Raw genomic sequence first — 551,402 nt, forward strand, 5'->3', positions numbered from 1 at the left:
AGGGAGGGGATGTGTGCTTTTTCGGAATGTGAAGAGAGGGGATGAAAATTCTTCCTCGATATATTTTCTCTTCCATGGGGGAGAGGGGGGTAAAGAATTATAAGGGGGGGGGAGAAATCCTCAGCTTAACGTACACAAAATTCAAAGCAACAAAGAATATGGTTAATTCAATCAAAATTATTTCACTGAATGTCAATGGTCTTACATCCAACCGTAAACGATATAGGTTATCCAGGCTAGCCAGAGAACAAGGAGCTGATATAATATGTCTTCAAGAAACCCATACACAGGCAGGGGTCTTTCCAAGTCTTACCTGGAGATGCCATTGAGCATTGAATCTGGGACCTTTTCCATGCAAAGCAGATGATCAATACCAAGCTATGGGCCTTTCCCTATATACTCTGCAGTCCCACTACTTTAAGCAGAGGCTTGACAACCATATGTCAGGAGTGCTCTGATGGTGTTTCCTGCTTGGCAGGGGGTTGGACTCGATGGCCCTTGTGGTCTCTTCCAACTCTATGATTCTATGATTCTATGATTCTATTCTATGATTCTACTTTCCATAAGTAGATGCAACTAAAATTCAGTCTGCGCACCTGCAAGTAGGCATTTGGGGTCAATATAGTAAAAAAGTATCTCTGTAGAGATAAGGCTACGAACCAGATGCTTTGTATACTGAAAGTGCAGAAAATACTCCTGCCTGAAACATGGGGGGGGGGGGGGGCAGCTGCCAGTTTTTGTCAGCCAATCTTCCTACCCTGGTGCTGTTGGACTCCAATTCCCATCAGCCCTGGCCAGTATCACTAATGCTCAGAGATGATGGGAGTTGTAGTCAAACAACATCTGGAGGGCTGCAGGTTCCCTATGACAATAGCAAAACATACAGAGCAATAATGTGTTTCTCTTTTCCAATTTTTTAAATTAATTTTCCACATTTATAACAGACATAACATAAAACACACAAAAGAAAACACATTACAATACTAAAGAAAAAAAAGAAACAAAAATATAAACACTTATTACTTCTAAAACCCCATTTAACTTTCATTGTTAACTGACTTCCTCAAATCCCCCCTAACTGAATTTCATTATATCACCATGTAACAGTTCTCCAAAATCATATTTCTAATAAAATTAACTCCTTCAATTTACTATCTTCTTCTCTTTTCTTAATGATCTAAATCCATAATGCTTTACAATTCATTCTTATTCTAATCCTAAACCTGTTTGATACTTTTAAGTGACTTCTAATTATTTTATGTTACAATATTTGGCTAAGTAATCTTTAAATTTCTTCCAATCCTCTTGTGTCTCCTCTTCTTTCTGGTCGCGGATTCTTCCAGTCAGGTCGGCCAGCTCCAAAAAGTCCAACATCTTCATTTGCCATTCTTCTACTGTTGGTATTTCTTGCGATTTCCAGTTTTTGTCTAATAGCAGTCTTGCTGTTGTAGTGCCATACAAAAACAACCTAACATCTTCTTTGGGCAATTCCAATCCTATTATTCCAAGTAGAAAGGCTTCTGGTTTCTTAACAAATGTATTTTTCAACATTTTTTTCAACTCATTATAAATCTTTTCCCAGAAGTCCTTCACCTTGGGACATGTCCACCACATATGATAAAAGGTGCCTTCTTTTTCTTTGCACTTCCAACATAAATTATCATTTGTGTGGTAAATCTTTGCTAATTTTACCAGGGTTAGGTATCATCTATACATCATTTTCATAATGTTTTCTTTTAATGCAGTACATGCAGTAAACTTAACCCCTTTCTTCCACAACCTTTCCCAATCTTCTAACCCCCGGAGGGCTGCAGGTTCCCTATGACAATAGCAAAACATACAGACCAATAATGTGATTCAGCATTAGGCAGCTTCGTGTGTTTTTGTTCCCTTCTGTGCCCAGGAGTCGCAGAAACTGGTATGTTTTTTATCACTGCAGCCAAAATGGACCTGATCATATTTATTTATTAAATTTATTATATCCTGCTTTTCCTCCTTAAGGAGCCCAGGGTGGCAGATACATGAGTGATTAACAGTTTAATCATCTAAAAACATCCCCAATACAGAAACAGACTGGGAAATACCTCTATTTAAAATGGTTGTTGAAAGAGGATGGTTTTCATTAGGTGCCAAAGACAAGAGAGATGGTAAATATCAGATTATATATTTCCCCAACAAAGGCAGCGCTGCCAAACAGACCTGCCCTAAAATTGGCAACTCTTCATGCCTAGTCATGGCCCTCCTTTCTGATCAAGATTTAAATCCATGTTGGCCATGAACAAGAGATATCTGCATATATTCTTGCTGAGACTTAAGGCACGTGTTTGAAAGGATAGCTGTGAAACTGGTTTTAGAAATGTTTCTGTATGATTTCACATTCCTGAAGCATGTGGCTCTTGGATAGATATCGTTTGGATGCAAGAGGCAGACTCCAGCATCTCATAATGAAAAGGTCACTTTTTATGAGCTGAATTTGATTTTGGTCTAGCTGCAAGGAAGTCCTGGCTGTCCATGGTGACCCTTCAGTTACAAATACCTGCTTGTCACTACAGGAATTTCTGTTTATGTTGTTGCTTATTGAGAGAGGACAGGCATTCCAATAAAATAGACTATCAGCTATACTGTGACCTTGTGGGTTTTTGGTATACTTCCTTCTAAAGTCTGCCTCTCTCTGGACTCAAGCCAAGATACATTTCCCATCCTCTGCATCATTGGTCTTGACATAAGTGATGACCTTGGGAGTGTCCATATTAAGTTTCCTCCCTTCTTTCTTTTTCTTTCCGACTTTTAAAGACCTGGTTAAGAAGCTACATGAAGCTGTTCCAGGCTCCATGCCAGCACTGTGGAAGGTATCTGCAAGATGGTCTACCACCCACATGGCGGGACTTTTGGACACTGGAGGAGTTCCATGACACCTGTAGGCAGTAGTACAACCTGGAGGCTGACGGAAGTCTGTGGAGGAAACAGACTCAGAAGTTGGGTCCCAAGAAACACCTCTTTACTGTTTCTCCAAATATCTGTATGGACAACTCACAACTTAATTTGTACAAAATCAGCTTTATGCACTTGGCTGGGGGGGGTGTAAAAATAAACACGGGGTGGGTGTTGGGGGCTGGAGGAGTTGGCAGTCCCTCCCATCATTGCACTCATCTTAGAGGGAGCATTTGGAGGTGCAGGGAGACAGTGTAGTGGCCTTTGTAGTGGCCTAAATTATTGGCAAATAATTTAAATTTTGATTCCTTTTCCCATATTTATTTTTGTTTCAGATACAGCAGGCTTTTTGTTATTTGTTGAATTTCTATAGTTTCCGATTTCTGACATGTAACTTTGATTTGCTTCCTAATTTTTATAGAACCAATTGGTTTATGGTGCTGTTCTAATTGTTTCAATTCAATATGTAAGGATGTTGCTGTTTGTTCATGTTGTTTACATATCTTATTCTTTCCTGCCATACTGCTGCTTTCATAGTACCACACATCATTTTTTCTGGTAAATCTGTATCTGCAATAGGTTCAAAATGTTCCGAGATGGTTGTGGAGATGGCTTCCACAGCTAATTGGCTGGTTAGTAATTTAGCTGGTTAGTAATTTAGCGTCAAAATGCCATGATTGTGTGGTTCCATGCATGTTTAAAATAGGATTAGTAGACCAGACTGGAGAAGGATCAGGTACCAGGCAGTGGTGGAGAAAGGGGGGTGGGGGCAAGCCGCCCTGGGTGCCATTGTCATCACGCCACTCCTTGGTGTGTGGAGTGCCTCAGGGTGCAATTCTCTCCCCGATGCTTTTTAACATCTTTATGCGCCCCCTCGCCCAGCTTGTCCGGTGTTTTGGGCTGGGTTGCCATCAGTATGCTGATGACACCCAACTCTATCTGTTGATGGATGGCCATCCTGACTCGGCCCCAGACACGCTGACCAGATGTCTGGAAGCGGTGGGTGGATGGTTACGTGGGAGCCGGTTGAAGTTAAATCCTTCGAAGACAGAGGTCCTCTGGCTGGGGCGGGACGATATGGGATCGAGGGGGCAACTCCCATCTCTTGCGGGGGTGCAATTAGTGCCAGCACCGTCCGCTAAGAGTTTGGGTGTAATCTTCGATACCTCCCTCTCTATGGAGTCGCAGATTACAGCTATAACAAAGGCGGCATTTTTTCATCTCCGCCAAGCTAAGCAGTTGGCCCCTTATCTCTCTCGTCCTGACCTAGCCACTGTGATCCATGCGACGGTCACCTCCAGACTGGATTATTGTAACTCGCTCTACGTGGGGCTGCCCTTGAGACTGACCCAGAAACTCCAGCGGGTGCAGAATGCCGCGGCGAGACTCCTTATGGGGTCTTCGCTGCGAGAGCACATTCATCCGGTATTATACCAGCTGCACTGGCTCCCGGTGGAGTACAGGATCAGGCTTAAGGTGCTGGTTTTAACCTTTAAAGCCCTATACGGCCTAGGACCCTCGTACCTACGGGACCGCCTCTCCTGGTATGCCCCACAGAGAAACCTACGGTCTGCAAATAATAACATCCTCAAGGTCCCAGGCCTCAGAGAGGTTAGGCTGGCCTCAACTAGAGCCAGGGCCTTCTCGGCTGCGGCTCCAAACTGGTGGAATGCTCTGTCACAAGAGACTAGGGCCCTGCGGGACCTGACATCTTTCCGCAGGGCCTGCAAGACAGAGTTGTTCCGCCAGGCTTTTGGTCAGGGCGCAGCCTGACTCCCTCCTCTGGCAACCTGCACAGAATTTTGTTTAATCGGTTGCCATCTGTCAGGGGTTTAGGAGCAGAGGCACGGGCAAGGGAGGAAACAGAGAGCGAAGGGGAGGAGGCAGAAGAAAAGATGAGTGATGACGACGACCCGAGATCTCCTAGTCTTTCCAGTGAATCAGAGGATTCACAGAAAGGAGCACCAGTGGCCAGGGCAAGGGGGGAGTCTAGGGGGGCACCCCAGGAAGATAGAGCCAGAGGGGACTCAGGGGGGAGCAGCTGGAAATCGGGACCAGCGTCACCGCCAGGAAGCAGGGAAGAGGAAGGGAGCCAGGGGGGAAGCGCTGGCAGCTCACCACAGGAGGGAGGGCATGAGTCAGGAGTGGCCACACCTCCATCGGGGAGCGAAGAAACGGTTAAGAGGAAAGTGGAAGGTTGGGCGCGCGCGCCAAGTTCAAATGCAGAGGAAGGCGGCGCAGTAAGCAGCCCCGAAAGGGAACCAGGTCCTAAAGCCCGGCGCAAGGAGGCAGGAGGGTCCGGGTCAGCGTCAGAAGAATCCCGGAAGGAAGAAGCCCCGGGGGGTAGAGGGACCCAGAGGAGGACAGTCAGGCGGAAAAGGTGGAGCAAGGCTAGGATATTAAGTTGGTGCACACGGGGCGGAGACTCAGACGGAGCTTCGCCGACCTAGCTACTAGGCGTAGAGTTGCGAGCAGCAGCGTGAGAATGGAAACTGTAATTCAATAAAGACTTTTACTTAATGATCGCTGGCTAGCGTGATCCTCCGTGAGCTAGGATCTTCAAGCAGCTCTGACAGTAAGCTCCGTCTCCCTCTTGTGGGCATCTACAGCCTCGAGGAGGGGAGAGAAACAGGTGCCTACTAGCGAGCTCACGAACGGCAGACGACATGACGGCTGAGCAGCAGATAGAGGAACTCAGAAACGCAGTGGCACAACTGAACGCCGAGGCTCTCGCATCCAGGAAGAGAGAGGAGGAAGCAGCTGCCGCCTGCAGGGATCTCCAGGTCAGGTTAGACGTGCTGACAAAGCAGACACCCCGGCAGGAGGGAATTGGGTTGGCGAGACGGACAGGCGGGCTGGTCTCTCACTTCGATGGGAACCTGCAACAGTATCCCAACTTTAGAGCCGACGTACTGTGCGCACTGCAACTGCTGCATAAAGACTTTAGAGATGAACAAGAGAGAGTGGGGTTCATCATGTCCCATTTGCATGGGGATGCGAAAGCATGGCTACGCAATTTATGGAGAGATAAGGATCCGGCGCTCCAGAATGCAGATGCCTTTATTAAAGCGATGGATGGGTGTTTTTTATCAAGTATTGACGTGGATCTTGCACGGAAGGAGGTGCATGGGCTGAGACAAGGGAGGGCCAGCGTCAGGCAGTATCATGCCCGCTTTTTCGCCTTGGTCAGTGCCCTGGAATGGGACAGAGATTCGGCTCCTGTAAGAGACCTCTTTTGGGAGGGGCTGCACAACTCGATTAAAGATGAGATTGCGAGGGGGGAGAGACCCCGAACCACCCAGGAGGTCGTTCAGAGGGCACTGGCAGTGGGGGTGAGGCTGGAAGGACGTCCGTGGAGCAGGGACGAAGGGCGTGGAGGGCGCGAACCAGCCGGGGGCCCCTCCTTCCTTCCCAGAGAAGCAGCGCGGGCGCAATCCACGCCTCCGCCAGGAGGAGGAGCCGAACCTATGGAGGTTGGAGGTGCAAGGGCTCAGTCAGCAACCAGAGCCCTAGCACCGGCAGCAGTGAAAGCGAAGCCTCCTAGAGGGAACAGGAAGTGTTACGTCTGTGAGGAGCCAGGGCATATGGCAAAAGAGTGTCCCCAGAGGCCCCACAAGCTCACTGCAGCCTCAGCAATGGTGACTGCAGCAACGCAGCAAGGAGGACCACAGCAGGGAAACGACGCTGTCTGGCTGGAGGAAGAGGCACTGGGGCCCAGCCAGACGTGTTAGTGACGCAGTCCCCAGAGATTTTACAGCCCGTGAACCCCCTCCCGCCCAAACCAGTAGTGAGGCTCACAGCATCTCTCCAGCTGCCCAATGGAATCACCATGGACGTGCCAATCACCATTGACTCAGGCAGCAATGCGGACTTTATAGGGCAGGACTTTGTCGACAGGCACGCTGTGCAGTTGCTGCCGGCCACACTGCCCCTGCAGGTTGTCACGGTGGATGGCAGGGAGCTGCTCGGGGGGCAAGTGGTGAAGCAGACGCCACCAATGGTGATGCGACTTGGGAATCACAGAGAAATCATCAGCTTCAACGTCACTCAACTATCTGACACGCCCATTGTATTGGGCATGAGTTGGCTGGACAAGCACAGCCCAACGATGGCTTGGTACCAGAGGCAGCTGACCTTCGGCTCTTCCTTTTGTGCTGAACACTGCATCGTGCCCAGGCAGGAAGGAGAGGAAGAGGAGTCACAGCTGCTGCTAGGCACGCTGCAAGCGATTCCCCACAAGTACGCTGAATTTTTGGAAGTTTTCTGCGAGAAGGAGGCAGACAGGCTACCCCCTCACAGACCATATGACTGCAAAATTGACCTGCTGCCGGGGGCGGCGCTGCCTAAAGGGAAACTGTATTCCATGTCAGAGGACGAACTGCAAGAACTCAAGGAGTTCATTGATCATAATTTGCAGCGCGGCTTCATCCGGGAGTCCAGGGCAGTGGGGGGCAGTCCCGTATTCTTTGTTAAGAAGCGGGACACGCCCCAAAAGAGACTCGTAGTGGATTACAGGATTTTGAACAGTGTGACTAGGCCATCGGACTTCCCCATGCCCCGAATTGACGACCTCCTCGCAAAGGTACGGAAGGGCAGAGTGTTCACCAAGTTGGACCTGCGGGGGGCGTACAACCTCATTCGCATGCGGGAGGGTGATGAGTGGAAGACAGCCATGTTCACGCCACTGGGGACCTACGAATATAGAGTTATGCCTTTTGGATTGCAAAATGGCTCCCACGTTTTTCAAGCATTTATGCATCACGTGTTGGCGGGACTTCTCTACAAGACGTGCGTCTGTTTCTTAGATGACATCCTGATCTTTTCGGAGTCGCAGCAGGAGCATGACAAACACGTCAAGGAAGTGCTGAGCAGGCTAAAGCAACATAGGCTCTACGCCAAGCTGGAGAAGTGCCAATTTGACGTGCCGGAGGTGGATTTTCTGGGCTACAAGCTGTCTGACAAGGGGCTCGCCATGGACAGCGCCAAGGTTCGAGCGGTGTTGGATTGGAAGAGCCCGCGCAACCGGAAGGAGGTCCAACGGTTTGTCGGCTTTGCGAACTTCTATCGCAAGTTTATCAAGGGCTTCGCGATGCAGACGGCGGCCATCACTGACACGCTTAGCTCCAAGAAAAAGAAGTTCATTTGGACAGAGCAGGCGGAGCAGTCCTTTCAGGCACTCAAGCGTCTCTTCGCGTCGGAAGAGCAGCTGCTTCATGTCAACCCCAGCAAGCCGATGAGGGTGGAGACAGACGCCTCGGACAGAGCCGTGGGGGCGGTCCTGCTGCAGAAAGACCCGCAGGGGGTGTGGCGACCGGGAGCGTTTTACTCCAGGAAGCTCAGCAAGTCCGAGCAGAACTACACCATATGGGACAGGGAGCTGCTGGCCATTCACGCAGCGTTCAAGGCGTGGAGGCACTTTCTGATCGGCGCCAAGCACACGGTGCAGGTTTGCACGGACCACAAGAATCTAGAGCACTGGCGCACGGCACAGTTCCTGAACCAGAGGCAGATACGTTGGGCTGAGTTCTTTGCGAACTTCGACTTCCGAATAGAGTATGTCCCGGGGGACACCAACATCATGGCAGACGCTCTCTCCCGTAAGCCACAGTATCTGGAGGACGCAACACCAGCGGCCGCCATGCACATCTTCGCACCAACAGTGTGGGCGTGCGCCGCGGCGACCGTGGACCTAGAGGCGGTGCGACGAGCGTTGCAGGTGGACTCCTTCGCACAAGCAAAGATGGCAGAGGTGCAAAGGGGCAAGGCAGCGGCCGACGGTTTCCAGCTAAGAGATGGATTGCTCATCCGTAAAGGGGCCATCTACGTGCCGGGAGACGAACTTCGAGCCAAGGTGCTGCAGCAGCTGCACGACGCGCCCACGGCCGGGCACTTTGGCAAGGAGAAGACGGTGGAATTAGTAGCCAGGGATTTCTGGTGGCCTGGAATGAGAGGGGAGGTCGCAGACTACGTGGCGAGGTGTGACACCTGCCAGAGGGCCAAACCAGTGCACAAACCGCCGGCCGGACTGTTGGAACCGCTGCAAACTCCGGTCGAACCTTGGGAAAGGGTGGCCCTGGACTTTGTCACGGATCTGCCCAGCTCAAGGGGCAAGACGGCAGTGCTGGTGGTGGTGGACCTGTTTTCCAAGATGGCGCATTTCATTCCGTGTGCTAAGGTGGCCACGGCGGAGCAAACCGCCAAACTGTTCATAGACCACGTGTTCAAGGTTCACGGTCTGCCACGGTCTATTCTGTCCGACCGGGGGCGGCAGTTCATCTCGAATTTCTGGCAGAAGCTGATGGGCTTCCTGAACGTCAAGATCAACCTGGCGTCGGCGAGACACCCGCAGACCAACGGGCAAGCGGAACGGGTCAATGCCATCATGCAGCAGTACCTGAGATGTTATGCAAATCAACAGCCTGCGACGTGGGTGGATTACCTGCCGCTTGCCGAGTTCGCCTACAACAACACGAAGCACGTGTCCACGGGGGTCACGCCGTTCTTCGCCAACAACGGGAGGCACCCCAGAACCTTCCCGGGACTGGAAAGAAGGGGGGAGGGGGAGCCGCAGACAGCAGATGCGTTCGCGTCGGAGCTGCAGGAAGTCCACGATCAGCTGAGGCGCCACCTGGAGCTGGCCAAGCACGCATACAAGGTACAAGCAGACAAGCACAGAAGGGTTGGAGAAGAGCTCCACGTGGGAGACTGGGTTTGGTTAGCAGCCCACGCAGTGCCGGCCAGGTCGTTGGCCAAGAAGAAACTAGGGCATAAACAACTGGGGCCCTACCAAGTCGAAGAGCAGGTCAACCCGGTAGCTTTCAGACTGGCACTTCCGGAGGGTTCCAGAATGCATCCGGTATTCCACAGATCGGTGCTCACTCCCTACAAGGCACCGCACAGGTTCCAGGAACCCGGAACGGCGCCGAGTCCGGCCAGAGACAGAACAGGGCACGCGGGAGTGGCACAGAAGGAGCGCATCAACGAAGTCACGGAGATTTTGGACTCCAGATGGGGGGAAGAGGGGGTAGAATACTTTCTCGCCAAGGAGGGCACCCCGGCCAGTGCGAACAGCTGGGTGCCGGGCTACGCCTTAGACGAACCTCTGCTCAAAGACGAGTTTCATGCCCTCTTCCCACATAGACCTATGCCAGCAGACTTTTTCGACGACTGGCTTTTCACGCCCACGCTTTCGGCCAGCACGTTCCGGGGGTTCGACTCGGACGAGGAACCGACACGAGACGTCCGTTCCCCGGAGGGGTCACCCTCGGGATCTGCCTCAGAACCCTCGTATTGGTGGGACGATAGGCCAGAGGAGCAGTTCCGCAGAAAGTGGCTGGAATGCTCAGGACGAGCAACGCCGCCAGGAGGAAGTGAGGGAGAGACGGACATGGACATTTTCGGGGACGACCCTGGTTTCGAGCACGGCGGCACAGAGATGGAAGCGGAGGTGACCGTCGTCGACGAGAGCAGGGAGGAAGACCCGGGAGAGTTCAGATGGAGGCCCGCCACGGGAAGCGACCGATATCCGACGTTCGTCACTTTGCAACAGCAGCCCCCAGCTCCAGCACCGGAAGGAGGGGAGGGGGGAATGGGGGGCTTCGAGGGGGGGATGGATGTCAGGGGTTTAGGAGCAGAGGCACGGGCAAGGGAGGAAACAGAGAGCGAAGGGGAGGAGGCAGAAGAAAAGATGAGTGATGACGACGACCCGAGATCTCCTAGTCTTTCCAGTGAATCAGAGGATTCACAGAAAGGAGCACCAGTGGCCAGGGCAAGGGGGGAGTCTAGGGGGGCACCCCAGGAAGATAGAGCCAGAGGGGACTCAGGGGGGAGCAGCTGGAAATCGGGACCAGCGTCACCGCCAGGAAGCAGGGAAGAGGAAGGGAGCCAGGGGGGAAGCGCTGGCAGCTCACCACAGGAGGGAGGGCATGAGTCAGGAGTGGCCACACCTCCATCGGGGAGCGAAGAAACGGTTAAGAGGAAAGTGGAAGGTTGGGCGCGCGCGCCAAGTTCAAATGCAGAGGAAGGCGGCGCAGTAAGCAGCCCCGAAAGGGAACCAGGTCCTAAAGCCCGGCGCAAGGAGGCAGGAGGGTCCGGGTCAGCGTCAGAAGAATCCCGGAAGGAAGAAGCCCCGGGGGGTAGAGGGACCCAGAGGAGGACAGTCAGGCGGAAAAGGTGGAGCAAGGCTAGGATATTAAGTTGGTGCACACGGGGCGGAGACTCAGACGGAGCTTCGCCGACCTAGCTACTAGGCGTAGAGTTGCGAGCAGCAGCGTGAGAATGGAAACTGTAATTCAATAAAGACTTTTACTTAATGATCGCTGGCTAGCGTGATCCTCCGTGAGCTAGGATCTTCAAGCAGCTCTGACACCATCAATTTGATTTTAACTAATTTTTATAATGAAATATTTTTAGAATGTGTTATTATTTGATTGTTTATTTGATTGTTGTTAGCCGCCCTGAGCCCGGCTTTGGCTGGGGAGGGCGGGATATAAATAAAAATTATTATTATTATTATTATTATCATGAGGGGGGAGACAAAATGTTCAACGTTCCCGGCCCTGAAAGAAAGCAGTGGCTTCGGGTGAACAATGCTGCCACGTTCTTTCGGCTGCCACCGGTTGCCCTGGTGGGAAAGGAGAAGTGGGGCGGGGTGGGGGTGGAGGGTGAGGAGAGGTCAGCACAAGCCCAAAACTCCAGGACACTGGCCCTCGAGCCCGGCCGTGGCTCTGCCTCCTCCTCTTCTCAGGGAGGACACCTCACCGGCCAGCTACGCACGTGTTGCCTTGGACCGTGAACGTGCCTCCGGTTTGGGCTCAGGCAGAGGCTGGAGAGAGGAGGGACCTCACAGCCGGCTTCAAGGGGTGGGCACACATGCATTTGGAGCGCCCGTGTGTAGCTGTTTGCTCTCGCCACGTCCCGCCTGCCTCCAAGGCTGCTTGTGATGGCCTGGGATTCGGACTCGGAGGCTGAACCTCTGGAATCCCAGCCTGCACAGGACTCCCTGGCTCCAGAACCAGCTGAACCGGGGCTGGGGCTTGAGCCTGAAGGGTCCTCACCTGTGCCGAATCCTCAGGTGCAAGCACCAGCTGAGTCTGCTCTGGCTCCTGAGGTGATGGAGGACCCATTGCCTGCAGGTGCTCCACTCTCAGCCCTGTCAGGGGAAGCTGAGGTTGCCTCTGGGTCTGGTAACCCCCCAGCCTCTCCTGGGCTGCAGAGGCTCAGGGCAGAGAGGCGGAGGGAACTAAGTTCTTGCAGGAAGAGTGCTCGCCTCCAGGCTAGGAGAGGCAAGTCACCTGTGGACCGGGGCCACCCTATGCCTCGGGGCAGATAAAAGCCAGCCAGCCCCAGTCCCAAGTTGCGGGAGCAACGTTGTTGGTAGCCTGTTCCTGCCTGCACCCTGTCCTGCTCTTCTGCCAGAGTTCCTGACCTCACCCGACTCCCTGCCTTGGACCCAGCTTCAGCTTTGACGGACTGCCTCCATATTGCACCCTCGACCTTGCACTGGACTTGGACCTAGCTGCACGGATAACCCTCGGGACCAGCACACTGCTGCTTGCTTCTTTCCCCGCTGGTTGACAGGGAAGGAGGCACTTCCCTGCCAGCGGCTGCAGACGGCGGGGGGCGGACGCCTGTGTGGCTCCTTTCCTTCCTTCCTTCCTTCCTTCCTTCCTTCCTTCCTTCATTTATTTATTTCTTTCCTCCAAGGGAATGATAAAATGGAGGGAGCAGGACTCTGAGCCAAAAAGAAAAGGGGTAGGGGTAGGGAGAGAGAAGGCAGCTTTGGCATGAAGCTAAGCCGGGTCTAAAGATGTTTGTTAAGAAGCAGTGGGTCTCTGTCAGTGGCTTCCCAGATCACTTTTATTAGCCAGGATCAAGGAGACAGGTGGTTGGTTTCACTCGTCCAAGCAGCCTGTCCACATCCTAGGAGGTAACAGATTTGAATTGATTCGATGCAGCTTGACTAGACAGGACTCTAGCACTCTCTCACCCTGGCCCTGATCCCATAGTGGAGTCCACCTCTCTCTGAATCTGAGCGATTTCATCTGCAAAAAACTGCAGGAGATCTTGGAGTCTTTGCCAGGCTCCGATGTCAAAGGTGGTTCTGTTAAATTGCGAACCACCTGTGTAGCAATAGCAGGGACTATTCCCCCCCCCCCCCGACCAGTCCTCTAGACACCGGCAGGACCTGGCAGGAAGAGGGAGAGTTCGCTAGGTGTTGCAAGTCACAAGCCCAAACAGTAAAGCTACCACCACCTCCTTTCCTGGGCCACCCTCAAATGGGGTTCAAGGAGGAGAACCCCCCTTCGATATTTACCAGGTTGCACAGGCCTGAGTCACTTTACCGTGACGCAGACAGAAATTCAACAGGTAGGTGTCCAAACGGTAAGGCTTCTCCTAGCAAAGGCACAAAATACAAAAGGCAAAAGTCCTTTTCCAGGTTTATTGAAAAAGCCACTCAAAAAGTTTGCACAGTTCTTGAAAGGGTTACAAACAGAAAATAAAAACGTTGAAAAATATAGCTAACTAAAATCATATTCACACAGTAACAGTTCAAAGCACAGCGAGTAGTCAAAGTCCTTTCACTGGTCAAACGCCCTCAGGTGAAACAGCAGGGCAAGATGTTCTGCAATTTGCATCTGAATTCCCCAAACCTTTATCCTTGAAAACCCCACGTGGAGGACAGGTTTAGGGACCAATCATTTCTTTAGGTTAATTACCAATTTACCAATGGTTGTATGATGAGACAATATCTCTTGATTGTCAGGAGACCAGCACAGCTGAACTTTGTTTAGACTCAGAGGCCTTGAGATCAAAAGGCTCCCGCTCTGTTCCCAGCTCTCTCTGACAGGTACCAGGCTCTTGACTTGTAAATTACTTGATAGCCTTTTGTACCTTTTCACACCCAATCCACATTCAAGCCCCCAGCTGCCAGGATCTGCAAATCAGATAACATCCCATCCTGCCTAAAGTCAGGATGTAATTGATTCACACTTCTAAAGACAGGGAGTTTTACAGTTAAAGAGACCAGACACCCCTTCCCCAGAAGGCCACAGTTTTAACTCTCCCACAATGCCTCACACCTGCGTGAACCAACGTTTTGACATACCAAAATTTCCCAACTTCACTACAACCTGAAAGAGTCTCTTGCTCCTATTTTCTGCAGATGCAATAGTGGCAGTGAAGAAAGCTTAGTGTGATGAAGAGGAAAGCGGCACCAACGTCTTCTTTAACACCACAGCTGCAGCCGCACAACCGAACGAAGTCCCAAGTAGCCTTATTGTACAATGACAATCGAACTAGGACATATCTGAGGAGCTGAAGGACCCTTTAACGGTCCTCCTCCAGCCTCAACAGTTTTTTGTTTGTTTGTTTGTTTGTTTGTTTAAGTAATCGCCCAGGACGATATCTACCTTTACCTCCCCACCCCTATTTTATGTTGTTATCTCAATGTATATTATGCTATGGCCACACGGCTAATGCAATAAATAAAGATAAAGATCCAACTGTGTTTACCAGCCATTGAAAGCCCTCTTCGCCGTCGCTATCGCCACTTGGTAGGCTCGTCGTTGAGCTCTAACCCGTGTCCAGTCGGATTCAAAATGAGTTTTCCGCCACCAGTGCTCTAGCCTTCTCAGCTATAGATAGATAGATAGATAGATAGATAGATAGATAGATAGATAGATAGATAGATTGCGGCCATTGGCCCATATCGAAAACAATACATCAGAATTTATCCATAAACAATACAGTTTAAACAGTTCCAAGTTAAAACACCCATATAGAACCAATTTTACTTCAGTTAAGTAAACACTATACACAATAAGCTCCCTCTATGTAAACCGCAGTTCAGATCCATCAGATTTTGCGGGGTATACGTCTTAGTTCTGGCACTTATTGATGGTTCTTAAATTTAGCTAAGCTGTCAGAGACATACAGCGATCCCTTTCTCCTCTTTTGAAATAAAACATTAATCAGGTATCTAGCGACTGCAAGGGATCTACTTGTATCTTCGTCATTTAATAAGTATATTATTTGGGCTTCCGAGGACCGTCAGCAATTCTCGATAAATATGGGGCCAGAAACATGGAACGTGCTGCCGAATGTAATGGACAACAGAAGATTATATGATATAACGATTCTATAGATCCACTTTTACAGTCACAGAGGAGTGAGATCTGTCCGTTGGAGAGTCTGTTACCCAACACGTTTGATGGGAAAACATTGAATCTAGCCTTTATAAAGGCATACCTGTGCGTCACCACCGATAAGGTAGTTAAGTTAGATGGAAGTTTCGTTGGTGGTGTTAAGCCAAGGTTTATCGGTGAACAGGTGCCACCACCTGTCGCAATATTAAATTGAAAATCCATCTCCTCTAATTTGTGAGATATAATTCTTTTAGCAGAAATTAAATCCAATTTTAATAGTTCAGATGGAGATAGTCCTAGGGACACAAGTTTCCCATGTATTATTTTTTTCCCAGGGGCTAGGGAAGTCATCTCTCGAGAGACACTGTATCAAGTGGAGATTTGGAAGTTTATGCCATAATGCCAACCAGTAACAGAGGATGCATTTCCATAATGTGGTTTCTAGAGCTGTAACATTTAGTTCCAGTCGTATAGCAGTGTTGCTTACACACCTGGGTAATTTTAGCAACCTTCTTAAAAGCTGGTTTTGGATTACCTCCAAATGGGTTAGGTTAACAAAGGACCCCCATAATGGGATTGCATATGCTGTTGTTGCAATCACCTTTGCCTTGAAAACTTTTAACACTGATGGAATATGGAAAGCCCCATCTGAAAAGAAAAAACGCAGTAGCGCAAAGGAAAGGGCTTTAGCTCTATTTAATACATGTGCAAGATGGACCTTCCAGCCCATGTTGTGTTGGAGAAGGACTCCCAAGTATTGAAATTTAAAAACTTGGTCTATGGCTTTCCCGTCTATTCTCCAATTTTAGGTTTTTCGACTCTTGGTGAAAATTAGGACTTTGGACTTAACATGGTTAATTGTAAGAAAATTTGATTTGCAGTAAACATCGAAGATTTTTAATGCCCTCCTGAGGCCGACTCTTGAGAAGGATAGGATCACTGCGTCGTCTGCGTAGAGTAGAAGGGGGCAACGATATTGGGCAAGACGGGGGGCGTGGATCGTTTCTTGAGACTCTATCAGAGACGCCCTCATATCACTTATAAATAGATTAAAAAGGGTCGGAGCAAGGATACATCCTTGACGAACACCTCTATTGATAGTTACTGGATTTGAGAGGTCTCCGGCCGGAGTGATTCTCACGCTAGCGGCCGATCCGGCATGCAATTTAGTTATTAGCCACAAAAGTCTTTTGTCTATTCCCCATCGGGCTAATTTTCCCCAAAGTAATCCTCTGGGGATGCTGTCAAAAGCAGCCTTTAAATCAATAAAGGCCGCACAAAGTTGGCCTCTATTTGGGGAGGAATATTTCCGGGCAAGGTGGTATAAAACTAAGACCTGATCAACCGCTGACTGATTCAGTCTAAAACCAGCCTGTTCAGGCCCAATCAGGTTCTCTTCGATCCACTTAGTAAGCTTAGTTAACAAGAACCGTGCATATATTTTCCCAATTAATGACAATAAACTGATATTCCTGTAATTTCCCAGATCATCTGTCGAGCCTTTTTTATGAATTGGAACAATAATCGCATCCTTCCATATTCTTGGTACCTTCCCACTGTTATTTACGGCATCAAAAGTAGCGGTCAGGATTTTCGCCCACCAGTCTGCATGAAGTTTTATAGCTTCCGCCGGGACTAGGTCAGGACCGGGGGCTTTTCCGATTTTAAGATTAGAAATGAATCCATGGATTTCTTCCGGGTCAGTGGGTGGCCAAAGAGGGAGCTGCTCATAGACTCCATTGATTGTATTAATATTAAGGTCAGGTAAGGCAAAATAGTTCCTTAGAAAGGATTCCCAAATTGGGGCAGGAATAACTGTTAAGGGGTATCTTTTAGATTTTCTGTTAACCAACAGCCAGAATTTTCGGGAATTACGGGTGTTTGAGGCAGCTATAAGTGCTTGCCAGCGGTTCAGTTGCCATTCCTGTTTGGCCTTTTTTTGCACATATTTATAAGCTGATTTTGCCTGATAGTACTCCTTGGCCTTCTCAGCTATTGTTTCATTGCCCTCAGCTCCGGGGAAAACCACGGAGCTGTCCAGGCTTCATGCAATTGGAGAGGGTGCTTTGGAGCCAAACAGTCAATAGCCCTGGTTAACTTCGCATTCCAGCGGGCCACCAGGGAATCAGCTGAAAGGCCATCAACATGGGATAAAACATCCCCTACCACTCTCTGGAAACCATTTGGCGGCGGACCATCCAAATCGCTCCCACCTCCCTGCAGAGGGGAAGGGTCGCAGAGAAGTCCAGTTGCACCAGGAAGTGATCTGACCATGGCACTTCTTTTTTGTTTCTTCCTCTTCCGGTATGATGGCGGACAGCACTCTACTAATGTGAGCCCGTTGATTTTATCTTTTTATTTTCTCTTACTCCTTTTAAAGACTATTTTAATGAATATTGAGCTCAGATAAATTTAAGCACCTCACCCCATTCTATCCCATGTTCCGCTTTCCTGACTCTTCTTGGAGCTTTAAAGCCGCATTGACTATCTTATCACACTGCGAAGAGCTTACAGGAAGATTCATGGGCTGTTCCCACCACAAGTCTGGAGGCACAGACGGAGCATAATTTAGTGTTATGCCAATAACCTTTGGCACACTACTCCTCCTTGAATAGGATACTTTCAAGGAAAATACTCCCTCGACTCTTTGAAAAATTTAGGGAAGATAAAAGAGCGAGGCAAAGGGAGAGATGACTCAGCAATTAGACAGCCCTGCTGGTGCGAGGAGGGGGGTTGGAAAACGCTGCAGAGAATGTGAGGACTTAGAGGAAATGGCATGTTTGCCCCTTACCAAGCAAACCAAAATCAGCGAATTCTTCTATGGAAAAACAAAGGACACTTTTAATATTCCGACCTCGAACAGCTTCTCGCCATTAGCAGAGATAATAGATACGGAAATTACACCGAAGGAACCACCCACTAAACAACCCATTAACCCCTTAAACAACACCATCACGAGACCAAAAGGTCCCGAAATTGTTCCATCTATGCCCATTCAGGCGGAAGATTGCATCGGAGAACAAGCAAACCATCTCTCTGAATTACTACTTGAACACTCTACCACGTTAGACCTAGTGGCTAAAACCGTGGACTGTATCTTTAAATACACAAGAGACATCAAAGGCTCCTTAGAGAAGATTATATCCTTTGTATCCCCAAAAGTTAATGTCAGCCCTGTAGACGTTTCACCGGAGGATAGGGCCGAACCAACACCCAGAGTACCTGCCCTATTGCGCTCAACCCCGCAGGCTGCAAATCTGAAAACGAACAATCTATGGAAGATTTACACACCATATCTTCTTATAATCTTTCGTTACAAGCCACTAGACTTTGTTTAATTATCCTCCCCTTCAAAGGTCAGGTTGTTAACTGGTCGTCTATACATGTCGCAAGAAGGCATCTAGCTGAGCTTTTGGGCGTAGATCCTCTTTCCATCGATCTGAAATCCACTGTCCACATTTACAGCAAGCCACACATGCAGAGGATACTGCTCACCTTTGATTCTAAAAAGCTTCCAACTTATATGATGTCCCTACGAAGCTACCTGACTAATTATGGAATTTTTATTACAAGAGTTTTTATCAACACTAAGATTTGCCCTCTTATTCCCTACTCTCCAGTTAAAAGGAAAGCAATTAAAAATGAGGGCATTCCATCTACTACGAGCTCTACCTCTCCACCCTCAGACTTAATTAGTTGGACAGAGACCCCCATGCCCCTCCTATCAAAGGCTACTCATCTTGAGAATTCGATGGAGCAGGAATTACTTGTCTCCTTCTCCCATCTGCCAAAAGCCGAACAAACAGAGATAACGGACAGACTAGATGAGTTATTACTCTATCTCCGCAACTTTGAAGATCTAGCGCCCACAAAAGAGGCAAATATTCCACCTAACTTGGAGCGAAAAATGGGTCATGAATCTCCTCAGGTCACAGCAGAACACACACTCCTACTCTGCCCAACTGAAATCCACGCCGAAATCTCTGTGGCGCCCCTAATCACATTACCGGAGACTCAACCATCCAATGGTTGCATCTTCCACGACCCCGGGAAAGCCCTAGATGCTATTGAAGAGACAAAATGACTCTCACCCCTACTACTATCCTGGAACGTTGCTGGATGGCAATCGAAAACAAGGGACAAAGACGTTTTAACCTACGTATCACAGTTCAAGATCATCCTGCTCCAAGAAACCTGGATGCAAAATCCTTTTGAACTACACAATTACTTTGCTTTCCATTCCCCTGCATCAATCGGTCCAAAAGGCGGAAGACCGGCGGGAGGTCTGAGTACCTTCGCATCGACAGATCTAGGAGCCTCCCCTATCCAATTGAAAATCGATAAAAAATGGATTTTGGCCGTTAAAATATTCTCCACCCATTTTAAGATCATATGCATCAATGTTTATATTCACCCACTTATGAAACAAACTGATCTTAAAAACATCTGGAACGAACTGGAAGACTGCATTCTCCTTGTCTCAAATAAGTTTCCCTCTGCCTCCTTAATTATTGGTGGGGATTTTAATGCAAGGCTAGGCCACTCAGACGAGCAGTTAATCAAGGAAAGTGGAATGGGTCCCCTAAATGCTAATGATGAACATCGGCCCCTATTCAGGCGTCACTCACTTGACCCAGTTACCAATTTTGCTGGTACATGTCTTTTTTTAATGGCACTTAGATTAAACCTTGTTATCTTAAACGGCCTCTCCTCGGGAGACTGCCCTGGCCAATTTACTTACTGGTCAGGCTTAAGGCATTCTGTTATTGACTACATCCTTGTCTCCCAAGAACTCTTCGATGAATATATCAAATTTACTGTAGATATAAGAACCAAAAGTGACCATTTACCCCTAAATCTTAAAAGGACTGAATTCTGGGAACCCTCTAGATGTGGGCTTGCCCCACAGACACCTGATCCTAATGCTTTACAACAAATAGGCAGATCCAGAATTAAATGGTCCCCTTATGTTAATAACAATTTTAGCATTTGGACACAATCAATGGAAGGTCAACTCCTCTGGGCTGACCTGACTTCCAACGACACTGAAGAGACCTCCCCAATTGACCATTGTAACACATTAATCCGAAAACTCCAACCGCTATTGTCAAGACCCAGGAGATCTAACCAAAATGAGTCCCCTAACAACAAAAAATGGTTTGACCACGAATGCACTCAGGCAAAACTTATACTCAGGGAACGCTTTAAGGTCTTCCAGCAAAATCCTAACCCTATCACTAAATTAGAGTTACAACTTAAAAAAAAGAACTACAAAGAGTTATTAAAAACCAAAAAAAGAACCGCAGACTCTCTCATCTGGCAGGCCCTCATAAAAGCATCAATAGAAAAAGACAATTCCAACTTCTGGAAAATTATCTCCAGTCAAACCAAAGCTCCTAATGAGGGCACAATAATCCCTGCAAATTCATGGGAAGAGCACTATAAAGTGCTGTTTAGGGAACATCGTCCTTCTGCGCCGCTTAAGATCCCCTTAGATAATGATACACCATGGCCCCCAACATCTGAAACTGAAATCACTTCCCTAATTCTACAAATGAATTCTGGCAAAGCCCCAGGAAGTGATTTCATTGTCGCTGAACTTCTGAAAGCGCAAATAAACTGGTGGGCCCCGGTCGTTGCAAATCTATTCTCATATATAGATAAGACAACTGAAATCCCTAAAGATTGGGGACTAGCTATAATTGTTCCCATATTTAAAAAGGGCAACCCCTCTGATTCATCTAATTATAGACCAATTAGTCTCCTGAATGTGATCTGTAAACTTTATACAAAACACCTATGCCTAAAATTATGTGAATGGTTAGATCATAATAACTTGCTAGAAATTGAACAAGCAGGGTTTACACCCGGACGTTCCACCATTGATCACTGCTTAGTGTTAGATTACTTTGTCTATAAGTATGCGAAACATTGGAAAAAGTCATTATATGCGGCCTTTGTGGACCTAAAGGCAGCATTTGATTCTGTATCCAGGAGTAGGCTCTGGGCCAAATTGGCCAATATGGGTATTAACAGAAGGTTACTACTTCTGATGATTAAGCTTCATGAGAACAATACCCTCCAGATAAGACTCGCACAGGACGGCAGACTTTCCAGAGAAATCCCAGTCCAAAGAGGAGTTAGACAAGGATGCCTATTAGCCCCATTCCTATTTAACATCTATGTTAACTCCCTGGTCACATGCTGCCGTGAAATTGAATCCTACCCCCCTGTGTTCTCTAACGGCAGAAAAGTACCAGTTTTAATGTATGCGGATGACGCTGTTCTTCTCTCTCAAACCAAAGTGGGTCTGAAACGTGCCTTAGGAATGTTTAGTGACCAATGTAACACTGAACTGTTAACAATTAACTTTGCCAAAACCAAAATTGTACATTTTAACCGCTCCTTCAGGAAAGATAATTGGAGCGTAAAGGGAAACGCCATTGAACAGACTAAGACCTTCCAATACTTAGGCATTACCTTCTCTTATAATGCCAAATTGTCAACACACTTGACCACATCAGCTATATCAGCAGGAAGAAGTGCAAATGCTATCCTTAGATTATTCAGAAGAAAAGGAGCTGGCTTCCTCCCGATGGCCCTAACAGTCTTTCAGGCAAAATCTTTAGCCCAACTCTTATATGGCTCTCAAATTAGCCCCACTGCCAACCTTAAGACCCTTGAAACAGTACAATCTAAATTCTTAAGATCATTATTTGCTACCCCTAAGTGTACACCTAATGCAGTCTTTTTTTATATATAAATATTTTTATTGCTTTTTTCCAGGTATAGATATTAACAAGAATAACAGAAAAAGAAAAGAAATAGAAAAAGAAAAAGAAATCCATCTTTCCAGAACATTTTTTCAAAACCAACCGGACTTCCCCACATCTCCCTCACCCTGCATTCTTTACAATAAAAGTATCAGCAAATTATTACCTTGTTTCGTGCATTCTTTTTGTACTTTCAGATAATTGTATTTTAAGTTTAAAGCACTTATTGTCAATTTACTTTACCTTAAAATAAATATAATATTACTTTAAACATTTGTCCTTTCATGATTATAACTTAATTTTCCATATCACCGAATCTTATTGCAGAAGCTAAATTTTCTAAGTCATGCAAACTCTTAACATTCAAATAACTTATAAAATTTTTGTAAATAGTCCTTAAATTTTTTCCAATCCTCCTCCATTGTTTCTTCTCCCAAATCTCGGATTCTGCCAATCATTTCAGCCAGTTCCATATAGTCCATCAATTGCGTCTGCCACTCTTCCAGTGTGGGTAAATCTTGTGTCTTCCAGTATTTTGCGATGAGAATTCTTGCTGCTGTCGTTGCATACATGAAAAAAGTTCTATCCTTCTTTGCCACCCTCTGGCCGACAATGCCCAGGAGGAAGGCCTCTGGTTTCTTAGGAAAGGTGTACTTAAACACCTTTTTTAACTCATTGTAAATCATTTCCCAGAAGGCCTTCACTTTTGGACAGGTCCACCAGAGGTGAAAGAATGTCCCTTCAGCCTCCTTACATTTCCAACATTTATTATCAGACAAATGATATATCTTGGCAAGCTTGACTGGGGTCATGTACCACCTGTATATCATTTTCACAATATTCTCTTTCAAGACATTACATGCCGTAAATTTCATACCAGTGGTCCATAACCTTTCCCAGTCTTCAAACATAATGTTGTACCCAATGTCCTGAGCCCATTTTATCATGGCTGATTTAACTGTCTCATCCTGAGTGTTCCATTTAAGCAGCAAGTTATACATTCTCGAAAGTACTCTAGTCTTTGGTTCTAACAGTTCTGTCTCTAGTTTCGATTTTTCCACTTGGAAGCCTGTCTTTTTGTCCAACTTAAAAACCTCTTGTATTTGAGCATAGTGAAACCAATTTTGCACCTTATTCTTTAATTTTTCATAACTCTGCAGCCTCCAATTTTCTCCAACTTTTTCTATGATTTCCCCATATTTCAGCCAACCGACCTCCATATTGGGTTTTTTCCAGGCCTTAGCCTCTGCTGGTGATAGCCACCTCGGGGTCTTACCTTCTAATAAGTCTTTGTATTTTGTCCAGACCATAAATATTGCTTTTCTGACAATATGGTTTTTGAACATTTTATGAACCTTTGCCTTGTTGTACCACAAATATGCATGCCAACCAAAAGCATTGTCAAACCCTTCCAGATCTAGGACATCAGTGTTCTCAAGGAGTAACCAATCCTTCATCCAGCAGAAGGCCGCAGCTTCATAATATAATCTCAAGTCCGGCAGGGCAAACCCCCCTCTTTCTTTCGAGTCAGTTAGTATTTTAAACTTTATCCGGGGCTTTTTGCCCTGCCAGACAAACTTAGATACATCCTTCTGCCACTTTCCAAAACATTCCACTCTGTCCACAATCTGTAGGGTTTGAAACAGAAATAACATTTTCGGCAATACATTCATTTTTATAGCTGCGATTCGACCCAACAAGGAAAGTTTCAGTCTTGACCAAATTTCCAAATCTTTTTTGATTTCCGACCAACATTTTTCATAATTATCTTTAAATAAATTCAAATTTTTAGCAGACAAATGAACCCCTAGGTATTTCACTTTTTTTACCACACTTAGTTCTGTCTCCTTCTGAAACCCATCTGTTTCTGAAGATGTCAAGTTTTTCCCCAAAACCTTGGTTTTTTGCTTATTCAACTTAAATCCCGCCACCCGACCAAACTCATGAATCAATTCTAAAACTCTTTTTGTACTAGATTCTGGCTCCTGTAATGTTAAAACCAAGTCATCTGCGAAAGCTTTCAATTTATATTGTTTCACTCCGACCTGTATTCCTTGTACCAACCGGTCCTCCCTAATCATGTTCAAAAGCACCTCCAGGACTGAAATAAATAAAAGAGGGGATAGAGGGCACCCCTGTCGTGTCCCTTTTTCAATTTTGAACTCCTCTGTCACCACATTGTTCACTATCAGTTTAGCTTTTTGCTCAGAATAAATTGCTTCTATTCCATTTTCAAACCCCCGTCCCACTCCCATCCCTTCCAAGTTTCTCTTCATAAACATCCAAGAAATGTTGTCAAAGGCCTTCTCCGCGTCAATAAAAATTAGCACAGCTTTCGTATTGATATTAGTTTGTAAAAGTTCCAAAATATCAATAATGTTCCTAGTATTGTCAAACAGATGTCTCCCTGGGAGAAAGCCTGCCTGGTCCTTGTGAATTACCTCATTTAGCACTTTTTTAAGTCTACTTGCCAAAATATCTGCAAAGATTTTGTAATCCACATTTAGGAGTGAGATGGGACGGTAGTTCTTAAGTTGAGTCTTTTCAGTTTCCAATTTAGGTATCAATGTGATGAAAGCTTCTTTCCACGTTTCCGGTGCCCTCAACCCCTCCATAATCTGATTACAAACCTCCATTAGCGGTTGTATCAAGTAGTCTTTTAAAATCTTATAATACTTGGAGATAAGTCCATCTGGGCCTGGAGATTTGCCTAGTTGCATATTCTGGATGGCACCTTCAATTTCCTGTTGTGTTATTCTGTAATTCAAGATTGTTCTCTTCTCTTGAGATAATTTTGGTAATCCGTTAACTTTTAAAAATTGGTCTATCTCAGTCACTTCCTGGGGCCCTTGCGTATAAAGTGTGATGGGATGATTAGCTGCTTGTGCGTAAAATCGTGCTCCCTCAGAGTTTGTGCGGCTCCACAAACCTCTGTGTGTGACAGAGCTCCTCAAACATGTCTGCTCTAGTCACTCGTAGAGTCTGACAGTGGCTGTCTGCGGAAGCGCTTCCAGCATAGAAGCTCCTTAACGGAAACGCGTCTCCTGGACTCACGACGTGGCAGCTTCCGGCGAAGCATGGGTCTCCCTATGGGAGCTTCTGACACCTCCCCGCTGTTCTCGCTGGACGTGTCCCTCATCCCTCCCTCTTCCCTGCTAGTTCCTGCTTTGGCTGCTGCGTCTCTCTCAGCATTCCTGAGATCCTCCTCCAGAGTACCCTCTCTCCCCCTGCTGGTCCCTGCTTTCGCTGCTGACTCCCTCCCAGCCTCTGTGAGCCCTTCCACCTCCCTTTCCTCCGATGTCAGTTCCCTGACATCCACCTCCCCTCCAGGGCCCCCTTCCCCCCCGCCCATACTCTCTCCTCTGGGCGGTGAGGAGATAAAACCCCGAAAAGAATCCTCTTCATCTTCAGACGTCTCGAACATTTCCCTCCATCGGTCTTCGTTCCGGCTCGCTGAATCCTCCTCCTCCTCGGAATCAGAGAACCCCTCCAACTCTTCTTCTTCGTCGGTGGTGGCAAAGTATTCCCTCCTGAACCTCGCCACTGGCTGAGGTTTACGTGGGAATCTCTGATGAAAAGTTTCTATTAAAACCTCGTCATCTACATCCTCTGCCATGACCCAGGTGTTTTCCGACTCCGGCTCCCCTTCCCACATTACCAAATACTCTACTTGATCTCCCTTCCACCTGGAATCGAGAATCTCCGCTACATGGTAGCTGTGTTCCTTCTCCTCCATTGCTGGTCCCCTATTGACCCTCCCTTCTCTGTCCCCTTTATACGGTGACAGCAACGACCTGTGGAAAACTGGGTGCAACTTCATGTGGTTCGGTAACCGGAGTCTGAAAGCCACTGGGTTGACCTGCTGCGTGACTTCAAATGGGCCCAGCCTTTTGGGTCTTAACTTCTTACTACCCCCTTTGAATGGTAACCCTTGGGTTGACAGCCACACCTGGTCCCCCACCCTAATGCTTTCACCTTCCCTTCTGTTTTTGTCTGCCTGCCTCTTATATTCCTCCTTAGCCCTGTTTAAGTTAAGTTGGAGCTGGCGATGAATCGCTTCCATTTCTTCAACGAACTGTTCTGCAGCTGGAACGCTCCAGTTCTCCCCTTCCCCCCCTGGGAAGGCTCGGGGATGGCACCCGTGATTAGCCAAAAAGGGGCTCATCCCCGTGGACACGTTCTCTGCATTGTTGTAGGCAAATTCTGCCAACGCCAGCTTCTCCACCCAATCATTCTCTCTGTCATTCACATAACACCTCAAATATTGCTGGAGGACACCATTAGCTCTTTCCGCCTGCCCGTTGGTTTCTGGATGCCGGGCAGTTGAGAAATTAACCTCTACATGCAGTAAGCTCATGAGCTTCCTCCAGAACCTGGAAGTAAATTGTTTCCCTCGATCTGAAACCACCCTCAAGGGGGCGCCATGCAACCTAAACACATTTTCTACAAACAATTTAGCGGTTTCTTCTGCTGTGACCGCATGTGAGCAGGCTATAAAGTGGGCCATTTTGGTTAACAGGTCTACCACAACCATGATGGCTGTTTTCCCTCTGGACCTTGGCAGATCAGTCATGAAATCTATTGCCACTGTTTCCCATGGTCTTTCAGGTGTGGGTAGTGGTTCTAATAAACCTGCCGGTGCCCGCCTCTCCCCCTTGGCTCGTTGGCATTGGTCACACCCTCTCACATACTCCCGCACATCTTCCCTGACCTTGGGCCACCAAAATTCCCTGGTAACCAGCCACATGGTTTTGTGTTGCCCAAAATGCCCTGCTGTGGGGCTATCGTGCAGTTGCTTGAGTACCTTCTCCCTCAATTCACCTTCAGGTATATATAACGCTCCCTTGTAGTACAACGCCCCGTTTCTCTCCTCAAAACCCCCGGGTTTGTCTCCCTCCCTCCTGAGACCCCTGAGTTTGTCCTGGGCGTATTCATCATGCACCGTACCCTCTACCAATTCCCTTTGCCCCACCAATGCCGCCCCACACACCCAACGGTCCTCTGGAATGACATGGGTCTCTTCGGGTGCTCCCTCCCCCTCCAAATATTCAGGTTTGCGTGAGAGAGCGTCCGCCCTAACGTTCTCTGGGCCTGGCACATAACAAATCTCAAAGTTAAATTTGGAGAACTCCTGGGCCCATCTCAACTGCCGTTGGTTGAGCACTCGCGCAGTTCTCCAATACTCTAGATTCTTATGGTCCGTGCACACTTGCACCTTATGTTGTGCACCAATTAGCAGGTGCCTCCATCTCCGGAAAGCCTCATGAATAGCAAGAAGTTCCCGGTCGTACACCGTGTAGTTCCTCTCGGATTTGTTCAGCTTTCGCGAAAAGAAGGCACACGATCGCCACTCTGACTCCTCCTTCCCTGGCTGCAGAAGAAGAAGCACCGCCCCTATGGCTCTGTCAGATGCGTCTGTTTCGACCCTCAGCTTTTTTTGTAAATCCACATGCAGAAGTTGTCCTTCAGAGGCGAAGGCCCTTTTCAGTTCCTCAAACGCTCGCTCCGCCTCCGCAGTCCAAACAAACTTCTTTTTACTGCTGAGGCAGTCCGTAATGGGCGCCGTCAGGTGGGCGAAGTTTCGGATGAACTTACGATAAAAGTTTCCAAACCCTAGGAACCTCTGCACATCCTTCTTGGTTTTGGGTGTTTTCCATTCCAGCACTGCCTGAACCTTGCCGGGATCCATGGCCAATCCCTTGTCTGACAGGAGGTACCCCAGGAATTCCACCTCCTTGGTATGAAACTGACACTTCTCCAGTTTCACCCACAGCCTGTTGGCTTGCAGCCTGCTCAACACTTCTCTGACGTCTCTCACATGTTGCTCCTCATTCTCCGAATACACCAACACATCATCTAGGAAGGCCACGCAATTCTTGTAGAGCAAAGGACCCAGTACGTGGTTCATAAACGATTGAAAGCACGCTGAGCCTGCTTGTAATCCAAAAGGCATAACGAGATATTCAAATGCCCCCAAAGGGGTGAACATGGTGGTTTTCCATTCATCCCCTTTCCTTATACGTATCAGGTTGTACGCCCCCCTTAGATCCAGCTTTGTAAAAATTTTTCCCTTCCGCACCCTGGTCAAAATATCATCAATCCTGGGCATAGGGAAAGCCACTGGTTCTGTCACTGCATTTAACCGCCTGAAATCACATACAAGTCTCGGCTTGTCCGTGTGCTTTTTATCCACAAAAAACACTGGGCTACCCCCCGCTGCTTTGGACTCTCTGATGAAGCCTCTCTTCAGGTTCTTGTCAATGAACTCTCGCAACTCCTGCATTTCTCTGTCTGACATGGCATACAACTTGCCTACAGGAAGCTGTGCTCCAGGGAGTAAATTGATCTGGCAATCAAAGGGCCTATGCGGGGGTAGTTGGTCAGCTTCCTTCTCGCTGAACACGTCGCTGAGATCTGCATACTGTGGTGGTACCTTCACCTTCTCCATTACTTCAGTCCCTGCTAGGGTGGCTTGGGCCCCTGCTGAACCCTTTTCCCCTTTGCAGTGTTCTAAGCAATGTGCTGAACCAAAGGAAACCACTCTTTGATGCCAGCCCACCAGCGGATTCTGTAGCGCTAGCCAGCTCATTCCCAAAATAATGGGAGCGCCTCCCAAGGTGGCCACATTAAACGCTATCAGTTCTGTGTGCCTTGCCACCCTCATTATCATTGGGACGGTCTGCAAGCTGACTCCTCCTCCCAACAACTCCCTGCCATCGATCGTGGTCACCTGCAGGGGGTTGCTTAAAGGGATCGTCTGTATCTGGTGTTCAGCAGCAAACTCCTTGCTCATAAAATTGCAGGAGCTGCCTGAGTCCAACAGCGCCTTTATTTTTAGGGGGTGTCCATTTTGCAGCTCTAGCGACACTTCAATCACTAGAGCAGGTTGAGGAGCTTCTGGCACGGGCACTTTCACTGCTCTTTGGCCTGGCTGCAGTGCCCCGACTGTGGCAACCAGGCGTTGGCTTTTACCTGCTCCGTTTCTCCCTGCTCTCCTCCCTCAACAGCTCCCACCATCCCTTGCCATTCCTTCCTCTGGGGGCAGACTCTGGCAAAGTGGCCTGGCTGTTGGCAGAGATAGCATTTCCGGGCGCCCTTTCCCTCCTTCTTAGCCCCCTCACTGGGCTTTGAAACTGCGCGCGCGCGCGCTGTTCCGATTTCCATCGGCTCTGCCGGTGGGAAAGCTGGCTCAGGAATGTCTGGAATGCGGAACTGCTTCCAACGTTCCCCTCTCCCTTCCCGCCTCTCCAAGGCTCTTGCCTCCTGGCGCGCTCCTATGGTCAGCGCAGATTTGGTCAGCTGATCCATAGACACCGCCCTGGGGCTCCAGGACAGTTCGTCTTTCACAGCCGAAGAAAGACCTTCTTCAAATAGCATCTGAATGGGTGCCGCCGATAAATCCCACCCCAATCTGTGAACCAGCATGGTAAACTCAGTCCAGTACTCACGGACAGATCGGCTTCCCTGCTTGCAAGCCATTAGCTGTCTGCGCACCACCCCTTCCTCAATATCGCTGGAAAACATGATATCCATTGCACGAAAGAACTTCATAGTGTCCTTTAAGACGTCATTGTGCGTTGCCATCAGGGGCCTAACCCAGTCCCTGGCCCCCCTCTCAAGATGCCCAATCACGAACGCAACTCACGATTCCTCATCAGGGAACTCATCAAACTGCACATTAAGGGCATATTGCATCTCTGTCCTAAAGGCATGGTAGTCCTTGGGGTCCCCCCCAAACTTCTGCACCAATCCTGGTACTGGGGAACTGGGTGGCTCTCCCCTTCTTGTCTGCATCCTGAGCCCTTCTCTCCTCAAGCCTCGCCGTCTGCAGCGCAAGTTGGACTTCCAACGCTCGGTATCTTTCTTCCAAGCTTGGACCAGCTCCAACGCCTGCTCCTTCGGTTCCGGCTGGGTCGCTCATGATGCTTTCTCCTGCACAGGCAGCGTACAGAGACTGTCAGACTGCTGTGATGGGATGATTAGCTGCTTGTGCGTAAAATCGTGCTCCCTCAGAGTTTGTGCGGCTCCACAAACCTCTGTGTGTGACAGAGCTCCTCAAACATGTCTGCTCTAGTCACTCGTAGAGTCTGACAGTGGCTGTCTGCGGAAGCGCTTCCAGCATAGAAGCTCCTTAACGGAAACGCGTCTCCTGGACTCACGACGTGGCAGCTTCCGGCGAAGCATGGGTCTCCCTATGGGAGCTTCTGACACCTCCCCGCTGTTCTCGCTGGACGTGTCCCTCATCCCTCCCTCTTCCCTGCTAGTTCCTGCTTTGGCTGCTGCGTCTCTCTCAGCATTCCTGAGATCCTCCTCCAGAGTACCCTCTCTCCCCCTGCTGGTCCCTGCTTTCGCTGCTGACTCCCTCCCAGCCTCTGTGAGCCCTTCCACCTCCCTTTCCTCCGATGTCAGTTCCCTGACATAAAGTTTTTTGAAATATCTCTGGAAGCACTTTCTAATTTCTTCTGGTTTCTGTATATTTCTCCCTTCAACCTCCAAATTGGTAACAAAGTTCAATTTTTGTCTCTTTTTCAACTGCCATGCTAGCAGTTTTCCACATTTATTCGCCGATTCAAATGATCTTTGTTTCATTTGCTTGATTTTCCATTCCACTTCTTGATTTATCAATTTCGCATATTGTGCTTGATGGAACTTAATTTCTCTTAGAATCTCTTTTGATTTTGGTTTTAGTCTCAATTTCTTCTCTCCATCTCTTATCTTCTCTAATATCTTATCCTTTTTTCCATTCCAGAGTTTTTTCTTGATCGTATTCTGTTGTATCAGAAACCCTCTCATTACTGCTTTACTTGCGTCCCAGATTGTTCTCTTTTCCACCGAAGTGTTCAAATTGATTTCAAAATAATCTTTTAAAGTTTTTTGGGCCTTCTTTACGATCTCCTGATCTCTTAATAAGGCGTCATTCATTTTCCATCTGAAGGAACCGATTGGAGTAAGTCTGAACTCCACTTTCAAAGCGTTATGGTCGGAGCAAGTCTTTGGGCAGATTTCCACTTTTCTAGTCTTAGGAGCCAGCCCTCTAGTTGTCCATATTTGGTCGATTCGTGTCCATGACAGATGAGCCTCAGAAAAGAATGTTCCTTCTTTGCCTAAGGGGTTTTTTGTCCTCCAAATGTCAATCAAATCCATACTGTCAGTTAATTCAAAAAAAGTCTTAGGTAGTCTGCCATCCTTGGTTAAATTTTGGTTCTGTGACTTATCCATATAGGTAGAGACCACTCCATTCATGTCTCCCATCATAATGATGTTGGTATAGTCCAGATAGTCCAGCATTGTCTCATGCAGCTTCCTGTAGAATTCCGATTTCCCCTCATTTGGAGCATAGATTCCAACTATTAAAAAATTTTCTCCTTGTGTTTGTATCTCAATTGCCAAAATTCTTCCTTGTTCGTCTTTAAATAAAAATTTTGGTGACAGGTTCTCCTTTGCATAAATCACTACGCCTCTTTTCTTAACTTTGTCTGATGAGATAAATTCTTGGCCTAATCTTTTGTTAATTAACACTTTTCTGTGGAGCCTAGTCACATGTGTTTCCTGCAAACAAATAATGTCCAATTGTTCTTTTTTCAATATATGAAAGATCCTTCTTCTTTTTTCCGGGGAATTCCCGCCATTTATATTCCAACTAAGGAGCTGCAGAGACATCCTGGATCAATCTATGAATCCTATAGAGATGTGTCTTCCTTTTCGTCCAGAGATGGCGCCGGTGTTGGTTCAGGCTGAGGTGGTGGCCAAGCTCCTGCTATTCCTTTCTGAAGGTCCTCCCCGTGGTCGTTTAGAAACTTCTGTTGGTCCTCTGCTGTTCTAATTTTAACCTTCTTTCCTTTAAGGTTAAAAGATAATCCTTGAGGGAACTCCCACCTATAGGAAATTGAGTTGTTTCTCAGTAGTCTTGCTAGATCTGTATATGTAGCTCTTAGATCCAAAAGTTGTTTCGGGATGTCTCTGTAGATTTCTGCCTTCTTGTCCTGAATCACCAGTGGTTTTTTAAAGTGTAGGCCTAGGATTTTGTCTCTTTCTTGCCTTGATCTCAAAATGATCAGGCAATCTCTAGATCTGTCCTTCCTCACCACTCTTCCCAATCTAAAAGCGGTGACAATTTTAAAGTCCTTATCTTCTTCTATACCCCAGAACTTTGATAGTTCTGATGTCAAATAACCAATCAAGTCTTCTTGTTCAAGTTCTGGAATTGCTCTTAATCTAAGATTATTTTCCCGATTTTTCAATTCCACCATAGACAAATAGGCCTGCTGTTCATTAATTTGCCTGCATAGTGGCCTCACTTCCTTTTGTACTTCCTCGGCCTTCTTGTTAGCTTGTTCTGCTTTTTGGATCGCTTGCTCAGCCAATTTGCGATTTTCTAAAGTTGTTGTTTGAAGATTCCCAATTACTTGTGTATTTTGAGAAACCTGCTCAGTCAGTTTATTAATAGTAGTTGTAACTTGATCAAATTTTGTATTTAAAGCTGCCAACTGTTCCAAAATTTGTTTAGAAATTGGGTCAGACCCTCCTGAAGCCATATCCTCTGAAGCTGGCTCTTGGGCTGGCTGAGCAGTTTCTCTTTCTTGCAATGTCAAAACAGTAGGGACAGATGATCTACGTGGCTGAACAGTTAACGTTGTCTGTAACAATTGTTGTATGGTTTGTTTTGCTTTCGACTTGGCAGCCCTTGTTTTCCCTGTGCCACTCATTCCACAGCTGTCTATGTGTCAAGGTCAAATTGTAGATCCCATGGGAAAGACAGTCCAAAATGTAAACAACCACCAAATAGATAGTCCAAATAAAATACAGTTCCCAAAGACTTATTAGTCCCAAATCCACTAGAGGGAGCTTCCCTGTAGTTCAAGAAAAAGAAGGAGCTTTTTCCGCCATTAATCCAGCAATCCAAAAAAAAAAAGAGTTACAGAGGAACCTTCCTTGTCCCTTTAAAGTTGCAAAGTTTCCCCCAAATAAAACAAAGTTTCAATAAAGAGGCAGGTAACAGTTTCTTACTTGTATCCACCAGCGCTCAAAGTAACAGCTCCACCTGATACAGTTTCCGCAGTTTGACAGTTCTTTAGTAACCCGGCAGCCCAGCGATTTGGGTTTTAAACTTTTATAATCCACTCAGTAGAGGGGGGATTTCAGTTCAAATCCAGTCAATTTACACCATGCTAGTTCTTTACCCTTCTAGATATCCAGTTCGAGCTTTGCACGAAGAAAAGAACCTCTTTTTAAGCTCCCTTTCAAAGCGCTTCACGCTTGGCAGAGTCTTTGCTTTGATCTTTAAGCAGAATCAGGAGACGGACTTCCTGTTTCTCGTCTCCCGTTTTCAGCCGAATTTAAATACTTTAGTCCCAACCAAATTCTTATAGTCGTTACTCACGAGTATGAAGTTTGGAGCCTGATGTTTCAGAAAGAAAGGACAGCGCTCATCAGCAGCAGCCGCGCGGCTTCACTTCCGCAGAAAGAGCGATGAACTCACAGCACCCCTCCCCTTCCACGTTCCGGGGCTCCTTACGGAGTCCCTTCAACGTTTCTGGGGTCGCTCCTGGTGCCCGCCGAGTCCCACGGCCACGGGCTCACTCTACCCGTGGTTTTTCTGGATGGGTCGTCGCTGTGCCGCAGCGCACGACCCTTTTCCGCGGAGCCCCTCTTCAGAGACTGAGGAGGACCGCCATTGCTGTTTCGCGCCGCCTCCGGAAGTCCCTACACCTAATGCAGTCTTAAGGCAAGAGGCAGGACTGCCCAGAGTGGAATTAAAAGTCTGGGAACAAGCAATATCCCTCTGGCTGAAAATCCATTACAATCCTAAGGGACTATTACCCTGCTTCCTGGCCGCAGTTCCCTATCCTCCTTGGCTTATGCAAGTAACTAACAAGATCAAACAAATTGGTCTAAACCCTGAAAATCTTTTTATTGGAACTCTGAACAAGGCAAAAGCAATTATCACTCGGAGACTTTATGATATCGAATTACAACAAGAAGGCGCCCTACTCCCGGAGACGTATAGATGTTTAAAAGCTTGGCCTAATTTTGCAGCTGCCCCTTACTTAACTAACATCACTAACGAAGCCTATAGATGGGCTTTCTCTAGAGCCCGCTTTGAGACAATGCCCTCAGCAGTGCTGTACGGCAAATTCACGCGGGTTCCAATGCATGCGCGTCTCTGCCCTTGTATGTCTAATAAGGTAGAATCTGTCACACACATTCTTCTATTTTGCGAATTTTATAGTGAAGAACGAGTTCAACTTATTTTACCGCTTCTATCAAAATTTATACCCCTTCAATATTATTTGGAATCCTCCCCTGAAATTCTTCGAAAATACCTCCTGGAAGATTCCTCAAGCTCAATATCATATGAGGTGGCTAAATTTTGCACTTTAGCAATTAGGAAGCGTAAATCTCTTCTGTTGAATGGCACACTGCGAAGTTCCCTTGTGTAACCTTTTTTCTTTTCTGAGGTTGTTGCTGATTTCTTGTTGTCTGATCTTGTGGTGTTTAGTGTCACTGGCTTTGGCCGCAATAAAACTTGACTTGTTTCACTTTTACTTGGTGTCAGTTCACCCATGTCACTAGAGGTGAACACCAGGTCTAAGGCATGTCTGCGGCTATGAGTTGGGCCAAACTTTTTCAGGGACAGCCCCATGGAGCCCATGCTTTCCACAATGCCCCGAGCAGCCTCTTGTAAGGTTGTGTTGACATGGATGCTAAAATCCCCCAGGACAACCAAGCTAGGTGTCTCCAGGAGCATATCCGCCACGACCTGAAGCAGCTTGGGCAGGGAATCCTTGGTGCAGCGGGGAGGTCGGTACACCATAAGGAATCCTGTACTGCCCCTACTGCCCAGCTTCCAGAACGTGCACTCAGAAAACTGGGTCTTCCCAATAGGACGCCTTTTGCAGACTAATGACTTCCTAAAAATCACTTTACCCCCCCTCCCTGCCCACATGACCTGGGTTGCTGTGCGTACAAGAAACCTAGTGGATGAGCAGCGGCAAGGACAGGCGCATCTGCTTCATTCAACCAAGTCTCTGTCACACATGCCAGGTCAAGTCCTCCATCCACAATCAAGCCGTGGATGGCAGTGGTCTTATGAATCATTGATCTGGCATTGCACAGCAGCACCTTCAGGTCATGTGGGTCTCCCTTGTTGATTCCAATATCCATCCGGTCAAGACCAGACCTGAAGGCAGAGATAGTCTTCGGAGAACAACTAAACCTGCCTCCTTGGTAATGGTGTGGTCTGGTCTTAGCATAGCTCCTCCTCCTACCTGTGATCACAGAGATCTGGTGTCTCAGGACATCTTCACCTGTGGAAATTGCCCCAGCCATTCTATTGGCTAGGGCCCACTCCCCAGCAGCCCTGACCCTCTCCCCTTAAGAACCAGATACAAACTATATAAAACAATAGAAAAAAACCCCCAGCAAACCAAAGAACCAAAAAGAAAAACAATTCACAATTATATTAAAAATGAACGAACCCCCAGCCCCATCTAGACATTAATCCCACCCCAACACAGTAAAAACTAAATCGTAAACCAAAATTTAAAACACCCCCACCACTTAAAATGACACAGATAAAATATAACTTAAAACCAATTAAAAAAAGGAGTCCTCCCTGCTGAGTAGCTGCTGCAGCCTTTGTGAAGCCTGTCAGACCCCTCCCCAAGCCAGGTGGAAAGAGGCAAGGCGGGGCCCTTCCAGCCCTTCTCAGGCAAATCATAATATATCCAGCTGCCTCAGCAGAAAAGAACAGGACCTTCTGGAAGGAATTTTCTGGTTTCTGCCCTCAAGACTTTAGCCATGACATTCGTCCCACTGCCAGAAAAGCATCTTTAGCTCCCTAGTTTCTATGTGTAGGAAAAATGTGATATGACCATAAAAGCAGGGCTAACAGAAAGCCAATAGCCAAAGCTGACAAATAATAAATCAGATAGCCATTAAGCCTATGAATAATCTAACAACGTGGATCAATGAAAAATAAGAAACTAGCAAGGAATCTGTTTATCTGTTCATCTGCTTCTGTAACTGCAAGCTTCACTTAGTACAAAGTAGGCCGTTGGCTAAAAGCGGGTGGGGTGCTTAAAGTCAACAGAAGTTTAAACTGTACCCATAATAATAATAATAATAAATTTTATTTATATCCCGCCCTCCCCAGCCGAAGCCGGGCTCAGGGCGGCTAACAACAATAAAACAGTACAAAAGTACAACATAAACAACATTCTAAAATCATTCATTATAAAAATTAATTAATTCAAGCCACTAGCAACCATTGGGCCAGAGCTCTGCGAAGATTGCCGAGGGAGGGAGTCAGGCTGTGCCCTGGCCAAAGGCCTGGTGGAACAGCTCTGTCTTGCAGGCCCTGCGGAAGGATGTCAAGTCCCGCAGGGCCCTGGTCTCTTGTGACAGAGTGTTCCACCAGATCGGGGCCACAGCCGAAAAAGCCCTGGCTCTAGTTGAGGCCAGCCTAACTTCTCTGTGGCCTGGGACCTTCAAATGTTTTTATTTGAAGACCGTAGGTTTCTCTGTGGGGCATACCAGGAGAGGCGGTCCCGTAGGTACGAGGGTCCTAGGCCATATAGGGCTTTAAAGGTTAAAACCAGCACCTTAAACCTGATCCTGTACTCCACCGGGAGCCAGTGCAGCTGGTATAGCACCGGGTGAATGTGATCTCGCAGCGAAGACCTCGTAAGGAGTCTCGCTGCAGCATTCTGCACCCGCTGGAGTTTCTGGGTCAGTCTCAAGGGCAGCCCCACGTAGAGCGAGTTACAATAATCCAGTCTGGAGGTGACCGTCGCATGGATCACAGTGGCTAGGTCAGGGCGAGAGAGGTAAGGAGCCAACTGCTTAGCTTGGCGGAGATGGAAAAATGCCGCCTTTGTTATAGCTGCAATCTGCACCTCCATGGAAAGGGAGGTGTCGAAGATTACACCCAAACTCTTAACGGACGGTGCTGGCACTAATTGCGCCCCCGCAAGAGATGGGAGTTGCCCCCCCAATCCCATATCGCCCCGTCCCAGCCACAGGACCTCTGTCTTCGAAGGATTTAGCTTCAACCGGCTCCCACGTAACCATCCAGCCACAGCTTCCAAACATCTGGTCAGTGTGTCTGGGGCCGAGTCAGGATGGCCATCCATCAACAGATAGAGTTGGGTGTCATCGGCATACTGATGACAACCCAGCCCAAAACTCCGAACAAGCTGGGCGAGGGGGCGCATAAAGATGTTGAAAAGCATCGGGGAGAGTATCGCACCCTGAGGTACTCCACACACCAAGGAGTGGCGCGATGACAATTCCCCCCCAAGCGCCACCCTCTGTCCCCGACCAGAGAGAAACGAGCGCAGCCATTGAAGGACTGTGCCCTGGATCCCCACGTCAGCAAGGCGGTGGTCCAGAAGTTCGTGATCGACCATGTCGAAAGCTGCTGATAGATCTAGAAGAATCAGCAGCCCCGACCCACCTCGATCCAGCTGTCTACGAAGGTCATCTGTTAGGGCGACCAGAGCCGTCTCGGTCCCATGACCAGCGCGGAAGCCGGACTGGAATGGATCCAGAGCCGATGTTTCATCCAGAAACCCACCAAGCTGTTCGGCAACCGCTCTCTCAATCACCTTACCCAGGAACGGAAGATTCGAAACCGGGCGGTAATTGGATAGATCTAAAGGATCTAATGATGTTTTCTTTAAGAGCGGGCGCACCACTGCCTCCTTCAGTTCCCCTGGGAATGTCCCCGTGCCAAGGGACAAATTGATGATATCCCCCAGGAGGGCCCGCACCTCGTCTGGACACGCTCTAATCAGCCAAGACGGGCACGGGTCGAGAGGACAGGTGGTGGGCTTTCCAGCTCGGAGGAGTCTGTCCACATCGGCTGGGGATATCTGGTTGAAGTGGTCCAATACTGGACCCGAGGACAGTCGAGGGGCCTCCAGTTCCTGTATTGTATCCAAATTGGCAGGGAGGTCATGGCGGAGCGACAAGACCTTCTCCGCACAAAAGCTCGCAAATGCCTCACAGCTGTGTGTCAATTTGTTATTTAAATTTGGCTGTCCCTCAAGGGACGTTAAAGACCTGATTATACTAAATAATTGCGCTGGGCGAGAGCTAGCGGATGCAATGGAGGCCGAGAACTATGACTTCTTAGCAGCCTTCACCGCCATCTCGTAGGTTTTCATAAAAGCCCTATAAGATGTTCTTGAGGCTCCGTCACGGGCACCCCGCCATACTCGCTCTAGCCGTCTGAGGTCCCGCTTCATTTTCCGGAGCTCCTCGGTAAACCAGGGAGCCCGGTTTCTGCGGGGTCGCAGAGGGCGCTTAGGTGCGATCTCATCGATGGCTGCCAGGAGCTGGGCATTCCAGCCCTCAACAAGCTCAGTCAATGAGTCGCCAGGGGGAGCAAGGTCCCGCAAGGCTTGGCGAAATCTCTCAGGGTCCATCAGCCTCTGCGGGCGAGCCCAAATTGGCTTGCCACCTAAGCAGGGTGGGGGTGGAAAGTCAATCCTGGCTTTCAGAGCGTAGTGATCAGACCATGGCACCTTCGTCGAAGGAGACATGATCACATCTATACCGACGCCAAAGATCAAATCCAGCGTGTGGCCTGCTTGATGTGTGGGGCCCGAAACAAACTGGGAGAGCCCTAGTGTCGCCATGGAAGACACCAGGTCCAGAGCCTGTGAGGAGGGAGTGGCATCAGCATGGATGTTGAAGTCCCCCAATACCAATAGGTTAGGGAACTCCAAGGCCCAGCCGGCCACCGCCTCCAATAGGCCTGACAGGGTGGCTGCTGGTGCGCTAGGTGGCCGGTACACCAGCCAGACAGCCAAGCTCTCCTCGGAGCCCCACACTAGGCCAACACATTCGATGCCGGGGATCGATGGCGATGGTAGAGCCCTGAAAGGACAATCTTCCCGGATTAATAATGCCACCCCTCCCCCCCGGCCCACAGTCCGCGACTGGTGGAGGACGGAGAAACCCGGGGGCGCCATCTCTCGTAAGGTAACTGTTGCCCCTTCGCGCACCCAGGTCTCCGTCACACAAGCCAGGTCGACCCCCTGCGAGATAAAGAAATCTCGCAGAGTGGCGGTTTTATTGCCTATAGACCTGGCATTGCACAGCACCAGTGACGGAGGTGAGTAATCCTTGCTCACCCTACCCTCGTCCCTCGGGATGGGGCGCAGGTTGGAAAGGGTACGAGCGTATCCATATCTCGATCCCCTTCGCCTGTAACATCTGCCCCCACCGCCATACCTCCCTCGCCCCTCCACGGTAGCAATCCCAGGCCTCATAGTGGCCTCCATTGATGGCAATTAATATTATTCTTTCGCAGCCTAAAACAATAAAACCTTAAAACAATAAAAACAAAAAACAAAAACAACCCAGAAAACAATAAAACAATACAAACAAAAACTGCAAAAATTACAAATTCATCAAAATCTAACAAATTCCCCAGCCCACCCAAACATCCATCCCACCCCCATATATAAAATCGAAAGGGAAAGGGAAATATTAAAAAACAAAAACAAAACAAAAAATGTTAAAAAGAGCTCTGCACTCCTCCGGGTCCTCCTGGGCAGTAGCAGCATCAATGGCAACAACCATCCTTGTGAGGCCCCACCCTGGGCCAGATAGTAAGTGGCAGGAGCAGTCCTTGTGAGGCCTGTCAGGCCCTCCCTAGGCCAGGTGGTAAGTGGCAAGAAGGAGCAGGGCCCTCAGGCACTCACGCAGGAGAGTCTTCCTGGGCAGCAGAGCAGTCCTTGTGAGGCCCCAGGCCCCGCCCCAAGCCAGATGGTAAGTGGCAAGAGCAGGGCCCTCAGGCACTCACCACAGGGGAGTCTTCCTGGGCAGCAGAGCAGTCCTTGTGAGGCCCCAGGCCCCGCCCCAGGCCAGATGGTAAGTGGCAAGAGCAGGGCCCTCAGGCACTCACCACAGGGGAGTCTTCCTGGGCAGCAGAGCAGTCCTTGTGAGGCCCCAGGCCCCGCCCCAAGCCAGATGGTAAGTGGCAAGAGCAGGGCCCTCAGGCACTCACCACAGGGGAGTCTTCCTGGGCAGCAGAGCAGTCCTTGTGAGGCCCCAGGCCCCGCCCCAGGCCAGATGGTAAGTGGCAAGAGCAGGGCCCTCAGGCACTCACCACAGGGGAGTCTTCCTGGGCAGCAGAGCAGTCCTTGTGAGGCCCCAGGCCCTGCCCCAGGCCAGATGGTAAGTGGCAAGAGCAGGGCCCTCAGGCACTCACCACAAGTGTGCTTAGAATGCTTGATAGTGTAATAGATAGTACAGGCAAGTGTGATAAAGTAAGCGGTATCTCAAAAACACCCATGGGTGAAAAACAGAAATTAGATCATCTAGTGGTCTTTGTGGGTTTCCATACACACACAACTAGATTCCTAGACTCATCTGGAAAGATGCCATATGAAGTTCCTTTCCCCATTTGCCAGGAGCCTGAGCTCCATTTGGGGTTCCTCATTCCGCACCCCAAGGTTCCTTCAAGGCATTGCAGCCCCCAGGAAGCCTTTTCAGAAAGGCAGGAGACCCTCAGCAGAGAACAGCCAAGTCCAGTTCTTCTCTGCAATGGCTTCTTCTTCTGACAGCTCCCTCTCTTTCTCGTCTGGGCTGTACTGGGAGGACCCCAGTTAAGCCAGTTCCCCAGAGTCCCCCCACTGGGCTCCAGTGGCCCCCTGAGACCTGCAGGGATTTGGAGGGGGAGCGACTGCTCCTGTGGAAATACCGCCTGAGGGAGAGGAACAGACGTCTTGGCCCATTTTGGAGGCAAGTGAGGGCCGTCCAGAAAGGACTCCTGGGACCCCGAGGGGCCAGAAGGGGAGCCTCCAGCCTTGTCTGGGGAAGAGCCCCCCTTTCCCCTAGGCCTGCAGGTGGAGCCCTTCTCCTAGCGCTGACTCTTGAGGTGACGAAGGAAGTTGGTCCGGGGGGGTCAAACTCCCCTGAGGGAACCATCCAACTCTGAGGAGATAAAGCCCTTATTATTATATTATTATTCTCCTTCTTAGGCCTCAGAGACAGAGAGGGGCTTTCCCTCCTCGCCCCCTTCACCTGTCCTAGTGGAGAACCTGGCGTATCCCCCAAGGCCGCTTGCCTGGCATATCCCAATGGAGAGGCCTCCTCCACTGGGCCAACATGGCGAGGAGAGAGGCTGCCCTGTGGAGGCCAAGCCATCATGGCAGGAAGGACGCCCCATGAGCACTGGCACCTGAAGGTACCGCCCTACTTCAGCTGGGCGGAGAGACCCCCAAGAGTGTGGCATCACAAGCTCCTCTGCTTCCACATACAGCAACACCTCCAATAAGCCCTCAGTACAAAGCAGACCATCTTGCTTTAGTTGACATAGACTCTGCAGGTGACAATCCTGACTAGCCAGCTGACCTGGACCCCAAGAACCCCCATAACTCAGACACCCCTGGGTCTTTGCACTTGTGGAATCTGGGGAATGACCTTCTTGACAGAACTGAAAAGAATTTATTACACGCCTTCTGTGCTCTGCCACAAGACGCCCAGAATGAAATACTCTCCAGATTTGACCTCTTACGTTCCTGCCTGACAAGTTGGAAGAAGGAACAGAAGGGCTCATGCAAGCAAAACTTGACCCTTTGTGCTCCAGATCCAGCCCCCCAAATATTCCACCGTGAGTTGAATTTATGGGCTGAGAAGCCCCCCTCCCCTCACCACCAGCAGGTTACTGAACCCTTTCCTACCAATTGGAGATGAAAAGCTTCCCCAAGATTTAGTCCCCAAGCACCTAGCATGGGGGCACCTATATGTAATAGCGACTCTGCTATTTTCTGCCCATGCTCTGGGGTTGCAGTTTTCAGGCTTGGGGACAGGACAGTGACTGGTTTTGGCACCAAGTTCTGTCCATAAGCCCCACTGAGTTCAATGGGATCTACTCTCAGGTCACTACTGTGCAGACCATGCCAGCCTTATGAAGTGGGGTCAGGAGCAAACAGATGAACTTTGCTGTGTGGTAAGTTCTTCCTTCTGGCATTAGGAAGGGTTGGTCTTCAGTATGTGTCTCTTGAGTGAAGGCTTTTAGCTGGACCAGGATTGAGAAGTGATCAGTGTCAAATTTAGGCATAACTTCTAGGGTCTTAACATGAGGAAGGAGGTCCCTAGAAACCGTTATATAGTCTATAGCCGGGATGTCCAACCGGTCGATCCCCGGGTGATAGCGGTAGATTGTGGTCGATTGTGGGCTTATTTTCCTCCACTTTTCCCCCGCTTTGCCGCTGATTGCTTCCAGACGCTCATCTCGGGAGTTCCGAGGGGTGAGCACTCACCGAAGGGGTGAAAGAGGGGGTTGCTAGGCTTCACAACTCCCAAAAGATCCAGGACGGCTTCCTGCATCTAAAAGGACACGCTGAGGCGTTGGAGGGGTCTCCGGAGTTGAAGGAGACCACAGACGCCCAAAACAGCGTTCCCTCACCACGGAGAGAAAGCCTGACTTCGGGAGTGATCCTGCGGCAGATGCTCCAAAGAAAAGAGGCGTCTGGTATCTGCAAGCACGGTTGGTCCCCCGGAAAAAGCTATCAAAACATAGGTAATTAAGCATAAATCTTACGGCAGCTAGAGGCTTCTTTGAGCTGGAAGCTGTACAAAGGACTGGGAGTTCAACCGAAGTGAATGGAAAGATAGCTGAGATTAACCAGACGCTTAATTAATGCAAGAGAAAGAGGAGGTCAAACCCATTGCATTTTGAAATACAATCCAGGAAAAAACAAGGTGGAGAAGAGAATTACAATTATATTGTTTTACAACAGCTTGCATGGACTGCTGTAATATCAAATCAAGAAAGAAATAAGGGGGGGAAAGACTAAAAGGTGACCTATCCCTTTAATATATTGGAGAACGTCTGAGGCAATTATGGACGATATGGAGGAAAGGAATGAATGGGCCTGAAGACTTAAAGACCTACCCAAACCCCAGTGCTACATTAATGGAGTGATTGAAAATGTTTTGCTGAGAGAGCTTATGTGTGAGAGACATTCGATATACAGGCTTTTATGCAGCAGAAAGCCTTTCTCCCTTTCGTTAAAAAATTCCTGACAGTTATTTGAATTGATGGTCGAAATGATGGAAAGAGATGAATGCATCTGAGGTTCTGTAGATCATCCCAAATCCTAGTGCTGCACTCCACAGAGCAAGTAAGGATTCTTGGTGGAGGAAAGAGCAAAAGGTGCTTTGGACTTCTGGACTTGAGATTCTTATTGAGCCAGCTCTTTCTTAGACGAATGAGAGAGACAATAGACATTCAAGCTCTTGTTTTTGTGTAGTATGGAGGCCTGACTTCCTTGTGTTAAAATTTGCAGAAGTCGCACCAGTTTTGCTGATTTACTTCACACTATTCTTGACTGTTGAAGGGGGTGTGGGGGAAAAAGTTTTTGTGGTGAGAAGAGCCTGGGGAAGCCAAGAGAAGATTTTAAAGAACTGTTAAGTAAATAAGCCCCTCCCGACAGGGTGGGGGGGTTACTGGGCTCCCCTCTATTGGTGGCAAGAGGAAATTACTCTGCAAGTAACAGGAAAGTTATATAAAGGCTGGTTACATGTGTAGGGAAATGGACAAGGGGATTTCGGACAACTAGTGGACAAAACTGGTAACTGATTAAAAATTTATTTATTTATTTTTTCTCCTTTTCCCTGTTAAATGTTATTATTATTATGTTATTATCATCATCGATGGGCCAGTGTGCATTAGAGGTGTAATATAGAAGTATTATAAAACACAATTTGTCAGGAAAAGAAGAAGCTACGGGTACTAACGGATTATATAACAATTGGTTATGTCAAATGTGAATAAGAAATTTATGAATCTAGCGGGAGTGGTGTTATCTGCAAATCCTAACAGGAGAAACGCAAATCAAGACACAGAAATGAATTCGGAAATGAGAGATCTTCTCCTGGGACTGAGAAAAGACATTTCAGAGATGAAGAAAGAGATGAACGACAGTATAAGATCAACAGATCAAAAGTTGGATAAGATGGGGCAAAAAATAGAGGAAAATGCAAAAATGGTGTTAGAAATGATGGTTAAAATCAATGATCTGGTGGTTAAAAATTTGGAAATAACAAAGACTGTACAAGAATTAAAAGGGAAAACGATAAGTTTGGAGGAAGGGCTAAGAAAAGTACAGAAGGAGAACAGAGAAAAAAAAGGGGAAACAGAAAAAATTAAGAAAGAGCTGGCAGATATGAAAGAAACCCATGAGGCAGTCCTAGATTCAATCTCTATGACTGAAATGCACAGAAGAGAAAAAACATTGAGATTTAGATCTATTCCAGAAGAACCAGATGAAGTGATAGAGCAAAAAATATCATCAGAATTAGCCAAATGGATTGGAATAGAAGAACAGGAAATGAGAAATAAAATTGAGAGAGCCTTTAGAATCAGATCAAGAATTGCAGGAGCTAATAATTGGCCAGGGGACTGTCTGGTAACTTTTGTGAATATGGATATTAGAGATAAAATACTACAAATTAGACTTCCGGGGTGGCGCCATCGGCAATGGCGGACTCCCTCTGAACCAGAGGGACCAGCTCCGCGTGAAACGGGTCCTTTCCGCTGCGGCGAATCGGGGACCCTTTTAGAAATCACAGGCGGATGAAGCCTGTGACCATGGGACTCGGCGGGCACCCTTAGCGCCCCCCCAACCCGCAAAGGAACCCACTAACGGGCTCTGAAGCGAAGAGGGGGAAGTGGCGCGGTGCTGTGAGTCAACTGCTTTTTCCGTGGAGCGAAGCCGCATAGCCGTTGCCGGAGAGCGCTGCCTTTTTCCTGGGAAAATTTGGCTTCTAAAATAAGCACCTGTGAGTACTTAAACATTGAACAATTGGACTTCAAATAAGAACTGGCGATTAGAAAGGAATTGGACTTAAAAATTCATCTTAATTTGGTACTGAAACGGGAAGGTCTAAACAGGAAGTCAGCCTTCTGTTTCCTTGTAGTCAGAAGAAAGCAAAGATAACGTACACTAGAGCTTAGAAAATCACTTTTAAAGGATTGGTTTTCACCATTTAAAATTGTTGAACCCCCCCTTCGGTAGCAGGAGAAGAAGGGGGATCCTTTTTTTTTTTTTTTGACTGTTTAAACCTGCAGAAGTGCGTTTAAAGTAAAGTAACTTTCCACCGTCCTGACCCTGGAGCGGGGTGTCAGAATTGACGTTTTGAAGCTCATTGACCAGAGACAAATGTTTTTGACAGATAGTTAAAAGAAGAGTAACATTGTGATTCCACTGTTTCCTTTCGCATTTTAAAGGAACAAATATTGACAAAATATCTAAAAAGAAACTGTGTTGCTATTGTCCTTAAAAGAAAGAACAACCAGAAGTTTTCCCCCTAGAGGGAGACTGTGAAACTGTAACAAGTTCTAGGGAGCTTGCAGCTGCCACAAATTACCCGTGGGAAAGGACTTGTGACCTTGCAGGACAATGTTTTCAGAAGCACTGTTGGGTGCTTTCTGTAAAATAAATGCCCTATTGGATCAGTTAAGTCAGAAGACGGATTTGAAAGCTTTCGAAAGGGTCTCCTGGAAATTTATGAAAGGTCTATTACACCATATGGATTTTGGTATACAGTATATAAAAGGGATTGAAGCAATATATTCAAAACAAAAAGCTAAAATCATAATAAATGGAAATTTATCACAGGAGTGTGAAATCAGTAAAGGGGTCAGACGAGGTTGCCCACTATCCCCCCTAATTTTCATACTAACATTGGAAGTCTTATGTAAACGAATTAGGGAGGAAAAAGAAATAAAAGGGATTATGCTGGGAAATAGAAGTTACAAAATGAGGGCATTTGCTGACGATCTAATTATAACTACGGAGCAACCAAAACAGTTTAACAAAGGCGTTGGAAATAATATATGCCTACGGTAAAGTTGAGGGGTTCAAACTGAATTTAAACAAGACAAAACTATTAGTTACAAATTTGTCGCCAGATGAAAAAGCAGAATTAGAAAAAATAATACAAATTAAAATCTACCCCAAAATCAAGTATTTAGGATTATGGATAACACCAAAGAATATTAACTAGTATGAAGATAATTATATTAATTGTTGGAAAGATATCAAAAGACAGTTGGAGACATGGACAAGCCTAAACTTATCATTCCTGGGCCGTATTTCAGTAATTAAAATGATAGTCTTACCGAAGCTATTCTTTTTATTCCAAACGATTCCAATTATAGGAAAGACCAGCAGTATTGACAAGTGGCAAAAAGAAATTTCTAACTTTTTGTGGAAGGGTAAAAGACCAAGAATAAAGCATAAGATATTAATAGATACTGTAGAAAGAGGTGGCTTCGGGTTACCAGATTTGAAGCTATATTAAGAAGCCTCATGTCTTTTCTGGTTGAAAGATTGGTGTTTATTAAAAAAATTGGGATACTTTAGAGTTATCAGAGTTTGCAGGGCAGCAGTTGAAGAAGGAGCAAAAAAGGTTTTCTTGTGTGTGTGGGTTTCTTTGTGGCTGATTAGCTGTTTTCCCTGTGTAAAGGTCAGAGGGGGCAGGGTTTCTGTTGAGGCAGGGGATTAGCTGTGGGAGGAGCTTATCAGAGTTTGCAGGGCAGCAGTTGAAGAAGGAGCAAAAAAGGTTTTCTTGTGTGTGTGGGTTTCTTTGTGGCTGATTAGCTGTTTTCCCTGTGTAAAGGTCAGAGGGGGCAGGGTTTCTGTTGAGGCAGGGGATTAGCTGTGGGAGGAGCTTATCAGAGTTTGCAGGGCAGCAGTTGAAGAAGGAGCAAAAAAGGTTTTCTTGTGTGTGTGGGTTTCTTTGTGGCTGATTAGCTGTTTTCCCTGTGTAAAGGTCAGAGGGGGCAGGGTTTCTGTTGAGGCAGGGGATTAGCTGTGGGAGGAGCTTATCAGAGTTTGCAGGGCAGCAGTTGAAGAAGGAGCAAAAAAGGTTTTCTTGTGTGTGTGGGTTTCTTTGTGGCTGATTAGCTGTTTTCCCTGTGTAAAGGTCAGAGGGGGCAGGGTTTCTGTTGAGGCAGGGGATTAGCTGTGGGAGGAGCTTATCAGAGTTTGCAGGGCAGCAGTTGAAGAAGGAGCAAAAAAGGTTTTCTTGTGTGTGTGGGTTTCTTTGTGGCTGATTAGCTGTTTTCCCTGTGTAAAGGTCAGAGGGGGCAGGGTTTCTGTTGAGGCAGGGGATTAGCTGTGGGAGGAGCTTATCAGAGTTTGCAGGGCAGCAGTTGAAGAAGGAGCAAAAAAGGTTTTCTTGTGTGTGGGGGTTTCTTTGTGGCTGATTAGCTGTTTTCCCTGTGTAAAGGTCAGAGGGGGCAGGGTTTCTGTTGAGGCAGGGGATTAGCTGTGGGAGGAGCTTATCAGAGTTTGCAGGGCAGCAGTTGAAGAAGGAGCAAAAAGGGTTTTCTTGTGTGTGTGTGTGTGTGTGTGTGTGTTTCTTTGTGGCTGATTAGCTGTTTTCCCTGTGTAAAGGTCAGAGGGGGCAGGGTTTCTGTTGAGGCAGGGGATTAGCTGTGGGAGGAGCTTATCAGAGTTTGCAGGGCAGCAGTTGAAGAAGGAGCAAAAAGGGTTTTCTTGTGTGTGTGTGTTTCTTTGTGGCTGATCAGCTGTTTTCCCTGTGTAAAGGTCAGAGGGGGCAGGGTTTCTGTTGAGGCAGGGGATTAGCTGTGGGAGGAGCTTATCAGAGGCTGCAGGGCAGAGTTGAAGAAGGAGCAAAAAGGGTTTTCTTGTGTGTGTGTGTTTCTTTGTGGCTGATCAGCTGTTTTCCCTGTGTAAAGGTCAGAGGGGGCAGGGTTTCTGTTGAGGCAGGGGATTAGCTGTGGGAGGAGCTTATCAGAGTTTGCAGGGCAGCAGTTGAAGAAGGAGCAAAAAAGGTTTTCTTGTGTGTGTGGGTTTCTTTGTGGCTGATTAGCTGTTTTCCCTGTGTAAAGGTCAGAGGGGGCAGGGTTTCTGTTGAGGCAGGGGATTAGCTGTGGGAGGAGCTTATCAGAGTTTGCAGGGCAGCAGTTGAAGAAGGAGCAAAAAGGGTTTTCTTGTGTGTGTGTGTTTCTTTGTGGCTGATCAGCTGTTTTCCCTGTGTAAAGGTCAGAGGGGGCAGGGTTTCTGTTGAGGCAGGGGATTAGCTGTGGGAGGAGCTTATCAGAGGCTGCAGGGCAGAGTTGAAGAAGGAGCAAAAAGGGTTTTCTTGTGTGTGTGTGTTTCTTTGTGGCTGATCAGCTGTTTTCCCTGTGTAAAGGTCAGAGGGGGCAGGGTTTCTGTTGAGGCAGGGGATTAGCTGTGGGAGGAGCTTATCAGAGTTTGCAGGGCAGCAGTTGAAGAACGAGCAAAAAAGGTTTTCTTGTGTGTGTGGGTTTCTTTGTGGCTGATTAGCTGTTTTCCCTGTGTAAAGGTCAGAGGGGGCAGGGTTTCTGTTGAGGCAGGGGATTAGCTGTGGGAGGAGCTTATCAGAGTTTGCAGGGCAGCAGTTGAAGAAGGAGCAAAAAGGGTTTTCTTGTGTGTGTGTGTTTCTTTGTGGCTGATCAGCTGTTTTCCCTGTGTAAAGGTCAGAGGGGGCAGGGTTTCTGTTGAGGCAGGGGATTAGCTGTGGGAGGAGCTTATCAGAGGCTGCAGGGCAGAGTTGAAGAAGGAGCAAAAAGGGTTTTCTTGTGTGTGTGTGTTTCTTTGTGGCTGATCAGCTGTTTTCCCTGTGTAAAGGTCAGAGGGGGCAGGGTTTCTGTTGAGGCAGGGGATTAGCTGTGGGAGGAGCTTATCAGAGTTTGCAGGGCAGCAGTTGAAGAAGGAGCAAAAAAGGTTTTCTTGTGTGTGTGGGTTTCTTTGTGGCTGATTAGCTGTTTTCCCTGTGTAAAGGTCAGAGGGGGCAGGGTTTCTGTTGAGGCAGGGGATTAGCTGTGGGAGGAGCTTATCAGAGTTTGCAGGGCAGCGGCGCGCGCCTAGCGGCGCGCGCAGTTATACCCATCTTTTAAATTTAGGGGAGCTAGTCTCAAACGTTTGTTGGGGGAGACCTAGGTTTTTTTTTTTGTGGGGGAAGGTATTTGTCCTGTCTTCAAGCTTTTTATGATGGAGGACCTCTGTAGCCACCCCCAACGACACGATCTCAAGATGGAAGGGGAGGGAACAGCTGCAGTCGCCTGTGATTCCTGCGCAATGTTTGCCATCTTGCCAAAGGTTGCAGGCAGCTTTACCTGCAGCAATTGCATGTTGATTGCCCTCTTAAAAGACAAAGTCCAGCAACTGGAGGAACGTGTAGCTACGCTCCAAAGAATTAGAGAGCTGGAGCTCTTCTTGGAAGCAACAGAGCACACCGTCCCCACCAAGGAGGAGACAGGGGACTCCCCTGAGAAGGAGGATAGTTCACCAACACAGGAGCCAGATATATGGAGAAACGTGACTCAAAGAAGTAGGAGGCCCAGGGTTCACTCTGATTGTTTAGAAATACACAATCGCTTTGAGGTCCTCTCCTCTAGCATGGAAGACGAAGAGCAGACTCCATTTGAGGATCTCTCCCTCATTACAGTCGATCAGGTATATGAAGACGAGCAGCAAAGTCAGTCCTCAGGGAATGTGCAGGCGACCTTAGAACGGACAGCTCACGGAAGAACCCCGACCAAACCCAAGAGGAGGCGTGTAGTGGTGATAGGGGATTCCCTACTGAGGGGAACAGAAGCAGTGATCTATGGGCCTGACAAGATGTCTCGGGAAGTGTGCTGTCTCCCCGGGGCTAAGATCCAAGATGTAACTGAACGACTGCAAGGAATCATAAAACCCACTGACAAATACCCCTTCCTCTTGGTTCATGTGGGAACCAATGACACTGCAAGCAATAGCCTCCAGAAGATCAAAAGAGACTACGAGGCTCTTGGCAGGAAATTGAAGCAACTAAATGCACAAATTGTCATCTCGTCTGTCCTCCCAGTTGAACGACGTGGCCCAGGGAGAGAGGGGAAAATAGTGGAAGTGAACAGCTGGCTTCGCAAATGGTGTAAACAGGAACGGTTTGGATTCTTAGATCACGGACTGCAGTTTCTTGAAAATGGACTTCTGGCAAGTGATGGGCTGCACCTCACAACGGTTGGGAGAAATGTTTTTGCCAAAAATCTCAGAAACCTCATCAGGAGGGCTTTAAACTGACTAATGTGGGGGAGGGAGACAGTGCTCCTGAAGGTAGGAGTCTATCAATTGATGAAGATGATCATCCAAATGTCATAGACCAAATGGAGCAAACAGCACACGGACCTAGTGGTGGGAGGAAAAAATTCTTAAATAAGAGACACGGGGGAATGATTAATGGACTTCAATGTCTGTACACTAATGCGCAAAGCATGGGAAATAAACAAGATGAGCTTGAGCTCTTGGTACAGCAAACTAAATATGACATAATAGGCATCACTGAAACCTGGTGGCATAAGTCCCACGATTGGAATGTAATAATGGGGGGATACAATCTATTTCAGAGAAACAGACCAGACAAGAAAGGAGGAGGAGTGGCGTTATATGTCAGGGATGTGTATACCTGTGAAGAGATCCAAGATTTAGAACCTCAAAGCCAATGTGAGAGCATTTGGGTCAAAATTAAGGGAGAGAAGAATAACAGAGACCTCATTGTGGGAGTTTACTATAGATCCCCAAGCCAAACGGAGGACATAGATGATGCCTTCCTGGAACAGATGGCCAAGCATGCAAAAGGAAGGGAGATAGTAGTAATGGGGGACTTCAATTACCCGGATATTTGTTGGACGTCAAACTCAGCCAAGAGCATAAGGTCAAACAGATTCCTCACTGGCCTTGCAGACAACTTCATTGTCCAGAAAGTGGGAGAAGCAACAAGAGGAACAGCCATTTTAGATCTGGTCCTAACCAATGTTGATGACCTGGTTAGTGGGGTAGATGTGGAAGGATCATTAGGCGTGAGTGATCATGCTCTTCTGAAGTTTACTATACAGCGGAAAGGAGCAGCCAAGCATACTAGGACTCAATTTCTTGACTTTAAGAAAGCCGACTTCATAAAACTTAGGGAAGTGCTGGGCGAGATCCCATGGACAGCAATACTAAAAGGAAAGGGAGTTCATGATGGCTGGGAGTTTGTTAAGAGGGAGATAGTAAAAGCACAACGTCAGGCAATACCAATGAGACGGAAACATGGAAGGTGCCTAAAGAAGCCAGGGTGGCTATCTAAAGAACTTTTAACTGAATTAAGATTAAAAAAGGATGTGTACAAAAAATGGAAAAGGGGGGAAACAACCAAAGAGGAATTCAAACAAATAGCCAGTACGTGTAGACACAAAGTCAGAAAAGCTAAAGCACAGAATGAACTCAGGCTTGCTAGAGAGGTTAAAAGCAACAAAAAAGGCTTTTATGGGTATGTTCGTAGCAAAAGGAAGAACAAAGAAACAGTGGGGTCACTCAGAGGAGAAGATGGTGAAATGCAAACAGGGGACACAGAAAGGGCTGAACTCCTCAATGCCTTCTTTGCCTCAGTCTTCTCCGATAAAGAAAACAATGCCCGACCTGAAGAATTTGGAGCAAATGATTCAGCAAAGGAAACACAGCCCAGAATAACTAAGGAGATAGTACAAGAATATTTGACTAGTTTAGATGTATTCAAGTCTCCAGGGCCAGATGAACTGCATCCAAGAGTATTAAAAGAACTGGCAGATGTGATCTCAGAACCACTGGCAGTCATCTTTGAGAATTCCTGGAGAACAGGCAAAGTCCCGGCAGACTGGAGGAGGGCAAATGTTGTCCCTATTTTCAAAAAGGGGAAAAGAGAGGACCCAAATAATTACCGCCCAGTCAGTCTGACATCAATAGCAGGGAAGATTCTGGAGCAGATCATTAAGCAAACAGTCTGTGAGCACCTAGAAAGGAATGCTGTGATCACCAATAGTCAGCATGGATTTCTGAAAAATAAGTCATCTCGTTTTTTGACAGAATTACAAGCCTGGTAGATGAAGGGAACGCAGTGGATGTAGCCTACCTTGATTTCAGCAAGGCATTTGACAAGGTGCCCCATGATATTCTTGTAAAGAAGCTGGTAAAATGCGGTCTTGACTATGCTACCACTCAGTGGATTTGTAACTGGCTGACTGAACGAACCCAAAGGGTTCTCATCAATGGTTCCTCTTCATCCTGGAGAAGAGTGACTAGTGGGGTGCCACAGGGTTCTGTCTTGGGCCCGGTCTTATTCAACATCTTTATCAACGACTTGGATGATGGACTCAAGGGCATCCTGATCAAATTTGCAGATGACACCAAACTGGGAGGGGTGGCTAACACCCCAGAGGACAGGATCACACTTCAAAACGACCTTGACAGATTAGAGAACTGGGCAAAAACAAACAAGATGAATTTTAACAGGGAGAAATGTAAAGTATTGCACTTGGGCAAAAAAAATGAGAGGCACAAATACAAGATGGGTGACACCTGGCTTGAGAGCAGTACATGTGAAAAGGATCTAGGAGTCTTGGTTGACCATAAACTTGACATGAGCCAACAGTGTGACGCGGCAGCTAAAAAAGCCAATGCAATTCTGGGCTGCATCAATAGGAGTATAGCATCTAGATCAAGGGAAGTAATAGTGCCACTGTATTCTGCTCTGGTCAGACCTCACCTGGAGTACTGTGTCCAGTTCTGGGCACCACAATTCAAGAAGGACACTGACAAACTGGAACGTGTCCAGAGGAGGGCAACCAAAATGGTCAAAGGCCTGGAAACGATGCCTTATGAGGAATGGCTAAGGGAGCTGGGCATGTTTAGCCTGGAGAAGAGGAGGTTAAGGGGTGATATGATAGCCATGTTCAAATATATAAAAGGATGTCACATAGAGGAGGGAGAAAGGTTGTTTTCTGCTGCTCCAGAGAAGCGGACACGGAGCAATGGAGCCAAACTACAAGAAAGAAGATTCCACCTAAACATTAGGAAGAACTTCCTGACAGTAAGAGCTGTTCGACAGTGGAATTTGCTGCCAAGGAGTGTGGTGGAGTCTCCTACTTTGGAGGTCTTTAAGCAGAGGCTTGACAACCATATGTCAGGAGTGCTCTGATGGTGTTTCCTGCTTGGCAGGGGGTTGGACTCGATGGCCCTTGTGGTCTCTTCCAACTCTAGGATTCTATGATTCTATGAGATGCCAGAAGACGAGTGTGCTCCTCTCTCAGGAGGGAGGGGTCGCTTATTACCGGTCTCTCTGGACTGAGGAAGATTTACAGCCAGAGGGTGACCACTGGAGAGACACCTTGGGAAGGTGGCGACCTTCCCGGGTGTTTTTCCAACATCCCCTGCTAAAGTGATGACACCCCTGCTTGCCTGGGACCCCCATTTTTCTGACTGATTCTCCCAGTCTCCTCGCTAGAACAGATGGCAGAGAAGGGAGAGCAGGAACATGATGGTACAGCACCTCCCCCCTCGTCACAGAAGGAGACACAGTTACAACCATCTCAACCATCACCCAATGCGCAGCTGTTGCTTTTAACCTCTCTAGCCAGCCTGAGTTCATTCTGTGCTTTAGCTTTTCTGACTTTCCTGTTCCAGGAAGGCATCGTCTATGTCCTCCGTTTGGCTTGGGGATCTATAGTAAACTCCCACAATGAGATCTCTGTTATTCTTCTCTCCCTTAATTTTGACCCAAATGCTCTCACATTGGCTTTGAGGTTCTAAATCTTGGATCTCTTCACAGGTATCCCTGACATATAACGCCACTCCTCCTCCTTTCTTGTCTGGTCTGTTTCTCTGAAATAGATTGTATCCCCCGATTATTACATTCCAATCGTGCGACTTATCCCACCAGGTTTCAGTGATGCCTATTATGCCATATTTAGTTTGCTGTACCAAGAGCTCAAGCTCATCTTGTTTATTTCCCATGCTTTGCGCATTAGTGTACAGACATTGAAGTCCATTAATCATTCCCCCGTGTCTCTTATTTAAGGATTTTTTCCTCCCACCACTAGGTCTGCGTGCTGTTTGCTCCATTTGGTCTATGACATTTGGATGATCATCTTCATCAATTGATAGACTCCTACCTTCAGGAGCACTGTCTCCCTCCCCCACATTAGTCAGTTTAAAGCCCTCCTGATGAGGTTTCTGAGATTTTTGGCAAAAACATTTCTCCCAACCGTTGTGAGGTGCAGCCCATCGCTTGCCAGAAGTCCATCTTCAAGAAACTGCAGTCCGTGATCTAAGAATCCAAACTGTTCCTGTTTACACCATTTGCGAAGCCAGCTGTTCACTTCCACGATTTTTCCCTCTCTCCCTGGGCCATGTCGTTCAACTGAGAGGACAGATGAGATGACAATTTGTGCATTTAGTTGCTTCAATTTCCTGCCGAGAGCCTCGTAGTCTCTTTTGATCTTCTGGAGGCTATTGCTTGCAGTGTCATTGGTTCCCACATGAACCAAGAGGAAGGGGTATTCGTCAGTGGGTTTTATGATTCCTTGCAGTCGTTCAGTTACATCTTGGATCTTAGCCCCAGGGAGACAGCACACTTCCCGAGACATCTTGTCAGGCCCACAGATCACTGCTTCTGTTCCCCTCAGTAGGGAATCCCCTATCACCACTACACGCCTCCTCTTAGGTTTGGTCGGGGTTCTTCCGTGAGCTGTCCGTTCCAAGGTCGCCTGCACATTCCCTGATGACTGACTTTGCTGCTCGTCTTCATATACCTGATCAACTGTAATGAGGGAGAGATCCTCAAATGGAGTCTGCTCTTCGTCTTCCATGCTAGGGGAGAGGACCTCAAAGCGATTGTGTATTTCTAAACAATCAGAGCGAACCCTGGGCCTCCTACTTCTTTGAGTCACGTTTCTCCATATATCTGGCTCCTGTGTTGGTGAATTAGCCTCCTTCTCAGGGGAGTCCCCTGTCTCCTCCTTGGTGGAGACGGTGTGCTCTGTTGCTTCCAAGAAGAGCTCTAGCTCTCTAATTCTTTGGAGCGTAGCTACATGTTCCTCCAGTTGCTGGACTTTGTCTTTTAAGAGGGCAATCAACATGCAGTTGCTGCAGGTAAAGCTGCCTGCAGAAGAAAGACACAATCAGTAGCTCTAACCTACTTTATTCATTGTCTATACACAGAGACTCCATGAGCGCGTCTGCTCTCTCTGAGCAGCAGTACAGAAGAACACACTTCACTCATAAGCGAAAGTAACTTTCTTACAGTACTGAGACTGAGCAGAGACTTCCTGTCTCACGCTCTCAGACACTCACATGATGTAAATAACCATTGTGCTGCTCGCTGCGCAGCTGGTGAGATAAAAATCCTAACAGGGGAGACATCCTTTAACTTGTCCAAGGAGAGGAGGGGAACTGTTTCTTCTGTGAATCAGGTTCCCTCAGGGCCAGGAGGGGCTTCTGAGATGGGGAAACACATGAGGATATATCTCCAGGTTGGGCTTCTTCTGTGCTTGTCAGAGGTTTCTTTTGCTTGCAGGGCAGATTCTTTTGGGAATCAGCTACTTGGGGTTGTAAAGATTCCTTGTATACTACTGGTATGGAGCTTAAGGAGAGAGTCACTCTCTGCATCACTTCCACTATTATTAGTAAAGTACTAATTAGTAAAGTACAGTGGTACCTCAGGCTACATACGCTTCAGGTTACAGACGCTTCAGGTTACAGACTCCGATAACCCAGAAATAGAGCTTCAGGTTAAGAACTTTGCTTCAGGATGAGAACAGAAATTGTGCTCTGGCGGCGCGGCAGCAGCAGGAGGCCCCATTAGCTAAAGTGGTGCTTCAGGTTAATAACAGTTTCAGGTTAAGTACGGACATCCGGAATGAATTAAGTACTTAGGTGACCCTGCTGGGTGTACGAGAGTCCCGATGGCTTCACTCCCAAGGGTCATAGGAACGTGCAAGCCCACTCACCACGACAAGGTGAGTGAGAAGTACATTTTTGCTAATTTAACCGGGCTTAATACCACCTATACCATCATTTTCATGTAGTTCTCTTTCAGTAAATTACATGCAGAAAATGTCAAATCTAAGCCTTTCCCAATCCATCATTAATATATTATGTCCCACATCCTTTGCCCATTTTATCATAATACATTTGACCTGTTCCTCTTCAGTGTCCCATTCCAAAGGCAGATTGTTCATTTTTGACAGCAGTTTTGTACTACCTTCTACTATTGTTAAGGTCCATGAATAATCATAGTTTAGAGGTCCCGGGCCCTAAGGAAGTCAGACTATCCTCCACCAGGGCCAGGGCCGCCTCAGTGATGGCTCCAACCTGGTGGAATGCTCTGTCCCATGAGGCCAGGGCCCCGCAGGATTTAACTTCCTTCCGCAGGACCTGTAAGACAGAGCTATTCCGCCTGGCTTTCCATTTGAACTCAGCCTGATCTTTTGTTCCCCTTCCTTCCCTCCGCCTCCCCTTTTTGTGAAGATTGCCCGCTCTGGGATCCCACAGCTGGTTCTCCCCTGCTCTCCTCGCTGGCCCAAGTGGGACTAATTTAGCCAGCTAGCCCTGGTGATCATCTAATGTTTATTGGATGGATTTTCCCTCTAAATTGTTTTTTGATTTTATTGTTATTTACGCTTTATACTGTATTTTATGCTGTTGTTGTTGTTTTTCGTAGCATCAATTGTTTTAAATTTGTTGTTAGCCGCCCTGAGCCCGGTTTCCTGAACCGGGAAGGGCGGGGTATAAATAAAAAATTGTTATTATTGTTGTTATTATTACTTCTCTCTGAAATCTTACACTTCATATCTAAATTCTTTTTGTCATTTTTAAAAGTTTTAGTTGGAAATATTGTAACCCATCTATTACCTTTTCTCTTACTTCTTCAAAGTCTGTTAATTTTAATTGGTTGTCAATTTCTGTTAACAGCTCTCGATATGTCGGCCAATTTATTCTCATATTTACTTTATCCAAAGATATTGCTTCTAATGGGGAAAGTCACAATGGTGTTTTCTGTTCTAATAAAGCTTTATAGTTCTCCAAAACTTTAAGAATCAATTATAATTATGATTAAAAAACTTTTATGAACTTTTGCCTTATGATACCTTAGATAAGCATGCCTGGTGTTGCAGTTTTCAGGCTTGGGGACAGGACGGCGACTGGTTTTGGCACCAAGTTCTGTCCATAAGAACCACTGAGTTCAACGGGATCTACTTTCAGGTCACTACTGTGCAGACCATGCCAGCCTTATGAAGTGGGGTCAGGAGCAAACAGATGAAATTGGAACCACTGGAGATGTTTAGAAATGGGGCTTCTGTTGGGAAGGGGCTGCCCCATTTGTGCTTCTCCAGGGGCAGGGGAATATCAAGAGTAGGAGAATCCCTGCAGGGCCTCTGAGGCTCCCTTTGCTTCTTCCTCTCTCCCAGGACCCTGCAGCTTGTATTGGCTCCTTGACTCCTCAGGAAGGATGAAAGAGACGGATCCTGCAAAGCTAGTGAGGATGGAATAATAATAATAATAATAATAATAATAATAATAATAATAATAATAATAATAATTTATTTACATCCCACCCTCCCCAGCCAAAGCCAGGCTCAGAGCGGCTAACAACAGTAAAATGATACAACATTCTAAAATCATTTCATTATAAAATCAATTCAAATCAGATTAATGGCAACCATTGGGCTAGAGTTCTGTGAGGATTGCCAAAGGAGGGAGTCAGGCTGCACCCTGACCAAAGGCCTGGTGGAACAGCTCTGCCTTGCAGGCCCTGCGGAAAGATGTCAAGTCCCGCAGGGCCCTAGTCTCTTGTGACAAAGCGTTCCACCAGATCAGAGCCACAGCCGAAAAAGCCCTGGCTTTGGTTGAGGCCAGCCTAACCTCTCTGTGGCCTGGGACCTCCAAGATGTTTTCGTTTGAAGACCGTAAGGGTCCTCCGTGGGACATACCAGGAGAGGCAGTCCCATAGGTACGAAGGTCCTAGGCCGTATAGGGCTTTAAAGGTTAAAACCAGCACCTTAAACCTGATCCTGTACTCCACCGGGAGCCAGTGCAGCTGGTATAGTACTGGGTGAATGTGATCTCGCAGCGAGGACCCCGTAAGGAGTCTCACCGCGGCATTCTGCACCCGCTGGAGTTTCTGGGTCAGTCTCAAGGGCAGCCCCACGTAGAGCAAGTTACAATAATCCAGTCTGGAGGTGACCGTCGTGTGGATCACAGTGGCTAGGTCAGGGCAAGAGAGGTAAGGAGCCAACTGCTTAGCTTGGCGGAGATGAAAAAATGCCGCCTTTGTTATAGCTGTAATCTGCGCCTCCATGGAAAGAGAGGTGTCGGAGATTACACCCAATGTTCCAACACATGATGGCTGTCAGCATTTATGGCATCGACATATGGCACATGTGAATTGGGGTTACGGTAAGAACGTCCCGGGGTGCACAATGAAGACATGTGATAAGTTTTTAGATAGCAGAGCTTGTAAGCAATCCAAGGTAAAAACGTGCTCTTACCCCACGTCTAACAGAGTGACAACCAGGCCTTTTGAGCTGATGCATGCAGACTTGTGTGGCCCTATGCCAGTAGCCAGTCTGGGTGGGGCAAAACACATTGTTTTGCTTTTGGATTATTTTTCAAGGAATTCTTGGGTCTTCCCGCTTAAAAAAAAGGGGGAAGGTGCAACATTGGTGAAAGACTGGATCTCTGCTGTAGAATTGCAATTCTCTTCAAAGGTCCAGAGCTTTCAGTCTGATCGTGGTGCAGAGTTCACCGGGTCTGCGCTGCAGAATTTCTTCCGCCAAAAGGGAATACGCCACAGGTTGACAGTCCCACACAGTCCTCAAGAGAATAGTGTTGCTGAATGCAAGAACAGAACGCTACAAGAGGCTGTTGCAGCTATGCTCTTTGATTCTGGGCTCCCACAACGATTTTGGGCCGAAGCCTGGCAGTGTGCTTCATTTTCTCAGAATCGCTCCTATTGTTCTGTTGTAGGGGACACACCCTATTTTCTGCTGCACGGCAAGAAGCCCAAGGTGCATTTCTTCCATGTTTTTGGTTGTGAGGCTTGGGTTCTTGTGCCAAAGGCCAAACGCAGAAAGGGTGGACCAAGGTCCAGGAAGATGATCTTCTGTGGGTATGAACCAGGGACCAAGGGGTGGAGATTTGCCTATCCAAAAGGCTATCAGTCCAGACTTATAGTCAGCAAAAGTGCTGAGTTCTGTGAGCAAAGTGCATGGACACGCATACATGGTAACCCAGATGTACTTTCAGAGAGTTTGCTTGACTCAGCTGATGAGGAAGAGGTGGAGACTGATCCTGCTGCTGAGGAACAGAGTCCAGAGCAGGAGCAGCCTAAAACCTCTCCTAAAGCTGTCAAGTCAGAGCCAAAAAGTGAACCATCCTCACCCACAGGTCCAGCTGAGAGGTTCAAAAGGTGCAGCAAGTCAAAGGGGATGCTCTCTGACATCAAGGATGGTCTAGCTGGCCCTTGTGGGTCAGAGGGGGTACCGGAGCTCACACTAAGACGGTCAACTCAGGCCACTAAAGGTAAACCTCCTGACAGGTTTGAGGCCACAAGTGTATGGGTTGGGGTGGCTCAGTGTGAACCTGAAAGTTTTGAGGATGTTCAGAAACTGCCTCAGGAAGAAGCCAGCAAATGGCAAGAGGCTATGCAGAAGGAGATGAGCTCAATGGGGTCTCTAGGTCTGTTCTCCCTCACAACGTTGCCGGCTGGCAAACAGGCTGTGAGCAGCAGGTGGGTTTATCGCCTTAAACCCACAGCAACTGGAGAACCACAGTACAAGGCTAGGCTAGTAGCCAGAGGGTTCACGCAGCGGAAGGGGCTGCATTATACTGAAGTATATGCTTCTACTTCCAGAAGTGAAACTCTGCACATGCTCTTAGCCATTGCTGCACAAAGAGGTTTGCAGGTGCATCACTTTGATGTGGATGTAGCCTATTTGAACTCAGACCTCCAGGAGCAGTTGTACATGCTCCCTCCTACAGGGTTTGAGGGCGAGGGGCAAGGCATTGTGTGGAGATTGCACAAATCGATTTATGGGCTAAGACAATCAGCCAGGAATTGGAACTTGTGTCTGAATGAAGCCTTAGAGAAGCTAGGTTTCAGGAAGAGTCTTGCTGACAGCTGCCTGTACCTTAAAGGGTCAGGAGAGTCACAGGAAATGGTTTTGGTCTTTGTTGATGACATCATTCACTTCTCAGGGGCAAAGCAAACAAACGGGTGCAGAAATTTGCCAAAGAGCTTGGTAAACGTTTTATACTCAAGAACGTAGGTGCAGTAAAGATCTACCTAGGCGTGCAGATAATTAGGACTGAAGATGGAAGTTTCCTGCTCAGTCAGAGGCAAGATTGAGCAGTTGCTTGAGAAGTTCAGGATGTCTGAATGTGCAGGGGTCAGGACACCCATGGAGACAAGCTACGTGAAAGACAGTCAGCAAGTAGAACGAGCTGAGTTCGAAAATGCTGAGTTCTTTCAGTCACCCCTGGGTAGTCTGTTGTATCTGTCCCTGTGGAGCAGACCTGACATAGCTTTTGCTACCAATCTGCTCAGCCAGGAAGCTACAAACCCAAGTGTACAAGCCTGGAATGGTGTCAAGCAGGTGCTGTGTTACCTGCAAGATACCAGACTTCTGTCTCAAGCTGTCAGCCAAGGGCGATGTCAAGTTGACATGCTGGGCAGACAGCGATTGGGTGAATTTGTAAGACAGGAAGTGTGTTTCTGGTATGGTAGTGAAGCTCGGGGACTCTTTGGTTGGGTGGAAGTCCCGAAAGCAAAGTCTCATAGCGCTCTCCTCTACTGAGGCTGAGTTCAGTGCGCTGTCTGAGATTTGTAGGGAACTGGAGTTCTATGCGTGCTTGGTTCAAGAGATCTGCGTAGAGTGTTGCTTGCCCATTACGGTTTGGGAGGACAATCAACCCTGTCTGAAGTTAGCAGAGTCTGGGCAGTTTCAGGCCAGAACCAAACACCTAGACATCCATTTCCAGAATGTGTGTCAGAGTGTTCGGTTGGGATTAGTGGAACTGAAATACTGTCCCAGTTCGAAGAACCTGGCAGATGGGTTCACGAAACCGCTGACCTTCCAGCATCATGGGGAGTTCTGTGAAGGTCTGTGTTTGGGGTAAGTGGTTACACTTACACTCCCCAGTGCAGGGCAAGAGGGGGTGTGAGGCTTGGCGTTTACAGGGTTAACATCTCTGTGTGTCCTGCATCTGGGGAGGAGCTATCCCTACATCCGGGAAGCTGAATTCTTTGTCTGTGAGTTACTTTCACTTTTCTGCCGAGAGACGGAGGAGCCATGTCGGCTGTCTCTGATGGTCTGTTTATTTTATCTGTCTGATGTAAATAAAGCTGTTAGTTTAGAAGAACAACAGTGTGGACTCTTTCTTCACTCACACAAGAAGCACTCGCTGTGCCGCTCTGCTACAAGTCCGGGAATTCTGGAGCTGTGGAAACGTACCAGACCCGAACAGAGCATTTGCTTTGAGACGCTGCTACAAATGTGGCTCCCCCTCCCATCTCGTGAGAGACTGCCCGGTAGAGGCCCAAGGTCGTCTCCCGTGGCAACCAGATTAGAGGCTCTTCCACAGCTGTGAGACGTGGGAAACCAAAGCCAAAAGCAACTGGCAGGGATGGCCCTGAACATAAACACTTGGCAGCTTCCATGGCAACAGTCAAGAGCTGTAAACAGGACACTGTGCTGACCTTCGTGATTGACTCAGGAGTTTCACACCACCTTGTGCCCTCTGGTGGTTTTTTGCAGAACTGCACCTCTGTAGTCTCTGGAAAATCCGTCTGTCTTGCAGATGGGACTAAACGTGCTCTGACAGAGTCTGGCTCACTGTTTTGCTTTTTCTTACAGGATTCGATACAGGCGTTTGTCGTTCCTGGACTGTCCTGCGGGCTGCTATCCGTCGCCGCTCTTATTGCTGATAATTATAGAGTCTGTTTTGAGAATAACGTGCTCTATTTCCAGGGATGAGCAACAACTAGTCAGTGTGGAATGTAAAGACAGGCTGTTTGTGCTAGAAGCTTCTCTTGCAGGTCCAGGTACCACGGAAACAGCTCAAGCACAATGTGCCAACGTTCCAGTACATGATGCATGTGCACATCTTTGGCACAGATGAATGGCTCACGTGTCGTGGGGTTACATGGAGAAGATCCCAGAGTGCACTGAGGGGTGCAAAATGAAGTCATATGCTAATTTTCTTGAGTGCAGAGCGTGTAAGCCCGCAAAGGTGAAAATGTGCACCTACCCAAGGTCTGAAAGGGTGACCACTAGACTTTTTCAGCTGGTGCATGCAAATTTGTGTGGCCCTATGTCAGTAGCCAGTCTGGGCGGGGCCAAGTATGTGCTCATGCTGATAGATGATTTCTCAAGAAATTCCTGGGTTTTCATGCTTAAACATAAGAGTGAGGCTGCGCCACTGATCAGAAACTGGATTGCGGCAGTGGAACTGCAGTTCTCCATGTGTGTGTAGAACTTTCAGAGTGACCGTGGTGGGGAATTCACCGGGTCTGCTCTGCAAAGTTTCTTCCACCAGAAGGGAATACAACACAGGTTGACAGTACCATACAGTCCCCAACAGAATGGCGTTGCAGAATGCCGGAACAGAACACTGCAGGAAATGTTTGCAGCGTTGCTGTTTGATGCCGGGCTTCCCCAGCGCTTTTGAGGGGAATTTTGGAAGATGGCCAACTTCACTTTGAACAGGTTGTTTTAACTCTGTTGTAGGGGACACACCCTATTTTCTGCTGCACGGCAAGAAGCCGAAGGTGCATTTCTTCCGTGTTTTTGGCTGCGAGGCTTGGGTCCTTATACCAAAGGCCAAATGCAGAAAGGGTGGCCCTAGGTCTCAAAAGATGATTTTCTGTGGGTATGAGCCAGGGACCAAGGGGTGGAGATTTGCCTATCCAACAGGCGACCAGTGCAGGATTCTGCTCAGCAACAGTGCTGAATTCTGTGAGCAGAGTGGGTGGACACGCATACGTGGGAACCCTGATGTTCTTTCAAAGAGTCTGCTTGACTCTGCTGATAAAGAAGAGGAAGAGGTTGAACCTGCTGCTGAGGCACAGAGTCCTGACCCAGAACAGGTTTTCTTGTGTGTGTGTGTTTCTTTGTGGCTGATTAGCTGCTCTCCCTGTGCAAAGGTCAGAGGGGGCAGGGTTTCTGTTGAGTCAGGTGATTAGCTGTGGGAGGAGGTTATCAGAGCTTGCAGGGCAGCTTGATCCATCTTTTAGATTTAGGGGAGCTAGTCTCAAATGTTTGTTGGGGGAGACCAAGTTTTTTTGGGGGGGTATTTGTCCTCTCTTCACGCTTTTTAAGATGGAGGACCACTGTAGCCACCCCCAACGACACGTTTTCAAGATGGAGGGTGAGGGAACAGCTGCAGTCGCCTGCGGTTCCTGCGCAATGTTTGCCATCTTGCCAAAGGTTGCAGGCAGCTTTACCTGCAGCAACTGTATGTTGATTGCCCTCTTAGAAGACAAAGTCCAGCAACTGGAGGAACGTGTAGCTACGCTCCAAAGAATTGGAGAGCTGGAGCTCTTCTTGGAAGCAACAGAGCACACCGTCTCCACCAAGGAGGAGACAGGGGACACCCCTGAAAAGGAGGCTAGTTCACCAACACAGGTGCCAGATAGATGGAGAAATGTGACTCAAAGAAGTATGAGGCCCAGGGTTTGCTCTGATTGTTTAGAAATACACAATCACTTTGAAGTCCTCTCCCCTAGCATGGAAGACGAAGAACAGACTCCATTTGAAGATCTCTCCCTCAAGACGAGCAGCAAAGTCAGTCCTCAGGGAATGTGCAGGCGACCTTGGAACGGACAGCTCACGGAAGAACCCCGACCAAACCTAAGAGGAGGCGTGTAGTGGCGATAGGGGATTCCCTACTGAGGGCAACAGAAGCAGTGATCTGTGGGCCTGACAAGAGGTCTCGGGAGGTGTGCTGTCTCCCCGGGGCTAAGATCCAAGATGTAACTGAACGACTGCAAGGAATCATAAAACCCACTGACAAATACCCCTTCCTCTTGGTTCATGTGGGAACCAATGACACTGCAAGCAATAGCCTCCAGAAGATCAAAAGAGACTACGAGGCTCTGGGCAGGAAATTGAAGCAATTAAATGCACAAATTGTCATCTCATCTGTCCTCCCAGTTGAACGACGTGACCCAGGGAGAGAGGGAAAAATAGTGGAATTGAACAGCTGGCTTCGCAAATGGTGTAAACAGGAACGGTTTGGATTCTTAGATCACGGACTGCAGTTTCTTGAAGATGGACTTCTGGCAAGCGATGGGCTGCACCTCACAACGGTTGGGAGAAATGTTTTTGCCAAAAATCTCAGAAACCTCATCAGGAGGGCTTTAAACTGACTAATGTGGGGGAGGGAGACAGTGCTCCTGAAGGTAGGAGTCTATCAATTGATGAAGATGATCATCCAAATGTCATAGACCAAATGGAGCAAACAGCACGCAGACCTAGTGGTGGGAGGAAAAAATCCTTAAATAAGAGTCACGGGGGGAATGATTAATGGACTTCAATGTCTGTACACTAATGCGCAAAGCATGGGAAATAAACAAGATGAGCTTGAGCTCTTGGTACAGCAAACTAAATATGACATAATAGGCATCACTGAAACCTGGTGGGATAAGTCCCATGACTGGAATGTAATAATGGGGGGATACAATCTATTTCAGAGAAACAGACCAGACAAGAAAGGAGGAGGAGTGGCGTTATATGTCAGGGATGTGTATACCTGTGAAGAGATCCAAGATTTAGATCCTCAAAGCCAAAGTGAGAGCATTTGGGTCAAAATTAAGGGAGAGAAGAATAACAGAGACCTCATTGTGGGAGTTTACTATAGATCCCCAAGCCAAACGGAGGACATAGATGATGCCTTCCTGGAACAGATGGCCAAGCATGCAAAAGGAAGGGAGATAGTAGTAATGGGGGACTTCAATTACCCGGATATTTGTTGGATGTCAAACTCAGCCAAGAGCATAAGGTCAAACAGATTCCTCACTGGCCTTGCAGACAACTTCATTGTCCAGAAAGTGGGAGAAGCAACAAGAGGAACAGCCATTTTAGATCTGGTCCTAACCAATGTTGATGACCTGGTTAGTGGGGTAGAAGTGGAAGGATCATTAGGCGCGAGTGATCATGCTCTTCTGAAGTTTACTATACAGCGGAAAGGAGCAGCCAAGCATACTAGGGCTCAATTTCTTGACTTTAAGAAAGCCGACTTCATAAAACTTAGGGAAGTGCTGGGTGAGATCCCATGGACAGTAATACTAAAAGGAAAGGGAGTTCATGATGGCTGGGAGTTTGTTAAGAGGGAGATAGTAAAAGCACAACGTCAGGCAATACCAATGAGACGGAAACATGGAAGGTGCCTAAAGAAGCCAGGGTGGCTATCTAAAGAACTTTTAACTGAGTTAAGATTAAAAAAGGATGTGTACAAAAAATGGAAAAGGAGGGAAACCACCAAAGAGGAATTCAAACAAATAGCCAGCACGTGTAGACACAAAGTCAGAAAAGCTAAAGCACAGAATGAACTCAGGCTTGCTAGAGAGGTTAAAAGCAACAAAAAAGGCTTTTATGGGTATGTTCGTAGCAAAAGGAAGAACAAAGAAACAGTGGGGTCACTCAGAGGAGAAGATGGTGAAATGCAAACAGGGGACACAGAAAGGGCTGAACTCCTCAATGCCTTCTTTGCCTCAGTCTTCTCCGATAAAGAAAACAATGCCCGACCTGAAGAATTTGGAGCAAATGATTCAGCAGAGGAAACACAGCCCAGAATAACTAAGGAGATAGTACAAGAATACTTGGCTAGTTTAGATGTATTCAAGTCTCCAGGGCCAGACGAACTGCATCCAAGAGTATTAAAAGAACTGGCAGTGGTGATCTCAGAACAACTGGCAGTCATCTTTGAGAATTCCTGGAGAACAGGCGAAGTCCCGGCAGACTGGAGGAGGGCAAATGTTGTCCCTATTTTCAAAAAGGGGAAAAGAGAGGACCCAAATAATTACCGCCCAGTCAGTCTGACATCAATACCAGGGAAGTTTCTGGAGCAGATCATTAAGCAAACAGTCTGTGAGCACCTAGAAAGGAATGCTGTGATCACCAATAGTCAGCATGGATTTCTGAAAAATAAGTCATGTCAGACTAACCTGATCTCGTTTTTTGACAGAATTACAAGCCTGGTAGATGAAGGGAACGCAGTGGATGTAGCCTACCTTGATTTCAGCAAGTCATTTGACAAGGTGCCCCATGATATTCTTGTAAAGAAGCTGGTAAAATGCGGTCTTGACTATGCTACCACTCAGTGGATTTGTAACTGGCTGACTGACCGAACCCAAAGGGTGCTCATCAATGGTTCCTCTTCATCCTGGAGAAGAGTGACTAGTGGGGTGCCACAGGGTTCTGTCTTGGGCCCGGTCTTATTCAACATCTTTATCAACCACTTGGATGATGGACTCAAGGGCATCCTGATCAAATTTGCAGATGACACCAAACTGGGAGGGGTGGCTAACACCCCAGAGGACAGGATCACACTTCAAAACGACCTTGACAGATTAGAGAACTGGGCAAAAACAAACAAGATGAACTTTAACAGGGAGAAATGTAAAGTATTGCACTTGGGCAAAAAAAATGAGAGGCACAAATACAAGATGGGTGACACCTGGCTTGAGAGCAGTACATGTGAAAAGGATCTAGGAGTCTTGGTTGACCACAAACTTGACATGAGCCAACAGTGTGACGCGGCAGCTAAAAAAGCCAATGCAATTCTGGGCTGCATCAATAGGAGTATAGCATCTAGATCAAGGGAAGTAATAGTGCCACTGTATTCTGCTCTGGTCAGACCTCACCTGGAGTACTGTGTCCAGTTCTGGGCACCACAGTTCAAGGAGGACACTGACAAACTGGAACGTGTCCAGAGGAGGGCAACCAAAATGGTCAAAGGTCTGGAAACGATGCCTTATGAGGAACGGCTAAGGGAGCTGGGCATGTTTAGCCTGGAGAAGAGGAGGTTAAGGGGTGATATGATAGCCATGTTCAAATATATAAAAGGATTTCACATAGAGGAGGGAGAAAGGTTGCTTTCTGCTGCTCCAGAGAAGCGGACACGGAGCAATGGATCCAAACTACAAGAAAGAAGATTCCACCTAAACATTAGGAAGAACTTCCTGACAGTAAGAGCTGTTCGACAGTGGAATTTGCTGCCAAGGAGTGTGGTGGAGTCTCCTACTTTGGAGGTCTTTAAGCAGAGGCTTGACAACCATACGTCAGGAGTGCTCTGATGGTGTTTCCTGCTTGGCAGGGGGTTGGACTCGATGGCCCTTGTGGTCTCTTCCAACTCTATGATTCTAGGTAGAGGGGAGAACTTCTCCTAAAGCGGTGAAGCTTGAACAGAGGAGTGCTCCTTCCTCTCCCACAGGTTCAGCTGAGAAGTCTAGACGGTGCCGTAAGTCAGAGGGGGAGCTCTCTGATGCCAAGGACGTTCTAGCTGGCCCTAGTGAGTCAGAGGGGGTACCTGAAGTTGAGTTGAGACTTTCAACTCAGACAACAAAAGGTAAACCTCCTGACAGGTTTACACTCACAAGTGTGTGGGTTGGTATGGCACAGTGTGAACCTGAGTGTTTTGAGGATGTTCAGAAACTGCCTCAGGAAGAAGCCAGGAAATGGCATGAGACAATGCAGAAGGAGATGAGCTCAATGGAGTCTCTAGGTCTGTTCTCCCTCACAACGTTGCCGGCTGGCAAACAGGCTGTGAGTAGCCGCTGGGACCATCGGCTGGGTGAGGACTGCAGGGCCTGCTCCCTTCCAAGGCCTTTTCGAACTGGCCCAGGGGGCGTGGCCCAGGCCCTCTCTCCCAGCTATAAAGGGACTCCTGCTGCAGGGAAGCCTCGGACCATCGGCTGGGTGAGGACTGCAGGGCCTGCTCCCTTCCAGGGCCTTTTCCAACTGGCCCAGGGGGCGTGGCCCAGGCCCTCTTTCTCAGCTATAAAGGGACTCCTGCTGTGGGGACGCCTCGGACCATTGGCTGGGTGAGGACTGCAGGGCCTGCTCCCTTCCAGGGCCTTCTCCAACTGGCCCAGGGGGCGTGGCCCAGGCCCTCTTTCTCAGCTATAAAGGGACTCCTGCTGTGGGGACGCCTCGGACCATTGGCTGGGTGAGGACTGCAGGGCCTGCTCCCTTCCAGGGCCTTCTCCAACTGGCCCAGGGGGCGTGGCCCAGGCCCTTTCTCCCGGCTATAAAGGGACTCCTGCTGCGGTGAGGCCTCGGACCATTGGCTGGGTGAGGACTGCAGGGCCTGCTCCCTTCCAGGGTCTTCTCCAACTGGCCCAGGGGGCGTGGCCCAGGCCCTTTCTCCCAGCTATAAAGGGACTCCTGCTGCAGGGAAGCCTCGGACCATCGGCTGGGTGAGGACTGCAGGGCCTGCTCCCTTCCAGGGCCTTTTCCAACTGGCCCAGGGGGCGTGGCCCAGGCCCTTTCTCCCAGCTATAAAGGGACTCCTGCTGCAGGGAAGCCTCGGACCATCGGGTGGGTGAGGACTGCAGGGCCTGCTCCCTTCCAAGGCCTTTTCCAACTGGCCCCGGGGGCATGGCCCAGGCCCTCTCTCCCAGCTATAAAGGGACTCCTGCTGCAGGGAAGCCTCGGACCATCGGCTGGGTGAGGACTGCAGGGCCTGCTCCCTTCCAGGGCCTTCTCCAACTGGCCCAGGGGGCGTGGCCCAGGCCCTCTTTCTCAGCTATAAAGGGACTCCTGCTGTGGGGACGCCTCGGACCATCGGCTGGGTGAGGACTGCAGGGCCTGCTCCCTTCCAGGGCCTTCTCCAACTGGCCCAGGGGGCGTGGCCCAGGCCCTTTCTCCCAGCTATAAAGGGACTCCTGCTGCAGGGAAGCGTCGGACCATCGGCTGGGTGAGGACTGCAGGGCCTGCTCCCTTCCAGGGCCTTCTCCAACTGGCCGAGGGGGCGTGGCCCAGGCCCTCTCTCCCAGCTATAAAGGGACTCCTGCTGCGGGGAAGCCTCGGACCATCGGCTGGGTGAGGACTGCAGGGCCTGCTCCCTTCCAGGGCCTTCTCCAACTGGCCCAGGGGGCGTGGCCCAGGCCCTTATTTGGAACAAACTTTTGGGGAAGCTGGGAAGTGTTCTGCAATTGCTTCCCTGTTCCAATGTGTTTTAAAATGTCCCCAAGCAGTCAGTGGCAATTTAAATTTGTATTTCTTTTTTTCCTTTTTTCTCTTGTTGGGGGTGGGTGGGTGTAATCGATATTTGGTTGGGGATTAATTTTAGTATAATTGTTCTGTTTTTGTTTTCTGTTGTTTTATTGGTTCTGTATAGTTTGTGTTTTGTTTTTAAGGGGCGGGATCAGGGCTGCCTGGGAGTGAGGCCCCAGCCAACACGATGGCTGGGACAAGTTCCACAGGGGGGGAAGCACTGGGACATCCGATCTCGGTGATCATGGGCAGGAGGCGGAGTTACGCTAAGACCAGACCATGTCATTACCGAAGAGGCAGGTTTAGTCGTTGTTTGAAGACTATCCCTGCCTCCGGGTCTGGCCTTGACCAGATAGATACTGGAATCAACAGGGGAAACCCACATAACCTGAAGGTGTTGCTGTGTAATGCCAGGTCAATGATGAATAAAACCACTGCCATCCACGACCTGATTGTGGATGGAGGATTTGACCTGGCTTGTGTGACAGAGACCTGGTTGAATGAGGCAGATGGGCCTGTCCTTGCTGCCGCTTGCCCACCAGGTTTCTCTTACGCACAGCAACCCAGGTCATGTGGGCGGGGAGGGGGGGTTGCAGTGATTTTTAGGAAGTCAGTAGTTTGCATCAGGCGTCCTACTGGGAAGACCCAGTTTTCTGAGTGCATGTTATGGAAGTTGGGCAATAGGGGCAGTACAGGATTCCTTTTGGTGTACCGACCTCCCCGCTGCACCAAGGATTCCCTGTCCGAGCTGCTTCAGGTCGTGGCGGATGTTCTCCTGGAGACACCTAGTTTGGTTGTCCTAGGGGATTTTAACATCCATGCCAACACGACCTTACAAGGGGCCGCTCGGGACTTTGTGAAAAGCATGGCCTCCATGGGGCTGTCCCTGAATAAGTTGGGCCCAACTCATAGTCATGGACATGCCTTAGACCTGGTATTCACCTCTAGTGACGTGGGTGATCTGACACTAAGTAAAAATGAAACCAAAGAAGTGCCATGGTCAGATCACTTCCTGGTGCAACTGGACTTCTCTGCGACCCTTCCCCTCTGCAGGGAGGTGGGACCAATTCGGATGGTCCGCCCCCGCCACTTAATGGATCCAAATGGTTTCCAGAGAGTGGTAGGGGATGCTTTATCCCATGTTGATGGCCTTTCAGCTGATTCCCTGGTGGCCCGCTGGAATGCGGAGTTAACCAGGGCTATCGACTGTCTGGCTCCGAAGCGCCCTCTCCGATTGCATGGAGCCCGGACAGCCCCGTGGTTTTCTTCGGAGCTGAGGGCGATGAAACAATCGCTGAGACGGCTAGAGCGTCGGTGGCAGAAAACTCACTCCGAATCTGACCGGACACAGGTTAGAGCTCAACGTCGAGCCTACCAACTGGCGATAGCGACGGCGAAGAAGACTTTCTTCACCGCCTCTATTGCATCTGCAGAAAATAGTAGCAGGAGACTCTTTCAGGTGGTCCGCAATTTAACGGAACCACCTTTACCACCGGGGCCTTGTAAAGACCCCAAGATCTCCTGCAACGAATATTCGGAAGGAGCTAGACACCACCGTGGGAGCAGGGCTGGGGCGGGAGAGTGCTGGAGCTCTGTCTGGTCAAGTTGCATGGAATCAATTTCAATCTGTTACCCCCGAGGATGTGGACAGGCTGCTTGGACACGTGAAACCAACCACCTGTCTCCTTGATCCTTGCCCATCCTGGCTTATAAAAGCTAGCCGGGAAGGGCTGGGCGATGGGCTCTGCGGGGTGGTGAATGCTTCCCTCTGTGAGGGAACATTCCCAGATCCGCTGAAAGAGGCGGTCATTAAACCGCTTCTTTAAAAACCATCTTTAGACCCGGCCAGTATGGCCAACTATCGCCCAGTCTCAAATCTTCCATTCTTGGGCAAGGTGATTGAGCGTGTGGTTGCTGAACAACTCCAGGCACGCCTGGAGGATGCGGACCATTTGGATCCCTTCCAATCGGGGTTCAGGCCTCATCACGGGACTGAAACTGCTTTGGTCGCACTGGTTGATGATCTCCGGCGAGCTAGGGACAAAGGTGAGAGTTGTTTCCTAGTTCTGCTGGATCTCTCAGCGGCCTTTGATACAACTGACCATAACATCCTTCTGGACCGTCTAGAGGGGTTGGGAGCTGGGGGCACTGTTATACAGTGGTTTCGCTCCTTCCTCCTGGGCCGTGTTCAGAAAGTGGTGGTGGGGGATGAGTGTTCAGACCCTTGGGCCCTCACTTGTGGGGTGCCTCAGGGTTCCGTCCTCTCCCCCATGCTTTTTAATATCTATATGAAGCCGCTGGGAGAGATCATCAGGGGGGTTGGACTGGGTGTCCATCAATATGCAGATGATACCCAGCTCTACCTCTCTTTCAAATCAGAACCAGTGAAGGCGGTGAAGGTCCTGTGTGAGTGCCTGGAGGCGGTTGGAGGATGGATGGCGGCTAATGGATTGAAGTTGAATCCTGACAAGACAGAAGTACTGTTTTTGGGGGACAGGGGGCGGGCTGGTGTGGAGGACTCCCTGGTCCTGAATGGGGTAACTGTGCCCCTGAAGGACCAGGTGCGTAGCCTGGGAGTCATTTTGGACTCACAGCTGTCCATGGAGGCGCAGGTCAATTCTGTATCCAGGGCAGCTGTCTACCAACTCCACCTGGTACGCAGGCTGAGACCCTACCTGTCCACGGACTGTCTCACCAGAGTGGTGCATGCTCTGGTTATCTCCCGCTTGGACTACTGCAATGCGCTCTACGTGGGGCTACCTTTGAAGGTGACTCAGAAACTACAGCTAATCCAGAATGCGGCAGCTAGACTGGTGACTGGGGGCGGCCGCCGAGACCACATAACACCGTTCTTGAAAGACCTACATTGGCTCCCAGTACGTTTCCGAGCACAATTCAAAGTGCTGGTGTTGACCTTTAAAGCCCTAAACGGCCTCGGCCCAGTATACCTGAAGGAGCGTCTCCACCCCCATCGTTCTGCCCGGGCGCTGAGGTCCAGCGCTGAGGGTCTTCTAACGGTTCCCTCATTGCGAGAAGCAAAGCTACAGGGAACCAGGCAGAGGGCCTTTTTGGTAGTGGCGCCCGCCCTGTGGAACGCCCTCCCATCAGATGTCAAAACGATAAACAACTACCTGACATTCAGAAGACATCTTAAGGCAGCCCTGTTAAGGGAAGTTTTTAATGTATGATATTTTAGTGTTTTTTTGGTTTTTGTGGAAGCCGCCCAGAGTGGCTGGGGAAGCCCAGCCAGATGGGCGGGGTACAAATAATAAATTATTATTATTATTATTTATTTATTATTATTACTGTCTTAAACCCACAGCAACTGGAGAACCGCAGTACAAGGCTAGGCTAGTAGCCAGAGGGTTCACGCAGCGGGACTGCATTATACTGAAGTATATGTTCCTACTTCCAGAAGAGAAACTCTGCACATTGTGCTGGTCCAGGGGGGAGGTTACCGTGGGGCGAGGTCCAGGACCTGAGTTGAGGGTTGCCAGACAGTCCTCCTCGGGCAAAGCAGGGTCCACAGCGAGAAGCCGGGCAAGGACAGGAACTCTGGGGGAACAGGACTGGATGCTGGCCGAAACAGCTCATCAACGACATTGCTCCCGCAACCTGGGACCGGGCTGACTGGCCTTTATCTTCTCTGAGGCCAGGGGCAGTCCCGGCCCCCAGGAGACCCGCCTCTCCTGGCCTTAAGGCGAGCACTCCTCCTGGGAGAAACCAGTTCCCTTCGCCTCTCTGCCCTGAGCCTCTGCAGTTCAGGAGAGGCCGAAGGGTTACTGGGCTCCGGGGGAGGCTCACCTGTAGCCACTGAATCCTCAACCACCTCCGGAGCCAGAGTGGATTCACCTGGTGCCTGCTCCTGAGGATCCGGCACAGGTGCAGGCGCTTCAGAATCAAGGCCCTGCCCCAGTTCAGCTGGCCCTGGAGGCGGGGACTCCTGTGCAGGCTGGGATTCCTCCGGTTCAGCCTCTGAATCGGATTCCCAGGCCATCACAGCACATGCTTTTAGCCATTGCTGCACAAAGAAGTTTGCAGGTGCATCACTTTGATGTGGATGTAGCCTATTTGAACTCAGACCTCCAGGAGCAGTTGTACATGCTCCCTCCTACAGGGTTTGAGGGCGAGGGGCAAGGCATTGTGTGGAGATTGCACAAATCGATTTATGGGCTAAGACAATCAGCCAGGAATTGGAACTTGTGTCTGAATGAAGCCTTAGAGAAGCTAGGTTTCAGGAAGAGTCTTGCTGACAGCTGCCTGTACCTTAAAGGGTCAGGAGAGTCACAGGAAATGGTTTTGGTCTTTGTTGATGACATCATTCACTTCTCAGGGGCAAAGAAACGGGTGCAGAAATTTGCCAAAGAGCTTGGTAAACGTTTTCAGCTCAAGAACCTAGGTGCAGTAAAGATCTACCTAGGTGTGCAAATAGTTAGAACTGAAAATGGTAGCTTCTTGCTCAGTCAGAAAGGCAAGATTGAGCAGTTGCTTGAGAAGTTCAGAATGTCTCATTGTGCAGGGGTCAGGACACCCATGGAGACAAGCTACGTGAAAGACAGTCAGCAAGTAGAACGCGCTGAGTTCGAGAACGCCGAGCTCTTTCAGTCAGCTCTGGGTAGTCTGTTGTATCTGTCCCAATGGAGCAGACCAGACATTGCGTTTTCTACCAATCTGCTCAGTAGGGAAGCTACGAAGCCCAGTGTAAGTACCTGGAATGGTATCAAGCGGGTACTGTGGTACCTGCAGGATACCAAGGACTTCAGTCTCAAACTGTCAGCTGCTGGTGAGACGAAGCTCACGTGCTGGACAGACAGCAACTGGGCGAATCTGGATGACGGGAAGTCCGTATCTGGGATGGTAATAAAGGTTGGGGAATCTCTTATTGGGTGGAAGTTCTGGAAGCAAAGTCTCATTGCGCTGTCCTCTACTGAGGACAGCGCACTATTGGATTTGTGCCGGGAACTGGAGTTCTATAGATGCCTGGTACAAGAGATCTGTGGGGATTGTAACTCTTCAAATGCTGAAATCTGTTTCTTCAACTGCAGCAAAGAGGTAAGCGTTATGATGGGACTGACCAAACGTACATTATCCTTTCAAGTTTGCCTGAAAGCTGGTTGCCCGTGATTAACAGCATGGAGAGTATGCGTCCCTGAGATCTGACCCTTGAGTATGTGGTTGGAAGATTGACCAAAGAAGCAGAAAGGAGGCCAGATAGACAGGCTGACCTTCAAGAGCGAAGGAGTTACAGCCAAGGGGGCCAGCAGCAGAATCTGCCAATGGAGCAACGCCAAGGTTTGGACTTGGCCATGGCATTGAGGAGGTGCTATAGATGCAACCAACCTGGGCATCTCCAGCGTCAATGCAGGGCAAGACTTCCAGGAGACGACATGGAGCAGAGACAGCAATCGACACAGAACTGTAAGCAGAAGGGGTTCTCTTCAGGGAAGAAGAACACGCGTTCTGCTCAGCTTGGGTCTGCATTTTCTCGAGAGCAGAGGATACCTCAAGGAATGTGGTTGCTGCACTCTGGCAGCAGCAGGGTTATCTGCAACAATAAGGAGGACTTTAGGACCCTCGAGAAGCCAGTCAACAGAAAAGACTCGATCTATCTTGCTGATGGTCGTAGGAGCAAGATTGATGGCCAGGGAATATGTTTCCTGCTGTGCTTGAACACTACCAGAGATTCTGTTTGTCAGCAGTTTGGACGATTGTTTACTCTCTGTAAGCTGTTTGGTTAATGCAGGGTATATATGCAGGACAGATCCTGAAGCTGAGACTCCAATACTTTGGCCACCTCATGAGAAGAGAAGACTCCCTGGAAAAGACCCTGATGTTGGGAAAGATGGAGGGCACAAGGAGAAGGGGACGACAGAGGACGAGATGGTTGGACAGTGTTCTCGAAGCTACCAGCATGCGTTTGACCAAACTGCGGGAGGCAGTGGAAGACAGGAGTGCCTGGCGTACTCTGGTCCATGGGGTCACAAAGAGTCGGACACGACTAGACTAAACAACAACAAATAGTGTTAAGTTCACGCAGGATGGTTGTCTGATAAAGAATGGAACACAGGTATGTGGCCATGCAAAGATGGAAAATGGGTTCAGGATAATTTGCCAGTTCATAAGGGGTGTGTACGTGAATTACATAGGAAAGTGGGTCATGCAAATTTCCGTGTGCTTTCAAAGATGCAAAAGGTGCAAGAACCTAAAAGTAAATAGCTGTAATTGTTTCCTAGATTGCAATGTATGTAAAATGGCCAAATCTAAGAGGAAGCCTGTGGCTTCTAAAAGTGACAGAGTATCTAAAGAAATTTTAGAACTTGTCCATTGTGACATGATAGGTCCTTTCCCACAGAAGACTGAAGGGGGCACCAGATATGCTTTTCTGGTAATAGATGATAAATCACGTTTTAGTTGGTTGCTGTTGTTAAAGCAGAAATCAGAGAGTTTCCTCACATTCAGAGAATGGGTTGCCCGAGCTGAAAAGCTCTTCGCTCACCCTGTTGTGCAGTTGCAAACAGATAGGGGCAGAGAATTTCTGAACAAACAATTTGGGGCATGGTTGCGACGTAAGGGTATCACTCATCATTTGACTAAGCCTTATAGCCCTGCTGAAAATGGTCTGTGTGAAAGACGTGGGGCTGTAATAAAGTCAGTAAAGGATTGCCTGCTAGTGGATGCAGGATCAGGTCACAACCATAGGCTGTGGGGTGAGGCTTTCCTTACAGCAAACTTTCTGATTACTAGAACCTGGTCAAGCTCTATAAAGGATTTTCCTTATCGTGTGTTGTTTGGGAAAGAACCAGAGTGGTTGATGATCATAACTGGGGTTCTTGGGAACATGTAAATATCATAGAATCATAGAGTTGGAAGAGACCACAAGGGCCATCGAGTCCAACCCCCTGCCAAGCAGGAAACACCATCAGAGCACTCCTGACATATGGTTGTCAAGCCTCTGCTTAAAGACCTCCAAAGAAGGAGACTCCACCACACTCTTTGGCAGCAAATTCCACTGTCAAACAGCTCTTACTGTCAGGAAGTTCTTCCCCAAAGCTCAGCACCAAAAAGGGGGTGCTAGATTGCAGAGACTGCGGTTTGTGGGGTATCAGTCCCATGGCAAAGGGTGGTGTTTCAATTTACTCCCAGGATGCTTGGTTTTGTCACGAAGTGCAGACTTTGCTGACCAGGACAGATGGACTACGATCCATGCCAACCCAGATTACCTACTGCTCCTGCAAGTAAGAGAAGAGGTTTCTTCTCAGCCATTGGCAACACAGGAGCAGGAGAAGGCAGATTTTCCCAAAAGATGTGGCAATAGATAATATTTCTCTAGAGGTAGAGGAAGAAGAGCCAGAGATAAGGGAGCAGGAAGTAGTTGTGGCTAGACGCTCTCAGTGTTCAAACAAGGGTGTACCTCCTCAACGTTTGACCCTAGGAGGAGTGAAAGTATGCAATGTGAGTTGTGTGGAACCACAAAGTTATAATGAAGTCTTAGACTTACCCCCTGGGGAACGTTCTTTGTGGGAACAAGCTATGAAAGAAGAAATGGACTCTTTTAAATGTAAGTGTTTGAGGTCATAATGCCGCCACCTGGTGGCAGAGTGGTGTCATGCAAGTGGGTTTATAAAAGGAAAACCCTTGCATCTGGGGAACCATGTTTTCAAGCCAGATTAGTAGCCAAAGGGTTCACTCAGTTTAAAGGGGAGAGTTATGATGAAGTGTTTTATCCCACTGTAAAGAGTGAAACCTTTCATTTAATGCTTTCCATTGCTGCTGTAAGACAATTAGCAGTGCACCATTTTGATGTTGATGCTGCATATCTGCATGCAGATTTAGACCATGAAGTGTTAATGAGACAACCCCCTGGGTTTGAAGAGGGGAATGGTGCAGTTTGGCATTTGAAAAAGGCTGTCTATGGTCTCAAACAAAGTGGAAGGTGTTGGAACCAGCGTTTAAATGAAGCCCTTGTAAAACTTGGTTTTAAAAGGAGTGTGGCTGATCCATGCCTCTACACCAAGGGGACAGGCAACAAATATCTAATGCTCTTAGTCTTCGTTGATTATTTGCTTGTGGCAGGGAGTTCCACAGATGAGATGAGATCCAGAAGCTAACAAGTCAGCTGGAAAAGAGGTTTAAGCTTAAAGCCTTAGGGCCTGTAAGCAATTACTTGGGAGTAGAAGTAAGGCAGGAAGCTGATGGAAGCTTCCTATTGAGCCAGAAGGAGAAAATTCTTCATTTGATAGGGCAGTTTGGCATGGAAAACTGCAAGCCAGTTCAGACTGCCATGACACCAGATTTCCCAAAGACAGTGTGTGATGATGAATTTGATCAGCCTGAGTTGTATCACTCAAAAATAGGATCACTGTTATATTTGAGCCAGTGGTCAAGGCCAGACATTGCGTGTGCTGCAAATGTTCTGAGCCAATGTGTATCTAAACCCAGTACTGCCGATTGGTGTGCTTTGAAAAGGCTTATCAGATATCTAAAGGGGACATTAAATGTATGTTTGAAGATATCTAGTACACAAGATGAAAAACTAGAAGTATTTGTTGATGCGAACTGGGAAAGCTATGTAGCTACCAGAAAACCTACAAGTGGAATGGTTATGATGTTTGCCAATTCCATAATTGGATGGAGGTCAAAGAAACAAGGATTTGTTGCAACCTCATCCTGTGAGGCAGAATATGGGAGCCTGTCGCTAGCATGCAATGAAATCATGTGGTTTATACAGATACTAAAAGAGCTAGATTGTAAAGTAGATTTGCCTATCCAAGTGTATGAAGATAGTCAATTGTGCATTGAATTAGTGGGCTCAGAAATAACGAAGTCTGCATCAAAGCATATTGCTATCCGTCATGCAAATGTTAGAGATTGCGTACAGAATGGGGTAATCAAACTGGAGTATTGTCAATCACAAGATAATATTGCTGATTTGTTTACCAAGCCTTTGCCAGCAACATGTCATAATGAACTGATGACAAAACTGGGTTTATGTATATAGTGTATGTATGTTTTGTTTTCTGTTGGGGTTTTTTGCATGAAACAGAAGGGGTGTCACGGCTAAAAATTGGCTGCTGTTTCTTTAATGCTAAAAGAACTAAGTCAGCATGAGTCAACGGCCTACAATGACTCATGCAACCTTTCACCTAATTCTACCTGTATATATAGAATGGTCAATGTTAGTGTTGTGTTGTGGGTTGGTTAGAGAAAGCTGGTAGTGTTGATGTGTGTAGAAGCTCATCTCTAACTTGGTTTTGCGGAATTTGTGAGAGGAGCTCAGCAGCTACGGGGGAGTTGGTGTTAAGGAGATGTTGGTAATGTTCTTTCCAGCGCAGTGCAATAGCTTCTTTTATCTTTTAGAAGTGTGGTACCGTCTGTTGAGCATAGGGGGCATATGCCATGATTTATTGGTTCATAGATGGTCTTTGTGGCTTAAAGAAAGTCTGTGCATCATGAGTGTCGGCTAAGTGTTGGATCTCTTGAGCTTTTTTTTATCCAAGAGGTGTTCTTTAGTTCTCTGGTTCTTCTTTGAACCTCGGCCTTAGTGTTGGCATGTTTTTACTTAGTGGCATAGTTTCTATCTCTTTGCCAGATCTGAAAGGCCTTCCTTTTCTTGTTCATAAGGCGTTCAATCTCACTGTTATTCTCATCAAACCAGTCCTGGTGTTTCTTGGTTTGGTATCTGTCAGGGAACTGCCATCAGTACTGGAGGGGGAGCGCAAAAGCCAGAGGGATTCCAGAGAGCGTCCAGGGATCGGGAGGAGCAGCCCATCTTCTGGGGAAGAGAATCAGCGTAGCACCAGCGGAGAAGGGGGGCAGGTGGGGGAAGCGGTGAGGCGGTCCCATGACTCCTTGCCTGGGACCAGCGGGGAGAGTAGGGGTCCTCCGTTGCCCACGCCCTCCCTGCGCAGAAGGCTTTCGCGCAGAGAGGGTAGGCGGAGACTAGGCGTCAAAGAACTTCTTTGCTGGAAGAAGTTTAAGAAACGCCCACTCACGGATTCTGCCAGCGATTGAGTCAGCCACGGGTGAGTGGCTGACCGGACAGAAGAGGTTCACTTTGGCAGCCCAGCCAGGTGTTTGCACCCAGCCAGGGGAGATAGGCACCTGCTTACGCACAAGCAACCCCTTAGAACCATTACAGCATCCAATAATTTGTTCACAGGCTGCACTAATGGATGTTTTTAGCTTGGCCCAGTGTTCCTTGATGTTATCAGGGAATTCTGAAAACAGATGGTCCTTAAGAGTTGTTTGGAAGCAATCCTGCTTAATAGGATCTTGAAGGGCTTGAGTGTTCATTTTACGCCTTGGTTTCCTTCCTTGAAGCCTGCATTGAGGTATAATCTTGATAGCCATCATGGAGTGTATTAACACTGGGAAACATTTTTTTTTTTGCATTGACAGCTGCAGTTGTTCTAACCTAATTTTGACGTGCTGTTTTCATATCTGAAGTTGGTTTGGTTCTGTAAGCTCTAGTTTAATTCATGTTTTTCCACTTTTCACCATAAGCTTTGTTTTTCACAATGCAAGAATTCAATATTTTATTAAACACATAGCCAAAGTAGTACAATATGAGTATAAATGTAAGTGACTTATATAGCATTGAATATGTATATCTATGTACAGTTGGAGGTATGCAAAAAAATGTATTCCCTTGGGATACACAGTATACTGGGGAACATTTTTTTTCCATTTTCTGTTGCATGAGATTTTTCAACTGTTCTTTTATGTTCTTTCAATGCTGATTTCAAATTTGAAATCGATTTTTGTGCACGTGCTATAGTTATCTTTCAATTTCCAACTTTTGCCAATATGTCATATTTACACTGGGGATAAGTGGACACTGACACGTTGATCTACCCTAAGCACATGGTAATTATTGATTTGCAAACTTAATTTTTCTTTATTTTTTATAGTTTTGTAACCTAAATATTTGTATTTTTCAGATCGGACCATGGCTTCTTCAAGTAGACAAAAATGTATAAGCGCTAATGGAATGTGGAAAACATCACATTGTTTTGGCAAAAACTGTGTGTGCCGGGAACAGTACAGCAAGGAGGCTTGGAGGTGGGCTGCAAAACTTTACACAACATTCAGATAAGAGTTGTGAGATGATGCCAAGGACAAGGATATGAGATGCTAAAAACAAGGAGCAAGGAGTTGTGTAATGCCACACATCAAATGAACAAGGTGTATAAATGACAAAGCTCTCCAGCCTCAGTTGTGTGCCAGACATTTGACAGCGCTGGCGTCTGGTCACCCGTGACTCTTACTGAATCTGGCCCATTCAGTGAAGAGTGGTGAGTTTGGGAGATGTATGGATGCGTATATGACTGAGTGCATGTTCCCTGTCTTGTCATGTTTGTTGATCAATAAAGCAATGTTATAGAGAAAATCCAGTATTGGTTGTCTGGGGTTTACTTGTGCCTTCCTAGAGTGTACTGGGTCTCATCTATGCTAAACATGTAAACAGATTAAAAGGACCTAATTGGTCATAACAGGTTTGGGACTGGCTTTTGAAAGATGCCTGTTTGTGAATTTGTTTTGTGTGTGTGTAGATCAGTGCACGCTGACCAATGTGCAGTCTTCGCAGTAAGCCTCTATTCTGATGGCCTGAGTAATCACGACAACCAGTAGATTCTTATCTGCTGCAGCCTTCATCCGCCCTCACAGCCATTGTAGCATACCATTATCATCCGCCTGTTCTGCTGTTGAGGACTTATTGGATCATTCTTTGTCTAGCTCCTTTCCTTTGACCTTACCGCCTTGGGTACAGCACACTAAACAGTTGTAAGGCCACTGAGGTTACTTCACAAGTTGGACACAAGAGAGAGCAAGAGGGAAATAGCTGAAGGGAACTCCTCTCTATTAAAAATCATCTCTGAGGCCAACACACATACAATTCAGAAAAAGCAGAACATATTGTGAAAACAATTTGTATTTCATTACTTTCGGTTTTATTTTTCTCAAAAAATGTAAATGTACTTTTAAATTTACATTTCAGCTATTACACTGAAGAAGCAGACAGTTGTACCAAAATGTTAATGCTGCTCGAACACTTTGCTGAATAGCATTTTTTGATCTCCTGTTCTATGTGAAGGAAACCAAGAATTAACTGTCAGAGTAGTAGTAATAATAATGATTTGATCGATATACTGCCCTTTATCAAAAGATCTCAGGGCGATGTACATTAGAAACACATTCCAAAACATCAGTGATAATCATAACAGTCCTCTCCAGCCTGCAAACTTCTCCAACCAGATGCTGTCCAGATGTTTTGGACTACAACTCCCATCAGCCCCAGTCAGTGAAGGTTTTGCGCTCTCACATCAGTTTCAGCGTCATACAGCTGGCCAGGGCTGATGGGAATTGTAGCCCAAAACATCTGGAAGGCACCAGGTTAGATTACAGTCTCTCCTGCCAAAGCTCATCTTGCCAGACTGCTGGATGTCAATTTGTCGGGGAGGCTGCAATGTGAGGATGCACTTGGCCCATGGCTCCTTGGCTCATAAGTGGCAGCAGATCCAATGCAAAAGGAAATCTTCATCTTTTACACTTGCAGAAATCCGCACAAATCACTTCTATGAAATGCCTGCTATGTTCCCTGTTGCAACATTATGTACACAGTGCCTTCTTTTCAAATTATTATCTATAAATATTTTTATCATGTATACAAAAGAATAAAAATGTGAACTAAGAAATAAGTGGTGTCGCTCTCGCCAAATTAAATTTTAGGGCCAGAAAGAAATATGGCAGCAGGAACAACTTCAGCACTCACCCAGGCGTGCTGGCCCAATGAGGGGTGGACATGCTAACCTGAGACACCAGCAAGCCAAACTCTCATGGTGAGCTGTTTGCATGTGACAAGGCACATGTCAGGACACTCGCCCCGGTGGCATGTGATTTAACTGTGGCCACAGCCAGGCCTGTTTCACCTCTAAAAGATAAGTTTCTCTACATGCCGTACAAATATACACTACACCCAACATTTACAGTGTGTGATTTCTTGAAGTTTACAGCACAGGACGCAGGCTGCCTAACTCTCCATGATATAGAAAACAATCACTATGCATTATCTTTCAGGCAGATGACCTTGCAATCCAGGAAAAGGCTGTGGAGCAAAGTACACCAGCAGCCACAATAAAAGGTTCTGAGTATACGGGAGGGACTGTGGGGCTACTGCATTGTCCTCTGTCGCTTGGCATCAAGGGGGGCCTAGATTTCCAGCAATTCATCTGAGGCCTTCACTTTCATTGCTGGATCTTTTGGCCAGCTCTTGGACAGGTTTAGCCTGTGTAGGAAAGAATGGCTTTAGGGAAGAGGAATCCTGAGATACTGGCAAGGGCCATGCCTCACTGTTTCCTGGAGCAGGAGCACCAGCTGAGTATTGCCAGGTATGTTGTCCAGGAGCTCCATGCAACTCAGATGCTGCACTCACCTGTCCTTGTTTGGCTCTGCTGGACTGCCATGGGCTTCAAGATCTTCTTAGCATCACTTGCATAGCAAGGAACATTGTATTTGGCACTGGAGGTCTTGATGATGGCACCTCTTTTCTGAGCATCTTGAATCAAAGCATTCCAATCTTCATTTTCCTACAATGGTTTTTATTTTATTTTAAGAAACAATAAATTATTAGGACAGGAGACTGGGCAGGTGCGGTAGTGACGGTTTATAAGCAAGAGTTGGGAAAATTCATGGATTCGAAGTTAATCCTGCTGCCTCAAAGTAGAGGCTGTTGTAGCTTGCTCCCAGTTCTCTTTTCTTCGAAGGCAGGGACAGGAACCTGGTGACCAAATCAGTCCCCCCCAGCATTCCCAGTCAGCCCACCACCCTTCAACTTGTCAATCCCACCTGCTCCCTCTAAGGAGATTCTTCTAACTTCTGTTGCACTGCAGGAGAGGGCGAGTGTGATTGTGTGGGTCTCTGGCTCCATCTGCTTTTGGAGTATGCCTCTCAACAGCATTCCACAAGGAAAAATGGAGGAGACCTTAGCTTGAAAAAGACTGGCTAAATTAATCTGAAATACTAAAGACCACTAATAATGGGTGTCAGTAGAAATTAGGACACAGAACTTCCTTTGGATTGCACTCACTGGTAAACAGTGGCTTCTGAACACACAACAGAGAATCCCTCCAATTCATTTGTACATAGGCTACAATTATCCTTCCCTCCTCACTGCAGCTATAGAACCACCAGTGACAGAGAAACAAATATTGTTTAATGCAAGTCCACTAACAACTCTGCCACTTTACAGGAGCATCAGCAAACCATCATCACCAGGACTTCCAAATGGATAAATCTGGATTGGAGGCCCTCTAGTGGCAAAGTCATTGCAGTACAAGACTGACAAAAGTGACCATAATAAGACTGAGTGCATACGTATGTGAGTGATTGTGATTTCACACAGAAAAGTGGCAGGATGGGAAAGAGGGTGCTGAGGTCTCCCCCACTCCACTTACTTTTCTCCCGACAGGGCTCACTCCCAGTCCAAGAGCCTGACTGGGAGAAAAGTGTCAGGATAGAGAAGAGTCTGATGGCGCAGAAGCAACTGGCATGGTAGAGAACCCGATCCCTTTCTCTGCTTGAAATAAACCCTCCCCACCACACAGTTTGGCATTTTAAAACACTGAGACGAGTGGAGAACTTCTGTGGCCCTCTATATGCTGCTTAACTACATCTCCCACCATCCCTTGACCATTGGCTATGCTGGCTGTGGCTGATGGGAGTTGTACAACATCTGTAGGGCTGTAGGATTCCCAGTCCCTGCCCTTACAGCCTCTCACGAACAACCTTGGTGGATCAGATCAAATGGTCCACCCCCTGAAGTGCCATGCTTGGTCTTGCATGAAAAATAGGAGTGGTGGGGAAGCTGTGTTGTTGGGTTCCAATTCCCACCAGCCCCAGCCAGCATAGCTAAAGGTCAGAAGACAGGAGTTGTAGTCCAGCAACACTGGGAGGCAGCAGAGCTTCCTTAGCTCTGGAATATAGTATTGCCAGTTTAAGCTCAATTGTGGAAAGACCTAAAGTAACCTAATTGTTTTATAATTTATGAAACCTGAGTTTCAGGTTCCTCTGGGCACCCACAAGCGACAGGGCCTTCTCAGTGGTGGCTCCCTCTTTGTGGAATGCCCTCCCTGGGGAGCTATGCCTTTCTCCCTCATCATTGCCTTTCAGGAGGCATTTGAAAACATGTTTGTTTAGCCAGGCACTTTTGGTGGTTGAAGAACACTGTTCCTAGCAATGCTGAGATCACTGGATGAGAGAAAGCCCTCCCCCCCCCCCCCGATTTTTAATCGTAGCTGTTTTTAGAATGCTTTAACATTTATTCTGTGTGTGGCATGTTTACTACACTGGGCTCATTTGGGCAGAACATAAATTCAATAAATAAGCAAATGCTGCCCAATATTTTCCCTAACACTGCTGGTTCAAAATACATAATTACTTACGACACCTTTTGGCCAGCCTGATGCTTTCCAGATGTTTTGAACTACAACTCCCACTTGCCACAGCCAGCAGAGCCAACGTGTGCCCTCTTTTGCAAGTGTGGGCAGAGGGCCCAATCTATACAGGGTACTGTGCTCAGAAAATCCTGTGGGCACCCCTGAATCCTGTTATGCTCTCCTTCCAAACAACCCTATGAAGTAGGCTTGATTTATAGCTTTTGGAGGTGATATGGGGAGTTTGTGTGTGTGTATAAATCCAGGTGTCTTTGGGCCAAGCCCAGGACACCACCATTAACCCTCCACAAAGGTCTTTATTTCTTCTTCCACGTACCATGAGCGTTTGCAGGTGTCCAAGGATGAAGAGACTGTACTTGGCTCGGGTGATGGTGATATTCAATTGCTGCAGACTCTTCAGAAACCTAGTGTCAGGGAGAGGAAGACGGGAGAAGATTTAAGAACAGAAACCAGCACTTATAGAGAGCCTAAAGAGATCATTAGCAGCCTGTCATCTGACAGCGAGTCAGAGGCGGGGGGGGGGAGGAGGAGCCTGGAACAAGTCATTCTGTACACAGAGGAAGTCAGGGGCGGGGTTTCCGCAGACTTGCATGCTGGGTAAAAATAAAGGGGGGGGAGCAGACGCGGCAACTGTGCCAAAGGGGTCGGACGTTAATTGAAACACTGGAGATGTACTTTTGAACTTTGTCAATAAATCAAATAGATTGGAACTGGCCGTGAGCCCGGAGTTTTATCTATGCCGTCTTGACAGCATAAAGCCTCTGACACCTAGGGATGGGGAAAAAACCCTGTATGTAAGGCTGGCTCAGGATGAGCAGCTATGTCCACAGTGCCCTACTAGCTACCACTGTGGGGTTCAACTAAATCCCTGTTTAAATTTCAAAGGCATTAAAACAGTTTCAGGCATTCCCACCAAGGAGGAATAAATCTTAAAATCAGTCCATGCTCTGCTTTTGCAATTTCAGCTGCTCCCTACCCGCTACCATGTGGCTTCCAAGCGCAGACACCCCCACCACCATAAAAAAACACATGTGGAAAGGAAGTGGGCTGGTGGTGGAAACCAGCTTCATTCCATGTCAGGACCTTCAGCTGCCTATCCAGCACAACCTGTTGGTGGAGTACAGTGGTGCCTCGCAAGACGAAAAGAATCCGTTCTGTGATTCTCTTCGTCTAGCGGTCTTTTCGTCTTGCGAAGCAAGCCCATTGAAGGATTAGCGGATTAGCGCTATTAGCGGCTTATCTGCTGATCGGATCAGCTGATAAGTGGCTTAGAAAAAGGGGGGAAGGGAAAAAAACCAGCAGGAACTCGCAAGACATTGTCCTTTTGCGAAGCACCTCCAAAACTCTTTCGTCTAGCGAGTTTTCCATCTTGCGAGGCATTCGTCTTGCGGGGCACCACTGTAATACTATTTGTTGTGATTCAGGTGACTTGAAAAACAGAAATGCATCGTTAGCACAACAGTGAAATTTTTTCTCCTTCTAACCCCCCCCCCCCAACTTTTAAATAAAATAATAAAAAGAAGTCCAACCCTGCTTGCCTGAGTTCAGCCCCTTGTGAGTTATTCCTGACCTGCTCTCGACTCCCACCTTGACACTTGAACAGCAGTTCTTCTGGGGCGCGTCTAAAAGCACTGGACCCATCGAAGCCAGGAGCCCTCTGATAGGGGCTCCCCATTTTGTGACCCATCTGAAGCTACAGAAGAGGAGAGGCAAGAGAGGCACTCTGCCCTCCATTCTGCCCCAAAGCCCAATGCTTCCTTCTGGCCTTGCACCTCCCAGATATATAGTTCAGTTGTAAGCTGACAAAGTGCCCCTCACCTTCAACACACACTGCACCTCCACTTACAATATAAACTTCTGGCTTCAAGATCTGGCTTTTATTGTGTGCTACCCTAGACTGCCATTAGGTTCCTTCCAGGCAGTTTGACAGAAGGGCACATACACACAGTTTTTGGGTTGTGGGACAGGCAGGCACTTTCACATCCTGCTACTTTTTTCTGGAAGAGCCAGAAGAGTTGCTACCACTGGTTAGAGGCCCCCTCTTCTCCCCCCCCCCCAGCTAGACACAGTGGAAGCCCCCTCCCAGATTCACCAACATAAGGAATTGTAAATTCATTGGGATAAGGGAGGTGAAATGAGGAAGCTAACACAGCCTTGGCCCTGCCAGAGTGCCACACTTTGGGAACTCCTCTCATAAGATCCCTTATGGGCATCACAGGTGGTCAAGAGTGGAGTACAAGACCACCATAGGGGCTCCAACACCCCTTGTTCCAACCTTGAATTGTGGACAGTGGCCCACATACTTGACCACCCCAAGGATCACATCTTAAGTGTCAGAATTGCCAAGTTGAGGCACCTCAGTTGTCACCTCGCACTGTGACAGCAAAGTCTTACCCAACTGATCCTTGCATGCTGTTCACTCGAACACAGGACACAATGATACAGTCCTTCTCACGGCCCTGGAACCCATCCACAAGGTCAACTTCCCCGACTCTGTAGAGAAAAGGAATGTCGTATGGTGCCATCCTAAATACACTTCTCTCTTTACCACCACCACTCATCCCCAAAAGAGAGGTGAAACTGATTGAGAAGGAAACAAACCACACTTTTATGAAGTTAAAGAAAACTCCACACTTCTTGTCTGAAATAGAAAACTATGTAAACAGTGAGAGAGCAAGCGAGGGAGCACATGGTAGATTGGAGAGATTACTTGAGTCAGTAGGTGGGCTGTTGCACCTCACTTTTCTCATATGTAAAATGGGAATATAACCTGTATTTTACACACTGCTGTTGCAAGAACAAATGAGATGGGGGGGGGGTTGTGGGAATGTTAAGGATAGTAGGCAAGGATATATTGAATAAGTATTATCCTTCCTTCACTCATGCTAGTAAGTGATGTAGCAGAGCAGATTCCCCTCAATATACCTGGAAGCTAGCTTGCGGATTCGTTTGAAATACAAATTTTATTTATATCCCGCCCTCCCCAGCCAAAGCCGGGCTCAGGGCGGCTAACAACAATAAAATAATGCAACATTAGAAACCATTTCATTCTAAAATTAATTCAAATCAAATTGATGGCAACCATTGGGCTAGAGTTCTGTGAAGATTGCCAAAGGAGGGAGTCAGGCTGTGCCCTGGGCCAAAGGCCTCGTGGAACAGCTCTGTCTTGCAGGCCCTGCGGAAAGATGTCAAGTCCCGCAGAGCCCTAGTCTCTTGTGACAGAGCGTTCCACCAGATCGGAGCCACAGCTGAAAAAGCCCTGGCTCTAGTTGAGGCCAGCCTAACCTCTCTGTGGCCCGGGACCTCCAAGATGTTTTTGTTTGAAGACCGTAAGTTCCTCTGTGGGACATACCAGGAGAGGCAGTCCCGTAGGTATGAGGGTCCTAGGCCGTATAGGGCTTTATTTTATTTTTTTAAAATAATATTTTTATTGCATTTTTTCCAAATACAGATACCGAGTCAGACATACAAAAGAATAACAGAAAAGAAAAAAAGAAAGAAAAAGAGAATCATCTTTCCAAAACGTTTTTCCATAACCAACCGGACTTCCCCACGTCTCCCTCACCATGCGTTCTTCACAATAAAAATATCAGCAAATTATAACCTTGTTTCATGCGTTCTTTTGTTCTCTCAAATAATTATATTTTAGGTTTAAAATACTTATTATCAGTTTACTCTAAAAACAAATGTAGTATTATTTTAAACATTAGTCCTTTCATTAGTATAACTTAAATTCCCATAGCATCAAATCTTATTGCTGAAGCTAGATTTTCCAAATCGTGCAAATTCTTAACATTCATATAACTTATAATATTTTTGTAGATAGTCCTTAAATTTTTTCCAGTCCTCCTCCATTGTTTCTTCTCCCAAATCTCGGATTCTGCCAGTCATTTCAGCCAATTCCATATAGTCCATCAATTGCGTCTGCCACTCTTCCAGTGTGGGTAAATCTTGTGTCTTCCAGTATTTTGCGATGAGAATTCTTGCTGCTGTCGTTGCATACATAAAGGAAGTTCTGTCCTTCTTTAACACCTTCTGGCCGACAATGCCCAGGAGGAAGGCCTCTGGTTTCTTGGGAAAGGTGTACTTAAACACCTTTTTTAGCTCATTATAAATCATTTCCCAGAAGGCTAGGCCGTATAGGGCTTTAAAGGTTAAAGCCAGCACCTTAAACCTGATCCTGTACTCCACCGGGAGCCAGTGCAGATGGTATAGCACCGGGTGAGTGTGATCTTGCAGCGAGGACCCTGTAAGGAATCTCGCCGCGGCATTCTGCACCCACTGGAGTTTCTGGGTCAGTCTCAAGGGCAGCCCCACGTAGAGTAAGTTACAATAATCCAGTCTGGAGGTGACCGTCGCGTGGATCACAGTGGCTAGGTCAGGGCGAGAGAGGTAAGGAGCCAACTGCTTAGCTTGGTGGAGATGAAAAAATGCCGTCTTTGTTATAGCTGCAATCTGCGCCTTCATGGAAAGGGAGGTGTCGGACTTCTGGGGACAGCGCCAGCGGCTAATGGCGGAGCTCCTCTAAGCGGAGAAACTAGCTCCGTGAAAACTGGGTCGCTCACCACGGCGAAGGCGGGGACCCGTTAGAAATCTCAGGTGGAGGAAGCCTGGGAACGTGGGGGTTCGGCAGGGCACCTGGAGCGCCCCCCTACTCACGGGGAATCCTTTTTAAGGGCTCCGGAGCGAAGTGGGGTGAGAGGCGCGGTGCTGTGAACAGAATGCTACTTTCGCGGAGTGAAGCCGCACAGCCATTGCCGGGGAGCGCTGACCTTTTTCCTGTGGACATTTGGATCTAAAGTAACTACCTGTGGGTAAAGTGAAGAAATTGGACTTTAAACAAGCTGAATTTGGCCACGAACGGGGGAGGCGTAAAACAGGAAGTCCGCCTTCCTTTTTTTGTAAATAGTGGGAAGCAAGGAGTTTTAAACTAAAGCCTGAGAGACTGCTTTTGACATCTAAATCTTCAGTATAAAAATAGCGACCCCCCCCCCTTGGTTGCAGGGGAAAAGGGGGGGGGATTTTTGGACATTATTTGCCTGCAGAAAAAGAGGGTAAAAGTTAACTTTTTACCGCTCGGAACCTGGGAACGGCAGCCATTAAAATAGCTGCATTGTGGAGCTCCGCATTGTCTGCGAATAGACCATTTGACTGTCAGTGAGTGAAACTCTGTTGCAATTATTTTCTCTTGGCTTAAAAGTTTCAACTATGTTTCTGAACTAAAGTTTGATATTAAATATACTGGCATAACTTGTTAGAGTAACTTTAAAGAGAAAGACAAAAAGAAAAGGATACTTTGGACTAATATAAGATAAACAACAATTGCTTCCCTCTAGAGGAGGTTTTTGAAACTGTCATAAGGAGTGGAATTTTCCAGTTTTAAAGATAAAACTCTGGGACTGTATCTGACCTTGAGAAGCTTTGAGTGTTATGGCAGATGGGAAGGAAAAAATAGACTCATTACAGGAAAAGACAACTAGATCCGGCAGTGTTGGAATGAATCACGTCGGGGTCACCAGATGTTGGAATGAAACCACAACAGACGAGTAGCAGGTGTCATGAGAGAGGTGTCTGCCGGGGCGAACCCCGGGAACTCTCTTTTATTGAATATTACAAACATTGCCACAGGTGTGCTTGTGGCTGATTGGTCGATACAAACACAAAGCAACTTGTTGCTGATTGGTTAACATAAGTACAAGGCGGGAATTACATGTGAACATTAATCACCGATAGATTAAAGGCTGGGAAATGAAGCTGGAACTAGACAGGCATGAAACCTCCTAATTAAATTATAACTAAAGATTGATATAGCATGACTAAAACAATTACTAATGATTGATCATAACATGAAAGAATATAATAAGTGAATTCCGTAGATGTGGTCAGCTGTGCATTAAGTACAGGTCATAGTGTTTTTCATGAACTTAAGATGAACTGAGCAGTCTAGGGAAATGAGGGAATGTCTTGGTATTTAGAACAGGTTGTACAGTGTGTGCAGAAGCAGAGAAAAGCTTATAAGCGAGACTTCCCAGAATGCAAGAGAAAAGAAGCAAGAACTTCCCATAATGCCACAGTTATGTGGAGAAGCAGAATTTCCCTTCACGGCAGGACCTTTCGGAGAGCTTCTACATCTGGCCCACCTGCTCCCTCTGCAGCTGTGTCAATGTATACCAAATCAAAAGGAGGAATGCCATCGGAAGAGGATTGGGCTCTTGTTTTAAGCAAAATTAACAATTCTTTGGAACAAATGAATAAAAAATTGGACCAAAATTCACAGAAATTGGACCAAAATACACAAAGTATAAAAAGATTGGAAGAAAAAGTTAATTCTAACACAGAAGCTATAGAGACACTAGTTAAGGAATCTAACTCAACTAGACAGACTGCAGAGGAAGCTAAGGAAAATCATAGAAAACCTTGTCGAATGCCTTGCTGAAATCAAGGTAGGCTACATCCACTGCGTTCCCTTCATCTACCAGGCTTGTAATTCTGTCAAAAAACGAGATGGATGAAGAGGAACCATTGATGAGCACCCTTTGGGTTCGGTCAGTCAGCCAGTTACAAATCCACTGAGTGGTAGCATAGTCAAGACCGCATTTTACCAGCTTCTTTACAAGAATATCATGGGGCACCTTGTCAAATGCCTTGCTGAAATCAAGGTAGGCTACATCCACTGCGTTCCCTTCATCTACCAGACTTGTAATTCTGTCAAAAAACGAGATCAGGTTAGTCTGGCATGACTTATTTTTCAGAAATCCATGCTGACTATTGGTGATCACAGCATTCCTTTCTAGGTGCTCACAGACTGTTTGCTTAATGATCTGCTGTTTGCTTAATGATCTGCTCCAGAATCTTCCCTGGTATTGATGTCAGACTGACTGGGCGGTAATTATTTGGGTCCTCTCTTTTCCCCTTTTTGAAAATAGGGACAACATTTGCCCTCCTCCCGTCTACCGGGACTTCGCCTGTTCTCCAGGAATTCTCAAAGATGACTGCCAGTGGTTCTGAGATCACATCTGCCAGTTCCTTTCATAGAATCATAGAATCATAGAGTTGGAAGAGACCACAAGGGCCATCGAGTCCAACCCCCTGCTAAGCAGGAAACCCCATCAGAGCACTCCTGACATATGGTTGTCAAGCCTCTGCTTAAAGACCTCCAAAGAAAGAGACTCCACCACAATAGAAATACTCTTGGATGCAGTTCATCTGGCCCTGGAGACTTGAATACATCTAAACTAGCCAAGTATTCTTGTACTATCTCCTTAGTTATTCTGGGCTGTGTTTCCTTTGCTGAATCATTTGCTCCAAATTCTTCAGGTCGGGCATTGTTTTCTTTATCGGAGAAGACTGAGGCAAAGAAGGCATTGAGGAGTTCAGCCCTTTCTGTGTCCCCTGTTTGCATTTCACCATCTTCTCCTCTGAGTGACCCCACTGTTTCTTTGTTCTTCCTTTTGCTACGGACATACTCATAAAAGCCTTTTTTGTTGCTTTTAACCTCTCTAGCAAGCCTGAGTTCATTCTGTGCTTTAGCTTTTCTGACTTTGTGTCTAACACATGCTGGCTATTTGGTTGAATTCCTCTTTGGTGGTTTCCCCCCTTTTCCATTTTTTGTACACATCCTTTTTTAATCTTAACTCAGTTAAAAGTTCTTTAGCCACCCTGGCTTCTTTAGGCACCTTCCATGTTTCCGTCTCATTGGTATTGCCTGAAGTTGTGCTTTTACTATCTCCCTCTTAACAAACTCCCAGCCATCATGAACTCCCTGACATATAACGCCACTCCTCCTCCTTTCTTGTCTGGTCTGTTTCTCTGAAATAGATTGTATCCCTCCATTATTACATTCCAATCGTGGGGCTTATCCCACCAGGTTTCAGTGATGCCTATTATGCCATATTTAGTTTGCTGTACCAAGAGCTCAAGCTCAAGCTCATCTTGTTTATTTCCCATGCTTTGTGCATTAGTGTACAGACATTGAAGTCCATTAATCATTCCCCCGTGTCTCTTATTTAAGGATTTTTTCCTCCCACCACTAGGTCTGCGTGCTGTTTGCTCCATTTGGTCTATGACATTTGGATGATCATCTTCATCAATTGATAGACTCCTATCTTCAGGAGCACTGTCTCCCTCCCCCACATTAGTTAGTTTAAAGCCCTCCTGATGAGGTTTCTGAGATTTTTGGCAAAAACATTCCTCCCAATCGTTGTGAGGTGCAGCCCATCGCTTGCCAGAAGTCCATCTTCAAGAAACTGCAGTCCGTGATCTAAGAATCCAAACCCTTCCTGTTTACACCATTTGCGAAGCCAGCTGTTCACTTCCACTATTTTTCCCTCTCTCCCTGGGCCACGTCGTTCAACTGGGAGGACAGATGAGATGACAATTTGTGCATTTAATTGCTTCAATTTCCTGCCCAGAGCCTCGTAGTCTCTTTTGATCTTCTGGAGGCTATTGCTTGCAGTGTCATTGGTTCCCACATGAACCAAGAGGAAGGGGTATTTGTCAGTGGGTTTTATGATTCCTTGCAGTCGTTCAGTTACATCTTGGATCTTAGCCCCGGGGAGACAGCACACTTCCCGAGACATCTTGTCAGGCCCACAGATCACTGCTTCTGTTCCCCTCAGTAGGGAATCCCCTATCACCACTACACTACACTCTTAGGTTTGGTCGGGGTTCTTCCGTGAGCTGTCCGTTCCAAGGTCGCCTGCACATTCCCTGAGGACTGACTTTGCTGCTCGTCTTGAGGGAGAGATCCTCAAATGGAGTCTGTTCTCCGTCTTCCATGCTAGGGGAGAGGACTTCAAAGCGATTGTGTATTTCTAAACAATCAGAGCGAACCCTGGGCGTCCTACTTCTTTGAGTCACGTTTCTCCATATATCTGGCACCTGTGTTGGTGAACTAGCCTCCTTCTCAGGGGAGTCCCCTGTCTCCTCCTTGGTGGAGACGGTGTGCTCTGTTGCTTCCAAGAAGAGCTCCAGCTCTCTAATTCTTTGGAGCGTAGCTACACGTTCCTCCAGTTGCTGGACTTTGTCTTCTAAGAGGGCAATCAACATACAATTGCTGCAGGTAAAGCTGCCTGCAACCTTGCGCAGGAACCGCAGGCGACTGCAGCTGTTCCCTCACCCTCCATCTTGAAAACGTGTCGTTGGGGGTGGCTACAGTGGCCCTCCATCTTAAAAAGCGTGAAGACAGGACAATTAACCCCCCCCCAAAAAACCTAGGTCTCCCCCAACAAACGTTTGAGACTAGCTCCCCTAAATCTAAAAGATGGATCAAACTTGCACAGGGAAAACAGCTAATCAGCCACAAAGAAACACACACACACAAGAAAACCCTTTTTTGCTCCTCCTTCAGCTGCTGCCCTGCAAGCTCATCAACCAGCACGACCAAGGCAGTTTCAGTCCCATGATGAAGCCTGAATCGCAAATGGAAGGGATCCAAATGGTCCGCATCCTCCAGGCGTGCCTGGAGTTGTTCCGCAACCTGTTGGAAAACGCCCTGGGGAGGCTCCTTCAGATGGCAACTGAATGATGATCTGTTGAGAAGTTCATTAATTGTTAATAAGGCCCCCAAAACCCTAAAGGATTATTTTGAACTTAATATGAATCAAGGAACGGAAATAAGGGTTATTTGGGAGGCCAGCAAAGCGGTAATGAGAGGGTTTCTGATACAACAAAACACAATTAGGAGAAAGTCACAGAATGAGACAAAAGATAAAATTATGGAACAACTAAACGATAAAGAGAAGAAGCTTAGAGGAAACCCAAAGAATCTGCAGATCCAAAAAGAAATTAAAGCCCTACAGGTTCAATATTCACAGTTAGTAAATCAAGAAATTGAATGGAAGATAAGAAGGATGGTAGATGAAGGGAACGCAGTGGATATAGCCTACCTTGATTTCAGCAAGGCATTTGACAAGGTGCCCCATGATATTCTTGTAAAGAAGCTGGTAAAATGTGGTCTTGACTATGCTATCACTCAGTGGATTTGTAACTGGCTGACTGACCGAACCCAAAGGGTGCTCATCAATGGTTCCTCTTCATCCTGGAGAAGAGTGACTAGTGGGGTGCCACAGGGTTCTGTCTTGGGCCAGGTCTTATTCAACATCTTTATCAACGACTTGGATGATGGACTCAAGGGCATCCTGATCAAATTTACAGATGACACCAAACTGGGAGGGGTGGCTAACACCCCAGAGGACAGGATCACACTTCAAAATGACCTTGACAGATTAGAGAACTGGGCCAAAACAAACAAGATGAATTTTAACAGGGAGAAATGTAAAGTGTTGCACTTGGGCAAAAAAAAATGAGAGGCACAAATACAAGATGGGTGACACCTGGCTTGAGAGCAGTACATGTGAAAAGGATCTAGGAGTCTTGGTTGACCACAAACTTGACATGAGCCAACAGTGTGACGCGGCAGCTAAAAAAGCCAATGCAATTCTGGGCTGCATCAATAGGAGTATAGCATCTAGATCAAGGGAAGTAATAGTGCCACTGTATTCTGCTCTGGTCAGACCTCACCTGGAGTACTGTGTCCAGTTCTGGGCACCACAATTCAAGGACACTGACAAACTGGAACGTGTCCAGAGGAGGGCAACCAAAATGGTCAAAGGCCTGGAAACGATGCCTTATGAGGAACGGTTAAGGGAGCTGGGCATGTTTAGCCTGGAGAAGAGGAGGTTAAGGGGTGATATGATAGCCATGTTCAAATATATAAAATGATGTCATATAGAGGAGGGAGAAAGGTTGTTTTCTGCTGCTCCAGAGAAGCGGACACGGAGCAATGGATCCAAACTACAAGAAAGAAGATTCCACCTAAACATTAGGAAGAAACTCCTGACAGTAAGAGCTGTTCGACAGTGGAATTTGCTGCCAAGGAGTGTGGTGGAGTCTCCTACTTTGGAGGTCTTTAAGCAGAGGCTTGACAACCATATGTCAGGAGTGCTCTGATGGTGTTTCCTGCTTGGCAGGGGGTTGGACAGAAGACGTGTTTCCGTTAAGGAGCTTTTATGTTGGAAGCGATTCTGAAAGCAACCACTGTCGGAATCTGCCAGTGACTAGAGGAGCCATGTCTGAGGGGCTCCGTCACAGACAGAGGTTTGTGGACTTGAACAAACTCTGAGGGACTACGATTTTACGCACAAGCAGCTCATTATCCCTTCAAAGCATTCCGACTTTCTTTGTAAGCAGCTTGTGCAGGAGAAGGCATCATGAGCAACCCATCCGGAACCGGAGAAGCAGGAGCGGGAGCGAGTCCAAGCCTGGAAGAAAGGTACCGGGTGTTGGAGGTCCAGCTAGCGCTGCAGACGGCGAGGCTTGAGGAGAGGAGGGCTCAGGATGCAGACAAAAAGGGGAAAGCCACCCAGCTCGCCAGAAAGGTACCAGGATTGGTGCAGAAGTTTGGGGGGGAGCCCAAGGACTATCATGCCTTTCGGACAGAGATGCAATATGCCCTCAATCTGCAGTTTGATGAATTCCCTGACGAGGAATCGCGAGTGGCTTTCGTGATTGGGCATCTTGAAAAGGGGGCGAGAGACTGGGTTAGACCCCTGATGGCAGCGAATAGTGACGTCCTAAAGGACACGATGAAGTTCTTTCGTGCCATGGATCTGATGTTTTCCAGCGATATTGAGCAGGGAGTGGTGCGCAGACAGTTAATGGCTTGCAAACAGGGGAGCCGATCTGTCCGTGAGTACTGGACTGAGTTCACCATGCTGGTTCACAGATTGGGGTGGGACTTATTGGTGGAACCCATTCAAATGCTATTTGAAGAAGGGCTTGCTTCGGCTGTGAAAGACGAACTTTCCCGGAGTCCCAGGGCGTATTCTATGGACCAGCTGACCAAATCTGCGCTGACCATAGGAGAGCGCCAGGAGGCGAGAGCCTTGGAGAGGCGGGAAGGGAAGGGGGAACGTTGGAAGGAGTTCCGCATTCCAGAGCCAACTTTCCCACCGGCAGAGCCGATGGAAATCGGAACAGCGCGCGCGCGCGCAGTTTCAAAGCCCAGTGAGGGGGGAAAGAAGGAGGGAAAAGGCGCCCGGAAATGCTATCTCTGTCAACAGCCAGGTCACTTTGCCAGAGTCTGCCCCCAGAGGAAGGAATGGCAAGGGATGGTGGGAGCTGTTGAGGGAAGAGAGGAAGAAATACCGGAGCAAGTAAAAGCCAACGCCTGGCTGCCACCGTCGGGGCACAGCAGCCAGGCCAAAGAGCAGTGAAAGTGCCCAAGCCAGAACCTCCTAAACCAGCCCTAGTGATAGAAGTGTCGCTAGAGCTGCCAAACGGACACCCTCTAAAGATAAAGGCGCTGTTGGACTCAGGCAGCTCCTGCAATTTCATGAGCAAAGAGTTTGCAGCTGAACACCAGATACAGACGATCCCTTTAAGCAACCCCCTGCAGGTGACCATGATCGATGGCAGGGAGCTGTTGGGAGGAGAAGTCAGCTTGCAGACCGTCCCAATGATAATGAAGGTGGCAAGGCACACCGAACTGATAGCATTTAATGTGGCCACCTTGGGAGGAGCTCCCATTATTTTGGGGATGAGCTGGCTAGCGTTACATGATCCGCTGGTGGGCTGGCATCAGAGAGTGGTTTCCTTTGGTTCAGCACATTGCTTAGAACACTGCAAAGAGGGAAAGGGTTCGGCAGGGGCCCAAGCCACCCTAGCAGGGACTGAAGTAACGGAGAAAGTGAAGGTACCATGACAATACGCAGATCTCAGCGACGTTTTCAGCGAAAGGAAAGCTGACCAACTACCCCCGCATAGACCCTTTGACTGTCAAATCAATTGACTCCCTGGGGCACAGCTCCCAGTAGGCAAGTTGTATGCCATGTCAGACAGGGAGATGTTAGAACTAAGGGAGTTTATTGACAATAATCTGAAGAGGGGTTTCATCCGAGAGTCCAGAGTGGTGGGAGGCAGCCCAGTGTTTTTTGTGGATAAAAAAAACACGGACAAGCCGAGGCTGGTGTGTGACTTCAGGGCCTTAAACGCAGTGTCAGAACCAGTGGCCTTCCCTATGCCCAGGATTGACGACATTTTGACAAGGGTGCGGAAGGGAAAGATTTTTACAAAGCTGGACCTAAGGGGGGCGTACAACCTGATACGTATAAGGAAGGGGGATGAATGGAAAACCACCATGTTCACCCCTTTAGGGGCATTTGAATATTTAGTTATGCCCTTCGGCCTACAAGCAGGCTCTGCGTGCTTTCAATCGTTTATGAACCACGTACTGGGGCCTTTGCTTTACAAGAATTGTGTGGCCTTCCTAGATGACGTGTTGGTGTATTCTGAGAATGAGGAGCAGCATGTGAGAGACGTCAGAGAAGTGTTGAGCAGGCTGCAAGTCAACCAGCTGTGGGTGAAACTGGAGAAGTGTCAGTTTCATACCAAGGAGGTGGAATTCCTGGGGTATCGCATGTCAGACAAGGGATTGGCCATGGATCCCGGCAAGGTCCAGGCAGTGCTGGAATGGAAAACACCCAAAACAAAGAAGGATGTGCAGAGGTTCCTAGGGTTTGGGAACTTTTATCGTAAGTTCATCCGAAACTTTGCACACCTGACGGCGCCCATTACGGACTGTCTCAGCAGTAAGAAGAAATTCGTTTGGACTGAGGAGGCGGAGCGAGCATTTGAGGAACTAAAAAGGGCCTTCGCCTCTGAAGAACAGCTCCTGCATGTGGATTTACAAAAACCGATGCGAGTAGAAACTGACGCATCAGACAGAGCGATCGGGGCGGTGCTTCTGCAGCCAGGGAAGGAGGAGTCAGAGTGGAGACCGTGCGCCTTTTTTTCGCGAAAGCTGAACAAATCCGAGAGGAACTACACGGTGTACGACCGAGAACTACTCGCCATTCATGAGGCTTTCCGGAGATGGAGGCACCTGCTAATTGGCGCACAACATAAGGTGCAAGTGTGCACTGACCACAAGAACCTAGAGTATTGGAGAACGGCACGAGTGCTCAACCAACGGCAAGTGAGATGGGCCCAGGAGTTCTCCAAATTTAACTTTGAGATTTGTTACGTGCCAGGGCCAGAGAACATTAGGGCGGACGCTCTCTCACGCAAACCTGAATATTTGGAGGGGGAGGGAGCACCCGAAGAGAGACATGTCATTCCAGAGGACCGCTGGGTGTGTGGGGCGGCATTGGTGGGGCAAAGAGAACTGGTAGAGGGAACGGAGAATGATGAATACGCCCAGGACAAACTCAGGGGTCTCAGGAGGGAGGGAGACAAACCCGGAGGTTTTGAGGAGAGAAACAGGGCGTTGTATTACAAGGGAGCGCTGTATATACCTGAAGGAGAGTTGAGGGGGAAGGTACTCAAGCAGCTGCACGATAGCCCCACAGCGGGGCATTTTGGGCAACACAAAACCATGTGGCTGGTTACCAGGGAATTTTGGTGGCCCAAGGTCAGGGAAGATGTGCGGGAGTATGAGAGAGGTTGTGACCAATGCCAGCGAGCCAAAGGGGAGAGGCGGGCGCCGGCGGGGTTATTAGAACCGCTACCCACACCTGAAAGACCATGGGAAGCAGTGTCAATAGATTTTATGACTGATCTGCCAAAGTCCAGAGGGAAAACAGCCATCATGGTTGTGGTAGACCTGTTAACCAAAATGGGCCACTTTATAGCCTGCTCACATGCTGTCATGGCAGAAGAAACAGCAAAATTGTTTGTAGAAAATGTGTTTAGGTTGCATGGCGCCCCCTTGAGGGTGGTTTCAGACCGAGGGAAACAATTTACTTCCAGGTTCTGGAGGAAGCTCATGAACTTACTGCATGTAGAGGTCAATTTTTCGACTGCCCGGCATCCTGAAACCAACGGGCAGGCGGAAAGAGCCAATGGCATCCTCCAGCAATATCTGAGGTGTTATGTCAATGACAGAGAGAATGATTGGGTGGAGAAGCTGGCGTTGGCAGAATTTGCCTACAACAATGCGGAGAACGTGTCCACAGGGATGAGCCCCTTTTTGGCTAATTACGGGTGCCATCCCAGGGCTTTCCCAGGGGGGGAAGGGGAGAGATGGAGCGTCCCGGCTGCCGAACAGTTCATAGAAGAAATGGAAGCAATCCATCGTCAGCTCCAACTCAACTTAGACAGGGCCAAGGAGGAGTATAAGAGGCAGGCAGACAAAAACAGAAGGGAAGGTGAAACCATTAGGGTGGGGGACCAGGTGTGGCTGTCAACCCAAGGGTTACCATTCAAAGGGGGTTGTAAGAAGTTAAGACCCAAAAGATTGGGCCCATTTGAAGTCACGCAACAGGTCAACCCAGTGGCTTTCAGACTCCGGTTACCGAACCACATGAAGCTGCACCCAGTTTTCCACAGGTCGTTGCTGTCACCATATAAAGGGGACAGAGAAGGGAGGTTCACACGGGGACCAGCAATGGAGGAAAGGGAACACAGCAGCCATGTGGCGGAGATCCTCGATTCCAGGTGGAGGGGAGATCAAGTGGAGTATTTGGTAATGTGGGAAGGGGAACCGGAGTCGGAAAACACCTGGGTCATGGCAGAGGATGTCAATGACGAGGTCTTAATAGAAACTTTTCATCAGAGGTTCCCACGTAAACCTCAGCCTGTAGCGAGGTTCCGGAGGGAATACTTTGCAACCACAGATGAGGAAGAGGAGTTGGAGGGGTTCACAGATTCCGAGGAGGAGGAGGATTCAGCGACCCGGAACGGCAACCGATGGAGGGAAATGTTTGAAACGTCTGAAGATGAAGAGGATTCTTTTCGGGGTTTTACCTCCTCACCGCCCAGAGGAGAGGGAATGGGAGGGGGTGACGGGGGCCCTGGAGGGGAGGTGGATGTCAGGGAACTGCCATCGGAAGGAAGGGAGGTGGAAGGGCTCACACAGGTTGGGAGAGACTCAGCAGCTGAAGAGGGAACCAGCAGGGGGAGAGGAGGTGAGCTGAGGGGAAGTGAGCAGGAGGGATGGCTCAGAGACACTTCCAGCAAAAACAGTGGGGAGGTTTCAGGACCTCCTGTAGGGACACCCACTCCTCGCCGGAAACTGTCACGCAGAGAGTCCAGAAGACGTGTTTCCGTTAAGGAGCTTTTATGTTGGAAGCGATTCCGAAAGCAACCACTGTTGGAATCTGCCAGTGACTAGAGGAGCCATGTCTGAGGGGCTCCGTCACAGACAGAGGTTTGTGGACTTGAACAAACTCTGAGGGACTACGATTTTATGCACAAGCAGCTCATTATCCCTTCACAGTTACATTACCACCAGATCAATGAATTGTATAAATTGGATAAGAAAAATGGTTTTGCTTATGAAAAATCTAAGTTGGAGACCGAGTTGTTGGATACTAAAGATAAAAATTTATCTAAAATGTACAAGCTATTGTTGGAGTGGCACACAAAAGATGAACAAGTCAAATCTGTGGTGATAGATTGGGCAAGAGATGAAGAAAATAATATAATGTTTGAGGACTGGGAAAGATTGTGGAAGAAAGGGGTCAAGTTCACCGCATGTAAAGGAAAATATTATGAAAATGATGTATAGATGGATACTTGGGGATTAACATGACAGCTAAAAACGGGAATTTGTTTAAAGATAACTATGAAAAATGTTGGACGGAGGTTAAAAAAGATTTAGAGATATGGTCAAATTTGAAGCTTTCCTTGCTGGGTCGAATTGCTGCTATAAAGATGAATGTATTGCCAAGAATGTTGTTTTTGTTTCAATCATTACAAATTGTAGACAAGATGGATTGTTTCAAGAAGTGGCAGAAAGATATTTCTAGATTTGTTTGGCAGGGCAAAAAGCCCAGAATAAAATTTAAAATATTAACTGATGTTAAAGAAAGAGGGGGGTTTGCCCTGCCAGACTTTAAACTTTATTACGAATCAGCAGCTTTCTGCTGGTTGAAAGATTGGCTACTTCTTGAAAATACTGACATTTTGGATTCAGAAGGTTTCAACAACGTCTTTGGGTGGCACGCATATTTGTGGTACGGCAAGGTTAAAGCCCATAAAGCATTTAAAAACCATATTGTCAGGAAAGCATTGTTTAATGTCTGGACAAGATACAAAGACTTACTTGAAAATAGAACCCCAAGGTGGTTGTCACCAATGGAGGCGAAGGCTCAGAAAAAGCTCAATATGGAGGCCAAGTGGCTGAAATATTGGGAAATTTTGGAGCAGGAAGGAGACAAATTGAAGTTGCAGAGTTTTGAGAAACTAAAAGATAAAGTGCGAGACTGGCTTCATTATTATCAAATAAGAGAGGCCTTTAATCTAGATAAAAAAATTGGCTTCCAGGTGGAAAAATCAAAACTGGAAACAGAACTCTTAGAACCTAAAACTAAGATTTTGTCAAAGATGTATAACTTGCTGCTAAAATGGAATACTCAGGATGAAATAGTCAAATCTGCTATGATTAAATGGGCACAGGATGTTGGACATAACATTATGTTTGCTGACTGGGAACAGTTGTGGACCACTGGTATAAAATTTACGGCATGTAATGCCCTGAGAGAGAATATTATGAAAATGATCTATAGGTGGTACATGACCCCAGTCAAGCTTGCAAAAATTTATCACTTGCCTGATAATAAATGTTGGAAATGTAAAGAGACAGAAGGTACTTTCTTTCACCTTTGGTGGACGTGCCCAAAGATTAAGGCTTTCTGGGAAATAATATATAATGAATTGAAAAAGGTATTTCAATATACCTTCCCGAAGAAACCAGAGGCCTTTCTCTTGGGTATTGCCGGCCATTTGGTGCCAAGGAAGGATAGAACTTTTTTTCTGTATGCAACAACAGCAGCAAGAATACTCATCGCAAAGTACTGGAAGACGCAAGATTTACCCACTCTGGAAGAATGGCAGACGAAGGTGATTGACTACATGGAACTGGCAGAAATGACTGGCAGAATCCGAGACCAGGGAGAAGAGTCGGTGGAAGAAGATTGGAAAAAATTTAAAGACTATCTACAGAAATACTGTAAAATTAATGAATGTTAAAAGGACGTTGGATTGGAAATAAGTGGTGTTAGTAAGAAGATTAATAAAAATATGTAAACTTGGATTGATAATGAAGGGAATTATATTTTTATCATAGTTTATGATGCTGAATAAGGTTAAATGACAGAGGGCAAGAACTTGCTGAACTAAATATCTGAATTGGAATACAGAAAGGGAGGTGTGAGGAGGTCAAAAAACTAGTGAATAAGATACAATATTTGGAGGTATAATTTTTCTTTTTTCTTTTTTCTTGGGGTGGGTTGGTGCTTGTTATGACTTCCTTTTCTTTTTGGTAACTATCTTTTTGTTGAATCTCCGTTTTGCTTTGTATTTCTTATTACTCTTGAATTCTTTTTTTTCTGTGCTATGTATTTTATGTTTAAAACCGGTTTAAAATTTGTTTATGAAATCTAATAAATATATCTTAAAAAAAGAAAATGATGTATAGATGGTATTTGACTCCTGTAAAATTAGCAAAGATATATGTTGGAAATGTAAAGAAAAGAAAGGAACTTTTTATCATATGTGGTGGACCTGTCCCAAGGTGAAAGACTTCTGGGAAAAGATTTATAATGAATTGAAAAAAATGTTGAAATATACATTTATAAAGAAACCAGAGGCCTTTCTTCTTGGAATAACAGGTTTGGAATTGCCCAAGAAAGATGTTAAATTATTTTTGTATGCCACAACTGCTGCTCATATTTTGTTAGCTAAAAAGTGGAAAACCCAAGAATTACCAATGATAGAAGAATGGCAGATGAAGATGATGGATTTTTCGGAGGTAGCCGACCTAACTAGAAGAGTCTGCGACCAGAAGGAGGAGGAGTATCAGGAAGAGTGATTGAGGAAGAGTAATGATTACTTAGTTAAATATGTTAAGTTAAATTAAGTGAAAACAGCTTGCAGATACTTGATTGGCTTAGGATTTTATTTATGTTAAGTGATGAATTAATATGTTTAATTCCATAAGGTTAGGATCTAAGGATGTTAATGTTGAAGTTAAATTTCATAAGAATTGGGATTTGGAAAACCGTTAAAAGGACATGCAATGAAATTCAACCAATGGGAAGCGAGGAAGTCACTTAACAAAGTTAATAAGTGTAATTTTCAATAAGGCTATGATTTATGTTTGTTGTGTTTGTTTATAATATTGAGAAAACCAATTAAAAAAATTTTTTTTTGGGGGGGGGGAAGGAAAACGCCCTGGGGATGCCTGCAAGCCCCCGTATCTCCGAGTATCCTCCGATGTGTGCAGCACTGGAAAAGGCATCTCCCTTCATCTCCAGGGAACTCAGCGACATATACCAGCTGGCATATGCACACTAATCTTCTGGCATAACACAGCAAGAAGCGTGAAACAACAGAGATCTAATCTACTATTTATTTACACACTATATACAGACTACAGCATAATGATGTCCATTCTCTTCCGAGAGAACAGAAGAAGTGAAAGTACAGTCCAAAGTACATACAACGAAAGAGAGATAAGGATGTCTTCTGTTCCCATAGTCTTCTCAGACAGGCATGTGATTTACAACAATCTCAAATGCAGTGACGGTGGAGTGAAATGCTAACACAGCCACCCGCTCAATCACCTTGGCCAAGAATGGAAGTTTTGAGACTGGGCAATAGTTGGCCATATGGGCTGGGTCCAAAGATGCTTTTTTAAGAAGCGGTTTAATAATTGCCTCTTTCAGTGGGTCTGGGAAGGCTCCCTCACAGAGGAAAGCATTCACCACCCATCTCCCAGCCCAGCACTTCCCGGCTTGCTTTTATGAGCCAGGATGGGCTGTCAAGGAGACAGGTGGTTGGTTTCACTCGTCCAAGCAGCCTGTCCACATCCTCGGAGGTAACAGATTGGACTTGATCCCACGCAACTTGACTAGACAGGACTCTAGCACTCTCCCGCCCCGGCCCTGCTGCCACGGTGGAGTCTACCTCTTCCCGAATCTGAGTGACTTTATCCTTCCTGGTGTCCCCTTTAATCCCTCTTCAAAGAATAAAGACACAAGAGTCTTTCTGAGTAAAGTAACAAAATGTTTACTCACATTTCAGTTCATTTGATCCCTGAAAGGCAGGCTTTACTTGGTAGTTACACAATAAAGAGTCTGAGTTCATCTCATATGGAGACTGAACTCATGTGCTGCTGGCTGAGAGCCAGCAGACAGCAAAATTACATTAAGACAACAAAATGGATGGAGGAGAGCAGCATGGCAGCAAAAGATAAACAAGAGAATAGAAAGCAAGTGAAGCAAGACAAACAAGACTGAGAAAATGGCTGCATGACTCGGCACTTTTATGGAGTCAGCCAGAGCGATGCCCATCTCCTAGGTCACATGCAGGGGAGGGATGCTCCACACCAGTGGAAGAGGACGTTACCCTGACTGGATGTCCCTCTGCCTGTGCCCACGCTAGGGAAATAAGGAATGTTGCATTTGACTGCACCAATGGATTACATCCCACAGGGATATTGTGCTGAGCTATCAGTATACAGACGCTTTACTGACTACCATCAACAAATAGGGAAGATCCCTGCCCCAGGGAACCAACAATGTACCGTACATTTTAGCAACAGGGAAACAACAGAGGGAAGTTTTTATTTCATTAAATAATAAGTTCAGGGAAGTGAGAGATAAGGCTAACAAGGGATGACTACGCACAAGCGTAGTCTCATTTGCTTGGGATGTACTGCAGCAGCATGCAAGGCCTCACAAGCGACATCACTTTTGGAGGAAGACAGGGGGGATACTTACAGTGCTTTTGTACACCAGGAATGAGAAACCCATGGTCCTCCAGATGATGCTGGACGGTATCCCGCATCATCGCTGCCAACAGGCCATACTGCCTGGGACTGATGGGAGCTGAAGTCCAGCAGCATCTGGAGGGCCTATTGCACACTGAATGCAGTATTTCAACAACTTAATCATGACTCAATTGAGAGTAAACTTCACCTCCAGTAACTTGACTGACACTCTGCTGAATCAAGAGGCCCAGTTAAAGGGATTTTAATGCCGTTCAAGGCTTGTGAAATTCTTACCTATTTTCTCCAAATTCTTTCTCCAGCTGGCTCAGGATCCTTCTTTTCTGAGCACTGCATGGGGTGATGATCCCAATGTTGCGAAAGCTGATGTCTCTCTTTTTGCTCTTAATTAACTTCATTAATTCTATTACCAGCTTAACTTCCTGGAGATTAATGAAGGAACTGAACAAGAAAGAAATAGAAGGGGAGGGAGAAAGGGATGAGCTGAAGGCCTTGTATTTGGATGTGTGCCTCATTTTAAAAGTTATCACAGATTCTCTCTCTTAGGGTTCTTTTGGGACATACACTCAAAGAACTGTAGAGTTGGAAGGGACCCCAAGGGTAATCTAGTCCAACCCCCCTGCAATGCAGGAATTCCAACTAAAGCACTCATGACAGATGGCCATCCAACCTCTGCTTAAAATCCTCCAAGGAAGGAGAGTCCACAGTCACCTGAGGGAGTCCATTTCACTGTCAAGCAGCTCTTACTGTCATAAAGTTCTTCCAGGTATATAGTTGGAGTCTCCTTTATTGTAACCTGAAGCCATTGGTTTGAGTCCTACCGTCCAGAGAAGGAGAAAACAAGCTTGCTCCATCCTCCATGGGACAGCCCTTGAAATATTTGAAGATGAGGGTCATATCTCCTCTCAGTCTCCTCTTTACCAGGCTAAACATACCAAATTCCCTCAATGGTTCCTCATAAAACTTGGTTTCCAGACCCTTGATCTTCTTGGTCACCCTGCTCTGCACGTTCCAGCTTGTCATCACCCTTCTTAAATTGTGGTGCCCAGTACGAGACATCGTATTCCAGGTGTGGTCTGACCAAGGCAGAATAGAGTGGTACTATTACTTTCCTTGACCTGGACACTAGACTTCTGTTGATGCAGTTTAGAAGATCATTATATTTTTTTGCTGCTGCATCACACTGGTGACTCATGTTAAGCTTGTGATCTACTAAGACACATACTACTAACAATGCCTTGTTAGTAATATAAGATGGTGTCCCCCATCTTATATTTGTGCCCTGAACAGTGCTAGATAACCTCAAAGATTGCTTCAATCTTAGCATTTTTAAAAACTCTTAAGTGTGCCCACCCACCAACAGCTAAGGAGAACATGGCCACAAAAGCTGCCACATGCTCTTATTGTGGTGGAAAGTGGGAAAACACCACATCATGATTGCTGCAGCCTTCCCATTGGGACATCTGGTTGCTCACTGTGAGGACAGGATGTGGGATTTGATGGGATTCTGGCCTGATCCAGCAATCAAGCTCTTCTTATGTTCTTGATCAAATCAATCTGTGACAGGTAAGTTACCCAAAGATCAGATCGTGAAGCTGAGACTCCAATACTTTGGCCACCTCACGAGAAGAGAAGACTCCCTGGAAAAGACCCTGATGTTGGGAAAGATGGAGGGCACAAGGAGAAGGGGACGACAGAGGACGAGATGGCTGGACTCTGGCTTTATGATGGCGTCTGGCACATTCTGCTGCGCCACTGCGCTCCTGTGCCTAGCTCTCTCTTAGCTTCGTCTCAGCACAGTCTCCGCAGCGGTGGAAACTATTGCAGTGTGTGGGTAATAAACCAGACTGTACGCAGGCCTCTTGCTTATCTCCAACAGTCTTTAATCGTGTAGCAAAACAACATAAATCAGCCCGGCAAAAGAGCACACATCTTTCAGTTCTCGGTCAAAACCGAAAGAAAACTCACACACAGAGAACACTTCCGCATGTGAACATAACCACGCCTCAGAATGTGAGACGTCACTCAGAACTGTTTAACCCTGTAAGTTCTGATTCTCTTCACACCCCCTCTCGTCTCGCATCCTGTGGGAAACTGTGAACACACATCTACAGACCTCTTTGAGTTCAACTCCCTTCCTATTGCCTTTTGCCCCTTTCTGGCTTCTGTCTCAGGCAACTGTTGAACCTCCTCAAAACTCCCAGGTTCACACTGTGCGAATCCATCCCACGCACTGGTGACCTGAAACCTCTCAGGTGGCACCCCCTTTGTTGTGCGTGCGGAACATCTGAGCACAGTCTCAGGTGCTCCTTCCGACCCATTGGGGCCAGCAAGTGTGTCTCCTACATCAGAAGACCCCCTCTGACTTACTGCGTCTTCGGGCCTTCTGCACTTTGCTAACGGGAGACGAAGGCTCACTCTTGGGCTCTCTTTTAACAACCTGTGGAGATGCCCAACCCTGTTCCTGACCCTGTTCAGAGACCTGGTCCTCATCAACAGGTTCAGCTTCTGGCTCTCCCTCCTCAGAATCAGACAGACATTCTGAGAGAACGTCAGGACCCTCATTGAGTCTTGACCAACCATTCTGCTCACAGAACTCAACATGCTTGCTGATCAGAAGCTTGGTCTGATCACCTTCTGGATATGCAAACCTCCACCCCTTTGTCGCAGGCTCATATCCACAGAAGATCATTTTCTGGAACCTCGGATCACCTTCCTTCCGTTGAGCCTTTGGCACAAGCACCCAGGCTTCACAACCAAACACACAGAAGAAATGCACTTGCGTTTTTTTCCGGTGCAACAAGAAAAACGGTGTGTCACCTATAACCGAGTTATAGGACCTATTCATCGTAAAGTTGGCCGCCCTACAAGCTTCGCTCCAAAAACTCTGAGGCAAACCGGAGTCACACAGTAGAACATCAGCAACTGCAGCCAGTATTCTACTCTTGTGCTCCGCCACGCCCCTCTCCTGAGGAGAAGTAGCACCCGTCACCCTGTGACGTATTCCCTTTTGGCGGAAAAAACCCTGCAGAGCAGACCCAGTAAACTCTGCACCTCGGTTGCTCTCGAAGCCCTGAACCTTGGTGGAGAACTGTAGTTCCACCGCCGCAACCCAGTCTTTGATCAGTTGCGCTGCCTCGCTTTGCTGCTTCAGCGAGAAAAACCAGCCATTCTGGCTAAAATCATCTATCAGCGTCAGCACATACCTGGCCCCGCCCAGACTCGGCCTTGGCATGGGACCACAAAGGTCTGTGTGCATAAGCTCAAAAGGTTTTGTGGTTACCCTCTCCCTTCTGGGATAACTGCACCTTTTTACCTTTGCCCTTTTGCATGCCCTACAATCTAGGGATTTACCACATGCTTTCAGTTTGCAACCTTTAGTGCATTGGGGCAACTTCTGGACATCTTCCAAACTGCTGTGCGACATTCTCCTGTGCCACAAGTGAACACAAGAATCGTGAACGGGAACATTAGCACACTTCGCCTGTGCTGTCTCGGTGTCCCCCTTACCCTCCAGAGGTGTCTCCAGAACAAAGAGGTTGTTCTGACATGCAACACTGACCAGTTGTCTCCCACCCCTGGAAATGGAACAAACATCATTTGCAAAGCAAACCTTATAACCCTCCTTTACAAGAGCAGGTACAGATAAAAGACAACAATGCATCTCTGGCACAACGTAGACTTCCAGCTCCGCCTGTAAAAAAGAAACAAACACATTTTCCACAGAAGACAAAAGTCTCTGTGACCCATCAGCAAAAACAACTGTTTTCCCAGTTGAAACAGCTCTGCAGTTCCGCATTTCGCCACTAGGTGGCGCTGGCATCAGGTGATGGCTGGCTCCTGAGTCGATGACCCAACGCAGCATTCTGCCCTCACTGGAGTTGTCCCGTAGCGTTGCCATGGAGGCAGTTAGGTGATAAGAACCGTCTTCACTCCCTGAGTCATGTCCTCCCTTCGCATTCCCACACTGGCCTCCTCTCCTGGACTGGCTGCCATGGAAACCTGACTGACTGCCATGGGAAGCGACCTTGGAGACATCCTGCCCGGCCTCTCTGGCTCTCCGCGGACAGGAACGACGCAGATGGTTGACTGACCCACAGACAAAACATCGACGAATGGAAAAAGCCTGAACTGTGTCTTCTGCTGGTCTGGCCCCCCCTTTCCTGCAACCGGCAGGGCTCTCTGTGCCAGCTCAGCCCTCTCTGACACGGCGTTCCTGTTCGTCACACAAGCGTCCAGTGGTATGGATCTTTGCCCCAGCTGTGGTCCTGTGGTGCACTCTCTCTAGTGCCTGGTAGGCCTCATGAGCAGTCTCAAGCCCTTCCACCAAAGGTAGCTGTGAGCCCTCCAAACTGAGCACTATAGCTCCCAGGGCTTTCTGGTTTCGCCTCTGTGAGGCCTGAGCAGCTGCTACGTCTGCTGCCGCTGCACCGGCTGCAGCTTGCTGTGGGAGCTCTTGGACTGCACCCCACAGACCCTTGGCTACCAGCCAGGCCTTCAGCTTCCTGCTCCACTCCTCCCAATTTTTCCCATTTAATTTTTCGAAAGGGACGGTGTATGATTCCTGGCTGTCCACCATCTTCTCCCCCGAGGCTAAGCCTACTCACGTAACAGCAGCTCCTCCTGGCACCCGGTCCTGAAGATGAGATCCTCCCCAGCGAGCTCCGCTGCCTCAAACGTTAGGCAGGGCTCCAGCTGGCTTCCACACACACCGGCATGACGTGGCAACAGCTTCCAAAGCTTGGCTGACTTCCATAACCTGTGGCTTTATGATGGCGTCTGGCACATTCTGCTGCGCCACTGCGCTCCTGTGCCTAGCTCTCTCTTAGCTTCGTCTCAGCAGAGTCTCCGCAGCGGTGGAAACTATTGCAGTGTGTGGGTAATAAACCAGACTGTACGCAGGCCTCTTGCTTATCTCCAACAGTCTTTAATCGTGTAGCAAAACAACATAAATCAGCCCGGCGAAAGAGCACACATCTTTTGCCTCTCGGTCAAAACCGAAAGAAAACTCACACACAGAGAACACTCCCGTATGTGAACATAACCACGCCTCAGAATGTGAGACGTCACTCAGAACTGTTTAACCCTGTAAGTTCTGATTCTCTTCACATGGACAGTGTTCTTGAAGCTACGAACATGAGTTTGACCAAACTGCGGGAGGCAGTGGAAGACAGGCGTGCCTGGCGTGCTCTGGTCCATGGGGTCATGAAGAGTCGGACACGACTAAACAACAACAACAACAAGTTACCCAAATTGTCCACCAAGCCAGAGTTCCACACCACACAGCAGACCTTTCAAATGTAGCAGGGATGACACCATATACCTGTAGTCCAGCAACAATCTGGATTTATAACAGCACCTCTGGGAGGGAAACAGGTTTCCCCATTCCTGTCCTACAATAGAGTTCAGGACTAAATCAGGGGTGGTGCACCTTTTGTTGGGACTCCCAACTCTCATAGATCAGGGTGGGGATGGTAAGAGATTGCAGACCAGCCATGAGCTCCTTACTCTAGGATGAGAGAGGGACCCTTGGGGTGGGGGGCTAAGCAGGGCTCTTTAGCTTTTTCTGAGGGCTGGATTAGATGGCCAGTGTGTGGCTAGGGAACATTAGGAAAGGAATGAAAAATAAAACTGCCAACATCACAATGCAGTTACACAAATCTACAGTGAGACTGCATTTGGAATACTATGTAGAGTTTTGGTCGCCTCCTCAAAAAGGAAAAGGTTCAGGAAAAGGGCAGCCCAAATGATGAGGGGGATGGAGTGACTCCCCTATGAGGAAAGGTGGCAGCATTTGGGACTTTTTACTTTAGAAAAGAGGCGACGTGATAGAAGTGTATGAAATTACACATTGTGTTTTAAGTTTTCATTGTTTTTATCTGTTAACTTGCTTTGAGATTTGTTTGTGTATATATAAAGGCAATATATACTGAACAGAAGGCTAAATTGATTGTTAACAATGTGATTACGGAAGAAACAGGGATAACCAAGGGTACAAGACAAGGGTGTCCACTTTCACCACTGTTATTCATCATGGTCCTGGAAGTCTTTCTAAAAACTATAAGGGAAAATGAGGTAATAAAAGGGGTGGCAGTAGGCCGGAATGAATATAAGGTTAAAGCCTTTGCCAATGATCTGGTCTTAACGGTGGAAGAACCTTTGGAAAGTGTTAAAAAGATACTTATAGAGGTGGAAAGATTTGGTCAAGTGGCAGGATTTATATTGAATAAGAAAAAGACTAAAATAATTGCTAAGAATATGGATCAAGATACAATAGGAACAATGCAACAACAAATGGGTATAGAAGTGGTGAAGAAGGTGAAATATTTGGGTATTTGGATAACCCAAAAGAATATTGATTTGTACCAGAATAACTATTTACCAGTGTGGAACGGAATAAAGAAAGATCTGGAGGTGTGGGGACGAATGAAGTTATCGTTGTGGGGAAGGATTTCATCTATAAAGATGAGCGTGCTGCCAAAATTGTTATTTTTGTTTCAGACAATTCCAATAATCAAGGGGACTGTGACCTTCAAAGAGTGGCAAAGAGTAATTTCAAGGTATATCTGGCAGGGTAAGAAGCCAAGAATTCAGTTTAAGTTATTAACAGATGCTAAAGAAAGAGGAGGCTTCGCCCTGCCAGACTTGAAACTATATTATGAAGCCTCATGTCTCTGTTGGTTAAAGGAATGGGTAAAATTAGAAAATACAGAGTTGTTAGACATAGAAGGATTTGATAACAGATTTGGGTGGCACGCCTACTTATGGCTTGAAAAAAAGAAAATCCATAAAGGTTTTGAGAACCACATTTTCCGAAGATCGTTGATAGAAATATGGGATAGGTATAAAAACCTACTCGAACCAAAAATCCCGCACTGGTTATCTCCATTAGAGGTTATGAGTGTTAAAAAAATCAATATGAGAAGGAATTGGATTACATATGGAAATTTGATTGTTAAGGAAGGGGGGAAATGGAAAATGAAATCCTATGAAGAAGTAAAAGAGTATGTATATGATTGGTTGCATTATTTTCAAATAACTGAATTGTTTAAAAAGGATCTTAAAGAATATGGATATACAGAGAAAGATTCAAAATTTCAAATAGAAATAATAAATAATGAATATAAGATCTTATCTAAAATGTATAAGATATTGTTGGAATGGCATACAAAAGATGAAGAAGTTAAATCTGTTATGATACAATGGGCCAGAGATTTTGGGTACAATATACAGTGGTGCCCCGCAAGACGAACGCCTCGCAAGATGGAAAACCCGCTAGACGAAAGGGTTTTCCGTTTTGGAGGCGCTTCGCAAAACGAATTGCCCTATGGGCTTCCTTCGCAAGACGAAAGCCCATAGGGAAATCTCTGGGACAGCGGGGAAGCGCAGCGCGTCTTCCCCACTATCCTCGGACCTCCTCCGAAGGCTGGCGGTGGGTCGGAAAGCCCTTCTCCCCGCGCCAGCCTTCGGAAGGCTCCTCCGAAGGCTGGCGGTGGGTCGGAAAGCCCTTCTCCCCGAGCCAGCCTTCGGAAGGCTCCTCCGAAGGCTGGCGGTGGGGAGAAAAGCCCTTCTCCCCGAGCCAACCTTCGGAAGGCTCCTCCGAAGGCTGGCGGTGGGGAGAAAAGCCCTTCTCCCCGCGCCAGCCTTCGGAAGGCTGCTCCGAAGGCTGGCGGTGGGGTGGAAAGCCCTTCTCCCCGCGCCAGCCTTCGGATGGCTGTCCTGAAGACTTGCGGTGGGAGGAGGGTTTTCCTTCCCACCGCCAACATTCAGAATGCTGTTCTGAATGTTGGCGGTGGGGAGGAAAAACCCTCCTCCCACCGCAAGCCCCGGGAACAGAGGAGAAGCGCTGCGCCCCTTCCCCTCTGTTCCCGTACCTGTCCTGAAGGCTTGCGGTGGGGAGAAAAGCCCTTCTCCGCACCGCCAGCCTGGCAAGCGGTTTCCATAGGAACGCATTAATTGATTTTCAATGCATTCCTATGGGAAACCGTGCTTCGCAAGACGAAAAACTCGCAAGAGGAAAAAACTTGCGGAACGAATTAATTTTGTCTTGCGAGGCACCACTGTACAATTTAAAGATTGGATTAAACTATGGAATGAAAACATTAAATTTACCGCATGTACTGCATTAAAGGAAAATGTTATGAAAATGATTTATAGATGGTATATTACACCGGTAAAACTTGCAAAAATGTATAAAACATGTAAGAAATGTTGGAAATGTAAAGAAAAGGATGGCACTTTTTACCATATGTGGTGGGAATGTAAGAAAGTGAAGAGCTTCTGGGAATTGATATATAAAGAATTGAAAAAAATGTTGAAATATACATTTGCTAAGAAACCAGAGGCTTTTCTTTTAGGAATCATAGGAAATGAAATAAACAGAAAGGACTGTAAACTTTTCCAATATGCAGTAACAGCGGCAAGAATATTATTGGCCCAGAGATGGAAACAGGAACAAGTACCTACTTTGGAGGAGTGGAGAATGAAGCTGATGGACTATGCAGAACTTGATAAAATGACAGGGAAGATCAGATACCAACGAGATCAAAGGTTTATCGAGGACTGGGGAAAATTAGTCGAGTATTGGGGAGGTATAAGTGATAACGAAATAACGTTAGTGGCATTTAAAGAAGCTCTGTAAAAACTTAAGAAATATTGTAAGAAAGAAAAACAGGTGTGGATGGGTATGTTAAAAGGCAACAGGAAATTCAGGAAATGTGTAACTAAAAAGTTTAATTCGGATGATTGTCAGAATGGCTGATGGAAGTCCAAAAATGAGAAAATTTGTTAAGTTGAAATGTTTATCTATTTTTCTTTTGGTGAAAATTAATAAAAATATTATTAAAAAAGAGATTTGTTTGTGTAAAAAGCAGCTAACAAATGTACTTAATAAAAAACAGTGTTGGCTTTATGTGGGATTTTAAATTTTGTTTCTTTATTTTACTCCTGCTAGCCACTTTGAAAAGTGCGACTACAAATTCACAAAGCAAATAAATGAAAAACTTACTTGCTCTCCTGTTCTTCCTGGCCATCCAAAACATCAAAGAGGAGGTACGGTAGGAAGGGCCATTCCAAAGAGAATCGGCTCTCTTCTGTCCACCTATAATGCAATGAGAAATCATAATAGCTTTTAAAAAGCAGTGTGCTGAGGTCTATTTGCTCAATTCTTCACTGCAGGAGGAAACACTATCCGTCACATAATCATTCACATGATGTTCCCCACATAGAGAAAACTAGCATGTCAGGGAGGTGGTGTGGGGGATGACAGAAACTGTTCTCCCTGATGTCATCGTTTTCTACATGAAGGGGAATATTCAAACAGCATGACAAACATATTCAGTGAATAGCAGTGGAAGGGCAAAAAATCCAGAGGCTTATACAGAAAAATCCAGAGGCTTATACAACCTCTTACAATAGCAGAAATGCAAGTACGTTTAGAAAATAATCAAATTTCATGGCCGTTAGGATATCAGCCGAGATAATTTCTTACAAATACACAGATTAAAAATGAAGCTACAAGTAAACTAACAGAATATGAAAATATGGTAATAAGAGATAGCATTTCCCTTTTATACAAAACACTTATTGAGAACCAATTTTGCCCCCAACAAAATCTAAAAAGCTGGTGGGAATTAAATTGGGATATAAACACTGAAGAGGTTAAACAGAACAATTTATGGACAAAAGCACCATATAAATTTCTGTCAGCAACTATTAGGGAACTGTCAGGGGACTGCCATCGGAGCATCAGGTGGTGGAGGGACTCAGGGAGGAAGAAAGAGACTCAACAGCTGAAGCAGGGACCAGCAGGGGGAGGAGTGGGTCTCTGAGGGAATGCGAGCAGGAGGGAGGGCTCAGGGAAGCTTCCAGCGAGAACAGTGGGGAGGTATCTGAGTCTCCCATAGGGAGACCCACACCTCGCCGGAAACTGTCACGCCGTGAGTCCAGGAGACGCGTTTCCGTTAAGGAGCTCCTTTGCTGGAAACGCTTCCGCAGACAGCCACTGTCGGACTCTACTAGTGACTAGAGCAGACATGTCTGAGGAGCTCCGTCACACACGGAGGTTTGTGGGGTCGCACAAACTCTGAGGGAGCACGTTTTTACGCACAAGCAGCTAATCAATCCCTAACAGCAGTCCGACAGTCTCTGTACGCTGCCTGTGCAAGAGAAAGCATCATGAGCGAACCAACTGGAACCGGAGGAGCGGGGGCTGGAGCTGGTCCAAGCTTGGAAGATAGATACCGAGCGTTGGAGGTCCAACTGGCGCTGCAGACGGCGAGGCTGGAGGAGAGAAGGGCTCAGGATGCAGACAAGAAGGGGAGAGCCACTCAATTCCCCAGAAAGGTACCAGGATTGGTGCAAAAATTTGGGGGGGACCCCAAGGATTACCATGCCTTTAGGACAGAGATGCAATATGCCATTAATGTGCAGTTCGATGAGTTCCCTGATGAGGAATCGCGAGTTGCTTTCGTAATTGGGCATCTTGAGAAAGGGGCGAGAGACTGGGTTCGACCCCTAATGGCAACGCACAATGACATACTAAAGGACACGAGGAAGTTCTTTCGTGCAATGGATATCATGTTTTCCAGCGATATTGAGGAAGGGGCGGTGCGCAGACAGCTAATGGCTTGTAAGCAGGGAAGTCGATCTGTCCGTGAGTACTGGACTGAGTTTACCATGCTGATTCACAGACTGAGTTGGGATTTATCGGCGGCACCCATTCAAATGCTATTTGAAGAAGGTCTTTCTTCGGCGGTGAAAGACGAGCTGTCACGGAGCAGGTAAAAGCCAACGCCTGGTTGCCACAATCGGGGCACTGCAGCCAGGCCAAAGAGCAGTGAAAGTGCCCGTGCCAGAAGCTCCTCGACCTGCTCTAGTGATTGAAGTGTCGCTAGAGCTGCAAAATGGGCACCCCCTAAAAATAAAGGCGCTATTGGACTCAGGCAGCTCCTGCAATTTTATGAGCAAGGAGTTTGCTGCTGAACACCAGATACAGACTATCCCTTTAAGCAACCCCCTGCAGGTGACCACGATTGATGGCAGGGAGTTGTTGGGAGGAGGAGTCAGCTTGCAGACTGTCCCAATGATAATGAGGGTGGCAAGGCACACAGAACTGATAGCGTTTAATGTGGCCACCCTGGGAGGCGCTCCCATTATTTTGGGAATGAGCTGGCTAGCTCTACATGATCCGCTGGTTGGCTGGCATCAAAGAGTGGTGTCCTTTGGTTCAGCACATTGCTTAGAACACTGCAAAGGGGAAAAGGGTTCAGCAGGGGCCCAAGCCACCCTAGCAGGGACTGAAGTAATGGAGAAGGTGAAGGTACCACCACAGTATGCAGATCTCAGCGACGTGTTCAGCGAGAAGGAAGCTGACCAACTACCACCTCATAGACCCTTTGATTGCCAGATCAATTTACTCCCTGGAGCACAGCTTCCCGTGGGCAAGTTGTATGCCATGTCAGACAGAGAAATGCAGGAGTTGCGAGGGTTTATTGACAAGAACCTGAAGAGAGGCTTCATCAGAGAGTCCAAAGCAGCAGGGGGTAGCCCAGTGTTCTTTGTGGACAAAAAAAAACGCGGACAAGCCGAGACTTGTATGCGATTTTAGGAGGTTAAATGCAGTGACTGAACCGGTGGCTTTCCCTATGCCCAGAATTGATGATATTTTGACCAGGGTGAGGAAGGGAAAGATTTTTACAAAGCTGGATCTAAGGGGGGCGTACAACCTGATACGCATAAGGAAAGGGGATGAATGGAAAACCACCATGTTTACCCCTTTGGGGGCATTTGAATACCTCGTTATGCCATTTGGATTACAAGCAGGCTCAGCGTGTTTTCAATCTTTTATGAACCACGTACTGGGCCCTTTGCTCTACAAGAATTGCGTTGCTTTCCTAGATGATGTGTTGGTGTATTCGGAGAATGAGGAGCAACATGTGAGAGACGTCAGAGAAGTGTTGAGCAGACTGCAAGCCAACAGGCTGTGGGTCAAACTGGAGAAGTGTCGGTTCCATACCAAGGAGGTGGAATTCCTGGGGTACCGCCTGTCAGACAAGGGATTGGCCATGGATCCCGGCAAGGTACAGGCAGTGCTGGAATGGAAAACACCCAAAACCAAGAAGGATGTGCAGAGGTTCCTAGGGTTTGGAAACTTTTATCGTAAGTTCATCCGCAACTTCGCCCATCTGACGGCGCCCATCACTGACTGTCTCAGCAGTAAAAAGAAGTTTGTATGGACGGCGGAGGCGGAGCGAGCGTTTGAGGAGCTGAAAAGGGCCTTCGCCTCTGAAGAACAACTTCTGCATGTGGATTTACGAAAGAAGCTAAGGGTTGAAACAGACGCATCTGACAGAGCCATAGGGGCGGTGCTTCTTCTGCAGCCGGGGAAGGAGGAGTCAGAGTGGCGACCGTGTGCCTTCTTTTCGCGAAAGCTGAACAAATCCGAGAGGAACTACACGGTGTACGACCGAGAACTTCTTGCTATTCATGAGGCGTTCCGGAGATGGAGGCATCTGCTAGTTGGTGCACAACATAAGGTGCAAGTGTGCACGGACCATAAAAATCTAGAGTATTGGAGAACTGCGCGAGTGCTCAACCAAAGGCAGTTGAGATGGGCCCAGGAGTTCTCCAAATTTAACTTTGAGATTTGTTACGTGCCAGGCCCAGAGAATGTTAGGGCGGACGCTCTCTCACGCAAACCTGAATATTTGGAGGGGGAGGGAGCACCCGAAGAAACCCATATCATTCCAGAGGACCGCTGGGTGTGTGGGGCGACTTTGGTGGGGCAAAGGGAATTGGTAGAGGGTACGGTGCAGGATGCATACGCCCAGGACAAACTCAGGGATCTCAGGAGGGAGGAAGACAAATCCGGTGGTTTTGAGGAGAGAAACGGGGCATTGTATTATAAGGGAGCGTTATATATACCTGAAGGGGAATTGAGGGAGAAGGTACTCAAGCAGCTGCACGATAGCCCCACAGCAGGGCATTTTGGGCAACACAAGACCATGTGGCTGGTTACCAGGGAATTTTGGTGGCCCAAGGTCAGGGAAGATGTGCGGGAGTATGTGAGAGGGTGTGAACAATGCCAAAGAGCCAAGGGGGAGAGGCGGGCGCCGGCTGGTTTATTAGAACCACTGCCCACACCTGAAAGACCGTGGGAAGCAGTGGCAATAGATTTCATGACTGATCTGCCAAGGTCTAGAGGGAAAACAGCCATCATGGTTGTAGTAGACCTGTTAACTAAAATGGCCCACTTTATAGCCTGCTCACATGCGGTCACAGCAGAAGAAACAGCCAAATTGTTTGTAGAGAATGTGTTTCGGTTGCATGGCGCCCCCTTGAGGGTGGTTTCAGACCGAGGGAAACAATTTACTTCCAGGTTCTGGAGGAAGCTCATGAGCTTACTGCATGTAGAGGTTAATTTTTCAACGGCCCGTCATCCAGAAACCAACGGGCAGGCGGAAAGAGCAAATGGGGTTCTCCAACAATATTTGAGGTGTTATGTTAATGACAGAGAGAATGATTGGGTGGAGAAGCTGGCGTTGGCAGAATTTGCCTACAACAATGCAGAGAACGTGTCCACGGGGATGAGCCCCTTTTTGGCTAATCACGGGTGCCATCCCAGAGCCTTCCCAGGGGGGGAGGGGGAGAACTGGAGCGTTCCAGCTGCAGAACAGTTCGTTGAAGAAATGGAAGCGATCCATCGCCAGCTCCAACTCAACTTAAACAGGGCTAAGCAGGAATATAAGAGGCAGGCAGACAAAAACCGAAGGGAAGGTGAAAGCATCAGGGTGGGGGACCAGGTGTGGCTGTCAACCCAAGGGTTGCCGTTCAAAGGAGGTTGTAAGAAATTAAGACCCAAAAGGCTGGGTCCGTTTGAAGTCATGCAGCAGGTCAATCCAGTGGCTTTCAGGCTCCGGTTACCGAACCACATGAAGCTGCACCCAGTTTTTCACAGGTCGTTGCTGTCACCGTATAGAGGAGACAGTGAAGGGAGGGTCACTAGGGGACCAGCAATGGAGGAGAAGGAACACAGCTACCATGTAGCGGAGATCCTCGATTCCAGGTGGAAGGGAGATCAAGTAGAGTATTTGGTAATGTGGGAAGGGGAACCGGAGTCGGAAAACACCTGGGTTAGGGCAGAGGATGTCAATGACGAAGTTTTAATAGAGACTTTTCATCAGAGGTTCCCACGTAAACCTCAGCCTGTAGCGAGGTTCCGAAGGGAATACTTTGCCACCACCGACGAGGAAGAGGAGTTGGAGGGGTTCCCAGATTCTGAAGAGGAAGAGGATTCAGCGAGCCAGGACGACGATCGATGGAGGGAATTGTTCGAGACGTCGGAAGATGAGGAAGATTCGTTTCGGGGTTTTAGCCCTTCACCTCCCAGGGGAGAGGAAATGGGAGGGGGTGAGGGGGGCCCTGGAGGGGAGGTGGATGTCAGGGGACTGCCATCGGAGCATCAGGTGGTGGAGGGACTCAGGGAGGAAGAAAGAGACTCAACAGCTGAAGCAGGGACCAGCAGGGGGAGGAGTGGGTCTCTGAGGGAATGCGAGCAGGAGGGAGGGCTCAGGGAAGCTTCCAGCGAGAACAGTGGGGAGGTATCTGAGTCTCCCATAGGGAGACCCACACCTCGCCGGAAACTGTCACGCCGTGAGTCCAGGAGACGCGTTTCCGTTAAGGAGCTCCTTTGCTGGAAACGCTTCCGCAGACAGCCACTGTCGGACTCTACTAGTGACTAGAGCAGACATGTCTGAGGAGCTCCGTCACACACGGAGGTTTGTGGGGTCGCACAAACTCTGAGGGAGCACGTTTTTACGCACAAGCAGCTAATCAATCCCTAACAGGAACGTTCACTAAAAATTGTACATGGGTGGAATTTAACACCATCATTTTTAATATACAGTATATTAAAAAAGAAAGAACAAGAAAGTGCTTAGAATGGAAGAAAAAAATTAAAGTATCAAATTAGGTTGCTGGAAAGAGTCAGGTTTGAGGCCTATGATCATGCACAGAATTTTCATTCAACTAAGTACTCACCAGTAGTGTCAGAGCAAGTACATTCATTCACACAAACACACCAGATATGATGAGCTAAAGCAGGACCCTCCAGGTGTTGCTGGAATACAACCCCCACCATCCCTGACCACCAGCCAAAATTCCAGGGTAATATGGAACCGATGTCCACACTTAGGTCACCTTTTCATGAAATGCCTGTTGCCTTGAGGCAAGGTAAAACAATTAGTAAGATGTCTACACACCGGTCAGTTTTCAGGGCATGGTCGTAGATGTAATTGGAAGGGAAGAGGCAGATCTCTGGGTGCATCCTGTACTGAGTCCTCAAGCACAGGACTGGAAGCCTGTCACTGTGTTTTTCTTGGATTTGCCCATTCAGGTGTCTGCAGAGTCGGCCCATCAGAGACTGCCTGTAGCCGTAATCCTCAGCTTTCTGCCAAAGCAAGGGAGGGGAGGAGGAGTGAAACTTTCAGGGAATGGGTTAAGCACAGGCAGCAACAATTAAAGAACAAGAGATGAGAAGTAGAAGCATGCATATGTACTCAGTACTTGGTCTGGGCCCCTTTTGCATCAATTACTGCCTCAATGCGACGTGGAATGGATGCTCTCAGCCTGTGGCACTGCTGAGGTGTTATGGAAGACCAGGATGCTTCAACAGCAGCCTTCAGCTCTTCTGCATTGCTCGGTCTCATGTCTCAGAGGTCCAATATTGCTCTATTTGCAATCCTTGTTTTGCTGATTTCATTTAATATTCTAATTTTCTGAGATTGTTAATTTGGGGTTTTCATCAGCTGTACGCCATGATCATCACAATTATAACAAATCAAGGCTTGACATATCTCGCTTTGCATGTCATGAGTCTATCTCATATATTAGTTTCACCTTTTAAGTTGAATTACTGAAATAAATGAACTTTTCCACGATATTCTAATTTTCCGAGTTTCACCTGTATTTGAACTAGAGATTAGGAATGAGTGAACTATTCTGGGCTACCCAAGAGGCTTGGGAAACAGTCCCACAAAATAACCCAATCTTTTATTTATTTGAAAGTGGGAAAGATGGCAGCGTAAGAGGGTCAGGAACTTCTCCCCTCTCCTTATGCACTTTGCTGCATATCAGAACTAAGAGAAATGGTGGTGCTTGAGAAAAATAAAAGTCTCTCAAAGACTACTGCTATGGGAATATCCCTTGATATACATATACAAAAATACATTCTTAAAGCATTGGCCCTATCTACTCTTGCCTCTGCCCTACCAGCCATTGGAGTGTCTCCCAGAAAAACACTACTTGGTATATACATTTCTTTTTAACCAAAAGGGATGTTGTCTACTAACATGGTAATCACACAGGCTGATTTCACAGAAACTCACAGAATTGTGTAAATAATTTGATCCGATAAACTACCGTATTTTTTGCACCATAACACTCACTTTTTTCCTCCTAGAAAGTAAGGGGAAATGTCTGTGCGTGTTATGGAGGGAATGCCTACGGGTGGCATGCCTACGGATTTTCCTCTAAAAATTTTCCTCTACGGAAAATTTTCCTCTACGGATTTTCCTCTAAAAACTACGTGCGTGTTATGGTCGGGTGCGTGTTATAGAGCGAAAAATACGGTAATTGAATCATTTTCACCGTAGGCAGCTCATACACCATTAAAGACCTGATAGATGTTTTACTTTATTTATGCCAAAAGCAGGGTCATTAACAGCCTGTCAGTTTTCAGCTCTACAACTTCTTTCTGGGATAGTCAAAACACCTTGTTGACATACTCACCATAGATTTAACTGCAGGAGGGAGCTGCTTTGGGTCTCCAACCAGGACCAGCTTTTTGCAGCCATGAATGAGTGGGATGATAGTTTCAACCTCACAAGCCTGCATGGCCTTTTAAAAAGACAAAGGGACCAGTTTAAATGAGAGCGATCGAGAGAGATCTTAAGATCTCGCCGCACAAGTCGCCTTGTATCAAATCCTGCTATACCACATCTGCAACTCATCCATTCTGACATAATAGCCTCCCCTGACCCTCTGGATCCAGTTTTCAGGAGTCTGGGGTGGAAGGGAAGAGGCCAGGATCTTTCGATCCAATCCATAGCAGGGAGCTACTCAAGGATCTTGCTTAAAAAAAATAAATTCCTAGCTCTCCAACATTTATTTGGTTGCCTCCAACTTCAATACAATTTGCTTTCCCTGTATGATTACTTTGATATAGTTCAGTTTTCCCACCCCAGATGGTGCCTTCAAAAAATGTTGGAACGACAAGTTCCATCAACTGAAGCTGTATCACATAATGCTAAACCACACATCTTAATGTTAGCGTGCAAACAAGACTAGTAGAACACTGGCTGAACCCCCCAAAATGGGGTAGATCACTGCCAGTTTTTAACTCTGTGAGTAGATCGCAGTCTCTTGGGAGTTGGCCACCCCTGGAGTACAGCAACTGAATTCTGAAGTGTGTGTGTGTGGGGGGGTGTTTCTGTTTCTGTTTTTGTTTTTAAAGGGTGGCAGCAGCTTCTTCAACTTGAGTTTTAAGATACCTAGGCATGGAAGTCACAATTTCCACCCTCAAAATGTGCAAAGCACTCATGACCAGGGCTAGGGATGGTGTCAACTTTCACTAAATGGTACAACTGGGAACCTGCATGGTTGAAGACCGAGTGCTTTCAACTGATGGCCTACATTTATAATGCGGACACTTAATTTAGGCATCAGGCTGTCAGGTGAGAAGCGTGTCTTGGCAGCCTACACCTGTTCATATAATTCTATAAAGCTGTTAATATAGTTCTATAAAATTCCATGCTCACCCCTTCCTGCCCCAGGTATCTTTGGGTATGACTCCTCTGGAAGAATTTTCAATGAGGGGCATGCTGCTCAGCACCAACATGCTTGGGCTGGATGAACAGCAAAAGGAAGGCTTTCAATGTAGTGATTAGGCCCAGGGTCAGAGAAAGAGGAGGCAAGCTGCTGTGCTTACTGATTAAAGTTTTAAAACAACAAAACCAAAACAACCCCAACAACAAACTGTAAACCTGATTCATTGTAGAGGTGCAGAAAGAAAAAAGGTTGCTTTGCAGATTATTCAGAGCTGTTTTCTGAGCTCAGGTTTACAGAAGAGAGTGTTTCTGGGTCTAAGGAATTTGTAAGCATTTAAAGCTCCTGAAGGGAGTTATGTACTCCGAAACGTATAGAGCAGCAACAGTAAAAATACATTTAATCAGTAAGCACAGCAGCTCGCCTCCTCTTTCTCTCTTTTTGTCTTCATGCACACACCAGGCCCACGGTACCCACCACTACAGAACAAGTGCCAATCAGGGATTTAGGTGAGATGCTTTCCCCACTGTGACATGCTATTAGGGTTAGGCTGGTCAGGTGAATTAGCAGGTGATCATCTGGTTGGATCAAGTGGTTCATGGCCTCCCAAGCTTAGAGCTTGACTGGAGCTGCTTCGCTGACATAAATGTTATTTAGTACTTATGTAGCGATTTTCCATAAGCATTCAAAGAGCTTTCTGTAATTATGTAAAAGGTTCTTGCAGAGAGGGGCTTGCCTAAGGCTACTCATGGGTAGCTGACATGATGTCCTCCAGAAGGCAGCTGTCTGGTGTGCAGAAGGTCCCAGGTTCAGTCCTTGGCATCTCCAGGTAGGGCTGGGAGAGATTCCTGCCTAAAACCTTGGAGAGCTGCTGTAAGTCAGTGTGGACAATACTGAGCAAGATGGACCAATGGTCTGATTTAGTATAAGGCACATTCCTATGTTCCTAAGGAGTCCCCAACCTTTTTGGGCTGAAGGGGAAATGTGTGTGCGTCCTATGGAGCGAATGCAGGCTTCAGGCAGCCTGAAACCCAGGGAGCGCAGTGCCAACTCCCGCTGCGCTCCCCCGGCTTCAGGCAACTATCCGCAAGCCTTCGGAGCCCGGCGGGAACTCCCGCTGCGCTCGGAAAGCTTGCGGATAGCTGTCTGTTCTGGGGGCTGGGGTCGGGGGAAGCTCGAGCTTCCCCTGCCCCCAGCCCCGCAAGCTCCAGGAGTGGCAGCGAGGTTGCGCGCAATCTTGCCGCCGCTCCTGGACCTGTTTTGGGGGCTTCCCCCGCCCCAGCCCCACGGCTAAAAACAAAGCCGCACACAGCCTCTCCCGGCTGGAGAGGTTGCACGTGGCTAAAGAGGAAGCCAAGACAGCCAGCGGGTTGGATCCCACTCGCTGTCTTGACTTCTTTGCTCTTTGGAGCTGGGGGGGGGGATAATTTTTTTTCTTTATTCCCCCCCCCCCCAAAAAAAAACTAGGTGCACCCTATGGTCCGGTGCACCCTATGGAGCGAAAAATACGGTAAGTAACAGTTAAGGACACAAGAAAATACTCATTTCACAAAAGAAAAACTGGCAATGATCTGACTCCCCCGTCTTCCCACCCACCCCCCTTTGGCAAACCACCTATGCACGCCTTGAAATAAAAAAGCAGGCAACACCACTAAAAACAGTCAAAACACATCAAACAAAAAAGCTGCCTTGAGGGCTTTTAATGTCAGAAGAGGGTGCTGGTGGTGGGGAAACATTTGTATAAATACAAAACAAGGCAGCCAAAGTGAACAGGGCTGTTTCTGCAATCTGTAAAAGGTACTAAAGACACCCTCCATCCTCCTGCCCCAAATATGCCCTTGCTACTGTAGTGCCTATATCCCCCACTAACCATGTCCACGATGACGCAGCTCAGAGGATCACAGTCCAGCCGCTGGAATACTGCACCCAGCAGGCTGCTCCCACTGGTGCTCAGTGTGCAGCAGATGATGTGAGACTCCAGGATGATGTTCGTTTTCATGTCGCTTTGCGATCGCCCACAAACCTGGGAAACACAAGAGCCAGGAACTTCCTTTTTAAGAGCACCTAATTTTTAGACAGAGACCAGTTTTCTTTCAGCTGCCTGTTTTGTTTTTGCAACAGCAGCCATGGTCAGGCAGGCAAAACAAGTCCATGCTTAGTGTGTGGTTGAAGATGAAGTCAGCTGCTTTTAGAAGAAGAACTGGATTGGATGCTAAAATGACAGGCCATAGTTCTGTGAAGGGGTACCCATTTTGCATGCAGGAGGTGTCAGCTTCAATCGCCAATATCTCCAGATAGGCCAAACAATACTGACCAAGTTAGATCAATGGCCTGACTCAGTATAAAGCAGCTTCCCAATGCTCCTATGACTCAGGATAAACACAGCCAAATACCTGCTTAGAGTCCGTATGAAGGTGTATGTGTTCACCCATGTGGTGCTCAGGAATGCAACAGTGCCCCTTAGAATTTCTCTCGGTGCCCACCAAGCCACAGCCTCACCTTCTATGGCATGAGGTGGTGAGGAAAGTTACCCTAACCCAGCTTGGAAAGCACATAGGGTTGTATCCAATCCAGTGAATGAACATGACAAGCCCATTAGGCTCATTAATCTAAGTGGGTAAAAATTAATTGTATGCAGTCCATAGAGCTGAAAGAGGAAGTGGGAGAAAGCCACCAGCGCCCAAGCCTCTCATGCCCAAGCCAAACACAAACAAACAAGCAAACCAGCCCCCCCCCAACCCAGACATTTCCTTTAAAATGTAAAAATCCCCCGGGTGGGCATGTTGGCCCAACAAAAGATGACATGTCCAGGATTTCCTAGACCTATGGCAACCCTAGTCTATGATTTGGCTGAGATAATGGCACGTGGCTGATGTGCAACAGAGTAGCAGCACAATCAGTGATCTGTACTAACAGGAGAGATATTCTGATTTCCTAGCTGGAGCTAATCCAAGACACAAGCACTTTTTTGCATGATGAGATGAAGCAGTTCACCAAGGTTGTTTTTAAGAGCATCTTAGTGATGAAACTCATACCTCCTTCAGTTGAACAGTGAGCCTCTTGCTCTCTTCTGCAAGCCTCTGAGTTTCCTGCTCTAACTGTTGTTTCTGAAAGAAAGATGAGGTGGGTGGGAATTTACTCGTTTTTGACATGAATACTCAACCAATCATGGGGAAGGGCATAGCTCAGTGGATGCAAAAGGTCCCAGATTCAATCCCCAATGGTATCTCTAGGTAGGGCTGCCTGAAACCCTGGAGAGTTGCTGCCTGTCAATGTTGACAATAATGAGCTAGATCAGGCTTCCTGAACCTCAGCACTCCCGATGTTTTTGGCCTACAACTCCCATGATCCCCAGCTAGCAGAACCAGTGGTCAGGGATGATGGGAATTGTAGTCTCAAAACATCTGGAGGGCCGAGCTTGAGGAAGCCTGAGCTAGATGGATCTATTTTCTGACTCAATATAGGGCTGCTTACGGAAAGAAAGAAAAAGTTCTGAACAGCCTCCCTGCTACTTGATCCCCACTTTAACTGAAGACTGAGCATTTGAGCAAGTAAAACATGTGTCTCCCCACTACCCCACATCAGGTTTCGGCCCATCCGCTGTGCCTCCAAGCCTTCACACTTTTAACTGAAGAGCATGTCTGAACTACAGTTTCAGACCACAGCCTACCAGACAGACTGAGTAGGATATAATAATCCTGGTCAAATTACACATGGCAACTAACAAGTACCTTCTCTTTGCTTTGGCTTTCGTCTATAGCACACTGGCAAGAAAGAGCATCCAGTCGTTGATCTATCTCTTTCTTCCGCTGGTGGATGTCTTGATCTTTCCCAAGGGCTGCTCGGCCTAAGGAATCCAACCAAATGCTTTTAATTTAGAAATTTATATCCCACTTTCAAAATGGAACTTTGGTTGCTTACCATTCTCACACTGAAATTCAATGCTTCTGACATTCATTAAACTATGGGTTTATACTGTTATATTGTTATATGGTGGGGGGACCCCTAGAAATTAATAAATGGTAAGGTTTTGATTATTTGGGATATGAAGGGAATATACAAGCTGCAGAGGAATTCCTGGGCTAGCCTATGCAAAACGACCTAGCCAAGCTATGGCCATTAAGAAACAATTGTTGTTGTTTAGTCATTTAGTCGTGTCCGACTCTTCGTGACCCCATGGACCAGAGCACGCCAGGCACTCCTGTCTTCCACTGCCTCCCGCAGTTTGGTCAAACTCATGTTCGTAGCTTCAAGAACACTGTCCAGCCATCTTGTCCTCTGTCGTCCCCTTCTCCTTGTGCCCTCCATCTTTCCCAACATCAGGGTCTTTTCCAGGGAGTCTTCTCTTCTCATGCGGTGGCCAAAGTATTGGAGTCTCAACTTCAGGATCTGTCCTTCCAGTGAGCACTCAGGGCTGATTTCCTTAAGAATGGATAGGTTTGATCTTCTTGCAGTCCATGGGACTCTCAAGAGTCTCCTCCAGCACCATAACTCAAAAGCATCAATTCTTCGGCGATCAGCCTTCTTTATGGTCCAGCTCTCACTTCCATACATCACTACTGGGAAAACCATAGCTTTAACTATACGGACCTTTGTTGGCAAGGTAATATCTCTGCTTTTGAAGATGCTGTCTAGGTTTGTCATTGCTTTTCTCCCAAGAAGCAAGCGTCTTTTAATTTTGTGGCTGCTGTCACCATCTGCAGTGATCATGGAGCCCAAGAAAGTAAAATCTCTCACTGCCTCCATTTCTTCCCCTTCTACCTGCCAGGAGGTGATGGGACCAGTGGCCATGATCTTCGTTTTTTTGATGTTGAGCTTCAGACCATATTTTGCGCTCTCCTCTTTCACCCTCATTAAAAGGTTTTTTAATTCCTCCTCACTTTCTGCCATCAAGGTTGTGTCATCTGCATATCTGAGGTTGTTGATATTTCTTCCAGCAATCTTAATTCCGGCTAGGGATTCATCCAGCCCCGCCTTTCGCATGATGAACAATACAGGGCCATTAAGGGCCATTGGCAATGCAAGAGAGCTGTCCTTCCCCACTGTCCTAAGGTGTGAACAGTAACCAGGGATTTAGAAGGCTTCCCTGGGTGACTGTATTTGAGGTAACATGAAAAGAGTGCCTTTAGCAAGGTGTGCTGGGAAGAAGAAAGGGAGGGGGAGAGAGAAAGTTCCATCTTGAGCAGGCAGGCTGGGAGAACAGGGAACAAGCCCTTCTTGAGATGACCATGCTGTAAGATCTGGACTCCCTTTATCTAAACTCAGGTGTAAATATGTGAATAAATCATATTTCTTAAAGCTACACAAGCCTCTGCCGCACCTTGATTCTCAAAGGAACACAGATCCTGGGTGAGCACCTGGAACACCGCCTAGAATTTTGCTACTGCTTAGCAGAGTGGGGGGTGACACCCAACCTTTATAACAATATCCAGTGCCAGTCAGCTCCATTGATTTCAATGGGTCTACTAACATTACAACCCAGAGGTTCCTGTTAAACCCCAATTACGAAACTGATTTAAAACTGCTGGGAATGATTTTTAAGACGACTTTATAGCTGAAGTGATTTCAGTTATATTTTTTGTTTTGTGTGTGATGCTTTATTGTTTAATTATGCTTAGATAAAGCCAGAGTAAAAGCCAGAGTATATATTTGATAAAATAAACATCTTTGGCGGCAGACCAAGATAGGATGGGAGGGATAGGATGGTGTTACGGGATTTCATCCCTGCTCACAATCTGGGAAAGGTCTGTCCCAGATAGAACAGAGACTGGGGGCTATGAAGAACCAACTTTTGAACCCCACTGTTAAGCAGACTAATTAGGAGACAGCAAATGGTGTGAGGGAGGAACCCTTTACAAACTACTCACTCATTCTGCGATTGGCCTGGGCATCCAGACTGAATTTCTGTACGTCCTTGCTGATCAATTTTTCTTCCCCCAGCCTCACCAGGTTGATGTCACCACAGTTTCCTGGGTGTGAAACAGACACTTAGAGCCCTGCTGAAGTACAGCTAGCTTTTTTAAACTAGAAAGACATTTGGCAAATAAATACTTTTGATCTGCTTAGCAAATCCTGAAATCTGTATCTTGCACATCCTCAATAAGAGTTAGAAAAGTTCAAAAAATGGCAACCAAAATGACCAAGGGGATACAGCAACTCCCCTACAAGGAAAGGTTGTAACATTTGGGACTTTTTGGTTTAGAGAAAAGGCAAGAGGCAACAAGCCAGATGTTTATAGAATTATGCAAGGCATGGAGAGAGTGGCTACAGAAAAGTTTCTCCCTCTGTCTCATAACACTGGAACTAAATTACTTATTCACACAGTGCACAGTTAACTATGAAACTCGTTCCTCGTCAAGGTTCTTTTGCTGCAGACACCCTTAGGGCAGCTTACAGAAAACAAGACAAAACAACAAAATAAAAATACAACACTAAAACCAGTAAAAATAAGTGCAGCAAAGCTTTTAGTAGGTAAGTGCAGCACTAAAAGGATCCCAAAGAACCTTTAAAAAGTGTAAGGATGTACAAGAAAGGCTTTGCTTGGAATCTACAGGATAAACAGAGGGCATCAGGGAGAATGCCTTCAGCATTCCAAACACATGGTCCACCACCAAGATCCAACCCTGTCCCAAAGGATTTCAGATGGATTCTCTGCAAGGACAAATGCCTTAGGAAAAGCAAAGCACCCACTACCTATACTGGCAGGTGGGGGAGGGTCTAAGTAACTTAAACACGGAATAATGTCTTATTCTTCCGTTATGACCAAGCCAATTGCTCCCTCCAGCTATGAATTCCACAGATGAGAACTGGCCAAGAACTCATCATACCCAAAGGCTTTTCCTTGTCCTGACATTTTTCCTTGAACTCAACAATCATTATTTTCATGAGGTGATCTAGAGCAGCGTTGGACGGAGCACAGACCAGCACACGGTTCCTCTTGATCTTGCTTTCTACAGGATTCTCTTTCCCAGATCTCTGGAGATTTAAAGAAAAAAAAAGTCATAGGGTTGTAAAATATACCTAGGAAATACCCATTGAAACAAATCAACCATATAGTCATGCCCAGACTAGGAGTGCATACGGTAATTGAAGTTGGGTCTTTCAGAGGTCATCTAGTCCAATCCCCTGCCGGGCAAAGGGTCTAAAATGCAGGATGCAACCACAGCATCCCTGAAAAAAGAGCTGGGTAAAAGACCCACTGTAATGGAAAGCCTGCCCACCTCCAGAGGCAGTCCTGTGCACTTTTGAAAAGCTCCTGCCCCTGTGAAGTACCCTCTAATATTTAGCCATTAGTTCTAGTTCTGCACTCTGGGCATAAAGAAGACTGAGAAAAAGTTAAGTGCAATAATGCAGGGCAGTCGTCTTCCACCTTTTCAGATCAAAGTCCCTTTTTAAAGCCCAAGGGTCATATCCAACTGAAATATACTCGGAGTCGAGTGTGGATTTCATGCTCTTTATTCAGCTCATAGTGGTGAGGAGGAATGGAAGTTCCCCCAAACTGTCTGCTTTATATACATTATTTAAACAATGGGTCGCACGTGATTGGCTAATTCTGGGATTCTCCTGTAGGCCAATCAGGTTGCGGATTCACTTCCACCTGGAGCTGGATTGGGTGGCTCCTGCGGACCAATCAGACTGCTGCATTTTGAATCCTATTCAACTCAGTACATAACACCAACTAAGTTTTATTCAAAGTGCACACATTAAAATTATGGGGCCTATGTTACTCATTCACAGTACAGTGGTGCCCCGCAAGACGAAATTAATTCGTTCCGCAATTTTTGTTGTCTAGCGAATTTTTCGTCTTGCGAAGCACGAAATCCCATAGGAATGCATTGAAAATCAATTAATGCGTTCCTATGGTCAAAAAAAGTCCAAACAAAGCCAAATTTGGTACAACAACAGTTTATTAACTGCTCTTTAAAGTCACACATACTGTAAAGAGCAGTTCAAAAATTTAAGGGAAAATAAATTAACTTTATAAACAAAACATGTCTTTGTTTTTAGTCAAAGAAAAAAAAGGCGCGAGACGTTTTTGTCTTGCGAAGCAAGCCCATAGGGGAAATTCGTCTTGCGAGGCAAATCGCGAACGGAAAAACCTTTTGTCTAGCGAGTTTTTTGTCTTGCGAGGCATTCTTCTTGCGGGGCACCACTGTAATTTCAAAGGGTCTATTCCAAGTAGGACTAAAAAGAGCCTGCTGGACTACTCCAATGACCCATCTGGTCCAGCATCCTGTTCCCATGGGGGCCACCCAGATGCCTGTGGAAAACCAGAGAGCAAAACCAGAGAGCATACGAGCACCTTCCCCTCCTATGGTTTCAAGAAACTAGCATTCAGAAGGATTACTGCCTCTGACAATGGAAACAGAGCATAGCCTAGCCATCATGGCAAGAAGCCATTGATTGCCTGTCAGGGAACTGCCATCGGAGGAACAGGTGGGGAGAGGGCTCCTGGAGGCTGGGAGGGACTCAGCAGCGAAAGCAGGGACCAGCAGGGGGAGAGATGGGTCTCTGGAGGAAGGTCTCATGAATGCGGAGAGAGACGCAGCAGCTAAAGCAGGAACTAGCAGGGAAGGGGAAGGATCTCTGAGGGAAAGCGAGCAAGAGGGAGGGGTCCGGGACACGTCCAGCGAGAACAGTGGGGAGGTGTCAGAAGCTCCCATAGGGAGACCCTTTCCTCGGCGGAAGCTGTCACGTCGTGAGTCCAGGAGACGTGTTTCCGTTAAGGAGCTCCTATGCTGGAAGCGCTTCCGAAAACAACCACTGTCGGAATCTGCAAGTGACTAGGGCAGACATGTCTGAGGAGCTCTGTCACACACAGAGGTTTGTGGAGTTGCACAAACTCTGAGGGACCACGATTTTACGCACAAGCAGCTAATCATCCCATCACAGCATTCCGACAGTCTTTGTAAGCTGCCTGTGCAGGAGAAGGCATCATGAGCGACCCAGCCGGAACCGGGGAGGCAGGAGTTGGAGCGGGTCCAAGCTTGGAAGAAAGGTACCGAGCGTTGGAAATCCAACTGGCGCTGCAGACGGCGAGGCTTGAGGAGAGAAGGGCTCAGGATGCAGACAAGAAGGGGAGAGCCACCCAGTTCAACAGAAAGGTACCAGGATTGGTGCAGAAGTTTGGGGGGGACCCCAAGGACTACCATGCCTTTAGGACAGAGATGCAATATGCTCTCAATGTGCAGTTTGATGAATTCCCTGATGAGGAATCGCGAGTGGCTTTCGTGATTGGGCACCTTGAGAGGGGGGCTAGGGACTGGGTTCGACCCCTGATGGCAACGCACAATGACGTGCTAAAGGACACCATGAAGTTCTTTCGTGCAATGGATCTCATGTTCTCCAGTGATATTGAGGAGGGAGTGGTGCGCAGACAGCTAATGGCTTGCAAGCAGGGAAGCCGATCTGTCCGTGAGTACTGGACTGAGTTCACCATGCTGGTTCACAGATTGGGGTGGGACTTATCGGCGGCACCCATTCAAATGCTATTTGAAGAAGGCTTAGCTTCGGCTGTGAAAGACGAACTCTCCCGGGGTCCCAGGGCGGATTCTATGGATCAGCTGACCAAATCAGCGCTGACCATAGGAGCGCGCCAGGAGGCGAGAGCTTTGGAGAGGCGGGAAGGGAAGGGGGAACGTTGGAAAGAGTGCCGCATTCCAGACATTCCAGAGACAACTTTCCCGCCGGCAGAGCCGATGGAAATCGGAACAGCGCGCGCGCGCGCAGTTTCAAAGCCCAGTGAGGGGGGAAAGAAGGAGGGAAAAGCCGCCCGGAAATGCTATCTCTGCCAACAGCCAGGTCACTTTGCCAGAGTCTGCCCCCAGAGGAAGGAATGGCAAGGGATGGTGGGAGCTGTTGAGGGAAGAGAGGAGGGAAAACCGGAGCAGGTAAAAGCCAACGCCTTGTTGCCACAGTCGGGGCACAGCAGCCAGGCCGAACAGCAGTGAAAGTGCCCATGCCAGAAGCTCCTCAACCTGCTCTAGTGATTGAAGTGTCGCTAGAGCTGCAAAATGGACACCCCCTAAAGATAAAGGCGCTGTTGGACTCAGGCAGCTCCTGCAATTTTATGAGCAAAGAGTTTGCTGCTGAACACCAGATACAGACGATCCCTTTAAGCAACCCCCTGCAGGTGACCACGATCGATGGCAGGGAGTTGTTGGGAGGAGAAGTCAGCTTGCAGACCGTCCCAATGATAATGAGGGTGGCAAGGCACACAGAACTGATAGCGTTTAATGTGGCCACCTTGGGAGGAGCTCCTATTATTTTGGGGATGAGCTGGCTAGCGTTACATGATCCGCTGGTGGGCTGGCATCAGAGAGTGGTTTCCTTTGGTTCAGCACATTGCTTAGAACACTGCAAAGGGGAAAAGGGTTCAGCAGGAGCCCAAGCCACCCTAGCAGGGACGGAAGTAATGGAGAAGGTGAAGGTACCACCACAATAGGCAGATCTCAGCGACGTGTTCAGCGAGAAGGAAGCTGACCAACTGCCCCCGCATAGGCCCTTTGACTGTCAAATCAATTTACTCCCTGGAGCACAGCTTCCTGTAGGCAAGCTGTATGCCATGTCAGACAGAGAAATGCAGGAGCTAAGAGAGTTCATTGACAAGAACCTGAAGAGAGGCTTCATCAGAGAGTCCAAAGCCGTGGGAGGTAGCCCAGTGTTTTTTGTGGATAAAAAACACACGGACAAGCCGAGACTGGTGTGTGACTTCAGGGGGTTAAATGCAGTGTCAGAACCCGTGGCTTTCCCTATGCCCAGGATTGACGACATTTTGACCAGGGTGCGGAAGGGAAAGATTTTTACAAAGCTGGACCTAAGGGGGGCGTACAACCTGATACGTATAAGGAAAGGGGATGAATGGAAAACCACCATGTTCACCCCTTTGGGGGCATTTGACTATCTCGTTATGCCTTTTGGCTTACAAGCAGGCTCGGCGTGCTTTCAATCGTTTATGAACCACGTACTGGGGCCTTTGCTTTACAAGAATTGTGTGGCCTTCCTAGATGACGTGTTGGTGTATTCTGAGAATGAGGAGCAGCATGTGAGAGACGTCAGAGAAGTGTTGAGCAGGCTGCAAGCCAACAGGCTGTGGGTGAAACTGGAGAAGTGTCAGTTTCATACCAAGGAGGTGGAATTCCTGGGGTACCGCCTGTCAGACAAGGGATTGGCTATGGATCCCGGCAAGGTCCAGGCAGTGCTGGAATGGAAAACACCCAAAACCAAGAAGGATGTGCAGAGGTTCCTAGGGTTTGGGAACTTTTATCGTAAGTTCATCCGAAACTTTGCACACCTGACGGCGCCCATTACGGACTGTCTCAGCAGTAAGAAGAAATTTGTTTGGACTGAGGAGGCAGAGCGAGCGTTTGAGGAACTGAAAAGGGCCTTCGCCTCTGAAGGACAACTTCTGCATGTGGATTTACAAAAGAAGCTGAGAGTCGAAACAGACGCATCAGACAGAGCCATAGGGGTGGTGCTTCTTCTGCAGCCGGGGAAGGAGGAGTCAGAGTGGAGACCGTGTGCCTTTTTTTCGCGAAAGCTGAACAAATCCGAGAGGAACTACACGGTGTACGACCGAGAACTTCTGGCTATTCATGAGGCTTTCCGGAGATGGAGGCACCTGCTGATTGGTGCACAACATAAGGTGGAAGTGTGCACTGACCATAAGAACCTAGAGTATTGGAGAACGGCGCGAGTGCTCAACCAACGGCAGTTGAGATGGGCCCAGGAGTTCTCCAAATTTAACTTTGAGATTTGTTACGTGCCAGGCCCAGAGAACGTTAGGGCGGACGCTCTCTCACGCAAACCTGAATATTTGGAGGGGGAGGGAGCGCCCGAAGAAAGACATGTCATTCCAGAGGACCGCTGGGTGTGTGGGGCGGCATTGGTGGGGCAAAGGGAACTGGTAGAGGGAACGGTGCATGATGAATACGCCCAGGACAAACTCAGGGGTCTCAGGAGGGAGGGAGACAAACCTGGGGGTTTTGAGGAGAGAAACGGGGCGTTGTATTACAAGGGAGCGTTATATATACCTGAAGGTGATTTGAGGGAGAAGGTACTCAAGCAACTGCACGATAGCCCCACAGCAGGGCATTTTGGGCAACACAAAGCCATGTGGCTGGTCACCAGGGAATTTTGGTGGCCCAAGGTCAGGGAAGATGTGCGGGAGTATGTGAGAGGGTGTGACCAATGCCAGCGAGCCAAGGGGGAGAGGCGGGCACCGGCAGGGTTATTAGAACCACTACCCACACCGGAAAGACCATGGGAAGCAGTCGCAATAGATTTCATGACTGATCTGCCAAGGTCCAGAGGGAAAACAGCCATCATGGTTGTGGTAGACCTGTTAACCAAAATGGCCCACTTTATAGCCTGCTCACATGCTGTCACGGCAGAAGAAACCGCTAAATTGTTTGTAGAAAATGTGTTTAGGTTGCATGGCGCCCCCTTGAGGGTGGTTTCAGACCGAGGGAAACAATTTACTTCCAGGTTCTGGAGGAAGCTCATGAGCTTACTGCATGTAGAGGTCAATTTTTCGACTGCCCGGCATCCTGAAACCAACGGGCAGGCGGAAAGAGCCAATGGCATCCTCCAGCAATATTTGAGGTGTTATGTGAATGACAGAGAGAATGATTGGGTGGAGAAGCTGGCGTTGGCAGAATTTGCCTACAACAATGCGGAGAACGTGTCCACGGGAATGAGCCCCTTTTTGGCTAATTACGGGTGTCATCCCCGAGCTTTCCCAGGGGGGGAAGGGGAGAACTGGAGCGTTCCAGCTGCCGAACAGTTCGTAGAAGAAATGGAAGCGATCCATCGTCAGCTCCAACTTAACTTAGACAGGGCCAAGGAAGAATATAAGAGGCAGGCAGACAAAAACAGAAGAGAAGGTGAAACCATTAGGGTGGGGGACCAGGTGTGGCTGTCTACCCAAGGGTTACCATTCAAAGGGGGTTTGAAAAGACTGGGCCCATTTGAAGTCACGCAACAGGTCAACCCAGTGGCTTTCAGACTCCGGTTACCGAACCACATGAAGCTGCATCCAGTTTTCCACAGGTCGTTGCTGTCACCGTATAAAGGGGACAGAGAAGGGAGGGTCACTCGGGGACCAGCAATGGAGGAAAGGGAACACAGCTACCATCAAGTAGAGTATTTGGTAACGTGGGAAGGGGAACCGGAGTCGGAAAACACCTGGGTCATGGCAGAGGATGTTAATGATGAGGTTTTAATAGAAACATTTCATCAGAGGTTCCCACGTAAACCTCAGCCAGTGGCGAGGTTCCGGAGGGAATACTTTGCCACCACCGACGAAGAAGAAGAGTTGGAGGGGTTCACAGATTCCGAGGAGGAGGAGGATTCAGCGAGCCGGAACGGGGACCGATGGAGGGAAATGTTCGAGACGTCTGAAGATGAAGAGGATTCTTTTCGGGGTTTTACCTCCTCACCGCCCAGAGGAGAGGGAATGGGCGGGGGTGAAGGGGGTCCTGGAGGGGAGGTGGATGTCAGGGAACTGCCATCGGAGGAACAGGTGGGGAGAGGGCTCCTGGAGGCTGGGAGGGACTCAGCAGCGAAAGCAGGGACCAGCAGGGGGAGAGATGGGTCTCTGGAGGAAGGTCTCATGAATGCGGAGAGAGACGCAGCAGCTAAAGCAGGAACTAGCAGGGAAGGGGAAGGATCTCTGAGGGAAAGCGAGCAAGAGGGAGGGGTCCGGGACACGTCCAGCGAGAACAGTGGGGAGGTGTCAGAAGCTCCCATAGGGAGACCCTTTCCTCGGCGGAAGCTGTCACGTCGTGAGTCCAGGAGACGTGTTTCCGTTAAGGAGCTCCTATGCTGGAAGCGCTTCCGAAAACAACCACTGTCGGAATCTGCAAGTGACTAGGGCAGACATGTCTGAGGAGCTCTGTCACACACAGAGGTTTGTGGAGTTGCACAAACTCTGAGGGACCACGATTTTACGCACAAGCAGCTAATCATCCCATCACATTGCCCTTCCATGAATTTATCCAATCCTCTTTTAACATCACTGCCTCCTATAGATACACCCCAGATGTGCACTCTGAAATTTATTTTTAAAGGAAAATGACACAAAAAAAGGAGTCCTTAACCATTTAGAGTTGTCACTTTCCCCCCTCCTCTTGCATCTTTTGTGTCCTTGTGTGACCCAATACATAGCAACTTAGAAGGCTTAGTATTCTCCAGCATTTTACAGTGCTACCTCTGGTTACGTACTTAATTCGTTCCGGAGGTCCTTTCTTAACCTGAAACTGTTCTTAACCTGAAGCACCACTTTAGCTAATGGGGCCTCCTGCTGCTGTTGCGCTGCCGGAGCACAATTTCTGTTCTTATCCTGAAGCAAAGTTCTTAACCTGAAGCACTATTTCTGGGTTAGCGGAGTCTGTAACCTGAAGCGTATGTAAGCTGAAGCGTATGTAACCCGAGCTACCACTGCATTTCTGTCCAAAGAAAAACAGTGCCTGCATATTTTCTGTTTTTTTATTTAACATGTATTATATACTGCTTAATTAAAAATATATACATAGAGTGTAATAAAACATTCATACAAAATAGCAAAAAAATCAGACTTTAAAAATAGTAAAATAATAAAGCAATAAAAGAGATAAAAATCAACATTTTTTAAAAAAGAACAAATGTACATAATAAAATTGTACAGCTGGGTAGGCTTGCCTAAATGGAAATGTTTTGAGTACGTCTAAAATGGTACAAGGAAGGGCGACAGATCTGCAAGACTGATGATGGAAAGAGTGCTTTTATTTATGAAAGTGATGATATATGGAAACCATCTCGACATGATGATTGGACGAACGGAAAATTCACACAGGATTATAATAATAATAATAATAATAATATAATTTATTATTTATACCCCGCCCATCTGGCTGGGTTTCCCCAGCCACTCTGGGCGGCTTCGAAAAGAATATTAAAATACTGTGCTACATCAAACATTAAAAGCTTCCCTAAAAAGGGCTGCCTTCAGATGTCTTCTAAAAGTCTGGTAGTTGTTCTCTTTGACATCTGGTGGGAGGGTGTTCCACAGGGAGGGTGCCACTACCGAGAAGGCCCTCTGCCTGGTTCCCTGTAACTTGGCTTCTCGCAGTGAGGGAACCGCCAGAAGGCCCTCGGTGCTGGACCTCAGTGTCCGGGTAGAACGATGGAGGTGAAGACGCTCCTTCAGGTATACTGGACAGAGGCCGTTTAGGGCTTTAAAGGTCAGCACCAACACTTTGAATTGTGCTCGGAAACGTACTGGGAGCCAATGTAGGTCTTTCAAGACCGGTGTTATGTGGTCTCTGCGGCCGCCCCCAGTCACCAGTCTGCCTGCTGCATTCTGGATTAGTTGTAGTTTCCAGGTCACCTTCAAAGGTAGCCCCACGTAGAGCGCATTGCAGTAGTCCAAGCGGGAGATAACCAGAGCATGCACCACTCTGGCGAGGCAGTCCGCAGGCAGATAGGGTCTCAGTCTACGTACCAGATGGAGTTGGTAGACAGCTGCCCTGGACACAGATTTAACCTGTGCCTCCATGGACAGCTGTGAGTCCAAAATGACTCCCAGGCTGCGCACCTGGTCCTTCAGGGGCACAGTTACCCCATTCAGGACCAGGGAATCCTCCACACCTGCCCACCTCCTGTCCCCCAGAAACAGTACTTCTGTCTTGTCAGGATTCAATCTCAATCTGTTAGCCGCCATCCATCCTCCAACTGCTTCCAGACACGCACACAGGACCGTCACCGCCTTCACTGGTTCTGATTTGAAAGAGAGGTAGAGCTGGGTATCATCCGCATACTGATGAACACCCAGTCCAAACCTCCTGATGATCTCTCCCAGCGGCTGCATGTAGATGTTGAAAAGCATGGGGGAGAGGACAGAACACTGAGGCACCCCACAAGTGAGAGCCCAGGGGTCTGAACACTCATCCCCCACCACCACTTTCAGAACACGGCCCAGGAGGAAGGAGCGGAACCACTGTATGACAGTGCCCCCAGTTCCCAGCCCCTCAAGACGGTCCAGAAGGATGTTATGGTCGATGGTATCAAACGCCGCTGAGAGATCCAGCAGAACTAGGAAACAGCTCTCACCTTTGTCCCTAGCCCGCCGGAGATCATCAACCAGTGCAACCAAGGCAGTTTCAGTCCCGTGATGAGGCCTGAATCCCGACTGGAAGGGATCCAAATGGATCCGCTTCTTCCAGGCGTGTCTGGAGTTGTTCAGCAACCACTCGCTCAATCACCTTGCCCAAGAATGGAAGATTTGAGACTGGGCGATAGTTGGCCATCATGGCCGCATCTAAAGATGGTTTTTTAAGAAGCGGTTTAATAACCGCCTCTTTCAGCAGGTCTGGGAAGGCTCCCTCACGGAGGGAAGCATTCACCAACCCACGAAGCCCACCGCCCAGCCCTTCCCGGCTAGCTTTTATAAGCCAGGATGGGCAAGGATCCAGGAGACAGGTGGTTGGTTTCACTCGTCCAAGCAGCCTGTCCACATCCTCGGAGGTAACAGATTGGAATTGATCCCACGCAATTTGACTAGACAGGACTCTAGCACTCCCCCGCCCCGGCCCTGCTCCCACGGTGGAGTCTACCTCTTCCCGAATCTGAGCGACTTTATCTGCAAAAAACTTAGCAAAATCATTGCAGGAGATCATGTGGCCCGTACTGGGCCCCGATGTAGCAGGTGGTTCCGCTAAATTGCGGACCACCTGAAAAAGTCTCCTGCTGCTGTTTTCTGCAGATGCAATAGAGGCGGTGAAGAAAGTCTTCTTCGCCGTCGCTACCGCCACTTGGTAGGCTCGACGTTGAGCTCTAACCTGTGTCCGGCCAGCTTCAGAATGGGTCATCCGCCACTGGCGCTCTAGCCGTCTCAGCGATTGTTTCATTGCCCTCAGATCCGTGGAAAACCATGGGGCTGTCCGGGCTCCATGCAATCGGAGAGGGCGCTTCGGAGCCAAACAGTCAATAGCCCTGGTTAACTCCACATTCCAGCGGGCCACCGGGGAATCAGCTGAAAGGCCATCAACATGGGATAAAGCATCCCCTACCACTCTCTGGAAACCATTTGGATCCATTAAGTGGCGGGGGCGGACCATCTGAATCGGTCCCACCTCCCTGCAGAGGGGAAGGGTCGCGGAGAAGTCAAGTTGCACCAGGAAGTGGTCTGACCATGGCACTTCTTTCGTTTCACTTTTACTTAGTGTCAGATCACAAACATCCATAGAGGTAAACACCAGGTCCAAGGCATGTCCATGGCTATGGGTTGGGCCAAACTTATTCAGGGACAGCCCCATGGAGGCCATGCTTTCCACGAAGTCCCGAGCGGCCCCTTGTAAGGTCGTGTCGGCATGGATATTAAAATCCCCTAGGACAACCAAACAAGGTGTCTCCAGGAGAACATCTGCCACAACCTGAAGCAGCTCGGGCCGGGAATCCTTGGTGCAGCGGGGAGGTCAGTACACCAAAAGGAATCCTGTACTGCCCCTATTGCCCAACTTCCATAACATGCACTCAGAGAACTGGGTCTTCCCAATAGGACGCCTGGTGCAAACTAATGACTTCCTAAAAATCCCTGCAACCCCCCCTCCCCGCCCACAAGGCCTGGGTTGCTGTGCGTAAGAGAAACCTGGTGGACAAGCAGCGGCAAGGACAGGCCCATCTGCTTCATCCAACCAAGTCTCTGTTACACATGCCAGGTCAAATCCTCCATCCATGATCAAGTAATGGATGGCAGTGGTCTTATGAATCATTGACCTGGCATTGCACAGCAGCACCTTCAGGGCATGTGGGTATCCCTTGCTGATTCTAGTATCTGTCCGGTCAGGACCAGACCCGGAGGCAGGGATAGTCCTCAGACGACTAAACCTGCCTCCTCTGTAATGACATGGTCTGGTCTTAGCGTAACTCCTCCTCCTACCTGTGATCACTGAGATCGGTTGTCCCAGCGCATCCCCCTCTGTGGAGCATGCCCCAGCCATTTTGTTGGCAGGTAACTGGTGTTTACCTGCTTAAGGAGATTATCAGAAGAGATCATAAAGAAAAAAAGAAAAATATACGAACAAGATGAGATGTGAGAACAGCAAGATAGGACTGGATAGAATTATGAACATTATTTGGACAGATTTGTGGATGTTAACGCAGCAGCAAGAAGATGATTGGAATCCCCTTCGGAACTTGAAATATGGGTCCCCCCAACAAAATAAAATAAAATTCGGCTTTGTAATTCGGAATTTATGTGATGTGATTTGATCTGATTGGTTGGTTAATAAAAATTATTTTTTAAAAAATAAAAATAAATAAAATGGTACAAGGAAGGCACCTGCTTAATTTCAGTGGGCAGGGGATTCCAGAGAGTAGGTGCTGTGTCCTGGAAGAATTGGTTCCTTGCAAGTACAAAATGGACAAGAACAGGCCCAATTAAAAGAGAAGAAAGTGTTGGGGTGTGAATAGATGCTAGCAGAGGATATATTTATTAGATATTGTCCTTTCCTAGCATCTATTCACATCCCAACAAATGGGGTCCAAGGGATGTGGGTTGCGCTGTGGTCTAAACCACTGAGCCTCTGCGCTCCCATTGCTTTGTCCAAGCTCCTGCCAACCCAGCAGTTTGAAAGTGCACCAGCGTGAGTAGATAAGTAGATAACACTGCAGCAGGAAGGTAAATTGTGTTTCCATGTGCTCTGGCACTTATCACGGTGTCCCGTTGCGCCAGAAGTGGTTAGTCATGCTGGCCGCATGACCCGGAAAGCTGTCTGTGAACAAACACCGGCTCCCTCAGCCTGAAGCGAGATGAGCGCCACATCCCATAGTCGCCTTTGACTGGGCTTAACTGTCCAGGGGTCCTTTACCTTTTTACCTTTAATGGGGTCCAGATTAGATTATTTCAACCCTATCTAAAATAAAAAAACAGCACCAGTCTAAAACCAGTATATAATAGAGGAGCATTCATTCATTAATTTATTGAACACTGTTTAGATGGAAACATAGGAAGCGTCCTTATACTGGCCGAACTCCTTAAATATTGTGTACACTGACTGGCATCAGCAAGGATGCCTCCAGCAGGGCAACACCAAAGGGTGTGGGCCAATGAGGGTGTGGGCCAACCCCCTTTTGAAAAAATAATGGTGTTAAAGGGGATGGGATTTTAACTTGGGTGGGTGTTGCTTATTTGAGGGGTAGGGTTGTTTTTAGTTGTTCTTAAATGTTATGTGTTACATGTTAATTTGTATTTTGTTTTTGTATTTTTTGGTTTTATAAGACTATTTTACAGCCTTTTAAATGTGTTTGTGGGAGGGGGGCGTATTGTTTTGTTTTTATTTTAACTATTTACCTTGCATTTTCATCCTGTGAACAGCCCTGAGTATTGTGAGGAAGGACGGTATATAAATCTAATAAATAATAATAATAATAATAATAATAATAATAATAATAATAATAATCAGAAGGTCTCCAGGGTTTTAAGCGGGAAGCCTTTCCTATCTGAATATGCCAGGGATTGAACACAGATCAGATGCTCTACCACTTTAGCTATGTCCCTTCCCATTAATTAACAACAATAACCCAGCACCCCACATTTTACGTAACATAATATATGTGGTTCTTGTTATTTGCCGTTGAAATAAGACAGCCTGGATCACTTCCTGGTGCAACTAGACTTCTCCATGACCCTTCCCCACTGCAGGAAGGTGGGACCTACTTGGATGGTCTGCCCCACCACGTAATGGATCCAAATGGTTTCCAAAGGGTGGCAGCGAATGTCTTATCCCATGTTGATGGCCTTTCAGCTGATTCCCTGGTGGCCCGCTGGAATGCGGAGTTAACCAGGGCTATCGACTGGCTCCAAACCACCCTCTCAGATTGCATGGAACCCAGACAGCCCCATGGGTTTCCACGGATCTGAGGGCAATGAAACAATCGTTGAGACAGCTAGAGAGCCAGTGGCAGAAATCCCACTCCGAATCAGACAGAACATGGGTTAGAGCTCAACATCGAGCCTTTCTTAGCCGCCTCTATTGCATCTGCAGAAAACAGCAGCAGAAGACTCAGGTGGTTTGCAATCTAACGGAACAACCTTCACCATTGGGGCCTGGTGAGGACCCCAAGATCTCCTGCAATGGTTTTTTGCAAAGTTTTTTTGCAGATAAAGTTGCTCAGGTTCGGAAAGAGGTAGACTCCACCGTGGGAACAGGGCCAGGGCGGGAGAGTGCTAGAGTCCTGTCTAGTCAAGTTGTGTGGGATCAATTCCAATCTGTTACCCCCGAGGATGTGGACAGGCTGCTTGGACGAGTGAAACCAACCACTTGTCTCCTTGATCCTTGCCCATCCTGGCTCCCTTCACCAGTATGCAGATGATACCCAGCTCTACCTCTCATTTAAATCACAACCAGTGAAGGCAGTGAATGTTCTGTGTGAGTGTCTGGAGGTGGTTGGAGGATGAATGGTGGCTCATGGATTGAGGTTGATGTTAGCATTTCACTCCACCGTCGCTGCATTTGAGATTGTTTTAAATCACATGCCTGTCTGAGAAGACTATGGGAACGGAAGACAGCCTTATCTCTCTTTCATTGTATGTACTTTGGACTGTACTTTCACTTCTTCTGTTCTCTCGGAAGAGAACGGACACCATTATGCTGTAGTCTGTATATAGAGTGTAAATAAATAGTAGCTTAGATCTACAATGTCCCACGCTTGTTGCTGTGTAACGCTAGAAGTATAGCGTGCATAAATCAAGCTGATTTATGTCGCTGGAGCACCCTGGAGAAGAAGGGAGATGCCTTTTCCAGTGCTGCACACATCGGAGGACGTTTGGAGTTTCGGGGGCTTGCAGGCAGCCCCAGGGCGAATTCCAACATTGGTAGCAGAGGATGGTTCCGGGTCATCGCACTCTGGAGCAGCGATGCCGGTTTTGCGTCCGGGGGGAGCCTGCCGATCGGCACAGAAGCACGGTGTGAAGCTGCAATGAGCCATGAGAAAGAGACCTGCATTCCAGGGACTTCCGGGGTGGCGCCATCGGTAATGGCGGACTCCCTCTGATCCGGAGGGACCGGCTCCACGGAAAACAGGTCTTTCCCGCTACGGCGAAGTGGGGACCCTTTGAAAAATCACAGGCGGATGAAGCCTGTGACCATGGGACTCGGCGGGCACCTTTCACGCCCCCCCCAACTCGTAAAGGAACCCAGTTACGGGCTCTGGAGCGAAGAGGGGCTAGTGGCGCGATGCTGAGAGTCAATTGCTTCTTCCGTGGAGCGAAGCCGCATAGCCGTTGCCGGAGAGCGCTGCCTTTTTCCTGGGACAATTTGGCTTTTAAAACAATTACCCGTGAGTAGCTCAATTTCGAACAATTGGAGTTTAAATAATGACCTGCGAGTAGAAAGAAAAATTGCACTAAGAAATTCTTCTCAATTTGGCACTGAAACGGGAAGGTCTAAACAGGAAGTTAGCCTTCCATTTCTTGTAGATAGATTAAAGCAAAGACATGGCAAACTAGAGATCAGGAAATTGTTTGTAAAGGATTAACTTTCATCATTTAAAATTGTTGAACCCCCTTCGGAAGCAGGAGAAGAGGGGGGATTTTTTCCGGACTGGTTAAACCTGCAGAAGAGAGTGTAAAGAAAGGTAATTTCCCACCATCTCGGACCTGGGAGTGGGGTGTCAGGACTGACGTTCTTTGGGAAGTTCATTGACCATAGACAAACGTCTTTGACAGACAGTTAAAAGAAGAGAAACATAGTGATTCCATCGTTCTCCTTCGCATTTTAAAAGAACAAATATTGACAAAATATCTGAAAAAAGAAACTTTGTTGCCAGATCTACTTTTAAAAGAAAAGATCAAATAGAAGTTCATCCCCTAGAGGGAGCCTGTGAAACTGTTACTAAATCTAAATCGGGGAGCTCTGCAGCTGTAACAGATTACGATCGTGGGAACAGACTTCTGACCTTGTATAACAATGTATTCAGAAGCTCTGGTGCGTGCTTTCTGCAAAACAAGTGCTCTATTGGAACAGTTACATGAGAAGACGGACTTGATGACTGCTCAGAAATTTTGGACAGGTAGTGGGTAACTATATAGAACCCACCCAGGAATCAAATCAGGAGCGTGCTCTGTCAGATTAGATGAGGGAAGAGGATGTTGCTGGACCTTGGGTGCCAGAGATGGAGGGAGCTGTGGCCCAGCAGGAACATGAGTGGTTGGACTTGACAAATGAACTTGGAAAAAGCCAGGCTTGGAGAGATAGAGTTTTGTTTGGTTTGGAAATGGGGGGTTGGATAGACCCCCCTATGCAGGGATGTTGTGACTTTCCAAGTCTGGCAATGGGCCGTGAGATCTTTGGGGTTGTGGGGGCTCTTAATTCTGGAGGGATTTTGAAACATGTCTTTAAATAACACATGGAGCTTAGGGTGGACTATGGAAAAGGGGCTGATTTGTTGAGAAGGGTCAAAAACACTGTCAAGTTGGAGTTTCCACGAGTGAAAGGAGCAGGAGACAAAGTAAAGTACAGGTATAAATATGAAGAAGAGCTGCGGAAGGGACATGGAAGAGACTTAAGGGCCTCGGACATAAGATTACCAGGTTAGTGAGCTAGATTGATGGGATAGAAAGGACTGACAAAACCCGGGACCAGGAGGAAGAGACGCTGGATGAAGATTGGAAGAAAGTTTTTTTAAAATTTTTTTTATTAGGATTGTTTTATAAAATTGATGAATGTTAGAAAAATGTTGGAACGAAATTATTTGGCTTTAGTAAAAATGTTAAAAGAAGTATGTAAGAATATGTTATGGTTATAAGAAACTGGTATAAATAAGATCTAAGTTTTAAGTTTTAGTGGTGTTCACCTCTATGGATGTTGGTGATCTGACACTAAGTAAAAGCGAAACCAAAGAAGTGCCATGGTCAGATCACTTCCTGGTGCAACTGGACTTCTCCGCGACCCTTCCCCTCTGCAGGGAGGCGGGACCAATTCAGATGGTCCGCCCCCGCCACTTAATGGATCCAAATGGTTTCCAGAGAGTGGTAGGGGATGTTTTATCCCATGTTGATGGCCTTTCAGCTGATTCCCCGGTGGCCCACTGGAATGTGGAGTTAACCAGGGCTATTGACTGTTTGGCTCCAAAGCACCCTCTCTGATTGCATGGAGCCCGGACAGCCCCGTGGTTTTCCACGGATCTGAGGGCAATGAAACAATCGTTGAAACGGCTAGAGCGCCGGTGGCGGATAACTCATTCCGAATCTGGCCGGACACAGGTTAGAGCTCAACGTCGAGCCTACCAAATGGCGATAGCGACGGCGAAGAAGACTTTCTTCACCGCCTCTATTGCATCTGCGGAAATCAGCAGCAGGAGACTCTTTCAGGTGGTTCGCAATTTAGCGGAACCACCTGCTGCATCAGGGCCCAGTAGGGGCCACATGATCTCCTGCAATGACTTTGCAAAGTTTTTTGCAGATAAAGTCGCTCAGATTCGAGAAGAGGTAGACTCCACCGTGGGAGCAGGGCCAGGGCGGGAGAGTGCTAGAGTCCTGTCTAGTCAAGTTGTGTGGGATCAATTCCAATCTGTTACCCCCGAGGATGTGGACAGGCTGCTTGGACGAGTGAAGCCAACCACCTGTCTCCTGGATCCTTGCCCATCCTGGCTTATAAAAGCTAGCCGGGAAGGACTGGGCGATGGGCTTCGTGGGGTGGTGAATGCTTCCCTCCGTGAGGGAGCCTTCCCAAACTCGCTGAAAGAGGCGGTTATTAAACTGCTTCTTAAAAAACCATCTTTAGATGCGGCCACAATAGCCAACTATTGCCCAGTCTCAAATCTTCCATTCTTGGGCAAGGTGATTGAGTGAGTGGTTGCTGAACAACTCCAGGCACGCCTGGAAGAAGCGGACCATTTGGATCCCTTCCAGTCGGGATTCAGGCCTCATCATGGGACTGAAACTGCCTTGGTCGCACTGGTTGATGATCTCCGGCGAGCTAGGGACAAAGGTGAGAGCTGTTTCCTAGTTCTGCTGGATCTCTCAGCGGCGTTTGATACCATCGACCATAACATCCTTCTGGACCGTCTTGAGGGGCTGGGAGCTGGGGGCACTGTTATACAGTGGTTTCGCTCCTTCCTGGGCCGTGTTCAGAAAGTGGTGGTGGGGGATGAGTGTTCAGACCCCCGGGCCCTCACTTGTGGGGTGCCTCAGGATTCTGCCCTCTACCCCATGCTTTTCAACATCTACATGAAGCCGCTGGGAGAGATCATCAGGGGATTTGGGCTGGGTGTTCATCAGTATGCGGATGATACCCAGCTCTACCTCTCTTTCAAATCAGAACCAGTGAAGGCAGTGAAGGTCCTGTGTGAGTGCCTGGAGGCGGTTGGAGGTTGGATGGCGGCTAACAGATTGAGGTTGAATCCTGACAAGACAGAAGTACTGTTTTTGGGGGACAGGAGGCGGGCAGGTGTGGAGGATTCCCTGGTCCTGAATGGGGTAACTGTGCCCCTGAAGGACCAGGTGCGCAGCCTGGGAGTCATTTTGGACTCACAGCTGTCCATGGAGGCACAGGTTAAATCCGTGTCCAGGGCAGCTGTCTACCAACTCCATCTGGTACGTAGGCTGAGACCCTATCTGCCTGCGGACTGCCTCGCCAGAGTGGTGCATGCTCTGGTTATCTCCCGCTTGGACTACTGCAATGCGCTCTACGTGGGGCTACCTTTGAAGGTGACCCGGAAACTACAACTAATCCAGAATGCAGCAGCCAGACTGGTGACTGGGGGAGGCTGCAGAGACCACATAACACCGGTCTTGAAAGACCTACATTGGCTCCCAGTACGTTTCCGAGCACAATTCAAAGTGTTGGTGCTGACCTTTAAAGCCCTAAACGGCCTTGGTCCAGTATATCTGAAGGAGCGTCTCCACCCCCATCGTTCTACCCGGACACTGAGGTCCAGCACCGAGGGCCTTCTGGTGGTTCCCTCACTGGGAGAAGCCAAGTTACAGGGAACCAGGCAGAGGACCTTCTCGGTAGTGGTGCCTTCCCTGTGGAACACCCTCCCACCAGATGTCAAAGAGAACAACTACCAGGCTTTTAGAAGACATCTGAAGGCAGCCCTGTTTTGGGAAGCTTTTAATGTTTGATGTAGTATAGTATTTGAATATTCTTTTGGAAGCCGCCCAGAGTGGCTGGGGAAGCCCAGCCAGATGGGCGGGGTATAAATAATAAATTATTATTATTATTTTATAGTAAGATAAGGTTAAAACAGATTAAGGTAATTTAATGACAGAATATTATGAAAAATGGAAAGGATTTGCTGTGATAATTAACAACTAGGATACAAAAAAGGGAGGAGTGAGGAGGTCGATGAAATAAGGCAATGACAGTTAAGGTTTTTGGAATATTGGATTTTTTTTTAAATTTTTGTCGTTTATTTTTGCTTTTTGGTTGTCTTGTGTTACGTGCTTTGTTGTTACTTTTTGATTTTGATTTTTATTAATTGGTATTGCTTGATTGTGGTGTGTTTTTCTTTTGTTTTTTCCCTTTCTTTTTGTTTTTCTTGTAATTTTAAAATTCTTAATAAATGTCAGGGCTGCCACCCAGTCCCAGCTCACATAGGACCAAGTCAGCCAGCGTTCAGTTTCAAAGAGTCTTTATTGGATTACAGGTTCCATTTCCAAACTGCAATGTGCAGCCCTACTTCTTCTAGGTCAGAACGACGAAGACCCGTCTGAGTCTCCGCCTCTAGCGCACCAGCTTAATACCCTAGCCTTGCTCCACCTCCTGCGCCTTTCCTTCCGTCTCTGGGTCCTTCTGCCCCCCTGGGTCTCTCCCTTCCTACTCTCTTCTGACGCGGACCCCCCTGACCCTTCCACCTCCTTGCGGCGGGCTTTGGGACCCGGCTCACTCTCTGGGCTGCTGACTGCGCCAGCTTCCGCTACATTTGAACTTGGCGCGCGCGCCCAACTCTCCACTTTCCTCTTGATAGTTTCCTCGCTCCCCGAGGTGGGCGTGACTACTCCTGACTCATGCCCTCCCTCCTTCTGAAAGTCTCCGGAACCCGATATCTGGTCCCCTTTCTCCCCGCTGCTCCCGGCTGGGCACGTGGGTCCCGATCTCCAACTGCTGCTCTCTGATCCCTCTCTGGACCCTTCTTCCTGGGGCGTCCCCCTGCTCTCCCTCCTTGCCCTGGCTGCTGGCGCTCCCTTCTGGGAATCCTCGGACTCGCTAGACAGGCTCGGTGATCTCGGGTCGTCATCCCCACTCATCCTTCCTTCGTATTCCTCCCCCTCGCTCTCTGTCTCCTCCCTTCTCTGCGTCTCTGCTCCTGAACCCCTGACATCCATCCCCCCCTCGAAGCCCCCCCTTCCCCCCTCCCCGCTTTCAAGGGTGGTTGGTGGGTGCTCCGTCATCACGGGAGTGAATGTCGGATACAGTTCGCTCCCCGTTGCTGGCCGCCAACTGAAGACCTCCGAGTCTTCCTCCCCGCTTTCGGCAACTGTGATCTCCTCCGCCTCCATTTCGGTGCCGCCGTGCTCGAAACCAAGATCCTCCCCGCAAATGTCCATGTCAGTCTCTGCGTCTGTCGCCGGACCTGGTATCTCCTGCCACTTCCGGCGCCACTGCTCCTCTGGCCGATCATCCCACCAATACGAGTTCTCGGACGCCGAACCCTCCGGTGACCCCTCTGGGGAACGTGTGCGCGGTGCTGGTTCCCCGTCCGAGTCGAAACCATGGAAAGTGCTGGAGGAAAGCGTGGGCGTGAACAACCAGTCGTCGAAGAAGCCCGCTGGCATAGGTCTGTGTGGGAAAAGGGCATGAAACTCATCCTTTAGCAGGGGTTCCTCCAAGGCGTAGTCCGGCACCCAGCTATTAGCACTGGCCCGGGTGCCTTCCCTTGCTAGTAGATATTCTACTCCGTCTTCCCCCCATCTGGAGTCCTGAATCTCCGTGACTTCGTTGATGGGGTCCTGCTGTGGCAACCTTCCCGCCTCCGTCCGTTCCGGAGACTGACTCGGTGCCGTTCCTGGTTCCTGGAACCTGTGCGGTGCCCTGTAGGGAGTGAGCACCGACCTGTGGAACACCGGCTGCATCCTGGAACCCTCCGGTAGCACCAGCCGGAAAGCCACCGGGTTGATCTGCGCTTCGACTCGGTATGGACCGAGTTGCTTGTGCCCCAGCTTTCTCTTGGCTAACGATCGGGTCGGCACCGCGTGGGCTGCCAACCAGACCCAGTCTCCCACTCGGATCTCTTCGCCCACTCGCCTGTGCTTGTCAGCTTGTACTTTGTATGCGTGCTTCGCTAGCTCCAGCTGCCGTCTGAGTTGATCGTGGACCTCTTGCAACTCAGATGCGAAAGCGTCCGCCGTCTGCGGTTCCCCTTCCCCCATCCTGTCCAGTCCCGGGAAGGTTCTGGGATTCCTCCCATTGTTGGCGAAGAACGGCGTCACCCCTGTGGACACGTGCTTCGTGTTGTTGTAGGCGAATTCGGCGAGCGGCAGGTAATCCACCCACGTCGCAGGCTGTTGATTGGCATAGCATCTCAGGTACTGCTGCATGATGGCATTGACCCTCTCCGCTTGCCCGTTGGTCTGCGGGTGTCTTGCTGATGTCAGATTGATCTTGACGTTCAGGAAGCCCATCAGCTTTTGCCAGAAATTCGAGATGAACTGGCGTCCGCGGTCGGACAGTATAGACCGCGGCAGCCCGTGCACTTTGAACACGTGATCTATGAACAGTTTGGCCGTTTGTTCCGCCGTGGCCACCTTCGCACACGGTATGAAGTGTGCCATCTTGGTGAACAAGTCCACCACCACTAGTACAGCTGTCTTGCCTCTCGAGCTGGGTAGATCCGTGACAAAGTCCAGGGCCACTCTCTCCCACGGTTCAAACGGCGTTTGCAGCGGTTCCAGCAGTCCCGCCGGTGGTTTGTGCACCGGCTTGGCCCTCTGGCAGGTGTCGCACCTCGCGACGTAGTCCGCGACTTCCCCCCTCAGTTTGGGCCACCAAAAGTCTCTTGCGACCAATTCCACCGTTTTTTCTGTGCCAAAGTGCCCGGCCGTGGGTGCGTCGTGCAGCTGCTGCAGTACCCTGGCGCGAAGTTCGTCTCCCGGCACGTAGATGGCCCCTTTACGTAAGAGCAAGCCGTCTCGTATCTGGAACTCGTCGCCCTTCGCCGTGCCCTTGTGCACCTCTGCCATCGTCGCCTGCGCGAAGGAGTCGTCCTGCAACGCCCGTCGCACCGCATCCAGGTCTACTGTGGCTGAAGCGCACGCCCACGCTGTTGGCGCGAAGATGTGCATGGCTGCCGCTGGCGTCGCCTCTTCGAGGTATTGCGGTTTTCGGGACAGTGCATCCGCCATGATGTTGGTGTCGCCCGGGACGTACTCAATTCGGAAATCGAAATCAGCAAAGAACTCCGCCCAACGTATCTGCCTCTGGTTCAGGAACCGAGCCGTGCGCCAGTGCTCCAGATTCTTGTGGTCCGTGCAGACCTGCACCGTGTGCTTGGCGCCGACCAGGAAGTGCCTCCACGCCTTGAAAGCTGCATGAATGGCAAGCAACTCCCTATCCCAGATGGTGTAGTTCTGCTCCGACTTGCTGAGCTTTCTGGAGTAGAACGCCCCCGGCCGCCAGACCCCCTGTGGGTCCCTCTGCAGCAGGACCGCTCCCACTGCTCTATCGGACGCGTCTGTCTCTACCCGCAGCGGTCTGCTGGGGTCGATATGCAGCAGTTGCTCTTCCGACGCGAAGAGATGCTTGAGTGTCTGAAAGGACCGCTCCGCCTGCTCCGTCCAGACGAATTTCTTTTTCTTGGAGCTTAGCGTGTCCGTAATAGCCGCCGTCTGCATCGCGAACCCCTTGATAAACTTGCGATAGAAGTTGGCGAATCCGACAAACCTCTGGACCTCCTTCCGGTTGCGCGGGCTCTTCCAATCCAACACCGCACGAACCTTGGCGCTGTCCATGGCTAGCCCCTTGTCCGACAGCTTGTAACCCAAGAAATCCACCTCCGTCGTGTCGAACTGGCACTTCTCCAGTTTGGCGTACAGTCTATGCTGCTGCAGCCTCTTCAGCACCTCCCGAACGTCCTGGTCGTGTGCCTGCTGTGAGTCAGAGAATATCAGGATGTCATCCAGAAAACAGACGCACTTCTTGTAGAGGAGTCCTGCCAACACGTGATGCATGAAAGCTTGAAAACAGTGAGAACCGTTTTGCAAACCAAACGGCATCACTCTGTATTCGTAGGTGCCTAGAGGCGTGAACATGGCTGTCTTCCACTCATCGCCCTCCCTCATGCGGATGAGATTGTACGCTCCTCGCAGATCCAACTTGGTGAACACGCGTCCCTTGCGCACCGTCGCCAGCAGGTCGTCAATCCTGGGCATGGGGAAATCGGAGGGCTTGGTCATCCTGTTTAAGAGGCGGTAATCCACCACCAATCTTTTTTGGGGCGTGTCCTTCTTCTTCACGAAGAAAACAGGACTGCCCCCTACTGCTCTGGACTCCCGGATGAAACCACGCTGCAAATTGTGATCTATGAACTGTTTGAGTTCCTGTAGTTCGTCCTCAGACATGGAATATAGCTTCCCCTTCGGCAGCGTCGCCCCTGGCAGGAGGTCAATCTTGCAGTCATATTGCCTGTGCGGTGGTAGCTTGTCTGCCTCTTTTTCGCAGAAGACCTCCAGAAAGTCCGTGTATTTGTGGGGGACTGCTTGCAACGTTCCCAACTGCAGTTGTGAGTCGTCCTCCTCCTCTCCCTCCTGCCTGGGCAGGATGCAGTGTTCTGCGCAGTAAGAGGAGCCGAAGATCAGCTGTCTCTGGTACCAAGCCAGCGTTGGACTGTGCCTGTCCAGCCAACTCATGCCCAACACAATGGGCGTGTCCGACAGTCGGGTGACATTAAAACTGATGACTTCCCTGTGGTTACCAAGTTGCATCACCATTGGTGGCGTCTGCTTCACCACCTGCCCCCCTAGCAACTCTCTGCCATCCACTGTGACGACTTGCAGGGGCAGAGTGGCAGGCAGTAGCGGTATAGCGTGCTGCTCCACAAAATCCTGTGCTATAAAGTCTGCGTTGCTTCCAGAATCCACAGAAAGCGGCACTTCGATAGTGACGCCATTTGGTAGCTGGAGAGACGCTGTGAGCTGCACCACTGGTTTGGGTGGGAGGGGGTCCGTGGGTTGCAATATCGCTGGGGACTGCTTCACTGATGCGTCTGGCTGGGCCCCAGTGCCTCTGTCTCCAGCCAGACATCGTCGTTTCCCTGCTGAGCTTCGCTGCATTGCGTGGCCGCTTTCACCGTTGCGGAGGCTGCAGTGTGCTTGGAGCTCCTCTGGGGACACTCTTTCGCCAAGTGTTGAGAGCTGTCGCATATGTAACACTTCCGGGTCCCTCTAGGAGGTTTAGTCTTGACTGCCGTCGGTGCAGAGGCTCTGGTAGCTGACTGAGCCCTGGCGCCTCCCACCTCCATAGGTTCCACCCCCCCCTCCTGGCGGAGGTGTGGATTGCGCACGCGCTGCTTCCCTTGGAACGAAAGAGAAACTTCTCGCTGCTTCGCGCCCTCCACGTCCTTCATCTCTGCACCATGGACGTTCTTCCAGCCTCACCCCCACAGTCAGTGCCCTTTGGACCACTTCTTGCGTGCTTCGGGGCCTCTCCCCCCTCGCAATTTCATCCTTCACAGCAGGGCTTAGACCCTCCCAGAACAGGTCCCTGACTGGGGGCGAATCCCGGTCCCATTCCAAGGCACTGACAAGCGCAAAAAAGCGGGCGTGGTACTGCCGTACGCTCGCCCTCCCTTGTTTCAGTCCATGAATCTCCCATCGGGCAAGATCCACATCAATGGTAGACAAAAAACACGCATCCATCGCTTTGATAAAGGCATCTGCACTCTGAAGCGCCGGATCTTTATCCCTCCACAAATTGCGTAGCCACGCTTTAGCATCCCCATGCAAATGGGATAGTATAAACCCCACTTTCTCTTCCTCATCTCTAAAGTCTTTTGCCAGCAGTTGCAGTGCGCACATTACATCTGCTCGAAAATTGGGGTATTGTTGTAAATTCCCATCGAAGTGAGCCACAAGCCCTCCTGCTCTCCGTGCCAACCCGACCCCCTCCGGTCTGGGTCCTGGCTGCCCGTGCTTAACCCATGCTTCAAACCTGGCGTGGAGATCCCGGTAGGCGGCTGCCGCATCCTCCTCCCTTTTCTTGGATGCCAGTACCTCCGCATTCAATTGGGTAACTGCCTGTTGCAGCGCTGAAACTTTCTCTGCTTCCGTCATCTTTGCCAACTGTCGTGAGCTTGCTCCCAAACACCGATCCCCTCCTCCAGCTGCTGCTGTCTCCGCTGCGAGGTATCAGGTGTCAGAAGCTTAGGAGACGGGTCTTACTGTCAGGGCTGCCACCCAGTCCCAGCTCACATAGGACCAAGTCAGCCAGCGTTCAGTTTCAAAGAGTCTTTATTGGATTACAGGTTCCATTTCCAAACTGCAATGTGCAGCCCTACTTCTTCTAGGTCAGAACGACGAAGACCCGTCTGAGTCTCCGCCTCTAGCGCACCCTAGCCTTGCTCCACCTCCTGCGCCTTTCCTTCCGTCTCTGGGTCCTTCTGCCCCCCTGGGTCTCTCCCTTCCTACTCTCTTCTGACGCGGACCCCCCTGACCCTTCCGCCTCCTTGCGGCGGGCTTTGGGACCCGGCTCACTCTCTGGGCTGCTGACTGCGCCAGCTTCCGCTACATTTGAACTTGGCGCGCGCGCCCAACTCTCCACTTTCCTCTTGATAGTTTCCTCGCTCCCCGAGGTGGGCGTGACTACTCCTGAGTCATGCCCTCCCTCCTTCTGAAAGTCTCCGGAACCCGATATCTGGTCCCCTTTCTCCCCGCTGCTCCCGGCTGGGCACGTGGGTCCCGATCTCCAACTGCTGCTCTCTGATCCCTCTCTGGACCCTTCTTCCTGGGGCGTCCCCCTGCTCTCCCTCCTTGCCCTGGCTGCTGGCGCTCCCTTCTGGGAATCCTCGGACTCGCTAGACAGGCTCGGTGATCTCGGGTCGTCATCCCCACTCATCCTTCCTTCGTATTCCTCCCCCTCGCTCTCTGTCTCCTCCCTTCTCTGCGTCTCTGCTCCTGAACCCCTGACAATAAATATAATTAGAAAAAAAAGAGAGAGAGAAAGAGACCTGCATTCCAGCCAGGAGTGGGGAGCTGCGAGTACTGTGATTTATGAGGCAATTAAAACCTCGGAAAGTGAGCGCTGCCACTGGAATTAGCGAGCTGCTTGTTGAAATTGATGACTGCTGACTGCTAGCTGCTGTTTGATGCTGCAGAGGCTTTTGGCTATAAAGTAAAAGCCGAGATGGATTCCAAGCACGGAATCGGAACGATGTCCTGTCTGCTTCTGATGGGCAATAATTATTCAGGATGGTGTGTAAAAATGGAAGCGCTTTTGCTTCGACAAAGACTGTGGTTTGTTATAGATGACCCAATGCCACAGGTACCAACCAGACGGTGGTGTGATGCCAATAAACAGGTGAGGGCTGTGATCATGTTGCATGTATCAGATAACCAACTGATCCATATCCAGGGTTTGGTGACAGCACAGGCAGTCTGGCTTGCTCTAAGAGAAGCGCATCTTCACATCGCCGCAGGATCCGCCCTATTATATTTCCAGAAGCTTTCCAATATGAAGCTGAGAACTGGGGGAGATTTGCAAAAACATCTTACACAGATGAAGTTTCGGTGTGACCAGTTGGAGCAGAGGGAAGTCCTGCTTCCAGAGTCCCTTTTCTGTTTTATGATAATCAACAGCATGGATACGTCATATGCGGTTGTTGCATCGCAGCTTGGAGCTCTGCCAGCTGCTGATTTAACAGTCCAGAGAGTCTGTTCAATGCTTCTGAATGAGTCTGACCGCCAAATGGCACTTGTAGCTGATGAGGGGGAGGCCGAAGCCTCAAAAGCACCCCTGTCGGCGGCGCAAGGTGCAGAGGGGGCCGTTGCTTTGAAAGCCCTGTCGTGTTTCAAGTGTAGGGAGAAAGGCCACCTGCAACGTGACTGCAGGAAGCGCCAGAAGCCCAAGGAAGCTACAAGGAGCGGAGGGGTCGGAGGCAAGAATTGTGCCAAGCCCAGCTCTACCCAGGCACTTGCTTTGATCATGCAATGCACCACCTCACCTACTCATAATGCTTTTGTGGTAGATACAGGGGCGACATTTCATCTCTGTAGTCAGAAAGGTTTGTTTGTTACCTTTAAGGAGCAGAATGACACCATCAAACAGGCAGATGGACGTTGTCTGCGAAGTGAAGGTATTAGGAAAATAGGCAGAAAGCCTAGTAAAATAGTTTTACTAGGCAGAAAGCCTAGTAAAATAGTCAAAAGAGCTTTTCAGCAGGTGCATGCTGATGTAATTGGTCCTCTATCACCCTCTAGAGGCAATGCCAAGTACTACCTGATTGTGGTTGATTCCTATTCTGAATATGCATGGATTTATATGTTAAAAAGAAAGAATCAGATTCTAACAAAGTTCAAAGAATTTTGTGCATGGGTAAAATCTGTTCATGATGTGAAAATTTATTGTCTTTTCACAGATCAGAGACAGGATTTTGTTTCACGGGAATTTGGGAGTTTCCTGGCTGAACAAGGGGTGAAGCACAAAGTTGCTACCCAGAAGTCTTCATGGAACGACGGTTTGTGTGTAAGGATAAACCAGGTGTTGCAACAGGACATGAAAGCGTTACTGCTTAGTGCAGGCTTGCCAAATGAGTTTTGGACTGAACTGCTGAATTGTTATATTTAAACTCATAACAGGAGATGTGGAGTTTGAAACTGACAGGGTTAAAACTCCGTGGTGTCCTGTATCTGGGAGGAGCTTGTCGCAGAGAAGTGCGTCACAGTCTGTGTCACTGTTCAGAAGTGCTTTCGCTTCTGCCTGAGACGCAGCTCAGCTCAGAGGCTGCGTGTGTGTGCTTTTAGCACGGGAAAGATGCCGGAAAGCTCCGATGGAATGTGACTGATTTATGGCTTGTAAATAAACGCTTTTTAGAGATAGCAACGAACTGTCTCTGGACTTGATTTATCCCTCATCTCACACGGACGCAGGACCGCTGCTACTCTGCTCTTCCTGCCAGGTCAGTTCCCGATCAGAGCCACACAGGGGAAGCCTGACTGGACGCAGGATTAATTTTCCCAAAGTTTTCTCCAAAGTTATGAAATGCACACCCTATGAGAAACTGTTCCAGAAGGTACCTTATGTCAAACACCTTTGGATTTTCGGGTCTCACGTGTGGGTGGAGACACCACAGAGCAAGAAGCTCGGCAAATGTGGTGCACACGGTATATTTCTGGGTTACAAAAAAGGCCAGTACAGAGTATTGATGTCTGACACCAACATAGTTCTTCTCACTAGGGATATTGAGTACACTGCAAAATGGAAGGAATCGGCAGACCACGATTTGTAATGTTCTTTTTGTTCCAGGTTTGGTGGACAACTTGCTGAGCATTTCTCAGCTCACAGTGCAAGAGTTGAACATTTCCTTCAGCAGGAAGAAATGTATCATCAGGAAGAACAGAAGAGATCTTCTATATGCTGACTGTGTGAATGGCTTATTCTTATTATCCTATGATGATGTTGATACTGATGTTGATATGCAAAGTAATGAGATGTGTTGTGCAATGTCTACTAACAAAATTTCGCATGCAAATTGTTTCCATGACCATCACAGGAGGCTCGGTCATCTAAATTTTCAGGCCATTGCCAAGATGCCTGATCTGGTAAAGGGGATGACCATTAAACTCTGCAGATTTCACATGAAATGTACCGTATTTTTCGCTCTATAGGGCACACTTTTCCCCCTTCAAAAATGAAGGGCAAATGTGTGTGCGTCCTATGGAGCAAAGACGCCATAGCCCCGCGACCCTCTCCCGGCTGGAGAGGTGACGCACGACTATGGCAGCAGCCTCTCCGCTGCGCCTTTCCGCTGCTCCCTGACCTGCTCTTTGGGGCAGGTGGTGGGCTTCCCCTCGCCAGTCCCAAAGAGCAGGTCGAAAGGAACCTGAAGCCTGGAGAGCGAGAGGGGTCGGTGCACACCGACCCCTCTCGCTCTCCAGGCTTCCAAGGTAGCCGCCTGAACGCACCTTAAACGGCACCTTGTTTTAGAGCGGGAATACAAGAGGGGGGAAATTCTCTCCCTCTCTGCGCAGCGCCTCCTGCCGCTTCGCTGAAGGGGCGCTGGGCAGAAAGGGGGAGAATTTTTTTTTCTTGTTCTCCCCCCTCTAAAACAAGGTGCGTCCTATTGTCCAGTGCGTCCTATGGTGCAAAAAATATGGTAAATCATGTGCAGAACACAAGGTCTAGGTTGCTCCAAAGGGTAAAATATCTGGCAGGGAAGCCAAAGAGCCCTACCAAATTGTGCACGCAGACCTTGTTGGTCCATTAAAGCCATCTTTAGGTAAAGCACAATATTTCATGGTATGTGTCACGGGAATTGGGGTTGCTTGTGTGTAAACCTCTGTCTGTTCCAAACTGCTTAGGGGCGGTTGTGTCTTTCCCTGACTGAGCAGCTTGGGTGGTGCTGCTCAGTCGCTCGACGAATCCGTGAGTGGGCGTCTCCTAAATTTCCTCCAGCATAAGAACTCCTTGACGGACAACCTTCGCCTCGCCTCTCTGCGCGTAACCCTTCTGCGCAGAGTGGGCGTGCCTAGTGGTGCCCCTCCACCCTCCTCACTGACTTCACTGCCAGAGTCTCGGAGCCTCTCCTCCGAGATGCTTTCTCCCTCTCCCTTCTTCCTGGTGTCACCTGGACATTCTTCCCCAGATGACGTTCTCTCTCTACCCTTACTCGTTCCCTCTTCTGCAGAGTCTGGAAGCACCGCCTCCCCCCTCTGCTCCGATGTCAGTTCCCTGACATCCACCTCCCTCCCAGGGCCCTTCCCTCCCCCCGTCCTTCCCTCTGACGGTGATGCAGGAAACCCTCGGAAAGAACTCTCCTCTCCATCTGACGATTCAAACACCCCTCTCCATTTGCTGCTGTCTCTCCCCTCTTCCCAATCTTCCCAGTCGGATTCTTCTTCGGGCCAACCCCCTCCCTCCTCTTCGGAGGCGGGAAAACCCGCAAACGCTTCCTCCTCATCGGTGGTGCCAAATTGCTCCCCACAGAATCTCTCTGGTGGTTTGGGCTTTCTCGGGTACCTGCTATGAAACTCCTCCTGCAGGTACTCATCCCTCATCTGCTGGGACCCATGCGTTTTCCTCTGCTGGCTCCCCCTCCCATGCCACCAAATACTCCACCCTTTCCACCTGGAATCGAGAATTTCAGCTGCATGGCCACTGAGTTCCCTTTCGTCCATCTGTGGATGCAAGGGTGTTTCATTTTGCTGACCCAGAAATTCCCTCCCCTCCCTGAACGGTGATAGTAAGGACCTGTGAAACACGGGGTGCAGTTTCATGTGAGATGGCAATTTGAGCCTAAAGGCCACCGGATTAACTTGCTGGGCTACTTCGAAAGGTCCCAGCCTCTTTGGCCGTAGCTTCTTGCACCCTCCTTTGAACGGTAACCCTTTGGTGGACAACCACACCTGGTCCCCCACTCTTGTGTTTTCTCCCTCCCTCCGGTGCCTGTCTGCCTGCCTCTTGTACTCTTCTTTGGCTCTCTCCAGGTTTAACTTAAGCTGTTGGTGTAAAGCCTCCATCTCTTCCACAAACTTTTCCGCTGCGGGAACACTCCAACTTCCCTCCCCTTCCCCTGGGAAATCCCTGGGGTGACATCTGTAATTTGCCATAAACGGGCTCATCCCTGTGGACACATGTTCTGCGTTATTGTATGCAAACTCAGCCAGCGCTAATTTGTCCACCCAATCCTTCTCCCTCTCGTTGACGTAGCAGCGTAGATATTGTTGCAGCACGCTGTTCGCTCTCTCTGCCTGTTCGTTGGTCTCTGGATGCCGGGCCGTTGAGAAAACCACCTCAACGTCCAGCAGACTCATAAGCTTCCTCCAGAATCTGGACGTGAATTGCTGGCCTCTGTCGGATAAAATCCTCAAGGGGGCGCCATGCAACCTGAAAACATGCTCTACAAACAACTTGGCCGTTTCTTCTGCAGTCACCGCATGCGAGCACGCAATAAAATGGCACATTTTTGTCATCAAATCAACTACCACCATTACTGCCGTTTTCCCCCTGGCTTTGGGTAAATTCGTCATAAAGTCAATTGATACCACCTCCCATGGCCTCTCTGGTGTTGGTAAGGGCTCCAGTAACCCCGCAGGTGCTGACCTCTCCCCCTTCGCTCTCTGGCAGCACTGGCACCCTCGTACATACTGCTTCACATCCTCTCTCACTCGTGGCCACCAAAACTGCCTGGTGACCAGTAGCATTGTTTTATGTTGGCCAAAATGTCCTGCCGTGGGGTTGTCATGCATCTGTTTGAGTATTCTGCTTCTCAAATCCCCCTCAGGTATGTACAATGCCCCCTTATAGTACAGTGCTCCGTCCTTTACTTCAACCCCCCCCCTGAGTTTCCCCAGTGATACCAATTTCTCGGATTTTGGTTTGTGCATATTGATCATCCCTCGTCAACCCGGCCAGCTCTTGCCTCCCTACGAACACTCCCCCACACACCCATTTGTCCTCGGGAATGACATTACGTGCTTCTGGCCCTCCCTCCCCTTCCTCGTATTCGGGCTTGCGGGAGAGGGCGTCTGCTCTGACATTTTCCTTCCCCGGCACGTACCTAATTTCAAAATTAAACTTGGAAAACTCCTGAGCCCAACGCACCTGTCGTTGGTTAAGCACTCTTGCCGTTCTCCAATATTCCAGGTTCTTGTGGTCAGTACACACCTGGACCTTGTGCTGTGCGCCTATAAGAAAATGTCTCCACCGTCGAAAAGCCTCGTGAATTGCCAGCAGTTCTCGATCGTACACTGTGTAGTTTTGCTCTGATTTGTTAAGCTTCCTGGAAAAGAAGGCACACGGTTTCCACTCCCCATTTGCCTGCTGGAGCAATATCCCCCCTACAGCTCTCTCTGATGCGTCCGTCTCTAGCCTCATCGGCTTCCGCAGATCCACGTGTAGGAGCTGCTCTTCCGACGCGAATGCCTTCTTAAGCTTTTCAAAGGAACTTTGGGCCTCCTCCGTCCATACGAACTTCTTCTTGCTACTGAGACAATCCGTTATGGGTGCTGTTAGATGGGCGAAGTTCTTGATAAACTTCCTGTAGAAATTTGCAAACCCCAAGAACCTCTGCACGTCCTTCCGGTTCTTGGGAGGCTTCCATTCTAGCACGGCCTGCACCTTGCCTGGGTCCATTGCCAGACCTTTGTCTGACAACCTGTAGCCCAGGAACTCCACCTCTTGTGCATGGAATTGGCATTTCTCCAGTTTGACCCACAGCTGATGCTCCTGCAGCCTTTTCAGCACTTCTCTGACATCTTTCACATGCTGCTCCGCATTCTCTGAGTAGATGAGTATGTCGTCCAGGAAAGCCACACAATTCTTGTACAGCAAGGACCCCAGCACGTGGTGCATGAAAGCTTGAAATGTGCTGGATCCCGATTGTAATCCGAAGGGCATAACTAAGTACTCAAAGGCTCCCAGAGGGGTGAACATGGTGGTTTTCCATTCACCCCCCTCCCTCATCCTTATCAAGTTGTACGCCCCCCGAAGGTCCAGCTTGGTAAAAATCTTCCCCTTCCTTACCCTGGCCAAAATGTCATCAATTCTGGGCATTGGGAAGGTCACTGGTTCCGACACCCTGTTCAACCCGCGAAAGTCTACCACGAGTCTGGGCTCCGGGGAGTCTCGCTTGTCCACAAAGAACACTGGACTACCCCCCACCGCCCTCAATTCCCTTATGAACCCTCGCTTCAGGTTCTTGTCAATAAACTTCCGCAATTCCTGCATCTCCCTATCTGACATGGCGTACAGCTTACCCACTGGCAGCTGAGCGTCTGGGAGCAAGTTGATCTGGCAATCAAAGGGCCTGTGGGGTGGTAACCGATCTGCCTCCTTCTCGCTGAATACTTCTTCCAAGTCCGCATACTGAGGTGGTACCTTCCCTCTTTCCCCTGCTGCCACCCCTGCCACCCTGGCTACTGCCATCCTCGGGCTTTCTCCTCCATGGCAGTGCTCTACGCAGTGGGCCGACCCAAAGGTGACTGTTCGCTGGTGCCACCCTACTACTGGGTTGTGCAGTGACAGCCAACTCATTCCCAGTATGATGGGTGGTCCTGCTAAGGTGGCTACATGAAAGGCAATTGTCTCTGTGTGTCTAGAAACTGTCATCTTCATAGGAGGGGTCTGGTGGGTCACCTCACCTCCCAAAAGTTCTCTCCCATCAATCGTGGTTACTTGCAGGGGATGTTCTAGAGGCACCACCTGTAGCTGGTGTTCTAGCGCAAAATCCTTGCTAAAGAAGTTGCAAGAGCTGCCTGAATCCAGCAGCGCCTTCACTTTGATGGGGTGTCCGTTTGGGAGTTCTAGCACCACCTCTATGGCGATGGCTGCTCGGGGAGGGTCTGGTTTGGGCACTTCTACTGGTTGCTCACCTGGCTGCTGTGCCCGCCTTCCTGCAGCCAAGCCTTGCCGTTTCCCGGCGCCTCCTTCTTTTCCTCCTCACTCCCCACTGCCCCCACCATTCCTTGCCATGCCTTCTTCTGAGGGCATGCTCTGGCAAAATGTCCCGGCTGCTGGCATAGGAAACACCTCTTACTGGTTTCCCCCTCCTTCTTACGCACCTCGCTGGAGTTTGAAAATCCGCGCGTGCTCACTCCTCCAATCTCCATTGGCTCCTTGGGCGGCACAGTAGACGCTGGCATGTCTGGAATGCGATTGTCATGCCAACGCTCTGCTCTCCCTTCCCGCCTTTCCAGAGCGCGCGTCTCTTGCCTGACTCCCACAGAGAGCGCCAACTTGGTCAGCTGGTCCATCGATTGCAGGCGGGGTGAGCGGGAAAGTTCGTCTCTCACCCAAGGGGATAAGCCCTCCTCGAATAACATTTGTACTGGTTCCGAACTCAGATCCCACCCAAGTTTATGGATCAGCATAGCAAATCTCGACCAGTACTCTCTCACTGACTGGTTTCCTTGTTTGCACCCCATCAGTTCTTTGCGCGTCACACTCAGTTCTACATCGCTCGAGAACATGTGATCCATCGCGGAAAAGAACTTTCGCAGGTACTTCAAGGCAGCGTTCTCTGCCGCCATTAGGGGTCGAACCCAATCTCTGGCCCTCCCCTGCAGGTGCCCCACCACGAAAGCGACTCTTCCCCCATCGTTGGCAAAGTCATGCTGCAGATCCAGCACATACTGCACTTCTGTCTTAAAAGTGTTATAGTCTCTGGGGTTGCCCCCAAACGACTGCACAAGTCCCGGTACCTTTCTTGCGATGGGGGTAATCTTCCCCTGGGCGTCATGTGTCCTCCTTTCATCCAGCCGCGCCGCTAGTAGAGCCAGTTGCTGCTCCAAGTCTCGGTTTCTCTCCTCCAGACTCTGTCCGCCTCTGGCTCCCTCTCCTGCGCCTGCTCCTCCGGTTTGACTCATGACTGTTCCCCAGTCCTCTTGCGCACAAGCAACGTAAGAGACTCACGGATTGCTGTCACGGGAATTGGGGTTGCTTGTGTGTAAACCTCTATCTGTTCCAAACTGCTTAGGGGCGGTTGTGTCTTTCCCTGACTGAGCAGCTTGGGTGGTGCTGCTCAGTCGCTCGACGAATCCGTGAGTGGGCGTCTCCTAAATTTCCTCCAGCATAAGAACTCCTTGACGGACAACCTTCGCCTCGCCTCTCTGCGCGTAACCCTTCTGCGCAGAGTGGGCGTGCCTAGTGGTGCCCCTCCACCCTCCTCACTGACTTCACTGCCAGAGTCTCGGAGCCTCTCCTCCGAGATGCTTTCTCCCTCTCCCTTCTTCCTGGTGTCACCTGGACATTCTTCCCCAGATGACGTTCTCTCTCTACCCTTACTCGTTCCCTCTTCTGCAGAGTCTGGAAGCACCGCCTCCCCCCTCTGCTCCGATGTCAGTTCCCTGACAGTATGGATAGATCAGTTTTCAAGATATATTTATGTTTTCTTGCTCAAGTAGAAGTCAGAAGCGTTTCCTAAGTTCAAGGAATTCTGCGCTTGGCTGCAGAATGCCCACAAGAGACAAGTGGGTTGTCTTTTCACTGACGGCAGAATACTCTTCTCAGCAGTTTGAAGCTTTTCTAGCTGAGAAAGGAATCCAACAGAGCTCCATGGCAAAATGGTCTCTGTGAAAGGGCAAATCAAACGCTCCAGCAGGGCATGAAATCTCTCGAGTGATGCTAATTTGCCTGATTCATATTGGGCCGAAGTTTTCAATTGTTTTACTTATGTGCATAACAGAAAAATTTCTTCACCAATAGGTTGCATACCTTATGAAAAGTTGTTTGGCAGGAAACCATTTGTTAAACAGTTGAGAATTTTTGGTTCTGACATGTGGGTTCACACACCTCAGAGCACCAAGCTGAGCAAACGTGGTATGCATGGAATATTCGTGGGATACGAAAAAGGTGCTTACAGAGTATTAATGTCTGACACGAAGACAGTGAGATTCACTAGGAGTGTTGAATATAATGCAAAGTGGGGAGAAAATGTAGGAATTTTCCAATGTTATCCTGATACTAATAATGATGAGAAATCTGATGATGACACAGGTTCAGACACCAGTTCAGTGAGAGGTGGTAGTGCTGCTGATGACAGCGATGACACGGCAGACTACAAGAGTGCAAAGGCCTCACTCAGACCATCCGAAGAGTCTGACACTGATTGGGGTCTGGAGCCACAGTTTACTATTGGCCGCGATTCTCCTAAGAAAGAGGAGATTAGTCCTGAAGACTTGTGCATAATTCGCAGATCTGAAAGAGCCACAAAGGGCAGACCACCTAAAAGATTTGTTGATGAGTTTGAAAAGACAGCTACAACTGTTATAAATAACTCAAGGAAGATTCAAGAGCCTTCAAGCTTCCAAGAGGTCAAAGAGTTAACCTCGAAGGATGCTGAACCATGGTTAAATGCCATGCAGGCTGAGCTAAATTCCTTAGAGAGAAACAAAACATGGGAACTAGTTCCAATGGTACCAGGAATGAAGCTAATTGATAGCAAATGGGTCTTTAAGGCCAAGACAGACCAGAGTGGCAAGGTACTGAGACATAAGGCCAGGTTGGTCGCAAGAGGATTTTCACAGGTACTAGGTCAAGATTATCACGAGACCTACTCTCCCACCATGAAGTATGAGAGCATTAGGCTTATGCTCAAAATTGCTGCAAAGGAGAAACTAAACGTTTCTCATCATGATGTCAACACTGCATTTCTGTACGGGGACCTGGGTGAACAGATTTATATGCATTCACCTGACGGAATATAGGTAAAGAAAGGATTGATTTGTGTTCTAAAAAAATCCTTGTATGGTCTCAAACAAAGTGCCCGGTGTTGGAATACTTAATTAACAGAGACATTGTTTTCTCTAGACTTTCATCAAGGCAAAGCAGATCCATGTTTGTTTATCAAAACAAACTGTATTGTGTATGCTTTGTTGATGATCTTTTCTTTTGGAAAGATCAGGCTTTGTACAAAATAACCCTAGCTCAACTGAAGGAGCATTTTGATATGAAAGATCTTGGCAATGTAACAAACTATCTTTCTCTGGAGGTAGAAAGAAACCAGGGAGGTGATATCTTGGTACACCAATCACAGAAAATTGCTAATGTATTGACCAAACTGAATTTGGTTGACGCAAACCCTGTAGATACACCAATGGTGACAGGCTGTTAGATGACACTGACAAAGCATTTTCTGATGTTGCTCTGTACAGATGTATTCTAGGCAAGCTAAATTTTATTGCCCGGTGTTCGAGGCCTGATATAGCTGTCAGCACTAATTTGCTGAGCAGACACACTAACAATCCTACGATTAAAGACTGGAAGGCACTGAAACGCATAGCATGCTATCTAAAGAGGTCTATGCACTACAGACTAAAATTTACCAACCAAAAATCTGGAGGTCTTGAGATTTTTGCAGATGCAAGTTTCAGAGGTGACATCACAGACAGCAAGAGCAATTCTGGAGTGTGCTACATGTATAACCAATGTATTTTCGAATGGTCATGTAAAAAGCAGACAACAGTAAGCCTAAATTCTTACAAGGTTGAATTGAATGCACTGTCATATGCACTTCTAGATTGTGAATGGTTATTACAGCTGTTTAAAGACCTAAGAGTGAATGTGAAATGTCCTATTTAAATGTATCAGGACAATAGAGCATGTTTGTCTTTACTCGCTACAGAGGGATGTAAGCAAAGAACACTTACAATTAAGATTACAATGTGCAATGGAGTGTATTCAGAAAGGACTTATTCAAGTGTCCTACATGCTGGGAAATGAAATTCCAGCCGATCTGTTATCAAAAGTTGTTAACAGGGAACAACTTCAGATTTATATACAGCGGTTGCAGTTAGGCTGAAACACTGCAGCTACGGGTTACTTGAAATGGGGGAGGATGTTAGGATTTCACCCCTCCCTATGCTGCAGTTATAGGATTGTTGGATCCGTGGAAAGAAGCGTATATTTCACTCATACCAAAGACAGAGACTGAAAAGACTCAACTTAAGAACTACCGCCCAATATCATTACTTAATGTGGATTACAAAATTTTTGCAGACATTTTGGCAAAAAGATTTAAAAGAGTGTTGATGGAGAAGATTCATAAGGACCAGGCAGGCTTTCTCCCAAAAAGACACCTATCAGACAATGTAAGGAATATAATAGACATTTTGGAATTGCTAGAGGTGAAAATTAACACTAAAGCAGTGCTGATTTTTGTAGATGCGGAGAAAGCCTTTGACAACATTTCTTGGAGTTTTATGAAAAAGAATCTCCACGGGATGGGGGTAGGCCAAGGATTTGAGAATGGTCTGGGTGCGATATACTCTGAACAAAAAGCTAAGTTAATTGTAAATAATGTGGTAACTGAGGAACTCAGGATAGAAAAAGGAACGCGACAGGGATGCCCTATTTCCCCACTGCTCTTTATTTCAGTTCTGGAGGTGTTGCTGAACATGATTAGAAAGGACCAGCAGGTTAAAGGTGTACAGGTCGGAGATAAACACTATAAGTTAAGGGCATTTGCAGATGACTTAGTATTGACCTTACAAGAGCCTGACACTAGCACGAAAAGGGTCTTAGAAATAATCCAACAGTTTGGCCAGGTAGCCGGATTTAAGTTGAATAAACAAAAAACTAAAGTTTTGGGAAAGAATTTAACAGATATGGAGAAGGAGAAATTCCAAGAGGAGACAGGGCTGACGGTGGTTAAGAAGGTGAAATATCTAGGGGTTTATTTGACATCAAAAAATTTGAACTTGTATAAGGACAATTATGAAAAATGTTGGTCAGAAATTAAAAAAGATCTAGAAATATGGTCAAATTTGAAATTATCAATGTTAGGCCGAATTGCAGTAATTAAGATGAATGTATTGCCTAGAATGTTATTTTTGTTTCAAACCTTGCAGATTCTTGACAAGATGGAATGTTTTAAGAGGTGGCAGAAAGATATTTCGAAATTTGTCTGGCAGGGCAAAAAGCCCAGAATTAAATTTAAAATATTGACAGATGCTAAAGAAAGAGGGGGATTTGCCCTGCCGGACTTAAAATTGTACTATGAAGCAGCAGCGTTTTGCTGGCTGAAAGAGTGGATGCTCCTCGAGAACACAGACATTTTGGATTTGGAAGGTTTCAATAATGCATTTGGTTGGCACGCATATTTATGGTATGATAAAATTAAGCTGCATAGGGCCTTTAAAAACCATATTGTTAGAAAAGCATTGTTTAATGTTTGGATAAGATATAAAGATCTGTTGGAAAACAAAACCCCTAGATGGGTGTCTCCCGTGGAGGCTAAGGCAGTGAAGAAACTCAATATGGAGGTCGGATGGCCGAAGTATTGGGAAATCTTGGAACAAGAGGGAGATAAACTGAAATTACAAAGTCATGAGAAAATGAAACATAAAGTACAAAATTGGTTTCAATATCATCAAATAATGGAGTTTTTCAAACAGGATAGGAAAATTGGCTTTCAGGTGGAAAAATCAAAATTAGAGACTGAATTGTTAGAACCCAATACTAAGAATTTATCAAGAATGTATAACTTGCTGCTGAAATGGAATACACAAGATGAAACAGTTAAATCGGCTATGATTAAGTGGGCACAGGACATTGGTCATAACATTATGTCTGCTGACTGGGAATGGTTGTGGAACACCGGTATTAAATTTACGGCATGTAATGCCCTAAAGGAAAACATTATGAAAATGGTTTATAGGTGGTACATGACCCCAGTCAAGCTAGCAAAAATTTATCATTTGCCTGATAACAAGTGTTGGAAATGTAAAGAAACTGAAGGTACTTTCTATCACCTTTGGTGGACATGCCCGAAGATTAAGGCTTTCTGGGAAATGATATATAATGAAATGAAAAAGGTACTTAAATGTACTTTTCTTAAAAAACCAGAGGCCTTTCTCCTGGGCATTGTCGGCCAAGTGGTGTCAAAGAAAGACAGAACTTTCTTTATGTATGCTACAACAGCAGCAAGAATACTCATCGCAAAATATTGGAAGACACAAGATCTACCCACCTTGGAAGAATGGCAGATGAAAGTGATGGACTATATGACACTAGCCGAGATGACTGGCAGAATCCGCGATTGGGGAAAGGAGACGGCGGAAGAAGAATGGAAGAAATTTAAGATTTACCTTAAGGACTATTATAAACTTGCTGAATGTTAGAATGTCGAGGTTTGAGTAAGAAAGGGTTACAGCAAAATAAGATTAGATGAAGAAAAGAGTAAGAAGATAGAGGACTGACAGATGTATTTAGAGTTGCTAAAAACTTTTTGGACATTGGGATGCAGAAAGGGGAGGTATGGGGAAGTCGGAGAAACACGGTTTATGAAAAAAGGTTATGAAACTATACGTGTTTGTATGTCTTTTTATATGTTTGTATTGTCTTAAAAAATCTGTAAAACCAATAAAAAATTTCATTAAAAAAAAATATAGGATTGTTGGATCACGTGTCTGTATGTAATGCATTTCAGCTGCTGATTGTTACAGCTATATAAGCAGAAAGGGAGATGCACTGTTTGCTCCCTTCCTCCCACTGTTTTCTCACAGTGATGTTTTGTTTCAGCATTCTCTCCGAGGAAGAGAAAGAGGAACCATGTTTATTTTGTAGTGTTTGTACTGTTATGTTTGATTTCGTTACAATAAATAAGGATTAGATGTTACACCTCAAGGCTAACGTGTCTATTTTGGACTCTGCTGGTCGTGTGCTCATGTCCCAGGAGGGTATGGGTTGCATCAGCGTGACGGAAGACTGGAGTGATAAATCCTGGGCGACGCTGCATTGGGGGAAGGCACAAGGCCTCGGCGTTATCTCCCAACAAATGTAACCATTTTCCAAATTTATCCCATTGATGATGGCTCAGATGGGGAATCTGATAATGACAGTGACAGTGGGAGCACAGGTAGAAGTTCCACTGATGCAGCAGATTACCAGAGTGCAATTACATCGCTCAGACCATCAGAACAGACTGATCGAGAATTGGAGGAACCACTGTTCACTATGAGTCACTATTCTCTCAAAGAAGAGAAGCCCTATAAAGAAGACCTGTGCCTGATGCGCAGATCTGAAAGAGCTATGGGGGGAAAGCCCACTAGGTATGCTCGTGAGTTTGCTAACACTGCTGTTGCAAATATAGCTGTGGCTAGCAGCTCAGGACAGGTTTCAGAGCCTGAGGTCTTGCAAGGGGTACAGGGTTTGTCCTCAAAGGATGCGAAACCACACTCAAAGGCTGCAAGGGTCAACACTGTTTCTTCAGACAGGAACAGAGCTAAGGCTCTAGTCCCATGGAAGGAAGGTAACCAGAAGTGCAAAATGGTCAGGCACAAGGCCAGTCCAGCTGCAGGGAGTTCCAAACGTGGGACGGGTACTACAGGGGTATATTATGTGTATGACAACAGTATGTTCACTTCACTTACTGCTGTGTTAGCCTATGCAGCATTGGTTACCTGAAATGGGGGAGTGTTAACATTTCACTCCACCGACGCTGCATTTGAGTTTGTTGTAAATCACATGCCTGTCTGAGAAGACTGTGGGAACGGAAGACAGCCTTATCTCTCTTTCATTGTATGTACTTTGGACTGTACTTTCACTTCTTCTGTTCTCTCGGCGCTGGAGAGAACGGACGCCATTATGCTGTAGTCTGTGTTAGGATTCTTACTCCATGTTTGAAGTCTTGGGATTGTTGTCTATCACATGACGGTGTGTTTTCATCCCACAGTGTGGGAAGTGACGGAGACAGGATGTTTATGTTACTGTGCTCCGTGAAGTGGGACTATCGTCTTTTGTTCTTTTTCTGTTTGCCGTCTGATGAGAAAGAGGAAGCAGCTAAGTCTGAATGCTCCAAGTGTATTATATGTAAATAAAAGTAGATTAGCCAAAATGCTGTGCTGCTGAGTTCTGTTATGCAAACTGCAAATACTCTGCAGGATCCCTAAGTGTGCTGATGCTTCTTGGTATCAGTCGCTGTGATGTTCCGTCTGAAGAAAGCTTTTGAAGCTCCCGAACGACCGACCAGGAGGGAGAGAAAATGCCAGTCGGGCATGTGTCTCTGCCAGGGTCCTACACGCGAGTAGGATGATCCTAACATGGTCATGGGCCCAGGGATCGGGGCCACAGACCCAGTGCCTGCAGAGGAAGGACCGGGGGCTGTTTTTGTCCCAGTTGGAGTCTCCTGGAACTGGCAGAGTGAAGGCAGAAGGAGACAGTCTGTGAGTATAGCAAATGCCTAAAAGTGAAACTAAAGACAGGCTGGACTGTTTTTGTGCCCGTGCACAGAAGAAGGCGAGAGCCCTTTGAAGTTCTTGCCAGGCACTAATTACAGCTGGCAGAAGCAGAAGTAGGCTTGACTTATAGTGGCCGTCTGATAAGGACTGTAAAAAGGTAGTTTCAGCTTGAACTAAGCTGTGGAATAGACCTTTCTAGAAGGGGCAAAAATCCCACTCCCTAAGTTACGTAGGGGAAATAGGAAAAGCTGCTTTTCGACAGAGAGAGAAAAGCTGCTTGGTGCTGCAAGCCTTTGCCAAGAATGTAGCCCTGATTTATGTGCTACAAAGGGAGGACATTTCCCGATGCTTCTGAATCATTCCCTGAGCAGAGAATGGGTAGCGGCAGAAAGTGAAAGCTGGAGGAGTGCTGCGGCAAGACTTGTGAAGCTATGGGGGAGTAAGTCCCCCGATGAAGCTGCATAATAGCAGACAAGGCAAAAAGCCTGGGAAGAATTGGGGGGGGGGGCGGGCGGGTTGTTTTGTTCCCGGAACTGAAAAGGCAGTTTGAGACAAAGGCTGTGTCTTATGCCAGACAGTGTGTATGTTCAGCAGGAATTGAAGCTGCGTCACACGATGGACACTTCAAGATGGCGGGGGCTGCTAAACGGGATGACAGAGAGGTTCGGAGGGCTAGATTTGCTGTCTCCGACGCCCACACGCAGTGGGAGGCAATTGCTGAGCGGACTGCCAGAAGTAATACCCCAGGGAAAGCTGATACAGTATCCCAGAGAGGGTTGTGTTCCTGACACTGAAAGCTTCACAGAAGAGATGCTTTTGAAGGAAGAATGCACAAGGGGGGTGTTTCCTGTTCCTGTTAAGGGTGAGAAATCTCCAAAGCAGGAGTAGCAAGGGGAGTTGACTGCCATGTCATCCCAATCTTCACTGCAACCAGCAGGTGGCACTGCTGTGTTTGAAGCAGTGGAAAGTTTTTCCTGTGAGAAGTTTGGACAGAGTTCAAAAGTCAGGAACATTTGCAGCGTTTCCGTCAGGTGACATGAAGCAAGGCCAGAGATGCAAAGATGCAGCGCAGATATGGTGACTAGCTGTTCCAGTACAGAGATGCAAGAATCTTTTGTGCTAGATTCTGAGGCGAAGAAACACCTTTGTGGAAGATGGAACTGGTTCACCGCGTGTACACCACAAAAGGGTCTGATCCAAGAGTCGGGTGGAGACTTCTTGGAGGTACATAGCACCGGGATCGTGGAACTGAAAAGCTGTAAAGTTGTGATGTCTAATGTGTTTTTCATTCCAGGTTGAGAAGCCCAGCTGATGCAGCCTGGATGTTCTGTTTATGTCAACAAACAGCATGCAACCATCCAGAAGAACGAAAGCGACATTATAAATGGCTTGTTCTTACTATGTTGTGATGTTAACATGGGGGATGGTGGGAAAGTTGGAGAGACAAGTGATGCTATGTCTGATAACCATCTTTTTCATGCAGGATGTGTGTATGGGTTTTCCAGATTGCTGGTGTCTGACACGAAGATGGTCAGGTGTAGCAAATGTGCTCAGGACAAAGCAAAGGAAGGAGGCTCTATGTGACATCCTTCTATATATTTGAACATGGCTATCATATCACCCCTTAACCTCCTCTTCTCCAGGCTAAACATGCCCAGCTCCCTTAACCGTTCCTCATAAGGCATCGTTTCCAGGCCTCTGACCAGAGCAGAATACAGTGGCACTATTACTTCTCTTGATCTAGATGCTATACTCCTATTGATGCAGCCCAGAATTGCATTGGCTTTTTTAGCTGCCGCGTCACACTGTTGGCTCATGTCAAGTTTGTGGTCAACCAAGACTCCTAGATCCTTTTCACATGTACTGCTCTCAAGCCAGGTGTCACCCATCTTGTATTTGTGCCTCTCATTTTTTTTGCCCAAGTGCAATACTTTACATTTCTCCCTGTTAAAATTCATCGTTTGTTTTGGCCCAGTTTTCTAATCTGTCAAGGTCGTTTTGAAGTGTGATCCTGTCCTCTGGGGTGTTAGCCACCCCTCCCAGTTTGGTGTCATCTGCAAATTTGATCAGGATGCCCTTGAGTCCATCATCCAAGTCGTTGATAAAGATGTTGAATAAGACCGGGCCCAAGACAGAAACCTGTGGCACCCCACTAGTCACTCTTCTCCAGGATGAAGAGGAACCATTGATGAGCACCCTTTGGGTTCGGTCAGTCAGCCAGTTACAAATCCACTGAGTGGTAGCATAGTCAAGACCACATTTTACCAGCTTCTTTACAAGAATATCATGGGGCACCTTGTCAAATGCCTTGCTGAAATCAAGGTAGGCTACATCCACTGCGTTCCCTTCATCTACCAGGCTTGTAATTCTGTCAAAAAACGAGATCAGGTTAGTCTGACATGACTTATTTTTCAGAAATCCATGCTGACTATTGGTGATCACAGCATTCCTTTCTAGGTGCTCACAGACTGTTTGCTTAATGATCTGCTCCAGAATCTTCCCTGGTATTGATGTCAGACTGACTGGGCGGTAATTATTTGGGTCCTCTCTTTTCCCCTTTTTGAAAATAGGGACAACATTTGCCCTCCTCCAGTCTGCCGGGACTTCGCCTGTTCTCCAGGAATTCTCAAAGATGACTGCCAGTGGTTCTGAGATCACATCTGCCAGTTCTTTTAATACTCTTGGATGCAATTCATCTGGCCCTGGAGACTTGAATACATCTAAACTAGCCAAGTATTCTTGTACTATCTCCTTAGTTATTCTGGGCTGTGTTTCCTTTGCTGAATCATTTGCTCCAAAATCTTCAGGTCGGGCATTGTTTTCTTTATCGGAGAAGACTGAGGCAAAGAAGGCATTGAGGAGTTCAGCCGTTTCTGCATCCCCTGTTTGCATTTCACCATTTTCTCCTCTGAGTGACCCCACTGTTTCTTTGTTCTTCCCACCCCCGTAGCAAGGAAGGTACCGGAACTGGTACACAAGTTTGGAGGGAAACCCCAGGACTACAGTGCATTCCAAACGGAAATAGAGTATGCTTTGGAACTGCAACAGAATGATTTTGCAGACGATGGGGAGAGGGTTGCCTATATTGTCTGGTCTGTTTCTCTGAAATAGATTGTATCCCCCCATTATTACATTCCAATCGTGGGACTTATCCCACCAGGTTTCAGTGATGCCTATTATGCCATATTTAGTTTGCTGTACCAAGAGCTCAAGCTCATCTTAGAATCATAGAATCATAGAATCATAGAATCATAGAGTTGGAAGAGACCACAAGGGCCATCGAGTCCAACCCCCTGCCAAGCAGGAAACACCATCAGAGCACTCCTGACATATGGTTGTCAAGCCTCTGCTTAAAGACCTCCAAAGTAGGAGACTCCACCACACTCCTTGGCAGCAAATTCCACTGTCGAACAGCTCTTACTGTCAGGAAGTTCTTCCTAATGTTTAGGTGGAATCTTCTTTCTTGTAGTTTGGATCCATTGCTCCGTGTCCGCTTCTCTGGAGCAGCAGAAAACAAGCTTTCTCCCTCCTCTATGTGACATCCTTTTATATATTTGAACATGGCTATCATATCACCCCTTAACCTCCTCTTCTCCAGGCTAAACATGCCCAGCTCCCTTAGCCGTTCCTCATAAGGCATCGTTTCCAGGCCTTTGACCATTTTGGTTGCCCTCCTCTGGACACGTTCCAGTTTGTCAGTGTCCTTCTTGAATTGTGGTGCCCAGAACTGGACACAGTACTCCAGGTGTGGTCTGACCAGAGCAGAATACAGTGGCACTATTACTTCCCTTGATCTAGATGCTATACTCCTATTGATGCAGCCCAGAATTGCATTGGCTTTTTTAGCTGCCGCGTCACACTGTTGGCTCATGTCAAGTTTGTGGTCAACCAAGACTCCTAGATCCTTTTCACATGTACTGCTCTCAAGCCAGGTGTCACCCATCTTGTATTTGTGCCTCTCATTTTTTTTGCCCAAGTGCAATACTTTACATTTCTCCCTGTTAAAATTCATCTTGTTTGCTTTTGCCCAGTTCTCTAATCTGTCAAGGTCGTTTTGAAGTGTGATCCTGTCCTCTGGGGTGTTAGCCACCCCTCCCAGTTTGGTGTCATCTGCAAATTTGATCAGGATGCCCTTGAGTCCATCATCCAAGTCGTTGATAAAGATGTTGAATAAGACCGGGCCCAAGACAGAACCCTGTGGCACCCCACTAGTCACTCTTCTCCAGGATGAAGAGGAACCATTGATGAGCACCCTTTGGGTTCGGTCAGTCAGCCAGTTACAAATCCACTGAGTGGTAGCATAGTCAAGACCGCATTTTACCAGCTTCTTTACAAGAATATCATGGGGCACCTTGTCAAATGCCTTGCTGAAATCAAGGTAGGCTACATCCACTGCGTTCCCTTCATCTACCAGGCTTGTAATTCTGTCAAAAAACGAGATCAGGTTAGTCTGACATGACTTATTTTTCAGAAATCCATGCTGACTATTGGTGATCACAGCATTCCTTTCTAGGTGCTCACAGACTGTTTGCTTAATGATCTGTTCCAGAATCTTCCCTGCTATTGATGTCAGACTGACTGGGCGGTAATTATTTGGGTCCTCTCTTTTCCCCTTTTTGAAAATAGGGACAACATTTGCCCTCCTCCAGTCTGCCGGGACTTCGCCTGTTCTCCAGGAATTCTCAAAGATGACTGCCAGTGGTTCTGAGATCACATCTGCCAGTTCTTTTAATACTCTTGGATGCAGTTCATCTGGCCCTGGAGACTTGAATACATCTAATCTAGCCAAATATTCTTGTACTATCTCCTTAGTTATTCTGGGCTGTGTTTCCTTTGCTGAATCATTTGCTCCAAATTCTTCAGGTCGGGCATTGTTTTCTTTATCGGAGAAGACTGAGGCAAAGAAGGCATTGAGGAGTTCAGCCCTTTCTGTGTCCCCTGTTTGCATTTCACCATCTTCTCCTCTGAGTGACCCCACTGTTTCTTTGTTCTTCCTTTTGCTACGAACATACCCATAAAAGCCTTTTTTGTTGCTTTTAACCTCTCTAGCAAGCCTGAGTTCATTCTGTGCTTTAGCTTTTCTGACTTTGTGTCTACACGTGCTGGCTATTTGTTTGAATTCCTCTTTGGTGGTTTCCCCCCTTTTCCATTTTTTGTACACATCCTTTTTTAATCTTAATTCAGTTAAAAGTTCTTTAGATAGCCACCCTGGTTTCTTTAGGCACCTTCCATGTTTTCGTCTCATTGGTATTGCCTGACGTTGTGCTTTTACTATCTCCCTCTTAACAAACTCCCAGCCATCATGAACTCCCTTTCCTTTTAGTATTGCTGTCCATGGGATCTCACCCAGCACTTCCCTAAGTTTTATGAAGTCGGCTTTCTTAAAGTCAAGAAATTGAGTCCTAGTATGCTTGGCTGCTACTTTCCGCTGTATAGTAAACTTCAGAAGAGCATGATCACTCGCGCCTAATGATCCTTCCACATCTACCCCACTAACCAGGTCATCAACATTGGTTAGGACCAGATCTAAAATGGCTGTTCCTCTTGTTGCTTCTCCCACTTTCTGGACAATGAAGTTGTCTGCAAGGCCAGTGAGGAATCTGTTTGACCTTATGCTCTTGGCTGAGTTTGACGTCCAACAAATATCCGGGTAATTGAAGTCCCCCATTACTACTATCTCCCTTCCTTTTGCATGCTTGGCCATCTGCTCCAGGAAGGCAGCATCTATGTCCTCCGTTTGGCTTGGGGATCTATAGTAAACTCCCACAATGAGGTCTCTGTTATTCTTCTCTCCCTTAATTTTGACCCAAATGCTCTCACTTTGGCTTTGAGGTTCTAAATCTTGGATCTCTTCACAGGTATACACATCCCTGACATATAACGCCACTCCTCCTCCTTTCTTGTCTGGTCTGTTTCTCTGAAATAGATTGTATCCCCCCATTATTACATTCCAATCGTGGGACTTATCCCACCAGGTTTCAGTGATGCCTATTATGTCATATTTAGTTTGCTGTACCAAGAGCTCAAGCTCATCTTGTTTATTTCCCATGCTTTGCGCATTAGTGTACAGACATTGAAGTCCATTAATCATTCCCCCGTGTCTCTTATTTAAGGATTTTTTCCTCCCTCCACTAGGTCCGCGTGCTGTTTGCTCCATTTGGTCTATGACATTTGGATGATCATCTTCATTAATTGATAGACTCCTACCTTCAGGAGCACTGTCTCCCTCCCCCACATTAGTCAGTTTAAAGCCCTCCTGATGAGGTTTCTGAGATTTTTGGCAAAAACATTTCTCCCAACCGTTGTGAGGTGCAGCCCATCACTTGCCAGAAGTCCATCTTCAAGAAACTGCAGTCCGTGATCTAAGAATCCAAACCGTTCCTGTTTACACCATTTGCGAAGCCAGCTGTTCACTTCCACTATTTTCCCCTCTCTCCCTGGGCCACGTCGTTCAACTGGGAGGACAGACGAGATGACAATTTGTGCATTTAGTTGCTTCAATTTCCTGCCGAGAGCCTCGTAGTCTCTTTTGATCTTCTGGAGGCTATTGTTTGCAGTGTCATTGGTTCCCACATGAACCAAGAGGAAGGGGTATTCGTCAGTGGGTTTTATGATTTTTTGCAGTCGTTCAGTTACATCTTGGATCTTAGCCCCGGGGAGACAGCACACTTCCCGAGACATCTTGTCAGGCCCACAGATCACTGCTTCTGTTCCCCTCAGTAGGGAATCTCCTATCACCACTACACGCCTCCTCTTGGGTTTGGTCGGGGTTCTTCTGTGAGCTGTCTGTTCCAAGGTCGCCTGCACATTCCCTGAGGACTGACTTTGCTGCTCGTCTTCATATACCTGATCGACTGTAATGAGGGAGAGATCCTCAAATGGAGTCTGCTCTTCGTCTTCCATGCTAGGGGAGAGGACCTCAAAGCGATTGTGTATTTCTAAACAATCAGAGTGAGCCCTGGGCCTCCTACTTCTTTGAGTCACGTTTCTCCATATATCTGGCTCCTGTGTTGCTGAACTATCCTCCTTCTCAGGGGAGTCCCCTGTCTCCTCTCTGGTGGAGACGGTGTGCTCTGTTGCTTCCAAGAAGAGCTCCAGCTCTCTAATTCTTTGGAGCGTAGCTACACGTTCCTCCAGTTGCTGAACTTTGTCTTTTAAAAGGGCAATTAACATGCAATTGCTGCAGGTAAAGCTGCCTGCAACCTTTGGCAAGATGGCAAACATTGCGCAGGAATCGCAGGCGACTGCAGCTGTTCCCTCCCCTTCCATCTTGAGATCGTGTCGTTCGGGGTGGCTACCGAGGTCCTCCATCATAAAAAGCTTGAGGACAGGACAAATAACTTCCCCTCCACACACACACACACAAAAAACACCTAGGTCTCCCCCACAAACGTTTGAGACTAGCTCCCCTAAATCTAAAAGACGGTACAGGGAAAACAGCTAATCAGCCACAAAGAAACACACACACACACAAGAAAACCCTTTTTGCTCCTTCTTCAACTCTGCCCTGCAATCTTGTTTATTTCCCATGCTTTGCGCATTAGTGTACAGACATTGAAGTCCATTAATCATTCCCCCGTGACTCTTATTTAAGGATTTTTTCCTCCCACCACTAGGTCTGTGTGCTGTTTGCTCCATTTGGTCTATGACATTTGGATGATTATCTTCATCAATTGATAGACTCCTACTTTCAGGAGCACTGTCTCCCTCCCCCACCGGATCTCCCCCTTCGAGATCCGGTATGTACCGGGAGAGGAAAACGTAACAGCAGAGGTGAAATATTTAGGTGTTTACATGACATCAAAGAATTTGAATTTATTTAAAGATAATTATGAGAAATGTTGGTCAGAGGTTAAAAAGGACTTGGACATTTGGTCAAATCTGAAGCTTTCAATGTTGGGCCCAATTGCAGCTATAAAAATGAATGTATTGCCTAGAATGTTATTTTTATTTCAAACATTGCAAATTCTTGACAAGATGGACTGTTTCAAGAGGTGGCAGAAAGACATTTCAAAATTTGTCTGGCAGGGCAAAAAGCCCAGAATAAAATTTAAGATACTAACGGATGCTAAGGAAAGAGGGGGATTTGCCCTGCCGGACTTAAAATTGTACTATGAAGCAGCAGCGTTCTGCTGGATGAAAGAGTGGATGCTCCTTGAGAATACAGATATCTTGGACCTAGAAGGTTTTAATAATGCATTTGGATGGCATGCATATTTGTGGTATGACAAAGTTAAAGTGCATAGGGCCTTCAAAAATCATATTGTTAGAAAAGCACTATATAATGTTTGGATTAGATATAAGGATTTGCTGGAAAACAAAACCCCTAGATGGTTGTCACCTTTGGAGGCTAAAGCGGTGAAAAAACTCAATATGGAGGTCAAATGGCCAAAGTATTGGGAAATTTTGGAACAAGATGGAGATAAACTGAAATTACAGAGTCACGAGAAATTAAAAACAAAAGTACGAGATTGGCTCCATTATTTTCAAATAATGGAGGTATACAAACAAGACAGGAAAATTGGCTTCCAGGTGGAGAAATCAAAACTAGAAACTGAACTGTTAGAACCCAATGTTAAGAATTTGTCAAGAATGTATAACTTGTTGCTTAAGTGGAATACACAAGATGAAACAGTTAAATCGGCCATGATTAAGTGGGCACAGGATATTGGTCATAACATTATGTTTGCTGACTGGGAATGGTTGTGGAACACCGGTATAAAATTTACGGCATGCAATGCCTTAAAGGAAAATATTATGAAAATGATTTACAGGTTGTACATAACCCCAGTCAAGCTAGCAAAAATCTACCATATGCCTGATAATAAGTGCTGGAAGTGTAAGGAATCTGAAGGTACTTTCTACCACCTTTGGTGGACGTGCCCGAAGATTAAGGCTTTCTGGGAAATGATATATAATGAAATGAAAAAGGTGCTAAAATGTACCTTCCCTAAGAAACCAGAGGCCTTTCTCTTGGGCATTAGTAACCAATTGGTGTCGAAGAAAGATAGAAATTTCTTTATGTACGCTACTACAGCAGAAAGAATACTCGTCGCAAAGCATTGGAAGACCCAAGATCTACCCACCTTGGAAGAATGGCAGATGAAGGTAATAGACTATATGACATTGGCTGAAATGACCGACAGAATCCGTGAACAGGGGAAAGAGACGGCGGATGAAGACTGGAAGAAATTCAAAACTTATCTTAAGAAATATTATAAAATTAATGAATGCTAAAATGTTGAGGTTCTTAGTAAGAAAAGGAGATTACAGCGACAAAAGATTAAGTAAAAGAAAAGAACAAACAAGGAACTAAATTTGATAAAAATTTAATTTTAGGACTTGCTGAAATATTTTTTGGAATTGGGATGTAGAAAGGGGAGGTTTGGGGGAGTCAGAGAAACGAAGTTTATGAAAAAAGGAGATGAATTTATACATGTTTGTTTTGTCTTTTTATTTGTTTGTATTGTCTATAAAAATGTTGTAAAATCAATTAAAAAAATTATTTAAAAAAAGGAAAACGTAAGAGCAGATGCTCTCTCCCGGAAGCCAGAGTACACGGAAGGAGAGGGACCGTCGGAAGTCAGACACGTGTTCCCCGAGAACCGATGGGTTTGTGGGGGGGTGTTGGTTGGGAAACAAGAACTGGCCGGGCTTACTAGAAGCGACGAATTCGCTCAAACCAAAATCCGGGAAATCCGGGAAGGAAGGGAAAACCATGGAGGGTTTGAGGAAAAGGAAGGGCTACTGTACTACAAGGGGGGGTTGTACGTACCGGGGGAGACCTTGAGGGGAAGGGTACTCAAACAACTCCACGACAGCCCAACAGCGGGGCACTTTGGTCAACACAAAACCATGTTGCTTGTCACCCGGCAGTTCTGGTGGCCAAGGGTAAGGGAAGATGTACGAGAGTATGTACGGGGTTGTGACCGCTGCCAGAGGACAAAGGGGGAGAGGGCTGCCCCCGCAGGGTTACTAGAACCCTTACCCACGCCAGGAAGATCCATCGATTTTATGACAGATTTGCCCAAGTCAAGGGGGAAGACAGCAGTCATGGTAGTGGTCGATCTACTGACAAAAATGTGCCATTTTATAGCTTGCTCACATGCGGTCACGGCAGAGGAAACAGCCAGGTTGTTTGTGGATCACATCTTCAGGCTGCATGGGGCTCCCTCGAGGGTCATCTCCGACCGCGGGAAACAATTTACTTCCCGGTTATGGAGGAAGCTCATGAGCTTGCTGCAGGTCGAAGAGGGCTTCTCGACGGCGAGACACCCAGAAACCAACGGGCAAGCAGAAAGAGCGAACAGTATACTCCAGCAATACCTACGCTGCTACGTCAGCGAGAGGCAGAACGAATGGGTAGAAAAACTAGCGCTGGCTGAATTTGCGTACAATAACGCTGAACATGTGTCCACGGGAATGAGCCCATTCATGGCCAATTATGGGTGTCACCCTAGGGCCTTCCCGGGGAGTGGGGAGGAAGGGTGGAGCGTACCCGCGGCAGAGCAGTTTGTGGAGGAAATGGAAGCCCTGCACCAGCAACTTAAGATGAACTTGGAACGGGCCAAGGAAATTTACAAGAGGCAGGCAGACGAGCACTGTAGGGAAGGGGAGACCATACGGGTCGGAGACGGGGTGTGGTTGTCAACCCAAGGGTTACCTTTTAAGGGGGGGGTGCAAGAAGTTGCAGCCAAGGCGGCTGGGACCGTTTGAGGTAACACAGCAGGTGAACCCAGTGGCATTTAAACTCAAGTTGCCTGACAGCATGAAGATACACCCGGTGTTCCATAGGTCCCTACTCTCACCGTACAGGGAGGGGTGGGAATTCCCGGGGCGAGCGGGAGAAGTCACCACACACCTGCAGATAGAACAGAGGGAACACCACAACCTGGCCACGGAAATACTCGATTCAAGGTGGCGATGGCGCCAGGTGGAGTACTTGGCAGCTTGGGAGGGAGAACCTGGGTCGGAAAACATGTGGGTTCCCGCGGAGGCAATCAATGACGGGTATCTTGTGGAGGAATTCCACCGCCTGTTCCCAGACAAACCCAAACCACTAGCGAGATTCTGGGAGGAGCAATTTGGAACCACAGACGAAGAGGATTTTGTGGGTTTTTCTGCCTCCGAAGAGGAGGGAGGAGAGGCTTCGGAGGAAGAAGAATCAGACTGGGAGGCCCACCCCGCGGGAAGGGAGCAGAGCGGGTGGGAAGCGGGTTTTGAATCCTCAGAGGATGGCGACAGCTCCTTCCGGGGGTTCCCCACATCGTCGGCCGAAGAAAGGGACGAAGTTGGATCAAAAGGTCGGACCGGGGGTGGAGGGGGTCCTGGGGTGGGAGGTGGATGTCAGGGAACTCCGCTACCCACACCCTCCATGCGCAGAAGACTTCCGCGCAGGGAGAGTAGGAGGAGACTTGGCGTCAAACAGCTTTTATGCTGGAAAAGATTTAAGAAACGCCCACTGACGGATTCTGCTAGCGACTGAGGCAGCCACAAAGTGAAGGGCTGCCCAGACTGAAAGGTTTAGCAAGGCAACAAAGCCTGGAGAGGCGGCAACTTACGCACGAGCAACCCATACACATTACAGCAATCCGTCAGTTCCTGACGTCGCTCGTGCACAGCAACAGGCAGGCAGCATCATGAGCAAAACCGGAGAAGCTGGCGCCACGAAGGGAGCAGCTGGAGGGCAAAATCTGGTGGAGAGGAACCGAGATTTGGAACAGAATGTGGCTCTGCTGACGGCGCGGCTGGACGAAAGGTGGTCTCAGGATGCTCAGGTCAGACCCACCCCCGTAGCAAGGAAGGTACCGGGACTGGTACACAAGTTTGGAGGGAAACCCAAGGACTACAGTGCGTTCCGAACGGAAATAGAGTACGCTTTGGAACTGCAACAGAATGATTTTGCAGACGATGGGGAGAGGGTTGCCTATATTGTTGGACATCTGCAGGATGGGGCCAGAGATTGGATCAGGCCCCTAATGGCAACGCAGAATGCCGCCTTGAAAGACCTGAGGAAATTCTTCCGGGCGATGGATGCGATGTATTCCAGTGATGTACAGCAAAGTGTGACTCGGCGGGAACTGATGGGTTGCAAACAGGGGAACCAGTCAGTTAGAGACTACTGGTCACGCTTTGCCATGTTAGTCCACCGGCTCGGGTGGGATTTGGACTCGGAACCTATCCAAATGCTGTTCGAGGAGGGGTTGTCCCCAACGGTGAAGGACGAGCTTTCCCGCGCACCCTGCCCGCAGTCGATGGATCAGCTGACCAAGGCTGCACTTGCAATTGGTGTAAGGCAGGAAGCGCGGGCCCAGGAGAAGCGGGAAGGGAGAGAGCAACGTTACCATGACCACCGCATTCCTGAAATACCAAGGCAGCCTTCCCCGCCGGCGGAGCCCATGGAAATAGATGGGGCGCGCGGGGGGGGGGGAGATTTCAAACTCCAGTGAAGGTCGCAAGAGAGAGGGAAAGGATGGGAAAACCACCAAGAAGTGTTTTCTCTGCCAGCGGCCAGGACATTTTGCCAGGGTCTGCCCGCAAAGAAAGGCCTGGCAAGGGATGGTGGGAGCTGCAGGGGGTGAGGAGGAGATGGTAAAGGAGCAGGGAAACGCCAAAGCTTGGCTGCCACTCAGCAGGCACAGCAGCCAGGCCAGCAACCAATAGAAGTGCCCAAACCAGACCCCCCCCCAGGGCGGCTATAGCCATAGAAGTGGTGCTAGAACTCCCAAATGGGCACCCAGTCAAGGTGAAAGGGCTGTTGGATTCAGGCAGTTCCTGCAATTTCTTCAGCAAGGACTTTGCACTAGAGCACCAGCCCTGGATTTCCCCTTGCAAGTAACCACCATTGATGGCAGGGAGCTTCTGGGAGGGGAAGTGACGCACTAGACCCCACCAATGAGAATGAGGGTTTCCAGGCACACAGAGACCATTGCCTTTCACATAGCCTCACTGGCAGGGCCCCCAATAATATTAGGGATGAGTTGGCTAGCACAACATGATCCAGTGGTGGCATGGCATCAGAGAACGGTCACCTTTGGGTCCGCTTACTGCTTGGAACACTGTCTAGGGGGAGAAACCCCAAGGATGACCGTGGCCAGGGTGGCTGGGATAGCTGTGGAGCCGAAAGGGGAGGTGCCACCATAATATGCTGACCTGCAGGAGGTCTTCAGCGAGAAGGAGGCAGATAGACTACCCCCTCATAGGCCCTTTGACTGCCAAATCAACTTGCTCCCTGGGGCGCAGCTACCAGTGGGTAAACTGTATGCCATGTCGGACAGGGAGATGAAGGAGTTGCGGCAGTTTATTGACAAGAACCCGAAGAGGCGGTTCATAAGGGAATCAAAGGCGGTGGGGGGCAGTCCGGTGTTCTTTGTGGACAAAAAAGGGACTAACCAGCCCAGATTGGTCGTAGATTTTAGGGCGTTAAATTTGGTATCAGAACCCGTGACCTTCCCAATGCCCAGGATTGACGACATTTTAACACGGGTGAGGCAGGGGAAGATTTTTACCAAGCTGGACCTCAGGGGAGCCTACAATTTGATTAGGATGAGGGAGGGGGACGAATGGAAGACCACAATGTTCACCCCCCTGGGGGCCTTTGAGTACTTAGTTATGCCATTTGGATTACAGTCAGGCTCCGCCTGTTTTCAAGCTTTCATGCGCCACGTGTTGGGGTCCCTGCTGTACAAGAACTGCGTAGCCTTCTTGGACGATGTCTTAATCTATTCGGACAATGAGAAGCAACATGTCAGAGACGTCAGGGAAGTGCTGAAGAGACTGCAGAAGCACCAGTTGTGGGTCAGGCTGGAGAAATGTCAGTTTCACGCCAGAGAAGTTGAGTTTTTGGGGTACAAGTTGTCAGACAAAGGCTTAGCGATGGACCCAAGCAAGGTGCAGGCAGTGCTGGAGTGGAAGGCTCCCAAAACCCAGAAGGACGTGCAGAGGTTCCTAGGGTTCAGCAACTTCTACAGGAAGTTCATCAAGAACTTCGCCCACTTGACAGCACCCATCACAGACTGTCTCAGTAGCAAAAGGAAGTTCGCCTGGACAGAGGAGGCCCAACAATCCTTTGAAAAACTGAAGAAGGCGTTCGCATCGGAAGAGCAGCTCCTGCACGTGGATCTGGAGAAACCCATGAGGCTAGAGACCGACGCATCCAACAGAGCCATAGGGGCGGTTCTTTTGCAGCCAGGGAGGAGCAAGCAGGAATGGAGACCGTGTGCCTTCTTCTCAAGAAAGCTGAACAAGTCGGAGCAAAACTATATGGTGTATGACCGTGAACTGCTTGCGATCTATGCGGCGTTTCGGCGATGGCGACATCTACTAATAGGGGCGCAGCACAAGATCCAGGTTTGCACAGATCACAAGAACTTGGAATACTGGAGGACCGCACGAGTGCTCAACCAGAGACAGATTTGATGGGCACAGCAGTTCTCCAAGTTTTCCTTCGAAATCCGATACGTGCCAGGAGAGGAAAACATGAGAGCAGATGCTCTCTCCCGGAAACTGGAGTACTTGGAAGGAGAGGGGCCACCGGAGATGCGACACGTGATCCCCGAGGACCGATGGGTGTGTGGGGGAACCTTGGTGGGGCAACGAGAACTGGCTGGGACTTACTAGAAACAACGTGTTTGCACAAACTAAAATCCGGGAACTCCGAGACGGAAGAGAAACCCAAGGAGGGTTTGAGGAGAAGGAAGGGGTGCTGTACTATAAGGGGGCGCTGTATGTACCGGGGGAGACCCTACGAGGGAAGGTACTCAAACAACTCCACGACAACCCCACAGCGGGGCACTTTGGACAGCACAAAACCATGATGCTTGTCACCAGGCAGTTCTGGTGGCCCAGGGTGAGGGAGGCTGTACGGGAATATGTACGGGGTTGCGACCGCTGCCAAAGGGGGAGCGGACCGCCCCAGCAGGATTACTGAAACCCTTACCCATGCCGGGGAAACCTTGGGAGGTGGTATCCATTGATTTTATGACCGATTTGCCCAAGTCCCGGGGGAAGACAGCGGTCATGGTAGTGGTCGATCTACTAACAAAAATGTGCCATTTTATAGCTTGCTCACATGCAGTCACGGCAGAGGAAACAGCCAGGTTGTTTGTAGATCACATCTTCCGGTTGCATGGGGCTCCTTCGAGGGTCATCTCCGACCGCGGGAAACAATTTACTTCCCGTTTCTGGAGGAAGCTCATGAGCTTGCTGCAGGTCGAAGTGGGCTTCTCTACGGTGAGACACCCGGAAACCAACGGGCAAGCAGAAAGAGCGAACAGTATTCTCCAGCAATACCTACGCTGCTACGTCAGCGAGAGGCAGAACGATTGGGTAGAAAAACTAGCGCTGGCTGAATTTGCGTACAATAACGCTGAACATGTGTCAACGGGAATGAGCCCGTTCATGGCCAATTATGGGTGTCACCCCAGGGCCTTCCCGGGGAGTGGGGAGGAAGGTTGGAGTGTACCGGCAGCAGAGCAGTTTGTGGAAGAAATGGAAGCCCTGCACCAGCAACTTAAGATGAACTTGGAGCGGGCCAAGGAAATTTACAAGAGGCAGGCAGACAAGCGCCGTAGGGAAGGGGAGACCATACGGGTGGGAGATCGGGTGTGGCTGTCAACCCAAGGGTTACCTTTTAAGAGGGGGTGCAAAAAGTTGCAACCCAGGCGGTTGGGACCGTTTGAGGTAACACAGCAGGTGAACCCCGTGGCATTCAAGCTCAAATTGCCAGACAGCATGAAGATACACCCGGTGTTCCATAGGTCCCTACTCTCGCCGTACAGGGAAGGAAGGGGATTCCCGGGGCGAGAGGGAGAAGTCACCACAAACCCGCAGGTAGAAGAGAGGGAGCACCACAACTTGGCCACGGAAATACTTGATTCAAGGTGGCGAGGGCGCCAAGTGGAGTACTTGGTGGCTTGGGAGGGAGAACCCGGTTCAGAAAACACGTGGGTTCCCGCGGAGGCAATCACTGACGGGTATCTGGTGGAGGAATTCCACCGCCTGTTCCCGGCCAAACCCAAACCACTAGCGAGATTCTGGGAGGAGCAATTTGGAACCACAGACGATGAAGAGGATTTTGTGGGGTTTTCTGTCTCCGAAGGGGAAGGAGAAGAGGCTTCGTAGGAAGAAGAATCAGACTGGGAGGCCCACCCCGCGGGAAGGGAGCAGAGCGGGTGGGAAGCGGGTTTTGAATCCTCAGAGGATGGCGACAGCTCCTTCCGGGGGTTCCCCGCATCGTCGGCCGAAGAAAGGGACGAAGTTGGGTCAACAGGTCGGGCCGGGGGTAGAGGGGGTCCTGGGGGGGAGGTGGATGTCAGGGAACTGACATCGGAGCTAGAGGCAGAGGGAAGGCTCTCAAATGATGCTGGAGAAGGGCCCAGCAGGGAGAGAGGCAGCTCCGCAGATGGGGAAGCAAATCAGCGCAACACCAGGGATATAGAGGGGCTGATGGGGGAATCGGCGAGAGGGCTCCAGGACTCTTCACCGGACACCAGCGGGGAGAGCACTGGTCCTCCGCTACCCACGCCCACCCTGCGCAGAAGACTTCCGCGCAGAGAGAGTAGGAGGAGACTGGGCGTCAAACAACTTTTATGTTGGAAAAGATTTAAGAAACGCCCACTGACGGATTCTGCTAGCGACTGAGGCAGCCACAAAGTGAAGGGCTGCCCAGACTGAAAGGTTTAGCAAGGCAACAAAGCCTGGAGAGGCGGCAACGTACGCACGAGCAACCCATACACATTACACTCACCAAGATCCTTCATGTCAAAGTGCTCCTTCAGCTGAGCTAGGGTGCTTTGGTACAAAGCCTGATTCTTCCAAAACAAAAGATCATCAAAAAAACATAAACAATACCGTTTGTTTTGCCCCTCCTCTTTGACAAGCACGCATGCCTTGGTGAAAACCTAGTGAAAGCAATGTCTCAGTGAGTTTTGTGTCACAACACCTGGCACTCTGCTTGAGGCCATATAGGGACTTCCGTAGTTTACAGACCATTCCCTTCTGTACCTGCACTCCATCAGGTAGAAGCATATACAGCTCCTCCCCCAAAATCCCGTACAAAAAAAGCTGTGTTCACATCGTGATGAGAAACGTGCAGTTTCTCCTCTGCAACAATCTTGAGCATTAGTCTAATGCTCTCATACTTGACGGTGGGTGAGTAGGTCTCGTGGTATTCCTGTCCTGGTATCTGTGAAAAACCTCTGGCGACCAGTCTGGCTTTGTGCCTGACAACCTTGCCATTCTGGTCTGTTTTGGCCTTGAAGACCCATTTGCTGCCAACCAGCCTCATTCCTGGGACTGTTGGCACCAGCTCCCAGGTTTGGTTCCTATTCAAGTAATCAACTTCAGCCTTCATGGCATTAAGCCATGGTTCAGCATCCTTCAAGGTTAACTCCTGGACCTCTTTGAAGCTTGAAGGTTCCCACACCTTTTCTGAGCTACCAAGAACAGCAGTTGCTGTCTTAGCAAACTCATCAGCAAATCTCTTTGGAGGTTTGCCTTTTGTGGCCCTTTCAGATCTGCGTGCTAGACGCAAGTCTTCTGCACTCATCTCCTGCTTCTTAGGAGAAAAGTGGCCAATGATGAACAGTGGTTCTTCCAGTTCAATGTCAGACGCATCAGATGGTCTGACTGAGGCCTTTGCGCTCTTGTAGTCTGCTGTGTCATCACTGTCGCTGACAGCAGCAGCAGCGTCGCCCACTGAACTAGAATCCGAACTCTGATCATCATCCTCAGCTTCCTCATAATCTCCATCCTCCTCTGAGTGACTCTGGAAAATTCCCACATTCCCCCCCCCCCACTTAGGATTGTACTCAACACTCTGTGAACCTAATGGACAGTCATGAATACCCTGTATGCACCTTTTTCGTACCCCATGAACAAACCATGTGCCCCACGCTTCCCAAGCTTGCTGCTCTGTGGGGTGCAGACCCACATGTCAGAACCAAAGATTCTCATGTGCTTGACATAAGGTTTCTTACCAAACATCTTCTCATAGGGAGCACAACCAATAGGCGATGACAGTCTCCTATTATACGTATAAACAAAAGTATTCAAAGACTCCGCCCAATATTTCTCAGGGAGATTGGCATCATGCAACAAGGTTTTTAGGCCTTGCAGCAAAGTTTGGTTTGCCCACTCGCAAAGTCCATTCTCCCATGGAGATCTGGGACTTGAGAGGTCGTGCTGGAGTCCCTTCTCAGTCAGGAAAGCTTCAAACTGCTGAGAAGTGAATTCACCCCCTCGATTAGTAAACAAACAGCCAATGCGTTTACTGTGAGCATTCTCCAACCAAGCACAGAACGCCTTGAACCTAGGAAACACTTCTGACTTCTGCTGGAGCATAAACACATGAATGTACCTGGAAAAAGAATCAATTAAAACCATGAAGTACCTTGCTCCACCCAAAGAGGGAGCAAGTGGACCAACCAGGTCTGCGTGGACTAGCTGGTAGGGTTTGGAAGCCTGTCTGCTAGACACCTTGCCTTTTGGAGCAACCTTCACCTTGTTCTCTGCACAAGATACACATTTCATGTGAAACTTACAGGGCTTGATGTTCAAACCCTGAACCAACCCAGGCATTTTGGCCAGTGCCTGCCAAGACATGTGACCAAATCTTCGGTGCGCCTCGTGAATACATCCTGCATGAAGAACTTTGTTAGTTTGTGCAACACAACAAGATTCAACATTAGATACACCAACAGCTTTGTCATCATAAGTTATCAAGAACAAGCCATCAACAAACTTTGCATGCAAAATGTCCTCTTTGCCATTCCTGATGACACAGATGCCCTTCTTGAAAGCAGCTAGACTGGTGACTGGGAGTGGCTGCCGAGACCATATAACACTGGTCCTGAAAGATGTACCTTGGCTCTCAGTATGTTTCCCAATACAATTCAAAGTGTTGGTGCTGACCTTTAAATCCCTAAACACCCTTGGCCCAGTATACCTGAAGGAGCGTCTCCACCCCCATCATCCAGCATGAACACAGAGAACCAGCACCGAGGGCCTTCTGGCGGTTCCCACTGCGAGAAGTGAAGTGACAGGGAACAGGACAGAGAGCCTTCTCAGTAGTGGCGCCCTGTGGAACGCCCTCCCATCAGATGTCAAGGAGATGAGTAACTATATTACCTTCAGTAGATATCTGAAGGCAGCCCTGTATAGGGAAGCTTTTTAAGGCTTAATGTTTTACTATGTCTTTATATACGCTGGAAGCTGCATATGGAAGGCAGGGTACAAATAAATTATATTAATAATAATAATAATAATAATTACTGGAATGCCATTTGTTGTCCAGCCTTCTCGATATTCTCACACATCTTACAAGGACCAGCACATGCAGGGTGTTACTAACCTGACCTACCTTGCTGAGGATTCGGTAAAGGAGCCCAAGGATAGTCTTAGATTTCCCAGTCCCAGGTGGCCCATGGATCAAGCAAACTTTGGGCAATGAAGGCAGCTTCATCACGAAGGTGTAAGCAGTTTCAATAGCTGTCCTTTGATCTTCATTAAGCTCCTTCATGTACGAAGACTGTGGGGCAAAGGAGAGGACAAAGGTGCATCTCTCACCAGAACAGACCGTTCCGAGATTTCTGTGACCTAGTTCACACTAATACAATGCCAAACCATGGCTTAGTGTGAGCATGTGGGTTCGCAGAACAGGAGACTGTGATGGCTTTGCTTACAGTATTCTACTGCTGTGAGCTAGGTCTTGGTTTGGGCTACAGCAAGTTTTCCAAACTTAAGCCTGTGGTTTGCCTCGCTTAAAGTTTGAACCACATGTCCAAGTCCAGAAGACACATGCAAGCCAAACCATGGTTTAGCTCACAGTAGCAGGACCTCAAGGCGAATCAAACTAGCCACCATCTCCTCTTTGAGCACCTGCAAGTTTGCACTAAGCCATGGTTTGGTTTAGCATTTTGTGCAAACTGACCCTGCGTTATCTGTCCTCACTTCAGAGGTACAAAAGCCCCAAGGATTTGGAAGTCTCTCTTCAATGGACCTCTCATTTTGCAGAAAATTGCCACAGGAATGTTATCACAATGTCATTCTCTCCTAAGGCCCAAGTTCAACTTTCAGGAGGAAGAGTGGGATATAAATTGAATAAATAAATGAAGAGGAAGGAGGAGACTGTGGAAGACTGCTGCTGATGTTCATCAGCTTTGTGCCAACCAGATGTTTTGGACTACCAGTCCCATCAGCCCTGGCCAGCACGGCCAATGGTTGGAGGTGATGGGAGTTGTAGCCCCAAACACCTGGGGAGTGTCAGGCTGGGGGAAGGTTGGCTAATGTGCGCTCAAGCTTAATTTTGGCTATGGAAAGACAGGTGGGACTCAGTGAATTTCCCAAGCAGCTAAATTTCACATCCATGTGAGATACAGCCAAACAGGAGACAAAAAAGGTGTAGATGGAATTATGCACTGGGTAGTGGCAGGGGGACCTTTTCAGTCCAAGGGCCACATTCCTTCCAGAACAACATTCTGAGGGCCACATTGCAGGGACAAAAGTGAGCAACGCAAACATGGTGGGTTTTACCTTTCTTCACATTCAAGACACCACTCTCCTCCCAAATTCAGGCAAGCAAGAGGCTTGATCAGAGCTCAAGGACACATCCCAACCAGGCAGATAACACCACCACCACTCAAGGAGGGTGCAAAGCAAGGCCAGTGAAGGGCAAGGCCTGGGTGTCTCTAATTCATTCTCGCATTGCTGGATCATGTGATCCTTATCTACATTCCACACTGCTGGAAGTGTGGGAACATAAACTCAGACAAGAGAACTTCCGTTCTGTGTGTTTGTATTTTTCTGCTCTTTGTTCTCTGCTTTTGGACAGAGAAGACGTGTGTGAGAGACACTGCTCACACCAGTCATGTTTTGTTGTTTTGATTTGTTGTAAATTAATAAATTTTGTGATGTCACACGCCTACACAGCCTCGCTTCTTGCAGAACTCTGCTAAGCAGAGTCTCCTTCTTTGGAGGTCTTTAAGCAGAGGCTTGACAACCATATGTCAGGAGTGCTCTGATGGTGTTTCCTGCTTGGCAGGGGGTTGGACTCGATGGCCCTTGTGGTCTCTTCCAACTCTATGATTCTATGATTCTATGATTCTATGATAAGCATGCATACAGCTCCACTGGATGTATGTCGCAGTTCTCCTGCGTACAGAGGAATGTACGCACACTGGGGACAGTGTGTGTGGCCTAGGCAGACTTGCAAGTGCCAGTCAGAGAGGCCTGGAGGGACTTCTGGTGGAGCGCGATCCTGCCGCAAGCAAGGATTTTTCTGTGAGGAGAATCCTGTGCTATTTCGGGCAAAAAGGGGTGCTACAGGGCGCAGTAGCCCCCAAATTTAATCTCTGGGGGGGTCACCCGGAGTGACAGGTTCCCAGCGAAGCCAGGAGCAGCCCGCCCGGCCATCAGGTAACTCCAAAAGGAGCGAAGAGAACGGCGGAGCGGGGCTGTGGGCTACGGGAAGCCATTTTCTACACCCAAATAGCGAAGCCCCGAGCTTGCAAGAGAAGCGCTCCATTCTCAAATAGAAGAAATTCGGACCTAATTGGATTATAATTTCATGGTAACAAATCAAGTAAAGATTCGAAATATAAAGAGAAAAATATGGAGTTCAGCTGTCATCTGGAATCAGGATAGATGTAACGCGGCGCGCAGAGCTGGAAAGGGAAAGTGAGTTGCCACTGGCGGTTACTGTTTTCTTTCTCTCCTAGAACTTTATTTAAAAGTAACTCTTTAAGAAGCTACAAAGTTTTAAGACTGCTAAAGTTAGAAAGGGAGAGCAGAAAGTTAAGATTGAAGAAGTTTGTGGTCTTTGATGCAACGGAGGGAAACATAGAAGGCTGAAGTGCTTTGTTACTTTCACTTTTAAAAGAACAAAGAACAGTGAAACGGAAAAGGAGCTTCCAACTCCATTATTAAAACTCTATTGGAACGACGGTTAGGTGGAAACAGCGGATAAAGGTCTTTTTAGACTTTATTATGGGAATCCTTAATGCTAAATAGGATTATAGCTGCCTCTGTCACTTAAGCATATTAATTACAATTGGGAAACCCCCTTTTTTTCTTTCCTTTTTTTATGAATTGGGAACTTTTAAGTCTAAAACTGCGTATATTAAAGGAACTGTCTGTTACCCTAGTGGAAGGAACGAGATACTACAATTTGTTTTTCTCTGATTTTTTTCCTGGCGAAGGAATATAATACTGAGAGATATAATACTGAGAAGTGACTTGTGCCTTTTTAGTCCAGTGAAGGGTTCTGCGTTTGTTTTTATTGTTTTTTTCTTCATCTTTTTGGGAATTTTGCCTCTGAGATTTTGTCACTTGGATATAATTTTGGACCTTTGTCATTTGGATATAATTTTTTTGGAACGTGATTAATTGGATATAATCTTGGAAAGGGTTTTTTATGGGAAGATTTCTGGGAAGCCTTGTGGGAAGATTTTTGGAAATTTTTGGAAATTCCTTTTCCTTTGGGCGAGGTATTGGATTTATCTGGGAAGCAATTTTTTCTGAGGAATAGCCTAATTGGTGGCAAGATGATTTAGTTTGTTTTGTTCCGGTTTCTACTCTGATCTTATACTCTTCATCATCCTCATCACCCCCAAACTACGGTTGAACTATATGATATAATTAGAAATTGGAAAATTGACAAAGTGTAAAAGTGTAAAAATTGGTTCAATCAATATTTGAAGATTGTTTGAATAATAAGGAATAATTAATAAAGATGTCACACCAGCAAAAGAAAGGGGCAGATGGGGGGACACCAGTAGAGAGGAAGGGGTCCAAACAAGAAACAGAGTTTAAAGCAGAAATTTTGAGAATGTTTGCCAAAATAAAACAAAGTGAAAAGAATTTAGAATCAAAACTAGAATCAGTAGATAACAAGATTGGGAAAATGGATAAAAAAATTGATGAGACAGTTAATGAACTTAAAGGACAATTAAAAGAGTTATCTAAGAGAACTCAATCGCTGGAGGAAGGATTTAAGAGGACGAAACAAGAAATGAAGGAAGTGAAGCGAGAGGAAGAGAGGATTAGAGTGGAGATGTTGGAATTAAATAAATCACAAGAAGAAATTAAAGATTTGATTGCTATGAATGAATTGCGACAGAGGGAAGTTAATCTGAGGTTGAGAGCTATTCCGGAAATACAGAATGAAAATATTAAAGAGAGACTGATATCGGAATTAGCCCAATGGATGGAATTACCAATAGAAGAGGTAGCTAAAACAGTACAAAATGCATTTAGAATGAGAGTAAGAACATCAAAAACAAGAAAATTCCCAGGAGACTGTCTAATCACCTTTAAGGTCCTTAAGAAAAACAACATTGAATTCAGGTGGGAATTTCTGGAGGGAATTTCATTTTTCTACAAAACCAAAAAGCGCAGATTGACGAGTCCAGAAGAAACAGGGAAGTTTCTGAGAAGGTATAAGGAACTAAAAGTAGAAGATGGAGAAATTGGAGAAGTCAAAGGAGCAGAAAAAGGAGCAGGTGCCCAGGATGAATTAGAATCGGGGGAAGAAGAAGAAGAAGAAGAAGAGAATGGGGAAAAGGTAGAAGAAGAAAAAGAAGAGGAAAAAGAAGAGTCAGATAAATTATAAAAGCGTAAAAAGCAAACTAAATTTATTTAATTGGAAATCACCATGGCACTAAAATTATGGAATTGGAATATTAATGGGATGAATGAGGGGGGGGGAACGGAATAAAACTGAACAATTTTTTAAAAAGAACAATCTGGACATTATATGTTTACAAGAGACACACGTCGCAAGGAAACAGGAAAATTTTGATTAACAAAAGATTAGGAAACGAATTTGTATCTTCAGATAAAGAGGAAAAAAGAGGGGTAGTTCTATATATCAAAAGTAAAATTGAATCACAACAAATCTTCAAAGATGAAGAAGGAAGGATGATTGCAGTACGGATCAAATGGCAGGACGAAAATTTGATAATTGTCGGGATCTATGCACCTAATGGAAACAAGACAGATTTTTATAAATCTTTAGAAGAAAAACTATTTGAATATATGGACCAGAAAATCATAGTAATGGGAGAAATGAATGGAGTGGTCTCATTGGAAATGGACAGACTAAGAGATGGATCAAGCAAAGAAGGAAAATTGCCTAAGACTTTTTTCGCAATGGTAAAGAATTATAATTTGATCGATATTTGGAGACTCAGATATCCATTGGAAAAACAATTCACTTATTTCTCTGAACCGAATCAGTCAGTGTCAAGAATAGATCAAATATGGGTGTCGAACGATTTGACTCCAAGAATTCTTCAAATTGAGATCCAACCAAGAATAATTTCAGACCATAATCCAATAAAAATGGAATTGAAAGGATTCGAGGAAAGAACCTTTAGATGGAGAATCAATGATTACCTCTTCGATGATCAAAAAATCATTGAAAAAGCACAAAAGAAACTAACTGAGTATTTTGTGGACAACAGCAATAAAGGAACAAAGATGAGTGTAGTATGGGATGCAAGCAAGGCAGTGATGAGAGGTTTCTTTATCCAACAGAATTGTTTGAAGAATAAGAATAGAGAAAAAGGGAAAAAAGAAATCCTAAAGCAGATTATGGACAATGAACAAAAATTAATTAAAAAACCAAATAATTTAAAAATAAAACAAGAGATTAAGACTTTACAAACACAATTTGCAATGATCATAAATAAATAGAACTGAATATTAAAAGGTTAAGACAAAAAAACTTTGAATTTGCGAACAAATCTGGTAAATGGCTTGCGTGGCAAACCAAAAAGAGAAAAGAGCAAAATACAATTAATAAAATTATTGTAAACGGAGAAGAGGTTGACAATCCGAAAGGAATTAGAAAAGGATTTTTGGACTTTTATAGACAACTATATAAAAACAGAGAAAGAAATAATATGAGGAAAATAGAATGATTTTTGAAAAAAAAAAGTGCAGAAGATCCCGGCAGAAAAGAAAGACCAACTGAATGCCCCAATAGGAAACGAGGAGATAAAAGAGGCCATAAAGGAACTGAAAAGGGGGAAAGCCCCTGGACCAGATGGATTTACATCAGGCTACTATAAAGAACTGAGAGATGCTTTAATGACACCATTGAAAGAAGTCATGAACAATATTTTAAAAGAAAGAGACATCCCTGAAACGTGGAAAGAAGCATTTATTACACTTATCCCTAAACAGGACTCAGATTTAACACAAGTTAAAAATTACAGGCCTATTTCACTGCTTAATACAGACTATAAGATATTTGCATGGATTTTAGCGAACAGATTGAAAAAGATATTGCAAGAAATTATTCACAAAGATCAAGCGGGTTTCCTTCCAGGCAGGCAGATGAAAGATAATATAAGAAATGTAATTAATATTTTGGAGTATCTGACTGCCAGGAATGAGAAACAAGCTATATTAATGTTTGTAGATGCAGAAAAGGCCTTTGACAATATTGCTTGGGATTTTATGTTGAAGAACTTGGAATATATGGATGTGGGGATAGAGTTTTTTAATGGGATAAAGGCAATTTATACAGAGCAGAAAGCAAAATTAATTGTTAATAATGTGATTACAGAAGATATCAAAATAACAAAAGGAACTAGACAGGGATGTCCACTCTCACCACTGCTATTTATAAAGGTCCTAGAGGTTTTTTTGAGGTCGATGAGACAAAATGAATTAATAAAAGGGGTAACAGTTGGTCAGAATGAATACAAAGTGAAAGCCTTTGCAGATGATCTAGTAATTACGATTGAAGAACCATTAGAAAGTGTAAAAGAAGTATTGGAAGAGATTGAGAAATTTGGAAATGTGGCAGGGTTCAGACTAAACAAGAAGAAAACTAAAATAATTGCTAAAAATATGGATCAAAGTATGATAGAAATAATGCAACAAAGAATAGAGATAGAGGTGGTGAAAAGGGTAAAATATTTAGGAATTTGGTTAACTCCTAAAAATATTGATTTGTTTCAGAATAATTATACACCGGTCTGGAATGGAATAAGGAAAGATTTGGAGATGTGGGGAAGATTGAAGTTATCTTTTTGGGGTAGAATCTCTATGGTTAAAATGAGTGTTCTTCCAAAGATGTTATTTTTGTTTCAGACTATCCCCATAATAAAGGGGGTAGTAATTTTTAAAGAGTGGCAAAGAGTGCTCTCAAGGTATATCTGGCAGGGTAAGAAGCCGAGAATTAAATTTAAGTTATTAACAGATGCAAAGGAAAGAGGAGGCTTCGCCCTGCCGGACTTGAAACTATACTACGAAGCAGCATGTCTTTGCTGGTTGAAAGAATGGATAAAATTAGAGAATAAGGAGTTATTAGATTTAGAAGGATTTGACAACAGATTTGGATGGCACGCGTATTTATGGTGTGAAAAGAATAAAATTCATAAAGGTTTCGGGAACCACATATTTTGGAGCTCACTAATAGAAATATGGGATAGGTACAAAAACCTATTAGAACCCAGAGTTCCACACTGGTTGTCTCCATTAGAGGTTATGAGTGTAAAGAAAATAAATATGAGAGGTAACTGGATTATATATGGTCAATTGATAATCAAAGAAGGAGGAAAATGGAAACTAAAGCCATACGAACAAGTTAGAGAACATGATAGCCATGTTCAAATATATAAAAGGATGCCACATAGAGGAGGGAGAAAGGTTGTTTTCTGCTGCTCCAGAGAAGCGGACACGGAGCAATGGATCCAAACTACAAGAAAGAAGATTCCACCTAAACATTAGGAAGAACTTCCTGACAGTAAGAGCTGTTCGACAGTGGAATTTGCTGCCAAGGAGTGTGGTGGAGTCTTCTTCTTTGGAGGTCTTTAAGCAGAGGCTTGACAACCATATGTCAGGAGTGCTCTGATGGTGTTTCCTGCTTGGCAGGGGGTTGGACTCGATGGCCCTTGTGGTCTCTTCCAACTCTATGATTCTATGAGTCTATGAGTCTATGATTCTATGTTTATGACTGGTTGCATTATTTTCAGGTTAATGAAATGTTTAAAAAAGATATCAAAGAAAAGGGTTATGTAGAAAAAGACTCAAAGTTCCAGACAGAAGTGATAAATAATGATTCTAAAATTCTGTCAAAAATGTACAAAATATTGTTGGAATGGAATATGAAAGATATTTACACCGGTAAAATTAGCAAAAATGTATAAGACGTGTAATAAGTGTTGGAAATGTAAGGAAACAGAAGGAACGTTTTATCACATGTGGTGGGAGTGTAAGAAAGTGAAGGGATTTTGGGAGATGATATACAATGAAACCCGACCAAACCCAAGAGGAGGCGTGTAGTGGTGATAGGGGATTCCCTACTGAGGGGAACAGAAGCAGTGATCTGTGGGCCTGACAAGATGTCTCGGGAAGTGTGCTGTCTCCCCGGGGCTAAGATCCAAGATGTAACTGAACGACTGCAAGGAATCATAAAACCCACTGACAAATACCCCTTCCTCTTGGTTCATGTGGGAACCAATGACACTGCAAGCAATAGCCTCCAGAAGATCAAAAGAGACTACGAGGCTCTCGGCAGGAAATTGAAGCAACTAAATGCACAAATTGTCATCTCATCTGTCCTCCCAGTTGAACGGCGTGGCCCAGGGAGAGAGGGAAAAATAGTGGAAGTGAACAGCTGGCTTCGCAAATGGTGTAAACAGGAACGGTTTGGATTCTTAGATCACGGACTGCAGTTTCTTGAAGATGGACTTCTGGCAAGTGATGGGCTGCACCTCACAACGGTTGGGAGAAATGTTTTTGCCAAAAATCTCAGAAACCTCATCAGGAGGGCTTTAAACTGACTAATGTGGGGGAGGGAGACAGTGCTCCTGAAGGTAGGAGTCTATCAACTGATGAAGATGATCATCCAAATGTCATAGACCAAATGGAGCAAACAGCACGCAGACCTAGTGGTGGGAGGAAAAAATCCTTAAATAAGAGACACGGGGGAATGATTAATGGACTTCAATGTCTGTACACTAATGCGCAAAGCATGGGAAATAAACAAGATGAGCTTGAGCTCTTGGTACAGCAAACTAAATATGACATAATAGGCATCACTGAAACCTGGTGGGATAAGTCCCACGATTGGAATGTAATAATGGGGGGATACAATCTATTTCAGAGAAACAGACCAGACAAGAAAGGAGGAGGAGTGGCGTTATATGTCAGGGATGTGTATACCTGTGAAGAGATCCAAGATTTAGAACCTCAAAGCCAAAGTGAGAGCATTTGGGTCAAAATTAAGGGAGAGAAGAATAACAGAGACCTCATTGTGGGAGTTTACTATAGATCCCCAAGCCAAACGGAGGACATAGATGCTGCCTTCCTGGAACAGATGGCCAAGCATGCAAAAGGAAGGGAGATAGTAGTAATGGGGGACTTCAATTACCCGGATATTTGTTGGACGTCAAACTCAGCCAAGAGCATAAGGTCAAACAGATTCCTCACTGGCCTTGCAGACAACTTCATTGTCCAGAAAGTGGGAGAAGCAACAAGAGGAACAGCCATTTTAGATCTGGTCCTAACCAATGTTGATGACCTGGTTAGTGGGGTAGATGTGGAAGGATCATTAGGCGCGAGTGATCATGCTCTTCTGAAGTTTACTATACAGCGGAAAGTAGCAGCCAAGCATACTAGGACTCAATTTCTTGACTTTAAGAAAGCCGACTTCATAAAACTTAGGGAAGTGCTGGGTGAGATCCCATGGACAGCAATACTAAAAGGAAAGGGAGTTCATGATGGCTGGGAGTTTGTTAAGAGGGAGATAGTAAAAGCACAACGTCAGGCAATACCAATGAGACGAAAACATGGAAGGTGCCTAAAGAAACCAGGGTGGCTATCTAAAGAACTTTTAACTGAACTAAGATTAAAAAAGGATGTGTACAAAAAATGGAAAAGGGGGGAAACCACCAAAGAGGAATTCAAACAAATAGCCAGCACGTGTAGACACAAAGTCAGAAAAGCTAAAGCACAGAATGAACTCAGGCTTGCTAGAGAGGTTAAAAGCAACAAAAAAGGCTTTTATGGGTATGTTCGTAGCAAAAGGAAGAACAAAGAAACAGTGGGGTCACTCAGAGGAGAAGATGGTGAAATGCAAACAGGGGACACAGAAAGGGCTGAACTCCTCAATGCCTTCTTTGCCTCAGTCTTCTCCGATAAAGAAAACAATGCCCGACCTGAAGAATTTGGAGCAAATGATTCAGCAAAGGAAACACAGCCCAGAATAACTAAGGAGATAGTACAAGAATATTTGGCTAGATTAGATGTATTCAAGTCTCCAGGGCCAGATGAACTGCATCCAAGAGTATTAAAAGAACTGGCAGATGTGATCTCAGAACCACTGGCAGTCATCTTTGAGAATTCCTGGAGAACAGGCGAAGTCCCGGCAGACTGGAGGAGGGCAAATGTTGTCCCTATTTTCAAAAAGGGGAAAAGAGAGGACCCAAATAATTACCGCCCAGTCAGTCTGACATCAATAGCAGGGAAGATTCTGGAACAGATCATTAAGCAAACAGTCTGTGAGCACCTAGAAAGGAATGCTGTGATCACCAATAGTCAGCATGGATTTCTGAAAAATAAGTCATGTCAGACTAACCTGATCTCGTTTTTTGACAGAATTACAAGCCTGGTAGATGAAGGGAACGCAGTGGATGTAGCCTACCTTGATTTCAGCAAGGCATTTGACAAGGTGCCCCATGATATTCTTGTAAAGAAGCTGGTAAAATGCGGTCTTGACTATGCTACCACTCAGTGGATTTGTAACTGGCTGACTGACCGAACCCAAAGGGTGCTCATCAATGGTTCCTCTTCATCCTGGAGAAGAGTGACTAGTGGGGTGCCACAGGGTTCTGTCTTGGGCCCGGTCTTATTCAACATCTTTATCAACGACTTGGATGATGGACTCAAGGGCATCCTGATCAAATTTGCAGATGACACCAAACTGGGAGGGGTGGCTAACACCCCAGAGGACAGGATCACACTTCAAAACGACCTTGACAGATTAGAGAACTGGGCAAAAACAAACAAGATGAATTTTAACAGGGAGAAATGTAAAGTATTGCACTTGGGCAAAAAAAATGAGAGGCACAAATACAAGATGGGTGACACCTGGCTTGAGAGCAGTACATGTGAAAAGGATCTAGGAGTCTTGGTTGACCACAAACTTGACATGAGCCAACAGTGTGACGCGGCAGCTAAAAAAGCCAATGCAATTCTGGGCTGCATAAATAGGAGTATAGCATCTAGATCAAGGGAAGTAATAGTGCCGCTGTATTCTGCTCTGGTCAGACCACACCTGGAGTACTGTGTCCAGTTCTGGGCACCACAGTTCAAGCAGGACACTGACAAACTGGAACGTGTCCAGAGGAGGGCAACCAAAATGGTCAAAGGCCTGGAAACGATGCCTTAGGAGGAACGGCTAAGGGAGCTGGGCATGTTTAGCCTGGAGAAGAGGAGGTTAAGGGGTGATATGATAGCCATGTTCAAATATATAAAAGGATGTCACATAGAGGAGGGAGAAAGGTTGTTTTCTGCTGCTCCAGAGAAGCGGACACGGAGCAATGGATCCAAACTACAAGAAAGAAGATTCCACCTAAACATTAGGAAGAACTTCCTGACAGTAAGAGCTGTTCGACAGTGGAATTTGCTGCCAAGGAGTGTGGTGGAGTCTCCTACTTTGGAGGTCTTTAAGCAGAGGCTTGACAACCATATGTCAGGAGTGCTCTGATGGTGTTTCCTGCTTGGCAGGGGGTTGGACTCGATGGCCCTTGTGGTCTCTTCCAACTCTATGATTCTATGATTCTATGATTCTATGAAAAAGATGTTAAAATGTACATTTGCAAAGAAACCAGAGATATTTCTTTTAGGAATTACAGGAAAGGAAATAAGAAGAAAGGACTGTAAACCTTTCCAATATGCAGTTACAGCAGCATATTCTGCTGGCCCAGAAATGGAAACAAGAGGAAATACCGACGGTAGAAGAATGGAGACTGAAGCTGACAGACTATGCAGAACTGGACAGACTAACTGGGAAAATCAGATATCTTCGAGACCAAAAGTTCATCGAGGACTGGGGGAAATTTGTTGAATATCTGAAAAGAACGTGTGATGTGCAAACAACGCTAGTGGGGTTCCAAGAAGCACTGTGAAAGTTGAGATATATTGTTTGAAAGAAATAGAAGTGGGAGGGAAGGTTAATGGCAATATAAACAGAAGAAATGCGTAACTGGGAGGCAAATATGGATGATTGTCAGAGAAGCTGAAGGAAGTCCAAATAGAGTTAAATTTGTGGAAATTCTGATATGATTGTTTATTTGTGTTGGAAAATTAATAAAAAAGATTAAAACAAAACAAAACAGAGAGGCCTGGAGGGTGGCATTTGGTCCCTGGGACTGAGGTCCCCACCCTTGTCTCACATCTAAAAGACCATGTTCCCAAGAGATGCAGATTTGTGGCCACATGTTACGGGCAACACTTGAAAAGCGGCGGTGTGTGAACCATAATTCCGAAGGCTTCCCTGGAGATGGCAGGAGAAAGCTTCCATCTGCTGCTAATCTTAACAGCTAACTGTCTCTCCTCCTATCCCCTGCCTCCACCTCCGGAAAGTTGGCTGCTGGAGTAGAAATATTCTCTTGCCTCTCTCTGGTCTTCTCTGCCCATCTCTGAGGGAGTTTCAGCTTAACACCTGGCTCATTGGCATACGATTTGTGTAATGGGTAGCAAAATATCTTATACCTCCCCAAGTCAGAACTGGGTTATATTGCCTTTTAAAACAAACACTTACAGAAGTCTCCAAGTCCACAGTTGAGCCTGTCAGACAGAAGTCAGAGTTTTGTGGGCTGATTATGGCTTTGGCTAGAGGGCTTCGGTTCAGAAGAAGGAGGGCCTTGAACATTTGCTCCGTTGTCACCAAAGAACTGACCACCACACACCTGACATTCTTATCAACACCGGACAAATTTCCTTGTGTCTTGACAGACAGGAGACAGGCATCCTGCTCTTTCATCTCTGAGAGAGAGAGATACACAGGGGTACAATTCAGAAACCACGGTGTATGCATTCATTATCATCTAGCATTCAAATCATGATTTGAGAGCTTTTCTAGCATACATATTAACAGACTGTACATTGTTTAGAGTTCTTTGCCTGCTTCCATTTCCCAAAACTGTGGCTTGTAACCCCACTTCAAACAATGGCTTCTGATCTCAATCCATGGCTTCTTGGCTTGCCAGTGGATGATAAACCATGGTTTGTCGACTCAAAACTTCATGCCAAACTATAGATAAGCTTTCTTAACCACAAAGCTTGGTGCAATACCTGGACTGAGCCAGAATTTCATGCTGAAATAGCAGAAATGGGTCCCCCATCCCAAATCAAATAACTTACTGACACCAAGGGTTGGCTAACATAATTGTCTTGTACACTTACTTATTAGTTGTTTTTTTAAAAAAACCTACCAGTATAAAACCGAGTCACATAGCCCACATGGCGTAATGGACAGCTCTCTGCCTTGCCTTCTTTGCTATAGAAGTTTTGCTTTTCAGACAATATTAAGAACACCAAGTCACATTCCTTTGGGTGCAGCTGTTTCTCTAAATTGCTTCTTGAGATGTTAACTGGAGAAGTAATTTGAACACAGAACAAAAATATGCAAGCATTTAGCCACATACAGATACAACTACGTTGTTACCAAAAGCTCTTAATAAAACAGTAGGCATGTCGAGCACAAGTTGCTACAGCTGAACTTTGAATTCCAGATGTTTTTGGTTACCCAGTCACACATTCTAATAAATATTCACTCAATTTAGTTGTATGAGCTTTTTCATTGGTGAGATGAGACCTGCTGAGGTCCATTTTGGAGAGAGAAATCATTCTGGGTATTGAGATAAAGCAGGCACACCTTGCCTCAATCCTCGTTTTTTTTCTTTTTATTTTAATCAAATAAAATTGATTTTTATTCATTATTCATTTAATCATTTGCAGCACCTGGATATCAGTTTGTTTGTCACAGATATTGGTTTATTTTATTTCATAAAATTTATACACCGCTTGTTTGGTTTTTCACAACTTCAAAGCAGTTTACCAAAAGATTAAAATAATAAAATAATTGGTAAAAAAATTATTTAAAACATTTTTTTAAAATCAAATCAACGAGAAACTGAAAACAGGCTAAAATACACATCAACATTCTGTGTTGGGCAGAAAAGCAAAAAAGATACAGGCAGAATAAAGTATAATAGCCCTTGACTGCTCACCCCAACAGTCTAGTGTTAACACAAACACTTCTGTTATCTACTACAACCACCATTAAAAACAGGACTGCATTTCTACTTCCCATTTGTTTATATGCAGTGAAATTCTCACTCACTTGTAAAATCTGCTTCATTTGTGTCTGCGTTGAAGTTCAGCAAATTCAACTCAAAAGGCCTTTGCTCTTTTGATTTCTGGTTCTCTAGCCACTCCTGTGCCATCTGCAGGGAAATGGAAGCATAGGCTTAAGAGACTGCTCTTCCACCACATGTGGGCTGCTAAAAGCATTGGGCAGGATTCCCTGCTCATAAATGGGGCCCAGAGAGTCTGTGGCTCACCACAGTTAACTTTATTGACTGATTTTCACAGAGAGCAAAAGGAGTTACAGTCTAAGGAAATAATAAAATCCCTGCTTGCAGCAGCCCAACAACTGGTGGCACAAAACTGGAGAAATTTAGCAAACTTGCAACTTTTCTTATGAGGACAAAAGGTATGGACAGTGATATTAATGAAGAAACTTACCAAATATCTGAAAGCTCTATATTGAACATAAGACTCCAACCATTTTATGGACATATTATGTTCTGTTATTACTTTCCTGTTTGGGAATCCATCGAATTAGCAGCCTCCATCTACTCATGGACAATTGTGATGCAATATATTTTGTTAAATACACATGCTTTCACTTAGTGGGATTGGGAGGGAGGACTGTATTGCTTAAAAAAAATGTCTATTGATGTATTAGCATAATTTTGATACATACATTTGTAAAACTAAATAAAAACATTCAACACCTGCCCCATCCAAAAAAACCCCAAATGGGACACTTTAAACCCCGCTCCCCCTTGCCAAAAAAACCCTAGAGTCCACTACTACACTAGTGCAACAGTTAGGCTTACAAAAATCCCTTTTGTATGAACGAGACACACCTTTCAAAGGCTGGTGTGGGGAATCTGTTTAGGGAAGTTTTTAATGTCTGATGTTTTATTGTATTTTTAATATTTTGTTGGAAGCCGCCCAGAGTGGTGGGGTAATAAATATTATTATTATTATTATTATTATTATTATTATTATTATTATTATTATTATTATTATTATTACTTTTGGCCTTCCAGATATTGCTGGACTACAATGCCCATCCATCCACCCATCCCTGGTGCCACTGGCCATATGCTAGGGCTGATGGGAGTTGTAGTTGAGTAACATCTGGAGGGTCACAGATGTTCCCCCACCTCCTGTCCTAAGACAACATCCACACCCTACATAGCACTGTTATACCACTTTAAACAGCCATGGCTCCTTCCCGCATAGGCTGTAATGATCTCAGACAGGCAAGCAAGCCTTGATAAGATTTAATGACTCCCTGTCAGTTTTATGGTACATTTATAATAAATTACATCCAGAGTGCAGCTCCCAGCCTGACACTCTTGAAACAAGTTAGTCACTCTAAGTCTCCGCCCTTGTCACAGCAAGAAGGATGCCAAAGTCCAGCCTTTCCCCTTTTGCACTTCCGTTGCATTCTAACCTTTTCAGCTCTCAAAAGAAGAACTCCCTGTCTGCTGCCTTTCTGCTGGTTGCTTAGCAACCCTCCCACGGCCGTCTATCTCTCCCCCTCCCCTTTCTCTAGCTGAGTCTTGATGAAAGGGGGTCGAGCCCACCTCCTCCTGCTCTGTCTGCGATCTTTGGTCTCCAGAGTCAGACTCTTCCCCGGCATTCGATTCAGCCATGTCCTTGACATAGGCATCCTGGGAAATGGAGTTTGTCAAGGATGCTGAGAGTTGTTAGGAGAGCCCTTTTCCTCTCACACAGAGCTACAATTTCTAGAGTGGTTTAACAATCAAGCAATAGGAGCCTCTTCTTGACACCGTTAATGAACTACAGTTCCCAAGATGCTTTGGGGGAAGCCAAGACTGTTTAAAGTGGTACAATACTGATTTAAATGTATGTGCAGGTGTGGCTTAAGTTTAATTGGGGAGGACGAAACTTTCATTTTTAGGAAGGATTCAGCCATAAAGATGAATATTTTACCTAAGATGTTATTCTTATTCCAAACAATACCAATAATAAATAACACAAGCTGCTTTAAGGAATGGCAAAGAGATATTTCAGTATTTGTCTGGCGGGGAGAAAGCCAAGAATAAAGCATAACATTTTGATGGATACTAAAGATAGAGGTGGCTTTGCAATGCCAGACTTTTGATTGTATTGATAATACACAATTGCTAGATCTAGAAGGATACGGTAATGAATTTAGCTGGGACGTATGTTTATGGTATGGTAAAGCGACGATATATAAAAAGTTCTCAAATCATGTACTCAGGAAGAACTTATATAGAGTCTGAGAGAAGTATAAAGACTTACTGGAAATGTTATTGTACACATGTAAGCTCATTAGCAGGATTAACTTAAACCAAACAGACTGGCGCGGCTCCCTAGGCTTGCGGATAGCAGGCTGTTCTGGGGGCTGGGGTGGGGGGAAGCTTGGGCTCCCCCCGCGCCAGCCCTGTGCCTGGGGGGGATTTTTTTTTCTTTATCCCCCCCAAAAAAACAACTAGGTGCGTCCTATAGGGCGGTGCGTCCTATAGGGCGAAAAATACGGTATTTGTTTGAAAATATTGGATCTGTATTTTTGTCAAAATAGTTTTGAAAAATGTAATTAAAAAAGCAATTTCACAGAAAAAAACAAAACATGGAAAAGAAATGGGTGACCTATAGGGACCTACTGGACCTCACAGAAGAGGGTGTGATGCTTAAGAACAGGCATAGGCAAACTCGGCCCTCCAGCTGTTTTGGGACTACAACTCCCATCATCCCTGACCACTGGTCCTGTTAGCTAGGGATGATGGGAATTGCAGTCCCAAAACATCTGGAGGGCCGAGTTTGCCTATGCCTGCTTAAGAAGTTAGAGGATAAAAAGGATTGGTTGATCAATTGGTTGCAATACTATCAACTGATTGAAGTATTTAAACAAGGTAAGAAGCATGGGTTTATTAATCAAAGCTCTCAGTTTGAAAAAGAGTTTTTAGAGAACAGAGGAAAACTAATTTCAAAGGTGTATAAGAGGCTTTTAGGATGAGAAACTAAAGATTGAAATAGATAAATCTGCTATGATCTACTGAACTAGCGATGTGGGCACAATATAGAGACGAAGGCATAGGAAAAACTGTAGAAATTGAATATAAAATTTTCAGTGTGTTATGTTTTGAAAGAAAACTTTATGAAAATGACTCACAGATGGTACTTGGCACCGAGTAAGCTAGCAAAAATGTACAAATCAGAGTCAGGCTTATGTTGGAAATGTAAAGAAGCAGAAGACACTTTTTACCATATGTGGTGGACATGTAAAGTGGCTAAGAGTTTTTGGGAGATGGTTTATAATGAGGTTAAAAAATTACATAAGGTGATGCTCCCAAAAAACTCCAAGGCATTTCTCTTAGGGATAATTGGGTCAGATGTTTCAAGAAGACAGATGAACCAATTGTATGCTACAACAGCAGCAAGAGTACTCTATGCACAAAAATGGCGAAATCAGGAAACACCTACTAAAGAAGAGTGGCAGTTTAAACTGACAGAATATGCCGAATTGGCAAACTTAACTATGGAAATTAGAGATCAAGAAGAGGTAGGTTTTAAGGAGGAGTGGAAACCTTTTGTTGAATATTTAAAGAATTATTGTAAACATGTTAAAACGTAGGTAGGATTTGAATGAAGAACAGCAACTGAATACTTGTTGTTGAGTACAGTGTGGAAAAGACAAGGTATAGAATATTGATAATATGCAGCAAATTTAAAAATTACGGGGGAAACCATGGAGGGGGGCGGGGAAGTTGAACACAAAATGGATGTGTATTTGGAAACATGTGTCAACTTGAGAGAGAGAGAGAGAGAGAGAGAGAGAGAGTTAGTTTAATTGCAGCTAGTGGGAGGATTTCCTTTGAGGAGGAAAGAGAAAAATGAGGTGGTCTGTTGCCAGCTTACCGTTTCAAATGCATTTAGCATCATTAAGGGGAAGAAAGTATTGAAGTAGTCATTGTAATCCTCAAACTTGGCTGTGACAGGGGCAACAATAGACTGAAGGAGATGGCTTGGTGGCCCAAACAGTTTAAAGTTTGCAAACATGTCATAGTTCCACTTCAGCACCTCTCTGGTGAAAATCCCATGGTCTCTCTGCTGGGCATTCACAATGTTTGCTTGTGCAAAGGGTTGGTGCACTTTGTTCCAAGAACCAGCTCTGGGGGTGGGCAGCGCCATGACAATATGGTTATTTTGCACATTCAGCAACTGAGGGGTGTTGTTTGAAATCCGAGGCTGGAGAATGCTGCTCAGCGTCGGGGTCTTGAACTGCAAGTCATCATTACTACCCTGCAGTGGGCTTGCAGATATATTGACTTCCATGTTTGAGAGGTAACTGCCATCTTCTATTTGTGAACACAGTTCCATGTCCACTGGATCCAACTGTGTAAGAAAGAAGCCGTCACCATCTTTGTTCTCATTCAATTGGGGCTCTCTCTTTTTCAAAGCCACATCCTCGTCACATGGGCTAGAGGAGGGTTCTGGAAAGGTCAAATGATTGGTTTTACTAGCTCCAGCAGAACTTTCCTTCTGATTTTCCACCCCCACCATACTGGCAGACTGCACAGGTCTTAGCTCTGCCGCCTTGGGTTTTTTGGCTGGCTGAGCCTCCTGAGTTTCTCCGTGAGTACACTGACAATTCTCTCTCTCTTTGGGGTTTGTCTGCCTATAGAGCTGACGTTTTTGGCAGGCAAAATTGTTCTTATTTCTAGTAGTTAGTTGCTGAGCATTTACTAATTGTGATGTCCTTTCCTGGGGAACATCCACCTCGCCAACAATTTCCCTGTAACTGCGCAACTCAGCAAGACTGTCCTGTGTGCACTGAGCAAGTTCGGCTGCTCTTTGGACTTTCTCTGATAGGCCATGTTTTTCTGTCACTAAGGTTGGGGCTGGCATATGCTGGATTTCGTTGGGTGGGACCAGAGCAGGAGTAGATCTTGCCAGTTTTGCCAGCAGTGGTTTTTTACTGTGCATGCTTGGCTTGATGCTTCCCTTGGGACTTTCTCTAGCTGTTTTAACCTGCCCATATTCTGCAGAGCTCTTCCCTGGCTGAATAGTGGATTCTTTGACAGCAGGTGCTGACCCTGAAGGACTGGCAGATGCTGATGTACTGGGCAGAACTGGATCTGTGCACCTGGAACAGCTTCCATTGCCAGCACATATCCCTGTGAAATTTGAGCATACCACTGCATTTCCCTTGCCGATGTGGCCTTCACGAGCTGCTGTATGATGTATGAGGTCTGGAGTAGTCAATGGCTCTTGCTCTGGGGCACTGAATTTCTTCTCAAGGCACACGTCCACTTGCCCTTTCCTGCTCTCTCTACCAGCTTTCATTTTGTTTTCATCCTCATCTGAAGAAGCGTCAGAAATAATGACTTGGTTTGGGGAATCATCTGCACCAGCAGACAACTTGTTGCTCTCTCGGGCAGACAAAGTTTTAACAGCGCCTTTAGCTTTCCTCTTAATGCATTTTTGGTGACGGATGATGCTTTCCTGGCTAGAGTCAATGGGTAAACTGGTTCCTTTAGCACACACAACAGAGGCCTTGCCTGAGCTTGCCTCTGATTTGCAAGGCAATGTGTCTGATGTGCTGCCTCTGGCTACAATGATTTCACTCCTCTGCCCTTCCTGGCTCTTTGTTCTGTCTCTGACCAACTGCAGCTTTTCTGTTCCTGGCTCCAGATTGGTATTTCCTCTCCTACTGCTTTCAGGTAACAGTTTTAATTGCAGGGTGCTGCCTGGTTTCAGAGATCTGATTTTGCTTGTAATGTCATTTAGACCAACCTTTCTCTCCAAAGCACTGCTGCTGTTACCATTCTTTTCTGTAAGAGATCTGGAAGAACTGGGCTTCTCCTTTGTGCTGAAGTCTTTGGTCTCCAGGTCTTGAAAACCGAGGCCAAAGCTTTTGTAGAAGGGATCTTGCTTGTTTTGGACCCCTGGCCATTGATGAGACACCACATTTTTCTGGGCATCCATGTGTCTTTTTGCTAACACAGACAAGCAGGGTAGGTGCTCATTGTCCATATTCATTGGACACCTGTCTTCCTGCCTTTTGTGGTTCATCAGGAAAGTAGGTGAAGTTACACAAACAGGAGGGCTCTTCACAAGGGAGGAAGGATTTAACGATTTGCTCATGATGCTCCATATGATTTCCTTCAGAGTGTTCTGTAATTCTAGAGCCTGCAGGGAACTCAGCTCCCAGTGCTTGTGGCTACGGCGAAGCAAGTTGAGTTCATCAAGGAACTGCTTACAAGTGGGTGACTGCACAACCTGATACCCTTCCTTCAGGATGTTACGGATCAGTTTCATGCAGGCAAACTGTATGGGCTCAGGTTCCCAAGATGGTGATGTCACTGTGCTTCTTAAGCTATTCCTGACTACTCTTCTCTCAATGCCAGGCATGAACACCGTACTTGGAAGCATGACACATTTCACCACTATCCACACCCACATTTCTGAGCTGATCCACAGAAAATGAAGGCAATTTTTCTTAAGGCTGCACTCAACAACAGTCACCAAGATCCAGATGAAGAACTCAGACACTTTGTCACAAGTCTCAACAGTGCCACTGAGGACATTTTGGATTTCCAAACACAGGTGATGAATGACCACTATGCTGTAGGCAATCCCCAGGTCCTTCAGGTCCATAAGGGAGTGGATAAAAGGGATGAACCATAAAAAAGTGCTGTTGTGCAACTGCATGTCTTGGCCGATGTCAGAATGTAACAGGTCGGTCAGGGTCTGCATATCTTTGTACAAGTAGAGGCAGTAATCAGGACAAATGGTATCCTGAAACAGGAAACAGGAAGTCAATGTTTAGCAGCATGTTCTCAACTTTCCTGCTCTGCATATCCAACAACAACCCGCCTCACTTCAAGGATTTCACTAGGATGGGAAAGGGGGATTTGTCACCCTTCAAGTGTTGCTGGACTTCAAATTCCACCAGCCCCAGCTAGCATGGCCAACAATCAGAAATTATGGGAGTTGTAGCCACAGGTCCCCTGTCCCTATACTAGTCACTATACAGTGATCTTTTTTTTTGCGGGGGGGGGGGGGGGTATTGCCAGCCAACAAGGCTAGAAACATTTTTTAAAAAAATGAAAAAAAGACAAGGTTTTCAAGGGGGTGAATTCTGTCGCCAATAAAAAACCACCCTTCAAACAAACATGGAGGAGGGAAACTGCTTCTGTTCTAGAGGACAGATGTGATTTGATACTTCTCTATAACTATAATCCAGAACCGTCCATATAGCCATGTTTCAAGCATGGAAGAAGACAGTAAGACAGATCAACAAGCAAGTTACCTTGTGGGGCTTTTCAATGTGGTAGTCATACGCCAGTTGGCTGCAAGTGACAAATTCATCTCCATAGTCCGACATGGGCTCAGATTTAGTCCTTCAAAAATATTAAGAAAGCCAAGGGTTTTGTCAGGAGCCAGTCATGTGAAGGTCAGCAATAAAAAAACACTGGTGTCAGTGAAGTTAACTCTTTATTCAAGGAAACAAAAACAGTGCAGGCCTAGTGATCCCAGCAACTCTTCCCAGTAGGTCTTGGCCCAATGCAGAAGTTGCAAGGACTGAAGGTCCCTGCCCTCCCACAGCTGCCTATGGTCTCTCCTCTCCAGGGGTTTTTCCAAGCAGTCGGAGACTACGTCTGCACGCAACCAATCTCTCCTCTGCTCTTTTCATTTCTCTGCATGTTCTGGGAGGCCGGGGGGAGCGGAGCTGGTCATAGAAGGGAGACACTCCTTAGTCCTTCAGCAGCCTGCCTCTTCTTGGTCTACTGGCCCCCTTCCTCTCCAGCCTCTGAATTATGACTTTCTGCCCCAGCTTCTTCCTGTTCACTAAACCCTGTTACCTCTTCAGCTTCCAACACCACCTACTCCCAGTCCGCTCCCTCTTCTTCCTCTGACCACTCTTCAGCATCCCACCATCAGTCCCCTGGCTCTGAGCCTTCTTCCCCTGGAGGATCCCTTGGGGGTTCTCCAGCTGGCACCTCCCACCACTCCCCCGCATCCAGACAGTCCATGACAGGTTTAAACCATTAGCTACTTAAATTTGCGGATCAGGGCGGTACCAGAATCAGAAGAAGGTAACTTGTCTGAATTTCTCACACAGGAATTCGAAGATTTCTGGGGCCTTGATCCAGAGAAAGACTTTAAGATAGTGACAGCCTTTAGACTTGGCAGAGGGAAGAAAGAGGGAAGAAAGAACAAGGTAAGAGACTGTTTAATAACACTTGGATCTAAAGAAGAGAGAGATAAAATATTAGGCCTACACTACCAGAAACCACTTGAAATAGAGGGTTCAAGGATAGAGATCTACAAAGATATCCCAAAACACCTGCTGGATCTTAGAGCGAAATATAGTGATTTGGTGACCCTATTAAGAAGAAACAGCATTGTTTTCCAGTGGGAGTTCCCACAGGGGCTGTCCTTCACTTACAAAGGGAAAAAAGTTAAAATAAAATCGGAAGAGGATAAAGAGAAGTTTTTGAAGGTGCATGAGGAAGATCTATATAAGGAAGTGGACAGGAGAGAACAAAGGCCGAGACCAGGAATTCTAGACCCAACAAAGCCAATACTGGAGGATAAATCAAAAGCGACACCACCCACAGTCCAAGAACAAACATTGGGAGCAGTTGGAGGAGAAGCAGAATAACTTCACAATGTCTCTGCAAGTATTAGGTTGGAATATTCGAGGTTTGAATTTCCCAGACAAGAGAAAAAAAATCTTTCACCTATTGAAAAAGGAAAAATTGGACTTGATATGCCTGCAAGAAACTCACGCTACTAGAATACACAGGAAAGTTTTAATCAACAAAAGATTAGGACAAGAATTCATCTCATCAGATAAAGTTAAAAAGAGAGGAGTTGTGATCTATGCAAAAGAAAGTCTATCACCTAAATTTATTTTTAAGGATGATCAAGGAAGATTTGTGGCTACTGAAATACAATATCAAGGTGGGAAATTTTTGATAGTAGGAATATATATGCACCAAATGAGGGGAAATCAGAATTTTACAAGAAATTGCATGAGACATTGTTGGACTTTATGGACTTAAACATTATTATGCTTGGAGATATGAATGGAGTGGTGTCGACAAATATGGATAAGTCAGAAAGACAAGTGGTGACAAAAGATGGAAGACTACTGAAAACTTTTTTTGAACTGACGGACAATATGGACTTAATTGACATTTGGAGAACTAAGAACCCCCTAGATAAAGAAGGGACATTCTTTTCTGAAGCCCAAAAGACATGGACAAGGATTGACCAAATCTGGATAACCAGAGGAATGGCTCCCAAGATTCGAAAAGTAGAAATCTGCCCAAAAACTTGCTCCGACCACAACCCTGTGAAGATGGAAATGAAACAAATATCGACCGGATACTTCAGATGGAGGATGAATGACGCCTTGTTTAGAGATCCAGAAATTATTAAGAAGGCCCAAAAAACAATAAAAGACTACTTTGAGATAAATTTGAAGACTACAGTGGAAAAAAGAACAATTTGGGACGCAAGCAAAGCTGTAATGAGAGGGTTTTTGATACAACAAAATTCAATAAAAAGGAAAATCCAAAATGAGAAAAAAGAGAAGATTTTGGAGAAAATAAGAGAAGGAGAGAAAAAATTGAGAGCTAAACCAAAATCTCAAGAGATCCTGAGAGAAATCAAGTTATACCAAGTTCAATATATGAAAATGATAAATCAGGATATTGAATGGAAAGTCAAACAGATGAAACAAAAGACCTTCGAATCAGCTAATAAATGTGGAAAGTTGCTAGCATGGCAGTTGAAGAAGAGACAAAAACTTAATACAGTCACTAATCTTGAAGTGGACGGAAAAAACATCCAGAAGCCACAGGAGATTACAAACTGTTTTCGGAGATTTTTTAAAGAACTTTATACACAAGGGCCGCAGATGGAGTCGAAAATTGACCAATTTTTGAATGTTGAGGTTGGAACTTAACGGGTTAAGTTCTTCCCATGATGCCACACCATTCTGACGTCAATTTTGGAAGCTTGGGAGGAGCTTGGGAAGAGTATGCCAGTCTCACTCTGTGTTGTGAGGGGAAAGGAGCAGTTTGTCATGGCTGCGGTGAGTCCAGGAGAATCCTGGGGAATATCGGAATAAAGAACTGTAAATAGACAAACCGGGCTCTGTGTGTTTGTCTGAAGCTACGTGACAGTTTCACACCGCTGTGTTATCTCTGCTAAGGCGTGACTGACAGCTCGGAGCAGAGCATGCGGCAGAGGAAGTGTGCCGGGCATAAATAGCTAATTGAGGATCGCAAATCAATTAGCGGGGGGTCACGCCAGATCAATCAAAATTTCAAGATGAATACCAATGGATTACAAAAAAATTCTCAAGAAAACAAAGACTTATTGAATCATAAAATATCCGAACAAGAAGTGGAAGGCACAATTCAAGACATGCAATTGGGTAAATCTCCAGGACCTGATGGACTAACCTCCAAGTACTATAGAACTCTGAAAGATTGTCTAATTCAACCCTTGATGGAGGTTTGTAATGAAATTATGGAAGGGAAAAAGGCACCGGAAACGTGGAAAGAAGCATACATTACACTTATACCGAAAACTGAGTCTGAAAAGACACAACTAAAGAACTACCGCCCTATATCCCTACTTAATGTGGATTACAAAATATTTGCAGACATTTTGGCCAAAAGATTGAAAAAAGTTTTGGCAGAAGTGATACATAAAGACCAGGCTGGCTTTCTTCCAGGAAGACACTTATCGGACAATACGAGGAATGTAATTGACATTCTAGAAAAACTGCAGGTGAACATTAACACAAAAGCAGTCTTGATTTTTGTAGATGCGGAGAAAGCCTTTGACAATATATCCTGGAGTTTTATGAAGAAAAATCTTCAAGGGATGGGGGTTGGTCAGAACTTTGAAAATGGTATAGGTGCGATATACTCAGAACAGAAAGCCAAACTGATAGTGAACAATATGGTTACAGAAGAGTTTAAAATAGAGAAAGGGACACGACAAGGTTGCCCAATTTCCCCATTGCTTTTTATTTCAGTCCTGGAGGTTTTACTAAATATGATTAGAAGGGACCAACTGATTCAGGGTATCCAGGTCGGAGTTAAACAATATAAACTTAAAGCTTTTGCAGATGACCTCGTTATGACATTACAGGAGCCGATATCCAGTACTAAGAGGGCCTTAGAAGTAATCCAGGATTTTGGTCAAGTGGCAGGTTTTAAATTGAACAAACTGAAAACTAAGGTTTTGGAGAAAAATTTGACACCGATAGAGAAAGAGAGGTTTCAGAAAGAGACAGACTTAACATTAGTGAAGAAGGTAAAATACCTGGGGGTGAATATGACATCTAATTAGCCCTCCCCACAAAAACCGACACCAGAACCAGAGGCACACAAAACGCCATCACCAATCAACCACACCAGACCCAAACCCAGACCCTCTCCACAGATAAATTACAGACACCATCCAGTAGCCAAACCATAGTGGCACCTCCGGATGCTGCACCCCCCTGCAATCCCTACACAGATCTGGCTGGCACAGGGCACAAAACCACAGCTCGCCCCTATACACGAAGCCAAGCCAGAGCACAACTAAGTGCAGTACAGCCATCTTCTCAGAAAAACTCTTCACAAGCTCAAGAGGTCAAGACACGAAAGCTTTAGCAACTAATCCACACTTAATGACCCTCCTAAGTGGTACTCAGAATATCACTCAAGAAATCACTCAAGATATCCCTCAAGTAATTAAGGAACAAAAGAAGAAAAGGCACACTAACCTGGGAACTTCCTCTCTGCCCAGAACGTTGGAGGCTATACACCACACCCCCTCAACAGTATTTATAGGAACTCAAACACTGAGATCCTGCTCTGTTCCAGTAACAAGAAGCCGAAAGCACCAGCCTGAAGATGACGAGTGAGACCTCGTCGAAACGTCGCCTAGACACCCCAACTCTTACACGGGAAGACACCCGAAGACACCAAAACCTGCATATATATATATATATATATATATATATATATATATATATATATATACCATTAGCTACTTATTTAAATGTGTAGTACACACTATTCTGAAAGCTCGAGATGGGGGGGGGCAGAAAAGAACAGAATAAAATGTAATTAAGCTCAGTGTTATTTCCTCACTGACTTGGAGTCCCGAGGCTATTGGAATGATTATGGTCTTACAATGTAATTTGTCACAAGGAGCACTGTTATGTACTGAGAACAATAGGATCCAAATTGCAGCAGTCTGATTAGTCCTAGAACAATAGGATTCAGAATGCAGCAGTCTGATTGGTTGGCAGGAACCACCCAATCCTGCTCCAGATAGAAGTGAATCCACAACCTGATTGGCTTACAGTAGAATTCCGGAATTAGCCAATCATGTGCAGCCCATTGTGTAAATAATGTATATAAAGCAGATACTGTGAGGGGACATTCATTCATTCCTCCTCACCACTATGAGCTGAATAAAGAGCATGAAATCACTTTGCGACTCTGAGTATATTTCACTGGCGACGAAGGTGGGATCCCGCTGAGCTGACTGCCACATACAGCACCACAGCAACGCCACCTGCCGCACCGCTGCCTCGCACCGTGTATCCAGGCTTCAGCTCCGGGACACAAGGAACTCAGAATGGCAGCCAACAGCAGCTTCTCGCCATTCAACCCAGCATCTGGAGACTGGGAAGCGTATGCCTCCCGTTTCACCTTCCTCCTAGAAGCCAAAGGGGTCACCGACGAAGAAGACGCCAAGAAGAGGGCGATATTCTTCAGCGTCTGCGGAGAGGAGACGTTTGAAATCGCCCGGGCTCTCCTTGCGCCTGAAGACGTCGCTACTGTTCCATACAAAACAATAATGGAACAGCTGAAGGGGCACTTTTCGCCGCAGCCCTCAGTGGTGGCTCGTCGAAATGCCTTCTACGCAAAGCGACAAGCCCCTGGGGAAACCATAACTGGGTTTGTGACCTCTCTCCGCCAAGCCGCCCGGTTCTGCAACTTCTCAGAGCTGGAGAACATGCTTCGTGACCGCCTCGTCGGTGGCCTGAAGGATGAGAAGCTGCAACGACGCCTCTACGCTAAGAAGGACCTAACGTTCCAGGTCGCTCTGGAGGAGGCCCTGGCAACGGAAGCTGCCGAGAGGTCGACGCAAGAGGCACGGCCGAGCCTGCCATCCCAACCGAGGGTCCACCACGAAGACCTCACCGACGACTCAGGATCCGACAGGGAGGAGGTGCACCGAGTACAGCAGCGCACTCAAGCAGCGCACAGACCACAGCTGCCTCGACGAGAAGGAGGAAACTGCGCAAGCTGCGGGGAGAGTCACGAGAGGAGGACCTGCCGTTTCCGCAACGCAGAGTGCAGGCAGTGCAGAAAATTGGGACACATCGCCCGGGTGTGTCGGGCTCGGCCCACCCGACACCAGGCATCAGATGACCAACCCAAGAGCCCCAGGTCCCGGGGCCCAACGCACCAAGGCAACTCGACGGAGCTCACGGACTGCCAGGTATACCAGTTGCCCCACCCCAACGTAGAGAAAATTTATGTAGAGGTACAGATAGAGGGGGCCCCATGCCGCATGGAGCTTGACACGGGTTCAACTCTATCCATAATCTCGGCAAGGACCTTAAGGAAACTGTGTCCTACTGGGGGTCCCAAACTCAGGCCGGCCCCATTCACCCTACGGGACTTCCAGAAACGTAAGGTCCCCACAATGGGGGTGGGGACCTTCAGGGTGCAATACCGAGGGCGGACGCGGCAACTGGACTTGCTTGTGGTCAAGGGCCCCTACATTAGCTTACTGGGATTGGCATGGTTTGGACCACTGGGGCTAGCCATCACCGGGGTGAACCACACTACCTTACAAGTGGACGTGGACGCCATCTGCAAGGAATTTCCAGGGGTTTTCGACGGGAAATTGGGACAGTATACGGGCCCCCCCATTGCGCTACAGCTTGACCCCGCAGTACGACCGGTCAGGCTCAAGGCCCGCCGGGTCCCGTTCGCCTTGAAACCCCGTATAGACGAGGAATTGGACCGACTCGTGGAGCAAGGAGTGCTGGAGCCGGTGCCTAATGCCCCCTGGGAAACCCCAATCGTCACACCCGTCAAGCCTAATGGTTCGGTCCGCATCTGCGCAGACTACAAATGTACCATAAACAAGGCCCTCACGGCCCATGCATACCCAGTGCCAGTGGTCAGCCATGTCCTTGCCACCCTGGCTGGGTCGAAAATTTTTGGCAAGCTGGACTTGGCCCAAGCATATCAACAGCTGCCAGTAGATGAGGCCACAGCAGAGGCACAGACGATTGTGACGCACAGAGGAGCGTTCAGGGTAAAGCGGCTGCAATTCGGAGTCAGCGTGGCACCAGGCATATTCCAGAATCTAATGGACTCGCTCCTTAAAGGGATTCCTGGCGTCACCCCCTTCTTCGATGATGTGTTGATTGCCGGGCCCACACCAGAGGAGTTCGAGGACCGCCTCCGCACCGTTCTACACCGTTTCCAGACGGCGGGTCTCAAGGTGAAGAGGGAAAAATGTCTACTAGGAGTGCCTCAGGTGGACTTTCTGGGATTTATGGTGGACGCAGAAGGGGTCCACCCGACTGGGGACAAGGTACGGGCCATTTGTGATGCCCCAGCGCCCAAGAGCAAGACTGAACTTCAGGCCTTCTTGGGACTACTGAACTTTTACCATTCCTTCCTTCCCCACAAGGCGGCGGTAGCGGAGCCCCTACACAGACTCCTAGACAAGCGGGCCCCTTGGGTGTGGGGCCAGCGCCAGGAGGCCGCATTCCAGGCAGTCAAGGACTTGCTTGTCTCAAACTCTGTCTTGGCACACTTCGACGAGAGGCTGCCGGTGGTGCTAGCATGCGACGCCTCACCCTATGGCATTGGCGCTGTCCTGGGGCACCAACTCCCGGATGGAAGAGAGGTACCGGTGGCGTACTTTTCCCAGACACTCAACGCAACCGAGCGGAACTACTCGCAAATCGACAAGGAGGGTCTGGCAATCGTGAAGGGAGTAAAAAAAATCCATGATTTCTTGTACGGGCGGCCCTTCACCGTGGTAACTGACCACAAGCCGTTGCTTGGCTTGTTTGCCCCCGAAAAGCAGACCCCCCAAGTGCTGTCTCCTCGTGTCCTCAGGTGGTCAATTTTCCTTGCCAGCTACCAGTATGCACTGATTCACCGACCTGGGAAGGCGATGGGCCATGCGGACGCCCTCAGCAGGCTACCACTACCGGAAACAGGCCCTGACCCAGCACCTGCACAAGAGGTTATGAGCCTGGAGCTGCTTCCCGACCGCCCCATTCAGGCACAAGAAGTTGCCCACCATTCCAAGAAAGATAGGGTCATCTCCCGAGTCCTGGACTGGGTGTGGAGGGGATGGCCCAGCAGCAGCCCCGGGCCAGAATTCGCCGGCTACACAACCCGCAAACATGAACTGTCGGCCCACAAGGGGTGCCTGTTATGGGGAAGCAGAGTCGTTGTTCCCCAGCCCCTCCGCAAAAGGGTCCTCACAGCCCTACACGAGACACACCCGGGGGTAGTAAGAATGAAGGCCCTTGCCAGGAGTTATGTGTGGTGGCCGGGGATTGATGGAGAGATAGAGACCTGGGTCAAACACTGCCAGGCCTGCCAAGAATCCCGCCCAGATCCCCCAAGGGCCCCAGTCCAGTCCTGGGAGTCCGCCCGAGCACCATGGTCACGCCTGCATGTGGATTTCGCTGGCCCCTTTCAGGGGAAAACATTCTTCATAGTGGTGGACTCCTACACCAAATGGCTGGAAGTCGCACTGGTACCGTCCACTTCCACGTCCGCAGCCATCCGGGTACTACGCAGGCTGTTTGCAACCCACGGGCTCCCTGACACTCTCGTCTCCGACAACGGGACTGCATTTACGTCAGGAGAATTCCAAACCTTCACAGCACAGAACGCCATCCGCCACATCCGTTCGGCGCCATTCCACCCTGCCACCAATGGCCAAGCAGAACGCATGGTGCGGACCACCAAGGACACCCTTCGCCGCATGACGCAAGGGGATTGGGAGTACCGCCTTGCCACATTCCTTCTAGCACAGCACAGCACCCCCAGCTCAACGACTGGCCGGAGCCCCGCTGAACTACTAATGGGTCGGCGCCTTGCAATCAGATTGGACCGCCTTCACCCCGATAGAGCTCAGGATGAGGTAGTGGTGGGGGAAGGCAGGAACCCCCGGACCTTCGAGGCCCAGGACCCAGTGTACGCAAAGAATTTTGGGGCAGGCCCAGCATGGGTACCCGCCACAGTCACCAGGGTCACTGGCCCAGTGTCATACGAGGTGCTAACGGATGGGGGGCAATGCTGGCGCCGCCACTGCGACCAGATACGGCGACGATTCCCGGGAGAAACCCAGGATGAGGACAGGTCAGAGGAGTCCCAAGGGAACAGCGGGGCAGTGAGGCCCATAGAGCAGGAGGGGCCAGCAGGAGAGGCAGAATCAGTAAATACAGAGAGGACCCATGAGGCCGAAAGGACACCGGAACCAGAACCACGACTGAGCGAGCCGGTTGCGCCAGACCAAACAGCCCCATCACAGCCAGCATCCTTGGAACACGAGCCAGAACCTGGAGCCCGGACCAGGGAACACCCCAGGCCGCAACGCACACGTAGGCCGCCGGCATACCTTGAGGACTATGAATGCGACCTCCCGGGCAGGACTGGAACTTAGAGGGGAGGGGTGTTATGTACTGAGAACAATAGGATCCAAATTGCAGCAGTCTGATTAGTCCTAGAACAATAGGATTCAGAATGCAGCAGTCTGATTGGTTGGCAGGAACCACCCAATCCTGCTCCAGATAGAAGTGAATCCACAACCTGATTGGCTTACAGTAGAATTCCGGAATTAGCCAATCATGTGCAGCCCATTGTGTAAATAATGTATATAAAGCAGATACTGTGAGGGGACATTCATTCATTCCTCCTCACCACTATGAGCTGAATAAAGAGCATGAAATCACTTTGCGACTCTGAGTATATTTCAAGCACTTAAATTATTCTCAAACTTAAACTGAGACCCAGGTTCTGCTCAAATGCCTGCTTCAAATTTAACACTAAGATATAGTTTACGTGAAGGAGAAATTTCCATTTTCCTTCATCTTGTCAGGATCCATTTTGAGCCTTTAGGACTCCACATGCTGTATTAGTTTTATCATCTGTGTATGAACTTTGACTAACCTATTCTAACAGAGAAAAAACATTATTTTTAACCAAGAAGTTATGTGTGCCCAGTGTCCTGGTACACTGAGAGAACAAACTCTGATGGAATGGAATGTCACGGGACTGGCAAGGGACGCCTTGGAGTCGGGAAGAAAAGAGTCAGAGCGGGAACAGTCAGAAGGAAAGATGAAGGGAGATGACGGAAGGGGAAGAGGGGGAGAGCCAGGAGGAGGCAAGGCTCTCCGATGCTGAAGCAGAGCCCCAGCACCGCACAGGGAGCTCAGGTACAGACGGGGAGCCTATGCCTGTGCCTTTGGCACAGGAAAGGAGAGGGTTAAAGCGCAGGGATCAGAGACGTCCCATGAACATTCCAGCCGCCTCTTCTGTTGGAGGAGAAGCAGGACAAGACCACTCCCCGAATCTGAACCAGACGATTCGGATGCATGATTGTACTGTGCTGCTTTTACACATGCAAAATAAAGAACTGTAAATACCTCTCTGAGTGAGCAGAGGGTGCTTATTGCGAATAGCATACACAAACCATCACATGTAAGCAATACGGCAGTGACCCAAGCCAAATTAGGGAAATCGCCAGAACCTGATGGACTATCCTTGGTGTATTACAAAGTATTCCAAGGAACATTGGCATTGCCATTGATGGAGGTAATGAACCGAATTCTTCAAGGGGAAGAAATTCCATCTTCATGGGAAAAAGCATATATAACACTAATCCCCAAACAGGATCAAGGAACCCCATACCCAAAGAATTTCAGACCAGTATCTTTATTAAACAATGATTATTTTAGAAGTATTAGCATAAATAATAAGATGTAATCAAGAAATTAAAGGTTTAAGAGTGGGTCAGAGACTTAAAAGAGTGGATAATATTACAAGACGGGGACTTATTAGACCTAGAAGGGTTTAATAACTGCTATGGGTGGCATGAGTATTTAGGATACAAAAAGGTGAAGGTCCACAGGGGATTTCTTAATACTATCATAAGAAAATTGATATATAGAGTATGGGTAAAATACAAAGAATTACTGGAGCCTAAGACACCCTGGTGGATTTCACCCTTAGAAGCGATAACGGTAAAAAAGAAAAACATGGAATTAAATTGGGCTACATATAAGGATTTACTAAAAGAAAAAGATAGTAATTTGATATTAAAAGAGTACAAGGAAATAAGACATCACCTAACAGGGTGGATTCAGTATCACCAACTAAATGAAGTGTTTGAGGCAGACAAGAAAAACGGTTTTAAAAATGAAATCTCATTACTAGACAGAGTTATTACAAAATAAGAACAAGGTGATCTCAAGAATGTATGGAACATTATTGGAATGGGAGGTTAAGGATGAAAAAGTAAAAGACTCCCAGGCTGCGCACCTAGTCCTTCAGGGGCACGGTTACCCTGTTCAAGACCAGAAAGTCCCCCACACCCGCCTGCTCCTTGCCTCCCCAAAACAGTACTTCTGTCTTGTCAGGATTCAACCTTAATCTGTTAGCCGCCATCCATCCTCCAGCCGCCTCCAGACACTCACACAGGACATTCACTGCCTTCACTGGTTCCAATTAAAAAGAGAGGTAGAGAGGTATAGTAGTCTTGGGAGACTTCAACTTCCCCAATATCTGTTGGAATTCAAATTGTGCCAAGAATGTAAAGTGCTGATGTGATCCAAAGTAAAGGAGAGCAATACGGAGCTGGCTTTCACTGGCCAGCTAAATGAGGTAAGAGTAGCTGATGGGTCTCAAACCCAGAGTGAGTAAGGGACTTCCCTTGCATGCAAAGACAGGCTGCAACAGATTGAGCGGACAAGACAAATAGTAGGTCCAATGGTCAAGAAGGCAATTTCTGCATGTGCTGTAGAGGGAAGTGAGGGTCAGATGGGGCTCGTCAACCTGGGAAGGTAGCCCATCTAGGACAGTGTTTCCCAACCGGTGTTCCGCGGCACACTACTGTGCCGTGAGACATTGGCTGGTGTGCCGTGGGAGGGAGGCGGGCGAGTCGGGCGGTGAGAGGCGGCGGCGGCGAGGATCCGCGTCGAGCCGGGGGCGGCTCCGCGGTGGTGGTGCCGAGCGGCGGGGCAGCGCGTGCAAAAGGGAGGAGCGCGAGACAGCGGAGGAGGAGGAGGCCGGCATGTCCGGGCAGCAGCAGCAACAACAGCAGCAGCAACTCCCGGCGACGGCTCCTCAAGCCCCGCCGCCGCCCCCTCCTCCGCCCGCTATCGCCGCCACCACCACAACAGCCGCCGCCGCCTCAGTTACCGCCGTCCCTCAGTCCCTCGCTCTGCTGCCTCCTCCCACCCCCAAAGCTTGGAGGTTCCCCGGCAAGGGGGAGGGAAAAAACTTTCACTTTCGTGCGTCCCTCCCTGCGTGACGCTGCGCGCTGACGTCACGGGGCGGGGCTTTAATGGTGGTGTGCCGCGAGATTTTTTTCAGTAAACAGGTGTGCCGTTGCCCAAAAAAGTTTGGGAAACACTGATCCAGGAGAAGGAAAACTCTGATCCTAAACCTCTACTGCCTTGCAGAACATCTTCAGGAGACGAAAAGGCCTACACAAGTCCAGAGTGGAGTTCTGTTTTAATTTTTTTTAAAAGCAACAACATTTTTTTATTAGTTTGTTAAGATCTTTTAATGCATCATTCCCCATTGCCATCAAGGGCCTGATCCATTCGCGCGCCCCATCCTGCAGATGTCCAATAATGTACGCCACCCCCTCCCCGTCATCAGCAAAGTCATTTTTCTGCAATTCCAAAGCGTATTGAATTTCCGTTCGGAAAGCACTGTAGTCTTGGGGCTTTCCTCCAAACTTATTTACCAGCCCGGGGACCTTCCTCCCTATCGGGGTGGCTCTGACCTGCGCATCCTGAGCCCGCCTCTCCTCCAGCCGCGCTGACAGGGTAGCGACATGTGCCTCCAGGTCTTGATTCCTCTCGACCAGACCTCGCACCATGGCTTCTTGCTCTGTCTCTCCGGCTGGTCCTGTCTGGCTCATCATGCTGCCTCCCCCGGGCTGCGCACAAGCAACGTCAGGGACTCACGGATTGCTGCAATGGTTCTAGGGGTTGCTCGTGTGTAAGCGGGTGCCTATCTCCCTGGCTGGGTGCAAACACCTGGCTGGGCTGCCAAAGTGAACCTCTTCTGTCCGGTCAGCCACTCACCCGTGGCTGACTCAATCGCTGGCAGAATCCGTGAGTGGGCGTTTCTTAAACTTCTTCCAGCAAAGAAGTTCTTTGACGCCTAGTCTCCGCCTACCCTCTCTGCGCAAAAGCCTTCTGCGCAGAGAGGGTGTGGGCAACGGAGGACCCCTACTCTCTCCGCTGGTCCCAGGCAAGGAGTCATGGGACCGCCTTGCCACTTCCCCCACCTGCCCCCCTTCTCCACTGGTGCTACGCTGATTTTCTTCCCCAGAAGATGGGCTGCTTCTCCCGATCCCTGGACGCCCTCTGGAATCCCTCTGGCTTTTGCGCTCCCCCTCCGGTACTGATGGCAGTTCCCTGACACGGACCTTTGTCGGCAAGCTGATGTCTCTGCTTTTTAAGATGCTGTCTAGGTTTGTCATTGCTTTTCTCCCAAGAAGCAGGCGTCTTTTAATTTTGTGGCTGCTGTCACCCTAGCTGCCTTTAAAAATGCTGTAATATTGTTCCTCCCATCTCAGCCTCTCTCTGAGGTCATGCCAAAGGTAATTCCATTGCCATCGGCACCTTCATTTGCCTGGGTCGACTGTAAATGCCATGTCACCTACTTATTTAGTGGGCAATGCGCCATAAAGGGCTCAGACTACAGTGCAAAAATTGACTATTCCAAATTATGGCAGAAGGAAGCAGTGAAGAAGCTGTTACATTGCCATTATTAGCAGTCTGTCCTGTTGCTCAGAATGCACAGGGACAGAGAGCCCATGAATCATTGCCCTTCGCAGTTTTTAACAAATTGAAGCGAAGTGTGGCAGAAAATGGCTTGGATGGCATTCTTGATGGGCTAAGAGCAGCCAGTACTTTAATTCCAAACCTTGAAGCCTCTGAAGTTTCAATGAAACAATTGGCTTATGAAAATGCTGATTGCAAGACTGCTCTTAAAGTGATATACCAGAAGTCAGAAACAGAGATTGCTCAAATGAGTAAGCCTTGCCAGAATATTGACACCGAGACTCACAAACCTGCCCTCCTAGCAGCAGCTTTGTCTCCTTCAGCTCATCCTGCTAAAGACAGGCAATGCCTGAGTCTAAATGGGAGAACAAAGACTGTTGTGCCAGCTGATTGTCAGTCTTTTACTGAAGCTAAATTAGAAGCAATAGCTGGCTCTTCTAACACACTTGCTTTTAACACAGTCTCCTGTGACAAATCTGCGCCATGCCGCTATGGGCAGTGCTGGTTTGAATCTACTGACAGCAGAACTTGCTACTTTTCAGTTCCAGTTCCCTATGGTGGTTTATAAAATTAAGACATAGCATACAGGTCTGATTCCACCTCAGACAGTGAGACTCATTCTTCATCGCTTATTTGCAGACTTTTTTCTCCTTTCCTCCCTGAACTTAAAATTCCTAATGAATTTACTTTACAGGAGTTGCAGAGTTTTGGGGTCACTTCATACGCGTGATTTTCCTTAAATACAATGTTTTCACCTACAGGACTCCTTTTTCCCCCAGACACTGCTGACAGAATAGTGATTTTAGAGTGGCTACACTCTAAATTGCCTAACACTGGATTTGATATTGCTGCTTGTTATTTGCTTTTTTCTAAACAGGAACACGAATCCTTAATGAGTTCTTCTCTTCCCTATCAGTTTGCATTTCCTGATTATATTTGGGATAGTTTATTTTAACCCTCCTAAAAGATTCATGCCTGGTTTTGATTCAAACAGGTTCCTATTCAACACCTTTAGAGCGTTTTAACGTATAAGGACTCTGAAAATAACTGGCATTTTTTTTGCAGCTAATCAGAAAACTGACAGAGACCAGCCTACACGTCCACTGCATTTTGTGATTTTGTGTGAAGTGGGATATCTTTTTATCACATTTGGCTAATTCCGATCTTTCTCCGATGCTAGATTTTAATCTACTCTCTTTGTTCTTGACACTGAAATATCTCTTGACAAACAGAACTATGCCTTTCTATGCTGCTCATGTTTACTCTCACGTTTGCTCCCATACAGGATGCAAAGATGCACTTTCAGAAGGTAATCAACATGCTGATTCTGCTCTGAAATCTCTCTGGCCATTATTTTCTAATGCAATTGACAGCCATACATTTTTTCACCAGGGAGCTAAGCAGCTGCATAAAACATTTTTTCCATTCCTCTGACACGAGCTAAGGATATTGTTGGTGGATGTCCTTCATGTGCTTTAACTCCTGTTAACTTTCATAGAATCATAGAATCATAGAATCATAGAGTTGGAAGAGACCACAAGGGCCATCGAGTCCAACCCCCTGCCAAGCAGGAAACACCATCAGAGCACTCCTGACATATGGTTGTCAAGCCTCTGCTTAAAGACCTCCAAAGTAGGAGACTCCACCACACTCCTTGGCAGCAAATTCCACTGTCGAACAGCTCTTACTGTCAGGAAGTTCTTCCTAATGTTTAGGTGGAATCTTCTTTCTTGTAGTTTGGATCCATTGCTCCGTGTCCGCTTCTCTGGAGCAGCAGAAAACAACCTTTCTCCCTCCTCTATGTGACATCCTTTTATATATTTGAACTTTACCTTAAATCAATTAACTGTTTCCTTTCTTAATAAATTTTCTCCTATGAAATGCCATTGTAGGAAAGAGGTACCTCTGGAACACCCTCTAGTGACGTACCAGCAGCTCCCCAACCCGTAGTGAGAGGGACCCATTCCTTTGATTACCTGGGGGCAGGGATACCCTACTGTTCTTACTTCCTCAGGTCCTGTGTGGATTCCAAGTCACTGTATCTATCCCTATTGGCCCAGACATGCGCTGGTACCAAGGCCTGCAGAACCCCATTCTGGACTTTGCAAGGATCATGACCCCGACTCCGCCTCTACAGGCTCAGCAACCCCATGCGAAAGTCCATCGCACCCGTCCTCATCCTTGAAAGGCTGAGGGATGCCCGAAGGTGACATGGGGAATGCTGAAGACCTTGACCTCTGATGCCAGGACACAACTTCAGCATCATGATGTTCCAGCGGAATCGGAGACTTTTTTCATAGCCTTGATTACTCAGCTAAATATGAACTCTATGCTGATTTTAACACGTATATTATTTGTTTTCTTGATACCCTATCTTCCCCCTGAAACTTCTTCTAGTCGTAGCTATAACTGGTGGATGCGTTTAGCTAAAGTGGCTAACGTCTCTCATTTTTGTCTGAGTGAAACATATGATATGCACACTACCTTAGGAAATTGTATACTCCCTGTTTGTACACAGCCTTTCCATATGGCACATGCCACAAACATGGGAAAGTGGTTTTCTGGCTGCCTTTCTAAAGGTATCATTGGTTATACTAATCTCCATGATTGGGGAACAGTGACAAAAAAGTTACCTCTGGATGCAATATTGTTATACACACCTAGAGTTGCAGCACCACCAGACACCTCTTGTGCTCAGATTGTGAATTGCAGTGAGAAAGCAACTCGCTGTCTGGACACAGGAAGGCCAACTTGGACTTGCTCACGTGTTCAACAGATTACTTTTAATTATGCTCATGTGCGCTTACCAGATAGCTGGTTTTTCACGTGTAATCAAAGAAGTTATAATTACATTCCTGCAAATTTATCTGATACTCAGTGCTGCCTCAGCAGACTGGCATGGGTCCTGCCTCGTTGCTCAATTTTAGAAAAGAATAGGCAGAGGATGTTACGCTCTCCTTTAGGAATATCTGCTAGACATCGTTATGTGATACAAGAACACATACATGAACATGAAGAGAACACAGTACCCCTGCTACCTTAACCTCTACTATCTTAAACTCTTCTTACAAAAAAAATTAAAATTAAAAAATAAATAAATTTTAAATAAATAAAAAACGGTGAGATACACACTCCTCCCAAAGTCTTGCTGGTTCAAGCCTCTGTGTGTATTTTATTATCAGAGTCTAATCCTTCCTTTGCTTTGGGAACGCCTCATCCAATAGCATATTTAACCAATCTTGAAATACCAAAACAGTGAAGAGCTTTCACTCTGACACCTTATGAGGAGAGAAAATGCCCCTGCAGTTCTGTACACATAGAAACAATTGACCATGTTTTCCTCCACTGCCAGTATTACACAAACATACGTGTTAGTTTTATTCTGCCAATCATACACAAATTCCCAGGACACACAAGGCAGTTCAATATCTCCTTACTGCTCCTTACATACGTCAGAGGATGGTATGTGCCCCACAGGTCTAAAACAAAGGGCTTGATTTACATGTTTTATGTGTTTTTATCTACTGTTTTTATCTGCTTCTATGTTGGTCTGTGATCCATGAAGGGGTGTTAAGATGCTACACTCAATATGCCAGCAAGTTTGGAAAACTCAGCAGTGGCCAGAGGATTGGAGAAGATCAGTCTACATCCCAATCCCAAAGAAGGGCAGGGCCAAAGAATGCTCCAACTACCGCACAATTGCACTCATTTCACACGCTAGCAAGGTTATGCTTAAAATTCTACAAGGAAGGCTCAAGCAGTATGTGGATCGAGAACTCCCAGAAGTGCAAGCTGGATTTCGAAGGGGCAGAGGAACCAGAGACCAAATTGCAAACATGCGCTGGATTATGGGGAAAGCTAGAGAGTTCCAGAAAGACATCTACTTCGGCTTCATTGACTATGCAAAAGCCTTTGACTGTGTTGACCACAGCAAACTATGGCAAGTTCTTAAAGAAATGGGAGTGCCTGATCACCTCATCTGTCTCCTGAGAAATCTCTATGTGGGACAAGAAGCTACAGTTAGAACTGGATATGGAACAACTGATTGGTTCCAAATTGGGAAAGGAGTACGGCAAGGCTGTATATTGTCTCCCTGCTTATTTAACTTATATGCAGAATTCATCATGCGAAAGGCTGGACTGGATGAATCCCTAGCCGGAATTAAGATTGCTGGAAGAAATATCAACAACCTCAGATATGCAGATGACACAACCTTGATGGCAGAAAGTGAGGAGGAATTAAAGAACCTTTTAATGAGGTTGAAAGAGGAGAGCGCAAAACATGGTTTGAAACTCAACATCAAAAAAACGAAGATCATGGCCACTGGTCCCATCACCTCCTGGCAAATAGAAGGGGAAGAAATGGAGGCAGTGAGAGATTTTACTTTCTTGGGCTCCATGATCACTGCAGATGGTGACAGCAGACATGAAATTAAAAGATGCCTGCTTCTGGGGAGAAAAGCAATGACAAACCTAGACAGCATCTTAAAAAGCAGAGACATCACCTTGCCAACAAAGGTCCGTATAGTTAAAGCTATGGTTTTCCCAGTAGTGATGTATGGAAGTGAGAGCTGGACCATAAAGAAGGCTGATCGCCAAAGAATTGATGCTTTTCAATTATGGTGCTGGAGGAGACTCTTGAGAGTCCCATGGACTGCAAGAAGATCAAACCTATCCATTCTTCAGGAAATCAGCCCTGAGTGCTCACTGGAAGGACAGATCCTGAAGCTGAGACTCCAATACTTTGGCCACCTCATGAGAAGAGAAGACTCCCTGGAAAAGACCCAGATGTTGGGAAAGATGGAGGGCACAAGGAGAAGGGGACGACAGAGGACGAGATGGTTGGACAGTGTTCTCGAAGCTACTAACATGAGTTTGACCAAACTGTGGGAGGCAGCGGAAGACAGGAGTGCCTGGCGTGCTCTGGTCCAGGGGGTCACGAAGAGTCGGACACGACTAAACGACAAAACAACAACAACAATGTTGGTCTACTGCAGTGATTTCAAACAATGTGCTGTGACACCCTGGGGTGCCTTGGATGATGGTCAGGGGTGCAGAGAGCAACATGGGCCTCTATCCCTCTTTCCTTCACTCCCTCGCATCTCTGCCTCCCATAGGCTTGCAGAGCTGTTTGTTGCAGCAGCCCTGGCTACAAGCTCCCCAGGCAAATGGTGCCTCTGGAGCTAGCCGGGGGGGGGGTACTTCCCAGGCCTCTGTGGGGCAGTGTGAGAAGGCATCTCTCTTTGGGGCAGGGGGGCAGCTCAAAGACCGGGGCGGCGGCAGCAGCTGCCTGGAGAACTCCCAAGGAGAGGGGAAAGGAGGCTGAGGGAACACTCCTCAAGGGAGGGTGTTTGAAAAAGGGTGAGAGGCTGCCGGCTCTGCAGACAAGGGGTGACATAGCTGGGGTCCTGAGGACTTCTGGTCTTGGGAAGGAGGCGTGAGCAGGCACGCTGAGAAGCTCCGCAGCGTGAATGCAAGGAGAAGTATAAATTAAAGGTGATTAAAACCTATTTAAGGATTTATGGACTGGAGGAAGGTTTTGGAGGGAACTTAAGAACAATTATATCTGAGCTTATCAGCATTTTAGCAGCTGGGCAATATCAAACGTCAAAAAGACGCGGAGGGCTTGCTGAGGGCTAGAAGAGCATGTCAAAAAAATAATACAGTCTCAAAACAAACAAAGCGAGACGCATCAGCTCTAACTCCCCCAAAAGCCACAGAAAGAAAGAAGAGCTTTGACAAAAGAGCAACGGAAATGCAGGAAGGCCAAATATTGTCAGAGTCACATGAGATGATTCACTTATTACGGTCTATTAAAGAAGACATTGGGGAGCTTAAGACAGAAATGTCAGTGATTAAACAGGATACATCACAAATGAGAATAGATCTACAAGTTTTAACATCTCATATGAACACACTTGAACAGCGTGTTAATGTCTTGGAGAAAATGTCATTTGCAACATAAAGCCTGATGGACAAATGCTTACTCCAGTTGGAATCTGATATCGAAGGAAAAACCTTAAAATTTTAGGTCTTAAAAACCTTCCTCCTGAAGGAATTCAGGTAACTGAATATATAGAGAGCTGTTTAATGGAAATGCTGGAGCTACAGCTGGATTTAAAGGTGGAGATAAATGGTGTTAAAAGTTTTCCACTGAAAACCAAGAAAGCAAGAGGGGAAACATATATAACAATAATTCAATTTGCGTGCACAAGGGTGCGAGATTATATCCTTAAAACTTTCCGGGAAAAGTCGAATGCTAAACCCCTTGAATGGAGGGGAAATATAATTTCTATTTTCCCAGACTATGCTCCCATGGTGGCAGAAAAGAGACGACTATTTGCTCCTGCTCACAAGCTAGCAAGGGAATTAAAAATACAACACTTTACAATATACCCAGCTACTTTCTGCTTAAAGATAAATGATGAACTGCGCCGTTTTCAAAACCATGATAATGCGATAGCCTACCTCCAAGCAATAAATTGTGGATAAAGAGCCATGGTGAAGGGTAGGGGGGCTTTTCCTTTTTCTCCTACTCTAATTGAAAATGGTGGGGGGGTAATGCCCTCCATTTTGAAGCTCTTCTTTGACCTGACCTTTCTGCTTGAAGAACCTCCAACTCATGTTGACTCACCATCTGAACAAAGTATCTTTGGCATAGAGCCATGAAACTCTAGATATATTAGTAACTTAATAATGGTGGAATTCTATATACCCTCGGGTTAATAGTCAACTGGTTTTATACCACTATTAAAGTCGAAATGCCGTGGAAATATTGATTTGTCATTCAATAAGTCTCAAACCATGTATGTTGTTTACTTATGTATATACCGTATTTTTCGCTCCATAGGGTGCACCGGATCATAGGTTGCACCTAGTTTTGGGAGGAGGAAAACAAGAAAAAATTATTCTGAATCCCAGAAGCCAGAACAGCAAGAGGGATCTGGCTTCTGGGATAACGTGTGGCTGTTCTGGCTTCTGGGATAACTGCGCCAAGCCTCTTCAGGGCAGCGGGATGAAGGCTTCCCCTGCCCGAAGAGGCTGTGCAGGGCTAAGACAGAAGCCAGGACAGGCGCGTCGCTGGAGAAGGAACAGAAGGAGTCCCTTCTCTTCCTCCTCCGGCTTCGCATGACAGGCGCGTCGCTCAAGGGGCGCTGCGCAGAGAGAGAGAAGGCGCAGCGCCCCTTCAGCGAAGCTGGAGAAGGAACAGAAGGAAACCCTTCTGTTCCTCCTCCGGCTTCCAGGTCAGGTGAGTCGCCGCGAAGCCAAGGAGCCTGCATTCGCTCCATAGGACGCACACACATTTCCCCTTCATCTTTGGAGGGGGAAATGTGCGTCCTATAGAGCGAAAAATACGGTAAGTTGATAATCAAAAGGGGGAAATGAAGCAAATCGACAATTCCTTTAAATCCTTATGTGCTAAGTCAAAAGCTCCCAATCATTATATTGGTGAAATTAGGAGCTCGAGGGGGTGAATGTTTGCGTCTTCTACAGAGCGGAAGTCATGCATTTTTTCTTTTTTTCTTTTGTTATCTATTTGTGTTTTATTGTTAAGTGTACTAAGTGTGAGGAGAACCTGAGCTTACAGGGTTAAACAGCTCAGTTCGTATGTCCTGCCTTCTAAGGGGGCGGAGAGATCCTACGTCACACATCCGGGATCTGTTTCTTTGTTCTGTTATTCTGGCTTCGTTTTTGTACGGAACAGAGATGTACTTTTTACCAGACACTGGGTGATGATTTATACTGCTGTAAATAAACGCTTCTAGATTAGAGAAGCTGACTGGACTTTTGATTTCTGCACGCTAAAGGCAAGCACAGAGGGCAGAAGGCTAAAAGGCTAAATACGCTGTGTTTACTCTGCTGTGCTCAGAGGTCCGGGGAAAGCAGATATGAACCACGGAAGCCTGCAGGACCTTTACCCTGAGCAATATTTCACACTAAGTAGTTTTCTTTTTCCTTTTTTATCGTTAGTACTGTTACTATTATTATAAATTGTTGGTCATTTGTATATATTTGTGCCTACCTTTTCAGAACTCTTCCTATTTGTAGCTAGAGCTATTTCCTAGTTTCCTCTCTTTTCTCTCTCTATCCCTCTTTGAATATTTTCAAATACTAATTATTTGATTGGAAATACTTAAAATTTAATTACAGGGTGTATTAAATTGATCGGGTAGTATCTGCTCTATATATATTTAGATATGTAAGAAGGTGAATTAACTTTGTTTCACAATCCATATGTATATCCATATACAAGCACGGTTAATAGATGTCTCTAATTAGAGTGATAATAATTTGCAATATATTTGGTTCATACTAAGCCTTCCCAAGACTTTGCCAAAGATAAAAATAGAGGACAAGAGACCCTATAGATAAAAGCTGCAATTTATAATATGAGAATTATAGGTATGGATGCCAAGGGATTAAATGAAAGGAAAAAACAGATCCTAACACTTAACTATTTTCAGTCATTAAAGGCTGATATAGGACTATTACAAGAAACACATTTGACAGAACAAGGGGCACAAACTTTGAAAAGTCAATGGGTAAAAGAAGTTTTTTCAACAAATCTAGATGAAAATGCAAAGGGACTCACGATTCTATTTAGGAAAGGCTGGTCTTATGAAACGCAAGATATAATAAGAGAGGAAGATGGTCAGTGTTTAATAACTGTAATTAAAACAGAAGGGATAGAAATAGCAATAGTCGATGTCTATGCCGCTAATACTGATGACCATTAAGTTTATTCACAACTGTTTTAAGAGATTCAGCTCTTTATCGTATCAGTATCTGATAATTGGTGGAGACTTTAATGAAATTTTAGACCTGCAGATGGACGGCACTTCTACAGCTAGGAAAAAAATGACGAAGGTTAGAGAGAGACAATTAATTATTATATGATATACTGGAATTTAGTGGATTCATGGAAACTACACCATCCTAAGGAAAAATCCTATACATATTTTGCAGGAATTCACAATACCCAGCACAGAATTGATTTTTTTTTAACATCAGCATCACTACACTCCTTTACTAGCCGATGTGACATTGATATTCCCATTATAGCTGATCACTCAGCAGTAATATTGGAATGTAATCTATCCAATACCCAGGAAGGTATGAGGAGATGGTATCTTAATATATCATTACTAAATGATAAAAACTTCATTCAATATATAACGCAAGATACGCAAATATATTTTAAAAATAACTCCAAATCATTAATGCCAAGACTGAAGGAATGGGAAGGCTACAAAGCTTATATCAGAGGGAAGAAAATATCTTTCTCTGCCAACAAGGTCAAGATGCAAAAATTAAAAGAAAATAACCTAAAAAAATCTTTTAAAACATTATGGGGCAATATGGCAAATAACCCATCTAGGGTTACATATGAAAGAATACAACAACAAACACTAGAACTGAATAATATACTAGCTCAAAAAATTGAGTTCAGCTTATTATGTCTAAGACAAACATATTGGGAACAGGGAGAAAGACCGACAAAAATTCTAGCTAATCATCTAAAGCAGAAGAAAATGAACCAAATAATACCTTTAATAAGAAAGGGGGGGGTCACAGCGACCTCATCAACAGATATAAATAACGATTTTTTAAAATTCTACAAAAAGCTATATGAAGGGCCAGAAAATATACCAGAGGATGAGGTGGAAAACTTTTTTCAGGATATCAAACTACCAACCATTGAAGAATATCACAAAGATATGCTATCAGCCCCCCTGATATTGAGAATGAAATAGAAACAATGGGTAATGGAAAATCACCTGGACCAGATGGTTTTCCTATAGAATAGTATAAAATATTCAAAAATTTATTAGTCCCCAGACTTCTAGAAGTTTATGAGGAAGCAATATGAGTTTATGAGGTATAAAGGTGTCTATGCTGCAACATTTAATGAAGCTTTCATAATAATTATACCAAAACCTAACAAAGACCCCACTGAATGTGCAAATCACAGACCAATTTCATTAATGAATGTCGATGCAAAGATTCTGAATGCAATACTGGTTGAAAAATTACAAAAAGTCATCCAAGACTTGGTACTTAATAATCAAACAGGTTTTATAAAAACAAGACAAGCCACAGATAATGTAAGATTAACAATAGATTTGATAAATTTAAAGAACAAGAGGAGTTTATGATAATGTCACTAGATGCAGAAAAGGCTTTCGATAGAATCTATAACGAATTCATAGGGATCGTGTTATGTAAATTTGGCTTCCCTACAGAATACTGTAACTGGATTAAAATGATTTACAAAAATCCAACATCTCGGACTGTTACAAATGGTAGAATATCTAATGTGATTAATCTAAAACGAGGAACAAGACAACGATGCCCTCTCTCTCCATTACTATTTAATCTATGCCTGGAACCACTAACAAGAGTAATATCAAGGAGGTGAAACACAAGAAAGAAAATTACAAAATTGTATTATTTGCAGATGACATCCTTCTATTTATTACAAAACCAGAAGATACAATTCCAATAATTATGGAGAAAATAAAAACCTTTGGCTGAATATTGGGCTATTCCATAAATTGGACAAAATCAGAGATTTTGCCAATAGGGCATTGTATACAAATAGGCTACATTGTATAAAAACCATCAATTTTGGATGTGCAAAGACTTTATTAAATATTTGGGCATAATGATTTCATCAGATGTTAACCAAATCGTAAAATTACATTTGAATCAAATTATAAAAGAAATTTATTTTGATACTGAAAGGTGGGGACCTCCAAACCTTTCCCTTTGGGGAAAGGTTAATGTCCTCAAAATGACTATTGTTCCAAAGCTTTTATACATTCTTAGAGGATTACCAATATATATTCCCAACTTATATTTTCAAAAAATAAATCAAATATTTAGATTGTGCCTGTGGGGTACAAAGCCACCAAAAATATCATTACACAAAATGCAACTTCCAACTAAGGAAGGTGGTTTTGGACTCCCAAATCTGGAATTATATCACCAGGCCTACCTGCTGAGCAAGACAAATTGTTGGAGAGCTAGCAGGAATCCCAGTTGGGCTACTCTCAAATATAGTTTCATTGAATCTCTTGTGGGGTGGACCAATCTCAGCTACAACTATAAGAAATATCCCATTAATCTGGAGACTATTAAAGCACCCATAAAAATTTGGATGAACATATATAAAAATAATAAGGATGACCCTTACCAGCATGAGAAATTAACAATATGGGCCAACCCAAAACTAAAAATTGGAAATCTAGTACAGTGGTACCTCGGGTTACATACGCTTCAGATTACAGACTCTGCTAACCCAGAAATAGTACTTCAGGTTAAAAACTTTGCTTCAGGATGAGAACAGAAATCATGTGGCGGCAGCGGGAGGCCCCATTAGCCAAAGTGGCACCACAGGTTAAGAACAGTTTCAGGTTAAGAACGGACCTCCAGAACAAATTAAGTTCCTAACCCAAGGTACCACTGTAATAATTTGGCAAAACTGGATGAAAAAGGTATTTTGACACTGAATCATTTAATTGATGAGAACTACAAATTTGTGGAATATAAGACTTTGCAGGTAAAGTATGGATTAACCAGTGAAATACACTGGCAATATATCCAATTGAAACATATGTTGGAAAAGCAGTTTGGCCCTGATGCTATAGCAGCATCGGAAACACCCATGCTGTTACAAGATTTAGTCTCTGCAACAAAAACAAAAAATCCTACACTTGCCCTATATAAAACTTTACTTAACAGGAAGAAATACGATTTAGAATATGAAAGACAAAAATGGAGTAAAGAGCTAGGAGTACAGATAGCAAATGATATAATAATAGTAATAAATTTTATTTATACCCTGCTCTCCCCAGCCAGAGCCGGGCTCAGGGCAGCTAACATCAATAAAATTTCAGTAAATAATAAGGAAAAAAAAGAAAAGGCTTCTGGTTGGCCGTGTGATTAATGGCGGATGGGAGCTCTTTCGGAAGAAAGAGCCCCAGCGTTTTGAAGATTGGGGCGACCGCAAGAGTGTCGCAGAGCCCCCAAAAAACCTCAGCTCGGGCTTTCTGAGGACCTGGTGTTCTGGCAGGTACCCTTAGTGACTCCTCTGCTCCCCGGTAAGCTCTAATAAGAGCCCCGAGAGCGAGCGGGGTTGGAGACGCGGGTGCTGTGGAATTTACTCACTTTCTTCATAACGCAAAGCTCCAAGTCCGGCAATTGTGAGCGACCAATTTCTCCGACCAAATTATCAAGGATTGGACAATTGTGAGTAAAAAAGATTTTAATTTGGACAGTTAATTGGAACGAAAGGGATTTAAATTACGGAGGTCGATCCCTTCCGCTGAAGTAAAAGTGAAAGCAGTTACCACTGACCGAAGCCGTAACTTTAAAAGACCTGTCAAAACTTCCAAGGAAATATGTCAAACCCCTCTTTCTGCAGGGGGAAGGGGGGAGAATTTGATTGATTTGAGACCCTGCTTGAGATAGACTTGACAGTGGATTAGACTCTTTCTTTTTAGAAGCGGTTCTCCCGGCAGGGGAAGGCTAGACTCCATTATTATGTCACAAAGGGAGCAGATACATTCAACTTTCGTTCTCCTCTTTGGGGATTACAAAGTGACTGCTGCTATCTGAGATTGTTAAAATAGCACACAGATTTTCTTTTACTCTCCTTGAACTGGATATAAGTGTTTGAACTAATTTTGTGGTTCCAATAAAATAAAATTAAAAAAATTAAAAAATAAAATAAGGAAAGAGAATAAGACTTTGAAAGAGGGAAGCTGTTGGGCTGCCTGCTGCTGCCTGCGCACTAAAAATCTGGTGGACTCTGACTGGGTGAGCTGACCTTGAAACTTTGGAATAGCTATGGCTAATGGGGTAGATAAGTCTGAGAAAAGTAAAAGTAAAGATAGAAGACCTTCTAAAGCACCAACTTTTGAAGAGGAGGTGATGCAAATGTTAACAGACATAAGAGCAGGTGTGAGAGGAACTCAGCAGACTGTACAGGAGTTGAAACAAGAATCTGTAGATGTGAAAAAAGGCATTCAAGAGGTCAGGGAGGAAGTTGCTGCCCACGAAACAAGACTGAGGGAATTGGAAACAGTGAGAGTGCCTGACGTGGAGAAGATTCAACAGGATGCGCTCAATGCAATTGCTTTTTTACAGATGAAGGAACGGGAGAATCAACTGAGAGTAAGAGGCGCACCCCAATTGGAACAAGATAATCTTAAGGATTGACATTGGGTCTACATTACAAAAAAAGCTTGAAGATTAAAGATAAGCCAATTGTTTTGTTTAAGGAAATTCCAAAGCATTTTTTGAACCTAAGGAATAACTACGCAGACTTGGCTGGAACTCTGAGAAGGAAGAACATCGGACTTCCGGTCCAGCGCGAGACCGACTCAGGCGGGGATTTCTTCATAGCGGAGAATCCCGAGCTTCTCGGAGGAAAATAGGGGTTCCGCAGGGCGCAGCGGACCCCTGAAAAGTATCTGGAGGGCGTGCAGATACACTGGTTCCCGTGGGGCCGAAATCGCGGACCTCCCGGCCGTCAGGTAACTCCGAATTCGGAGCGAGGAGTACGGCAGGGGGAGAAGCGGGCTGAGGGAAGCCATAACTCCCTCCGAGAAAAGCGAAGCCCCGAGCCTGAAGGAAAAGCGCTGGATTCTCAAAAAAAAAAAGAAATTTGAACGTAAATAAGGAGGATACAAATTGGACGTGTATTAAAGATAATTCGAACAAAAAGGAAGCCAAAAGGGAGCGCAACTTTCTATCTGGAATCATGGCGGACGCAGAGATCTAAGCAAAGCGGAGAAAAACGTAAGTGTCGCTAGCGGTCAAATTTCTCTTCCCTTGGAAACTTTCTGGAAAGCCTGAAACTAAGTAACAGCGAAAAAAGAAAGTAGAGGGGAGCAAAAAGACACTTTAATGCTGAAAAGGCGTCTGATTCTCCAGGCCTCATTATAACGAGGGGGCAAGAAGGATCGGCAGTTTCACTTTTAAAGTTCTCCGCAACGAAGGACTACATTGTATCAGAGACTCCATTGTCTCAGAGTCTCCACTCTTACTCCGGCGGTCGTGTGCCAGGAGGGGGAAGCAGGAGAAAGGGGCCATCTCCTGGCACGTTACCAGTACGCTACCTTTACCTAAAGTAAACCTAAGGATCTCTAAACACTTAAATACGTAAAAAACGGCCGGTATTTAGAGAGATTCCAATTCTGAAGTGGGGAAAAACTTTTCTTCTCCTCGATTTTTTTTCTTCTCTCCTTTTTCGTTTTTTTTCTTCTCTCCTCTGTTCCTCCCCCACCCCCGACTTTGCCTTTCCCGAACCTTCCGCTGTCGGACGATAGCCTCCGGTGGTTGGGAGAGAAATTACAACTTGTTTTTTTGGAAAATTACAACTTGCTTTCTTTTTCTTGGAACATTAACGAGATGCTACATATTTGATATTAACCCACGGATTACCCCACCAGTCCGAGTATTTAAGGGATTTAGCCCAACTGAGGGCAAGAAGACCAAGAAACTTAAGTGTGCAGACACGCAGACATGGATTACGTTATGGATTAGCCTAAATGGTGGCAAGAAGAACTAAGTTTAAAGATTGTGTGGACTTCACTTTTTTATTTTTTACTTTTTATTTTTTCTTTTCTGTTCCTGGGTCCACAGTCATCGGTTTTAATCATCAATATTTATATTTGGTGGATTAGCCTAAATGGTGGCATGAAGAAGGGACCTTGATTACTTTGATTACTGAGACTGCTTAAAAAACATAACTGTACCAGGTCTAAAAACAGGTTTAAAAATACTCTGACTGTTGTACTTAAGGGGCAGCTGCGACTGCATCAGGGGAAGAATATTTGATATCTCTTTTTTTCTTTTTTTTTCTGTCTGTTCTCTTTTCTTCTTGCTTGTCATTATTGAAGGTGGGATAAATATTTGGGTCGTGGGGAGTAAGGGATCTAAATTTGACTAAATTGTATGAAATGTCGCACACACAGAAAAAAAGTGGCGAGGGGGGGACTCCGGGAGAAAGAAAGAGTTCTAAACAGGACTCAGATTTCAGAGCTGAAATATTAAAAATGTTTGGTGAAATTAGGCAGAGTGAAAAGAATCTAGAAACAAAAATGGAACAAATGGATGCAAAGATCGGGAAATTGGATAAGAAAATGGATGAGACGGTAAATGAACTGAAAGGACAAATTAAGGAAGTATCTAAGAGAACCCAGGCGTTAGAAGAAGGAATGAAAAGGACCAAAACGGAAATGAGGGAATTGAAACGGGAAGAAGACAAATTCAGGGTGGGGCTCATGGAAACCAACAAATCGCAAGAAGAAATGTGGGACGCCATTTCCATGAATGAACTCCGACAACGGGAAGTTAACCTAAGGCTGAGAGGGATACCAGAAACTCCCAATGAGAATATCAGACAAAAATTAATTACGGAAATGGCTCAATGGCTAGAACTCCAAGAAGCGGAAGTGGCAAATACAATTCAGAATGCCTTCAGAATGAAGGTAAAAACGACTAAAGTGAAGAAATACCCTGGAGATTGCCTGATAACTTTTAAAGATAGAGACATGAGAAATCTGGTCCTGGAAAAAAATAGGGAAAAGAGATTGTCCATAGATGGATGCTACACAATCATATTTAAAGACATACCAATCAGATTGTTAAAGAGGAGAGACCCCTATAAACCATTGGTACAAATGCTCAAAAAGAACAGCATAGAATTTAAATGGGAATTCCCGGAAGGGATCTCCTTCACGTACAAGAATAAGAGACATCGACTGACCAGCCCAGGGGAGATAGGCAAGTTCCAGAGAAAATACAAAGAATTAATTGCAGAGGAAGAAGAAGAAGTTAAAGGAGCAACGGGAGGGGTAGAGGAAAAGACGAAAAACGGAGGGCAAAAGGAGGAAGAGGAGGAGGACGAGGAGAGTGAGGAGGAAGAGGAAGAAAGATTGTAATAGCCTAGGAAAATTCTTTGAATAATTTGACTAATCGGAAACACTATGGCTTTAAAAATTTGGAATTGGAATGTCAACGGATTGAACGATAAGAAGAAACGAAATAAGGTGGATCAACTGTTAAAAAAGAAGAACTTAGACATAATTTGCATGCAGGAGACACATGTCGCAAAGAGACACAGAAGAATTCTGATTAATAAGAGACTCGGAAATGAATTCATATCCTCAGATAAAGAGAAAAAGAGGGGAGTGATACTATACGTAAAGAGTAAGATTGAGGCCCAGCAAATTTTTAAGGATGAGGAAGGAAGAATCATGGCAATTCAAATTATTTGGCAAGGCGAGAAAATAATAGTAGTCGGGATCTACGCGCCTAATGGAAACAAGACTGATTTCTTTAAGAATTTGGAAGAAAAGCTGTTGGAGTTTGCGGACCAGAAGATAATCTTGTTGGGCGATATGAACGGTGTGGTGTCATCAGAAATGGACAGACTGAGAAATAACGGCTCGAAAGAAGGGAAATTACCAAAAACCTTCTTCGAAATGGTTAAAAATTGTAATTTAATAGACATCTGGAGGCTAAGACACCCACTAGAAAAACAGTTTACCTTCTATTCGGAACCAAATCAGTCAATGTCGAGAATTGACCAAATTTGGATTTCAAACGAACTAACGCCAAGAATCCTCCAAGTGGAAATACAACCGAGAGTTATCTCAGACCATAGTCCCATTAAATTGGAAATTAAAGGCTTTGAAGAAAGAACATTCAGATGGAGATTGAACGACTACCTTCTGGACGATCAAAGGGTGGTCCAGGAGGCACAGAAGAAATTGAAAGAATATTTTGAAGATAACTGTAACAAAGGAACGAAAATAAGCACAGTTTGGGACGCAAACAAGGCAGTAATGAGAGGTTTCTTTATACAACAGAACTCGATCAAAAAGAAAAACAGAGAGAAAGAAAAGAAAGAAATTTTAAAACAAATTATGGAAAATGAACAAAAACTGATCAAGAAACCAAACAATGAAAGAATTAAACAAAGTATCAAGGCTCTTCAAACTCAATTCGCAATGATGATAAACAAGGAGGTGGAATGGAACATCAAAAAAACTGAAACAAAGGAACTTCGAATTTGCAAATAAATCAGGAAAATGGCTCGCGTGGCAGACTAAGAAAAGGAAAGAGCAAAATACAATAAACAAAATTGTAGTGGAAGGAGAGGAGATAACTAACCCTAAAGATATTAGGAAAGGATTCTTGGATTTCTACAGACAATTGTATAAAAGAAAAGAGAAGAATAATAGGAGAAAAATAGAGAGATACTTAAAAGAGAAGGAGGTGCAAAAGATCCCGACAGAAGCACAAGAAAGGCTGAACACCCCAATTGATACAATAGAATTGTTGGCGGCGATTAAAAAACTGAAAAATGGAAAAGCCCCAGGACCGGATGGCTTCACAGCAAGATATTACAAAGAATTGGGTACAACCCTGTGATGGCCTGGGATTCCGATTCGGAGGATGAAACAGAGGAATCCCAGCCTGCACAAGAGTCCCTGCCTCCAGGGCCGGCTGAACTGGGGCAAGGCCTAGATGCTGAAGAACCTGCACCTGTGGCAGTGCATCAGGAGCTGGCCCCAGGTGAAACCCTTCTGGCCCCAGAGAGGCTTGACGACTCAGTGGCCACAGGTGAGCCTCCTCCAGGGCCCAGTAACCCTTCGGCCTCTCCTGATCTGCAGAGGCTTAGGGCAGAGAGGCGAAGGGAACTGGTTGCCCCCAGGAGGAGTGCTCGCCTTAAGGCCAGAGGAGGCGGGGCTCCTGGGGGCCGGGACCGCCCCTGGCCTTAGAAGAGGATAAAAGCCCAGTCAGCCCGGCCCCAGGTTGCGGGAGCAACGTCGTTGTTGGCTTCGGACCTTCCTGTGTTCCTGATCCCTGCTCGGCCTCCTGTTCCTGACTATCCGGTACTCCTGTTCCCTGCTCGGCCTCCTGTTCCCGACCATCCGGTGTTCCTGTTCCCTGCACAGCCTCCTGTTCCAGCGTACCTGTTCCCCGCCCGGCTCTCTGCCTCGGACCTTGCCCCTCTTCGTGTGGACTCTGCTACACCCAAGGTACCTTACCCCCGGGACCAGCACAGTTTGCTCCCGCCACACCCGCACTCCCCCTTCGTAGGGGTGCGTTCGGGAAGAGCCAGAGGCCATGGCTGAACAGGCGGCTACACTGGTGGCTTTGGCCCAGGAGAACCAGGCCTTGACTCACACCGTGCAGCAGCTCAGCGATGCGGTTGTGGCACTTCAGCAACGTTTGGAAGCCCTACCGGCTCCTGGGGCCGACGCCCCGGCTCCGGGCAAGTACCCAGTGGCTTTGCCTGAGAAATTTGATGGAGCCCCGGCCAGCTTTCCCATGTTCCTGGCCCAGGCCAAGCTGTATATTCAGGGGCGAGCCCGGAACTTTCCTGACGACCGCACCAAGGTGCACTTTTTGATTAGTTTGTTAAAGGATCAGGCGGCCAAGTGGGCGTTGCCGCTACTCAGGCAAGACTCCCCCTTGCTGGCAGACTATACGGGGTTTTGCAATCGTTTGGAGGCCGCGTTCGGCAACCCCCAGAAAGAGAGTCAAGCCAACCGGGCGATTCGGCGTTTGAAACAGGGCAAGTCCACGGTGGCCACATATACCACGGAGTTTCGGCTGTTAGCACAGGACTTGACCTGGAATGACTCGGCACTGCGGGACCAGTATCTCGAAGGGCTTTCGGACGAGGTACTGGACCAGTTGGCCACAATGGAACGCCCCACCACGCTGGACACTCTCATTCAACGGAGTCTACAAATAGACGACCGGTTGGAGGATCGTCGTCAGGCCCGGGGTCGCCGACACTCCCAGTTCACGGCACCAGCTTTTTCCGGCAGCCCCACGGTCACAACTGATTTAACGGAGGAGCCTATGCAGCTCGGGGCAGTGCGGCCACGCCTTTCCCCCGCAGAGAAGGCGCGGCGTCGGGAGGGAAATCTCTGTCTTTACTGTGGCGGAAGTGGACACTTCGCTCAGTCCTGCCCTGAGAAACGCCAGCCGCAGGGAAACCGCCAACCCCCAGTAGCTGATGGCCCTAGCTACCGGGGGTCCCAAACCGTACAGAATGGGCCCGCACCAATGGACTTGCAACATCTTATGGTTTCGGTACGTTTATACCCTCCAGGGGGGCCCTGGATCCTCACCCATGCTTTGGTAGATTCAGGGGCAACCCGCTCCTATATGGACGCTGCTTTTGCCACCCATCATCAGGTGCCACTTCGGAACAAGCCAGTACCGATCCAGGTGGAAGCGATTGACGGACGACTTCTGCGTTCAGGTGCTGTTACTCAGGAGACCCAGCCCCTGGTCCTGTGTCTCCAGCAGCACCGGGAGTTGCGAACTTTGGACATTGCTTCTATGCCCCGCTTCCCCCTGGTGCTCGGGATGGACTGGCTGGAAGCCCACAACGTTCAGATTGACTGGGTCAAACGGACCGTGCACTTCCCAGACCCATGTTCCCATGCTCAATCCGGAACGCTGGCGGCCGCGCCCTCAGAGGAGGCAGCACCCACGCTCCCAGCCGTGTACCAGGACTACCAGGACGTGTTCGAGGAACGGGGGGCAGACCAGCTGCCGCCGCATCGGCCTTTTGACTGCGGCATAGACCTCCAACCCGGAGCGCCTTTACCAGTGAGTCGCTTATATTCCCTAACAGAGCCAGAGCGCGAGGCTTTGCAGGACTTCTTGCGCAAGAACCTGGAGCGTGGGTTCATTAGGCCTTCCACCTCGCCTACCGCGGCACCAGTGCTTTTCGTTAAGAAGAAATGTGGGGAACTCCGCCCTTGCCATGATTACCGAGCCCTGAACAAAATTACCGTCCCAGACCGGTACCCCTTACCCCTTATCTCAGAGCTGCTGGAGCGGGTGCAAGGGGCACAGGTGTTCACCAAGCTGGACCTCCGAGGGGCCTACAACTTGATTCGGATCCGAGCCGGGGATGAGTGGAAGACAGCGTTTGGGACCCGGTACGGGCAGTTCGAATATTTGGTTATGCCTTTCGGTTTGTGCAACGCGCCTGCTGTGTTCCAACGCTACATCAACCACGTGTTTCAGGACTTGTTAGACAAGTACGTGGTGGTGTATTTGGATGACATACTGATTTACTCCCGTGACCCGGCTCACCATGAGGGACATGTCCGGACCGTGCTGCAGCGCTTGCGTGAGCACCGTTTGTACGCAAAGCTCAGCAAGTGCGAGTTCCATCAGCGGACTGTGGACTTCCTTGGTCACCGGCTCTCTCCAGATGGGGTGCAAATGGACCCGGGGAAGGTGATAGCGGTTCGAGAATGGGCGGCACCCCGGAACCGCAAGGACCTACAGCGTTTCCTGGGGTTCGCCAATTACTACCGGACCTTCATCGCTGATTATGCTCATCGCACCACCCCGTTGACCCGGCTACTGCGCCCAAAGACGCCGTTTTCCTGGGACAAGGAGGCAGAGGAGGCGTTTCAGGGGTTGAAGGCCTGTTTCCAGAGGGCACCAATCTTACAACATCCTGACCCCTCTCGACCTTTTGTGGTGGAGACCGACGCCTCCAGTACGGCTCTCGGTGCCGTCTTGTCTCAACAGATTGGGCCTGAAGCGCCACTCTTACCCTGTGCCTTCTATTCCCGCCAGCTCCTACCAGCGGAGCGTAACTATACTGTGTGGGAGCGGGAACTACTGGCCATCAAGGTAGCCTTTGAGGTCTGGCGCCACCATCTTGAGGGGGCACGACATCCGGTGGAGGTGAGAACCGATCACCGGAACCTGGAGTACCTCCAGACCACCCGCAAGCTGAACCAAAGACAGATCCGGTGGGCGTTGTTCTTTTCCCGGTTCCAGTTCCGGATCAGCTACATCCCTAGCTCTCAGAATCAGAAGGCGGATGCCCTGTCCCGGAAACCTGAAGACAACGCAGACACGATACAGCAAGCAGAACCCACCACGATCCTACCTCCGGCTGCATTCCTGGCCACCCAGGAGGCGCAGCCACTGCAGGTTCGGGTGCGGGAACAGCAGCGGGTCGACGCTTGGGCCCAGGAACGACTCCGGGAGCTGGCTGAAGGGTCCAGCCCACAGTATCCGGGACTGGTCCTGCATCAGGGCCTTCTGCTGCATCACGGTCGTCTGTACATCCCGCCAGGGCCACTACGGCTGGAGGTTCTCCGGATGGCCCATGATGCCCCAGCAGCGGGGCACTTTGGACGGTATCGGACCACCCATCTGGTCAGTCGAGAGTTTTGGTGGCCCCGCCTGAAGGCTGACGTGGCTCGCTACGTTGCTGGTTGTGATGTCTGCCGGCGCGCCAAGGGACCTACCGGGCGACCCCCCGGCCTACTTCAGCCATTGCCAGTTCCACCGCGTCCTTGGCACACGGTTTCATTGGACTTTGTAGTGGACTTACCCTCGTCTCGTGGCTGTACCTGCCTTCTGGTTTTCTCCGACCATTTCACCAAGATGGTGCACTGCGCTCCCTGTCCATCTGTACCCACAGCCAAGGAAACTGCTCAGCTGTACCTTCAGCATGTCTTCCGCTTGCATGGCCTACCTGAGCGTGTGGTGTCCGACCGGGGCGTTCAGTTCACATCCCGGTTCTGGCGAGCATTACACCAGACCCTCGGGACAGAGGTCTGCCTCTCGTCAGCCTACCACCCACAGACCGATGGCCAGACGGAACGGGCGAACGCGGTGCTGGAGCAGTACCTCCGGTGTTACTGCAGCTACCAGCAGGATGACTGGGTCGACCACCTGGCATTGGCAGAGTTCGCCTATAACAACGCGGTGAATGCGTCCACCCAGCAGACCCCGTTCCAGGCCAGTTATGGTTATCATCCACGGCTGTTTCCAGAGGTGCTGCCGGCGTCCGCGGTCCCGGCGGTGACGGAGTGGCTTCAAGAGCTCCAATCCCAGCAACAGCTTTTGGTGGAGCAACTGCACCAGGCCAAGGAAGCGTACAAAGCCCAGGCCGACCGCCACCGCCAGGTGGGGCCGGAACTTCGCGTTGGTGACCTGGTTTGGCTCTCCACTCGCCACCTCCACCCCTCTCGACCTTCGCGGAAGTTGGACGCCCGCTTCACCGGCCCGTTCCCTATCGTAGACCAAGTCTCTCCTGTGGCATTTCGTCTTCGGTTACCCGCAACCCTGAAGGTTCACCCGGTCTTCCACAGGTCCCTTTTGAGTCCGGTGGCCCCACCCGACGAGTTCCACCCGAACCGCCCCCGACCGCAGCCAGTGTTGGTTCGGGGAGAGCCTGAGTACAAGGTGGAACGCATCCTGGACTCCCGATACCGCAGGGGAAAGCTGCAGTATCTCATTGACTGGAAGGGGTACGGACCGGAGGACCGTTCCTGGGAACCAGCGGCCAACGTCCATGCACCTGCCTGCCTCCGAGAGTTCCATGCGACGTACCCCGGCAAGCCGGGTCCGGACCCTCGGTTGAGGGGGGGGCCTGGGAGGGGGGATGGTGTGATGGCCTGGGATTCCGATTCGGAGGATGAAACAGAGGAATCCCAGCCTGCACAAGAGTCCCCGCCTCCAGGGCCGGCTGAACTGGGGCAAGGCCTAGATGCTGAAGAACCTGCACCTGTGGCAGTGCATCAGGAGCTGGCCCCAGGTGAAACCCTTCTGGCCCCAGAGAGGCTTGACGACTCAGTGGCCACAGGTGAGCCTCCTCCAGGGCCCAGTAACCCTTCGGCCTCTCCTGATCTGCAGAGGCTTAGGGCAGAGAGGCGAAGGGAACTGGTTGCCCCCAGGAGGAGTGCTCGCCTTAAGGCCAGAGGAGGCGGGGCTCCTGGGGGCCGGGACCGCCCCTGGCCTTAGAAGAGGATAAAAGCCCAGTCAGCCCGGCCCCAGGTTGCGGGAGCAACGTCGTTGTTGGCTTCGGACCTTCCTGTGTTCCTGATCCCTGCTCGGCCTCCTGTTCCTGACTATCCGGTACTCCTGTTCCCTGCTCGGCCTCCTGTTCCCGACCATCCGGTGTTCCTGTTCCCTGCACAGCCTCCTGTTCCAGCGTACCTGTTCCCCGCCCGGCTCTCTGCCTCGGACCTTGCCCCTCTTCGTGTGGACTCTGCTACACCCAAGGTACCTTACCCCCGGGACCAGCACAAACCCTATTGCAACCATTGAGAGAGGTAATGAACATCATATTAAAGGAGAGAGAAATCCCAGAGACGTGGAAGGAAGCATTTATAATTCTTATTCCGAAAGAAGAGGCGGACTCAACCCAAGTAAAGAACTATCGACCAATTTCACTACTAAACACAGACTATAAAATGTTTGCAGGAATAATGGCAGAAAGACTAAAAAAGGTTTTACAAGAAATTATTCACGAAGACCAGGCGGGCTTCCTTCCAGGCAGGCAGATGCGAGATAATGTGAGAAATGTTATAAACATTCTAGAATATCTGGCCGCCAGGAATGAGAAGCAAGCAATGCTGATGTTCGTGGACGCCGAAAAAGCATTCGACAACGTGTCATGGGATTTTATGCTAAAAAATATTGAACAGAGGGAAATGGGGAACGACTTTCTCAATGGGATAAAGGCAATCTATACGGAGCAAAAAGCGAAGTTAATAGTAAATAATGTGATTACGGAAGAGCTAAAGATCTCCAAAGGTACTAGACAGGGATGCCCATTGTCACCACTACTATTCATCATGGTCCTAGAGGTGCTACTGGACTCAATTAGGAAGAAGGAAAGTATAAAGGGGGTGGCAGTAGGCCAAAATCAATATAAAGTTAAAGCCTTTGCCGACGATTTAGTTTTGTTGGCGGAGGAACCGTTGGAAACCACAACAGAGATACTGGAAGAAATTGAAAAATTTGGAGAGGTGGCAGGCTTTATAATAAACAGGAAGAAAACCAAAATTATAGCTAAAAATATGGAAAAAAACAGGGATGGAAGTATTGCAACAAAAAACGGGTATAGAAATCGCCAAAAAAGTGAAATACTTGGGAATATGGTTAACGCCAAAGAACATTGATCTGTTCCAAAATAACTATGTTTCGGTGTGGAAGGGAATTAAGAAAGATTTGGAAATATGGAATAGGCTAAAATTGTCTTTTTGGGGAAGAATCTCAATGATCAAGATGTTAGTACTACCGAAGATGCTGTTTCTTTTCCAGATGTTACCAATTTTAAAAGGAGTGGCGATTTTCAAAGAATGGCAAAGAATGATCTCTAGATATATCTGGCAGGGCAAAAAGCCGAGAATTAAGTATAAACTATTAACAGAAGCAAAAGAAAGGGGAGGCTTCACCCTGCCAGATTTGAAGTTATACTACGAAGCATCATGTCTTTGCTGGCTAAAAGAATGGATAAAACTAAAAAATACAAAGCTCCTAGATTTGGAAGGATTCGATGCCAGGTTTGGTTGGCACGCGCATCTTTGGAAAGAAAAGAAGAAAGGCTACGGATCATTTGAAAACCATATCTTTCGCAGATCGTTACTGGAAGTCTGGGACAGATACAAAAATATATTGGAAACAGGGGTTCCACATTGGTTATCCCCGCTAGAGGCTATGGGAGTTAAGAAAATTAACATGAGAAGCGATTGGGTCACCTATGCAGATTTGGTGGTGAAGGAAGGGGGTAGGTGGAGGTTAAAACCATATGAACAAGTAAAAGAATATGTCTATGATTGGTTGCACTACCGCCAAGTAAACGAAATGTTTAAAAAGGAAGAGAAAGAAAAAGGGTATAAAGAAAAAGACTCAAAGTTCCAAACAGAAATTGTGAATAAGGACTGCAAAATAATTTCTAAAATGTACAAAATTTTGTTGGAATGGCACACAATGGATGAGGAGGTGAAAGTAGTTATGATTCAGTGGGCCAAAGATCTAGGTTACAGCATAGATTTGGATGATTGGCAAAAAATATGGAATGAGAACTTGAAGTTTACCGCATGTGTCACACTAAAAGAAAACACAATGAAGATGGTTTACAGGTGGTATATGACACCAGTAAAATTACCAAAAATGTACAAGACTTGTAACAAGTGTTGGAGATGCAGGGAGAAAGAAGGTACATTTATGCATATGTGGTGGGACTGCAGAAAAGTAAGGGGGTTCTGGGAGCTGATATACAATGAACTAAAGAAAATGCTAAAATATAGCTTTGGTAAGAAACCAGAAACCTTCTTGCTGGGGATAACAAGAAGGGATATAAGTAGGAGAGACAGCAAATTGTTTCAATACGCGATCACCGCAGCAAGGACATTGCTAGCTCAAAGGTGGAAACAGGAAGAGGTCCCGAATTTGGAAGAATGGAGGTCAAAATTAACTGAGTATGCAGAACTGGACAAACTAACGGGAAAAATTAGATATCAAAAAGACCATAGATTTTTTGAGGACTGGGGGAAATTTACGGAGTATTTGGAAAATATATGTGAGGATGGTACAACGCTAGTGTGTCTCAAAGAAGCTTTGTGAAAAATAGGGAATATTACCAGAAGGTAAATAAGATCAGAAATATAAAACACAATGGAAATATTGTAACAAAGGAATGTGAGGATAAGATTTGAACTACGAATGATTGCTAGAGAAGTTGTGGGAGGTCCAAATAAGACAAACTATGTGATATGTAAATGGATATGTTTGGTGTTTTTTAATGGAAAACCTTAATAAAAAGTTTAAAGTGAGAAGGAAGAACATCTTTTTTAGGTGGGAATTTCCAGAAGGCCTCTCCTTTAAATTTCAAGGAAGGAAACAAAGAATTAGGACCGTCGAAGAAAAAACAGGGTTCCTGGGGGAAAATGCCAAGGATCTGGGATTGGAAAGTGAGCAGACGCCAGGGGCAGGAGCTCCTGAATAGTTTAAGATGGTATTGAGAATATACTCATGGAATGTTAATGGTTTGAACTCACGACCAAAAAGGAACCAAGTATACCATGTGTTAGCAAAACAGAATTTGGACATAATTTGTTTGCAAGAAACTCGTGTTACTAGATTACACAGAAAATTCCTTCAGAATAAGAGACTTGGTCAAGAATTCATTTCATCTGACAAAGTGAAGAAAAGAGGAGTGGTTGTTTACGTGAAAGAAAAATGGAATCCCAAAATGATGTTCAAAGATTAGGGAAGATATATTGCAGTAGAAATCAATGCACAAGGCAAAAAATATTTGCTGTTGGGAATTTATGCACCAAATGATGGCAAAGCAGATTTTTTTAAGAACTTGGAAACAAGACTTCTGGACTATTTGGATTATAAAATGATTTTGATGGGGGCCTGAATGGAGTTGCATCAACGCTTATGGATAAAACACAGACACAGAAAGTAATGAATGCTGGCAGATTACCAAAGTTTTTTTTTACCTGTCAGACATATGGAGAGTGAGAAATCCAACTGAAAAAGACTTCACATTCTATTCAGATACAAATCAAACAGAAGTGGGGTGCTTCTTGCCCCCATCTTTGGACAGTGTCCTTCTGGACCCATTAAGACTTCCTCTAAGTCATTTCTAAAAAGATTAAACAATGGGGGGGGGGCAGAATACAACCCTATCTGACCCCTCTTAACATTGTGATTTTGTTAGAGAGTTGCCCCAGCAACCTACATATTGCTATCACTATATAAGGCTTTTATAAGGTATAGGAGTCTCTTGTCCTCCATCACTGAATACAACTTTGATCATAATTTGGATCTAGGGATGGAGTCAAAGGCAGATTTTAGGTCCATAAAGGCCATATATAAATGGCCTTGGAGTGGTCCTAGTATATTTCTCTGCTAGGTGTGACAGCACAAGACAGTGGTCAGATGTTGAGTACTTCATACGGAAAGCAGCCTTGGCTTCAAAGGTTATGTTATTATCCTCAAGAAATGTTGCTAATTTAAAGCAAATGAAATGGGCATATAATTTCCCCATTATGGAAAGCAAACTAATTGGCCTATAGTTGCCAAGATCTATAGGTTGTCCTTTCTTGTAAATTGGCACCACAATTGTATACTTCCAGCTAACTGGGATTTTACCTGAATTATTTACCTCTGTGAAAAGAGAATGTGCAAAGTGCTGTATTTTAAAAATAATAATAAAAGGATAAAGGACCAACCTGATGCAACTTTGGCGAATAGTCTCTCTTGCTTTCTGATAGCTCGCATTGTTGACAATAGTTTGAAATGCCTGGATTGGATCAATGACCTGTCCCCATACTTTAGACCCAAGCTTATCCAGGATCACCATGAAACAGTGGAGCGCAGGCCAGAAAGGATTGATGCTTTCATCTAAAAAAAAACCCAAAACAAATCAAAACATGCTTAGATGGGAAATAGCACTTAGAAGACAATAAAAACATGTACATTTAAAAACAGTAAAGAAAAACTTGTTGGGTACAAGAGAAAAAATGTAAAACTCCAGTATCAGGCAACACCTTTTATCCAGACCAACCAAAACTTCCAAAAAATAAGTGAACAAGTTCTTTGGAAGGCTCCATCAGATTGAATTTCAACCGAGGATCATTCCACGCCAAATCACAAATCACCTGATTTTAATATTTGACCGTGCTCTCACAACTCAGATTTTCTTCAGTTTTTTTAATGTGTCATGGTACTGCCGGAGAATGCCAGGGAGGAGCAGGAACAGGCAGAGGGAGGTGGGCAGGAAGTGGCGATTGAGTGATCAGAGGTACTTATTGCGAAGAGCATTCACAAGCCATCACCACTATGAGATAACCTCAAATAAATTTTAAAAGATTTTTGGTCCAAAATTGAGCACAGGAGAATTTTTTGAAAATTTCAATTTTTGTGCAATTTAGGCTAATGCAATTTCTGTGTCAGTTTAGAAAAAACCTCATTTCGCTTATTTTTCAACCAATTGGGCTTATTTTGGTATCAAAATAAAGCTAATTGTGGTCTCTTTCAAAATAAGGTATAAAAATGGTATTAGGTGCCACAGAAAAAGGTCACCAACCATTCAAAGTGATTTTTTGTCATTTTATTCCCGGTATGTTCAATAAGCCATAGCGCACAAACCACAACTAACACGTGCATCATACTTTTGTTGTAGAATGGGCTAACCATGTACTTATTATGCTGTAAAAATAAGGAGGGTGTTTTTTGTGGTTATAAAATAAATTGATTTTGAAGGTGTGTTTTTTTGGACAGGTTTAAGGTCTCTTTGAGCCTGAAATACCGTATTTTTCGTCCCATAGGACGCACCGACCCATAGGATGCACCTAGTTTTTTTGGGGGGAAATAAAGGAAAATTCCCCCCCCCCTTTATTCCCCCCCAAAAAACCAGGTCGGGGAATCCAAACCAGGTCGGGGAACAGCGGGATGGCGGCGCTGCGCCTCCCCGCTGTCCCCCGAGCTTGTGGGGCTGCCCGATGTCTGCCCGAAGCGCGGGGCGCTCTGCTTCAGCGCGCCCCGCGCTCCGGGAAGCAGGCTGCTTCTGCAGCCTAGAGAGCCCTGCGGGAACTCCCACGGGCTCCCCAGGCTTGCTGATAGCTTGCTGAAGCCTGGAGAGCGAGAGGGGTCGGTGCGCACCGACCCCTCTCGCTCTCCAAGCTTCAGCGAAAGCCTGCATTCGCCCCATAGGACGCACCCAGATTTCCCCTTCATTTTTGGAGGGGAAAAAGTGCGTCCTATAGGGTGAAAAATACGGTACACTCACACATTCGTGAGAATAGTTAAAATTGTACCCTCTGATGTTACAATGTCATCTGATATATTTAAAAAAATAAGTTTTATTGATTATTTAATAAAAACAAAATACGTCTCAGAGCCCTTGTTCATTTTATTGTGTAAAACACTTTTGCAATGATATGGTCAAAGCTGTTTTGTTTCCCATACATGTAATATGGTCAATGATGCTGTTTTTTAAAAATAAATTTTATTGGATTTTACAATTTTATATTCAACCAAATAACACAATGTAACATTTGTCATATAAAACGCACACACAAAAAAACCTTCCTCATGACTTCCCTCAACTTCCCCTTCCGGTTCTTTAAATATTTATTACTTCTGCTTAATTTTTGTCTTATTTTTATGATCTTATACCTCAATATACTTAAATCCCCGCAATGACGGGGTGAGCTCCCGTTGCTCGGTCCCAGCTCCTGCCCACCTAGCAGTTTGAAAGCACGTCAAAGTGCAAGTAGATAAATAGGTACCGCTCCAGCAGGAAGGTAAACGGTGTTTCCGTGTGCTGCTCTGGTTCCCCAGAAGCGGCTTAGTCATGCTGGCCACATGACCCGGAAGCTGTACGCCGGCTCCCTCGGTCAATAAAGCGAGATGAGCGCCGCAACCCCAGAGTCGGCCACGACTGGACCTAATGGTCAGGGGTCCCTTTACCTTTAATATATATGAGGCAATGTTATAATCGGAGGGGGGGGGTTAATGTTGCTGAACTGGATGCTTTTCTCATGGAGCAGCTACAACAAATGTACTATGGATAAATGAATGAGAGTTGCAGAAATTAATTAAATCAATCTGAAGAAGGTGCAACCAAATTGATTTCTGCTCCTTGGGGCTTATCCACACTTACCAAGTGCCAGTGGTTTATTTAAAAGGTGGTCCCTCACCTGGGTTACAAACAGAGGTGGTATAGAGGTGAATTCTAAATACATTACTTCTAAATACATTACTTCTGGTAAATCAGCCACCATAGCCATTAGAGGGCCGTGAAAATTTGTGTCCCAGGCTTTTTAGACTCATCTAAAAAGCCTTCATGAATCACTGCCTTGCCGTGGCGAAGGGGCTTGAATAACTCAAAGAAGCTATGAACTATGCCGAGCAGGGCACCCAAGATGGACAGGTCATAGTGGACATGTTTGACCAAACGTGATCCACCTGGAGCAGGAACCGGCAAGCCACTCCAGTATCCCTGCCAAGAAAACTTCATGGACAAAGACAACAGGCATATAAAAGCTATGACGCTGGAAGATGAGCGCCTCAAGTCGGAAGGTGTCCAACATGCTACTGAGGAAGAGCGGAGGACAAGTACAAGTAGATTCAGAGCTGATGAAGTGACTGGGCCAAACCCGAAAGGACGCTCAGTTGCAGATATGCCTGGAAGCGAAAGGAAAGTCCAATGCTTTCTTTTCCAAAGAAAAATATTGCATAGGAACCTGGAATGTAAGAACCATGAACCTCGGTAAGTTGGATGTGGTCAAAAATGAGATGGCAAGAATAAATATTGACATCCTGGGCATCAGTGAACTAAAATGGACGGGAATGGGCGAATTCAGTTCGGATGACCATCATATCTACTACTGTGGGCAAGAATCCCGTAAAAGAAATGGAGTGGCCCTCGTAGTCAACAAAAGAGTGGCGAAAGCTGTACTGGGATGCAATCTCAAAAATGATAGAATGATCTCGATACGAATCCAAGGCAGACCTTTTAACATCACAGTAATCCAAGTTTATGCACCAACTACTGGTGCTGAAGAAACTGAAATTGAGCAATTCTATGAAGACTTACAACACCTTATAGAAATGACACCAAAGAAGGATGTTCTTCTCATTATAGGGGATTGGAATGCTAAAGTAGGGAGTCAAGAGATAAAAGGAACAACTGGCAAGTTTGGCCTTGGAGATCAAAACGAAGCAGGGCAAAGGCTAATAGAGTTCTGTCAAGAGAACAAGCTGGTCATCACAAACATGCTTTTCCAACAACACAAGAGACGACTCTACACGTGGACATCACCAGATGGGCAGCATCGAAATCAGATTGATTATATTCTCTGCAGCCAAAGATGGAGAAGCTCTATACAGTCAGCAAAAACAACAACAAAAAGGCTCACTCATTCCTGTGATCCAATGCAAGACTGTTAAGTAAGTAAACACTATATTTTAAGTTTATTTTATAAGATTATAAGTTGTTACCCTATTCTTTTTTTAAGAGGGAAACCAAAGGGAAGACAGTTTATAAGCTGGAATTGCTCAGAAGAGATAAGGTTTTGCAGCCTAGTTCCAAAGCTTCTACATTTTGCTGCCAAATACGGGGTTTTAATACTCTGCTTAACCCACACACAGGAGATTGGACGGATAAATTGTAATAAATATTTCCTTTCCATATAATGTATAATATAATTATAATACATATAATGGGGTGGAGAACTGACTTGATGCTGAATTCATGGGCAACTTGTAACCCCTGCAAGTCTTCCATGCCATGTATTACCGGATGATGTTTTACAGCGCCAACTTTCTGCTTTTTTCCCATTTGTCTTATGCTTTTACAGTGAATGTTTTGCCGCAATGCCACTCTTAAGTGGTTTTCAACTTTACTTTTCATGTTAGCCGTTTTCATTCCAGAACAATGCCCGTCTTGTTTTGGAAATTGGGGAGAACTGAACTTTGGTTTAATTAACTGCCAAAACACATCCAACTTTTGACTTGATAGGATTTCTAATCACCAGCAAATTTCTGCCAAACAGTATCCATATTTATTCACACAGCGGTTTAGCAAACTGCTCTGTGAGGGGGATAAGGGAGGGAGGGGTGAAGGGAGGGGTGGTGGTCAGGTGTATGGGAAAGGCAAAGGGGTGGTAGCCATGTGTGTGTGTGTGTGTACACATACACACATGGATTCTAGAAGATGCCACAGAATTTTCCATAATGGACCATACACTATTTAACAGGACATGAAGGGTGAATCTGGCGCCAGGTCAATGGGGAAAGTTGAAGGTAGAAAGCTTGAAAAGAACTCACTTGAGATTCAGAGCTGTACCGTATTGGCCCGAATATAAGCCGCACCCGCAAATAAGCTGCACCTTTAAAATTGAAGGGGGGGGGGAGAAAAAAGACAATACCCGGGCTGCTTCCTGGGGGGGGGGGGGAGCCACGCTGCTTTGTTGACGATGTAAAGTTGTGAATATAAGCCACACTTTAACTTTTCACTGTCAGAATTGGGGGGGGGGGGGGAGAGTGTGGCTTATATTTGGGCCAATATGGTATTTTGTCCAGTAAGTAATGGCTTTTTCCACCTGCCTTGCACATCCGCCTAATGTCCAATAAACCTCCATTCTGAAGGTTTATTGGGAAGGAGGGTGGTGCAAGGCACTTGTATTTTAGTGAGCTAAATCGAGTCATGATTATGAGTCATGGAGGTGGGGAGAGTGTTTGTATGAATTTAACAGTGCTTAGTTTATCTTTTGATTGCAATATTTTTATTGTTAATAGTGATTTTTATTATAAATGCTGCATTGATTTGTTAAGCATATATATGACTTTTGCTTTAATTGTGATGTTTCACTGACAATTTGTTAATTATTCTGTATGATTTATCCTGCATCTGTGATGTTCTTTTATGTTCTATCGTGTTGTTATTATTTATTGCTTGTAAGCCGCTTTGGGATTCATTTGAGTGAAAAGCAGGATAGAAATATAATCAATCAATCAATTTTAACACTCTCCTTAACTGGATGTTGCTACATGTCTTGCCTTTGCTTGGCTGGCTTCCTTATCTCTGTGTTTTAATATGTAACGGCCTCCTCCCACAGAGCTGGCAACTGACAAAGTAACAGATAATAGGAAATTTTTCACTGTTATGACTGCATTTGAATGGTTATGGTGCTCCCAAGTGGTGAATGCAATACAACAGCACCGCTTAACAAACAGTAAGAAATGAAGAAAGTCTGAAAACCTAATGATTTTAAGAATTAACTGTGCTGACAGAAGATTTTAAGCAGAAGTAAATATATATGAGGCAATGTTATAATGGGGGGGGGGTTAATGTTGCTGAACTGGATGCTTTTCTCATGGAGCAGCTACAACAAATGTACTATGGATAAATGAAAATAAAAAAGGATTTGGCAACTTCTGTTTCAGTGTATCTGAAGAAGTGTGCATGCACACGAAAGCTCATACCAAGAACTACCTTAGTTGGTCTTTAAGGTGCTACTGGAAGGAATTTTTTTTATTTTGACTATGGCAGACCAACACGGCTACCTATCTACAACTGGAACTATGGATAAATGAATGAGAGTTGCAGAAATTAATTCATAGAATAGCAATCTGAAGAAGGTGCAACCAAATTGATTTCTGCTCCTTGGGGCTTATCCACACTTACCTTGACAACCAAGAAGGAATAACCAATTCTTTTTTAGGATACTTTTTTAGGAATAGCAGAAGAACAGGACATAATAAAGTATTTCCAAGGGAAAGAAATTCCCAAAATACCAGAAGAGAAGATTGACCAACTAAATTCGCCAATTACCATGATGGAGATACACCAGATTATTTCGCATTCAAAGTCACCTGATCCAGACGGGCTACCAGCAATCCATTATAAGAAATTGGAAGAGACATTAGCCATACCAATGAAATCACTTATGAACAAAATAATCTAAGATGGTAAAATCCCAGATTCATGGCAAGAAGCGAACATAATTCTAATCCATAAACAATAAATCGCCTTATGAATCTGTTACCAATTATCGGCCTATCTCACTTTTAAATGACGATTACAAATTGTACGCAGGAATTCTGGCCAACAGACTGAAATCGGTACTAAAGGATGTAATTAATCAAGATCAGGCCGGATTCCTCCCAGACCATCACATGAAAGCTAACGTGAGAGTAGTGATAGATTTAATTGAGTATTTAGACCTAAAGCCAAATAAGAAAGCTCCTTTCATGTTAGTGGATGCCAAGAAGGCTTTCGATAATTTATCATGGAAATTTTTAAAGAAAGCTATTGCCCTAGCTATAATGGGAGAACAATTTACCAAAGGCATAAAAGCTATTTATGAAAAACAAAAAGCCAACCTAATAATCAATAATGCAGAAACAGAATATATATCAATAGAAAAAGGCACAAGACCAGGCTGCCCACTCTCCATAGCTGTCAACATTTCCCTTTTTTTAAGGGAAATTCCCTTATTCCAAATAGGATTCCTTGCAAGAAAAGGGAAAAGTTGACAGCTATTCCACTCTCTCCTTTATTATTCATATTGACTTTGGAAATGACTTCCGGTTTTCGCCGCGAGCAGAAAGGGAGCGCGGAAAACCCTTGGAGGAGTTTTCCGAGTAATACACGGGCTTGGGGGAGCCGCAAAGGCACTGCGCCCCCCAAAAAATCTCAAGGGGGAGACCCTTGAGGGATAAGATACCCAGCCGTGTGGAAGCGGTTTCGCTGTTTTTTCGGGGTTTGTTTTTTGGGGGGAAGATCTCGAGGGCAGCGAGACTGCAAGCGCAAAAGGGAAAGCACCGACCCTGTATTACGATGCCTCTGGCTCTCACTGAAGAATGCGACGAACCTCCAAAACTGCAAGAACGGAACCCTTAGTGTGAGTAGACTTTCTTATGCTATAAAATCCAAAAATACACTAAGAGAACGTCGGATGTTAGACGATTTAACTCAGGAATTCACCTCGGCAGAGGATTAAAATGGCGCAGGTTACAAAGTGACAAGGTTGAGGAAGGAAGTATCCCTTTGCCTGACTGAGTGAATACAAAGTAAACGTCTCGGACTTTACTGTCAAGATTAAAGAATCTGAAACATTTCATTGCTTGGGAACTCTGTGTACCTTTTTTGGGAATAAGAAAGAGAAAGGAAACGTGACTTCCGGGTTGGTGCCATCGCCGAATGGCGGACTCCCTCCGAGCTCCGGAGGGAGTCTGCTCGGCAGGGGCTGGGTCCTACCGCGCCGGCGACGCGGGGACCCTTAAAAACCACGGGCACGGAGCCCGTGGACATGGGTGACTCGGCTGGCACCGTTAGCGCCCTCCCGACTCGTGAAGGAGCCTTTTTAAAGGCTACGGATCGGGTGCCGGGGAGAAGCGTGGTGCTGTGAGTCCTCTGCTTTCCCTGCCGAGCGAAGCCGCATGCCATTCGACGGAGAGCGCTGACTTCTTCTATTGAAAATTCGGACTTTCAACAACAACCCGTGAGTAATTTGGAAACCGGGTTTAAAAGGAGAAAAAAAGAATTTTTTTCGGATTTGGCACGAGCGGGGGAGATCCAAAAAGGAAGTCAGTCCCCCCCTATTGTAAACATTCTAAAACAAGGACTGGGTAACCAAGGTCGAGAGAGAAGCGTATTTCTGACAAAAAATAATAATTCCACGATGGGAAATTACAAGAACTGTGCTGGAGGAGAAGAGTGGAGGGTGAGAAGGAAAATGTAACCCTCCCTGGGAACCGGGGCGATTTGCGAGAGAGCCTGGTGAAGAGAGACGGAGACTTTGACAGCTGTCAAAGTAGCTGTCAAAGCTGGAGAACTTAAAGAGGACTTTGCCATGAGGACTTTGCTAGTTAATTTTGTTACAATTTGCTACAATTTGGATATAAATTGTCGAAAATAAGGAACAACAATCGGACTTTTGGATCAGAGGAAACAAAGTTATTACAATCCCCCTAGAGGGGTTTCGGGACATTACAAGAACGGTCGTGAGTGGAAAAATACTCTTGGAATCGTATAGGACTTGTTATCTCCTGGGAAAGCTGCAAAACTGAAACAGTATTTTGTCTACAGAGGTGTTTACATTAAAGGAGACAATAGAATTTTCTATTGAAGAAAGGAAGGGACTGGACGTAAGTTTTTGTTCCTGAATAACAATAACCCCTGTAGAGGTACCAAATTTCTGAATTAGAACGTTTTAGCAGCGGAACAGGACAAGAAACCTGAGAAAGTGAGAAAAAAGAACAAAGGACTGACTACGACATGGAAAGAACAATGAGGGGAGCCTTAAAGACCAAGGAAGCTAAAAGCCCTTCAGGGCCTTTTTTAGATTGGGTGTTTGAAGTTAAATATCACTAAAATAAATAAATTTAAAAAACTGGCAAGGTGGAACTGGGGAAAAATCTGGTCATGGATCTAAGATTTCCAGGCTGACAACAGACAGACTGATGGACATGGGGAATTCAAACCGGGGAAGCGAGGGGGGGGGGGAGATTTGGAATCCAAAGGCTGTGTAACTATTTTTTTAATCTTTTTATATCTTTTATCTTTTCTATCTTTATATAGCTTCTTGTATATCATCTTATTTTGATTGGATGTGTTTATTAAAATAAGGGAATTCGTGGAAGGAAACTGGGGCGGACCTCGGGGAAAAAATCTTTCTTTCTTTCTGTTAACGAGGAGGGATGGTGGAATGATTGTATAACTTAAATTTGAATAGTGGGTTAAACAAATTAAGTTTTAAATTGGGAGTGAGAGCTTGTAGAACCAAATTAATGAAAGGGGAATATGGTAGGGAGGGGGATGGGGGAGTCCCAGAAAGTTGGTAATGAAAGTAAGGTTTCAAATGTATTTGATTTTTCTTTTTTTTTGTATTTTTACTTTTTGTATTTTGGAAACTTGAATAAATATGATTTTTTTAAAAAAAAAAGAAAGAGAAAGGAAACTTTACAGACCCGTTTAAAATGAAACCTTTTAGAGCCGCTTAAAAGGACAGTTGGAAGGAGTAAGGGGGGGGGGGAGAAGAGATTAGAAGGAGAGTAGAAAGACAGTTTGAAAAACGGCTCAAAGAGACAAAAAGAGAAACCCTGAAAAGAACTTTTCCTCACTCCTCACTCTGGGACTTTTTCTACGTATGTTGGAACGGCTTGGAGGGTAAACCTAAGAATCTAAAACATCTGGAACTTTAAACTTAAGAACTTTAGTACCCTTTGAATTTTAGAACTCTTCGCAAAGTTTGCATTCATGTTTTGCCTATAAAATCTTGGTTTTCTCTCTTCCTACTCTCTTTTTCCCCACGTTTCCTCATGTTATTCTCATCTCTAAATTAGAGGTTTTCTCCTCTTTTGGTCCTTTTTTTTTGGTCTTAAATTTGAGAACTATTTTGCCATCTTACCCTTTTCTTTTTTCTATCTGTTTGCTTTCTACTTTCTGCCTTCTTTTCTTCCCCCTTTTGTTTTCTATCATAATAATACAATTAACAACTCATCTTTCCTACCCCCCCCCGTCTTGAGAAAAAATTAACCTGACCTCACCAACATCGGCAGGACTTGTACCCAATCCAAGACGTCTTCCCACATCCCGAGTTGAATAATCATTTGAACTCTAACAACTTAGAAATATATTGAATAACTTCAGGCCCTGAAAGTTGGGCGTCATCCGATTCATCTATTGAGGACTTATTTAAATATATACATCCCCCCTAGGTTTATAAAGATCGACTTAACAGAACTTGGGACCAGAGGAATTAGATGGCAATGAATGTTTGAAACATCCTTTGTGAACTGGACCAGGCCGACAAGTGGCTGAAAATCACAGATTTTGATAGAGACTGAACAACCTTTTTTGGACTGTAAAAAGATATTACCATCTTTGATTTTTGTCTTTATTTTTGTTCTTCGTTCTTCTGTTTTTGGAACTAACATACTAACATACTAATAAAATCAAATATATGATGGCACAAAGTTATTGATAAGGCTAGTGGGATTGGATAATATTGAACAAGTTACTGAAAGATTTCTCTTTTCCTTTGGGCATAAAGTCTGGATTGAAATTAAAGGGGACACGTTATTAAGGAAAACAAAGAGATATAAGGAAGTGATATAAGAATAGATAGATAAAAGTGTTGAAAATATAGAAAGGGTAAAAGAGAGATTGTGCGCCCCCTAGGGGAGAGAGTTGAAATCAAAGTTGATTACTGAGAAATAAACCGCAAAATGTTGGGAAAAAACGGGGGGAAGGTAGGAGGAACGCCAGGAGAGAGAAAGGCATCCCGACAAGAAGAATTTAGAGATTTAGACTTTTTACGGTTAAAGATTAAAAAGGAATTTAAGCAAAGTGAATTACATATGGAAAGCAAATTGGGAGAGATACAGGAACAGATAGACAGGAAAATAGAAGGTGCTGTAGGAGAACTCTCTAGTAAGATACAAGACTTGACAGTCAAGTCAAAAATAATTGAAGAAACAAATAAAAGAACCCAAAAAGAATTGAGGGACCAAAAGAAAGAGACAGAAAAATTAAAGGAAGAAATAAAAGACTTAAATAAAACGCAAGATCAATTATGGGACAATCTAGCCATGACAGAAATGCGTCAGAAACAACTCTATTTAAAATTTAGAGGTGTAGCAGAAGAAGTAAACGAGAATATAAGAGAAAAAATGATCAAAGAACTTGCAAAATGGTTGGAGATAAAAGAACAAGTAGCATACACGATAGAAAATGCGTTCAGAATAAGAGTGAAATCCCAACAAACTAAGTCAAAAAAAATTCCCAGTGATTGTTTAGTCATATTTAACTCAATTGAAATGAAGAACACAATATTAAGAACAAGCTACAAAAGAAAATTAATGATTGGAGGCTGCCCAATTATTATTTTTAAAGAAATTCCAATTAGGATTCTGCGCAAAAGGGAAGGATATAGACAATTAACAGGTGTCCTGAAGAGAAATACAATACAGTATAAATGGGAATTCCCAGAAGGGATTTCCTCCTTTTACAAGAACAAAAGGTTCAAATTGACAGACATACAAGAAGTGGAAAAGTTTCTGAGAAGATATGAAAAGGATCTTGGAAAAGAAGAAGAAAGACCTAGAGGAGGAGAGATGGGCATAGAAGAGAGGAGGGGAAGAGGGGGGAAGAGGCTGAAGGGACAGAGAGGAGGGGAAGAGAGGCAGAGGATGAAGCAGAAGAGGCGGAATCGGGGGAGGAGGAGGAGGAGGAGGGGGAAGACGAGGAAACCATTGGAAATAGAAGTACCAGAATTTAAATCAGAAATTAGGATAAAGCGTACGCTAGTTAAATATTGAAATGACCCTTAAGTTTCTGTCTTGGAATGTGAATGGTCTTAACGAAAAGTCTAAGAGAAATAAATCTGAGAAAATTGTAAAGAAAAAAAATATTGATGTGATTTGCTGCCAAGAAACACATGTCGCCAAAAAACACAAACATATTTAATAAACAAAAAGTTGGGAACAGAGTTTATCAATTCAGATTCTAAGAAAAAACGAGGGGTAGTAATTTATGTGAAGGAGAAATTAGGACCTAAATTAGTATGCAAGGACGAGGAAGGAAGAATCCTAGGAGTACAAATTAACTATCAGGGAGAAAAACTCAATGTGGTAACGGTCTATGCACCAAATACAAACAAAACGGAGTTTTTTAAGAAATTGGAACAAGTTTTACTGGATCTAGAGAATAATAAATTGGTTTTACTTGGAGATCTAAATGGAGTGCCTACACCAAAATTAGACAGAAGCTCGAAAAGGAAGAATTTAAATCAAGGGAAACTTCCAAGATTGTTTAATGACCTTGAGGAAAATTTAGATTTAATAGACATATGGAGACATAAATGTGAAGAGAATCAGAACTTACAGGGTTAAACAGTTCTGAGTGACGTCTCACATTCTGAGGCGTGGCTATGTTCACATACGGGAGTGGTTTCTCTGTGTGTGAGTCTTTTTTCGGTTTGACCAAGAGGCGAAAGATGTGTGCTATTTCGTCGGGATGATTTAAGATGTTTTGCTACACGATTAAAGACTGTTGGAGATAAGCAACAAGCCTGCGTACAGTCTGATTTATCACACACACATTGCAACAGTTTTCTACCGCTGCGGAGACTCTGCTGAAGGACGCTGACAGTGAGCTACGCACAGGAGTCCAGTGTGGCGCAGCAGAATGTGCCGGACTCCATAAACAAGCCACAATAAAAACCCCATGACAAAACAATTCACCCACTTTTCAGAGCCACAACAGAGTTGGAGCAGGCTGAATCAGATTTGGATTTCAAGAGAATTAACAATAAGAGTGTCGAAATGCAAGATACAACCCAGAACACTATCTGATCATAGTTCAATAATGTTACATTTAAAATGGGAGACCCAGGGTATGTACAGATGGAGAATGAACAATTATTTACTTGAAAAAGAGGAAGTGATTAAAAAGGCTAAAACCACCTTGAAAGACTACTTTGATCTAAACATTAATAGAGAAACAAATATAGATATAGTCTGGGATGCTAGTAAGGCAGTGCTAAGAGGTTTTTTGATACAACAAAATAGTTATAGAAAAAAGGTGAGAGAACAAAAAAAGAAGAGTTAATTACCCAACTAAGAGAATGTGAAAAGAACTTGATAGAGAAACCGAATGATGAAAGTAATAAGCAATTGTATAAGATGTTACAAACACAATATTCAATATTAATAAATCAAGAGGTGGAATGGGGAATTAAGTTAATGAAACAAAAAAATTTCGAGTCTGCAAATAAAACTGGAAAATTCTTGGCGTGGCAATTAAGAAAAAGGAGAAAACAAAATGTGATCAATAAAGTAAAAGTAGAAGAACAAGTCTTGGAGGATCCTAATGAAATAAAAAAGAGCTTCCTTAAATTCTATGAAAATCTATATAAAAGAGAAGAAGAAGATGTAATAGAAATAGGAAAATATCTAGAAGAAAACAGAATTAACAGTATATCGGAGGAGGAAAGAAGTCTATTAAATAAACCCATAAAAGTAGAGGAAATTCAGGAGGTGATAAAGAAGATGAAACTGGGGAAAGCTCCAGAGCCAGATGGCTTATCGGCCAAGTATTACAAAGTCCTAGAAGAACTTTTAACACCGGTGCTTTGTGAAGTAATGAATGAGATTTTAAGAGGAGGAAGAATACCAGAGTCCTGGAAAGAAGCATACATTACGCTAATACCGAAACCTGACTCGGATAAACTTAATATTAAGAACTTCAGACCGATTTCATTATTAAATAATGATTATAAGATCTTTGCAGATGTAATGGCGAGTCGACTTAAAAAGTGCTTAGCCAATCTCATTCATAATGATCAAGCTGGTTTTCTACCTAATAGGCAAATAAAAGACAACATAAGACATATAATAAACCTTATTGAATACCTAGAATGCAACAATGAAATTCCCGCGGTATTAATGTTTATTGACGCCGAAAAGGCTTTTGACAATGTATCCTGGCATTTTCTAATAAAATGTTTGGAAATGACAGGGATAGAGGGCACATTCCTGGAAGGAATAAAAACAATTTATTCACAACAAAGTGCTAAATTAATTATTAATAACAACTTAACAGAATCCCCTTCATGGATCACTGCCTTGCCGTGGCGAAGGGGCTTGAAGAACTCAGAGAAGCTATGAACGATGCCGAGCAGGGCACCCAAGATGAACAGGTCATAGTGGAGAGTTTTGACCAAACGTGATCCACCTGGAGTAGGAACTGGCAAGCCACTCCAGTATCCCTGCCAAGAAAACTCCATGGACAAAGACAACAGGCATATAAAAGTTATGACACTGGAAGATGAGCCCCTCAGGTCGGAAGGTGTCCAACATGCTACTGGGGAAGAGCGGAGGACAAGTACAAGTAGATCCAGAGCTGATGAAGCGGCTGGGCCAAAGCCGAAAGGACGCTGAGTTGCGGATATGCATGGAAGCGAAAGGAAAGTCCAATGCTGTAAAGATGAGATGGTTGGGTGGTGTTCTTGAAGCTACCAGCATGAGTTTGATCAAACTGCGGGAGGCAGTGGAGGACAGAAGTGCCTGGCGTGCTCTGGTCCATGGGGTCACGAAGAGTCGGACACGACTAAACGACTAAACATATAACAGAATCCTTTGAAATTTCGAAGGGTACAAGACAGGGGTGCCCTCTGTCACCTCTTTTGTTTATTATGGTGTTAGAAATAATTACAAATAAGATAAGGAAAACTTCAGAGATACGCGGAATAAGAATTGGAGTGAAAGAATATAAATTGAAAGCATATGCCGATGATCTTATGTTGTCGCTGGAAGATCCCCAAAAAAGTGTCGGTAAAGTGTTAGATTTGCTAGAAGAATTTGGAAAGTTATCCGGCTTTAAATTAAATAGAAGAAAAACTAAAATGATGACTAAAAATATGAAAGAAGAGGTAAAAAACCATCTTGAATTACAGACGGGGATCAAAGCAACTAAAAAAGTAAAATACCTCGGAATTTGGCTAACGATGAAGAATATAAATTTAATGGAAGACAACTACACAAACACATGGAAAGAAATAAGGAAGGACCTGGATACCTGGAACAGAATAAAACTCTCTTGGTCGGGAAGAATGGCAGCAATTAAGATGAGTTTATTACCGAAATTGCTGTTCTTATTTCAAAACATACCGATAATCAGGGGAACCTCAGTATTCAAAGATTGGCAGAAAGTACTCTCTAAATTTATTTGGCAAGGAAAAAGGCCAAGAATTAGATTCAAATTACTCACAGATCAAAGAGATAGGGGAGGATTTGCGGTTCCAAAATTGAAGCTGTATTATGAAGCCTCGTGCCTTTGCTGGGTTAAAGATTGGATTGTCATCAAAAACACAGATCTGTTAGATTTAGAAGGATTCAATATAAGATTTGGTTGGCACGCTTATTTGTGGCGTAATAAGGAAAAGGTCCACAAAGGATTTTCTAATCATATTATTAGAGGGCCACTGTTGGAAGTATGGGAGAGAAACAAAAAATTATTGGGGAAAAATACCCCTAGGTGGTTATCACCAATTGATATCTTAACAATAAAAAAAAACAAACATTGAAGGAGAAAGATGGACTTATGAAGATCTGCTAGTAAAAACAGAAAATGGATGGAAGATTAGGCCATATGAAGAGATAAAGAATAAACTGACAGGTTGGATCCAATTTCACCAAATTAATGCTATGTGCACTGAAGATAAAAAGAATGGGATGAACAAAAAAAAATCCAGATTCCAGGTAGAAATATTAGAAAACAAATCAAAACTCCTATCAAAAATGTACAGCCAGTTGCTTGAATGGGACACCAAAGATGAAGAACTAAAGGAAGTAATGGTGAAATGGGCAATAGACTTTGGATACAACATAGAGTTTGATAAGTGGAAGAAACTCTGGAATAAAGGTATGAAATTCTCGGCATGTACAACACTTAGAGAGAACATGGATAAAATGATGTACAGGTGGTACATCACGCCTGTAAAACTAGAAAAAATGTACAAAACCGGAGACAAATCATGCTGGAAATGTAAGATTAAGGAAGGCAATTTTTATCACATGTGGTGGTCGTGTGAGGTAATTAGAAAGATTTGGGAATCATAGAATCATAGAGTTGGAAGAGACCACAAGGGCCATCGAGTCCAACCCCCTGCCAAGCAGGAAACACCATCAGAGCACTCCTGACATATGGTTGTCAAGCCTCTGCTTAAAGACCTCCAAAGTAGGAGACTCCACCACACTCCTTGGCAGCAAATTCCACTGTCAAACAGCTCTTACTGTCAGGAAGTTCTTCCTAATGTTTAGGTGGAATCTTCTTTCTTGTAGTTTGGATCCATTGCTCCGTGTCGGCTTCTCTGAAGCAGCAGAAAACAACCTTTCTCCCTCCTCTATGTGACATCCTTTTATATATTTGAACATGGCTATCATATCACCCCTTAACCTCCTCTTCTCCAGGCTAAACATGCCCAGCTCCCTTAGCCATTCCTCTCCCTTAAGTGTCCTTCTTGAACTGTGGTGCCCAGAACTGGACACAGTACTCCAGGTGAGGTCTGACCAGAGCAGAATACAGTGGCACTATTACTTCCCTTGATCTAGATGCTATACTCCTATTGATGAGGCCCAGAATTGCATTGGCTTTTTTAGCTGCCGCATCACACTGTTGGCTCATGTCAAGTTTGTGGTCAACCAAGACTCCTAGATCCTTTTCACATGTACTGCTCTCAAGCCAGGTGTCACCCATCTTGTATTTGTGCCTCTCATTATTATTTTTTGCCCAAGTGCAATACTTTACATTTCTCCCTGTTAAAATTCATCTTGTTTGTTTTGGCCCAGTTCTCTAATCTGTCAAGGTCGTTTTGAAGTGTGATCCTGTCCTCTGGGGTGTTAGCCACCCCTCCCAGTTTGGTGTCATCTGCAAATTTGATCAGGATGCCCTTGAGTCCATCATCCAAGTCGTTGATAAAGATGTTGAATAAGACCGGGCCCAAGACAGAACCCTGTGGCACCCCACTAGTCACTCTTCTCCAGGATGAAGAGGAGCCATTGATGAGCACCCTTTGGGTTCGGTCAGTCAGCCAGTTACAAATCCACTGAGTGGTAGCATAGTCAAGACCACATTTTACCAGCTTCTTTACAAGAATATCATGGGGCACCTTGTCAAATGCCTTGCTGAAATCAAGGTAGGCTACATCCACTGCGTTCCCTTCATCTACCAGGCTTGTAATTCTGTCAAAAAACGAGATCAGGTTAGTCTGACATGACTTATTTTTCAGAAATCCATGCTGACTATTGGTGATCACAGCATTCCTTTCTAGGTGCTCACAGACTGTTTGCTTAATGATCTGCTCCAGAATCTTCCCTGGTATTGATGTCAGACTGACTGGGCGATAATTATTTGGGTCCTCTCTTTTCCCCTTTTTGAAAATAGGGACCACATTTGCCCTCCTCCAGTCTGCCGGGACTTCGCCTGTTCTCCAGGAATTCTCAAAGATGACTGCCAGTGGTTCTGAGATCACATCTGCCAGTTCTTTTAATACTCTTGGATGCAGTTCATCTGGCCCTGGAGACTTGAATACATCTAAACTAGCCAAGTATTCTTGTACTATCTCCTTAGTTATTCTGGGCTGTGTTTCCTTTGCTGAATCATTTTCTCCAAGTTCTTCAGGTCGGGCATTGTTTTCTTTATCGGAGAAGACTGAGGCAAAGAAGGCATTGAGGAGTTCAGCCCTTTCTGTGTCCCCTGTTTGCATTTCACCATCTTCTCCTCTGAGTGACCCCTGAGTTCATTCTGTGCTTTAGCTTTTCTGACATTGTGTCTACATGTGCTGGCTATTTGTTTGAATTCCTCTTTGGTGGTTTCCCCCCTTTTCCATTTTTTGTTCACATTTTTTTTAAATCTTAACTCAGTTAAAAGTTCTTTAGATAGCCACCCTGGCTTCTTTAGGCACCTTCCATCTTTCCGTCTCATTGGTATTGCCATCATGAACTCCCTTTCCTTTTAGTATTACTGTCCATGGATCTCACCTTCCCTAAGTTTTATGAAGTCGGCTTTCTTAAAGTCAAGAAATTGAGTCCTACTATGCTTGGCTGCTCCTTTCCGCTGTATAGTAAACTTCAGAAGAGCATGATCACTCGCGCCTAATGATCCTTCCACTTCTACCCCAGTAACTAGCTCATCAACATTGGTTAGGACCAGATCTAAAATGGCTGTTCCTCTTGTTGCTTCTCCCACTTTCTGGACAATGAAGTTGTCTGCAAGGCCAGTGAGGAATCTGTTTGACGTTATGCTCTTGGCTGAGTTTGACATCCAACAAATATCCGGGTAATTGAAGTCCCCCATTACTACTATCTCCCTTCCTTTTGCATGCTTGGCCATCTGTTCCAGGAAGGCCATCTGTTCCAGGAAGGCATCATGTTTTCTGCTGCTCCAGAGAAGCGGACACGGAGCAATGGATCCAAACTACAAGAAAGAAGATTCCACCTAAACATTAGGAAGAACTTCCTGACAGTAAGAGCTGTTCGACAGTGGAATTTGCTGCCAAGGAATGTGGTGGAGTCTCCTACTTTGGAGGTCTTTAAGCAGAGGCTTGACAACCATATGTCAGGAGTGCTCTGATGGTGTTTCCTGCTTGGCAGGGGGTTGGACTCGATGGCCCTTGTGGTCTCTTCCAACTCTATGATTCTATGATTCTATGATTCTATGAGTAAACTCCCACAATGAGGTCACTGTTATTCTTCTCTCCCTTAATTTTGACCCAAATGCTTTTTGTAGGTTTTTTGTGGGGGGAGTTATTTGTCCAGTCTTCACGCTTTTTATGATTGAGGACCGCTGTAGCCACCCCCAACGACACGTTCTCAAGATGGAGGGGGAGGGAACAGCTGCAGTCGCCTGCGGTTTCTGCGCAATGTTTGCCATCTTGCCAAAGGCTGCAGGCAGCTTTACCCGCAGCAATTGCATGTTGATTGCCCTCTTAAAAGACAAAGTCCAGCAACTGGAGGAACGTGTAGCTACGCTCCAAAGAATTAGAGAGCTGGAGCTCTTCTTGGAAGCAACAGAGCACACCGTCTCCACCAAGGAGGAGACAGGGGACACCCCTGAGAAGGAGGCTAGTTCACCAACACAGGAGCCAGATATATGGAGAAATATGACTCAAAGAAGTAGGAGGCCCAGGGTTCGTTCTGATTGTTTAGAAATACACAATCGCTTTGAGGTCCTCTCCCCTAGCATGGAAGACGAAGAGCAGACTCCATTTGAGAATCCATTTGAAATGCTCTCACTTTGGCTTTGAGGTTCTAAATCTTGGATTTACAATGAACTAAAAAAATCTATTTACAATGAACTAAAAAAATTTTTTTTAATATACCTTCACAAAAAAACCCGAGGCCTTCCTTCTGGGGATAATTGGAGAAGAAATTAAAAAGGAAGACCAAACACTTTTCCAATATGCAACAGTGGCTGCTAGAACACTAATAGCACAAAATTGGAAGACATCAAAAATCCCAACTATAAACGAGTGGCAAGCTAAATTATTTGATTATATAGAATTGGCAAAAATGACACAGAAAATAAGAAACCAAAAAGGTACAAAGTTTAATAATGAATGGAATAAATTTATGACATATATTGAAACAGATGTAAAAAACCTAAAAATCACAGTAGGCTCGATATAATGCTTGCGACGTAAAGAGGTTTAAGAAAACGAAACTGCAGATAGAAAACTTCTTGTAACATATCCCGAAACAGAGTTGAAGGAAGTCAATCATTGTTGTGTGATTTAGTTATTTAGTTATTGTAAGTTTAATTTGTTGGTGTCTTTTGTTATGTAATGTTTTTCCTTTTTTGCTGTTTTTTGTGTTTTGTTTGTCTTTTTGTTGTTTTAATGTTTGGTGTTGTATAATTGAAACTAATTATATATATATATAGAGAGAGAGAGAGAGAGAGAGAGAGACTAAATACTAAACTCGGTATTGAGGAATGAAGTGAAAGCCTTTGCAGATGATTTAATCATTACAGTAGAAGACCCAGAATCGAGTATACCTAAAGCGCTGGAAAAAATATCAGCATTTGGTGAGGTTTCTGGATTGTACTAGCAGGGCAGCAGTTGAAGAAGGAGCAAAAGAGTTTTCTTGTGTGTGTGTTTCTTTGTGGCTGATTAGCTGTTCTCCCTGTGCAAAGGTCACAGGGGGCAGGGTTTCTGTTGAGTCAGCTGATTGGCTGTGGGAGGAGCTTATCAGAGCTAGCAGGGCAGCGGCGCAGTTTGATCCATCTTTTAGATTTAGGGCAGCTAGTCTCAAACGTTTGTTGGGGGAGACCTAGGTTTTTTGTGGGGGGAGTTATTTGTCCTGTCTTCACGCTTTTTATGATTGAGGACCGCTGTAGCCACCCCCAACGACACGTTCTCAAGATGGAGGGGGAGGGAACAGCTGCAGTCGCCTGCGGTTTCTGCGCAATGTTTGCCATCTTGCCAAAGGTTGCAGGCAGCTTTACCCGCAGCAATTGCATGTTGATTGCCCTCTTAAAAGACAAAGTCCAGCAACTGGAGGAACGTGTGATGGCCTGGGATTCCGAGTCTGAGAGCGATCCGGAGGAATCCCAGCCGGCACAGGAGTCCCCGCCTCCAGGGCCGGCTGAACTGGGGCAAGGCCTAGATGCTGAGGAAACTCAAGAGCAGGCACCAGGTGAAACCATTCTGGCCCCAGAGGTGCTGGATGACTCAGTGGCCACAGGTGAGCCTCCTCCAGGGCCCAGTAACCCTTCGGCCTCTCCTGATCTGCAGAGGCTTAGGGCAGAGAGGCGAAGGGAACTGGTTGCCCCCAGGAGGAGTGCTCGCCTTAAGGCCAGAGGAGGCGGGGCTCCTGGGGGTCGGGACCGCCCCTGACCTTAGAAGAGGATAAAAGCCCAGTCAGGCCGGCCCCAGGTTGCGGGAGCAACGTCGTTGTTGGCTACGGACCTTCCTGTGTTCTTGATCCCTGCTCGGCTCCCTGTTCCTGACTATCCAGTACTCCTGTTCCCTGCTCGGCCTCCTGTTCCCGACCATCCGGCGTTCCTGTTACCTGCTCCGCCTTCTGTTCCAGCGTTCCTGTTCCCCGCCCGGCTCTCTGCATCGGACCTCGCCCCTCTTCGTGTGGACTCTGCTACACTCACGGTACCTTACCCCCGGGACCAGCACAGTTTGCTCCCGCCACACCCGCACTCCCCCTTCGTAGGGGTGCGTTCGGGAAGAGTCAGAGGCCATGGCCGACCAAGCGGCTACACTGTTGGCAATAGCCCAGGAGAACCAGGCTTTGAGGCACACCGTGCAGCAGCTCAGTAACGCGGTTACGGCACTGCAGCAGCGTTTGGACGCCCTACCGGCTCCTGGGGCCGACGCCCCGGCTTCTGGCAAGTACCCAGTGGCTTTGCCTGAGAAATTTGATGGGGCCCCGGCCAGTTTTCCCATGTTCCTTGCCCAGGCCAAGCTGTATATTCAGGGGCGCGCCCGGAATTTCCCTGACGACCGCACCAAGGTGCATTTTTTGATTAGTTTGTTAAAGGACCAGGCGGCCAAGTGGGCGTTGCCGCTGCTCAGGCAAGACTCCCCCTTGCTGACAGACTACGGGGGGTTTTGCAATCTGTTGGAGGCCGCGTTCGGCAACCCCCAGAAGGAGAGTCAAGCCAACCGGGCGATTCGGCGGTTGAGGCAGGGCAAGACCACGGTGGCCGCATACACCACAGAATTCCGGCTGCTGGCACAGGACTTGACCTGGAACGACTCGGCTCTCCGGGACCAGTATCTCGAGGGGCTTTCAGATGAGATACTAGACCAGCTGGCCACAATGGAACGCCCCACCACGCTAGACACTCTTATTCAATGGAGTCTACAGATTGACGATCGGCTAGAGGACCGGCGTCAGGCTCGGGACCGCCAGCACCTCCAGTTCTTGGCCCCAGTGTCTACCAGCAGCCCCACGGGCCCAGCTGAGTCATTGGAGGAACCTATGCAGCTTGGGGCAGTGCGGCCACGCCTCTCCCCCGCAGAGAAGTTGCGGCGTCGGGAGGGGAATCTATGTCTCTATTGTGGCGGAAGCGGACACTATGCAAGGTCCTGTCCTGGGAAACGCCAGCCGCAGGGAAACCACCAAATCCCAGTAGCTGATGGTCCTGGCTACCTGGGGTCCCAAACAGGACAGAATGGGGCCGCACCAATTGAATTACAACACCTTATGGTTCCGGTACATCTATACCCTCCAGGAGGGCCATGGATTCTTACCCATGCGCTGGTGGATTCGGGCGCAACCCGCTCTTATATGGACGCTGCTTTTGCTGCCCAGCATCGGGTGCCACTTCGGAACAAGCCAGAACCGGTGCAGGTGGAGGCAATCGACGGACGGCCCCTGCGTTCGGGTGCCGTCACTCAGGAGACCCAGCCCCTGGTCCTGTGCCTCCAGCAGCACCGTGAGATGCGAACTCTGGATATTGCCTCCATGCCCCGGTTCCCCCTGGTGCTTGGGATGGACTGGCTGGGGGCTCACAATGTGCGGATCGACTGGGTCAAACGGACTGTACACTTCCCAGACCCCAGTTCTCCTGCTGAGACTGAGATGCTAGCAGCTGCGCCCACTGAGGAGGTTGCTGCAACGCTCCCCGCTGAATACCGGGAACATCACGACGTGTTTGAGGAACGGGGGGCAGACCAGCTGCCGCCGCATCGGTCCTTTGACTGTGGCATAGACCTCCAGCCCGGAGCGCCTCTACCGGTGAGTCGCTTATACTTGTTAACAGAGCCAGAGCGCGAGGCTTTACAGGACTTCTTGCGCAAGAACCTGGAGCGTGGGTTCATTAGGCCTTCTACCTCGCCCACTGCTGCGCCAGTGCTCTTTGTTAAAAAGAAATGTGGGGAGCTCCGCCTTTGCCATGATTACCGGGCCCTGAACAAAATTACCATCCCGGACCGGTACCCCTTGCCCCTTATTTCGGAGTTACTGGAGCGGGTGCAAGGGGCGCAGGTGTTCACCAAGCTAGACCTCCGGGGTGCCTACAATTTGATTCGGATCCGCGCCGGGGATGAGTGGAAGACCGCATTTGGGACCCGGTACGGACAGTTCGAATACCTGGTTATGCCCTTTGGTTTGTGCAACGCGCCTGCTGTGTTCCAACGGTACATCAACCACGTGTTCCAGGACTTACTAGACAAGTACGTGGTGGTGTACTTGGATGACATTCTGGTTTACTCCCGTGACCCGGCATGCCACGAAGGCCATGTCCGGACCGTGCTGCAGCGCTTGCGCGAGCATCGTCTGTATGCAAAGCTCAGCAAGTGCGAGTTTCATCAGCGGTCAGTGGACTTCCTGGGTCACCGACTCTCACCAGGTGGGGTGCAGATGGATCCTGGGAAGGTGGCAGCGGTTCAAGAATGGGCGGCACCTCGGAACCGCAAGGACCTACAGCGTTTCCTGGGGTTCGCCAACTATTACCGGACTTTCATTGCGGACTATGCTCACCGCACCACCCCGTTGACCCGACTACTGCGCCCCAAGACGCCGTTTTCCTGGGACAAGGAGGCGGAGGAGGCGTTTCAAGGGTTGAAGGCCTGTTTCCAGAGAGCGCCAATCTTGCAACATCCAGATCCTTCTCGACCCTTTGTGGTAGAGACTGACGCCTCCAGTACGGCTCTCGGTGCCGTCTTGTCTCAGCAGCACGGACCGGAAGCGCCACTTTTACCCTGCGCCTTCTATTCCCGCCAGCTCCTCCCAGCGGAGCGTAACTATACCGTGTGGGAACGGGAACTACTGGCCATCAAGGTGGCCTTTGAGGTTTGGCGCCATCATCTTGAAGGAGCACGACACCCGGTGGAGGTGAGAACCGACCACCGGAACCTGGAATACCTCCAGACCACCCGCAAGCTGAACCAAAGGCAGATCCGGTGGGCGTTGTTCTTTTCCCGATTCCAGTTCCGGATCCGCTACATCCCTAGCTCCCAAAACCAGAAGGCGGATGCCCTGTCCCGGAAACCCGAAGACAACGTAGACACGGTTCAGCAAGCAGCACCCACCACGATCCTACCACCAGCTGCATTCCTGGCCACCCAGGAGGTTGAGCCACTGCAGACTCGGGTGCGGGAACAGCAGCGGGTCGACGCTTGGGCCCAGGAACGACTCCGGGAACTGGCCGAAGGATCATGCCCTCAGTATCCAGGGCTGGTCTCGCATCAGGGTCTTCTGCTGCACCACGGGCGCCTGTACATCCCATCAGGGCCGCTGCGGGCTGAGATTCTCCGGATGACCCATGACGCGCCAGCGGCGGGGCACTTTGGGCGGTATCGGACCACCCATCTGGTAAGCCGTGAGTTTTGGTGGCCCCGTTTGAAGGCCGACGTGGCTCGCTACGTCGCTGGTTGTGACGTCTGCAGGCGGGCCAAGGGGCCTACCGGGCGACCCCCCGGCCTTCTTCAGCCGTTGCCGGTTCCACCACGTCCTTGGCACACAGTTTCTTTGGACTTTGTAGTGGAGTTACCCCCGTCTCGTGGCTGCACCTGCCTTCTAGTTTTCTCCGACCACTTCACGAAGATGGTGCACTGTGCCCCCTGCCCATCCGTACCCTCAGCTAAGGAAACCGCGCAACTGTACCTTCAGCATGTCTTCCGCCTGCATGGCCTACCTGAGCGTGTAGTGTCCGACCGTGGCGTTCAGTTCACGTCCCGGTTTTGGCGTGCTTTGCACCAGGCCCTCGGGACAGAGGTCTGTCTCTCATCTGCTTACCACCCACAGACTGATGGCCAGACGGAACGGGCGAACGCGGTGCTGGAACAGTACCTCCGGTGTTACTGCAGCTACCAGCAGGACGACTGGGTCGACCACCTAGCATTGGCGGAGTTCGCTTATAACAACGCGGTGAATGCGTCCACCCAGCAGACCCCGTTCCAAGCCAGTTATGGTTTTCATCCACGGTTGTTTCCGGATGTGCTGCCGGCATCTGCGGTCCCTGCGGTGACAGAGTGGCTTCAGGAGCTCCAGTCCCAGCAACAGCTGTTGATGGAGCAGCTGCGCCAGGCCAAGGAGGCGTACAAGGTCCAGGCCGACCGCCACCGCCAGGTGGGGCCGGAACTTCACGTCGGTGACCTGGTGTGGCTTTCCACTCGCCACCTCCACCCTTCTCGACCTTCGCGGAAGCTGGACGCCCGGTTCACCGGCCCGTTCCCTATCGTGAACCAGGTCTCGCCTGTGGCTTTCCGTCTCCGGTTGCCAACACACCTGAAGGTTCACCCGGTATTCCACAGGTCCCTTCTGAGTCCGGTGGCCCCACCCGACGAGTTCCACCCGAACCGTCCCCGACCGCAGCCAGTTTTGGTGCAGGGAGAGCCTGAGTACGAGGTGGAACGCATTCTGGACTCCCGATACCGCAGGGGAAGGCTGCAGTATCTCATTGACTGGAAGGGGTATGGGCCAGAGGACCGTTCCTGGGAACCAGCGGCCAACGTCCACGCGCCTGCCTGCATCCGAGAGTTTCATGCGGCATACCCCAGCAAGCCGGGTCCGGACCCTCAAGTGAGGGGGGGGCCTGGGAGGGGGGATGGTGTGATGGCCTGGGATTCCGAGTCTGAGAGCGATCCGGAGGAATCCCAGCCGGCACAGGAGTCCCCGCCTCCAGGGCCGGCTGAACTGGGGCAAGGCCTAGATGCTGAGGAAACTCAAGAGCAGGCACCAGGTGAAACCATTCTGGCCCCAGAGGTGCTGGATGACTCAGTGGCCACAGGTGAGCCTCCTCCAGGGCCCAGTAACCCTTCGGCCTCTCCTGATCTGCAGAGGCTTAGGGCAGAGAGGCGAAGGGAACTGGTTGCCCCCAGGAGGAGTGCTCGCCTTAAGGCCAGAGGAGGCGGGGCTCCTGGGGGTCGGGACCGCCCCTGACCTTAGAAGAGGATAAAAGCCCAGTCAGGCCGGCCCCAGGTTGCGGGAGCAACGTCGTTGTTGGCTACGGACCTTCCTGTGTTCTTGATCCCTGCTCGGCTCCCTGTTCCTGACTATCCAGTACTCCTGTTCCCTGCTCGGCCTCCTGTTCCCGACCATCCGGCGTTCCTGTTACCTGCTCCGCCTTCTGTTCCAGCGTTCCTGTTCCCCGCCCGGCTCTCTGCATCGGACCTCGCCCCTCTTCGTGTGGACTCTGCTACACTCACGGTACCTTACCCCCGGGACCAGCACAGAACGTGTAGCTACGCTCCAAAGAATTAGAGAGCTGGAGCTCTTCTTGGAAGCAACAGAGCACACCGTCCCCACCAAGGAGGAGACAGGGGACTCCCCTGAGAAGGAGGCTAGTTCACCAACACAGGAGCCAGATATATGGAGAAACGTGACTCAAAGAAGTAGGAGGCCCAGGGTTCGTTCTGATTGTTTAGAAATACACAATCGCTTTGAGGTCCTCTCCCCTAGCATGGAAGACGAAGAGCAGACTCCATTTGAGAATCTCTCCCTCATTACAGTTGATCAGGTATATGAAGACGAGCAGCAAAGTCAGTCCTCAGGGAATGTGCAGGCGACCTTGGAACGGACAGCTCATGGAAGAACCCCGACCAAACCTAAGAGGAGGCGTGTAGTGGTGATAGGGGATTCCCTACTGAGCGGAACAGAAGCAGTGATCTGTGGGCCTGACAAGATGTCTCGGGAAGTGTGCTGTCTCCCAGGGGCTAAGATCCAAGATGTAACTGAACGACTGCAAGGAATCATAAAACCCACTGACAAATACCCCTTCCTCTTGGTTCATGTGGGAACCAATGACACTGCAAGCAATAGCTTCCAGAAGATCAAAAGAGACTACGAGGCTCTCGGCAGGAAATTGAAGCAACTAAATGCACAAATTGTCATCTCATCTGTCCTCCCAGTTGAACGACGTGGCCCAGGGAGAGAGGGAAAAATAGTGGAATTGAACAGCTGGCTTCGCAAATGGTGTAAACAGGAACGGTTTGGATTCTTAGATCACGGACTGCAGTTTCTTGAAGATGGACTTCTGGCAAGTGATGGGCTGCACCTCACAACGGTTGGGAGAAATGTTTTTGCCAAAAATCTCAGAAACCTCATCAGGAGGGCTTTAAACTGACTAATGTGGGGGAGGGAGACAGTGCTCCTGAAGGTAGGAGTCTATCAACTGATGAAGATGATCATCCAAATGTCATAGACCAAATGGAGCAAACAGCACGCAGACCTAGTGGTGGGAGGAAAAAATCCTTAAATAAGAGACACGGGGGAATGATTAATGGACTTCAATGTCTGTACACTAATGCACAAAGCATGGGAAATAAACAAGATGAGCTTGAGCTCTTGGTACAGCAAACTAAATATGACATAATAGGCATCACTGAAACCTGGTGGGATAAGTCCCACGATTGGAATGTAATAATGGGGGGATACAATCTATTTCAGAGAAACAGACCAGACAAGAAAGGAGGAGGAGTGGCGTTATATGTCAGGGATGTGTATACCTGTGAAGAGATCCAAGATTTAGAACCTCAAAGCCAAAGTGAGAGCATTTGGGTCAAAATTAAGGGAGAGAAGAATAACAGAGACCTCATTGTGGGAGTTTACTATAGATCCCCAAGCGAAACGGAGGACATAGATGCTGCCTTCCTGGAACAGATGGCCAAGCATGCAAAAGGAAGGGAGATAGTAGTAATGGGGGACTTCAATTACCCGGATATTTGTTGGATGTCAAACTCAGCCAAGAGCATAAGGTCAAACAGATTCCTCACTGGCCTTGCAGACAACTTCATTGTCCAGAAAGTGGGAGAAGCAACAAGAGGAACAGCCATTTTAGATCTGGTCCTAACCAGTGTTGATGACCTGGTTAGTGGGGTAGAAGTGGAAGGATCATTAGGCGCGAGTGATCATGCTCTTCTGAAGTTTACTATACAGCGGAAAGGAGCAGCCAAGCATACTAGGACTCAATTTCTTGACTTTAAGAAAGCCGACTTCATAAAACTTAGGGAAGTGCTGGGTGAGATCCATGGACAGTAATACTAAAAGGAAAGGGAGTTCATGATGGCAATACCAATGAGACGGAAACATGGAAGGTGCCTAAAGAAGCCAGGGTGGCTATCTAAAGAACTTTTAACTGAGTTAAGATTAAAAAAAAATGTGAACAAAAAATGGAAAAGGGGGGAAACCACCAAAGAGGAATTCAAACAAATAGCCAGCACATGTAGACACAATGTCAGAAAAGCTAAAGCACAGAATGAACTCAGGGGTCACTCAGAGGAGAAGATGGTGAAATGCAAACAGGGGACACAGAAAGGGCTGAACTCCTCAATGCCTTCTTTGCCTCAGTCTTCTCCGATAAAGAAAACAATGCCCGACCTGAAGAACTTGGAGAAAATGATTCAGCAAAGGAAACACAGCCCAGAATAACTAAGGAGATAGTACAAGAATACTTGGCTAGTTTAGATGTATTCAAGTCTCCAGGGCCAGATGAACTGCATCCAAGAGTATTAAAAGAACTGGCAGATGTGATCTCAGAACCACTGGCAGTCATCTTTGAGAATTCCTGGAGAACAGGCGAAGTCCCGGCAGACTGGAGGAGGGCAATTGTTGTCCCTATTTTCAAAAAGGGGAAAAGAGAGGACCCAAATAATTATCGCCCAGTCAGTCTGACATCAATACCAGCGAAGATTCTGGAGCAGATCATTAAGCAAACAGTCTGTGAGCACCTAGAAAGGAATGCTGTGATCACCAATAGTCAGCATGGATTTCTGAAAAATAAGTCATGTCAGACTAACCTGATCTCGTTTTTTGACAGAATTACAAGCCTGGTAGATGAAGGGAACACAGTGGATGTAGCCTACCTTGATTTCAGCAAGGCATCTGACAAGGTGCCCCATGATATTCTTGTAAAAAAGCTGGTAAAATGTGGTCTTGACTATGCTACCACTCAGTGGATTTGTAACTGGCTGACTGACCAAACCCAAAGGGTGCTCATCAATGGTTCCTCTTCATCCTGGAGAAGAGTGACTAGTGGGGTGCCACAGGGTTCTGTCTTGGGCCCGGTCTTATTCAACATCTTTATCAACGACTTGGATGATGGACTCAAGGGCATCCTGATCAAATTTGCAGATGACACCAAACTGGGAGGGGTGGCTAACACCCCAGAGGACAGGATCACACTTCAAAACGACCTTGACAGATTAGAGAACTGGGCCAAAACAAACAAGATGAACTTTATCAGGGAGAAATGTAAAGTATTGCACTTGGGCAAAAAAAATGAGAGGCACAAATACAAGATGGGGGACACCTGGCTTGAGAGCAGTACATGTGAAAAGGATCTAGGCGTCTTGGTTGACCACAAACTTGACATGAGCCAACAGTGTGACGCGGCAGCTAAAAAAGCCAATGCAATTACGGCTGCATCAATAGGGTATAGCATCTAGATCAAGGGAAGTAATAGTGCCACTGTATTCTGCTCTGGTCAGACCTCACCTGGAGTACTGTGTCCAGTTCTGGGCACCACAATTCAAGAAGGACACTGACAAACTGGAACGTGTCCAGAGGAGTGCAACCAAAATGGTCAAAGGCCTGGAAACGATGCCTTATGAGGAACGGCTAAGGGAGCTGGGCATGTTTAGCCTGGAGAAGAGGAGGTTAAGGGGTGATATGATAGCCATGTTCAAATATATAAAAAGATGTCATATAAAGGAGGGAGAAAGTTTGTTTTCTGCTGCTCCAGAGAAGCGGACACGGAGCAATGGATCCAAACTACAAGAAAGAAGATTCCACCTAAACATTAGGAAGAACTTCCTGACAGTAAGAGCTGTTCGACAGTGGAATTTGCTGCCAAGGAGTGTGGTGGAGTCTCCTACTTTGGAGGTCTTTAAGCAGAGGCTTGACAACCATATGTCAGGAGTGCTCTGATGGTGTTTCCTGCTTGGCAGGGGGTTGGACTCGATGGCCCTTGTGGCCTCTTCCAACTCTATGATTCTATGATTCTACTGGATTTAAACTCAACAGATCAAAAACAAAACTAATGATTAAAAATTTAAGGGGTTAGGAGAAAAAGGAGCTACAGGATAAAACGGGTTTGATGATAGTGAAAGAAGCAAAATATCTCAGAATTGAAATAACAGTGTAAAATATTAACCTTTTTTGATGATAATTATAATAAATTTTGGAAAGAATTTTTTTAAAAATAGGAAATTTGGACCAAACTAAAACTTTCATTTTGGGGGAAAATCTTGGTAATAAAAATGAATGTGCTCCCCAAAATGATCTTCCTTTTTTCAAATGATCCCGATTATAGGGAAAATTGAATGTTTAGATAGGTGGAGAAAAGATTTGACAATGTTTATCTGGCTGAGTAAGAAATCCCGTATAAATAATGAATTACTGATGGGTAAGAGAGAGGGGGCTTTGCACTTCTAAATTTAAGAAAGTATTACGAGGCAGCGTTCCTGACGTGGATTAAGGATTGGATCTTGTTAGAGAAGACAGATTTACTGGACTTGGAGAGTTACAACAACAGATATGGGTGGCTTCTTCTTTTTCTTCTTTGGTGATCACTTGTAGCCAAGTAAGATTGTCTTCCATAGACACGGTTTTAACAATGAGTCCGTAAGTGACTGTGGAGGCCAATTCTGGACCCACACGTCCTTCCACAGTGGGGACATTGATTTCCGGGCAGGAGTTGATCACGATGTGGATTTGCCAAGCGTGCCTTCCTCTTAGCTCGTTTCTCCCTTGCATCCTGAGTTTGAGTGTCTTCAAAGCCCAGGACACCTTTGGTAAAGGCTGTTCTCCAACTGGAGCACTCACAGGCCAGTATTTCCCAGTTGTCAGTGTGCATGCCTACCTTGGCTACAATAAAGTCAAAGTCCACAGTGGGTTTACTAATCATATAGTTAGGAATGCTCTCTATAAGGTGTGGACTGATACCAACCTTTACTTGAACCTCAAATGCCATGGTGGCTGTCCCCATTAGAGGCCTTCGCAGTTAAAAATATAAATATGAATAGCAATTGGGGAACTTACAGCCAACTACTAAAAGAAGATCAAGGGCAAATGAAATTGAAATCATTTGAAGAGATAAGCCAATCTCACCGATTGGCTACAATACCACCATTTAAATAATGTATTTAATTCAGATGAAAAAATAGGTTTCGGAAAAGAAGAATCCAAATTACAAATTATATTATTAAAGAGCAATAAGAAATTATTATTATCTAAAATTTAAGATCTATTACTTGAATGGGACCTGAAAGATGAGCAAGTAAAAGATGTTATGGTAAAATGGGCCCAGGACATCAGCCACACAATGCAGATGGAGCAGTGGGAAAAACTTTGGAGACCAGACATCAGATTTACCGCCTGTTACACCATTATGGAAAATCTGGTAAAAATGTTATATAGGTGGTATATGACACCCTCTAAATTAGTCAAGGTATATAAACTAAAATCCAACCTGTGTTGGAAATGTAATAAAATTGAGGGGACAATGTTCCATGTATGGTGGGGATGTGAGAAAGTTAAGAACTTCTGGGGATGTATCCATGAAGAATTAAAGAAAAAAAAGTTCGAAATTTCTAGAGAGAAGAAACTGGAGGCATTCCTATTGGGTATTTTAGGAAATGACATCCCACAGGATAAGAAAAGGATGTTTTTATATGCCACAGTCACAGGCAGATTGCTACCTGCTAGAAATTGGAAAGGAGACATCATTCCCACTAAAGAAGACTGGATAATTAAATTATGTGAATTTATAAGATTGGCCAAATTAACGGCAGCCATAAGAAATCAGTCCAACCAAAATGTAAGGAAGGAATGGCAATGTTTTGAGGACTATATGAAAAAACACTGCTCTAAGAATAATATATTGCTATGCGTAGAATACGTATGTAAAGATGAATCAAACTAAGGTAAAATTAATAATGGATATATATTGGATAATACAAGACACAATGTTAAACTATTTATAGTACAAAGGATGTCAAGTTGTGGTGGAGGGAAGCTACACGGGTGGAAGTTTTAGTATTTCTTTATTTTTGTGTATATGGGTTTGGTTTTGTTTTTTTCCAAAGTATGATATGCAAAATGGAATAATGATTTTTCTTTTACTTTTTCATTTTGAATAAATAAAAAAGTTTTTTTAAAAAAGAAACTATCTGTCAGCCATCATATACTATACCATAACATTTCCACATTAAGTAAGTTACTTGGCGTACAAGTTCTGTGAAAGGAATGATTTTACCTTAAGAGAGTGGACACTCAGACTGTTTTTAATTTGCTTGTATCGCTGCCCCCAATGATTATTAGTTACTTACCCTCCGTTGGTTTCTTCATGGCTTTCATTATGCACGGCATGAAGTCAATCTGCTTGTCTGGGCCAAACAACAACAAATCCATGGCTTGTTCTTCCAGCACCATCAACAACATACAGATACCTACAACAATGAAAATGAGAAAGTTCAGGAGCTATCACTGGGTGTTGGCTTAACTCCCGATCTTAATCCACAACCAAAACAAAACCTACTTTTGTAATTGCACCTGCTAGCATGCCACTCAAACTTTTAATCTCTGGAGCCCTCTAGAGCTTGGAAATACAACTCCCATCATCCCTGGCAGCAGACCATATTGACTAGGGCTGATGGGAGTTGGGAGTCCAACAACATCTGGAGGGCATCATGTTAGCTTCCCCTGTTTTTCATTACACATTTCTTTGAACAGGTTGCACAAACATAGTTGAGATGGTGTAATTTTTAAAAATGATATATGCAACAGTTAAATGCCACAAAAAATGTCTGATACAGGTAAAGGAAGGAAAGTTTTCATTCTACAAGGAACAGGAGCAAAGGAGCCTCAGGGCGCAAGCCTGCAGCCCTCTAAATTCTATTAGACTATGATTCCCATCAGCCCCAACTGGCAAGCTAATAGTCCAAGATTATGAGAAACATATTCCAGCAACATCTAAGACCACAGGTTAGTAAGCTTTTAGCTATATGGACCAATGGTCAAATTCAGTGTAAGGTAGCTTCCCGTGTGTGTGTGTGTGTGTGTGTGTGTGTGTGTGTGTGTGCATGCATGCATGCATGCACTGGAGGGGAAGACACACAGACTGAGTGTGGGGTGGTTGTACCCATGCTCACCCCATGCCCATTTTGGGGGCACACACAGTGCTGGCATGAAGCCCTCAGAGGTTTTGTTATGAGCCAATGTTGCCCATGCGCCAAAAGACAAAAAGGTTTAGCCATCTCTGCTGTACTACAATGCTACCACTCTCTATAGAATGGTTCAAGCCTAACATCTCAGCTTGCTTCTACTCACCTAGCCAGTAGTTTTTGTAACTGGTGGTATCATACAGATGGCGAGGCAACAAGATAAGATTCCCCTTCTCAACTATTGCAAGGTTATAAGTATCAGAGTTTTCAAAGTGGTCCAGCTCTATGACTCTGAACAAGCACGTCAACACTTCCTGGATGTTGTAATAGTCGTCCCTGTCCACCTTCCCCAGGCTCCTGGCTTTCAGGATGGCCCACTGACGAATCTGTGGGTTTGGAGGGACACTAGGAATTACTACAGTAAGGAATCACAACAGTAATTGTTAAGACAAATTGGGGCAGGAAGCAAGTTGGCATGAAAAGCAACTATTATAAAGCGTAAGATAAAGGTTCAAATCCCAAACCAGACAGCCTAGATATCTATTTCTAGAAATGCTTATTTGAAGGTTGTGAACATCCTAGCCTCCTCACTTCCCAACCACCCTAGACACTGAGGGACAAGAGACCACCTTTTAACAACAACCTTTCTAAAAAAAGATTCTGGGCAGAATTACTAAAAATAGAACTGTGTTAATAACAATGTAGAACAGTTTGGATGTTACTATGGGTTGTATCCTGTGTCAGTCCTATGCAGAGCAGGACCACTGAAATTGATGGGCGCTGTCAAGGATGCGTATGGTTGCTCACGAGTAAACAGCCAGGACTCCGACCTGCCTTTTTATAGGTTTTATTTGGTGCAAACTATGTACAGTGCAGAAGTCCAAAGTTCATGTCTGCCTCAGTCAGTAGCAGATTCCAAGAGTGGGTTCTTCCGCCCCCCATCATAAGAAGCTGGACACCCCCAATCTCCTCCTCTTTTCCTTATGTTTGATTCCCTTGCGAAAACTAGGCGGCGGAAGCTGCATGTCTGTTTCCCTATCGTTCCTGCCTCCCTCCCCCCTTTTGATGGCAGTCCCCTGACAGGCACGATCAACTTAGGTTTGTTAACTTCAATGGGTGTACTCTTAAGTATAAGTTAGTTCTCAATCAATCTCCTTTATTGGCATAGTAAGAGTATGTCGTATACATGGATTGGAAAACGTTGTGAGTTAGGATAAAACTGTCCAGACGTTGTGAGATACAAAGGTGGCTCTTAGGACCTATGGTGACGTAATTTCATGGCGTCACTCCAAAATCTTGCCGCATTCTCCAAGTCATTCCTACAGTTATTCAACAGATAGGTCACCCTGGAAGATCCCCTCCTTCAATAAGGGGGCCAAATACTAATCATTTATTTTTGCATAAACTGGGCAATGAAACAAAACGTGTGTGATAGATACAGCCTGTTTTGTGCCACAAGGGCAGTACCTTTCAGAATAAGGGATTTTCAAGAATCTAACATCTTACTAGATGGCAAGATGTGAAATCTTGAGAGGGAAATAGCTCTGCTTAGGTGGGGAGCATAAAGGTAATGTAAATATGGAGGGCCCTGGCCAAATGAGGGTAGAATTCCCAACCCCAATGGGGAACAGGTTTTATTGGCTGTACTGCTAAGGGCTTGGAATTCAATCTCTAGGATTCTGCACTTGATTGTCTGGAATGCTTGCAATTATGGGAGCATAAGCAGCGACTCGAGTGATAGGCCACATGTTCTGATTCTGCTTTCAATGCGAGCCAACCATTTGGAGTGGTGGGATTCCACCAGCATATGGAAAGTTAAAGAAGATGGGTCAGACTTCTTTATACGCAAACTCGGCCAAAAGGAGCAAGGCCACCCAGTCATCCTGCTGGTAACTGACGTAACAGCACAGGTACTGCTGCAGTGTGTTGCTGGTTCTCTCTGCCTCTCTGTTGGTCTCCGGATGATGAGCTGAAGAGAGGCACAGTTCCATGTCCAGAAGTTGCATGACCTTCTTACAGAACTGGGAGGTGAACTGGGTTCCTCTTTCAGACACAATTCGCTGTGGCAGACTGTGCAGCTTGAAGACATGATCTATGAAGAACTGGGCTGTCTCTTAGGCTGTTGGAAGCCCCTTGCAAGACACAAAATGTGCCATCTTGGTAAACAGGTCCACCACCACCCAGATCACAGTCTGCTGTCACGAGGACGGCAGTTCAGTAATGAAGTCCATGGCTATGGTCTCCCAGGGCCCCTGCGGTGTAGGCAGGGGTTGCAGTAGCCCCACCAGGGCTTCCTGAGGCCGCTTGGCACACTGACAGCTTTTGCAGGCGTGAACCTACTCCTTGACGTCCTCAGGCACCCACAGCCACCAAAACTGCCGCATCTGAGATTGTCAGCTTGCATCAAGGTGCACGCAGCAGGACACTGGGTCCCAGAGCACAACAAGTATTCAATTGCACAGCTTTACTTAGACTTGAAAGACTTGATAAAGATAAATGTAGAAACAAGATGGCGCTTGTTAATATGACCCAGCACGGAAAAATGAGAATTCCTCCCTTTTCGAGAGAAGCGGGAAATATTTGCTGGCTGACTTTGTAATGACTGGAGATAACAATTTGGGACAACATATAGTGCAGCTGTTTGCAGAAGTTTTTTGCATTATGAGCGAGAGAGAAGGCTGATGGATTTCTAGCAGCCCCCCCCCCATAGGGCACAGAGGGGGGGAATTGTGTGGTCTCCGAGAGACTGATTGATCGCCAAATGACTTATATCTGTGGAATACAGCTCATTTACATTGCATTATTACAAACAGTATGCTTAACAATTTACAGTAATAACTTAACAATGTGGAAGCTACTATGTTATTAAATCTCAAACAAAAAGCTTGGACAACAGCCCGGATTGGAAGATTGGAACGGAGTCAGTGAAAGCTGCAAAGGCAAATAGACAGTTGAAAAAATATATATACACAAATAAAGCTGTATTCAACGGATGAAAGGATATATGATTTCTGACATGACTGAGAATCGCAGAGTCAGGGACGGAGAACTTTAAAGCGTTAAGATCAGAAGGCGGAAAATATGAAAACGAGAAGAGGCAGGAACAAAGATTTGGAGATATGCTTCAAAGGTCCAGACTATGGAGAGCCCAGGAAAATTAATAATTACAATCTGGACTAGAATCATAGAATCATAGAATTGGAATAGACCACAAGGGCCATCGAATCCAACCCCCTGCCAAGCAGGAAACACCATCAGAGCACTCCTGACATATGGTTGTCAAGCCTCTGCTTAAAGACCTCCAAAGGAGGAGACTCCACCACACTCCTTGGCAGCAAATTCCACTGTCAAACAGCTCTTACTGTCAAGAAGTTCTTCCTAATGTTTAGGTGGAAACTTCTTTCTTGTAGTTTGGATCCATTGCTCCGTGTCCGCTTCTCTGGAGCAGAAGAAAACAAACTTTCTGCCTCCTCTATATGACATCCTTTTATATATTTCATAGAATCATAGAATCATAGAGTTGGAAGAGACCACAAGGGCCATCGAGTCCAACCCCCTGCCAAGCAGGAAACACCATCAGAGCACTCCTGACATATGGTTGTCAAGCCTCTGCTTAAAGACTTCCAAAGTAGGAGACTCCACCACACTCCTTGGCAGCAAATTCCACTGTTGAACAGCTCTTACTGTCAGGAAGTTCTTCCTAATGTTTAGGTGGAATCTTCTTTCTTGTAGTTTGGATCCATTGCTCCGTGTCCGCTTCTCTGGAGCAGCAGAAAACAAACTTTCTCCCTCCTCTATATGACATCCTTTTATATATTTGAACATGGCTATCATATCACCCCTTAACCTCCTCTTCTCCAGGCTAAACATGCCCAGCTCCCTTAGCCGTTCCTCATAAGGCATCGTTTCCAGGCCTTTGACCATTTTGGTTGCCCTCCTCTGGACACGTTCCAGTTTGTCAGTGTCCTTCTTGAACTGTGGTGCCCAGAACTGGACACAGTACTCCAAGTGAGGTCTGACCAGAGCAGAATACAGTGGCACTATTACTTCCCTTGATCTAGATGCTATACTCCTATTGATGCAGCCCAGAATTGCATTGGCTTTTTTTAGCTGCCGCGTCACACTGTTGGCTCATGTCAAGTTTGTGGTCAACCAAGACTCCTAGATCCTTTTCACATGTACTGCTCTCAAGCCAGGTGTCCCCCATCTTGTATTTGTGCCTCTCATTTTTTTTTTGCCCAAGTGCAATACTTTACATTTCTCCCTGTTAAAGTTCATCTTGTTTGTTTTGGCCCAGTTCTCTAATCTGTCAAGGTCGTTTTGAAGTGTGATCCTGTCCTCTGGGGTGCTAGCCACCCCTCCCAGTTTGGTGTCATCTGCAAATTTGATCAGGATGCCCTTGAGTCCATCATCCAAGTTGTTGATAAAGATGTTGAATAAGACCGGGCCCAAGACAGAACCCTGTGGCACCCCACTAGTCACTCTTCTCCAGGATGAAGAGGAACCATTGATGAGCACCCTTTGGGTTCGGTCAGTCAGCCATTTACAAATCCACTGAGTGGGACTTCCGGAGGCGGCGCGAAACGGCAATGGCGGCCCTCTTTACTCTGTGAAGAGGGGCTCCGCGGAAAAGGGTCGTCCGCTACGGCAGAGCGGAGACCCGCTAAGAAAAACCACAGGTAGAGTGAGCCTGTGGTCGTGGGACTGGGCACCAAGAGCGACCTCGGAGACGAAGAAGGGACCCCGTAAGGGGCTCCGGAACGTGGAGGGGGTAGCGGTGCTGTGAGTTCATCGCTCTTTCCGCGGAAGTGAAGCCGCGCGGCTGCTGCTGATGAGCGCTGACCTTTCTTCTTTGAACATCCGATTTGAAACAACATACTCGTGAGTAAGAAACCCGAGATTTTTGAACTTAAATCTTTGAAATTCGGCTGAAAGCGGGAGACGTTAAAAAGGAAGTCCGTCTTCCGGCTCTGCTTAAAGTATCGAGCAAAGAACTGCTAAAGCGGAAGCGCTGAAAGGGAGCTTAAAAAGAAGTTGGAATATACCTTGCAAATTCGGATTTAATTGCTTAAAAGTCAAAAAAAGTTAAAACTGCATTATAAGTGGATATAGACTGTGATCCTCTTCTCCTCTTCTTGTGGATTACAAAGTTACGAAACCCAGCTCTCGGGCTGTCTGGATACAAAGAAACATCAGACTGCGGTAACTGTATATAAAAGCATAAAGTTACATTGGGCTACTTCGTAAGTTACAAACAGGAACTGTTGCATGCACCATTGATAAGAACTCTTACTTTCTGCAGTTTAAAGTGAACTTAGAGGGTTCTCTCCCTTGCTTTGGATTTTACTTAACTTTTATTTGGGAATTTAATGGTGGAAACTTTTTATCCTTTTTCCTAATTTCTGGGGAGCTCCCCCTGGTGGATTGTGGAATTTCTAGTCTCTGAGAACTGCTGGTTGTTTTGGAATTTTTATGCCTGGATGTTTACATCCTGGATTGCTTTTCCCATGGGATTTACAATTTGACCTTGACACTTGGACAGCTGTGGAATGAGTGGTGCAGCAAAAACAAGGGCTGCTAAGAAAGCAAAACAATCTGAACTGTTGCAATCAACTCTGCCTGTGCAGCCACGTAGATCATCTGTCCCAATTGTTACAGGCCTGCAAGAAGGACAACCTAAAGAGCCAGCTTTTGGGGATATGGCTGCAGGAGGGATAGATCCTGTTTCTAAAGAAATATTGGACCAGCTGGCAGCATTAAATAAGAAAGCTGATGAACAAGCGACTAAATTTGACCAGGTGACAGCCACAATTAATAGACTGACAGATCAAGTCGCTCAAAATACACAGGCAATAGGAAACATTCAAACAACTACAACAGAAAATCGAAAATTAGCTGAGGAAGCAAATTTAAAAGCAGACCAAAATAAAAAGAGGATAGAGGAATTAAGAGGGGAAGTAAGACCACTGAGCAGACAGGTCACTGAACAGCAAGCGTATCTGTCCATGGTGGAATTGAAAAACAGGGAAAGCAATCTCAGGCTCAGAAATATCCCAGAACTAGAGAAAGAAGATTTGATTGGTCTTTTGACAGCAGAAATATCTAAGTTCTGGGGTCTGGCAGAAGAGAAGGACTTTAAAATTGTCACCGCTTTTAGATTGGGAAGAGTGGCCAAGAAGGATAAACCAAGAGATTGCTTGATCATCTTGAGATCCAAGCAAGAAAAAGATAATATACTAGGCCTACATTTCAAAAATTCATTGGTGATTCAGGGAAAGACAGCAGAAATCTTCAGAGATATACCTAAACAGTTGTTGGATTTAAGAACTACATATAAAGACCTTGCAAGTTTATTGAGAAACAACACAATCCCCTACAGGTGGGAATTTCCTCAAGGACTATCTTTTAACTTGAAAGGGAAAAAGGTAAGAATCAGAACAGCAGAGGAGCAAGAAAAGTTCCTAAACGACTACGGGGAGGACCTTCGGAAAGGAGTAGCAGGTGCTTGGTCACTACCTCCGCCTGGCGCAAAACCGGATCCACTTCCAGACATAGACGACAAGGGAGACAACCCTACTGGTTGACAAATTGATTCAGGATGTCTCTGCAGCTTTTTAGTTGGAACATTCATGGCGCGAATTCCCCCGAAAAAAGAAAAAGGATTTTTCATATATTGAGGAAAGAACAATTGGACGTTATTTGCCTGCAAGAAACACATGTGACTAGGCTCCATAGGAGAGTGTTAATCAATAAGAGTCTAGGCCAAGAATTTATTTCATCAGACAAGGTAAAAAAAAGAGGAGTAGTGATTTATGCAAAGGAGAACCTAGCACCGAAGTTTGTGTTTAAAGATGAACAAGGAAGAATTGAAATACAATCACAAGGAGAAAAATTTTTGATAGTAGGAATATACGCACCAAACGAAGGGAAATCGGAATTTTATAAAAAGCTGCATGAGATAATGCTGGACCATATCGACTATACTAACATCATTTTGATGGGAGACATGAATGGGGTTGTCTCCACCTACATGGATAAGTCACAAAATCAAAATTTGACTAAAGATGGCAGACTACCTAAGACTTTCTTTGAATTAACAGACAATATGGACTTAATTGACATTTGGAGGACAAAAAACCCACTAGGTAAAGAAGGGACATTCTTTTCTGAGGCCCACCTATCATGGACAAGAATCGACCAAATCTGGATAACTAGAGGACTGGCACCTAAGACTAAAAAAATAGAGATCTGCCCCAAAACTTGCTCCGACCATAACGCCTTGAAAATGGACTTGAGACTCACACCAGTTGGATCCTTCAGATGGAGAATGAATGACACACTGTTTAGAGATCAGGAGATTGTGAAGAAGGCCCAAAAAACATTGAAGGACTATTTTGAAATAAATTTGAACACTTCGGTGGAAAAGAAAACAATCTGGGACGCGAGCAAAGCAGTTATGAGAGGGTTTCTGATACAACAGAACACCATTAAGAAAAAACTCTGGAATGGTAAAAAAGATAAGATTTTGGAGAAGATAAGAGATGGAGAGAAAAAGTTGAGACTTAACCCAAAATCAAAAGAAGTTTTAAGAGAAATAAAATTCCATCAAGCACAATATGCGAAATTGATTAATCAAGAAGTTGAATGGAAAATCAAGCAGATGAAACAAAGATCATTTGAATCGGCAAATAAATGTGGGAAGCTGCTGGCATGGCAGCTGAAAAAGAGACAAAAACTGAACTTTGTTACCAATCTGGAGGTTGAAGGAGAATGTATTCAGAAACCAGAAGAAATTAGAAAGTGTTTCCAGAGATATTTTAAAAAATTGTTTACCCAAGAACCTCAAGCAGAGATTGAGATAAACCAATTTATAAAAAGTCATGGTTTGCAAAAATTATCTCAAGACAAACAAACAATCCTGAACTACAGAATAACACAACAGGAAATTGAAAGTGCCATCCAGAATATGCAATTAGGCAAATCCCCAGGTCCAGATGGACTTACCTCCAAATATTATAAGACATTGAAGGACTATTTGACTCAGCCGTTAATGGAGGTTTGTAACCAAATTATGGAAGGGAAGGGGGCACCAGAATCGTGGAAAGAAGCTTTCATCACTTTGATACCAAAATTGGAATCTGAAAAGACTCAACTCAAGAACTACCGTCCCATCTCACTCCTAAACGTGGATTACAAAATTTTTGCTGATATTTTGGCAAGTAGATTTTAAAAAGTTTTAAATGAAGTAATTCATAAAGACCAAGCAGGCTTTCTCCCTGGTAGGCATTTGTCTGACAACACCAGGAATATCATTGATGTCTTGGAGTTACTGCAGACAAATTTGAACACAAAAGCAGTTTTGATTTTTATAGATGCTGAGAAGGCCTTTGACAATATATCTTGGAGATTTATGAAGAAAAACTTGGAAGGGATGGGAGTGGGAAGGGCGTTCCAAAATGGGATTGAAGCAATCTATTCAGAACAAAAGGCTAAATTGATAGTGAACAATGTGGTGACAGAGGAGTTCAAAATCGAAAAAGGGACACGACAGGGGTGCCCCCTATCACCCTTGTTATTTATCTCTGGTCTGGAGGTGTTGCTGAATTTGATTAGGAAGGATCAGCTGGTGGAAGGAATACAGGTCGGAGGAAAACAATATAAACTGAAAGCTTTTGCAGATGATTTGGTTTTAACACTACAGGAGCCAGAACCTAGTACAAAAAGAGCTTTGGAATTAATCCATGAGTTTGGTCGGGTGGCGGGATTCAAGTTGAACAAACAAAAAACTAAGGTTTTGGCAAAAAACTTGACTTTTTCAGAAATAGATGGGTTCCAGAAGGAAACGGAACTAAATGTGGTTAAAAAAGTGAAGTACCTGGGGGTTAATCTGACTGGGAAAAATTTAAATTTGTTTAAAGACAATTATGAAAAATGTTGGTCAGAAATTAAAAAGGACCTAGAAACTTGGTCAAGATTGAAACTTTCCTTGTTGGGAAGAATTGCAGCTGTAAAGATGAATGTATTGCCAAAGATGTTGTTTTTATTCCAAACCCTGCAGATCGTGGACAGAGTGGAATGTTTTGGAAAGTGGCAGAAGGACATCATGAAGTTTGTCTGGCAGGGCAAAAAGCCCCGGATAAAATTTAAAATATTAACAGACGCAAAAGAAAGAGGGGGGTTTGCCCTGCCGGACTTAAGGTTATACTATGAGGCTGCATCCTTCTGCTGGATGAAGGATTGGTTCCTATTAGAAAACACTGATGTCCTAGATCTGGAAGGGTTTAACAATGCTTTTGGGTGGCATGCATATCTGTGGTACGACAAGGCAAAGGTCCATAAACTGTTTAAAAACCATATTGTCAGGAAAGCTTTATTTAACGTCTGGATTAAATACAAAGACTTACTTGAAAATAAGACTCCGAGGTGGCTATCACCAATGGAGGCCAAGGCCTCAAAAATACTTAACATGGAGGGTGACTGGGCAAAATATTGTGAGATAATAGAAAGAGTTGGAGACAACTGGAGGTTGAAGAGTTTAGAAAAATTAAAAGACAAGGTGCGAGACTGGCTACACTATGCCCAAATACAAGAGACTTTTAAAAAGGACAAAAAAAATGGCTTCCAGGTGGAAAAATCGAAATTAGAGACAGAATTACTTCAACCTAAGACGAAAGTGCTTTCAAGAATGTATAACTTGTTGCTTAAATGGAATACTCAAGATGAGATAGTTAAATCAGCCATGATAAAATGGGCACAAGACATTGGGTACAACATTATGTTTGAAGACTGGGAAAGGTTATGGACCACCGGTATGAAATTCACGGCATGCAGTGCCTTGAAAGAAAATGTTATGAAAATGATATACAGGTGGTACATGACCCCAGTCAAACTTGCAAAGATATATCATTTGTCTGACAATAAATGTTGGAAATGTAAGGAGGCTGAAGGAACATTCTTTCACCTCTGGTGGACCTGTCCAAAAGTGAAGGCCTTCTGGGAAATGATTTATAATGAGTTAAAAAAGGTGTTTAAGTATACCTTTCACAAGAAACCAGAGGCCTTCCTCCTGGGCATTGTGGGCCAGAGAGTGTTAAAGAAGGATAGAACTTTCTTTTTATATGCAACTACAGCAGCAAGAATCCTTATAGCCAAATATTGGAAGGCACAGGAGTTACCCACGCTGGAAGAGTGGCATACGCAACTGATGGACTATATGGAATTAGCCAAAATGACTGGAAGAATCCGAGACCTGGGAGAAGAGGCAGTGGAAGAGGATTGGAAAAAATTCAAGGACAATCTACAAAAACACTATAAGTTATATGAATGTTGAGAATTTGCTAAGTTTTTGGGAAAAACATGCTTCAGTATTGAGATTTGAAAATGGTGGAAATTAAGTTATGACCGGGGAAAGTCTAAATTTTAGAGTATATAATTAGATGAAAGTACAAATACGCATGAAACAAGGTACTAATTTGCTGTTTATTTTTTATTGTAAAGAATGCAGGGGGTGGAAGATGCGGGGAAGTCCAGTAGATTATGAAAAACGATCTGGAAATGTGAATTTTCTTTTTCTTCTTTAATTTCTTTTTTCTTTCTGTAAAATCGCTTTTGTTGTGTTATTGATGATCTATTTGACCTTGGAAAAAAAGCAATAAAAAATATTATTATAAAAAAAAATAATTCAAATCCACTGAGTGGTAGCATAGTCAAGACCACATTTTACCAGCTTCTTTACAAGAATATCATGGGGCACCTTGTCAAATGCCTTGCTGAAATCAAGGTAGGCTACATCCACTGCGTTCCCTTCATCTACCAGGCTTGTAATTCTGTCAAAAAACGAGATCAGGTTAGTCTGACATGACTTATTTTTCAGAAATCCATGCTGACTATTGGTGATCACAGCATTCCTTTCTAGGTGCTCACAGACTGTTTGCTTAATGATTTGCTCCAGAATCTTCGCTGGTATTGATGTCAGACTGACTGGGCGATAATTATTTGGGTCCTCTCTTTTCCCCTTTTTGAAAATAGGGACAACAATTGCCCTCCTCCAGTCTGCCGGGACTTCGCCTGTTCTCCAGGAATTCTCAAAGATGACTGCCAGTGGTTCTGAGATCACATCTGCCAGTTCTTTTAATACTCTTGGATGCAGTTCATCTGGCCCTGGAGACTTGAATACATCTAAACTAGCCAAGTATTCTTGTACTATCTCCTTAGTTATTCTGGGCTGTGTTTCCTTTGCTGAATCATTTTCTCCAAGTTCTTCAGGTCGGGCATTGTTTTCTTTATCGGAGAAGACTGAGGCAAAGAAGGCATTGAGGAGTTCAGCCCTTTCTGTGTCCCCTGTTTGCATTTCACCATCTTCTCCTCTGAGTGACCCCTGAGTTCATTCTGTGCTTTAGCTTTTCTGACATTGTGTCTACATGTGCTGGCTATTTGTTTGAATTCCTCTTTGGTGGTTTCCCCCCTTTTCCATTTTTTGTTCACATTTTTTTTTAATCTTAACTCAGTTAAAAGTTCTTTAGATAGCCACCCTGGCTTCTTTAGGCACCTTCCATGTTTCCGTCTCATTGGTATTGCCATCATGAACTCCCTTTCCTTTTAGTATTACTGTCCATGGATCTCACCCAGCACTTCCCTAAGTTTTATGAAGTCGGCTTTCTTAAAGTCAAGAAATTGAGTCCTAGTATGCTTGGCTGCTCCTTTCCGCTGTATAGTAAACTTCAGAAGAGCATGATCACTCGCGCCTAATGATCCTTCCACTTCTACCCCACTAACCAGGTCATCAACACTGGTTAGGACCAGATCTAAAATGGCTGTTCCTCTTGTTGCTTCTCCCACTTTCTGGACAATGAAGTTGTCTGCAAGGCCAGTGAGGAATCTGTTTGACCTTATGCTCTTGGCTGAGTTTGACATCCAACAAATATCCGGGTAATTGAAGTCCCCCATTACCACTATCTCCCTTCCTTTTGCATGCTTGGCCATCTGTTCCAGGAAGGCATCATCTATGTCCTCCGTTTGGCTTGGGGAACTATAGTAAACTCCCGCAATGAGGTCTCTGTTATTCTTCTCTCCCTTAATTTTGACCCAAATGCTCTCACTTTGGCTTTGAGGTTCTAAATCTTGGATCTCTTCACAGGTATACACATCCCTGACATATAACGCCACTCCTCCTCCTTTCTTGTCTGGTCTGTTTCTCTGAAATAGATTGTATCCCCCGATTATTACATTCCAATCGTGGGACTTATCCCACCAGGTTTCAGTGATGCCTATTATGTCATATTTAGTTTGCTGTACCAAGAGCTCAAGCTCATCTTGTTTATTTCCCATGCTTTGCGCATTAGTGTACAGACATTGAAGTCCATTAATCATTCCCCCGTGTCTCTTATTTAAGGATTTTTTCCTCCCACCACTAGGTCTGCGTGCTGTTTGCTCCATTTGGTCTATGACATTTGGATGATCATCTTCATCAATTGATAGACTCCTACCTTCAGGAGCACTGTCTCCCTCCCCCACATTAGTCAGTTTAAAGCCCTCCTGATGAGGTTTCTGAGATTTTTGGCAAAAACGTTCTTCCCAACCGTTGTGAGGTGCAGCCCATCGCTTGCCAGAAGTCCATCTTCAAGAAACTGCAGTCCGTGATCTAAGAATCCAAACCGTTCCTGTTTACACCATTTGCGAAGCCAGCTGTTCAATTCCACTATTTTTCCCTCTCTCCCTGGGCCACGTCGTTCAACTGGGAGGACAGATGAGATGACAATTTGTGCATTTAATTGCTTCAATTTCCTGTCCAGAGCCTCGTAGTCTCTTTTGATCTTCTGGAGGCTATTGCTTGCAGTGTCATTGGTTCCCACATGAACCAAGAGGAAGGGGTATTTGTCAGTGGGTTTTACGATTCCTTGCAGTCGTTCAGTTACATCTTGGATCTTAGTCCCGGGGAGACAGCACACCTCCCGAGACCTCTTGTCAGGCCCACAGATCACTGCTTCTGTTCCCCTCAGTAGGGAATCCCCTATCACCACTACACGCCTCCTCTTAGGTTTGGTCGGGGTTCTTCCGTGAGCTGTCCGTTCCAAGGTCGCCTGCACATTCCCTGAGGACTGACTTTGCTGCTTGTCTTCATATGCCTGATCGACTGTAATGAGGGAGAGATCCTCAAATGGAGTCTGTTCTTCGTCTTCCATGCTAGGGGAGAGGACTTCAAAGCGATTGTGTATTTCTAAACAATCAGAGCGAACCCTGGGCCTCCTACTTCTTTGAGTCACGTTTCTCCATATATCTGGCACCTGTGTTGGTGAACTAGCCTCCTTCTCAGGGGTGTCCCCTGTCTCCTCCTTGGTGGAGACGGTGTTCTCTGTTGCTTCCAAGAAGAGCTCCAGCTCTCTAATTCTTTGGAGCGTAGCTACACGTTCCTCCAGTTGCTGGAATTTGTCTTCTAAGAGGGCAATCAATATACAATTGCTGCAGGTAAAGCTGCCTGCAACCTTTGGCAAGATGGCAAACATTGCGCAGGAACCGCAGGCGACTGCAGCTGTTCCCTCCCCCTCCATCTTGAAAACGTGTCGTTGGGGGTGGCTACAGTGGTCCTCCATCTTAAAAAGCGTGAAGACAGGACAAATAACCCCCCCCAAAAAAAAACCTAGGTCTCCCTCAAGAAACGTTTGAGACTAGCTCCCCTAAATCTAAAAGATGGATCAAGCTGCCCTGCAAGCTCTGATAAGCTCCTCCCACAGCTAATCACCTGACTCAACAGAAACCCTGCCCCCTCTGACCTTTGCACAGGGAGAGCAGCTAATCAGCCACAAAGAAACACACACACAAGAAAACTCTTTTGCTCCTTCTTTAGCTGCTGCCCTGCAAGCTCTGTCATTTTAAAAAATTCTAGTTTATTATTTTTAATTGGATTATGATCCGGATATGTTGATTGGCTGTTTTTATTGGAAAACCAATAAAAATGATTTTTTGAAAAACCAAAACCTGCCACATCAAGTGATACAAGGTTTTATGCTGTCCGAAGCGAGCTGTCGTGGCACTGACGTAGAACTTGGCCATCTTTCTCTGAAAAAAGCTCCATCCTGGTGCTTCACTCCCTCGGCGCAGCCAAATTCTCTTTGGCGAAGGCGTTGGCCGCCATCTGTTGCTGGAAATCAGAGGACCCCCCTCCCCCAAACTCTCCAGCTCTGATGCTTCCTTGCTAGTTCCCTCCGTGGATTGCTCTTCCATGTTCCACCAGTCTGAACCAGGCTCAAAATCCTCTTCTTCCCCAGTGTCACTCCCTGGTCCCTCCTGGATAACTGGCTGCCAGCACTACTTATCTAGCCAGTTCCTGACACTGGCTCAGTGTGGGCACAGACTCTGCCAGGGCTACGTCTCCTGCTCTGCAAGACAGTTCTGTTCCAGCCCCTTTCCCTCTCCCCTTCAGAGCTTGAGAGGGTAGAGCAGAGAAAAGGGCAAAGCAATTTAGAGCTGAGTCTCAGAAGGCTGCTGGGAGGGAGGCTTAAATGAGGGAAGGAGAAGTCGGAAACTCAATCCTGCAACTTACTAATGTGGAGTGTATCTGGCTATCTCTGTGTGTGAAGCAATAAAAAGTTCATTGCTGGTCAAGTCTTTGTCAGCTTCTGAATTCCAGCAACAGATAATGTTCTGAAGAAGTGTGCATGCACACGAAAGCTCATACCTCGGACCATCGGCTGGGTGAGGACTGCAGGGCCTGCTCCCTTCCAGGGCCTTCTCCAACTGGCCCAGGGGGCGTGGCCCAGGCCCTTTCTCCCGGCTATAAAGGGACTCCTGCTGCAGGGAAGCCTCGGACCATCGGCTGGGTGAGGACTGCAGGGCCTGCTCCCTTCCAGGGCCTTCTCCAACTGGCCCAGGGGGCGTGGCCCAGGCCCTTTCTCCCGGCTATAAAGGGACTCCTGCTGCAGGGAAGCCTCGGACCATCGGCTGGGTGAGGACTGCAGGGCCTGCTCCCTTCCAGGGCCTTCTCCAACTGGCCCAGGGGGCGTGGCCCAGGCCCTTTCTCCCGGCTATAAAGGGACTCCTGCTGCAGGGAAGCCTCGGACCATCGGCTGGGTGAGGACTGCAGGGCCTGCTCCCTTCCAGGGCCTTCTCCAACTGGCCCAGGGGGCCTGGCCCAGGCCCTTATTTGGAACAAACTTTTGGGAAAGCTGGGAAGTGTTCTGCAATTGCTTCCCTGTTCCAATGTGTTTTAAAATGTCCTCAAGCAGTCGGTGGCAATTTAAATTTGTATTTCTTTTTTCTCTTGTTGGGGGTGGGGGGGTGTAATGGATATTTGGTTGGGGATTAATTTTAGTATAATTGTTCTGTTTTTGTTTTCTGTTGTTTTATTGGTTCTGTATAGTTTGTGGTTTTTTTTAAGGGGCGGGATCAGGGCTGCCTGGGAGTGAGGCCCCAGCCAACACGATGGCTGGGACAAGTTCCACAGGGGGGAAAGCACTGGGACATCCGATCTCGGTGATCATGGGCAGGAGGCGGAGTTACGCTAAGACCAGACCATGTCATTACCGAGGAGGCAGGTTTAGTCGTTGTTTGAAGACTATCCCTGCCTCCGGGTCTGGCCTTGACCAGATAGATACTGGAATCAACAGGGGAAACCCACATAACCTGAAGGTGTTGCTGTGTAATGCCAGGTCAATGATGAATAAAACCACTGCCATCCACAACCTGATTGTGGATGGAGGATTTGACCTGGCTTGTGTGACAGAGACCTGGTTGAATGAGGCAGATGGGCCTGTCCTTGCTGCCGCTTGCCCACCAGGTTTCTCTTACACACAGCAACCCAGGTCATGTGGGCGGGGAGGGGGGGTTGCAGTGATTTTTAGGAAGTCATTAGTTTGCATCAGGCGTCCTACTGGGAAGACCCAGTTTTCTGAGTGCATGTTCTGGAAGTTGGGCAATAGGGGCAGTACAGGATTCCTTTTGGTGTACCGACCTCCCCGCTGCACCAAGGATTCCCTGTCCGAGCTGCTTCAGGTCGTGGCGGATGTTCTCCTGGAGACACCTAGTTTGGTTGTCCTAGGGGATTTTAACATCCACGCCGACACGACCTTACAAGGGGCCGCTCGGGACTTCGTGGAAAGCATGGCCTCCATGGGGCTGTCCCTGAATAAGTTGGGCCCAACTCATAGTCATGGACATGCCTTAGACCTGGTATTCACCTCTAGCGACGTGGGTGATCTGACACTAAGTAAAAATGAAACCAAAGAAGTGCCATGGTCAGATCACTTCCTGGTGCAACTGGACTTCTCCGCGACCCTTCCCCTCTGCAGGGAGGTGGGACCAATTCGGATGGTCCGCCCCCGCCGCTTAATGGATCCAAATGGTTTCCAGAGAGTGGTAGGGGATGCTTTATCCCATGTTGATGGCCTTTCAGCTGATTCCCTGGTGGCCCGCTGGAATGCGGAGTTAACCAGGGCTATCGACTGTCTGGCTCCGAAGCGCCCTCTCCGATTGCATGGAGCCCGGACAGCCCCGTGGTTTTCTTCGGAGCTGAGGGCGATGAAACAATCGCTGAGACGGCTAGAGCGTCGGTGGCAGAAAACTCACTCCGAATCTGATCGGACACAGGTTAGAGCTCAACGTCGAGCCTACCAAGTGGCGATAGCGACGGCGAAGAAGACTTTCTTCACCGCCTCTACTGCATCTGCAGAAAATAGTAGCAGGAGACTCTTTCAGGTGGTCCGCAATCTAACGGAACCACCTTTACCACCGGGGCCTTGTAAAGACCCCAAGATCTCCTGCAACGATTTTGCAAAGTTTTTTACAGATAAAATCACTCATATTCGGAAGGAGCTAGACACCACCGTGGGAGCAGGGCTGGGGCGGGAGAGTGCTAGAGCCCTGTCTGGTCAAGTTGCATGGAATCAATTTCAATCCGTTACCCCCGAGGATGTGGACAGGCTGTTTGGACGAGTGAAACCAACCACCTGTCTCCTTGATCCTTGCCCATCCTGGCTTATAAAAGCTAGCCGGGAAGGGCTGGGCGATGGGCTTCGTGGGGTGGTGAATGCTTCCCTCTGTGAGGGAACATTCCCAGATCCGCTGAAAGAGGCGGTCATTAAACCGCTTCTTAAAAAACCATCTTTGGACCCGGATAGTATGGCCAACTATCGCCCAGTCTCAAATCTTCCATTCTTGGGCAAGGTGATTGAGCGTGTGGTTGCTGAACAACTCCAGGCACGCCTGGAGGATGCGGACCATTTGGATCCCTTCCAATCAGGGTTCAGGCCTCATCATGGGACTGAAACTGCCTTGGTCGCACTGGTTGATGATCTCCGGCGAGCTAGGGACAAAGGTGAGAGTTGTTTCCTGGTTCTGCTGGATCTCTCAGCGGCCTTTGATACAATCGACCATAACATCCTTCTGGACCGTCTAGAGGGGTTGGGAGCTGGGGGCACTGTTATACAGTGGTTTCGCTCCTTTCTCCTGGGCCGTGTTCAGAAAGTGGTGGGGGGGGATGAGTGTTCAGACCCTTGGGCCCTCACTTGTGGGGTGCCTCAGGGTTCCGTCCTCTCCCCCATGCTTTTTAACATCTATATGAAGCCGCTGGGAGAGATCATCAGGGGGTTTGGACTGGGTGTTCATCAATATGCAGATGATACCCAGCTCTACCTTTCTTTCAAATCAGAACCAGTGAAGGCGGTGAAGGTCCTGTGTGAGTGCCTGGAGGCGGTTGGAGGATGGATGGCGGCTAATGGATTGAAGTTGAATCCTGACAAGACAGAAGTACTGTTTTTGGGGGACAGGGGGCGGGCTGGTGTGGAGGACTCCCTGGTCCTGAATAGGGTAACTGTGCCCCTGAAGGACCAGGTGCGTAGCCTGGGAGTCATTTTGGACTCACAGCTGTCCATGGAGGCGCAGTTCAATTCTGTATCCAGGGCAGCTGTCTACCAACTCCACCTGGTACGCAGGCTGAGACCCTACCTGCCCGCTGACTGTCTGGCCAGAGTGGTGCATGCTCTAGTTATCTCCCGCTTGGACTACTGCAATGCGCTCTACGTGGGGCTACCTTTGAAGGTGACTCGGAAACTACAGCTAATCCAGAATGCGGCAGCTAGACTGGTGACTGGGGGCGGCCGCCGAGACCACATAACACCGGTCTTGAAAGACCTACATTGGCTCCCAGTACGTTTCCGAGCACAATTCAAAGTGCTGGTGTTGACCTTTAAAGCCCTAAACGGCTTCGGCCCTGTATACCTGAAGGAGCGTCTCCACCCCCATCGTTCTGCCCGGACACTGAGGTCCAGCGCCGAGGGCCTTCTGGCGGTTCCCTCATTGCGAGAAGCGAAGCTACAGGGAACCAGGCAGAGGGCCTTTTCGGTGGTGGCGCCCGCCCTGTGGAATGCCCTCCCATCGGATGTCAAGGTGATGGACAACTACCTGACATTCAGAAGACATCTTAAGGCGGCCCTATTCAGGGAAGCTTTTAATGTATGATATTTTAGTGTTTTTTGGTTTCTGTGGAAGCCGCCCAGAGTGGCTGGGGAAACCCAGCCAGATGGGCGGGGTACAAATAATAAATTATTATTATTATTATTATACCAGTAACTAACTTAGTTAGTCTCTAAGGTGCTACTGGAAGGAATGTTTTTATTAAGTTTCTTGTAGGCAGAGAATATCAAAATTTATGCAGAATTCTTTAAAATTCATATCTTCTAACTTGGGGGACCATCCTGCCACATTCCATGATAAGACCTTGCATGTATTGTTGAGGACAGGTTGATTGTGCGTCTGGCCTGCTGAATTCCTTATTGGAGTTATAACTTCATAGTCAGACAAGGCTTGAACTTCATGTGTGTCTCCCCCCCCCCCCCCAGGTTTGTGTGGCACTGGGTGCTGAAAACTCTATTGAACTTATCATTACTAGAATCATTATATCAATCCAGTTCTACAATTTGATTTGATTCCCCAACTTTGTCCACAAACACAGACCCGCCTCCTATCAAAGGGTTAGAGAACTCCTTTTTAGTAGTTAGAATTTGGGTTGTTGATTTCAGGTCAGGGAGAGCTAATTCTTCCAGATTAAGAAATCTTCTTTGGAGCCATTCAACAGAGGTTATAGAATAACTTGAAGGGACAGCATAGTTATACTCTCTGATAGGAGGGTGTTCCTTATCAATTTGATTATCTTTGTTTATGGGGGGGGGGGTTCTCCACCTCTTCCCTTTGTTTACCTCTGTGTTGGTTAGACATTATTTCCATAATTTGATCCGTGATTGTATTAGCTTTCTCTGGAGGCCGAAAGTGAATAAGGGTGTATTGTAAGGAAGTCATTCTGCTAATGATTTCTTCCTGTGACTGGTAAGAGAGGGCTAAAAAAGAGTTTAAGTGTCTCTTTTCATCAAAGGCAAGGGAATCGTCAAACTCATTTTTGGAATGGTGTTCTTCTTGGCTTTTAGCAGGTGCTGAAAAGAGTACAGTATTGTTAGTAGGCAGGGAGCCCCAAAGTGTAGGTGCTGCCATGCTAAAAGATTGATTTCCTTCAACGGCAGAACGAGTATTATGTGACACCTGTATCGGTGTCAGTTCTGCAGACTGAAGCAGTCAAATGGGCATATATGGGGTAAGGCCATCTCTCAAGTAAACTGGTTGCAAGCTGTTCAGTGTTTTATATACCAAATGGGCAACCAGTGCAGGTATGTGAGCATAGGTGTTATATGCTGACACGGTCTCATTCCTGTCAGCAACCATGATGCACCATTCTGCACTAACTGCAGCTTCTGGATCAAGCGCAAGGAATGTCACACACAGAGTGCATTGTAGTAATGCAATCTTGAAGCAACCATCCTTTTGCAGGAAGCGTGTTCTAACAGGCCCATCTATCTACTCCAGTATGGAGGACTTGACCTGGCATGTGTAACCTGACTTGGTTGGATGAAGCAGATGGGCCTGTCCTTGCCGCTGCTTGTCCACCAGGTTTCTCTTACCCACAGCCACCCAGGTCATATGGGTGGGGAGGGGGGGTTGCAGTGATTTTTAGGAAGTCATTAGCGTACACAGGGCCTCCTATTGGGAAGACCCAGTTTACTGAGTGCATGTTCTGGAAGTTGGGCAATAGGGGCAGTACAGGATTTCTTTTGGTGTACCAACTTCCCCGCTGCACCAAGGATTCCCTGCCCAAGCTGCTTCAAGTCGTAGCAGATGTTCTCCTGGAGACACCTAGTTTGGTTATCCTAGGGCAGGCATGTCTATCTTCAAGTAGGCTGTGATCTACGATCCAATATAAAAAACTGGCAGTAATCTACCACCCTGGGATGGGTTCAGGGTGGGCGCGCAGGCGCTGGCTGCTTCCCCCAAAGGCGCAGGGCAAACTTTGATACCATCAACCAAGACATCCTTCTGGGCCGTCTAGAGGGGCTGGGAGCTGGGGGCACTGTTATACAGTGGTTCTGCTCCTTCCTCCTGGCCCGTGTCCAGAAAGTGGTGTTGGGGGATGAGTGTTCAGAATCCTGGGCTCTCACTTGTGGGGTGCCTCAGGGCTCTGTCCTCTCCCCCATGTTTTTTAACATCTATATGACGCCTCTGGGAGAGATCATCAGGGGGTTTGGGCTATGTGTTCATCAGTATGCAAATGTTACCTAGCTCTACCTCTCTTCCAAATCAGAACCAGTGAAGGCAGTGAAGGTCCTGTGTGAGTGTCTGGAGGCGGTTGCAGGATGGGTGGCGGCTAACAGATTGAGGTTGAATCCTGACAAGACAGAAGTACGGTTTTGTGGGGACAGGGGGTGGGTGGGTGTGGAGGACTCCCTGGTCCTGAATGGGGCAACTGTGCCCCTGCAGGACCAGGGGCACAGCCTGGGAGTCATTTTGGACTCACAGCTGTCCATGGAGGCGCAGGTCATTTCTGTGTCCAGGGCAGCTGCCTACCAGCTCCATCTGGTACGCAGGCTGAGACCCTCCCTGCCCGTGGACTGTCTTGCAAGAGTGATGCATGCTCTAGTTATCGCCTGCTTGGACTACTGCAATATGCTCTATGTGGGGCTACCTTTGATGGTGACCCGGAAACTACAACAAATCCAGAATGCAGCAGCTAGACTGGTGACTGGGAGCGGCCGCCGAGACCAAATAACACTGGTCCTGAAAGACCTACATTGGCTCCCAGAATGTTCTGGAGCACAATTCGAAGAGTTGGTGCTGACCTTTAAAGCCCTAAACGGCCTTGGTCCAGTATACCTGAAGGAGCGTCTCCACCCCCATCTTTCAGCCTGGACACTGAGGTCCAGCTCCGAGGGCCTTCTGGCGGTTCCCTCCTTGCGAGAAGTGAGGTTACAGGGAACCAGGCAGAGGGCCTTCTCAGTGGTGGTGCCCACCCTGTGGAATGCCCTCCCATCAAATGTCAAGGAAATAAACAACTATCTGACTTTTAGAAGACATCTGAAGGCACCCCTGTTTAGGGAAGTTTTTAATGTTTGATGTTTTATCATGTTTTCAATATTCTGTTGGGACCCGTCCCAAGTGGCTGGGGAAACCCAGCCAGATGGGTGGGGTATAAATATTAATAATAATAATAACAACAACAACAACAATCAATTGTTGTTGTTGTTATAACCTCTTCTCAGAGTGTCCAGCCAGATGCCCCAGTGGGAAACCCACAAGCAGGACCCAAGCACAAGAGCATCCACGTTCCTGTGGTTTCCAGCAACTGGCAATCAGAAGCATTACTGCTTCAGATTATGAAGGCACACATGTTGAAAACCTCTGATTTAGGGGACTAGCCTAGTCCCCCATGTCCATTGACCACATGCCGCTGTGTGGGAGCAAGTTCCATAGTTTAACTGTGCACTGTGTCAAGGAGGATCTATTTCATCTGTCATCTGTTTAGGACAGCTTAATCCTACGTAGCAAAACTGAAAAGGATGAAAAGAATAACCGGAAAAAGGAAATTAAAGCAGCTCACCACTTCATTAGGATGTACCATGAGCAGATAGATCCCAGGGTGTTTCCCAGCCACCTGGTAGGAGCAGTTGATTTCCTCCATTTTACAAAGAGCCTCCACACACAGCTCACCTAACAATTTAAAAAAGAGAACGCCAAATGTTAGGGCTGTTGGAACCACCATAATATGAAGGCAAATGATCCCTGCATAAGATGAAAGTCATCCTCAAAGAATCATAGAACAGGAACAGTCACTAAGCAGATGGTTTTATCCTATAAAGCGTCTTAAGGGAGATACCTGACTCGCCTTTTCATGAAGTTCAGAAAGGAGTGTGTTTAGCTTCGCTTTGTTTTGTTTGCAAAATGAATCACATGGTCAGGCATTTGGGGAAGGGGGCTTTCTTTGTTTTGATGCACTACCTTTTTATTATTAGTGTTTTGTCCCAAAAGCAGCAGCTCTGGTCTGTGTGAATACAAGTGATCACTGATGTCTTCTGTTAATCCAGGTGTCCTCTATTAATCCTGCCAATTAATTGTTTTTGAAAGATGCTTCCCCCCGCCCTTCTCACACACAGAACTAAATGCATATTTTATGATGGCACATGTCGCCTACAATTGTTAGAACTGGTTGTGGGATTTTTAAAAAGTCATCATTTTTTCCAGCACTTCTTATACCCCTGTATTGCAGACCAACCTTGCTACCCCTTAGATTACAAATGGAGGAAGAGGAAGCAGAGACTGGCAGAATCGCTATAACTGAGTTACTTTCCTCTAGACAAATGGTGAAACTCCAAATGGTGACCTGCTTAGGGAAGCTATTCCTGTCTGTTCAAATAGGCAGGACTTGGTTTGCCCAATACAGTGGTACCTGGGGTTACAGAAGCTTCAGGTTACAGACGCTTCAGGTTACAGACTCCGCTAACCCAGAAATAGTACCCAGCTCTACTGATACCGAGCTCTACCTCTCTTTTAAATCAGAACCAGTGAAGGCGGTGAAGGTCCTGTGTGAGTGCCTGGAGGCGGTTGGAGGATGGATGGCGGCTAACAGATTGAGGTTGAATCCTGACAAGACAGAAGTACGGTTTGGGGGGGCGGGCGGGTGTGGGGGACTCCCTGGTCCTGAATGGGGTAACTGTGCCCCTGAAGGATCAGGGGCGCAGCCTGGGAGTCATTTTGGACTCACAGCTGTCCATGGACGCGCAGGTTAATTCTGTGTCCAGGGCAGCTGTCTACCAGCTCCACCTGGTATGCAGGCTAAGACCCTACCTGCCCGCGGACTGTCTCGCCAGAGTGGTGCATGCTCTGCTTCTCTCCCGCTTGGACTACTGCAATGCGCTCTACGTGGGGCTACCTTTGAAGGTGACCCGGAAACTGCAATTAATCCAGAATGCGGCAGCTAGACTGGTGACTGGGAGTGGCCGCCGGGACCACATAACACCGGTCCTGAGAGATCTGCATTGGCTCCCAGTACGTTTCCGAGCACAATTCAAAGAGTTGTTGCTGACCTTTAAAGCCCTAAACACCCTTGGCCCAGTATATCAGCATGTGTGGAGGATATGAGTCATTGAAATTAATGTGCATTGCTAACTTAGATCTATAAATTTCATTGGGTCTTCCCTATGAGTATGACCAGCATTGGAAATGTAGCTAGATTTTATGCAATAGCCATAAGTCAAAGAAAGCAAAAGATTACACAGCTGCATAAAATGTTATAAACCGCTACAGTTCTTAGTTAAAACTCCTATTCTTTTAAACTTTTATGGTATTTTATTCCTCTAAACACACTTGTTAAGTACATTCAATTAGTATATTGATTGTTAAACCCCATATTTATCATTTTTATTGCTTATGTAGAGAATTATGCAGAAATTCTGGTTTAGTATGCTGGCTGTTTGCCGTAATAACATTGATTGATTGCTTTGAAGTCATTTCATTCTGCATCAGGTAAAGTAATTTTAGCCCCCCCCCCCCAGCCCCATATTTTGCCCAACCAAAGGTGACAACCCTAGATGAGCAGCAGAATATATATTCTATAAATAAAAATAATACTCCTTTTGTAATAGGTTTTTTTTTGGGGGGGGGTAGTAAAACAAAAAAACAAATCCCAGTCAACATATCACCTCCAGCTGTATTCTGAGAAGACTTTCCATAGCTGCTTTTATTGAACTACTAATGCAGGGGGAGAACTGGATCATGTTCAGGTGCCACCAGATACTCACTGAGACGTTCATGAAGTAACAGGTAGGGGTACTTCAGCATTTCCAACAATGGCACTCTGAGGTTCTCCTCAAAGTTGGAATCCGTATAATGGCACAGTTGCGTTTCCCCATCTTTGTCTACAATGAAGAGGTCACTGTCATCTTCCTCCTGCATTGATTTCTCCAAGTGGGTAATAAGGCGAGTGATTTCAAGCTTGCACAGGATCTGCAATTGGTGGGGGGGGGGGGAAACCTTATAAAATTCTAGAACAGAGAGAGCAACTGACTCTGCTGTCCTAAGAAGACACCAGCTGAAAACAACAGAATCTGTAGATTATTATTTATTAAATTTATATCCCCCTCTTCCTCCCAAAAGGAACCCAGGGCACCAAACACACAAGTGATAAAATAATTAAAAGATCTAAAAGCTATTCCAATAGAGATACAGACTGAGGAAGATCTCTGTTTAAAAGCCTTAAATGGTCAAGTGGCAACAACCAGAGAGAACACGTCAGTTTTAAGAAGGAATAAATCAGAATCATTTATTTTATATATATATATAAAAAGATACCACAACAGATAACAAATGACTGCATTCAAGCTTCTTGGCTATAGAAGTATAACTCACAAGGAATTATAAAAAAATTCCTTCCAGTAGCACCTTAAAGGTCTTAAAGTTGGTCTTTAAGGTGCTACTGGAAGGAATTTTTTTATTTTGACTGGCAGACCAACACGGCTACCTATCTGTAACTGGAATCACAAGGAATTATATAGGATAAAAGAAAGCAAAAGTACATTATGCATAATTACCGTATTTTTCGCTCTATAACACGCATCTGACCATAACACGCACATAGTTTTTAGAGGAGGAAAACAAGGAAAAAATATTCTAAGCGAAACAGTGGATGTATGATTTTTATGGTTCATGCTGTGGCCACAGACATGTGATCTGACGGTGAGTTTGGGGTAGCCCAATGCAAAAATCCTGAGGATCCATGTGGATCCATGCTTTGTAACCACGTTTTTGCGCCATTGCGGCCCCATGAAACAGTGGGTGCGTGTTTGTGTTTTTGGTGCAGGCTGTAGCCATGGAAATGCTATGTGATCTGATGGTGAATTTGGGGTGACCCAGTGCAAAAATCCTGAGGATCCATGGGGATCCGTGCTTTGTAACCACATTTTAAGTGGGGAGGGAAGGAAAAGCACTCAAGGGACAAGGAGCACGCGTGGAGAAGGAGCTTTTCGGCGAGCTGAGCGGGGAGGAGGGAGGGAAAGAGCACTGTTGCTTTAAAGGTATACTTAAGGTATTTGCCCTGTGCCTGGGGGTTTTTCCATTTAACAGTTTGCAGCCTTTTCCTTCCGCTCCTTGTTTTGAGGCAGAATAGATTTGAGCAAGTGAGGAGGACTTGGATTGCAGGGGATTCGCCATTAGCTGTGTAAAAGCGCTCCTCCTTGCAGCCTGAACGATAAGCAGCCACCAGCAGCAATAGAATGGAGCACAAAAAAGCGGTAGGGGCACTAGGACCCAGACAATGCTCAAATCTATCCTGCCTGAAAACAAGCTGCTCTGTCCCAGCCGATCAGCTGAGACGAAGTTTTCCCCTCTCCCTCAAGCCCTCCACAGCCTTTTTTTTTTACTTCCTGGTTTTCACTGCGCTGGCTCAGAGCTCGAGGTTGGTTTTATTTTGCTGCTGGTTGCTTAAATTTTATCTTTCCTGCAGTCCCTCTGCAGCCTCATTGCTCTGTTTAGAGAGCACGCAGACTTTTGCTTAGCGTCTGTCCCTCCTCCCGTGTAAGCGGCTGCTGCCGGCTTTGCTGCCATGGCTCTCCTTCCCTCCCTCCTCCCCTGCTCCAGGTCGCTTTAAAGCAAGCAAAGTGAGAGCCTCGTAGAGTGTGTAAGCGGCTCCCGCTTTGCTTGACTGACGGCAGCCATGGCTCCGATCCGTGCATTCGCTCCATAACACGCACAGGCATTTTCCCTTACTTTCTAGGAGCAAAAAAGTGTGTGTTTTGGAGCGAAAATTACGGTAGGTTGTATCCAGGCGTCTTTTAATTTTGTGGCTGCTGTCACCATCTGCAGTGATGGAGCCCAAGAAAGTAAAATCTCTCACTGCCTCCATTTCTTCCCCTTCTATTTGCCAGGAGGTGATGGGACCAGTGGCCATGATCTTCGTTTTTTTGATGTTGAGCTTCAGACCATATTTTGCGCTCTCCTCTTTTACCCACAATAAAAGGTTCTTTAATTCCTCCTCACTTTCTGCCATCAAGGTTGTATCATCTGCATATCTGAGGTTGTTGATATTTCTTCCGGCAATCTCATCCAGCCGAGCCTTTCGCATGAATTCTGCATATAAGTTAAATAAGCAGGGAGACAATATACAGCCTTGTCGTACTCCTTTCCCAATTTTGAACCAATCAGTTGTTCCATATCCAGTTCTAACTGTAGCTTCTTGTCCCACATAGAGATTTCTCAGGAGACAGATGAGGTGATCAGGCACTCCCATTTCTTTAAGAACTTGCCATAGTTTGCTGTGGTCGACACAGTCAAAGGCTTTTGCATAGTCAATGAAGCAGAAGTAGATGTCTTTCTGGAACTCTCTAGCTTTCTCCATAATCCAGCGCATGTTTGCAATTTGGTCTCTGGTTCCTCTGCCCCTTCGAAATCCAGCTTGCAGTTCTTGGTCCACATACTGCTTGAGCCTTCCTTGTAGATTTTTAAGCATAACCTTGCTAGCGTGTGAAATGAGTGCAATTGTGCGGTAGTTGGAGCATTGTTTGGAGCACGACTGGAGGAAACGGACCATTTGGATCCCTTCCAATCGGGATTCAGGCCTCACCATGGGACTGAAACTGCCTTGGTCGCACTGGTTGATGATCTCCGGCGGGCTAGGGACAAAGGTGAGAGCTGTTTCCTAGTTCTGCTGGATCCCTCAGCGGCCTTTGACACCATAGACCATAACATCCTTCTGGGCCGTCTTGAGGGGCTGGGAGCTGGGGGCACTGTCATACAGTGGTTCCGCTCCTTCCTCCTGGGCCGTGTCCAGAAAGTGGTGGTGGGGGATGAGTGTTCAGATCCCTCGGCTCTCACTTGTGGGGTGCCTCAGGGTTCTGTCCTCTCCCCCATGCTTTTCAACATCTACATGCAGCCGCTGGGAGAGATCATCAGGGGGTTTGGGCTGGGTGTTCATCAGTATGCAGATGATACCCAGCTCTACCTTTCTTTCAAATCAGAACCAGTGAAGGCGGTGAAGGTCCTGTGTGAGTGCCTGGAGGCGGTTGGAGGATGGATGGCAGCTAACAGATTGAGGTTGAATCCTGACAAGACAGAAGTACTGTTTTGGGGGGACAGGAGGCGGGCAGGTGTGGAGGATTCCCTGGTCCTGAATGGGGTAACTGTGCCCCTGAAGCACCAGGTGCGCAGCCTGGGAGTCATTTTGGACTCACAGCTGTCCATGGAGGCGCAGGTTAACTCTGTGTCCAGGGCAGCTGTCTACCAGCTCCACCTGGTATGCAGGCTAAGACCCTACCTGCCCGCTGACTGTCTGGCCAGAGTGGTGCATGCTCTAGTTATCTCCCGCTTGGACTACTGCAACGCGCTCTACGTGGGGCTACCTTTGAAGGTGACCCGGAAACTGCAATTAAAACTGGAATACCATCACTTCCACTGGCCTTGTTATTTGCAGTGCTTTCTAAGGCCCACTTGACTTCACTCTACTCAGAGTAGACACATTTAAATTAATGTACACCAGTCATGTTCATAAAGTTCAATGGGTTTACTCTGAGTGGGACTAACATTGGCTACAGCCCAATGAAATTTAGGGGTAAGAAAAATTAAGGAACAGCATCTTCACAGAAAAGAAGAGTACAATAATTAGCCTGTGAATTAAATGTGAAATAAAACTGTATTAAAGCATATGGTGACATGCATTGATTAGAGCAGGCAAAATTAGTTATTGCTGAGACAATTCTGCTCCTGGCCTTCCTCCTCCACCACCCCCCTAAAAGTATATTAGGTTTCCAAAGGGAGAAAAAGAAAAACAGCTAACTATTCAAAGCAGAAGTTTAAATCAATCCAGCAAAGGAAGCCCAGGGAAAATTAATCCCGTTAATACATTAGAGTAAAAAATAGCTTTAAAAGTGAAAATAGTTTTGTCTGAGCATCACCAGAGAACAAAGGAAACAAAATGAAATCAAAAAACAAAATTAACCTGACTTCTGTAATGAGAAAAGAGAGACTGAAAAAAAATGAAATACAACTGTTCCTAAGCCAATCCCCAACACAGGATGGCAGCTCAAAAGTTAGACTGAGCAACAAAATAATGAAGGGATGGGTGTTTGAAATCATTAATTCTATTTTCTCTCAAAGAGAAGGCAAAAGCTGGGACTAGAAAGAGGAAATAATGCAGCAGTATACCAGAAAAACTAGAACTAAATACTGAGCCAAAAGTTAAATCAAGTAACAATGCAGAAGTGCAGCAACCAAAAACCTTTTCCTACTCTAACCTTAAATCCCTGACTGTCTAAAGACTGTCTCTCTGTTTGGGTATTTTGAGGAGGAGACTGGTGATGCTTATCAGGAACACTCTGGGCCCGTGAAGCTGTTGGGAGAAAGGAAGCATCTCAGCCTTGTATAGTGGTACCTCGGGTTAAGTACTTAATTCGTTCCAGAGGTCCGTTCTTAACCTGAAACTGGTCTTAACTTGAAGACCACTTTAGCTAATGGAGCCTCCTGCTGCCGCCGCACTGCCGTAGCACAATTTCTGTTCTCATCCTGAAGCAAAGTTCTTAACCTGAAGCACTATTTCTGGGTTAGCGGAGTCAATAACCTGAAGCGTATGTAACCTGATATCTGAGGTTGTTGAGGGCAGCAGTTGAGCTTGCAGGGCAGCAGTTGAAGAAGGAGCAAAAAGGGTTTTCATGTGTGTGTGTATGTGTGTGTGTGTGTGTGTGTGTGTGTGTGTGTTTCTTTGTGGCTGATTAGCTGTTCTCCCTGTGCAAAGGTCAGAGGGGACAGGATTTCTGTTGAGGCAGGTGATTAGCTGTTGGAGGAGCTTATCAGAGCTTGCAGGGTAGTTTGATCCATCTTTTAAATTTAGGGGAGCTAGTCTCAAACGTTTGTTGGAGGAAACCTAGGGTTTTTTGTGGGGGGAGTTATTTGTCCTGTCTTCACGCTTTTTATGATGGAGGACCGCTGTAGCCACCCCCAATGACACGTTCTCAAGATGGAGGGGGAGGGAACAGCTGCAGTCGCCTGCGGTTCCTGCGCAATGTTTGCCATCTTGCCAAAGGTTGCAGGCAGCTTTACCTGCAGCAATTGTATATTGATTGCCCTCTTAGAAGACAAATTCCAGCAACTGGAGGAACGTGTAGCTACGCTCCAAAGAATTAGAGAGCTGGAGCTCTTCTTGGAAGCAACAGAGAACACCGTCTCCACCAAGGAGGAGACAGGGGACACCCCTGAGAAGGAGGCTAGTTCACCAACACAGGTGCCAGATATATGGAGAAACGTGACTCAAAGAAGTAGGAGGCCCAGGGTTCGCTCTGATTGTTTAGAAATACACAATCGCTTTGAAGTCCTCTCCCCTAGCATGGAAGACGAAGAACAGACTCCATTTGAGGATCTCTCCCTCATTACAGTCGATCAGGCATATGAAGACAAGCAGCAAAGTCAGTCCTCAGGGAATGTGCAGGCGACCTTGGAACGGACAGCTCACGGAAGAACCCCGACCAAACCTAAGAGGAGGCGTGTAGTGGTGATAGGGGATTCCCTACTGAGGGGAACAGAAGCAGTGATCTGTGGGCCTGACAAGAGGTCTCGGGAGGTGTGCTGTCTCCCCGGGACTAAGATCCAAGATGTAACTGAACGACTGCAAGGAATCATAAAACCCACTGACAAATACCCCTTCCTCTTGGTTCATGTGGGAACCAATGACACTGCAAGCAATAGCCTCCAGAAGATCAAAAGAGACTACGAGGCTCTGGGCAGGAAATTGAAGCAATTAAATGCACAAATTGTCATCTCATCTGTCCTCCCAGTTGAACGACGTGGCCCAGGGAGAGAGGGAAAAATAGTGGAAGTGAACAGCTGGCTTCGCAAATGGTGTAAACAGGAACGGTTTGGATTCTTAGATCACGGACTGCAGTTTCTTGAAGATGGACTTCTGGCAAGCGATGGGCTGCACCTCACAACGGTTGGGAAGAACGTTTTTGCCAAAAATCTCAGAAACCTCATCAGGAGGGCTTTAAAATGACTAATGTGGGGGAGGGAGACAGTGCTCCTGAAGGTAGGAGTCTATCAACTGATGAAGATGATCATCCAAATGTCATAGACCAAATGGAGCAAACAGCACGCAGACCTAGTGGTGGGAGGAAAAAATCCTTAAATAAGAGACACGGGGGAATGATTAATGGACTTCAATGTCTGTACACTAATGCGCAAAGCATGGGAAATAAACAAGATGAGCTTGAGCTCTTGGTACAGCAAACTAAATATGACATAATAGGCATCACTGAAACCTGGTGGGATAAGTCCCACGATTGGAATGTAATAATCGGGGGATACAATCTATTTCAGAGAAACAGACCAGACAAGAAAGGAGGAGGAGTGGCGTTATATGTCAGGGATGTGTATACCTGTGAAGAGATCCAAGATTTAGAACCTCAAAGCCAAAGTGAGAGCATTTGGGTCAAAATTAAGGGAGAGAAGAATAACAGAGACCTCATTGTGGGAGTTTACTATAGATCCCCAGGCCAAATGGAGGACATAGATGATGCCTTCCTGGAACAGATGGCCAAGCATGCAAAAGGAAGGGAGATAGTAGTAATGGGGGACTTCAATTGCTGTGATCACCAATAGTCAGCATGGATTTCTGAAAAATAAGTCATGTCAGATTAACCTGATCTCGTTTTTTGACAGAATTACAAGCCTGGTAGATGAAGGGAACGCAGTGGGTGTAGCCTACCTTAATTTCAGCAAGGCATTTTACAAGGTGCCCCATGATATTCTTGTAAAGAAGCTGTTAAAATGCGGTCTTGACTATGCTACCACTCAGTGGATTTGTAACTGGCTGACTGACCGAACCCAAAGGGTGCTCATCAATGGTTCCTCTTCATCCTGGAGAAGAGTGACTAGTGGGGTGCCACAGGGTTCTGTCTTGGGCCCAGTCTTATTCAACATCTTTATCAACGACTTGGATGATGGACTCAAGGGCATCCTGATCAAATTTGCAGATGACACCAAATTGGGAGGGGTGGCTAACACCCCAGAGGACAGGATCACACTTCAAAACGACCTTGACAGATTAGAGAACTGGGCAAAAACAAACAAGATGAATTTTAACAGGGAGAAATGTAAAGTATTGCACTTGGGCAAAAAAAATGAGAGGCACAAATACAAGATGGGTGACACCTGGCTTGAGAGCAGTACATGTGAAAAGGATCTAGGAGTCTTGGTTGACCACAAACTTGACATGAGCCAACAGTGTGACGCGGCAGCTAAAAAAGCCAGCATCTAGATCAAGGGAAGTAATAGTGCCACTGTATTCTGCTCTGGTCAGACCTCACCTGGAGTACTGTGTCCAGTTCTGCGCACCACAGTTCAAGAAGGACACTGACAAACTGGAACGTGTCCAGAGGAGGGCAACCAAAATGGTCAAAGGCCTGGAAACGATGCCTTATGAGGAACGGCTAAGGGAGCTGGGCATGTTTAGCCTGGAGAAGAGGAGGTTAAGGGGTGATATGATAGCCATGTTCAAATATAGAAAAGGATGTCACATAGAGGAGGGAGAAAGGTTGTTTTCTGCTGCTCCAGAGAAGCGGACACGGAGCAATGGATCCAAACTACAAGAAAGAAGATTCCACCTAAACATTAGGAAGAACTTCCTGACAGTAAGAGCTGTTCGACAGTGGAATTTGCTGCCAAGGAGTGTGGTGGAGTCTCCTTCTTTGGAGGTCTTTAAGCAGAGGCTTGACAACCATATGTCAGGAGTGCTTTGATAGTGTTTCCTGCTTGGCAGGGGGTTGGACTCGATGGCCCTTGTGGTCTCTTCCAACTCTATGATTCTATGATTCTATGATTCTATATGTCTTCCGGCAATCTCATCCAGCCCAGCCTTTCGCATGATGAATTCTGGATATAAGTTAAATAAGCAGGGAGACCATGTACAGCATTGTCGTACTCCTTTCCCAATTTTGAACCAATCAGTTGTTCCATATCCAGTTCTAACTGTAGCTTCTTGTCCCACATAGAGATTTCTCAGGAGACAGATGAGGCACTCCCAGTTCTTTAAGAACTTGCCATAGGCTGTCTGGCTCAAGGTCAGCAACCACACTACCTGGGGTGTACAAGACATCCATATCTTTCTGGTATAATTCCTCTGTGTATTCTTGCCACCTCTTCTTGATGTCTTCTGCTTCTGTTAGGTCCTTTCCACTTTTGTCTTTTATTATGGTAATCTTTGTACAAAATGTTCCTTTCATATCTCCAATTTTCTTGAACAGATCTCTGGTTCTTCCCATTCTGTCGTTTTCCTCTATTTCTTTGCATTGCTCGTTTAAGAAGGCCTTCTTGTCTCTCCTTGCTATTTTTTTGGAAATCTGCATTCAATTTCCTGTATCTTTCACTATCTCCCTCGCATTTTGCTTGCCTTCTCTCCCCCGCTATTTGTAAGGCCTTGTTGGACAGCCACTTTGCTTTCTTGCATTTCCTTTTCATTGGGATGGTTTTCGTTGCTGCCTTCTGTATAATGTTACGAGCCTCCATCCATAGTTCTTCAGGCACTCTGTCCACCAAATCTAAATCCTTAAACCTGTTCCTCACTTCCACTGTGTATTCATAAGGGATTTGATTTAGATTGCATCTTACCGGCCCAGTGGTTTTTCCTACTTTCTTCAGTTTAAGCTTGAATTTTGCTATAAGAAGCTGATGATCTGAGCCACAGTCAGCTCCAGGTCTTGTTTTTCCTGACTGTATAGAGCTTCTCCATCTTTGGCTGCAGAGAATATAATCAATCTGATTTCGATGCTGCCCATCTGGTGATGTCCACGTGTAGAGTCGTGTCAGGGGTTTAGGAGCAGAGGCACGGGCAAGGGAGGAAACAGAGAGCGAAGGGGAGGAGGCAGAAGAAAAGATGAGTGATGACGACGACCCGAGATCTCCTAGTCTTTCCAGTGAATCAGAGGATTCACAGAAAGGAGCACCAGTGGCCAGGGCAAGGGGGGAGTCTAGGGGGGCACCCCAGGAAGATAGAGCCAGGGGGGACTCAGGGGAGAGCAGCTGGAAATCGGGACCAGCGTCACCGCCAGGAAGCAGGGAAGAGGAAGGGAGCCAGGGGGGAAGCGCTGGCAGCTCACCACAGGAGGGAGGGCATGAGTCAGGAGTGGCCACACCTCCATCGGGGAGCGAAGAAACGGTTAAGAGGAAAGTGGAAGGTTGGGCGCGCGCGCCAAGTTCAAATGCAGAGGAAGGCGGCGCAGTAAGCAGCCCCGAAAGAGAGCCAGGTCCTAAAGCCCGGCGCAAGGAGACAGGAGGGTCCGGGTCAGCGTCAGAAGAATCCCGGAAGGAAGAAACCCCGGGGGGTAGAGGGACCCAGAGGAGGACAGTCAGGCGGAAAAGGTGGAGCAAGGCTAGGATATTAAGTTGGTCACACGGGGCGGAGACTCAGACGGAGCTTCGCCGATCTAGCTACTAGACGAAGAGTTGCGCGCAGCAGCGTGAGAATGGAAACTGTAATTCAATAAAGACTTTTACTTAATGATCGCTGGCTAGCGTGATCCTGTGTGAGCTAGGATCTTCAAGCAGCTCTGACAGTAAGCTCCGTCTCCCTCTTGTGGGCATCTACAGCCTCGAGGAGGGGAGAGAAACAGGTGCCTACTAGCGAGCTCACGAACGGCAGACGACATGACGGCTGAGCAGCAGATAGAGGAACTCAGAAACGCAGTGGCACAACTGAACACCGAGGCTCTCGCATCCAGGAAGAGAGAGGAGGAGGCAGCTGCCGCCTGCAGGGATCTCCAGGTCAGGTTAGACGTGCTGACAAAGCAGACACCCCGGCAGGAGGGAATTGGGTTGGCGAGACGGACAGGCGGGCTGGTCTCTCACTTCGATGGGAACCTGCAACAGTATCCCAACTTTAGAGCCGACGTACTGTGCGCACTGCAACTGCTGCATAAAGACTTTAGAGATGAACAAGAGAGAGTGGGGTTCATCATGTCCCATTTGCATGGGGATGCGAAAGCATGGCTACGCAATTTATGGAGAGATAAGGATCCGGCGCTCCAGAATGCAGATGCCTTTATTAAAGCGATGGATGGGTGTTTTTTATCAAGTATTGACGTGGATCTTGCACGGAAGGAGGTGCATGGGCTGAGACAAGGGAGGGCCAGCGTCAGGCAGTATCATGCCCGCTTTTTCGCCTTGGTCAGTGCCCTGGAATGGGACAGAGATTCGGCTCCTGTAAGAGACCTCTTTTGGGAGGGGCTGCACAACTCGATTAAAGATGAGATCGCGAGGCGGGAGAGACCCCGAACCACCCAGGAGGTCGTTCAGAGGGCACTGGCAGTGGGGGTGAGGCTGGAAGGACGTCCGTGGAGCAGGGACGAAGGGCGTGAAGGGCGCGAACCAGCCAGGGGCCCCTCCTTCCTTCCCAGAGAAGCAGCGCGGGCGCAATCCACGCCTCCGCCAGGAGGAGGAGCCGAACCTATGGAGGTTGGAGGTGCAAGGGCTCAGTCAGCAACCAGAGCCCTAGCACCGGCAGCAGTGAAAGCGAAGCCTCCTAGAGGGAACAGGAAGTGTTACGTCTGTGAGGAGCCAGGGCATATGGCAAAAGAGTGTCCCCAGAGGCTCCACAAGCTCACTGCAGCCTCAGCAATGGTGACTGCAGCACCGCAGCAAGGGGGACCACAGCAGGGAAACGACGCAGTCTGGCTGGAGGAAGAGGCCCTGGGGCCCAGCCAGACGTGTTAGTGACGCAGTCCCCAGAGGTTTTACAGCCCGTGAACCCCCTCCCGCCCAAACCAGTGGTGAGGCTCACCGCATCTCTCCAGCTGCCCAATGGAATCACCACTGACGTGCCAATCACCATTGACTCAGGCAGCAATGCGGACTTTATAGGGCAGGACTTTGTCGACAAACACGCTATACAGTTGCTGCCGGCCACACTGCCCCTGCAGGTTGTCACGGTGGATGGCAGGGAGTTGCTAGGGGGGCAAGTGGTGAAGCAGACGCCGCCCATGGCGATGCGACTTGGAAATCACAAAGAAATCATCAGCTTCAATGTCACTCAACTATCGGATACGCCCATTGTATTGGGAATGAGTTGGCTGGACAAGCACAGCCCAACGCTGGCTTGGTACCAGAGGCAGCTGATCTTCGGCTCTTCCTTTTGTGCTGAACACTGCATCGTGCCCCGGCAGGAAGGAGAGGAAGAGGAGTCACAGCTGCTGCTAGGCACGCTGCAAGCGATTCCCCACAAGTACGCAGAATTTTTGGAAGTTTTCTGCGAGAAGGAGGCGGACAGGCTGCCCCCTCACAGACCATATGACTGCAAGATTGACCTGCTGCCGGGGGTGGCGCTGCCTAAGGGGAAACTGTATTCCATGTCAGAGGACGAGCTGCAGGAACTCAAACAGTTCATAGATCATAATTTGGAGCGCGGTTTCATCCGAGAGTCCAAGGCAGCGGGGGGCAGCCCAGTATTCTTTGTTAAGAAGCGAGACACGCCCCAAAAAAGACTGGTCGTGGACTATCGCATTTTAAACAATGGGACCAAGCCGTCGGACTTCCCCATGCCCCGAATCGACGACCTCCTGGCGAAGGTGCGGAAGGGAAAAGTGTTCACCAAGTTAGACCTGCGAGGGGCGTACAACCTCATTCGTATGCGGGAGGGAGATGAGTGGAAGACGGCCATGTTCACGCCACTGGGTACCTACGAATACAGAGTTATGCCCTTTGGATTGCAAAATGGCTCCCACGTTTTTCAAGCTTTCATGCATCACGTGTTGGCGGGACTTCTCTACAAGACGTGCGTCTGTTTCTTAGATGACATCCTGATCTTTTCGGAATCGCAGCAGGAACATGACAGACACGTCAAGGAAGTGCTGACCAGACTAAAGCAACATAGGCTCTACGCCAAGCTGGAGAAGTGCCAATTTGACGTGACGGAGGTGGATTTTCTGGGCTACAAGTTGTCTGACAAGGGGCTCGCCATGGACAGCGCCAAGGTTCGCGCGGTATTGGATTGGAAGAGTCCACGCAACCGGAAGGAGGTCCAGAGGTTTGTCGGCTTTGCGAACTTCTATCGCAAGTTTATCAAGGGCTTCGCGATGCAGACAGCGGCCATCACAGACACGCTTAGCTCCAAGAAAAAGAAGTTCGTTTGGACAGAGGAGGCGGAGCAGTCCTTTCAGGCACTCAAGCGTCTCTTCGCGTCGGAAGAGCAGCTGCTTCACGTCAACCCCAGCAGGCCGATGAGGGTGGAGACAGACGCCTCGGACAGAGCCGTGGGGGCGGTCCTGCTGCAGAAGGACCAGCAGGGGGTGTGGCGACCGGCAGCGTTTTACTCCAGGAAGCTCAGCAAGTCCGAGCAGAACTACACCATCTGGGACAGGGAGTTGCTGGCCATTCATGCAGCGTTCAAAGCGTGGAGGCACTTCCTGATCGGCGCCAAGCACACGGTGCAGGTTTGCACGGACCACAAGAATCTGGAGCACTGGCGCACGGCACAGTTCCTAAACCAGAGGCAGATACGTTGGGCGGAGTTTTTTGCGAACTTCGACTTCCGCATAGAGTATGTCCCGGGGGACACTAACATCATGGCGGACGCCCTCTCCCGTAAGCCACAGTACCTGGAGGACGCAACGCCAGCGGCCGCCATGCACATCTTCGCACCAACAGTATGGGCGTGCGCCGCGGCCACTGTGGACCTGGAGGCGGTGCGACGAGCGTTGCAGGATGACTCCTTCGCGCAAGCAAAGATGGCAGAGGTGCAAAGGGGCACGGCTGCGGCCGACGGTTTCCAGCTACGAGATGGTTTGCTCATCCGTAAGGGGGCCATCTACGTGCCGGGAGACGACCTTCGCGCCAAGGTGCTGCAGCAGCTGCACGACGCGCCCACGGCCGGGCACTTTGGCAAGGAGAAGACGGTGGAATTAGTAGCCAGGGATTTCTGGTGGCCTGGAATGAGAGGGGAGGTCGCAGACTACGTGGCGAGGTGTGACACCTGCCAGAGGGCCAAACCAGTGCACAAACCGCCGGCCGGACTGTTGGAACCGCTGCAAACTCCGGTCGAACCTTGGGAGAGGGTGGCCCTGGACTTTGTCACGGATCTGCCCAGCTCGAGGGGCAAGACGGCAGTGCTGGTGGTGGTGGACCTGTTTTCCAAGATGGCGCATTTCATTCCGTGTGCTAAGGTGGCCACGGCGGAGCAAACCGCCAAACTGTTCATAGACCACGTGTTCAAGGTTCACGGTCTGCCACGGTCTATTCTGTCCGACCGGGGGCGGCAGTTCATCTCGAATTTCTGGCAGAAGCTGATGGGCTTCCTGAACGTCAAGATCAACCTGGCGTCGGCGAGACACCCGCAGACCAACGGGCAAGCAGAGCGGGTCAATGCCATCATGCAGCAGTACCTGAGATGTTATGCAAATCAACAGCCTGCGACGTGGGTGGATTACCTGCCGCTTGCCGAGTTCGCCTACAACAACACGAAGCACGTGTCCACGGGGGTCACGCCGTTCTTCGCCAACAACGGGAGGCACCCCAGAACCTTCCCGGGACTGGAAAGAAGGGGGGAGGGGGAGCCGCAGACAGCAGATGCGTTCGCGTCGGAGCTGCAGGAAGTCCACGATCAGCTGAGGCGCCACCTGGAGCTGGCCAAACACGCATACAAGGTACAAGCGGACAAGCACAGAAGGGTTGGCGAAGAGCTCCACGTGGGAGACTGGGTTTGGTTAGCAGCCCACGCAGTGCCGGCCAGGTCGTTGGCCAAGAAGAAACTAGGGCATAAACAACTGGGGCCCTACCAAGTCGAAGAGCAGGTCAACCCGGTAGCTTTCAGACTGGCACTTCCGGAGGGTTCCAGAATGCATCCGGTATTCCACAGATCGGTGCTCACTCCCTACAAGGCACCGCACAGGTTCCAGGAACCCGGAACGGCGCCGAGTCCGGTCAGAGACAGAACAGGGCACGCGGGAGTGGCACAGAAGGAGCGCATCAACGAAGTCACGGAGATTTTGGACTCCAGATGGGGGGAAGAGGGGGTAGAATACTTTCTCGCCAAGGAGGGCACCCCGGCCAGTGCGAACAGCTGGGTGCCGGGCTACGCCTTGGACGAACCTCTCCTCAAAGACGAGTTTCATGCCCTCTTTCCCCATAGACCTATGCCAGCAGACTTTTTCGACGACTGGCTTTTCACGCCCACGCTTTCGGCCAGCACTTTCCGGGGGTTCGACTCGGACGAGGACCCGACACAAGACGTCCGTTCCCCGGAGGGGTCACCCTCGGGATCTGCATCAGAACCCTCGTATTGGTGGGACGATAGACCAGAGGAGCAGTTCCGCAGACGGTGGCTGGAAGGCCCAGGACGAGCAACACCGCCAGGAGGAAGTGAGGGAGAGACGGACATGGACGTTTTCGGGGACGACCCTGGTTTCGAGCACGGCGGCACAGAGATGGAAGCGGAGGTGACCGTTGTCGACGAGAGCAGGGAGGAAGACCCGCGAGACTTCAGATGGAGGCCCGCCACGGGAAGCGACCGATATCCGACGTTCGTCCCTTTGCAACAGCAGCCCCCAGCTCCAGCACCGGAAGGAGGGGAGGGGGGAATGGGGGGCTTCGAGGGGGGGATGGATGTCAGGGGTTTAGGAGCAGAGGCACGGGCAAGGGAGGAAACAGAGAGCGAAGGGGAGGAGGCAGAAGAAAAGATGAGTGATGACGACGACCCGAGATCTCCTAGTCTTTCCAGTGAATCAGAGGATTCACAGAAAGGAGCACCAGTGGCCAGGGCAAGGGGGGAGTCTAGGGGGGCACCCCAGGAAGATAGAGCCAGGGGGGACTCAGGGGAGAGCAGCTGGAAATCGGGACCAGCGTCACCGCCAGGAAGCAGGGAAGAGGAAGGGAGCCAGGGGGGAAGCGCTGGCAGCTCACCACAGGAGGGAGGGCATGAGTCAGGAGTGGCCACACCTCCATCGGGGAGCGAAGAAATGGTTAAGAGGAAAGTGGAAGGTTGGGCGCGCGCGCCAAGTTCAAATGCAGAGGAAGGCGGCGCAGTAAGCAGCCCCGAAAGAGAGCCAGGTCCTAAAGCCCGGCGCAAGGAGACAGGAGGGTCCGGGTCAGCGTCAGAAGAATCCCGGAAGGAAGAAACCCCGGGGGGTAGAGGGACCCAGAGGAGGACAGTCAGGCGGAAAAGGTGGAGCAAGGCTAGGATATTAAGTTGGTGCACACGGGGCGGAGACTCAGACGGAGCTTCGCCGATCTAGCTACTAGACGTAGAGTTGCGCGCAGCAGCGTGAGAATGGAAACTGTAATTCAATAAAGACTTTTACTTAATGATCGCTGGCTAGCGTGATCCTGTGTGAGCTAGGATCTTCAAGCAGCTCTGACAAGTCGTCTCTTGTGTTGTTGGAAAAGCGTGTTTGTGATGACCAGCTTGTTCTCTTGACAGAACTCTATTAGCCTTTGCCCTGCTTCATTTTGATCTCCAAGGCCAAACTTGCCAGTTGTTCCTTTTATCTCTTGATTCCCTACTTTAGCATTCCAATCCCCTATAATGAGAAGAACATCCTTCTTTGGTGTCACTTCTATAAGGTGTTGTAAGTCTTCATAGAATTGCTCAATTTCAGTTTCTTCAGCACCAGTAGTTGGTGCATAAACTTGGATTACTGTGATGTTAAAAGGTCTGCCTTGGATTCGTATCGAGATCATTCTATCGTTTTTGAGATTGCATCCCAGTACAGCTTTCGCCACTCTTTTGTTGACTACGAGGGCCACTCCATTTCTTTTACGGGATTCTTGCCCACAGTAGTAGATATGATGGTCATCCGAACTGAATTCGCCCATTCCCGTCCATTTTAGTTCACTGATGCCCAGGATGTCAATATTTATTCTTGCCATCTCATTTTTATTCTTGCCATCTCATATTTATTCTTGCCATCTCATTTTTGACCACATCCAACTTACCCAGGTTCATGGTTCTTACGTTCCAGGTTCCTATGCAATATTTTTCTTTACAGCATTGGACTTTCCTTTCGCTTCCAGGCATATCCGCAACTGAGCATCCTTTCGGCTTTGGCCCAGCTGCTTCATCAGCTCTGAATCTACTTGTACTTATCCTCCGCTCTTCCTCAGTAGCATTCCTCTTCCTTGGCACCTTCCGACCTGAGGGGCTCATCTTCCAGCATCATAACTTTTATGTGCCTGTTGTCTTTGTCCATGAAGTTTTCTAGGCAGGAATACTGGAGTGGCTTGCCGGTTCCTGCTCCAGGTGGATCACGTTTGGTCAAACCTCTCCACTATGACCTGTTCATCTTGGGTGCCCTGCTCGGCATAGTTCATAGCTTCTCTGAGTTATTCAAGCCCCTTTGCCACGGCAAGGCAGTGATCCATGTAGAGGATGTCAGTATCTCAGCTCACAGTCAGAGGTAACTGGCCTCCCCCGAGGCAAACTGAGTGAGATACTTGTTTACCTTCCGTCTGCGTCTCCCGGCAGGCTAGGTCGTAAACCGGCGATTCTCCTCGGATGTGAGAAGAACACACCCTCTGCTTCTCTCTCCCAGCTTTTCCCCCCAGGGAGGGGAAATGAGACAGACAGGAGTCTATTTACATGTCTTTTATTCCTGTCATTCAGCAGTACATAGAAACGTGACTGCACCCTTCAGACTCCATCAGAAGAGTCACAACTCCACCCCTGTACTTCCAGCACAGGTCAGATGACACTCAGCTAACATCCGGTGCTCAGTACAGAGAATAGACTCCCCCTTTTCTCCAACAGTACAGTTCAAGACAACAACATCCTGTTTTGCATTCCAGCCACCTGCAGCTGGCTTTTGCATTGGTGCTTTTTCCCAACAGAGGATCCTACCTGCCTGCAACTGATTGCTTCTGGAAGTCTGCATATGCTCTGCTATATTCAACTGGGTCTGGCTAAGATCCTGCAACAAGTTAAAGTTGCCAGAAATCAATAGTATCTGGAAAGCCTACAAGCTGTATGTATATAGCACTGTCCAGAACTGTAATATCGCCTGCACCAGTAAACTTTTTGGACTTTCAGCTGCCTCTGTGTGGTGGTGACTGGAACTGGGGGCAACTATGGGCTATGTGGGTCTCTCACCTCAGATTCCCAGCAGGGGCTGTAAGGGGAAGGGATGCAGCTCAGAGCACCTGATTTGCATGCACAAGGTCCCAGGTTCAATCCCAGGAATCTCCAGGCAGGGCTGGGAGAGACTCTCAATACTGAGCTATATTGACTAGTGGTCTAATTATCTACAAGACAGCTTCCTTTGTAACAATTTCAAAGGCAGAGAAGACATTTTTAAATAAGAAATGAAATTTAAAAGCTGTGCCAACACAAAAATGCTGCAAATGGAAGGGTCAAGACAGAATGGAGCTCAGCACTGGCAAATGGTGCTGTGTACTTTACTTACATGGAGTCTATTCAGCAGCCACACAAACATATCCCTGGCCATCTTGTAATTCAATCACAGTCTTCAAACACACGTTTGGACTCTCAATAACTGTGCAAGGTTTTAGAAAAGATATATAGCCAAGATCCTGGAAGATCCAGGCAAGGAAGAACAAACTGTTTTATGAGTCAGGCTAACTGGCCAGACAAAATACTGAAAAGACGCTTAAGCATTAAACCAAACAGGAAAGGAAGCAATACAACAGAAAGGCAAAGAGGTGGCAGACAAAAGAAAAACAGAAAACTGCAGTAACCCAGAAAGCCCGGTGGCACCTAAAGACCAAGAAATTAGTTGCTTAGGCTGCAACAGAGTAACATGGCTACCTCTTTGAAAATTGTTAAAATAACGAGGGCATAGTGTTAGTCCATTAAGAGAAAAAAAATTCCAAGCACACCAATACAAATCTATGGAGCAACCACATTCCAAATACAGTGGTACCCTGGTTTACAAACTTAATCCGTTCCGGAAGTCCGTTCTTAAACCAAGGCGTGCTTTCCCATAGCAGCAGGGGACTCAATTTACACTCAACAGGAAGCGGAACATGTTCTGCTTCCAAAGCAAAGTTCACAAACCAAAACACCTACTTCTGGGTTTGCAGCGTTCTTAATCAAGCTGTTCATAAATTAAGCTGTTCTTAAACCAAGGTACCACTGTACTGTGCACAGCTCTGGTTGCTTCACCTCAAAAAGGATATTGTAAAGTTTGGAAACCTTCAGAAAAGGGCCACCAAAATGATGAAAAGAATAGAGTGACTCCCCTATGAAGAAAGGTTGCAATGTTTGGGACTTCTTGGTTTAAAGAAAAGGCGAGTAAGGGGTGACATGGTAGGAGTTTATAAATGTTTGCATGACATGGAAAAAAGTTTTCCTACCTCTCTGATAACACTAGAATTCATGGACTTCCAATGAAGCTGAATGCTTGAAGATTTAGGACAAATAAAAGAAAGGTCTTCTTCATGCAGCACATAGTTAAACTATTGAACTTGCTCTCACAGGAGGCAGTGGTTGCCACCAACCTGGATGACTTTAAAAGAAGGATTAGATAAATTCATGGAGAAGGCTATCAATGGCTCCTAGCCATGATGACTATGATCTGTCTCCACAGTTGGGAGGAAGTAATGCTTCTGAATACCAGTTGCTGGAAACTACAGGAGGGTAGGGGGCACTGGTGGAGGAAGAGGAGTGTGGGGGGAGCGCACCGCCCCCGGCAGCGCGATCCCGGCAGGGTGCCATCGCACCTGCCCCCCCCCCGCCTGCACTGGGCGTACCACACCGCTGCGGGTGGTGCATGCCAGCCCCACCCCCGCCTGCTCTCCGCTCCGCCACTGGTAGGGGGCTCTTGTGCTCGGGCCCTGCTGATGGGTTTCACACAACTAACTGTGAGAACAGGATGTTGGACTAGGTGGGCCCCCTTTGGCTTGATTCATCAGGCTCTTCTTATATTCATTAGTTTAGTCTTGTTGTTAGAAGAAGCTGAAATGTCAGACTGTAGTCAGCAAGTCTTGGCACTCCCCGGAACTCTTTTTCAGGGTTAGATAAGTATTAAAATGTGTATGCCAGAAGAATGAGACAGAGGAGAGGAAAAAGCTGGGCATGGTGAAAAAACTCCTCCAAAGTTTGCAGCTGGTAATAGCTTTGTGTATAGTACACTTAAGCAGACTTAATTAGTTAGATCATGCTTCGTGCAATTCAGATTTTGAGTTACACCAAGGGTGACTGGGACAAAACAAAACTAAGTAGCTGCTCCCACTTGAAAGTCTAAACAGCAACAGTTAATTTGAGCTCTGTTTTCAGAGCAAAGAGGAACTCAGGCGTTTCTTTTTAAGGAGAGGGAGAGAGGAAGAGAGAGACAGACAAACAGACAGACAGAGACAGAGAAACATTAGGGTTGCAAGGGGAAGAAAAGGACTTGCAGGCAATTTTATTTTTCACACAAGGAAACACTCATTTACAAAGTGAGTTAAATGCAGAAAATTTACTTTCATAATTGCTGCAGCCAGCTTATGAGTGCAACTTTAAAAAAATGCAGTTGATTGTATCTAGTGTTCTTTGAACTGAAGTCCGATTTAGATTAATGGGCATGACTAATTTAGGCAGATATATATTTCAATGGGTCTACCTGGAAAACATTGTTGGCTAGAACCCAGCAAGCTATATAGCTAATGTGCTTGTGACACACAACTGAAACAATATTAAATGTATGCTATGTTATGTATTAACATTAACAGATTTCTGTCCACTCACAGATCCCTGCCCTCCTTTCACATTGCTGTTCCCTGGTCCAAATCCCTGTGTTTCCCCCTCCATTAAGTTTAAGTGAGCAAGTGCATCACCCCCAGAAAAAGCTACACCACACTTTTATTCTGTGCCAATGGTCAGATCACTTCCTGGTGCAACTGGACTTCTCCGCGACCCTTCCCCTCTGCAGGGAGGTGGGACCAATTTGGATGGTCCGCCCCCACCACTTAATGGATCCAAATGGCTTCCAGAGAGTGGTAGGGGATGTTTTATCCCATGTTGATGGCCTTTCAGCTGATTCCCTGGTGACCCGTTGGAATGCGGAGTTAACCAGGGCTATTGACTGCCTGGCTCCAAAGCGCCCTCTCCGATTGCATGGAGCCCAGACAGCCCTGTGGTTTTCCCCGGATCTGAGGGCAGTGAAACAATCGTTGAGATGGCTAGAGCGACGGTGGCGGAAAACTCATTCTGAATCGGATCGGACACAGGTTAGAGCTCAACGTCAAGCCTACCAAGTGGCGACGGCGAAAAGGACCTTCTTCACTGCCTCTATTGCATCTGCAGAAAACAGCAGCAGGAGACTCTTTCAGGTGGTTGGCAATCTATTGAAACCACCTTCGTCACCGGGGCCTGGTAGAGACCCCAAGGTCTCTTGCAATGCTTTTGCTAAGTTTTTTGCAGATAAAGTCGCTCAGATTCGGAAGGAGGTAGACTCCACCGTGGGAGCAGGGCCGGGGCGGGAGAGTGCTAGAGTTCTGTCTAGTCATGTTATATGGGATCAATTCCAATCTGTTACCTCCGAGAATGTGGACAGGCTGCTTGGACAAGTGAAACCAACCACCTGTCTCCTGGATCCTTGCCCATCCTGGCTTATAAAAGCTAGCCGGGAAGGACTGGGCGATAATAATAATAACAACAATTTATTATTTATACCCCACCCATCTGGCTGGGTTTCCAGCCCGGACACTGAGATCCAACGCCAAGGGCCTTCTGGCGGTTCCCTCACTGTGAGAAGTGAGGTTACAGGGAACCAGGCAGAGGGCCTTCTCAGTAGAGGTGACTGCCCTGTGGAACGCCCTCCCATCAGAGGTCAAGGAAAAGACATCTGAAGGCAGCCCTGTTTAGGGAAGTTTTTAATGTTTAATGCTGTATTGTGTTTTTAATATCCGATTGGGAGCTGCCCCGAGTGGCTGGGGAAACTCAGCCAGATGGGCGGGGTATAAATAATAAATTATTATTATTATTCTAAGTGAGCTGGAACTGCGCAGTGCTTACATTCCTAAGGGCACCTTTACAGGTCCTATTTCTTACATATAAACCAGCTTTGTATCACTGGCCCATTTATCCAAGTATTGCCTGCTCTGCTTGACCATCAGCTCTCCAGGGGGCAGTCATGTGGGCTGTCTTTTTTTAATTGGAGATCTTATTTTAAGCCAGTTCTTAGGATCATACACCAGGGTGGCTACCACCCACTTTACAGCCCAAAGCAGATTTCAGCAGGCGGGAGGAAGGTAAGGAAGAGATTTGTTTGGCACCCCCAATATTTTGTTGTTGCTGCTGCTTCAAAGTGCTGCACATCACATAGGGGAGGGGGGAATGAGACACCTGATGACATCACTGCGACTTCAGGTGAGCAACCCCACCAACCTCTACCACCAGCTGAATCAAGCTACCCACCCCTGAAGCTATCAAATAACTACTGGCCTTCTGCCTGCCCAAATCTGCTATGACTGTCTCTGTCATCAGCCAGCCCCAACACAGCCAGGATATAGTGGGCTATCAATCAAAGCAAATTACCTCATGGAAGGATGGCAACTCATCCTTTGCTTTATGGTACTCATCCACACACTCTATGCAGTAACAGAGATCATTATTGGCTGAAGCAAATTCATTTGCAGGCAATGTAGAGGAAGCATAACTTTTTAGCAGGTTGACGACTGAATCATCAGAGGTGCACCAACGACATGCACCCATTCTGCAGATAAACACAAAAATAAAAAGAGAAAGAGAAATAATTATTTGTAATTATTTGAAAACACGAACACAGAAATGTTCTGAGTAAAGTTCAACAACATAGAAAGCTGCTTTATATCGAGCCACACAAAAGAACACAGATGAGCCTGACATATCAGGCCAATCACCCATCTAGTCCAGCACCCTGTTCTCAGTTGCCAACCAGATGCCTGTGGGAGACTGACAAGCAACACCCAAGCACAACTGCACTCTCCCCTCCTGCTGTTTCCAGAAACTGGCATCCAGAAGTATTATTGCCTCCAACCATGGAGGCAGAGCATAGCTGTCATAGCTAGTAGTCATTGACGGCATTATGCTCCTTGAATTTGCCCAAACCTCTTTTAAAGCCATCTGATTTGGTGGCCATCATTGCCTCCTGTTGGATCGTTGTGTTCCATCTAACACAATATTGTCTGCACTGACTGGCACCAGCTCTCCAGGGTTTCCTACAGAGGACAACACCCAGCCCTACCTGGAGATACTGAGAACTGACTCTGGGACTGTTTAAATTCAAAGTAGATGGTCCACCACTGAGCTACAGCCCTTCCCAAGTTATCTCAGGGAGAAGCTCCCATACACAAACCCATACTTGTACATACAAGAACTACCAATACAGTGGTACCTTGGTTTACAAACATAATCCGTTCTGGAGGTCTGGTTGTAAACCAAAACAGGTTCCGGGTTTGACGTGGTTGTAATCCAAAATGGTTGTAATAATAATAATAATAATAATAATAATAATAATAATAATAATAATAATAATAATTTATTATTTACACCCCGCCCATCTGGCTGGGTTTCCCCAGCCACTCTGGGCGGCTTCCAACAAAGTATTAAAATACAGTGGTCTGTTCAACATCAAAAGCTTCCCTAAAGAGGGCTGCCTTCAGATGTCTTCTAAAAGTCTGGTAGTTGTTTTTTCCGTTAACATCTTGTGGGAGGGCGTTCCACAGGGCGGGTACCACTACCGAGAAAATGAACAAGGAATCTGCCAATGCTTGAAGATAATATATGCACAACCCTCCTATGTTCCCAGGGGAAATTGGGCAGTCTCATACTATAGTTGCACCCAGGAAGATTGTTAACACTTTTTATTATTATTTCTCAAGGCCTTTGAAATGCAGTTTAGGGAAGTTTTAGAGTGAATGCATTAACAGCTATAGCTTCCTGTGGTTCAGTTGATGTCTTCCAGGTTTTTACATGTAGCAGTTTGATGGTTGTTAGCTCCCCAGTTTCCTTTTGGAGAGGAGAAGCAGTTTAGAAATTTGAAGTGATAAATAAATTCCACAAGATCACAAGAAATGGGATGCGCAAACTTCAGCTTTAGCTATGGATCCTTAATACGCAAACTGTTCTCTGCTTCTTGGATAGGCTTGTTTTAAGACAACTCAAAATTTCTCTCTAATAAAATATAAATATTTACCTCAAATAAACATTAAAGCAGATAAAGGCTAGTGAAATTTTCACTTTCACTTTTTTAAAAATAATATTTATTAAAAGTTTAAGGATTACCGAAAGAAGTAAAAAAAAAAAGAGAAAGAGAAAAAGTAAAAATACATAAAAAACACAAGTCACAATACATCAAAACAAAAACAAAAGCAAAAACAATTAAAAACACATCCAATATTTCCATATCTTTGTCCTTCATTAACTTGTTTCATCGACCTCCTCACACCTCCCTTTTTTGTGTTCTAATTATTAATTATTTCAGCAAATCCTTTCCATCTTTCACTGTTTTCTGTCATTTAATTGTCTTAATTTATTTTAACCTTATCTTACCATTAAAACCCTAAAACTTATTTATACTTAACTCCTTATAACGTTTCTACTAAAGCCATGTAATTTCATTCCAACATTTTTCTAACACTCATTAATTTTACAATATTTCTCTAAATAAATTTTAAACTTTTCTCCAATCTTCTTCCACCGTCTCTTCTCCCTGGTCTCGGATTCTGTCAGTCCTTTCTATCAATTCCATATGGTCCATCAACCTGGTGATCTTCTGTCCGAGGCTCTTAACTCTTTTCCATGTCCCTTCTGCAGATCTTCTTCATATTTATACATGCGCTTCACTTTGTCTTCTGCTGATCTTGTTCTTAATTTCCTTCCTTTGGCTCTGAGGAGTAGATCTCGGGGAAACTCCAACCTAACAATGTCTTTATTCCTTCTCGACAGGTCAGCCCATTCTCCATAGTCAGAACTAAAGTCCAAGAGATATTTCAGAGCGTGTTTCAAAATCCATCCGAAGGTAAAGGCCCCCACAACTCCAATCTCCCCCTGACCCAAATCCAAATCCCAAAAGCCAGAACATCCCTGCATAAGGGGATCTATCCAGCTTTCCTTCTCCAATCCAAGCGGGACTCCACCCCTCCAAATCTGGCTTTTGTGGCTTTATGATGGCGTCCGGCGCATTCTGCTGCGCCACTGCGCTCCCGTGCCCAGCCCTCTTGTAGCTTGGTCTCAGCAGAGTCTCCGCAGTGGTAGAAACTGTTGCAGTGTGTGGGTAATAAATCAGACTGTACGCAGGATTGTTGCTTATCTCCAACAGTCTTTAATCGTGTAGCAAAACATCTTAAATCATCCCGGCGAAATAGCACACATCTTTCGCCTCTCGGTCAAACCGAAAAAAGACTCACACACAGAGAAACCACTCCCGTATGTGAACATAACCACGCCTCAGAATGTGAGACGTCACTCAGAACTGTTTAACCCTGTAAGTTCTGATTCTCTTCACACCCCCTCTCGTCTCGCATCCTGAGGGAAACTGTGAACACACATCTACAGACCTATTTGAGTTCAACTCCCTTCCCATTGCCTCTTGCCCCTTTCTGGCATCTGTCTCAGGCAACTGTTGAACCTCCTCAAAACTCCCAGGTTCGCACTGCGCGAAATCAACCCACGCGCTGGTGACTTGAAACCTCTCAGGTGGCACCCCCTTTGTTGTGCGTGCGGATTGTCAGAGCACAGTCTCAGGTGCTCCTTCTGACCCACTGGGGCCAGCAAGTGTGTCTCCTACATCAGAAGACTCCCCCTCTGACTTACTGCGTCTTCGGGCTTTCTGCACTTTGCTAACAGGAGACGAAGGCTCACTCTTGGGCTCTCTTTTAACAACCTGTGGAGATGCCAACCCTGTTCTTGACCCTGTTCAGAGACCTGGTCCTCAGCAACAGGTTCAGCTTCTGGCTCTCAGACAGACATTCTGAGAGAACGTCAGGACCTTCATTGAGTCTTGACCAACCATTCTGCTCACAGAACTCAACATGCTTGCTGATCAGAAGCTTGGTCTGATCACCTTCTGGATATGCAAACCTCCACCCCTTTGTCGCAGGCTCATATCCACATTTTCTGGAACCTCGGATCACCTTCCTTCCGTTGAGCCTTTGGCACAAGCACCCAGGCTTCACAACCAAACACACGGAAGAAATGCACTTGCGGTTTTTTCCGGTGCAACAAGAAAAACGGTGTGTCACCTATAACCGAGTTATAGGACCTATTCATCGTAAAGTTGGCCGCCCTACAAGCTTCGCTCCAAAAACTCTGAGGCAAACCGGAGTCACACAGTAGAACATCAGCAACTGCAGCCAGTATTCTACTCTTGTGCTCCGCCACGCCCCTCTCCTGAGGAGAAGTAGCACCCGTCACCCTGTGACGTATTCCCTTCTGGCTGAAAAAACTCTGCAGAGCAGACCCAGTAAACTCTGCACCTCGGTCGCTCTTGAACCCCTGAACCTTGGTGGAGAACCGTAGTTCCACCACCGCAACCCAGTCTTTAATCAGTTGCGCTGCCTCGCTTCGCTGCTTCAGCAAGAAGAACCAGCCATTCTGGCTAAAATCATCTGTCAGCGTCAGCACATACCTGGCCCCGCCCAGACTCGGACTTGGCATGGGCCCACAAAGGTCTGTGTGCACAAGCTCAAAAGGTTTTGTGGTTACCCTCTCCTTTCTGGGATAACTGCACCTTTGTACCTTTGCCCTTCTGCATGCCCTACAAACCAGGGATTTACCACATGCTTTCAGTTTGCAACCTTTCGTGCATTGGGGCAACTTCTGGACATCTTCCAAACTGCTGTGCGACATTCTCCTGTGCCACAAGTGAACACAAGAATCGTGAACGGGAACATTAGCACACTTCGCCTGTGCTGTCTCGGCATCTCCCTTACCCTCCAGAGGTGTCTCCAGAACAAAGAGGTTGTTCTGACATGCAACACTGACCAGTTGTCTCCCACCCCTGGAAATGGAACAAGCATCATTTTCAAAGCAAACCTTATAACCCTCCTTTACAAGAGCAGGTACAGATAAAAGACAACAATGCATCTCTGGCACAACGTAGACTTCCAGCTCCGCCTGTAAAAAAGAAACAAACACATTTCCCACGTTAGATAAAGGCCTCTGTGATCCATCAGCAAAAACAACAGTTTTCCCAGCTGAAACAGCTCTGCAGTTCAGCATTTCGCCACTAGGTGGCGCTGGCATCAGGTGATGGCTGGCTCCTGAGTCGATGACCCAACGCATCATTCTGTCCTCACTGGAGTTGTCCCGTAGCGTTGCCATGGAGGCAGCTAGGTGATAAGAACCTTCTTCACTCCCTGAGTCACGTCCTCCCTTCGCTTTCCCACGCTGGCCTCCTCTCCTGGACTGGCTGCCATGGGAACCTGGCTGACTGCCATGGGAAGCGACCTTGGAGACATCCTGCCCGGCCTCTCTGGCTCTCTGCGGACAGGATCGACGCAGATGGTTGACTGACCCACAGACAAAACATCGACAAGTGGAAAAAGCCTGAACTGTGTCTTCTGCTGGCCTGGCCCCCCCTCTTCTCACGAGGCTCCCAGGATGCTTTCCTGCACCCCCTCTGGTGGGTAAAGGGCTCCCAGCACTTGGCCTCTTTCCAGGCTCCTCACACAGACACGTTGCAGCATCCACACAGCCCTCAGACTCAGCAACAGCAACAGTAGCAGCAGCAGCAGCAGTAACAGTCCCTTCGCCCCCCTGTGGGGGCTCCCAGCTCCTCCCAGCTGTGTATCGGCTCTCAAGAATGTGGCCGGCGCCATCTTGCCTCTCCCCTTCGGATGCAGCCACCTCTCGGCCCTTGCTTCCCACTCCAGCTCCACAAGCTTCTTGGAGTGCTAGCCAAGCGGCCTCTGGCCTTCTTGCACCCAGGACAACAGGCACCAGATGAGCATCCACATTCTCTGCCAAAAAAACAAGCACACGCTTCTCAACTTCACTTTGCTCTGCAGCTCTCTTAGCCTCTGCTTTCCCAGCTGCCTTCGGTGGTGGCTCGACAACGTCCCACAGCTGCTCCCCCACCAATAACAGCTCTGCTTGAAAGCTCCACTGCAGCCAATTTTGGCTATCCAGTTTCTGACATGGCAGCTTAAGCTCAAAGCCATGTTCTTGGGGCTGAGCCATTTGCCTTCCTCCCCGGGGCTGAGCCTACTCACGTAACAGCCGCTCCTCCTGGCACCCGGTCCTGGAGATGAGATCCTCCCCAGCGAGCTCCGCTGCCTCAAACATTAGGCAGGACTCCAGCTGGCTCCCACACACACCAGCACGACTTGGCAACAGCTTCCAAAGCTTGGCTGACCTCCCATAACCTGTGGCTTTATGATGGCGTCCGGCACATTCTGCTGCGCCACTGCGCTCCCGTGCCTAGCCCTCTCGTAGCTTGGTCTCAGCAGAGTCTCCGCAGCGGTAGAAACTGTTGCAGTGTGTGGGTAATAAATCAGACTGTACGCAGGCTTGTTGCTTATCTCCAACAGTCTTTAATCGTGTAGCAAAACATCTTAAATCATCCCGGCGAAATAGCACACATCTTTCGCCTCTCGGTCAAACCGAAAAAAGACTCACACACAGAGAAACCACTCCCGTATGTGAACATAACCACGCCTCAGAATGTGAGACGTCACTCAGAACTGTTTAACCCTGTAAGTTCTGATTCCCTTCACACCTTTCTCTAAATTCAATCGTAAAAGGCAACAGCTTATATTCATCAAATTGCCTCTGTAAGGCTGGGGCTCTCTCCACTTGTGTTACTTGAGATTTAACAACAGCTTTCTCCCTCGTCTTCTCCACAGCTTGCCATGTCAAAGTAGATTCCTGAATCGATTCCTGAGTAGTTTCTGTATAGGTATTCACTTTTTGTCCCAAATCAGTCATTTTTTGTCCCAAATTATCAATTTTAATAGTCATCACATCCATCTTCTCATGAAGCTGTTCCAATAAAGCACTTGTCTTGCAAAATGCAATCACTAAGGCTTCTTCTGTCAACACTCTTGTCCAAGGTCAATCTCTGATTCTCACGGTCTTTAATCTCTGCAGCTGGAAAATTCCCCAGCTCCACTCCTACAACAGTTTCAAAAGTTCCCTCTAGAGGAAACAATTTCTATTTGTATCCGTCCTTTTAAACGCAGATCCAGCAACAAAGTTAGTTTCGATTTTTAGTTACTTTTGCTCCTTTTTAAGTGCAAAAGGAAACAATGGAAACAATATATTTCTCTTATTTAACTATCTATCAACATACGTTTTATTCACAGTCAATGAACTTTCCCAAAACGTCTATCTTACTGGCAGCCCGTTCCCAGGTTCAAAACGGTGGTAATTTATCTTTCTTCACTCTCTCTCCTGCAGGCTTAGACGATTAAAATTTTCCCTCTTCTCCTGCTTCCAAGGGGGGTTTAGTAATTTTAACCGATGGAGATTTAATCCTTTACAAAAGGCTTTCCAAGACTTTAGCTTGCAACGTCTTTGCTTCAATCTATTTACAAAAGAGGAAGGCAGACTTCCTGTTTGAAACCTTCCCGTTTCGGTACCAAATTAAGATGTTTAAAGATCCAATTTTCCGTTCTACTCACGAGTAGTTGTTTAAAGTTTAAAGTCCAATTGTCCACAGGAAAAAGTCAGCGCTCTCCGGCAACAGCAATGCGGCTTCACTCCGTGAAAGAAGCAGTCGATTCAAAGCACCGCGCCGCTCACCCCACGTCGCTCCGGATCCCCGAAACCGGGTTTCCCCGCGGGTAGGGGAGGCGCAAAAGGTGCCAGCCGAATCCCACGTCCACAGGCTTCTCCCGCCTGTGGTTTTTAGTGGGTCTCACTTTTCCCATGTTTGCATTTACTCTTGGCTTAATCACAGATAACTTTCTAGTGACGCCACCGTGTCACTTACTTCCTGTTCTTTGTAACCAAATAATAGTAATCATAATTTTATTATTTGTACTCTGCCCATCTGACTCGGTTTCCCCAGCCACTCTAGGCAGCTTCCTGCAGATAAAGAACACAATAAAACATCAAACATTCCCAATAACCCCCACTACTTTCTTTATATTTATTTTACAGGCAAATATACTGCACAAATCAACTAGGTGGTGGACACATTTGTAAAGCAGCATAAAAGTACTTAGCACTTGGACAGAGCTATGCAATAGTAGGGCTGGGCGATATCTGGGTTTCAACCAGAGGACTCCTCTGCTGAGTGCCTGAGGGCCCCATTCCTGCCTCTCTCCACCTGGCCTAGAGCGGGGCCTGACAGGCCCATGAGGACTGCTGCTCAGCAGAGAGGACCTCTTTTTTTAAAAAAAACTGTTTTTAAACTGTTTCGATAGCCTTTTAAATTGTGGGGGTTTTTTTCAACAACCTCAGATATGCAGATGGCACAACCTTGATGGCAGAAGTGAGGAGAAATTAAAGAACCTTTTAATGAGGGTGAAAGAGGAGAGCACAAAATATGGTCTGAAGCTCAACATCAAAAAAATGAAGATCATGGCCACTGGGCCTATCACCTCCTGGCAAATAGAAGGGGAAGAAATGGAGGCAGTGAGAGATTTCACTTTCTTGGGCTCCATGATCACTGCAGATGGTGACAGCAGTCACGAAAATAAAAGACGCCTTCTCCTTGGGAGAAAGGTGATGGCAAACCTAGGCAGCATCTTAAAAAGCAGAGACATCACCTTGCCAACAAAGGTCCGTATAGTTAAAGCCATGGTTTTCCCAGTAGTGATGTATGGAAGTGAGAGCTGGACCATAAAGAAGGCTGATCGCCGAAGAATTGATGCTTTTCAATTATGGTGCTGGAGGAGACTCTTGAGAGTCCCATGGACTGCAAGAAGATCAAACCTATTCTTCATTCTGAAGGAAATCAGCCCTGAGTGCTCACTGGAAGGACAGATCCTGAAGCTGAGGCTCCAATACTTTGGCCACCTCATGAGAAGAGAAGACTCCCTGGAAAAGACCCTGATGTTGGGAAAGATGGAGGGCACGAGGAGAAGGGGACGACAGAGGACGAGATGGTTGGACAGTGTTCTCGAAGCTACAAACATGAGTCTGACCAAACTGTGGGAGGCAGTGGAAGACAGGAGTGCCTGGTGTGCTCTGGTCCATGGGGTCACGAAGAGTCGGACACGACTAAACAACTAAACAACAACAACATAGAGATTCTCTATCTCCAGGCTCTCTGTCCAGTTTTGGGGGGGGGGGGGACCTAGAGTGTTTGTTCCTGGCGTTGGGCAATCAGGACAGATTAGGGATTCTGCTAGTTTACCACCCGCCTCACTGCCCAGCAGTCTCCCTGCCTGAGATGACAGAGTTGGTCTTGGAGGCAGTGTTGGGGACTCCTAGACTACTGGTTCTGGGAGACTTCAACATTCATGTTGAGACAGCTGGCTCTGGGGCGGCTCAGGACTTAATGGCTGCCATGACAACCATGGGGCTGTTCCAACATGTCACCGGCCCAACACACAAGGCAGGCCACACTCTGGACCTTGTTTTCTGGACTGGACAGGAAGAGGGTGATTTGAAGGTGGGGGACCTTGACATCAGTCCCTTGTTGTGGTCAGATCACTTCCTGTTGAGATTTAGGATGTCAGCACCTTTCCCCCTCTGCAGAGGGGGATCTATTAGGATGGTCCGCCCTCGGAGGCTGATGGATCCAGTGGGATTTCAAACAGGTCTGGGGGATTTTTCGGCTGATATGACTGGCGCCCCTGTCAAAGCCATTGTTCAGCCCAGACACTGAGGTCCAGCCCAGAGGGCCTTCTGGTGGTTCCCTCACTGCAAGAAGCCAAGTTACAGGGAACCAGGCAGAGGGCCTTCTCGGTAGTGGCGCCCGCCCTGTGGAATGCCCTCCCAGCAGATGTCAAAGAGAAAAACAACTACCAGACTTTTAGAAGACATCTGAAGGCAGCCCTGTTTAGGGAAGCTTTTAATATCTGAAAGACTATTGTATTTTAATAGTTTGCTGGTGCCGCAATCCTCCCCAAGGGCCGATCTCTCTCTTTTTTTAATTAATTTACATCCATACACGATCTTAGGTACATGTACAGCCTTAAATAGTTATACCATTAAATATTGATTTAAACTTGTATTTGTACATACAGTGGTGCCTCGCAAGAGGAAAAGAATCCGTTCTGTGAGTCTCTTCGTCTAGCGGGTTTTTCGTCTTGCGAAGCAAGCCCATTGACGGATTAGCGGATTAGCGCTATTAGCGGCTTTTAGCGGCTTTTAGCAGCTTAGCGGATAAGCAGATAAGCGGCTTAGCGGCTTAGAAAAAGGGGGGAAGGGGAAAAAACCGCAGGAACTCGCAAGACATTTTCGTCTTGCAAAGCAAGCCCATAGGAGATTCGTTTTGCGAAGCACCTCCAAAACGGAAAACTCTTTCGTCTAGCGAGTTTTCCGTCTTGCGAGGCATTCGTCTTGCGGGGCACCACTGTACTCTTTTCTTATAATTTCTAACTAAACAAAAATAAACCAAAGTAAAAAATCCAATAAACTAAATTATATGAAAACAGACTTCAGTTCCAGCTGCTGCAGAGGAAAATGTCGGTGTGCTGAGTGTCGTCTGTGACACAGAGCCGGCGGAGAGGCTTTGAGGGCAGCGCCAGAGCTCAGCGCACCCCCCCAAAAAAACCCCACAGGAGTGTGGGGACCCAAGGGTTCCTGCAGAGCAAGAATTCTTTCCCCCCCCGAGCCCCCCCCCGGCTGCTGTTTAGCACACGGGAGGAAAGAGGAAGAGGCTTGGGAACACTCTAGGCAACAACGCAACCTCCTGCTGAAGCTACGATCCGTCACCAGAAGCAGCAGACCTTCCTAATTAGAGGTAAAAGCCAATAAAACAATTTAAAGGCGCAGTTAGACCATAAAACTTCAATTTGGCGAAACGGAAACAAAATAGGAAGCCAGTTTCCGATCTTTGCGGACAGGCTCTGCAAGGGAACTTTTTTGTGAATGGGACTCAGACCTTGTTTATTGCTATGGAGAATTGCTACAGCTAACTTTGACTGGAAGGATGGTTACATTCTAATGGCTTGCAACTTTAACTGTATCCAGTTACCCAGTGAGATATAAGTGAAAATCTACACAGCTGGAGGTTTAAGCAACTTTATAAAAAAAATTGGAAGAGCTAAAGAAGAAAGGGGGAAGTAGGGGACTTCCGGAGGCGGCGCGAAACAGCAATGGCGGTCCTCTTCGGTCTCTGAAGAGGGGCTCCGCAGAAAAGGATCGTTCGCTACGGCACAGCGACGATCCATTAAGAAAACTCACGGGCAGAGTGAGCCTGTGACCGTGGGACTCGGCGGGCACCTGGAGCGACCCCCAAAACGAAGAAGGGACCCCGGAAGGGGCCCCGGAAGCGCGGAGGGGAAGCGGTGCTGTGAGTTCATCACTCTTTCTGCGGGAGCGAAGCCGCGCGGCTGATGAGCGCTGACCTTTCTTCCTGAAACATTGGATTCTAAATTACTTACTCGTGAGTAAGAACTATCCCTTTTTGGATTACAAATTCTGAATTCGGCTGAAAGCGGGAGACGAAAAACAGGAAGTCCGTCTTCCGGCAATGTTTAAAGATCAAAGGCAAAGAAACTGACAAGCTGGAAGCAATTTAAAGGGATTATAAATTCGGAAGTATCGTGCGTTGGCGGAATTGGCAACTGAAAGGAAAAAGGCAAGTTTTTTTTTCTCTTTATTGTGCTGATTTAAATCGGGGACCCCCCTTCTTTCGATGGATTATAAAACTTTAAGACCCAAATCCCGGGCTGACAGAAGGGAAAAGAACTGTCATTGCGGACTTTATATTTAAAATTGAAACTGTTACATTAGGGCACTATTGGAAGATACAATTAAGCAACTGTAGCTTGCACCTTTTGGATGAGACTTTGTGGCAACCTGGGAAGGGCCCTGCAAGTTGAAAAAGTTTTAAGGACTATTGTTAAACTATTTGGCTGCAGGGATCTTAATGGCGGACAAATTTCTCTTCTTCTTTCCTGAACTGTTACAATACCCCCTCTAGTGGAACTTGGGATTTATAAGCTCCTGGGAACAAACTTTATTTTGACTCTCTGCTGTCTTGTTATCTACACTGGGGAACTGTCTTTCCCATGGGACAATAGACAATTTGACCTTGACTCATAGACAGGTGTGGAATGAGTGGTCCTCCTAAAACAAGATCTGCAAAAGCGAAAGCAGGGAAAGTTCAACTTGTGCAAACAACTTTGACTTCTCAGTCACGCAGATCATCAGTCCCAGCTGTATTAAAGGAAGCTGAGCAGCCAACTACAGAGGACATGGCTGCAGGAGGATCTGATACTCTTCTAAAAGAAATGTTACAACAATTTGCAATTCTAAATAAGAAGGTGGATGACCAAACAGCAAAAATTGACCTAGCCACATCCTCTATTACAAAACTGTCTGAACAAGTGGCACAACATTCACAAGCAATTGGAAATCTTAAAGAAGCAACTTCCGAGAATCGGAAATTGGCTGAGGCTGCCAATTTAAAAGCAGATCAAGCAAACCAGAAAGTTGATGAAATAAAAGGGGAGGTAAGGCCACTACATAAGCATATCAGTGACAAGCAGGCCTACCTGTCTATGGTGGAACTGAGAAATCGGGAAAATAATCTGAGACTACGATCTATCCCAGAGCTTGAGAAAGAAGATTTGATTGGCTACCTGACAGCAGAATTTTCCAAGTTCTGGGGTATAGAAGCAGATAAAGACTTTAAAATAACAACTGCGTTTAGATTAGGAAGAGCAGCAAAGAGGGACAGGCCCAGAGACTGTCTGATCATTCTGAGATCTAAACAGGAGAGAGACAAAATACTTGACCTTCATTTTAACAAATCGCTTGAGATCCAAGATAGAAAAGCGGAAATCTACAGGGATATACCAAAACAACTTTTGGACCTCAGAACCGTGTACACTGACTTAGCAAGACTTTTGAGAAGCAACGGGATACCCTACAGGTGGGAGTTTCCCCAAGGTTTATCTTTTAACTATAAAGGAAAGAAGGTTAGAATTAAAACAAAAGAGGACAACCAGAAGTTCCTGCACGATCACGGAGAGGATTTGCAGAAGGGAACAGTAGTTCCTTGGCCTCAGCCACAGCCTGGAATAGAACCAACACCTTCCCCCCCAGGCCCGGACAAAAAAGAGGACACCCCATAAAGAGCAACAACAGATTGATTCAGGATGTCTCTGCAGCTTTATAGTTGGAACATTAATGGAGCAAATTCCCCGGAAAAAAGGAAAAAGATTTTTCATATCCTGAAAAAAGAACATTTGGATATAATTTGCCTGCAGGAAACACATGTGACCAGACTCCACAGGAAAGTGTTAATCAACAAAAGACTAGGCCAAGAATTTATTTCATCAGACAGAGTTAAGAAGAGAGGAGTGGTGATTTATGCAAAGGAGAACTTGTCACCGAAATTTTTGTTTAAAGATGAACAAGGAAGAACCCTGGCAATTGAAATACAAACACAAGGAGAAAAAGTTCTGATAGTAGGAATTTATGCACCAAATGAGGGGGAATCGGAATTTTATAAGAAGCTGCATGAGACACTGCTGGACTATCTGGACTATTCTAACATCATTATGATGGGAGATATGAATGGGGTGGTCTCTACTTTTATGGATAAGTCACAAAATCAAAATCTAACCAAGGGTGGCAGACTACCTAAAACTTTCTTTGAACTGACAGACAATATGGATTTGATTGATATTTGGCGGACAAGGAACCCGCTAGGTAAAGAAGGAACTTTCTTCTCTGAGGCCCACCTGTCATGGACAAGAATCGACCAAATTTGGACAACTAGAGGGCTGGCACCTAAGACTACAAGAGTGGAAATCTGCCCAAAGACCTGCTCCGACCACAACGCCCTGAAAATGGAAGTGAGATTTACCCCAGCCGGCTCCTTCAGATGGAAAATGAATGACAACCTGCTAAGAGATCAAGAGATTGTAAAGAAGGCCCAAAAAGCTTTAAAGGACTATTTTGAAATTAACTTGAACACTTCGGTGGAAAAAAGAACAATCTGGGACGCAAGTAAAGCTGTAATGAGAGGGTTTCTGATACAACAGAATACGATTAAGAAAAAACTCTGGAATGGAAAAAAGGATATTAGATTAGATAAGAGATGGAGAAAAAAGATTGAGATCTAAACCAAAATCAAAACAGATTCTAAGAGAAATTAAATTCCACCAGTCACAATATATGAAACTGATAAACCAAGAAGTGGAATGGAAAATTAAACAAATGAAACAAAGATCCTTTGAATCAGCGAACAAATATGGAAAACTGCTGGCATGGCAGTTGAAAAAAAGACAAAAATTAAACTATGTTACCAATCTAGAGGTGGAAGGGAAAAATATCCAGAAACCAGGTGAAATTAGAAAGTGCTTCCAGAAATATTTTAAAAAATTGTATACGCAAGGGCCTGAGGAAGTGTCTGAGATGGATCAGTTTTTAAAAGCTAACGGCCTACCAGAACTATCTCAGGAGAAGAGATCAATCTTGAACTACAAAATAACACAACAGGAAATTGAGGATGCCATTCAGAATATGCAGTTGGGCAAATCTCCAGGCCCAGATGGACTTACCTCCAAGTATTATAGGACGTTAAAAGACTATTTGATACAACCACTAATGGAGGTTTGTAACCAGATTATGGGGGGAGGAAGGGCACCGGAAACGTGGAAAGAAGCTTTCATCACACTGATACCTAAAGTGGAAACTGAAAAGACTCAACTTAAGAACTACCGTCCCATCTCACTCCTAAATGTGGATTACAAAATATTTGCAGACATTTTGGCAAGTAGACTTAAAAAGGTACTAAATGAAGTAATTCACAAGGACCAAGCAGGCTTTCTCCCAGGCAGGCACTTGTTTGACAACACTAGGAATATTATTGATATTCTGGAACTTTTGCAAACAAATATTAACACTAAAGCAGTGTTAATTTTTATTGATGCAGAGAAGGCCTTTGATAACATTTCTTGGAAGTTTATGAAGAAAAACTTGGAAGGGATGGGAGTGGGACGGGGGTTTGAAAATGGCATAGAAGCAATTTATTCAGAACAAAAAGCTAAGTTGATAGTGAACAATGTGGTGACAGAAGAGTTTCATATTGAAAAAGGAACACGGCAGGGGTGCCCTCTTTCCCCCCTATTATTTATCTCAGTCCTGGAGGTGTTGCTGAATATGATTAGGAAGGACCGGCAGGTACAAGGAATACGGGTCGGAGCGAAACAATATAAACTGAAAGCTTTTGCAGATGACTTGGTTTTAACATTACAGGAGCCAGAATCTAGTACAAAAAGAGTTTTAGAACTGATTCAAGAATTTGGTCGGGTGGCGGGATTTAAGTTGAATAAACAAAAAACTAAGGTATTGGGAAAGAACTTGACATCTTCAGAAACAGATGGGTTTCAGAGGGAAACAGAATTAAATGTGGTTAAAAAAGTGAAATACCTGGGGGTCAACTTGTCTTCCAAAAATTTGAACTTATTTAAAGATAACTATGAAAAATGTTGGTCAGAAGTTAAAAAAGACTTAGAAACTTGGTCAAGACTGAAACTTTCCTTGTTGGGCCGAATCGCAGCTATAAAGATGAACGTATTGCCAAAGATGTTGTTTTTGTTTCAAACCTTGCAGATCGTGGACAGAGTGGAATGTTTTGGAAAGTGGCAGAAGGATATCTCAAAGTTTGTTTGGCAGGGCAAAAAGCCCCGAATAAAGTTTAAAATACTAACTGATGCAAAAGAAAGAGGGGGGTTTGCCCTGCCAGACTTAAGGTTGTATTATGAAGCTGCAGCCTTCTGCTGGATGAAAGATTGGATTTTGTTAGAGAACACTGATGTCCTAGATCTGGAAGGTTTTAATAATTCGTTAGGATGGCATGCGTATTTGTGGTATGACAAGGTAAAAACACATAAAATGTTCAAAAACCATATTGTCAGAAATGCAATATTTATGGTCTGGACAAAATACAAAGACTTACTTGAAAGCAAGGTGGTTATCACCAATGGAGGCCAAGGCCTGGAAAAAACCCAATATGGAGGCCGGTTGGCCGAAATATTGGGAAATAATAGAAAATAATGGAAAAAATTTAAGGATTATTTGCAAAAATTTTATAAGCTATATGAATTATAGGATTACGCATGATTTGGAAGGTTAGCTCCAGCAATGAGAGTGGAATATATATGAAATTAGATAATATTAATGAAAGAACCAATGTTTAAATGTTTAAAAATGATAATATATTTGTTTATAGAGTAAATGGATAATAAGTAATTTAAACTTAAAATGCAATTGAAAGTACAAAAGAAACACATGAAACAAGGTTATAATTTGCTGATAAATTTATTATCAAGATTACACTGTGCGGGAGATGTGGGGAAGTTCGATGGAAGATTGAAACAAGCTTTTGAAATAATTTGTCTTTTTTTTCTTTTCTTTTCTTGTTTTCTTTGTTTTCTTGTACTGTATATCTTTATCTGGAAAAAATGTAATAAAAATATTTATAAAAAAAAAAAAAGAAGAATGGGGGAAGTAAAGACAGGAAGCCTGCAGGGAACTCTTGCACATTTGGGGGGCAACCTCCAAAATAAAAGTAGAAAAGAGCCTGGAACAGCTTCCCAAGTACTCTAAAGTACCCCAAAAAGAAATGGGTAAAGGTACCGTACGGGCCAGTCGTGTCCGACTCTAGGGTTGTGTGCCCATCTCAATTGGGATGCCGGGGGCCAGCGCTGTCCGGAGACACTTCCGGGTCACGTGGCCAGCGTGACAAAGCTGCAGCTGGCAAGCCAGCACCAGCACAGCACACGGAAACGCCGTTTACCTTCCCGCTATATAGCGGTACCTATTTATCTATTTGCACTTTTTAGGGGTGCTTTCGAACTGCTAGGTGGGCAGGAGCTGGGACCGAAAGACGGGAGCTCACCCCGCCGCGGGGATTCGAACTGCCGACCATACGATCGGCAAGTCCTAGGCACTGAGGTTTTACCCACAGTGCCACAGTGCCACCCGCGTCCCTTTAAAAAGAAAAAAGAAGAAATGGGAGAGGTCTCCAAATAAGATTTGTTAATCAAAGCCTCAGCTGCTTGATAACTGGAACTTTAGTTGCCTGTGAATTTGCGATTTGGAAAACAAGACTACAGCCATGGGATTAAAAATAAGAACTAACTAAAAGGACCTACAAGTTATGGAAATATTGCAAACCACCACCATTTGAGAGACTATAAGTAGATAAGTATAATTTAAAGAATAATTTCTTCTCTGCTGGTTTTTTATTTGTTTTGTGCATACCTTTTGTTCCAAGACAATATTGGAAATTGGACTGGCCTAATATATCTTTTAATTTACCTCCCTTGTTCTTGGAATATTAACTGGTCCCCCCCCCTTATTGTTAAATATTGTATTTACATATTCTATGTTACATGTTTTATTGAAAGTTTCCCCTTTTTTCTTTTTTTATCTTCCTTTGCTTAGGGGATAAAAGTGAATGTGAAAGTGTGACGGGGAGAGAGATAGCTGACAAAAGGGAAAGGGAAACCGGGAGAAAGCTGGGAGGGGGTGATAGCTGTACAGCCGAACAGATTCAGAGCTGGCAGGTGTGACCTTGAACAACTCATACAATACTTGGAACCAACAGATAAGAAATGTCGGGGCCAGACAGAATAACAACACGTAAAACAGCAGCTTCAGTTGCTGCTGCAGCTGCAAGATGGGCCAGTGTACAGGGCGATAATGGGGGAAAAGGCGACAAAAAACAGACAGACCCTTTTGCACTGCAGCTTTTAGAATTTAGGAAAGAGATGATGAAATCAATGCAAGAATTTACACAACAGGTCCGTAGTGACATGGAAAAATCTAATTTATCATTGAAGGAACAAGTACATAGAGATGTTGAGAACTCAAACAAAGTTCTACAAGAACAGTTTGGGATATTGGGAGATAAGGTTAGCAATTTGGAGACAAAAGTACCGTAAATTTCGCTCCATAACACGCAGATTTTTCCTCCTAGAAAGTAAGGGGAAATGTCTGTGCGTGTTATGGAGCGAATGCCTACAGATGGCGGGGGAATCTGCTGCAGTCGTGAGCAGTCCGTGGCTCGCTTTGAAACAGCAAAGCAGGTGTAAGCGGCTCCTGTCAGCTAACGGAGCCGGGGAGGAGAGAGAGAAGCAGAGCGGGAGTTGGCTGCTTTAAAACAACCCCTGCTCTCTGTCCCTGCCTGCAGTTTTTTGCTGTCCGATTTTGGATTAGGCACTGTAGGGGCTGTGTGTGTGTGTGTGTGTGCTTGAGCTATCGTTCTCCTCCTCCTGCTTCCCCTTCACTCTCCCTGTGCCCCTGCGACTTTAGAATTGACAGTGTGTGTGTGGGGGGGGCTCCTTCTCCCCTTGCTTCCCGTTCACTCTCCCTGCGACTTTAGAATCGACACTGTGTGTGTCTCTGTGTGTGTGAGGGCTCCTTCTCCCCTTGCTTCCCGTTCACTCTCCCTGCGCCCCTGCGCTCTCCCTGCGCCCCTGCGACTTTAGAATTGACACTCTGTGTGTCTGTGTGTGTGAGGGATCGTTCTCTGCTTCCCGTTCACTCCCCCAGCGACCCTGCGACTTCCAGCGCCCTGCGACTTTAGGGCCAGTTCTCTCTCTCTGTGTGTGTGTGTGTGTGTGTGTTGACCTCACTGCACTTGTTGGGGGAGAGTGTTGGTCGCAATTTTTCTTGATTTGTCTCAGAGTGGTTACTATCGTGGTTTCCTTGCTGGGGAGGAGGGAGAGACGCAGAGCCTGCTTGTTCTAAAGGAGCAAAGCCGGAGAGGAGCCTCTTCTGCATTATTAGCAGCATCCTTCTCCACACCCCCCACGTGTGCTCCTTGTCCCTTGAGTGCTTTTCCTTCCCTCCCCACTTAAAACGTGGTTTCAAAGCACGGATCCACATAGATCCTCAGGATTTTTGCACTGGGTCACCCCAAATTCACCATCAGATCACATAGCATGTCCATGGCTACAGCTTGCACCAAAAAACACACGCACCCACTGTTTCATGGGGCCGCAATGGCGCAAAAACGTGGTTACAAAGCATGGATCCACATGGACCCTCAGGATTTTTGCATTGGGCTACCCCCAAATTCACCGTCAGATCACATGTCTGTGGCCACAGCATGAACCACAAAAATCATACATCCACTGTTTCGTTTAGAATATTTTTTTCTTTCTAGGTGCTCACAGACTGTTTGCTTAATGATCTGCTCCAGAATCTTCCCTGGTATTGATGTCAGACTGACTGGGCGATAATTATTTGGGTCCTCTCTTTTCCCCTTTTTGAAAATAGGGACAACATTTGCCCTCCTCCAGTCTGCCAGGACTTGGCCTGTTCTCCAGAAATTCTCAAAGATGACTGCCAGTGGTTCTGAGATCACACCTGCCAGTTCTTTTAATACTCTTGGATGCAGTTCATCTGGCCCTGGAGACTTGAATACATCTAAACTAGCCAAGTATTCTTGTACTATCTCCTTAGTTATTCTGGGCTGTGTTTCCTTTGCTGAATCATTTGCTCCAAATTCTTCAGGTCGGGCATTGTTTTCTTTATCGGAGAAGACTGAGGCAGAGAAGGCATTGAGGAGTTCAGCCCTTTCTGTGTCCCCTGTTTGCATTTTACCATCTTCTCCTCTGAGTGACCCCACTGTTTCTTTGTTCTTCCTTTTGCTACGGACATACCCATAAAAGCCTTTTTTGTTGCATTTATTTTTTTTATAAAATTTTTTATTGATTTTACAAAGTTTTTATGAACAATACAAACAAATAAAAAGACAAAACAAACATGTATAAATTCATCTCCTTTTTTCATAAACCTCATTTCTCTGACTCCCCCAAACCTCCCCTTTCTACATCCCAATTCCCAGATTGTTTCAGCAAGTCCTAAATTAAATTTTTATCAAATTTAGTTCCTTGTTTGTTCTTTTCTTTTACTTAGTCTTTTGTCACTGTAATCTCCTTTCCTTACTAAGAACCTCAACATTCTAGCATTCATTAATTTTATAATATTTCTTAAGATAAATTTTAAATTTCTTCCAGTCTTCATCCGCCGTCTCTTTCCCCTGTTCACGGATTCTGTCGGTCATTTCAGCCAATGTCATATAGTCTGTTACCTTCATCTGCCATTCTTCCAAGGTGGGTAGATCTTGGGTCTTCCAATGCTTTGCGACGAGTATTCTTGCTGCTGTAGTAGCGTACATAAAAAAAATTCTATCTTTCTTCGACACCAATTGGTTACTAATGCCCAAGAGAAAGGCCTCTGGTTTCTTAGGAAAGGTACATTTTAGTACCTTTTTCATTTCATTATATATCATTTCCCAGAAAGCCTTAATCTTCGGGCACGTCCACCAAAGGTGGTAGAAAGTACCTTCAGATTCCTTACACTTCCAGCACTTATTGTCAGGCACATGGTAAATTTTTGCTAGCTTGACTGGGGTCATGTACCACCTGTAAATCATTTTCATGATATTTTCCTTTAAGGCATTACATGCCGTAAATTTTATACCGGTGTTCCACAACCATTCCCAGTCAGCAAACATAATGTTATGACCAATGTCCTGTGCCCACTTAATCATGGCCGATTTAACTGTTTCATCTTGTGTATTCCACATTTGGCTATTTGTTTGAATTCCTCTTTGGTGGTTTCCCCCCTTTTCCATTTTTTGTACACATCCTTTTTTAATCTTAACTCAGTTAAAAGTTCTTTAGATAGCCACCCTCGCTTCTTTAGGCACCTTCCATGTTTCCGTCTCATTGGTATTGCCTGACGTTGTGCTTTTACTATATCTCCCTCTTAACAAACTCCCAGCCATCATGAACTCCCTTTCCTTTTAGTATTTTAGTATTGAGTCCTAGTATGCGTGGCTGCTCCTTTCCGCTGTATAGTAAACTTCAGAAGAGCATGATCACTCGCACCTAATGATCCTTCCACTTCTACCCCAGTAACCAGGTCATCAACATTGGTTAGGGGACTTCCGGGATGGCGCCTCCGGCGATGGCGGACTCCCTCTGAAACAGAGGGACAAGCTCCGCACGAAACGGGTCTTTCCCGCTACGGCGAAGCGAGGACCCTTTAGAAATCACAGGCGGATGAAGCCTGTGACCCTGGGACTCGGCGGGCACCCTTAGCGCCCCCCCAACCCGCAAAGGAGCCCAATAACGGGCCCCGAAGCGAAGAGGGGGAAGTGGCGCGGTGCTGAGAGTCTACCGCTATTTCCGTGGAGCGAAGCCGCACAGCCGTTGCCGGAGAGCGCTGCCTTCTTCTTGGACAGTTTGGATTTTAAAAATAACCACCGTGAGTACCTAAACTCGGGAAAATTGAGCCACAATTTAAGGAACTGGGAAAAGAAAGGAATTGGATTCAAAAAGGCATTACAATTTGGTACTGAAACGGAAAGGTCTAACAGGAAGTCAACCTTCCTTTTTTTGTAGTTTGAACAAAGCAAAGACAAAGTAAACTAGAGTTTTGAAAACTATTTTAAAGGAGTGGATTTCATCATCTAAAATAGCTGAACCCCCCCTTCGGCAGCAGGAGAAGGGGGTGCTTTCTTAGGACTGTTTTATTCCTGCAGAAGTTTAAAATAAAGTAATTTTCCGCCGTCCTGACCCAGGGAGCGGGGTGTCAGGACTGACGTTTGAAGCTCATTGACCACGACAGAAGCTGTTTGACAGATAGCTAAAAGAAAGAAAAAAAGCTGCGATTCCACTGTTTCTTTTTGTAACTTTAAACTAACAACGATTGACAAAGTATCTAAAAGTAAAAGAAACTTTGGGGCTGGATTTGTAACAGAAGTTTTCCCTCTAGGGGGAGATAGTGAAACTGTAACTAGGGATTTTCCAGCCGTTACAGTATAACCTGTGGGAATTGAATGGTGACCTTGAAGGACAATGTACTCAGAAATGTTGTTGTGCGCTTTTCTCAAAACAAATGCTCTACTGGAAGAATTTCATGAGGGAATGAATTTGATGACTGACTTGGTTGGGAACCTTAAGCAGACTGTGGGAAATCTTGGACAGGCAGTAGAAAAAAGTATGGAGTTTACCCAGGATTTATAACAAGATTGTGCCTTGTTAGAACAGAAAGAAAGAAGAGGATTCTGCTGAACCTGGGGAGTCAGAAATGGAGCCACAGACGGAGGTTGCGACCCTGCAGGAACATGAAACTTTGGAATTGGCAACTGGCTTTCGAAAAAATCAGACTCGGAAAAAAGTTTGGATCGAACTGGAAATGGGGGGTTGGATTGACCCCCCTGAGCAGGGACATATGGACTTTCCGAGTCTGGTAGTGGACTGTGAGAGGCTTGGAGAAATGGGAATTCTAAAGTCTGGGGGGGGCTTTGAAACATGCTTTTAAGTACTACATGGAGCTCAGTTTGGACTGTGGAAAAGGGACCTTTTGGCTGGAAGGAGGCAAAAGCATTACTAAATTGGAGATTACACGAGTGAAAAGAAAATATGAAGAAAAACAGTGGAAGGGACGTGGAAGAGATTTAAGACCCTCGGATATTAGGTCACCAGGTTAATGTGCCAGTTTAATGGACAAATGGACTGACAAACCCGGGACCTGGGGGATGGGACGTTGGATGAAGATTTTCTTTTTCTTTTTCCTATTTTTTGTTATTAGGATTATTCTACATAATTGATGAATACTAGATGGATGGATGAAATGAAATTGCTTGGCTCTAGTATAAAAGTTTAAGGGATTAGGAAAGAATATAATGGTTAAGAGAAGTGTCAGAGTTGCTTCCAGATCCTAGCTCACAGAGGATCACGCTAGCCAGCGATCATTAAATAAAAGTCTTTATTGAGTTACAGTTTCCATTCTCAAGCTGCTGCGTGCAACTCTACGTCTTATGGTTAGATCGGCGAAGCTCTGTCTGAGTCTCCGCCCCTTGTACACCAACTTAATATCCTAGCCCTGCTCCACCTTTTCCGCCTGACTGTTCTCCTCTGGGTCCCTCTGCCCCCCGGGGTCTCTTCCTTCCGGGATTCTTCTGACGCCGACCCCCCGGACCCTCCTGTCTCCTTGCGCCGGGCTTTAGGACCTGGCTCCCTTTCCGGGCTGCCTACTGCGTCACTTTCCTGTGCATTTGAACTTGGCGCGCGCGCCCAACCTTCCACTTTCCGTCTAACCGTTTCTTCGCTCCCCGATGGAGGTGTGGCCACTCCTGACTCGTGCCCTCCCCCCTGTTGTGAGCTGCCAGCGCTTGATCCCTGGCGCCCTTCCTCTTCCCTGCTCTCTGGCGGTGACGCTGGTCCCGATTTCCAACTGCTCCCCTCTGAGTCCCCTCTGGCTCTATCTTCCTGGGGTGTCCCCCTAGGCTCCCCCCTCGCCCTGGCCACTGGTGCTCCTTTCTGTGAATCTTCTGATTCACTGGAAAGACTCGGAGATCTCGGGTCGTCGTCATCACTCATCTTTTCTTCTGCCTCCTCCCCCTCGCTCTCTGTTTCCTCCCTTGCCCTTGCCTCTGCTCCTGAACCCCTGACAAGAAGTTACTAAAAATAAGATTTAGGTTAAGGTTTTTATAGGACAATGAGAATAGAGTAAGGCAATGTAATGAAAGATTAGAATAGGGTAAAAACTTGATGGTAAGGATTTGCTGAACTAACAAATTGAACTGGAATACAAAAAAGGGAGGTTTGAGGAGGTCTGGGAAAATAAGTGTATGGAAGATATGTTATGAAAATTAATGTGCTTTTAATTGTTTTTATTTTGTATGTTTTTCTTTTTTGTATTTCCTTTTTTGTGCAGTTTTTACTTTTCTTGTTATAACTTGGAAAACTCTAATAAAATATCTTTTTTAAAAAACAAAACATTGCGCGGCTGCTGCTGATGAGCGCTGTCCTTTCTTTCTGAAACATCAGGCTCCAAAACTACATACTCGTGAGTAAGGATTATAAGAATCTTTTTGGGACTAAAACCTTTAAATTCGGCTGAAAACGGGAGACGAGAAACAGGAAGTCCGTCTTCTGATTCTGCTTAAAGATCAAAGCAAAGACTCTGACAAGCAAGAAGCGCTTTGAAAGGGAATTTAAAAAGAAAGTGCTTTTTCGTGCAAAGCTTGAACTGGTTACTTAGAAGGGGAAAGGAACAGTTTGGGGTAAATTGATTGGATTTGAACTGGAACCTCTCCTCTATTTAGTGGATTACAAAAGTTTAAAATCCAAATCGCTGGGCTGCCAGGATACAAAAGAACTGTCAAATTGCGGAAACTGTATTAAGAAACTGTTACTTGCATCATTATTGAAACCTTGTTTTATTTGGGGGAAACTCTGCAACTTTAAAGGGACAATGAAAGTTCCTCTGTAACTTCTCTTTTCGGATTGCTGGATTAATGGCGGAAAAAGTTTCTTCTTTCTCCTGAACTACAGGGGAGCTCCCTCTAGTGGATTTGTGACCAATAAGTCTCTGGGAACTGTATATTATTTGGATTATCTACTTGGTGGTTGTTTACATTTTTGGACTGTCTTTCCCATGGGACCTACAATTTGACCTTGACACATAGACAGCTGTGGAATGAGTGGCACAGGGAAAACAAGGGCAGCCAAGACGAAAGCAAAACAAACTGTACAGCAATTGTTACAAACAAAGTTAACTGTTCAGCCACGTAGATCATCTGTCCCTACTGTTTTAACATTGCAAGAAAGAGAAACTGCTCAGCCAGTCCAAGAGTTAGCTTCAGAGGATATGGCTTCAGGAGGGACTGACCCAATTTCTAAACAAAATTTGGAACAGCTGGCAGCTCTAAACACAAAATTTGATCAAGTCACAACTACTATTAATAAACTGACTGAGCAGGTCTCCCAAAATACACAAGTAATTGGGAATCTTCAAACAACAATTTCAGAAAATCGTAAATTGGCTGAGCAAGCGAATCAAAAAGCAGAACAAGCTAACAAGAAGGCCGAGGAAGTTAAAAGGGAAGTAAGGCCACTATGCAGACAAATCAATGAACAGCAGGCCTACCTGTCTATGGTGGAATTGAAAAATCGGGAAAATAATCTTAGACTAAGAGCAATTCCAGAACTTGAACAAGAAGACTTGATTGGTTATTTGACATCAGAACTATCAAAGTTCTGGGGCATAGAAGAAGATAAGGACTTTAAAATTGTCACCGCTTTCAGATTGGGAAGAGTGGTGAGGAAGGACAGATCTAGAGATTGCCTGATCATTTTGAGATCTAGGCAAGAAAGAGACAAAATACTAGGCCTACATTTTAAAAAATCACTGGTGATTCAAGATAAGAAAGCAGAAATCTACAGAGACATACCGAAACAACTTTTGGATTTAAGAGCTACATATACAGATCTAGCAAGACTACTGAGAAACAACTCAATTTCCTATAGGTGGGAGTTCCCCCAAGGATTATCTTTTAACCTTAAAGGAAAGAAGGTTAAAATTAGAACAGCAGAGGACCAACAGAAGTTTTTAAACGACCACGGGGAGGACCTTCAGAAAGGAATAGCAGGAGCTTGGCCACCACCTCAGCCTGAATCAACACCTGCGCCATCTCTGGACGAAAAGGAAGACACATCTCTATAGGATTTATAGATTGATCCAGGATGTCTCTGCAGCTCCTTAGTTGGAATATAAATGGCGGGAATTCCCCGGAAAAAAGAAGAAGGATCTTTCATATATTGAAAAAAGAACAATTGGACATTATTTGCTTACAGGAAACACATGTGACTAGGCTCCACAGAAAAGTGTTAATTAACAAAAGATTAGGCCAAGAATTTATCTCATCAGACAAAGTTAAGAAAAGAGGCATAGTGATCTACGCAAAGGAGAACCTGTCACCGAAATTTTTATTCAAAGACGAACAAGGAAGAATTTTGGAAATTGAGATACAAACACAAGGAGAAAAATTTTTAATAGTTGGAATCTATGCACCAAATGAGGGGAAATCGGAATTTTACAGGAAGCTGCATGAGACAATGCTGGACTATCTGGACTATACCAACATCATTATGATGGGAGACATGAATGGAGTGGTCTCTACCTATATGGATAAGTCACAGAACCAAAATTTAACCAAGGATGGCAGACTACCTAAGACTTTTTTTGAACTAACTGACAGTATGGATTTGATTGACATTTGGAGGACAAAGAACCCCTTAGGTAAAGAAGGAACATTCTTTTCTGAGGCTCACCTGTCATGGACACGAATCAACCAAATATGGACAACTAGAGGGCTGGCTCCTAAGACTAGAAAAGTGGAAATCTGCCCAAAGACTTGCTCCGACCATAACGCTTTGAAAGTGGAATTCAGACTTACTCCAATCGGTTCCTTCAGATGGAAAATGAATGACGCCTTATTAAGAGATCAGGAGATCGTAAAGAAGGCCCAAAAAACTTTAAAAGATTATTTTGAAATCAACTTGAACACTTCGGTGGAAAAGAGAACAATCTGGGACGCAAGCAAAGCAGTAATGAGAGGGTTTCTGATACAACAGAATACGATCAAGAAAAAACTCTGGAATGGAAAAAAGGACAAGATATTAGAGAAGATAAGAGATGGAGAGAAAAAATTGAGACTAAAACCAAAATCAAGAGAGATTTTAAGAGAAATTAAGTTCCATCAAGCACAATATGCGAAATTGATAAATCAAGAAGTGGAATGGAAAATCAAGCAAATGAAACAAAGATCATTTGAATCGGCGAACAAATGTGGAAAACTGCTAGCATGGCAGTTGAAAAAGAGACAAAAATTGAACTTTGTTACCAATCTGGAGGTTGAAGGGAGAAATATACAGAAACCAGAAGAAATTAGAAAGTGCTTCCAGAGATATTTCAAAAAACTTTATACGCAAGGGCCTCAGGAAGTGACTGAGATAGACCAATTTTTAAAAGTTAATGGATTACCAAAACTATCTCAAGAGAAGAGAACAATCTTGAATTACAGAATAACACAACAGGAAATTGAAGGTGCCATCCAGAATATGCAACTAGGCAAATCTCCAGGCCCAGATGGACTTACCTCCAAGTATTATAAGACTTTAAAAGACTACTTGATACAACCACTAATGGAGGTTTGCAATCAGATTATGGAGGGGAGGAGGGCACCGGAAACGTGGAAAGAAGCTTTCATCACATTGATACCTAAACTGGAAACTGAAAAGACTCAACTTAAGAACTACCGTCCCATCTCACTCCTAAATGTGGATTACAAAATCTTTGCAGATATTTTGGCAAGCAGACTTAAAAAAGTGCTAAATGAGGTAATTCACAAGGACCAGGCAGGCTTTCTCCCAGGCAGACATTTGTTTGATAACACTAGGAACATTATTGATATTTTGGAACTTTTGCAAACTAACATTAATACTAAAGCAGTGTTAATTTTCATTGACGCGGAGAAGGCCTTTGACAATATTTCTTGGAAGTTTATGAAGAAAAATTTGGAAGGGATGGGAGTGGGACGGGGGTTTGAAAATGGTATAGAAGCAATCTATTCAGAGCAAAAAGCTAAATTGATAGTGAACAATGTGGTGACAGAAGAGTTCAAAATCGAAAAAGGAACAAGACAGGGGTGCCCCCTATCCCCTCTTTTATTTATTTCAGTCCTGGAGGTGCTGTTGAACATGATTAGGGAGGACCGGTTGGTACAAGGAATACAGGTCGGAGTGAAACAATATAAACTGAAAGCTTTTGCAGATGACTTGGTTTTAACATTACAGGAGCCAGAATCTAGTACAAAAAGAGTTTTAGAACTGATTCACGAGTTTGGTCGGGTGGCGGGATTTAAGTTGAATAAGCAAAAAACCAAGGTTTTGGGGAAAAACTTGACATCTTCAGAAACAGATGGGTTTCAGAAGGAGACAGAACTAAGTGTGGTAAAAAAAGTGAAATACCTAGGGGTTCATTTGTCTGCTAAAAATTTGAATTTATTTAAAGACAATTATGAAAAATGTTGGTCGGAAATCAAAAAAGATTTGGAAATTTGGTCAAGGCTGAAACTTTCCTTGTTGGGTCGAATCGCAGCTATAAAAATGAACGTATTGCCGAAAATGTTATTTCTGTTTCAAACCCTACAGATTGTGGACAGAGTGGAATGTTTTGGAAAGTGGCAGAAGGATGTATCTAAGTTTGTTTGGCAGGGCAAAAAGCCCCGGATAAAGTTTAAAATACTAACTGACTCGAAAGAAAGAGGGGGGTTTGCCCTGCCGGACTTGAGATTATATTATGAAGCTGCGGCCTTCTGCTGGATGAAGGATTGGTTACTCCTTGAGAACACTGATGTCCTAGATCTGGAAGGGTTTGACAATGCTTTTGGTTGGCATGCATATTTGTGGTACGACAAGGTAAAGGTTCATAAAATGTTCAAAAACCATATTGTCAGAAAAGCAATATTTATGGTCTGGACAAAATACAAAGACTTATTAGAAGGTAAGACCCCGAGGTGGCTATCACCAATGGAGGCTAAGGCCTGGAAAAAACCCAGTATGGAGGTCGGTTGGCCGAAATATGGGGAAATCTTAGAAAAAGTTGGAGAAAATTGGAGGCTGCAGAGTTATGAAAAATTAAAGAATAAGGTGCAAAATTGGTTTCACTATGCTCAAATACAAGAGGTTTTTAAGTTGGACAAAAAGACAGGCTTCCAGGTGGAAAAATCGAAACTAGAGACAGAACTGTTAGAACCAAAGACTAAAGTACTTTCGAGAATGTATAACTTGCTGCTTAAATGGAACACTCAGGATGAGACAGTTAAATCAGCCATGATAAAATGGGCTCAGGACATTGGGTACAACATTATGTTTGAAGACTGGGAAAGGTTATGGACCACTGGTATGAAATTTACGGCATGTAATGCCTTGAAAGAGAATATTATGAAAATGATATACAGGTGGTACATGACCCCAGTCAAGCTTGCTAAGATATATCATTTGTCTGATAATAAATGTTGGAAATGTAAGGAGGCTGAAGGGACATTCTTTCACCTCTGGTGGACCTGTCCAAAAGTGAAGGCCTTCTGGGAAATTATTTATAATGAGTTAAAAAAGGTGTTTAAGTACACCTTTCCCAAGAAACCAGAGGCCTTCCTCCTGGGCATTGTCGGCCAGAAGGTGTCAAAGAAGGATAGAACTTTTTTCATGTATGCAACGACAGCAGCAAGAATTCTTATCGCAAAATATTGGAAGACACAAGATTTACCCACACTGGAAGAGTGGCAGACGCAATTGATGGACTATATGGAACTGGCTGAAATGACTGGCAGAATCCGAGATTTGGGAGAAGAAACAATGGAGGAGGATTGGAAAAAATTTAAGGATTATTTACAAAAATTTTATAAGTTATATGAATGTTAAGAGTTTGCATGATTTAGAAAATTAAGCTTCTGCAATAAGGTTCGGTGATATGGAAAATTAAGTTATAATTATGAAAGGACTAATGTTTAAAGTAACATTATATTTATTTTAGGGTAAAGTAAATTGACAATAAGTGTTTTAAACTCAAAATACAACTATCTGAAAGTACAAAAAGAATGCATGAAACAAGGTAACAATTTGCTGATACTTTTATTGTAAAGAATGAAGGGTGAGGGAGATGTGGGGAAGTCCAATTGGTTATGAAAAAATGTTCTGGAAAGATGGATTTCTTTTTCTTTTTCTACTTTTTCTTCTTTTTCTGTTCTCTCTGTTAACATCTGTACCTGGAAAAAAGCAATAAAAACATTTATAAATAAAAAATAAAAAACAAAACATTGGTTAGGACCAGATCTAAAATGGCTGTTCCTCTTGTTGCTTCTCCCACTTTCTGGACAATGAAGTTGTCTGCAAGGCCAGTGAGGAATCTGTTTGACCTTATGCTCTTGGCTGAGTTTGACATCCAAGAAATATCCGAGTAATTGAAGTCCCCCATTACTACTATCTCCCTTCCTTTTGCATGCTTGGCCATCTGTTCCAGGAAGGCATCATCTATGTCCTCCGTTTGGCTTGGGGATCTATAGTAAACTCCCACAATGAGGTCTCTGTTATTCTTCTCTCCCTTAATTTTGACCCAAATGCTCTCACTTTGGCTTTGAGGTTCTAAATCTTGGATCTCTTCACAGGTATACACATCCCTGACATATAACGCCGCCACTCCTCCTTTCTTGTCTGGTCTGTTTCTCTGAAATAGATTGTATCCCCCCATTATTACATTCCAATCGTGGGACTTATCCCACCAGGTTTCAGTGATGCCTATTATGTCCTATTTAGTTTGCTGTACCAAGAGCTCAAGCTCATCTTGTTTATTTCCCATGCTTTGCGCATTAGTGTACAGACATTGAAGTCCATTAATCATTCCCCCGTGTCTCTTATTTAAGGATTTTTTCCTCCCACCACTAGGTCTGCGTGCTGTTTGCTCCATTTGGTCTATGACATTTGGATGATCATCTTCATCAATTGATAGACTCCTACCTTCAGGAGCACTGTCTCCCTCCCCCACATTAGTCAGTTTAAAGCCCTCCTGATGAGGTTTCTGAGATTTTTGGCAAAAACATTCCTCCCAACCGTTGTGAGGTGCAGCCCATCGCTTGCCAGAAGTCCATCTTCAAGAAACTGCAGTCCGTGATCTAAGAATCCAAACCGTTCCTGTTTACACCATTTGCGAAGCCAGCTGTTTACTTCCACTATTTTTCCCTCTCTCCCTGGGCCACGTCGTTCAACTGGGAGGACAGATGAGATGACAATTTGTGCATTTAGTTGCTTCAATTTCCTGCCCAGAGCCTTGTAGTCTCTTTGGATCTTCTGGAGGCTATTGCTTGCAGTGTCATTGGTTCCCACATGAACCAAGAGGAAGGGGTATTTGTCAGTGGGTTTTATGATTCCTTGCAGTCGTTCAGTTACATCTTGGATCTTAGCCCCGGGGAGACAGCACACTTCCCAAGACATCTTGTCAGGCCCACAGATGTTAATGTTTAATAGGTTATTGTATTTTAATGTTTTGTTGAAACCCACCCAGAGTGGCTGTGGGGACCCAGCCAGATGGGCGGGGTATAAATAATAAATTATTATTATTATTATTATTACAAATGAAAGTCAGCACACCAGTGGCTGCTAAAACCAAGGATTAAGATCGGAATTGTGGAATTTGGACTAATTAAGAGAATTGGAGCAGGACCAAGGATTAACATCAACTCCAGATAACCGGAACACGGGAAGTCATCCAAAAACATTGAATTCGGAATTGATTAATTGGCTTTTTTGAGTGTATGTGATTTGGCATGATTTGGTATTGTATTGATGTGGCCTCCATTGGATTGTTATTAATGATTTTTTAAAAAAAATATATAGGTACTGTCAGGGAGCTGCCATCGGAGGAACAGGTGGTGGAAGGGGTCACGGAGGCTGGGAGAGACTCAGCAGCTGAAGCAGGAACCAGCAGGGGGAGAGGTGGATCTCTGAGGGAAAGCGAGCAGGAGGGAGGGCTCAGGGACACGTCCAGCGAGAACAGTGGGGGGGTATCTGAAGCTCCCATAGGGAGACCCACTCCTCGCCGGAAACTGTCACGCCGCGAGTCCAGAAGACGTGTGTCAGGGGTTTAGGAGCAGAGGCAAGGGCAAGGGAGGAAACAGAGAGCGAAGGGGAGGAGGCAGAAGAAAAGATGAGTGATGACGACGACCCGAGATCTCCGAGTCTTTCCAGTGAATCAGAGGATTCACAGAAAGGAGCACCAGTGGCCAGGGCAAGGGGGGAGTCTAGGGGGGCACCCCAGGAAGATAGAGCCAGAGGGGACTCAGAGGAGAGCAGTTGGAAATCGGGACCAGCGTCACCGCCAGAGAGCAGGGAAGAGGAAGGGAGCCAGGGGGCAAGCGCCGGCAGCTCACAACAGGAGGGAGGACACGAGTCAGGAGTGGCCACACCTCCATCGGGGAGCGAAGAGACGGTTAGACGGAAGGTGGAAGGTTGGGCGCGCGCGCCAAGTTCAAATGCACCGGAAGGCGGAGCAGGAGGCAGCCCGGAAAGGGAGCCAGGTCCTAAAGCCCGGCGCAAGGAGACAGGAGGGTCCGGGGGGTCAGCGTCAGAAGAATCCCGGAGGGAGGAGACCCCGGGGGGCAGAGGGACCCAGAGGAGAATAGTCAGGCGGAAAAGGTGGAGCAGGGCGAGGATATTAAGTTGGTGCACAAGGGGCGGAGACTCAGACGGAGCTTCGCCGATCTAGCTACTAGACGTAGAGTTGCACGCAGCAGCTTGAGAATGGAAACTGTAACTCAATAAAGACTTTTACTTAATGATCGCTGGCTAGCGTGATCCTCTGTGAGCTAGGATCTTCAAGCAGCTCTGACAGTAAGCTCCGTCTCACAATTGTGGGCATCTACAGCCTCGAGGAGGAGAGAGAAGCAGGTGCCTACCAGCGAGCTCACGAACGGCAGCCGACATGACGGCTGAGCAGCAGATAGCGGAACTCAGAGAAGCAGTGTCACAACTGAATGCAGCGGCTCTCGCATCCAGGAAGAGAGAGGAGGAGGCAGCTGCCGCCTGCAGGGATCTCCAGGTCAGGTTAGACGTGCTTACAAAGCAGACACCCAGGCAGGAGGGAATTGGGTTGGCGAGACGAACAGGTGGTCTGGTCTCTCACTTCGATGGGAACCTGCAACAGTATCCCAACTTTAGAGCAGACGTACTGTGCGCACTGCAACTGCTGAATAAAGACTTTAGAGATGAGCAAGAGAAAGTGGGATTCATCATGTCCCATTTGCATGGGGATGCTAAAGCATAGCTGCGCAATTTATGGAGAGATAAGGATCCGGCGCTCCAAAATGCGGATGCCTTTATTAAAGCGATGGATGGGTGTTTTTTATCAAGCATTGACGTGGATCTTGCCCGGAAGGAGGTGCATGGACTAAGGCAAGGGAGGGCCAGCGTGAGGCAGTACCATGCCCGCTTTTTCGCTTTGGTCAGTGCCCTGGAATGGGACAGAGATTCGGCCCCGGTGAGAGACCTCTTTTGGGAGGGGTTGCACAGCTCGATTAAAGATGAAATCGCGAGGGGGGAGAGACCCCGGACCACCCAGGAGGTCGTTCAGAGGGCACTGGCAGTGGGGGTGCGGCTGGAAGAACGTCCGTGGAGCAGGGACGAAGGGCGTGGAGGGCGCGAACCAGCCAGGGGCTCCTCCTTCCTTCCCAGAGAAGCAGCGCGTGCGCAATCCACGCCTCCGCCAGGAGGAGGAGCGGAACCTATGGAGGTTGGAGGTGCAAGGGCTCAGTCAGCAACCAGAGCCCTAGCACCGGCAGCAGTGAAAGCGAAGCCTCCTAGAGGAAACAGGAAGTGTTACGTCTGTGAGGAGCCAGGGCATATGGCGAAAGAGTGTCCCCAGAGGCTCCACAAGCTCACTGCAGCCTCAGCAATGGTGACTGCAGCAACGCAGCAAGGAGGACCACAGCAGGGAAACGACGCAGTCTGGCTGGAGGAAGAGGCCCTGGGGCCCAGCCAGACGTGTTAGTGACGCAGTCCCCAGAGATTTTACAGCCCGTGAACCCCCTCCCGCCCAAACCAGTAGTGAGGCTCACCGCATCTCTCCAGCTGCCCAATGGAATCACCATGGACGTGCCAATCACCATTGACTCAGGCAGCAATGCGGACTTTATAGGGCAGGACTTTGTCGACAAACACGCTATACAGTTGCTGCCGGCCACACTGCCCCTGCAGGTTGTCACGGTGGATGGCAGGGAGCTGCTCGGGGGGCAAGTGGTGAAGCAGACGCCACCAATGGTGATGCGACTTGGGAATCACAAAGAAATCATCAGCTTCAATGTCACTCAACTATCGGACACGCCCATTGTATTGGGAATGAGTTGGCTGGACAAGCACAGCCCAACGCTGGCTTGGTACCAGAGGCAGCTGACCTTCGGCTCTTCCTTTTGTGCTGAACACTGCATCGTGCCCCGGCAGGAAGGAGAGGAAGAGGAGTCACAGCTGCTGCTAGGCACGCTGCAAGCGATTCCCCACAAGTACGCAGAATTTTTGGAAGTTTTCTGCGAGAAGGAGGCAGACAGGCTACCCCCTCACAGACCATATGACTGCAAAATTGACCTGCTGCCGGGGGCGGCGCTGCCTAAAGGGAAACTGTATTCCATGTCAGAGGACGAACTGCAAGAACTCAAAGAGTTCATAGATCATAATTTGGAGCGCGGTTTCATCCGAGAGTCCAAGGCAGCGGGGGGCAGTCCTGTATTCTTTGTTAAAAAGCGGGACACGCCCCAAAAGAGACTGGTAATGGACTATCGCATTTTAAACAATGGGACCAAGCCATCGGACTTCCCCATGCCCCGAATCGACGACCTCCTAGCGAAGGTGCGGAAGGGAAAAGTGTTCACCAAGTTAGACCTGCGAGGGGCGTACAACCTCATTCGCATGCGGGAAGGAGATGAGTGGAAGACAGCCATGTTCACGCCACTGGGTACCTACGAATATAGAGTTATGCCTTTTGGATTGCAAAATGGCTCTCACGTTTTTCAAGCTTTCATGCATCACGTGTTGGCGGGACTTCTCTACAAGACGTGCGTCTGTTTCTTAGATGACATCCTGATCTTTTCGGAATCGCAGCAGGAGCATGACGGACACGTCAAGGAAGTGCTGAGCAGGCTAAAGCAACATAGGCTCTACGCCAAGCTGGAGAAGTGCCAATTTGACGTGACGGAGGTGGATTTTCTGGGCTACAAGCTGTCTGACAAGGGGCTCGCCATGGACAGCGCCAAGGTTCGAGCGGTGTTGGATTGGAAGAGCCCACGCAACCGGAAGGAGGTCCAACGGTTTGTCGGCTTTGCGAACTTCTATCGCAAGTTTATCAAGGGCTTCGCTATGCAGACAGCGGCCATCACGGACACGCTTAGCTCCAAGAAAAAGAAGTTCATTTGGACAGAGCAGGCGGAGCAGTCCTTTCAGGCACTCAAGCGTCTCTTCGCGTCGGAAGAGCAGCTGCTTCATGTCAACCCCAGCAGGCCGATGAGGGTGGAGACAGACGCCTCGGACAGAGCCGTGGGGGCGGTCCTGCTGCAGAAGGACCCGCAGGGGGTGTGGCGACCGGGAGCGTTTTACTCCAGGAAGCTCAGCAAGTCCGAGCAGAACTACACCATCTGGGACAGGGAGTTGCTGGCCATTCATGCAGCGTTCAAAGCGTGGAGGCACTTCCTGATCGGCGCCAAGCACACGGTGCAGGTTTGCACGGACCACAAGAATCTGGAGCACTGGCGCACGGCACAGTTCCTAAACCAGAGGCAGATACGTTGGGCTGAGTTCTTTGCGAACTTCGACTTCCGCATAGAGTACGTCCCGGGGGACACTAACATCATGGCGGACGCTCTCTCCCGTAAGCCACAGTATCTGGAGGACGCAACGCCAGCGGCCGCCATGCACATCTTCGCACCAACAGTGTGGGCGTGCGCCGCGGCAACCGTGGACCTGGAGGCGGTGCGACGAGCGTTGCAGGATGACTCCTTCGCGCGAGCAAAAATGGCAGAGGTGCAAAGGGGCAAGGCAGCGGCCGACGGTTTCCAGCTAAGAGATGGATTGCTCATCCGTAAAGGGGCCATCTACGTGCCGGGAGACGACCTTCGCGCCAAGGTGCTGCAGCAGCTGCACGACGCGCCCACTGCCGGGCACTTTGGCAAGGAGAAGACGGTGGAATTAGTCGCCAGGGATTTCTGGTGGCCGGGAATGAGAGGGGAGGTCGCAGACTACGTGGCGAGGTGTGACACCTGCCAGAGGGCCAAGCCAGTGCACAGACCGCCGGCCGGACTGTTGGAACCGCTGCAAACTCCGGTCGAACCTTGGGAAAGGGTGGCCCTGGACTTTGTCACGGATCTGCCCAGCTCGAGGGGCAAGACGGCAGTGCTGGTGGTGGTGGACCTGTTTTCCAAGATGGCACATTTCATTCCGTGTGCTAAGGTGGCCACGGCGGAGCAAACCGCCAAACTGTTCATAGACCACATGTTCAAGGTTCACGGTCTGCCACGGTCTATTCTGTCCGACCGGGGGCGGCAGTTCATCTCGAATTTCTGGCAGAAGCTGATGGGCTTCCTTAACGTCAAGATCAACCTGGCGTCGGCGAGACACCCGCAGACCAACGGGCAAGCGGAGCGGGTCAATGCCATCATGCAGCAGTACCTGAGATGTTATGCAAATCAACAGCCTGCGACGTGGGTGGATTACCTGCCGCTTGCCGAGTTCGCCTACAACAACACGAAGCACGTGTCCACGGGGGTCACGCCGTTCTTCGCCAACAACGGGAGGCACCCCAGAACCTTCCCGGGACTGGAAAGAATGGGGGAGGGGGAGCCGCAGACAGCAGATGCGTTCGCGTCGGAGCTGCAGGAAGTCCACGATCAGCTGAGGCGCCACCTGGAGCTGGCCAAGCACGCATACAAGGTACAAGCGGACAAACACAGAAGGGTTGGCGAAGAGCTCCACGTGGGAGACTGGGTCTGGTTAGCAGCCCACGCAGTGCCGGCCAGGTCGTTGGCCAAGAAGAAACTAGGGCATAAACAACTGGGGCCCTACCAAGTCGAAGAGCAGGTCAACCCGGTAGCTTTCAGACTGGCACTTCCGGAGGGTTCCAGAATGCATCCGGTGTTCCACAGATCGGTGCTCACTCCCTAGAAGGCACCGCACAGGTTCCAGGAACCCGGAACGGCGCCGAGTCCGGTCAGAGACAGAACAGGACACGTGGGAGTGGCACAGAAGGAGCGCATCAACGAAGTCACGGAGATTTTGGACTCCAGATGGGGGGAAGAGGGGGTAGAATACTTTCTCGCCAAGGAGGGCACCCCGGCCAGTGCGAACAGCTGGGTGCCGGGCTACGCCTTGGACGAACCTCTGCTCAAAGACGAGTTTCATGCCCTCTTCCCACATAGACCAATGCCAGCAGACTTTTTCGACGACTGGCTTTTCACGCCCACGCTTTCGGCCAGCACGTTCCGGGGGTTCGACTCGGACGAGGACCCGACACGAGACGTCCGTTCCCCGGAGGGGTCACCCTCGGGATCTGCCTCAGAACCCTCGTATTGGTGGGACGATAGACCAGAGGAGCAGTTCCGCAGAAAGTGGCTGGAATGCCCAGGACGAGCAACGCCGCCAGGAGGAAGTGAGGGAGAGACGGACATGGACGTTTTCGGGGACGACCCTGGTTTCGAGCACGGCGGCACAGAGATGGAAGCGGAGGTGACCGTCGTCGACGAGAGCAGGGAGGAAGACCCGGGAGACTTCAGATGGAGGCCCGCCACGGGAAGCGAACGATATCCGACGTTCGTCCCTTTGACACAGCAGCACCCAGCTCCAGCACCGGAAGGAGGGGAGGGGGGAATGGGGGGCTTCGAGGGGGGGATGGATGTCAGGGGTTTAGGAGCAGAGGCAAGGGCAAGGGAGGAAACAGAGAGCGAAGGGGAGGAGGCAGAAGAAAAGATGAGTGATGACGACGACCCGAGATCTCCGAGTCTTTCCAGTGAATCAGAGGATTCACAGAAAGGAGCACCAGTGGCCAGGGCAAGGGGGGAGTCTAGGGGGGCACCCCAGGAAGATAGAGCCAGAGGGGACTCAGAGGAGAGCAGTTGGAAATCGGGACCAGCGTCACCGCCAGAGAGCAGGGAAGAGGAAGGGAGCCAGGGGGCAAGCGCCGGCAGCTCACAACAGGAGGGAGGACACGAGTCAGGAGTGGCCACACCTCCATCGGGGAGCGAAGAGACGGTTAGACGGAAGGTGGAAGGTTGGGCGCGCGCGCCAAGTTCAAATGCACCGGAAGGCGGAGCAGGAGGCAGCCCGGAAAGGGAGCCAGGTCCTAAAGCCCGGCGCAAGGAGACAGGAGGGTCCGGGGGGTCAGCGTCAGAAGAATCCCGGAGGGAGGAGACCCCGGGGGCAGAGGGACCCAGAGGAGAATAGTCAGGCGGAAAAGGTGGAGCAGGGCGAGGATATTAAGGGGCGGAGACTCAGACGGAGCTTCGCCGATCTAGCTACTAGACGTAGAGTTGCACGCAGCAGCTTGAGAATGGAAACTGTAACTCAATAAAGACTTTTACTTAATGATCGCTGGCTAGCGTGATCCTCTGTGAGCTAGGATCTTCAAGCAGCTCTGACAACGTGTTTCCGTTAAAGAGCTTTTATGCTGGAAACGATTCTGAAAGCAACCACTGTCGGAATCTGCAAGTGACTAGAGCAGCCATGTCTGAGGGGCTCTGTCACAGACAGAAGTTTGTGGGCTTGAACAAACTCTGAGGGACTACTATTTTACGCACAAGCAGCTCATCATCCCATCACAGGTACATTTACTGGGGAGGAAGCCCTCCTGAACACAGTGTGAAAACATATATAGAAATGATCTGCGAGGTGGTATAAGGGGAGAAAAACTGAGGCATGTGTGAGGCAGGAGCGCAGGAAATGGAGGCAGCAATGAGAAGCAGGTGGGGCGAGGGAGGGACTTCATCCAGGCACGATGAGGAGCCGCATCTCTGCCAAGGGAAGGCAGGATCAGGACCAGAAACAGCATCAGCTGCACGGCTCCCTTTGACAGGGAGGAAGGGAATGGACCTTGCGAGATACATACAGGCACCTCAAAAGTGGTGGGTTTCTGAGTCCTCTGCCAAGTGGGTCTTAGTTCATTCATCTTCACAGACAATACTGAGCTGCAAATGTCTTGGAGGAGGAAGGGAAGGAGCCCTGCCTGCAATGAGCCCACCACATGTAAAAACAAAATAGTGCTTTCTTTGGCAAGTGTCAGAAAAAGGTGAAGAATTTCATCAGGCCACAGAAGTTTGGGTCTCTCAGACTTGCAAATGTCTTTATTTAATGCACTCACGGCAACCTTTGTAGCTTGTGCACTTCTGCCTTAAGGCAGCCTTCCTCCAGGCAGGACACTGGCTGGTGAGTATTGTGCTCCCAAGCAGCTGGGTGGCAGCAGGCTGGGGATTCTGCCTCAAGGCATGGCACACTTCCTGGCAGAAGTGAAGCATACCTTTGCTCCTGCTATCTCAGGGCACTGATAGGTAATGGGCAACCAAGGAGTTATCTTAATATCATTCAGGAACTAGTATTACATCTCAGCTTTTACTCCTCTCTTTTCAGTGTTTTTAAAATCCTTCAAGTTATCTTGGTGCTATAGGAGCTGGCCAGAGAAGGTCACCTCCCCCCACAGCAAGCCTAAACCTCAGGAAAGTGGGTCAAACTGTGGCACAGTGGGAAGCCACAGCATGGGCTCTTCCCTGGCCTTTCTGGGGTGAAGTGGGAAGGAGCATTGCTGCTGTGTCTCTCACACCTCCAAGGTTTGAACCCAGCCTAAGTGGTGGAGAAAATAGAACATAAGAAGAGCCTGTTGGCTCAGGCTAAGTACCCACCGAGTCCAGCATCCTGTTCTCACAGTTGAAGAATGCCAATGGAAGAGTGTGGTAGATCACTGCCAGTTTTTGATAATGGATGGTAGATGTAGATCACAGGCTACTTGAAGTTGGACATGCCTGCCATATATCAACAAGCACCATAATAGCAGCGTTCAAAATTAGCCGGGCGCCAGTCGCATTTTGCAACTGGCAACCGGCCTTTTGTGACTGGAGATGTCCGGGCGCCACCCTTGGGGCCTAGTATCTCCGCCTGCCTGGCTACAGTCAGCTGGTTTGCCGGGCACCACAGCAGCAAAATACGCAAGATGCCTCTTTTCTCTGATGCAGCGCCTCTGGGAGAATCAGGTGTTTTGTGGGTTAGCGTGGCTGCACAAGACTCTGCAGACCACCTGATTCTATGTCTTGGTTAATTAACAGAGTATTGTGTTTGTAATATTTTTATCTCTTGTTCTAACTCTATTACCTGATTTCTTACTAATCTCTTTCTTTCTTTTTGTTAGTTCCTTTAAAATACCTTGAATAATTGCCTCTCTTATTTTTTGGTATGCATTCTGTTGGATCATATATCCCCTTCATGACCACCGTGCCTGTGTCCCACACCACATTTGCATCTACGTCTTTGTTGAGTTTAAGTTCAAATTGTTATCTTAGAATCGCCTTCCCTTTGGTTACTACTTCTGAATTATTTAATACAGCCTCATTTATTCACCATCTGTAACCTTTTTGCTTCTCCCCCAATATTCCTGAAACCAAATCAGGTGTTCTGCGGGGTGGCACGGCAGTAAAAATTAAAAAAAAAAATGGCACCTAGACATTTTGTTTTGGCACCCACAACCTAGGTCCCAGAAGCCACATGGCTCCTAGCTTTCCTATCCCAGTTTCTAACACTGTTGCTGGGACTCCAGTATCCATTAGCCCCAGTCAGCATGGCCAATGGTAGGAAAGGGCTGTATCTCAGTGGTTAGAGCACATGCTTTGCATGCAGAAGGTCCCAGGTTCAATTTCCAACATCTCCAGGTAAAACTGCCAGGTAACCCTGCCTGAAACCCTGAAGAGCTGCTGCCAGTCAGTGTAGACAATACTTGGCTAGATGGACCAAAGGTCTGATTCAGTATAAGACAGCTTCCTAGGTTTCCTATGGTGGGAGTTGTAGTCCAGGAAGGGTTATGGGTTAGTGAACCCTGCACTATGACGACCACAGGATGTTTATTTTTTACAAGCACATATATATATATATAATTATATATCAATGGAAAGATAATTTTATGAAGAATGTAATACAAGAAACTTTGTTCAATTATCTGTATTCTATCAAAGGTTATAGCCAAATAACCAGAAAAAGGAAGCACAACTTGCTTAGGTTGATATGCTGTAGCTTTCCTTCATTGGAAGGTAGCCAATGAGCATGAGTGTTTAGATAGCATCAACAGTGTCTCCGAAAAATTTTACACATCACTTGGGAAGACAGGAGAACTAATATCAGTGTACTGGAAGAAGCAAAGATCACCAGTCTTGAAGCAATGATTCTTCAACATCAACTTCGTTGGACTGGTCATGTTGTGTGGATGCTTGATTATCGTCTTCCAAAGCAACTACTCTATTCTGAACTTAAAAATGGAAAGCGTAATGCTGGTGGTCAACAAAAGAGGTTTGAAGACTGTCTCAAGGCAAATCTTAAAAAATGTAGTATAAACGCAGACATCTGGTAAACACTGGCCTGCAAGCGCTCCAATTGGAGAACAGCCTTTACCAAAGGTGTCCTGGGCTTTGAAGACACTCAAACTCAGGACGCAAGGGAGAAACGTGCTAAGAGGAAGGCACACTTGGCAAATCCACACTGTGATCAACTCCCGCCCGGAAACCAGTGTCCCCACTGTGGAAGGACTTATGGGTCCAGAATTGGCTTCCATAGTCACTTACGGACTCATTGTTAAATCCGTGTTTATGGAAGATAATCTTACTCGGCTACGAGTGATTGCCAAAGAAGAAGGAGGAGGAGGATTCAGCTATTGATGTTATGTACTGGAGCTGAGAGGAGGACATTTGTCAGTGTTTTTATGTGATTGCTATCAAGTTGATTATTTTTGTGTGTGTTCTTTCATTTAGTGAGCTTGTAAAATGTAATAAAATTAAAGGAATGGCACAAAGAGTTGACTGGTCACCCAGAAAGTGATGTAAAATAGTACTATCAAGTGAACAGTTATGAAGAAATTAGAATAAAAAATGGTGAAAACTTAACCAAAGGTGGCATTCCTACATTTTTGATGAGGTGTAAGGAGACTTAGACAAGGAGAAGGGGACGACAGAGGACGAGATGGTTGGATGGTGTTCTCGAAGCTACCAGCATGAGTTTGACCAAACTGCGGGAGGCAGTGGAGGACAGAAGTGCCTGGAGTGCTCTGGTCCATGGGGTCACGAAGAGTCGGACACGACTAAACGACTAAACAACAAGAAGGAGACTTAGTCACTACAAAATCAGACTGGTAAAGGCAGGAAAAGGTGCACAACAGCAAGTGACGATAGAAGAACTGAGAGACTGTACCTACGTGACAGAAGAAAATCATCTGGGTGTATACAAGATGACATGGCGCAACGTAATGTGAAGTTGACTGCTAGCACTGTTCAGCGCAGATTGAAGGAATATGGTCTAAATGCTAGAATTCCATGGAATAATAATAATAATTTATTATTTCTACCCCGCCCATCTGGCTGGGTTTCCCCAGATACTCAGGGAGGCTTCCAACAAAAGATTAAAAATACATTAAAACATCAGTCATTAAAAACTTCCCTAAACGGGGCTGCCTTCAGGTGTCTTCTAAATGTCAGATAGTTGTTTATTTCTTTGACATCTGATGGGAGGGCGTTCCACAGGGCGGGCGCCAGTACCGAGAAGGCCCTCTGCTTAGTTCTCTGTAACTTGGCTTCTCACAGTGAGGGAACCGCCAGAAGGCCCTCTGGGCTGGACCTCAGTGTCCGGGCAGAACGATGGGGGTGGAGACGCTCCTTCAGGTATCCTGGACCGAGGCCATTTAGGGCTTTCAAGGTCAGCACCAACACTTTGAATTGTGCTTGGAAACGTACTGGGAGCCAATGTAGGTCTTTCAAGACTGGTGTTATGTGGTCTCGGCAGCCGCTCCCTGTCACCATTGTTTTTAAAAAAGGCATTGTTATCTCTCAAACAAAGGTTGAAAAGATTAAACTGGGAAAAAACCCATGTTAACTGGACAGCGGAACAATGGGACAGTGCTATTTGGAGTGATGAAACCAAAATCTCTTTGCTTAGTAGTGATGGCATGAAATATGTGAGAAGAATCAGAGGAGATTTACATCCTACTTGCATTACACCTACCATGAAACACCCAGTTAGTGTTATGATCTGGGGTTGTGTGACAGCAAAAGGTGTGAGCAGAATTTGCATCATTAATGGGAATGTAAATGCCCCAAAATACATAGCCTAGAGACCTTAACCCAGGGCTCAGCAAACTTTTTCAGCAGGTGGCCGGTCCACTGTCCCTCAGACCTTGTGGGGGGCCGGACTATATTTTGAAAAAAAGGAATTAATGCATTCCTATGCCCCACAAATAACCCAGAGATGCATTTAAAATAAAAGCACACATTCTACTCATGTAAAATAAAATAATAATAATAGTAAATAATAATAATAATAATAATAATAATAATAATAATAATAATAATAATAATAATAATTTATTATTTATACCCCGCCCATCTGGCTGGGTTTCCCCAGCCACTCTGGGCGGCTTCCAAAAGAATATTAAAATACTGTGATACATCAAACATTAAAAGCTTCCCTAAACAGGGCTGCCTTCAGATGTCTTCTAAAAGTCTGGTAGTTGTTGTTCTCTTTGACATCTGGTGGGAGGGCGTTCCACAGAGAGGGTGCCACTACCGAGAAGGCCCTCTGCCTGGTTCCCTGTAACTTGGCTTCTCGCAGTGAGGGAACCGCCAGAAGGCCCTCGGTGCCGGACCTCAGTGTCCGGGTAGAACGACGGAGGTGAAGACGCTCCTTCAGGTATACTGGACAGAGGCCGTTTAGGGCTTTAAAGGTCAGCACCAACACTTTGAATTGTGCTCGGAAACGTACTGGGAGCCAATGTAGGTCTTTCAAGACCGGTGTTATGTGGTCTCTGCGGCCACTCCCAGTCACCAGTCTAGCTGCCGCATTCTGGATTAGTTGTAGTTTCCGAGTCACCTTCAAAGGTAGCCCCACGTAGAGTGCATTGCAGTAGTCCAAGCGGGAGATAACCAGAGCATGCACCACTCTGGTGAGGCAGTCCGCGGGCAGATACGGTCTCAGCCTACGTACCAGATGGAGCTGGTAAACAGCTGCCCTGGACACAGATTTAACCTGTGCCTCCATGGACAGCTGTGATTCCAAAATGACTCCCAGGCTGCGCACCTGGTCCTTCAGGGGCACAGTTACCCCATTCAGGACCAGGGAATCCTCCACACCTGCCCACCTCCTGTCCCCCAAAAACAGTACTTCTGTCTTGTCAGGATTCAATCTCAATCTGTTTGCCGCCATCCATCCTCCAACCGCCTCCAGACACGCACACAGGACCGTCACTGCCTTCACTGGTTCTGATTTGAAAGAGAGGTAGAGCTGGGTATCATCTGCATATTGATGGACACCCAGTCCAAACCCCCTGATGATCTCTCCCAGCGGCTGCATATAGATGTTGAAAAGCATGGGGGAGAGGACAGAACCCTGAGGCACCCCACAAGTGAGAGCCCAGGGGTCTGAACACTCATCCCCCACCACCACTTTCTGAACACGGCCCAGGAGGAAGGAGCGGAACCACTGTATGACAGTACCCCCAGCTCCCAGCCCCTCAAGACGGTCCAGAAGGATGTTATGGTCGATGGTATCAAACGCCGCTGAGAGATCCAGCAGAACTAGGAAACAGCTCTCACCTTTGTCCCTAGCCCGCCGGATATCATCAACCAGTGCGACCAAGGCAGTTTCAGTCCCGTGATGAGGCCTGAATCCCGATTGGAAGGGATCCAAATGGTCCGCTTCTTCCAGGCATGCCTGGAGTTGTTCAGCAACCACTCAATCACCTTGCCCAAGAATGGAAGATTTGAGACGGGGCGATAGTTGGCCATCGTGGCCGCATCTAAAGATGGTTTTTTAAGAAGCGGTTTAATAACCGCCTCTTTCAGCGGGTCTGGGAAGGCTCCCTCACGGAGGGAAGCATTCACCACCCCACGAAGCCCATCGCCCAGCCCTTCCCGGCTAGCTTTTATAAGCCAGGATGGGCAAGGATCAAGGAGACAGGTGGTTGGTTTCACTCGTCCAAGCAGCCTGTCCACATCCTCGGAGGTAACAGATTGGAATTGATCCCACTCAACTTGACTAGACAGAACTCTAGCACTCTCCCGCCCCCGCCCTGCTCCCACGGTGGCGTCTACCTCTTCCCGAATCTGAGCGACTTTATCTGCAAAAAACTTTGCAAAATCATTGCAGGAGATCATGTGGCGATCATACTGGGCCCCGATGTAGCAGGTGGTTCCGCTAAATTGCGGACCACCTGAAAAAGTCTCCTGCTGCTGTTTTCTGCAGATGCAATAGAGGCAGTGAAGAAAGCCTTCTTCGCCGTCGCTACCGCCACTTGGTAGGCTCGACATTGAGCTCTAACCTGTGTCCGGTCAGCTTCAGAATGGGTCATCCGCCACCGGCGCTCTAGCCGTCTCAACGATTGTTTCATTACCCTCAGATCCATGGAAAACCACGGGGCTGTCTGGGCTCCATGCATTCGGAGAGGGCGCTTCGGAGCCAAACAGTCAATAGCCCTGGTTAACTCCACATTCCAGCGGGCCACCGGGGAATCAGCTGAAAGGCCATCAACATGGGATAAAGCATCCCCTACCACTCTCTGGAAACCATTTGGATCCATTAAGTGGCGGGGGCGGACCATCTGAATCGGTCCCACCTCCCTGCAGAGGGGAAGGGTCGCGGAGAAGTCAAGTTGCACCAGGAAGTGGTCTGACCATGGCACTTCTTTTGTTTCGCTTTTACTTAGTGTCAGAACACCAACATCCATGGAGGTAAACACCAGGTCCAAGGCATGTCCGCGGCTATGGGTTGGGCCAAACTTATTCAGGGACAGCCCCATGGAGGCCATGCTTTCCACGAAGTCCCGAGCGGCCCCTTGTAAGGTCGTGTCGGCATGGATATTAAAATCCCCTAGGACAACCAAACTAGGTGTCTCCAGGAGAACATCCGCCATGACCTGAAGCAGCTCGGGCAGGGAATCCTTGGTGCAGCGGGGAGGTCGGTACACCAAAAGGAATCCTGTACTGCCCCTATTGCCCAACTTCCAGAACATGCACTCAGAGAACTGGGTCTTCCCAATAGGATGCCTGGAGCAAACTAATGACTTCCTAAAAATCCCTGCAACCCCCCCTCCCCGCCCACAAGGCCTGGGTTGCTGTGCGTAAGAGAAACCTGGTGGACAAGCAGCGGCAAGGACAGGCCCATCTGCTTCACCCAACCAAGTCTCTGTTACACAAGGCAGGCCCCACAAATAACCCAGAGATGCATTTTAAATAAAAGGACACATTCTACTCATGTAAAAACATGCTGATTCCCGGACCACCCGCGGGCCAGATTTAGAAGGTGATTGGGCCGGATCTGGCCCCCGGGCCTTAGTTTGCCTACCCATGCCTTAACCCAATCCAAAATCTATGGAGCCGACTAAAGAACCTTGTTAGTCAGAAGCAACTCAGCAATAAAACCCAATTAATAGAGGCAATAATTCAATCTGGGTTTCACATTATTACAACTGCAGAACTAAAGAAACTTGGTCCACTCCATGGGAAGGCGTTGTAAGACCGTAATTAAAGCTAAAGGTTACCCAACTAAGTATTAACTGACATGGTGAGAATTTTTGTATATCTCATTTTTTCTATGTGTTTCATGTTTCTTCTTGATGACTGCTGTTGTAATAAATAATCCTTCATAAAATTTATTGCATTACCTTCTTCATTAAATTATCTTTCCATTGATATATAATTTTATGGTATAATTTTATAGATACACTTTTTCCAAAAGGTTTCCACAATTTTGGCCACTAGTGTATACAGAGTGCCTCCTACATTCCTCACAGAAAGTAAACTTTTCATTCAAGAAAAGCTTGCTTTGCTGTGTGTAACTATGAATTTCACATTGGGCAGCATGGGCACCACAGAGTGCAGACATCATATGGGGACAGATAAAGGGAGAGCAGCATTAAAGAAAAGAAAACCAGATTCTGTAAGTGAGAGCAAGTAACGTAACGGGGAGACTTGTTTGGAACAAACAGTGACTGATTCCCTACACCGGCAAGCAAGCACCATCTCGTAGCAAAGTGATTGGAAGACCCAGCCCCAGAAATCTTTTTGTCTTTGCAGACAAGTTATTTATGATTTACTGTACAGAGAACACAGACAGGCAAAGCAGCAAAAGCTTCCCACAAAGGTGATAAAGGATTTGCCCATCTGCCACACACCTTTGCTTTGGGCAGTGTACAGAGAAGAGGCAACATGCAGAGCATCCCAGAATGGCTTCCCAGAGCCCATCACCAAGAGTATCCTGCTACTGCTGCCACTGTCCACTCCACACCTGCTCTTTCAATCTTCCAGGGGTCATCCAGATGGTGAACACAGGAGCAGCCACCTCACTGCTTCACCGGAATTTTATAGGTGCCACAGTAACACTCACTTGCCTTGTATGGAGGCAGTGGCCCCCTTTTTCTCCCAGAGTCCCACACCAACATTTGGAAGGCATTCTGCTTCCCACGTAGGGGACTTGAGAGGGTGGTGAAGGGGAGGGGGAGAGACATGCTCTGCTGCTATGGGGGTAGTTAGGAGGGTCAGAGCCCAGACAGAGGCTGGTGGGAATGCAGTAGCAGAGGAAGATACGCAGAGGCAGCGGGGAGCAACCTAGAAACCAAGTCAGGACTGGGGCTCAATTTCATATACTTGTCTGTTTGGAAGTATAAGTGACAGAGAGGACATAGGAAGTTGCCTTGTGCTGCTGAGGACCATTGGCCCAACTTTCTCAGTATTGCATACCCTTGCACACCCTTCAAGTATCCCTATTTTCCAGGGAGAGTCCCAGAATTACGAAAGCCATCCTGGCTTCTGATTTGATCTGGGAATGTCCCTGTCTCCCCATGTCAGTGCTGCCGCCACCAAACTCAGGGAGGAGCCGGCACTTGTCCTGAGCTGCGGCGGTGAGGGAGCATCCTGTGGACTCTCCATGGCCATTGCCGCCGCCGCCACCAACCCCCTCCCTTGGGTAGCTCATAGCGGCTGCTGGAGAACGGGTGCGGATGTGGAATGTTGGAGGGCAGAGTATTAGCTACACTGAACCACTTCCCTGAGGGCACCACTGAAAACTACAAAGGCTTACATCTCCAGAAGCACTGATGTCCATATCACATTCACTTGGGTATCACTCATTGGAGCCAACTCCTTGGGGTCGAGGTACATTCGGCCCAGGGTTCAAAACGAACACGTGCTTTTTGCAATTCAATAGCGCCACCTTGCAACCAAGTTTAGATTTCCTGTTGCAATGTTGCGACTAAAATCTCCAGCAAGGGCAACATCCCTAAGAGCAAGGACAAAAGCTGAAAACCTGTTACCAGGTTGTTGAGCTTAAGGCACTCTGCAAGAAGCCTTTAGATACGCAGGAAGAAGAAATCTGATTCCATTCTGCTACTGTTTGCAAGAGCTGCAAAGCAAATTGTCTGCTGGTCTGCTGTAGAAAAAACAGCAGAGCAGCTGGTTTTTTCAGCCCACCCCCACACCTCCCCTCCCCTCCAGAGCTGCTTGTGTTTAAGCAATGACCTTGGTGAGATAAAGAGCTCAGCCAAGAACAGCAAAGCCAGAGGAACAGAGGCTCCGTCTCCATAGCAACAAGACCAGATTTACATACCTCACAGAAAAGGGGACTATGACTCAGTTGAGGGAGTCAGTAAGTAGACTTACAAGACTCTCCCCAGACTTCAAAAAAGATCCAGAATAAACGGTCCTTAGAACAGAAGATGGACCAACAAAACAAAGATGCTGCAGATAGTGTGGAAGCTATGGGACTTAGGGAAAACTTCCCACTGACAGGCACAAAGGCTCATAACGTAGTATCATGCTGCTCCTTTGCCTCTATGCTGACCTTGGAATCCTCACACATGTTCATCAGTGGATGAACCATCAGAAAGACTTGATCCACTAATTCAACTTGGCTCAGATAGAGAGCATTTATTAAGAGAGACTCTGAATACAGTCCTGGATGAACATCAGACAGACCATAATGGTGACATGAAAGAACTTACACCACATATGCATACAGGCTGTGTGGACTATGAAGTAGACCTGTGCACGTTATACAAATCACACCACAGCAGCGAGCATCAGGAATCTGCAAACCTTAAATATCTGGCACAAGAACTTCTAGAGAATGGTGAGCAAGAAACTGCTGTGCAAATATTTCCTGCTCGGCAAGAACAGCTACATGGCCAAAAGAAAAACTTGCATCTACCTGATGTTTCTTCTCAGGAGACTCTTCAAGAGTTCGACCTTCCAATATTATTAAAAGAGTCAGAGCAATTAAATAAAGATGTTCCAATTGAAGGATTTTACAAAAGCCAATCATTTTGTCAAATGAGATAACCCGCATAGAGACCCCAATGGAATGACTATTATTGTTATTCATTCATCCAAGGTCCATGGACTGTTACAACAGTTAAAACACAATTATTTAAAAGCAATTTGAAACAATTTACTGTCACAGAAATAAGGTGGCTTCTAAAAATATGCCCAAGCAGGCAAATGCATAATTTTGCAGCCAGCCAACCCTTGTTGATATTTTTTTTTGGGGGGGGTGGAGGCAACCAGATGGGGAGAAATGGATTCAAGTCCCTTTTTAACTTTAAAAATTCAGAGTAACCCTGGATCGGTCACTGTTTCTGAGACCAGTCAATCTCACAGAGCTGTTTGGTGGATAAAAAGTGGGGTGAGGAGGGAATAAACCTTCACCAGCACTAGGTACTACCTTTGCTAAGATTGGTGGTGGGGCTAACCTCCCCCCCCCCATGTTTTATTCAAGTAGACGCCCTTGCATGCTTAAGTTACAGTATAAAAAACCCCAATTGTGCAACGATACAATATAGCTCTGTATTTAGGATACTATCTAAAACGCTCCCCACTCCAATCCCCAGCAAGTGACAGGGTCATAGCCTGTCCCATCAGGCTCTCCTTTAAACCAATTCAGACCACTGTTTACACAGACTAGCATCAACCATCCAGAGTTTCACACAGAGGACATTTCCAGGGCCACCTGGAGATGCTGGGGATTTAAACTGGGACCTTCTGCATGTGAAATACTGTATATGCTCTACCAGGAAATTATTTCAGCCTAGGTGGTTGCAGTGGGGATGGGGGTGGGGGTGGGGAAATATAAATGGGCATTTCTCTGGTGGGTTGAAGTATGTGTCATAGGAGGTCAAACACACAAGACCCCTCTCCTGTGTGTGTGCAGATCAAGAAGGAAAGTCACATATTTGGGGGCTCTCCCCAGGTGTGTATTAGAAGGGAAGCAGCAAGTGCATGGGGTGTTGTTGTTTTTGTGTGTGTGTGCGCGGGCGCAAGAGAGATAAAAAAAATGGCGGGGAGACTCTTCTGTGCTGTTTAGCGGGGAAAACAATCATATGGGAAGAAAATGCAGAAAGGGGGGCTCCTGTGTGCCTGCTGTGAGGGGGAAACTGAGTTGCATGGAGAACAAATGAGGTGAGAAAATATGTCCGTTGAGGGCATGGGCGTAGCCTGTTGGGATATGAGTACTACGCAGCTGCGAACAAGCAGTTCGATGTTTACATCACATGATGGGTCTAACCGTGGGACAGGATGTTCCAAGCAATTCTCAGGGATTTGTTCTCTGTCTAATATGCGACCTTCCTGTTGTTTGTGTCGAGGAAGTCTAGCGCAGTTGCTCGGAGGAGACTGAGTAAGCAGACATGCTTTTTGTACAGTGTACAGTCATGAATAAAGTAGAGATGAAATAGTCTACTTTCTGACTGTTTTCTTTCTCCTGCTGCTATGCAAGGGGGAAGGGGGTGTGCACCTTTCATCAGGGAGGTGTCACCTATCAAGATCTCCCTGGTCTGCCGGGATGCCAGCCAGGGTAGGTCACCGGCAAACAGGCCCCAACAAGCCTGGGAAGATGAGCCAGCCTTCCCAAGGGGGCCAGTTTCCAACAAGTGGTAGCACGTGGATGGTCGAGGCAACAAGGCACAGCTAAGGGGGGCAGCTGTCCCCCTAAATCAAGTAAGTCCATACAAAATACTTAGATGAGGTTCCGCCCCCCCCCATAAATCCTGGCTACGCCCATGGTGAGGGGCAAAAAGTCAAACACATGCAGTGGGGGGACGGGGTCTCTGTGTGTCCGTCAGGAGTAGAGATGTAAAATTTCCGGAAATTTTGAAGCCACGAGAAAAAAACGTTTCCCCTCTGTTTTTTCCCGGGGGGAAAATGGAAATTTTGGAAAAATTGAAAAAAAGGTCAGTGTGGAGTAGTTTTACAAATTGCATAAAACACAGTGTAGATAAAAGTATTATGCTTGCAATAAAACAGGTAACCAACCCCTTTTCCTCAAAAGCAACAAAAAAAGCAAGAAACCATCAACATTAAAAATAATCAGATTTGCCCCTTAGAACCAACAGCAAATAAATTTAAGGTCCACCTCAGTATTTAAGCTCCATAGAAGGTCTACCCTTTGAGTAGTGCTTAAAAAAATAATCCAAAACAAAATCCAAAACAAAAACAAAACCAGAAGAAACAACATATACAGTTTATTCTATCTCATTTTTTGAACTACTGCTATCATTTTCCATTTCTTCTTCCTCTTCCTCTTTGTCATTTTTCTCATGGACTTCTAAAAAAAGGCTTTGGGGAAAAATGGGGGGACACCTGTTTTTCCCCCTGTTTCCCCCCAGGTCTTTCAATCTCTACTTGACCACAGGCAGCGCAAAGCATAAGGCAATTTTTCTGCATGCCAGGCCAAGAAGTAACCAACATCCAGTTACTGAATAGTATGTTGCACTACGGCTTAAACTCTGAAAGGAAAAGGCGTGTATGTGGTTTTTTTATTGCATTTGTTATTATATATTATAAACCGGATGCGGGTGGCACTGTGGGTTAAACCACTGAGCCTCTTGGGCTTGCCGATCAGAAGGTCGGTGGTTCAAATCCCCGCGACGGGGTGAGCTCCTGTTGCTCGGTCCCTGCTCCTGCCCACCTAGCAGTTTGAAAGAACGTCAAAGTGCAAGTACAGTGGTACCTTGGGTTAAGTACTTAATTTGTTCCAGAGGTCTGTTCTTAACCTGAAACTGTTCTTAATCTGAGGTACCACTTTAGCCAATGGGGCCTCCTGCTGCTGCCGCACCGCCGGAGCATGATTTCTGTTCTCATCCCACTCAGCAAAGTTCTTAACCCGAGGTACTATTTCTGGGTTAGCGGAGATCAATAGGTACCGCTCCGGCGGGAAGGTAAACAGCATTTCCGTGCGCTGCTCTGGTTCGCCAGAAGCGGCTTACTCATGCTGGCCACATGTCCCGGAAGCTGTAAAGCGAGATGAGCGCCACAACCCCAGAGTCGTCTACGACTGGACCTAATGGTCAGGGGTCCCTTTACCTTTAATATAAACTGCATGATGGTAAGAGAGCTTTCTAAACAGTTTACAAAAATATACAACGGAATATTAAAATGATTGATAAAACACAGTTAAAAGCAGGTATTTAAGAGTATTCAAAAGATCTTTAAAGTCAGCAGTGGTAAATCACATGCAGCTTCTACGTGTTCAGATGGGCTGGCCCTAACGAAAATGTTTTGAGCAGCACCCAGAAAGAGTACAGTGAGAGCACCTGCCTGGTGTCAGTTGGCACGGGGCACCAAAGTGTGGGTGCTGGAAGGCCTGGGGTGGGAAAATTGGGGGGAGGGAACAGTTTTTTTCAGTTCCCCCCCCCAAGCCATTTTTTTCAGGAAAAAATTGGGGGGGAAGAGTGTGTGGAATATTCAACGTATATCAAACTTTTTTTTCCATTTTTCCGGAAAAAGCGGCTTTGGGAAAAAACAGAAAATACCTGGGGGTTTTCCCCATTCCCCCCCCCCCCAGGCCTTCCCATCTCTAGTCAGGAGAGAAACAGCCATATATAAGGAGAGCACCCCTCTCCTGGCATGGGGGAGAGGAGAAGCAAAGGCACCTTCTGGGATGTGATAGAAATGACGGGAGAGGAATAAAAAAAAAAGGTGTGAGGAGTAGCTGAGAGAGAAGGAGAATAGAAGCACCAGCACCCAATAACAATAATTCATGATAATTAACTGTTGTTATGATGATGATTTTTTTGTACTCCCCCTTCACCACCGCCCCTTACCTGCTTCTCCGGGCAGGAGTCTCCGAGGCAGTCAGCTGCGCTCTCTCACTCCTTCCCAACCCTCACACCGCCAGCCCGTTCTCCTGTTCTGGGGCTTTGCCTCGCTCCCTCCAGGCATTTCCGGTCGGAGTGGCCCATCCCACTCCGCAACAGAAAATACTCATCCTAGGAGGTGGCCCCGCTCTCCTTCTGTCCCGCCTCTGACCGGAAAGAGTAAATTTTAGACCAGTATTAGGAAGAACCCCGGAGCCACTTCCGGCTCTGCTTCCCGCTTCTCGGTCTCCTTACGGACTCTGCATAGACTTAGAAATGTATGATTGTTCTCATTCTAGAGACGAGACTTCCGAGTTATCTAGGAAATGCCTTGCTCACACACTGCGGCTGCGCGATATGATTAGACTGAGGCAGAAGTAAAGCGAGGCGGGAATACGGGACTTGAGCACGGCGGTGATTGGGCGGCAGAGTCCTCACAGGAAAAGGGTAAAAGGCGGATCCAGCTGATTTTAAACGGATCCTCATGAATTCATATGATTTTTTTCATTCAAATTAAATAAAAACACCATGATACTGTAGGCCATGTCTTACTCTGTAGGGGGACTGGGTTAAAGGCGGATCTACACGGATCCTCCACTTTTTAAAAAATAACTCCAACAAATCCAGTGTCAAATCACACCTGGATACAGACTGGACTATAAAAAACGTGGATCCAACACTTTGCAGCACCACAAAAACATGGATCCACAGCATGGATCCTCATGAATTCATATGATTTTTATATTGAAACAAAATAAAAACAACATGATACTCCAGACCACATCTTAGTCTGTAGGCAGAACCAAACAAATCACGCATCCACTGTTTCATGGTGCCGCAATGGCGCAAAAACATGGTTAAAAAACACGGATCCTCATGGTTTTTGCACTAGATCAGCTCGAAGTCACCATCAGATCAAACATCATGGCCATGGGCACATCCAGCACCAGAAAAAACTCAGATCCACAACTTCCTCGCCACTCCATAGCCCAAAAACGTGGTTTCGAAGCATAGATCCTCATGGATCCTCACGCTTTTTGCACTGGGCCACCCATAACTCACCGTAAAAATCACACGTCATAGCCAGGGGCACAGCCTGTACCACAAAAAACTAGGAATCCACCACTTCCTTGTCATACTGTGGGCCAAAAACATGTTTTTGAAGCACGTATCCCCATGGATCCTCACGCTTTTTACATTGGGCCAACCCAAACTCACCGTCAAATCACACATCATAGCCAGGGGCACAGCCTTCACCACAAAAAACAAGAATCTACGGCTTCCTGGCCAAACCATGGCCCAAAAAACGTGGTTTCGAAGCATGGATCCTCATACATCCTCATGTTTTTTGCATTGGGGCCCCCATAACTCACCGTCAAAACACACATCATAGCGAGGGGCACAGCCTGCACCACAAAAAACTCAGATCCATGGCTTCCTTGCCATTTTAGGCGCAAAAACGTGGATTCGAAGAACGGATCCTCATGGATCCTCACGCTTTTTTCATTGGGACACCCCTACCTCACCATCAAATCACACATCATAGCCAGGAGGGGCATAGCCTGCACCACAGAAAACTCGGATTCATGGCTTCCTGGCTACTCTATGGCCCAAAAACGTGGTTTCGAAGCACGGACCCTCATGGATCATCTTGTTTTTTGCATTGCCCACCCCAAACCCACGGTCAAATCACACATTGTAGTCAGGGGCACAGCCTGCACCACAAAAATCTAGTATCCACCGCTTCCTGATCATACCATGGCCCAAAAACCTGTTCTTGAAGCATGTATCCTCATGGATGATCTTGCTTTTTGCATTGGCCACCCCAACTCACCGTGAAATCACACATCAAAAAACTCAGATCCAAGGCTTCTTGGCCATTCTAGGCCCATAAACGTGGTTCTGAAGAACGTATTCTCATGGATCCGCATTGAGCCTCAGGTTTTTTGCATTGGGCCCCCCAAACTCACCATCAAATCACACATCATAGCCAGGGGCACAGCCTGCACCAGAAAAAACAAGGATCTACAGCTTCCTGGCCAAACCATGGCCCAAAAAACGTGGTTTCGAAGCATGGATCCTCATACATCCTCATGTTTTTTGCATCGGGCCCCGCATAACTCACTGCCAGATCACACATCGTAGCCAGGAGACATCCTGCACCAGAAAAAACAAGGATCTACAGCTTCCTGGCTAAACCATGGCCCAAAAACATGGTTTCCTCATGCTTTTTGAACTGGGTCAAACCAAACTCACCGTCAAATCATACATACAGCCTGCACCACAAAAATCCAGGATCTACCACTTCCTGGTCATACTGTGGCCCAAAAACATGTTTTTGAAGCACGTATCCTCATGAATCCTCACGCTTTTTACATTGGGCCAACCCAAACTCACCGTCGAATTACACATGATAGCTAGGGGCACATGATAGCTAACCGGCCCTTCTAGACCCAAAGACGGGGTTTCGAAGCACGGCTCCTCATGGATCCTCACACTTTTTGCATTGGGTCACCCCTGACTCACCGTCAAATCACACATCATAGTCATGTGCACAGCCTGCACCACAAAAAAACCGGATCCACGACTTCCTAGCCGCTCCATGGCCCAAAAACGGGGTTTCGAAGCACGGATCCTCATGGATCCTCACTCTTTTTGCATTGGGCCATTCCAAACTCTATGTCAAATCACACGTCACAGCCAGGGGCACAGCCTGCACCACAAAAATCTATGATCCACTGCTTCCTGGCTGCTCCATGGCCCAAAAATGTGGCCGTTATACACCCAAAAACGTTGTTTCTAAGCACGGATCCGCATTGATCCTCATGTTTTTTGCATTGGGGCAACCCAAACTCACCGTCAAATTACACATGATAGCTAGGGGCACAGCCTGCACCAGAAAAAACACAGATCCATGGCTTCTTGGCCCTTCTAGACCCAAAAAGGGGGTTTTGAAGCACAGCTCCTCATGGATCCTCACGCTTTTTGCATTGGGCCACCCATAACTCATCGTAAAAATCACACGTCATAGCCAGGAGCACAGCCTGTACGACAAACAAAATGGATCCACGGCTTCCTGGCCATACCATGGCCCAAAAACATGTTTTTGAAGCACGTATCCTCATGGATCATCTTGCTCTTTGCTGCTGCTGCTGCTCTAGTGAGTGCTGGGTGGGCCGCTCCCTTTCATACCAACTCCATCTGGCCTAGGGGGCGGAGCCTGCACTCACCACCACAGCTTGAGGGCCGCCATCAAGGCCTCCGGGACACTGCTGCTGCTGCTCTAGTGAGTGCTGGATGGGCCGCTCCCTTTCCTGCCAACTCCATCTGGCCTAGGGGGCAGAGCCTGTAGTCACCGCCACAGCTTAAGAGGCCTGAGGGAGGCCTCCGGGACACTGCTGCTGCTGCTGCTCCAGTGAGTGCTGGGTGGGCCAGTCCCTTTCCTGCCAACTCAATCTGGCCCAGGGGGCGGAGACTGCACTCACCTCCACAGCTTAAGAGGCCTGAGAGAGGCTTCCGGGACGCTGCTGTTCCTGCTGCTCTAGTGAGTGCTGGGTGGGCCGCTCCCTTTCCTGCCAACTCCATCTGGCCTAGGGGGCGGAGCCTGCACTCACCGCCACAGCTTAAGAGGCCTGAGGGAGGCTTCCGGAACACTGCTGCTGCTGCACTAGTGAGTGCTAGTTGGGCCGCTCCCTTTCCTGCCAACTCAATCTGGCCCAGGGGGCGGAGCCTGCACTCACCGCCACAGCTTGAGGGCCTCCATCAAGGCCTCCGGGACACTGCTGCTGCTCTAGTGAGTGCTGGGTGGGCCGCTCCCTTTCCTGCCAACTGCATCTGGCCTAGGGGGCGGAGCCTCCACTCACCGCCACAGCTTAAGAGGCCTGAGGGAGGCTTGCGGGGCCCTGCTGCTGCTTTAGTGAGTGCTGGGTGGGCCACTCCCTTTCCTGCCAACTCCATCTGGCCTAGGGGGCGGAGCCTGCACTCATTGCCACAGCTTAAGAGGCCTGAGGGAGGCTTCCGGGACACTGCTGCTGCTGCTGCTCTAGTGAGTGCTGGGTGGGCCACTCCCTTTCCTGCCAACTCAATCTGGCCCAGGGGGCGGAGACTGCACTCCCCGCCACAGCTTGAGGGCCTCCATCAAGGCCTCCGGGACACTGCTGCTGCTCTAGTGAGTGCTGGGTGGGCCGCTCCCTTTCCTGCCAACTCCATCTGGCCTGGAGGGCGGAGTCTGCACTCACCGCCACAGCTTGAGAGGCCTGAGGGAGGCTTCCGGGACACTGCTGCTGCTCTAGTGAGTGCTGGGTGGGCCGCTCCCTTTCCTGCGAACTGAATATGGCCTAGGGGGCGGAGCCTCCACTCACCGCCACAGTTTAAGAGGCCTGAGGGAGGCTTCCGGAACACTGCTGCTGCTCTAGTGAGTCCTGGGTGGGCCGCTCCCCTTCCTGCAAACTCCATCTGGCCTAGGGGGCGGAGCCTGCACTCACCGCCACAGCTTAAGAGGCCTGAGGGAGGCTTCCGGGACACTGCTGCTGCTCTAGTGAGTGCTGGGTGGGCCGCTCCCTTTCCTGCCAACTCCATCTGGCCTAGGGGGCGGAGCCTGCACTCACCGCCACATCTTAAGGGGCCCGAGGGAGGCTTGAGGGACACTGCTGCTGCTCTAGTGAGTGCTGGGTGGGCCGCTCCCTTTCCTGCCAACTCCATCTGCCCTAGGGGGCGGAGCCTGCACTCACCGCCTCATCTTAAGAGGCCTGAGGGAGGCTTCCGGGACACTGCTGCTACTGCTGCTACTGCTCTAGTGAGTGCTGGGTGGGCCGCTCCCTTTCCTGCCAACTCCATCTGGCCTAGGGGGCGGAGCCTGCACTCACCGCCACAGCTTAAAATTCCTGAGGGAGGCTTCCGGGACACGGCTGCTGCTGCTGCTACTGCTCTAGAGAGTGCTCGGTGGGCCGCTCCCTTTCCTGCCAACTCCATCTAGCCTAGGGGGCGGAGTCTGCACTCACCGCCACAGCTTAAGAGGCCTGAGGGAGGCTTCCGGGACACCGCTGCTGCTCTAGTGAGTGCTGGGTGGGCCGCTCCCTTTCCTGCCAACTCCATCTGGCCTGGGGGGAGGAGCCTGCACTCACCGCCACAGGTTAAGAGGCCTGAGGGAGGCTTCCGGGACACTGCTGCTGCTCTAGTGAGTGCTGGGTGGGCCGCTCCCTTTCCTGCCAGCTCCATCTGGCCTAGGGGGCGGAGCCTGCACTCACCGCCACAGCTTAAAAGGCCTGAGGGAGGCTTCCGGGACACTGCTGCTGCTGCACTATTGAGTGCTGGGTGGGCCGCTCCCTTTCCTGCCTACTCAATCTGTCCTAGGGGGCGGAGCCTGCACTCACCGCCACAGCTTAAGAGGCCTGAGGGAGCCTTCTGGAACACTGCTGCTGCTCTAGTGAGTGCTGCGTGGGCAGCTCCCTTTCCTGCCAACTCCGTCTGGCCTAGGGGGCGGAGCCTGCACTCACCGCCACAGCTTAAGAGGCCTGAGGGAGGCTTCCGGGACACTGCTGCTGCTCTAGTGAGTGCTAGGTGGACCGCTCCCTTTTCTGCCAACTCCATCTGGCCTAGGGGGCGGAGCCTGCACTCACCGCCACAGCTTAAGAGGCCTGAGGGAGGCTTCTGGGATAGTGCTGCTGCTGCTGCTGCTCTAGTGAGTGCTGGGTGGGCCGCTCCCTTTCCTGCCAACTCCATCTGGCCTAGGGGGCGGAGCCTGCACTCACCGCCACAGCTTAAGAGGCCTGAGGGAGCCTTCTGGAACACTGCTGCTGCTCTAGTGAGTGCTGGGTGGGCCGCTCCCTTTCCTGCCAACTCCATCTGGCCTAGGGGGCGGAGCCTGCACTCACCGCCACAGCTTAAGAGGCCTGACGGAGGCTTCTGGGACACTGCTGATGCTGCTCTAGTGAGTGCTGGGTGGACCACTCCCTTTCCTGCCAACTCCATCTGGCCTAGGGGGCGGAGCCTGCACTCACCGCCACAGCTTAAGAGGCCTGAGGGAGGCTTCCAGGACACTGCTGCGGCTGCACTATTGAGTGCTGGGTGGGCCGCTCCCTTTCCTGCCAACTCAATCTGTCCTAGGGGGCGGAGCCTGCACTCACCGACACAGCTTAAGAGGCCTGAGGGAGGCTTCCAGGACACTGCTGCTGCTCTAGTGAGTGCTGGGTGGGCCGCTCCCTTTCCTGCCAACTCCATCTGGCCTAGGGGGCGGAGCCTGCACTCACCGCCACAGCTTAAGAGGCCTGAGGGAGCCTTCTGGAACACTGCTGCTGCACTATTGAGTGCTGGGTGGGCCGCTCCCTTTCCTGCCAACTCAATCTGTCCTAGGGGGCGGAGCCTGCACTCACCGCAACAGCTTAAGAGGCCTGAGGGAGGCGTCCGGGACACTCCTGCTGCTCTCGTAAGTGCTTGGTGGGCCGCTCCCTTTCCTGCCAACTCCATCTGGCCTAGGGGGCAGAGCCTGCACTCACCGCCACAGCTTAAAAGGCCTGAGGGACGCTTCCGGGACACTTCTGCTGCTACTGCTCTAGTGAGTGCTGGGTCGGCCCCTCCCTTTCCTGCCAACTCCATCTGGCCTAGGGGGCGGAGCCAGCACTCACCGCCACAGCTTAAGAGGCCTGGGGAGGCATCCGGAACACTGCTGCTGCTGCTGCTCTAGTGAGTGCTGGGTGGGCCGCTCCCTTTCCTGCCAACTCCATCTGGCCTAGGTGGTGGAGACTGCACTCACCGCCACAGCTTAAGAGGCCTGAGGGAGGCTTCCGGGACACTGCTGCTGCTCTAGTGAGTGCTGCGTGGGCCGCTCCTTTTCCTGCCAACTCCGTCTGGCCTAGGGGGCGGAGCCTGCACTCACCGCCACAGCTTAAGAGGCCTGAGGGAGGCTTCCGGGACACTGCTGCTGCTCTGGTGAGTGCTGGGTGGGCCGCTCCCTTTCCTACCAACTCCATCTGGCCTAGGGGGCGGAGCCTGCACTCACCGCCACAGCTTAAGAGGCCTGAGGGAGCCTTCTGGAACACTGCTGCTGCTCTAGTGAGTGCTGCGTGGGCCGCTCCCTTTCCTGCCAACTCCGTCTGGCCTAGGGGGCGGAGCCTGCACTCACCGCCACAGCTTAAGAGGCCTGAGGGAGGCTTCCGGGACACTGCTGCTGCTCTAGTGAGTGCTAGGTGGACCGCTCCCTTTTCTGCCAACTCCATCTGGCCTAGGGGGCGGAGCCTGCACTCACCGCCACAGCTTAAGAGGCCTGAGGGAGGCTTCTGGGATAGTGCTGCTGCTGCTGCTGCTCTAGTGAGTGCTGGGTGGGCCGCTCCCTTTCCTGCCAACTCCATCTGGCCTAGGGGGCGGAGCCTGCACTCACCGCCACAGCTTAAGAGGCCTGAGGGAGCCTTCTGGAACACTGCTGCTGCTCTAGTGAGTGCTGGGTGGGCCGCTCCCTTTCCTGCCAACTCCATCTGGCCTAGGGGGCGGAGCCTGCACTCACCGCCACAGCTTAAGAGGCCTGAGGGAGGCTTCCGGGACACTGCTGCTGCTGCTGCTCTAGTAAGTGCTGGGTGGGCCACTCCCTATCCTGCCAACTCCATCTGGCCTAGGGGGCGGAGCCTGCACTCACCGCCACAGCTTAAGAGGCCTGAGGGAGGCTTCCAGGACACTGCTGCTGCTGCACTATTGAGTGCTGGGTGGGCCGCTCCCTTTCCTGCCAACTCCGTCTGGCCTAGGGGGCGGAGCCTGCACTCACCGCAACAGCTTAAGAGGCCTGAGGGAGGCGTCCGGGACACTCCTGCTGCTCTCGTAAGTGCTTGGTGGGCCGCTCCCTTTCCTGCCAACTCCATCTGGCCTAGGGGGCAGAGCCTGCACTCACCGCCACAGCTTAAGAGGCCTGAGGGACGCTTCCGGGACACTGCTGCTGCTGCTGCTCTAGTGAGTGCTGAGTGGGCTTCTCCCTTTCCTGCCAACTCCATCTGGCCTAGGAGGCGGAGCCTGCACTCACCGCCACCGCTTAAGAGGCTTTAGGGAGGCGTCTGGGATACTGCTGCTGCTGCTGCTCTAGTGAGTGCTGGGTGGGCCGCTCCCTTTACTGCCAACTCCATCTGGCCTAGGGGGCGGAGCCTGCACTCACCGCCTCAGCTTAAGAGGCTTTAGGGAGGCGTCTGGGATACTGCTGCTGCTGCTGCTCTAGTGAGTGCTGGGTGGGCCGCTCCCTTTACTGCCAACTCCATCTGGCCTAGGGGGCGGAGCCTGCACTCCCCGCCACAGCTTAAGAGGCTTTAGGGAGGCGTCTGGGATGCTGCTGCTGCTGCTGCTCTAGTGAGTGCTGGGTGGGCCGCTCCCTTTACTGCCAACTCCATCTGGCCTAGGGGGCGGTGCCTGCACTCACCACCACAGCTTAAGTGGCCTGAGGGAGGCTTCCGGGACACTGCTGCTGCTCTAGTGAGTGCTGGGTGGGTCGCTCCCATTCCTGCCAACTCCATCTGTCCTAGGGGGCGGAGCCTGCACTCACCGCCACAGCTTAAGAGGCCTGAGGGAGGCTTCCGGGACACTGCTGCTGCTGGTTGACTGAGTGCTGGGTGGGCCGCTCCCCTGCCTGGCAACTCCGTCTGGCCTAGGGGGCGGAGCCTGCACTCACCGCCACAGCTTAAGAGGCCTGAGGGAGGCGTCCGGGACACTCCTGCTGCTCTCGTAAGTGCTTGGTGGGCCGCTCCCTTTCCTGCCAACTCCATCTGGCCTAGGGGGCAGAGCCTCCACTCACCGCCACAGCTTAAAAGGCCTGAGGGACGCTTCCGGGACACTTCTGCTGCTACTGCTCTAGTGAGTGCTGGGTCGGCCCCTCCCTTTCCTGCCAACTCCATCTGGCCTAGGGGGCGGAGCCTGCACTCACCGCAACAGCTGAAGAGGCCTGGGGAGGCATACGGGACACTGCTGCTGCTGCTGCTCTAGTGAGTGCTGAGTGGGCTTCTCCCTTTCCTGCCAACTCCATCTGGCCTAGGAGGCGGAGCCTGCACTCACTGCCACCGCTTAAGAGGCCTGAGGGAGGCTTCCGGGACACTGCTACTGCTGCACTAGTGAGTGCTGGGTCGGCCCCTCCCTTTCCTGCCAACTCCATCTGGCCTAGGGGGCGGAGCCTGCACTCACCGCCACAGCTTAAGAGGCCTGAGGGAGGCTTCCGGGACACTGCTGCTGCTGGTCGACTGAGTGCTGGGTGGGCCGCTCCCCTGCCTGGCAACTCCGTCTGGCCTAGGGGGCGGAGCCTGCACTCACCGCCACAGCTTAAGAGGCCTGAGGGAGGCGTCCGGGACACTCCTGCTGCTCTCGTAAGTGCTGGGTCGGCCCCTCCCTTTCCTGCCAACTCCATCTGGCCTAGGGGGCGGAGCCTGCACTCACCGCAACAGCTTAAGAGGCCTGGGGAGGCATACGGGACACTGCTGCTGCTGCTGCTGCTGCTCTAGTGAGTGCTGAGTGGGCTTCTCCCTTTCCTGCCAACTCCATCTGGCCTAGGAGGCGGAGCCTGCACTCACTGCCACCGCTTAAGAGGCCTGAGGGAGGCTTTCCGGACACTGCTGCTGCTGCTGCTCTAGTGAGTGCTGGGTGGGCCGCTCCCTCTCCTGCCAACTCCATCTGGCCTAGGGGGCGGAGCCTGCACTCACCGCCACATCTTACAAGGCCTGAGGGAGGCATCCGGGACACTGCTGCTGCTGCTGCTCTAGTGAGTGCTAGGTGGGCCGCTCCCTCTCCTGCCAACTCCATCTGGCCTAGGGGGCGGAGCCTGCACTCACCGCCACAGCTTAAGAGGCCTGAGGGAGGATTCCGGGACACTGCTGCTGCTGCTGCTGCTGCTCCAGTGGGTGCTGCGTGGGCCGCTCCCTCTCCTGCCAACTCCATCTGGCCTAGGAGGTGGAGCCTGCACTCACCGCCACCGCTTAAGAGGCTTGAGGGAGGCTTCCGGGACACTGCTACTGCTGCACTAGTGAGTGCTGGGTGGGCCTCTCCCTTTCCTGGCAACTCCATCTGGCCTAGGGGGCGGAGCCTGCACTCACCGCCACAGTTTAAGAGGCCTGAGGGACGCTTCCGGGACAGTTCTGCTGCTACTGCTCTAGTGAGTGCTGGGTCGGCCCCTCCCTTTCCTGCCAACTCCATCTGGCCTAGGGGGTGGAGCCTGCACTCACCGCAACAGCTTAAGAGGCCTGAGGGGGGCTTCCGGGACACTGCTGCTGCTCTAGTGAGTGCTCGGTGGGCGGCTCCCTTTCCTGCCAACTCCATCTGGCCAAGCTGGCGGAGCCTGCACTCACCGCCACAACTTAAGAGGCCTGAGGGAGGCTTCCGGGACACTGCTGCTGCTCTAGTGAGTGCTGGGTGGGCCGGTCCCTTTCCTGCCAGCTCCATCTGGCCTAGGGGGTGGAGCCTGCACTCACCGCGACAGCTTAAGAGGCTTTAGGGAGGCGTCTGGGATACTGCTGCTGCTGCTGCTCTAGTGAGTGCTGGGTGGGCTGTTCCCTTTTCTGCAAACTCCATCTGGCCTAGGGGGCGGAGCCTGCACTCACCGCCTCAGCTTAAGAGGCCTGATGGAGGCTTCCGGGACACTGCTGCTGCTCTAGGGAGTGCTGGGTGGGCCACTCCCTTTCCTGCCAACTCCATCTCGCCTAGGGGGCGGAGGCTGCACTCATCGGCACAGCTTAAGAGGCCTGAGGGAGGCTTCCAGGACACTGCTGCTGCTGCACTATTGAGTGCTGGGTGGGCCGCTCCCTTTCCTGCCATCCCCATCTGGCATAGGGGGCGGAGCCTGCACTCACCGCGACAGCTTAAGAGGCCTGAGGGAGGCTTCCGGGACACTGCTGCTGCTGCTCTAGTGAGTGCTGGGTGGGCCTCTCCCTTTCCTGCCAACTCCATCTGGCCTAGGGGGCGGAGCCTGCACTCACCGCCTCAGCTTAAGAGGCCTGAGGGAGGCTTCCGGGACACTGCTGCTGCTGGTCGACTGACGCTGGCAAGTTAGCAATGTCATGTGACTTTAAGTAGTCAAGCTCGTTAAGTTTTTAAGTTGCTCAGTATATAAAGAGTGTTTGTTTTCTCTGCCTGGTGGGGCGTGAAGCAAAAATGTCCGAAAGCTCCGGAGGTGTTTCTGTTATCTTTCTGCAATAAACCTGTCTTTGGAAAGACAGGCTTCCCTGTGTCGTTATTTCTTTGCTGCTGAGACTCTGAAGCTTGTACTGCAACAAGAATCTCTGCACTGGACTTACTTAATACTCTGCAAAGAGAGCTGTTGCTGGTGGCGCAGCGGAAGCGTTTACTGGACCAGTACACAAACTCTCTTAGGTTATGGATCCTTCTACGTTTCTACAGCTGTATTGTGTGCAGAGAAAGTGAAAGCAGCTTTCGGATGAGAGAAGACCGGCTTGGTCATAAATCCAGCTCTTAAAGGCTTCAGAGGAGGCTGGAGGCATCTGAAAAGTGAGTAAAACAAATCCCAAGGGGAAAGAGAAGCAAGGGCACACAGAGGGAGTAGCAGCAGACCCCAAGAATGGCAGTGGAAAATTTCCAGGTTCCCTTTACAAAGTTGAACTCTGCTAATTACGTGCAGTGGTCTAAGAGGGCTCAAGTCTGGTTGGAAGCCAAAGAAGTGTGGGCTGACTATGTCCAGAGGCGAAAGCCGTTTGTGGCTGTTGCAGCAGATGCCACAGCAGAGCAACAGGCTGCTGCACATGCCCAGAACAGGGAACATGATAAAATGGACACTAAAGCTAAATGCATGTTGATGGTATCGATAGACGATTCCCAATTACCTCATGTGGAAAATTTAAGGTCTGCATTTGAAATTTGGGAAGCTCTTAGGCGAATTCACCATAGAGCCACGCCCGGAGAGAAGGTGAACATTATACGTGCTTTGTATGAGTTGAAACTGAAGCCAGGGGATAGTGTGGTTGAACACACGTCACAGATGACTGAGTATTTCAACCAACTGTCATCTTTAGGTGTGAATTTTCCTGAAAATATTAAAGTTTATACTCTGCTTAGCAGCCTGCATGCAGGGTTTGAAAACTTAGTACTAACTTTACAAGTTTTGCCAGAGGACCAGCTGAATATGAATTATGTGACTGGTAGATTGGGTGAACAAGAATATCAACATCATCGAAAACGTATTGATAATTCAAATACCCCAAGGGTTGGATGTTCAGATAATTCCCAGCGTGGGGAAACTAGCAGGCAGAGCTGTAAGGAAGCCTCACAAGTGTCTGCTATGGCCAGCAAGTCATGTTTTCGATGTGGCAGGAGGTTTCATTTGATAGCAAAGTGTCCAGAAAAGCAACAGGAATTTCAACAGTCCAAGGCCAGTTTCCGGAGTTACAGGGGAAGACGATGTGAGAACTACAAGAATCAACGATCCAGAGGGGGAGCAGGTGCTGATAAGGGACTATCTGCAATGGCAGCACAACAGAGTCCTAAAAGGAGCCAACAAACCTTGAAGTGGATAATTGACAGTGGAGCAAGTCACAGTTTAGTTCCAGCGACATCTAGTGGCCGCTTAATGAACTGCAAGACATTGCCAGTTGCAAAAACTGTGACTATAGCAGACAATAGTAAATGAGAAATGAACCTTAAAGGCACAATTTATGTTAACTGTTTGCAAACTAACCTTCCTGTTTTTGTTCTTCCAGGAATGAAGAATGGACTTTTGAGTGTGTCATGCCTGGTAAAAAGTGGTTTTAAGGTTGAGTTTGAAAATGATGTGTGCACCATTTCGAAACAGGGGAAGGAGCTAGTTAAAATTCCCTGTGAGGATGGGCTTTTTGTTTTGGTTGAAGAGCAGTTAGCACCAGGTAGATGTTCAACAGGTGAAGCGCAAGCTAAGTGTGTAAATAAGGCTCCTCATACAGGTTGTGCACATCTACTACACAGAAGGTTAGCTCATATATGCTTTAAGTATGTGTGCTGGTCCCGGGGGTAAGGTACCGTGAGTGTAGCAGAGTCCACACGAAGAGGGGCGAGGTCCGATGCAGAGAGCCGGGCGGGGAACAGGAACGCTGGAACAGAAGGCGGAGCAGGTAACAGGAACGCCGGATGGTCGGGAACAGGAGGCCGAGCAGGGAACAGGAGTACTGGATAGTCAGGAACAGGGAGCCGAGCAGGGATCAAGAACACAGGAAGGTCCGTAGCCAACAACGACGTTGCTCCCGCAACCTGGGGCCGGCCTGACTGGGCTTTTATCCTCTTCTAAGGTAAGGGGCGGTCCCGACCCCCAGGAGCCCCGCCTCCTCTGGCCTTAAGGCGAGCACTCCTCCTGGGGGCAACCAGTTCCCTTCGCCTCTCTGCCCTAAGCCTCTGCAGATCAGGAGAGGCCGAAGGGTTACTGGGCCCTGGAGGAGGCTCACCTGTGGCCACTGAGTCATCCAGCACCTCTGGGGCCAGAATGGTTTCACCTGGTGCCTGCTCTTGAGTTTCCTCAGCATCTAGGCCTTGCCCCAGTTCAGCCGGCCCTGGAGGCGGGGACTCCTGTGCCGGCTGGGATTCCTCCGGATCGCTCTCAGACTCGGAATCCCAGGCCATCACAGTATGTAAGCAAGATGCCAGATTTAGCTGAGGAGTGTAACATTAAACCCTGTCCAAATTTTCTGGATTGTTGTGCTTGTAAACACGCTAAGGTTAAGACATGTAACTATCCTAGATCTGATAGAGTAAGCAAGAAACCCTTTGAACTTGTGCACACAGACGTGTGTGGCCCTATGCCAGTCAAATCGCTTGGAGGTGCGAGATTTATGCAAATTTTGGTGGATGATTTTTCAAGGGCTAGTTGGGTTTTCTTTCTGAAAGAAAAATCACAAGCAGCTTCCATCCTGATGGATTGGATTGAAGAAGTCGAATGTAAATTTGACACCAGGGTACGTAAAATACAATCAGATCGTGGTGGGGAATTTGTGAACCACACGCTGGAGACGTGGTTAAAAAGGAAAGGTATAGTTCATAGACTTACCAATCCCTATTCACCACAGGAGAATGCAGTTGCCGAAAGAAAATTTCGAACATTACAGGAAGCCATTGCTGCTTTGCTGTTTGATTCTGGACTTCCACAGCGTTTTTGGGCTGAGGCTGCACTGTATGCGAATTATACTTTTAACAGAGTGTACAATAGTACAGTAGGCAACACTCCTTACTTCATGCTGTTTGGGAAAAAACCAAAAATTGATCATCTAAGAGTTTTTGGATGTCGTGCTTATGTGCTGGTGCCTAGGGCACAACGTAGGTAAGGCGGTCCTAGGTCTAAAGAAATGTTTTTCTGTGGTTATCAAGCAAACACAAAAGGTTGGAGATTTGTGAATGTAGAAGGCAATCAAACGAAAATCACAATCAGCAGATGTGCGGAATTTTGTGAACAGGATGGTTGGAATAAAATTCATGGAAATCCTGACATACTATTTGATGTGGTGAACAGTAACAATGAAACTCAGGCCCCAGGGCAGGTATTAGTTCCAGAACAGACTGAGGAATTTAAGTCTGAGAACGAGGGTGAGAAATCGTCTTGTTCACCCAAGTCTGTAAAATCAGAATCTTCTAGCTCTAAAGGTTCACCTGTACAGCAAGAGAGACGTGTAAAGTCAGAATCAGAAAGTTCTTCAACTACTAGTGACAAACAGGTGACGACTAGTTATTCTGGGTCAGAGGGGGAAACTGAAGGAACATCGCAGGAACTGTTAAGGCGTTCTAAGCGTACCAACAAAGGTAAACCTCCTGAATGGTATCAAGCTATTAGTGTTTGGGCTGGTTTGGCAAATTGCGAACCTGAAAGTTTTGAGGAGGTTGAGCAATTACCCCAGGAGGAGGCCAGTAGGTGGCGTGAGGCCATGCAAAAGGAGTTGAATTCTATGAAAGAACTGGGTGTGTTTTCCATCACCAAACTGCCAGAAGGTACCAAGGCAGTAAGTTGTAGGTGGGTGTACAGGATAAAGACAACAGTGATGGGGAAACCAGAGTACAAAGCAAGGCTTGTAGCTCGAGGTTTTACGCAAAGAAAGGGGTTACATTATTCCGAAGTCTATGCACCCACTTCAAGGAGTGAAACCCTACGGGCACTATTAACAGTTGCTGCTCAGAAAGGGTTCAAAGTGAATCAATTTGATGTCTCTACAGCTTATCTTCATTCAGACTTGGCTGAAGAGCTCTATATGGAGCTACCGCCAGGATTGAAAGTTGGTAAATCAAATCAGGTATGGAAACAAATAAAATCAGGCCTGAGGGAGGCGTCCGTGACACTGCTGCTGCTCTCGTAAGTGCTTGGTGGGCCGCTCCCTTTCCTGCCAACTCCATCTGGCCTAGGGGGCGGAGCCTGCACTCACCGCCACAGCTTAAAAGGCCTGAGGGACGCTTCCGGGACACTTCTGCTGCTACTGCTCTAGTGAGTGCTGGGTCGGCCCCTCCCTTTCCTGCCAACTCCATCTGGCCTAAGGGGCGGAGCCTGCACTCACCGCCACAGTTTAAGAGGCCTGAGGGAGGCTTCCCGGACACTGCTGCTGCTGCTGCTCTAGTGAGTGCTGGGTCGGCCGCTCCCTTTCCTGCCAACTCCATCTGGCCTAGGGGGCGGAGCCTGCACTCACCGCCACAGCTTAAGAGGCCTGAGGGAGGCTTCCGGGACACTGCTGCTGCTGCTGCTCTAGTGAGTGCTGGGTGGGCTTCTCCCTTTCCTGCCAACTCCATCTGGACTAGGAGGCGGAGCCTGCACTCACCCCCACCGCTTAAGAGGCCTGAGGGAGGCTTCCGGGACACTGCTACTACTGCAAAAGTGAGTGCTGGGTGGGCCTCTCCCTTTCCTGCCAACTCCATCTGGCCTAGGGGGCGGAGCCTGCACTCACCGCCACAGTTTAAGAGGCCTGAGGGAGGCTTCCGGGACACTGCTGCTGCTGCTGCTCTAGTGAGTGCTTGGTGGGCCGCTCCCTTTCCTGCCAACTCCATCTGGCCTTGGGGGCGGAGCCTGCACTCACCGCCTCAGCTTAAGTGGCCTGAGGGAGGCTTCCGGGACACTGCTGCTGCTCTAGTGAGTGCTGGGTGGGTCGCTCCCTTTCCTTCCAACTCCATCTGTCCTAGGGGGCGGAGCCTGCACTCACCGCCACAGCTTAAGAGGCCTTAGGGAGGCGTCCGAGACACTGCTGCCGCCTTAGTGAGTGCTGGGTGGGCTGCTCCCTTTCCTGCCAACTCCATCTGGCCTAGGGGGCGGAGCCTGCACTCACCGCCACAGCTTACAAGGCCTGAGGGAGGCTTCCGGGACACTGCTGCTGCTGCTGCTCTAGTGAGAGCTGGGTGGGCCGCTCCCTTTCCTGCCAACTCCATCTGGCCTAGGGGGTGGAGACTGCACTCACCGCCACAGCTTAAGAGGCCTGAGGGAGGCTTCCGGGACACTGCTGCTGCTCTAGTGAGTGCTGGGCGGGCCGCTCCCATTCCTGCCAATTCCATCTGGCCTAGGGGGCGGAGCCTGCACTCACCGCCACAGCTTAAGAGGCCTGAGGGAGGCTTCCGGGACACTGCTGCTGCTCTAGTGAGGGCTGGGCGGGCCGCTCCCTTTCCTGCCAATTCCATCTGGCCTAGGGGGCGGAGCCTGCACTCACCGCCACAGCTTAAGAGGCCTGAGGGAGGCTTCCGGGACCCTGCTGCTGCTCTAGTGAGTGCTGGGTGGGCCGCTCCCTTTCCTGCCAACTCCATCTGGCCTAGGGGGCGGAGCCTGCACTCACCGCCACAGCTTAAGAGGCCTGAGGGAGGCTTCCGGGACACTGCTGCTGTTGGTCGACTGAGTGCTGGGTTGGCCGCTCCCCTGCCTGGCAACTCCATCTGGCCTAGGGGGCGGAGCCTGCACTCACCGCCACAGCTTAAGAGGCCTGAGGGAGGCTTCCGGGACACAGCTGCTCCTCTAGTGAGTGCTGGGTGGGCTGCTCCCTTTCCTGCCAACTCCATGTGGCCTAGGGGGGCGAGCCTGCACTCACCGCCACAGCTTACAAGGCCTGTGGGAGGCTTCCGGGACACTGCTGCTGCTCGAGTGAGTGCTGGGTGGGCTGCTCCCTTTCCTGCCAACTCCATCTGGCCTAGGGGGCGGAGCCTGCACTCACCGCCACAGCTTACAAGGCCTGAGGGAGGCTTCCGGGACACTGCTGCTGCTCTAGTGAGTGCTGGGTGGGCCGCTCGCTTTCCTGCCAACTCCATTTGGCCTAGGGGGCGGAGCCTGCACTCACCGCCACAGCTTACAAGGCCTGAGGGAGGCTTCCGGGACACTGCTGCTGCTGCTCTACTAAGTGATGCGTGGGCCGCTCCCCTTCCTGCCAACTCCATCTGGCGTAGGGGGTGGAGCTTGCACTCACCGCCACAGCTTAAGAGGCTTGAGGGAGGCTTCCGGGACACTGCTGCTGCTGCTCTAGTGAGTGCTGGGCGGGCCGCTCCCTTTCCTGCCAACTCCATCTGGCCTAGGGGGCGGAGACTGCACTCACCGCCACAGATTAAGAGGCCTGAGGGAGGCTTCCGGGACACTGCTGCTGCTCTAGTGAGTGCTGGGTGGGCTGCTCCCTTTCCTGCCAACTCCATCTGGCCTAGTGGGCGGAGCCTGCACTCACCGCCACAGCTTACAAGGCCTGAGGGAGGCTTCCGGGACACTGCTGCTGCTCTAGTGAGTGCTGGGTGGGCCGCTCCCTTTCCTGCCAACTCCATCTGGCCTAGGGGGCGGAGCCTGCACTCACCGCCACAGCTTACAAGGCCTGAGGGAGGCTTCCGGGACACTGCTGCTGCTCGAGTGAGTGCTGGGTGGGCTGCTCCCTTTCCTGCCAACTCCATCTGGCCTAGGGGGCGGAGCCTGCACTCACCGCCACAGCTTACAAGGCCTGAGGGAGGCTTCCGGGACACTGCTGCTGCTCTAGTGAGTGCTGGGTGGGCCGCTCGCTTTCCTGCCAACTCCATTTGGCCTAGGGGGTGGAGCTTGCACTCACCGCCACAGCTTACAAGGCCTGAGGGAGGCTTCCGGGACACTGCTGCTGCTGCTCTACTAAGTGATGGTTGGGCCGCTCCCCTTCCTGCCAACTCCATCTGGCGTAGGGGGTGGAGCTTGCACTCACCGCCACAGCTTACAAGGCCTGAGCGAGGCTTCCGGGACACTGCTGCTGCTCTAGTGAGTGCTGGGTGGGCCGCTCGCTTTCCTGCCAACTCCATTTGGCCTAGGGGGTGGAGCCTGCACTCACCGCCACAGCTTACAACGCCTGAGGGAGGCTTCCGGGACACTGCTGCTGCTGCTCTACTAAGTGATGGGTGGTCCGCTCGCTTTCCTGCCAACTCCATTTGGCCTAGGGGGCGGAGCCTGCACTCACCGCCACAGCTTACAAGGCCTGAGGGAGGCTTCCGGGACACTGCTGCTGCTGCTCTACTAAGTGCTGGGTGGGCCGCTCCCCTTCCTGCCAACTCCATCTGGCGTAGGGGGTGGAGCTTGCACTCACCGCCACAGCTTACAAGGCCTGAGGGAGGCTTCCGGGACACTGCTGCTGCTCTAGTGAGTGCTGGGCGGGCCGCTCCCTTTCCTGCCAATTCCATCTAGCCTAGGGGGCGGAGCCTGCACTCACCGCCACAGCTTAAGAGGCCTGAGGGAGGCTTCCGGGACACTGCTGCTGCAGCTCCAGTGAGTGCTGGGCGGGCCGCTCCCTTTCCTGCCAACTCCATCTGGCCTAGGGGGCGGAGACTGCACTCACCGCCACAGATTAAGAGGCCTGAGGGAGGCTTCCGGGACACTGCTGCTGCTGCTCTAGTGAGTGCTGGGTGGGCTGCTCCCTTTCCTGCCAACTACATCTGGCCTAGTGGGCGGAGCCTGCACTCACCGCCACAGCTTACAAGGCCTGAGGGAGGCTTCCGGGACCCTGCTGCTGCTCTAGTGAGTGCTGGGTGGGCCGCTCCCTTTCCTGCCAACTCCATCTGGCCTAGGGTGCGGAGCCTGCACTCACCGCCTCAGCTTAAGAGGCCTGAGGGAGGCTTCCGGGACACTGCTGCTGTTGGTCGACTGAGTGCTGGGTGGGCCGCTCCCCTGCCTGCCAACTCCATCTGGCCTAGGGGGCGGAGCCTGCACTCACCGCCACAGCTTACAAGGCCTGAGGGAGGCTTCCGGGACACTGCTGCTGCTCGAGTGAGTGCTGGGTGGGCTGCTCCCTTTCCTGCCAACTCCATCTGGCGTAGGGGGCGGAGCCTGCACTCACCGCCACAGCTTACAAGGCCTAAAGGAGGCTTCCAGTACACTGCTGCTGTTCTAGTGAGTGCTGGGTAGGCCGCTCGCTTTCCTGCCAACTCCATTTGGCCTAGGGGGCGGAGCCTGCACTCACCGCCACCGCTTAAGAGGCTTTAGGGAGGCGTCTGGGATACTGCTGCTGTTGCTGCTCTAGTGAGTGCTGGGTGGGCCGCTCCCTTTACTGCCAACTCCATCTGGCGTAGGGGGTGGAGCCTGCACTCACCGCCACAGCTTAAGAGGTCTGAGGGAGATGTCCGGTACACTGCTGCTGCTCTAGTGAGTGCTGGGCGGGCCGCTCCACTTACTGCAGACTCCATCTGTCCTAGGGGGCGGAGCCTGCACTCACCGCCACAGCTTAAGAGGTCTGAGGGAGACGTCCGGTACACTGCTGCTGCTCTAGTGAGTGCTGGGCGGGCCGCTCCCTTTCCTGCCAATTCCATCTGGCCTTGGGGGCGGAGCCTGCACTCACCGCCACAGCTTAAGAGGCCTGAGGGAGGCTTCCGGGACACTGCTGCTGCTCTAGTGAGTGCTGGGCGGGCCGCTCCCTTTCCTGCCAATTCCATCTGGCCTAGGGGGGGGAGCCTGCACTCACCGCCACAGCTTAAGAGGCCTGAGGGAGGCTTCCGGGACCCTGCTGCTGCTCTAGTGAGTGCTGGGTGGGCCGCTCCCTTTCCTGCCAACTCCATCTGGCCTAGGGGGCGGAGCCTGCACTCACCGCCTCAGCTTAAGAGGCCTGAGGGAGGCTTCCGGGATACTGCTGCTGCTGCTGCTCTCGTGAATGCTGGGTGGGCCGCTCCCTTTCCTGCCAACTCCATCTGGCCCAGGGGGCGGAGCCTGCACTCACTGCCGCAGCTTAAGAGGCCGGACGGAGGCTTCCGGGACACTGCTGCTGCTGCTCTAGTGAGTGCTGGGTGGGTCGCTCCCTTTCCTGCCAACTCCATCTGGCCTAGGGGGCGGAGTCTGCACTCACCGCCACAGCTTAAGAGGCCTGACGGAGGCTTCCGGGACACTGCTGCTGCTGCTCTAGTGAGTGCTGGGTGGGCCGCTCCCTTTCCTGCCAACTCCATCTGGCCTAGGGGGCGGACCCTGCACTCACCACCACAGCTTAAGAGGCCTGAGGGAGGCTTCCGGTACACTGCTGCTGCTGCTCTAGTGAGTGCTGGGTGGGCCGCTCCCTTTCCTGCCAACTCCATCTGGCCTTGGGGGCGGAGCCTGCAATCACCGCAACAGCTTAAGAGGCCTGAGGGAGGCTTCCGGGACACAGCTGCTGCTGCTGCACTAGTGAGTGCTGGGTGGGCCGATCCCTTTCCTGCCAACTGCATCTGGCCTAGGGGGCGGAGCCTGCATTCACCGCCACCGATTAAGAGGCCTGAGGGAGTCTTCCGGGACACTGCTACTGCTCTAGTGAGTGCTGGGTGGGCCGCTCCCTTTCCTGCCAACTCCATCTGGCCTAGGGGGCGGAGCGTGCACTCACCGCCACAGCTTAAGAGTCTAGAGGGAGGCTTCCGGGACACTGCTGCTGCTCGTCTGAGTGATGGGTGGGCCGCTCCATTTCCTGCCAACTCCATCTGGCCTTGGGGGCGGAGCCTGCACTCACCGCCACAGCTTAAGAGGCCTGAGGGAGGCTTCCGGGACACTGCTGCTGCTGCTGCTCTAGTGAGTGTTGGGTGGGCCGCTCCCTTTCCTGCCAACTCCATCTGGCCTAAGGGGCAGAGCCTGCACTCACCGCCACAGCTTACGAGGCCTGAGGGAGGCTTCTGGGACACTGCTGCTTCTGCTGCTCCAGTGAGTGCTGGGTGAGCCGTTCCCTTTCCTGCCAACTCCATCTGGTCTAGGGGGCGGAGCCTGCACTCACCGCGACAGCTTAAGAGGCCTGAGGGAGGCTTCCGGCACAATGCTGCTGCTGCTGCTCTAGTTAGTGCTGGGTGGGCCGTTCCCTTTCCTGCCAACTCCATCTGGCCTAGGGGGCGGAGCCTGCACTCACCGCCACAGCTTAAGAGGCCTGAGGGAGGCTTCCGGGACACTGCTGCTGCTGCTGCTCTAGTGAGTGCTGGGTGGGCCGTTCCCTTTCCTGCCAACTCCATCTGGCCTAGGGGGCGGAGCCTGCACTCACCGCCACAGCTTAAGAGGCCTGAGGGAGACTTCTGGGACACTGCTGCTGCTGCTGCACTAGTGAGTGCTGGGTGGGCCGCTCCCTTTCCTGCCAACTCCATCTGGCCTAGGAGGCGGAGCCTGCACTCACCGCCACAGCTTAAGAGGCCTGAGGGATACTTCTGGGACACTGCTGCTGCTGCTGCTCTAGTGAGTGCTGGGTGGGCCGTTCCCTTTCCTGCCAACTCCATCTGGTCTAGGGGGCGGAGCCTGCACTCACCGCCACAGCTTAAGAGGCCTGAGGGAGACTTCTGGGACACTGCTGCTGCTGCTGCTCTAGTGAGTGCTGGGTGGGCCACTCCCTTTCCTGCCAACTCCATCTGGCCTAGGAGGCGGAGCCTGCACTCACCGCCACAGCTTAAGAGACCTGAGGGAGACTTCTGGGACACTGCTGCTGCTGCTGCTCTAGTGAGTGCTGGGTGGGCCGCTCCCTTTCCTGCCAACTCCATCTGGTCTAGGGGGCGGAGCCTGCACTCACCGCCACAGCTTAAGAGGCCTGAGGGAGACTTCTGGGACACTGCTGCTGCTGCTGCTCTAGTGAGTGCTGGGTGGGCCGTTCCCTTTCCTGCCAACTCCATCTGGCCTAGGAGGCGGAGCCTGCACTCATCGCCACAGCTTAAGAGGCCTGAGGGAGGATTCCGGGACAATGCTGCTGCTCTAGTGAGTGCTGGGTGGGCCGCCTCCTTTTCTGCCAACTCCATCTGGCCAGGCGGTGGAGCCTGCACTCACCGCCACAGCTTAAGAGGCCCGAGGGAGGCTTCCGCGACACTGCTGCTGCTGCATTAGTGAGTGCTGGGTGGGCCGATCCCTTTCCTGCCAACTGCATCTGCCCTAGGGGACGGAGCCTGCACTCACCTCCACAGCTTAAGAGGCCTGAGGGAGGCTTCTGGGACACTGCCGCTGCTCTAGTGTGTGTTGGGTGGGCCGCTCCCTTTCCTGCCAACTCCATCTGGCCTAGGAGGCGGAGTGTGCACTCACCGCCACAGCTTAAGAGGCCTGAGGCAGGCTGCCGGGATACTGCTGCTGCTGCTGCTCTAGTGAGTGCTGGGTGGGCCGCTCCCTTTCCTGCCAACTCCATCTGGTCTAGGGGGCGGAGCCTGCACTCACCACCACAGCTTAACAGGCCTGAGGGAGGCTTCCGGGACACTGCTGCTGCTCTAGTGAGTGCTGGGCGGGCTTCTCCCTTTTCTGCCAACTCCATCTGGCCCAGGGGGCGGAGCCTGCACTCACCGCCACAGCTTAAGAGGCCCGAGGGAGGCGTCCGGGACACTGCTGCTGCTCTCGTGAATGCTGGGTGGGCCGCTCCCTTTCCTGCCAACTCCATCTGGCCTAGGGGGCAGAGCCTGCACTCACCGCCACAGTTTAAGAGGCCTGAGGGAGGCTTCCGGGACACTGCTGCTGCTCTAGTGAGTGCTGGGTGGGCCGCTCCCTTTCCCTCCAACTCCATCCGGCCTAGGAGGCGGAGCCTGCACTCACCGCTACAGCTTAAGACGCCTGAGGGAGGCTTCCGGGACACTGCTGCTGCTCTAGTGAGTGCTGGGTTGGCCGCTCCCCTTCCTGCCAACTCCATCTGGCATAGGGGGCGGAGCCTGCACTCACCGCCACAGCTTAAAAGGCCTGAGGGAGGCTTCCGGGACACTGCTGCTGCTCGTCTGAGTGATGGGTGGGCCGCTCCATTTCCTGCCAACTCCATCTGGCCTTGGGGGCGGAGCCTGCACTCACCGCCACAGCTTAAGAGGCTAGAGGGAGGCTTCCGGGACACTGCTGCTGCTCTTCTGAGTGCTGGGTGGGCCGCTCCCTTTCCTGCCAACTCCATCTGGTCTAGGGGGCGAAGAATGCACTCAATGCCACAGCTTAAGAGGCCAGAGGGAGGCTTCCGGGACACTGCTGCTGCTGCACTAGTGAGTGCTGGGTGGGCCGATCCCTTTCCTGCCAACTGCATCTGGTCTAGGGGCGGAGCCTGCACTCACCGCCACAGCTTAAGAGATCTGAGGGAGGCTTCCGGGACACTGCTGCTGCTCTAGTGAGTGCTGGGTGGGCCGCTCCCTTTCCCTCCAACTCCATCCGGCCTAGGAGGCGGAGCCTGCACTCACCGCTAGAGCTTAAGACTCCTGAGGGAGGCTTCCGGGACACTGCTGCTGCTGCTGCTGCTCTAGTGAGTGCTGGGTGGGCCGTTCCCTTTCCTGCCAACTCCATCTGGCCTAGGGAGCGGAGCCTGCACTCACCGCCACAGCTTAAGAGGCCTGAGGGAGGCTTCCGGGACACTGCTGCTGCTGCTGCTGCTGCTGCTGCACTAGTGAGTGCTGGGTGGGCCGATCCCTTTCCAGCCAACTGCATCTGGCCTAGGGGGCGGAGCCTGCATTCACCGCCACCGATTAAGAGGCCTGAGGGAGTCTTCCGGGACACTGCTGCTGCTCTAGTGAGTGCTGGGTGGGCCGCTCCCTTTCCTGCCAACTCCATCTGGCCTAGGGGGCGGAGCGTGCACTCACCGCCACAGCTTAAGAGTCTAGAGGGAGGCTTCCGGGACACTGCTGCTGCTCGTCTGAGTGATGGGTGGGCCGCTCCATTTCCTGCCAACTCCATCTGGCCTTGGGGGCGGAGCCTGCACTCACCGCCACAGCTTAAGACGCCTGAGGGAGGCTTCCGGGACACTGCTGCTGCTGCTGCTCTAGTGAGTGTTGGGTGGGCCGCTCCCTTTCCTGCCAACTCCATCTGGCCTAAGGGGCAGAGCATGCACTCACCGCCACAGCTTACGAGGCCTGAGGGAGGCTTCTGGGACACTGCTGCTTCTGCTGCTCCAGTGAGTGCTGGGTGAGCCGTTCCCTTTCCTGCCAACTCCATCTGGTCTAGGGGGCGGAGCCTGCACTCACCGCGACAGCTTAAGAGGCCTGAGGGAGGCTTCCGGCACAATGCTGCTGCTGCTGCTCTAGTTAGTGCTGGGTGGGCCGTTCCCTTTCCTGCCAACTCCATCTGGCCTAGGGGGCGGAGCCTGCACTCACCGCCACAGCTTAAGAGGCCTGAGGGAGGCTTCCGGGACACTGCTGCTGCTGCTGCTCTAGTGAGTGCTGGGTGGGCCGTTCCCTTTCCTGCCAACTCCATCTGGCCTAGGGGGCGGAGCCTGCACTCACCGCCACAGCTTAAGAGGCCTGAGGGAGACTTCTGGGACACTGCTGCTGCTGCTGCACTAGTGAGTGCTGGGTGGGCCGCTCCCTTTCCTGCCAACTCCATCTGGCCTAGGAGGCGGAGCCTGCACTCACCGCCACAGCTTAAGAGGCCTGAGGGATACTTCTGGGACACTGCTGCTGCTGCTGCTCTAGTGAGTGCTGGGTGGGCCGTTCCCTTTCCTGCCAACTCCATCTGGTCTAGGGGGCGGAGCCAGCACTCACCGCCACAGCTTAAGAGGCCTGAGGGAGACTTCTGGGACACTGCTGCTGCTGCTCTAGTGAGTGCTGGGTGGGCCACTCCCTTTCCTGCCAACTCCATCTGGCCTAGGAGGCGGAGCCTGCACTCACCGCCACAGCTTAAGAGACCTGAGGGAGACTTCTGGGACACTGCTGCTGCTGCTGCTCTAGTGAGTGCTGGGTGGGCCGCTCCCTTTCCTGCCAACTCCATCTGGTCTAGGGGGCGGAGCCTGCACTCACCGCCACAGCTTAAGAGGCCTGAGGGAGACTTCTGGGACACTGCTGCTGCTGCTGCTCTAGTGAGTGCTGGGTGGGCCGTTCCCTTTCCTGCCAACTCCATCTGGCCTAGGAGGCGGAGCCTGCACTCATCGCCACAGCTTAAGAGGCCTGAGGGAGGATTCCGGGACAATGCTGCTGCTCTAGTGAGTGCTGGGTGGGCCGCCTCCTTTTCTGCCATCTCCATCTGGCCAGGGGGTGGAGCCTGCACTCACCGCCACAGCTTAAGAGGCCCGAGGGAGGCTTCCGCGACACTGCTGCTGCTGCATTAGTGAGTGCTGGGTGGGCCGATCCCTTTCCTGCCAACTGCATCTGCCCTAGGGGACGGAGCCTGCACTCACCTCCACAGCTTAAGAGGCCTGAGGGAGGCTTCTGGGACACTGCCGCTGCTCTAGTGTGTGTTGGGTGGGCCGCTCCCTTTCCTGCCAACTCCATCTGGCCTAGGAGGCGGAGTGTGCACTCACCGCCACAGCTTAAGAGGCCTGAGGGAGGCTGCCGGGATACTGCTGCTGCTGCTGCTCTAGTGAGTGCTGGGTGGGCCGCTCCCTTTCCTGCCAACTCCATCTGGTCTAGGGGGCGGAGCCTGCACTCACCACCACAGCTTAACAGGCCTGAGGGAGGCTTCCGGGACACTGCTGCTGCTCTAGTGAGTGCTGGGCGGGCTTCTCCCTTTTCTGCCAACTCCATCTGGCCCAGGGGGCGGAGCCTGCACTCACCGCCACAGCTTAAGAGGCCCGAGGGAGGCGTCCGGGACACTGCTGCTGCTCTCGTGAATGCTGGGTGGGCCGCTCCCTTTCCTGCCAACTCCATCTGGCCTAGGGGGCAGAGCCTGCACTCACCGCCACAGCTTAAGAGGCCTGAGGGAGGCTTCCGGGACACTGCTGCTGCTCTAGTGAGTGCTGGGTGGGCCGCTCCCCTTCCTGCCAACTCCATCTGGCATAGGGGGCGGAGCCTGCACTCACCGCCACAGCTTAAAAGGCCTGAGGGAGGCTTCCGGGACACTGCTGCTGCTCGTCTGAGTGATGGGTGGGCCGCTCCATTTCCTGCCAACTCCATCTGGCCTTGGGGGCGGAGCCTGCACTCACCGCCACAGCTTAAGAGGCTAGAGGGAGGCTTCCGGGACACTGCTGCTGCTCTTCTGAGTGCTGGGTGGGCCGCTCCCTTTCCTGCCAACTCCATCTGGTCTAGGGGGCGAAGAATGCACTCAATGCCACAGCTTAAGAGGCCAGAGGGAGGCTTCCGGGACACTGCTGCTGCTGCACTAGTGAGTGCTGGGTGGGCCGATCCCTTTCCTGCCAACTGCATCTGGTCTAGGGGCGGAGCCTGCACTCACCGCCACAGCTTAAGAGATCTGAGGGAGGCTTCCGGGACACTGCTGCTGCTCTTCTGAGTGCTGGGTGGGCCGCTCCCTTTCCTGCCAACTCCATCTGGTCTAGGGGGCGAAGAATGCACTCAATGCCACAGCTTAAGAGGCCAGAGGGAGGCTTCCGGGACACTGCTGCTGCTGCTCTAGTGAGTGCTGGGTGGGCCGTTCCCTTTCCTGCCAACTCCATCTGGCCTAGGGGGCGGAGCCTGCACTCACAGCCACAGCTTAAGAGGCCTGAGGGAGGCTTCCGGAACACTGCTGCTGCTGCTGCTCTACTGAGTGCAGGGTGGGCCACGCCCCTTCCTGCCAACTCCATCTGGCCTAGGGGGCGGAGCTTGGACTCACCGCCACAGCGTAAGAGGCATGAGGGAGGCTTCCGGGACACTGTTGCTGCTGCTCTAGTCAGTGATGGGTGGGCCGCTGCCTTTCCTGTCAACTCCATCTGGCCTAGGGGGCGGAGCCTGCACTCACCGCCACAGCTTAAGAGGCCTGAGGGAGGCGTCCGGGAAACTGCTGCTGCTCTCGTGAGTGCTGGGTGGGCCGTTCCCTTTCCTGCCAACTCCATCTGGCCTAGGGGGCGGAGCCTGCACTCACCGCCACAGCTTAAGAGGCTAGAGGGAGGCTTCCGGGACACTGCTGCTGCTCGTCTGAGTGCTCGGTGGGCCGCTCCATTTCTTGCCAACTCCATCTGGCCTGGGGGGCGGAGCCTGCACTCACCGCCACAGCTTAAGAGTTTTGAGGGAGGCTTCCGGGACACTGCTGGTGCTCTAGTGAGTGCTGGGTGGGCCGCTCCCCTTCCTGGCAACTCCATCTGGCCAGGGGGTGGAGCCTGCACTCACCGCCACAGCTTAAGAGGCCCGAGGGAGGCTTCCGCGACACTGCTGCTGCTGCATTAGTGAGTGCTGGGTGGGCCGATCCCTTTCCTGCCAACTGCATCTGCCCTAGGGGACGGAGCCTGCACTCACCTCCACAGCTTAAGAGGCCTGAGGGAGGCTTCTGGGACACTGCCGCTGCTCTAGTGTGTGTTGGGTGGGCCGCTCCCTTTCCTGCCAACTCCATCTGGCCTAGGAGGCGGAGTGTGCACTCACCGCCACAGCTTAAGAGGCCTGAGGGAGGCTGCCGGGATACTGCTGCTGCTGCTGCTCTAGTGAGTGCTGGGTGGGCCGCTCCCTTTCCTGCCAACTCCATCTGGTCTAGGGGGCGGAGCCTGCACTCACCACCACAGCTTAACAGGCCTGAGGGAGGCTTCCGGGACACTGCTGCTGCTCTAGTGAGTGCTGGGCGGGCTTCTCCCTTTTCTGCCAACTCCATCTGGCCCAGGGGGCGGAGCCTGCACTCACCGCCACAGCTTAAGAGGCCCGAGGGAGGCGTCCGGGACACTGCTGCTGCTCTCGTGAATGCTGGGTGGGCCGCTCCCTTTCCTGCCAACTCCATCTGGCCTAGGGGGCAGAGCCTGCACTCACCGCCACAGCTTAAGAGGCCTGAGGGAGGCTTCCGGGACACTGCTGCTGCTCTAGTGAGTGCTGGGTGGGCCGCTCCCCTTCCTGCCAACTCCATCTGGCATAGGGGGCGGAGCCTGCACTCACCGCCACAGCTTAAAAGGCCTGAGGGAGGCTTCCGGGACACTGCTGCTGCTCATCTGAGTGATGGGTGGGCCGCTCCATTTCCTGCCAACTCCATCTGGCCTTGGGGGCGGAGCCTGCACTCACCGCCACAGCTTAAGAGGCTAGAGGGAGGCTTCCGGGACACTGCTGCTGCTCTTCTGAGTGCTGGGTGGGCCGCTCCCTTTCCTGCCAACTCCATCTGGTCTAGGGGGCGAAGAATGCACTCAATGCCACAGCTTAAGAGGCCAGAGGGAGGCTTCCGGGACACTGCTGCTGCTGCACTAGTGAGTGCTGGGTGGGCCGATCCCTTTCCTGCCAACTGCATCTGGTCTAGGGGCGGAGCCTGCACTCACCGCCACAGCTTAAGAGATCTGAGGGAGGCTTCCGGGACACTGCTGCTGCTCTTCTGAGTGCTGGGTGGGCCGCTCCCTTTCCTGCCAACTCCATCTGGTCTAGGGGGCGAAGAATGCACTCAATGCCACAGCTTAAGAGGCCAGAGGGAGGCTTCCGGGACACTGCTGCTGCTGCTCTAGTGAGTGCTGGGTGGGCCGTTCCCTTTCCTGCCAACTCCATCTGGCCTAGGGGGCGGAGCCTGCACTCACAGCCACAGCTTAAGAGGCCTGAGGGAGGCTTCCGGAACACTGCTGCTGCTGCTGCTCTACTGAGTGCAGGGTGGGCCACGCCCCTTCCTGCCAACTCCATCTGGCCTAGGGGGCGGAGCTTGGACTCACCGCCACAGCGTAAGAGGCATGAGGGAGGCTTCCGGGACACTGTTGCTGCTGCTCTAGTCAGTGATGGGTGGGCCGCTGCCTTTCCTGTCAACTCCATCTGGCCTAGGGGGCGGAGCCTGCACTCACCGCCACAGCTTAAGAGGCCTGAGGGAGGCGTCCGGGAAACTGCTGCTGCTCTCGTGAGTGCTGGGTGGGCCGTTCCCTTTCCTGCCAACTCCATCTGGCCTAGGGGGCGGAGCCTGCACTCACCGCCACAGCTTAAGAGGCTAGAGGGAGGCTTCCGGGACACTGCTGCTGCTCGTCTGAGTGCTGGGTGGGCCGCTCCATTTCTTGCCAACTCCATCTGGCCTGGGGGGCGGAGCCTGCACTCACCGCCACAGCTTAAGAGGTTTGAGGGAGGCTTCCGGGACACTGCTGGTGCTCTAGTGAGTGCTGGGTGGGCCGCTCCCCTTCCTGGCAACTCCATCTGGCCTAGGGGGCGGAGCCTGCACTCACCGCCACAGGTTAAGAGGCCTGAGGGAGGCTTCCGGGACACTGCTGGTGCTCTAGTGAGTGCTGGGTGGGCTGCTCCCTTTCCTGCCACCTCCATCTGGCCTAGGGGGCGGAGCCTGCACTCACCGCCACAGCTTAAGAGGCCTGAGGGAGGCTTCCGGGACACTGCTGCTGCTGCTGCTGCTCTACTGAGTCCTGGGTGGGCCGCTCCCTTTCCTGCCAACTCCATCTGGCCTAGGAGGCAGACCCTGCACTCAACGCCACAGATTAAGAGGCCTGAGGGAGGCTTCCGGGACACTGCTGCTGCTGCTCGACGGATTTCTGGGTGGGCCGCTCCCCTTCCTGGAAACTCCATCTGGCCTAGGGGGCGGAGCTTGGACTCACCGCCACAGCGTAAGAGGCATGAGGGAGGCTTCCGGGACACTGCTGCTGCTCCTCTAGTCAGTGCTGGGTGGGCCGCTCCCTTTCCTGCCAACTCCATCTGGCCTAGGAGGCGGAGCCTGCACTTACCGCTACAGCTTAAGACGCCTGAGGGAGGCTTCCGGAACACGGCTGCTGCTCTAGTGAGTCCTGGCTGGGCCGCTCCCTTTCCTGGCAACTCCATCTGGCCTAGGGGGCGGAGCCTGCACTCACCGCCACAGCTTACAAGGCCTGAGGGAGGCTTCCGGGACACTGCTGCTGCTGCTCTACTAAGTGCTGGGTGGGCCGCTCCCCTTCCTGCCAACTCCATCTGGCGTAGGGGGTGGAGCCTGCACTCACCGCCACAGCTTAAGAGGCCTCAGGTAGGATTCCGGGACACTGCTCCTGCTCTAGTGAGTGCTGGGCGGGCCGCTCCACTTACTGCAGACTCCATCTGGCCTAGGGGGCGGAGCCTGCACTCACCGCCACAGCTTAAGAGGTCTGAGGGAGACGTCCGGTACACTGCTGCTGCTCTAGTGAGTGCTGGGCGGGCCGCTCCCTTTCCTGCCAATTCCATCTGGCCTGGGGGCGGAGCCTGCACTCACCGCCACAGCTTAAGAGGCCTGAGGGAGGCTTCCGGGACACTGCTGCTGCTCTAGTGAGTGCTGGGCGGGCCGCTCCCTTTCCTGCCAATTCCATCTGGCCTAGGGGGGGGAGCCTGCACTCACCGCCACAGCTTAAGAGGCCTGAGGGAGGCTTCCGGGACCCTGCTGCTGCTCTAGTGAGTGCTGGGTGGGCCGCTCCCTTTCCTGCCAACTCCATCTGGCCTAGGGGGGCGGAGCCTGCACTCACCGCCTCAGCTTAAGAGGCCTGAGGGAGGCTTCCGGGATACTGCTGCTGCTGCTGCTCTCGTGAATGCTGGGTGGGCCGCTCCCTTTCCTGCCAACTCCATCTGGCCCAGGGGGCGGAGCCTGCACTCACTGCCGCAGCTTAAGAGGCCGGACGGAGGCTTCCGGGACACTGCTGCTGCTGCTCTAGTGAGTGCTGGGTGGGCCGCTCCCTTTCCTGCCAACTCCATCTGGCCTAGGGGGCGGAGTCTGCACTCACCGCCACAGCTTAAGAGGCCTGACGGAGGCTTCCGGGACACTGCTGCTGCTGCTCTAGTGAGTGCTGGGTGGGCCGCTCCATTTCCTGCCAACTCCATCTGGCGTAGGGGGCGGACCCTGCACTCACCGCCACAGCTTAAGAGGCTTGAGGGAGGCTTCCGGGACACTGCTGCTGCTGCTCTAGTGAGTACTGGGTGGGCCGCTCCCTTTCCTGCCAACTCCATCTGGCCTAGGGGGCGGAGCCTGCACTCACCGCCACAGCTTAAGAGGCCTGAGGGAGGCTTCCGGGACACTGCTGCTGCTGCTCTAGTGAGTGCTGGGTGGGCCGCTCCCTTTCCTTCCAACTCCATCTGGCCTTGGGGGCGGAGCCTGCACTCACCGCAACAGCTTAAGAGGCCTGAGGGAGGCTTCCGGGACACTGCTGCTGCTGCTGCTCTAGTGAGTGCTGGGTGGGCCGATCCCTTTCCTGCCAACTGCATCTGGCCTAGGGGGCGGAGCCTGCATTCACCGCCACCGATTAAGAGGCCTGAGGGAGTCTTCCGGGACACTGCTGCTGCTCTAGTGAGTGCTGGGTGGGCCGCTCCCTTTCCTGTCAACTCCATCTGGCCTAGGGGGCGGAGCCTGCACTCACCGCCACAGCTTAAGAGGCTAGAGGGAGGCTTCCGGGACACTGCTGCTGCTCGTCTGAGTGATGGGTGGGCCGCTCCATTTCCTGCCAACTCCATCTGGCCTTGGGGGCGGAGCCTGCACTCACCGCCACAGCTTAAGAGGCCTGAGGGAGGCTTCCGGGACACTGCTGCTGCTGCTGCTCTAGTGAGTGTTGGGTGGGCCGCTCCCTTTCCTGCCAACTCCATCTGGCCTAAGGGGCAGAGCCTGCACTCACCGCCACAGCTTACGAGGCCTGAGGGAGGCTTCTGGGACACTGCTGCTTCTGCTGCTCCAGTGAGTGCTGGGTGAGCCGCTCCCTTTCCTGCCAACTCCATCTGGTCTAGGGGGCGGAGCCTGCACTCACCGCGACAGCTTAAGAGGCCTGAGGGAGGCTTCCGGCACAATGCTGCTGCTGCTGCTCTAGTTAGTGCTGGGTGGGCCGTTCCCTTTCCTGCCAACTCCATCTGGCCTAGGGGGCGGAGCCTGCACTCACCGCCACAGCTTAAGAGGCCTGAGGGAGGCTTCCGGGACACTGCTGCTGCTGCTGCTCTAGTGAGTGCTGGGTGGGCCGTTCCCTTTCCTGCCAACTCCATCTGGTCTAGGGGGCGGAGCCTGCACTCACCGCCACAGCTTAAGAGGCCTGAGGGAGACTTCTGGGACACTGCTGCTGCTGCTGCTCTAGTGAGTGCTGGGTGGGCCGTTCCCTTTCCTGCCAACTCCATCTGGCCTAGGAGGCGGAGCCTGCACCCATCGCCACAGCTTAAGAGGCCTGAGGGAGGATTCCGGGACAATGCTGCTGCTCTAGTGAGTGCTGGGTGGGCCGCCTCCTTTTCTGCCAACGCCATCTGGTCAGGGGGTGGAGCCTGCACTCACCGCCACAGCTTAAGAGGCCCGAGGGAGGATTCCGGGACACTGCTGCTGCTCTAGGGAGTGCTGGGTGGGCCGATCCCTTTCCTGCCAACTGCATCTGCCCTAGGGGACGGAGCCTGCACTCACCTCCACAGATTAAGAGGCCTGAGGGAGGCTTCTGGGACACTGCCGCTGCTCTAGTGTGTGCTGGGTGGGCCGCTCCCTTTCCTGCCAACTCCATCTGGCCTAGGAGGCGGAGTGTGCACTCACCGCCACAGCTTAAGAGGCCTGAGGGAGGCTGCCGGGATACTGCTGCTGCTCTAGTGAGTGCTGGGCGGGCTTCTCCCTTTTCTGCCAACTCCATCTGGCCCAGGGGGCGGAGCCTGCACTCACCGCCACAGCTTAAGAGGCCTGAGGGAGGCGTCCGGGACACTGCTGCTGCTCTAGTGAATGCTGGGTGGGCCGCTCCCTTTCCTGCCAACTCCATCTGGCCTAGGGGGCAGAGCCTGCACTCACCGCCACAGCTTAAGAGGCCTGAGGGAGGCTTCCGGGACACTGCTGCTGCTCTAGTGAGTGCTGGGTGGGCCGCTCCCTTTCCTGCCAACTCCATCTGGCCTAGGGGGCAGAGCCTGCACTCACCGCCACAGTTTAAGAGGCCTGAGGGAGGCTTCCGGGACACTGCTGCTGCTCTAGTGAGTGCTGGTTGGGCCGCTCCCTTTCCCTCCAACTCCATCCGGCCTAGGAGGCGGAGCCTGCACTCACCGCTACAGTTTAAGACGCCTGAGGGAGGCTTCCGGGACACTGCTGCTGCTCTAGTGAGTGCTGGGTGGGCCGCTCCCCTTCCTGGCAACTCCATCTGGCCTAGGGGGCGGAGCCTGCACTCACCGCCACAGCTTAAGAGGCTAGAGGGAGTCTTCCGGGACACTGCTGCTGCTCTTCTGAGTGCTGGGTGGGCCGCTCCCTTTCCTGCCAACTCCATCTGGCCTTGGGGGCGGAGCCTGCACTCACCGCCACAGCTTAAGAGGCTAGAGGGAGTCTTCCGGGACACTGCTGCTGCTCTTCGGAGTGCTGGGTGGGCCGCTCCCTTTCCTGCCAACTCCATCTGGTCTAGGGGGCGAAGAATGCACTCAATGCCACAGCTTAAGAGGCCAGAGGGAGGCTTCCGGGACACTGCTGCTGCTCTAGTGAGTGCTGGGTGGGCCGCTCCCTTTCCCTCCAACTCCATCCGGCCTAGGAGGCATAGCCTGCACTCACCGCTAGAGCTTAAGACGCCTGAGGGAGGCTTCCGGGACACTGCTGCTGCTGCTGCTGCTCTAGTGAGTGCTGGGTGGGCCGTTCCCTTTCCTGCCAACTCCATCTGGCCTAGGGGGCGGAGCCTGCACTCACCGCCACAGCTTAAGAGGCCTGAGGGAGGCTTCCGGAACACTGCTGCTGCTGCTGCACTACTGAGTGCAGGGTGGGCCGCGCCCCTTCCTGCCAACTCCATCTGGCCTAGGGGGCGGAGCTTGGACTCACCGCCACAGCGTAAGAGGCATGAGGGAGGCTTCCGGGACACTGTTGCTGCTGCTCTAGTCAGTGATGGGTGGGCCGCTGCCTTTCCTGTCAACTCCATCTGGCCTAGGGGGCGGAGCCTGCACTCACCGCCACAGCTTAAGAGGCCTGAGGGAGGCGTCCGGGAAACTGCTGCTGTTCTCGTGAGTGCTGGGTGGGCCGTTCCCTTTCCTGCCAACTCCATCTGGCCTAGGGGGCGGAGCCTGCACTCACCGCCACAGCTTAAGAGGCTAGAGGGAGGCTTCCGGGACACTGCTGCTGCTCGTCTGAGTGCTGGGTGGGCCGCTCCATTTCCTGCCAACTCCATCTGGCCTAGGGGGCGGAGGCTGCACTCACCGCCACAGCTTAAGAGGCTTGAGGGAGGCTTCCGGGACACTGCTGGTGCTCTAGTGAGTGCTGGGTGGGCCGCTCCCCTTCCTGGCAACTCCATCTGGCCTAGGGGGCGGAGCCTGCACTCACCGCCACAGATTAAGAGGGCTGAGGGAGGCTTCCGGGACACTGCTGGTGCTGCTCGACTGATTCCTGGGTGGGCCGCTCCCCTTCCTGGAAACTCCATCTGGCCTAGGGGGCGGAGCTTGGACTCACCGCCACAGCGTAAGAGGCATGAGGGAGGCTTCCGGGACACTGCTGCTGCTCCTCTAGTCAGTGCTGGGTGGGCCGCTCCCTTTCCTGCCAACTTCATCTGGCCTAGGAGGCGGAGCCTGCACTTACCGCTACAGCTTAAGACGCCTGAGGGAGGCTTCCGGAACACTGCTGCTGCTCTAGTGAGTCCTGGGTGGGCCGCTCCCTTTCCTGGCAACTCCATCTGGCCTAGGGGGCGGAGCCTGCACTTACTGCCACAGCTTAAGAGGCCTGGGGGAGGCTTCCGGGACACTGCTGCTGCTGCTGCTCTAGTGAGTGCTGGGTGGGCCGCTCCCTTTCCTGCCAACTCCATCTGGCCTAGGGGGCGGAGCCTGCACTCACCGCCACAGCTTAAGAGGCCTGAGGGAGGCTTCCGGACACTGCTGCTGATCTAGTGAGTACTGGGTGGGCCGCTCCCTTTCCTGCCACCTCCATCTGGCCTGGGGGCGGAGCCTGCACTCACCGCCACAGCTTAAGAGGCCTGAGGGAGGCTTCTGGGACACTGCTGCTGCTGCTGCTGCTGCTGCTGCTCGACTGATTCCTGGGTGTCCCGCTCCCCTTCCTGGAAACTCCATCTGGCCTAGGGGGCGGAGCTTGGACTCAGCGCCACAGCGTAAGAGGCATGAGGGAGGCTTCCGGGACACTGCTGCTGCTGCTGCTCTAGTGAGTGCTGGGTGGGCCGTTCCCTTTCCTGCCAACTCCATCTGGCCTAGGGGGCGGAGCCTGGACTCACCGCCACAGCTTAAGAGGCCTGAGGGAGGCTTCTGGGATACTGCTGCTGCTGCTGCTCTAGTGAGTGCTGGGTGGGCCTCTCCCTTTCCTGCCAACTCCATCTGGTCTAGGGGTCGGAGCCTGCACTCACCGCCACAGCTTAAGAGGCCTGAGGGAGGCTTCTGGGACACTGCTGCTGCTCTAATGAGTGCTAGGTGGGCCGCTCCCTTTCCTGCCATCTCCATCTGGCCTAGGGGGCGGAGCCTGCACTCACCGCCACAGATTAAGAGCCCTGAGGGAGGCGTCCGGAACACTCCTGCTGCTCTAGTGAGTGCTAGGTGGGCCTTTCGTGCCAACTCCATCTGGCCTAGAGGGCGGAGCCTGCACTCACCGCCACAGCTTAAGAGGCCTGAGGGAGGCTTGCGGGACACTGCTGCTGCTCTAGTGAGTGCTGGGTGGGCCGCTCCCTTTCCTGCCAACTTCATCTGGCCTAGGAGGCGGAGCCTGCACTCACCGCTACAGCTTAAGAGGCCTGAGGGAGGCTTCCGGGACACTGCTGCTGCTCTAGTGAGTGCTAGGTGGGCCGCTCCCTTTCCTGCCAACTCCATCTGGCCTAGGAGGCAGGGCCTGCACTCACCGCCACAGATTAAGAGGCCTGAGGGAGGCTTCCGGGACATTGCTGCTACTGCTCTAGTGAGTGCTGGGTGGGCCGCTCCCTTTCCTGCCAACTCCATCTGGCCTAGGGGGCGGAGCCTGCACTCACCGCCTCAGCTTAAGAGGCCTGAGGGAGGCTTCCGGGACACTGCTGCTGCTCGTCTGAGTGCTGGGTGGGCCGCTCCCTTTCCTGCCAACTCCATCTGGCCTAGGGGGCGGAGCCTGGACTCACCGCCACAGCTTAAGAGGCCTGAGGGAGGCTTCTGGGATAGTGATGCTGCTGCTGCTGCTCTAATGAGTGCTGGGTGGGCCGCTCCCTTTCCTTCCAACTCCATGTGGCCCAGGGGGCGGAGCCTGCACTCACTGCCGCAGCTTAAAAGGCCTGAGGGAGGCTTCCAGTACACTGCTGCTGCTACAGCTCTGGTGAGTGCTGGGTGGGCCGCTCCCCTTACTGCAAACTCCATCTGGCCTAGTGGGTGGAGCCTGCACTCACCGCCACAGCTTAAGAGGCTTGAGGGAGGCTTCCCGGACACTGCTGCTGCTCTAGTGAGTGCTGGGTGGTCCGCTCCCTTTCCTGCCAACTCCATCTGGCCTAGGGGGCGGAGCCTGCACTCACCGCCACAGCTTACGAGGCCTGAGGGAGGCTTCCGGGACACTGCTGCTGCTCTAGTGAGTGCTGGGTGGGCCGCTCCCTATCCTGCCAACTCCATCTGGCCTAGGGGCGGAGCCTGCACTCACCGCCACAGCTTAAGAGGCCTGAGGGAGGCTTCCCGGACACTGCTGCTGCTCTAGTAACTGCTGGGTGAGCGGTTCCCTTTCCTGCCAACTCCATCTGGCCTAGGGGGCGGAGCCTGTACTCACCGCCACTGCTCCAGAGGCCTGAGGGAGGCTTCCGGGACACTGCTGCTGCTCTAGTGAGTGCTGGGTGGGCCGCTCCCTTTCCTGCCAACTCCATCTGGCCTAGGGGGCGGAGCCTGCACTCACCGCCACAGCTTACAAGGCCTGAGGGAGGCTTCCGGGACACTGCTGCTGCTCTAGTGAGTGCTGGGTTGGCCGCTCCCCTGCCTGGCAACTCCATCTGGCCTAGGGGGCGGAGCCTGCACTCACCGCCACAGCTTAAGAGGCCTGAGGGAGGCTTCCGGGACACAGCTGCTCCTCTAGTGAGTGCTGGGTGGGCTGCTCCCTTTCCTGCCAACTCCATGTGGCCTAGGGGGGCGAGCCTGCACTCACCGCCACAGCTTACAAGGCCTGTGGGAGGCTTCCGGGACACTGCTGCTGCTCGAGTGAGTGCTGGGTGGGCTGCTCCCTTTCCTGCCAACTCCATCTGGCCTAGGGGGCGGAGCCTGCACTCACCGCCACAGCTTACAAGGCCTGAGGGAGGCTTCCGGGACACTGCTGCTGCTCTAGTGAGTGCTGGGTGGGCCGCTCGCTTTCCTGCCAACTCCATTTGGCCTAGGGGGCGGAGCCTGCACTCACCGCCACAGCTTACAAGGCCTGAGGGAGGCTTCCGGGACACTGCTGCTGCTGCTCTACTAAGTGATGCGTGGGCCGCTCCCCTTCCTGCCAACTCCATCTGGCGTAGGGGGTGGAGCTTGCACTCACCGCCACAGCTTAAGAGGCTTGAGGGAGGCTTCCGGGACACTGCTGCTGCTGCTCTAGTGAGTGCTGGGCGGGCCGCTCCCTTTCCTGCCAACTCCATCTGGCCTAGGGGGCGGAGACTGCACTCACCGCCACAGATTAAGAGGCCTGAGGGAGGCTTCCGGGACACTGCTGCTGCTCTAGTGAGTGCTGGGTGGGCTGCTCCCTTTCCTGCCAACTCCATCTGGCCTAGTGGGCGGAGCCTGCACTCACCGCCACAGCTTACAAGGCCTGAGGGAGGCTTCCGGGACACTGCTGCTGCTCTAGTGAGTGCTGGGTGGGCCGCTCCCTTTCCTGCCAACTCCATCTGGCCTAGGGGGCGGAGCCTGCACTCACCGCCACAGCTTACAAGGCCTGAGGGAGGCTTCCGGGACACTGCTGCTGCTCGAGTGAGTGCTGGGTGGGCTGCTCCCTTTCCTGCCAACTCCATCTGGCCTAGGGGGCGGAGCCTGCACTCACCGCCACAGCTTACAAGGCCTGAGGGAGGCTTCCGGGACACTGCTGCTGCTCTAGTGAGTGCTGGGTGGGCCGCTCGCTTTCCTGCCAACTCCATTTGGCCTAGGGGGTGGAGCTTGCACTCACCGCCACAGCTTACAAGGCCTGAGGGAGGCTTCCGGGACACTGCTGCTGCTGCTCTACTAAGTGATGGGTGGGCCGCTCCCCTTCCTGCCAACTCCATCTGGCGTAGGGGGTGGAGCTTGCACTCACCGCCACAGCTTACAAGGCCTGAGCGAGGCTTCCGGGACACTGCTGCTGCTCTAGTGAGTGCTGGGTGGGCCGCTCGCTTTCCTGCCAACTCCATTTGGCCTAGGGGGTGGAGCCTGCACTAACCGCCACAGCTTACAACGCCTGAGGGAGGCTTCCGGGACACTGCTGCTGCTGCTCTACTAAGTGATGGGTGGTCCGCTCGCTTTCCTGCCAACTCCATTTGGCCTAGGGGGCGGAGCCTGCACTCACCGCCACAGCTTACAAGGCCTGAGGGAGGCTTCCGGGACACTGCTGCTGCTGCTCTACTAAGTGCTGGGTGGGCCGCTCCCCTTCCTGCCAACTCCATCTGGCGTAGGGGGTGGAGCTTGCACTCACCGCCACAGCTTACAAGGCCTGAGGGAGGCTTCCGGGACACTGCTGCTGCTCTAGTGAGTGCTGGGCGGGCCGCTCCCTTTCCTGCCAATTCCATCTAGCCTAGGGGGCGGAGCCTGCACTCACCGCCACAGCTTAAGAGGCCTGAGGGAGGCTTCCGGGACACTGCTGCTGCAGCTCCAGTGAGTGCTGGGCGGGCCGCTCCCTTTCCTGCCAACTCCATCTGGCCTAGGGGGCGGAGACTGCACTCACCGCCACAGATTAAGAGGCCTGAGGGAGGCTTCCGGGACACTGCTGCTGCTGCTCTAGTGAGTGCTGGGTGGGCTGCTCCCTTTCCTGCCAACTACATCTGGCCTAGTGGGCGGAGCCTGCACTCACCGCCACAGCTTACAAGGCCTGAGGGAGGCTTCCGGGACCCTGCTGCTGCTCTAGTGAGTGCTGGGTGGGCCGCTCCCTTTCCTGCCAACTCCATCTGGCCTAGGGTGCGGAGCCTGCACTCACCGCCTCAGCTTAAGAGGCCTGAGGGAGGCTTCCGGGACACTGCTGCTGTTGGTCGACTGAGTGCTGGGTGGGCCGCTCCCCTGCCTGCCAACTCCATCTGGCCTAGGGGGCGGAGCCTGCACTCACCGCCACAGCTTACAAGGCCTGAGGGAGGCTTCCGGGACACTGCTGCTGCTCGAGTGAGTGCTGGGTGGGCTGCTCCCTTTCCTGCCAACTCCATCTGGCGTAGGGGGCGGAGCCTGCACTCACCGCCACAGCTTACAAGGCCTAAAGGAGGCTTCCAGTACACTGCTGCTGTTCTAGTGAGTGCTGGGTAGGCCGCTCGCTTTCCTGCCAACTCCATTTGGCCTAGGGGGCGGAGCCTGCACTCACCGCCACCGCTTAAGAGGCTTTAGGGAGGCGTCTGGGATACTGCTGCTGTTGCTGCTCTAGTGAGTGCTGGGTGGGCCGCTCCCTTTACTGCCAACTCCATCTGGCGTAGGGGGTGGAGCCTGCACTCACCGCCACAGCTTAAGAGGTCTGAGGGAGATGTCCGGTACACTGCTGCTGCTCTAGTGAGTGCTGGGCGGGCCGCTCCACTTACTGCAGACTCCATCTGTCCTAGGGGGCGGAGCCTGCACTCACCGCCACAGCTTAAGAGGTCTGAGGGAGACGTCCGGTACACTGCTGCTGCTCTAGTGAGTGCTGGGCGGGCCGCTCCCTTTCCTGCCAATTCCATCTGGCCTTGGGGGCGGAGCCTGCACTCACCGCCACAGCTTAAGAGGCCTGAGGGAGGCTTCCGGGACACTGCTGCTGCTCTAGTGAGTGCTGGGCGGGCCGCTCCCTTTCCTGCCAATTCCATCTGGCCTAGGGGGGGGAGCCTGCACTCACCGCCACAGCTTAAGAGGCCTGAGGGAGGCTTCCGGGACCCTGCTGCTGCTCTAGTGAGTGCTGGGTGGGCCGCTCCCTTTCCTGCCAACTCCATCTGGCCTAGGGGGCGGAGCCTGCACTCACCGCCTCAGCTTAAGAGGCCTGAGGGAGGCTTCCGGGATACTGCTGCTGCTGCTGCTCTCGTGAATGCTGGGTGGGCCGCTCCCTTTCCTGCCAACTCCATCTGGCCCAGGGGGCGGAGCCTGCACTCACTGCCGCAGCTTAAGAGGCCGGACGGAGGCTTCCGGGACACTGCTGCTGCTGCTCTAGTGAGTGCTGGGTGGGTCGCTCCCTTTCCTGCCAACTCCATCTGGCCTAGGGGGCGGAGTCTGCACTCACCGCCACAGCTTAAGAGGCCTGACGGAGGCTTCCGGGACACTGCTGCTGCTGCTCTAGTGAGTGCTGGGTGGGCCGCTCCCTTTCCTGCCAACTCCATCTGGCCTAGGGGGCGGACCCTGCACTCACCACCACAGCTTAAGAGGCCTGAGGGAGGCTTCCGGTACACTGCTGCTGCTGCTCTAGTGAGTGCTGGGTGGGCCGCTCCCTTTCCTGCCAACTCCATCTGGCCTTGGGGGCGGAGCCTGCAATCACCGCAACAGCTTAAGAGGCCTGAGGGAGGCTTCCGGGACACAGCTGCTGCTGCTGCACTAGTGAGTGCTGGGTGGGCCGATCCCTTTCCTGCCAACTGCATCTGGCCTAGGGGGCGGAGCCTGCATTCACCGCCACCGATTAAGAGGCCTGAGGGAGTCTTCCGGGACACTGCTACTGCTCTAGTGAGTGCTGGGTGGGCCGCTCCCTTTCCTGCCAACTCCATCTGGCCTAGGGGGCGGAGCGTGCACTCACCGCCACAGCTTAAGAGTCTAGAGGGAGGCTTCCGGGACACTGCTGCTGCTCGTCTGAGTGATGGGTGGGCCGCTCCATTTCCTGCCAACTCCATCTGGCCTTGGGGGCGGAGCCTGCACTCACCGCCACAGCTTAAGAGGCCTGAGGGAGGCTTCCGGGACACTGCTGCTGCTGCTGCTCTAGTGAGTGTTGGGTGGGCCGCTCCCTTTCCTGCCAACTCCATCTGGCCTAAGGGGCAGAGCCTGCACTCACCGCCACAGCTTACGAGGCCTGAGGGAGGCTTCTGGGACACTGCTGCTTCTGCTGCTCCAGTGAGTGCTGGGTGAGCCGTTCCCTTTCCTGCCAACTCCATCTGGTCTAGGGGGCGGAGCCTGCACTCACCGCGACAGCTTAAGAGGCCTGAGGGAGGCTTCCGGCACAATGCTGCTGCTGCTGCTCTAGTTAGTGCTGGGTGGGCCGTTCCCTTTCCTGCCAACTCCATCTGGCCTAGGGGGCGGAGCCTGCACTCACCGCCACAGCTTAAGAGGCCTGAGGGAGGCTTCCGGGACACTGCTGCTGCTGCTGCTCTAGTGAGTGCTGGGTGGGCCGTTCCCTTTCCTGCCAACTCCATCTGGCCTAGGGGGCGGAGCCTGCACTCACCGCCACAGCTTAAGAGGCCTGAGGGAGACTTCTGGGACACTGCTGCTGCTGCTGCACTAGTGAGTGCTGGGTGGGCCGCTCCCTTTCCTGCCAACTCCATCTGGCCTAGGAGGCGGAGCCTGCACTCACCGCCACAGCTTAAGAGGCCTGAGGGATACTTCTGGGACACTGCTGCTGCTGCTGCTCTAGTGAGTGCTGGGTGGGCCGTTCCCTTTCCTGCCAACTCCATCTGGTCTAGGGGGCGGAGCCTGCACTCACCGCCACAGCTTAAGAGGCCTGAGGGAGACTTCTGGGACACTGCTGCTGCTGCTGCTCTAGTGAGTGCTGGGTGGGCCACTCCCTTTCCTGCCAACTCCATCTGGCCTAGGGGGCGGAGCCTGCACTCACCGCCACAGCTTAAGAGGCCTGAGGGAGGCTTCCGGGACACTGCTGCTGCTGCTGCTCTAGTGAGTGCTGGGTGGGCCGTTCCCTTTCCTGCCAACTCCATCTGGCCTAGGGGGCGGAGCCTGCACTCACCGCCACAGCTTAAGAGGCCTGAGGGAGACTTCTGGGACACTGCTGCTGCTGCTGCACTAGTGAGTGCTGGGTGGGCCGCTCCCTTTCCTGCCAACTCCATCTGGCCTAGGAGGCGGAGCCTGCACTCACCGCCACAGCTTAAGAGGCCTGAGGGATACTTCTGGGACACTGCTGCTGCTGCTGCTCTAGTGAGTGCTGGGTGGGCCGTTCCCTTTCCTGCCAACTCCATCTGGTCTAGGGGGCGGAGCCTGCACTCACCGCCACAGCTTAAGAGGCCTGAGGGAGACTTCTGGGACACTGCTGCTGCTGCTGCTCTAGTGAGTGCTGGGTGGGCCACTCCCTTTCCTGCCAACTCCATCTGGCCTAGGAGGCGGAGCCTGCACTCACCGCCACAGCTTAAGAGACCTGAGGGAGACTTCTGGGACACTGCTGCTGCTGCTGCTCTAGTGAGTGCTGGGTGGGCCGCTCCCTTTCCTGCCAACTCCATCTGGTCTAGGGGGCGGAGCCTGCACTCACCGCCACAGCTTAAGAGGCCTGAGGGAGACTTCTGGGACACTGCTGCTGCTGCTGCTCTAGTGAGTGCTGGGTGGGCCGTTCCCTTTCCTGCCAACTCCATCTGGCCTAGGAGGCGGAGCCTGCACTCATCGCCACAGCTTAAGAGGCCTGAGGGAGGATTCCGGGACAATGCTGCTGCTCTAGTGAGTGCTGGGTGGGCCGCCTCCTTTTCTGCCAACTCCATCTGGCCAGGCGGTGGAGCCTGCACTCACCGCCACAGCTTAAGAGGCCCGAGGGAGGCTTCCGCGACACTGCTGCTGCTGCATTAGTGAGTGCTGGGTGGGCCGATCCCTTTCCTGCCAACTGCATCTGCCCTAGGGGACGGAGCCTGCACTCACCTCCACAGCTTAAGAGGCCTGAGGGAGGCTTCTGGGACACTGCCGCTGCTCTAGTGTGTGTTGGGTGGGCCGCTCCCTTTCCTGCCAACTCCATCTGGCCTAGGAGGCGGAGTGTGCACTCACCGCCACAGCTTAAGAGGCCTGAGGGAGGCTGCCGGGATACTGCTGCTGCTGCTGCTCTAGTGAGTGCTGGGTGGGCCGCTCCCTTTCCTGCCAACTCCATCTGGTCTAGGGGGCGGAGCCTGCACTCACCACCACAGCTTAACAGGCCTGAGGGAGGCTTCCGGGACACTGCTGCTGCTCTAGTGAGTGCTGGGCGGGCTTCTCCCTTTTCTGCCAACTCCATCTGGCCCAGGGGGCGGAGCCTGCACTCACCGCCACAGCTTAAGAGGCCCGAGGGAGGCGTCCGGGACACTGCTGCTGCTCTCGTGAATGCTGGGTGGGCCGCTCCCTTTCCTGCCAACTCCATCTGGCCTAGGGGGCAGAGCCTGCACTCACCGCCACAGCTTAAGAGGCCTGAGGGAGGCTTCCGGGACACTGCTGCTGCTCTAGTGAGTGCTGGGTGGGCCGCTCCCTTTCCTGCCAACTCCATCTGGCCTAGGGGGCAGAGCCTGCACTCACCGCCACAGTTTAAGAGGCCTGAGGGAGGCTTCCGGGACACTGCTGCTGCTCTAGTGAGTGCTGGGTGGGCCGCTCCCTTTCCCTCCAACTCCATCCGGCCTAGGAGGCGGAGCCTGCACTCACCGCTACAGCTTAAGACGCCTGAGGGAGGCTTCCGGGACACTGCTGCTGCTCTAGTGAGTGCTGGGTTGGCCGCTCCCCTTCCTGCCAACTCCATCTGGCATAGGAGGCGGAGCCTGCACTCACCGCCACAGCTTAAAAGGCCTGAGGGAGGCTTCCGGGACACTGCTGCTGCTCGTCTGAGTGATGGGTGGGCCGCTCCATTTCCTGCCAACTCCATCTGGCCTTGGGGGCGGAGCCTGCACTCACCGCCACAGCTTAAGAGGCTAGAGGGAGGCTTCCGGGACACTGCTGCTGCTCTTCTGAGTGCTGGGTGGGCCGCTCCCTTTCCTGCCAACTCCATCTGGTCTAGGGGGCGAAGAATGCACTCAATGCCACAGCTTAAGAGGCCAGAGGGAGGCTTCCGGGACACTGCTGCTGCTGCACTAGTGAGTGCTGGGTGGGCCGATCCCTTTCCTGCCAACTGCATCTGGTCTAGGGGCGGAGCCTGCACTCACCGCCACAGCTTAAGAGATCTGAGGGAGGCTTCCGGGACACTGCTGCTGCTCTAGTGAGTGCTGGGTGGGCCGCTCCCTTTCCCTCCAACTCCATCCGGCCTAGGAGGCGGAGCCTGCACTCACCGCTAGAGCTTAAGACTCCTGAGGGAGGCTTCCGGGACACTGCTGCTGCTGCTGCTGCTCTAGTGAGTGCTGGGTGGGCCGTTCCCTTTCCTGCCAACTCCATCTGGCCTAGGGAGCGGAGCCTGCACTCACCGCCACAGCTTAAGAGGCCTGAGGGAGGCTTCCGGGACACTGCTGCTGCTGCTGCTGCTGCTGCTGCACTAGTGAGTGCTGGGTGGGCCGATCCCTTTCCTGCCAACTGCATCTGGCCTAGGGGGCGGAGCCTGCATTCACCGCCACCGATTAAGAGGCCTGAGGGAGTCTTCCGGGACACTGCTGCTGCTCTAGTGAGTGCTGGGTGGGCCGCTCCCTTTCCTGCCAACTCCATCTGGCCTAGGGGGCGGAGCGTGCACTCACCGCCACAGCTTAAGAGTCTAGAGGGAGGCTTCCGGGACACTGCTGCTGCTCGTCTGAGTGATGGGTGGGCCGCTCCATTTCCTGCCAACTCCATCTGGCCTTGGGGGCGGAGCCTGCACTCACCGCCACAGCTTAAGACGCCTGAGGGAGGCTTCCGGGACACTGCTGCTGCTGCTGCTCTAGTGAGTGTTGGGTGGGCCGCTCCCTTTCCTGCCAACTCCATCTGGCCTAAGGGGCAGAGCATGCACTCACCGCCACAGCTTACGAGGCCTGAGGGAGGCTTCTGGGACACTGCTGCTTCTGCTGCTCCAGTGAGTGCTGGGTGAGCCGTTCCCTTTCCTGCCAACTCCATCTGGTCTAGGGGGCGGAGCCTGCACTCACCGCGACAGCTTAAGAGGCCTGAGGGAGGCTTCCGGCACAATGCTGCTGCTGCTGCTCTAGTTAGTGCTGGGTGGGCCGTTCCCTTTCCTGCCAACTCCATCTGGCCTAGGGGGCGGAGCCTGCACTCACCGCCACAGCTTAAGAGGCCTGAGGGAGGCTTCCGGGACACTGCTGCTGCTGCTGCTCTAGTGAGTGCTGGGTGGGCCGTTCCCTTTCCTGCCAACTCCATCTGGCCTAGGGGGCGGAGCCTGCACTCACCGCCACAGCTTAAGAGGCCTGAGGGAGACTTCTGGGACACTGCTGCTGCTGCTGCACTAGTGAGTGCTGGGTGGGCCGCTCCCTTTCCTGCCAACTCCATCTGGCCTAGGAGGCGGAGCCTGCACTCACCGCCACAGCTTAAGAGGCCTGAGGGATACTTCTGGGACACTGCTGCTGCTGCTGCTCTAGTGAGTGCTGGGTGGGCCGTTCCCTTTCCTGCCAACTCCATCTGGTCTAGGGGGCGGAGCCAGCACTCACCGCCACAGCTTAAGAGGCCTGAGGGAGACTTCTGGGACACTGCTGCTGCTGCTCTAGTGAGTGCTGGGTGGGCCACTCCCTTTCCTGCCAACTCCATCTGGCCTAGGAGGCGGAGCCTGCACTCACCGCCACAGCTTAAGAGACCTGAGGGAGACTTCTGGGACACTGCTGCTGCTGCTGCTCTAGTGAGTGCTGGGTGGGCCGCTCCCTTTCCTGCCAACTCCATCTGGTCTAGGGGGCGGAGCCTGCACTCACCGCCACAGCTTAAGAGGCCTGAGGGAGACTTCTGGGACACTGCTGCTGCTGCTGCTCTAGTGAGTGCTGGGTGGGCCGTTCCCTTTCCTGCCAACTCCATCTGGCCTAGGAGGCGGAGCCTGCACTCATCGCCACAGCTTAAGAGGCCTGAGGGAGGATTCCGGGACAATGCTGCTGCTCTAGTGAGTGCTGGGTGGGCCGCCTCCTTTTCTGCCATCTCCATCTGGCCAGGGGGTGGAGCCTGCACTCACCGCCACAGCTTAAGAGGCCCGAGGGAGGCTTCCGCGACACTGCTGCTGCTGCATTAGTGAGTGCTGGGTGGGCCGATCCCTTTCCTGCCAACTGCATCTGCCCTAGGGGACGGAGCCTGCACTCACCTCCACAGCTTAAGAGGCCTGAGGGAGGCTTCTGGGACACTGCCGCTGCTCTAGTGTGTGTTGGGTGGGCCGCTCCCTTTCCTGCCAACTCCATCTGGCCTAGGAGGCGGAGTGTGCACTCACCGCCACAGCTTAAGAGGCCTGAGGGAGGCTGCCGGGATACTGCTGCTGCTGCTGCTCTAGTGAGTGCTGGGTGGGCCGCTCCCTTTCCTGCCAACTCCATCTGGTCTAGGGGGCGGAGCCTGCACTCACCACCACAGCTTAACAGGCCTGAGGGAGGCTTCCGGGACACTGCTGCTGCTCTAGTGAGTGCTGGGCGGGCTTCTCCCTTTTCTGCCAACTCCATCTGGCCCAGGGGGCGGAGCCTGCACTCACCGCCACAGCTTAAGAGGCCCGAGGGAGGCGTCCGGGACACTGCTGCTGCTCTCGTGAATGCTGGGTGGGCCGCTCCCTTTCCTGCCAACTCCATCTGGCCTAGGGGGCAGAGCCTGCACTCACCGCCACAGCTTAAGAGGCCTGAGGGAGGCTTCCGGGACACTGCTGCTGCTCTAGTGAGTGCTGGGTGGGCCGCTCCCCTTCCTGCCAACTCCATCTGGCATAGGGGGCGGAGCCTGCACTCACCGCCACAGCTTAAAAGGCCTGAGGGAGGCTTCCGGGACACTGCTGCTGCTCGTCTGAGTGATGGGTGGGCCGCTCCATTTCCTGCCAACTCCATCTGGCCTTGGGGGCGGAGCCTGCACTCACCGCCACAGCTTAAGAGGCTAGAGGGAGGCTTCCGGGACACTGCTGCTGCTCTTCTGAGTGCTGGGTGGGCCGCTCCCTTTCCTGCCAACTCCATCTGGTCTAGGGGGCGAAGAATGCACTCAATGCCACAGCTTAAGAGGCCAGAGGGAGGCTTCCGGGACACTGCTGCTGCTGCACTAGTGAGTGCTGGGTGGGCCGATCCCTTTCCTGCCAACTGCATCTGGTCTAGGGGCGGAGCCTGCACTCACCGCCACAGCTTAAGAGATCTGAGGGAGGCTTCCGGGACACTGCTGCTGCTCTTCTGAGTGCTGGGTGGGCCGCTCCCTTTCCTGCCAACTCCATCTGGTCTAGGGGGCGAAGAATGCACTCAATGCCACAGCTTAAGAGGCCAGAGGGAGGCTTCCGGGACACTGCTGCTGCTGCTCTAGTGAGTGCTGGGTGGGCCGTTCCCTTTCCTGCCAACTCCATCTGGCCTAGGGGGCGGAGCCTGCACTCACAGCCACAGCTTAAGAGGCCTGAGGGAGGCTTCCGGAACACTGCTGCTGCTGCTGCTCTACTGAGTGCAGGGTGGGCCACGCCCCTTCCTGCCAACTCCATCTGGCCTAGGGGGCGGAGCTTGGACTCACCGCCACAGCGTAAGAGGCATGAGGGAGGCTTCCGGGACACTGTTGCTGCTGCTCTAGTCAGTGATGGGTGGGCCGCTGCCTTTCCTGTCAACTCCATCTGGCCTAGGGGGCGGAGCCTGCACTCACCGCCACAGCTTAAGGGGCCTGAGGGAGGCGTCCGGGAAACTGCTGCTGCTCTCGTGAGTGCTGGGTGGGCCGTTCCCTTTCCTGCCAACTCCATCTGGCCTAGGGGGCGGAGCCTGCACTCACCGCCACAGCTTAAGAGGCTAGAGGGAGGCTTCCGGGACACTGCTGCTGCTCGTCTGAGTGCTGGGTGGGCCGCTCCATTTCTTGCCAACTCCATCTGGCCTGGGGGGCGGAGCCTGCACTCACCGCCACAGCTTAAGAGTTTTGAGGGAGGCTTCCGGGACACTGCTGGTGCTCTAGTGAGTGCTGGGTGGGCCGCTCCCCTTCCTGGCAACTCCATCTGGCCAGGGGGTGGAGCCTGCACTCACCGCCACAGCTTAAGAGGCCCGAGGGAGGCTTCCGCGACACTGCTGCTGCTGCATTAGTGAGTGCTGGCTGGGCCGATCCCTTTCCTGCCAACTGCATCTGCCCTAGGGGACGGAGCCTGCACTCACCTCCACAGCTTAAGAGGCCTGAGGGAGGCTTCTGGGACACTGCCGCTGCTCTAGTGTGTGTTGGGTGGGCCGCTCCCTTTCCTGCCAACTCCATCTGGCCTAGGAGGCGGAGTGTGCACTCACCGCCACAGCTTAAGAGGCCTGAGGGAGGCTGCCGGGATACTGCTGCTGCTGCTGCTCTAGTGAGTGCTGGGTGGGCCGCTCCCTTTCCTGCCAACTCCATCTGGTCTAGGGGGCGGAGCCTGCACTCACCACCACAGCTTAACAGGCCTGAGGGAGGCTTCCGGGACACTGCTGCTGCTCTAGTGAGTGCTGGGCGGGCTTCTCCCTTTTCTGCCAACTCCATCTGGCCCAGGGGGCGGAGCCTGCACTCACCGCCACAGCTTAAGAGGCCCGAGGGAGGCGTCCGGGACACTGCTGCTGCTCTCGTGAATGCTGGGTGGGCCGCTCCCTTTCCTGCCAACTCCATCTGGCCTAGGGGGCAGAGCCTGCACTCACCTCCACAGCTTAAGAGGCCTGAGGGAGGCTTCTGGGACACTGCCGCTGCTCTAGTGTGTGTTGGGTGGGCCGCTCCCTTTCCTGCCAACTCCATCTGGCCTAGGAGGCGGAGTGTGCACTCACCGCCACAGCTTAAGAGGCCTGAGGGAGGCTGCCGGGATACTGCTGCTGCTGCTGCTCTAGTGAGTGCTGGGTGGGCCGCTCCCTTTCCTGCCAACTCCATCTGGTCTAGGGGGCGGAGCCTGCACTCACCACCACAGCTTAACAGGCCTGAGGGAGGCTTCCGGGACACTGCTGCTGCTCTAGTGAGTGCTGGGCGGGCTTCTCCCTTTTCTGCCAACTCCATCTGGCCCAGGGGGCGGAGCCTGCACTCACCGCCACAGCTTAAGAGGCCCGAGGGAGGCGTCCGGGACACTGCTGCTGCTCTCGTGAATGCTGGGTGGGCCGCTCCCTTTCCTGCCAACTCCATCTGGCCTAGGGGGCAGAGCCTGCACTCACCGCCACAGCTTAAGAGGCCTGAGGGAGGCTGCCGGGATACTGCTGCTGCTGCTGCTCTAGTGAGTGCTGGGTGGGCCGCTCCCTTTCCTGCCAACTCCATCTGGTCTAGGGGGCGGAGCCTGCACTCACCACCACAGCTTAACAGGCCTGAGGGAGGCTTCCGGGACACTGCTGCTGCTCTAGTGAGTGCTGGGCGGGCTTCTCCCTTTTCTGCCAACTCCATCTGGCCCAGGGGGCGGAGCCTGCACTCACCGCCACAGCTTAAGAGGCCCGAGGGAGGCGTCCGGGACACTGCTGCTGCTCTCGTGAATGCTGGGTGGGCCGCTCCCTTTCCTGCCAACTCCATCTGGCCTAGGGGGCAGAGCCTGCACTCACCGCCACAGCTTAAGAGGCCTGAGGGAGGCTTCCGGGACACTGCTGCTGCTCTAGTGAGTGCTGGGTGGGCCGCTCCCCTTCCTGCCAACTCCATCTGGCATAGGGGGCGGAGCCTGCACTCACCGCCACAGCTTAAAAGGCCTGAGGGAGGCTTCCGGGACACTGCTGCTGCTCGTCTGAGTGATGGGTGGGCCGCTCCATTTCCTGCCAACTCCATCTGGCCTTGGGGGCGGAGCCTGCACTCACCGCCACAGCTTAAGAGGCTAGAGGGAGGCTTCCGGGACACTGCTGCTGCTCTTCTGAGTGCTGGGTGGGCCGCTCCCTTTCCTGCCAACTCCATCTGGTCTAGGGGGCGAAGAATGCACTCAATGCCACAGCTTAAGAGGCCAGAGGGAGGCTTCCGGGACACTGCTGCTGCTGCACTAGTGAGTGCTGGGTGGGCCGATCCCTTTCCTGCCAACTGCATCTGGTCTAGGGGCGGAGCCTGCACTCACCGCCACAGCTTAAGAGATCTGAGGGAGGCTTCCGGGACACTGCTGCTGCTCTTCTGAGTGCTGGGTGGGCCGCTCCCTTTCCTGCCAACTCCATCTGGTCTAGGGGGCGAAGAATGCACTCAATGCCACAGCTTAAGAGGCCAGAGGGAGGCTTCCGGGACACTGCTGCTGCTGCTCTAGTGAGTGCTGGGTGGGCCGTTCCCTTTCCTGCCAACTCCATCTGGCCTAGGGGGCGGAGCCTGCACTCACAGCCACAGCTTAAGAGGCCTGAGGGAGGCTTCCGGAACACTGCTGCTGCTGCTGCTCTACTGAGTGCAGGGTGGGCCACGCCCCTTCCTGCCAACTCCATCTGGCCTAGGGGGCGGAGCTTGGACTCACCGCCACAGCGTAAGAGGCATGAGGGAGGCTTCCGGGACACTGTTGCTGCTGCTCTAGTCAGTGATGGGTGGGCCGCTGCCTTTCCTGTCAACTCCATCTGGCCTAGGGGGCGGAGCCTGCACTCACCGCCACAGCTTAAGAGGCCTGAGGGAGGCGTCCGGGAAACTGCTGCTGCTCTCGTGAGTGCTGGGTGGGCCGTTCCCTTTCCTGCCAACTCCATCTGGCCTAGGGGGCGGAGCCTGCACTCACCGCCACAGCTTAAGAGGCTAGAGGGAGGCTTCCGGGACACTGCTGCTGCTCGTCTGAGTGCTGGGTGGGCCGCTCCATTTCTTGCCAACTCCATCTGGCCTGGGGGGCGGAGCCTGCACTCACCGCCACAGCTTAAGAGGTTTGAGGGAGGCTTCCGGGACACTGCTGGTGCTCTAGTGAGTGCTGGGTGGGCCGCTCCCCTTCCTGGCAACTCCATCTGGCCTAGGGGGCGGAGCCTGCACTCACCGCCACAGGTTAAGAGGCCTGAGGGAGGCTTCCGGGACACTGCTGGTGCTCTAGTGAGTGCTGGGTGGGCTGCTCCCTTTCCTGCCACCTCCATCTGGCCTAGGGGGCGGAGCCTGCACTCACCGCCACAGCTTAAGAGGCCTGAGGGAGGCTTCCGGGACACTGCTGCTGCTGCTGCTGCTCTACTGAGTCCTGGGTGGGCCGCTCCCTTTCCTGCCAACTCCATCTGGCCTAGGAGGCAGACCCTGCACTCAACGCCACAGATTAAGAGGCCTGAGGGAGGCTTCCGGGACACTGCTGCTGCTGCTCGACTGATTTCTGGGTGGGCCGCTCCCCTTCCTGGAAACTCCATCTGGCCTAGGGGGCGGAGCTTGGACTCACCGCCACAGCGTAAGAGGCATGAGGGAGGCTTCCGGGACACTGCTGCTGCTCCTCTAGTCAGTGCTGGGTGGGCCGCTCCCTTTCCTGCCAACTCCATCTGGCCTAGGAGGCGGAGCCTGCACTTACCGCTACAGCTTAAGACGCCTGAGGGAGGCTTCCGGAACACGGCTGCTGCTCTAGTGAGTCCTGGCTGGGCCGCTCCCTTTCCTGGCAACTCCATCTGGCCTAGGGGGCGGAGCCTGCACTCACCGCCACAGCTTACAAGGCCTGAGGGAGGCTTCCGGGACACTGCTGCTGCTGCTCTACTAAGTGCTGGGTGGGCCGCTCCCCTTCCTGCCAACTCCATCTGGCGTAGGGGGTGGAGCCTGCACTCACCGCCACAGCTTAAGAGGCCTCAGGTAGGATTCCGGGACACTGCTCCTGCTCTAGTGAGTGCTGGGCGGGCCGCTCCACTTACTGCAGACTCCATCTGGCCTAGGGGGCGGAGCCTGCACTCACCGCCACAGCTTAAGAGGTCTGAGGGAGACGTCCGGTACACTGCTGCTGCTCTAGTGAGTGCTGGGCGGGCCGCTCCCTTTCCTGCCAATTCCATCTGGCCTGGGGGCGGAGCCTGCACTCACCGCCACAGCTTAAGAGGCCTGAGGGAGGCTTCCGGGACACTGCTGCTGCTCTAGTGAGTGCTGGGCGGGCCGCTCCCTTTCCTGCCAATTCCATCTGGCCTAGGGGGGGGAGCCTGCACTCACCGCCACAGCTTAAGAGGCCTGAGGGAGGCTTCCGGGACCCTGCTGCTGCTCTAGTGAGTGCTGGGTGGGCCGCTCCCTTTCCTGCCAACTCCATCTGGCCTAGGGGGGCGGAGCCTGCACTCACCGCCTCAGCTTAAGAGGCCTGAGGGAGGCTTCCGGGATACTGCTGCTGCTGCTGCTCTCGTGAATGCTGGGTGGGCCGCTCCCTTTCCTGCCAACTCCATCTGGCCCAGGGGGCGGAGCCTGCACTCACTGCCGCAGCTTAAGAGGCCGGACGGAGGCTTCCGGGACACTGCTGCTGCTGCTCTAGTGAGTGCTGGGTGGGCCGCTCCCTTTCCTGCCAACTCCATCTGGCCTAGGGGGCGGAGTCTGCACTCACCGCCACAGCTTAAGAGGCCTGACGGAGGCTTCCGGGACACTGCTGCTGCTGCTCTAGTGAGTGCTGGGTGGGCCGCTCCATTTCCTGCCAACTCCATCTGGCGTAGGGGGCGGACCCTGCACTCACCGCCACAGCTTAAGAGGCTTGAGGGAGGCTTCCGGGACACTGCTGCTGCTGCTCTAGTGAGTGCTGGGTGGGCCGCTCCCTTTCCTGCCAACTCCATCTGGCCTAGGGGGCGGAGCCTGCACTCACCGCCACAGCTTAAGAGGCCTGAGGGAGGCTTCCGGGACACTGCTGCTGCTGCTCTAGTGAGTGCTGGGTGGGCCGCTCCCTTTCCTTCCAACTCCATCTGGCCTTGGGGGCGGAGCCTGCACTCACCGCAACAGCTTAAGAGGCCTGAGGGAGGCTTCCGGGACACTGCTGCTGCTGCTGCTCTAGTGAGTGCTGGGTGGGCCGATCCCTTTCCTGCCAACTGCATCTGGCCTAGGGGGCGGAGCCTGCATTCACCGCCACCGATTAAGAGGCCTGAGGGAGTCTTCCGGGACACTGCTGCTGCTCTAGTGAGTGCTGGGTGGGCCGCTCCCTTTCCTGTCAACTCCATCTGGCCTAGGGGGCGGAGCCTGCACTCACCGCCACAGCTTAAGAGGCTAGAGGGAGGCTTCCGGGACACTGCTGCTGCTCGTCTGAGTGATGGGTGGGCCGCTCCATTTCCTGCCAACTCCATCTGGCCTTGGGGGCGGAGCCTGCACTCACCGCCACAGCTTAAGAGGCCTGAGGGAGGCTTCCGGGACACTGCTGCTGCTGCTGCTCTAGTGAGTGTTGGGTGGGCCGCTCCCTTTCCTGCCAACTCCATCTGGCCTAAGGGGCAGAGCCTGCACTCACCGCCACAGCTTACGAGGCCTGAGGGAGGCTTCTGGGACACTGCTGCTTCTGCTGCTCCAGTGAGTGCTGGGTGAGCCGCTCCCTTTCCTGCCAACTCCATCTGGTCTAGGGGGCGGAGCCTGCACTCACCGCGACAGCTTAAGAGGCCTGAGGGAGGCTTCCGGCACAATGCTGCTGCTGCTGCTCTAGTTAGTGCTGGGTGGGCCGTTCCCTTTCCTGCCAACTCCATCTGGCCTAGGGGGCGGAGCCTGCACTCACCGCCACAGCTTAAGAGGCCTGAGGGAGGCTTCCGGGACACTGCTGCTGCTGCTGCTCTAGTGAGTGCTGGGTGGGCCGTTCCCTTTCCTGCCAACTCCATCTGGTCTAGGGGGCGGAGCCTGCACTCACCGCCACAGCTTAAGAGGCCTGAGGGAGACTTCTGGGACACTGCTGCTGCTGCTGCTCTAGTGAGTGCTGGGTGGGCCGTTCCCTTTCCTGCCAACTCCATCTGGCCTAGGAGGCGGAGCCTGCACCCATCGCCACAGCTTAAGAGGCCTGAGGGAGGATTCCGGGACAATGCTGCTGCTCTAGTGAGTGCTGGGTGGGCCGCCTCCTTTTCTGCCAACGCCATCTGGTCAGGGGGTGGAGCCTGCACTCACCGCCACAGCTTAAGAGGCCCGAGGGAGGATTCCGGGACACTGCTGCTGCTCTAGGGAGTGCTGGGTGGGCCGATCCCTTTCCTGCCAACTGCATCTGCCCTAGGGGACGGAGCCTGCACTCACCTCCACAGATTAAGAGGCCTGAGGGAGGCTTCTGGGACACTGCCGCTGCTCTAGTGTGTGCTGGGTGGGCCGATCCCTTTCCTGCCAACTCCATCTGGCCTAGGAGGCGGAGTGTGCACTCACCGCCACAGCTTAAGAGGCCTGAGGGAGGCTGCCGGGATACTGCTGCTGCTCTAGTGAGTGCTGGGCGGGCTTCTCCCTTTTCTGCCAACTCCATCTGGCCCAGGGGGCGGAGCCTGCACTCACCGCCACAGCTTAAGAGGCCTGAGGGAGGCGTCCGGGACACTGCTGCTGCTCTAGTGAATGCTGGGTGGGCCGCTCCCTTTCCTGCCAACTCCATCTGGCCTAGGGGGCAGAGCCTGCACTCACCGCCACAGCTTAAGAGGCCTGAGGGAGGCTTCCGGGACACTGCTGCTGCTCTAGTGAGTGCTGGGTGGGCCGCTCCCTTTCCTGCCAACTCCATCTGGCCTAGGGGGCAGAGCCTGCACTCACCGCCACAGTTTAAGAGGCCTGAGGGAGGCTTCCGGGACACTGCTGCTGCTCTAGTGAGTGCTGGTTGGGCCGCTCCCTTTCCCTCCAACTCCATCCGGCCTAGGAGGCGGAGCCTGCACTCACCGCTACAGTTTAAGACGCCTGAGGGAGGCTTCCGGGACACTGCTGCTGCTCTAGTGAGTGCTGGGTGGGCCGCTCCCCTTCCTGGCAACTCCATCTGGCCTAGGGGGCGGAGCCTGCACTCACCGCCACAGCTTAAGAGGCTAGAGGGAGTCTTCCGGGACACTGCTGCTGCTCTTCTGAGTGCTGGGTGGGCCGCTCCCTTTCCTGCCAACTCCATCTGGCCTTGGGGGCGGAGCCTGCACTCACCGCCACAGCTTAAGAGGCTAGAGGGAGTCTTCCGGGACACTGCTGCTGCTCTTCGGAGTGCTGGGTGGGCCGCTCCCTTTCCTGCCAACTCCATCTGGTCTAGGGGGCGAAGAATGCACTCAATGCCACAGCTTAAGAGGCCAGAGGGAGGCTTCCGGGACACTGCTGCTGCTCTAGTGAGTGCTGGGTGGGCCGCTCCCTTTCCCTCCAACTCCATCCGGCCTAGGAGGCATAGCCTGCACTCACCGCTAGAGCTTAAGACGCCTGAGGGAGGCTTCCGGGACACTGCTGCTGCTGCTGCTGCTCTAGTGAGTGCTGGGTGGGCCGTTCCCTTTCCTGCCAACTCCATCTGGCCTAGGGGGCGGAGCCTGCACTCACCGCCACAGCTTAAGAGGCCTGAGGGAGGCTTCCGGAACACTGCTGCTGCTGCTGCTCTACTGAGTGCAGGGTGGGCCGCGCCCCTTCCTGCCAACTCCATCTGGCCTAGGGGGCGGAGCTTGGACTCACCGCCACAGCGTAAGAGGCATGAGGGAGGCTTCCGGGACACTGTTGCTGCTGCTCTAGTCAGTGATGGGTGGGCCGCTGCCTTTCCTGTCAACTCCATCTGGCCTAGGGGGCGGAGCCTGCACTCACCGCCACAGCTTAAGAGGCCTGAGGGAGGCGTCCGGGAAACTGCTGCTGTTCTCGTGAGTGCTGGGTGGGCCGTTCCCTTTCCTGCCAACTCCATCTGGCCTAGGGGGCGGAGCCTGCACTCACCGCCACAGCTTAAGAGGCTAGAGGGAGGCTTCCGGGACACTGCTGCTGCTCGTCTGAGTGCTGGGTGGGCCGCTCCATTTCCTGCCAACTCCATCTGGCCTAGGGGGCGGAGGCTGCACTCACCGCCACAGCTTAAGAGGCTTGAGGGAGGCTTCCGGGACACTGCTGGTGCTCTAGTGAGTGCTGGGTGGGCCGCTCCCCTTCCTGGCAACTCCATCTGGCCTAGGGGGCGGAGCCTGCACTCACCGCCACAGATTAAGAGGGCTGAGGGAGGCTTCCGGGACACTGCTGGTGCTGCTCGACTGATTCCTGGGTGGGCCGCTCCCCTTCCTGGAAACTCCATCTGGCCTAGGGGGCGGAGCTTGGACTCACCGCCACAGCGTAAGAGGCATGAGGGAGGCTTCCGGGACACTGCTGCTGCTCCTCTAGTCAGTGCTGGGTGGGCCGCTCCCTTTCCTGCCAACTTCATCTGGCCTAGGAGGCGGAGCCTGCACTTACCGCTACAGCTTAAGACGCCTGAGGGAGGCTTCCGGAACACTGCTGCTGCTCTAGTGAGTCCTGGGTGGGCCGCTCCCTTTCCTGGCAACTCCATCTGGCCTAGGGGGCGGAGCCTGCACTTACTGCCACAGCTTAAGAGGCCTGAGGGAGGCTTCCGGGACACTGCTGCTGCTGCTGCTCTAGTGAGTGCTGGGTGGGCCGCTCCCTTTCCTGCCAACTCCATCTGGCCTAGGGGGCGGAGCCTGCACTCACCGCCACAGCTTAAGAGGCCTGAGGGAGGCTTCCGGACACTGCTGCTGATCTAGTGAGTACTGGGTGGGCCGCTCCCTTTCCTGCCACCTCCATCTGGCCTGGGGGCGGAGCCTGCACTCACCGCCACAGCTTAAGAGGCCTGAGGGAGGCTTCTGGGACACTGCTGCTGCTGCTGCTGCTGCTGCTGCTCGACTGATTCCTGGGTGTCCCGCTCCCCTTCCTGGAAACTCCATCTGGCCTAGGGGGCGGAGCTTGGACTCAGCGCCACAGCGTAAGAGGCATGAGGGAGGCTTCCGGGACACTGCTGCTGCTGCTGCTCTAGTGAGTGCTGGGTGGGCCGTTCCCTTTCCTGCCAACTCCATCTGGCCTAGGGGGCGGAGCCTGGACTCACCGCCACAGCTTAAGAGGCCTGAGGGAGGCTTCTGGGATACTGCTGCTGCTGCTGCTCTAGTGAGTGCTGGGTGGGCCTCTCCCTTTCCTGCCAACTCCATCTGGTCTAGGGGTCGGAGCCTGCACTCACCGCCACAGCTTAAGAGGCCTGAGGGAGGCTTCTGGGACACTGCTGCTGCTCTAATGAGTGCTAGGTGGGCCGCTCCCTTTCCTGCCATCTCCATCTGGCCTAGGGGGCGGAGCCTGCACTCACCGCCACAGATTAAGAGCCCTGAGGGAGGCGTCCGGAACACTCCTGCTGCTCTAGTGAGTGCTAGGTGGGCCTTTCGTGCCAACTCCATCTGGCCTAGAGGGCGGAGCCTGCACTCACCGCCACAGCTTAAGAGGCCTGAGGGAGGCTTGCGGGACACTGCTGCTGCTCTAGTGAGTGCTGGGTGGGCCGCTCCCTTTCCTGCCAACTTCATCTGGCCTAGGAGGCGGAGCCTGCACTCACCGCTACAGCTTAAGAGGCCTGAGGGAGGCTTCCGGGACACTGCTGCTGCTCTAGTGAGTGCTAGGTGGGCCGCTCCCTTTCCTGCCAACTCCATCTGGCCTAGGAGGCAGGGCCTGCACTCACCGCCACAGATTAAGAGGCCTGAGGGAGGCTTCCGGGACACTGCTGCTGCTCGTCTGAGTGCTGGGTGGGCCGCTCCCTTTCCTGCCAACTCCATCTGGCCTAGGGGGCGGAGCCTGCACTCACCGCCTTAGCTTAAGAGGCCTGAGGGAGGCTTCCGGGACACTGCTGCTGCTCGTCTGAGTGCTGGGTGGGCCGCTCCCTTTCCTGCCAACTCCATCTGGCCTAGGGGGCGGAGCCTGGACTCACCGCCACAGCTTAAGAGGCCTGAGGGAGGCTTCTGGGATAGTGATGCTGCTGCTGCTGCTCTAATGAGTGCTGGGTGGGCCGCTCCCTTTCCTTCCAACTCCATGTGGCCCAGGGGGCGGAGCCTGCACTCACTGCCGCAGCTTAAAAGGCCTGAGGGAGGCTTCCAGTACACTGCTGCTGCTACAGCTCTGGTGAGTGCTGGGTGGGCCGCTCCCCTTACTGCAAACTCCATCTGGCCTAGTGGGTGGAGCCTGCACTCACCGCCACAGCTTAAGAGGCTTGAGGGAGGCTTCCCGGACACTGCTGCTGCTCTAGTGAGTGCTGGGTGGTCCGCTCCCTTTCCTGCCAACTCCATCTGGCCTAGGGGGCGGAGCCTGCACTCACCGCCACAGCTTACGAGGCCTGAGGGAGGCTTCCGGGACACTGCTGCTGCTCTAGTGAGTGCTGGGTGGGCCGCTCCCTATCCTGCCAACTCCATCTGGCCTAGGGGCGGAGCCTGCACTCACCGCCACAGCTTAAGAGGCCTGAGGGAGGCTTCCCGGACACTGCTGCTGCTCTAGTAACTGCTGGGTGAGCGGTTCCCTTTCCTGCCAACTCCATCTGGCCTAGGGGGCGGAGCCTGTACTCACCGCCACTGCTCCAGAGGCCTGAGGGAGGCTTCCGGGACACTGCTGCTGCTGCTCTAGTGAGTGCTGGGTGGGCCGCTCCCTTTCCTGCCAACTCCATCTGGCCTAGGGGGCAGAGCCTGCACTCACCGCCACAGCTTAAAAGGCCTGAGGGAGGCTTCCGGGACACTGCTGCTACTGCTCTAGTGAGTGCTGGGTGGGCCGCTCCCTTTCCTGCCAACTCCATCTGGCCCAGGGGGCGGAGCCTGCACTCACCGCGACAGCTTAAGAGGCCTGAGGGAGGCGTCCGGGACACTGCTGCTGCTGCTGCTGCTCTAGTGAGTGCTGGGTGGGCCGCTCCCTTTCCTGACAACTCCATCTGGCCCAGGGGGCGGAGCCTGCACTCACCGCGACAGCTTAAGAGGCCTGAGGGAGGCGTCCGGGACACTGCTGCTGCTGCTGCTGCTCTAGTGAGTGCTGGGTGGGCAGCTCCCTTTCCTGCCAACTCCATCTGGACTAGGGGGCGGAGCCTGCACTCACCGCGACAGCTTAAGAGGCCTGAGGGAGGCTTCCGGGACACTGCTGCCGCTCTAGTGAGTGCTGGGTGGGCCGCTCCCTTTCCTGCCAACTCCTTCTGGCCTAGGGGACGGAGCCTGCACTCACCACCACTGCTTAAGAGGCCTGAGGGAGGCTTCCGGAACACTGCTGCTGCTCTAGTGAGTGCTGGGTGGGCCGCTCCCTTTCCTGCCAACTCCATCTGGCCTAGGGGGCGGAGCCTGCACTCACCGCCACAGCTTAAGAGGCCTGAGGGAGGCTTCCAGGACAATTCTGCTGCTCTAGTGAGTGCTAGGTGGGCCGCTCCCTTTCCTGCCAACTCCATCTGGCCCAGGGGGCGGAGCCTGCACTCACCGCGACAGCTTAAGAGGCCTGAGGGAGGCTTCCGGGACACTGCTGCTGCTCTAGTGAGTGCTGGGTGGGCCGTTCCCTTTCCTGTCCACTCGATCTGGCCCAGGGGGTGGAGCCTGCACTCACCACCACTGCTTAAGAGGCCTGAGGGAGGCTTCCGGAACACTGCTGCTGCACTAGTGAGTGCTGGGTGGGCCGCTCCATTTTCTGCCAACTCCATCTGGCCTAGGGGGCGGAGCCTGCACTCACCGCCACAGCTTAAGAGGCCAGAGGGAGGCTTCCGGGACACTGCTGCTGCACTAGTGAGTGCTGGGTGGGCCGCTCCATTTTCTGCCAACTCCATCTGGCCTTGGGGGCGGAGCCTGCACTCACCGCCACAGCTTAAGAGGCCTGAGGGAGGCGTCCGGGACACTGCTGCTGCTCTAGTGAATGCTGGGTGGGCCGCTCCCTTTCCTGCCAACTCCATCTGGTCTAGGGGGCAGAGCCTGCACTCACCGCCACAGCTTAAGAGGCCTGAGGGAGGCTTCCGGGACACTGCTGCTGCTCTAGTGAGTGCTGGGTGGGCCGCTCCCTTTCCTGCCAACTCCATCTGGCCTAGGGGGCAGAGCCTGCACTCACCGCCACAGTTTAAGAGGCCTGAGGGAGGCTTCCGGGACACTGCTGCTGCTCTAGTGAGTGCTGGTTGGGCCGCTCCCTTTCCCTCCAACTCCATCCGGCCTAGGAGGCGGAGCCTGCACTCACCGCTACAGCTTAAGACGCCTGAGGGAGGCTTCCGGGACACTGCTGCTGCTCTAGTGAGTGCTGGGTGGGCCGCTCCCCTTCCTGCCAACTCCATCTGGCATAGGGGGCGGAGCCTGCACTCACCGCCACAGCTTAAAAGGCCTGAGGGAGGCTTCTGGGACACTGCTGGTGCTCTAGTGAGTGCTGGGTGGGCCGCTCCCCTTCCTGGCAACTCCATCTGGCCTAGGGGGCGGAGCCTGCACTCACCGCCACAGCTTAAGAGGCTAGAGGGAGTCTTCCGGGACACTGCTGCTGCTCTTCTGAGTGCTGGGTGGGCCGCTCCCTTTCCTGCCAACTCCATCTGGCCTTGGGGGCGGAGCCTGCACTCACCGCCACAGCTTAAGAGGCTAGAGGGAGTCTTCCGGGACACTGCTGCTGCTCTTCTGAGTGCTGGGTGGGCCGCTCCCTTTCCTGCCAACTCCATCTGGTCTAGGGGGCGAAGAATGCACTCAATGCCACAGCTTAAGAGGCCAGAGGGAGGCTTCCGGGACACTGCTGCTGCTCTAGTGAGTGCTGGGTGGGCCGCTCCCTTTCCCTCCAACTCCATCCGGCCTAGGAGGCGGAGCCTGCACTCACCGCTAGAGCTTAAGACGCCTGAGGGAGGCTTCCGGAACACTGCTGCTGCTGCTGCTGCTCTAGTGAGTGCTGGGTGGGCCGTTCCCTTTCCTGCCAACTCCATCTGGCCTAGGGGGCGGAGCCTGCACTCACCGCCACAGCTTAAGAGGCCTGAGGGAGGCTTCCGGAACACTGCTGCAGCTGCTGCTCTACTGAGTGCAGGGTGGGCCGCGCCCCTTCCTGCCAACTCCATCTGGCCTAGGGGGCGGAGCTTGAACTCACCGCCACAGCGTAAGAGGCATGAGGGAGGCTTCCGGGACACTGTTGCTGCTGCTCTAGTCAGTGATGGGTGGGCCGCTGCCTTTCCTGTCAACTCCATCTGGCCTAGGGGGCGGAGCCTGCACTCACCGCCACAGCTTAAGAGGCCTGAGGGAGGCGTCCGGGAAACTGCTGCTGCTCTCGTGAGTGCTGGGTGGGCCGTTCCCTTTCCTGCCAACTCCATCTGGCCTAGGGGGCGGAGCCTGCACTCACCGCCACAGCTTAAGAGGCTAGAGGGAGGCTTCCGGGACACTGCTGCTGCTCGTCTGAGTGCTGGGTGGGCCGCTCCATTTCCTGCCAACTCCATCTGGCCTAGGGGGCGGAGCCTGCACTCACCGCCACAGCTTAAGAGGCTTGAGGGAGGCTTCCGGGACACTGCTGGTGCTCTAGTGAGTGCTGGGTGGGCCGCTCCCCTTCCTGGCAACTCCATCTGGCCTAGGGGGCGGAGCCTGCACTCACCGCCACAGATTAAGAGGCCTGAGGGAGGCTTCCGGGACACTGCTGGTGCTGCTCGACTGATTCCTGGGTGGGCCGCTCCCCTTCCTGGAAACTCCATCTGGCCTAGGGGGCGGAGCTTGGACTCACCGCCACAGCGTAAGAGGCATGAGGGAGGCTTCCGGGACACTGCTGCTGCTCCTCTAGTCAGTGCTGGGTGGGCCGCTCCCTTTCCTGCCAACTCCATCTGGCCTAGGAGGCGGAGCCTGCACTTACCGCTACAGCTTAAGACGCCTGAGGGAGGCTTCCGGAACACTGCTGCTGCTCTAGTGAGTCCTGGGTGGGCCGCTCCCTTTCCTGGCAACTCCATCTGGCCTAGGGGGCGGAGCCTGCACTTACTGCCACAGCTTAAGAGGCCTGAGGGAGGCTTCCGGGACACTGCTGCTGCTGCTGCTCTAGTGAGTGCTGGGTGGGCCGCTCCCTTTCCTGCCAACTCCATCTGGCCTAGGGGGCGGAGCCTGCACTCACCGCCACAGCTTAAGAGGCCTGAGGGAGGCTTCCGGGACACTGCTGCTGATCTAGTGAGTACTGGGTGGGCCGCTCCCTTTCTTGCCAACTCCATCTGGCCTAGGAGGCAGAGCCTGCACTCACCGCCACAGATTAAGAGGCCTGAGGGAGGCTTCCGGGACACTGCTGCTGCTGCTCTAGTGAGTGCTGGGTGGGCCGCTCCCTTTCCTGCCACCTCCATCTGGCCTGGGGGCGGAGCCTGCACTCACCGCCACAGCTTAAGAGGCCTGAGGGAGGCTTCTGGGACACTGCTGCTGCTGCTGCTGCTCGACTGATTCCTGGGTGTCCCGCTCCCCTTCCTGGAAACTCCATCTGGCCTAGGGGGCGGAGCTTGGACTCACCGCCACAGCGTAAGAGGCCTGAGGGAGGCTTCCCGGACACTGCTGCTGCTCTAGTAACTGCTGGGTGAGCGGTTCCCTTTCCTGCCAACTCCATCTGGCCTAGGGGGCGGAGCCTGTACTCACCGCCACTGCTCCAGAGGCCTGAGGGAGGCTTCCGGGACACTGCTGCTGCTGCTCTAGTGAGTGCTGGGTGGGCCGCTCCCTTTCCTGCCAACTCCATCTGGCCTAGGGGGCAGAGCCTGCACTCACCGCCACAGCTTAAAAGGCCTGAGGGAGGCTTCCGGGACACTGCTGCTACTGCTCTAGTGAGTGCTGGGTGGGCCGCTCCCTTTCCTGACAACTCCATCTGGCCCAGGGGGCGGAGCCTGCACTCACCGCCACAGATTAAGAGGCCTGAGGGAGGCGTCCGGGACACTGCTGCTGCTGCTGCTGCTCTAGTGAGTGCTGGGTGGGTAGCTCCCTTTCCTGCCAACTCCTTCTGGCCTAGGGGACGGAGCCTGCACTCACCACCACTGCTTAAGAGGCCTGAGGGAGGCTTCCGGAACACTGCTGCTGCTCTAGTGAGTGCTGGGTGGGCCGCTCCCTTTCCTGCCAACTCCATCTGGCCTAGGGGGCGGAGCCTGCACTCACCGCCACAGCTTAAGAGGCCTGAGGGAGGCTTCCAGGACAATTCTGCTGCTCTAGTGACTGCTGGGTGGGCCGTTCCCTTTCTTGCCAACTCCATCTGGCCCAGGGGGCGGAGCCTGCACTCACCGCGACAGCTTAAGAGGCCTGAGGGAGGCTTCCGGGACACTGCTGCTGCTCTAGTGAGTGCTGGGTGGGCCGCTCCCTTTCCTGCCAACTCCATCTGGCCTAGTGGGCGGAGCCTGCACTCACAGCCACAGATTAAGAGGCCTGAGAGAGGCTTCTGGGACACTGCTGCTGCTGCTGCTCTAGTGAGTGCTGGGTGGGCCGATCCCTTTCCTGCCAACTCCATCTGGCCTAGGGGGCGGAGCCTGCACTCACCACCTCAGCTTAAGAGGCCTCAGGGAGGCCTCCGGGACACTGCGGCTGCTGCTCTTGTGAGTGCTAGGTCGGCCGCTCCCTTTCCTGCCAACTTCATCTGGCCCAGGGGGCGGAGCCTGCAGTCACAGCGACAGCTTTTTTTTTTTTTTTTTATAAAAATTTTATTGCGTTTCTTTTCCATTAGTTCACAACATCTGTTACAAAACAGTGAACAAGAAACAAATTTTGTAAATAGACAGATATAAAAAGATAAGAAGAAAGAAGAAAGAAAAGAAGGAAAAAAAATTGAGTTTCATATTATCTTTCCAAAAAGTTACTCTCCTGTGGACCTCCTCACGTCCTCCCAACATTGCATTCTTTGAACTCACATTGTCAGCAATTTGTTACCTTATTTCACAACTTACTGTACCTTTCAGTTATTATGTAACCAATTTCAAAAAAAAATTGTGGTTCAATTTTAGTACCTTTATAATAAACATAATATATTTGTTTCAAATTGTCTTATTTTCCTCTGTTATAACTTACTTTGTCATTTACCTAATCAAATTGCAGGAGCATAACATTTCCTAATTGTGCACATTCTTAACATTCAAACAACTTATAGTACTTTTGCAAATAGTCCTTGAATTTTTTCCAGTCCTCCTCAACTTTTTCTTCGCTCAGATCTCGGATTCTGCCAGTCATTTCTGCTAATTCCATATAGTCCATCATCTGCGTCTGCCAGTCCTCCAGTGTGGGTAAATCTTGTGTCTTCCAATGCTTTGCGATAAGAATTCTTGCTGCTGTAGTTGTATACATAAACAAGGTTCTATCCTTTTTTAACACCTTCCGGTCCACCATGCCCAGGAGGAAGGCCTCCGGTTTCTTGGGAAAGGTATATTTAAATACCTTTTTCAATTCATTGTATATCATTTCCCAGAAGGCCTTCACTTTCGGGCAGGTCCACCAGAGGTGAAAGAATGTCCCTTCTGCCTCCTTACATTTCCAGCATTTATTGTCAGACAGGTGGTATATCTTAGCTAGCTTGACTGGGGTCATGTACCACCGGTATACCATTTTCATAATGTTCTCTTTCAGGGCAGTACATGCCGTAAACTTCATACCGGTGTTCCACAACCTTTCCCAGTCCTCAGACATAATGTTATGTCCAACATCCTGTGCCCATTTTATCATAGCAGATTTAACTGTTTCATCCTGTGTATTCCATTTAAGCAGCAAGTTATACATTCTCGAAAGTACCTTGGTCTTTGGTTCTAGCAATTCCGTCTCCAATTTCGATTTTTCCACCTGAAAACCAACTTTTTTGTCCATTTTAAAAACCTCTTGAATTTGAGCATAATGTAGCCAGTCTCGCACCTTACTTTTTAGTTTATCCTGGCTCTGCAGCTTCCAATTATCTCCAGATCTCTCAATTAATTCCCAATATTTTGGCCAGTAGGCCTCCATATTGGGTCTTTTTTTTGGAGCCTTGGCTTCCATCGGTGATAACCACCTCGGGGTCTTACCTTCTAGTAAATCCTTATACTTCAACCAGACGGCAAAAATTGTTTTCCTGACAATATGGTTTTTGAACAGTTTATGAACTTTCGCCTTGTCATACCACAAATATGCATGCCAACCAAAGGCATTGTCAAACCCTTCCAGATCTAGGACATCAGTGTTCTCCAACAGAAACCAATCCTTCAACCAACAGAAGGCTGCAGCTTCATAGTACAACCTCAAGTCTGGCAGGGCAAACCCCCCTCTTTCTTTCGAGTCAGTTAGTATTTTAAATTTTATTCGGGGCTTTTTGCCCTGCCAGACAAACCTTGATATGTCCTTCTGCCATTTCCCAAAGCATTCCACTCTGTCCACGATCTGTAGGGTTTGAAACAAGAATAACATTTTCGGCAAGACACACATCTTTATAGCTGCAATTCGACCTGACAAGGTAAGTTTCAATCTTGACCAAATTTCCAAGTCCTTTTTAATTTCCAGCCAACATTTTTCATAATTATCTTTAAATAAATTCAGGTTTTTGGTGGACAAAAATACCCCCAGGTATTTCACTTTTTTAACCACACTTAATTCTGTTTCTTTCTGGTACCCATCTGTTTCTGTAGATGTCAAATTTTTAACCAAAACCTTAGTTTTTTGCTTGTTTAACTTAAATCCCGCCACCCGACCAAACTCCGAAATGAGTTCAAGCACTCTTTTTGTGCTAGATTCTGGCTCCTGTAATGTTAAAACTAGGTCATCTGCAAAAGCTTTCAGCTTATATTGTTTTACTCCGACCTCTATACCTTGCACCAACCGATCCTCCCTAATCATGTTCAGCAACACCTCCAGGACAGAAATAAATAACAGAGGAGATAGAGGGCACCCCTGTCGTGTCCCTTTTTCAATTTTGAGTTCCTCCGACACCACATTGTTCACTATCAGTTTAGCTTTTTGTTCTGAGTAAATTGCGTCTATTCCATTTTCAAACCCCCGCCCCACTCCCATCCCTTCCAAGTTTTTCTTCATGAACATCCAAGAAATGTTGTCAAATGCTTTCTCCGCATCAATAAAGATTAGGGCCGCCCTTGTGTTCCTAATCCGCAAAAGCTCCAAGATGTCTATAATGTTCCTGGTGTTATCAGACATATGTCTACCAGGGAGAAAGCCTGCTTGGTCCTTATGAATTACTTCATTTAGTACTTTTTTAAATCTACTTGCCAAAATGTCTGCAAATATTTTGTAATCCACATTCAAGAGTGAGATGGGACGGTAGTTCTTAAGCTGGGTCTTTTCCTGTTCTGATTTAGGTATCAATGTGATGAATGCCTCTTTCCACGTTTCCGGTGCCCTCTTCCCCTCCATAATCTGATTGCACACCTCCATCAAAGGTTGTATCAAATAATCCTTCAAAGTCTTATAATATTTGGAGGTAAGTCCGTCTGGGCCTGGAGATTTGCCAAGTTGCATATTCTGGATGGCACCTTCAATTTCCTGTTGAGTAATTTTGCAATTCAAGATTGATCTTTTATCTTGACTTATTTTTGGTAATCCATTTGACTTTAAAAATTGGTCTATTTCGGGTTCTTTCTGAGGCCCTTGTGCATAAAGGTCTTTAAAGTATCTGTGGAAGCACTTCCTGATTTCTTCTGGTTTCTGAACTATTCTTCCTTGAATCTCTAGATTTGTAACCGTGTTTAGCTTTTGTCTTTTTTTCAGCTGCCATGCTAGCAGCTTTCCACATTTATTTGCTGATTCAAACGATCTCTGTTTCATTTGTTTGATTTTCCATTCTATCTCTTGATTAATCAATTTCGAGTATTGTGCTTGATGGAATTTAATTTCTCTCAGCACCTCCTTTGACTTTGGTTTAATTCTCAATTTTTTCTCTCCTTCGCTTATTTTCTCTAAGATTTTCTCCTTTTTTCCATTCCAAAATTTTTTCTTAATTGTGTTCTGTTGTATCAGAAACCCCCTCATGACTGCTTTACTTGCATCCCAGATCGTTCTTTTTTCCACCGTGGTGTTCAGGTTTATTTCAAAATAGTCCTTTAGCGTTTTTTGGGCCTTCTTCACGATCTCTTGATCTCTTAGCAAGGTGTCATTCATTCTCCATCTAAAGGATCCGGTTGGAGTAAGTCTCAATTCCATTTTCAAAGCGTTATGGTCGGAGCAGGTTTTTGGGCAGATTTCTACCTTTCTTGTTTTAGGTGCCAGCCCTCTAGATATCCAAATTTGGTCGATTCGTGTCCATGACAGGTGGGCCTCAGAAAAGAAGGTTCCTTCTTTACCTAAGGGGTTCTTTGTCCTCCATATGTCAATCAAGTCCATATTGTCTGTCAATTCAAAAAAAGTTTTGGGAAGTCTGCCGTCTGTTGTTAAATTTTGGTTTTGGGACTTGTCCATATTTGTTGACACCACCCCATTCATGTCTCCCATGAAGATGATGTTAGAATAATCCATATAGTCCAGCATAGTCTCATGCAGCTTCTTGTAGAATTCTGATTTTCCGTCATTTGGTGCATAAATACCTAATATCATAATTTTCTCACCTTGTGTTTGGATTTCAATTGCCAATATTCTTCCTTGGTCATCCTTAAATAAGAATTTTGGTGACAGGTTCTCCTTTGCATATATCACCACACCTCTTTTCTTAACTTTATCCGATGAGATAAATTCTTGGCCTAATCTTTTATTAATTAGCACTTTCCTGTGGAGCCTAGTCACGTGTGTTTCTTGTAAACATATTATGTCCAATTGTTCTTTCTTCAAGATATGAAATATCCTCCTTCTTTTTTCCGGAGAATTTCCGCCATTTATGTTCCAACTAAGTAGCTGCAGAGACATCCTGTTCTAAAGTTGGTCCTAAAGTGGGGTGTCTTCCTTTTCCTCGGATCCCGAGGGTGTAGGCGTTGGCCCGCCTCCAGGTGGTGCTGGTGTAGGTAAAGGTGGTGGCCAAGCTGCTCCTTTCTGCAGATCTTCCCCGTGGTCGTGCAGGAACTTTTGGTTGTCTTCAGTTGTTCTAATTTTAATCTTCTTTTCTTTGTAAGTGAAAGATAGTCCTTGTGGAAACTCCCACCTATAGGGTATTGCGTTGTATCTCAGCAGTTTAGCTAACTCTGAGTAGGTAGCTCTGAGTTCCAGTAGCTGTCTCGGGATATCTCTGTAAATTTCCACCCTTTTATCTTGTATTTCTATTGCTTTTTTGAAGTGAAGGCCTAGGATCTTGTCTCTCTCTTCCTTTGATCTTACAATTATTAAACAGTCTCTGGATCTATCCTTCCTTACCAATCTTCCCAGTCTGAATGCCGAAACAATTTTAAAGTCTGTATCTTCCTTTATACCCCAGAACTTGGAGAATTCTTGTGTCAGGTATCCAATCAGATCTCCTTGCTCAAGTTCTGGTATGCCTCTCAATTTAAGGTTGTTCTCGCGATTTTTCAATTCCACCATTGACAGGTAGGCTTGTTGTTCACCCACCTGTTTGTGCAGAGGCTTGACTTCTCCCTTTATCTCCTCGACCTCCTTCTGTAAAACTCCCACTTTCTGGATAGCTTCCCCAGCTAATTCACGATTTTCAGCTGTTGCTCCTTGCAGGTTCTCTATTGCTTGTGTATGCTGGGAAACTTGTTCCGTCAATTTCTGAATCGAGGATGTCGCTTTGTCTATTTTCAGAGACTGGTCGTCCACCTTTTGATTTAGCTTTGACAATTGTTCCAATATTTGTTTCAAGACTGCATCTGATCCACCTGTTGCCATATCTTCCTCAGTGGGCTTCTCAGTCTTTTCAACTTCCGCCTTTTGTGCCACCAGCACAGTTGGAACCGATGATCGGCGTCCTTGGGTCAGAGTTGTTTGTAAAAGTTGTGCTGGTTTTTTTTCTTTTTCTTTTTCCTTGGCCTCTTTAGTTTCCTTGGCTTTAGATGCTCTTGTTCTCCCTGCACCGCTCATTACACATCTGTCAATGTTCAAGGTCAAATTGTCAATTGTCCCATGGGAAAGACAGATCCAATTATAAACAGTCAGTGGAGAGGAAGTCAAAACAAAAGTCAGTTCCCAGGTTTTTATAATCCCACAGCCCTCTAGGGGGAGTGCCACCAAACTTCAAGAACAAAGAAGAAAGTTTTCCGCCATTAAAATTTCAATTGACGCAGTTCAGAAAATACAACAGTCCCTGCATAGACCAAAAGTTCACCAGAGCACTTTTTTTTCGTTAAACAAAGTTTCATAGAAGGTGTCTGCAACAATGTCACATCCAGTCTGTTACTGCTCAAAAGTATCAGTCAAGTTCCATAAGTTTCAGCAACTGTATCCGCAGTTTGACGATCTCTCCTCCCTGGCAGCCCGATAATCTGGCTCTTTAAAATTGCAGCCCAAAAAGTAGGAGGAAAGTCCCAACTTAATACTTAAAGTCCCTTTTATTCAGTAGCAGTTCCTCTCTTCAATTTAAGAAAAAGCAGCTCCGTAAGTGCACGAAAGTTTAGATTTCCCAAAGTCCCTTTTAAAATGCTTCCCGCTTCTCTAGTCCTTGCTTTGATCTTGCCAGCAATGCCGGGAGGCGGACTTCCCTTTTCTCGTCTCCCGGTTTCAGCCAAATTTAACAGATTCTTTATCAATTTTAATACCCCTTACTCACGGGTATGTTGCTTGCAGCTTGGTGTTGGTTTTAGGAAGAAAGGTCAGCGCTCATCTGCAACAGCCGCGCGGCTTCACATCCGCGGAAAGAGCGATGAACTCACAGCACCGCTCCCCCTCCTTCACTCCGGATCTCCTTACGGGGTCCCTTCTGTGATTTTGGGGTAGCTTCTGGTGCCCGCCGAGTCCCACGGCCACGGGCTCACTCTACCCGTGGTTTTTCTTGGTGGGTCGCCGCTATGCCGCAGCGTGCGACCCTTTTCCGCGGAGCCCCTCTTCAGAGAGCGAAGAGGACCGCCATTACAGTTTCGCGCCGCCTCCGGAAGTCGGCGACAGCTTAAAAGGCCTGAGGGAGGCTTCTGGGACACTGCTGCTGCTCTAGTGAGTGCTGGGTGGGCCGCTCCCTTCTGGGACACTGCTGCTGCTACTGCTCTAGTGAGTGCTGGGTGGGCAGCTCCCTTTAATGCCAACTCCATCTGGCCCAGGCGGCGGAGCCTGCACTCACCGTCACAGCTTGAGGGCCTCCATGAAGGCCTCCGGTACACTGCTGCTGCTACTGCTCTGGTGAGTGCTGGGTGGGCCGCTCCCTTTCCTGCCAACTCCATCTGGCCCAGGGGGCGGAGCCTGCACTCACCGTCACAGCTTAAGAGGCCTGAGGGAGGCTTCTGGTAAACTGCTGCTGCTCTAGTGAGTGCTGGGTGGGCCGCTCCCTTTCCTGACAACTCCATCTGGCCTAGGGGGCGGAGCTTGCACTCACCGCCACAACTTAAGAGGCCTCAGGGAGGCTTCCAGGACAATGCAGCTGCTGCACTAGTGAGTGCTGGGTGGGCCGCTCCCTTTCCTGCCAACTTCATCTGGCCCAGGGGGCGGAGCCTGCAGTCACAGCGACCGCTTAAGAGGCCTGTGGGAGGCCTCCGGGACACTGCTGCTGCTACTGCTCTAGTGAGTGCTGGGTGGGCAGCTCCCTTTAATGCCAACTCCATCTGGCCCAGGCGACGGAGCCTGCACTCACCGCCAAAGCTTGAGGGCCTCCATGAAGGCCTCCGGGACACTGCTGTTGCTGCTCTAGTGAGTGCTGGGTGGGCCGCTCCCTTTCCTGCCAACTCCATCTGGCCTAGGGGACGGAGCCTGCACTCACCGCCACAGCTTAAGAGGCCTGAGGGAGGCTTCCGGGACACTGCGGCTGCTCTAGTGAGTGCTGGGTGGGCCGCACCCTTTCCTGCCAACTCCATCTGGCCTAGGGGGCGGAGCCTGCACTCACCGCCACAGCTTAAGAGGCCTGAGGGAGGCTTCCCGGACACTGCTGCTGCTCTAGTGACTGCTGGGTGAGCCGTTCCCTTTCCTGCCAAATCCATCTGGCCTAGGGGGCATAGCCTGTACTCACCGCCACTGCTCAAGAGGCCTGAGGGAGGCTTCCGGGACACTGCTGCTGCTACTGCTCTAGTGAGTGCTGGGTGGGCAGCTCCCTTTAATGCCAACTCCATCTGGCCCAGGCGACGGAGCCTGCACTCACCGCCAAAGCTTGAGGGCCTCCATGAAGGCCTCCGGGACACTGCTGTTGCTGCTCTAGTGAGTGCTGGGTGGGCCGCTCCCTTTCCTGCCAACTCCATCTGGCCTAGGGGACGGAGCCTGCACTCACCGCCACAGCTTAAGAGGCCTGAGGGAGGCTTCCGGGACACTGCGGCTGCTCTAGTGAGTGCTGGGTGGGCCGCACCCTTTCCTGCCAACTCCATCTGGCCTAGGGGGCGGAGCCTGCACTCACCGCCACAGCTTAAGAGGCCTGAGGGAGGCTTCCCGGACACTGCTGCTGCTCTAGTGACTGCTGGGTGAGCCGTTCCCTTTCCTGCCAACTCCATCTGGCCTAGGGGGCATAGCCTGTACTCACCGCCACTGCTCAAGAGGCCTGAGGGAGGCTTCCGGGACACTGCTGCTGCTGCTCTAGTGAGTGCTGGGTGGGCCGCTCCCTTTCCTGCCAACTCCATCTGGCCCAGGGGGCGGAGCCTGCACTCACAGCCACAGCTTGAGAGCCTCCATCAAGGCCTCCGGGACACTGCTGCTGCTACTGCTCTAGTGAGTGCTGGGTGGGCCGCTCCCTTTCCTGCCAACTCCATCTGGCCTAGGGAGCGGAGCCTGCACTCACCGCCACAGTTTAAGAGGCCTGAGGGAGGCTTCCGGGACACTGCTGCTGCTGCTCTAGTGACTGCTGGGTGGGCCGCTCCCTTTCCTGCCAACTCCATCTGGCCCAGGGGGCGGAGCCTGCACTCACCGCCACAGCTTAAGAGGCCTGAGGGAGGCCTCCGGGACACTGCTGCTGCTCTAGTGAGTCCTAGGTGGGCCGCTTCCTTTCCTGCCAACTCCATCTGGCCTAGGGGGCGGAGCCTGCAGTCACTGCCAAAGCTTAAGAGGCCTGAGGGAGGCTTCCGGGACACTGCTGCTGCTGCTCTAGTGAGTCCTAGGTGGGCCGCTTCCTTTCCTGCCAACTCCATCTGGCCTAGGGGGCGGAGCCTGCACTCACCGCAAAAGCTTAAGAGGCCTGAGGGAGGCTTCCCGGACACTGCTGCTGCTGCTCTACTGAGTGCTAGGTGGGCCGCTTCCTTTCCTGCCAACTCCATCTGGCCTAGGGGGCGGAGCCTGCACTCACCGCCACGGCTTAAAAGGCCTGAGGGAGGCTTCCGGGACACTGCTGCTGCTCCTGCTCTAGTGAGTGCTGGGTGGGCCGCTCCCTTTCCTGCCAACTCCATCTGGCCTAGGGGGCGGAGCCTGCACTCACCGCCTCAGCTTAAGAGGCCTGAGGGAGGCTTGCGGGACACTGCTGCTGCTCTAGTGAGTGCTGGGTGGTCCGCTCCCTTTCCTGCCATCCCCATCTGGCCTAGGGGGCGGAGCCTGCACTCACCGCCTCAGCTTAAGAGGCCTGAGGGAGGCTTGCGGGACACTGCTGCTGCTCCAGTGAGTGCTGGGTAGGCCGCTCCCTTTCCTGACAACTCCATCTGGCCTAGGGGGCGTAGCCTTTACTCACTTCCACAGCTTAAGAGGCTTGAGGGAGGCTTCCGGGACACTGCTGCTGCTCCTGCTCTACTGAGTGCAGGGTGGGCCGCGCCCCTTCCTGCCAACTCCATCTGGCCTAGGGGGCGGAGCTTGGACTCACCGCCACAGCGTAAGAGGCATGAGGGAGGCTTCCGGGACACTGTTGCTGCTGCTCTAGTCAGTGATGGGTGGGCCGCTGCCTTTCCTGTCAACTCCATCTGGCCTAGGGGGCGGAGCCTGCACTCACCGCCACAGCTTAAGAGGCCTGAGGGAGGCGTCCGGGAAACTGCTGCTGCTCTCGTGAGTGCTGGGTGGGCCGTTCCCTTTCCTGCCAACTCCATCTGGCCTAGGGGGCGGAGCCTGCACTCACCGCCACAGCTTAAGAGGCTAGAGGGAGGCTTCCGGGACACTGCTGCTGCTCGTCTGAGTGCTGGGTTGGCCGCTCCATTTCCTGCCAACTCCATCTGGCCTAGGGGGCGGAGCCTGCACTCACCGCCACAGCTTAAGAGGCTTGAGGGAGGCTTCCGGGACACTGCTGGTGCTCTAGTGAGTGCTGGGTGGGCCGCTCCCCTTCCTGGCAACTCCATCTGGCCTAGGGGGTGGAGCCTGCACTCACCGCCACAGGTTAAGAGGCCTGAGGGAGGCTTCCGGGACACTGCTGGTGCTCTAGTGAGTGCTGGGTGGGCTGCTCCCTTTCCTGCCACCTCCATCTGGCCTAGGGGGCGGAGCCTGCACTCACCGCCACAGCTTAAGAGGCTTGAGGGAGGCTTCCCGGACAATGCTGCTGCTCTAGTTAGTGCTGGGTGGGCCGCTCCTTTTCCTGCCAACTCCATCTGGCCTAGGGGGCGGAGCCTGCACTCACCGCCACAGCTTGAGGGCCTCCATCAAGGCCTCCGGGACACTGCTGCTCCTACTGCTCTACTGCGTGCTGGGTGGGCCGCTCCCTTTCCTGCCAACTCCATCTGGCCTAGGGGGCGGAGCCTGCACTCACCGCCACAGCTTAAGAGGCCTGAGGGAGGCTTCCGGGACACTGCTACTGCTCTACTGACTGCTGGGTGGGCAGTTCCCTTTCCGGCCAACTCCATCTGGCCTAGGGGGCGGAGCCTGCACTCACCGCCACTGCTTAAGAGGCCTGAGAGAGGCTTCTGGGACACTGCTGCTGCTCTACTGACTGCTGGGTGGGCCGCTCCCTTTCTTGCCAACTCCATCTGGCCTAGGGGGCGGAGCCTGCACTCACCGCCACAGCTTGAGGGCCTCCATCAAGGCCTCCGGGACACTGCTGCTGCTACTGCTCTAGTGAGTGCTGGGTGGGCCGCTCCCTTTCCTGCCAACTCCATCTGGCCTAGGGGGCGGAGCCTGCACTCACCGCCACAGCTTAAAAGGCCTGAGGGAGGCTTCCGGGACACTGCTGCTGCTACTGCTCTAGTGAGTGCTGGGTGGGCAGCTCCCTTTCCTCCCAACTCCATCTGGCACAGGGGGCGGAGCCTGCACTCACCGCCACAGCTTGAGGGCCTCCATCAAGGCCTCCGGGACACTGCTGCTGATACTGCTCTAGTGAGTGCTGGGTGGGCCGCTCCCTTTCCTGCCAACTCCATCTGGCCTAGGGGGCGGAGCCTGCACTCACCGCCACAGCTTAAGAGGCCTGAGGGAGGCCTCCGGGACACTGCTGCTGCTGCTCTAGTGAGTGCTGGGTGGGCGGCTCCCCTTACTGCCAACTCCATCTGGCCTAGGGGGCGGAGCTTGGACTCACCGCCACAACTTAAGTGGCCTCAGGGAGGCTTCCGGGACACTGCGGCTGCTGCTCTAGTGAGTGCTAGGTCGGCCGCTCCCTTTCCTGCCAACTCCATCTGGCCCAGGGGGTGGAGCCTGCACTCACCGCGACAGCTTAAGAGGCCTGAGGGAGGCCTCCGGAACACTGCTGCTGCTCTACTGAGTGCTGGGTGGGCCGCTCCCCTTACTGCCAACTCCATCTGGCCTAGGGGGCGAAGCCTGCACTCACCGCCACAGCTTAAGAGGCCTCAGGGAGGCTTCCGGGACACTGCGGCTGCTGCTCTAGTGAGTGCTAGGTCGGCCGCTCCCTTTCCTGCCAACTCCATTTGGCCCAGGGGGCGGAGCCTGCACTCACCAACACAGCTTTAGAGGCCTGAGGGAGGCTTCCGGGACACTGCTGCTGCTGCTCTAGTGACTGCTGGGTGGGCCGCTCCCTTTCCTGCCAACTCCATCTGGCCTAGGGAGCGGAGCCTGCACTCACCGCCACAGTTTAAGAGCCTTGAGGGCGACATCCGGGACACTGCTGCTGCTCTACTGAGTGCTGGGTGGGCGGCTCCCAGTCCTGGCAACTCCATCTGGCCTAGGGGGCGGAGCTTGGACTCACCGCCACAACTTAAGTGGCCTCAGGGAGGCTTCCGGGACACTGCGGCTGCTGCTCTAGTGAGTGCTGGGTGGGCAGCTCCCTTTCCTGCCAACTCCATCTGGCCTAGGGGAGGAGCCTGCACTCACCACCACTGCTTAAGAGGCCTGAGGGAGGCTTCCGGGACCCTGCTGCTGCTCTAGTGAGTGCTGGGTGGGCCGCTCCCTTTCCTGCCAACTCCATCTGGCCTAGGGGGCGGAGCCTGCACTCACCGCGACAGCTTAAGAGGTCTGAGGGAGGCCTCCGGGACACTGCTGCTGCTGCTGCTGCTCTAGTGAGTGCTGGGTGGGCAGCTCCCTTTCCTGCCAACTCCATCTGGCCTAGGGGGCGGAGCCTGCACTCCCCGCCACAGCTTAAGAGGCCTGAGGGAGGCTTGCGGGACACTGCTGCTGCTCTAGTGAGTGCTGGGTAGGCCGCTCCCTTTCCTGCCAACTCCATCTGGCCTAGGGGGCGGAGCCTGCACTAACAGCCACAGATTAAGAGGCCTGAGGGAGGCTTCCGGGACACTGCGGCTGCTGCTCTAGTGAGTGCTAGGTGGGCCGCTCCCTTTCCTGCCAACTCCATCTGGCCTAGGGGGCGGAGCCTGCACTCACCGCCCCAACTTAAGAGACCTCAGGGATGCTTCCGGGACACTGCGGCTGCTGCACTAGTGAGTGCTGGGTGGGCCGTTCCCTTTCTTGCCAACTCCATCTGGCCCAGGGGGCGGAGCCTGCACTCACCGCGACAGCTTAAGAGGCCTGAGGGAGGCTTCCGGGACACTGCTGCTGCTCTAGTGAGTGCTGGGTGGGCCGCTCCCTTTCCTGTCAACTCCATCTGGCCCAGGGGGTGGAGCCTGCACTCACCGCCACAGCTTAAGAGGCCTGAGGGAGGCTTCTTGGACACTGCTGCTGCTCTAGTGAGTGCTGGGTGGGCCGCTCCCTTTCCTGCCAACTCCTTCTGGCCTAGGGGACGGAGCCTGCACTCACCACCACTGCTTAAGAGGCCTGAGGGAGGCTTCCGGAACACTGCTGCTGCTCTAGTGAGTGCTGGGTGGGCCGCTCCCTTTCCTGCCAACTCCTTCTGGCCTAGGGGGCGGAGCCTGCACTCACCGCCACAGCTTACAAGGCCTGAGGGAGGCTTCCGGGAAACTTCTTCTGCTGCTGCTGCTGCACTAGTGAGTGCTGGGTGGGCAGCTCCCTTTCCTGCCAACTCCATCTGGCCCAGGGGGCGGAGCCTGCACTCACCGTCACAGCTTAAGAGGCCTGAGGGAGGCTTCTGGTAAACTGCTGCTGCTCTAGTGAGTGCTGGGTGGGCCGCTCCCTTTCCTGACAACTCCATCTGGCCCAGGGGGCGGAGCCTGCACTCACCGTCACAGCTTAAGAGGCCTGAGGGAGGCTTCTGGTAAACTGCGGCTGCTGCTCTAGTGACTGCTGGGTGGGCCGCTCCCTTTCCTGCCAACTCCATGTGGCCCAGGGGGCGGAGCCTGCAATCACCGCCACAGCTTGAGAGCCTCCATCAAGGCCTCCGGGACACTGCTGCTGCTACTGCTCTAGTGAGTGCTGGGTGGGCCGCTCCCTTTCCTGCCAACTCCATCTGTCCCAGGGGGCGGAGTCTGCAATCACCGCCACAGCTTGAGAGCCTCCATCAAGGCCTCCGGGACACTGCTGCTGCTACTGCTCTAGTGAGTGCTGGGTGGGCCGCTCCCTTTCCTGCCAACTCCATCTGGCCCAGGGGGCGGAGCCTGCACTCACCGTCACAGCTTAAGAGGCCTGAGGGAGGCTTCTGGTAAACTGCTGCTGCTCTAGTGAGTGCTGGGTGGGCCGCTCCCTTTCCTGGCAACTCCATCTGGCGTAGGGGGCGGAGCCTGCACTCACCGTCACAGCTTAAGAGGCCTCAGGGAGGCTTCCGGAACACTGCGGCTGCTGCTCTAGTGACTGCTGGGTGGGCCGCTCCCTTTCCTGCCAACTCCATGTGGCCCAGGGGGCGGAGCCTGCACTCACTGCCTCAGCTTAAGAGGCCTGAGGGAGGTTTTCCGGACACTGCTGCTGCTGCTGCTCTAGTGAGTGCTGGGTGGGCAGCTCCCTTTCCTGCCAGCTCCATCTGGCCTAGGGGGCGGAGCCTGCACTCACCGTCACAGCTTAAGAGGCCTGAGGGAGGCTTCCGGGACACTGCTGCTGCTGCTCTAGTGAGTCCTAGGTGGGCCGCTTCCTTTCCTGCCAACTCCATCTGGCCTAGGGGGCGGAGCCTGCACTCACTGCCTCAGCTTAAGAGGCCTGAGGGAGGCCTCCGGGACACTGCTGCTGCTGCTCTAGTGAGTCCTAGGTGGGCCGCTTCCTTTCCTGCCAACTCCATCTGGCCTAGAGGGCGGAGCCTGCACTCACCGCCACGGCTTAAAAGGCCTGAGGGAGGCTTCCGGGACACTGCTGCTACTCCTGCTCTAGTGAGTGCTGGGTGGGCCGCTCCCTTTCCTGCCAACTCCATCTGGCCTAGGGGGCGGAGCCTGCACTCACCGCCACAGCTTGAGGGCCTCCATCAAGGCCTCCGGGACATTGCTGCTGCTACTGCTCTGGTGAGTGCTGGGAGGGCCGCTCCCTTTCCTGCCAACTCCATCTGGCCTAGGGGGCGGAGCCTGCACTCACCGCCTCAGCTTAAGAGGCCTGAGGGAGGCTTGCGGGACACTGCTGCTGCTCTAGTGAGTGCTGGGTGGTCCGCTCCCTTTCCTGCCATCCCCATCTGGCCTAGGGGGCGGAGCCTGCACTCACCGCCTCAGCTTAAGAGGCCTGAGGGAGGCTTGCGGGACACTGCTGCTGCTCCAGTGAGTGCTGGGTAGGCCGCTCCCTTTCCTGACAACTCCATCTGGCCTAGGGGGCGGAGCCTGCACTCACCGCCACAGCTTAAGAGGCCTGAGGGAGGCTTCCCGGACAATGCTGCTGCTCTAGTTAGTGCTGGGTGGGCCGCTCCTTTTCCTGCCAACTCCATCTGGCCTAGGGGGCTGAGCCTGCACTCACCGCCACAGCTTGAGGGCCTCCATCAAGGCCTCCGGGACACTGCTGCTCCTATTGCTCTAGTGAGTGCTGGGTGGGCCGCTCCCTTTCCTGCCAACTCCATCTGGCCTAGGGGGCGGAGCCTGCACTCACCGCCACAGCTTAAGAGGCCTGAGGGAGGCTTCCGGAACACTGCTGCTGCTCTACTGACTGCTGGGTGGGCAGTTCCCTTTCCGGCCAACTCCATCTGGCCTAGGGGTCGGAGCCTGCACTCACCGCCACTGCTTAAGAGGCCTGAGGGAGGCTTCTGGGACACTGCTGCTGCTCTACTGACTGCTGGGTGGGCCGCTCCGTTTCCTGCCAACTCCATCTGGCCTAGGGGGCGGAGCCTGCACTCACCGCCACAGCTTGAGGGCCTCCATCAAGGCCTCCGGGACACTGCTGCTGCTACTGCTCTAGTGAGTGCTGGGTGGGCCGCTCCCTTTCCTGCCAACTCCATCTGGCCTAGGGGGCGGAGCCAGCACTCACCGCCACAGCTTAAAAGGCCTGAGGGAGGCTTCCGGAACACTGCTGCTGCTACTGCTCTAGTGAGTGCTGGGTGGGCCGCTCCCTTTCCTGCCAACTCCATCTGGCCTAGGGGGCGGAGCCTGCACTCACCGCCACAGCTTAAGAGGCCTGAGGGAGGCTTCCGGAACACTGCTGCTGCTACTGCTCTAGTGAGCGCTGGGTGGGCGGCTCCCCTTACTGCCAACTCCATCTGGCCTAGGGGGCGGAGCTTGGACTCACCGCCACAACTTAAGTGGCCTCAGGGAGGCTTCCGGGACACTGCGGCTGCTGCTCTAGTGAGTGCTAGGTCGGCCGCTCCCTTTCCTGCCAACTCCATCTGGCCCAGGGGGTGGAGCCTGCACTCACCGCGACAGCTTAAGAGGCCTGAGGGAGGCCTCCGGGACACTGCTGCTGCTGCTGCTGCTCTAGGGAGTGCTGGGTGGGCCGCTCCCTTTTCTGCCAACTCCATCTGGCCTAGGGGGCGGAGCCTGCACTCACCGCCACTGCTTAAGAGGCCTGAGGGAGGCTTCCGGGACACTGCTGCTGCTGCTCTAGTGAGTGCTGGGTGGGCCGCTCCCTTTCCTGCCAACTCCATCTGGCCTAGGGGGCGGAGCCAGCACTCACCGCCACAGCTTAAAAGGCCTGAGGGAGGCTTTCGGGACACTGCTGCTGCTACTGCTCTCGTGAGTGATGGGTGGGCCGCTCCCTTTTCTGCCAACTCCATCTGGCCTAGGGGGCGGAGCCTGCACTCACCGCCACAGTTTAAGAGGCCTGAGGGAGACCTCCGGGACACTGCTGCTGCTCAACTGAGTGCTGTGTGGGCCGCTCCCTTTCCTGCCAACTCCATCTGGCCTAGGGGGCGGAGCCTGCACTCACCTGCACAGCTTAAGAGGCCTGAGGGAGGCTTCCGCGACACTGCTGCTGCTGCTGCTCTAGTGAGTGCTGGGTGGGCCACTCCCTTTCCTGCCAACTCCATCTGGCCTAGGGGGCGGAGCCTGCACTCACCGCCACAGCTTAAGAGGCCTAAGGGAGGCTTCCGGGACACTGCTGCTGCTCCAGTGAGTGCTGGGTAGGCCTCTCCCTTTCCTGACAACTCCATCTGGCCTAGGGGGCGGAGCCTGCACTCACCGCCACAGCTTAAGAGGCCTGAGGGAGGCTTCCGGGACACTGCTGCTGCTGCTCTACTGACTGCTGGCTGGGCCGTTCCCTTTCCCGCCAACTCCATCTGGCCTAGGGGGCGGAGCCTGCACTCACCGCCACAGCTTAAAAGGCCTGAGGGAGGCTTCCGGGACACTGCTGCTGCTACTGCTCTAGTGAGTGCTGGGTGGGTAGCTCCATTTCCTGCCAACTCCATCTGGCCTAGGGGGCGGAGCTCGCACTCACCGCCACAGTTTAAGAGGCCTGAGGGAGGCTTCCGGGACATTTCTGCTGCTCTAGTGAGTGCTAGGTGGGCCGCTCCCTTGCCTGCCAACTCCATCTGGCCCAGGGGGCGGAGCCTGCACTCACTGCGACAGCTTAAGAGGCCTGAGGGAAGCCTCCGGGACACTGCTGCTTATGCTGCTGCTCTAGTGAGTGCTGGGTGGGCCGCTCCCTTTCCTGCCAACTCCATCTGGCCTAGGGGGCGGAGCCTGCACTCACTGCCACAGCTTAAGAGGCCCGAGGGAGGCTTCCGGGACACTGCTGCTGCTTCTGCTGCTCTAGTGACTGCTGGGTGGGCTGTTCCCTTTCCTGCCAACTCCATCTTGCCTAGGGGGCGGAGCCTGCACTCACCACCACAGTTTAAGAGGCGTGAGGGAGGCTTCCGGGACACTGCTGCTGCTCTAGTGAGTGCTGGGTGGGCCGCTCCCTTTCCTGCCAACTCCATCTGGGCCAGGAGGCCTACCTAGGCAGACCGTGTACCTACACCAGTACAATATATCCTATGCTAGGTTAAAAACCACCACCAACCACTGGCAACAATCAGCCGCTCAGCCAAAAGCTGCGCCTAGCTCAGTATTTTCTACACTGCCTTGGCACAATGTTGAATCTGGCTAGGCAGGATGCCCTAGCTCAGTATTATCCACACTGACCCGCTGTTCCTAATCTGCGGAATTGGGTACCCAAGTTCAGTATTATCAGCACTGGCTAAGGTTCTACTTAAAATTGGAAATGCTGGCTTTCACAAATTAGACAATCTCCACCGTGACTAGCTGTAACTTTACTCTTTAGGAGTTAACAGCACCTATTCCAATAATACGTACGCCGGTCGCTGTAACTCAAATCCAAAACGCTAGCTCAGCACCAGAGGCCCAATGAATAAAAGAATTAAATTTTCCTATCTACTGAATATGCTAATATTAGTTTTCACTATATCTAGAATTGTGTTCCTATCCAATAGGCACAAATTATAATTTCCCAAAAATCAAATTAATGAAGGCAACACAAATCCCAGCGAGAGGACCTTATCTGTTGAAGGCTATCGGTTCAACTTGTAGAAGGAATGAGAGGGCTTAGTAGCCACTGCCAAGAATCACCACTAAACCAGGCTCTGTGCCCCCTCCGCAAAATCACGTAGAGTTATTTACAGCACTCCGGATTGCAGGCCCGAATAATCTCCACTATACCCGGCCCCGCGCCACAACAGGACAAATTACACTAAAATTATTTCCAGCACTCAGCACTTTTGCCCCCCAGACGGATGAGAACCATTAAATCCAATCAATTAACACCGGATGCTTTCTGACTTACTGCCAAAGTGATGTGCAACTAAAAGCCCTAAAGGAAAGGAAAGTAACAAACCGCGTACGCAAGGTCTGGCTGAACTGTGAGAAAGCCTTGCTTGCCAATCACAGCTTGCTTGTGCCGCTACCTCCGCTATCCCCAAGAGTACCGTGTAAATAGAAGCTTATGTATGGCTATTGATCTGGATCCTCTGTGTCAGCTGCAGGGAACCTTTGGCCCTCCAGATGTTGTTGGGTGACAACACCTGTTAGTCCCAGCAAGCATGGCCAGGGATTATGGGAGCTGTAGTTCCCCAGCATCTGGAGGGCCAAAGATCCCCTACACCTGCTGTATATATTAATACTACTTAGTAGTGCTGCGTATCATTTTATGAGCCCGTCTTGTACGCCTTGTGTACTGTACTCAAAATGGTCTTGCAAGATCAGATCAAAATCCTACCTGGTTCAGCATTCTCCCTCTCCTTCCTTCTGTCTGTGTCCTTTTAAGCAGAGCAACGTTGGTCTACTCCCTGCTGCTGTATTTCCCTTGGGGAGAAGCAGAAAAGGCTCCCTATCTCTATTCCCTATTGGTTCCCTGTATTCCAACCCTTTGAATCACATCATAGGTCATCCTTTGCTCCCCCCTCCCTTTCCCCACTGTTTCAAGAATGACTTTTCCATTTTTGTTCCTAGATTATCCATGGGATAAATCCAATCAGAAATCAATACAAATAGACTTGGCAAAGTTTAAGGAACTGGATGCCTATGCACAGAAGGTATGCTGTCTCTTATTGTGATATATGCAGCAAGGAATTTGCTAGGATGCCGAGGTTTTTAAGGTGCATTTGGAATTTGAGAGTGCTTTCAAGTGTCCTCTCCTGATAGGAGGCAATTACTTCTGTTCAGATGGAAGGTCCAAACTGGGAACATCATGAGTCACAAGACCCTGCTCCTGTTTTCCAGAAAACTAACACGGTGGAGCACCTATTCACATGCGCTGCACACACCATGCATTTAAAGAACACCAACTCCCCAAAAGAACTATGGGAGCTGTAGTTTTCCCCTCACAGAGCTACAAATCCTAGAACCCTTAACAAACCACAGGATTCTCTTTCTCTCTCTGTGCGTGCGTGAATGAAATGCATGTATATACACCCATATTTAGTTATTTTGCAGCATTGCTTTGCTTTAAAAATTCAGGAGATAGCTCCAAAGTCAATTTGGAGGAGAGCTAGCAATCATAGGCAATATGAAAGGGTTTGAACGACTCCTCTCTCTTTCACAATTCACTTTCGATCGTATTTAGACTACAGACTGAAATTGATTTGGTAGTTATTTCCTCTCCTCGGGGAACTCCGAGTACTATACTTCTGTGAACAAGGCTAGCAGTCATTAACAGAAAATTCTCAGTGCCCTTGCCAAACCACAACTCCCAGGAATCTCTGGGGGGCCTCGCCAGAATTAAACTGGCATAAAATTAATATACTGGTGCAGTAATCAGCCCTGGGTTTCCCCCAGTGCTGTCAAGTGACAACAGTAGGGCCGGCTCAGGATTCAGGGTTGCCTTGGTCCCTCCCTGCCCCCAGAATGCCCCCCCCCGCAGTTGTACTTCCACCCACCCAAAGGTGCAATGGGCAGTGGCGAAGCTGCATGCTCTGGCACCAGGGGCGGAGAGCAGGCAGGCGTGTGTCCCGGGGGCGTGGCACATCGCCTGCGGGGGCGTGAAGATTGTAGAAATAACATGCCTGTGAACCCTGGAAAAAGGAAAGGTTAATCATGCGTCTCCCTTCAGAACAACTTCCCCCCCAAGGGTACATTTTTGGCAAGTATAATAAATTCTTTGATCAATCAAGTAAAACACATACACTTAATCGACTAACTGTGGAATCCCAGTGAATTCAGCAAGAGACACTCTTGTAAGTGCACGCAGGATTGCACCCTAAAATTTCTTTAAACAAGTGGACTTAGGTAGAAGAAAGGAACTGGTACCCCCTCGTCCATATTAACTGCTTCCAAGTCTATTTACCTTCTGTGAAACAGGTGAATGTCAGGAATAGCGTGAAAAACCTGGTGAGTGTCTTGCTCCAAAAAGCCCACAGTGACCTGGAGAAAGTGCGAGCCATTTGGATGTGGATCTGCCACCATATAGGTAGGTGGGGGTACCACCTTTCTGCATACTTGAGTCCCCTTGCCTCTGACAACTTCCGGTATTAAAAGATCAGCCTTTGTCACTGCCCTGCGCCCATGAATCCAGCTCTGTAGCAGAGTTCTTTAGCAGACACCCAGTCCAGTGATTGCCAGCCAAGGAAGATGGATACGTAAGGTCATATCAAAGCAAGTTATATTCAGAGTAGACCGGCTGAAATCAAAGGATGTAAGTAACTCATGGACATTAAATTTAGTGGGTCTACTCCGAGCATGGCTTCTTTGCAGCTGTCTCGGGCATTTTCACCATTTCATAGCCAGTCATGTCAGCTCCATTTGCACAAAGGATTCTGGATTGTAACCTGTGTGGATCAGTGATTTGGTGTTTGGCTCACACAGAGCTTGACTGGGATCTCTGTTCAGCCATGAATCTCAGAAGGGATCAGGAGGTGCTCATTGATAACAGAAATCATTGGGTTAAAGCTCACTGAAAGTGCCGCGGTAGCATTATTATCAATTTACGATGGGGTGGAAGGTTTGCAGGCTATGAAGGACTCGCTCACAAATTTATTGAAAGCTGCACGGATTATGATAGCTAGCAAGTGGAAGGGGCAAGCAGAATATAAAAGGGAAAAATGGTATGAAGAGGTGTGGGATATATAGCTATTAATGATAAATGAACATGTGCCATTAAGGTAAGACGGGGAATATGCAGGAGGAATGATTTTGAGGAGATATGGAGGGTGTTTGTAGAATTTGTACTGTTACAACGGAAAGGGGTCAAACCATCGCTAGAGGTGTTGAAATTTTGGGAGGTTGGATAGTTACCATGGAATGGTCTCGCTGGTGGGGTGCACATTTTTATTCTTATTTATTTATTCTTATTACCTTGTCAAAATAAAGTAAAGGTCGCAGCACGGGAGGAGAGGAGATGTCTCCCGACTCCTAACCCTTGCACCAGTGTGCATTTTTATTTGGCAACGAGACCCTGGGTCTACACAAAGCGGATTTACGAGTGCTTCCAGACTTTCTCTTTTGAGGTGCGATTCAATCACATATGGGCAAATTCATGTTGTGCAATCAAAAGTTCATTTGGAGCTCTTGCAAGACAAGCCACCCCACCCCCCCAATCAGATTTTGGCAACCAGGAAAGATATCGAGAAACACGATGGAAAGTGTTGCAAAGTGTTGCTACCCCACAAGCAAATCAGAATGGGTGCTCATTGTCTTTATTTCTACAGAATATGATGTGGAAGGCTGCTATAACCTGGACAAGGTGTCATTTAAACCAGCTGATGTCCTTCAGTCAGGAAAGGCTATTTGCGGTGGATATGCTCGACTCTTTCAAGAAATGTGCAGGTAACTTCTGTTGGCTCCAGCCATCATGGCAAGTGGTTGTTACTTGGCTGTAGCGATAGGAGTTCTGGAGAGCCACAGGTTCCCCACCCCTTGCCCTAGGCAGCTATCTCCATGCTTAGGCGTGATCAACTCGCACGTGACAGCCCTCGGAAATAAGTAAATCAATAGATTCTAAGCAGAAAATGGCGGGAGAGAGCTGGAGAGTCCTCATGGCTCATGAGGAGACCCTCCCCAGAACCCAAAGAGGACTTCAGTGGGAGCGGAGGAAGCCCCAAAGAGAACGGAGGCACAGTGGGGCTTTGTTTAGGCTGCTCAGCCTCCCCACCTAGTAGCTGACACACGTCACAGCATGGCAGCTGCTGTTGCTTTTCCACAGGTCCTCCAGCCAGCTCCAGAGCTTCAACTCTAGTTGAAAAGAGTGTTGTGGGGAGAGAGAGCTGGAGAGCAGGAAAAAATGAGCTTTTTTTAGTGTGTGCTCCCTACTTACACAGGGACACGGGTGGCGCTGTGGTCTAAACCACTGAGCCTCTTGGGCTTGCCGATCAGAAGGTCGGCGGTTCAAATCCCCACGACGGGGTGAGCTCCCGTTGCTCGGTCCCAGCTCCTGCCAACCTAGCAGTTCGAAAACATGCCAAAAAGTGCAAGTAGATAAATAGGTACCGCTCGGGCGGGAAGGTAAACGGCGTTTCCGTGCGCTGCTCTGGTTTCGGTGTTCTGTTGCGCCAGAGGCGGCTTTGTCAGGCTGGCCACATGACCCGGAAAAACTGTCTGCGGACAAACGCCGGCTCCCTCGGCCTGTAAAGTGAGATGAGTGCCGCAACCCCAGAGTTGTCTGTGACTGGACTTAACTTTCTGGGGTCCTTTACCTTTACCCTACTTACACAATTTTTGCTTATGTGCATGGGGTTCCGGAACATGACCCACCATGTAAGTGGAGGAATGCCCACACTGTGAATGATCCTGAAGCAAACTTGCATATATAGGGCTGCATTGAATTGAGTAGATCCACTGGAATCCATAGACTTAAAAATTACTTGAATTGAATGGGTCTCTTCCCTGTGTGACTTAGTTCCTCATCCATACTTACCTTTGCTCTGTGCTTTATAGGCACAGGTCCTGGCTTTCCAGGTCCGTGTCCAAATGTTGTTGTTGTTGTTTCATCCCAGGAAAACTTGTGTTTTCCTGCCAAATTGGAGCAAATGAGAATCTGTGGAGAACCTGATTGCTGTTTTCTCTGATCCAGCAAAATGAAGGACGGCCACTCCAGCCTATCAAAGCGGTGAAAGCAACCACTTGTCCTCTTGGTAGCAACACTGTTCCTGAATACCTTCCTTCCCCTCTCAGTATTGCAGGGATACAGTGCCAGTATTTGATAGGCAGCTGCAGCGTAAAGGGGAAGAGCGACCATGCCTGGAATGCTGTCCGCATTGATGGAAGGTGGCATCTCTTAGACTGCACCTGGGGAAGTGGCTCTGTGAATACTGCTTTTAGCAAGTTCACTTTCAGGTACGTTGTTAGGCAGACCAGGCAGAGCGTGGGACACACTGAGGGGATAGCAGAAGAAGAGGAGTTTGGATTTGATATCCCGCTTTCTCACTACCCTAAGGAGTCTCAAAGCGGCCAACAATCTCCTTTCCCTTCCTCCCCCACAACAAACACTCTGTGAGGTGAGTGGGGCTGAGAGACTTCAGAGAAGTGTGACTAGCCCAAGGTCACCCAGCAGCTGCAGGTGGAGGAGCAGGGAAGCGAACCCGGTTCCCCAGATTACGAGTCCACCGCTCTTAACCACTACACCACACTGGCTCTCACAGTTAACTTCATTTGCTTTCAGGTGGTTTTGTTTTGCTTGGACCACTTGTCAGAGTTTGCAATTTGATGGCCGCAGGGCTGATTAATGTAAGCAAGTGCAATAAGAATGCTGCAGCTAGGTTGGTGACTGGGAGCGGCCGCCGAGACCATATAACACCGGCCCTGAAAGACCTACATTGGCTCCCAGTACATTTCCAAGCACAATTCAAAGTGTTGGTGCTGACCTCTAAAGCCCTAAATGGCCTCGGCCCAGTATACCTGAAGGAGTGTCTCCACCCCCATCCTTCAGCCTGAGCTCCAGCTCTGAGGGCCTTCTGGCAGTTCCCTCACTGTGAGAAGTGAGGTTACAGGGAACCAGGCCTTCTCAGTAGTGGCGCCCGCCCTGTGGAACGCCCTCCCATCAGATGTCAAGGAAATACAATAACTATCTGACTTTTAGAAGACTTCTGAAGGCAGCCCTGTTTAGGGAAGTTTTTCATGTTTGAAGTGTTATTCCGTGGAGGCCCGGCCAGATGGGCGGGGGTATAAGTAATACTTCATTATTATTATTATTATTATTATTATTATTATTATTATTATTATTATTGTCAGGGGTTTAGGAGCAGAGGCACGGGCAAGGGAGGAAACAGAGAGCGAAGGGGAGGAGGCAGAAGAAAAGATGAGTGATGACGATGACCCGAGATCTCCTAGTCTTTCCAGTGAATCAGAGGATTCACAGAAAGGAGCACCAGTGGCCAGGGCAAGGGGGGAGTCTAGGGGGGCACCCCAGGAAGATAGAGCCAGAGGGGACTCAGGGGAGAGCAGCTGGAAATCGGGACCAGCGTCACCGCCAGGAAGCAGGGAAGAGGAAGGGAGCCAGGGGGGAAGCGCTGGCAGCTCACCACAGGAGGGAGGGCATGAGTCAGGAGTGGCCACACCTCCATCGGGGAGCGAAGAAACGGTTAAGAGGAAAGTGGAAGGTTGGGCGCGCGCGCCAAGTTCAAATGCAGAGGAAGGCGGCGCAGTAAGCAGCCCCGAAAGAGAGCCAGGTCCTAAAGCCCGGCGCAAGGAGACAGGAGGGTCCGGGTCAGCGTCAGAAGAATCCCGGAAGGAAGAAACCCCGGGGGGTAGAGGGACCCAGAGGAGGACAGTCAGGCGGAAAAGGTGGAGCAAGGCTAGGATATTAAGTTGGTGCACACGGGGCGGAGACTCAGACGGAGCTTCGCCGATCTAGCTACTAGACGTAGAGTGCGCGCAGCAGCGTGAGAATGGAAACTGTAATTCAATAAAGACTTTTACTTAATGATCGCTGGCTAGCGTGATCCTCTGTGAGCTAGCAGCTCTGACAGTAAGCTCCGTCTGACTCTTGTGGGCATCTACAGCCTCGAGGAGGGGAGAGAAACAGGTGCCTACTAGCGAGCTCACGAACGGCAGACGACATGACGGCTGAGCAGCAGATAGAGGAACTCAGAAACGCAGTGGCACAACTGAACGCCGAGGCTCTCGCATCCAGGAAGAGAGAGGAGGAGGCAGCTGCCGCCTGCAGGGATCTCCAGGTCAGGTTAGACGTGCTGACAAAGCAGACACCCCGGCAGGAGGGAATTGGGTTGGCGAGACGGACAGGCGGGCTGGTCTCTCACTTCGATGGGAACCTGCAACAGTATCCCAACTTTAGAGCCGACGTACTGTGCGCACTGCAACTGCTGCATAAAGACTTTAGAGATGAACAAGAGAGAGTGGGGTTCATCATGTCCCATTTGCATGGGGATGCGAAAGCATGGCTACGCAATTTATGGAGAGATAAGGATCCGGCGCTCCAGAATGCAGATGCCTTTATTAAAGCGATGGATGGGTGTTTTTTATCAAGTATTGACGTGGATCTTGCACGGAAGGAGGTGCATGGGCTGAGACAAGGGAGGGCCAGCGTCAGGCAGTATCATGCCCGCTTTTTCGCCTTGGTCAGTGCCCTGGAATGGGACAGAGATTCGGCTCCTGTAAGAGACCTCTTTTGGGAGGGGCTGCACAACTCGATTAAAGATGAGATCGCGAGGGGGGAGAGACCCCGAACCACCCAGGAGGTCGTTCAGAGGGCACTGGCAGTGGGGGTGAGGCTGGAAGGACGTCCGTGGAGCAGGGACGAAGGGCGTGAAGGGCGCGAACCAGCCAGGGGCCCCTCCTTCCTTCCCAGAGAAGCAGCGCGGGCGCAATCCACGCCTCCGCCAGGAGGAGGAGCCGAACCTATGGAGGTTGGAGGTGCAAGGGCTCAGTCAGCAACCAGAGCCCTAGCACCGGCAGCAGTGAAAGCGAAGCCTCCTAGAGGGAACAGGAAGTGTTACGTCTGTGAAGAGCCAGGGCATATGGCAAAAGAGTGTCCCCAGAGGCTCCACAAGCTTACTGCAGCCTCGGCAATGGTGACTGCAGCACCGCAGCAAGGGGGACCACAACAGGGAAACGACGCAGTCTGGCTGGAGGAAGAGGCCCTGGGGCCCAGCCAGACGTGTTAGTGACGCAGTCCCCAGAGGTTTTACAGCCCGTGAACCCCCTCCCGCCCAAACCAGTGGTGAGGCTCACCGCATCTCTCCAGCTGCCCAATGGAATCACCACTGACGTGCCAATCACCATTGACTCAGGCAGCAATGCGGACTTTATAGGGCAGGACTTTGTCGACAAACACGCTATACAGTTGCTGCCGGCCACACTGCCCCTGCAGGTTGTCACGGTGGATGGCAGGGAGTTGCTAGGGGGGCAAGTGGTGAAGCAGACGCCGCCCATGGCGATGCGACTTGGAAATCACAAAGAAATCATCAGCTTCAATGTCACTCAACTATCGGATACGCCCATTGTATTGGGAATGAGTTGGCTGGACAAGCACAGCCCAACGCTGGCTTGGTACCAGAGGCAGCTGATCTTCGGCTCTTCCTTTTGTGCTGAACACTGCATCGTGCCCCGGCAGGAAGGAGAGGAAGAGGAGTCACAGCTGCTGCTAGGCACGCTGCAAGCGATTCCCCACAAGTACGCAGAATTTTTGGAAGTTTTCTGCGAGAAGGAGGCGGACAGGCTGCCCCCTCACAGACCATATGACTGCAAGATTGACCTGCTGCCGGGGGTGGCGCTGCCTAAGGGGAAACTGTATTCCATGTCAGAGGACGAGCTGCAGGAACTCAAACAGTTCATAGATCATAATTTGGAGCGCGGTTTCATCCGAGAGTCCAAGGCAGCGGGGGGCAGCCCAGTATTCTTTGTTAAGAAGCGAGACACGCCCCAAAAAAGACTGGTCGTGGACTATCGCATTTTAAACAATGGGACCAAGCCGTCGGACTTCCCCATGCCCCGAATCGACGACCTCCTGGCGAAGGTGCGGAAGGGAAAAGTGTTCACCAAGTTAGACCTGCGAGGGGCGTACAACCTCATTCGTATGCGGGAGGGAGATGAGTGGAAGACGGCCATGTTCACGCCACTGGGTACCTACGAATACAGAGTTATGCCCTTTGGATTGCAAAATGGCTCCCACGTTTTTCAAGCTTTCATGCATCACGTGTTGGCGGGACTTCTCTACAAGACGTGCGTCTGTTTCTTAGATGACATCCTGATCTTTTCGGAATCGCAGCAGGAGCATGACAGACACGTCAAGGAAGTGCTGACCAGACTAAAGCAACATAGGCTCTACGCCAAGCTGGAGAAGTGCCAATTTGACGTGACGGAGGTGGATTTTCTGGGCTACAAGTTGTCTGACAAGGGGCTCGCCATGGACAGCGCCAAGGTTCGCGCGGTATTGGATTGGAAGAGTCCACGCAACCGGAAGGAGGTCCAGAGGTTTGTCGGCTTTGCGAACTTCTATCGCAAGTTTATCAAGGGCTTCGCGATGCAGACAGCGGCCATCACAGACACGCTTAGCTCCAAGAAAAAGAAGTTCGTTTGGACAGAGGAGGCGGAGCAGTCCTTTCAGGCACTCAAGCGTCTCTTCGCGTCGGAAGAGCAGCTGCTTCACGTCAACCCCAGCAGGCCGATGAGGGTGGAGACAGACGCCTCGGACAGAGCCGTGGGGGCGGTCCTGCTGCAAAAGGACCAGCAGGGGGTGTGGCGACCGGCAGCGTTTTACTCCAGGAAGCTCAGCAAGTCCGAGCAGAACTACACCATCTGGGACAGGGAGTTGCTGGCCATTCATGCAGCGTTCAAAGCGTGGAGGCACTTCCTGATCGGCGCCAAGCACACGGTGCAGGTTTGCACGGACCACAAGAATCTGGAGCACTGGCGCACGGCACAGTTCCTAAACCAGAGGCAGATACGTTGGGCGGAGTTTTTTGCGAACTTCGACTTCCGCATAGAGTATGTCCCGGGGGACACTAACATCATGGCGGACGCCCTCTCCCGTAAGCCACAGTATCTGGAGGACGCAACGCCAGCGGCCGCCATGCACATCTTCGCACCAACAGTATGGGCGTGCGCCGCGGCCACTGTGGACCTGGAGGCGGTGCGACGAGCGTTGCAGGATGACTCCTTTGCGCAAGCAAAGATGGCAGAGGTGCAAAGGGGCACGGCTGCGGCCGACGGTTTCCAGCTACGAGATGGTTTGCTCATCCGTAAGGGGGCCATCTACGTGCCGGGAGACGACCTTCGCGCCAAGGTGCTGCAGCAGCTGCACGACGCGCCCACGGCCGGGCACTTTGGCAAGGAGAAGACGGTGGAATTAGTAGCCAGGGATTTCTGGTGGCCTGGAATGAGAGGGGAGGTCGCAGACTACGTGGCGAGGTGTGACACCTGCCAGAGGGCCAAACCAGTGCACAAACCGCCGGCCGGACTGTTGGAACCGCTGCAAACTCCGGTCGAACCTTGGGAGAGGGTGGCCCTGGACTTTGTCACGGATCTGCCCAGCTCGAGGGGCAAGACGGCAGTGCTGGTGGTGGTGGACCTGTTTTCCAAGATGGCGCATTTCATTCCGTGTGCTAAGGTGGCCACGGCGGAGCAAACCGCCAAACTGTTCATAGACCACGTGTTCAAGGTTCACGGTCTGCCACGGTCTATTCTGTCCGACCGGGGGCGGCAGTTCATCTCGAATTTCTGGCAGAAGCTGATGGGCTTCCTGAACGTCAAGATCAACCTGGCGTCGGCGAGACACCCGCAGACCAACGGGCAAGCAGAGCGGGTCAATGCCATCATGCAGCAGTACCTGAGATGTTATGCAAATCAACAGCCTGCGACGTGGGTGGATTACCTGCCGCTTGCCGAGTTCGCCTACAACAACACGAAGCACGTGTCCACGGGGGTCACGCCGTTCTTCGCCAACAACGGGAGGCACCCCAGAACCTTCCCGGGACTGGAAAGAAGGGGGGAGGGGGAGCCGCAGACAGCAGATGCGTTCGCGTCGGAGCTGCAGGAAGTCCACGATCAGCTGAGGCGCCACCTGGAGCTGGCCAAACACGCATACAAGGTACAAGCGGACAAGCACAGAAGGGTTGGCGAAGAGCTCCACGTGGGAGACTGGGTTTGGTTAGCAGCCCACGCAGTGCCGGCCAGGTCGTTGGCCAAGAAGAAACTAGGGCATAAACAACTGGGGCCCTACCAAGTCGAAGAGCAGGTCAACCCGGTAGCTTTCAGACTGGCACTTCCGGAGGGTTCCAGAATGCATCCGGTATTCCACAGATCGGTGCTCACTCCCTACAAGGCACCGCACAGGTTCCAGGAACCCGGAACAGCGCCGAGTCCGGTCAGAGACAGAACAGGGCACGCGGGAGTGGCACAGAAGGAGCGCATCAACGAAGTCACGGAGATTTTGGACTCCAGATGGGGGGAAGAGGGGGTAGAATACTTTCTCGCCAAGGAGGGCACCCCGGCCAGTGCGAACAGCTGGGTGCCGGGCTACGCCTTGGACGAACCTCTCCTCAAAGACGAGTTTCATGCCCTCTTTCCCCATAGACCTATGCCAGCAGACTTTTTCGACGACTGGCTTTTCACGCCCACGCTTTCGGCCAGCACTTTCCGGGGGTTCGACTCGGACGAGGACCCGACACAAGACGTCCGTTCCCCGGAGGGGTCACCCTCGGGATCTGCATCAGAACCCTCGTATTGGTGGGACGATAGACCAGAGGAGCAGTTCCGCAGACGGTGGCTGGAAGGCCCAGGACGAGCAACACCGCCAGGAGGAAGTGAGGGAGAGACGGACATGGACGTTTTCGGGGACGACCCTGGTTTCGAGCACGGCGGCACAGAGATGGAAGCGGAGGTGACCGTTGTCGACGAGAGCAGGGAGGAAGACCCGCGAGACTTCAGATGGAGGCCCGCCACGGGAAGCGACCGATATCCGACGTTCGTCCCTTTGCAACAGCAGCCCCCAGCTCCAGCACCGGAAGGAGGGGAGGGGGGAATGGGGGGCTTCGAGGGGGGGATGGATGTCAGGGGTTTAGGAGCAGAGGCACGGGCAAGGGAGGAAACAGAGAGCGAAGGGGAGGAGGCAGAAGAAAAGATGAGTGATGACGACGACCCGAGATCTCCTAGTCTTTCCAGTGAATCAGAGGATTCACAGAAAGGAGCACCAGTGGCCAGGGCAAGGGGGGAGTCTAGGGGGGCACCCCAGGAAGATAGAGCCAGAGGGGACTCAGGGGAGAGCAGCTGGAAATCGGGACCAGCGTCACCGCCAGGAAGCAGGGAAGAGGAAGGGAGCCAGGGGGGAAGCGCTGGCAGCTCACCACAGGAGGGAGGGCATGAGTCAGGAGTGGCCACACCTCCATCGGGGAGCGAAGAAACGGTTAAGAGGAAAGTGGAAGGTTGGGCGCGCGCGCCAAGTTCAAATGCAGAGGAAGGCGGCGCAGTAAGCAGCCCCGAAAGAGAGCCAGGTCCTAAAGCCCGGTGCAAGGAGACAGGAGGGTCCGGGTCAGCGTCAGAAGAATCCCGGAAGGAAGAAACCCCGGGGGGTAGAGGGACCCAGAGGAGGACAGTCAGGCGGAAAAGGTGGAGCAAGGCTAGGATATTAAGTTGGTGCACACGGGGCGGAGACTCAGACGGAGCTTCGCCGATCTAGCTACTAGACGTAGAGTTGCGCGCAGCAGCGTGAGAATGGAAACTGTAATTCAATAAAGACTTTTACTTAATGATCGCTGGCTAGCGTGATCCTCTGTGAGCTAGGATCTTCAAGCAGCTCTGACAATTATTATTATTATTATTATTATTATTATTATTATTATTATTATTATTATGCCATGGGCATGGAGTGTCCTGATGGCAGGGATAGATACCATCTATTTATCCTCTTTGAACAGTTCTGGAGTGTTGTGCTTATTCCGAGCTACATGTGTAAAATCTGGGGATTCTGGAGGCTGGATTGTTGCAACACTGCTGCTTCCTCGACCAAATGCCCTCCAGCTGCTCTGGATCACCACTCTGTTTGCCTGTCTGGCCCTGGTGCTGATTTAGGCATTATTATGAAATACTAGACTATTGCGCCTTCTCCTTTTGCAGGTACGATGAGTTTTACTTCCTTACTCACCCCGCTCTGTTTATTAAGAAGCACTTCCCTGAGGACCCCAAGTGGCAGCTTCTGAAACAGACGGTGACACTGGAGCATCAGCATGATCTGACTTAAATGCAGAAGGACTGACCGCCGCAGTCATAAGAACATCAACCACTGAAAATGGGTAAAGTCAATTAGAAGCATCTGTCTTGTTCCCTTTGATATCACGGTTACATCCACAATCAGCCTCATGTACAAGCTGTTACTGCAGTGTATATAACAGGGATGGAGAACCAGAGGCCCTTTCAGAGGTCCTGCACTACAACTTATCCAGAATGCGGCAGCTAGACTGGTGACTGGGAGCGGCCGCCCAGACCACAGAACTTGAAAGACCTACATTGGCTCCCAGTCCATTTCCGAGCACAATTCAAAGTGTTGGTGCTGACCTTGAAAGCCGCCTAAACGGCCTCGGTCCAGTAGACCTGAAGGAGCGTCTCCACCCCCATCGTTCTGCCCGGACACTGAGGTCCAGCACCGAGGGCCTTCTGGCGGTTCCCTCACTGCGAGATGCCAAGTTACAGGGAACCAGGCAGAGGGCCTTCTCGGTAGTGGCTCCCGTCCTGTGGAACGCCCTCCCATCAGATGTCAAAGGAATAAGCAACTATCTGATGTTTAGGGAAGTTTTTTAATGACTGATGTTTTAATGTCTTTTTAAGCTCCTGTTGGAAGCCGTCCAGAGTGGCTGGGGAGACCTGGCTGGGCGGGCGGGCGGGCGGGGTATAAGTAATAAATTATGATGGTGATGATGATGATGTCCCATCATCCCTGACTATCATGTGGTTGATGGGACATAAGAATTCAGCAACATCTGGAGGAAATCAGATTGGCGAAGGCTGGTTTAGCACACCACCCCAGACTCTCAGCTGTGGTTAACGTTATAAAGTTCTAGAGTTATTATAGAGTTGGAAGGGACCACAAGTGTCATTTTGCCTAACCCCCAGGAATGCAGGATTATTATTTTTGCCCCGTGTGAGGCTCAAACCCACGAGCCTGAGATTAAGAGTTTAAACAAGCTAGCTGGATGAGCCATGGTTTAAAGATGGCTTATCAAACCAATCAACCATGGTTAACAATAAGCATAGTTCATCAGATTTGGGTGAGGCAACAAGCTGTGGTTAAGCCTAACGAGGATGTAGTTTCCAAACTCTTCACCGCTTGTGTAGAGGGAGGAGGGGGGGAATGTGTGAGCCCAAGGCTTGCTTTGGCTCATTCCCAGCATACTAAACCATGGTTTCACTTGACATCTGAACTGGGTCTGTAAGTCTTCCATGCTCTACCTTAGATACCTTTGTTTGCCCCTATTGCTGATTTAGATAGTGTTGCTAAATATTGAACTCTCTTTTTCAGGTACCATGTGATTTACTTCCTCAACCACCCTGTTCTGATTATTAGCACTTCCCAGATGATCCCAAATGGCAGCTTCTGAAGCAGACTTCTGCACCTGCAGCAGCTTGAATGGAACCCGCCTACCGTGTAATTTGATATCCTTCAAGGACAGTCACTTGTCTCGGGCATCACTGCTAAACTGACCACGGTTTTGATGCACAGGGTTTTTAGCTTGACACAAAGTTTTTAAAAATGGAAAACATATATAATATATATATAAAATGATACTTGTTTCAATGAGCTAAAATCGATTGCAGTAGCTATTTACAAATTTACAGTATAACAAAGAAATCGGGGAGGTGTTCCAGGATTTCTTTTTAAAGGCCGTATCAAAAAATGAGTAAAGTGGGAAACCCTAGATTGATTCTGAAAAGCAGATAATGAAAGGGTACAATTAATGTTTAGGCATAAACTTGTTCATATAAAAATGTGTTGGATCCCGCCCCCCATCCTTTACAGTACAGCAACACAAATCATTAGCATTTTATCCACCATATTCTTGAGACACCCTAATGTGGTCCTATCCATTCACTTAAAGTAGTAGCAGATGTTTTTTATATATAGCAAACAGTAAATAAAAAGAGTACAATCCATAAATTGGCGCAAGCTTTTGGGGCTTGCCTTTGATTTCCCAGTGTGTTTGTAAATGCAATAAAGTTTCACTGTTCTCCACCAAATGTGTCCTTGTGGTTTGTTCCTCTTGCTTGATTCAGTTGTTTAATATGTGGCAATCTAATAAATTTACAGTCGTATCTTGGATCCCGAACGCCTTGCAAGTCGAACGTCTTGGCTCGCAAAAGCTGCAAGCCCAGAAGTGAGTGTTCCGGTTTGCGAACGTTATTTGGAACCCGAACGTCCAACGCGGCCTACGAGGCTTCCGATTGGAAGCCACGCCTTGGTTCCCAAACATTTTGGAAGACGAACGGACTTCCAGAACGGATTCCGTTCGACTTCCGAGGTACGACTGTACCTACAGCATAATCACATCTTACGCGCAGAGGCATATCTAGGGGTTCTCTATGTAGAGGTGAAGGGGGTAAGGTCCTGAAAACTGTTGCTACTTAGGGGTCTAAAACAGAAACATTTTTACTTAGCTTTAACACACTTACAACTGTTATTTTATAGTGCAGAGCAACAGGGACAGAAGGAACCATGAGAGAAGCGATGACTGGCTTCACGGTTTTTCCCACATAATGGTTTTTTACACGGCACGCACACACATTGTGATTAATATTATGGCACTGTTACCATGCTGTGGACTTCAAACTTATTTCCTCACCCCCAAATGTATTGATACATTGCCCAGCCTTAGAGTATGTGTGTGTGCTCTATGCAAAAATCACCATGCGGGAAAAACTGTGAAGCCAGCTAGTGCCTCTACATAGCTCCATTCTGATTGCAGACATGGTGATATATTGGTACATTGCAAAATTCAGCTGGTGCTCTATCACGATTTTGAAAACCAGGTAACATCTAGCCCTCCACTCAACCCTTGTTATGCTTCGAAAAGAATTTGTCTAAGTTTGTTTAAGTAAGTGGCTTAAAAGTGTGGGTTTGGATTAAGAAAAGAGGAGAAATGATTCCCTACAACAGGTAACTTATCAGTTTTCGTGAAAGGTGTCAACTTTGAGAGAAAGCAGTATTATTTGTGATGGCTAAAAGGTAAAGGGACCCCTGACCGTTAGGTCCAGTTGCGGACGACTCTGCGGTTGCGCGCTCATCTCGCTCTATAGGCCGAGGGAGCCGGCATTTGTCCGCAGACAGTTTTTCCGGGTCATGTGGCCAGCATGACTAAGCCGCTTCTGGCGAACCAGAGCAGCGCACGGAAATGCCGTTTACCTTCCCGCCGGAGCGGTACCTATTTATCTACTTGTACTTTGACGTGCTTTCAAACTGCTAGGTTGGCAGGAGTAGGGACCGAGCAACGGGAGCTCACCCCGTCGTGGGGATTCGAACCGCCAACCTTCTGATCGGCAAGCCCAAGAGGCTCAGTGGTTTAGACCACAGCACCACCCGCGTCCCTACACAACACAAAACACTGTTGCTGTCTGTAGGTTTTTTTTTTTTTTTTTACCTTATATTTTGGAAATGTACATCCAGGTTTTATTTCCTTTAAATTTATTTAAAGTTCTGGAGCAGCAATACAGGGAGAAAGGGTACCAGGGGTAGGGGGGCTTGTAAACTGGCCACATATGGTTGATCTGTCTGGCCTGAGATCAAGTCATACTCAAGCCACAAAGCTCTCTTTTGACGCTTCGTTCTTTGCTTGAATTCCCCAGAATTCCCCCTCGCTCTCTAAACCGAAAGCACAAGCATTTCCTCCACCCTCTCGAAATAATGTAATAGCTAAGGAATCATTTACCTCGAGAGAAACAGAGACTCCTGCAGCAATACCCAATCTTCAAAGTTGAACAATCATCACCCGGACGTCCTCACTGAGCATCGACGCCAAAAGGTAAGCAGAGCATCCCGATTTGTTTGGGTCTCTTACAAAAACAGCATTTGTGAAATGAAACAACTGACTTCGCGAATGAGATATCTACTTAATGGTGACTGGCAAATTTTGCAGACTGGCATTCTAGGACAGTTGCCTTGGAGGAAACGTCTCTGTCACAAAATGACAGTACACTTCTCTACTTAATGAGGTCAAGGCGAACAAGTGAAATGTTGAGGGCTAGTCACTTGTGGCCTTATTTGCAAAGCTACGGTAGGCCCTGCATTATTTTCAGCATGGTGGCTACGTTTTGATTTGTAGCCAGAAATTCCTGGAGGTCTTTCCTAAAGCAAAGACACATAGAATTGCGCTGTTCCTCTGTAAGAAAAAGAAATAATAATCTTTTGTTGTAGTTTTATCTGTCTCCCAAATATGATGGGGGAAATTTATTCTGGGGCTCAGCACTAATACATGTTTCTTGTACTACGTGCAAAGGGGTTTCTCGATCATGCCCATTTTGGACTTTCTGAGGACTGAAAAACCCTGAATTTAAAGGGCAAAAGGCCCAGGAGAACAATGGGGTGGGAAGTATCTCATCTGAAGGCCCATATATTCATGGGGAGACAGGGTGATGCAAATCTACTCTAGACTGCAAATTCTGCTCTGGTGCAGGCAAGTCCTAAGTTCATAGTGTGGACACAGCCAGCCTCCAAAGCTGCTTTAGGCTGCAATTCTAAACCCACTTGCCTGAGAGTAAGCCCCACCAAATTCAATCAGACTTACAGTTGTACCTTGGTAGTCAAACGGCTTGGCTCCCAAACGCCGCAAATCCAGAAGTGAGTGTTCCAGTTTTTCGGAAGCCAAACGTCCGACGCGGCTTCCGCTTGAGTGCAGGAAGCTCCTGCAGCCAATCGGAAGCTGCGCCTTGGTTTTCAAATGGTTTTGGGAGGCGAATGGACTTCCGGAACGGATTAAGTTCGAGAAGCAAGGTACCACTGTATTGAAAACATAATATCACAATTAAATTATATGAAAATGATATGAAGTGGAATTATGAATGATATATAACTTATACTTTTAGAAGATACCTGAAGGCAGCCCTGTTTAGGGAAGTTTTTAATGTTTGATGTTTTATTGTATTTTTAATATTTTGTTGGAAGCCTCCCAGAGTGGCTGGGGAAACCCAGCCAGATGGACGGGGTATAAGTAATAAATGATGATGATGAAAATAGTATAGGAATTAATACCAATAAATACTACACCCCATTCCCTGCAAAAAGAAGGACGCCCTAAAAACAAACTGAGCACACCTCTTATATCAATCGGCAATGGGAACAGGAGATGGACCTTTCCATTAATTATATGTGGGCAGATCCACATAAAACATAGAGTATGAATTGCCGAAATCTACCTGGCAGGGGAGGAAATGTGCAATTGGGACTCCAGGGAACTTTGACACACTGCTGTGCTGTTTTGTCCAAACTTGTTCTGCTTTCACTTTTGTTTTGGCGCCGTAAGTGCTGTTCCTGTTACTCTTATCATAATGCCAAGGTCTCCATCCAAAGCAGAAATTGCGTGCACAAAAGTTGAAGCAACTTCTACGGAACAGAAACACAACGTGGCATTGTCTCATCGGTCTTGATCCATCAAGGGTGCTCTATTGTGTGCACGAAACATACCAGAGCTGCTGGGTGCGATGGCTATCAGGGCTTCAAGTAAAAGTAGTGATTATTTATTTCACCACTGAGGGAGGGTGGCACTCTGCACATGCTCAGGCACCCACTCGTTTATTATGGCTTGAACATGAGAGGTAAGTGGAACAGCCCTGCACAAAGGCAGCATACCTCTAACGTAAGAACATAAAAAGAGCCTGCTGGATCAGGCCAATGGCCCAACTATTCAAGCATCCTGTTCTCACAGAAGCTGAGCAGATGTGTGTGGAAAACCCATACAAATAAAATATCAGGGACGGGCAATCTGTGGCCATACAGATGGTCTCAGCCAGCATGGCTAATGGTCAGGGATGGTGGGCATTGCAATATATGTTTTAATGTACATATTGTCTCATCCCAAGGATAACCATTTTGTAGCCTTTCAAGAGGAAAGGAGAACAAGGATCAACTCTGTCCCAGAAACAATCTGATGGGAAATCGGTACTGATGGACTTGATGCAGTTTAAGGAACTGGATGCCCATGTGTTGAAGGCATGCTGTCTCTTATTGTGATATATACAGTGTGGAATTATAGTCCTGTAAGGAATCTGCTAGAATGCTGAGGGGTTTTTTCATGTGGATTTGGAATTTGATAGTACAGTGGTACATTGGTTCTCGAATGTAACCCGTTCCGGAAGTCCATTCGACTTCCGAAACACATACATTTAATTGACCAGCTGTGCAACCCTGAGCAGTTTTACTCACTGAGTAGCCCCACTGAGTTCAGCAAGATTGACCCTCTTGTAAGTGCCTGTAAAAATGCACCCCACATTTTCTTTAAACAAGTGTCAGGCTTAGAGAGAAAAAGGTAAAGGTAAAGGGACCCCTGACCATTAGGTCCAGTCGTGGCCGACTCTGGGGTTGCGACGCTCATCTCGCTTTATTGGCCGAGGGAGGCAGCGTACAGCTTCCAGGTCATGTGGCCAGCATGAGTAAGCCGCTTCTGGCGAACCAGAGCAGCAGAACTATTACTTTAGCTGTCAGGGCTGCCGCCCAGTCCCAGCTCACATAGGACCAAGTCAGCCAGCGTTCAGTTTCAAAGAGTCTTTATTGGATTACAGATTCCATTTCCAAACTGCAACGTGCAGCCCTACTTCTTCTAGGTCAGAACGACGAAGACCCGTCTGAGTCCCCGCCTCTAGCGCACCAGCTTAATACCCTAGCCTTGCTCCACCTCCTGCGCCTTTCCTTCCGTCTCTGGGTCCTTCTGCCCCCCTGGGTCTCTCCTTTCCTACTCTCTTCTGACGCGGACCCCCCTGACCCTTCCGCCTCCTTGCGGCGGGCTTTGGGACCCGGTTCACTCTCTGGGCTGCTGACTGCGCCAGCTTCCGTTACATTTGAACTTGGCGCGCGCGCCCAACTCTCCACTTTCCTCTTGATCGTTTCCTCGCTCCCCGAGGTGGGCGTGACTACTCCTGACTCATGCCCTCCCTCCTTCTGAAAGTCTCCGGAGCCCGCTATCTGGTCCCCTTTCTCCCCGCTGCTCCCGGCTGGGAACGTGGGTCCCGATCTCCAACTGCTGCTTTCTGATCCCTCTCTGGACCCTTCTTCCTGGGGTGTCCCCCTGCTCTCCCCCCTTGCTCTGGCTGCTGGCGCTCCCTTCTGGGAATCCTCGGACTCGCTAGACAGGCTCGGTGATCTCGGGTCGTCATCCCCACTCATCCTTCCTTCGTATTCCTCCCCCTCGCTCTCTGTCTCCTCCCTTCTCTGCGTCTCTGCTCCTGAACCCCTGACATTAGCAAATAATAATTGCTGTTGTGCAAGAAACTGATTTCTGCAGTTATTGCTATACCATCTAATTGTAATCGTGACTGATAACTTTTCAAATAAAGTTTCTCAAGACAAAAGCAAGAATGTCATGTTTAAATGCATATTGTATTTTTTAAACATAGTTATAGTAAGTTGGGAACCCAAATAAAGCAGAAGCACGAGGGCCAACTTGTGTGTTTTGGCAATCTAGTAAGGTAAAGTCAGGGAAGTGATTATGGCAGTCCTAAAAAGAGGTTTAAATGACACACATGACAACACTTTTATGCTAGGTAAGTTGCACATTGTGGTGTTATGTTGATCAAAAGAAATACTGCATGTAAAACACATTTCAAGTAGCATCTCATCATATTTCTTAACACTAAGAACTCCAAAGAAGAGAATAAAGTTAAAACATATGGCTTTTTCTTTTCATTTGTTGAGTGTGTGTGTGTGTGTGTGTGTGTGTGTGTGTGTATTTGTGACAAGCATAATATGCTAAACTCTCATGAGTTTATTTTCGTAAGCTCATCTGATTTTGTTCCTCATATTGCTCACATGCAGGGCTCCAAACCCAGAAATAGCCCTAAAACGTCATATAGACGTCACAAAAAGGAGTGAAAAAAGGAGTGAACATGCGGTCCGCCAAGCTGCACAGAGGTCCGGAACTAAACCCTTAGGCAAAACGAGGATTGCCTGTACCATACTCTGGACTTCTAAGCCAGTGGTTCCCAAACTTTCTGGGGCTGCTGCCCGCTTGGTTCCATAGACTCATCCCCAGTGCCTCCTACAGTCCCACTCTATAAAAAGCATTACAGGGGAACCTTGGTTGTTGAATACTTCGGAAGCCGAACAATTCAGAACCTGAACGCCGACAACCCGGAAGCGAATGCTTCCATTTTTGAATGCACCTCGGAAGTCGAACGGAACTCCATTTTTAAAAAAGAATTTGCCGATCGGCAATTGATCCTTGGTTGTCAAATGTTTCGGAAGTCGAACGGTCTTCCGGAACGGATTATGTTCGACAACCGAGGTTCCACTGTACAGTCGTACCTTGGAAGTCGAACGGAGTCCGTTCCAGAAGTCCATTTGACTTCTGAAACGTTTGTAAACCAAAGTGCGGCTTCTGATTGACCTCAGGAAGCTCCTGCAGCCAATCAGAAGCCATGGAAGCCCCACTGGACGTTCGGCTTCCAAAAGAACGTTTGACTCCTGTCAGGGAACTGCCATCAGTGTCCAAGGGAGAGAGCAAGCTCCAAAGGGATCCCAGAGAGCGTCCCGGGAGTGGGAGAGCCAGCCCATCTTCTGGGGTAGGGAATCAGCGTAGCTCCAGTGGAGAAGGGGGGCAGATGGGGGAATCGGCGAGGCGGTCCCATGACTCCTTGGCGGGGACCAGCGGGGAGAGGAAGAGTCCTCCGCTGCCTACGCCCTCCTTGCGCAGAAGGCTTCCGCGCAGGAAGAGTAGGAGGAGACTGGGTGTCAAAGAGCTTCTTTGCTGGAAGAAGTTTAAGAAACGCCCACTGACAGATTCTGCCAGCGATTGAGACAGCCACGGGTGAGTGGCTGCTCGGACAGGAAAGGTTCACTCAGGCAACCCAGCCAGGTGTTGGGACAAGCTTACGCACGAGCAACCCCTAGAACCATTACAGCAATCCGTCAGTCCCTGACGTTGCTTGTGCGCAGCCCCGGAGAGGCAGCAAACAGAGCCGGCCGGAGGGACAGAGCCAAACAGAAGCCGGCCGGAGGGACAGAGCAAGAAGCCCTGGTGCGAGGTCTGGTCGAGAGGAACCGAGGCCTGGAGGCGCATGTAGCTACCCTGACGGCGCGGCTGGAGGAGAGACGGGTTCAGGATGCACAGGTCAGAGCCACTCCGATAGGGAGGAAGGTTCAGGGGCTGGTATACAAGTTTGGTGGAAAGCCCCAAGACTACAATACCTTCCGAACGGAAATTCAGTACGCTTTGGAATTGCAGAAAAATGACTTTGCTGATGACGGGGAGAGGGTGGCTTACATTGTGGGACATCTGCAGGATGGGGCGCGTGAATGGATCAGGCCCCTAATGGCGACGCAGAATGATGCATTGAAAGATCTTAAGAAATTCTACCAAGGGATGGACGCGATGTTCTCCAGCGAGGTGGAGCAAAGCGTGACGAGACGGGAGCTGGTGGGGTGCAAGCAGGGAAGCCTGTCCGTCAGAAACTACTGGTCGCGTTTCGCGATGTTAGTCCACAAGCTCGGGTGGGATCTGGACTCTGAACCAATGCAAATGTTGTTTGAAGCGGGTTTGTCCCCCGAAGTGAAAGACGAGTTGTCCCGAGCGCCCCGCCCGCGGTCGATGGATGAACTCACAAAGACTGTGCTTGCGATCGGTGTACGCCAGGAAACGCGGGCTCAAGAGAAGCGGGAGATAAGGGCGGAACGTTTCCATGACAACCGCATTCCAGAGATGCCGAGGGAGCCTCAGGCAACCCAGCCAGGTGTTGGGACAAGCTTACGCACGAGCAACCCCTAGAACCATTACAACTCCCAAGGCATTCGGGAGCAGAGGTACAACGGTATCCAGAATAGTGGTTTGCATGACCAACTAAGGAAGATAATGACGCAATAAAATTCAAAACAGCAACGATCAATTGCACATTTATTCCAAATCCAGTTAAAACTATTTAGTTCAATTAAATCAGTAAAACCGATGAGCTTGATCGAGTGATACCAGTTTTTCAAATTCTGATAGTTACACCCCCAATGCCCCTCTTGCCTCCTAGCACCCTCTGGTTAATCCCACAGCCTGTGCCCACTCTGGGAACCCCTGTTCTAAGCACTGAAAAACTATGGGGCGACAATACAGAAAGAAAGTGCTTTTTTAAAAAGCCAGTCCTTTTTTAAAAAAAAATGTTTAGGGGTACTCTCATTTTCCTAGGCATATTGAAATACTGCCCCGCAATGAGGCCAAACGTAGATTCACAAGATGTTTAGGGGTATGCGTATGCCCCTCGCGTCCCCTCAGGAAAAAAAGCACTGGGTAGGACAATACGCAGGCCACATCTGGGTGATCTTTCCTCCTGACGGAGTTCAAGCCACGTTAATCCCTCACTCCTCCCCTTTGGGACTTTATTCCTTGATTACACAAATGCAGAGTTCCCCGTTACTCTCCAAATTCACACTGCTATGCCGTTGTGATGGTGACACACCTTGGCTGTATAAATTTCTTTCCCTAAGCAACCTCTATAAATAATATGATTGCTTGCATTTGCATTGTGAGAGAGAGATAAAGTTCAGCCTTTCTCCAACAAGGAAATGAAACAACTTACCTGTTTCTCCTAGGTGCACTGAGAAGTCTTCTCCAAGGGAGAAGAATCATTACCTGGATGTCCCTGCTGAGCATCTATGCCGAAAAGGTAACCAGAGCATCTTGATTTGTTTGGGCCTCTTACAAAAGCAGGGTTTGTGAAATGAAGCAACTGACTGGTCCATGGAGTGTCTATTTACCAGGAACTGGTAAGCCTGGCAGACCGGAATCCTAGGATAGTTAGGAAGCAGAAGCTCATTCCAGGCACAGCCCCTGGAGGGAACTTTTCAGGTCACAGAATAACAGTTCAGTGAATTCTCCAGAGTGTTTCTCTCCAGTTTTATACAAATGAACGGTGAGGGATGGATGGGAATGGCAAGAAAAGCAGGTAAGGGCAGTGGTGAGTTTATGCTCTCGGGCCCTTTTGGCAGGCCCTATTCATTCACCTTAATAAACCTGACTATGTCTGAAAAGACAATGGATTTAAAAGCTGAATTAATATATCACATAGGTTATCTTTTTTCCTATTACAGTACTTTCCGCTTCTACTGAAAGAAATACAGAGATATAGATAGATAGATAGATAGATAGATAGATAGATAGATAGATAGATAGATGAGAGAGAGAGAGAGAGAGAGAGAGAGAGACAGACAGACAGACAGACATATTTTTTTTTCTGGGGGGACGCGGGGGGATGCATACCCCTAAACATTTTGTGAATCTAAGTTTGGCCTCATTGAGGGGCCGTGTTTAAATATGAGTAAGAAAATGAGAGTACCCCTAAACATTTTTAAAGAAAAAAAGCACTGAATAGATAGATAGATAGATAGATAGATAGATAGATAGATAGATAGATAGATAGCCAGATAGACAGATAGTCTCCAGAACCAGACTCTGGGACAGACTACAGGGTACCAATATAGATAGAAAGCTTCTGCTCTTAATTCAGGCACTCCACGCAAACACGGCTCTTAGAGTCAGGTGTAGCCGCCTAGGACACCTAACGGACCCCATTAAAACCTTCAAAGGAGTCAGGCAAGGGTGCCTATTGGCCCCTCTACTATTCAATTTCTATTTAAATAATTTAGTATCTGCACTCAATGACTCAGAACTCCACCCTCCGAAGCTCGCAAATCAGCATATTTCGGTCCTGCTATATGCCGATGAGGCAGTAATTCTATCTAGAACCCCCATTGGACTCAAAAGAGCACTAAGGAAGCTCGCAGCATACTGTGAAACTGAATGTCTCAAAATCAACTATCAAAAGACCAAGATACTCGCTTTGGGGGGAAAACCAAAGCTTAGAAGCTGGGAACTCCAAGGCCATAAATTAGAACAAGTCACAAATTATAAGTATCTAGGAATGGTGGTACAGGCCTCAGGAACCAACAAACTTCACATAAACTCCACCAGGAGCTCAGCGGAAAAAACCGCAAACTGTATCCTTAAATTTTTCAGAGCACAAGGGGGCTTCGTCATCCCCGTGGCTCTAAAATTATGCAAGGCCAAAACTTTGGCACAGCTCCTTTATGGATCCTTTCTGGGCCCGCCTTCCTCTGCTTTCTCCCCGCTTGAGAGAGTTCAATCCAAACTTCTTAGAGCTCTCCTACAAGTCCCCAGATGTGTTTCAAACGCATGGGTTAGACTAGAAACGGGGATGATGAGAGTGGAGGCTTCTATCTGCCTAACATCAATCTACAAATGGCTGACATTGAATCTGCTCCCCCGAGGGATAGCCCCATTGATCCTCTGCGATCAATTCCAGTCAGGCTGGCAGACTGCAGACCTGAACACCCTTCAGAAACTGGGTTTTGCCCCTCAAGCCCTTCTGAGCCTGGGGTTGGGCCAGGCAAAAGCCACGGTCAGGCAAAGAATCTTAGACACCGAGAGACAACAGGACTGCGCAAGGTGCCCCGACTATAAAATTTGAGAAATCGAGAGATATATAGCTGCACCGGCAGCATATCTCTTCTTTCTCGTATCTAAGAATGCAAGAAGAGCCTTTACACTCGCCAGAAGCTCGGCTCTGCCCTCGCCGGTCCTGGAAGGAGCCTTTAAAAAGTCCCATATGCTCAGAGTCTTTGCGCCTGTCCATTGGGAGAGATAGGAAGCCCAGAGCACTTCTTCTTTAGATGTCTCTTTTATGAAGAGGCACGTAGTAAGACCACTGATCCCCTGCTGGTGAGGCTCACCAACCTCCCGGAAAAGCAAAAACTTGACCTTTTCCTGTTAGGCAAAGATCAGAAGACGACCTGGATGGTCGCCAGATTCTGTGTACAGATCTGTAGGCACAGACCATCTCCCAACTCAAACTAGTTCGTTATGAAAATCCCCAAACTCGGTTCCATGGGTGACTCTGGGTCAACTCCCTGCGATAGTTTATTGTTGTACATTGTTTTTAAATTGATTGTTGTACATTTTTTTAATTCTCTGTTTTTCTTCTGTGACTGTACCCCCAAGTGCGTTTTATGAGCTGGTCTCCAACCGTAATAAATTAGATAGATAGATAGATAGATAGATAGATAGATAGATAGATAGATAGATAGATAGACAGACAGACAGACAGATAGATAACATGGACATGGGTACCTAAAGGAAGTCAGTGTGAGCAAGTGAAATGTTGAGGACTAGTAACTTGTGGCAGAGGCAGATCTAGGGCAGTGCAGCCAGTTCTGCCAAACTGGGCATCAAGCCAAGGGGGGCACTGCAGGGTGTCGCAACTATGATGTAGTGAATTGAGCAGAGCAGGTGGTGAGGCAGGGAGCTGCTGGATTTTGACCTTGCGCAGAGCGCCACTGAAATTCGAACGATCAAAGTTCCCCCCACCTCACTTGTGGGCTGATTTGCAAAGCTACAATAGGCCCCACTGCATTTTCAGGACAGTGGACTTTTTTTTAACCTATAACCACAATAATCAAGAATTATTGTTCCAGTTGCTAGAACTGAGCTGAGGGGGTCTCCTTGTACCTCTTTCCTAAAGCAAAGACATGAAGGATCTCCCTCCATGAGAACCTACCCGGACCCTGAAATAAACATCAGAGGCCCTTCTTTGTGTGCCTCCCCCACGAGAGGGCCAAAGGGTGGTGTCAGAGCTGCTTGAAGATCCTAGCTCACAGAGGATCACGCTAGCCAGCGATCATTAAGTAAAAGTCTTTATTGAATTACAGTTTCCATTCTCACGCTGCTGCGCGCAACTCTACGTCTAGTAGCTAGATCGGCGAAGCTCCGTCTGAGTCTCCGCCCCGTGTGCACCAACTTAATATCCTAGCCTTGCTCCACCTTTTCCGCCTGACTGTCCTCCTCTGGGTCCCTCTACCCCCCGGGGTTTCTTCCTTCCGGGATTCTTCTGACGCTGACCCGGACCCTCCTGCCTCCTTGCGCCGGGCTTTAGGACCTGGCTCCCTTTCGGGGCTGCTTACTGCGCCGCCTTCCTCTGCATTTGAACTTGGCGCGCGTGCCCACCCTTCCACTTTCCTCTTAACCGTTTCTTCGCTCCCCGATGGAGGTGTGGCCACTCCTGACTCATGCCCTCCCTCCTGTGGTGAGCTGCCAGCGCTTCCCCCCTGGCTCCCATCCTCTTCCCTGCTCCCTGGCGGTGACGCTGGTCCCGATTTCCAGCTGCTCCCCCCTGAGTCCCCTCTGGCTCTATCTTCCTGGGGTGCCCCCCTAGACTCCCCCCTTGCCCTGGCCACTGGTGCTCCTTTCTGTGAATCCTCTGATTCACTGGAAAGACTAGGAGATCTCGGGTCGTCGTCATCACTCATCTTTTCTTCTGCCTCCTCCCCTTCGCTCTCTGTTTCCTCCCTTGCCCGTGCCTCTGCTCCTAAACCCCTGACATCCATCCCCCCCTCGAAGCCCCCCATTCCCCCCTCCCCTCCTTCCGGTGCTGGAGCTGGGGGCTGCTGTTGCAAAGGGACGAACGTCGGATATCGGTCGCTTCCCGTGGCGGGCCTCCATCTGAAGTCTCGCGGGTCTTCCTCCCTGCTCTCGTCGACAACGGTCACCTCCGCTTCCATCTCTGTGCCGCCGTGCTCGAAACCAGGGTCGTCCCCGAAAACGTCCATGTCCGTCTCTCCCTCACTTCCTCCTGGCGGCGTTGCTCGTCCTGGGCCTTCCAGCCACCTTCTGCGGAACTGCTCCTCTGGTCTATCGTCCCACCAATACGAGGGTTCTGATGCAGATCCCGAGGGTGACCCCTCCGGGGAACGGACGTCTTGTGTCGGGTCCTCGTCCGAGTCGAACCCCCGGAAAGTGCTGGCCGAAAGCGTGGGCGTGAAAAGCCAGTCGTCGAAAAAGTCTGCTGGCATAGGTCTATGGGGGAAGAGGGCATGAAACTCGTCTTTGAGGAGAGGTTCGTCCAAGGCGTAGCCCGGCACCCAGCTGTTCGCACTGGCCGGGGTGCCCTCCTTGGCGAGAAAGTATTCTACCCCCTCTTCCCCCCATCTGGAGTCCAAAATCTCCGTGACTTCGTTGATGCGCTCCTTCTGTGCCACTCCCGCGTGCCCTGTTCTGTCTCTGACCGGACTCGGCGCCGTTCCGGGTTCCTGGAACCTGTGCGGTGCCTTGTAGGGAGTGAGCACCGATCTGTGGAATACCGGATGCATTCTGGAACCCTCCGGAAGTGCCAGTCTGAAAGCTACCGGGTTGACCTGCTCTTCGACTTGGTAGGGCCCCAGTTGTTTATGCCCTAGTTTCTTCTTGGCCAACGACCTGGCCGGCACTGCGTGGGCTGCTAACCAGACCCAGTCTCCCACGTGGAGCTCTTCGCCAACCCTTCTGTGCTTGTCCGCTTGTACCTTGTATGCGTGCTTGGCCAGCTCCAGGTGGCGCCTCAGCTGATCGTGGACTTCCTGCAGCTCCGACGCGAACGCATCTGCTGTCTGCGGCTCCCCCTCCCCCATTCTTTCCAGTCCCGGGAAGGTTCTGGGGTGCCTCCCGTTGTTGGCGAAGAACGGCGTGACCCCCGTGGACACGTGCTTCGTGTTGTTGTAGGCGAACTCGGCAAGCGGCAGGTAATCCACCCACGTCGCAGGCTGTTGATTTGCATAACATCTCAGGTACTGCTGCATGATGGCATTGACCCGCTCCGCTTGCCCGTTGGTCTGCGGGTGTCTCGCCGACGCCAGGTTGATCTTGACGTTCAGGAAGCCCATCAGCTTCTGCCAGAAATTCGAGATGAACTGCCGCCCCCGGTCGGACAGAATAGACCGTGGCAGACCGTGAACCTTGAACACGTGGTCTATGAACAGTTTGGCGGTTTGCTCCGCCGTGGCCACCTTAGCACACGGAATGAAATGCGCCATCTTGGAAAACAGGTCCACCACCACCAGCACTGCCGTCTTGCCCCTCGAGCTGGGCAGATCCGTGACAAAGTCCAGGGCCACCCTTTCCCAAGGTTCGACCGGAGTTTGCAGCGGTTCCAACAGTCCGGCCGGCGGTTTGTGCACTGGTTTGGCCCTCTGGCAGGTGTCACACCTCGCCACGTAGTCTGCGACCTCCCCTCTCATTCCAGGCCACCAGAAATCCCTGGCTACTAATTCCACCGTCTTCTCCTTGCCAAAGTGCCCGGCCGTGGGCGCGTCGTGCAGCTGCTGCAGCACCTTGGCGCGAAGGTCGTCTCCCGGCACGTAGATGGCCCCTTTACGGATGAGCAATCCATCTCGTAGCTGGAAACCGTCGGCCGCAGCCGTGCCCCTTTGCACCTCTGCCATCTTTGCTTGCGCGAAGGAGTCATCCTGCAACGCCCGTCGCACCGCCTCCAGGTCCACGGTGGCCGCGGCGCACGCCCATACTGTTGGTGCGAAGATGTGCATGGCGGCCGCTGGCGTTGCGTCCTCCAGATACTGTGGCTTACGGGAGAGGGCGTCCGCCATGATGTTAGTGTCCCCCGGGACATACTCTATGCGGAAGTCGAAGTTCGCAAAAAACTCAGCCCAACGTATCTGCCTCTGGTTTAGGAACTGTGCCGTGCGCCAGTGCTCCAGATTCTTGTGGTCCGTGCAAACCTGCACCGTGTGCTTGGCGCCGATCAGGAAGTGCCTCCACGCTTTGAACGCTGCATGAATGGCCAGCAACTCCCTGTCCCAGATGGTGTAGTTCTGCTCGGACTTGCTGAGCTTCCTGGAGTAAAACGCTGCCGGTCGCCACACCCCCTGCTGGTCCTTTTGCAGCAGGACCGCCCCCACGGCTCTGTCCGAGGCGTCTGTCTCCACCCTCATCGGCCTGCTGGGGTTGACGTGAAGCAGCTGCTCTTCCGACGCGAAGAGACGCTTGAGTGCCTGAAAGGACTGCTCCGCCTCCTCTGTCCAAACGAACTTCTTTTTCTTGGAGCTAAGCGTGTCTGTGATGGCCGCTGTCTGCATAGCGAAGCCCTTGATAAACTTGCGATAGAAGTTCGCAAAGCCGACAAACCTCTGGACCTCCTTCCGGTTGCGTGGACTCTTCCAATCCAATACCGCGCGAACCTTGGCGCTGTCCATGGCGAGCCCCTTGTCAGACAACTTGTAGCCCAGAAAATCCACCTCCGTCACGTCAAATTGGCACTTCTCCAGCTTGGCGTAGAGCCTATGTTGCTTTAGTCTGGTCAGCACTTCCTTGACGTGTCTGTCATGCTCCTGCTGCGATTCCGAAAAGTTCAGGATGTCATCTAAGAAACAGACGCACGTCTTGTAGAGAAGTCCCGCCAACACGTGATGCATGAAAGCTTGAAAAACGTGGGAGCCATTTTGCAATCCAAAAGGCATAACTCTGTATTCGTAGGTACCCAGTGGCGTGAACATGGCCGTCTTCCACTCATCTCCCTCCCGCATACGAATGAGGTTGTACGCCCCTCGCAGGTCTAACTTGGTGAACACTTTTCCCTTCCGCACCTTCACCAGGAGGTCGTCGATTCGGGGCATGGGGAAGTCCGACGGCTTGGTCCCATTGTTTAAAATGCGATAGTCCACGACCAGTCTTTTTTGGGGCGTGTCTCGCTTTTTAACAAAGAATACTGGACTGCCCCCCGCTGCCTTGGACTCTCGGATGAAACCGCGCTCCAAATTATGATCTATGAACTGTTTGAGTTCCTGCAGCTCGTCCTCTGACATGGAATACAGTTTCCCCTTAGGCAGCGCCACCCCCGGCAGCAGGTCAATCTTGCAGTCATATGGTCTGTGAGGGGGCAGCCTGTCCGCCTCCTTCTCGCAGAAAACTTCCAAAAATTCTGCGTACTTGTGGGGAATCGCTTGCAGCGTGCCTAGCAGCAGCTGTGACTCCTCTTCCTCTCCCTCCTGCCGGGGCACGATGCAGTGTTCAGCACAAAAGGAAGAGCCGAAGATCAGCTGCCTCTGGTACCAAGCCAGCGTTGGGCTGTGCTTGTCCAGCCAACTCATTCCCAATACAATGGGCGTATCCGATAGTTGAGTGACATTGAAGCTGATGATTTCTTTGTGATTTCCAAGTCGCATCGCCATGGGCGGCGTCTGCTTCACCACTTGCCCCCCTAGCAACTCCCTGCCATCCACCGTGACAACCTGCAGGGGCAGTGTGGCCGGCAGCAACTGTATAGCGTGCTTGTCGACAAAGTCCTGCCCTATAAAGTCCGCGTTGCTGCCCGAGTCAACTGTGATGGGCACGTCAATGGTGATTCCATTGGGCAGCTGGAGAGATGCGGTGAGCCTCACCACTGGTTTGGGCGGGAGGGGGTTCACGGGCTGTAAAACCTCTGGGGACTGTGTCACTAACACGTCTGGCTGGGCCCCAGTGCCTCTTCCTCCAGCCAGACTGCGTCGTTTCCCTGCTGTGGTCCTCCTTGCTGCGTTGCTGCAGTCACCATTGCCGAGGCTGCAGTAAGCTTGTGGAGCCTCTGGGGACACTCTTTCGCCATATGCCCTGGCTCCTCACAGACGTAACACTTCCTGTTCCCTCTAGGAGGCTTCGCTTTCACTGCTGCCGGTGCTAGGGCTCTGGTTGCTGACTGAGCCCTTGCACCTCCAACCTCCATAGGTTCGGCTCCTCCTCCTGGCGGAGGCGTGGATTGCGCCCGCGCTGCTTCTCTGGGAAGGAAGGAGGGGCCCCTGGCTGGTTCGCGCCCTCCACGCCCTTTGTCCCTGCTCCACGGACGTTCTTCCAGCCTCACCCCCACTGCCAGTGCCCTCTGAACGACCTCCTGGGTGGTTCGGGGTCTCTCCCCCCTCGCGATCTCATCTTTAATCGAGTTGTGTAGCCCCTCCCAAAAGAGGTCTCTTACAGGAGCCGAATCTCTGTCCCATTCCAGGGCACTGACCAAGGCGAAAAAGCGGGCATGATACTGCCTGACGCTGGCCCTCCCTTGTCTCAGCCCATGCACCTCCTTCCGTGCAAGATCCACGTCAATACTTGATAAAAAACACCCATCCATCGCTTTAATAAAGGCATCTGCATTCTGGAGCGCCGGATCCTTATCTCTCCATAAATTGCGTAGCCATGCTTTAGCATCCCCATGCAAATGGGACATGATGAATCCCACTCTCTCTTGCTCATCTCTAAAGTCTTTATGCAGCAGTTGCAGTGCGCACAGTACGTCGGCTCTAAAGTTGGGATACTGTTGCAGGTTCCCATCGAAGTGAGAGACCAGCCCGCCTGTCCGTCTCGCCAACCCAATTCCCTCCTGCCGGGGTGTCTGCTTTGTCAGCACGTCTAACCTGACCTGGAGATCCCTGCAGGCGGCAGCTGCCTCCTCCTCTCTCTTCCTGGATGCGAGAGCCTCGGCATTCAGTTGTGCCACTGCTTTTCTGAGTTCCTCTATCTGCTGCTCAGCCGTCATGTCGTCTGCCGTTCGTGAGCTCGCTAGTAGGCACCTGTTTCTCTCCCCTCCTCGAGGCTGTAGATGCCCACAATCGTGAGACGGAGCTTACTGTCAGAGCTGCTTGAAGATCCTAGCTCACAGAGGATCACGCTAGCCAGCGATCATTAAGTAAAAGTCTTTATTGAATTACAGTTTCCATTCTCACGCTGCTGCGCGCAACTCTACGTCTAGTAGCTAGATCGGCGAAGCTCCGTCTGAGTCTCCGCCCCGTGTGCACCAACTTAATATCCTAGCCTTGCTCCACCTTTTCCGCCTGACTGTCCTCCTCTGGGTCCCTCTACCCCCCGGGGTTTCTTCCTTCCGGGATTCTTCTGACGCTGACCCGGACCCTCCTGCCTCCTTGCGCCGGGCTTTAGGACCTGGCTCCCTTTCGGGGCTGCTTACTGCGCCGCCTTCCTCTGCATTTGAACTTGGCGCGCGTGCCCACCCTTCCACTTTCCTCTTAACCGTTTCTTCGCTCCCCAATGGAGGTGTGGCCACTCCTGACTCATGCCCTCCCTCCTGTGGTGAGCTGCCAGCGCTTCCCCCCTGGCTCCCATCCTCTTCCCTGCTCCCTGGCGGTGACGCTGGTCCCGATTTCCAGCTGCTCCCCCCTGAGTCCCCTCTGGCTCTATCTTCCTGGGGTGCCCCCCTAGACTCCCCCCTTGCCCTGGCCACTGGTGCTCCTTTCTGTGAATCCTCTGATTCACTGGAAAGACTAGGAGATCTCGGGTCGTCGTCATCACTCATCTTTTCTTCTGCCTCCTCCCCTTCGCTCTCTGTTTCCTCCCTTGCCCGTGCCTCTGCTCCTAAACCCCTGACAGGTGGCAACACAAGAACGGGCCTTATCTGCAGTGGCTCCCTGTTTGTGGAATGCTTGGCTGGCACCTTCATCATACACCTTTAGGCACCAGGCAAAAAAGGGAAATAGATTCAGGAGCAGTTGACACGAATAAGGAGTACCCAGTTCCCTTTTTCTCTCTAAGCCTGACATTGTTTAAAGAAAATGTGGGGTGCATTTTTACAGGCACTTACAAGAGGGTCAATCTTGCTGAACTCAGTGGGGCTACTCAGTGAGTAAAACTGCTCAGGGTTGCACAGCTGGTCAATTAAATGTATGTGTTTTAGCTGATTGACCACTTAATTTCTTAAATTTGGCAAAAACTTGCCCCTGGGTAAAAAGTATTCTGAAAGATGCTTAAGCTTTCCTTTTTCTTGGGTACACAGGTGTACACCTGTAAACAGGTGCCCTATTGTGTTAGAACATGTGCAAGACAGGAGCATGGTCTTGTGTGACCCACATTGTTCCCCATTGGGACCTTCAATGTGAACAGAAGAAGTTGCCTCCTATCCGGAGAGGACACTTGAAGGCACAGTGGAACCTTGGGTCTCAAATGGCTCAGTTGACGAACAAATCGGAACCCGAACGCCGCAAACCCAGAAGTTAAATGCTTTGGTTTGCAAACTTTTTTCGAAAGCCGAATGCCCAATGTGGCTGTCGGCTATTTTTTCCGGGGCCAATTGGAAGCCGCACCTTGGTTTTAGAACGTTTCGGAAGTCGAATGGACTTCCGGAACGGGTTACATTCGAGAACCAATGTACCACTGTACTATCAAATTCCAAATCCACATGAAAAAACCCCTCAGCATTCTAGCAGATTCCTTACAGGACTATAATTCCACACTGTATATATCACAATAAGAGACAGCATGCCTTCAACACATGGGCATCCAGTTCCTTAAACTGCATCAAGTCCATCAGTACCGATTTCCCATCAGATTGTTTCTGGGACAGAGTTGATCCTTGTTCTCCTTTCCTCTTGAAAGGCTACAAAATGGTTATCCTTGGGATGAGACAATATGTACATTAAAACATATATTGCAATGCCCACCATCCCTGACCATTAGCCATGCTGGCTGAGACCATCTGTATGGCCACAGATTGCCCGTCCCTGATATTTTATTTGTATGGGTTTTCCACACACATCTGCTCAGCTTCTGTGAGAACAGGATGCTTGAATAGTTGGGCCATTGGCCTGATCCAGCAGGCTCTTTTTATGTTCTTACGTTAGAGGTATGCTGCCTTTGTGCAGGGCTGTTCCACTTACCTCTCATGTTCAAGCCATAATAAACGAGTGGGTGCCTGAGCATGTGCAGAGTGCCACCCTCCCTCAGTGGTGAAATAAATAATCACTACTTTTACTTGAAGCCCTGATAGCCATCGCACCCAGCAGCTCTGGTATGTTTCGTGCACACAATAGAGCACCCTTGATGGATCAAGACCGATGAGACAATGCCACGTTGTGTTTCTGTTCCGTAGAAGTTGCTTCAACTTTTGTGCACGCAATTTCTGCTTTGGATGGAGACCTTGGCATTATGATAAGAGTAACAGGAACAGCACTTACGGCGCCAAAACAAAAGTGAAAGCAGAACAAGTTTGGACAAAACAGCACAGCAGTGTGTCAAAGTTCCCTGGAGTCCCAATTGCACATTTCCTCCCCTGCCAGGTAGATTTCGGCAATTCATACTCTATGTTTTATGTGGATCTGCCCACATATAATTAATGGAAAGGTCCATCTCCTGTTCCCATTGCCGATTGATATAAGAGGTGTGCTCAGTTTGTTTTTAGGGCGTCCTTCTTTTTGCAGGGAATGGGGTGTAGTATTTATTGGTATTAATTCCTATACTATTTTCATCATCATCATTTATTACTTATACCCCGTCCATCTGGCTGGGTTTCCCCAGCCACTCTGGGAGGCTTCCAACAAAATATTAAAAATACAATAAAACATCAAACATTAAAAACTTCCCTAAACAGGGCTGCCTTCAGGTATCTTCTAAAAGTATAAGTTATATATCATTCATAATTCCACTTCATATCATTTTCATATAATTTAATTGTGATATTATGTTTTCAATACAGTGGTACCTTGCTTCTCGAACTTAATCCGTTCCGGAAGTCCATTCGCCTCCCAAAACCATTTGAAAACCAAGGCGCAGCTTCCGATTGGCTGCAGGAGCTTCCTGCACTCAAGCGGAAGCCGCGTCGGACGTTTGGCTTCCGAAAAACTGGAACACTCACTTCTGGATTTGCGGCGTTTGGGAGCCAAGCCGTTTGACTACCAAGGTACAACTGTAAGTCTGATTGAATTTGGTGGGGCTTACTCTCAGGCAAGTGGGTTTAGAATTGCAGCCTAAAGCAGCTTTGGAGGCTGGCTGTGTCCACACTATGAACTTAGGACTTGCCTGCACCAGAGCAGAATTTGCAGTCTAGAGTAGATTTGCATCACCCTGTCTCCCCATGAATATATGGGCCTTCAGATGAGATACTTCCCACCCCATTGTTCTCCTGGGCCTTTTGCCCTTTAAATTCAGGGTTTTTCAGTCCTCAGAAAGTCCAAAATGGGCATGATCGAGAAACCCCTTTGCACGTAGTACAAGAAACATGTATTAGTGCTGAGCCCCAGAATAAATTTCCCCCATCATATTTGGGAGACAGATAAAACTACAACAAAAGATTATTATTTCTTTTTCTTACAGAGGAACAGCGCAATTCTATGTGTCTTTGCTTTAGGAAAGACCTCTAGGAATTTCTGGCTACAAATCAAAACGTAGCCACCATGCTGAAAATAATGCGGGGCCTACCGTAGCTTTGCAAATAAGGCCACAAGTGACTAGCCCTCAACATTTCACTTGTTCGCCTTGACCTCATTAAGTAGAGAAGTGTACTGTCATTTTGTGACAGAGACGTTTCCTCCAAGGCAACTGTCCTAGAATGCCAGTCTGCAAAATTTGCCAGTCACCATTAAGTAGATATCTCATTCGCGAAGTCAGTTGTTTCATTTCACAAATGCTGTTTTTGTAAGAGACCCAAACAAATCGGGATGCTCTGCTTACCTTTTGGCGTCGATGCTCAGTGAGGACGTCCGGGTGATGATTGTTCAACTTTGAAGATTGGGTATTGCTGCAGGAGTCTCTGTTTCTCTCGAGGTAAATGATTCCTTAGCTATTACATTATTTCGAGAGGGTGGAGGAAATGCTTGTGCTTTCGGTTTAGAGAGCGAGGGGGAATTCTGGGGAATTCAAGCAAAGAACGAAGCGTCAAAAGAGAGCTTTGTGGCTTGAGTATGACTTGATCTCAGGCCAGACAGATCAACCATATGTGGCCAGTTTACAAGCCCCCCTACCCCTGGTACCCTTTCTCCCTGTATTGCTGCTCCAGAACTTTTCACTGCTTAGAAATGTAGGACACAATATTGGATTGTCGGAGGGGTTGGATTCCTATTGGATCGGTTAGCCTAGGCTTAGCAGAGTGAGCAGGGCAGGCAGCCCCTAGTGCCGTATTTACATGTAAGCTAAACAAGCTATAGTTTAGGGCCCCACTCTCTTGCCCCCCCCCCCCAATTTAAAGGAAATAAAACCTGGATGTACATTTCCAAAATATAAGGTAAAAAAAAAACAAAAAATCTACAGACAGCAACAGTGTTTTGTGTTGTGTAGGGACCCGGGTGGTGCTGTGGTCTAAACCACTGAGCCTCTTGGGCTTGCCGATCAGAAGGTTGGCGGTTCGAATCCCCGCGACGGGGTGAGCTCCCGTTGCTCGGTCCCTACTCCTGCCAACCTAGCAGTTCGAAAGCACGTCAAAGTACAAGTAGATAAATAGGTACCGCTCCGGCGGGAAGGTAAACGGCATTTCCGTGTGCTGCTCTGGTTCGCCAGAAGCGGCTTAGTCATGCTGGCCACATGACCCAGAAAAACTGTCTGCGGACAAATGCCGGCTCACTCGGCCTATAGAGCGAGATGAGCGCGCAACCGCAGAGTCGTCCGCAACTGGACCTAACGGTCCGGGGTCCCTTTACCTTTTAGCCATCACAAATAATACTGCTTTCTCTCAAAGTTGACACCTTTCACGAAAACTGATAAGTTACCTGTTGTAGGGAATCATTTCTCCTCTTTTCTTAATCCAAACCCACACTTTTAAGCCACTTACTTAAGCAAACTTAGACAAATTCTTTTCGAAGCATAACAAGGGTTGAGAGGAGGGCTAGATGTTACCTGGTTTTCAAAATCGTGATAGAGCACCAGCTGAATTTTGCAATGTACCAATATATCACCATGTCTGCAATCAGAATGGAGCTATGTAGAGGCACTAGCTGGCTTCACAGTTTGTCCCGCATGGTGATTTTTGCATAGAGCACACACACATACTCTAAGGCTGGGCAATGTATCAATACATTTGGGGGTGAGGAAATAAGTTTGAAGTCCACAGCATGGTAACAGTGCCATAATATTAATCACAATGTGTGTGCGTGCCGTGTAAAAAACCATTATGTGGGAAAAACCGTGAAGCCAGTCATCGCTTCTCTCATGGTTCCTTCTGTCCCTGTTGCTCTGCACTATAAAATAACAGTTGTAAGTGTGTTAAAGCTAAGTAAAAATGTATCTGTTTTAGACCCTTAAGTAGCAGCAGTTTTCAGGACCTTACCCCCTTCAGCTCTACATAGAGAACCCCTAGATATGCCTCTGCGCGTAAGATGTGATCATGCTCTGTCATAGAATCATAGAATCATAGAGTTGGAAGAGACCCACAAGGGCCATCGAGTCCAACCCCCTGCCAAGCAGGAAACACCATCAGAGCACTCCTGACATATGGTTGTCAAGCCTCTGCTTAAAGACCTCCAAAGTAGGAGACTCCACCACACTCCTTGGCAGCAAATTCCACTGTCGAACAGCTCTTACTGTCAGGAAGTTCTTCCTAATGTTTAGGTGGAATCTTCTTTCTTGTAGTTTGGATCCACTGCTCCGTGTCCGCTTCTCTGGAGCAGCAGAAAACAACCTTTCTCCCTCCTCTATGTGACATCCTTTTATATATTTGAACATGGCTATCATATCACCCCTTAACCTCCTCTTCTCCAAGCTAAACATGCCCAGCTCCCTTAGCCGTCCCTCATAAGGCATCGTTTCCAGGCCTTTGACCATTTTGGTTGCCCTCCTCTGGACACGTTCCAGTTTGTCAGTGTCCTTCTTGAATTGTGGTGCCCAGAACTGGACACAGTACTCCAGGTGAGGTCTGACCAGAGCAGAATACAGTGGCACTATTACTTCCCTTGATCTAGATGCTATACTCCTATTGATGCAGCCCAGAATTGCATTGGCTTTTTTAGCTGCCGCGTCACACTGTTGGCTCACGTCAAGTTTGTGGTCAACCAAGACTCCTAGATCCTTTTCACATGTACTGCTCTCAAGCCAGGTGTCACCCATCTTGTATTTGTGCCTCTCATTTTTTTTGCCCAAGTGCAATACTTTACATTTCTCCCTGTTAAAATTCATCTTGTTTGTTTTGGCCCAGTTTTCTAATCTGTCAAGGTCGTTTTGAAGTGTGATCCTGTCCTCTGGGGTGTTAGCCACCCCTCCCAGTTTGGTGTTGTCAGGGGTTTAGGAGCAGAGGCAAGGGCAAGGGAGGAAACAGAGAGCGAAGGGGAGGAGGCAGAAGAAAAGATGAGTGATGACGACGACCCGAGATCTCCGAGTCTTTCCAGTGAATCAGAGGATTCACAGAAAGGAGCACCAGTGGCCAGGGCAAGGGGGGAGTCTAGGGGGGCACCCCAGGAAGATAGAGCCAGAGGGGACTCAGAGGAGAGCAGTTGGAAATCGGGACCAGCGTCACCGCCAGAGAGCAGGGAAGAGGAAAGGAGCCAGGGGGCAAGCGCTGGCAGCTCACCACAGGAGGGAGGGCACGAGTCAGGAGTGGCCACACCTCCATCGGGGAGCGAAGAAACGGTTAAGCGGAAAGTGGAAGGTTGGGCGCGCGCGCCAAGTTCAAATGCAGAGGAAGGTGGCGCAGTAAGCAGCCCGGAAAGGGAGCCAGGTCCTAAAGCCCGGCGCAAGGAGACAGGAGGGTCCGGGGGGTCAGCGTCAGAAGAATCCCGGAAGGAAGAGACCCCGGGGGGTAGAGGGACCCAGAGGAGGACAGTCAGGCGGAAAAGGTGGAGCCGGGCTAGGATATTAAGTTGGTGCACACGGGGCGGAGACTCAGACGGAGCTTCGCCGATCTAGCTACTAGACGTAGAGTTGCGCGCAGCAGCGTGAGAATGGAAACTGTAACTCAATAAAGACTTTTACTTAATGATCGCTGGCTAGTGTGATCCTCTGTGAGCTAGGATCTTCAAGCAGCTCTGACAGTAAGCTCCGTCTCAGAATTGTGGGCATCTACAGCCTCGAGGAGGGGAGAGAAGCAGGTGCCTACTAGCGAGCTCACGAACGGCAGACGACATGACGGCTGAGCAGCAGATAGAGGAACTCAGAAAAGCAGTGTCACAACTGAATGCCGAGGCTCTCGCATCCAGGAAGAGAGAGGAGGAGGCAGCTGCCGCCTGCAGGGATCTCCAGGTCAGGTTAGACGTGCTGACAAAGCAGACACCCAGGCAGGAGGGAATTGGGTTGGCGAGACGAACAGGCGGTCTGGTCTCTCACTTCGATGGGAACCTGCAACAGTATCCCAACTTTAGAGCAGACGTACTGTGCGCACTGCAACTGCTGAATAAAGACTTTAGAGATGAGCAAGAGAGAGTGGGATTCATCATGTCCCATTTGCATGGGGATGCTAAAGCATGGCTGCGCAATTTATGGAGAGATAAGGATCCGGCGCTCCAAAATGCGGATGCCTTTATTAAAGCGATGGATGGGTGTTTTTTATCAAGCATTGACGTGGATCTTGCCCGGAAGGAGGTGCATGGACTAAGGCAAGGGAGGGCCAGCGTGAGGCAGTACCATGCCCGCTTTTTCGCTTTGGTCAGTGCCCTGGAATGGGACAGAGATTCGGCCCCTGTAAGAGACCTCTTTTGGGAGGGGCTGCACAGCTCGATTAAAGATGAAATCGCGAGGGGGGAGAGACCCCGGACCACCCAGGAGGTCGTTCAGAGGGCACTGGCAGTGGGGGTGCGGATGGAAGAACGTCCGTGGAGCAGGGACGAAGGGCGTGGAGGGCGCGAACCAGCCAGGGGCTCCTCCTTCCTTCCCAGAGAAGCAGCGCGTGCGCAATCCACGCCTCCGCCAGGAGGAGGAGCGGAACCTATGGAGGTTGGAGGTGCAAGGGCTCAGTCAGCAACCAGAGCCCTAGCACCGGCAGCAGTGAAAGCGAAGCCTCCTAGAGGGAACAGGAAGTGTTACGTCTGTGCGGAGCCAGGGCATATGGCGAAAGAGTGTCCCCAGAGGCTCCACAAGCTCACTGCAGCCTCAGCAATGGTGACTGCAGCAACGCAGCAAGGAGGACCACAGCAGGGAAACGACGCAGTCTGGCTGGAGGAAGAGGCCCTGGGGCCCAGCCAGACGTGTTAGTGACGCAGTCCCCAGAGGTTTTACAGCCCGTGAACCCCCTCCCGCCCAAACCAGTAGTGAGGCTCACCGCATCTCTCCAGCTGCCCAATGGAATCACCATGGACGTGCCAATCACCATTGACTCAGGCAGCAATGCGGACTTTATAGGGCAGGACTTTGTCGACAAACACGCTATACAATTGCTGCCGGCCACACTGCCCCTGCAGGTTGTCACGGTGGATGGCAGGGAGCTGCTCGGGGGGCAAGTGGTGAAGCAGACGCCACCAATGGTGATGCGACTTGGGAATCACAAAGAAATCATCAGCTTCAATGTCACTCAACTATCGGATACGCCCATTGTATTGGGAATGAGTTGGCTGGACAAGCACAGCCCAACGCTGGCTTGGTACCAGAGGCAGCTGATCTTCGGCTCTTCCTTTTGTGCTGAACACTGCATCGTGCCCCGGCAGGAAGGAGAGGAAGAGGGGTCACAGCTGCTGCTAGGCACGCTGCAAGTGATTCCCCACAAGTACGCAGAATTTTTGGAAGTTTTCTGCGAGAAGGAGGCAGACAGGCTACCCCCTCACAGACCATATGACTGCAAAATTGACCTGCTGCCGGGGGCGGCGCTGCCTAAAGGGAAACTGTATTCCATGTCAGAGGACGAACTGCAAGAACTCAAAGAGTTCATAGATCATAATTTGGAGCGCGGTTTCATCCGAGAGTCCAAGGCAGCGGGGGGCAGTCCTGTATTCTTTGTTAAAAAGCGGGACACGCCCCAAAAAAGACTGGTAGTGGACTATCGCATTTTAAACAATGGGACCAAGCCATCGGACTTCCCCATGCCCCGAATCGACGACCTCCTAGCGAAGGTGCGGAAGGGAAAGGTGTTCACCAAGTTAGACCTGCAAGGGGCGTACAACCTCATTCGCATGCGGGAAGGAGATGAGTGGAAGACGGCCATGTTCACGCCACTGGGTACCTACGAATATAGAGTTATGCCTTTTGGATTGCAAAATGGCTCCCACGTTTTTCAAGCTTTCATGCATCACGTGTTGGCGGGACTTCTCTACAAGACTTGCGTCTGTTTCTTAGATGACATCCTGATCTTTTCGGAATCGCAGCAGGAGCATGACGGACACGTCAAGGAAGTGCTGAGCAGGCTAAAGCAACATAGGCTCTACGCCAAGCTGGAGAAGTGCCAATTTGACGTGACGGAGGTGGATTTTCTGGGCTACAAGCTGTCTGACAAGGGGCTCGCCATGGACAGCGCCAAGGTTCGAGCGGTGTTGGATTGGAAGAGCCCACGCAACCGGAAGGAGGTCCAACGGTTTGTCGGCTTTGCGAACTTCTATCGCAAGTTTATCAAGGGCTTCGCTATGCAGACAGCGGCCATCACAGACACGCTTAGCTCCAAGAAAAAGAAGTTCATTTGGACAGAGCAGGCGGAGCAGTCCTTTCAGGCACTCAAGCGTCTCTTCGCGTCGGAAGAGCAGCTGCTTCATGTCAACCCCAGCAGGCCGATGAGGGTGGAGACAGACGCCTCGGACAGAGCCGTGGGGGCGGTCCTGCTGCAGAAGGACCCGCAGGGGGTGTGGCGACCGGGAGCGTTTTACTCCAGGAAGCTCAGCAAGTCCGAGCAGAACTACACCATCTGGGACAGGGAGTTGCTGGCCATTCATGCAGCGTTCAAAGCGTGGAGGCACTTCCTGATCGGCGCCAAGCACACGGTGCAGGTTTGCACAGACCACAAGAATCTGGAGCACTGGCGCACGGCACAGTTCCTAAACCAGAGGCAGATACGTTGGGCTGAGTTCTTTGCGAACTTCGACTTCCGCATAGAGTATGTCCCGGGGGACACTAACATCATGGCGGACGCTCTCTCCCGTAAGCCACAGTATCTGGAGGACGCAACGCCAGCGGCCGCCATGCACATCTTCGCACCAACAGTGTGGGCGTGCGCCGCGGCAACCGTGGACCTGGAGGCGGTGCGACGAGCGTTGCAGGATGACTCCTTCGCGCAAGCAAAGATGGCAGAGGTGCAAAGGGGCAAGGCAGCGGCCGACGGTTTCCAGCTAAGAGATGGATTGCTCATCCGTAAAGGGGCCATCTACGTGCCGGGAGACGACCTTCGCGCCAAGGTGCTGCAGCAGCTGCACGACGCGCCCACTGCCGGGCACTTCGGCAAGGAGAAGACGGTGGAATTAGTAGCCAGGGATTTCTGGTGGCCTGGAATGAGAGGGGAGGTCGCAGACTACGTGGCGAGGTGTGACACCTGCCAGAGGGCCAAGCCAGTGCACAGACCGCCGGCCGGACTGTTGGAACCGCTGCAAACTCCGGTCGAACCTTGGGAAAGGGTGGCCCTGGACTTTGTCACGGATCTGCCCAGCTCGAGGGGCAAGACGGCAGTGCTGGTGGTGGTGGACCTGTTTTCCAAGATGGCACATTTCATTCCGTGTGCTAAGGTGGCCACGGCGGAGCAAACCGCCAAACTGTTCATAGACCACGTGTTCAAGGTTCACGGTCTGCCACGGTCTATTCTGTCCGACCGGGGGCGGCAGTTCATCTCGAATTTCTGGCAGAAGCTGATGGGCTTCCTGAACGTCAAGATCAACCTGGCGTCGGCGAGACACCCGCAGACCAACGGGCAAGCGGAGCGGGTCAATGCCATCATGCAGCAGTACCTGAGATGTTATGCAAATCAACAGCCTGCGACGTGGGTGGATTACCTGCCTCTCGCCGAGTTCGCCTACAACAACACGAAGCACGTGTCCACGGGGGTCACGCCGTTCTTCGCCAACAACGGGAGGCACCCCAGAACCTTCCCGGGACTGGAAAGAATGGGGGAGGGGGAGCCGCAGACAGCAGATGCGTTCGCGTCGGAGCTGCAGGAAGTCCACGATCAGCTGAGGCGCCACCTGGAGCTGGCCAAGCACGCATACAAGGTACAAGCGGACAAACACAGAAGGGTTGGCGAAGAGCTCCACGTGGGAGACTGGGTCTGGTTAGCAGCCCACGCAGTGCCGGCCAGGTCGTTGGCCAAGAAGAAACTAGGGCATAAACAACTGGGGCCCTACCAAGTCGAAGAGCAGGTCAACCCGGTAGCTTTCAGACTGGCACTTCCGGAGGGTTCCAGAATGCATCCGGTGTTCCACAGATCGGTGCTCACTCCCTACAAGGCACCGCACAGGTTCCAGGAACCCGGAACGGCGCCGAGTCCGGTCAGAGACAGAACAGGGCACGCGGGAGTGGCACAGAAGGAGCGCATCAACGAAGTCACGGAGATTTTGGACTCCAGATGGGGGGAAGAGGGGGTAGAATACTTTCTCGCCAAGGAGGGCACCCCGGCCAGTGCGAACAGCTGGGTGCCGGGCTACGCCTTGGACGAACCTCTGCTCAAAGACGAGTTTCATGCCCTCTTCCCACATAGACCAATGCCAGCAGACTTTTTCGACGACTGGCTTTTCACGCCCACGCTTTCGGCCAGCACGTTCCGGGGGTTCGACTCGGACGAGGACCCGACACGAGACGTCCGTTCCCCGGAGGGGTCACCCTCGGGATCTGCCTCAGAACCCTCGTATTGGTGGGACGATAGACCAGAGGAGCAGTTCCGCAGAAAGTGGCTGGAATGCCCAGGACGAGCAACGCCGCCAGGAGGAAGTGAGGGAGAGACGGACATGGACATTTTCGGGGACGACCCTGGTTTCGAGCACGGCGGCACAGAGATGGAAGCGGAGGTGACCGTCGTCGACGAGAGCAGGGAGGAAGACCCGGGAGACTTCAGATGGAGGCCCGCCACGGGAAGGGAACGATATCCGACGTTCGTCCCTTTGCAACAGCAGCACCCAGCTCCAGCACCGGAAGGAGGGGAGGGGGGAATGGGGGGCTTCGAGGGGGGGATGGATGTCAGGGGTTTAGGAGCAGAGGCAAGGGCAAGGGAGGAAACAGAGAGCGAAGGGGAGGAGGCAGAAGAAAAGATGAGTGATGACGACGACCCGAGATCTCCGAGTCTTTCCAGTGAATCAGAGGATTCACAGAAAGGAGCACCAGTGGCCAGGGCAAGGGGGGAGTCTAGGGGGGCACCCCAGGAAGATAGAGCCAGAGGGGACTCAGAGGAGAGCAGTTGGAAATCGGGACCAGCGTCACCGCCAGAGAGCAGGGAAGAGGAAGGGAGCCAGGGGGCAAGCGCTGGCAGCTCACCACAGGAGGGAGGGCACGAGTCAGGAGTGGCCACACCTCCATCGGGGAGCGAAGAAACGGTTAAGCGGAAAGTGGAAGGTTGGGCGCGCGCCAAGTTCAAATGCAGAGGAAGGCGGCGCAGTAAGCAGCCCGGAAAGGGAGCCAGGTCCTAAAGCCCGGCGCAAGGAGACAGGAGGGTCCGGGGGGTCAGCGTCAGAAGAATCCCGGAAGGAAGAGACCCCGGGGGGTAGAGGGACCCAGAGGAGGACAGTCAGGCGGAAAAGGTGGAGCCGGGCTAGGATATTAAGTTGGTGCGCACGGGGCGGAGACTCAGACGGAGCTTCGCCGATCTAGCTACTAGACGTAGAGTTGCACGCAGCAGCTTGAGAATGGAAACTGTAACTCAATAAAGACTTTTACTTAATGATCGCTGGCTAGCGTGATCCTCTGTGAGCTAGGATCTTCAAGCAGCTCTGACAGGTGTCATCTGCAAATTTGATCAGGATGCCCTTGAGTCCATCATCCAAGTCGTTGATAAAGATGTTGAATAAGACCGGGCCCAAGACAGAAACCTGTGGCACCCCACTAGTCACTCTTCTCCAGGATGAAGAGGAACCATTGATGAGCACCCTTTGGGTTCGGTCAGTCAGCCAGTTACAAATCCACTGAGTGGTAGCATAGTCAAGACCACATTTTACCAGCTTCTTTACAAGAATATCATGGGGCACCTTGTCAAATGCCTTGCTGAAATCAAGGTAGGCTACATCCACTGCGTTCCCTTCATCTACCAGGCTTGTAATTCTGTCAAAAAACGAGATCAGGTTAGTCTGACATGACTTATTTTTCAGAAATCCATGCTGACTATTGGTGTAGTAAAGTTAGTGTTTGTTTAGAAGCTATTCCTTGGTCAAGCAACGAGAGTGAGGCCTTGTGGGTAGCCAACAAGCCACAAGGACCATTGGAAATAAGTTCTGTCCCTTTAACCTCAGACTAACAGGCACCCAGGGTGTGAAAGGTTTATTATGGGAAAGGAAACCCCTGATTTAATGGAACGTTTGACACCTGGGTCCGAAGTTATGTGCATTCCCTCAGTGATGTTATCTGGCCTTGATTGCCTGGGAATGTGTATCTGCATAAACTCCACGGAAAGGAGTTTGATTTAGGCCTTGGTTTCTTAATTGGCCCAGCTGCCAGAAGTTAGATTGATTAGCCCGCAAGCCGGTCATTGGAGAATTTAAAAATAATCAGGAGTTATGATTGGTTTTGGGGGTTCCGACGCCACGTGCAAATTGGGGATAAAAGATCTGAGAAATGGCTGAGAAAGCGCGCTCTGCAAGCCGCAAATCGCCCGGCTGCTGATGTTCCATCTAAGTAGCTGTCCTTACGTCCTTTGTGATGGAGAATTGCGAAAGCCTCTGAATGCGGAACTTTGAAAGGACTCTAACTATTCTCTCTTTGCTTTGTGAGTATGTAAGTTAGTTAGATTTTACAATGTTCTTATTTTTTCTTGCCTGTAACTTACTAAAGAAGTGCCTGCTATTTTAGCATGTTTTCTTATGCTCCTTTAAAATAAATTTTAAAGACAGAAACTGTTTTTGGTTTGTGTGCCTTTCCGGGGGAAAAGCTAATTCCTAGCCTTATGCTTGGTTGCGCTCTACCATAGAATTTCTGTCTGCAAGTCTGTGGATACAGCTTGTGGAGGGGGGATAACCAGCAATAACGGGGCACAGCCTTCTCCCTGGGTTGTGGCTCTGGGTTCCCCGGAACAGAGGGAGTGGTGGCAGCCTTACCGGTGTTATTTTGTCCTGTTCTGTAAAAAGTAAACACGCCTGCCAGCCCTGCTCAAGAAACCTGGTCTGGCCCGTGAGCAAAGACAGGTGAGGGAGGAGCGGGTGGCTGGGGGCGGAAGTTTACCACAATTGGTGATCACAGCATTCCTTTCTAGGTGCTCACAGACTGTTCGCTTAATGATCTGCTCCAGAATCTTCCCTGCTATTGATGTCAGACTGACTGGGCGGTAATTATTTGGGTCCTCTCTTTTCCCCTTTTTGAAAATAGGGACAACATTTGCCCTCCTCCAGTCTGCCGGGACTTCGCCTGTTCTCCAGGAATTCTCAAAGATGACTGCCAGTGGTTCTGAGATCACACCTGCCAGTTCTTTTAATACTCTTGGATGCAGTTCATCTGGCCCTGGAGACTTGAATACATCTAAACTAGCCAAGTATTCTTGTACTATCTCCTTAGTTATTCTGGGCTGTGTTTCCTTTGCTGAATCATTTGCTCCAAATTCTTCAGGTCGGGCATTGTTTTCTTTATCGGAGAAGACTGAGGCAAAGAAGGCATTGAGGAGTTCAGCCCTTTCTGTGTCCCCTGTTTGCATTTCACCATCTTCTCCTCTGAGTGACCCCACTGTTTCTTTGTTCTTCCTTTTGCTACGAACATACCCATAAAAGCCTTTTTTGTTGCTTTTAACCTCTCTAGCAAGCCTGAGTTCATTCTGTGCTTTAGCTTTTCTGACTTTGTGTCTACACGTGCTGGCTATTTGTTTGAATTCCTCTTTGGTGGTTTCCCCCCTTTTCCATTTTTTGTACACATCCTTTTTGAATCTTAACTCAGTTAAAAAGTTCTTTAGCCACCCTGGCTTCTTTAGGCACCTTCCATGTTTCCGTCTCATTGGTATTGCCTGAAGTTGTGCTTTTACTATCTCCCTCTTAACAAACCCCCAGCCATCATGAACTCCCTTTCCTTTTAGTATTACTGTCCATGGGATCTCACCCAGCACTTCCCTAAGTTTTATGAAGTCGGCTTTCTTAAAGTCAAGAAATTGAGCCCTAGTATGCTTGGCTGCTCCTTTCCGCTGTATAGTAAACTTCAGAAGAGCATGATCACTCGTGCCTAATGATCCTTCCACTTCTACCCCACTAACCAGGTCATCAACACTGATTAGGACCAGATCTAAAATGGCTGTTCCTCTTGTTGCTTCTTCCACTTTCTGGACAATGAAGTTGTCTGCAAGGCCAGTGAGGAATCTGTTTGACCTTATGCTCTTGGCTGAGTTTGACATCCAACAAATATCCGGGTAATTGAAGTCCCCCATTACTACTATCTCCCTTCCTTTTGCATGCTTGGCCATCTGCTCCAGGAAGGCATCATCTATGTCCTCCGTTTGGCTTGGGGATCTATAGTAAACTCCCGCAATGAGGTCACTGTTATTCTTCTCTCCCTTGATTTTGACCCAAATGCTCTCACTTTGGCTTTGAGGTTCTAAATCTTGGATCTCTTCACAGGTATACACATCCCTGACATATAACGCCACTCCTCCTCCTTTCTTGTCTGGTCTGTTTCTCTGAAATAGATTGTATCCCCCGATTATTACATTCCAATCGTGGGACTTATCCCACCAGGTTTCAGTGATGCCTATTATGTCATATTTAGTTTGCTGTACCAAGAGCTCAAGCTCATCTTGTTTATTTCCCATGCTTTGCGCATTAGTGTACAGACATTGAAGTCCATTAATCATTCCCCCGTGACTCTTATTTAAGGATTTTTTCCTCCCACCACTAGGTCTGCGTGCTGTTTGCTCCATTTGGTCTATGACATTTGGATGATCATCTTCATCAATTGATAGACTCCTACCTTCAGGAGCACTGTCTCCCTCCCCCACATTAGTCAGTTTAAAGCCCTCCTGATGAGGTTTCTGAGATTTTTGGCAAAAACATTCTTCCCAACCGTTGTGAGGTGCAGCCCATCGCTTGCCAGAAGTCCATCTTCAAGAAACTGCAGTCCGTGATCTAAGAATCCAAACCGTTCCTGTTTACACCATTTGCGAAGCCAGCTGTTCACTTCCACTATTTTTCCCTCTCTCCCTGGGCCACGTCGTTCAACTGGGAGGACAGATGAGATGACAATTTGTGCATTTAATTGCTTCAATTTCCTGCCCAGTCGTACCTCGGAAGTCAAACGGAATCCGTTCTGGAAGTCCGTTCGTCTTCCAAAATGTTTGGGAACCAAGGCGTGGCTTCCAATCGGAAGCCTCGTAGGCCGCGTTGGACGTTCGGGTTCCAAATAACGTTCGCAAACCGGAACACTCACTTCTGGGCTTGCAGCTTTTGGGAGCCAAAACGTTCGACTTGCAAGGCGTTCGGGATCCAAGATACGACTGTAAATTTATTAGATTGCCACATATTAAACAACTGAATCAAGCAAGAGGAACAAACCACAAGGACACATTTGGTGGAGAACAGTGAAACTTTATTGCATTTACAAACACACTGGGAAATCAAAGGCAAGCCCCAAAAGCTTGCGCCAATTTATGGATTGTACTCTTTTTATTTACTGTTTGCTATATATAAAAAACATCTGCTACTACTTTAAGTGAATGGATAGGACCACATTAGGGTGTCTCAAGAATATGGTGGATAAAATGCTAATGATTTGTGTTGCTGTACTGTAAAGGATGGGGGGCGGGATCCAACACATTTTTATATGAACAAGTTTATGCCTAAACATTAATTGTACCCTTTCATTATCTGCTTTTCAGAATCAATCTAGGGTTTCCCACTTTACTCATTTTTTGATACGGCCTTTAAAAAGAAATCCTGGAACACCTCCCCGATTTCTTTGTTATACTGTAAATTTGTAAATAGCTACTGCAATCGATTTTAGCTCATTGAAACAAGTATCATTTTATATATATATTATATATGTTTTCCATTTTTAAAAACTTTGTGTCAAGCTAAAAACCCTGTGCATCAAAACCGTGGTCAGTTTAGCAGTGATGCCCGAGACAAGTGACTGTCCTTGAAGGATATCAAATTACACGGTAGGCGGGTTCCATTCAAGCTGCTGCAGGTGCAGAAGTCTGCTTCAGAAGCTGCCATTTGGGATCATCTGGGAAGTGCTAATAATCAGAACAGGGTGGTTGAGGAAGTAAATCACCTGGTACCTGAAAAAGAGAGGTCAATATTTAGCAACACTATCTAAATCAGCAATAGGGGCAAACAAAGGTATCTAAGGTAGAGCATGGAAGACTTACAGACCCAGTTCAGATGTCAAGTGAAACCATGGTTTAGTATGCTGGGAATGAGCCAAAGCAAGCCTTGGGCTCACACATTCCCCCCCTCCTCCCTCTACACAAGCGGTGAAGAGTTTGGAAACTACATCCTCGTTAGGCTTAACCACAGCTTGTTGCCTCACCCAAATCTGATGAACTATGCTTATTGTTAACCATGGTTGATTGGTTTGATAAGCCATCTTTAAACCATGGCTCATCCAGCTAGCTTGTTTAAACTCTTAATCTCAGGCTCGTGGGTTTGAGCCTCACACGGGGCAAAAATAATAATCCTGCATTCCTGGGGGTTAGGCAAAATGACACTTGTGGTCCCTTCCAACTCTATAATAACTCTAGAACTTTATAACGTTAACCACAGCTGAGAGTCTGGGGTGGTGTGCTAAACCAGCCTTCGCCAATCTGATTTCCTCCAGATGTTGCTGAATTCTTATGTCCCATCAACCACATGATAGTCAGGGATGATGGGACATCATCATCATCACCATCATAATTTATTACTTATACCCCGCCCGCCCGCCCGCCCGCCCGCCCAGCCAGGTCTCCCCAGCCACTCTGGACGGCTTCCAACAGGAGCTTAAAAAGACATTAAAACATCAGTCATTAAAAAACTTCCCTAAACATCAGATAGTTGCTTATTCCTTTGACATCTGATGGGAGGGCGTTCCACAGGACGGGAGCCACTACCGAGAAGGCCCTCTGCCTGGTTCCCTGTAACTTGGCATCTCGCAGTGAGGGAACCGCCAGAAGGCCCTCGGTGCTGGACCTCAGTGTCCGGGCAGAACGATGGGGGTGGAGACGCTCCTTCAGGTCTACTGGACCGAGGCCGTTTAGGCGGCTTTCAAGGTCAGCACCAACACTTTGAATTGTGCTCGGAAATGGACTGGGAGCCAATGTAGGTCTTTCAAGTTCTGTGGTCTGGGCGGCCGCTCCCAGTCACCAGTCTAGCTGCCGCATTCTGGATAAGTTGTAGTGCAGGACCTCTGAAAGGGCCTCTGGTTCTCCATCCCTGTTATATACACTGCAGTAACAGCTTGTACATGAGGCTGATTGTGGATGTAACCGTGATATCAAAGGGAACAAGACAGATGCTTCTAATTGACTTTACCCATTTTCAGTGGTTGATGTTCTTATGACTGCGGCGGTCAGTCCTTCTGCATTTAAGTCAGATCATGCTGATGCTCCAGTGTCACCGTCTGTTTCAGAAGCTGCCACTTGGGGTCCTCAGGGAAGTGCTTCTTAATAAACAGAGCGGGGTGAGTAAGGAAGTAAAACTCATCGTACCTGCAAAAGGAGAAGGCGCAATAGTCTAGTATTTCATAATAATGCCTAAATCAGCACCAGGGCCAGACAGGCAAACAGAGTGGTGATCCAGAGCAGCTGGAGGGCATCTGGTCGAGGAAGCTGCTGTGTTGCAACAATCCAGCCTCCAGAATCCCCAGATTTTACACATGTAGCCCGGAATAAGCACAACACTCCAGAACTGTTCAAAGAGGATAAATAGATGGTATCTATCCCTGCCATCAGGACACTCCATGCCCATGGCATAATAATAATAATAATAATAATAATAATAATGAAGTATTACTTATACCCCCGCCCATCTGGCCGGGCCTCCACGGAATAACACTTCAAACATGAAAAACTTCCCTAAACAGGGCTGCCTTCAGAAGTCTTCTAAAAGTCAGATAGTTATTGTATTTCCTTGACATCTGATGGGAGGGCGTTCCACAGGGCGGGCGCCACTACTGAGAAGGCCTGGTTCCCTGTAACCTCACTTCTCACAGTGAGGGAACTGCCAGAAGGCCCTCAGAGCTGGAGCTCAGGCTGAAGGATGGGGGTGGAGACACTCCTTCAGGTATACTGGGCCGAGGCCATTTAGGGCTTTAGAGGTCAGCACCAACACTTTGAATTGTGCTTGGAAATGTACTGGGAGCCAATGTAGGTCTTTCAGGGCCGGTGTTATATGGTCTCGGCGGCCGCTCCCAGTCACCAACCTAGCTGCAGCATTCTTATTGCACTTGCTTACATTAATCAGCCCTGCGGCCATCAAATTGCAAACTCTGACAAGTGGTCCAAGCAAAACAAAACCACCTGAAAGCAAATGAAGTTAACTGTGAGAGCCAGTGTGGTGTAGTGGTTAAGAGCGGTGGACTCGTAATCTGGGGAACCGGGTTCGCTTCCCTGCTCCTCCACCTGCAGCTGCTGGGTGACCTTGGGCTAGTCACACTTCTCTGAAGTCTCTCAGCCCCACTCACCTCACAGAGTGTTTGTTGTGGGGGAGGAAGGGAAAGGAGATTGTTGGCCGCTTTGAGACTCCTTAGGGTAGTGAGAAAGCGGGATATCAAATCCAAACTCCTCTTCTTCTGCTATCCCCTCAGTGTGTCCCACGCTCTGCCTGGTCTGCCTAACAACGTACCTGAAAGTGAACTTGCTAAAAGCAGTATTCACAGAGCCACTTCCCCAGGTGCAGTCTAAGAGATGCCACCTTCCATCAATGCGGACAGCATTCCAGGCATGGTCGCTCTTCCCCTTTACGCTGCAGCTGCCTATCAAATACTGGCACTGTATCCCTGCAATACTGAGAGGGGAAGGAAGGTATTCAGGAACAGTGTTGCTACCAAGAGGACAAGTGGTTGCTTTCACCGCTTTGATAGGCTGGAGTGGCCGTCCTTCATTTTGCTGGATCAGAGAAAACAGCAATCAGGTTCTCCACAGATTCTCATTTGCTCCAATTTGGCAGGAAAACACAAGTTTTCCTGGGATGAAACAACAGCAACAACATTTGGACACGGACCTGGAAAGCCAGGACCTGTGCCTATAAAGCACAGAGCAAAGGTAAGTATGGATGAGGAACTAAGTCACACAGGGAAGAGACCCATTCAATTCAAGTAATTTTTAAGTCTATGGATTCCAGTGGATCTACTCAATTCAATGCAGCCCTATATATGCAAGTTTGCTTCAGGATCATTCACAGTGTGGGCATTCCTCCACTTACATGGTGGGTCATGTTCCGGAACCCCATGCACATAAGCAAAAATTGTGTAAGTAGGGTAAAGGTAAAGGACCCCAGAAAGTTAAGTCCAGTCACAGACAACTCTGGGGTTGCGGCACTCATCTCACTTTACAGGCCGAGGGAGCCGTCGTTTGTCCGCAGACAGTTTTTCCGGGTCATGTGGCCAGCCTGACAAAGCCGCCTCTGGCGCAACAGAACACCGAAACCAGAGCAGCGCACGGAAACGCCGTTTACCTTCCCGCCCGAGCGGTACCTATTTATCTACTTGCACTTTTTGGCATGTTTTCGAACTGCTAGGTTGGCAGGAGCTGGGACCGAGCAACGGGAGCTCACCCCGTCGTGGGGATTTGAACCGCCGACCTTCTGATCGGCAAGCCCAAGAGGCTCAGTGGTTTAGACCACAGCGCCACCCGTGTCCCTGTGTAAGTAGGGAGCACACACTAAAAAAAGCTCATTTTTTCCTGCTCTCCAGCTCTCTCTCCCCACAACACTCTTTTCAACTAGAGTTGAAGCTCTGGAGCTGGCTGGAGGACCTGTGGAAAAGCAACAGCAGCTGCCATGCTGTGACGTGTGTCAGCTACTAGGTGGGGAGGCTGAGCAGCCTAAACAAAGCCCCACTGTGCCTCCGTTCTCTTTGGGGCTTCCTCCGCTCCCACTGAAGTCCTCTTTGGGTTCTGGGGAGGGTCTCCTCATGAGCCATGAGGACTCTCCAGCTCTCTCCCGCCATTTTCTGCTTAGAATCTATTGATTTACTTATTTCCGAGGGCTGTCACGTGCGAGTTGATCACGCCTAAGCATGGAGATAGCTGCCTAGGGCAAGGGGTGGGGAACCTGTGGCTCTCCAGATCTCCTATCGCTACAGCCAAGTAACAACCACTTGCCATGATGGCTGGAGCCAACAGAAGTTACCTGCACATTTCTTGAAAGAGTCGAGCATATCCACCGCAAATAGCCTTTCCTGACTGAAGGACATCAGCTGGTTTAAATGACACCTTGTCCAGGTTATAGCAGCCTTCCACATCATATTCTGTAGAAATAAAGACAATGAGCACCCATTCTGATTTGCTTGTGGGGTGGCAACACTTTGCAACACTTTCCATCGTGTTTCTCGATATCTTTCCTGGTTGCCAAAATCTGATTGGGGGGGTGGGGTGGCTTGTCTTGCAAGAGCTCCAAATGAACTTTTGATTGCACAACATGAATTTGCCCATATGTGATTGAATCGCACCTCAAAAGAGAAAGTCTGGAAGCACTCGTAAATCCGCTTTGTGTAGACCCAGGGTCTCGTTGCCAAATAAAAATGCACACTGGTGCAAGGGTTAGGAGTCGGGAGACATCTCCTCTCCTCCCGTGCTGCGACCTTTACTTTATTTTGACAAGGTAATAAGAATAAATAAATAAGAATAAAAATGTGCACCCCACCAGCGAGACCATTCCATGGTAACTATCCAACCTCCCAAAATTTCAACACCTCTAGCGATGGTTTGACCCCTTTCCGTTGTAACAGTACAAATTCTACAAACACCCTCCATATCTCCTCAAAATCATTCCTCCTGCATATTCCCCGTCTTACCTTAATGGCACATGTTCATTTATCATTAATAGCTATATATCCCACACCTCTTCATACCATTTTTCCATTTTATATTCTGCTTGCCCCTTCCACTTGCTAGCTATCATAATTCGTGCAGCTTTCAATAAATTTGTGAGCGAGTCCTTCATAGCCTGCAAACCTTCGACCCCATCGTAAATTGATAATAATGCTACCGCGGCACTTTCAGTGAGCTTTAACCCAATGATTTCTGTTATCAATGAGCACCTCCTGATCCCTTCTGAGATTCATGGCTGAACAGAGATCCCAGTCAAGCTCTGTGTGAGCCAAACACCAAATCACTGATCCACACAGGTTACAATCCAGAATCCTTTGTGCAAATGGAGCTGACATGACTGGCTATGAAATGGTGAATATGCCCTAGACAGCTGCAAAGAAGCCATGCTCGGAGTAGACCCACTAAATTTAATGTCCATGAGTTACTTACATCCTTTGATTTCAGCCGGTCTACTCTGAATATAACTTGCTTTGATATGACCTTACGTATCCATCTTCCTTGGCTGGCAATCACTGGACTGGGTGTCTGCTAAAGAACTCTGCTACAGAGCTGGATTCATGGGCGCAGGGCAGTGACAAAGGCTGATCTTTTAATACCAGAAGTTGTCAGAGGCAAGGGGACTCAAGTATGCAGAAAGGTGGTACCCCCACCTACCTATATGGTGGCAGATCCACATCCAAATGGCTCGCACTTTCTCCAGGTCACTGTGGGCTTTTTGGAGCAAGACACTCACCAGGTTTTTCACGCTATTCCTGACATTCACCTGTTTCACAGAAGGTAAATAGACTTGGAAGCAGTTAATATGGACGAGGGGGTACCAGTTCCTTTCTTCTACCTAAGTCCACTTGTTTAAAGAAATTTTAGGGTGCAATCCTGCGTGCACTTACAAGAGTGTCTCTTGCTGAATTCACTGGGATTCCACAGTTAGTCGATTAAGTGTATGTGTTTTACTTGATTGATCAAAGAATTTATTATACTTGCCAAAAATGTACCCTTGGGGGGGAAGTTGTTCTGAAGGGAGACGCATGATTAACCTTTCCTTTTTCCAGGGTTCACAGGCATGTTATTTCTACAATCTTCACGCCCCCGCAGGCGATGTGCCACGCCCCCGGGACACACGCCTGCCTGCTCTCCGCCCCTGGTGCCAGAGCATGCAGCTTCGCCACTGCCCATTGCACCTTTGGGTGGGTGGAAGTACAACTGCGGGGGGGGGCATTCTGGGGGCAGGGAGGGACCAAGGCAACCCTGAATCCTGAGCCGGCCCTACTGTTGTCACTTGACAGCACTGGGGGAAACCCAGGGCTGATTACTGCACCAGTATATTAATTTTATGCCAGTTTAATTCTGGCGAGGCCCCCCAGAGATTCCTGGGAGTTGTGGTTTGGCAAGGGCACTGAGAATTTTCTGTTAATGACTGCTAGCCTTGTTCACAGAAGTATAGTACTCGGAGTTCCCCGAGGAGAGGAAATAACTACCAAATCAATTTCAGTCTGTAGTCTAAATACGATCGAAAGTGAATTGTGAAAGAGAGAGGAGTCGTTCAAACCCTTTCATATTGCCTATGATTGCTAGCTCTCCTCCGCATTGACTTTGGAGCTATCTCCTGAATTTTTAAAGCAAAGCAATGCTGCAAAATAACTAAATATGGGTGTATATACATGCATTTCATTCACGCACGCACAGAGAGAGAAAGAGAATCCTGTGGTTTGTTAAGGGTTCTAGGATTTGTAGCTCTGTGAGGGGAAAACTACAGCTCCCATAGTTCTTTTGGGGAGTTGGTGTTCTTTAAATGCATGGTGTGTGCAGCGCATGTGAATAGGTGCTCCACCGTGTTAGTTTTCTGGAAAACAGGAGCAGGGTCTTGTGACTCATGATGTTCCCAGTTTGGACCTTCCATCTGAACAGAAGTAATTGCCTCCTATCAGGAGAGGACACTTGAAAGCACTCTCAAATTCCAAATGCACCTTAAAAACCTCGGCATCCTAGCAAATTCCTTGCTGCATATATCACAATAAGAGACAGCATACCTTCTGTGCATAGGCATCCAGTTCCTTAAACTTTGCCAAGTCTATTTGTATTGATTTCTGATTGGATTTATCCCATGGATAATCTAGGAACAAAAATGGAAAAGTCATTCTTGAAACAGTGGGGAAAGGGAGGGGGGAGCAAAGGATGACCTATGATGTGATTCAAAGGGTTGGAATACAGGGAACCAATAGGGAATAGAGATAGGGAGCCTTTTCTGCTTCTCCCCAAGGGAAATACAGCAGCAGGGAGTAGACCAACGTTGCTCTGCTTAAAAGGACACAGACAGAAGGAAGGAGAGGGAGAATGCTGAACCAGGTAGGATTTTGATCTGATCTTGCAAGACCATTTTGAGTACAGTACACAAGGCGTATGGCATGGTTTGCACTTCCCACTGGAAGAGCTGGTACCTCCTTAGAGAAGCCCTCTTCGCACCAAACATCTGGCTTTGATAGGAATCCCTTAACCCCGGCTGCAAATTTCACTGCATCCGCCTGCAATATGCATTCAACAGGTTAGACGTGCTGACAAAGCAGACACCCCGGCAGGAGGGAATTGGGTTGGCGAGACGGACAGGCGGTCTGGTCTCTCACTTCGATGGGAACCTGCAACAGTATCCCAACTTTAGAGCCGACGTACTGTGCGCACTGCAACTGCTGCATAAAGACTTTAGAGATGAGCAAGAGAGAGTGGGATTCATCATGTCCCATTTGCATGGGGATGCTAGAGCATGGCTACGCAATTTATGGAGAGATAAGGATCCGGCGCTCCAGAATGCAGATGCCTTTATTAAAGCGATGGATGGGTGTTTTTTATCAAGTATTGACGTGGATCTTGCACGGAAGGAGGTGCATGGGCTGAGACAAGGGGGGGCCAGCGTCAGGCAGTATCATGCCCGCTTTTTCGCCTTGGTCAGTGCCCTGGAATGGGACAGAGATTCGGCTCCTGTAAGAGACCTCTTTTGGGAGGGGCTGCACAACTCGATTAAAGATGAGATCGCGAGGGGGGGAGAGACCCCGAACCACCCAGGAGGTCGTTCAGAGGGCACTGGCAGTGGGGGTGAGGCTGGAAGGACGTCCGTGGAGCAGGGACGAAGGGCGTGGAGGGCGCGAACCGGCCAGGGGCCCCTCCTTCCTTCCCAGAGAAGCAGCGCGGGCGCAATCCACGCCTCCGCCAGGAGGAGGAGCCGAACCTATGGAGGTTGGAGGTGCAAGGGCTCAGTCAGCAACCAGAGCCCTAGCACCGGCAGCAGTGAAAGCGAAGCCTCCTAGAGGGAACAGGAAGTGTTACGTCTGTGAGGAGCCAGGGCATATGGCAAAAGAGTGTCCCCAGAGGCTCCACAAGCTTACTGCAGCCTCGGCAATGGTGACTGCAGCAACGCAGCAAGGGGGACCACAGCAGGGAAACGACGCAGTCTGGCTGGAGGAAGAGGCCCTGGGGCCCAGCCAGACGTGTTAGTGACGCAGTCCCCAGAGGTTTTACAGCCCGTGAACCCCCTCCCGCCCAAACCAGTGGTGAGGCTCACCGCATCTCTCCAGCTGCCCAATGGAATCACCACTGACGTGCCCATCACAGTTGACTCGGGCAGCAACGCGGACTTTATAGGGCAGGACTTTGTCGACAAACACGCTATACAGTTGCTGCCGGCCACACTGCCCCTGCAGGTTGTCACGGTGGATGGCAGGGAGTTGCTAGGGGGGCAAGTGGTGAAGCAGACGCCGCCCATGGCGATGCGACTTGGAAATCACAAAGAAATCATCAGCTTCAATGTCACTCAACTATCGGATACGCCCATTGTATTGGGAATGAGTTGGCTGGACAAGCACAGCCCAACGCTGGCTTGGTACCAGAGGCAGCTGATCTTCGGCTCTTCCTTTTGTGCTGAACACTGCATCGTGCCCCGGCAGGAAGGAGAGGAAGAGGAGTCACAGCTGCTGCTAGGCACGCTGCAAGCGATTCCCCACAAGTACGCAGAATTTTTGGAAGTTTTCTGCGAGAAGGAGGCAGACAGGCTACCCCCTCACAGACCATATGACTGCAAGATTGACCTGCTGCCGGGGGTGGCGCTGCCTAAGGGGAAACTGTATTCCATGTCAGAGGACGAGCTGCAGGAACTCAAACAGTTCATAGATCATAATTTGGAGCGCGGTTTCATCCGAGAGTCCAAGGCAGCGGGGGGCAGTCCAGTATTCTTTGTTAAAAAGCGAGACACGCCCCAAAAAAGACTGGTCGTGGACTATCGCATTTTAAACAATGGGACCAAGCCGTCGGACTTCCCCATGCCCCGAATCGACGACCTCCTGGCGAAGGTGCGGAAGGGGAAAGTGTTCACCAAGTTAGACCTGCGAGGGGCGTACAACCTCATTCGTATGCGGGAGGGAGATGAGTGGAAGACGACCATGTTCACGCCACTGGGTACCTACGAATACAGAGTTATGCCCTTTGGATTGCAAAATGGCTCCCACGTTTTTCAAGCTTTCATGCATCACGTGTTGGCGGGACTTCTCTACAAGACGTGCGTCTGTTTCTTAGATGACATCCTGATCTTTTCGGAATCGCAGCAGGAGCATGACAGACACGTCAAGGAAGTGCTGACCAGACTAAAGCAACATAGGCTCTACGCCAAGCTGGAGAAGTGCCAATTTGACGTGACGGAGGTGGATTTTCTGGGCTACAAGTTGTCTGACAAGGGGCTCGCCATGGACAGCGCCAAGGTTCGCGCGGTATTGGATTGGAAGAGTCCACGCAACCGGAAGGAGGTCCAGAGGTTTGTCGGCTTTGCGAACTTCTATCGCAAGTTTATCAAGGGCTTCGCTATGCAGACAGCGGCCATCACAGACACGCTTAGCTCCAAGAAAAAGAAGTTCGTTTGGACAGAGGAGGCGGAGCAGTCCTTTCAGGCACTCAAGCGTCTCTTCGCGTCGGAAGAGCAGCTGCTTCACGTCAACCCCAGCAGGCCGATGAGGGTGGAGACAGACGCCTCGGACAGAGCCGTGGGGGCGGTCCTGCTGCAAAAGGACCAGCAGGGGGTGTGGCGACCGGCAGCGTTTTACTCCAGGAAGCTCAGCAAGTCCGAGCAGAACTACACCATCTGGGACAGGGAGTTGCTGGCCATTCATGCAGCGTTCAAAGCGTGGAGGCACTTCCTGATCGGCGCCAAGCACACGGTGCAGGTTTGCACGGACCACAAGAATCTGGAGCACTGGCGCACGGCACAGTTCCTAAACCAGAGGCAGATACGTTGGGCTGAGTTTTTTGCGAACTTCGACTTCCGCATAGAGTATGTCCCGGGGGACACTAACATCATGGCGGACGCCCTCTCCCGTAAGCCACAGTATCTGGAGGACGCAACGCCAGCGGCCGCCATGCACATCTTCGCACCAACAGTATGGGCGTGCGCCGCGGCCACCGTGGACCTGGAGGCGGTGCGACGAGCGTTGCAGGATGACTCCTTCGCGCAAGCAAAGATGGCAGAGGTGCAAAGGGGCACGGCTGCGGCCGACGGTTTCCAGCTACGAGATGGATTGCTCATCCGTAAGGGGGCCATCTACGTGCCGGGAGACGACCTTCGCGCCAAGGTGCTGCAGCAGCTGCACGACGCGCCCACGGCCGGGCACTTTGGCAAGGAGAAGACGGTGGAACTAGTAGCCAGGGATTTCTGGTGGCCTGGAATGAGAGGGGAGGTCGCAGACTACGTGGCGAGGTGTGACACCTGCCAGAGGGCCAAACCAGTGCACAAACCGCCGGCCGGACTGTTGGAACCGCTGCAAACTCCGGTCGAACCTTGGGAAAGGGTGGCCCTGGACTTTGTCACGGATCTGCCCAGCTCGAGGGGCAAGACGGCAGTGCTGGTGGTGGTAGACCTGTTTTCCAAGATGGCGCATTTCATTCCGTGTGCTAAGGTGGCCACGGCGGAGCAAACCGCCAAACTGTTCATAGACCACGTGTTCAAGGTTCACGGTCTGCCACGGTCTATTCTGTCCGACCGGGGGCGGCAGTTCATCTCGAATTTCTGGCAGAAGCTGATGGGCTTCCTGAACGTCAAGATCAACCTGGCGTCGGCGAGACACCCGCAGACCAACGGGCAAGCGGAGCGGGTCAATGCCATCATGCAGCAGTACCTGAGATGTTATGCAAATCAACAGCCTGCGACGTGGGTGGATTACCTGCCGCTTGCCGAGTTCGCCTACAACAACACGAAGCACGTGTCCACGGGGGTCACGCCGTTCTTCGCCAACAACGGGAGGCACCCCAGAACCTTCCCGGGACTGGAAAGAATGGGAGAGGGGGAGCCGCAGACAGCAGATGCGTTCGCGTCGGAGCTGCAGGAAGTCCACGATCAGCTGAGGCGCCACCTGGAGCTGGCCAAGCACGCATACAAGGTACAAGCGGACAAGCACAGAAGGGTTGGCGAAGAGCTCCACGTGGGAGACTGGGTTTGGTTAGCAGCCCACGCAGTGCCGGCCAGGTCGTTGGCCAAGAAGAAACTAGGGCATAAACAACTGGGGCCCTACCAAGTCGAAGAGCAGGTCAACCCGGTAGCGTTCAGACTGGCACTTCCGGAGGGTTCCAGAATGCATCCGGTATTCCACAGATCGGTGCTCACTCCCTACAAGGCACCGCACAGGTTCCAGGAACCCGGAACGGCGCCGAGTCCGGTCAGAGACAGAACAGGGCACGCGGGAGTGGCACAGAAGGAGCGCATCAACGAAGTCACGGAGATTTTGGACTCCAGATGGGGGGAAGAGGGGGTAGAATACTTTCTCGCCAAGGAGGGCACCCCGGCCAGTGCGAACAGCTGGGTGCCGGGCTACGCCTTGGACGAACCTCTCCTCAAAGACGAGTTTCATGCCCTCTTCCCCCATAGACCTATGCCAGCAGACTTTTTCGACGACTGGCTTTTCACGCCCACGCTTTCGGCCAGCACTTTCCGGGGGTTCGACTCGGACGAGGACCCGACACAAGACGTCCGTTCCCCGGAGGGGTCACCCTCGGGATCTGCATCAGAACCCTCGTATTGGTGGGACGATAGACCAGAGGAGCAGTTCCGCAGACGGTGGCTGGAAGGCCCAGGACGAGCAACACCGCCAGGAGGAAGTGAGGGAGAGACGGACATGGACGTTTTCGGGGACGACCCTGGTTTCGAGCACGGCGGCACAGAGATGGAAGCGGAGGTGACCGTTGTCGACGAGAGCAGGGAGGAAGACCCGCGAGACTTCAGATGGAGACCCGCCACGGGAAGCGACCGATATCCGACGTTCGTCCCTTTGCAACAGCAGCCCCCAGCTCCAGCACCAGAAGGAGGGGAGGGGGGAATGGGGGGCTTCGAGGGGGGGATGGATGTCAGGGGTTTAGGAGCAGAGGCACGGGCAAGGGAGGAAACAGAGAGCGAAGGGGAGGAGGCAGAAGAAAAGATGAGTGATGACGACGACCCGAGATCTCCTAGTCTTTCCAGTGAATCAGAGGATTCACAGAAAGGAGCACCAGTGGCCAGGGCAAGGGGGGAGTCTAGGGGGGCACCCCAGGAAGATAGAGCCAGAGGGGACTCAGGGGGGAGCAGCTGGAAATCGGGACCAGCGTCACCGCCAGGAAGCAGGGAAGAGGAAAGGAGCCAGGGGGGAAGCGCTGGCAGCTCACCACAGGAGGGAGGGCATGAGTCAGGAGTGGCCACACCTCCATCGGGGAGCGAAGAAACGGTTAAGAGGAAAGTGGAAGGTTGGGCGCGCGCGCCAAGTTCAAATGCAGAGGAAGGCGGCGCAGTAAGCAGCCCCGAAAGGGAACCAGGTCCTAAAGCCCGGCGCAAGGAGGCAGGAGGGTCCGGGTCAGCGTCAGAAGAATCCCGGAAGGAAGAAGCCCCGGGGGGTAGAGGGACCCAGAGGAGGACAGTCAGGCGGAAAAGGTGGAGCAAGGCTAGGATATTAAGTTGGTGCACACGGGGCGGAGACTCAGACGGAGCTTCGCCGATCTAGCTACTAGACGTAGAGTTGCGCGCAGCAGCGTGAGAATGGAAACTGTAATTCAATAAAGACTTTTACTTAATGATCGCTGGCTAGCGTGATCCTCTGTGAGCTAGGATCTTCAAGCAGCTCTGACACAATACAAACAAGAAAATGTAAAAATTACAAAAACATCAAAATAAAATGAAAAATTAATTCCCCAAGCCCAACCAAACATCCATCCCACCCCCACCCCCCACATACAAAAAATCCCAAGAATTTTTTTTTAAAACACTTTAAAAACACTCTGTGCCCCTCCGGCAATAACAACTGTCCTAGTGAGGCCTGTCAGGCCCCGCCCTGGGCCAGGTGGTAAGTGGCAGGAAGGAGCAGGGCCCTCAGGCACTCACTCAGGGGAGTCCTCCTGGGCAGCAGGCAGCAAGCCGCACGCAGTCCTTATGAGGCTTCAGGCCCCGCCCCAGGCCAGATGGTAAGTGGCAAGAGCAGGGCCCTCAGCACTCACTCAGGGGAGTCCTCCTGGGCAGCAGGCAGCAAGCAGCAAGCAGTCCTTATGAGGCTTCAGGCCCCGCCCCAGGCCAGATGGTAAGTGGCAAGAGCAGGGCCCTCAGCACTCACTCAGGGGAGTCCTCCTGGGCAGCCGCTACGGACTCCGCTAGCCCAGAAATAGTACCTCGGGTTAAGAACTTTGCTTCAGGATGAGAACAGAAATCGTGTGGCGGCGGGAGACCCCATTAGCTAACGTGGTATCTCAGGTTAAGAACAGTTTCAGGGTAAGAACAGACCTCCAGAACAAATTCAGTTCTTAACCCGAGGTACCCCTGTAAGAAACTTGGGCTTTCTAGTGACAAAGATGTAGACTGTCTTGCCAGAGTGGTGCATGCTCTGGTTATCTCCCGCTTGGACTACTGCAATGTGCTCTATGTGGGGCTACCTTTGAAGGTGACCCGGAAACTACAACTAATCCAGAATGCGGCAGCTAGACTGGTGCCTGGGAGTGGCTGCCGGGACCACATAACGCCGGTCCTGAAGGACCTACATTTGTTCCCAGTACGTTTCCGAGCACAATTCAAAGTGTTGGTGCTGACCTCTAAAGCCCTAAACAGCCCTGGCCCAGTATACCTGATGGAGCGCCTGCGTTTTGGAACGTTTCGGCTCCCGAACGTCGAAAACCCGGCACATTTCAAAACGATTGTGAGGCAAAGTAAGAGTCCATCAGTTCCTGAGGTGAAATTTTGGGGTGGGGAACGTCTGACCTCTGAGCACATCTTGCCCCCTCCCCAAGTCTTCCCCATTTGGTCCATGAGGCCATTCTCACATGCAGGTAAGGGGTGAGGCTTGCCTGATAGGACATGGCTTTCCAAAGCTGCTTTCTTTGCACAGCCCTCAAAGCATGGGACTAGTTGTCAGGATCCTCTGAAGAAATGCAGAAACCAGGGACCCATTGCTAAGCAGGATGGCTCCCCCTTCATATCAGCGCAGAACATCCCATTCAGTTGGGCTGAGCCATGGCACTCCTGGCAGAGAGCTCTTTGGCGAGCCAATACTCAGTACTAAGTAGAATTGCCCATCCCTTCAGATCCTTCTGAGCACTAAAAAAGGAGGGAGAGGTTTCTTCCCTTCCCTGTGAAGCCCAAGCTTGCTGAGCTCTTCAAGAGAGAGGTGGGGGCTCCCGAAGGCTTCCCCTCCTTCCTTTAAGCCTGATCTCACTGCAGTCCTAAAAGGGGGAGACTCTCCAAGACTGTAGTGATATTAGGCTCTTTCCCTCCTCCCTTTTAGGCCTGATGCCTCTTTGTTGGTAGTGAAAGGGATTTTGACCCAAGATACAGATCCCAATAAGGATCTGGCACACAAAGTCCAAAAGTTTCCCACCTATTCAGCCTAGCTGGAGAGAGCCAACCTGAGGAAGCTGGCACAAGCTTCTATCTAGATGCTTCAAGAAATAGGGTGGGGGCCTGGCAGCGAAATAGAAATTCTAACAAGGCTGATGCGTCTGATAGCTAACCTAAAAAAAGCATCTAATTACTAAATATATATTCTTTTTCATGGCGCACATAGTTAAACTATGGAACTTGTTCCCACAAGAGACAGTGAAGGCCTCGAAACATTGATGGCTTTAAAAGAGCATTAGACACGTCCTTGGAGGAGAGGGCTATCAATGGCTACTAGCATTGATGGCTATGCTCTGCCTTCACAGTTGGAGGCAGAAATGCTTCTGAATACCAGTTGCTGGAAACCACAGGAGGGGAGAGGAAATGAGCAATGGGGACACCTTCTTTATCTGCGCTTCCCCACGCAGGGAACTTTGACACACTCCAGCGCTGGTTTGCTCAAACAGGTTATGCTTTCCCCCTTTGTTTTGACTTCATGGATGCTCTTCCTGCTACTCGTCTCCTAATGCCAAGGTCTCCAAGCAAGGGTTTGATAAACCCAGATCAAGCCATGCTCCTCCCTCATCCCTCCAGTTGGGCATTTCATTCCTGGCTCGAAGCACTTAACTGTTCCTCCAAGGAGCGCCTTTCAAGTAGGCTTTCAAGATGGGAGGAGTACAAGCATCAATGCTGCCCCAGGAAGAAGATCTGTATGGTAAATAGAAGCTTATGTATGGCTATTGATCTGGATCCTCTGTGTCAGCTGCAGGGAACCTTTGGCCCTCCAGATGTTGTTGGGTGACAACACCTGTTAGTCCCAGCAAGCATGGCCAGGGATTATGGGAGCTGTAGTTCCCCAGCATCTGGAGGGCCAAAGATCCCCTACACCTGCTGTATATATTAATACTACTTAGTAGTGCTGCGTATCATTTTATGAGCCCGTCACTCAACCACCCAGTGGCGTAGCTAGCCGCTCAGGGGCCCAAGCCACCACGTCACTCCCAGGAGAGATGCGTGGCTCGGGCGCGCTTCTGGCCCCGCGGGAAGTGCTTCCCCCCTGTGGTGTGGTGCCCAGTGCCCCCTCCCCCCCCAGCTACATCTCTGCACCCACCTCTTGGGATATCCTGGGAACAAGGCTTGAATGGTAAAAATTAACTGCGCTCACTGTTATTTTTCTAGAAAAAGAGGTGCCAGAACTCACCACGAACGCTTCCCTTGTTCTTTTACAATGGCAATGGCACCAACCTGAGAGGTGCCAGAACTCAGTTCCAGTGAGTTCTTGCTGGGGGGGGGGGGAAGCTGCACTATATTTTTTTCCTCTAAGGCTGGAGCTTCAATATGTGGCATGTGGGTGGGTGGGTACATTTTCTCCCTCACCTCAAGCAGCCCTGTTTGTGTTCTTGTTATGCTACCATTATAGTTCCTGAAATGAGCTTGCTGTTGGCGTTCTGTTGAATGCATATTGCAGGCGGATGCAGTGAAATTTGCAGCCGGGGTTAAGGGATTCCTATCAAAGCCAGATGTTTGGTGCGAAGAGGGCTTCTCTAAGGAGGTACCAGCTCTTCCAGTGGGAAGTGCAAACCATGCCATACGCCTTGTGTACTGTACTCAAAATGGTCTTGCAAGATCAGATCAAAATCCTACCTGGTTCAGCATTCTCCCTCTCCTTCCTTCTGTCTGTGTCCTTTTAAGCAGAGCAACGTTGGTCTACTCCCTGCTGCTGTATTTCCCTTGGGGAGAAGCAGAAAAGGCTCCCTATCTCTATTCCCTATTGGTTCCCTGTATTCCAACCCTTTGAATCACATCATAGGTCATCCTTTGCTCCCCCCTCCCTTTCCCCACTGTTTCAAGAATGACTTTTCCATTTTTGTTCCTAGATTATCCATGGGATAAATCCAATCAGAAATCAATACAAATAGACTTGGCAAAGTTTAAGGAACTGGATGCCTATGCACAGAAGGTATGCTGTCTCTTATTGTGATATATGCAGCAAGGAATTTGCTAGGATGCCGAGGTTTTTAAGGTGCATTTGGAATTTGAGAGTGCTTTCAAGTGTCCTCTCCTGATAGGAGGCAATTACTTCTGTTCAGATGGAAGGTCCAAACTGGGAACATCATGAGTCACAAGACCCTGCTCCTGTTTTCCAGAAAACTAACACGGTGGAGCACCTATTCACATGCGCTGCACACACCATGCATTTAAAGAACACCAACTCCCCAAAAGAACTATGGGAGCTGTAGTTTTCCCCTCACAGAGCTACAAATCCTAGAACCCTTAACAAACCACAGGATTCTCTTTCTCTCTCTGTGCGTGCGTGAATGAAATGCATGTATATACACCCATATTTAGTTATTTTGCAGCATTGCTTTGCTTTAAAAATTCAGGAGATAGCTCCAAAGTCAATTTGGAGGAGAGCTAGCAATCATAGGCAATATGAAAGGGTTTGAACGACTCCTCTCTCTTTCACAATTCACTTTCGATCGTATTTAGACTACAGACTGAAATTGATTTGGTAGTTATTTCCTCTCCTCGGGGAACTCCGAGTACTATACTTCTGTGAACAAGGCTAGCAGTCATTAACAGAAAATTCTCAGTGCCCTTGCCAAACCACAACTCCCAGGAATCTCTGGGGGGCCTCGCCAGAATTAAACTGGCATAAAATTAATATACTGGTGCAGTAATCAGCCCTGGGTTTCCCCCAGTGCTGTCAAGTGACAACAGTAGGGCCGGCTCAGGATTCAGGGTTGCCTTGGTCCCTCCCTGCCCCCAGAATGCCCCCCCCCGCAGTTGTACTTCCACCCACCCAAAGGTGCAATGGGCAGTGGCGAAGCTGCATGCTCTGGCACCAGGGGCGGAGAGCAGGCAGGCGTGTGTCCCGGGGGCGTGGCACATCGCCTGCGGGGGCGTGAAGATTGTAGAAATAACATGCCTGTGAACCCTGGAAAAAGGAAAGGTTAATCATGCGTCTCCCTTCAGAACAACTTCCCCCCCAAGGGTACATTTTTGGCAAGTATAATAAATTCTTTGATCAATCAAGTAAAACACATACACTTAATCGACTAACTGTGGAATCCCAGTGAATTCAGCAAGAGACACTCTTGTAAGTGCACGCAGGATTGCACCCTAAAATTTCTTTAAACAAGTGGACTTAGGTAGAAGAAAGGAACTGGTACCCCCTCGTCCATATTAACTGCTTCCAAGTCTATTTACCTTCTGTGAAACAGGTGAATGTCAGGAATAGCGTGAAAAACCTGGTGAGTGTCTTGCTCCAAAAAGCCCACAGTGACCTGGAGAAAGTGCGAGCCATTTGGATGTGGATCTGCCACCATATAGGTAGGTGGGGGTACCACCTTTCTGCATACTTGAGTCCCCTTGCCTCTGACAACTTCCGGTATTAAAAGATCAGCCTTTGTCACTGCCCTGCGCCCATGAATCCAGCTCTGTAGCAGAGTTCTTTAGCAGACACCCAGTCCAGTGATTGCCAGCCAAGGAAGATGGATACGTAAGGTCATATCAAAGCAAGTTATATTCAGAGTAGACCGGCTGAAATCAAAGGATGTAAGTAACTCATGGACATTAAATTTAGTGGGTCTACTCCGAGCATGGCTTCTTTGCAGCTGTCTCGGGCATTTTCACCATTTCATAGCCAGTCATGTCAGCTCCATTTGCACAAAGGATTCTGGATTGTAACCTGTGTGGATCAGTGATTTGGTGTTTGGCTCACACAGAGCTTGACTGGGATCTCTGTTCAGCCATGAATCTCAGAAGGGATCAGGAGGTGCTCATTGATAACAGAAATCATTGGGTTAAAGCTCACTGAAAGTGCCGCGGTAGCATTATTATCAATTTACGATGGGGTGGAAGGTTTGCAGGCTATGAAGGACTCGCTCACAAATTTATTGAAAGCTGCACGAATTATGATAGCTAGCAAGTGGAAGGGGCAAGCAGAATATAAAATGGAAAAATGGTATGAAGAGGTGTGGGATATATAGCTATTAATGATAAATGAACATGTGCCATTAAGGTAAGACGGGGAATATGCAGGAGGAATGATTTTGAGGAGATATGGAGGGTGTTTGTAGAATTTGTACTGTTACAACGGAAAGGGGTCAAACCATCGCTAGAGGTGTTGAAATTTTGGGAGGTTGGATAGTTACCATGGAATGGTCTCGCTGGTGGGGTGCACATTTTTATTCTTATTTATTTATTCTTATTACCTTGTCAAAATAAAGTAAAGGTCGCAGCACGGGAGGAGAGGAGATGTCTCCCGACTCCTAACCCTTGCACCAGTGTGCATTTTTATTTGGCAACGAGACCCTGGGTCTACACAAAGCGGATTTACGAGTGCTTCCAGACTTTCTCTTTTGAGGTGCGATTCAATCACATATGGGCAAATTCATGTTGTGCAATCAAAAGTTCATTTGGAGCTCTTGCAAGACAAGCCACCCCACCCCCCCAATCAGATTTTGGCAACCAGGAAAGATATCGAGAAACACGATGGAAAGTGTTGCAAAGTGTTGCCACCCCACAAGCAAATCAGAATGGGTGCTCATTGTCTTTATTTCTACAGAATATGATGTGGAAGGCTGCTATAACCTGGACAAGGTGTCATTTAAACCAGCTGATGTCCTTCAGTCAGGAAAGGCTATTTGCGGTGGATATGCTCGACTCTTTCAAGAAATGTGCAGGTAACTTCTGTTGGCTCCAGCCATCATGGCAAGTGGTTGTTACTTGGCTGTAGCGATAGGAGATCTGGAGAGCCACAGGTTCCCCACCCCTTGCCCTAGGCAGCTATCTCCATGCTTAGGCGTGATCAACTCGCACGTGACAGCCCTCGGAAATAAGTAAATCAATAGATCCTAAGCAGAAAATGGCGGGAGAGAGCTGGAGAGTCCTCATGGCTCATGAGGAGACCCTCCCCAGAACCCAAAGAGGACTTCAGTGGGAGCGGAGGAAGCCCCAAAGAGAACGGAGGCACAGTGGGGCTTTGTTTAGGCTGCTCAGCCTCCCCACCTAGTAGCTGACACACGTCACAGCATGGCAGCTGCTGTTGCTTTTCCACAGGTCCTCCAGCCAGCTCCAGAGCTTCAACTCTAGTTGAAAAGAGTGTTGTGGGGAGAGAGAGCTGGAGAGCAGGAAAAAATGAGCTTTTTTTTAGTGTGTGCTCCCTACTTACACAGGGACACGGGTGGCGCTGTGGTCTAAACCACTGAGCCTCTTGGGCTTGCCGATCAGAAGGTCGGCGGTTCAAATCCCCACGACGGGGTGAGCTCCCGTTGCTCGGTCCCAGCTCCTGCCAACCTAGCAGTTCGAAAACATGCCAAAAAGTGCAAGTAGATAAATAGGTACCGCTCGGGCGGGAAGGTAAACGGCGTTTCCGTGCGCTGCTCTGGTTTCGGTGTTCTGTTGCGCCAGAGGCGGCTTTGTCAGGCTGGCCACATGACCCGGAAAAACTGTCTGCGGACAAACGCCGGCTCCCTCGGCCTGTAAAGTGAGATGAGTGCCGCAACCCCAGAGTTGTCTGTGACTGGACTTAACTTTCTGGGGTCCTTTACCTTTACCCTACTTACACAATTTTTGCTTATGTGCTTATGTGCATGGGGTTCCAGAACATGACCCACCATGTAAGTGGAGGAATGCCCACACTGTGAATGATCCTGAAGCAAACTTGCATATATAGGGCTGCATTGAATTGAGTAGATCCACTGGAATCCATAGACTTAAAAATTACTTGAATTGAATGGGTCTCTTCCCTGTGTGACTTAGTTCCTCATCCATACTTACCTTTGCTCTGTGCTTTATAGGCACAGGTCCTGGCTTTCCAGGTCCGTGTCCAAATGTTGTTGTTGTTGTTTCATCCCAGGAAAACTTGTGTTTTCCTGCCAAATTGGAGCAAATGAGAATCTGTGGAGAACCTGATTGCTGTTTTCTCTGATCCAGCAAAATGAAGGACGGCCACTCCAGCCTATCAAAGCGGTGAAAGCAACCACTTGTCCTCTTGGTAGCAACACTGTTCCTGAATACCTTCCTTCCCCTCTCAGTATTGCAGGGATACAGTGCCAGTATTTGATAGGCAGCTGCAGCGTAAAGGGGAAGAGCGACCATGCCTGGAATGCTGTCCGCATTGATGGAAGGTGGCATCTCTTAGACTGCACCTGGGGAAGTGGCTCTGTGAATACTGCTTTTAGCAAGTTCACTTTCAGGTACGTTGTTAGGCAGACCAGGCAGAGCGTGGGACACACTGAGGGGATAGCAGAAGAAGAGGAGTTTGGATTTGATATCCCGCTTTCTCACTACCCTAAGGAGTCTCAAAGCGGCCAACAATCTCCTTTCCCTTCCTCCCCCACAACAAACACTCTGTGAGGTGAGTGGGGCTGAGAGACTTCAGAGAAGTGTGACTAGCCCAAGGTCACCCAGCAGCTGCAGGTGGAGGAGCAGGGAAGCGAACCCGGTTCCCCAGATTACGAGTCCACCGCTCTTAACCACTACACCACACTGGCTCTCACAGTTAACTTCATTTGCTTTCAGGTGGTTTTGTTTTGCTTGGACCACTTGTCAGAGTTTGCAATTTGATGGCCGCAGGGCTGATTAATGTAAGCAAGTGCAATAAGAATGCTGCAGCTAGGTTGGTGACTGGGAGCGGCCGCCGAGACCATATAACACCGGCCCTGAAAGACCTACATTGGCTCCCAGTACATTTCCAAGCACAATTCAAAGTGTTGGTGCTGACCTCTAAAGCCCTAAATGGCCTCGGCCCAGTATACCTGAAGGAGTGTCTCCACCCCCATCCTTCAGCCTGAGCTCCAGCTCTGAGGGCCTTCTGGCAGTTCCCTCACTGTGAGAAGTGAGGTTACAGGGAACCAGGCCTTCTCAGTAGTGGCGCCCGCCCTGTGGAACGCCCTCCCATCAGATGTCAAGGAAATACAATAACTATCTGACTTTTAGAAGACTTCTGAAGGCAGCCCTGTTTAGGGAAGTTTTTCATGTTTGAAGTGTTATTCCGTGGAGGCCCGGCCAGATGGGCGGGGGTATAAGTAATACTTCATTAATTATTATTATTATTATTATTATTATGCCATGGGCATGGAGTGTCCTGATGGCAGGGATAGATACCATCTATTTATCCTCTTTGAACAGTTCTGGAGTGTTGTGCTTATTCCGGGCTACATGTGTAAAATCTGGGGATTCTGGAGGCTGGATTGTTGCAACACAGCAGCTTCCTCGACCAGATGCCCTCCAGCTGCTCTGGATCACCACTCTGTTTGCCTGTCTGGCCCTGGTGCTGATTTAGGCATTATTATGAAATACTAGACTATTGCGCCTTCTCCTTTTGCAGGTACGATGAGTTTTACTTCCTTACTCACCCCGCTCTGTTTATTAAGAAGCACTTCCCTGAGGACCCCAAGTGGCAGCTTCTGAAACAGACGGTGACACTGGAGCATCAGCATGATCTGACTTAAATGCAGAAGGACTGACCGCCGCAGTCATAAGAACATCAACCACTGAAAATGGGTAAAGTCAATTAGAAGCATCTGTCTTGTTCCCTTTGATATCACGGTTACATCCACAATCAGCCTCATGTACAAGCTGTTACTGCAGTGTATATAACAGGGATGGAGAACCAGAGGCCCTTTCAGAGGTCCTGCACTACAACTTATCCAGAATGCGGCAGCTAGACTGGTGACTGGGAGCGGCCGCCCAGACCACAGAACTTGAAAGACCTACATTGGCTCCCAGTCCATTTCCGAGCACAATTCAAAGTGTTGGTGCTGACCTTGAAAGCCGCCTAAACGGCCTCGGTCCAGTAGACCTGAAGGAGCGTCTCCACCCCCATCGTTCTGCCCGGACACTGAGGTCCAGCACCGAGGGCCTTCTGGCGGTTCCCTCACTGCGAGATGCCAAGTTACAGGGAACCAGGCAGAGGGCCTTCTCGGTAGTGGCTCCCGTCCTGTGGAACGCCCTCCCATCAGATGTCAAAGGAATAAGCAACTATCTGATGTTTAGGGAAGTTTTTTAATGACTGATGTTTTAATGTCTTTTTAAGCTCCTGTTGGAAGCCGTCCAGAGTGGCTGGGGAGACCTGGCTGGGCGGGCGGGCGGGCGGGCGGGGTATAAGTAATAAATTATGATGGTGATGATGATGATGTCCCATCATCCCTGACTATCATGTGGTTGATGGGACATAAGAATTCAGCAACATCTGGAGGAAATCAGATTGGCGAAGGCTGGTTTAGCACACCACCCCAGACTCTCAGCTGTGGTTAACGTTATAAAGTTCTAGAGTTATTATAGAGTTGGAAGGGACCACAAGTGTCATTTTGCCTAACCCCCAGGAATGCAGGATTATTATTTTTGCCCCGTGTGAGGCTCAAACCCACGAGCCTGAGATTAAGAGTTTAAACAAGCTAGCTGGATGAGCCATGGTTTAAAGATGGCTTATCAAACCAATCAACCATGGTTAACAATAAGCATAGTTCATCAGATTTGGGTGAGGCAACAAGCTGTGGTTAAGCCTAACGAGGATGTAGTTTCCAAACTCTTCACCGCTTGTGTAGAGGGAGGAGGGGGGGAATGTGTGAGCCCAAGGCTTGCTTTGGCTCATTCCCAGCATACTAAACCATGGTTTCACTTGACATCTGAACTGGGTCTGTAAGTCTTCCATGCTCTACCTTAGATACCTTTGTTTGCCCCTATTGCTGATTTAGATAGTGTTGCTAAATATTGAACTCTCTTTTTCAGGTACCATGTGATTTACTTCCTCAACCACCCTGTTCTGATTATTAGCACTTCCCAGATGATCCCAAATGGCAGCTTCTGAAGCAGACTTCTGCACCTGCAGCAGCTTGAATGGAACCCGCCTACCGTGTAATTTGATATCCTTCAAGGACAGTCACTTGTCTCGGGCATCACTGCTAAACTGACCACGGTTTTGATGCACAGGGTTTTTAGCTTGACACAAAGTTTTTAAAAATGGAAAACATATATAATATATATATAAAATGATACTTGTTTCAATGAGCTAAAATCGATTGCAGTAGCTATTTACAAATTTACAGTATAACAAAGAAATCGGGGAGGTGTTCCAGGATTTCTTTTTAAAGGCCGTATCAAAAAATGAGTAAAGTGGGAAACCCTAGATTGATTCTGAAAAGCAGATAATGAAAGGGTACAATTAATGTTTAGGCATAAACTTGTTCATATAAAAATGTGTTGGATCCCGCCCCCCATCCTTTACAGTACAGCAACACAAATCATTAGCATTTTATCCACCATATTCTTGAGACACCCTAATGTGGTCCTATCCATTCACTTAAAGTAGTAGCAGATGTTTTTTATATATAGCAAACAGTAAATAAAAAGAGTACAATCCATAAATTGGCGCAAGCTTTTGGGGCTTGCCTTTGATTTCCCAGTGTGTTTGTAAATGCAATAAAGTTTCACTGTTCTCCACCAAATGTGTCCTTGTGGTTTGTTCCTCTTGCTTGATTCAGTTGTTTAATATGTGGCAATCTAATAAATTTACAGTCGTATCTTGGATCCCGAACGCCTTGCAAGTCGAACGTTTTGGCTCCCAAAAGCTGCAAGCCCAGAAGTGAGTGTTCCGGTTTGCGAACGTTATTTGGAACATGAACGTCCAACGCGGCCTACGAGGCTTCCGATTGGAAGCCACGCCTTGGTTCCCAAACATTTTGGAAGACGAACGGACTTCCAGAACGGATTCCGTTTGACTTCCGAGGTACGACTGGGCAGGAAATTGAAGCAATTAAATGCACAAATTGTCATCTCATCTGTCCTCCCAGTTGAACGACGTGGCCCAGGGAGAGAGGGAAAAATAGTGGAAGTGAACAGCTGGCTTCGCAAACGGTGTAAACAGGAACGGTTTGGATTCTTAGATCACGGACTGCAGTTTCTTGAAGATGGACTTCTGGCAAACGATGGGCTGCACCTCACAACGGTTGGGAAGAATGTTTTTGCCAAAAATCTCAGAAACCTCATCAGGAGGGCTTTAAACTGACTAATGTGGGGGAGGGAGACAGTGCTCCTGAAGGTAGGAGTCTATCAATTGATGAAGATGATCATCCAAATGTCATAGACCAAATGGAGCAAACAGCACGCAGACCTAGTGGTGGGAGGAAAAAATCCTTAAATAAGAGTCACGGGGGAATGATTAATGGACTTCAATGTCTGTACACTAATGCGCAAAGCATGGGAAATAAACAAGATGAGCTTGAGCTCTTGGTACAGCAAACTAAATATGACATAATAGGCATCACTGAAACCTGGTGGGATAAGTCCCACGATTGGAATGTAATAATCGGGGGATACAATCTATTTCAGAGAAACAGACCAGACAAGAAAGGAGGAGGAGTGGCGTTATATGTCAGGGATGTGTATACCTGTGAAGAGATCCAAGATTTAGAACCTCAAAGCCAAAGTGAGAGCATTTGGGTCAAAATCAAGGGAGAGAAGAATAACAGTGACCTCATTGCGGGAGTTTACTATAGATCCCCAAGCCAAACGGAGGACATAGATGATGCCTTCCTGGAGCAGATGGCCAAGCATGCAAAAGGAAGGGAGATAGTAGTAATGGGGGACTTCAATTACCCGGATATTTGTTGGATGTCAAACTCAGCCAAGAGCATAAGGTCAAACAGATTCCTCACTGGCCTTGCAGACAACTTCATTGTCCAGAAAGTGGAAGAAGCAACAAGAGGAACAGCCATTTTAGATCTGGTCCTAATCAGTGTTGATGACCTGGTTAGTGGGGTAGAAGTGGAAGGATCATTAGGCACGAGTGATCATGCTCTTCTGAAGTTTACTATACAGCGGAAAGGAGCAGCCAAGCATACTAGGGCTCAATTTCTTGACTTTAAGAAAGCCGACTTCATGATCAGAAATACAATCACAAGGAGAAAAATTTCTGATAGTTGGAATATATGCACCAAATGATGGGAAGTCGGAATTTTTCAAGAGGCTGCATGAGACAATGCTGGACTATATTGACTATACAAATATCATTTTGATGGGAGACATGAACGGGGTAGTCTGGATGGATAAGTCACAAAACCAAAATCTGAACAAGGATGGCAGACTGCCAAAGACTTTTTTTGAACTTACAGACAACATGGACTTGATAGACATCTGGAGAACAAAGAACCCTCTAGGCATGGAGGGAACTTTCTTTTCTGAGGCCCACCTATCATGGACAAGAATAGACCAAATTTGGATATCAAGAGGACTGGCACCCAAGACAAAACAGGCTGAGATCTGCCCTAAAACCTGCTCCGACCATAATGCTTTAAAAATGGACTTGAGACTTACACCAGCTGGATCCTTCAGATGGAGAATGAATGACCATCTGCTCAGAGATCAGGAGATTGTGAAGAAGGCCCAAAAAACGTTGAAGGACTATTTTGAAATAAATTTGAACACCTCAGTGGAAAAGAAAACAGTCTGGGACGCGAGCAAAGCCGTCATGAGAGGGTTTCTGATACAACAGAACACTATTAAGAAGAAACTCTGGAATGGTAAAAAGGACAAGATTTTGGATAAAATAAGAGATGGAGAAAAAAGACTGAGACTAAACCCAAAATCAAAAGAAGTATTAAGAGAAATAAAATTTTACCAAGTACAATATACAAAATTGATAAATCAAGAAATTGAATGGAAAATTAAACAGATGAAGCAAAGATCATTTGAATCGGCAAATAAATGTGGGAAGCTGCTGGCATGGCAGCTGAAGAAGAGGCAAAAATTGAACTTTGTTACCAATCTGGAGGTTGAAGGAGAATGTATTCAGAAACCAGAAGAAATCAGAAAGTGTTTCCAGAGATATTTCAAAAAGCTATATACTCAAGGACCACAAGCAGAGATGGAAATAAATAACTTTTTAAAGAGCTATGGCCTGCAAAAGTTAACACAAGACACACGAACAGCCCTGAACTGTAGAATAACACAACAGGAAATTGAAAGAGCCATTCAGAACATGCAAATAGGCAAATCCCCAGGCCCAGACGGGCTTACCTCCAAATACTATAAGACACTGATGGATTATTTGATACAGCCATTAATGGAGGTCTGCAACCAGATTATGGAAGGGAAGGGGGCACCAGAATCGTGGAAAGAAGCATTCATCACCCTGATACCAAAATTGGAATCTGAAAAGACTCAACTTAAAAATTATCGTCCCATCTCACTCTTAAACGTGGATTATAAAATTTTTGCTGACATTTTAGCAAATAGACTGAAAAAAGTTTTGAATGAAGTAATTCATAAGGACCAAGCAGGCTTTCTCCCTGGTAGGCATTTGTCTGACAACACCAGGAACATTATAGATGTTTTGGAGTTACTACAGACAAATATGAATACGAAAGCAGTTTTGATCTTTATAGATGCGGAGAAGGCCTTTGATAATATATCTTGGAAATTTATGAAGAAAAACCTGGAAGGGATGGGAGTGGGAGGGGCGTTCCAAAACGGTATTGAAGCAATCTATTCAGAACAGAAGGCCAAATTGATAGTAAACAGCGTGGTGACAGAGGAGTTCAAAATTGAAAAAGGGACACGACAGGGGTGTCCCTTATCACCCTTGTTATTTATCTCTGTCCTGGAGGTGTTGCTGAACTTGATTAGGAGGGATCAGCTGGTGGAAGGAATACAGGTCGGAGAAAAGCAATATAAACTTAAGGCTTTTGCAGACGATTTGGTTTTGACATTACAGGAGCCAGAAACCAGTACAAAAAGAGCTCTAGAATTAATTTCTGAGTTTGGTCGGGTGGCGGGATTCAAGTTGAACAAACAAAAAACTAAGGTTTTAGCAAAAAACCTGACATTGTCAGAAATAGATGGGTTTCAAAAGTGAAATACCTGGGGGTTAACTTGACTGGGAGAAATCTGAATTTGTTTAAGGATAATTATGAAAAATGCTGGTTAGAAATTAAAAAGGATTTGGAAGTTTGGTCAAGATTGAAACTTACCTTGTCAGGAAGAATTGCTGCAGTTAAAATGAATGTTTTGCCAAGAATGCTGTTTTTGTTTCAAACCCTTCAGATTGTGGACAGGGTGGAATGTTTTGGAAAGTGGCAGAGAGACATTACGAAGTTTGTCTGGCAGGGCAAAAAGCCCCGAATAAAATTTAAGACTTTAACAGATGCAAAAGAAAGAGGGGGGTTTGCCCTGCCGGACTTAAGACTGTATTATGAAGCTGCGTCTCTCTGCTGGATGAAAGATTGGTTCCTGTTAGAAAACACTGACGTCCTAGATCTGGAAGGGTTTAGTAATGCTTTTGGGTGGCACGCATATCTTTGGTATGACAAGGCAAAGTCTCATAAATTGTTTAAAAACCATATTGTCAGGAAAGCTCTACTTATTGTCTGGACTAAATACAAGGACTTATTTGAAAGTAAGACCCCGAGGTGGTTATCACCGGTTGAGGCTAAGGCTATAAAACTACGTAACATGGAGAGTGGCTGGTTGAAATATTGCGAGATAATTGAAAGAGATGGTGATAACTGGAGGTTGCAGAGTTTTGAAAAATTGAAAGGAAAGGTGCGAGACTGGTTTCACTATGCCCAAATCTTAGGGACTTTTAAAAAAGATAAAAGAATTGGTTTCCAGGTGGAAAAATCAAAATTAGAAACAGAATTACTTGAACCTAAGACGAAAGTGCTTTCAAGAATGTATAATCTGCTGCTTAAGTGGAATACCCAAGATGAGATAGTCAAATCAGCAATGATAAAATGGGCACAGGACATAGGGTACAACATTATGTCTGAAGACTGGGAAAGGTTGTGGACCACCAGTATGAAATTTACGGCATGTAGTGCCTTAAAGGAAAACATTATGAAAATGGTATACAGGTGGTACATGACCCCAGTCAAACTTGCAAAGATATATCATCTGTCTGACAATAAATGTTGGAAATGTAAGGAGGTTGAAGGAACTTTCTTTCACCTCTGGTGGACATGCCCGAGGGTGAAGGCTTTTTGGGAAATGATTTATAACGAATTGAAAAAGGTGTTGAAATACACCTTTCACAAGAAACCAGAGGCCTTCCTCCTGGGCATTGTGGGCCAGAGAGTGCCAAAGAGAGATAGAACTTTCTTTTTATATGCAACTACAGCAGCAAGAATCCTTATAGCTAAATACTGGAAGACACAGGAGTTACCCACGCTGGAAGAATGGCATTCGCAGCTGATCGACTACATGGAACTGGCTGAAATGACGGGCAGAATTCGAGATCTGGGAGAAGAGGCAGTGGAAGAGGACTGGAAAAAATTTAAGGACTATTTACAAAAACACTATAAGTTATATGAATGTTGACAATTTGCTAAGTACTTTGGAAAAATATGCCTCAGTATTGAAATTGGTAAATGAGAGAATTTAAGTTTAAGATTTAGAAAAGTATAAATTATGGATAATATAACTAAATGAAAACACAAAAACAACTGAAATAAGGTATTAATTTGCTGTTTATTCTATTGTAAAGAAAGCAGGGGATGGGGGATATGGGGAAGTCTGGTTGATTATGAAAATTGATTTGGAAAAGTGAATCTTTTTCTCTTTCTTTTTTTTCTTCTTTCTTTTTTCTTTTTATAACCCTTTTTCTTTTTTGTAAAAACTGCTTTTGTAGTGCCAATGATGTTGTATTTTTACCCTGGAAAAAAGCAAATAAAAAAACTATTATAAAAAAAAAAAGAAAGCCGACTTCATAAAACTTAGGGAAGTGCTGGGTGAGATCCCATGGACAGTAATACTAAAAGGAAAGGGAGTTCATGATGGCTGGGGGTTTGTTAAGAGGGAGATAGTAAAAGCACAACTTCAGGCAATACCAATGAGACGGAAACATGGAAGGTGCCTAAAGAAGCCAGGGTGGCTAAAGAACTTTTTAACTGAGTTAAGATTAAAAAAGGATGTGTACAAAAAATGGAAAAGGGGGGAAACCACCAAAGAGGAATTCAAACAAATAGCCAGCACGTGTAGACACAAAGTCAGAAAAGCTAAAGCACAGAATGAACTCAGGCTTGCTAGAGAGGTTAAAAGCAACAAAAAAGGCTTTTATGGGTATGTTCGTAGCAAAAGGAAGAACAAAGAAACAGTGGGGTCACTCAGAGGAGAAGATGGTGAAATGCAAACAGGGGACACAGAAAGGGCTGAACTCCTCAATGCCTTCTTTGCCTCAGTCTTCTCCGATAAAGAAAACAATGCCCGACCTGAAGAATTTGGAGCAAATGATTCAGCAAAGGAAACACAGCCCAGAATAACTAAGGAGATAGTACAAGAATACTTGGCTAGTTTAGATGTATTCAAGTCTCCAGGGCCAGATGAACTGCATCCAAGAGTATTAAAAGAACTGGCAGATGTGATCTCAGAACCACTGGCAGTCATCTTTGAGAATTCCTGGAGAACAGGCGAAGTCCCGGCAGACTGGAGGAGGGCAAATGTTGTCCCTATTTTCAAAAAGGGGAAAAGAGAGGACCCAAATAATTACCGCCCAGTCAGTCTGACATCAATAGCAGGGAAGATTCTGGAGCAGATCATTAAGCGAACAGTCTGTGAGCACCTAGAAAGGAATGCTGTGATCACCAATTGTGGTAAACTTCCGCCCCCAGCCACCCGCTCCTCCCTCACCTGTCTTTGCTCACGGGCCAGACCAGGTTTCTTGAGCAGGGCTGGCAGGCGTGTTTACTTTTTACAGAACAGGACAAAATAACACCGGTAAGGCTGCCACCACTCCCTCTGTTCCGGGGAACCCAGAGCCACAACCCAGGGAGAAGGCTGTGCCCCGTTATTGCTGGTTATCCCCCCTCCACAAGCTGTATCCACAGACTTGCAGACAGAAATTCTATGGTAGAGCGCAACCAAGCATAAGGCTAGGAATTAGCTTTTCCCCCGGAAAGGCACACAAACCAAAAACAGTTTCTGTCTTTAAAATTTATTTTAAAGGAGCATAAGAAAACATGCTAAAATAGCAGGCACTTCTTTAGTAAGTTACAGGCAAGAAAAAATAAGAACATTGTAAAATCTAACTAACTTACATACTCACAAAGCAAAGAGAGAATAGTTAGAGTCCTTTCAAAGTTCCGCATTCAGAGGCTTTCGCAATTCTCCATCACAAAGGACGTAAGGACAGCTACTTAGATGGAACATCAGCAGCCGGGCGATTTGCGGATTGCAGAGCGCGCTTTCTCAGCCATTTCTCAGATCTTTTATCCCCAATTTGCACGTGGCGTCGGAACCCCCAAAACCAATCATAACTCCTGATTATTTTTAAATTCTCCAATGACCGGCTTGCGGGCTAATCAATCTAACTTCTGGCAGCTGGGCCAATTAAGAAACCAAGGCCTAAATCAAACTCCTTTCCGTGGAGTTTATGCAGATACACATTCCCAGGCAATCAAGGCCAGATAACATCACTGAGGGAATGCACATAACTTCGGACCCAGGTGTCAAACGTTCCATTAAATCAGGGGTTTCCTTTCCCATAATAAACCTTTCACACCCTGGGTGCCTGTTAGTCTGAGGTTAAAGGGACAGAACTTATTTCCAATGGTCCTTGTGGCTTGTTGGCTACCCACAAGGCCTCACTCTCGTTGCTTGACCAAGGAATAGCTTCTAAACAAACACTAACTTTACTACACCAATAGTCAGCATGGATTTCTGAAAAATAAGTCATGTCAGACTAACCTGATCTCGTTTTTTGACAGAATTACAAGCCTGGTAGATGAAGGGAACGCAGTGGATGTAGCCTACCTTGATTTCAGCAAGGCATTTGACAAGGTGCCCCATGATATTCTTGTAAAGAAGCTGGTAAAATGTGGTCTTGACTATGCTACCACTCAGTGTAAGGGTAAGGTCCTGAAAACTGCTGCTACTTAAGGGTCTAAAACAGATACATTTTTACTTAGCTTTAACACACTTACAACTGTTATTTTATAGTGCAGAGCAACAGGGACAGAAGGAACCATGAGAGAAGCGATGACTGGCTTCACGGTTTTTCCCACATAATGGTTTTTTACACGGCACGCACACACATTGTGATTAATATTATGGCACTGTTACCATGCTGTGGACTTCAAACTTATTTCCTCACCCCCAAATGTATTGATACATTGCCCAGCCTTAGAGTATGTGTGTGTGCTCTATGCAAAAATCACCATGCGGGACAAACTGTGAAGCCAGCTAGTGCCTCTACATAGCTCCATTCTGATTGCAGACATGGTGATATATTGGTACATTGCAAAATTCAGCTGGTGCTCTATCACGATTTTGAAAACCAGGTAACATCTAGCCCTCCTCTCAACCCTTGTTATGCTTCGAAAAGAATTTGTCTAAGTTTGCTTAAGTAAGTGGCTTAAAAGTGTGGGTTTGGATTAAGAAAAGAGGAGAAATGATTCCCTACAACAGGTAACTTATCAGTTTTCGTGAAAGGTGTCAACTTTGAGAGAAAGCAGTATTATTTGTGATGGCTAAAAGGTAAAGGGACCCCGGACCGTTAGGTCCAGTTGCGGACGACTCTGCGGTTGCGCGCTCATCTCGCTCTATAGGCCGAGTGAGCCGGCATTTGTCCGCAGACAGTTTTTCTGGGTCATGTGGCCAGCATGACTAAGCCGCTTCTGGCGAACCAGAGCAGCACACGGAAATGCCGTTTACCTTCCCGCCGGAGCGGTACCTATTTATCTACTTGTACTTTGACGTGCTTTCGAACTGCTAGGTTGGCAGGAGTAGGGACCGAGCAACGGGAGCTCACCCCGTCGCGGGGATTCGAACCGCCAACCTTCTGATCGGCAAGCCCAAGAGGCTCAGTGGTTTAGACCACAGCACCACCCGGGTCCCTACACAACACAAAACACTGTTGCTGTCTGTAGATTTTTTGTTTTTTTTTTTACCTTATATTTTGGAAATGTACATCCAGGTTTTATTTCCTTTAAATTGGGGGGGGGGCAAGAGAGTGGGGCCCTAAACTATAGCTTGTTTAGCTTACATGTAAATACGGCACTAGGGGCTGCCTGCCCTGCTCACTCTGCTAAGCCTAGGCTAACCGATCCAATAGGAATCCAACCCCTCCGACAATCCAATATTGTGTCCTACATTTCTAAGCAGTGAAAAGTTCTGGAGCAGCAATACAGGGAGAAAGGGTACCAGGGGTAGGGGGGCTTGTAAACTGGCCACATATGGTTGATCTGTCTGGCCTGAGATCAAGTCATACTCAAGCCACAAAGCTCTCTTTTGACGCTTCGTTCTTTGCTTGAATTCCCCAGAATTCCCCCTCGCTCTCTAAACCGAAAGCACAAGCATTTCCTCCACCCTCTCGAAATAATGTAATAGCTAAGGAATCATTTACCTCGAGAGAAACAGAGACTCCTGCAGCAATACCCAATCTTCAAAGTTGAACAATCATCACCCGGACGTCCTCACTGAGCATCGACGCCAAAAGATAAGCAGAGCATCCCGATTTGTTTGGGTCTCTTACAAAAACAGCATTTGTGAAATGAAACAACTGACTTCGCGAATGAGATATCTACTTAATGGTGACTGGCAAATTTTGCAGACTGGCATTCTAGGACAGTTGCCTTGGAGGAAACGTCTCTGTCACAAAATGACAGTACACTTCTCTACTTAATGAGGTCAAGGCGAACAAGTGAAATGTTGAGGGCTAGTCACTTGTGGCCTTATTTGCAAAGCTACGGTAGGCCCTGCATTATTTTCAGCATGGTGGCTACGTTTTGATTTGTAGCCAGAAATTCCTAGAGGTCTTTCCTAAAGCAAAGACACATAGAATTGCGCTGTTCCTCTGTAAGAAAAAGAAATAATAATCTTTTGTTGTAGTTTTATCTGTCTCCCAAATATGATGGGGGAAATTTATTCTGGGGCTCAGCACTAATACATGTTTCTTGTACTACGTGCAAAGGGGTTTCTCGATCATGCCCATTTTGGACTTTCTGAGGACTGAAAAACCCTGAATTTAAAGGGCAAAAGGCCCAGGAGAACAATGGGGTGGGAAGTATCTCATCTGAAGGCCCATATATTCATGGGGAGACAGGGTGATGCAAATCTACTCTAGACTGCAAATTCTGCTCTGGTGCAGGCAAGTCCTAAGTTCATAGTGTGGACACAGCCAGCCTCCAAAGCTGCTTTAGGCTGCAATTCTAAACCCACTTGCCTGAGAGTAAGCCCCACCAAATTCAATCAGACTTACAGTTGTACCTTGGTAGTCAAACGGCTTGGCTCCCAAACGCCGCAAATCCAGAAGTGAGTGTTCCAGTTTTTCGGAAGCCAAACGTCCGACGCGGCTTCCGCTTGAGTGCAGGAAGCTCCTGCAGCCAATCGGAAGCTGCGCCTTGGTTTTCAAATGGTTTTGGGAGGCGAATGGACTTCCGGAACGGATTAAGTTCGAGAAGCAAGGTACCACTGTATTGAAAACATAATATCACAATTAAATTATATGAAAATGATATGAAGTGGAATTATGAATGATATATAACTTATACTTTTAGAAGATACCTGAAGGCAGCCCTGTTTAGGGAAGTTTTTAATGTTTGATGTTTTATTGTATTTTTAATATTTTGTTGGAAGCCTCCCAGAGTGGCTGGGGAAACCCAGCCAGATGGACGGGGTATAAGTAATAAATGATGATGATGAAAATAGTATAGGAATTAATACCAATAAATACTACACCCCATTCCCTGCAAAAAGAAGGACGCCCTAAAAACAAACTGAGCACACCTCTTATATCAATCGGCAATGGGAACAGGAGATGGACCTTTCCATTAATTATATGTGGGCAGATCCACATAAAACATAGACTATGAATTGCCGAAATCTACCTGGCAGGGGAGGAAATGTGCAATTGGGACTCCAGGGAACTTTGACACACTGCTGTGCTGTTTTGTCCAAACTTGTTCTGCTTTCACTTTTGTTTTGGCGCCGTAAGTGCTGTTCCTGTTACTCTTATCATAATGCCAAGGTCTCCATCCAAAGCAGAAATTGCGTGCACAAAAGTTGAAGCAACTTCTACGGAACAGAAACACAACGTGGCATTGTCTCATCGGTCTTGATCCATCAAGGGTGCTCTATTGTGTGCACGAAACATACCAGAGCTGCTGGGTGCGATGGCTATCAGGGCTTCAAGTAAAAGTAGTTGTCAGAGCTGCTTGAAGATCCTAGCTCACACAGGATCACGCTAGCCAGCGATCATTAAGTAAAAGTCTTTATTGAATTACAGTTTCCATTCTCACGCTGCTGCGCGCAACTCTACGTCTAGTAGCTAGATCGGCGAAGCTCCGTCTGAGTCTCCGCCCCGTGTGCACCAACTTAATATCCTAGCCTTGCTCCACCTTTTCCGCCTGACTGTCCTCCTCTGGGTCCCTCTACCCCCCGGGGCTTCTTCCTTCCGGGATTCTTCTGACGCTGACCCGGACCCTCCTGCCTCCTTGCGCCGGGCTTTAGGACCTGGTTCCCTTTCGGGGCTGCTTACTGCGCCGCCTTCCTCTGCATTTGAACTTGGCGCGCGCGCCCAACCTTCCACTTTCCTCTTAACCGTTTCTTCGCTCCCCGATGGAGGTGTGGCCACTCCTGACTCATGCCCTCCCTCCTGTGGTGAGCTGCCAGCGCTTCCCCCCTGGCTCCCTTCCTCTTCCCTGCTTCCTGGCGGTGACGCTGGTCCCGATTTCCAGCTGCTCTCCCCTGAGTCCCCTCCGGCTCTATCTTCCTGGGGTGCCCCCCTAGACTCCCCCCTTGCCCTGGCCACTGGTGCTCCTTTCTGTGAATCCTCTGATTCACTGGAAAGACTAGGAGATCTCGGGTCGTCGTCATCACTCATCTTTTCTTCTGCCTCCTCCCCTTCGCTCTCTGTTTCCTCCCTTGCCCGTGCCTCTGCTCCTAAACCCCTGACAGTAGTGATTATTTATTTCACCACTGAGGGAGGGTGGCACTCTGCACATGCTCAGGCACCCACTCGTTTATTATGGCTTGAACATGAGAGGTAAGTGGAACAGCCCTGCACAAAGGCAGCATACCTCTAACGTAAGAACATAAAAAGAGCCTGCTGGATCAGGCCAATGGCCCAACTATTCAAGCATCCTGTTCTCACAGAAGCTGAGCAGATGTGTGTGGAAAACCCATACAAATAAAATATCAGGGACGGGCAATCTGTGGCCATACAGATGGTCTCAGCCAGCATGGCTAATGGTCAGGGATGGTGGGCATTGCAATATATGTTTTAATGTACATATTGTCTCATCCCAAGGATAACCATTTTGTAGCCTTTCAAGAGGAAAGGAGAACAAGGATCAACTCTGTCCCAGAAACAATCTGATGGGAAATCGGTACTGATGGACTTGATGCAGTTTAAGGAACTGGATGCCCATGTGTTGAAGGCATGCTGTCTCTTATTGTGATATATACAGTGTGGAATTATAGTCCTGTAAGGAATCTGCTAGAATGCTGAGGGGTTTTTTCATGTGGATTTGGAATTTGATAGTACAGTGGTACATTGGTTCTCGAATGTAACCCGTTCCGGAAGTCCATTCGACTTCCGAAACACATACATTTAATTGACCAGCTGTGCAACCCTGAGCAGTTTTACTCACTGAGTAGCCCCACTGAGTTCAGCAAGATTGACCCTCTTGTAAGTGCCTGTAAAAATGCACCCCACATTTTCTTTAAACAAGTGTCAGGCTTAGAGAGAAAAAGGTAAAGGTAAAGGGACCCCTGACCATTAGGTCCAGTCGTGGCCGACTCTGGGGTTGCGACGCTCATCTCGCTTTATTGGCCGAGGGAGGCAGCGTACAGCTTCCAGGTCATGTGGCCAGCATGAGTAAGCCGCTTCTGGCGAACCAGAGCAGCAGAACTATTACTTTAGCAAATAATAATTGCTGTTGTGCAAGAAACTGATTTCTGCAGTTATTGCTATACCATCTAATTTTAATCGTGACTGATAGCTTTTCAAATAAAGTTTCTCAAGACAAAAGCAAGAATGTCATGTTTAAATGCATATTGTATTTTTTAAACATAGTTATAGTAAGTTGGGAACCCAAATAAAGCAGAAGCACGAGGGCCAACTTGTGTGTTTTGGCAATCTAGTAAGGTAAAGTCAGGGAAGTGATTATGGCAGTCCTAAAAAGAGGTTTAAATGACACACATGACAACACTTTTATGCTAGGTAAGTTGCACATTGTGGTGTTATGTTGATCAAAAGAAATACTGCATGTAAAACACATTTCAAGTAGCATCTCATCATATTTCTTAACACTAAGAACTCCAAAGAAGAGAATAAAGTTAAAACATATGGCTTTTTCTTTTCATTTGTTGAGTGTGTGTGTGTGTGTGTGTGTGTGTGTATTTGTGACAAGCATAATATGCTAAACTCTCATGAGTTTATTTTCGTAAGCTCATCTGATTTTGTTCCTCATATTGCTCACATGCAGGGCTCCAAACCCAGAAATAGCCCTAAAACGTCATAGAGACGTCACAAAAAGGAGTGAAAAAAGGAGTGAACATGCGGTCCGCCAAGCTGCACAGAGGTCCGGAACTAAACCCTTAGGCAAAACGAGGATTGCCTGTACCATACTCTGGACTTCTAAGCCAGTGGTTCCCAAACTTTCTGGGGCTGCTGCCCGCTTGGTTCCATAGACTCATCCCCAGTGCCTCCTACAGTCCCACTCTATAAAAAGCATTACAGGGGAACCTTGGTTGTTGAATACTTCGGAAGCCGAACAATTCAGAACCTGAACGCCGACAACCCGGAAGCGAATGCTTCCATTTTTGAATGCACCTCGGAAGTCGAACGGAACTCCATTTTTAAAAAAGAATTTGCCGATCGGCAATTGATCCTTGGTTGTCAAATGTTTCGGAAGTCAAACGGTCTTCCGGAACGGATTATGTTCGACAACCGAGGTTCCACTGTACAGTCGTACCTTGGAAGTCGAACGGAGTCCGTTCCAGAAGTCCATTTGACTTCTGAAACGTTTGGAAACCAAAGTGCGGCTTCTGATTGACCTCAGGAAGCTCCTGCAGCCAATCAGAAGCCATGTGTGCTGGTCCCGGGGGGGAAAGGTACTAATACCATAGCCAAAGTTCAGTCCAGAGTCACTAGCAGGGTAGACGATCACTAGATGAGACGCGAGGTCCGAAACAGGGAGCCGGGCGGGGGAGCAGGAACGCTGGTAGGGCAGCAGCAGG

The 551,402-nt window shown here is 49.1% G+C and overlaps 1 protein-coding gene across 1 annotated transcript; it reads right to left on the reverse strand.

Annotated features, from left to right (window-relative positions):
* Positions 1 to 80,846: 80,846 nt before the first annotated feature.
* Positions 80,847 to 383,264, reverse strand: LOC310697764 (putative helicase senataxin). Its single transcript, XM_083484422.1, has 26 exons — positions 383,125 to 383,264; positions 330,883 to 331,060; positions 309,194 to 309,398; positions 306,997 to 307,106; positions 285,253 to 285,472; positions 284,253 to 284,372; positions 252,183 to 252,354; positions 211,349 to 211,439; positions 207,952 to 210,834; positions 204,092 to 204,194; positions 203,181 to 203,339; positions 202,508 to 202,731; positions 190,091 to 190,258; positions 129,752 to 129,899; positions 128,792 to 128,893; positions 126,656 to 126,771; positions 125,960 to 126,031; positions 124,795 to 124,947; positions 121,890 to 121,997; positions 120,362 to 120,549; positions 114,109 to 114,201; positions 105,378 to 105,542; positions 86,765 to 86,863; positions 84,687 to 84,774; positions 82,351 to 82,504; positions 80,847 to 82,203 (listed from the first exon to the last, which is right to left on the reverse strand). The coding sequence occupies exons 2-26, from the start codon at positions 331,057 to 331,059 to the stop codon at positions 82,199 to 82,201; spliced, it is 6,123 nt and encodes a 2,040-aa protein (XP_083340548.1). The 5' UTR covers position 331,060; positions 383,125 to 383,264; the 3' UTR covers positions 80,847 to 82,198.
* Between the last annotated feature and the right edge of the window lie 168,138 nt (positions 383,265 to 551,402).

The sequence above is a fragment of the Podarcis liolepis genome (assembly GCF_965112155.1).
Source record: "Podarcis liolepis genome assembly, chromosome: W".
NCBI lineage: Eukaryota > Metazoa > Chordata > Lepidosauria > Squamata > Lacertidae > Podarcis > Podarcis liolepis.

Coding starts and splice junctions, on each gene's coding strand:
- LOC310697764 (XM_083484422.1), bottom strand. CDS start 331,059: ATGGGTGCATGTCGTTGGTGCACCTCTGATGATTCAGTCGTCAACCTG. Junction 211,440..252,182: donor ATTCGCCAAAGTTGCATCAG/GTTGGTCCTTTA, acceptor ATATTTTTGAAG/GACTAAATCTGAGCCCATGT. Junction 204,195..207,951: donor TGCTAAATGCATTTGAAACG/GTAAGCTGGCAA, acceptor ATTTCCCTGCAG/ATGGCACAGGAGTGGCTAGA.